Source organism: Squalius cephalus (genome assembly GCF_949319135.1).
Source record: "Squalius cephalus genome assembly, chromosome: 16".
Classification (NCBI taxonomy): domain Eukaryota; kingdom Metazoa; phylum Chordata; class Actinopteri; order Cypriniformes; family Leuciscidae; genus Squalius; species Squalius cephalus.
Window position 1 is genome coordinate 6,872,658 of NC_137137.1, and position 576,716 is coordinate 7,449,373.

Consider the following 576,716-nt stretch of genomic DNA (forward strand, 5'->3'; position numbering starts at 1 on the left):
GTTTCAATCCATGAAACTTTAGCTCTATGATAGAGCACACAATAGGGCCTGACCTTTTCTGTTGTATTTTCTATTCATTTTCAACAGGGTTAGCAATTTTTCAATCCTAAAATATGGGAACTCCGTTCAAAACCCAGATGTGTGATGTTATAATATTCTAGTGTTAAATGCAAAAACAAAAAATATATTTTAATTTAATTTCTATTTCTATTTTAAACATAAAAAACCAAATATTTTTATTATAAATTTAAAACAAAATGTGTAACAAGGTTTCAGATTTTGCTCAGTAAGTTTAGTAGAAGCCAGCTAGTTTAGGGCAGAATGTTGGTTGGATGTCATAAACCAATGATTGAATACAATTATCATTGACAGTATCACAGACAGAACACCAATACTATCTGCAAGTTCAACTTTTTTATTTTTTAAGAATTTATATGACAATTCTTCAAAATCAAAAAAAGTTTAACTTGCAGACAGTATTGGTGTTCTGTCTGTGATACTGATTAATTGTTCATTTTACCAACAAGCCAAGACCCGTATTGTGTTTTGACCCATATATATATATATATATATAATGACAAATATATATATATATATCAGTGGTAATAATGATATTAATAATAATAACATATTCAATGCTTTTAACAGCACAACTGAAAACACAAGAATTGTATCTTTATTTCTTATAAAATTAACCATATTTGTGGATAGTGCCAGACACAAAGCTGAACGCATTTCTCAGGCCACAAAGATTAAGGTTTGACTAAACAAAGCTTTCATACCAATGTTCAGGCACTTTGAGTCCAGGTAGAGGGGGTTTAGGAGGGGCCATCTCCTCATCAGGGACATCATTTGGGGTCTCTGTGGCCTCGGCTGGGGTAGGGGTCTCATTCAAGACGGTTTCCTTCGACTCAGTGATGGGAGGCTCTGGAACACTGCCATAATAATGTGGTAAAAAACGAATGACATAATTCAACATCAGCCACCTCACTTTCAAAGAATTTCACAAGGCATGTTCTTTCACAAAAAGCTCTTCATTTACCGCTTTGGACTAGTGACAGGAGGCAGGGTTTTGACGGGTGTCGTAGGGGAGGGGTGTTCCTGCTTCTCAATGGCGACTTTAACCAGCTCCTACAGGAAACCACAGGCAAAGTCATCTTTACACACAATACTATCAACTAAGAACAAAACCCATGGCTAAATACAGCTGGAATATGGGTGGAGAATAGATGGAGATGTCAACAGACTGCAAAACAAGCCCTGACAGAGTTCTATTGAGCATTAATACCTTCACACCATCCAACACTGCTTTGATCACAGTGGTGACAGTTGCAACTATTTCTTTATCTTCCAAATTCACCCCTTCCAGCATCACTTGGTCCGACCAGCGAATGAGGTTTGCAAGACTTTGATAGAGTCGACTGAGACAGGAGGACACTCTTGAACTGCAGACGGACAGAGGGGGAAGTCAAATAAATATTAATATGTATGACTGTAGAAAAAGCATGTCTTTTTAAAGATGAACAATAAACTATTCCTCTCAAGATGCTTAAACCATTTTTACCTGCTCAGTGTCTTGCCATCAAATTGTACCAAGCTCATGATGGCCTCCAAAACTTTGCTAGCAGAACCAGGAAGCATTTCCAAGACCTTCTTGTCCACCACCATCTTGTCGATAATAGTCTTGAAATATCGCAAGGCGCTAACCACTTCTTTCTCATGCTCCTCTAATCGACTCAGACTCTAAATATGGAAATGAATGTCGACAAAACCATCAATGTGCTTATTTGCTGTCCGAAAAAAAGCTTTGTTTATATAGTGAACATCCAGAAATACACTATGACGATAGTAACTTTACTTCGTACCTTGGTCACAGTCTTTTCTGGGGACTTCACCGGTTGCTCTGGTGGTGGTTTGGACTTTTTGTTTGATGGCGTCCTCTTGATTTTGGGAGAATGGAATTTGTCCTTTAGTTTCATTGTAAAGGATGTCAAGTGGGAACGCTGGGATTCTGAAGGAAAACAAAACCATTATTATGAGGAAAATTAGTGCATTTCCTCATGGTTATTAAAATATAAACCATTTTTTTTGTAAAAATGTAATAAATATATAGCTATTGTTTCACACCTTTATCATAATATAAAGTGACATTTCACGCTCACGATGTCTCCCAGACAAAAGCAGTGTTATTATAGTATTATGTTATAATATTATAGAATATAATTATATAATATTACATTATATTATATTAATATTTTGAATTAAGTTTTAGTCATTCTGTTATGTGCTTTTTTCATTTTTATTAGTTAAAAAAAAAATCTAATTAGCTTTAATTTATTTTTATTTCAGGTTTAGTTTTAGTAATTTAGGTACTTCAACTAGTCTTATTTTATTTAGTTGCCAATTTATATTTTATTTTAGCTTTATTTCAGTTAACAAAAACTATTTTTAATAGTTTTAGTAGCTTTCAGGTTCAATACACTATGAGACATTAACCATGTTCTGTACCTTGCGAATTCATGCGAGAGGAGACTTTTGGGTTTTGTGTACAGTGAAATCCTCTTTGACTACAAACTGAATTTGTCACAGTGGGTCTTACCGCTCTCTTGGAGCGCGTCGCTCTGGAACGAATTCTGGTGATGACACTATTGTGCAGGGCACAAAGCCATTTAGGGGCAATTTATCCTCACACACATTAGAGGAATAAAGCACTCGGGGTTTGCGAGGGCGCTCTGTGAAGTTTCAAACCATATGACACAGATTATTTTTTATCAAAGCCAGAAAGAGTCCGACAAGTGAGTTTAATGGAGTTTAGTCAGGATGTTCGACTCATGTGGAGACTAGCTTTGAAAGTAGAGTAGATTAGCTCCCAAGTATTTAGGAGGCATAAAGAAGACAACCACATTTCAAAAATAGAAGCTTTTCTTTCAATTGAAAAGTCAGGATCAAACAGTTTGCCACTTTTAAAGGGATAGTTCACCCAAAAATGAAAACTCTGTCATCAATTACTCACCTTCATGTCATTCCAAACCCATCAGACTTTTGTTCATCTACGGAAGATCTTTTTTGATGAAATCTAAGAGAAATCTTTATGTCCCTCCATTGACAGCTACAGAACTGACACTTCAAAAAGTTTATAAAGAGATCGTAAAACTAATCCATATGTACTGAGCAGTTTAGTCCAAAATTTCTGAAGAGATTAGATCGCCATATGATGAACAGATTTAAATTAGTCTTTTATTCACATTTAAACATTGATCAGCGAACATAAACAGAAGCTCAACCAAACCTGCTTGACACGCGAGAACAAACCTCATTCTTGAATGAACCTCACTGGTTCTCGCACATCAAGCGAACATGCTTGAGCTTCTGTTTACCACAACTGATGTGTGAGTTGATCAATGTTTAAATGTGAATAAAAGCCCAAATTAAATCTGTTCAATTTTCATCATAAAAAGCAATCGAGTCTCTCAATTCTTATCGTTTTACAATGTCTTTATGAACTTTTTTAAGCGTCAAATTGGTAGTTGCGTTGCTGTCAATGGAGGAAAAGATCTTAATTTGTGTTCCAAAGACTAACAAAAGTCTTACGGGTTTGTAACGACATGATGGTGAGTAATTAAAGACAGAATTAAATTTTTTGGGTGAACTAACCCTTTAACAATTAGCCAATAGGCTTTAGTTTAGTAGCCTACATCTCAACAATGTACTAGTTACTAGTCAATGCAGCTGGCTTGAGCGAAAAGGACATTCTCATTCCTTAAACAATCAAAAATGTGGAACTGGGTTAGTCATCAAAAATATTTTAGGACTGTTTTCCTTAAATAAAAAGATTGTAAATTAAAAATTAAATTTGTTACTGCCAATCTGACCTCTATCAGCCAAAAACAAAAAGAGATAACAGCAGGAAAAGAATCTGATACGGTAACTGAAAGATAATTAATGTGTTTAAAATTGTGCAGGACTGGAATTACCCAGAAGGATGTTAGTCTTATCTGTCTCATCTCACAGTAACATGAGAACCAACTTACGGAATGACTGTCTAAGAAAATGCGGTGCTCTGCTAATAACAACACAGCAAACCAATAAGGTTAAGCCTTTAGAGGATGTGATCTTTCCATCTGCTTCTTCATCCTCACGTAGTGAAAAGGGCCATCTACTAATTCATATCCTCTTTTTCTGCATATCCTCTTCTGAAACAGACAAAGTAGTCGACCACAACCTTTTTTTCTTTTACGCAGAAAGAATCGTCCTCAAACTCTGGCCACATCTTAACCTGAAGTTTCCACTATAAACACAGAGGCTGCGTTTGAAATATCCGTAACACTTTACAACATAGTTCATTAGTTAACTACCTTAGTTAACATGAACTAAGAATGAACAATACAATTCAGCATTTATTAATGACAAGCTGAGCCATATCGCATTAAAGGTCCCGTTCTTCGTGATCCCATGTTTCAAACTTTAGTTAGTGTGTAATGTTGCTGTTAGAGCATAAATAATATCTGTAAAATTATAAAGCTCAAAGTTCAATGCCAAGCGAGATATTTTATTTAACAGAAGTCGACTACATCGAACGGCTCGTTTGGACTACATCCCTCTACTTCCTTCTTTAATGATGTTACTAGAACCGTTTTTTGACTAACCTCCGCCCACAGGAATGCTCCCTCAACTCTACCGAAATTCGTTTATGTACTTGCGCACTTCTAATAACTTACTGTATTTACTCAGCTCTTACGGTGATTTTCTGAAGTAAAACTGACGCTTCATCTTTTGTGTGATGTACAATGAACTTTATTAAACTCATCAGTATATGTTTGATCATCATTCAGACAGCAGACTTGTAGGCTATTAATATATAATGGATACATACAAGCAGATGACAAATACGTTATAATAACCGTAATTAAACTACTAAACTATACCTGTTTCATCTCTATACAGCACTCTGACTCTGTAGGCATTATTGTCCGACTCGAAATGAACACTGTTACTGAGAGTTTCTGATATTATCATCATTCCGTGAGATGAAATTGTCCTGAGAGACTGAACGCGAGCTCATGAAGCTCCGCCCCCTGTGTCGTCCAGCAGCAGCTCATTTGCATTTAAAGGGCACACAATAAAACAGCGCGTTTTTCTGAGACCCAAAAAATGACAATTTAAACATGTTGTAAAAAATTATCTGTTGGGTATTTTGAGCTGAAACTTCACATACACACTCTGGGGACATTAGAGACTTATTTTACATCTTGTAAAAAGGGGCATAATACGGGACCTTTAATATCGCAGACATATTGCCTGTGATAATTAATGCGATATGGCTCAGCTTGTCAGTGAACTACGGCTCTGAGTTGTAAATGCCGCTCCATCTGAAAGCAGGTGATGGCGATTTACTACTAATCAAGGAACCGGCTTTACTGACGAGATGCGCATAACAATGTCATGCGATATATCGCCCAGCCCTAATTTCAACATTTACTAATACGTTATTAAAATCAAAGGTTGTAGGCTATTTGTTAACATTAGTTAATGTACTGTGAACTAACATGAACAAACAATGAACAGCTGTATTTTTATTAACTAACATTAACAAAGATTTATACTGTAACAAATGTATTGCTCATTGTTAGTTCATGTTACTAAATATGATTATTGTAAAGTGTTACCGAAATATCAATGCACAAAGCTTCATTACAGTAAACTTTTCTAGTAAAACCTGTTTTTAGACAGGTTAAATTTGTACTGCAATTTTTGCATTGATTTTGGATGTTCTTTTTGGTTTTATATTATCTTACTCATCACTCTAAATCAAACAGATTTGTGCAAAGTTGCAATTCACAACAAATCTATATTGAAATGATAAAAAAACAAAGAAAGATGAAGATGAAAATATTGTCAGCGTGACCTGATAAACTTGAAAGGAGCAAAGAAACTTCCCCTTTCAGTTTCTGATTCTTACTGAAACAAAATAGCCTAATGCAGCTAAAACAAGTACAGTTCAAGAGATAGGCCTATGTCTGAAACCAGAAGACATTGGCTAACATCCTCCTACGCAAACCAGAGTGTACATTAGTGGGCCATTTAGAGATGAACAACTGAACTTCTGACAAGAAGAGCACCACTTACCCACAAGTGATTCAAATTTCTCTGAACCCTCACAGAAAGGAAGTGACAATGCTGGCAACCTCACAGGCTAGATAACATATATTGCCTTATTCATAAAAACATTCAGTCACTGAATACAACAGGGTAAAATATTAAACTTGCGTTTAATAGAACAGTTTATGCGTCACTATCTAATCTAACAAGCCTAACATGAATAAAGTGATTAAAATCTTTCCAAACCAAGTTATTAAGGAAGTGACAATTGATACAGCCCATAAGAGTAAATTACAATTATTCCACATGCACAAAAAAACAAACACATAAATATCATGCAAAAACCACATATAAATGCATAAAATATGAGAGCGTTGATGCAATGGAATTATGTATTTATTTCAATATATCTCAGTGCATATTGTGAATCACATGTATATAACAAGATATTCAAAAATATCTATTGAATATTATTGAACTGCCATAGTAAATGACTTCTCTAAAACTTCTGCGAAAGGAAGTGACAGTGGTTGTTACCTGTCTGCGTAACTTAGACATATTCATCAAAACAGTCACACACACACACACACACACACACACACACACACACACACACACACACACACACACACACAAAGAGTAAAAATACTCAAGTTAACAGGACAGAATATAATAGCCAGAGGGAATATCGCTTTCTTTCTAGCTGTGTGAATATATAGCCTAAACTGTCTGTCTGTCTGTCTATCTATCAGACTGTCATTTGCCACAAGCTCATATAAACTATAGGAGATTTTATACAACATAAATGAGAAATGTCGTCTGTTAAAAGTTCAGATTTTTCTTTTTAATAATAATCAGTATACTTAAATATACAGACTAGTCAATTTTGAGCACAACAGACCATTACAACACACCAAAAAAAAAAAACTGACAGAAAATGCCAGACAGCAACCCAAAAACAACTGTAACACAAACTCTACATAGATAACCGATGCTACATAACACAAACTACACCTTATAAATAGACAGCAAATAGGAGAAATATGAAATATGAAAACGAGAAGTCTGATTGCTAGCTAAAATAAACAACAGCGCTGAGCAGCTCCGTCCACACCCAAATACAGCTGTCTGAGACGAACTCGTAGAGACATTTATACCATATCCTTTTATAAATGTATTTAATGACCTAAATATATAACACAGGTCATTTATATGACGTATTTGGCTATTAAAAATAAGATAAAGATAAGATGCCCTGATCCTGTCAGTGGCCTTGAACCCTCGTCTGACGCTAATGCTAACGCGGCTAACTGAAGTTCATCTACACATTATTAATAAATGTAAACAAATGTAAACACTCACCTTGCTTACTGTCTATTTTTCCAGACATTTTGGTGACAGTAAGTGAGCTGGTCACGGTTAACAATCTAAAGATGTTCGTTTCTCGCCGTTATTCCAGCATCTTAAGGAGACAGACCGGTCGGTGTGGTCCTGGTCTGTGTGTGTGTTTGGCTCTGCCTCCTCCATCCACACACACACACACACACACACTCGAACACTCACACAGACAGGCCAGCAGTAGATGATGATGATGGTGAGTGGAAGTGTGTGATTTCTGCAGTAATGTCGCCGCCATATGGAGAGAATAAATCATTGAGGGCTTGCAGCATTGTAGTCAAAAGTGAAAAGTTTATATTATATTATATTATATTATATTATATTATATTATATTATATTAATTTTGAGGAAATGTAGGCCTATTACTATAATATTATTACAATTCTGAGGAATATAATAGCCTATAATATAATTAATATAATATAACTTTCCACTTTGCTTACATTGTATTACAATGCTGTGTTATATTTGTATATTATATTATATTATATTAAAACACAGCATTGTAATACAATGTAAGCAAAGTGGAAAGTTATATTATATTAATTATATTATAGGCTATTATATTCCTCAGAATTGTATAGTATATTATATTAATAGGCCTACATTTCCTCAAAATTAATATAATATAATATAATATAATATAATATAATATAATATAATATAATATAATATAATATAATATAATATGTAGTATAATATAATGCCTCAAATGATAACCAAGCTAAGATCAAATTCCAGAAGAAAATTGTATTGTTCAGAGCTTGCTCTTTCATAGCTCAAGATACTTAATGAGCTATTCAGGATGTTATTTTGTTTCTCATAAATTTCTTTACAGTAAAAATAGACACTAATGAGTCAATTGTTGACATACTATAGAGTTATGATGATGATGATGATGATAATGATAATAATAATAATTAGTTACATTTATAGCGCTTTTCATGGGAACTCAGAGCTCCTTACATAGAAGGTGGGAATCTCTTCAACCATAGGGATGATTAGGAGGACAGAGGATAATGGCCAAATTTGGCCAGGATGTTGGTGTTGCACCCCTACTTTTTTTTCGAAGGACATCCAGGGAATTTTAATGACCACAGAGAGTCAGGACCTCGGTTTAACATCTCATCTGTATAGTGTATAGTGTAGACAAAATAGTGTCCCCATCACTGTACTGGGTGTTAGGACCCACACAAACCAAAGGGAGAGCACCCCTGCAACCCCTGCTGGCCTCACTACCTCTTTAGCAACCTAGTTTTCCCAGGAGTCTCCCATCCAGGTACCGACCAGGCTCAACCCTGCTAAGCTGCAGTGGGCAACCAGTCTTGGGCTACAGGGTGATAGTTGAATGAGAACATAACTCAGAATCAGATCATTTAAATCTTCAGTTAATTGGTAATAATTTACTGAATCTCTCACTTTTGATTGCAGATTCTGAGCTCTCTTTTGAAACTCAAGAGGAGACCTGAAATTAATTGCTTGGGGACTTTTTGTTAGGGAAAAGTTTTGAGATGCACGGAGACTTCAGCCTTAATTTATTTGCTGTATAAGAAATCAGCTGATATATTAAGATATCTAATTTGTGATTTGTATTTCCTATTGATGGAGAATAGTTTTATATGTTGTAACTTCAGTCTGTAGCCAGCAGAGGACGCACCTTAACCACATCTGAACTCTCTGTCACTCAGCTCAAATAATAACATCATCAGGATCATATTCATCTATCATGTGTACACAGAACATGAAGTAATATTGAATGCAAAATTATCAAAGGGTTTGAGATGTCAGTTCTACATTTTGCAACAAGGAGACTGATGTCTCCTGATGTCCTGTAACCTTACATATGTTAAAAAAAAAAAAAAAAAAAAAAACTAATTCAAGTAATGATTCATACCTGTCTGTAACCAAACGAGGCACTAAACCTGTCTTTTACATCTTTTTGTAGTTTGCCTTCTTTTATGTAGCCTATCTGAAAAATGAACAGGGAGAAAAAGTTTACATATGTGAAAACCCTGTGAAAACCAAATTGAAGTTTTGTGGGTTTTTACCCCAAATATATTAGCTTTGAGGTCATCAGTTTGCAAATATCATTAGGTACATGCAGGTATAAAGAAATCAAAGGTATAAAGATATCAAATTAATGCTTTGTAAAGCTCACAAGCTTTTAAAGTCTTGACTAGTCTCTATTTTCATACTAGTACTTATTTTTTAGACACTAGTATCTATTCCATTAAGTACTGCTTATTCATTAGCTACTAGTGCTTATTCTTTAGATACTAGTACCTTTTTAAAAGATACTAGTAGTTATTCATTAGTAGGGCTGTCACTTTTTATTCGATATTCGAATATGCATTCGAACATGACGTGAAATATTCGAAATCGAACTATAAATAAACTATCCGGTTTTTAAAGTGGCATGTTTTGCTATTTTTTTACAGTCTATGATTAGACCGTTTGCTTTTTATTTTATTGTTTGCCATCTCATCCAGTAGCGGCCGCTCTAAACGTATTGTAGCGTATAGGCCCATGACCAAATCAAGCGAATAATAGCCAATAGCCAGCTTGTTTTGTAAATGGAAAATAACGACAAGACTAAAGAGACCGCGCTGTAATTCCTGCCTATTACGCACACACACACACGACCCACAGAAAAGACGCGTGTCAGTATCAAGTTCTCTTTCGGGCTTGAACAAACCACAACACACAAATTATGCCAAATGTCCGTTTTGTCGAGTGTCCTCATAAGAGCAGTCTTAAATTATTTAAATAAAGTCTTAAATGAACGTAGAGATTTGTGAGAAAATGCGACGCGTGTCAGATCGCGTCTCTCTGTCCGCACCGGCTGGTCTTAAAGTGTCATTAATGTTAATCAAAGAACAAAGGTAAGAGGGTAAATTACTCACTCAGACCCGGCGCCAGGAGGATTATTATACCGATAGCCTAATAATCATGAATGCACTCCGCTATCTTTTAACACATCTCCGGCGAACGGCTTCTTCACGCAAAAGAAAAACTCTTCATGAAGCGCAGTGAAATTCAGCGACCATGTGGCGTTTCCTGATGGATCGAGGTTGTTCGTTAACTTCATTTTTCATTTTACATTTTACTCGTAGATATTCGAATATATTCGAATACAATGCTTGATATTCGATATCCGTTCGAATTTGATTTTTCTCAAAAGTGACAGCCCTATTCATTAGATTCTAGTGCCTATTAAATTGGTACTATAGTACTCATTTATTCGATACTAGTGCTTATTCATTAGTTACTACTATTAAATAGATACTAGTACTTATTCATTAGATACTAGTACTTATTTCAATAGTGACTAGTAACTATTCTTTTGTTACTAGTAACAAATCAATTGTTTTGCCATTGATATGGGGATCTGTCATTCAGATATCAACTATTCAGTTCTTACTAGTGTGTATTCCAATTGTGACTAGTACATATATATTAGATACTAGTAGTTATTCATTAGGTACTAGTACTTATTTTTTAGATACTAGTAGCTATTACTAGATACTAGTATTTATTCAATAAATACTAGTAATAAGTCATTAGATACTAGTAGTACTTATTCATTAGCTACTAGTACTTATTCAATAGATACTAGTACTTATTCATTAGATAGTACCTATTAATTAGATACACAGCTGCTTTTTTACTCGTCTTATGTTATGACTAGTCAGAACAGCCACTGTAGAGTTCAATTAAACATCGTACTAGTAACATTTGGAATAAATACTAGTATCTAATAAATAGGTATCTATTTAATAGATACTGGTATCTAATGGCTTAGTACTAGTATTTATTGAATAAATACTAGTACTCTATCTAGGTACTAGTATCTAAAAAATAAGTACTAGTACCTAATAAATAACTTTTAGTATCTAATATATATGTACTATAGTCACAGTTGGAATACATAATAGTCAGAACTGAATAGTTGATATCTGAATGACAGATCCCCATAGTCGCCCCAAGACTCCCCAAGTCAATGGCAAAAAAAAATTATTTGTTATTAGTAACAAAATAGTTACTAGTCACTATTGAAATAAGCACTAGTATCTAATGAATAAGTACTAGTACCAATTTAATAGGCACTAGATCTAATGAATAAGTACTAGTGTCTTTTTAATAGGTACTAGTATCTTATAAAAAGGAACTAGTATCTAATGAATAAGTAGTATCTTTAAAAAGGTACTAACTAGTACCAAAATAATAAGCACTATATCTAACAAATAGGTAGTACCTAAAGAATAAGCACTAGTATCTAAAGAATAAGCACTAGTATCTAAAGAATAAGCACTAGTATCTAAAGAATAAGCACTAGTATCTAAAGAATAAGCACTAGTATCTAAAGAATAAGCACTAGTAGCTAATGAATAAGCACTAGTAGCTAATGAATAAGCACTAGATACTAGTGTCTAAAAAATAAGTACTAGTAGCATGAAAATAGAGACTAGTAGGTTTTAAAGATTAAATGTTAAAACGGCTTGCCATAGACAGTCTTCTTATTTAGAGAGTCTCTAATACTGTTAACATACAGCCTTACCTCAGTCAACAAAATCATAAAATTGGGTTTATGATGATTAGTAAACTGACATTTCTGAAAATATATTGCTAAGAGCTGACCAAATTAACCTTAAAGCTGCAGTCCGTTAATTTTTTGTGTTCAAAATTGATATAATAAGCGAGTACATCAAGAATCCGTTTTCAAAACCGTGTTTTTGTCTTGAATCACTACAGTACACCTATAATAAGTCTTAAATGTTCTGACTATTTAAGACTGGTTTGGGTTGTAGCACTGTGGAGTAGCACATACCTGCGTGACTCGTCATAGACATAATGTAGTTCCGGCTACAATTTTCTTCTGCAAGCCACATGCAGTTCTGTTTATTAACCGCTAAAGCACCAAAAGTTACGGACTGCAGCTTTAAGCAAATACGACTGACCCAAATGTCCTTTGATGTGACATAACAACAACAGCAAAATTATTGGTGTTCTTAAAGTAGCCTACAATTTAAGCCAAAAGAAGCACTTTAACCCCTTCAAAAAGTTGCACTGATCACAGATCATCATAATTTATTTATTAAAAATACCTTTCAAAAGTTTGTGGTCAGTAGCCTACATTTTTTTTTAAAGAAATTGATACTTTGATTCAGCAAGGATGCATTAAATTGATCAAAAAAGACAGTAAAGACTTTTTTATTGTTACAAAAAAATCTATTTTAAATAAATGCTGTTCATTTGAACTTTGTATTTAAAGAATCCTGGAAGAAAATGACTTCACCCGAAATCGCATACTTCCCTACTAACAAAGAAGAATGTACGAATTCACAGTACTCATAAAAGAGTAGCTAAAAAGTACCGGATGACCTACTACTTCAGGTGAGATTCTGAAGTGTGCATATGATAGACACTACATCCCATGAGGCCACGGGAGAGGATTTGTGAATGGTGGTGACGCTGGTAGGTCACATGATAAGAGCAACATGGCGAATGTAGTACGTTCAAATTACACACATTCATACTTTATAGAACGTACTTTTTTAGCAGTCGTGATGTACTTATTCAAAATATGTACCTACTCATGGTATTTTGGACACAGCCCTTGTATCATGGTTTCCACAAAAACGTTAAGCAGCACAACTGTTTTCAATCAGCATATTAGAATAGTTGTGTTCGACCTGAAGTGACTCTGCGCAGACCGATCTGTGTATGACATCAAAGTACCGTGAGAGCGTTTCAAAAGCAAATGGAATCGATACTTTGATGTCATTTGCCGATATGACATTTAAATATATTTATAAATTATATATATATTTATATATATTTTATAAATTATTCTTATATAGGCCTATATATATATATATATATATATATATATATATATATATATATATATATATATATATATATATATATATATATATATATATATATATATAAAGCTGTTCAAATGTTCATTTATATCTTACCAAGATGCGATTATATATTGTTTATACTCTTTATTATATACAGAAATGGACCATGGTGAACATATTTGTGACCCTGGACCACAAAACCAGTCACATGGGTCAATTTTTTTAAATTGAGATTTATACATCATTTGTAAAGGAAAGTCTGGAAAGTCCAGTTCCAACATTACTGTCACTTATCAACGGCAGCTGTCTCAGTTGCTAAGCAACAAGAACAATCCGTCCCATTTAACAACGCTCAGTTGGATCTTCGCGGCATTCGAAGGCGTGGCCTTTGAAGTCCGAGTCCTTCGAAGGATGCAGCCTTTAAATTGGGACACAGCCCTTAAGTCAGTAGAACCCAATACTTACATTTAAAAGTGTAATCTAGCAATTTCTCTAAAAAAAAAATCCTAGTCACTGGTGCGCAATGAATTCTGGGTTAGGCAAGGCCGTGAAGGATCCATCTGTTGTATCCTTTATTGCCCACGAAACGAAGGGTGCATTTGGAGGCCGCATTTGGAGGAGACTTCGAATTGGGACCGCCTTTGTCACGCCGCAGTGATGCAATCGGCCTTCAAAGGTACCCTTCTAAAGATGCAGCCTCTGAGTTGGGACACAGCACATGTGACACTGAAGACTGGAGTAATGGCTGCTGAAATTTCAGCCTTGCCATCACACAAAAATGACATTAAAAATAGAAAACAGCTATTTTAAATTGTAATAATATTTCACAGCATTAGGCTACTTTTATCTGTATTTTTGATTAAATAAATGCAGCCTTGGTCACCATAAAAAAAAAAACATCTTTCAAATAAAAACTTACCAACCCCAAACTTTTGAACGGCATAGTGGAATGTATATTATAATTTTATTTGTGAATCTGACACTCCTCAGTTCTAGTCTCATGGGACAGAAAAGTGTTCACTACACACTTCAGAATCTCAGTCATCTGAGTATTTTTTGCACACTACATAGGAAGAATGCGTCCTATTTCAATAGAAAATATGTCAAGGATTTGATATGTGATATATATGATATTCATGATACCATCTCATGGTCATTTGTGGGCAGATTACAGGTGTGTTACAGACAAGTGAAGATGTACTACCTTTTTGTGCCTAAAGAAATGTCTTGCATCTCTTTTTGAGCTGTATCTCAGAATTAAATAGCTTTGCATCTGCCAGGAAAGAGCGGTTGAACTGCTATAATAACTTATAAGTTGTTTTTGAAAAGCACTGCCTGTGGTTTAATGAGACTCTGTCCTCTGCTCTACTTTGAAAGACAGATGAGACGTTGATACTCAAAGGTTGCCTGAGCTTCCACTGCAGTGGGAATATGTCTGTCAAAGCAAATAGACAGCTGGCCTGTACCTCTCATCCATCAAGCGCTGCCACGTTCACTTTGCACATCTTGATAACGGGGGAATTAACAGCAAGCCCAGAGATCAATGCATTATTTAAGAGGCGCATGCTGATTGGTGATGAAAATGAATGAAGAGCCCGTTCCCTCTGCCCCCGTTTTCTACGGTGTCCCTCGGGTACCTCCTCGCAAATCCTGCAGAGAATGTAAAAACACGCTTTTGGCTGGAGAGATTCCAGAGTGATTTTAATTAAAGCCGTTTTTGACACATCATCAGTACAGTAGCTATCCATGAAGGGGGTCCTAAACATCTTAAAATCAGTTTTCAAGTCATTTTGTGTTTGCCAACAGCATCTCAATGTATGCCTATCTATCCATCATATTTATTGCAATATCAAAAAAGGTATTTTTTTTAAGTAAAAGATATGAATACTTTTATTCCGCAAGGATTCATTAAATCTGTCAAAAGTAACAGTAAAGACTTTTATATTGTTACAAAAATTCAATTTCAACTAAATGCTGTTCACTTCAAAGAATTCTGAAAATACAAAAATATTAGGCAGCACAACTGTGATCAACACTGATAATAATAAGAAATGTTTCTTGAGCATATATATTAGAATGATTTCTGAAGGATCATGTGACACTGAAGACTGGAGTAATAATCATTATAATAATAATTAAATACAGTTTAATAATTTAAACTGTAATATTTCATAATATTACTGTTTTTACTGTATTTTAAATTACACAGGTCTTAAACATCTTAAAATCTGTTACATGTCAGTATGTGTTTGTCAAACGCATCTAAATGCATATACCAGTTTTCCGATTTCACGGCGATGCACTGCAATGACCTAACCTCCCATCAGAACAGACCAATGACACTTCAGATGTCTCTTTGTCCTCGGTTAATATCAGGACACACACCATCCTATACTGTCATTTTAGCGAGACTTGTATGCATCGAGCAGCACGTCTTCTATGACCTTAAGGAATGACCCTTACGGTGATGGTCCTAAATGAGCATTTCCCATGAGGGGCTGGAGAGATGAAAGGCTGTGTTCTTAAAGAGAGATTAAACAGGATTTGATAGGCAGAGCAGAACAGCTCCTTTAGTAACTCTGGGAAAAGACAGAGAGCATTTGACGGGCGGCAGGGAAACAGATCCACAGGGCAGCTCATTTAAAGAGAAGCACGCAGGGCAAGAATGCAGGCTGGTCCTACTTCAGCTGTTTGGATACTGATGATAATGATGAGCCCCCTAAAAAGTAGGCTACATATAGTTATTATAGTCACCAAATCATTTCTTCCCGCCATTGCAAACATGTTTACTTGGCTGACATACTGTATATATAACACTTACCTGTGCTTAGTAACCACTAGTGCTTCTAGTTACCTAACTAATACATATACACAGGAAAAATCAGGGAACTAATCAACATGAAACTCTACAAAAGACTACAAACAGGGCACTCGGGACAGGAAGTATAACAAAAGTCCTTAGACAAACAAGGAGAACCGCTGTAAAAAAAAAAAAAGTTGCTGCCTTCAGTTTTTAAGTACAATCAACTTGGATGCTTAAGTCATTACAACTTAAATTACATTAAACTGACATAAAAAAAAAATGAGTTGAATCTTATTAACTTATAAAACAAGTTGAAAATGGCTATTCTAAATGGCTAACTTATTCTGATGACTTATTGATCATGTAATTTTTTAGATAGATCAGTAACTAGTTTGACCTTTACTTTTTTACTCAAGTTATCAGTTCTGTAAACAATTGATTATTGGTTCTTTAATATATCTCTACCAATAAATGGCATCATTCTGTGTCTCTAAATAAGATCACCCAACAATGGTATTCAGGGGTAAAATATAATATTTCATGTATTTTGCATACATTGGCATAAATATAATGGCATAAATAACAATAATACATAATATTAGTATTCATTTTAAAATATTCCTAATGAATTTCATATTTTTGTGCGTGTCATAATTAAAAATTGGTTCTGCTAATCAGTTCATCTATAAAAACAATAAATCATCTATATTTGTCATAAAAAGGCAATAAAACTAACTCCCACGTCTACTAAATGTCTTGTTACTGATAAAACATTTTCTTAATTCGTTCATCAATTGTTAATTTAAACTTTAAACAAGACAAAATCTGAAAAAAAAAACGGCTATGTGTTGATTTGATTTGATTCAAGTTGAGGTTAATGCAAAACTTCAGCTTGGCTGACTAGATGTAAATATAGCTAATACAAACGTATGTGTGCTAGCTTTGCTAATACTGTACCTTAATTTACTTAAGGTATTTACTCGTAGTGTTAAATGCTAACTAATGTTAATTGATGGCATGATTTAGCTGATTGTATTTTACAAAAAAACAAAGTTAAAAATGACAAGAATAGACACATGGACAGGGATTCAATCCAAACACCCACAATCCCACATTTCATCTCCTGAAGTTTAAAATCACAGTCGGAGACGGTGTGGGCGGCTGCTTTCAGATCATAATTACATTCCGATGTATATAAGGCCAAGAGGTAATTTTTCTTTTTCTTTTTGGAAAATGCTTGTTTAACGTGAATTCTTTGTACACTGCAAAATCAACCCCGCAACAACAAACTTAAGATTAAATCATGGAAGAAAAAATAAAAGGTGTGGGGTGTGTGTGGGACAGCTTGAAAGATATTCAAATACATTTCCTATCAAAAAGAATTTATAATGACTCCCCCTCATCGGAATGCCATCTCTGCAGGGCTGGTTTCACTCCCCCCTCACTATTCAATATGGATATGATGGTGTACATGTTGTAATCATAGTGCGGACGAATACTGCAAAGACTTTCACCTTTAAAAGGTATGATTATGGTGCAGTGCTTTTGGTCATATGGCACCATCATATGTAAAATCTTTAAAAAAATTTATGTTGTAATATATTAATTTTACAATATATTGTGAATAAGTATTTCTTATGACATGTTTTAATATCAATAAGCAGTCAGTAAACAGATTAAATCATAAAAACTTAAAGTATAGTCAGATTTAATCTGATTTCTAGTTCTAGTTCTGAGATAAAGTCGGATTTCTAGTTCATAACCAAAAAAGATACACATTTCAGTCGTGAACTCAGCAACGGCTCTGAATGATTCACTGATGATTCAGAATCCTTTTGTCTGACTCATTAAAAAGAACCGGTTTATAAGTGTCATTTTTTGGAAAATCGGGCATTACGGCTTGTTGTCCTGAAACCAAGCCATGCACAAATTTCTGTGGTGTACTTCTATTTTTTGTTGCATTCGCAGCCATTTTATAGTCGTACGGACAGGCATAATGTAAAGTCCATCATTATAGCAAACTATTTCACAACCCTCTGAAAATCTTCTGAAATCATTTGATGGCTTTGTGTGAAGAACATATCCAAGAAGATATGTGCCAGCAAACAGTAAGAGAATCATTGTTATTTTTTGTGTTCAATCAGGGAAAGTACCCAGAACTTTAGTTAACGTTGTAACAAGGTTCTATCAGCATTATGAACAAATGTTCTTCTGGTAATGAAAATAAAGCATTCATTCAAAGTTATCTGGTCTTTAATAATGTTTTCAAAAAGTTAGCCCAAAAACAAAGTTCTGTCATGAAACTCTAAATGGCACAGGCTAATAGGACCTTAAATCAATCTGCTTGCAATCACATCATTCTCTATAGGGCACAGCTGATTGGTTCCTGCTGTATCAGTAGCCAATGAGCTTGCATGCACAACCTTCAAATACAGTGGGGGAAATAATGATATGATCCCCTGCTGATTTTGTAAGTTCGCCTACTTACAAAGAAATGAAGGGTCTATAATTTTTATGGTTGGTTTACTTTAATAGATAGAGACAGAATATCAACCAAAAAAATCCAGAAAAACACATTATTTAAAGGTTATTAATTGATTAGCATTTGATCAAGTGAAATAAGTATTTGATCCCCTACCAACCAGCAAGAATTCTGCCTCCCACAGATTGGTAATGTGCCCATGTGAAACAAAGATTAGTCTTGTCGCTCCTAACGTCAGCTCGTTGTGTGTAGAAAAAGACACCTGTCCACAGGATCTGTCTCTTCCATTCTAACCTCTCCACCACCATGAGTAAGACCAAAGAGCTGTCATAGGATGTCAGGGACAAGATTGTAAACCTGCACAAGGCTGGAATGGGCTACAAGACCATCAGCAAGAAGCTTGGTGAGAAGGAGACAACTGTTGGTGTGATTATTCGGAAATGGAAGAAATACAAAATTAAAAATCAATCGCCCTTGGTCTGGAGCTCCATGCAAGATCTCGCCTCAAAATAGGATGATCATGAAAAAGGTGAGGGATCAGCCCAGAACTACACGGGAGGAGCTTGTTAATGATCTCAAGGCAGTTGTGACCACAGTCACCAAGCAAACCATTGGTAACACACTACGCCGCAATGGACTGAAATCCTGCAGAACCCGCAAGGTCCCCCTACTCATAATGGCACATGTAGAAGCCCGTCTGAAGTTTGCCAATAAACATCTAATGATTCAGAGAAGGCTTGGGAGAATGTGCTGTGGTCAGAAGAGACCGAAATTGAGCTCTTTGGCATTAACTCAACCCGCCATGTTTGGAGGGAGAGAAATGCTGACTATGACCCCAAGAACACCATCCCTACAGTCAAGCACAGAGCTGGAAACATTATGCTCTGGGGTTGTTTCTCTGCTAAGGGTACACGACGACTTCACCGTATTGAGGGGCGGATGGACGGGGCCATGTACCATAAAATCTTGGACGAGAACCTCCTTCCTTCAGCCAGAACACTGAAGGTGGGTCGTGGATGGGTCTTCCAGCATGACAATGACCCAAAACATGCCACCAAGGCAACAAAGGAGTGGCTCAAAAATAAGCACATTAAGGTCTTTGAGTGGCCTAGCCAGTCTCCAGACCTTAATCCTATAGAAAATCTGTGGAGGTAGCTGGAACTTTGAGTTACCAACCACAGCTAAGAAAGCTTAAGGAATTTGAGAGGATCTGTAAAGAGGAGTGGACCAAAATCCCTCCTGAGTTATGTGCAAACCTGGTGACCAACTACTAGAAACGTCTTACCTCTGTGCTTGCCAACAAAGGTTTCTCCACCAAGTACTAAGGCATGTTTTGCTTGGGGATCAAATACTTATTTCACTTACTGAAATGCAAATCAATTTATAACCTTTATATAATGTGTTTTTACTGGATTTTTGGTTGATATTCTGTCTCTCTCCGTTAAAATAAACCTACCATAAAAATATAGACCCTTCATTTCTTTGTAAGTGGGCGAACTTACAAAATCAGCAGGGGATCAAATAATTATTTCCCCCACTGTACTTGGTTAGTATTTGCTTTAGCAGTGCAGCTCGCTTTCAGAAACCCTCCACCTTCCCCAGCTCCACCTGTATAGATCTGCTATGGGTATTCATACATGCTATATTGTACAGCAGCAGCATGTCTTACTTGCTCACAGCAGTGTGTCGTATGTGTCCCGTACTTACTCTGCAGCAGCAGTGTAGCAGATATATTCTACCAAGACCAAACATCATTATTGTCATATCCATTACCATGCCAAACACTCAGAGAGTTGTCATGAAAGCACATTATTTATACATTGATCATGGAACATTTTCACCTGAAACGGTTAGTTGGATGTTTGTTACCATTATGTTTGCAAAATGCTAGAATGGAATGTTCCCTTAACCGTAACGTTTGCATAACCAAGATTTTTTTTTTTTTTTTTTTAACATTTGTAAAACTAGACATTTTAAATGTTTTTTTAGCTGGGTAATTTCCAAGATGCAAAATAAGAAACGCTGGCTGCTTTCGAAATCACATACTCTCTTGAGTACTGTAGGTAGTTTTTTTAATAACTAATTCAAAAATTCGTGACTGCTAAACAAGCACGTTCTGTATAGTATGTGTGTAGTATGAATGTAGCCTAATCTGGACATACTACATTCGACATGTTGTCATTATCATGTGACCTACCAGTGTCAATTACATCGCGTCACTGCCATTCATCCTCTCCCTTGGCCTCATGAGATTAGAGAGTAAAGTGTCCACTGTATGCACATTTCAGAATCTCGCCGAAAGAGTAGGTCATCCGGGTAATTACTCTTTTATTACTGTGAATTCAGACATTATTCTTTTCACATACTGTTTTTCGCCTACTATATAGTAGGGAAGTATGCGATTTCGGATGCAGCCAAACTGTTTCTGTTTGTCATAACAGGTGACAGGTGGAAGGTCATTGCTGTCAGCTCTTCAGTGTGGCTCTTTTATATAGGAAAAAACTTGACTCAGCACAAATTCCTAAACGATCCCGTTGACTCATTTTCTTGACACCCAGGCGGCGTTTAAGGGATATAGATTAGTCTGTTATGGGATGTGACTGCCTCTCTTACACACTTAAACAAATGTATGATTACATTCAATAGCGCTCTGCAATTTCATTCCGTTTCTTCAAAGGAAGAGAGACATATGGGAAGCAGTTGCCTGCCAGTGAACGGTCACAACTAGGCTGATTTTATTTGTGATCTTTCTTTTAGATTAATTCATAGCTTTTCCTCTCCCGCCTGTCAGGTCAGGGATTAGTTCTTGTTTTGTGTGCGTGTGGGTTCTTGCATTTGTCTTCTTTTCCTTTTCAAGGAAATGTGCTTTCAAGAGCGCTGTGGAAAATGGAGTGGCTTACATCATTTTTCTGAGAGTTTTTAAACAAGGATGAATGTTCCACCTAGAATCGATCAACATGTCTTATGAGGTTGAATAGAGGTACAGACTGATGTTTAAAAAAAGGAAAAGAAAAGAAAAATGAATGATGAGGAACTCTAAGAATGTAAAATTAGGTAGATCAATTGTAAACTACAGCCTGAAGGTCAAAATGCAGTTACAAGTTTGTACATACAAAGGTTAAATGCTGCCTTCAAGTCACGCCATGAATGACTGTATTTATGAAATGCAAAGAGATATTGATCATAATAGACTTTAAATGTGAATATGCAATTTATGAATGCATTTTGTGCACTGTTGATGGAGAATAGCAATAAAGCTTGTCAGAAAATAGCATTCTCATTTAGCCAGTTAATAAGGTAACACCTGTGCAACATATCCCACAATTCTGCAGCCATAAGAGAATGAAAACTATTTAGATAAAGCTTCAGTAACACACCAACTGTGCACCCTTTGCCCTTTATTTTATCGCACTAGTACTATTAAAACTTCCAGTCTTCCTCATGAAGTGAAAAAAAAAAAAGAGAACAATTGCACACCACTATTTTATTCTGACCAAAATCACTTAAACCATTGGGTCAGTGCTTGACTGGTTAGCATGATGGTTGATGATGTAACATGTAGTTCAAAAGAGCATCATAGCAAGTAGCTGTGAATTATATGCTATCAAGCAACAATATATTATATTAACAATATTTAGCAACTTAAATGATGGTAATATGTGTGCTTTAAAGGGTTAGTCCACTCAAAGACAAACATTCTCTCATTATTTACCTGTCATCATTCACCCTCATGTCGTTCCAAACTTTTATGCATTTCTTTCTTCTGCTGAACACTTAAAAATGTTAGAAACCAAACATTTCAGTTCCCATTGACTCTATTGTATTTTTTTGTCCATACTAAGGAAGTCAAAGGGAACCGCTAGCAACATTCTTCAAAATGTCTCCTCTTGTGGTCCACAGAAGAACGAAAGTCAAACAGGTTTAGAATGACATGAGGGTGAATAAATGGACGGATCATCTTTTTAAATGCAATATAGCAAATTAATTAGGACTGCATGAGGGAGACCCACCTGCAGACATAAGGATACTATTATGTTTGTTCCATTTATGTCTCTTTGTCTTTGTAAAAATTAGACGAGCACCACTTGAAATCCCTCCTTTAAGCAACGGAATCAGTGTGAAGGAAAGTAACAAACCGAGTTTAAACCTAGGGCAAGAAGTCTTGCAGTTTCTCACGGCCGTTCGGCACTCTGTGTGCTTGCCAGCTACAGCAAACATTGATTGTCTGATTAAGCACAAATTGATTAGCAGGCTCTCATTAGCATCCCATTAGCAATGACCTATACCTAGCAAGACACACCGCATTCTGACTCAAATGGATTAACAAGCACAACAATCCCGCCACAGACAGAAAATCTGTGAACACTTCTCTAAAAGCCAGAAATCAATGGATTTCACATTATTAACCCCCGACGGACATAAAACAGCGCTCTAATGCTGTATCATGGGCACAAAGCCCCATTTTAATATTTGCATTTATTTACATTAACAATAAGCTGGCCAACCCTCTATGCCCTTGAATCAGTCCAAACACACTGCATGGATACTATTTCAATAATACAATCCTTTCATATCAACAAACAACGTGGCATTTATTTTCAGCAGAAGGACAAGAGAGTATGCTGCATTGCTTTTGAATAGATAGGCCTGGGGACTTTAATTTGAATATATCTAATAAAACAAATATTCAAAAGAACAACAAGACAAGGCTGATATTTTCATTCGCTCGGAAATGAAAGCTCTAATTTGCAGAGGGATGACAGGTCACACAATCGCGAGTTGATAATGTTATTGTCTGCACATCTTAGCTCCGTCCTCCCAATAGAAACATACACTTTTAAAAACCTATGAAATGGCTCGATATAGCAACAAACAACAATATATTATATTAACAATATTTAGCAACTTAAATGACATCAAATCATAAAATGTATGATGGTAATACATTTAATTTGAATATATCTAATAAAACAAATATTCAAAAGAATGTTTTGATAATGTTTTTTTCTGTGAACATCTTCGTCCTCCCAACAGAAACATACACTTTTAAAAACCTATGAAATGGCTCGAAATGCACAGTTTTCTGTCCCATGTTGTATTTCCTATTTAAAAAGGTATTTAAGTGGCTGGAAAGTTCTGTTTTTTAATTAGTTTGCTCTTAAGGGTGCAGTACGCAATTTCAGAGAAACACTGTTGATATTTGAAATAAACCAAACACACCCCTCCCTTCATTGCTCCGCCCCCAAAATAATGCTTTACAAAAAGTGAAGATGATGAACCAACGACAAGGAAGGACAAAAATTGAACATACAAAACTGTCCTGTTACTATGTAACATTACAACAACAGCACGTCTTGGTTCTGTGAAACAACCAATGTTACTCACATATGGAGCAGAAACAGCACAACCTCAGCGTCCGTTTTCAAGCCTTCCTGCTTAGGTCTCTCCAGCACGGGAAAGCTTTTCTAATATTAATGTGGGTCCTAAAGCTCTTTCCTGATATTCCTCTGATCTTTTCTCTTTTGTAATGTCTCTCAGCCATCTCTCTTTCTACAGTCGTTCTTCAAATCTCTCTCTTGCTCACTCTCTCTCCTCCCCCATCATGGATGGACACGCCCCCTACTGCTGATTGGCTACAAGTGTGTTTACATTTCTCAGAAATCGCTTACTGCACCTTTAAGGCAGAACTTACTGTAGCTAGTAGCTCCTAAGCTCTCCATAAAGTAAAGGGTTGTCACATACTATGACATTTACCTTTATTGATCCAATAAGAAGCCTCCAAATTTGTAAGCAGAAGATGCAGAACAGTTTATCTTGTTGTGGTTGATTTTTTTTAAACTTCTTTTTGTCTCACGTAACTACAAATACGATTTAACATTTAAATATGAAAAATTATATTAAGCAATACATAAAAACTAAAACTATAATAATTTATAGTATTTATAATATTTTTGATTGAAATAAGATTGGACAAATATTTGCCCTGCCTCTGAGTGCAGGGTGCGTCATCAATAATTTTTTCTCGGTTTCCTGGAAAATTGCAAATTTTATATCAGTTAAAAATTTATTTAGGAGAAAGTTTCAATTAATTACTGAGCCAGAACATGACAATAGGGAATCTGGTGTAGCTATTCAGATTCACCTCAAACCAACAGATTCACCCACAAGTAACACAAAATTGTATGTTTCAACCACAGATGTTGAGACGGAGCCAACAATTCTGTATATTCTGTAGTGCAGGAATAAAGTGGTTCATTATCAAATTTCAGTGTTATAGCCTTGGCCCAAATTGAGCTTTTTGCTAATGCTGATATTTATATTATGACATATAATATAAAATATAATTTATATGGCATCGTTTGCAGATCATTTGCTGTCTCATCTCTATCGTACTATTGAATGAAAGTGAAGTGAAAGTTTAAAGGGCTAGTTATCAAACTATACATGTTTGTGTACGATCTGAAATGACAAATTTATGAGGTTTATGAGTTTTATTTTACATTGCGCAATATCATGCTGCAAAACCTAAAATATTCCTAAGTCTTTAATGGTTTCGTATAGGGGTCAGCTCTATCCTCATTAGTCTACAGGTCCTGTAATTATGCAAAGCAAACATCCATTAGTTTTTTTCATGTATAACATTTAACTAAAACCATGAGTAATGCTGGCACTACTTTGTGCCTGGTCTCTGCGTCTTGCGTGTTCAACTTTAGTGCATGAGAAAGTTCTCGCCATCTGCGATAAGCTGTTAAAAATTCTGTCTGTAAAAGTGCTAGAGTTTTCGAGCATCTGATGCATAGTAGGTCTTGTTAACAGTTCTAGTGGGTGGTGATTCAACATGCCAAGAGGGTGAGCTCCATAATTTCAGAGCGAAGCGTGAATCTTAGTTCCCGGCACAGATCAGTGACACATCAGCGCAAAGCGACAAGTTGGTGCCAGAGAATCGTGCGAATAGATGCTTGTGTGTGTCTGTTCTTGTTAATAATTTTTAAGCTGTCTCACACAGTGCTCTTATATACATATTTATATATATGCATTAAGAACAGTGGATTCATTGTGAGATTTTCCCATTGCTACTTTGAACATAAATGGTAACGCTGTGATTTTATACATCACTGAAGCTAAGGCTAAAGCTCCATTTAGTGCAGAGAATCAAGTGTTCACACAATGCTTAACATTACAGCTACAATTTTCAGGTATGAACCGCAAACCCATAGGCATTCGGCACAATGCAGATAAGATGAGCAGGGAACAGATGGAACGTGGATGTGGCTTGTGCCTGAACATGGTGCCGATGTACGCACCTCCTACATAAGCCTGAGACTGTTAGCATGGAGATCTTCCAGAACATTCTTGGCATCTAGAGGATCTAGTCACCATCTGTCTCCCAGGACAACCTCCCAACATAGACCTTCCCTGCCTCCCGACACCCCTGTGCTCATCAGCTCAGAGATACGGTCGCCTGTCAATGAAATTCACCGGCCGTTTGTCTTGGGTGGGCAAATGTGAACCATAAGACAATTCTGTTTGGATCATCTGCACCACCTGTTAAGTCTGCGAAAACAGACGACAGCGCGGTATTGTTAACAGGAGACGTGCACTTTGCCAGACTTGTGTGAATCAACAGGAAGAATTACTAAATGCACACACAAAGCATAGCCAGAAATGAGGCCATTGATGAACAACACAAAACAGGAGTGAATTCGGTGTCAGTGTGAACGCTTCAAACCGTTCAGTACCAGATTTATTAATACAGTGCCCTCCACAATTAATGCCACCCCTGGTAAATATGATCAAAACTGGCTGTAAAAAATAAATCTGCATCGTTTATCCTTTTGATCTTTCATTCAAAAAAATTGCAAAATTCTAACCTTTCATTTAAGTAAAAGAATTGAATGTGGGGGGGAAATCACATTATGAAATAAATGTTTTTCTCCAAAACACGTTGGCCACAATTATTGGCACCCTTTTATTAAATACTTTTTGCAATCTCCTTTTGACAAGATACCAGCTCTGAGTCTCCTCCTATAATGCCTGATGAGTTTGGAGAACACCTGACAAGAGATCAGAGACCATTCCTCCATACAGAATCTCTCCAGAACCTTCAGATTGCCAGATCCATGTTGGTGCTTCTTCTCTTCAGTTCAGCCCACTCATCAGGTCAGGGGACTGGGACGGTCATGGCAGAAGCTTCATTTTGTGCTCCGGCACAAATTTTTGTGTTGATTTTGATGTTTGTTTTGGATCGTTGTCCTGATGGAAGATCCAACCACAGCCCATTATAAGATTTCTAGCAGAAGGCGTCAGGTTTAGATTTTTTATCTGTTGATATTTGATAGAATCCACGATGCCATGTATCTGAACAAGAAGTCCAGGACCTCCAGCAGAAAAATATGCCCACAACATTAAAGATCCAACGGTATATTAAATTGTACACATGGGGTACTTTTTATCCTTGTGTTCACCAAACCCATCTAGTGTGTTTGCTGCCAAAAAGCTATTTTTTTAGTCTCATCTGATCACAGAACCCTGTGCCGTTTGAAGTTCCAGTCGTGTCTGACAATTAAATTTGCTGGAGTTTGTTTTTGGAGGAGCGAGGAGGATTTTTCTTGAAACCCTCCCAAACATGTGGGGAAGTAGGTTTTTTTTTAGTTTTTTTTTTTTTTGGCTTTCTGACCCCAAGACTCAACTAATCTCTGCAATTCTACATCTGTGATCCTTGAAGAGTCTTTGGCCACTCAAACTTTCATACTCGCCGTGCATTAAGACAATATAGACACACGTCCTCTTCCTGGCAGATTCGTAACATCTTTAGTTGATTATGACTTCTTAATTATTGCCCTGATGGTCAAAATGGGGATTTTCAATTCTTTAACTATATTGTCTTACAGCCACTTTCTATTTTGTGATGGTCAACAATCTTTTGCTGCGCATCAGAACTATATTCTGTGGTTTTACTCATTGTGATGGATGATTAAGCGGATTTGGCCTTTGTGTTTCCTCATATTTAAACTCCTGTGAAACACGAAGTCATAGCTGGACAGTTTCATGTTCCTAGTCACCCTGGTGTACTAAAAAAGGTAAATATTAATGGGAATATACTTCAGAGATATTTTACTCGTAAAAAATTCTAGGGGTGCCAATAATTGTGGCCAACGTGTTTTGGAGAAAAACATTTATTTCATAATGTGATTTCCCCCCACACTCAATTCTTTTACTTCAATGAAAGGTTAGAATTTTGCACATTTTTTGAATGAAAGATCAAAAGGATAAACGATGCAGATTTATTTTTTACAGCCAGTTTTGATCATATTTACCAGGTGTGCCATTAATTGTGGAGTGCACTGTAAATGGGGATGCCCACTTTTTTAATTAGTATGTTCTCTTAATAGTAAGAATAAACTACCAAATTTGTAAACCGAAACAATGTTTTAAAAGCCATGCCATTTCAGTTTGTCATATTGTGGTTGAAGTTTCAAACTTATTTTGCCTCATGTAACTAAACATTAATAAATGTAATTACTAAAAAAAAACAATTAGTATAATTTCTAGTTTTATAATTTGATCTATCAGTATTTATTAATTTTTGATAAAGTTCCATAATATTTTTTCATAGCCTATATATTAATTATTTATATTACAGATGTTTGAATGCATAAAGTGTTACACATTGTGACACTCACTATTTTAATGTCCTTTATCTCTTAAATGTAGGCTATATATCTAAAGGCCTGTTTAAAAGTAACTGTTTATTTATACAAAATTAATTTTTGCAAGCAAAATTGTAATTATATTACAGAAAGTGTTTCAGTTGTGACTATATTTTGTTGTTGTTGGAAGCATCCATATTGCACTTCTGTGGCTGAATGTGCTAGCCGAACAACTGGCATTGAGATGAATAGGAATGCTAATGCTAACAGATCGCTTTCTCCAGCTGTATAAACCACTTTGGGACAGTTTTCGCTGTTAAACCAGAGAAAATCCAGTGACGCTGAAATAAATATAACAATCATGCCTTAAATCTGCACAACCCCTTTTGCAGCCTTGGCAAATTTACACTGGGGCAAGGACAGGGAGTACGCAAGGCACCTGGTCTGGAAATCAATCATTAGCATGGGTCGAGGGCGGTAATTAGGCGTTCAGGAGGGAGTGTGTGGGACGAGGTGACGAGGAGCAGTTAATGAGGCCACGGGCTGTGGAGGGGTGAACGGCCAGCACCGCGGGAAACTTCACACACGCGCCGCAATTATAAGGCACAGTACACAAACATACGATTCAACACCCAAGGAGGTCAGGCTGAAAAATGTGCTGTAACATAGATGACAGTCTAACAAAGCCTTGAGAACTGAGGTGCTATTTTCGTTTTAGAAAGGCAAAGGAATGGCCCGTCCTTCTGTAAGACTTGCTAAAGGCTTGTCTATTACTTCATGAGATCAGATTTCTGAGAAAATAACAAGTTATTTTATTGTAATGATTCATATTGTTGTTAGGGAAAAGCCCTAGGGACCTGAGATTAACACAAATTAGCATTGTGCTAACATTTGCATGTAATTATTATTTTTCTTTTCTGTATGTACTGTTAAGTTTCCTATACTGGTATTTAAAAAACAAAACAAATAAATAATTTAGTCTAATCGAGCAGACGATTTTATCTAAAAATTTTACTTCAGGATACAATTTTTTCATTAAACATGAAATGGTGACCCAGTACTGCAAAAACTGTTATCCAAAAGTAAACAAATATATTCATAAAATGAAACTTTTAAATGTTAAATTATTATTACCTTGAAATAAATTTGGATAATTTCTTGTGTTGTGTTTATGCCCAATAGGGGTTTTACTTTACTGTTAGAGTGTTTGATTTGTAAATGCATATTGGATTTTCTGTTTTATTTTTTGAAATACTAAAATACTCTAAACTGGCACTATATGAGTTATTAGATCTTGGTATCTGTCATTAAAAAGCCATATTGGTCAGTAATGGTTAGTCAGTATACCATTTAGCACCATAAAATATTAAAAGTACAACAGTATTACTAAAACCAACACTGTTTACTAGAGGATTGAAGCAATAATATTTCCTTCACCCTGGTAGCCTCTCTCACCTTTGAATTTACGAAAGAAGAGAAAAACACTCCAAAGAATGAAGCTTGAAGGCTATTTAATCTACTAATGCAACAAAGACTGAAGCTCACCAACTGTTTTCGGGAACAGATGCTATGTTAACTGTGGAGTGACGAGTAGGTGTATGAATTAACCCTAGAGTCTCACTTCCAGTCGGAGAGAGAAAGAGAGAAATGGTGCGACTCCAGCACGACTGCGGAGGCATTCGAGACTTCTCTGAGTAACTCGACTCTAAGCCTCACACACGCCAGCCCGAGTGGGATCTGAAGGCAACGATGATTTTCACTTGATCAAAGCCGATCATGAAAAAGCGGCACAGCTTCTTGAGTTTTTTTCTTCTTCTTTTTTTCAGAAAAGCTCAGAATATAAAGTGAAAGTGAGCCTACTCATTAGGATTTCCAGCAGGTTTGAAAATTCAGGATTCAGATTATCCTGCTCTCAAAGCAGCACTACTGATATTCATCACATATTAAAGTTCTGAAATGAATTCAGCCCAAACCAAATATGTTTCTATCTGGGTTTTTTTTTTCATTTTTAATATTATTTATATCTAAACTCCATAGTTTTTATATTAAAATGAATTAAGTTTATACATCATTACATTTTTCATATATTTTTATGAAATGCCAGACAGTTTCGTTTAGATTCTTCTAGGCAGGTTTTATAGGCTGAAAGGCATATCAAGATCTCAGAGTACAATAGTACATTAGATCACTCAGCCCTGTAGCTCCAGCTGATGTAATTAAATCATGGTTGATGTTCAAATAAGAATCTATGTGGCTACATACAGATCAAATTCAAGCAGCACAAACAGCTTAAATTAACGTGTATAAAACAACATATTACGAACATGAAATGAGAAAAAAACACCCTTGTTGAGACTACATTGGCTTGTGGTTTCTAGATAAACATAACAGGCTAACAACCTCAGAACTCATGGCAGGTCTTGGAAAAAGTCACTTTCGTTCTGGCACTGGTGGTCAAAGTGAATTTCTCATGCCTAAAACAAAATATGTTCAATAATTTAAACTTGCATGTACAATATGTCATTGCAAAAGTGAAGTCACGTCAGACGAGGTTAGAAAACAAAAGCCAGCATCTCATCTAGAGCCGCTGTCACCATTTAAATCTTGCATGATAAGAAATGAAAAAGCAACTGCGATTTTGGCGTCATACACATCTAAGAATGTACTTTAGATTGCAGTTCATTTTTTATGAACTGCATGAACATTTGCACACTGGTTTCTGAATTTAAAAAGCAGAAATTTGAAGAATTTTCCATAAAAAAAATCATGATCATATGCAGGCATATTTTAATTAAAGAAACATAGTATATAATACTAAATACTCACATGTTTTAAAAAGAATTATGAGGCAAGATGTGGAAAAACAATAGCAAATGCTTTTAAAGGTCAAGTTTATTTAAAGGTCAAAAAATGGACAGCCTATAACATTAAAGATTATGACCAGCTTGTGGTAGATAGCCTTCTAGCCATTAACATTCTGAAACACATCAGCATTTAACATGTCCTATTTACAAATGTGAGTAAAAAACATTGTGATATCTATCTGAAGAATGATGTTCTTCTAAAAGAGGGAGGAGCCAAGCTGTGGAAATCAAAAGGCTGGAAAATTTCTCTTCATGATGAATATAAAACTATCCACAACGGGGCTATCTGCAAAACACTGCTAGAAACAGAATCTTTGAGTTTTTCGAGCCAAAATCCTGTGTGTCCCAGGACAGCGTCACTGCCGGCAGGTGTCATGGAAGGCCTCCAGAGTTCGGAAGTCCCTCCATGTTGGAGGAAGGCCCTCCTGCAGGAACTTGCCACAGCGTTGACACGGGTTCTGGAAAAGCTTGATGTAGCTCCTCAACCAGGTCTGGTCAAAAGAACAACACACAAATATTTGTGCCTTTTTTTTTCTTCTTCAAGAGCTGATTGGTTAAAAATTCCAAAAACTAAATAGCATTCCTCATGGGAAGCAGACAAGACTTGATTAACACTCTTGAATGACACATTTTAGCCAAAATGAAGCAAAGTATAAGGATGTTTTCCTCCTGAAATGCTGTAAAACTGTTGGCTGACCTCACTGCACTGGCATCGGTTGTGTGAGAGCAGCATGAGGGTCTGTGGGGTCTCACAGCAGTCACAACTAGACATTGATTAACAGCAGGAGGAGTGTGTCTGCTCTCCTCTCTAACCCGTCTTCACTGGGACGCTCAGCACAGTTGGGGTTTACCTGCACCTGTCAGGACACATTGTCTTTCCTAATTCATCTGTCGGCCCAAACCGCCCTCCACTGATTCCCTGTTATTCACACTCCAATTAGCACACACAAAAGGCCTATCCTTTCTTTCTATCTTATCTTATCTTATCTTATCTTATCTTATCTATCTATCTATCTATCTATCTATCTATCTATCTATCTATCTATCTATCTATCTATCTATCTATCTATCTATCTATCTATCTGTCTGTCTGTGTGCCTATCTCTCTCTATCTATCTATCTATCTATCTCTCTGTCTGTCTGTATCTATCTATCTATCTATCTATCTATCTATCTATCTATCTATCTATCTATCTATCTATCTATCTCTCTATCTATCTCTCTATCTCTCTATCTCTCTCTCTCTCTGTCTGTCTATCTATCTACCTGTCTGTCCCTCCATAGCTATCTATCTATCTATCTATCTATCTATCTATCTATCTATCTATCTATCTATCTATCTATCTGTCTGTCTATCTATCTATCTATCTATCTATCTATCTATCTATCTATCTATCTATCTATCTATCTATCTATCTATCTATCTATCTATCTATCTGTGTATCTGTCTGTCTTTATCTATCTATCTATCTATCTATCTATCTATCTATCTATCTATCTATCTATCTATCTGTGTATCTGTCTGTCTGTGTGCCTATCTCTCTCTCTCTATCTATCTATCTATCTATCTATCTATCTATCTATCTATCTATCTATCTATCTATCTATCTATCTATCTATCTATCTATCTGTCTGTGTGCCTATCTCTATCTATATATCTATCTATCTATCTATCTATCTATCTATCTATCTCTCTATCTGTCTATCTATCTACCTGTCTGTCCCTCCATATCTATCTATCTATCTATCTATCTATCTATCTATCTATCTATCTATCTATCTATCTATCTATCTATCTATCTATCTATCTATCTATCTATCTATCTGTGTATCTGTCTGTCTTTATCTATCTATCTATCTATCTATCTATCTATCTATCTATCTATCTATCTATCTATCTATCTATCTATCTATCTATCTATCTGTCTCTCTGTCTGTCTATCTATCTATCTATCTATCTGTCTGTCCCTCCATGTCTATCTATCTATCTATCTGTCTGTCTGTCTGTCTCTCTCCATGTCTATCTATCTATCTATCTATCTATCTATCTATCTATCTATCTGTCTGTCTGTCTGTCTGTCTGTCTGTCTGTCTGTCTGTCTATCTATCTATCTATCTATCTATCTATCTATCTATCTATCTCTGTCTGTCTGTCTGTCTGTCTGTCTGTCTGTCTATCTATCTCTCTCTGTCTGTCTGTCTGTCTGTCTGTCTGTCTGTCTATATACCTACATATCTACCTGTCCGTCCATCCATCCATCAGGATCTTAAAGCTAAGCCTATCTGACCGCCTCTGTTTATGTATCTGTCTGTCTGTCAGTCCATCCAATTAATCAATCAATATGTCTGTCCGTCTAGAAAGCAAAAAGGAACTTGAAGGTATTTTTTAGAGAGACTAATGATGTTTTTTTAGGTTCTAAATAAGTGTCCTCAGGATGGCCTCAGAGCGAAGTGCATCAATGGTGCGGGTTTTTAAATCCGCATACGGGAGAAAGTCCACGATTCCAGCCATGATCAGAATAGCTCCGCATTGATCTTACGGAGAAGTAATCAATCTCTCCACTCTTTTCAAAGCTTAGAGCAGAGGTCGGCTTACTATTTAAAGACGGACCAGACACAATGCTTAACATCACACACAAATAAACAAGTCACGATATTGTGAAATTATTAAAGATTTCAAACATAAAATCAACAATTTTATCATTCCAGGGCACAGTTTGACAGGTTTATATACATTTAATCTAGCAGATGCTTTTATTCAAAGCTAGTATTTACAGTGCACTCAAGCTATCGGTTTTCAGCATGTGTTCCCTGGGAATCGAACCCATGACCTTGGTGTTTCTATTGCCTTCCTCTACCAGTGAGCTACAGGAATTATTTTCCTCAAGCACTATTCTATTTCACAGAATAGTGTGCACCAAACTAAATTTCAGCTTTTGGTCTAACATGATCTTGCATGCATTCTTACGATGTGGAATACAATCTCTCGTTAAACTGCACCACACAGCTAAAGGCAAAATGTAATAATTTAATCATAATTCTTGCACAGTGTCAGTATAATTTTAAAAGCAATGTACTATACCCACCATGAAGGAGCGAACTACAACATCGGGCATCTGGGGGAGCTGGTAATGCAGGAGGGCTGTGGTTGCATGATCAGTGACCTGAGAAAACAAAAAGATCACTGAGAAACATAACAGAAGGTGTACAATGAGCGCATTAACATATGACCTCCCACATTTACAAAACCAAAATGAAATGAGGAAACAGATAACATATATTTTAAATAGTTATATAGCCAGTAAGATATATTTATGCTCTGTAATTGGTGGTTGAAAATGATTATGTGAAACTAAACTATACGGAGCCCCTAGAGATATGGTGATGGGAAAAATATGAGATGGGAGGAAAAATTATATTTCAGTGTTATTGCATTTTTCGCTGTTTTGCGTTCCCCGAGGAACTTTGCTTTAGCTCGTAAAATGTTTGTGTTCCTGCAGGGAACTTTGCGTTCGCTCGTAAAATGTTTGTGTTCCTACAGGGAACTTCGCGTTCGCTCACAAAACGTTTGAGTTTTTGCAAGTGAACGCAAAGTCTCTCAGGGGAACGCAAACGTTTTGCGAGTGAACGCAAACTTTCTTGGGGAATACAAAAGGTTTGAAAATAAATTTTTTCCCCCCCATCTCTCATTTTTTACAACATCATGTCCCTTTAGGGGCTCTGTGTTTTGTGGTGCAAAACACCTTAACTTACTTACTTCAAGGATATGTCCCAAATTTAATCATATCCATTCATGTGTACTGAAGCAGTAAATACCTTTTTACCCTTTATGAATTTGAATAAATTTCACACACTTTTAATATCAACAGAAATTCGTATTTTCCATTTTGATTTTTCAGAGATAATTTATCGGTATTTTGCATTGTTTTGGGGTAAAACTTAATGGAAAATGTCCTGCCAGTACTTTTTCTATTTTTCCATTTTTTATTCTACAATTATTTACAATAATAAAATTAACCTTGGTCCAAAAATATACTTTACTTTCTTAGAGCAAAATTAATATTTTTTTCCTTGCGTGCATGGGCACATAAAGAAATCCTAATTAAAATACATTTTCAGATCAATCTACCTACACTCAGATTAACTCTTAAGTCCAATTTTGCAGAAGAACACCATAACCTTATTACTTTCCATAAAATCCCATCTTCCATTACTAATGTAATTATAGAAAGGGACTAAAAAGCGAACCACTTCAATCTCCCGTCATCGTTTCATCAGACATGCCAATGCTGACCAGAGTCCTTATGGGAAACCGGCCAGTTAATACCTGTTGCATCATGGGAAAATAACCCTCAAATGGTTACTGTTGAAGTGTAAAAAATAAAATAAAATAAAATAAGTAATGCTTTTTACAAACACAGAAACATCTGTGCGAAAACTATTGGACAGCGGGGACATGTGAGGAGTAAAGAACGATTAATTAAGCAAGGACTGAAAACGGGAACACAGCAGTGACAGCTGGGAGGGGAAGATGAGAGGCAGCCCGTCCCTCCAGTTTGAGGCAGCCTGGGTTCGAGTTAGCGTTCACATCCGGGGAAATAAAGAAATAAACAGGTCTGCGCTTTGATCAGCCCGTGCAGATGCGAGGCGCTCAGTTACAATGCGAGCGGGTTCTCGCAACCTCTCGCTTTAAGTTCCAGGCAGCTCATCATACACATTCTCTTTCCTTTGAAAGGAAAGCTAGTTTTTTCCCTCTCTCTCCCTCTCTTTGAAAGGTGCATCAGCATTACCCACACTACGTAGTTTCATCTGCCCCAGAGGCTGACTGCTCTCTAATTCCAGCCTAATGAGATTCGGGGAGGGTGGAGAGAAGACGACTGGATGTTTAGGGTGCTGTCAAATGAGGGCGAAGTGGCTTGGAGTGAAATGAAATCAAAAAACACGGGGACAAATGATGTCTGAGGGATGAAAGGCAGGGATTGGCAGTGGAGAGGTGACAAGAAATTCGACCATCATTGAGAAGAGAGATCTCATTAGGATTTCACAGACATGCGATTTAAATTAATTTATTAATTTATTGTGCGGCTCAAATTCAAGATCATTTCATTACGTGCCAATATTTCCCAACACATGCTACGGGTAATGAGAAAGACATGCTCTGTTGATTAAACTGAGTTTCGTGTGTTTGTTGTGATGCCTTAAGATGTCAGCTGCGTTACTCACCTTTTGAAATGCTTGATAGTTGGACTTTGACCAGATGTCCAGCTAAAAAAAAAAAAAAAAAAAAGACACACAGAAAACTAAACCATGAAATCAATGAAAATACTTATTCCCTGGGATTCAAAGTAATTGCATGATACCCAAATTTTGCCCTCAAGTGTGCCCTTACTCTTAAGGCCCTGATAGACTCGCGGCAGAATTCTTTTTTGCTCTTTGCTTAGGGGTAAAAAGAAGTTTGAAATAAGTTTGAAGCGGTATACTTTAATATGCGCTGTGTGAATTCCTCTCAGTAACAAAATAAACACTACAAAAATGACAGTAGTGAGAAAACAACAGTTAAGAAAGCATCTGATGTGGATATGTTCATTTTTGGGTGAACTAACCCTTTAAGTGCACATAAATATATGCAGGACTTAAACTTAAACACTTTCTTTGACAGTTTAAAGGTCAGTAACGAATAGCCTTGCGTCTGATATCAGGCCTGTTTTTTGGGGGCGAAAAAACCCTTCACTAATCAACCCGTTGAGCGAAGGTCATCAGAAGAGTTTTCAAAGACGACAACAAATCAAAATGTTCTCTGATTCTAATATCAAACAGGCCTGGTGTCAGCATTTATCAGAGAAATCAGACTCTATCTCCCCTCTGTCCTCAAACCCACCTCCAGACACTGCTGGCCTTTGAAGTAAAAAGAATGCCGGATCGCAAAATTACCCAAGAGATGTCTGAGATCGTCTTTGAAGCCCTACTTTGATAGCATAGTTTCCCTTCTCCTACCCCTTCCTCTCCCCTTTTTTGTGTTTGGGGGTTCAGATGGGCTCTGTTGGCCTCTTGCATATGGTTATGGTAAGCTATGTGGCATTGTTTGAATTGTAAGGACCATAGAGGGGGTTTAAAGAAAATGCCTGTTGATATTCTGCCCTGAATCTTCGCCTCGTACAGTCCCAAAATGACCGTTGAGGTTGATTCAAAAGCTGGAGTTGTCTGCAGCGTTTCATACAGATAACTGTAAATAAAATAAAATGAAATAAAAAGAGTATTTGGGCAGAATTCTTTAGGATTTGTTTCTCGCAGTTTGTCTAAGAGTCTGATTGATTTCTGCTCAACCCAAGGTTTAAATAAGCAAAATGCATTTTAACAAGCAGAATGAGCTCATTTCATTTTAAAGCTCAACAATCTTAAATCTATAATGAACTGGACTTAATTACTGTTTGTTAACTTGTTCTTGAGAGGTTGAGTTTCCTTCCCAATGATAAGTAGATATTTAAACTCTAGAGTCTTGTTTCTTTACTCTTTAGTGTTTCTAGAAGACAAAAGACAAATGGTTGAATATAAATCTCCAGCCATCATGTAATATTATTGCAAATATTATCCTAATATTGCTTAGATATCTTTCCTTGAATTGACATTAAACATCTTAACCATACTCTCAATGCTGCATTCACGACTATATATATATATATATATATATATCAGAATAGCATATAAAACAGAACACAAAGCATATAATACTGTATCCCACAATGCAATGCACTCAATTTACAGCTTGACAAAGCAACAGGAATTAATATCAGCTATAATCTCGACTTGTTACTTAATCAGCCAGAGTTTTTTAAATGTATAATTATAATTTGTATTTACAATTGTTATAATAATTTAGAGTAATTTTTATTACCAAAATACGCAGAATAAAACATTTATTTGGCATACTACTCTTCTATTTGAAATATAATTGCATAAGCACTAAGCAGTATGGAAGTACATCTCTCTCATCTACATTCAGCAATTAAATAATGAGTTTTTACTGGCATAATGAGAGCGGTTTAGGCCTCACGAGTGATATCCTGGTGCGAGCGTTGCTGCGACTGTCAGTCCGAGTTTTCTGGCGAAGCAGCAGAGGTTAATATGCAATTGCTCACCACACACGTTTGGTCGCAGAGGCCCAGAGGCGCGCAGCACAAAGAACCGGCCTGGCAAGCAGTTCAGAAGATTCACATTCGCTGCCATAATTAACTGTGATCAAGCATCTCTGCAGCTTTGATGGCCACCTCATATTAGTGTCACCAAAGAGTGTTCAAACGTTGCGGCTTTCACAGAGACGTACAGAACGCTTCAGAATGAATGAGGGGACGCTGCTCAACCTGACACGAGGGACGTGAGAATAGAGGGTAACGCATACGTACATGCTTTTCATGTTCAAGAGAGAGCCGAACACATCATGTGAATTATTAAACGGCTGTGCAGAGACTTTTATCAATAGCTAAAAATCCAGGGATTTCACATCCTTACCTAAGCCAGAAGTACTCAAGCTAAATTTGAAGGTTCAACTGGAATAAAATGGACAAAGATGAGTTTTAAACTAGATTTAAACATGGAATGAAATGAAATGTTTTACCTTTCCATCCTCAGAGTATATGTTCTCATGAAAACCTCTGACAATAGTGCGGTCAATAAAAAGGCTCCTCATAACCACGATGGCTTTCAAAACCTTCCCCAGTGTGACCTGGAAAGAAAAAAAAGAAGAGATCATTCTAGTTTCTTTAGCACAGAAGATAGGTTGGGTGGATGAAATTTGGGGGCGTTTCTTCAACCACGGGCACTTTTTGCCCTCTTGCTTTCACAAAAATTATTTTCTTCTAACCCATTTTATTTTTCCTGGTCATTTCCATCACATCTCAAATTGTGCATTTCTTTGTTTTATGTCTGATAACATTATGTGGTGGAAACGACATTTGAAATAAAATGTCCAACTCCTTTCTTTGGCTAAGGACAATATCATAGCTAGCTTTTTATGTAAAGTAAATTGTTTTTGCATAAATTGAGAAAATTATAGCTTGTCTGGAAATGACAAACAATAAAAATATTCTGTTCACGAGAGATATTTAGTTAACACTTTACAAAAAGGTTTAATTAGTTAACAAATTTACAATTCATTATTAAAATCAAAAGTCGTTTTTGATAACATTAGTTAATGCACTGTGAACTCACATGAACCATAAATTAACAGCTGGATTTTTATTAACTAACACTAACAAAGATTAATAAATATTGTTGCAAATGTATTGATCATTGTTAGTTCATGTTAGTTAATACATTGACTAATCTTAACAAATGAGACCTTATTGTGTTGTACCCTTAGTGTTATCGATGTTTAAATTGATATTTTTGTCACATATTTCTTTACATAACACGTATAAACATTTCTAATTCAATATCAATATACCAATATCAAGAATGCTCTTTACTGACACCGCATGGAAACCATTTACTTTTGATAAAACTGTATTAGTGGCAAAATCATTCGTTGTGATGGAAATGACGCCACAAGTGAGGGCCAGTCATAATTTGGGTAAAACACAAACAGGATCACAATAAATATTGAAATGGTTTATGATTATTTCATACTTAATTTAAATGATAAAAAGCAATTTTTTTATGATGGATTTACATATTTTACAAAAGAAAAAATATCTATGCATACATACGTTGATAAAAAGTTAACATGAACTTCATTAAACAAAAATAATGTATCGTAATAAAAATTAACCCTTGGGACATAAAGGTGTCTGTAGTTAATCATTTATTCAACCAAAATATCTTTAATTTAGAATTGCAAATGGCCAATTTTTCTCAATTTCTAAAACATACAGCACAAAACTCTTCTCGTCAGAGGATTAGTTTTTCCTTAATGCCAAAAAAAGTTCACACACCAGCCTAAAACCATCTGCTGTCAGGAGGGGTTTCTCTTGAGTCTTCAGGCTTAAAATGGGTTTAATCTAAGGCAAAGGAGGAAATCCCAGTATAGCATTCTTAAATCCTCACATTCACTTAGCTTTCATGCTAGGCACACCACAGAGAGAAAGACAGATACAGTACAGCACGGACAGGAAGAGGGGTGAGGATCTCCAAATCAAGCCCTCTGTGTATTTGCCAAAGCTGTTCAAACATCAACACTGTCCCGAGAACAAAACAGCAATATGTTTCGGCTGAGCCCCACTTGCTGAATAATTTATGTGTCAGGCACAGTAAGGGATGCTGGGTAAGGCTGGGCCAGGTCTGAATGCTGGCAGGGTGGTGACGGTTCTTTTTATGGCCCCTCTGAGGTTTTTACAGGCCGGTAGATTTGACCCAACCACTGGCTGTGAAGGGGAACATGCTCAGGTGGTCTAAAAAACAGAGGGACAATGGCGACCAGCGTGATAAAGTTCAGCTAAAATAACACCCGAGTGACAAAGTTTGACATAAAAAGGAACTTGGAATCAGAAGAAATGAAATATCAGCTTATTTTGGATTCATAGAAGAGTTTTCAGGTTCCTCAGTGCTCCACTTTTATAAATGCCAAACCAATAATGCAATATGGAAGGGACTGCAATTATAAAGAGGGATATTAGTTTGGCAGAGCTGAATTTACCATCTTTAAGGCCCTCTGTGGTGAAAATAAAGTTTTTAATGTTGTTTATATGTCTATGTGGTGTTTTTAATATGCTTTGCATGTGCAAATTCATCAGTCAACACCATTGCTGAGTATTTTCTCCTTAAAACTGCAGTGAACCTGCAGTAGTTTGTGATGTTCTTACATCACAAACTACCTTGCAACCAATCACATCAATGTGTGGGAGTGCTTTAGCATATTTATCATTAACTATGCTGCGAAGCAAGGGTACATTTAGCAATATAGCGGGTGAATAATCTATATAATGTATATTACAATGTGATTATGAACTATATGCCTATATGACTTTAAAGCCCAGTAACAAAGACAGAAAAAAAATAATTAAAATGAGACTTCACAAGCATTACAATGGATGGATTGCCTTGCAGTCAATGAAGAAAAGCAAAAATGTCACTGAAGTCCAGCGACAGAGTCTAGTACGGTTCTATGCATACATGAATACAAATATGAATAGGAAATTACTTGTTGTTTGGGTGAAAGAGCCGATTGCAAAAACAAACCATATCCGCTGAAGGAGATGTCACTGCCACAGAATCCCACACCTGGTAATTGGAAAACTCTTACACAAAAGATTCTCATTGGGAGAAATGGAGATATACTTTCTCAGACTTCACTACTGTATGTAAATGTGGCCTGCAAACTGATAGATAAAAAGCATTCTAAGTAAGTTTCAACCAAATTTCCCTTACAACCAGTGTTTTTTTGTATTATTCACATACTATTATAGTATTTATTATTCTGAATTGGCTTTCATTTTGATATTTTGTAATTTTTTAATGAAAAAATACAAATTTTGTTATGTGCTTTTGTCATTTTTATTAGTTAGTTTTAGTTAGATATTTCAGTTTTAGTATTTTTTTAGTACTACTAATTCTAATATTATTATTTTATATAATTTTATATCAGCTTTATTTCAATTAACCAAACAATTTTTTTATATTTTTAGCTAACAACAACAACACTGCTTACAACACACAGTACTTCGCGACATCATTGCATCATACAATCAGAATGTAATGCCATGGTACTATGAAATATACTATGGTATTTAGTGATTTTCATGTTCTTATACCACATAATGGTTATTGTTTTTAAGCAAGGTACTTTAAAGTAGTTGTATACTCCAGAGCATATTGGGGGGAAAAGTGTCTTGAGATGAGGGATGATATTAACGATTATTTTGATAATCGCGTAGGCCTAATAGGTTGATTATTTTGACGAATAATCCAGTAAAAGGATATGGTGATTGATGTTGCTACACTTTACAGCAGATCAAATCCGTGTTTAATCTTCACCAAACAACATTTAATTCAAATGTCCACTTAATCTTTAATATTTGGCCACTTCTTTACAATAGAAATGCTACAGCCACTGTAATTTCTTGAACAAGAACATGTGGACATCAAAACATGCAAACTCAGAGCGAGGGTTGACACTTTTATTTTGAAATTACGATAAACAACAGTTTAGAAACATATTGATGTATTGTCCTGTGTCACACTGACAGACACTAATTATGTTCAGCTTTATCATCATTATCACCTGTATATATGTTCGGTTTCAGTTCAGTGTCATCAGTTTTGGATATGTTGTATGTTGCTCTGTTCATTTTGGATAACCTGTTGGATTTATTAAATATTACCTGTTTACCTTCATCTTCATCATCTTCTACCTTTACACACACATACCGCGTAGCTTTACCCCAGCCCCGTGTGACAGGCGTAGATTTATAAGTGATTTATGTTACAAATCTGGTGAAATGGAGCAGGTTGCGTTCCCCGATGAACGTTATAAGCAACCCAAACTCACAGCATATGAGATGGAGTTTATTAACTGAGATGCTGAGACGTGCTCCACCCATGTAAATGTTAACACCGCAACACTTCACTATGAAACACGAATCGCAGACTTTGTGATTTTACAATAGCATTATGCTATATCATGATTTTAAATTGATTTAAATATATCATGCAGCCTTATAAAATGGTCTAATAATGCGGTTTCTCATCCTTGGAATGCGCCACTTCCGGTATTTTGCATGTTAAAGGTACAATATGTAAGAATTTTGTATCAAAAGATCCAAAAACCACTTGCACAGTGTTATATATTTCTTTCAATTGTGTACTTCCATTATCCTAAACGTTTCCAAGAATTTGTAAATTCAGAGAAATTCACAATTTTAAAAAGTGCCCGTGCCTGTTCACTTGTCGCCTGTCAATGACGTAATATCCGCGTTATCCCTGGTTTCCGCTTGTACTGCCATAGTAACCATGGCGACAGACGTTGACAACTGCGTAGTGCATAACATCTAAATGCACGCTGTTGTTGTTTCGTTCAAACATTATGGACCATGGCAAGCAGACTTTGTGACAAAAGGAGAACTAAACGGAGATCAATATCAGCGTGGCGCTTTCGAGATGCCGAGAGCTCCACGTCCGCGACTAACTTGGACTTGACAGAGCTTCACGACTCACAACTTGACAGGCACGCCGCTTTTGCATGTACTTTATCAGACAGGTGAGCAAATGTACATAAAACAAATTAATGTTATATAGCTAAACATGATGAAATGTTAGAATATGATCAGTATGTTATTATAATGTTGATCTAGCTTACTGCTAGTCTCATATAGCAAATAAACTAACACATAGAATGGCATTATAACTTTCAACACACTCAAATCAGTCCCTCCAGTTTTTCGCGATTCCGCGATCGCTGAATACAACGCAAAATCAACAAATTGTCGCATTTTTTTGCGATCCTGCATAATTCCTAATTTAACCGCAAAATAATCACAAAAATGAAAAAGACCTCACAAAACATTAAATTATAATCACCCAATTGAAATATCTCTAGTTTAATTAAAGTTTCAATGCATTTTACGTGGATACAGATGTTGCGCACGCGTGATGTCTGTGAGCGGTCTGTCAGAAACATGGCGAAAGAAAATTTGTCTCACCCCTATGGTCTCACCTGCCCTCTCACATAAGCGCCAAGGAGCGGGCTAAGCAATATTCTGATATATTGCACGAGAGTGGGGGTAAATTGTTTTGTTTTGACAGAGTGACTGCCTGACTGCAGTGTGTGTGTGTGTGTGTGTGTGTGTGCGTGCGTGTGCGTGTGCGTGTGTGTGACTGACTGCGTGTCACTGCCTGTCAGCGTAAATTCTCTTTATAGCGCTTGAACAAATACACATAGCAACAATTACTTCAAAATATTAATCTTGGCGAGTATTTACGTAAAACTATCAGTAATAACTGATTGGGACGTTTGTCATTACTGTAGTAGGTCTTAAAGTGACAGTAACCTAATTTACCTGCTGTTGTCAGTGTTGTTAATGTTAATCAAGCAACAACAATAGCTACAGCACAATTAAAAAAAAAACGTAAATTATCCACTGTTTGTAACTGTATCCTTGTATTTATTTGTCCTGTTTTGTTTCTTTTTGTTATTTGTTCCTTTGTTCTTATTTCATTACTGAGTGTTTACTTGATTATTTAAATCATTTCTTGGATGTTCCTGGTTGTGCCCATAGGTTGTTTTAAAAGTTAATTTGATGAGAATTTGATTAGACCAAAATAAACAAGCTTTATGCATTTTGTTTGTGATTTGTGTCATGTATGACTAGCCTGGTAATACCAGACTCTGCTACTTCACTTTGCTTCGTAGAGAGAGTCTGGAATAGCATAATAGAGAAGTGTTTTCTCTCGCGGGGGGGCGCTTGTCTGAAGTTTAAAATCATTGGTTACCCGTAAGCCAATCACATAACGTTTGGTTATGGCGTGTGTTATGCGCATGCTCAGCCGCATCTAACTTCCACTGTAAACACATGTATGATGCAAAAACTAAACCATCGAGTGAAATACCGGAGTGAACATGGCTGTGAACGACTTTTGCAGATTATGTGAAGTAAATCTACGCAAGTACGCATCCACCACGGTACAATCAGCGTCTACGTCACGGCTCTCAGCCCGCCCTCTGTTCGTTGATTGGCCCGGCTGTTTTCAGGCCGGTGGAAAACTGAAAGATACGCTGCTATCTCAGACTGACTACAGGAGCGAAATGAAATTAGCGGAAGTAGGAAGTCTGACGTAGTCAGGCTAATGTATGACTATTGTGCATCTGACATAATACTTTTATGGTAAATGTGATGTCCTAATTATAAAATCTAAAAATCGCAAATTTTTTCACAAATTTCTGGAAATTACACCACAAAATCAGTCATTTTGATCGCAAAAATCACAAAAAAAAAATCGTGAAATCCTGGAGGGACTGTCAAATGCTGTTTAGAATGATAGTGTAACGTTAGACCAAATGAAACAGCGCAGCGTTACCTCACAAGTTTAATTCGTCAGATAAACTGACCTGTGTGAGCAGTAATTCAGCACTTGCTGGCAGTTCGGTAGAATTAAATGTCCTTATTCCTTTATATCCGCAGGACTCGCGATATCTGTCTCTCATTAGCAATCGCGACCTGCTTCATACCACAGTCATGTTAAAAAACATGAATGTTTTCACTCATCCAAAAACAATATTAGATCCATCAGCATGAAAGTACCATCATTTCACTTATCACTGCGTCATCAACCTACGCCTTTGTTATTGTAAGAGGTTAGCGACCCCTAGTGGCGAATTTTTTGTACATATTGTAGCTTTAATCAACACGGGTAAATCGCAGTTGAGGATTTTTTAAAAACGAGAACTCGAATTTAATCAAGGAATAATGAAAGCTCTACTTGATAAACAAATATATGTATAAATGTATGCAAATAATTACAGTAGCCTAATACTACTTTGGTCTATTCTGTTAGTGTTAAAACCAGACTATAGAAAGAAAGAAAAAATACACAAAATCACAAACAAATGCTTACATTCTTAGACAAAGAAAGCGTGATATACAGGGAATACATGTAGAATGAACAGACAGACAGACAGACAGATAGCCAGATAGATAGATAGATAGATAGACATAGATAGATAGATAGATAGATAGATAGATAGATAGATAGATAGATAGATAGATAGAGATTCAAAGGTCTGGAACAACAGGGTGAGTCGATGAACATTTTTAGGAAAATATCCCTTAAATACCCTACCACACGAGGCTCCTTCAATCACCCGACATCAAGCAGACAAGTATACAGATATCTAGAGAATGGTACACTGGCAAGTTCACACACATACACAAGACAGTGGGGAAAAAGTCTGATCAATCATGTCAAGAGATCCAGCAGAAATACTCATTCAGACACGTTCGCACTCCGCGAGCCCTCGCAACACATGTTTTTCCCGCTTTAAGGTTTGCTTATTAAATTCATGTCTGTCAGAGTAGCTGAACGCCTGGCCTGTGCCCGGAGCCGCTTGGCGCTGGCAGCCGACACCAGCACTCACAGCCTGAATCCATTACCCCTGACAGCCTTTAAAGTCATAGTTCTCCCAAATGTAAATTGAAATATTATTTTTCTAGCCAGAGAGGCAACTTAGAGGGTGGATGCCCAAAGACGAAAGCATTTAAGTTATTTTTGATCACTGAAAATGAATTCCTTATAAACATGCACTTAGTAAAGAATGCTAGTATATGGAAAAACAAAACAAAACAAAAAAAACAAGCACATATATATACTATAATGAGTATTACGCAACTCTTTGGAAACAAAACACCAAAAAAGCAAAAAGTAAAAAAAATAATAAGAAAATAAATTGAGAAACATTTTATGATTGTTTTAGAGATTTCTTTTTTTTTTTAAATAATATAAGTTCTACAATAAGTTTTAGCTAATTATAAATAAATATAAAAATATAAAATAAAATAATAAAATGCAAGAACATGATTTCAATCCAACAACATGAGTGAAATACAACTGAATAAATATAAATTAGCCTTCTCTAAAAGAAAAAAATTAATTAAATTAAAAACCATTTAATAATATAAAATAAAATAAGATACGATAAACTATGAGAATATAATGGTCCAACAGGAGTTACAGTATATATCAATTAATACATATAAATAATTCTAAAATAAATAAAACAAAATAAAATAAAGTGTTGGGAAAAGTTTTAGATATTTAGATTATCATAGAGTGAATTTGCCTTCTGGTCTTTCTTCTCTTTTCATGAGAGTCCTGCTGAGTGTTGAAGCAATAAAACGACCACTGATCACTAGCCGGGGGAGGCACAGAACTTCACACAAACTTCACACACATATTTTTCCCCCCACATGCTGAGTAACTTTTCCTCTTTGTCTTTTTATTTCTTACCACAAAATGTTTCCAAAAGAAGCTGTGGATACAATACGCCAAACATTCAATGCTTATTACTTGATAAATAATTCTGTAAGCGTCCTGTGAATCAGTTCGTGTCAGATAAATTATTATTTTTTAAACCTAATGGAAAAGTAATGATTTATCCAAGCAAGATCTTTTCAAAATGTACATCTCTAGATCTCTCAATTATAAATGACTTTTATGTATCCATGCTGGATTTTTGTACCTGGTAAATCACTTGAGTTTTTTTCATGCGTCAAACTAAGCATTGTTGTTCATGATAAAACAAAATAGTTTTGCACAGAGAAGCACAGTTGATCCTTCTACACGGACGTTAATATCTCCCATCTTCACACAACTGATGTCAAAATGGCTGATGCAAAACATGCTTAAAGAAAAACAACCTCAAAAAGCATAACTTGCTCTCATCAAACCTGAACTTTTCAGCACAAGAGAATTTGTAAATAGTAGCTGGCAAATGCGACTCAAGCAATTTCTCAAGAAATAAAGAAACAAAAAACACCAAATCCCTCGCAGTAACCCTAGTGTGTGAAGCCGGTTAGTAGCGTCAATAGCTATTCTGGGCATTCTTTTCAGCTACAAGCTAGTTGGAAAGTAAGTTGCTGGCCTGGGGCCAAAGGAACATGAATACTAGGAAGAAAAGAAGTTGACTTCGAGTGTGGTAAGCGTCAGGGCGTCCTGAAAAGGTTCATTAGCTGATCTTAAGTGCATCCCCAAACGACTGGATCGCAATGGCGGCAGATGGTACTTTTTTATTTGGAGTGAGAGTGGGCCGCGGATAGGGAGGGGAAAAGTGGCAAAAACTAAGAGATTGGACAAAAAAGAAACAGTTTCTAAGCAACATGTGAGATCTCAAATCAGCTGCGAACAAGGAAGGAAAGAAGCCAGGCGAGAACGTGGCCAAGCGTCCTGCTCTCCATGACCTCTCCTTTGAGAAAAATGGATCCTCATTCAAGTTGCTCGAGACTAAAATAAGTTTCATGTTCAGCCGAAGCGTTCTGCTGTATGCTTTTCATCTCATTTCTAAAACATGTCTGCATGCACTTCATCAGCATTGGGGAAAATACGACTCCTTTTACATCTGCCATTAGCATGTGTTTTTTTATCCGAACAGTATCAGAATATTCTTTAGATCAATTGCATCCGACCACACATTCTTGTACATAATGGGAAATGCTACTAAGTGCTAACAGGAATGTTTCTGCCATTTACAGAATAATAAAACAAGAGACACAAAGCAAAAATGTTTTCTGTTTTTCATTTTGACAGAAAGCTTGATGGAAATGAATGGAAATTAAGATGTAAATATTAGTATTGTCATTTTATTACTCAATTTTTATTTTATTTCACAGTACATATATATTTCATATCTTGCATATTGCATGTCCCTACTTTAGAAACACATTAGAAGGGATTGGAAGTGAAAAAACAAGGAGAAAAAGGCTTAAAGTGTGCAAAAATAGACCAGAGAGATGTGGGGAGGATTCGGGGAGAGAAATGAGAGATTCCAAGTGTAGTTCAGTGGAAAAACTCATGGGATAGTGTTCATTAAAAGCGATGACCAGATCCCGGGGGCAAACCGCCTGTTGTCTTTTTTCACATTGCAAGGGCTGAATATAAAAAAGAAAAGAAAAGAGAGAAGAACCTGCAACACAAATAGAGCATGATGTCACCTTTGGCTTTTGGCTTGCTTAGTTGGGGACATTTAATATTCAACAATATTATTGATCTGTCTGCACTGAGACCATATATGAGAACTGAACTGAGCTGGACAATGACCTCACGGTTTTCTCCAGAGCGGCTATATATAAAAATTAACTAAATTAATAACTTTTTTTACAACAAAAATGAACCATCACTGAACTTACTTAAAGGGATGGTTGATTATGATTTCACTTTTCTAACTTTAGTTAGTGTGTAATGTTGCTGTTTGAGCATAAACAACATCTGAAAAGTTACAACGCTCAAAGTTCAAAGCAAAGGGAGATATTTGCTTTTAAAGAAATTGCTTTTTAAGGACTACAACAAACGACTGGTAGGGACTACACAACATTCCTCCCGGGGTAGTGACATCACCAACCCTAGAATTTACATAAACCCCGCCCCCTGAACACAATTTATAGATTATCAAGACAGAATATGCTAATCAATGACTAGAAGATAACTACACATCAGCTCCATAAATTCATCAACTATCATTGGACTCCGGTTTGAACATCAAAGGCTAAAGGTTTTTGAAATTTTCAGTGCATATCTGTGTGAGGTAAAATGACAAGCTGTTGAAGCTCCACCCTCTGTGCCGGGAGCAGCAGCTCATTTGCATTTAAAGGAACAGACACAAAACGGTGCGTTTTTGCTCACCCTCAAAAAGTGACAACTTTAACATGCTATATAAAAATATCTGTGGGGTATTTTGAGCTAAAACTTCACATACACACTCTGGGGACATCAAAGAATTTTTTTACATCTTGTGAAAAGGGCATTATACCACCTCTTTAAGCTGGACTATGAGGCTATTTTCTTCTAGAAACAAACTTTGTTGCATCATTTTCCTGTTATCACTGTAAAGCTGCTTTAAAAACAATCTGTATTGTAAAAAGCGCTATATAAACAAAGGTGACTTGACTTGATGGAAAATGTACAACCTCGTCAAAGTGATGGATAATGATTATTTGACTTAGACAAATGTGGTCAGAATCAGTCCATGAACAGTCCAAATGCGATACAATTGTGATCCGATCCCTGAAAAAGCATGTTAATGGCAGGGGTAAAGGTGGCATCTCATCTGATAGCTAACAGGGTTGGCACTGCACTCCAAATAGCACTGGGGGAGCTGTTTTTATAGGGAAAAAATGTCAGATCAACAGATTTTGAGGTGCACAAATTGCACTATTTTGACAATCTGGGAATCTGAATGCCACTGTTGAGGTCTCTGAGAGTGTTCACCTCATTAGCTTTCAAAAGCTTACTGTACCATCAAGCAACACGAGAAACAAGCTGACACACCACAACGCCCCTGAGTGCAAAGAGGGGTGTCTTCCAATACCCTCTTCCACCTCTCTGAGTGTGACCAGCTCTGACCTCTCCACCTCACGCCGGGTCTGTCCTCATCAGCACAATCCCCCACTCAGAGGTCGTTCCGGAATACCGTCAATACTCGCACGCCCATCCGCCCCCAAGGTTTTGACTGTCGTGGCAGCAAAAAACATTTTTAATGTAGATCAATAGCAGAACAAGGTCACTTTAAAATTCAATTAACAAAAAATTGTTTGACTCCGCTCCATTGTGAACCTTTGAGGTGACCAAAGCCAGACACAACAAAGCAGAATGATTTAGTCAAGGTGGAAAGAGAAAGCAAGGGAACAAGAAGGGAAGTCGCCAGAGAAAGTCACATGGTGTAGCAGCTAGCGCATGCATTTCTGACACATTGAGCTGCGGTGCGCATACGGACGACTTAAACTTAAATGAGGTTTAAATACGACTCCCATGAACATTGTTCAAAACTTCGTGGTCGGTAAGACTTATAAAAAAATATATTCGTTTATGCTTACCAAGACTGCATTACCAAGTAATATTGTGAAATGTTATGCTGATTTGGTGCTCATTAAACATTTTAGATTATCAATGTTGAAAACAGATGTGCTGCTTAATATTTTTGTGGAAACCGTGATCATTTTTTCTATTCTTTTTAATGAATAGAAAGTTCCAAAGAACAGCATTTATTTGAAACAGAAATCTTTTGTAACATTATAAATGTCTTTACTGTCATTTTTGATCAATTTATACATTCTGCTGAATAAAAGTATTAATTGATATATATAGGGTGAAATCAGTTAAAATGGGCTATCAAGTAAAATGGGCTAAGCGTCATATATCTTTAAATTTTTACAGCCAATCACAATAACTGATCTTGAATTGTTGCTTCAACACTTGTTGACATGTAACAATAGTTTTGATTGGTCTGAGTTTTTTAAGGCGGGCAGGGCAGAGTGTTACATGAAGCTTGTCGGGGAAATTGTAAGGAAAGTGAGCCTGACATAGTAAATTTCATTCATCAGTAATAAGGGTACTAAAGCAATTATAAGTAAGCATACCAACAAAGCATAGGTTTATGAACAATGTTTTGACATGCTCTTTCAAATGAAAAAGTTTAATTTAAAAAAGAAACCTTTGTGAAAAAGGTCATTTTAGGTAGAAATGGCATGTTAAGTTAAAATGGGCTGCATATACACACATTTTAACACATAAGTTACACAGAAATTGATATGTTCTAATCTTTAACAATGTTTGACAAATATTTGACAAGCATACACACATACATGCACACAAAAGACACTAATGCACAGAAACACACACCTATACAACATGATCGGTTAATTTTTAATTGCATTTTATAATGGAATATTTGTTTAACTTTCTATTTAATGAAATACATTTATAGTGTTGCTATGGCACACTAAAGACAATAGTGTCAATTTACTGTTAAAAATAAAATCATTTCATCAGAAATTACCTTTGTTATACTTTTTTCACATTTAATATATATATATATATATATATATATATATATATATTTAAGAGACCCATGCTAATTTATAAAAATATCATAATAATCTCATGCATAGCTTATTTAATGGTATTATAAGTAATTTACCAAAACGTGGCCCATTTTAGCTGACTTCACTTCATATATAAAATAAATAAAATAACAGTAGAAGTAGAAGAGAGGTAAACAAAGACGCAGCGATGCAGAAGTAGGAATAAGTATGACAGGAGACCTTTCTGGAACCTACAGTTCACTACCATCGGTTCACAGGCTTCACAAAAACAAAACAACAACTGTATATTCTACTGAAGCCAGTTAAAAGCATTTCTGTGCAAGTGCCTATACGCATGTTCATTTCCATACACACTCTACATCTGTAACTCAAGCAGAAACCCTGAGGGACAATTCACGTTCATAACTCACTTTGATCCGGACCGCTGCAGGAGTGACAAGCACCAGTTTGTGGCAGCACATTTCAAAGTTGCTTATTAGATCTAAAATGCATCTCTCCACTACTCTGGATGAAAAAATAAAAATTATATTGTACGTCACGCTCCTGCATATAGTTAATATCTGTCATGGAAGAGGGTACGAGGTTAAGCTAACGGTATTACAGGGCCAAGAAAAGCAGGTAGAGGGCCTGAGAAAGATGCATTTTCCATGCTAATTAACATCCCCTAATTATTGTGGGGCAAGGCTGTTAGGCAGAATATGCCCGTAGAGAGGCGTCCCGTGCTCCAATTAATGCCATCGCACTCTGCAAAGCCGTGCCTGTTTACAAACTGATGTTAAGGAGATGCAGCTCTGCTGTGGATTGATTGCCCTTTGTTATAAATTGCAGATGTGTACCACACTAAGATGTTTTTTTTTACCATGCCTTCCATTCACAGCCATTTGCAGGAAAGGGACAGGAACTCAAGCTAATAATAATACCTCTAATAAACTAGTGGGTTGAAATTAAATAAATAAAATAAAAGGACTGTTTCGATTCTTGATGTGCAATTTAAAATAAAATAAAAATATATAAAATAAAATATAAAATAAAATTCTCTGATGCCATGTTTTGACTGTGTTCAGTGTCTGTTTCGTGCATACAACAGTTAAACGTCAGCTGTGTGTGGACACTAGCTCTGGAATGACAATATTAATTTCTCGATTTTAATCGGTAATGATATGGTTTCTTAAATCTTTTAGTCTGTGCTGTTTTCTATTGATGCAACAAAAAACTTTACTAAACATTTGTAGCGCGTCTACCATCCAATAATCGCTAAAAAATGCGTTCTGTTACTTTTAATATGAAGCAAAGTCTCAACTTTAAAATTCTTTCGATTTTATTACGAAATTCAAACAAGAAATGTAGTTTTGGCGCTCTTTAATACGGCGGGACAGATCACTGTAACCGCCTCAGTTCAAGTGTTGAAAGGTACATTCACAGAAATGAATCCTGTCTCATGTAATCACTCAATCAGTGTTTCAACCGGGGAAAGACGTCAATAAAACAGCTTGTCGGCTGTACAATGTCACTTAACGTTACATTTACCTCAAGAAAGCTTTTCAATGTCTTTAAACTCATTAGTTAGCCAGAAAAAATAACTCTAGAGAAGAACATTTTGCAGAATATATGCATTGTATTACATATTCATTCGATTTTTACTTAACCTTTTAGTGATGTCTTCATTATTTAACGTAGCCTATGCTTGAATAAATGAAAACAAGTATTACAGTTTATTTTCATTTAAATGTTAATATTTCACCAACAAACTGGATTCGAAACAATTCTGTAACTTAAGTTGATGAAAAAAAATGCCTTATGCGCAATTTAAATGTTTGTACAACTCAGTTTTAGCTATTTGAGTGTTGATTATTAAACAAGTTTGATTCATTAATTGATTATTTATTATTTCGGTTTTCGGGCAAGAGTATCCTGAACTTTCGGTTTCAGACCAAAATGTTCATTTTGGTGCATCCCTAAAAAAAGAATTAGACAAAACCTCTCAAACTTTTGTATTATAATCCTCATTTTCATGTCATGCACAAACCGTCCATCACAATGAGGACATTTCCTGCTGATCGCTTTGTTGAACACCGCAGAATAGCGTGTCCGAAGAAGGGCCTGGCAGCGATTTAGCCCCCTCGGTGACAGATCACTCCGGCCTGCCAACTGGGCCATCTGGAAGTGCATGCCCCGTGGGTGTGAACCACTGAACTCCCACTGCTGTGGAAGGGGCATTTGTAGTCTTCCTGGCAACACTGCCAAGATCTCAGCCTCTCTTTCCTCTCAGTCAGCGGTGCCAAAAGACATGACGGCAGCAGAGAAGTGTCAGAGGAAGTCTCAAAGGTAAGGGGGATGGTGTGTGGTGTGAATGACCCAACTGACAACTGACATCATCTCAAAATGTGATAATTCAGACCAAAAAGGCTACAGAGCATCTAGGTAGAGGTGAAAAACATTACTAGGAGACTGATATAGTGTACCATTGACAAAAAGATCTAAATTACCCATTGTGGTGACAACTTAATGTTGGAATCAGGGGTGTCATGCACCCAATATACACTGCTCACAAAAATTAAAGGAGCACTTTAAACAACCACATTAGATACATCAGATCTCAATATGAAGTTGGATATCTATACAAATAACGACAGGGCAATGTCTTAGGAACAAAAGGATGCCAAGTCTTTTAATGGAAATAAAAGTTTTCAGCCTACAGAGGGCTCAATTGTGTAGACACCCTAAAATCAGAGTGAAATGAAGATGTGGCAGGCTAGTCCATTTTTTCAAAAACTTAATTTCTGCAACTCAAAATGCTTTTCAGTATCTTGTGTGGCCCCCACGAGCTTGTATGCATGCTTGACAACGTCGGGGCATGCTCCCAATGAGACGACGGATGGTGTCTTGTGGCATTTCCTCCCAGATCTGTGTGAGGGCATCCCTGAGCTGTTGTACAGTCTGAGGAGCAACCTGGCGGCGCCTAATGGACCGAAACATAATGTCCCATAGATGTTCTATTGGGTTTAAGTCAGGGGATCGTGAAGGCCATTCAATTGTTTCAATTCCTTCATCCTCCAGGTACTGCCTGCATACTCTTGCCACATGAGGCCGGGCATTGTCGTGCATTAGGAGGAAACCAGGACCTACTGCACCAGCGTAGGGTCTGACAATGGGTTCAAGGATTTCATCTCGATACCTTATGGCAGTCAGAGCACCATTTCCTAGGCAGTAGAGGTCTGTGCGTCCCTCCATGGATATGCCTCCCCAGACCATCACTGACCCACCACCAAACCTGTCATGTTGAACGACGTTGCAGGCAGCATAACATTCTCCTTGTCTTCTCCAGACTCTTTCACGTCTATCACAGGTGCTCAGGGTGAACCTGCTCTCGTCTGTAAAAAGTACAGGGCGCCAGTGGCGGACTTGCCAATTCTGGTGTTCTTGAGCAAATGCCAGTCGAGCTCCACGGTGCTGGGCAGTGAGCACAGGGCCCACAACAGGACGTCGGGCCCTCAGGCCATCTTCATGAAGTCTGTTCCTGATTGTTTGGGTAGAGACATTCACACCAGTGGCCCTCTGGAGGTCATTCTGTAGGGCACGAGCAGTGCTCATCATGTTCCTCCTCGCACAAAGGAGCAGGTATCGGTCCTGCTGATGGGTTGAGGACCTTCTACGGCCCTGTCCAGCTCTCCGAGAATAACCACCAGTCTCCTGAAATCTCCTCCATGTTCTGGAGATTGTGCTGGGAGACACATTAAACCTTCTTGCTGCAGCACGTGTGGATGTGCCATCCTGGAGAAGTTGGACAACCTGTGCAACTTCTGTAGGGTTAAGGAATCGCCTCATACTGCCAGTAGAGATATAGCCTGACTTCGTCATACTCATATTCTAGTCAGAATGTGAGTCTGAGACTGCTCCATAGAGATTTGATTATGGGGCGTGTCTCAACCGAACCAGAAAAAAAAAAAAACTCTGCATTCAATTGGATAGACCTACAACCAATCAGAGCAACGGAGTAAATGACGCATGTTCTTCATTCATATTTTCAACCAACAAAATGTCGCGGCTCTCTGTTCCTCTTTTAAAATGAATGCGCTGTGGATATCTTCTATAACAGACGCGATGGCGGAATCTACACATGATGTTTCATAAACAAAGTTCGGGAGAAGCACGTACAAATAATCAATCCAATATCAACTTGTCATCAAACAATACCATGTCTAACGTTACCCTATATCAGCATGAGGAAGCATATTCACTCTGTCAACTTACCTAACACTCCTTGACAGTTTTTCAGCATCCCTCCACCACCCCGAATCCTCACTCTTGTCTTGTTCTCTCACAACCAGGAACACGGGGGAGTATGGCTACCGAGCCCACAGCCCTCGGACAGCACGTCATATATGCATTTATTCTATCTGACTTATTTGTAAATGTGAACTCGTGAAATCTCAATTCTCCAGCTGCACTCGTCTTTGTTGTAAACTAATTCAAATCAAGCACTCTTTGGTGACGTAGGTGATTACGTTACCGTTGCTCATCTGTCCATCATCGTATAAAGCCCGCCCTGACAATTTGATTGGTCCGAACAATTTTTGTTCGGGCATAATAGCTCCTCAACGGAGCGAGTCCAGACCGAACTTCCCGACCAAAAAATATTGTGGGCGGGGTTCGGGCTGGCACCCAGGCTAGTAGAGATAATTACTCAAGCCAAAACCAGCACGAGTGGAACACCAGCCAAAAAAGATCAAGAGGGAGAAACTTGAAATGACCTCCACATGTAAAACCAGTCCTGTTTTGAGGGTTTTCACATTGTTGCCACTGTAGTGCACCTGTTGTTAAGTCCATGAACACCAATACAGCTGAAAGTGATTAACGATGCCCTCAGCTGCTTAGCCAACGAGAAAATTATCAGACAGGTTTAATTGATTTCATGCCAGGCCCAAATAAAAAAGTGTTCCTTAAATTTTTGTGAGCAGTGTATATATGTATATGTGCCCTGGTTGAGATGAGACATGACAAAGGGGCAAGGAAAAATGCTTGTAAACAACACATAGATGATGACAGAAGTAGGGCTGTGCTCAGAATATCGATACAACGATACATCGTCATGAACTCCTGACGATGCGCGTATCGATACAGCAGCTTCCGTATCGATACTGTTGTGCTTAAGTAGCCAAATCAGGGCTCGAATTTCGGCGCGGGTATTGCGCATAATTTTAATCATTCCTGCACTTTAGCATGTAGATTGTATGAGTAAATTAATCCACACAGACTATACAATCAGATCAGTCAATTTAAAACTTCACAAAGAGCGTGAAGCCTTGTTTGTACTTTCGCCTGGCTCCGCAGCGCAAGTCTCCGCTGCCTGCACGCGCACCTCCCCAAACGGACGAGGCGTTTATACTCGACGCGCTCACAAACAGATTGCGAGTAACAAAAGTTATTTTTCGCGGATTATATCACTTTAACAAACAAAAACACGCGAAATTATGTCAAACATTTCGGTCTTGTTGAGTATCCTCTAAACACAGTCGGTTATGTCTTCAGCATAAACGCATGATGGGACAGTATAATGAAATCAGGATCCGTGCACTAGCTCTTAAAGGGACAGAAGCCATATGTGTCTGTCATTTAATATTGTTGTCAAAACAACAAAAGATAGTTTTAATTTGAAGAATTTGGATTAATAGCATATGTATTTAATTTAATCAGGACTAAAATACTACTGTTTTATTTTGCATTTGATTACTTTATTCAGTTTCTAGTATTTCTGAATACTAGTGCTAGACCTTTTCAAAAAGTTTTCTCTTTATTGGTAGGCTATCTTTATTCTATTGTATTTATTTGCGCTACTGAAGGAAAAGCCATTTTAAGCTTTTTTGTGACAAGTTTTTTATTTCATTTAACTCTTCGTTTTTTATGACAAAAACTAAATGGTTTTTCAGTGATCACAACTGTTATAACACTGGTTATAAAATAAACATATATTACTGTTACTAAACTCTGAAATTCCAAATTGATCCATATCGTGATACGTATCGTATCGTGGCTTTAGTATCGTGATGCGTATCGTATCGTGACATTGTTGGTGATACACAGCCCTAGACAGAAGCAAATGGAAATGATCTATGACTCGGTTACACTGGCCAAATTTACAATAATAACTTTCATTTTATAATTTTATACTTTATTATTTATTAATAATTTAAAAACTTTTTTATAATATTGATAATACTTTAATATATTTCTAAATTATAATATATATATATATATATATATATATATATATATATATCCTCCTGAGACCCAGGAATAGACATTTAGGATATTAAATTTTAGCGGATTTCTCTGACATCATACACGTCACAGTTTTAAGTCGGGGTGTCCTGTAAAGAGCACATTCAGGGCTTTGCAGAAAAAACAAATATTTGGAGGTTGCACCTTGACAACTCCCTCTCCTTGGTCTTTAAAAATGACTAAATGATCCAATTTAGCACTCTAATGGAAATATGATAATCTTTTGTAATTATCATTTAAGCCTGACTAATTTTCTAATTGTTTGTAAATCAACATCCCAGGAATATGTTATGGGTTTCAAATCAGAATATGACTTTCTGTTATGAAACAGGGCATTCATTTTATTCATGACCTCTGAAGAGGACACCAGGACTTACATCATGGCATATTAGGCATTTTGGAGACACAAGAAGTGAATAGGGAAAGAAATTATATATCAATATTCTTATGAAATATGAGATATTTTTTCATTACACGTTGCCCCAAGAACACATTAATATGCAATTTAGATGCACTGTTTCGATGCATGGCACGGGAATAGCACTTATGGCCATGTTTACACGCATAGTGCATAAAGTAAAATGGTATATAATATAATTCGGTTATATCTTTCATTAAATAGTTGAGAATCATCTTGATGCAATGTTTGGATTAAAAAAGCTTGAAACCTAAACATTGATTGGTGAATGGAAAAAATAAATAAATTGTTTTTGCCTATTCATGTCTTAAACTTTTTAATTTAATTTGTTGCAAACCAGGCATTAACCCCCATGTCCTATTTGGGGTCCGAGAGAACAAAAGGCCATTTTATAAGCTTGAAAAACATATTTAATATTTAAGTATCAGGTTAATACTTAATGACTGTTCCTTATATGAGGACTGATTATAAACAAAAAATGTTCATGCTTCAAACACCCTCCATGAGAAATCTTACTTCTGTTTAGCTAAAACACTTTCATATGTTAACACTCGTTGATCGACAGAGTTACATTTATATTTTAAAAAAACATTTTTTCATTATTTTAACACATGCAGGCTTAGGGTCTTTGGTACCCCAAGACAGTCAATCTCAACAGAACAGTGGTTGTTTTCAGCACAGCAAACTTCCAGATTAAGTCCTTAAACACACTGACTCATTTAAATGAACATGGAAGACAGGAAAAGTACTAAGGGAACAATAAAAAAGTAATACTGTCTGAAAAACAGGAATATTTCAGGGTTTCAACAGTAATAATAACTAGTGTTAATTCCCAATATACAATTTTAGCACCATTATACAGCCTCACAAGGGTCATCATCACCTTAAAAGGATAGTTCACTTTGAAATTAAATTTTGGTATGTTTTAGCTTACCTCAAGGGCATCCAAGATGTAGGTGTCTTTGTTTCTGCAATAGTTTCAATTTTGATATTTTTAGGTCAAACCATTCTTGTCTATCACCATAGACAAGAACAGTTTGACCATTTCTGAGATAAGTGGCGGTAATGCACATATTTGTTTGCGATCCGCCGTAAAAAAACAAGAAGAAAGCGTGCGCGCCCTCAGATCACTTGGATGTGGTTGTGTACAAGAGCTAAAAACGATATAAATACTGTTCGTTTTCTCACACAAACCGCTCGTTTCGTGTCTTAGGCCATCAATGTGTACTTACGATGGGGAATTGTTTAATTTGGACTTCTCTGTGCATGCTCTTTCAGATAGTGACCATAGACCTGCATTATATGACTGACAGACAAGAACGGTTTAACCTAAAAATATCAAAATTGAAACTACTGCGGAAACAAAGACACCTACATCTTGGATGCCCTTGAGGTAAGCTAAAACATACCAACATTTAATTTCAAAGTGAACTATCCCTTTAACGCCACATGCAACTAATAATTAGCATAGACAAACACTAAATTAAAATGATCCATTTGTGGGAAAAAGCACCAATCGCAACAATTTCTCCTAATGCAGCTCAAAGGATTGCTGTAAATCACTCAAGTAGAGTTCAGCTCTAATAGACGACTCTCTTCTGACTGTCCTTACTTCCATTATCATGCATGCATCCCGCAAAACTTTGAAAGTGTGGAGCGAACTCCTCAAAGAGTCAACAATCCCAGGCCCCTCTGGGATGTTCTCAGGGACGACTCACAAGGAGACTGACAGAGCAGTCAACAGAGAGATTGCTCCCCGAGTACAAGGGCATCCAGCTCTCCATTACCTTTTATACACCATTAGTCAGAAAAGGCTTCTACATGGGTGCACTTTTGTGCTGTCCTGCTTCATCAATGCCAGTGGAAATGGAAACCAACAAATAACTGTATGAAGTACTTGAGAGTCATTACTATTTACAAAATTGTATTTTCTCCTCTACTATAGAAAATGAATGCTTTCAAGAGAAATGATCTTGTCTTAAATCTAGCTTCTACAAATTTTTTTTTTATTCTGACTTACTGACCATAAGAAGCCATTCAAGTTGTGCTCCTACGAATGTGTTTAAAACAACCAATGAAATCAATTTCACATATAAAACTTGTCATTTTGCAGAGACAAATCATCCCAAACAACTCTGAACTGATGTGTATAGCACAGAGCATCTCACCAAAAGAACTGCTGATGTCCCGTTTGGCCGGAAAAGCTCGATTGACATATCTGGAAACATTCGTCCAATTCTGGATATGACATCATCCACATATCTGGAAAGAGAGAGAATATTTCGAGTAAAAAAGTTGCTGATCTTTCACTTTAAGTGCAAACCAAGAGGTCCTTGGTGTCACAGTCACTGCCAATACCAAATCAATGGCTTTTCATTAAGGTCTTGGTATTGAATAAACTAATTGTTTCTTTGGATACAACACATATTGATGGAGTCTAAACAGTTGAGGAGGTCCAGGTCAGCATTGTGATGGTCACTCTTGAATCGTCACATCGAATTTGATCTGATCTTTATTTTCGAATTCTCCTTTAACATTTTAAAGGTTTGTCAGTGTTATTTTAGTGCTTTTTATAGACTATTGTATTCACTGATATTTTAAACTAGTTTTTATTTTATTTTTATTTTATTTTAAGCTTTTGTCATTTCTATTAGTGTTTGTAATATCTATTAATTTAATATTTTTATAATTCATTTTTAATAATTTATTTAGCTTACATTTTTTCAGTTTTAGCAAATTTAGTATTTTAAATTTAAACTTATATTAGAACTACATTTTTCATTCAATATTTGTATTTAATATTCAAAAGTTTTTTTAGTTTTAAGAATAACACTGATGTACCCACACAAATCATGCCTCGTTGTTCTCAGTACAGCTGTAAATAATCAAAACAATGTCAAAAACAGGACATTAAACATCACAAGCAACATAAAAAAAACTGTACGAGCTCTAAATTGAAAGCATTAAGGCATCGATTTGCATCCACCATCAACAAGCGTCTTCGCTGTTCCACATCTGACATAACCTTCAATGCTTCAGAAGAAAACGAATACTTAAAACCCTGCCAGGGTTGCTCAACAGCCTCGTTAGACATCAATAAATTAGACAGAGAGTGCCAAAAGCCTACAGCCATCCCTGGAGTCAGCAGAACAGTCCCCAAGAAGAGTCGCCCAACATGTATTGTAGGGTCAATGCTAATAAGGGTTTAATGAAAATCTCCGTTGCCATCAGCTATCAATAGACTTGAGGGACTGGACCTGCACACAGACGAGGAAAATAATTCATTAAAGAACCGATGGTGGGCGGCTGGTGGAGGGATTTGTTTAAAAGTCATTTGAAAGTTAATGGACCAACTATGGAGATATAACTTCTTTACAGTGGTTGTGGAGAACCAAGGTAACCCACGGACAGGTGCAAACAGGGACACGTATGTGATTGCGTACACACACGTCTGCAAGTGCAATGCAGCTGGAGAATCGACAAAGATTAAGTTGCCTCATCATGTTGAAAGTTCTCAGTGATTTTCCTGCAACAGCAGTTTCTTTCCCAGAAGGGAAGATCAAAAGCAAAGAGAAATTGTTCAACATACCTTCTCTGTTTGTTCACAATTTCCCTCGTGCCTGCACTAAGGTTCCTCATTTACTCGCTTAAATTAAATAACAGCATATTAAATAGGCGAGAACATCACTAGAGTTTATCACCAGCTCGACATATGCTTATATAAAGATTTTGGGAATCATTAGACCAAGGATAAACTTGATTTTTTTTTTTTTTAGCTTGTGCATGCAAAACTTGCCAGTACAGAGCTATGGTATTTCTAAGCAGTTGCTACAGTGTTCAGGATGGTTGCTAAGTGGTTTCCTACTAGCCCAATTCAAAATAACCCACCCCGTCTGTAATATATTCTGGTCTCTAAATGGCTTGAGTCCTTCAATATAACCTTAAAAGGACCTCTTGGCCTGTTTTATCATTCACCAAGTGAAAATAACACATCTGATCTCACACCTCACCCCTAAAATTGCCATGACTTGAAGTATCATTCATGCCTGAAGCACAAATCTTGAGGAAAAAGTTATGCATTGAGCTTTAATACTTAGGGCAAGGGTTTCAAAACCCTAAAGCTGCATTTTTTCGCTATCTCTGACATTCGCATGCAATTGTCACATTTCGCCCCCACAGTGCCAGTTGCACAGATCCTTTCAAATTGTTTGTGAAGCAACCATTACCCTCCATTTATTAACCATGGTAAAATGAATGATTTGAACATAATGAATGTATGATTATATACACACAAAACAAATGACCCCCAATACATCTGAAAGAAAAACAATGTAGGTTTTCAAGAGCTAATCAACGTAAATAATGATAAAAAAAAATCCATAATTATTCATAATCACCATTTTACAGAAATAGTGTTAAAAGGGGCTATATGTAAGAATCTTCATATATTAATCACTTTTTTATTGCCAATGTGTGTACAGCTTGTAACCCGGCTTTTTTTTACCGGGAAAATCAAAATGATGTGACGTTTATGTGCATTCCCAAGAGCCTCTTTTTTTGGTTCTATGTGACACATGAAATTAATGCTTATACAATGTTCAGGATAATGCTGAAAGAACCACCCTGTACTGCAATGTCAATGCAAAGAAAAACTATAGCCTAACATAGCCAGATCAATATAGTCTATAGTCTCAAATATATTTTATAATCAAACTATCATAACGGTGTAGTTTTAATTACCTCATCTGTCGACATGATGCTGGTGAATTGCAGAGCTGGCGCAAACATACCCACATCGCTACGATCAGATGCTTTCTTAACTGCTGCTTTCTCACTACTGTCATTTTTGTTGTTGAGAGGAAAGCATGCAGCACATATTTACATATTCATGAAAACATTGCTCTCAGCAGCATGAACAGTGTCAGGATTTTTTTTAACAGTGTATCACTGCAAAGGTATTCTTTTTACCCCTACGTAAAATACGAAAAATAACCTCGTTAAATCACGTTCAGTCTCTTATACATTACGAAAGCACAAGTGTGAGCACAAGCAGAAAGTTGCAGGCTGCAGTTCACTTATTGGCCACCGGTGTCGCTAATATCAAGGGTTTCCGAATTTTACATACAGCCGCATTAAAGAATAATGTTTTAGGGGAAAAATACTGGTAATTCTCACCTCGTGAATGACTTCCAGTCTGTTGCTTGTCATTTGTCGGAGCTTAACCGTAACAATGGTAAAAAGTGACTAAAAAGTACTTGTGCAGTTATTATTACTTTTGCAGCAAGCCAAAAAAAAAAAAAAAAAAAGACCTGCAAACATCCTAAACACACTCAAAAAGCTTTAAATAAAATAACTTAATTTCAATTGTCAAATAGGATGGCATAAGGACAGCAGCCAATATTGTATACTAACCTCACATGAACCAAAACCTGCTCTTCCAGCCAATCACAGACACTGCAGCCAAGCAATTATTTTATCTTCTGGCATAGGTGGTTTATTGGCAATAGAATGGCTGGGATGTAACCAAATAGGGTTAGCAATTATATCTCCATTGGCACCACAGAGGGGTGCCAGCATGTTACAAGACAAGACATGTTTTAATATCTCCATGCTTCATAACTCATAATCTCTGGAGTGAAACCTACCTAATCTCCATGCAAACTAACTCATCATCGCTGGACTCACAGAAAAGGTTTTTTCTTCTGTGGCTCTGATTGTTTTCTCAAGCCAAGCAGAGTATGAGTCTCATAATGGATTTTAGGCACAGCGAGGCTTGAATTAACATATCGAACATTACTTGCACATCAACAACTGTACACTCATTAAATCACTGTGTCTTCGCTCTTTAAAGTCAATACCTGCCTGTATAGATTTTGTGGTCCAAGATATGGTCAAGAATGTGTAAAATCAGTCTGCAGGATCCACATCTAGGTATTTTACATGAATATTTGAAGAGTTCAGATGCAAAAGCCTCTAAGTGCCATCTGAATTTTTCTTCTAGAATGATCATTTTTATCAAGCTTGTATATTTAAGTTCAGTAATTTCACTTAAATGACAATTCATAGGTAATTTGCATTGCCATTTAAGTGAAATTACTGAACTTAAATATACAAGCTTGATAAAAATTATCATTCTAGAAGAAAATTCTGAACTCTCTTATTCTGAACTCTTCTAGCCAGATTACAGGTTTAGTATGACAACAGAATTATTAACATTTCCTTTGCAAAATTGCCATATTTGTGACAAACTGTGTCTCTGTGTCACAATTAAACTGTACCTGTCAAAAAACATAAAATAAAAAAAAAATCCCCAAAATTCAACCTAAACTATGTAATGTTTCAGTTCCTCATAGTTCTTGACAATCTGGCATTTTATTTACTCGCAAAGCCAATAATCACTCACATTTGGTGCTTGGCTGCCTTGAAACCACAGTGTTTAAAGGTCCTTGTTAAAGTCCCTCCCTCTGGCCCTGCCTCAGGCCGTCTCTCTGAACAGGTTTTTAATTGTCTACTACCCATCTGCCCTGTTTTACCACTGCACCAGTACAGGACGGGACCAATAAAGGTCAAGAAAACCAATGGAAGAGGATACGGCTGTATCCTCTGACCTTGAGTGTGCTGTATCACTGTCAATCAGCAAGGCACTATGGGCCATCTTGCCAGAGTAGGCTTCATTTCAGGTTCAAATTTTAAGTTGAAATTCACCATTTAGAGTGCAATATACTCCTAGATCGGGTGTAATGTATCTTGCGCTGTTGAGGAAGCTACTAGCAACTCAATTAAAAGTAGTCAGCTACAGTCAAGCTAGCCTTTAGGAAAAGTAGTAATTCGCTATCTTTGCTCATGGGACCACAGAACATTTTTATAACCAATAACTTGAGCTGTAAATGTCATGCGCCTAAAATCTCTGTAAAGCCTCAGAAAAAATGACATATAACAACGCTGATTGCATGCGCACACACACAAGCAAAAAACACCCAAACACTTCACCAGTGTCTACCTGAGCAGTAGCATCAAACACAGCAGAAAAAAATGTCAATTTCACCTTAAAAAAATAAAATAAATAAATAAATGAAATGCTTTCATTTAATTACCACACTGTAAAAAATTTCTAACCTCCCTAAATCAAAATTTTCTAGTGACTGGTCACATCTAAATTTTTCAATTGGCCCAAGTGAAATTCTATAAATTTCAATTGGCCCAAGTGAAAATCTGTAAATTTAATTTTTATAATTTACAGAATTTCACTTGGGACAATTGAAAAATTTAGATGTGACCAGTCACTAGAAAATTTTGAGTTAGGGAGGTTAGAAAATTTTTACAGTGCAATATGCCATTTATGTCATGCTATTTTAGCATTGTTATATCATACTTTTTGTTAATATTTTGAATTAGATTTTAGTTTTCATTTTAACTTTAGGTAAAGTAGTAATTTTGTTGTGTGTTTTTATTTTTTTTTTATTTTTTTTTTATGTTTATAAAGTTTTTATTAAGTTTTAGTTTATTCAGTTTTAGTTTGCACTTCAACTTTAAATGAAACGAAAATGCGAAATGTTGCCTTGGCAAATAAATGAAGTAAAATAATTTTAAGTTTTTTAATATTTAATTTTATTTCAGTTCCTGTTTATTTCAATTATTAAAAATGTTTTAATGGATATGGTTTTAGTTTTATTTAAAGATAATAACCCTGCTCCAAACCTGTGTGAATTTCTGTGTTCTGTGGGGAAAAAATGCTTTGCTATCCCTTTAATGCTCCCATAAAAAAAAAGAAATTTTGCCCCAATTTACAACGAAACAACATTTACTGTATAAAAATCCACCAGTGTTGGGCTTTTGCTGATCTGCCGGTTCTAGAGAGAGCTGTTTGAAGGCCCTGACGTTCTCACAGCAAAGTTCTGTTTCATTCTATGGGAGTAAAAAGAAGTTTGACATGCATGAGCAGTGATATACTGTTAATGAACATCCTGACACCACCCACACTGCTGAGAGCAGCGTTTAGATGAATGTGTAAATATGTGCTGCGCGCTTTTCCTCTCAATAACAAAATAAACACACAACAATAATAACAGCGGCGATAAAACAGCAGTTAAGAAAGCATCTGCTCATAGCGGTGGATATGGTTGCACCAGCTCTGCAGTTCAGCACAGTCAAGTCAAGTCATGTTTAAATATCACTTTATATAATAGATCGCTTTGAAGCAAGCTGCTTAACACAGGGCTGCTGCACACTTTTTAAAGTCGAATTTAAGGCTTTTAAGGCTTTTTAAGACCTGAAGAAATCAAAATAAGTTAACAATAAGTTAACTTACACTGTTAACTTATTGCAATATTTGCCACCTTAAATTGATTTCCAGGGGCATTTTCACCTATATATGGACATTTTTTCTTATTTAGAGGTATGCATCACCTTTTATGTCAAATTCTAACATTCCAATTAAATTCTATTAGAATAATAACACAATACGACTGTTTCCAGTCAAATTAAATCATTACATCAAAATCCATCTTTGCAGTGCAGAGGTGACACAGTAGCGGCATCAGAACTGGCATTAATATATTTCAACTCCATTTACAATTGCATAAATCAAGCTATAAGATTAGTTTAATTCAATATTTAAATATGAAATTATTTGTAATTTTAACGTTTTAATTAAAGGGTAGCTACTTTAAATATGAAACTAAAACCGCCAGTAGGTGGCGACAAGTCACTGACAAGTTAATAAGTGAGTTGAGGGAGTCATTCATTCAATCGATTTGTTCAAACGGCTGATTCATTCAGGAAAAGCAAGTGATTGTTCATTGAACTGTTAAAATGATTAAAAAAATCATCGCTGTCTGTTGCATTGAGACTCTGCTACGGTTTCATTTTAAAATTCTCGTCGGCGAAATAAAGGGAAAACAAACAATATTGTGTCTAAAAAGTAACTCACACTGTTAACTTATTGTTTAATTTAACTGTTGCATAAAATAAATATCACATTTGCAATTAACAGTATTAAAAATTAAAAGAAAAAGAAACTGTGTCATTATCTCTTTCAAGTAGAAGTAGAACTTCAATATCTACTTTAAAGCAGATCTCCAATGTGTTTATGTTCTACACGAGGACCTCTGACCTCGATGGACTGACCAGAAAAAATTAAGCCTCAGAGCCACACCTACCTAGTACATAATCGCCACGGACTAATGGTAGTTCAAACACGTTTATCAGCCGGAGCAAACTTTTCCGAAAGTTTTTGTTAAAGGGTAACTAAACCCCTGGTCAGAGCCTGACTCCACCCACTGGCAATATTGGAAAAATGCTGGAAAAGTGGGCAGAGCCCAGTGGAGGGGGGGCGTGCACCTGAGACGCGTCTCTCTGTAGGCGTACCCTCTTACGTCACAGGGCACCACAACTTCCAATAAGAAAATTCAACTGCAGTAGCCACCGTTCAACCTGAAGAGGGCAGCACTTAGACGTTTTTACACGATATATTGTAGAATTAAAACACTTTATACCCAAATGTAAAAAAAATTATGAACAGCATTAATAAAGCCCCAGTCTTACAGATCATTAACTAAAAAAAGTTGTTTTAGGGTTTAGTTACCCTTTAAGCTGTTTCGAACTCCTGAAACGAACTTCGTTTTGGCCTGAATTTGTCCGAGATGATGTCAAACCAGATTGTCCTTCAGTATTTCTTAAGACTATCAGGGCTTTGAGGGTATGAGTACTTACAACATGAGATTCTGTGAGAGGAAAACGCAAATGTTAGTTTTCTTTTTTATACCAACCTTGTAATCTAAAGTTAATGAATGCTCCATCGACATGTAGGTTCTGCTGCACAGTTTAAGGATCCACTCTGGAGTGTGATTTGAATGTTAATGCATCAGATTATCACCCAGATGATGAAACACTTTCAGTGGATTACATTCCAACTGCCTAAAAACTGATGCGGCCACAAGAAAGGGCATCTCCAGACACCCCTGAGAATGGCAGGAAGTCAGTGTCACAGGACCACAAAAAAGGAGGTGCTTGTACTTTGTTCATCTTGATGTAACGTGGTAACATTGCTCTCTCAGTGTGATGGACGATACAAAGTGATCAAATAGCCCTTTCTTGTGACTGCATGTGAGGGTGAGATGAATACTGATAAACGAGTGCTGTTTTCCTCTCTTTCCTTTAATCAGGGATCAGCTATGAGTAAAATTTTCATAACACTCTGCTCTCTAAGCTTTGCTGCAATGCAGCACAAGAAAGAGACACATCTTGACCTGCGATCTGGGTATTGAACATGAAAAAACCTGGATGCACTTGAAATTATTTGAAGATCAAAATACAGTATATGATGAAATAAAGATAAAATAATGAAGTATTAAATCTATCTATTCATCCATCCATTCATCATCTTTTAAAAATGTTTTCAAAGCTTTCAAACGCAGCGAACATTCAAAGTCTTGACAAACTTTGCTTTTCTTGTTTAAAAATTACAGTCAGATGAATTTCATTGTAATTCTGCTTCCTTACATTCAAATTCAATTAAAACAGAACTGAATAGGAATTTGAAAAGTAATTCTAAACAGCACACAACCCGGAATGTTACAGTATGATTACATAAGTACTATGTACTAATAAAGTGCAAACACTTTTAAAATCTAATTAAAAACTATAGTAAAAAAAACCAATAATGCTAAAGAGTTCAATTGCAACTTTACAAAGAACAGTACCTTTACGAACACCCCAGTGAACAAGCCAAAGGCAACAGTGGAAAGGAAAACTCCCTGAGATGGAGATGAGGAAAAACCCTTGGGAAAAGCCCTAGACTGACCCGGGGAAGCCCACCACCTTAGGCTTTTAAAACACTTTTAAAACAAAGCATACACAAATTGTAATCTGAACAGATGTAATTCAGCCATATAGTATTAATGGCAATACTGAGTAATTAGTGATCATAACTATTTAAATATGCAATGTGCAAAGAGGAAAGATGCAGTAATGCAGTGAATGACAGAGACGGGTTGAGGCTGCTGTTAATAATAGTAACATGTAAAGTAAATCTGCAGGTCTCATGAGGGTGGTATGGTGAATTAGTCTTGGTTCAGTAACTGTGGCTTTGCCTGTCTGGCCGATGCAAGAGGCACTAAAATGACAACAGCACTCTGCATTGATCCTAGGGGGGCGGCAGTCTCATATCCTGAGAATTCAAAAGGAACAGAAAGCCCTGACCAATGACACTTCCGTAATCACATCACAAAGGTCACCTTGAGCTGACCAGGGCACCTTTCAATGCATATACTATATGACCAGGGTGACTATATAACTATATGACTAGTGGTTTTACAAAGTAAGCCACTCAGCATTTTCACTGGCCACAATTTTGCCATCGATACCATGGGGGGAAACGCCCAAATAGATATTTTAATATTATCTCATAATTTGGCAGTAGGTATATTAGGCTGCTGTCACTTTAAGACCTAACGCACAGATCCATATACTGTTACACGTGCGTTTTCTTTCTCAACTGTTTACGCTCATTTAAAACATAACTGACTGTGTTTACGTCGGCCAAGACCGACATTTTGACGCTATTTTGTGTGTATTGGACTGTTTAAGTACAATAAGCAGCAAAAAAGAACTAAATGTGGTACTGTGAGGCGGCTTTATGTGTTCACACTTTAGGTATGATCACAAAATCTGTGAGAATGAGTAAAATTACGCGCAATGCATGAAATCCCAAGCCGAAATTCAAGCCCTGTAACACCAACATTATTCATCCGGAGCAAATGAAACGAGTGAGTAAGGGGAGGTGGGTTTGTGTGTCATCTGAGAGATGAGAGAGCGAGAAAGCACAGCTGGTATCATATATCTATTCTAGGGAAAATTTGTATAGGAAGCATTTCAGATATTTCAGTATTGATATTAATTAAAAAAAAAATTGATATTTTTGTTTATTATTTCAAATGCCTTTTTAAAAGAATACAATAAAAAAAATCTATATATATATTTATTTTTTTTATATAAATATATAGCACTTATGACATTGGAAAACTGTCACTGATTAGACATTTCATTATCTAATTCATACAGACACAACTGAGCCTCTTTATAATTAGCTCAAATTGGTACAAATCCTGTGTACACAGTTCACAAAATCGACAGATAAAAACAAAAAGCACTACAACATATTTATCAAATCCCACTCTGTAACTGCTTGTCTACTTAGCTGTTGGGGAAATGTTCAAGCGCAGACACTATCCCTTTGAGCCAGATTATATGAGAAAATGCTGTGTAATTCTGTTTACAGGATTAATATTGCGATGAATGCACAGGATGGGACCAGCTATCATTCAGACTATCCTCTGGGCCTCAATTATCCGAAAGTTTCATTGCCGTGATTTTAAAACTAATCATTTTATGGCAACTTCTGCTGGTTCCTTAATGGCAGTATGAATGATTATAACAGACTGACTGAATAAATAGATCAATAGAGCATCTTGTTTGTTGATTTGATTATTTTGAAGGTTCTTTAGGCCTCTATTCATTTTCTTTTTATCATTAATATGTTTATCACTACGCATGGGTATCCCTTTGCTTGCATATTAGTTTGCACACCCAATCTAGGCTGCCAGTTACAACTGTAATTATTTATCATATTATCATTTATTTACACAGTAAAAATCTATTAAAATGCATTTAGAAACATCTGGCTTTGGGACAGCATTACTTTCTCCAGTAGGTCCACTCATTTAAGCAAGCGGCGATGTCAGAGGGGAACGCCATCAGAACGCTAGCAAGTAAAAAAGCAACATAAAAGCAAAAGCGCATGAAGGTTGTGCTGCATAATTCATGTGCCGCTCCTTTTAGAAACGGCAAATTCATCAGGACAATGACGTTTGACAGAGGAGCTGCTGTCTCTGTTCACCTTGCTCTGTTCAACATCATCTTCCATCCGAAAACAGCACAGCGCTATTAAAGATACACAGTGCACTGCAGACTGATGAGCCAGCAGGGTTTAGGCCACTTTGAGTCGCCTAAAAGCAGATTTGTCATGAGCACCTCACTTTACTGTACTGGTAAAGTCTGGTAAAGTGTGTCAGGATGAAAACGGATCCACTAAATTCAGCCTGCCGAGTACCTGCTTCTTGCCTGTCTCTGGTGCAACAAAAAAATGGAAAAGCACCATCAACACCAGCAGTTCTGACATTTGGGGAAGCTTTTTCTTGTACTGACATTATAAGGAAACTGCATGTTATGGGCAATATAGGTGGTATTTGAAAAACTAATTGTTTCAGCTTGCTTCTGGGGCCTTTCCAAATAATTCATTCTGCACACATGTATGCTATGTCTGAAATCCTTCTCTCGTTCACTCAGTTACTATTCCCTATATACAGATCTCCACATATGGACTTGAATGTAGAGTGAACAAAAACAAAAGTTCCTTTTAAAGGCAATTCAGTTAACTTGGAAATCATCTGTTTAAAAGTTTGGTGTCAGAAAGAATTATTCTTTTTAAAGAAAAATAATACTTTTATTGAGTTAGGATGTGTTAAATTGATTAAATATATTGTAGTTCTTTCTATTCATCAAATAATCCTGAAAAAAATGCATCACAGTTTCTACAAAATTATCATGAAGCACACCTGATTTCAATGTTGATGATAAGAATAAATGTTTCCTGAGCACCAAATAAGTTTGGAATGTTTTTCTGAAGGATCATGTGACACTGAAGACTGGAGACATGATGCTGAAAATTCAGCTTTGCCATCACAGGAATAAATTATTTTAAAACATTTATTTGTATAAAAAAATTACTGTACTGTATTTACTGTATTTCTGATCAAACAAATGCGTAAGAGACTTTTTAAAAAATAATATTTGTAAAAAATCGTACAGAATCCAAACTTTTGAACGGCAGTGAATAGTCAATGTTATGTTTAAAATCTGACAGCAGTGGTATCATAAACAGTTTCTTTAACATTAAAGGGTTAGTTCACCCCCCCAAAAAAGAATGTCATTAATTACTCACCCTCATGTCGTTCCAAACCGTAAGACTTTCGTTCATCTTCAGAACACAAATGAAGATATTTCTGATGAAATCTGAGAGCTTTCTGTCCCTCCATTGATTTGACAGCCTATGCAACTACCACTTTCAAGCCTGAGAAAGGTAGTAAAGACATCATTAAAGTAATCCATGCGACTCCAGTGGTTTAACCTCAATTTTATGAAGAGTCGAGAGTGCTTTGCGCAAAAAACAAAACAATTTACCAAATTGTTCATCTCTAACGTGCATTCACGTAACAACGTCTGCTCTACACGAGCGTGTCATGCTGCTCTTATGAAAAACATTTTCTGCGCAAACAAAGCACTTGCGTTGCATGGGTTACTTTTATGTCTTTACTACCTGTCTGTGGCTTGAAAGTGGTAGTTGCATAGGCTGTCAATGGAGGGACAAAAAGCTCTCAGATTTCATTCATTTCAGATTTCATTAAAAAAAAATCATTTGTGTTCCGAAGATGAACGAAAGTCTTACGGGTTTGGAATAACATGAGGGTGAGTAATTAAAGACAGAACTTTCATTTTTGGGCGAACTAACCCTTTAATTGATTATATGTCATCTTCAGGTGATAAATGCACATTTAAAGTGCCCATATTGTGTTTTTTCATGTATTGTATAATACAGCAGCTTGTGAATGTAAACGTTCTGCAAAGTTGTAAAGTCAAAAGTGCACGATAAATAAAGTTACCCAAAAGAAAGAATCAACTCTGAACCGCCTATTCGAGTCGTTTGTATTTCGAATCCCACCGCGTGATGGTACTACGTCACTAGAAAAGGCATTTGCATAATGCCCGCCTATGTTGTACGTTGTATGTTGAGAGATATGTTGCAAGTTGTAACATCTCATAATGTACCTCAAAACGAGTAGCGTATCACTGAGAAACGTCCTGCTGAAGTCATCCTTGCGATGGAGGATCGGGTTGAATAACTAGTTGCTTTAATATTTCATCATCTGCCTCATGCCTGGATTAGTACGGTAAAAATCGACGGCATCATTACTCTCTTTAGTTTACAGTGTGTGCAATCGCTGAGCTTCAGGAAGCCTCCGGATGGAGCTGAAGTTCACTTATGGTAATAGGTGTTTAGCTTCCGAAACACGCTGTACGCGGTAGACCAATCACAACAGATCATTGAGAAATGTGGTGATGTGCAATGTATATTATGAAAAAAAGAAACTGTTTTTTTTAGGTTTTTTTTTACCTTTGATCAGGTGCATGTAAACCTGTTGTAGGAAACCTCCAAAACAAAATTAGGAGCCTTTAAAATGGCATAATAGGGGCACTTCAAACCATTCATAATCTTTTTTATTTCCTTTGTACAATCTTACAAGTTTAAGATAAAGTAACTACAATCAATTCATCGAGAAAGATAAAACACTTCACACTGAGTTAACTGATAAAATGCACGTAGACTGGTTGCACGCAAATCAAAGAGCACTATGGGTTCGTCTGAACCAACGTGTGTTCACTTTATATAGTCTTTAGGCAACACTTTATAGCTGAACAAAGAACGATTTCGGACAGAGGACATTATACATAGCAAATTTTTATTTCTTCTCCTTGTCCTTCAGCCTTAGAAAGCACATTGCGCTACGAGTACCCAGGTAGGCATCGGAGCAAAGGAGAGCACTACAACTTGAAATAAATGAACAATCACTTTGAAGGACCTTGGAAAGAAAATAACCCATTGCAACAGAATCAGATTAAAAAGAGCACATTTGCAAGGAGAAACAGAAGTGGTATCCCATCAGTGGGCTTTTCAGAGGGACACAGACCACCTGGGCTCCGCTCTTGTGTTTTCTATGTGTCCTCCATGGTTATTTTCTGTTCATTCTCCATCCGTCTTTCATCTTCCCTCCAGAGTACGTGCTCTTTTCCCCTCTATGTTCACCAAATCCCACTCTCGCTGCTTTATTATTAAAGCCTATGGTCTATGACCCTAGTGACACCAGGAAAGACAATGAGCTATTCTACTCTGTCACCATAATCGGATGAACCAATAGAGAGGAAGAGAATCAATGGTCACCTCTGACCTGCTGCCTGTGGGTCTATGGACAAACAAATGCTGGTGACTTCAGTTCCATGAATGCAGGCCTTATGTTGTGCTTTTTTAATCCTATACCTATGTTGTGCATGATAAGTCCATATGTAGTAAATTTACTGGACAAGTTTAACACTGCAGAAATGTAACAGGTTTCACATGTGAAAGAGCGTACTAGGAGCATCAAAAAACCTTCTGGTTATGAGATACTGTGAAAAATATGAACTCAAACTCACTGTGTTGGAAGGACAAGGGTGCTGGGCTGGACTTTCGGTCTTCTTTTGGCAGATGTTCCCATCTGATTGGCTGAGCGTTTGAGTGACTGTTGGTTTAGAAGACTGGAGGCCAGACCTGCATGGTACTGCAACTACAGAAGGAAAACAATGTCTATGTATTAGGGCTGTCACTATTAACACATATTTACTTAATCATGATACAATTCCATTTATGTGACACACACATAAACACATTACTATGATATAATTTTTAGGTTGGTTGGGTTCTAAAAAAACAAACTTCCAGTTTCAGTAGGGACTTTTGTTTGTTATCAAGAACAACTGTCTGGTCAAGTCATTTCGTAATTCCACATTAATTCATAGTTTTATGGCCAATGGATCAAATTCGATTCTCATGATAATGCTAACAAGCATCGAACAGATTCGAAATGAACATTGTCCAAAGAACTTACTCTTCTGCGGCTTTACAAAGAACAGTTTAAGCATGTAAAATGAAATCACAGACTAATTGGGCTTTTAAGAATTGTTTACTCAAAGCACAGTCCTAATGTTGTCAACAATCTGTTCTTCTGGGAGAAAGCACAGTTGCTTACATATAGTACTCCATCACGTTTTTACTTGTGTTCCTCCTCATCTCCTGCCCACCTCCTCCCCCTCGCCTCCTGTCTTACTATGTTGAACGTAACATGGTGACAGTAATATCTTTGGCTTTGATGTTGTAGTAAAGCAGAAGCCTGTATATAGCTTTTCCTGCTCATGTGATGAAACCACATGAAAGTTGTCCTCTACCCAGAATGCACTGTTGCACTCTGTCAGGAGAGATGTTAATGGGTGTGACAGAACTCTGGACACCACCTACCTGATGGACATCGTCCAGCATGCTTAACCAACAACCCTCAACATTGCAAGTAAATAACTCACACGAGAGACTAAATTTCAATCTAGGCCAGTAAATAATGCCTATTGTAAGCCACTGGCTAGAATTGATGTGATACATGTAAAATATATGGTTTCTTGTTTTTTTCCTTTTAAAATGACTGTATTCGTTCAGAATTATTGAGCCTTTAAGACCAAGCAAAAGCCACTGCCGACTGGTTCCTTCAGTGGTGGGCGGGAATAATGCACAAGCAGCAATTTCGTTGGCTCGTTCTCACCAATTACCGTCCACGTTTTGATTTTAGCAAATGAGTTTGAGCGAACAGACAATGTAATCAATATTCATGAGCTCAATAACTTATCAGACTCTGTAGTGTTTTATATTATTATTAGATGAAAAACAATTATATTACTATTTTATTAGAATTATTGTTTTTTACAGAAACATTGAATGACCAATAACGTAATAAAGCATCACTTCCAGACCATCATGAAAAATTTTGAATGCTTGATTGACTGCTGTTGATCTATATATATATATATATATATATATATATATATATATATATATATATATATATATATATATATATATATATATATATATATATATATATATATATATACTGTCAAGTAAGCTCAAAAATGTAGTCAATGGCGATTCTATTGCCAAGGTGTGCGTAGAAGGTTGACCAACATCTGGGCAGATCCATATTAGGAAAAGAAACAGAACTGGATAACTTCAATGCAAGTTAACTACTAAAAGGATAACCTGATTGTAGATCAAATACTTTTAATAATGAGTAGCTTATAGCTTGACAAACCACACCTTTCAAGTGCAGTCTCAAACACAACTGCTCTAGGCAGTCAGCTTGCTGGGAAAAATCTTAAGAAAATCAATAATCCGGGAGCAACACGCTGGTAGCGAGCTAGGCTGATCGTAACACAAGCAGTGACAAAAGCGATCTCATCAGGCTTCAGAATTCATCGGCATGCACACCCACACAAACCAGGCTCTTAAATTAGAGCTCGCATAGGCCCGTGCCTCATTAATTGCTATTAAAATATTCCTCCTATTGAGCTAATTAGCCATGTTCCGAGGCAGTATAGTGGCGTTCGCTGAGTGCGAAGCAGACGGCGCAGCACTCCCCCTGTTTAATTTGGCTGACCAAAGCAGCTGTGTTAACGGGGAATTATTTTAATTAACTGAATCTCCTTTTCGTAGCTAATGAGCCTACTTGGTAAGGGCCAGATCTTGTACGAGAGCGTGTATGGAGGGAAGCTGGGCTCCAGCTGTATAAAAAGCCCTTGCTAATAAATAAAAAGCCTACATAACAAGGTAAGAAAAAAAAAACACACGCATAAAATGCTGTCAAGATGGCTCAGGCGCCTTTGAATGTCAAGTGGCTTGAGAGATTTGTTGCATTAAAAACATCCACAGCAATCACCACTGGTTTAAATACTGGCCCCCGGAATATTGTGTAGGTCTGTTAGTGTTTCACAAAAAAAAATAAAAAAAATTATAATAATAATATTATATATATATATATATTTTTTTTTGTATATTGTATATATAGATATAGATATAGATATATAGATATAGATAAGTTAAAATAATAATAAAACCACCCATGTAAAGCCAACATGAAATCAAAAGGGCTTCATTCAAAGAGTTTGGGGTAGGTAAAAAAAAAAAAACTTCATCAAGGATGCATTAAATTGTAGAAATTTAGTAATTTACAGATTTACAAACATTACATTTTCTATTTAATGTTCTATTTAATTTCTATTTAAAATAAATGATTGAATGTTATCAAAGTATGCTGAATTTTTTTATTACGGTTTCCACAAATATACTAAGCAGCCAAAAGTGTTTTCAACAGAGATAATAATAAATACTATTAATAATATTTGAGCACCAAAAATAATTGGAAGTAATATCGGATTGTGGAAGTAATATTGTTTACAAATGTTGTTTCATATTAACTGTGAGTAAATACGTAAATATCAAAATATATATTAAACAGTGTCAAAAAGCTGAAAAACGCTCAAAAAGATACTGAAAAAAGTTTACGATTTTTTAACTATGCCAGCCAGTACTAAAGGCCTATGTATTTATGTCAATTACAGGAGAGCATGAAAGCAATCTTGCCCTCTAACATGTTTCATAACACAGAAACGCAAAGCAACATCTACAAGACAACCCCTAGAATTCACAAAGAGAGGACAGTAAAAAAAAAAAAAAAAAAAAAAACAGAGACAAAGGACAAAAGATGTGGAGGACTGTGGAGAATGAGTACGAGAGAGAGAGAGAGAGAGAGAGAGAGAGAGAGAGAGAGAGAGAGAGAGAGACAGGACAAGAGATGCTGTCGGGCAGCTGAGAGTGTCATCTCATTGGGGCAGTTGAAGATTAAAGTGCAGGGTCAGAATCTGACTTGTGAGAGGATGCACGGGACAAGCACACACAATCAATGTCACCATCAAATGGAACAAAACAAGACAGCCTCTTTCACTGGAAGCAGACACAATCACAGAAGCACAGAAAAAAACGTTGCATTGTTGTCTACCACATTAGAATGCCATAATCCAATCGAAGATGTTGCACACCCCATTTTAAACAAGACACTTTCGCAAACAGGGTCTGTAAAACCCACCACACTCAAATGCAATTCAAGAAAAACTTTGGAAACACTTTATAAAGCTGTGTTCACCCTTTAATACAGATTGTAATGCATTTTATCTTTACAAAATTAACTATAATCAGACTTAAACATAAATATAAAAATTTGCAAAGGTTTAGCATCGATTCAGCAGCTCAATGCAAGCAACCGATTTTGATCATGTGCTTCAATATTTACTATTTAAACTTCCAGCAATGAATAAATAAATATTAATGTATGTAATAACTCACAACAATAATTCATAGGTAAAGCATTGCAAATGAATTATGATGCATAATATGTATCAAGTGCTGTGAAATGAATATAATCTTAGCTTTTTCTCAAATAGGATGTACATTCTAAAACACCTTTAATTTTTAAAAACTTCTTAAAGATTATTCTTTTAATGAGGGCAGTGCATCCCCCTTCACCATCTTCCAGATCTGTGCAACGCTTCAACTGGTGCATCTCATTCCTGATGCTTTTGCATTTAATACTATAAGCAGACTTAGAGGACTAGCGCTTATGCAGGGGAACTGCATTATTCCACACAACTAATTGCACACGCCCATCAAACCCAATATCTATTCAAAGAAGCTTCGGCAAGGAGGGAACAGCAAAATCATGTCACGAATATTAAGTACAAGTTGAAACAACTCTCTTTGATCATTCGCCGCTTGTTAGTCTGCACCAGAAATGATGAAATGACTGTTTGTATGAGTGCGTCTTTATCTAAAATCTCCCAAAATCTTTGCACAGCCTTGAGGGGAAAATCGCCTCAATTTGTTCAACTCAGTTCTTCTGTTAGCTTTTGATAGGTAGACTACTGGGAGAAAGTGTTGAAATAGTTAAATAATAAATCACATTTTACTTATAGCAACAATATTTAATTTATGATCAGATTTTTAACAGCTATGGCGAGTTGTGAAGCCAAAAATTGTGCTGTTTCGAATCAGCTAGAGGGACGCAACCTAATGTTGCTGCTGGGAACTGTCCCTTAAAAAAGTGTTGTCTCATAGGACAAAAACACCTGTTGAATGCCATATTAGATCTTTAGGAAGTGCATTAAATATCCAGTATACATTTGCATTTAGTTCACATTTGCGGTTCAGTTCTCTTAGTTCTTTTGGTCTGGATCAAAAAATACATTTAGTCATTTTTAACACCGAACTGAAAGACACAAACCAGAAAACATTTTATGACATATTTTGCAACAGAACCTGTGTGCTGGGCTAAATGTCCTCGTTATTTGTACATATGTTTTTTTGGGGTTTTTTTTCACCTGCGCCTGGACCCGATGACAACGCAGTGCTGAAGTGCCAACTAGTCTCTCCCTATGGAGGATCCCTTTACCACTCTACAGATAAAGCGTCGTCGGGAAACTCAATTCGCGTATCTACCCCGAATTGATAAAATAAAATAAAATTCTGTATTAAAAATTATAAGGAAACTCCAGTACTTTGTTTAGGCTTGGTTTGTAGGGAATTCCAAACCTGCGCACATTCAAACGCACTTAACTATAGAACCAATTCTTAATGCGCATGTGACCGCCATCAGCGTTTCTCACAGGTTCGCGTTTAAAGTCTGTGTAGAGAGATTGGTGTCGTCTTAGCGGACCCTAATTTAATAACAAATGATCGTTGCGACGGAAGCGAATCAATCAAAACTAACTTTAGCTGGAAAATAACTTTATTAAAGAACCGCTATAAAGCCAAAACAATCTCTGTTACCTTAAATTATACGTTTATCTCTGTAAAGCTGCTTTGAAACAATCTACATTGTTAAAAGCGCTATATAAATGAAGATGACTTGACTTGATTTGACCAGCTGAAAGTTCACAAAGAGCCTATAAAATGTGTAAAGGAGCCACACAAATGGGACCGGCTGCAAAGAAACGCGGTACCAAACTGTAATGGGCAACGTAGCTCCTAAGAGGAGAAGAACCAAGGATCCTTGAACATTCTGTCCTTTTTAGGGTCACATCTTGTGATATCACATTTTTGACTCATTTAGATGCCTTTGGTCCATGATGCGTTCATATTTCAGTCAACCCGCAGCAGAGTTTGTTTGGAAGCAGACCGAGACCCCCTGATAAGGTGAGTATTGATCTACTTGTTTGGTGCGCACCAGGGTTTGGTTGCCAGTATTCACACTTATTCAAATGAAGTGCAATAACAGAGCAACTGCAGAGCAGTTATTTTTAATTTAACTAAACCTGCAAAGTGAGAAAACATCTTAAACTCCAGCAACATGCAGTGCTGCATCTATTAAGAAACAGATTTTGTTAACTAGTAATTGGAATAAACTGATAAACTAACAGAATTAATAACTTAAGACAGAGCAGCAGCTAAAAAAAAAGATTCATAAATGCTGTTCTAACTTCTATCCATATGCATAGTCAGTGATCTCATTGAGAATATTTATTCACAAGAGATAATTAAGATATTAATCCCCATGCAACGAGAGAGAAAAAAGACACCTTAAAATAGGGGAAGGTGGAATGGGGAAAAAGAGATTGACGGGCAGAGAGAGGAAGAGACAGCAATGCTGCAGTCAGGGGGTTAATTAATTTTTAAATATCAGCCAGGGATCACAAGGTCTAGGGTATTTTCTATATCCGGATCTCATAAATCAGGGTTATGGGTAACACAAATGAGATCAGACATATTCCATGCAGGAACCCCATTTGGATTTAAACAAGTTTCTACAGGCAGTGATTGAATAAGGAGAGAGAGGCATTTGAAATCAAAACAGTTTTAAAAGTAACAGTTCATCAAAACATAAAATTATGTTTGCTGTTGTTTTTCTAGAGCTACCATAAAAGTAGTTCAAATGACTTCTGAAGTCATACGACAGCGCTGTGTGAGAAAAAGGCCAAACTTTAAGCTGTTATTCAGTGATAATATTCCTACACTGTTAACTACGCAAACAAGTTATATGGACTACATTCATGATTCTAATATGGTGTTTTTGGAGATGTAATTACAGGTGTAGACACTATGAACAGTCAACGAAAAAAGCAAGAAAAAAAAGCAGCATGACTACTCTAAAAACATCAGATTACAAATTTTTGGGTGAACTATGTCTTTAAAAAGACACCGAGCCAAAGACATATATATGTATATATAGTGTAATAAATATTCTTAATTTTCTTGTAATTGTTTGGTGTGTGTGTATGTATATATATACACACTCACCTAAAGGATTATTAGGAACACCATACTAATACTGTGTTTGACCCCCTTTCGCCTTCAGAACTGCCTTAATTCTACGTGGCATTGATTCAACAAGGTGCTGAAAGCATTCTTTAGAAATGTTGGCCCATATTGATAGGATAGCATCTTGCAGTTGATGGAGATTTGTGGGATGCACATCCAGGGCACGAAGCTCCCGTTCCACAACATCCCAAAGATGCTCTATTGGGTTGAGATCTGGTGACTGTGGGGGCCATTTTAGTACAGTGAACTCATTGTCATGTTCAAGAAACCAATTTGAAATGATTTGAGCTTTGTGACATGGTGCATTATCCTGCTGGAAGTAGCCATCAGATTCAGAGGATGGGTACATGGTGGTCATAAAGGGATGGACATGGTCAGAAACAATGCTCAGGTAGGCCGTGGCATCTAAACAATGCCCAATTGGCACTAAGGGGCCTAAAGTGTGCCAAGAAAACATCCCCCACACCATTACACCATCACCACCAGCCTGCACAGTGGTAACAAGGCATGATGGATCCATGTTCTCATTCTGTTTACGCCAAATTCTGACTCTACCATCTGAATGTCTCAACAGAAATCGAGACTCATCAGACCAGGCAACAATTTTCCAGTCTTCAACTGTCCAATTTTGGTGAGCTCGTGCAAATTGTAGCCTCTTTTTCCTATTTGTAGTGGAGATGAGTGGTACCCGGTGGGGTCTTCTGCTGTTGTAGCCCATCCGCCTCAAGGTTGTGCTTGTTGTGGCTTCACAAATGCTTTGCCGCATACCTCGGTTGTAACGAGTGGTTATTTCAGTCAAAGTTGCTCTTCTATCAGCTTGAATCAGTCGGCCCATTCTCCTCTGACCTCTAGCATCAACAAGGCATTTTCGCCCACAGGACTGCCGCATACTGGATGTTTTTCCCTTTTCACACCATTCTTTGTAAACCCTAGAAATGGTTGTGCATGAAAATCCCAGTAACTGAGCAGATTGTGAAATACTCAGACCGGCCCGTCTGGCACCAACAACCATGCCACACTCAAAATTGCTTAAATCACCTTTCTTTCCCATTCTGATATTCAGTTTGGAGTTCAGGAGATTGTCTTGACCACACCCCTAAATGCATTGAAGCAACTGCCATGTGATTGGTTGATTAGATAATTGCATTAATGAGAAATTGAACAGGTGTTCCTAATAATCCTTTAGGTGAGTGTATATATATATATATATATATATATATATATATATATATATATATATAGCCTATATATATATATATATATGTGTGTGTGTGTGTATGTGATGGAAAGACTTTATTTTCTTAAAAGACCCAGACAAAAGTTTTAGTTTTTTTTTATTTATTTGGAGTAAATGGACAAAAGGTTTAGTTTTTTTTTTTCTGGAGTAAATGGACAAAAGTTTTAGTTTTTTTTTTTTTTTTTGGAATAAATGGACTGAATACATTAAACCCAAACAATCAGACTTTTATTGAATGGTAACTGGTCTGCAAGAAAGTTATACGAAATGATCTTGTATATAGTTGCTTATTAAAAAAATGTAAGAATTTTGTTTCCAGGATTGGTGGCATACATGGCAACAATTATTTTAATTATCATGGTATTTAGTATTTAGTATAGGAAAAAAAAAAAAAAGAGCAAACCTGTAAATCCACTTTTCTCCAATTTATGTATTTATTCGTATTAAATTTGAAATGCTCGGAATGTTCAGAAAATGGAGTAAATGTTTCTAAATTCCCATCTTAAAAGGTTACAAACCAAGAACCAAGCAGCGACAGCAATTAGGTTAAACCCTACAAGGAAGTACCATTATCATCTAGGTTCATACAATTTAACCATCCATCAGAAAATTTACAGGACACAACAAATAGACATTGTCCCCACGGAATCCTAAACAAACGTTTTGAATGAATATTCACTCACATGAATAGCAAACTCTAAAAAAAAATAAAAAAAACGTATCTATCAAAGGTTCCCTTGCTATTTTAATGAGGAATTAGCAGGCGGAGGCGAGCCGAGACCACTGTTCTTTCAACTTTACACTCCCTTGTCTTGAAACTAATAAGGAATCCAAGCTTGCTAAAGTTACCACATCAAACATTTTTCTCAGAGCAGTGCATTTTCAAAAGGTCGCTGCTTTTTTTTGGCCCCTGTTAGTTGTTTCTCGTTCTTTTCCACCCCTTTTCGTCCCTTTGCGCCACGCTGATCTTTAAGACTGACCAGGCTATTAGTCCTCCCTGGCACAGCAATTGGCAGACACATGCTCCATCATTAACTGCAGGGCTGAAACATGTTGTGATGGCAAGTCCGCTGCTCTCTGATCTTACTGAGGGCTCCGGGTTTGAGGTCTGCCATTTGTTTCCTCTGACAGCTTCGTTCAAGACATGATTAAAGCGCATAACCAGCCGCACGGTTTCAGGACATTGTACGATGCGGAAAAGCCACGAGCCTCTGGAACATTCATGGCATTCTTTTGATTAGTTTGAGGGCAAAAAAAATAAAAATAAATAAATAAAACAGGAAAAAAATGTACGCACTGTGATTATATAAATATCCATAATTTAAACTCAGACACAAGGGACTGACTTGTGACTAGCAGTTGGACGCCCAGCCTAATGGCAACTACATTACTGAAATCAAGATGTATTGAATGCATAAAGGTGGATATTGTAACGTAAAAATTTTATTAATACATATAGAACCTACGTTAATTAATATTTAATCATCGAAAATCTTTTCCTTTATCGTAGCTCTCAAAAAAAAGTTTGTCTTGACGCCGCTGATGCCAAACACTAATGGTTCTGTCAAATGTCACATTATCAATTGCTATACAAAGGATTTAATATTGCATTAGGCCTTAAAGGGATAGTTCATGCAAAACTGAAAATTCTGTCAATTTACTCACCCTGACATTTTTACAAACCTGCATGACTGACTTTCTTCTGTATTTCAGTCCACACAACATTGTTCGAAATGACAAGTAGAGTCAAACCAAAATTTATTCAGACACCTTCAACATTTCTCTCATTATCACAGTTTATTCGCTATAGTTTAGAAAATGGTAATAAAGTAGGACAAGAAATCAAGAGTTATCAAATCAGTTGATATTTCACTGGTTTGGCCATGCTTATGTTAGACTGTCTCATAAATGAATTAGGTTGAATTAGCTGTCAGCTGTTAAATTTAAGTACACAATTAGATAATACCAATTGAGGTCAACCAATTACCAAGCAATGTTTAATTTTGTTCAGTCTGTGGTGTAAAAAGGTCACATTAGCAATTAAAGAAAAAACACTTAAGCAAAACATGGTCAGGTCAAAGTGTCTGATTAATTTTTGGTCCCAAATTTTTATACATTTTTCAGGTAAGTCCACTGTATGAAGAATTTTTGGGTATAATATGTCACAGTTTACTTTATTTTGCTATCCTCACTTACATAAATGAACTGTAGTGTCCTGCACCCTCTAGTCAAAAAATATAACAAATTATATCTGGTGTCTGATTAATTTTTGGTTTGACTGTAGGTAAGTACATCACTACAGAATTTTAATTTTTGACTGAAATACCCCTTTAAATTTTTAAATAATGGTGCGTTCGACTTCAATTACTTTTTACCTTCTTTTTTTTTTTGCTATGCGAAATCTGCATTGAGAATCATTTCACTCCTGTTGGCATTAACCGAAATGATCGTATAGTTCCAGACCTAGTGGACATGATATAGCAGGAATGAAATAAAAAATAAAAATACATCTAGACTGTTCCCTTAGCCCATCAGGAGTCTTAGCGCTCCCTGAGCTGGCTTGACTATGAATATGATTTGGATTCCATTCCCTCCATGTTTTAGAATGAAGTCAAATGTGGAATTTCTTCGAGATCTGCTTGAATGAAGGGATTGCTTATGTAAAGGGTCATTATAAAGTCTATGTCCAAAGAAGAGATATTTTCTATAATACATAAGCAAATTACAATCTTAGCAATTTCACACTAGTGGGGCTAATTTCTGCTCCTTAATCTTTTGATCTCATTAGTTCGTCCATTTGTGCAAGACCGTTGGTTAAGTAGAAGAATATCAGAGCGCTGCTGGCTAAGTGACCTTGTGAAAGTCAACGAATTCTGTGTCTCATTTTACTCACAGAGTTTCCATCAATGATAGACATATGCACTCGTGATGCATGGTCACAAGTTATACAGACATTTAAGTGAAACATGTTTAGCCCTTGGTTACTAGCTGTCACTCATCATAACTTATAGCCTGATGTGTTTGGCTCCAGAAATCTCAAGGTCTCCTCCTTCCTGAGGCTTTGGCTTCATTAAATGGTAAATACATTTGCATATTGTTACTTGTAATCTAATAAAAAAGGGGGAAATTATGGTTGCTATTTCTCTTAAGCATTTTACTTTATTTATTTAATATAGGCCTATATATATATATATATATATATATATATATATATATATATACACACACACACACTCACCTAAAGGATTATTAGGAACACCTGTTCAATTTCTCATTAATGCAATTATCTAATCAACAAATCACATGGCAGTTGCTTCAATGCATTTAGGGGTGTGGTCCTGGTCAAGACAATCTCCTGAACTCCAAACTGAATGTCAGAATGGGAAAGAAAGGTGATTTAAGCAATTTTGAGCGTGGCATGGTTGTTGGTGCCAGACGGGCTGGTCTGAGTATTTCACAATCTGCTCAGTTACTGGGATTTTCACGCACAACCATTTCTAGGGTTTACAAAGAATGGTGTGAAAAGGGAAAAACATCCAGTATGCGGCAGTCCTGTGGGCGAAAATGTCTTGTTGATGCTAGAGGTCAGAGGAGAATGGGCCGACTGATTCAAGCTGATAGAAGAGCAACTTTGACTGAAATAACCACTCGTTACAACCGAGGTATGCAGCAAAGCATTTGTGAAGCCACAACACGCACAACCTTGAGGCGGATGGGCTACAACAGCAGAAGACCCCACCGGGTACCACTCATCTCCACTACAAATAGGAAAAAGAGGCTACAATTTGCACAAGCTCACCAAAATTGGACAGTTGAAGACTGGAAAAATGTTGCCTGGTCTGATGAGTCTCGATTTCTGTTGAGACATTCAGATGGTAGAGTCAGAATTTGGCGTAAACAGAATGAGAACATGGATCCATCATGCCTTGTTACCACTGTGCAGGCTGGTGGTGGTGGTGGTGGTGTAATGGTGTGGGGGATGTTTTCTTGGCACACTTTAGGCCCCTTAGTGCCAATTGGGCATCGTTTAAATGCCACGGCCTACCTGAGCATTGTTTCTGACCATGTCCATCCCTTTATGACCACCATGTACCCATCCTCTGATGGCTACTTCCAGCAGGATAATGCACCATGTCACAAAGCTTGAATCATTTCAAATTGGTTTCTTGAACATGACAATGAGTTCACTGTACTAAAATGGCCCCCACAGTAACCAGATCTCAACCCAATAGAGCATCTTTGGGATGTGGTGGAACGGGAGCTTCGTGCCCTGGATGTGCATCCCACAAATCTCCATCAACTGCAAGATGCTATCCAATCAATATGGGCCAACATTTCTAAAGAATGCTTTCAGCACCTTGTTGAATCAATGCCACGTAGAATTAAGGCAGTTCTGAAGGCGAAAGGGGGTCAAACACAGTATTAGTATGGTGTTCCTAATAATCCTTTAGGTGAGTGTATATATATATATATATATATATATATATATATATATATATATATAGAAAACAATTGAAAATATACTAACAATACATTGATGAGCAATAGGACAGTCAAGTGACATTGTTATCAAAAATTAAAGGTATAGTTCCCTCAAAAACGAAAATTGTCCCTGGTGTTATTAAAAAACTTGTGCTGCCTATGTGCTCTTTTCCATAAAACAAAAAGTTACTGGAAATTTATATTTAAAAAAATTAATGAACGAATAAAAATATAAAATGAAATAAAAAGCCCCATAAAAAAAGTCAACACGATTCCAGACGCCATTCAATAGCATGGTATGAGGAACAGATCAAAATTAAATAAATAATAAATTCGAACTTTTTTCTCACACAAAGCTATTGTATGGTTTCAGAATGCTTGCTCAAAATGCTGAAGTCATGTGGACTATGTTCATGCTCCTTTTTTGTCCTTAAGCAAAATATAATAGGGGTGGAACAACATTAAGGTGTGTAAATAACACAAATTTCACTATTCTGTCTTTTATTAATATTTATTCTATGAATAAAGGGTTTTTACAGAACTAAACCAATGGCTGCACTTTCACTCTACCCAAGTTTTAACCCCAGAGACACAAAAACAAACTCTTAGCTCAAACACAGATTAGAATCATGAAAAATTTCTGCAAAAACTCTGAATTGTCCCATAATTCATGTGCTCCTGGCAGCCCCGGGTCTGCTGGTACTAGGGGAGCACTAGTATTTAAAGCTGACAGAATAACAGCTTGATGTCTTAACTGTGCACTGGTACAGGGATAAGCAGGTGCTTAAACGTCTCTGTGCACCCTGACATCTCTGTTGTACTGACAGAACACAAGCGCATGTGTTAAATACAATGTTGTCTGACATTAAACAGACGTTCGGGCTTCCAACTGACAATGAAACAGACACTTGTCAGGAAAAGCCATGGTAAACACAAACATAAGACTTTTGCAAAGAGATAAGCAGCAATACTGATGCCATCCAATATTGCTTGACAAAAGCTGATCAAGTGATCTCAGAAAAAGTAGTTATTGGACCGTTTCATTATTTATTGGACCATTACAATAAGGTGTGTTATGTCATGTGTTAAACATTAGTTAACTACATTAGTTAAAGTGTCCCTATTATGCCGTTTTAAAGGTTCCTAATTTTGTTTTGGAAGTCAAAAACACTTTCATTTTCTCATAATATCCATTGCACATCACCTAATTTCTCTGAAATTCTGGAAAAAAAAAGTCTGAAACCAGTTTGTTCAAATATTCAGTCTCTCTAAACCTCTCCTTTCCGGTTTATGTAGATTTTTTTTCATTTGCATTGTTCTTGCATTCCATGTAAAAGTCCAATGGCGAGTATCTGTTATTATAATATATATTTACTGGACCTAGTTAATGAGGAGTTGCATTTTTATTCATTTTTATGTAACAAATGTATTGCTCATTGTAAGTTAATGTTGGTTAACGTAAACTAATGGGACCTTATTGTAAAGAGTTACCATTTTTTGTTAAAAAATTCCCCTGCTTTATTTTGTACTTAATGTTTTCTAATGTAAATTGCTTCTCAATTAAAAAAGCATAAAAAACCCCAAAGCCTCGGGAAGGAGTGGACCTTGAGATTTCTGAGACAAAACACACCAGGACATAATGAAGGTGAGTGACAGCTAGTAGCCAAAGGCGAAACATGTTTTCCTTTAATTAACTGTTCATCTATTCACTCTCAAATCCAACCGGATCACCTTAACAGTTCTTGAACAGATTGCATTCCCACTAAAAAATACAATTAGCAATATTACAAGATGGTCTTCTTTGGCAAAAGTACAACATACATTATTGTAAAAATGCAGGTCAAAACCACACACAGACACACACAAATCTGCACCATAATTTACTACAACACAAATGCTTTGGGATCACTTGTTTTTTAAAGGAGTAATACTTTTTTTTAACCTTTTGAGGTCCAATTATAATAAACAAAAAGAGCATTTTTTTCCACCACAAACAGTCATGATTTAGTTTTATTTCACCATTTTCAATTACAAATTAATGAAAAATATGTTGATTCTTCACGATATGACCCCTTTAATGTTCCATAATGATCACACAAAATAAAAAAAAACCCATCAAATATACCCACACAAAGGAGACAATGGCCAAAAACAGCCTTACTAAAAGCACCAAGTGCATTAATCCTGGGGTCATTTGCATGGCAGAAACGTTCGCATCGATCATATTTACAGTGGGGCGGGGGTGGTTCTGTCTGGACAGACAGCGTGGAAGCATCAATACTTCTGCAGAAAGGCTTGGTTTGGCCCCACGCCCATGTTCACCCGCACACCGTCCTGCCCAGACGCACCTAATCCTGCTGTAACGCTCCCAGCCTCAGAGTGTGGGAAAACAGCTGGCCTACCACCCAGAGAGGGCAGAGCAACCTCATGAACCACCCTCATGTAGCACTGGCTTATACTAATGAGACCAGTACAACACAGACATTTAGAAAAGGTTTTCAAACTGGAAAAACTGCAGAAAAAAAAAAAAAAAAAAAAGTCAACATGAAACCAAATCTGATCCTGTCTACTTTCTTAAAAGAAGCTGGCTTGGTTGTTGATTGCTTTCAAAACCATTAGGTAAAATAGGTCATTTCTGCACCACTACTGGCACCAAATGAAATTACAAAAAAGAGGGAAGAATTAGAAAAAAAATTACATAAGTCACAGGCAGTTTTGTTTTAGTATAATTCAGATACTATATTACAGTTTTTTTTTGTTTTGTTTTTTCCATTTTCTTAATAATTTTAGTTAAAATTGTAGTAATTGTGTTGTGTTTTTGACATTTATAGTTAATCATATTTATTTCAGTTTTAGTGCATCAAGTTAAACTAAATGAAAATGAGAAAAGTATAGCCTTGGCAATTAGTGCTGAAATAAAACAAATTTTTAGTATTTTATTTTATTTAAGTTAATGTTTAAAGTTAACTAACTAACTAACTAACTAACTGCTGATAATCAATAGGGGGCCATTACATTGTGCATCCCTAGAAATAAAAGTGTTTGTATCACAAAGTCCTAATGTTGAGGTTTACAAGGAAATCAACACGGTGACAAAGTAGGAATGCACAACCACTATATTAGAAAAAAGGAATAAAAAAGCACTTCTGGGCAAGAAGAGACATTCAATTCCCGTTTGACCAAAAAAAAAATTATATATATATAATATATATATATATATATATATATATATATATATATATATATATATATATATATATTTGAATGATTTTCAAAAAAATAAAGACACCAACCAGTGATGTTTCAAGAGCTTTTCTAGGGGATTCAAGGAACTTTGAAAAGATTTGCTTTTGTTTGTGGAAGACGACCTCCGCCCGTACACCTACTATTCTGCACACGGTGTGGAGAGAGCAACTGATGAGTAGCTGCTATTGATTGAGTACTTTAACCCCAGTCACATTTATATTTATATATAAATAAACCTGCGACACATTCACCAATTCATGACAAAAGCCTCAACAGGTTCTCAAGGTACTGCAGAACAGTCTTCACCCTTTAATGACCTATTATTTAACCCCCCCAAAATTAAGAATCCAACCAGAGCTTTGTGACATGTTCCCAAAAAAACAAATAAACAGTGTGTTTCCTATTCAATTCCTTATCTATCATATTGCTACCTGCATCACCTAAAGGCAAAGCATCAAAGAACTCAAGAACAGAGCGCAGACATCCTGTGAAATTGCATTTACAGTAAGAATAGCAAATCTTGTTCAATAACACTTAGGACAGAAGACCTACTCAAGATCAAAAGAAGTCAAAGCACTCAGCTGTAATGGATATTGAGCAAATGTTGGTTCTGCTGTGAGAACACCCACATCTATTGAATCTCAAGTGTGTGCTCTTCTGGCAAGACGTGGTGTGCGTTTTATTGAGACGATTCGCTTGAGGACCTTGATCCAAAGAGAACATAATTTTACAGCCTTTTCAGGACAGGAACAAAAGACGATTACTAGGCAAGAAGTAACAACTCTATTTTCTGTCAAATTAAGCAGACGGACTTCAGACTCTTTTTTACATTTGGAACTACTCACGTTGCATTAAGCAAATCACAGCTACACGCTATAATGCGTCTCATTGATGCGCTGTGAATTAGATCATCAAACTGTAGACCTGCTTCCTATTGATTATAGTATTATTAGACGCAAGATGATATTCGATTCCACGTCTCAGCCGAGTTTGACACCCATGATGATGTAAAAGCCTTGCATTCATGTTCGTTGGGAATTCATTACCAGATGTGAAGCAACTTTTTAAAACTACATGAAGACAAAACCAATGTATCTTCCACAAGTACAAAATGAGAGAGGGCTCTGACCAGAGCCTCCAGTTTACAGTAAATACAAGGGTTCATATCATTTTTCCTATATGATATTACATACAGCTACAACACCACTGAGCAGAACCTAAAGAAACTATGCACCTTTGTTTGCATACAGTACAGAAGCCCTGAACCACAACGTAAAAAAAAATTCTGCAAAAAAAAAAAAAAAAATTCTAGCATTTCGAGATTAAAGTCGAAATATTTTTATTCTATTTAGACTTTATTCTCGAAATGTTTCGACTTTATTCTCGAAATGTTTCGACTTTATTCTCGAAATGTTTCGACTTTATTCTCGAAATGTTTCGACTTTATTCTCGAAATGTTTCGACTTTATTCTCGAAATGTTTCGACTTTATTCTCGAAATGTTTCGACTTTATTCTCGAAATGTTTCGACTTTATTCTCGAAATGTTTCGACTTTATTCTCGAAATGTTTCGACTTTATTCTCGAAATGTTTCGACTTTATTCTCGAAATGTTTCGACTTTATTCTCGAAATGTTTCGACTTTATTCTCGAAATGTTTCGACTTTATTCTCGAAATGTTTCGACTTTATTCTCGAAATGTTTCGACTTTATTCTCGAAATGTTTCGACTTTATTCTCGAAATGTTTCGACTTTATTCTCGAAATGTTTCGACTTTATTCTCGAAATGTTTCGACTTTATTCTCGAAATGTTTCGACTTTATTCTCGAAATGTTTCGACTTTATTCTCGAAATGTTTCGACTTTATTCTCGAAATGTTTCGACTTTATTCTCGAAATGTTTCGACTTTATTCTCGAAATGTTTCGACTTTATTCTCGAAATGTTTCGACTTTATTCTCGAAATGTTTCGACTTTATTCTCGAAATGTTTCGACTTTATTCTCGAAATGTTTCGACTTTATTCTCGAAATGTTTCGACTTTATTCTCGAAATGTTTCGACTTTATTCTCGAAATGTTTCGACTTTATTCTCGAAATGTTTCGACTTTATTCTCGAAATGTTTCGACTTTATTCTCGAAATGTTTCGACTTTATTCTCGAAATGTTTCGACTTTATTCTCGAAATGTTTCGACATTAATCTCTAAATATTTCGACTTTATTCTCGAAATATTTCGACTTTATTCTCGAAATATTTCGACTTTATTCTCGAAATGTTTAGACATTAATCTCTAAATATTTCGACTTTATTCTCTAAATATTTCGACTTTATTCTCTAAATATTCCGACTTTATTCTCTAAATATTTCAAAACATTTCGAGAATAAAGTCGAAATATTTAGAGAATAAAGTCTAAATATTTCAAGGTTAATGTCGAAACATTACGAGATTAAAGTCAAAATTACAAACGCAGCCTCAATGACGTAACGTGAAATCCTTCTGGGTCGAGAACACTTAACAGTAACCGCACTGTTTCCCTCTTCACCGTAAATCCTTTCTGGATACATTTCAAGTGCATCATTCTGTATCCAATCATTTGGCCGGATCCCGTTATTTCCTCAGAAATAAAGATGGCTACCTCCATCCAGTCTGAAAAGTGTTTTCGTCTGTAAAGTCTATTCCGACGCAGTATATTTTGTAACGTCCGAAGACAAATGGTAATGTCATGTTGGTAGATTAGCACCTGTAGAATTTCCTTTTGTTGAAAGCCCAGATAAAAGTAAAAAGCTACTATTATGTTTAGATCCATGTCAGAAGCAGTTCGACTTCACGACTTTAATCTCGAAACGTTTCGACTTTAATCTCGAAACGTTTCGACTTTAATCTCGAAACGTTTCGACTTTAATCTCGAAACGTTTCGACTTTATTTTCGAAATAACATTTCGACTTTAATTTCGAAATAACATTTTTTCTTTTCTTTTTTTACAGATTTTTTATTTTATTTTTTTACGTTGTGGTTCAGGGCTTCCGTAATACAGTACTAAGGTATAGGCTATATCTTTTGGTAGAAGGACCTTTATTTTTTGTAGGTATACACCGATATGAAAAATTTGGCCGATACAATAACCGATAATCATTTATATAAGAAAGCGATAACTGATAAATTGGATGATCAATCTAAATCCAATTTTTTTATATAATTTTTGAGAGCCTGATTACAAAAACAAAAGTCTCACCACTAAAAGCCATGTCCTCATTATGTTCTCATTATAATTTTATGCGTGCTGCACATGTTGCACTTAACTGTATTTTCCTTTTTGAAGGGATTCCAATCATATTTAAAGCAATTCAAAACCCTTCATGGCGAAGAGCACATCTGAAGTGTCTCAGCTGAAGGAAATAATCCATTATTTATTGGCTTTAATATGAATGAATGAGGCATTTATATAGCGCTTTCATATGTACTACTGTACACCCAAAGCGCTTTACAATCATCTTGGGGTCAAATATATTGGCCAAATTTTCTTATTGGGCCGATAATGATAACATTAAAAATGAACATATATCGGCCGGTACCGATATTGTTTCCGATATATTGTGCATCCCTAATTAAAAAAACCTTTAAAGTACGGGGATCCTAAAGGGACATGGTAAAGGAAAAAAATATGAGATGGAAGAAAAACTATTTGTCAATGCTTTTGCGTTCTCTCGCAAATGTTTAGCTTTACGCGGAGGAACTTTGCATTCGCTCACAAAGAGCTCAAAAGGTTTTTGCGAGTGAATGCAAAGTTTCTCTGTGGATTTGAGAGAATGCAAAAGCATTGACTTGTTATTTTTCCACCACCATGATGACCCTTTAGGGGCTCCGTATTAAAGCCATCCCTTTAGCCATGATTACAGTCACATTATAAAACAGCTTCTTGTATAGGTTGCATATAAAGAAAATAATGCTAGGTGAATGAGCAAAATGCTGACAACTTACTTTATTGGACCATTTGTAAGCCTGGAGCAGCTGGCTGTACAGAGGGGTTTTGTCCTGTACGGGGTCTAAACTGAGCAGTCCACTGTTGTGTAAGGGGTGACTCTCTGACGGCCTGCCAACCAATGTGCTGAGACGCTCCAATTCACTGCAGAAGCAGCAGTCATACTGTTATGGTTGATATTTTTACACTTGCACAAACACAAACAAACCAATGTCACACTCCACTCATGTATACTTTGTATGTGTGCATTTATGTATTGTATATATCTATATGTGTGTGTTTCTGTGTGTGCATATACAATATGTGTGTGTGTGTGTGTATACATGCATACACAGAGAGAGAGAGAGAGAGAGAGGTATGTTTTTCTAAATTATGACACCTTTTTAATTATAGTTCCTAAAGCCTAGCTGTTTTGACTTCAGGAACCATAATTAAAAAGATATCACGGTAACCATAATTACCGCCCAAACAGTTACTACAATAATTGTTACAACAGCAAAATAATAATGGGAACATTTTGGAATGGAAGACTAGAATATTCTGGTCACTTGCTTTTCATGCTGACAGCAATGGACTGGTTAGTACCACCAAGTTACCATGGTTTATTACAATAACAATAGCATTTAGTGTGTTAATACCATTACAAGGGCTAGTGAACAGGGTTAGTGAATTCTGTCAGACAACTCACTTTAAATCGCGATTCACTGACTGTAAATTATCTTGGAATTCCGTTATAAAGACTTTCTCCCGCCCTTCAAGGGTCTCCTTATTCTTCATCCCATCTTTAAGAGAATCGAACACCCTGGTTACACTCGATCGAAGAGCCTGGATGGCATTAATCGCTTGAGAAAAAGCTTCTAAATTCACTCCAACATTCATAACGTCCGCCATCACTTCTCCGTCTGAGAACACTGGCGCTCGAGTGACGTCACTGCTGCTGAAAGGGATGATGGGATTTGTAGTTTCTTTGATTTACAGGCTCTTAATTTCGCAAAGTAGTGTTGAAAGTGTTTCGCAAAAACATCATTATTTCTGTTCATTTCTTCAGTTTACTCTTTTTATCATGCCGTGCATGGACAGCTCCATCAGATGACACAAACAGCCTTAAACCATTTTTAAAGCACTAAAGACCTCTTAAGTAAGGTTAATTGTGCAACTACCTGCAATCATGTTGCCCATTCTGGTGTGTTCGTAAACTATTTATGAATTTATTGTTTGTTTGTTTGTACTTGTAATGTTTATTGTCAGGGTTTAAAATAGTACTTACTATAATTGCAAAAATGCAAACCTCATATAAATAGAACAGCTCATATAACATCCTGAGATTGATGTTCAACATTTTCTGAGGATTAAACACCTCTTTTCACAGACTATTTATTAAAGTAATAAAATAAAATATTATTTCATTTTGTTTTCGCATAAATGCCATAGTTAAGAAAGTTATTGTAGCATATGAAACTTTCAGAATCTTTATTTAGGCCTATTTATTTACTTATCACGGCTGCCCTCGACTAAAGATTTTTCTAGTCGACTAGTACCCTATTATAAGCGATTAGTCGACTAATCGCACGTTTATTAGCATAATAAGCCATTAAATAATGTGTGGAGGAATCAATGTGGAGGTTTTTTTTTTTTTTTTTTTTTGCAACTAACCAACTAATGACATGTTGGTCGACCAAACCTCTTCTAGTCGACTAAAAGTTAGTCGACTGTTAGGGGGGAGCCCTATTATTTATTTATTTATTTATTCATTCATTCATTCAGACAGATACATGCATACATACATACATTCATACAAGTTACCACAGTTTTACTGCATTATACCTATTACAATTTAACCGAAGCTATGGTATATTCTGTAAGGCTTCTGTCTGTATGACTTGTGAGGAGGAGATGTGGAATCCTCAGCCTCTGATCTGTCTCTTTAAGCGGGGCGGACTGCCTCATCTGCTGCTGGGACGGTTCAGCTCTTCAAGCCCGTAGATAAACTTCTGTTCCACACTAGTTAGGCTAGACAAGGCAGGCAGTTTGCAGTGGCCAAAAGTATATGCATCGAGGTTAGCAAAAGACTAATGAAAGTCAGATATTGCGATGCGCAAATAGATAGGCTTGCTAGAGTAGATTAGGCAGGGTGAATGGAGCAGGAGCGGGGATGGGGATGGGAATGGGAATGGGAGGTGTATAGCTACTCTGAAGTCTGTCCTTGAGCGCACAGGACATACATCAATGAAGGCAGGGACAGGAAGACAAACTTTAAATGCACGTTTTCAGGCAATACATGATTCGCTTTGGAGCAGTCTGGATGTAGGGCATCTATCTAGAATGCTTTCCAACAAACTACGCGTCAGCCGAAGAAAGCACGAAGGGGAAAGCGTTTGCTGTGATCTACGGAGAGGAGTAACGTGTGAATGTGTTTCTCATCCGTCTCAAGTGATATGGCAGGGAACTGACTGAGAGAGAGAGTTTATACAGAAGAAATTCATCTGGGTACAGTAATGGTGCTGATATCTGGAGCCAGGGTAAGTTTACTCAAGTGTGTCACTTATTTAGTCTTAAATATTTTGGCAATTGAACATGCTGAATCTTTTAAAAGCGCTCAGATTATGGTCAGCTTTTCAGATGCTCTTTGATGAATTCAAGTAACTTTAGCTCAAGAAAAATAGGTTATTGTCTATTGTGAATCCCTGATATTTTTTAAGTGCTTTTAACTAAACTTGTTTGCTCAGTTTTCTGGAAAAAAATGACAATATATTTCTTCAGTTAGTTATATACATTTATAATTTCCTTGATTATACGTCTTATTTCCAGATAAATACAATACATTTGTTTAATATTCGCGCGCATTTCATGTCACGTCAAAATAGAATTGATTAATTCGCATCATTTTGCACCATGTCCTGTTCAGATGACCTACTTAAGCGTTTAAATTATTTAAAAAGATTCCAATTGCAATGTCGAAGTGTAAAAGTTAAGAAAAGATGGGCACATGGAGTGGGAGATTCTCGAAGCACAGCTTTGAAAGTTCTGCTACGGTATAAAAAATTAATAAATCATTTTGGGGTGGAAAAACTGGTATAGCTGTGGTTGCCTGAATTTTATCGTAAAAATAGTGACGATGTTTTAGTCGTAATGGTGTCAGTTTACTTTACAGTTCCTGACTGAATATGCCATTAAATCATTTAATGTCAATATACCAACCTAGATGGGTTATTAAAATCGGGTTGTTTCTGAAAAATGTTCTGATAAACATAAAATAAGGCCATGATGACTTTAAATTAATCATAACCAACATCTCAATCAACTGTGACCAGTATAATAAGACAAAACACCATCAGAGAAACACATGATACCAAAATAAACCTTTAGTAACGTAACATTTAATTTAAAAAACAAAACAAGGCATTTAATACATTTTTGTTATAAAAATATGATCATAAAATATACATATTACCTTGTAAAATATTCATTTTCTCCATAAACTCTAATGCAAATGCATGCATTGTATTTTAAAATATTTAACTGCATAAATAACAGTTTTTATATAATAACTGTAGCATATGTTTTTTTTTTGTTTTTTTTTCCTAGGCAAACCATCAGAAATGAAACAGCTAATATCATCACACTTGAATCTCAGATTGGACTCAGACACCAGACATCTTCTGACTGCACACAAACCACTAAATGCTTTTTATGTCTCTGAATTGAAGTGACATCCACCCCTGAACAGGAAGTCAGTTGCCACATATAGAAACTGAAGTTTGAATTTTGAGAATGTCACAACAGATCTGATTATTACACATTTTACAAATTCGCACACAGTTTTCTACGGAGGACCAGACATTGCCCTTTTGAAGAAACCGCCACCATGATGGATTTTGGAAATTTCTCAATCTAAATAATTTCCATGCTGATACTCCTTGCCTTTCTTTCATGCCCATGGACCCATCCAGTGCCATGCTCTCACAGGCGCTCCTGCTCTTACAGTGCATTATCCTGACTCTCGGCCAGTACGATATCTGTAAGTCGCTGGTCAGCACAGACGATGGACCAACATGGGAATATTACGCTTGCCAGCCCAAACCCACGCCCATGAAGGAGTACATGCAGATTCGAGTGGAGCCTCCCGATATCACATGTGGGAACCCACCGGAAAGGTTCTGCACTCTGGTGAGTTTGGACTGGATCACTTTTGGCTCTGCCGCTTTGTCAGTTACATCTGTTCTACTGGAACAGCTTGTGTTTGCATGCAAATATAGTTCCAATCATGTTTATTTATGATAGTCTAAGTTTGATGCAATTTCGGTGTAACTTTAGAAGTTTAATAGCAAAGAAAGTCACTTTTTAAATCGAAAGAAAATCCTAGCATATACATAATACAGTACATGCCTGTGTAATAATGTTATTATTGTGATTTACTGCCAATGCATATTGAGGATATGGGTTTGCTTATCAAAACCTGTTAAAGGGATATTTACTCACCCTTATGTCGTTCCAAACCTGTGAAGACAATAGAAGGGTTTCTAAAGAATACTGAAAACAAAAACAGCTTTGGTTCCCATTGACTTCCATTATATTTTTTTACTATACAATGGAAATGAATGGGAACCGAAATAGTGGTCACCAACTTTCTTCAAAATATCTTCTTTTGTGTTCAGCATGAAAGTAAGTCATACAGGTTTGGAAGGACATTAGGATGAGTAAATGACATTTTACGGGTGGACTGTTTCTTTAAGAAGGCAAGTAGTCAGACATAAAAATAGTTTGGCTCTGTTTATTTTTGGAAAGAAAGGATAAAAGAAAGTAAAAAAAACATAAAAAAAAAACCTTACAGTAAGATCTGACACAAGAATACTAAAACGTCTCCAAGTAACCCTGATATGTCTTCACTCAGATTATACAGTAATCTGCAACATGTGGCCATTAACAATGTTTTTGTTCAGAGACTCAACAAAGCCCGAGTGGATGTGTAAATGTGCCTACACAGCTGTTCTTCAGTGTAGTTTCAGTGTAGCACGAGACAGCAGCCACTGCAGGATTATCTGTGTAAATCAACTCAGGTTTAGCAACGAGCGTGTGGGCGCAAACAATCTGCGTCTTACCAGGGCACATCTGGTGACCGATCGACATTCTGGGTTACTCTGCGACATACTTGAGAAGCGAGATTAGGGCAGTCACAACCATGAAAATATTATTCATTTACAATCAGTGTTTTGAGGGGTGAATTGAAGGCCCTCTGTCAGGTTGGTAAAGTATGAGTGTAGCCAAAGTTAATCTCCATCAGAGATGCTTTGGGAATTTAGCCAGACGCTTGATTGCACAATAATCGGATAGAGGATTTGTCCAGCTGGACTGACACTATACGCATGGGGCCCGGAGACGGAGAGCTGCTTCTGACGGGGTGCTAATTCACACATTTAGAGTGTGTGGATAAAAGACAGGATGCCATTGAGTGAGGGGGGGGGGGGGGGGTGACATCATTCTCTCACCATATACCGTTCGGCTCACACAGTGACAACTGGTGGGTAGCTAGACTGTGAAGAGAGTAGGAATTCAGAAGCCAAATCGATTTTTCAAGAATCAAATTTATTACAAAGGCATAGTGATTCACAAGTCTTTTATTTGTGGTGATGGATTTAGTTGTCAAAAGTAAAATGTAGGAGAAACCGATCAAACTCAGGTGTTCAAACTCAGTTTAAAAAGAAACATAATTGTTTTTAGTTTGCGGTTCTTTGGCAGTAACCTGCAATAAGGCTGTAAAACATGCCAGGGTTTCTCACCGGCTCGTCCTGGTGCCGGGGTCTTTCCAGCTGGAGAGATACCTGTGAGCAACCCTCGACCTTCAGACTGGGTGGGGTTTTCTCTGTAGTTTAATCATAGGCATAGCAAAGTCTAAATGACTAAAATTAAAAGAATTCCTCAAAAATTGACATTTTTGAAATTTCAAAAAATTGAAATTTGTGGTTAAATATTCACTTAGATATTTAAATTGCCAGAAAATAAATAACTATCTACCATGGGATAATCTCAAAACATTGAAACAGACGATGATGCCAGTGATTCCCATAAAAATAAAAATGTGAAAATATGAAAGCACATTATATTATTATAATAGCATTATACTTGAGCACCAAATCATTAGAATGACATTATGTGACATTGAAGACTGGAGTAATGATGCTGAATATTCAGCTTTGCATCGCAGGAATGTAATTGCATTCTTAAATATTTCAAAATAGAAAAAAGTAATAAATGGTAAGTGTTTACTGTATTTTTGAACAAATAAATGCAGCCTTGGTGAGCACATAATTATGACATTTCTTTTTATTACAAATCCTACTGACCCCAAATTTTTGAATGTTAGTGTTAAGTGAATGAATTAATGAATACACACACACACACACACACACACTTTAACATAAATAAACCTTCAGAACAGATGTAATCTACACCAGATATTCACTGTTAATATTTCCCAAAAAAGACATTTGGCCACAAAAAACACATTTGGCCACAATTCCTGCAAGTTTCCCATTTTTAATACATTGCACCACATAAAACTTTCTGTCCTCATCTACTATTCATACAATAACCCGACACAAGGGCGTATATTTCGTGCATACTGATTACGGAATATTTTTCCATGTCGACCTGAGACGGCTTACTGAGCAGAAGAAACTAGAGATGAGTTTTAGGAGAAGAGTGTAGTCATGTCCTTCCCTGTCAGCACTTTCTTCTCAGATCGATAAAAGCTGACTGTTCATCCACTGATCAGCCTGCTCTGCATTCAGATGTTGAGCGAGAGAGAGGGAGGGAGGGAGGGCTGAGGGGCCAGGCACTTTTAAACTGAGGAGACCTTCTGGCATTCACAAGATCAAACTTGCTCCATGTGAGAATAACTCCAGTGCCTGCAGTCACAGTGTGTTTTAAAGCAGCAGTGTTAAAGAGAAATGATCCACACTTGTTTACCGTTACAACTCCAGGGATTCAATAGTGTGAAGCGTCCTTGACAGGAAGTGTCTCGCCTGTGACTCTCAGCAGTTGTAGGTGAACCATTTGCTACTGTAATGCCCGATCTATCTATCTATCTATCTATCTATCTATCTATCTATCTATCTATCTATCTATCTATCTATCTATCTATCTATCTATCTATCTATCTATCTATCTATCTATCTATCTATCTGTCTGTCTGTCTGTCTGTCTGTCTGTCTGTCTGTCTGTCTATCTATCTGTCTGTCTGTCTAATCTAGATAATTTATTTTCCTTTTTTTATATAGGCCTACCTGACTTGTATATTTTAGTTAATGTTATTATATAATCTTATATGCTATAATTTTTCCATGTTCCATTTCCATTTTTCCATTTTCAATTTTATATTTTCTATATATAAAAATACACAAACAAATAAAACATTTTATAATTAGTTTCATTAGATTTGTTTAATTTCTGTATGTATAGGCTACAATGATCAAACATATAGCATACAAGTAAAGTAGTTTTATATAACAAGAAAAAAATATATATATATAAAAAAAATCAGACTTGATTAAATGAAAATAAAATGAATAGAATATTAACCATATCACATAATATTATATAATAGCATGTAATACAATATACAAGATGTCCGGTAGATTTATGTAAAAAAGAAAAAAGTTATATTAAGAAAAAATTCTATAAAAAAAAAAAAGTCATACCATATTAAACCAAAAGAGAATATTTTACACAATAGCATGAAATAAAATATACAGGATGTCATATATAGAGTAAAATAAAATATGTGGGGAGGCCTATATAATTATTGAATTTTTTGCCAAAATATATAATGAATTCTGGAGGATTCATTTCTTTTGTGGCAGAATTCTACAGACTCAGATTCCTAGTTTGTTTATTTGAATTTGACAAGGCTTACAAATCATATATTTGATATAGTGAGTCTGGCACTCTGTTAAGCCAGTTGAAACTGTGTTTACAATCAGCGTTCTTTTTTTTCCTTCACATTGAAAGCGAGTTAATTGATCCACGTAAGCCCTCTAGATTTGGCAACTTCACTTTCTTTGGAGATGCTTTCCGGCTCATTAAAGATTTAGAGGAAATTTCAGTCACTCAGTGCCCACAGGAGATGCCGTTGCATTTTTACTCAGCGCCTTGCTTTTTTTCTTTCCTTCTCTTGCATGATGTTAGCTACTGCTGGAAGCTCTCATTGTACATAGCGCTAGAGAGTATAAAGGATGGGGAGGGAGGAAAGATCTCAGCTTAGCTAAGCAGAAAGATGACCCATTGCTGCATACAGTAGACATCTGAACATACACTGTGATGGTGTGATTTATGTTATCTTTCATGCTCGTTTAAAGCCTCTATTGTGCATCATCCGATTCCTCACACATATTCTTTGAATGAAACTACTCTCTTCAGTCGTACAGCCATATGAGGAATAATCCTATTGGCCTGTTTTAGAAACACATTAACAGCCAAGACTAAATATAGCAGGTAGAGTAACTGCACAGTCTCGCAATGCACCATGGGAAAACAGAAACATTCGGTCCAGATTTTTTCTCTAACCACGTCTAGAAAACATCACAGTTAGACAATGAGTTGACTGTTTGTCACAGAAAAATCCTGTAGCTGGTTAGTTTTTGTCATTTCTCATGAATTTTCCATGAATCCAAAGCGCATCCTCCCCCATCCTGTACTCCCAAAGTGGACTGAGTTTGTCCCCATGTGTCCACAAGCAATAATCCCCCATCTGCCTGTTTTCATGCCACCTCAGGTCTTGGGGATTCTTCAAATCACCATGTAGTAATTTGCATTCCTCGTATTTCATTGTTCAGTTGTTTCAAAAACAGCATCCAAATTTTTGTATTGGATAAAAAAAAAAACCTCTTGACTGCATAAATAAAAACTTTTTAATTTCGCCAAATTAAAATACATTTCTCTCAGGGTGTGTTCACACTTGGCAGGTTTGGTTAGATTAAAACGAACTCTGGTGCGATTGCTCTGTTAGTGCAGTTCATTAGAATAAGTGTGAACGCTGCCATCCCAACTCTGGTTCGCACCAAACAAGCGTACCGAGACACGTTTTCTGGGGGTTTCGGGCCGCTTCCAAATGAGCTGTGGTGCCGTTCCACACAGTATGTGATGTGCAAACCAAGCATAAGATCTAAAATGCATTTGAGAGGCACTCCAAATCCATTAAACTTCAGAAACATTACTAAGTTGACAAAATAAGCTAAAAATGGTTTGATAATATATTTGCATATTAAAGCCCTGTTCTGGCACTCTCTGGGACAGTTGAAACTCTTGCGCAAGTCACTTTCTGGCTGGTATAATTAGGCGACTGTATCCCTCTGAAGCTGTTCAGCGCCAGCTGTTATATGACTGGACGTCCGGAGGGAGCTGCCTTCATTGTAATTAACTCACGGCGCAGAAAAAAAGAGGGCCACCTCTCCAGGAACAAGACTAACGGTCCAGTCACCACCACGAGCGTAGTATCTGCTCTTCACAGCTTGTTAACTGTGGTCAGAACATTTCATACTATCACAAAGTGAGTGCTCTTATGAACTTTGTAACATTTTCCCCATTTTTGTTAACAAAATCTCCTGATTCATACTGTTTATTTTAAGAACACACATCCATCTTTCTTTCTCGGTTCACCCCTATAAACAGATCCTCAGTGCAAAGTAGGTTCTCCTAGGCGATGTTGAACCATTTATTAAACGTGTAATACAACTGGACTCATACAGACCGGTCGGGATTTCCCATTTAATAGTGTGCGATGCAAAATGAGAAGGTCGAACTCGGCTTAAGTTAAGGCTAATGTTATCAGATTCTGTGACAATTCTTCTTGCTGCTGCCAAGCAGTGGGCAAACATTCCTCTAAGAGCCTCGCTGCTCTTTAGCTGTGACGTGATTCCTGCGAGGATAGCTGGAGGTTTAGTCTACGAACCACCTGGCGCAACAGTTGGACTGGATTTGTATGATACAGAGAAAGACGGCAGGATTGAGTCAGCAGGGTGAGCTAGGCTAAGGTGCTCCCTGGTTATGGATCAAAGTGCTAAGGTACTCCAGATGGTTGGGACAGGTAGTCTGAATTATTTCTTAATGGAAGCTAATGGTCCATGAAGACGCTTGGCCCGAGAAACGTTCAAGTGTGCCGGCTGTAAAACAATAACTATCCCTGGACATCGATCTGTCGGTTTTAGAGGCTGCAGTGTGTGCTGAGACTTTTAACTCCTCAAATGTTTGTTGTGTGGGATGGTTGTTGCTTACTTACAAGGGAATTAAGGGTTCAAGCGTGACCAGATGGCAATCTGTGGTTTAATCCGTACACCTGGTGTGTCACTAGGGCAAAGGTTCAAACCCTGAAATTACAGTAGCGATGGGAAGTCAGGTCACATTTATTTATAGAACACTTTATACAATACAGATTGTTTCAAAGCAGCTTTACAGTGATAAACGGGGAAATGATTTAATGATGCAAACCGAGTTCATTTCGGCTGTACAGCAGCTCTAAATGAAAATAGTGTCATTGTTCAGCTGAAGTCAGTTCAGTCATCAATTCATCAATTATTAAATTCGTTCATTTCATCTGGGAACTTGGAAAGAGGTTGTTTAAATACAGAGAAGTTGATCTCATATACGTAATTTTCATATGATGAGCTATAAAACATGCAAAACCCCTTTTTAAAAATCGATGATTATATATTTTAGCGCATAAATAATATATATTTATAAACACATGGTGTAGTGACCACTTTGGTCAATAAGATTTTTTTTTTTTTTTTAAAGAAGTCTCAAAGCTGCAATTATTTGATCAAAAAATACAGTATAAACAGTAATTGTGTGAAATATTATAACAATTTAGAATAACTATTTTCTATTTTAATATCGTTTAAAATGCAATTTATTCCTGTGATGCAAATCTGAATTTATGAATCATCTGAATCATTACTCCAGTCTTCAGTGCCACATGATCCTTCAGAAATTATTCTAATAGACTGATTTGCTACTCTTTTATTATTATCAATGTTAAAAACTGTTTTTTTATGTGCATTTATGTGGAAACCGTGATTTTTCTTTAGGGAACTTTTTGGTGGTAGTTTATAGCTATAAAACATGCAACAAATCATATATGTATATTTTAATCTGTAATAGTAGTTTATTTTTTATTATTATTTAGTTATCCTTCCTTAATTTTGTACCACTCTTTATTTGATATTTTATTTATCTTTGTCTGTAGGAAAACCCATACCTGTGTAGTGATGAATGCGATGCCTCCACTAAAGAACTCGCCCATCCTCCAGAGCTGATGAAAGATCGTGAGCGAACTGGACTCATCACGTACTGGCAGACTGTAACATGGGGTCGATATCCCGAGCCTCTTCTGGCCAACATATCCTTATCCTGGAACAAAAGCCTTGAGTTAACAGATGACATCCAGATAACCTTTGAGTACGGGCGGCCCACAATAATGGTGCTGGACAAGTCCCTGAACTATGGGCGAACCTGGCATCCCTACCAGTACTACGCTGATGACTGCTTCGAGACCTTCGGGATGTCTCCAAAGAGAGTGCAGGATCTGTCGGCAACTAACGTGACCAGAGTCATTTGTACTGAGCAATACTCTCGTTGGGTCGGTTCCAAGAATGAAAAGAACGTGCAGTTTGAGGTCCGGGAACGCTTTGCCATATTTGCTGGGACAAAATTGCAAAACATGGACAACTTATACACACGGATGGAGAGTATGAAAGGCCTCCGAGACTTTTTCACCTTCACCAACCTGAGGCTTCGGCTGCTGAGACCGGCACTCGGAGGAACATACGTACAGAGAGACAACCTGCTCAAGTACTTTTACGCCATCTCCAATATCGACATACCAGCAAGGTAATGATGCACAACATTATGTTTGTCTTACTCATGGATAGTTGTTGCTTTTTTAAATGGCTTCATCACTCATTTTTTTAGGCTTTTTTTGTCTTTTTTTTTGAGAAAAAGTAGAGATATGACAGGAAATTATGGGAGAAGAGAGAGAGAATGGTATAAGAGCACAACACGGGTGAAAATAATATTTTAAAAAGTTGAATTTTGTTTTATCATAGTTCAAAGAAATACATTGGACATAATATAATTAAACAGGACCTATTATGCTTTTTTACATTTTCAACTTTCTTTAGTGTGTAATGTTGCTGTTTGAACATGAAAATGTCTAAAAAGTTACAAATCATAAAGTCACTCGAAAGGGAGCTATTTTCTATATCAGTAAGCACTGTTTATGAACTCCCTGAAACACCCCAATTGTAGTCTTTTTTTCCGGGAACGTACGTCACAATATTCCTCATTTAAATAATCCAAAGCATACACAAAATAAAGGGGGCGAGGCCTGTTTGAGTTGCGTTTCTAGTGTGTTGAAACTCATGGTTATGGTAAGGGGCATGACATTTCTGAAACATGTTTGAAGCGGTTGACCAATCACAACACACTGGTCCAGCTGACCAATCAGAGCACATTCACATGGCGCTTTTCCACTGCATGGCACGACTCGCTTTGTCTCGGTTTGCTTTTCCAAACCGAGTTCCACTAGTACCGCTTCAAAGAGGGTGGCATTATAGACTGATATATAGTTGCGCCACCTACTGCCGTGACATCATCCACTCCTCGGCTACAAACGAGAGGAACGTCTGCACCTCATCTACTGACCACGATTCAGCCATTTCTTTTTTCAAGTAGCGTGTGACGGTTGTTTAAAACAAGTCCTTTAAAAAAGTTGTGTAAACAAATGATTCTACGGTGGCTGTTGCTGCAAGCGGGTTTGGTGTCTTGTTTCGCGAATCCAATGACGCTGGTAGTGACGATTCTCTCTGACCAATCAGTGAGCTGCAGTGTTGTTTACACATCACATTTTCACACCTCAACCGAGGTGGTACTATTTAAGCGAGCCGTACCATGCAGTGGAAAAGCGGCCAATAGAAACAGGAACTAAACAGAGCATCATTGACAGACTGGGAAGAGTGGTGCTGCAACAATGTAAAATATGTGAAAAATAATGTGTTTTAGTATATTTTAAATTAGTGCATTACTTAGTATATAATCTTAGCATATTTTAAACTATTTGTTCTATGCGTTGAAGTGATCAGCTATGATAAAAATGTTCAGCAGCAAAGGGGGATCAATGCACGGCCCAAACCTCCGGTAATGCAAACCCTCAATCAATACTTATTCTGGTATTTCAGAGAGGAAATTGTTTTAACGGTGACAGGGAATGGGATGGCTTAAGTAGACAAATGGACATGCAGAACGCAGCCTATCAGAGGGCTGACTGATGTTTCAGTGTTTCATAATGAGAGGACCGCCGGAGTGGAAATGTTAAGCTAATACCCAGCGGAAAATCGTCCTGGGTTATTTTATTCATTCCACAACATTGGGATGCGTTTCAGCAGCATTTGAATAATAAAAATGGCAAGGCCTCCCTGATGGCCTGCCCTGTGAGTACTCGTCTAAACGGAGTCCATGGGGTTGGTGGGTGTTGGGCACAATAATCAGATCAGACTCTACGACCAGTGACACTTCCTGCATCACGGCCCATTTCCCCAGCCATCAAGCATTCGCTAATAATCAGTGCTGATTACACTAAATAGCCTATAATAACATGGGCCAAGAATCCTTAATTGAGGAAGATGAAGTGTTACTTGTTTAAAGCAATTAAAGTACGCTGTTAATTTCCCTATTTACCTCTTTATTTTGAGGCTTGTTTGCCAGGAGACGTTACGTGCACTCTGATAATGATGTTTGCCTTTTCATCCGAAGTGCCAGTGATACTACTAACTCAAATTTCTGCAGAAGGCATCTAAAAATAGCCTGACTGAACAATGAAAACATATTCCTCAGTTGTTTTTTTTTCCCTGCTGCTTTGATGACATTCGTGAAAAATCATCTTGATCAGCCCCTTTCCCGCTAAAAAGAAATGTTTAGGAGGCATCGTGCTGTACAGCACGCCACGTGTCTGTGAACATAATGAGACACAACCATTCTCCCTGTGAAGCTCATCTTGTAGGATTCATTTTTTTGCCCAACACTAATACGTGAAAAGAAAAGACTTGCGTTTTATCCTCACCTTCTCCTCCCTTCTCCAGCTTGCTGCAATCTGACGTGAGATACAAGACAGTAAAAAGAGTTCACAAATAGGCGTCCCAGTAGATGGACCGGATTTGGAAACGGTTAGAAAGCGGGAGGGTGGGCTTGTGTTCCATCAGACAAATATCCCAAAGATATTGCTTGAACCTTAATTAAACATGGTATGGGAGGAAATAAATAAATAAACACCATTCCCAGGGTTCATGTTAATTTATGCAAAGACTTGAGTTGATCAGATGCATCTCCTGTTCCTGTTCCCCCTTCCCTTTCATCCCTGAATCCTCCCGTGAAACCCTTCTGAAAATCCAGTGTACCAAGATACTGCAACCTGCATATCAAAGACGCCATAGATGGCTGGTGAATTTGGCGTGAGGGATTTTTGAGAAATAATGCTGTTTTGTTAATATACAGAGAACCTGATAGGGCATTTCGAATGATCAAGGTCGAACGGAAATAAAACGGGTCGGTGTAAACCTATCAGAACTCACATCTCAGAGATGTCCTTGGGCCTACATTGGCAAAGAGGCTATGGAGGGAAGGTGAGATGGAGGAAGCTCCGGAGGTGCCATGAGGACAACATCAGGATCATTCCGCCTTTATCACCCGTGTGTGGGCAGAAATTCTATCATGAAAGCACCACCATGAAGAGGTGTTTTGTAGAGAATCTAGAATCCCTCAGAGATTGATTCACACCCACACTTGGATTGTGCCGTTGTGCTCTTGTATTAAATGTAAGTGATTGTGTTTTCAACCATTTAATCACCAGGCCAGACAACACCGAGACATAGTGATATATGTAAAGAAAGAAGTTGAAAAGTACATACCCGTCAAAAGTTTGTACACACCTCCCTGTTCCTATATTATTACTAGTGTTGGGAAAGCTACTGACACTTCAGCTTCTCAACCTACTGACAAAAAGTAGCATTTAAACGTTAGTTCACCCAAAAATGAAAATGATGTCATTAATTACTTAACCTCATGTCGTTCCAAACCTGTCAGACTTTCTTTCATCTTCGGAAAAACAAATTTAAATATTTTTACAGAAAAGAGATTTCTGTCCCTCCATTGACAACATACACAGCTACCAATTTGACGCAAAAAAATGTTGATTATGGAAGCTCAAGCTTGTTCGCTTGACATGCGAGAATCAATGAGGTTCATTCTCGTGTTACGCAGCACAATTGAGCGTCCTCAAGAACTAATGAAGTGTGTTTTCCCGTATCAAAGTATGGTTGAGCTCCTGTTTATGTTCGCTGATCAGTGTTTATACAGTATGTGAATAAAAGCCTAAATTCAATCTGTTCATCATATAGTGATCGAGTCTCTTCAGAAAAGTTGGATTAAACTGCTCAATTCATTGTCATCAACTCAACCGATTTTTGTGCAGCAACTCAAATTAATCAGTGAATCGGTTTTGGACCAGTTCATTTTCATGAACAATCTGAATCAATTCACTCAAATGAATCATTAAAAAAGCAAAAAGATAAGATAGACAGTTGAGGTGGGTGTGTTTGATTATTGCTCCAGTTTGTTCAAATATACACTACTTTTGAAAAGTTGGGGTCAGTAATAAATTTATAATTTTATTCAGTAGGTTTGCATTAAAAGACTTTTACGTTGTTACAAACTATTTAAAATAAATGGTATTTAAAATAAAAGCTGTTCTTTTGAACTTTCTATTCATCAAAAAAATCCTGGAAAAATGTATTAGGACTTAAAAAAAAATTGTTTTCAACATTGATAATAATAAGAAATGTATCTTGAGCAGCAAATCAGCATATTAAAATGATATCTGAAGGATCATGTGACACTGAAGACGGGAGTAATGATGCTGACAATTCAGCTTTGCCGTCACAGGAATACATTACACTTAAAAATATATTAAAGTAGAAAACCATTATTTTAAATTGAAATAATATTTCACAATATTATTGTTTTTACAGTATTTTTGATCTTGGTGAGCTTAAGAGACTTCTTTCAAAAACCAAACATATGACCCTCAACTTTTGAATGGTAATGTATATGAGTAAAAACAGTATATGAATAGTATATGAAACTGTAAAAAATAAATAAATTGCATACTAGAATGTGTAGTATGGTAGCATGCTAATCCAAACACAGCCATACAAATGGAGCCTTTGCACTGACGCTTCAGGTTGTGATATGCAACGTTCATCTGTGTTGGTTGATATTTAGAAGTCAAGGTCCTGTGGCAGGGGTCTGATGGGTAAAGTCAGCTTTGGCCTCATGATCATGGACAGAGAGATTGGCAAGATGTGTCTGAGATCTGGGCAGGATCATTTATTCAGTCTGACCCTCATTCACCTCCTTCATCTGTCCCATTAGGAAAATGTCAGTCTGCCAGAAAGGTGTCCTCCAAAGGAAGTGAAAACTCTGGACATCAGATGGCATCTCTTGATTCTTTATGCAATTTTGTGCTGTTTGAGAGGCACATGAGCCCTGCATCTAAGGTTTAAGACTGGCAGAGAGGGTGTGAGAGACATTGGCAGGTCTTGTCAAAAGAGAACATTGGCAATTTGGAGCGGGACAGTTTGGGAAGATCAGACGACACCAGTCAGGTGCTGTCAGGCCCTTCTTTCTTTTCACTGAAACATTTGTTTCTAAGGTCAAAATGCACCGTGAGATCATATAAAAACAGTGAACAACACTGAAATACTGTCTGACCCTGATGAATTTCCTTATTACTCCAGACTGATTTATGCTAGTTAGTGCTGGTTTGGCATTGGTACCAGCAAACACTTACAAAAAAGTACCATGGTGGTCCTGGAGTACCATGTTAAGACAGAGTACATGAATTTCAGTATTATGGCATTTATAAAAGTACCGTTTTAGTCAATTTCTTTGTACGGTGTTACACATAATATTGAAATTAATGTTATTTACATCTTACACCAAAGTTATTACAAAAATCCCTTACAAAAATGTACCATGGTTTTATTATAGTAAAAGTGTACTAACCATGCTTTATTGGCAGATTGATTACCATTTTGTATAACCACAGTTTTACCACAAATTAAACTATGGTTAGTGTAGCAAAACCATGGTTCATTTGTGGTTACCATGGTTTAACTTAGGGATGCACAATATATCGGCCACCATATCGGTATCGGCCGATATATATTCATATTTAATGTTAACGTTATCGGCCCGACAAGAACATTTGGCCGATATATTAAAGCTGATAAATAATGGATTATTTGCGTACTGCGTACTGTTCGAATTGCTTGACATATTATTGGAATCACTTAAAAAAAAAATATGTAGTAAAGTGCAACATGAGCATATAGGCTACAAAAATATATATAATAAGAACATTATAATTGTGTGCTTGGGACGTGGGAAGTGGCTTTTAATAATAAGACTTGTTTTTGTAATCAGGCTCTCAAAAATTATATAAAAATTCGGCCAACATATCGGTTATCGGCTTTCAAATATAAAGAATTATCGGTTATCGGTATCGGCCAAAATTTTCATATCGGTGCATCCCTAGTTTAACTATAATAACAATGTTTTTTTGGTTTTATTTGTAGTAAAACCATAGTTAATTTTCACAAGGAATACTATGGTACTACTATGGTATATGCTAAAAAATAAACATGCTAATACCATGGTTCATGTTTGAAAAACATGGTAGTACTAAAGGTATCTTTTTGTACAGTATCTTCTACAGTACAGTAATGTCATCGGGTGGTAATACCCTGTTAGTTTGAAATATACCATGGCACTATTATGATAAATGTCCAAAAAACACTATTACTATGTGGATGTCCGACAAACATGTTAGTACTATGGTATGTTTTTGTAAGTGTTATTTAAAAATGTTACTGTGTTGGTAGTATAGTACAGTAATGTCATCAGGTGGTAATTCTACTGTATTTTATATACAATAGTACTGAAATTCATGTGTCATTGTATTTGCCAAGTGCATCCAAAAATACCATGGTACTACAGCGGTAAATCTCCAAAACAACCTTGGTTGTACCATGTATATTTGAAAGTATCGTAATATTACCATGTATCATCATCACTTTATTATGGGACTACCACAGTACACTTTTAGCCATGCTGTTAACAGCAAAAACTAGTTGGAGAGGTTTATCAGCCAGTGTGGTCCTACTGGTTAGCTAGTTAAAAAGGTCTCATGTGGACACCAACATCCCAATTTTTCAATTTTTCGGATTTTAATTTTACCCTGTTTTTGCTTTAGGGTGTCTTTTTTTTCATCATAAACCCTTAGATAATAACTTGTGGGGGAATTTCCCTCTGCTCCTTCACACAAAGCAATCCCTTTATGTAAGAATTGAGGAACATCTCTGAGCGCGTACTGCGTACGTGACGTGAGTTTATGAATGATTCTTTGCAGGCTGCTCAACTGAGGCTCAAATGCATTGTGGTTGCTTTGGTTCTTTGGAAAAACAAAGCAGTGTGAAAAATCCAAAGGCTGATGCTAAGCTCACAACACTAGCAAAAGTGGATTAGCTGAGCACTTTGCAATGTTAGGATAATCCGAATGAGAGCTCTTCTCTACTGTACACCCTACAGAAACTTCCCCACATCCCTTTACGGTGGTCAGAATCTAAATCACATAGACAGTCACGCGCCTATCTTATCGGCATAGCTTTTGTAATATGTTACTTTGTTCAGCTGGGACCTGTCAATATACAGACGTGCTGACAGTTGCTTAGTGTCTACAGTGCACTGTGCCGTGAATGACCTGACAGGCCATCGTTTGCCCATCGTCGACATCCCTGCTGAAAACACCAGCGCATGTTGTGTTCTGGATGCTGGTGTAGATATTCCCATCTAGCTATTTAAAATCAACTTGAATAGTCATTCTCAAACCATTTTATATAATGTAACATATTTCTAAGTGAAAATGCAAAACAGGCCTTGATTTCATCCACAGGGAACTGATTGGATTGTGTTACATACCACAATGGAGCCAGACCAAGTTAAATATCTGTTTGGTTATTGGTTAGCATTGTCCAACAGCCTGTACTGCCTACTGTGAGTGACATCAGCAGAAATGGAGAGTCCTGCCGGGAGACAAGAAAATTACATAGAAAAATATTTATTACAAATTTTGCACATGTATATCTTATAAATATTTAATGTGATTAATAACACAACACAGTAACCTGTAGTATGCCAAGTAAGTATACTCATTATATGCTACTCATGTTATTTCAGAAGCTTAAAGGTCCCATTGCATGAAAATGTCACTTTATGAGGTTTTTTAACATTAATATGAGTTCCCCTAGCCTGCCTATATGGTCCCCCAGTGGCTAGACGTTTTGATGGGTGTAAACCAAGCCCTGGGTATTTTTGAGAAAATGAAAGCCCAGACGGGCGAATCTAGAAATCTTCCCCTTACAGTATGTCGTCATAAGGGGAAAGGTTACCTCCTCTTTCTCTTCTTTGCCCGCAAAGAGAATTTGGCCCGCACATGAGAAAATGAGCTGCGCGAGCGCGATGTTGGTTTTTCCTCGAGAGACATCATGGCTTGCAAACGAGCGAAGCATGGCAGATGCTCAGTGTTTGGATGTACAAATGAACACAAAAGTATTTTTTTTAGTTCCTTCATCCGAGCCTCTGAAGAACCAGTGGGTTATGTGAATGTCTGATGTGTAATTGTTCAAGTTCAGACAGATAATATTTATCTCAAAGTCGTTCAATGCTGTTTATGCATCAGTGAATCAAGCCAGTGACTAAATGATCATCTTCACGTCGTTTCTCTTAGTAGGATGAAAATAATCTTACTTAAACTGTGATTAATATATATACAGAAAGCGATCAAAGAACAATCCCTTTCCAATCGCCCAAGCTGTCAATCACACAGCGCGAGTTTATCTGGACACTTGCCAAAACTCGTTATGAAATCAATGCCGCTGTTACACTGCACAACGAAGCTCTTACTGTACTTACCTCATGTTTGCATTAGTGAGAGTGCAGAAACTGCGTTGCAATGATAAGATCTTCATTCATGCGATCAACAGGCTGTCATCTGCTCAATGCTCATCACTGCAACCTTTTATGTGATGGGAATAGATCTAAATACTTAAAAAACTTCTCACGATTTGTTAATCCCGATAGCTGTAATAGTAAAAACGTATAATAGCTGTAATAGTAAAAGTTTTAGAGAGAGTTCCACATGTAATGCGAGATATTTCATATGCAAGCATGTCAGCCAATCACAGCAGTGGGCGTTTACACTGAAGTCTCCCAGCAGACACGCCCCTTCAAACAGAGCGTTCAAATCAGAGGCTAAAATCAGGCTAGGAAATATGCCTTTTATTTCTAAATTTCAAAAAACTTTAGATCTAAAAAACATACTAACATTATAAGGGCACCCCAGGAACCATTCTAAAATAATAAAATAATCCATGCAATGGGACCTTTAAGTTTTGCAAACATGGTCACTTTTAAACTACTTTTCAAAAGTTTAGGGTCGGTAAGATTTTTGAATGTTTTTGAAAGAAGTCTCTCTTGCTCACCAAGGTGGCATTTATTTGATAAAAAAAAAATGCAATAAAAACATAGTGAAATATTATTAAAATTTAAAATAACTGTTTTTTATTTAAATACATTTTAAAATGGTTTTTATTCCTGTAATGGCAAAGCTGAATGTTCAGCATCATTACTCCAGTCTTCAGTGTCACATGATCCTTCAGAAATCATTCTAATATGCTGATTTGCTGCTCAAGAATCATTTCTTATTATCAATGTTGAAAACAGTTGTCCTGCGTAATATATTTGTGTAACCGTGATATCCCCCCCCCCTCAAAAGAACAGCATTTATATAAAATACAAAAAAAATTAACATTATAAATGTCTTTACTGTCACGTTTGATTAAATGAATGTGTCCTTGCTGAATTAAACTATTAAATTATAAAACAAAAATCTTACTGACCCCTAAACTTTCAAACTGTACTGTATGTTTGACACATTCAAATTAAATATTTGATGATAGTTTAGACTGTTAGATTCACATGTTTTTTCTATTTACATTGACTTAAAATATACCAATTCATTCAGAGGTAACTGGACTAAAATGAATGAGACATGACAAAATATTTACTACCTTTCAAGTACATTTTTTGTCAAAAGAAAAAAATATGACAAAATAACAACAAAAAATCTGTAAAAATGAACGCTTGAAAGTCTCTGAGGGCAGTCATGCAAGTAGTTTGTGTCAACAGATCAATGAAGCCCCCCTCTCAAAGGCAGTCGGACACATCTGAAGAGGCAAGCACGAGCTAAGTTTCCTTTGGACAGAGCCTTGAGCGAGCTCCATGCTTCAGCGTGTGCTGCGTTTGAACTGAATCTATAGTGCTGCATTTTCATGCACGTTTGGTTTAATCTCACATTCTCTTTTTTCATCTTGTTTAGTGTGCATCTCTTACCATACTGAGCCAATAGTCCCACAGCAGAAAAAAAAAAATTCTGCAAGGTTTGAAGTATAGAGAGAATATGCAATCTTTGGGTTCCTTCTATAGAATTACATTTAGTAAACACAATTTTTTTTTCTGCTAGTGTTCTGGGTGGTTGCTAAGGTACACTATGTGGTAGAGCTGCACAATTCTGGATTTTTTTGTTTCAAACAGAGATCATTATTCTCCCACGATTCTGAACATACACAAAATATCATGTAATTTACTAGAAGTTCTGACGAAATGTTAATTGCTGCAGTCTATTTAAAATGTTAACTGACTGATTCAATGATCACTCATAAATACATCACTTGTTTCATTACTGGATGAATCAGCGTTTTTGAACGAATTTCTTGAATCAGTGATTCAATTTCAAATATAATTTTATGCATAATTGATGAATTCAACTAGAATTGCCTGTGACAGACTGATACAGTGTCTTTTGTGAGTGGAGCTGTTACTCTGTGTTAAATCCTGTAGTAGGACAGTCATTAACAAAAAGCTACATTTGTGTGGCGTTGTCCAGGTTTTACACTGGATAAATTAATAAAGCAGTAGTGACATGTAACCTGGCAAGTATCTTCATTCACCAACTTGCAACACAGATCGCCTTGCTAAAACACATATGTGGGAGATGCGGAATGGATAAAAATAACAAAAAATAAATAAAAGAGGACTTGAGTAAGCCCATTAATAGCATGAGTCATGCTCTTAACGAACTATGTTTTTTTCCTCTTTCCATATTGTGAATAATAAATGTGTATCATTTTAATTTGCTTGTTACACAATGGAGCCTTACTTATTGTAATAATTATTTGACGTAGCCTACTTTTACACTCAGAATTATTCCTTGGCATCTTCACGCACTAAACTGCATTTTTTTGTATTGTTTGTGTGCTGGAGGTATGCATTTACGTCGTGTGCAGATTGATGTTAACATTTAAGCTAGCTGGTGAGAGAAAATGGCACTATCAAAGAGTCTAAAGAGGAAAGTTGACAGCGAAAATAGGGCATACAAAGAAGAATGGAAAGACAACTATGCATTCATCTTACCTAGTTTTGTGAGTGCAAAGCCGGTGTGTCTTATCTGCAACGAAGCGATCCACAGACTCTTTTGAATGTCTTTCAGAACTTTTCAAATTAAAAGCTCTCAATAAAATAAAACATTGCTGCAAAAACGTTCTCATACTTTTATTTTGAAGGCAAAATCACTAAAGATGAAGTAACTGTGAGTAATTGTTGCTGTCATGACAGATCTATTTCAGAACCAGCCGCTATTAAAATAATCTGGCTGCGGGCGCAGGCCAGATATTATTGCTGACCACTGCAATAGCGGTTACTAACACCGTTTCTACACTGGACACAACAGCTTGAAGCTGTCTACACTGGACAGTACAAAGTGAATGTTACAAATCCATTTATTCTTCATGTGAGAAGTAACGAGAGCATTTGAAGTACATCAGAATTTCTATACCCCTGGGCGCCTCAGCGTGGGAAGAGTTTTTATTTTCTCTTTTTTATTTTCAACTACTATAGCAACACAAGCAACCCTGCGTCCTTTTCAGGATGTCATTCCCCTTGTGCGTTTCTGGGTGCGGTCGTTCCCTGGCGCTAGCAGACGGCCACAATAGTTGCCTCTCGTGTTTGGGCATTCAGCTCGCTGAGACAGCTTTTGTGAATAGTTCATGTTCCCATTGCGGGAATATGACTATGGCTGCGTTAAGATCAAGACTCGCTTACCTCAAGGGAGGTGCAGTCCCCTCGCCTATGCCCCGATCTAGTGTCTATTCTGGACCCCTCACGCCTTTCAAACGCGGCCGCCACTGGAGCTTCCAAAAGAGCGTGCTTGTCCTTCACATGAACGAGCAGTCGTGTCACATGGGGCTCCTCCTGATGATCAGATGTCGGTCGCAGCATCAGAGGGGGAGATTCAGTCCTCTGGAGATGAGGATTCGGCTGCGTTACCTCCTTCAGGGAGTGTAGCGTTGCCCGAGTCCGATCCAGAATGAGCGGCTATGCTTTCCCGGGCCGAACCTTCTCGGTTGGATGATTAGTTTCTCGGGGCGGGCCGTGCTGGTTCTCAGCACACCGCCCCGGTGCCTTTCTTCCCGGAGGTGCATGAGGAGCTCACTAGGTCGTGGACGGCACTGTATAGTGCCAGAAGCCGTCCTAGTGGCTCCTCCCTCCTCATCACCATCGATGGCGGAGCAGCTAAGGGGTATGTGGATCTCCCGCCAGTGGAGTGTGCCGTTGCGATGCAGTTGTGTCCAGTGTCCGCTTCCTGTCCAAGTCGTGTAAGTTTTCGTCCGGTCTCACGGTGAAGGCTTACAGAGCCTGTGGACAGGCTGCTTCCGCCCTGCATGCCATGGCGCTCTTGCAGGTCCACCAGGCCCAGGCGCTCATGGGCATGCACGTGGGTGGTTCTGACCCAGAGCTCCTCCGGGAGCTCCCCCAGATGGTACCGCAGTCCCTCTGTCTGCTCGTCGCCGAATTCGACCTTCTGTGGCGTCCTCCGCTCACGCAAAGCCTCAGCAGCAGCAACCACCTAGGCCTCAGCGTGGTGCAAGCCGCAGGAAGTCGACCCCGCCCATCCAGGCCGCTGCCAAATCAGGAGGCAAGCGAAGGTACAAACGACTCTGAGATGGGCAACCCAGAGGTGGATCAGACTGCTCTTCAGGACATGGTGAATGCGCCGATCCTTCCCCCGGTGGAGGGCTGGGTGGAGAATCTTTTGTTTCCTTTTGTTTTTGTTCCCACAATTTAAAAAAAAGAGCAGTTTCTGAAACCTGAAGGCCACAGCGGGCCCCAGGGCCTACGCAAATATGTGTTTCCCCCAGTGAGCCTTCTTGCACAGACCCTGTGCAAAGTCAGGGAGGACGAGGAGCAGGTCTTGCTCGTTGCGGCATATTGGCCCAACCGGACCTGGTTCCCGGAACTAGTGCTCCTCGCGACAGCCCCTCCCTGGCCCATTCCTCTGAGAGAGAGGACCTGCTCTTTCAGAGACGGGCTCCAAATGGCACCCGCATCCCTCCACATGGAGCGGATACGTGACGCGATTCACGCACGCCAACGTTCATTGGCTTGTTCTGTAGACACTCGAAGTTGATAGAGCACCCTGAAGTGATCCCAATTACGTTGTCACTTCAACGTTACGTCTCCTGTTCCCTCCTTCAGGGAACGACGGTCACATTAGTAACTGAGGCGTTACTTAGAAAAGCTATAGCACAACTCAACTAGTCACATGGAGTATGTACACTGTAAACAAATTCAGTATATTAATGGTAAAAAGTGTAAAAATGGTACGGTACAACCTGTTAATTGATTAACGGAAAGTATACTTTTATACACTATATACGGTGAAAAACTAATCAATCTAAAAGGGCATTTCATATCATTTTACAGTGAAATATTTTTACAATTGCAGTTGTTGGAAGTAAAAAAGAACAAGTCATCTTATAATTTACAGAGAAAAAATGTAAATTGACCCCCATTTCATTTAGTTTTTCATTGAAATGACTGTATTTTGTACATTAGGGTTTTATGTTATATCTTATGTTGTTAAAGCTACACTGTGTGATTTTTCCCCCATCTAGCGGTGAAATTGTATATGACTACCCAGTGAATATTAGTTTCTGTTCCTCTCAATTTCGAGGGCGTTTTAACTCCTACGGTGGCCGTATTATTCCAAGATTAACATGGCTTCCAGTTATCACTTCGTCCATGACAATAATAAACAATACGTCTAAAATGAATAAAACTACAGGACAGATGTCAGGAGGTAAACGTCACCCTTGGAATCGGCTATCCCAGCATAATCAGATTAAGGCTAACGTTACAATGTGTACAAAGTAAAAGCAATTAAAAATAACTAAAATTTACAGTGTCCTTTTTTTTATATATATAGCTTAAAAAATTGCACCTTTAAAACTATTCATCACCTGTGATCCGTCGCAGCACAGATTTATGTTACAAGGTAAACAATACTTTTTCACCATTGACGCGAGGATGAAGTTATACTAGAGGTCGTTCTGGCGTTATGCACAACTATGCTATGGTTAGACAAGCAACTATAAAACTTCGAATTTACACAAATGTATTACAACAGGCTGAATTACCTGTCGAGAAGAAAGCAGGCAACCTCGCCGTCCGTTTTAAAATATTTTCTCCTCATGAGCTCTTTCCATCTGGGAAAAGTTACTCCAATATTGACTATGGTCTTGCTGATTTGTCTGTCGCGTTGACGTTTTAATTCTCTCTTTCAAATGTGAGTACACACACACACACACACACACACACACACACACACACACACACACACCACACTATCTTTCAAATCTGCCGGCACTCGCGAGCTCGCGAGTAATCTCCCCCTCGCATTCGTCTCTGCGTCACTGAGTGTAAAGCGCGAAAGGCGAAGCTTTAATTTACTGGTATGTCCCTCTTTGGCTAAAGTAGTTTCAAGATGGAGGGGCAACATGGCGACCAGCATTCGAACCCCTCACCCGTATGTACTTTCAATGGCAGATTATAAACTTACGAGAATACTTTATTACTTGAAAGAAGTAAATACACATTAATGAGCACATATATTTTTGAAAGAACTAAGTGTTTTTTGCTAAGAATCAACTAAAAAAGTTACACAGTGTAGCTTTAAATTAATGTTTATTGCATTATTTTAGTGTCGTGTGTTACCATGATGGTGCTTTGTATTTGTGTGTATGACACTGTACACCTTCTATACACTAGTACTTACCTCAGCTTGTGGAAAAGCTACTTGTGATGAGCTTTGATTCCAAATGTGGCTTTCTCATTACCACCTGTGTTTTTAGGTGCTTGTCACTGTATTATAAAGGTACAAACCAAATTTGCACTTTAAAATTGTTATATTAACTTTATATCAGTATGTTTTTCTTTTTTCCCGTTGTACACAAGTTTAATATTTAGCTTTAGGGATTTGTTAAAATTCTTAAACCCTAACAGCAATCAAGAATAGTGAATTCAGCCAGCACAAGAGAGAGGAATCATTTCACAGGCAAATTTCAAATGCCCACTATTTATGTCTTCAGTTCCATTTAAACATCATTGGTGTATTTGGTCATGATTTTCACCACACTGCGTTGCGTGGGCGCATGTGTGATCTGCAATTTTTGCTTTTGTCTGCAGTTGCTTTCGTGTGATGTAATACTTGCCCTACTTTTAGGTGAAGATTATGCTTGCAATACGTCGGTACAGTTAGAAGCAGAGCGGAGAATGTATTATAAATGCTCAGGTCTTGGCAGAGCTGCTCTTACAGTATTCCCACAGGAGCTCTGCGAGTTTGCTTCTAAAAAGCCGAACACCATCAGCGCTGACCATCAAAGATGAGTCCTTGGCCTGAGTTACTCTTCTGCTAAGGTTACATTAGCAAAGCGGCCAGGGGCGCAAACTCAGGCTTGCTTCCTCTCTTCCTGCATGCTCACTGCTGTAACATATGCAAAGATATATTATTAAACACACCGAGTAAGAGTGAAAAAAAAAATACTGTGGGTTATTGGCAGTGCGAAATTCAGATGGCATGGTCTCCTAAGCCCCTGCAGTCTTTTTGGCTACGTTCACACTGTGAGCCTTAGTGCAATTAAGATTTATTGCTCAGATCAGATTTTTTTGTATACCTGTTCACACTGTTGTTTTAAATTTGGCCAATATCAGATTCCAGTGTGAACAGATCATGGTTCAGAACTGATCCGCAAAAGAACAATAAAAAGATGTCACGCAGCACGGAGGAAATTAAAGTAAGTGATTAAGTCTTTATTTATAGTGTGATCTGCCGTGGAAGCCAGTACATTTATACACAGGCAATTTTAAAAAACAAAGAGGAAGACACAAAAAAAGAGAGCAGAATTTTTAAACATTTATGATATGAGCCCTCGTGCTTTGCTTGTATATAGAGCTGTCACTGTAATACTTATGAGCTCTGACACATCACTGTCCTTCACTAACTATCTTTCACAACTGTCTTGATAACGTTGGGCATGTAAAAGTGACTCCCATGAGCACAGACTTATGACAAATGTTGATCTAGAGTGACATTAAAGTCGCATGAATTCCGATTTCACTGTTCAAACTGAGTTCTCATTGCAAAACATCTCCTGAATTGGATTTAGAACCACATATGAAAGTGGCCCAAATCGGAATTGAAATGATCAGATTCAATGTGGTTTACTGTTCACACCAGCCTGATCTCACGGCAATTCACACCAGCCAAATCTCACGGAGTGAGGTCGTATGAATTCGTACGATTTTTGCTAAATCGTACATATTTTACGAATTGCCAATTCGTATGAATTCATACGAATGACCTACTCCTGACCCCGCCCCTAAACCTACCCATCACGTGGGTTTAGACAAATCGTACAAATTCGTACGAGTGAGGTCATACGAATTAGCCACTTTTTTATCACTCGTACGAATTCATACGAATTGGTCGTGAGATAGCGTTGTTCACACTCATGAAAACAGATCTGAATCACAAAAAGAAAAAATTGGGCCACATTTACCTGCAGTCTGAACGTAGCTTTGTTAGCTGCACTCACACTCGTTTAGGCATCTTAAACACAGTTACTATTTAAAAAAACAAAAAAAAAACAAATGTAAAGACATAGCAGTTTATAAATGTTGAGTATTACACTGAATTACCTCTTAACCTGAAGTGTGTAATTCTTTCTCCTGAACCAGCTGCACTACAGAACTTTGGCCACTCTATTGCCATCTGTGGTTGGAACATAAAATTGCAAGTTACTTACAGAGTTGTCCATTTTACTTCGGCACTGACATCGCTCTGTATGTTTGAGCATCCAAACAGATTGACACAGGAAGGCTCAACCATTTGAGTGAGTTTGGGGCGGGAGTATCGGTTGTCCAGCTAATGGGATGTTCAATAAACCTGTTTTTTAAAACATCATTGAAGTAATATCTGCAGCCATAAACTATAAAAATTTACATAAATGTCTTTTAAATTAAATGAGCACAATGTTAAATGTGCGACGCAACAGAAGTAGCAACAGATACCTTCTTCTTTAATGTGACGTACATCTGAGTGAAATGGATTATCAAAAAAGACAAAAAAGTTGGATGGGGACTTGGTTCTATCTATTGGTTTTTGATTGGATGGAAGCGGACCCAAATTTTTGATTTGATTTATTTGACAATAAAAGTTAAAACAAGTACAATCAAGCCCAAAAGACCATACACATTTAAAAAAAAATTGTCGAGGATATACACAATAAAGCCTCAGGCTTATTTCCATTGTGGTCCTCTATATTCAAAAATGGACGAGCAGTTCATAATGGGAATGAAATCAAACACACATCAACATCTCACATGAAAACTTCTAGAAACATAGTTAAAAAAGCCATTTCTTAACTTCTTAAGAAATGGCTTGCAGCTTGCGGACGACTTTAAACGGTTTAAACGGTCTAAATGATTGGAGAAGTCCTGCACACGTCACCAGAGAGAAGTCTGTCGTTTCACGGGAAGATCGAGTTATGATGTTTAATTCAAACTTACTTACCAAACTTACCAAAAAAAGAGGAAAAAAAAAGTAACATGCATGGATGAATCGTTCAGAAAAAGATCAATAACATGCATTTAGAAAATAGATAGATGCTACCTTCATGTCCTATCAGAATATTTGTATTTGGACATTATTGCCCTCTCAAGTCATATTTGGGAAACTGATACAGTACCTGAGTTAGGCGTGCCATAAATATCAATCATAGGGGAGAGGAGAACAATTGCTGCTGTGACTTCATTCGTTTTTTCCACAACAGCTACATCGCCTCGTCTTGTATGAATAACAAATTTATACACAGCGAAAATAGCATGTATTCGACCAAAATTCCAGTATCGTCAGCACAGACTATCTTTTGGCTTTAATAAGATTTCCCAAAGAAATAGGCAAGAATAAACCTGGTTTCCACCATGATTTCTATTCTCTACGACAAAAAAAGCACTTGAACACGACGAGCTTGTAATCACAACTTTAGAAGAGGGAAGTAGGACATTTCTGATAGCACGTGGAGAAAGCATGAATGCCAATATTAATTGCAGAAAGCCACAGTCTCTAATGAGCCTAATTTACATAGAACGGTGGTGTGTTTGAACTGAAAAGAATGACAATGACTTTTTTTATTGAGAAAATCAAAGGTGAGATTACATAACAAAAAGCAAAAAAACAAAACAAAGATACACACACACACGCATATATATATATATATATATATATATACATATATATATATATATATATATATATATTCATACACATACATCCATATAAAGAGTAAAAGTTGTTCCACAGCCTTTCAATACATGTAGGAGAATATATAAAAAAAACATCAAAATAATCATATTAATAATAATAACAACAGTGATGTTAATATATATATATATATATATATATATATATATATATATATACTGTATATATATATATATACTGTATATATATATGTATATATATATATACACAAATTCCTTATAATTATATACAAATTCCTTAAAGAATGACAATGACTTAACTGAAATCTCTAATTTATCGCATTTAAAACTTCGGTGAATTAAGCTTAAGCGCTGCAAATATTAAGTGAATTTTTTCTAGTTTTGCTATTCTGTTATTTGGCGCGAGTACCAAAGCAATTACTCACTCCACCTTTAAACAATTTTGGATCCTACAATGAATGTTACTGAGTTTTCTACAAACCCAGGTGGTGAGAAGTTTGAAATTTGATAAAAGTACAAAGTGCAATTTCATGGCTAAGGCAAGACTTGTGAAATGAAAATACAATATGTTGATGCATTTAGCATCAAAGCTATATAAGAAAGCTTTGAAATAAGTTTGATATTTGAAGATTTTTTTTCACCCAAACTATTGACATCTATATCTGACAATAAAAAGGCACCTTCAAAGCCAGCGTTCAAACGTACTGATTGTGAGAGCTGGATCAAGCCAGAGCCATCCAATAACCCAACCCCAAAGAATCAACCAACATTCATTTTCATTCTAGTTTGCGGCCGAATACTTGTCTGTTTACATATGCATTGATCTAGCTAACCCATCCACCAGAGTCTGTTTTCATCCATCTTTCCGCACAGAAGTGGGTATTATATGACTAATGATGCACTCTCGTGGCTGTGTATGATTAAATTAACCCATGCCTTTTACCCTGAGCCCAGCCATCACTTTTTATGATGGATGAAAATCGAAAACCCCCTCAGAAGCCCCCCCACCCCACCTCACGACATTCAGAATACGTCTAATGCAATTAGCCATTAACAGAGCCAGAACAAAACTGCACTTTTTGAGCTTTTGTTTCTGAAATTTCCAGCATAAATGTCCCTCAGATTTTACTTCCACAAGAAAAAATCTGCAATTGGGAAAGTCAGTCAATTAAAATCAATGTGATCACAATCTAACACTATTTTCATTTAATAACATGAAATAAAAGGCTTAAAATAATAGGCTTAAACTTATTGGGTTTGGCAATTAAAAGTACAAGTGATCTCAACTCATCTCAATAGCACAGATATATTTCTCTAACTATATCCAAGCGAATGGGAAACGCAAACATGAAACTCAATGCAAATGTGCAAAGACTGAATAATACACAACCTTCCTCACATTTGGACTTGCTCTAACATGCGTAAAGTTGTTTTTACTGCTGGTCTGCAGTCCTCCACTGGTGTTTCACATGTAGTTGATGCTTCAAACATGCTCTGACCAGTTCCAAAGGTTTTGATTAGTTAATTTCAAAGAAAAGAAAGAAACGGTTATAATGTTCAAACATGCAGTAATGGCAGGAATTAATTTAACATGTTATCTTTTGACAGCCCTAACTAAAATGCATTCATGTTTACTCTGAAATACATAATAATACACATTCACAAACAATGTCACAATCAGCTTGTCTAATTATGTTGTATATCTTGTTAGACTCCAAGCACGAACATGACATGAAAGTGTGCTTCCAGTGTCTCTTTGACAAAAGGTTCATAGTGTAATGCTCAGGTATTTACCTCATTAAGACAAAGATGAAACAACGTCTTCAAACGACTGATTGTTATGTCTGTAAAGGGGAAAGAATACAAAATGACTCTGTGACCTTACATTAAAAGCGTTTTTCCCTTTCCCCCCCTAATATGTTCAGTTAAATAGACAGAAATTAAAATTCCCATAATGGTTTAAATGTTTTCAAATATTATGTACACTGAATTTCTTGCACATTTTACTGTCAATTTGACAGGATTTCCCTACAGTGTAAGATACTACGTTTGCGCAAACATTTTTAAAAGGTTATCAGGGAGGCAGAAAGCACAAGCAAAGGGAAAGAAAACTGTCCTCCCTCAGGTTGTCATTCGCAAGGGGATCTTTGAAATTCTATTAGGGTCGTTCGGCCTCCCTGAAAGCAAGCACCGCGGGCGTAAATATCTCCGCTGCCCAGATCCCCACCCTAGGGGCGCAGAATAAAAGGGGGTGTCCCAGGAAGGCAAACAGAATATTTCATCAGAACTCCATCGCTCATCAAAATTTCATCCGGCCATTCTGTATGGGTCTGTATCTAGTGCAACGCCATCACAGCGGGACGTTCCTGTTCAGTCGAATGGCCCTATCCCTCCTGCACCAAAACATGTGCTTCGTTAAATGCTTTTCTTTGCCCACACATTACATCATAAACACCATGATCTGCGGAAGAGCGATTTCTGATGACTCTAATTTTAAGATTCACACATCCATAGTGAAAAGATGTTTCTAAAAGTTCTAAAATCCAGAGCTGACACGCACACTTTACACTGCATCCACCTTCTGTAAACTAAACATTGTGTTTTTAACTTATACGTGTGTTTTTAACTTTTCCGCCATTGATGGAAATTTTTGGCTTTCCGTGTTTTCACTGTTATGCGGTAGGGGTCGCTATTACGCATCTTCTGAAAGAGTACAGAATCTTCTGATCAAAAAAAAAAAAAAATGTCAAGAAGCAGAAACAAGCGATAGTATATGTAAGCAGATGCATATGTAAAATAACATGATCATCAACATTAAACAGCATATAAATCAAAACTGCCAAATGTTACTGAATGAGATGTCGACCCAGGACCGTGAGGCTTTGGGGGTGTAGATGGAAGCGATCTAATCATTGATCCAAGTCTTTGACAAGAAACGCGATTTTGCTCAAAATGTTTCTTTTTTTTTTTTTATGAAACTTGCCCACATTAGACCTAATTGAGTATTGATAAAAAAAAAATGATCAAAAGTGCTGGCGCTGGCTAGCAACTTTCTTTCAAAAACACTGACAGGGAAAGAGTTAAGTACAACATCATATCAGGTTGCAAAATGCAAATGGCCATATTATAAATACTTAAAAAAGTATTTTTTTTTCATAGAAATGTATTCTTTACTACTTTAAAGTGCTGTCACTAACATAGGTTGATCTCCACAGAAATGCAGTTTTATGAAAGGACAGATCGCACAGAATTAGTTTTGAAATACCGAGCAGCTTGAAGACAACTGTGTGCCCATCTCACTGTATTCAGCATCATGAGGATGCCTAAAGGATAGAGCTCTGTGGACAGTGACGCAGCAGGCGATGGAGTCACATTCTGGCAATAATTGGCCCCATCGCGATGTTTCCGTGGGGGGGAGAAATTAATTATGAAGGGACCTCCCTTATTCTTTCTCTCCTTCAACTTTTTTTGATGTGCACAGGACCACTCTCTGTCTCTCTCTCTCCGTCTTCTTTCCTCACCGTCTCCGTGCCGTTAATCTGTGTCTTCCACGTGAGAGGCGGTGGTGCTTGCTTTGGGCTTCCGCCCTTTCGAGCGGGAGTGCAAAAGAAGCCCTTTTCTGCATCCTGTGTGAATAATTTACAGGAGCTGCCGGTGCCAAAGCTTTCAAGGTCGTCTGCGAATCAGTAGCTGTGGTACAGGAAGGGCCTTTCGCCTCATGGGGAGCGCTCTCTCTCCCATGTCTCTCCAACCTTTTAACTGCAAATCCTCTACGTGGAGGATGGGGAACGGGGCTGTAGAGGAGAGGTCTCTGGCCTGCCGCCTCCCTTCAGTGATACTATTGTATGGGCAGCTCTCTCAGGCATTGGGAGGAAACAGCGGGGCATTTTTCATTAGCCGCTCCCTCGGCACAGGCTAGGAAAAAAATAAAAAGGCAGAGAAAAATAAAAGACGACATTCAGAAACGAACTCCCCGTGACTGCCTTTTAACCCACAGATCCGCTATTGTGGGGTTGACCTTTTTTTTTTTAGCTGCTATACTTCAAAAATGTGGGAAGGGGCTGGAGAGGCGATAATAAGGAATATGAAAACAGGCGTCTTTGCGAGGCGAGGAAGTTCTGTGAGAGGCGCACCACCGGAGGAGTCTGAATCGGGCATCGTTAGAGGAGGGCACAGCTTTCAGGGTCCTGTGGAAGGATTAGGCTGAGGAAGAGAAAAGAACATTTGAAGCCAATTACCCACCGGTCTATAGTGAGCGATTCTTATAAATCAATATCCGCTGTAAACACCGTGTAAACTGAGTTGAATCTTATTTTTGGAGAGCTGTCATGTTCAATTTGTACCTCTCATCCATAGAGGATGGGGAAAAAAAACTGCTAATATAAGGTGTATGAGGCTCAAGACGTTGAGCTTGTTAACAAATCGGGTCATTTTCTCAAACACCCCAAGTTCATGGGCCGGACAGCCTATTTGGAGACGCACATTACCGTTCACTAATGGCCACTCTTTCTCCACATTCTCTTCCAGCGCTGCTCCTCAGTCCTCTTCAAAATGGAGGTAATAAGTCAGTCGGGTACTAGTGATAATGACCAATCTAGGCCAGCCCGAGGTGATTCTCCGGGCACCGATTGTCCTCGTCTTTCCTCCATCCGTTTTTGTTTGCGTAAGTGCCTCATGATGAGCCTGGCAGTGCTTCTGTGCAAATGAGAATAAATAGTCAGGGTGTCTCGTGAGAAAGGACTGTGGGAAAAATCAATCAAGCTCCCATTAACAGCAGCTTCCAGCTGCTTCAGAGCAACGGACTCCAGCGGCAGCCTTTTATCTGTCTATCTGTGTTTGTTTAGTGCCACTGCTATGTATTCATCAGTGCGCCGTGCTCCCGTTATTTGCACCAGACTTTGCCGCTTTTTAACAAATCTTGAAAGAAATCTAGCCGCCGCATCCCATAAAGGCATAAATGCTCATAATGATATTCTATAAATGTTCCTCAACTAAACGACACCCTGGGGAGAATTGCGTCACACTTGTCTTTAGTTGTGCAGATTTATCCAAAACCTCATTACCTAAGCAATGGCAGGTTTAAACTCACGTCAAAGGGGGGCTCCAGGCAGAGAATTACATTCAGTAGAATTCTAAACATGTTCATGTGATATATAGCCTATATATTTTTATAGATTTTACCACTTTTTATTTAAAGGTGCATTAAGCAACTTTTCATGTTAAAAAATACCCGTTTTCTAACCCATACATGCTTAAACAATTGCCTGATGGGCTGAATGAGCCCTTCTCTGATCACTGAGATTGTCTCTATAATCCTGTAAAGTAAAATAAATAAGAGGGATTCGGGCCGGAATTTTAGACTGGGCGTGACGTCATGCGCGTTCACGGCACGCTCACCTGGCTATGTCTGGCAGGTTTGTGTATTCGCCGCCATTCTCCGTAGAAGATGGATTCTAAGAGACCGGCTTGTAGTTCATTTCAAACACCAACGCAAACTCCACGTAAGATAAAAAAAAGAAAACTTTTGTCCGTGAGCGTGCACACTTCTGGTTGCAGTTTCGCTTGCCGCCAGAGGGGGCATAGTTCTGCAAAAACTCAGAGACTTGCGCAATGCACCTTTAAACTAGAGCTCTCAATTGTTTTAATTTAATGTGATCAATTAAACAAATTTGCAAACTACTTTCTCTCTTCAGAGATTCCCTTGGGGTCAATTTGACTCCCATAGGAATGAATAGGGAATTGGGTATAATGGGGAATTTTTTTTTTTTAAACTAACAAAAAACACTGGCATAAACCAGAACACACACAGTCATGAAGGGATGAGACCATAGAACATACCCAATGCATGTACTGGGGCAATGGGGAGCATAATGGGGCAATGTTTTCCCCTCAATTTTCAATCAAAATCAATCAGTGACAATGCAGACAACACTCAGATCTGAAGTGGTAAGATTTCAACGTATTTACAATGCAGGACAAAAAATATTATCAAAATGAAATTATATAAGCTTTTTGGACAAAAAATTAAGAAGTGTAATTTTAATGCATTCGGGTCATTTTGACCCGTGAGGGAAGGATTTGTGAGAGTCTGAAGGTTACGATCTATTAATCTGTTGACCGTAAACCTTTGGGAAACCTCTTTGGAAACAATCGCTATGGTTGTAATTCCATTTGTCACCATATGTTGTGCAGAAATTGCACTTACAGCAGTTTCATAGGGGGATGGATGGTGAACCAACTGAAGTCTACTGTAGGTGAATGTGTCCCCTTCTATCTCATTTTCCGTAAAATCATTTTAAAAAGATTTCCTGCCATATTCTGTAAAACCTTCAAGTTGCATATGCTATCTATACACTGTTTATACCAGTTATACATTTTTGTCATTATTGTTATTTACAAAAATGATCACATACAAGTATTCAAGTCAGAATGATAATTAAGCAACACAAGGAGACGTATGTAACGTGTAAGCAGGGATGAGGCAGAGAGGGAATCCAGATGCAAGCACAAGTTTTAATAGACAAACATAAACGCAAAATAATCCAGGAACAAAGGTAAAATCCACAAAGAGAAGGCAGGATCACAACGACAGGAATACACAAACAGCAACAACACCCAAACAACAACTGAAGCACAGAGGTTTAAATAGACTGGTTAACAAGGGGCTGATGAGGGACAGGTGTTGGTGATTGATGTCATGGGAACTAATGAGGGTAACTATGGTGACAAACAAGGTACAAGGCAAAACAGGAACCAATCACAGGAAGTGAACACAGAAACAATGGGGAACTAAGAATATACTTCAACATAAAAGTCCTACAAAACACAAGACAGTACAGGGATCGTGACAACGTACTGTATATGCATGATTTTTCTTTTATCAGCAAGACATCCAACCTGAATAATAAATAAAAATCCAATGAATCCAGTGACAAAAACCTTTAAGTTAGGATAAAGATACAGTTCAAGGGATGTGTTCTGTGAATTTATTTTCACCAGATTCATCATCATCATCATCTATGTTTATATTTGTGTGTGGGTGATTCTGTGCATGCAGACTACACGTCAGCAATTACATTAGGGTGGGAAACTGAACCTAGATCAGCAATTATCCCAGAACTGCAACTGAAATTCCCTAATTATTTGATGTTTACACATCTACATTGAAGGCGAAGGCTACATTTTCCCAGGCCTTTCCAACGCAACTTGCAGCTCACAAGTCTGAAGCTTTGAGAAGAATCCACAACAGCTGACTAGTTAGTACTGGTGCTCTCCTTTAGCTCCTCTGTTTTGCCGGAGCATTAAGGGCCATATGTTTATCACACACTCCTGATTCTCCAGTCACAGATGGCCAGATAGGGGTTTGATCCTATCCCAACAGCAGAGCCTGGCAGCAAGCGTGCCCATGAGATCTGTTCCTGTCCCGAGCAGTGGGGTCCCAGCCCTGCGGTGTCTGGATATAGCTGCCCTGGATCGACACAGATTCACCCCAGAAAAAGATGCTGTTACTTCGTCTGCCTACCGAGACCCAGGAAGCCTCCTGCTGTTCTCCTGAAACCTGCAGAGAGGTTGCCTGGTTTGCTGCATTCTGCGCTAAAAATGCACACGGGCCGGTTCATCCACCCTATAATGCCAGCGTTTTAATAAGAGCAAAATGGCCTTGCCCTCTCTGTCCTTAACAGCATCACAAATGATTTCTTCTGTCCTTGGTTTTTAATCACAAGACTTTCCTGTCTACGTGGCTTTTTTTTTTTTGGTGATGTGTCAATAATTTAGAATATTCATGATGATGAGGAATGCATACCAATCTGCAAGCTAGTGTCCGTATCGCTTGCAGTTTTCACACTCACTATCCATGCACATTTACAAAACGCCAGCAGGCATTTATTCAGCTGTCAAACCAGACAGATTTCTTTTTAGGGTTGTTTTTGCCAAGGCCTTGAATCACTTCAAGCGCTGTTTTTTTTTTTCCGCGGCATGTTAGATTCCCGCAGCTGCCCTGTATTAGTCGCTGGTGCGACTAATCTGGCTTTGTTTGAGATGCAAGTCCTGATTTAACACATGTTTAAGTGTGCTGAATGCACCTTCATTGGGTGTTGCTTTGACTAAGAACACTTTCATTCATATGTTTAGTCTTTTAAAACACTTTTCATTCACCTTATATTAGTCTGAAAATGTCTGACAATGTATAAATATTGATCATCATTTCTGCAGTTTTTTTTTACATCATGAACATTTCCACCACAGTGTCATTTCCATCACATTTCATATTGGTGGAAATTACATTTTATAAATGTCTGACTCCTTTGTCTTGCTAGTGCTAATTTTGTAACTAACATTTTATGTAAACAAAAATACATATATACACACATTATATGTTCACACTTTTGCATAATTTGACAAAATTAAACCTCGATTTAAAATGATAAAACATAATACCACAAAAGTAATAGTTATATTATTTACTTCGATTTTTCTTGACACATCACACTTTCTCTGAAGCTGCAAACGTTATATATATAATAAACAATTAATTGCAAATTGGTTGTGGTTAAAATGATGTAACAGCTGAGGGATGTAACTGCACTAAAAAAATTATTTAAATAATTTTCAGTAGTGAAATTTTTATGATTGAATCAATCTCTTAATTTTTAAAATGCAATATTTTTATGATGGAATTTCTGGGTCTGGCAAGAGTAAAACTAAATCTACAGTATAAAGGAATTAGAAAAATAGCGGTTAAAAGTTTGGTGTATGCGGTACGATTTTTAAATATTTTTCAAAGAATCCTCTTACACAGCAAGGCTGCATTTATTTGATCAATGATACAGTAAAACATTTGAATAGTAGTGCACATGATGAGACAGTAAAAAGTTTCCAAGACACGAAGAAAAACGTGCCCATAGATGGATCAACACCCAAATATGCAACCCAAGCAAAATAAACACATGGAGCAAGACGCTCTTGAGAACACATCTATATCTGCTCGCGGTGCTCTACATTATTCAAAGACTCATTCTCATCCGTTTCTCAGCGCTCCTCACAGGATGAGTCCTAATTTCAATCTGTACATAAGAGGATTGTAAAGCCCACACACTGGATTTGGTCAGAAATTGATATGAGACCCTGCCGTGCTTTAATTGATTAACGTTCGTCTGAGATCCTGCGCTGTCTCACAAAAGTAGAGAGGTCTCCCTTAAGGCGAGGATCTCCGAAACGAAGTGGTCCGCCGCTGATTAATTTGTCATGATAGGAGCTTGATAGGCACTTGGTCTTGGAGAAACAGCCAAATGAATGAGTGTGTGATTGACACTGGGTTTTAATTATGGCTTAAAGTCCTCAAGAGGGAAGTCTAACTGTTTCCTCAGGCTTTCGAAGAAAGACCTAATTAAAGTAAATGAAATGAAGTAAAATCACACATGTTTGAGATGTAGTAAACGAGAGGGTGTGGAAACAGACAGGTTGGAAACAGATATATATATATTTTAAAGTTACAATTACATACTAAGATATGCACTAGGATGCAGTGCACTGTGTTTAATTAAGATTACGTATAGTTTCATTTTCATGCTTAAATGGGGGAAAAAAAAAAACATTTAAACATGCAAACAAGAAATAGCTTTACAGCAATCTAGCAAGGCACAAGACAGCATTTTATTCCGGAGTTTCGTGTTGGGATAGCATCACTTTTTTCATGGGAAACTTCAGAGGGCGAGGTATGACCTCATTATACAGCAATACAAGGTTTGGTTATGGGGTGTCCGCATGGAAATATATAGGTCAGCTTCATAAATATTTCATGCAAATGGATTGCTGTTCGCTCTAGTGAGCATGAAAAAAAAATCCGAAGCATTGGGATTTACACACTCATTTGATTAGAGAGATTGTAATTGCAAAAGTCGTCATTTCCATACTAACCTGCTTTCCTCCCCAGACCTTTAATCTCAACTATCCTTAAACTCGGCTGTCAGATAGCCAGAGCATTCCTCATAAACTCAAAGGAGGGAAGCGACATTTTGTGGAGCACTGCAGATTTTTCTTATAAAGCAACCGATAAGGAGAGACAAGGCAAGGCCATCTCAATATCCCCCATTTATTCTCATTACTAGCGATAATCATTACTCACTCTCTCTCTCTTTTGTTCGTTCCATCTTTCTCGAGGTATTCCCTTCCCCCCAGTAGATGGCTGCTATATTTGGAGTAGAGCAGACGGAAGCTGTTTACCGTCTCCACAGATCCCAGAGTTTTATCTCCAACATCAGAGACAAAAAGAATCAAACTCACCCGCATCTACAACAAACACAAACAGCCTCTATAGTGCTTACAAACAGAAGAGTTGATAATGATGAAACATCAAGCAAAGTAGACTTTAATATTACACTAATATCTAGAAGAGTGGACAGAAGTTTTCAGGACCACACACACCATAAAAAATGACTTGTTTCACTTGTTTTCCAGTGAAGGCATCTAAAAATCCTTAAAAAGCAACACTACATAACTCTAGTTTTCCTAGATTGTATCTTGTCTTACTACACCAGTGTTATTTTAGTATTATGTATATACTATTAAATCGTTTTCATTTAAATTATGGTAATTAGTATTTTTAATATCTATTTAGCATTAGTTTTAGTTTGAGTAATTTTATTAATTATACTTAAATTATAAATGAACTAAGTGAAATATATATATTTTTTTTTTACAGTTTATAGTTACAATAACACTGCACTGCCAGATTTTAACTTTAGACTAAAAACAAAACATGCCAGTGCATTATGACAAATCCAGACATATTTACTTGAGAAGCATATTACTTAAGATATTTAAGTCTTATTTTCTGAAAAATTGCTATATATATGTGTATATATCTGCCAGTGGGGTAAGAAAAATAAACAATTCAAATTGAGAACAAGTTTATATTTCTTACCTCCTTGGCAGACATTTCCCTTGTTTAGAGTAAAGTCAGTTAATTTTGATACATTTTTCAGAAAACAAGACTTGCTATCTTATGTAATTTTGCTTCTCAAGTAATGTATATTGATTTGTTGAGAATGTTACATGTATTTGTACTGGAAAACAAAACAAAAAAATATAGAGGAAGAAAATAATTTTTTGTTGTGTACAGCAACCTGCAATAAGATCACTGCCTTAAAGGGATAGTTCACTTTGAAATTAAATTTTGGTATGTTTTAGCTTACCTCAAGGGCATCCAAGATGTAGGTGTCTTTTTTTCCGCAGTAGTTTCAATTTTGAAATTTTTAGGTCAGACCGTTCTTGTCTCTCAGTCAGATAATGCAGGTCTGTGGTCACTGTCTCAAAGAGCATGCACAGAGTCCAAATTAAAACAATTCCCCATCGTCCAAATTAAACAATTCCCCATCGTAAGTACACATTGATTGCCTAAGACACGAAACGAGCGGTTTGTGTGAGAAAACAAACAGTATTTATATCGTTTTTACCTTTTGTACACAGCCACGTCCAAGTGATCTGAAGGCGTGGGCGCTTCCTATTGTGTGACGTGTGCGCAGACTGGTGCATAGATATATACAATAGATGCCGCCTTGACTACGGCAGTTCATTGGGACGAGGTGACATCTAGTGTATATATATCTATGCACCAGTCTGTGCACACGTCACACAATAGGAAGTGCCCGCGCCTTCAGATATAAACGATATAAATACTGTTCGTTTTCTCACACAAACCGCTCGTTTCGTGTCTTAGGCCATCAATGTGTACTTACGATGGGGAATTGTTTAATTTGGACGATGGGGAATTGTTTTAATTTGGACTCTGTGCATGCTCTTTGAGACAGTGACCACAGACCTGCATTATATGACTGACAGACAAGAACGGTTTGACCTAAAAATATCAAAATTGAAACTACTGCGGAAAAAAAGACACCTACATCTTGGATGCCCTTGAGGTAAGCTAAAACATACCAAAATTTAATTTCAAAGTGAACTATCCCTTTAAATCTGAGATTTTGTCCAAACCGGCCGTGATAAGCAAAAAAAACAGCAGGCCTGAACCAGCGGTGTACTGGATAGCCCCGCCCACAGTGATATCTCATTGGCCCAAAACCCCTCTCTTTAACTACACATCAGCCATGATCTAAAGATCTGTAGAATCCACAATATTCCCTACAGGTACTGTTTTAGCCGTGCGCTATGGTGTCTGGCTCCACTAATTAGCCTAGCTGATTTCTTGAGCCAAGTAGGTGAGCTAATGAGCTATACCTCGGGTGACCCTAACTAATAAAAGGTGGGAATCGTCCTCGGCGGTGCAGCTTTCGCCCTTGCCTGTGGCTGCGATGTAACAAGCGTGCTAATTGTCCGCTGTTCCCTGTTTTCACAGGTGTAAGTGTAACCTCCACGCTGGTCAGTGCTCCCTCCGTGACGGGACCCTTCAGTGCGACTGCGAGCACAACACCACTGGACAAGACTGTTCGGCCTGTGAGAGAGGTTTCAAAGCCAAGTCCTGGAAGCCCGGCTCATACTTGCCCACACCCAACGGCTCCCCGAACATTTGTAAGAATTATGCACCTGCTATATTCAGACACGCGCACACACCTGAGAAGAACATATGATTTACGTACAGTGTAGAAAACTGGGGCATCTTCACTTGCTAAGGAAAGCAGAATAGCACAAAGCTTTCAAAGTAACTTCGCAATAAAAAGAAGATAGGCATATTGAATAGTTGAAATGTACAGTTCATGGCTACTGTACGCTCACTGCCTGCAAAAGCGAGGCGGGCTTCTGTATTTTTTAATATTAGATGTGCTCCAGAGTGGTAGAGAAATAATAAACCCACAAGAGTGTTTTCAAAAATAAAGGAGTAAAACTCTCTCATTTGTTTTATCTTCCTCTCTTTGTGTTTGCAGGTGAGGCGTCGGGAACATCTGGCAGTAAGTGGCATGCTAACGGAATACGCTGACTGTCGTTTTCATGTTTTCGCTCCTGCTGCCATCACTCTTTTTAGCCTCTTTATTTCATGTCGTTAACAAGACGTCGGTTATAATCCGTCCCTTAACTGTCACTGTGAACTCTGATGGCGTGATGCATTTTTCCACAGTTTTCTACTTCATAAATGTTTCATGTGATGTAAGACGCAAAGCATTCTAATGCTGGCTTGTGATGTATGAGGGTTTGCTCAAGGTTATGGGAGATTTCAGTGCAGTTCTGCCCATTTGTGGTGGTTTAATATTGTTTTGTTGGAAATCTGAGGTGATGACTGATCTCATGAGGAATACAGAGTCAGATTCTTCTTAAAGGTGCACTCTGTTTTTTTTTGTTTTTTTTTAAAGGTGAAGTGTTTCCCATTTTTAGTGATACTAGTGACGCAGATATCACTAACTTTTGCATCTAAAGAATGGTAAAATGTTTCAAATTATTTAGACGCGCACATTTTACTCATATCAGCTGCATAAAAGCTGTTTTACTATACCATAATGAGATCACATGACCAGCTGAATACTACTCACTTCATCTCTGTAAACCTTTTTTCTGACCCTTTCGGTTGTGTAATTATTTAGTAAGAATGTTGGGTAAATAGGGTATATGACAATGTCAGACACCAAAAACTACGCTTTTACTCAAATCTTCAACATCGCAAGTTGGTGTACGAGCCAAGTCCAAGACCCGAAAAAAATTACTTGGTGCAAGAAAATGTTGGTCTCAACAGGCTGTAATGTTGTTTTTTTATCCTCAGTGCCAACACTAGCAGTTACGCTTGACCCAGCCACTGTACCAATGTCTATAACTCCATCCATAACACCACCCACAGACTCAACACCAACCAGCACAGAGTCAGTCCAACCAATCACAGAACCCCAGACTCCGGCTCCATCCACGTCTGTAGACACGTTTACAGGTTCAAGCTTTTTTAAAGTCAATAGAGTAGTGTAGTTTGTCTTGTGATGCTCTGTAGATTAAAATAGGTTGGTCTTGTAGTAGTAGAACAGAGTTCAGTAGAAGAGACCTTTAGGTAAACTAGAAGATGATTATTTACAAGATAACAGAACTGCATAAAAGTACCAAAAACTACCATGGCATTTTAGGACATGCACCATGATGCTGTACCATGTAAATACCATAGTACATGGATACGGTAATCATTCAGTACCATGGTACATGTGTATGGGTAGTTGACAAATGAACATGAAGTAGTTTTATTCAGTAAGGATGCACTAAACTGATCAAACGTGAGAGTAAATGTTACAAAATAGTTTTATTTCCAATATATAAAAGAATCCTAAAAAGTTTACAAAAATATTAAGCTGCACAGCTGTTTTCAACACTGTTGAAAAACGTATTTGCTAATAAGCAAATAAGCATATTAGAATGATTTCTGAAGGATCGTCTGAAGACTGGAGTAATGATGCTGACAATTCAGCTTTGAATTGCCAGCATAAAAAAAAAATTTTAAGTTTTTGAATAAATTTATTTTTTTGTTTAGTTTCCAACCAAATAATGAAAATATAAGAGAAATTACATGCCATGTCAACTGCCCATATACCACAAGTACTGGCATGTGGTATTATTACCATTTGAAACCATAACTGTACTGTGGTACCGTCACAGTGCTTCTTCCCAACCTCTGACCAATGAATAACAGTCACTGGAGTGAGAACAATTTATCTCAGTGTGTGTCGGGCCGTGGACTCTCACACTCCCTCAGGGTCCCGCTGCCTGTCATCAAACACACATGCAGAAGACACATTAATACATTATTTCACTCAAAGTAATATGTTGAAATATCTCCATAATTCAATATTATTAGGGCCTGTCAGAATGGCCTGATTTTAGAGTTTGTGATGTCTTTTTTTTAAATCATTGCCAAGCTGAAAATATTTAATAACCTTCACTGGAAATAACTAGGATTGTTTGGAATGGTGCGAAATAATCTTCCACATGCAGCATGCAATGCATATTTTGCGAGGTCTGGCAACATTTGTCCGCAAAAAGTAATGTTTTGTGTATGTTTAATGATGTGTGAGAGAGGATTTTCTCCCGAGATTTAGGTGTGATGTCCCTTTATAAAATAGACATAGTGATGTGTTTGCTGTTACAGGACGAATTTGTGCTGTACTAAAAGTTTCATGGTCACTCCTAATATTTTTAGACCCTGGAAAGAATTTGTGGTTTCATTTTATCATCCATAACCAATTCATTCATTCTGCTGAATGATGGAACAATCTGACACTGACCAAGGACTCTTGCAGGACATTACCGAAATCTCAATATTCAGATTATGAAACTTGAGTAAGATATTTCTTTTGCATGAAAGACATCTGGATTAAAGTTAGCCTCAGCTTCAAACACACCCATGGACAATCTATATACCTACATAACATGACTACAGAGCCCCTTAAGGGACATGATAAGGGGGATAAAATGTGAAATGGGAGGAACATTTATTTGTCAATGCTTTTGCGTTCTCTCACAAATGTTTTGCGTTCCCCCGAGAAACTGCATTTATTCACAAAGAACACAAAAGTGGACGGAAAGTTTCTCTGGGGAATTCAAAACATTTGCAAGAGAACGCAAAAGCATTAACATATAATTTTAATTCCCATCTCATATTTTTTTATCACCCCTTTAGGGTCTCTTTAAATATTTGCAATATTATATTGTTTGAGGCAGACAGTTATTACTGGGCTCCCATGCACATGCTAAACCATTTTAAATAGTGATTTATGGGCATGTAAAAATCTCAAAAGTTTATAGTAACATTATAAAAACATATCTATGACTATGTCTTTTGGAAATTTCTATTGACAGTATTTTTAGTTACACTACAGTTCATAAGTTTGTGGGCAGATAGATTTTTAACGTTTTAAGTCCTTTATGCTCAAAGGCAGCATTTATTTGATTAAAAAAATACAGTAATAACAGTAATATTGTGAAATATTATTACAATGTAAAATAGCACTTTTCTATTTTAATATATTTTAATAATTTATCCCTGTGTTGGCAAAACTGATCCTTCAGAAATCATTCTAATATACTGATTTGCTGCTCAAAAAACATTTCTTATTATTATCAATGTTGAAAACAGTTGTGCTGCTTAATATTTCTGTGGAAACTGTGACTTCCCCCCCCAGGATTCTTTGATTAATAGAACGTTCAAAAGAACAGCATTTATTTGAAATAGAAACTTTTGTAATAATATAGATGTCTTTACTGACACTTTTGATCAATTTAACTCATCCTTGCTGAATAAAAGTGTTAATTTAAAAAAAAAAAAAAAATACAAAAAAACCATTAGCTCTAATGTGGATCCTAACATCTAGAATTTTTTTAGTGCAAACTATTAAATAAATGTTAAAGATTTGTATGCAGTAAATAATACATAATTAATTGGAAAATTCATGCAAAAGAACTTTGTTAGTCACATATCAACAAGATACCAAATATGTATTTGTATAATACACTTTGCATGTCTGTGAAATAATCAGAATGTATGACTTTACACTTCATTGAACGCCAGCCTATTATTGTGGCATGTACTGTATCATTGATTTCAGATTTACCCACCCATAAACATCAATATTAAAAAAACGAAATGGGTTTGGTCACTTTACAAGATGATCAGACGGCAGTTATTGGCCAGAATGAGTTACGATGTGGAAGCAAATCTTGGTTCAAATCTAGTTGTTCAAGTAGGACTGCAGCAGCCGTGACCTCTGTGACCTAGTCGTGTTGAAACGGGAAGGTTATCAGCATATGCGCTTCAGGGCCAAATCAAGACATCATTACCAAAATGATCTCCAAACAGTCCTGGGATTGAACCCTACTGCTATCCAGTATCATTTTTTATTTTATTTTTATTGAATTTTACTGTGTGAAAGGATGAGGAATAAAATATGATTGGCACGGTTTATTCCATTCCTCTTTCCTGGATAGAGTGTTTGGAAACTGTGATAGAAAGCTCTCACTGTCCTAAAGGAGAAGACAGAGCAGAAAACAGAGTGCAAGAGAGAGAGAGAGAGAATGCAATAGAGAAAGACAGAGAGCAGGAATTTGGAGGAAATGGATGATGAATGTTTATTAATCTTGTGGGCCTCCCATCACACTAAAAATAACCCTCATGCATTTATCCAGCAAGGGCAATGTTATTGCACATCTTCTTGCCCAAGTGTCTGAGGCAGTGCATGGGGAGAAGCATCTAGAAGATTTAGTGAGCAACTGTATGTAATAAAGCTGAAATTATTCATAATTACTGCAAGGAACTGGCTCTGTTCCAAAACCAAGTGAACTTCCTTGCTGTCTACAGCCTACATAGGCGCCTGTCTTCTAAGACAGCATGTTAACTGAAATGGAAGCTCATAAGTGATCTAAATAGGCTGCGACTTAATGGGTCATATATACAAACAGCGTTCAAGTAGATAGGAGCTGGACTTGTATGCTTATTAACTAGAAAAGAGTTGCCAGAGGAAGGTTCTAAATAGTGAACTGACTTTTGTTAAAGAAACTCTAACAAGTATAAATATATATAGCATATTTTACTATTGAGTAATAGGTACATAAACATTTTTAAATGTAACTTTTTAGCCATACTTTTTTTTTGCATTAAATAAATGATATTTATAATCAACTTTTCTCACACATTTTTTACACCATCTTGGATAAATTGTCACAATGCATTTTGGCATTGCTTCCTTTGACACACTGCCTTAGAATCTGGCCAAAAGAGTTTTCTTAGAAGGCAGCACAATCATGCTGCTTACGTTTTGGAACAGCAGGAGCGCACGCTTGCTGCCTTAACTACTCAGCTTACTAGATTTTGGAAGAGAGCCATTAATTCACAAGATTGCAAGTCTGTTTTTTTTTTTTTTCTTTCATCTCTCTCAAACAAACACAATTTCTTTGTCTCTCTCTGTCATCCTAATGTGGTCAGAGAAGGAGAGCGGTCTGAAGTAGATCTGGCCACTCTCTGCCTGCCCTGCTCTTTTGGTTCTGGTCCGGTTCGGTGGCAGATGGCAGGTGGGGGTGAACGCGAGAAATCTGCCCGTGCTCCAGCTCTCACGTTAACCCCCCGTGGCCATATGCCTGCCCTCCTGTTACCCGTTCCCTGTTCATTGGCCCTGAACGGAGCTCCTCGCTCTCTCACACACATGCAGTCTTTGTCCAGAAAGCATGACTGTACTGCGAGAGGCTAATTCCATTGGAAGCCTGTTAAAAGGCACTGGATGATAATACCTCTCTGGATGCCTCTACTGATCATCCTGTGTGAATGGACATGCTTGACACGGCATCATAAAATCGTCATCGTAAATGATGTTGAATATACAGTCAATCTAGCTCATTTACAACAGTGTAGACCAATAATAAAAAATAGCACAGATGGAACACAAGAACATGCATAGACTCCTAAAACACTCTATGTCTATTCAATGATTTTACACATTTGCCACAATACTGAAATGTCTAAAATGTCTTTTTTCAGCAAATACTGGTATATGAGATTCATTGTGAAACATTTGATATCATACAGGTAATTTGATTGACAGCTCTTTTACTTTTACATTTTTTTTTAACCAGAAACGGTTTTAGACCCCTATTCACTACTGTTAAAAATCATTCAGCAAGGATGCATTAAATTGATCAAAAGTAATACTAAAGACATTTAAGGGTTCACACCAAGAATGATAACTTAAAAGACAGCTATAATATATATCAGCGTCCATGGCAACAGACAATAAAGCCGGGGATTGTGATTTGCTGTCAATATTTTTCATGTCATTCATCAGTTGGAAATTATTATTAATATATTTTAAACTGATTATAACAATATTGTTCCTCTGTGCTGTTATCGTTATAATTATGGTGTGGACTTTATCTCTATCATTAAACGTATGCCCTTTGGTGTGAAGTGGTCTTTATAATGTAAAAACCTTTTAAAAAATCCTGTACTTTTGAACTTTCTTTATTAATCAAAGAATCCTGAAAAAATGTTTGACAGTTTCCAGAAAAATATTAAGCAGCACAAATGTTTTCAACATGAAGAAATGTTTCTTGAGCGGCAAATCAGCATATTAGAATGAGTTCTGAAGGTACTGGTAATGATGCTGAAAATTCAGCTTTGACATCACAGCAATACATTACACTTTAAAATGTATTAAAATAGAACATTATTTAACTAAAATATTTTAAAATATTTAACAATATTAGAGTTTTTACTGTATTTTTGATCAAATAAATGTAGCCTGCGTGAGCTTAAGAGTCTTCAATCAATTTTAAAAAACATTTTTTTCAATCTTACTGACCCCTAAATTTTGAACAGTATAGTGTATATACTGTAAATTGTCTCTGTTATGATTTTCCAATCTCTTTGTTTGTGAAATGAACTGAACGTAACTGAAAACTGAAAATAACTGAAAACTGGTGCGACATAATGAAAAAGCACCAACATGTAAAAGTGGTCGGTCATACAGGTATGTTAAAGGGATAGTTAACCCCAAAATAAAAATCATTCACTCACCCTCATGATGTTCCAAAACCTGTATGACTGTGTGACTTGCTCGCTGGTTCTGACATCAACACCATGACTTTCCATAATTATCCTGATAGAAGGAAGTTTTGCATTACATAGTGAGAGTATTATAGAGAACATATTACATCAAAGTCTTTTATTCCAAAAGAGAAAGGAAAATCCTATTTTCCATAATATGTTCACTTTATATAAAACAGTTTGTATAATTTCGAAAATGCAACACCGATCTCATAGAACATGAAACCCTGAGTGAATCTCTCACTGAATTATTACCCAGAGACTGAGACATAAATTATTTTCATCCACGCCACTCAGACGCAACACTAAATAAAACATCTATCAGTAATATGGCCCATTTTTCATTTGCAAACCATATAAATACAATAAACCCACGGAATTAGGGAACAGTGTCTTCAGCCATGCTTTAATTATGAAAACACTGGGGAGGGATGCAACCTTAATAAAACATCAGCATGCCTGAGAGCAGGAAGTATCGGCCTGCTGCGGTGCTCGCTGTGGGCTGCCCACGCTGAATCCCAAAGCTCCCATCAGCACCAGCACAGTGTGAGCTGACATGGTCATTCCTCTTCCAGAGGGAAGACACCTGCTCCTATTGAGACAGACAAACAGACGACAGCAAATAGACTAACATGCATGAAACGCCGAATGCCACGTTCCATGTTTGATGTACAGTACTGTGAATACTGGTATAGACAGAGATGATTAGCATTATGCTGGCATTGAGGAGCGCGTGTTACTTTACTTAAAGGGGTCATATAATGGTACATGCGCTTTTACAAGTTGATTGTACTGAAATGTGTGTTGGCAGTGCCTGTACACAACCATCATATAATGATAAAAATCCATCCAGTGTTTTTTTTTTTTTAAATCTCCTTATATGTTTTCCCCTGTCTCAAATCGAGCCGTTCGATCTTGTGACGTCACAAGATCGGACGCCCCTCCCACGATTGTTGATTGACAGCAGCGTTTCAACACAGACCCGCCCTGAGCGAGCTGTCATCATAGTCCGCATTGTTGATACGCTGGAGTAGAATGGCGTCTAAGCGATTGTGGTGTTCTGTTCTTGGTGTAATAACGAACACAGCAGTCATTTTGATGTTCCTAAATCCGAACCGCTGTTTCGAAGGGAATATTCCCCACGATCAACGTCAATGCTTTCATGTTTGCGCGAATCATTTCTCACCAGACTGCTTTAGAAACGAGGGTCAGTATAAAACTGGACATAAACATACATTACAACAAATTCTTAGGTGTCCTTCAACTACTGCTAGAAACATTCCTGCCGTGACCTCATGTCAGTGCTTCAGCCCTGACAGTTGTACCTAACACTGCATAGATAACGTTACGCATCACTGACAAGCCTACATTTACCGTAAAAAGTTTTTCATGACCATTAGCTGTAACATCAATCTGTCAATGAACTAACGTATACATCAGTAAACACATAGCGTTCGTATCTCAATCTACTCTACCCTGTCAATACATACAAAGATAAATCAAAGTGACATTACGTTAAACAACCATTCAGAAACGTCCTGTTCGAGCCTTAATTCTCGAACTTCTTCAGGGCCGTCATCTTGTTCTGGGTCCGACTCCGGTTCAAATTGATTCGGTTGCACAGATGTGTCCTCAGAGACTCCCGCTGCCATTCTCTCTCCAAAATATACCCTCAACTGTTGTCAAGGCAACACTCAAAACACCCCACAGAACAGAGGGGGGGTGAGCAAAGCTCATTATCATTTAAAGACACATGCACTTAAATGGCGTGCTGAAAACAGAGCTGTTTTTGACCAGGTAAAATGAGTGTTTTCTTACAATACTAATGAGAATTTTTAATTAAAGTATATTACAAACTTTTCATTTAGACCCTAAAGAATCATATTAAGTTGTACAAAAATGGCATTATATGACCCCTTTAAGATTCAATCAAAAAGTTTTTTTTTTTTTACATTTACAGAATGAAACGATGCAAATAAGCATGCACAATCAAATATCCAATAATGACACATACAAATAAATCAGTGAATAAAAATGTATATGTACACTGACTATGATGGAGATACCAAAGTATTGTTGAAAGTACCTTGAAGTACCATGTAATACTATGGTATATAAAATGGCATTCAAACAGTATCATGGTATATACACCTGAAACCATCACTGCATAAAGATATAGTATCATTGCAGTATATGGACATGACAGAGTGTATATGATCGACTGATGTCATGGGTAAATCCATACATCATCAAAAGCGTGCGAGTCCTTCTCTAGTGCTTGTCCCCTTTAGTGCTGTGGGCTGCAGTAAAGTGCCTTTAGCGGTGCCCTTTATTTGTGGTCAGCGAATAGCTGAGATCAGGCTGATTTAGGCTCTGATGGGCAATATTGTCGTGGTATTTGATCCCTGTACTGGCAATCTCATCCTTCTGTCTGCTGACTAGACACGGCCACCTCCAGTGACACATCGACTTCTCCTCCTGCTCCAACAGGCGGCTCAGTGATCCCTGAATCCCTCACCAATACACCAGGTGACACAAGCAGAGACTACATTAGCATATTTGAGCAGTTTCTGCTGGTGTATCGATACTGTCTCGATTTATGAAGCCTTGTTTAATAGACGTGCTCTTAGCTCCCTGTTTTGCATGAAAGTCCACATGAAATGCCATTCGTAATCCATTTTAGTTCACAATATGATGCGATTCTCAAGGTAACAGTATGTTCAAATGCAAGAGAAAATGTGGGGTGAAAGTCGAGAATTAATTGGATTGTGAAAACTGGACCAGACAAACGTTTGAATTACTTACAATAAGATCTGTATCTTGTATTGGGAAAGTAAATATGGTTGATTATCATTTCATGTTGACTTTAAAGTTCCTTTTCGTTGCTGTTTAGTAGTAGATTAACCATAGTGTGTCTTTAAGATCAAGCATTGCTTAGCTGTGGTGTTTTATGGTGTGTTCACACTTGTATTGTCTTGGTTCTCTTGGTTCTTTTGGTCCTGACCAAAAACAAAAATTATACATTGCCTGGTTCGCTTAGTGTTCACACTGTCATTTTTAAGACTTAACCTAAAGATACAAAACAAAAAAATAGCTTTTATGGCGTATATTTTGCAACAGAACTTACCGAACATCTAAAAAAACACTGTGTGTTGGGCTAAATGCACTCATTGTATGTGCATACATATGATGGTATTTTTACCAGCTGAAAACTTGTGAATTCAATTAAATTCAATTCACATTTATTTGTATAGCACTTTTCACAATACAAATCATTTCAAAGCAGCTTTACAGAAAATGCATGAGTCCACATTACAATTTAGAGTGATCTGTTATCAGAGGTGACTGTCTTAGTTTTGTATTTCAGAAATGTACACATACAAATCACAGTTAGCTAAAAATACATTAATTTAAACAATGTAATAATTTAAGCCAGAAACAATGAGCTCATTGAAGTAATGAATACTTGTTTGTGAACAAATTATTATGACAGAAAATTGTAGCATTGGTGCATGTTGATTCAGAAGAGTGTGAAGAGTTTATAAAAAGTGCAAAGGAGGCAAAACAGCAAAAACATGCAAACGAAGATCTGCTGCGAGTGCGAGGAGATGGCGGTTCTGTATTGGGAAACGTAGCTCCTATAGACCTTATTCAGAGCAGCGCCATGACAGATATGAAAGTGAGGCTGTGAGGGATAGACTTGCCGTGTTTCCAATGGCATCCGCTGTAAAAAGCTGTATAAAGCTCCTTGATTACTTAACATTTTCCACAGCTTATATTGTCGGGAGTTTTTTGTCAACTGAAATTTCGTGGAAAGATATTTTCCAGTGTTTCATGAGCAGAACAATCCAAAAACACATTAAATAACAGTACAGCCCATTGAAGAGATGCATGTCTGTCCCTCACAGCCTCGCTTTCATTCCCATTAAAAATCAAATATGGCACTGCTGTGAATAAGGTCTATGACAAGAAAAAACAGGTATGCTTGGGCATTCTGTCCTTTTTAGGGTGGCATCTTGTGACATCACGTCCTCATTTTGGTTCGTTTAGATGTGTTTGGTCTGTGTTATGTACATATTTCAGTCGAACCGCACCAGAGTTCGCTTGGAAGCAGACTGAGACCAACTCTTCAGGGTTCTCGGTCCTTTTGTTTGGTGTGCACCAGAGTTGGGATGGCAGCGTTCACACATATTTAAAGAAGCGCACTAACAGAGCAACTGCACCAGAGTTCATTTTAATTGAACCAAACCTGCCAAGTGTGAACACACCCAGATTTAGCTTTGTGGTTGAATTTATACCAGTCATTAAAAAATATATAATAATGTATGATAATAAAATCAGTAATCACATCTAAAAACAATTATCATTGTCATCATCAAACTAATTTATTAAAACTGAAAAATAGCTCGGAACTAAAAACTGTGCCATTAAACTTTAGGATATTTAGAAAATTATACAACCAAAGCTAGATGTACACTACATCACCCACTTGTATTTTTTATAGGCTTTGTATTCTTTTGCATAAGTACAAGTATGTTTTCCAAAGCTAAAATTAAAAATAGAGGTGTTAACAGTAGGAGGTATCTGGCCCTCTTTACTTACTCTCTCGGCTCTCAACTCAACACTGTAATTCTACTGTCCCAAGTGCTGCTTGTGACAAGCTTTCTGCCCACAATGCCAGCTGCTACCATCTCGAGCCAGACAGACACCTCGTCTTTAACTACGATGCCATCTCTGTCTAGTCCAACACTCACAGTCGTACCCACGGCACCTGACCAGCCAGGTAAGTGAAAGTCCAGTAAATGTCACAATCACAATTTGTTGACAAGTTTGCACAAGACAATAATACACAAAGAACCTTTTTTCTTTAAATGTCTTCCAGTATTAAAGTTTTGATTTTTAAAGAGTAAATCCATCAGAACTCTGTTCGCAAAGATATTTTAACCTTGATATGAGCCATAATATATGCAAGCGTGTGTCTATCTATTTACATGTAGGTGAGACATTCTTCATTTATTCTGTCTCGCTTGTGTTACTAATTAAGATGTGAAATATTCAGCAGGGAGCATGTTTAAAGCCATACTTTGAGTCTTGTTCTTTTGCCCTCCTGGTTGTGAGAATGCATACATTACAGTTATTCTATTAGAAGGCGCTTTGAATCTTTACACGCTTTCAAAGAGCCTAGAATACTCAATACCTAAAAAGGATGATTTAGTCATTTATATGAGCCTCATATTTCTTTTTTAAAAAGTTTCATATTTTTTTTGTGAAAAGTAAAAAAAAAAAAAAAAACATTCCAATGTTTATATGCTCATTTATTGCATTTAAAGCAGTGAGTTCTGCTTACCAAGGAGGTCGACTTTCCATTTGGACGTGCTAAACAGCAGGTGTTCAGTTTTGGTGACTGTGAAACATTTGTGAAATTTTTTCGCTTTCTTTGTGTAATCAAAACAAAATGCCACCACCTCACCTATCCCACCATTTCTGCCTCACGCACCAGGTGTGTGTAGCGTCCGCCTTTCGAACCTAATGGCGCTGAAGCTGTAACTAAAAATGAAAATGGCAAGCCCAGCCTCGGGAGATAAATCATTCAATACTCTGTTATTGTGAAACACAATCACTTTCGAGAGCACATGGTGTGGCGTTCGGGGCTCAGCTGAAGGCCGGAGCTCAATTCTTTCAGATCTATTTCTGAATAGCGATTGAATGAGCAGCTGCTAAATATTTCATAAGAGAAAAGAGACCAGGTCATGGTAAGGAAGACCAAAAAGGGGCCAATTTATTGAACTTACGGAGAAAGAGATAGATACATGAAACCATAACAGGAAAGTGCAACGAGTCCTGTCCTTGAAGAGTTGGACAGAGGCACGAGTAGGGGGAAGTGATTCTATCAGGGCTTGTGTATCTCGTTTCTGCTGAACTGGAAATGACGAAAGGTTGAATCGCTACAATAACATCCATTATGTACAGTATGTAAGCCCAAAGCGCAGTAATGGCATCCGTAGGCATCTTTACTGCTTTTGACAGAACAGTTTAGATATCTGACTCTTTATGCTCTGTACACAATTACAGTTTCCGCAGCACCAGATGTGATACCCGATGCGGCCACCACTGCAACCGACACCCTCACTGCAACAACTGGCTTTGTTACAAGAAATCCACTATCTGTTCTTCCCGAGGTCACTGATGTATTTGCCTCATCCTCTGATGGCATTGCAACAACACTTTATATGGTCACCCAAGCAATATCTTCTGCAACCGTGGCAACAACACCTTCTGCAACCATGGCAACTTTTGAAACAACATCTTCAGCATCAGCTAGCACCGTTCAACTGCCAACCTCTCTGGCACCTGTTTCTGATGTTTCTTCAGTGGACACGCGTGAAGTGGTTACAGCAAATACTGTGGTAAACTTAGTTAAAAGTACTGTTGTGTCCTCAACTGATGCAGCAATAAAGCCAGTTGATGCACTCTCTCCAGGCATTGATTTGATTGTCCCAACATCTGATATTCCTGTAACTTCTGCATCTGATGTTGATGCTCCTGCCACTGATGGTATTGCTCCATCTCTTGATATGGTTGTAACAGTTAAAACAGTTGCAGAAACAGTCACCACCAACATACTCCCACCTACAATTGCCACACCTCTTCTGACAAGTGACCCTCTGCAAGCTCCAGTTCTTGATGCTACTCCTCAACCTGATGCTGAGACTGACAGTAAACCTCCATCCAAAGATGCAAAGAACAGTGAAGTTCCTCTCATTGAGACCAATGAGGAAAAAACAGCAACAAACATGGGAAAGAAAGATAAAGATGCTTCTGACAGTAAACCTCCATCTGAAGTAGGAGAAAACAGTGAGCTTGCCCTCATTGAGACCAAGGAGGAAAAAACAGCAACAAATTTGGAGAAGAAAGATAAAGATGCTCCTGCCAGTAAACCTTCATCTGAAGTAGGAGAAAACAGTGAAGTTCCTCTTGCTGAGACCAAGGAGGAGAAAACAGCAACAAACCTAGAAAAGAAAGATAAAGATGCTCCTGCCAGTAAACCTTCATCTGAAGTAGGAGAAAACAGTGAGGTTCCCCTCATTGAGACCAAGGAGGAGAAAACAGCATCAGACCTAGAGAAGAAAGATAAAGATGCAGAAGCCCCAGGTACCCACAGCAATTCTGACATCTCAAGTATATTTCCTGCTAAAGTGCAAATTACACGATGCACTTTTAAATGCACAATCTGCACAATCTGAAGTCTGTGTTACACAACCCTAATTGCCTTCAGAACAGTTAGCCAAAGGCCTAACCCTCTTAAGGGAATAATAAATGAAAATTCTGTCATCATTTACTCACCCTCGTCTTGTTCAAAACTTGTATGACTTACTTTCTTCTGTGAAACGCAATAGGTGATGCTAGGCAAAATGACAGCCTCACTCACGATTCTCTTTCATTATATGAAAAAAATAAGATTTTTTTTGGCGAATATTCAATAAAAAAAAAGAAGAAAGAAATCCTTTTCCACAGAAGAAAGGAAGTCATATGAGTTCTAGAGGATGAGTAAATGATGATAGAATTCTCATTTCGGGTGAACTACTGTATCCCTTAAAAGACTTTTTAAACAAAATAGTTTTATATATCCAGAGTAATAAATAATGACAGTATTTGTTTTGTCGATACTGATCCTGACATAAAGCGTTCAGGCAGGCTGTATTCAACTTTTCTATTTGGCATCAAATATGCGTTCTGTCAAACTTGTTTTGAACTTTTGTGGTTTCTGAAACATTCAAAAAGTTTAGTATACACTACCATTCAAAAGTTTGGGGTTGGTAAGAAATTTTTATGTTTTTAAAAAGAAATCTTTAAAGCTCACCAAGGCTGTGTTTATTTTTATTTTTTTAAATACAGTAATATTTTGAAATTACATGTATTATTACAATTTAAAATGACTGTTTTCTATTTTACTATATTTTAAAATGTATTTAATTCCTGTGAAGGCAAACAATTGTGCTGCTTAATATTTTTGTGAAAATCTGTGATGCTTTATTTCTATTTCTGAAGTATAAATGTCTTCAGTGTCACCAATTTAATGCATACCTGCTGAGTAAATAACTTTAAAAAAAAGAAAAGAAAAAGATCTTACTGACCCCAAACTTTTTTTTTTTTAAATGTTCTTTTAAAGACACCCCACATCCACACACACCAACCACATGTCTGAAACAAAATCTTTAAATATTAAAATACTATGTTTTCATAAAACAAATCATGTATGGTTATCAGATTTAAACAATGAATAAAATGAACTGGAAAATAATTCTATGTGACGACTGACGAGTTCTTCTTCAAATACTCATGATTTCTCTGGTGTAAACCATATCTGCAGACATTAAGAGGAACAACGAGGCTGGGGAAATCGAAAAAAGCAGGGAAGACAAAGAGAAAAAGAAAAAAGAGAAAAAGGAAAAAAAGAAAGAAAAAGATTTTGAAAAAAAAGAGTATGAGAAAAAAGGTATGCAGCGAGTGTGTGTATTTTGTGTAGCTTGACTATAGAAATGAAACAAACAGATACTGCACTCATCGGACACAGCATTTTACTATTTAAATGACTGCGGTCTGAAAATGCATTTCTGCTTGACTGCATGGTACCTACACTGGTGCTGTGGATGAGATGGAGTATCTGTTAGTGAAGAACATTTACAGCTTGTAGTGTATCGATTGGTTTAGCAGCCATTAGATCCACAGAAAGAAACTCTAAACCCTAGTTTTCTCTAGTTTTAGGCTTTGTTTTGTGTACATCATCAGTTTTCTTAAATAACAGTAGCATCATTTCAGTGTCTCTGGTTTCACATTTCTTGAGTGATTTGTGCCAATAGTGCAGCAGCGTTAGCCAACAAATATCCAACAAAGAGCTTAATGTTGCTTTTATTCCAAAGTTGTTGCAAGGATTTTGATCCCCGGAGGGCCAAAAACGCAGTTGTCAAGGATAGCGTACATCAGATTTCAAGGTAAGGCGATGCTTTAAATCAAGACAGAAAAAAGACATTATTTTCAGGGTTTCAATGACATTTTATGTGAATCATCTATTTATATGCATTAGCACTCCTGTAGGCAATGCTTATCAAAGGATGATTCAGTTTTGATTTCTGTTTTCTAGAATGTGGACAGACACTAATATGGAAACTGTGGAAAAATTGCTGCCTAAATGTTATTCATTTCCTCTCTTCCATGTCGCTCTTTCTTGTCTCTCTCCTTTCTTTGTGCTCACATGTTTTGTTTTTTGCTTTGTCTCATAAGGTAAGCCGCTCATGATGTATTGTGTTTGCTGGAAAACAGAAAGATCTCCCCCAGGCTGTATAATCAAAAGCGTCCTCTTCTAGAAACTAGCTACTTTGCATTTTCACTCTTCGAGTGTTAGACAGCTGTCTGCTGAAGATGCAAGATCGTTTGTGAAACATCGCTCCATCCCTTCACCAATCTGGGGAGTAATTGAGCATTTATATTTAATTAGCTGCTCTTGCCCCCCATCCCACTGCTTGGCTGACTGTGACACAGCAGGACCCCACGTCGCCAGCATCTTTAAAACATCATATCAATTATTCAAAGCCCCAAGTGTTTAAACAGCAAAGAATCGAAAAAAGAACAGCTTCTCAAACAGCTCATTATCAGTGTTTATCAGTGTCATACTAATGTCTGCTTAAACTATGTTAATTAAGCCCTACAGGTGGATTTATTTACTCTAATGACTATAACTTCCTTAGTCATTCTGTTTGGATATGTCTAAACTACTGTTATGTAAAAACACCCCAAAAATCTTTAAAATGTAATAATACAGTTAAACTAGACACTACTGTAGTTACAGTTAATAGACTCACAGAGGAACTATTTACAACTTAACTTTAAATTACATGATGAAACTGGAAAGGTGCCACAATAAAATAAACAAATAATTACAGTTGTACATAAAATACCAATGCATAAACAGAAATTAAATAGTAAAAATGAGGCTACAAGGAAAGCAGTCTAATGAGTACTGCTGATCCACAGTTGACCCTTCGCTAAGCTCCGCCAACCTTAGTGGTTTACTGTTGCTGACTCGGACAAGCTTTACAGTATGTCTCATAGGAATGATCTGGAGATTGCCATGAACAGTTTAATTTTCAGTATAATCAGTTCACAAAATGGAAAAAAAATATGTTATTCCTAGGTGGGCTGGAGTGAATTATGGCACAGCAAAACATTTTTATTAGCAGATTTAAGAAGTTGTTGAATCACACAGTAACAGGATGAAAAGCTGAAAAGAGTGAATCAGAATCAAAAGCTTGTAACAGTCAAATAAAAAGAGAAAAGCCTCATTTAGGAGTGATTACAAGTGATAAGATTAGCATAAGTGAACCCAACTGTTCCTAACATTTCTCCAATGTAGCCAATACTGTGAAACTGTCAACTTTTTATAGTATATCATGTCAATTAATAGCCTTCAAGCAAATGCAACATACATGTTTGTTTGGGAATTAGAGTGGCACAGTTTAGTCAGCCCGTACTTTTGTAAATATCTGTTAAACTGTGTTCCGTTCACAACTATCCAAGAACATCTTCCATAGACTTACATTATAAGAGAGCAATAGCTTCTCTGAGGAACAGTTGTTAGGTTAGGATTAGTCTGTAATGTTTTAAGTAGGGCTTTGTGAAGGGTCAACTGGTTAATAGGGCTTTAATCTAATTCACATTATTTTTGAGGTTGCGTTAAATAAGTGGCAGTCTCACCAGCTAGCTGAATAGACCTAGTTTATAGTCTCCTCAGCATCTACACGTCACTCATTCCCATGCCCTCTCATCCATGAGTTTCTGGTGTCCTTTTCCTTTCCTCTCCCTCGTTCCCTGATCCACGGACTAACACCTATCTACTCTTTCTCCATTAGACTGCGAGTGCAATGGTCACTCAAATCGCTGCAGTTACATTGATTTCATCAACATTGTGACTTGTGTGAGCTGCAAACACAACACTAGAGGGCAGAACTGTCAGCACTGCCGCCTCGGATACTTCCGGAATGCTTCCGCCGAGCTGGACGATGAGAATGTTTGCATAGGTCAGTCAGATATCACTCCACGCCAACCCGTCTCACTGTTCCCCTGATGCACTAACACCATGCTGCGCAGAAATTGTCCTTTCCGGCCAAATGATATTATGGAAAGGTTGAGAAATCTTTCCTTATGCCCATATGGTCCCAACATTTGGTATGCCACCACCTTGCCATACATGTGACAATTTCTGATCAACCTAAGTCTAATGGAAGTATAGATTTAAATATAGAAATATCATGCAGACCACCCCTCTCATTCATCTTACAGCCTTTACTATGGACACACAAGAAATCTTTTCCCAGACTCCTGTCTTCATTTTACTGAAGATCTAGGACACTAAACAACTTGCATTTTTCAGCTTAGAACTAGATCCATATCTGTAGACTTAAGCCTGTTTTATACTTCTGGGTCGAACTGCCGCCGTAGCTACGTCGTAGGCTGTGTGTAGCGCGCGTACCCTACGGCGTACCCTGACGTGCACCTCTCCAAAAATGTAACAACGCGTCAATTCTACGCGGACACAAGCGCGGTGATTGGTCTGCCAGAACCCCTCCCTCGGGGTTTCACATGCTCCCTAGGTGCGCGTCAACGCGGACAACGACACAGAAGTATAAATTAAAACCAACACGTTGCCTACAGCGTATAGGCTCCGGCGTAGGTCCGACGCAGAAGTATAATGAGGCCTTAATGCTTAAGATTTTTTTTGTTTTTATGCTTACATGCATAATCTGTCTTAAAAGTCAACATGAGATCCATTTGCAACCCATTTTACTTCAGCAATGCAACATTTCCCAGTAAAACTGGATATTTAACAAGAAAAGAAAAAAAAATCTAGGATGGGAATTGATTGGATTTTGAAAAGTGGGCGTTACATGGTAAAACTGAAAAGAGTGATTTGTGATGTCAGATGAGAAGTAAATGCATTTCACAGGCGTCAAAAAGTGCGTTTTGACAAAAGATTCTGAACAGTTTTTCATTCAATGTAAGACAAGGAATGTATATTAAAAAGTAAATAGGATGAACTTTATGTTGACTTTAAATAGGAGGCAGGAGGAATACAATCAGAAATTTTTCTTTTTGTTTTTTTGATTAAAACTGTTCCAAGAGTGGCTCAAGCAATCTGTCAGAACACTCTGATAATGATACAGTGACCTCTACTGGAAAAATACAGACACATAAATCACAGTGCTATGACTGACAGGTGCCCAGAGGGACAAATTATACCCGTGTAAATACATAGAGAAAACCCTTCTTACATGACTGATGAACAACCTCTGATCACATAAAACTGACATCACAACTAGCAAACATAGAAGTACATTTCTCCTGCAAAACACATGAATATATGCCTTCAGGCTGTGCTATATTTCCTTTAGGCAAAATGTTGTAACTTCTGAAACACTGTACATTGAGAAATATTTTATATTAAAAGGTACCATTTTCTCAATGTGAATGAATTAGCTATTTATGACCATTTTCCACATATTTTTGTGACCCTTAGGAGTTATTAGGCCATTTTTGCTGCTGTGCTTTTAATACTTTAATATAAACACTCTCATGTGAAATGAGATGTGGCACTCTCCAGCACTTTTACTTAAAAAGCAGTAGGTTTGCTGTCGTGTCCAATATAGTTTTACTACCCCATCAGGAACATTGTCAAACATAGTTTCTAACTATCCTTCTGAAGAATATGCAGTAATGTTAGTAAGTATAAAACAAGCCATTTGTGAGTTCTGAAAGTTGCAGTATGTTTTCATAATTCAATGAAATCTGAAAAAGAAAGAATATCTTTCAACTAAACCATAGCCTTCCTTTTCAGGGTTTCAGCGCAAATAATCTACAATTGGTGAATAATGAAAATATTTTCTATACACAGAGTGTAACTGTAATCAGCTGGGCTCCTTACACGCCCGTTGCAATGACACCGGCTTCTGCCAGTGTCGCGAGGGCACCATGGGCCAGAAGTGTGAGGACTGCCTCCCTGGATATACCTGGAAGAATGGCTGCGTGCGTAAGTCACACTTCTTCTACTGTCACTACACAAAGGCATTAAGCAGGCTTAGTCATGAAAGACACGTTCTGTGATGGATGATACCACTCATACAACAAATAAAGTGTTGTGAACGAACAACATATGGGTGTCATTTCAGTTAAACATATGAGCAACATTGTTGTTCCTCACAGAGGTCTTTGCTGTTGTACTACCAATAACAGCTTGCTGGTTGCAGCTGTTGTGGATTATAGATACTTGTGGGTGGGGTGACAGTGGCTAAAGCAGTGAGACTGGGCAGGAAAGTCGCTGGTTCGAGCCATGCAAGGAATTGGCTGTGACCCCTATAATACACAGCATAATGAAACACTGTCAGCACAGGACTAGAAAACAAACCAAAATCAACACCACTAACAATGAAATTACTGTTTACAAATACACTATACTTTTCTGTGAGACCTCCTGGTTCTTCAGGCACCCTGGAAAACAGCCGTTTTAGATTTACACTTTATACAAATTGATCTGAAATTGACCAAAAAGTGTACAGCATATGGTTGAAACACCCAGTCTCCAAGACTTCTGGAGATTTCTATCAGTATTGCTGGATCAGGGCTGAACACAGGATTTGACACAAATTATGATCATTCAGATTCCAGTCATCATTACTATCTCTGCTCTATAAGACTTGCTTTGCATTAAGGTGTTACGCAAACGCTGAAATCACACATGACGAATTTACAGAACAAACACGGTGACAAATAATCCCGTGGACCATTCAGAACTGAGAAGGCCTTTTAAATTGAAATACATGTACTGTACCCATTTACGATAGACGTTAAGAGTTCGGTTCGTTTCAATGATGTGAAAACGCTGTTTTCTGAACTTGAGTGTGCAACCGTGAACCGTACCCGAGTCCGCATAAAAAGGGTGGTTCATGTATATACTCAGGTATATATGGTTCACTGTTGATATGAACGCAATTGTACTAACTCGCAGAAGTGAACCGCTATTGATGACGTATGATTCGATAAAACTGTGTGTTTGTGTGCATCTCACTCACTTTCCTAATAAGCATGACTTACTCACTGCAAGCAGAAACAATGTATATCTCATTTCTGCTTGCCTTCAGCAGAAATGGACTTCTGCATTCTTTAGGATGTTTGCAGTACATTCACTGCGGACCATGCAATTGAACCAAGTGTGAAAGCAGCCATAGATATAGATAGATATATAGATATATAGATAGATAGATAGATAGATAGATAGATAGATAGATAGATAGATAGATACTTTAATTTAATCCTTTGACGTGGTTTGTCTTACAGTTGTAAAACATCAGTAAACTGGTTTACAGTTTGCTTTGTACAGTAGCCTATACATGCATTCGTTTATAGACATTTGGCCCACAGAAGCAAATATCATGCTCACTGAAAATTAATCCACACAGCAAATTACTGTCAGTGTGAATGCATTAAGTCACTTTGGATAAAGTGTCTGATTTAGACTGAAATATGATCTCTCTCTAAAGATCTGTGAATAGTAAAGGCACATAAAAAACTATTGTTTAGATTATATTTAAGAATGAACTTGATTGATGAGAATCTCCTCTGTCCTTCTGCTCTCAGCAAAAGTGTGCGACGACGAGCTCCTCCTGTGTCAGAACGGCGGCTCCTGCATCCAGAACCATAAGTGCGTGTGTCCGCCCAGCTTTAAGGGTGTTTTGTGTGAGCAGCCGCGCTGCCAGGGTGAGAGAGGGTGCAACGGCGCATCGGCCTGCTACCTCAGCACTCTGACCCTGCTGCTCTGCCTTCTAGCCAACAGCCTGCTTAAAGCCAGCGCCTAGAAACACATCTTAGTCCTGATATCCATCCTAGTGTACGCAGGCCAAAGGGCTGAACCCTGTGGACGGAGAGACGGTGGCCTGAACCCCGTACGGACCCAGCCTCACGGTGCTGGAATGGTTTTTTGGAAAGGGCGGAGGCTACGCTGAGGTCAAAACGCCTTCATGAGACGAGCAGCGTATCGCTTGTCTCCTAGCATCACTGATCGACTGAACTTTATACCAAAAACAGAAAAAAAAAAGAGGTTAAGTTCTGTTTCAGTTCACTCAACACACAACTCAAGTGGAGAAATATATAGATGAAGTTTCATTTCCTTTGCATTTCTACTTTCTCTGTAGTTTTGACGCTCACTGAAATACAAGCACTGCACTTAGCCAGCTTGTGCTAACGAACAACAATCGGTTGATATCACGGAAGCCTACTTATGCCAAGTTATTCTTCTCTTGAAGACTTGTTTTTACATTTCCTTTCATTGCTGCATTTTCCTTGCATTTTATTGCCATTGAGGTTGTAACAAGTAGATGAAACCGATGGAAAAGATGTTTAATCGCCGTCCTGCTAGTACGAAGATCGAATGTCTCTAGCTTGTGTTTGAGATTACGTTTCTGGAATGTAGAAAGAAGTTTTAAAATGTCACACTGAACAAATAAATAAATATATATATATATATATAAATATATATCGATCTATCTGAAAGGAAATATGAAGTATTGTATATTATGATTATTATTTCAATATTTTTTGTAGAAATTGTTATTTTTGTTCTGAGTAAATGTGACATTGTAAAGACATTGCAGCCTTTATTGCAGTGCATATGGTATTCACACCATAGTAAAAACTATATTTGATGATACAGCAGAGTGCATCTCTAATATATTTGGAATATTTCTTCATTCATATCATCACATTTAAATAAAGCATAAAACGATGAATTACATACACAGCTTTAGCTCAACGTAACCCGCACATCATCTTGATACTGGCATGTATTCATCTGTGCAGATATGACCATTCCAGACTGCTTATTAACACACTCTTATAATGATACCAGTGATGTAAACACATTCCTAAAGCACACAAACCCCAAACAGACACTAAATAATTACAAAGCACAGAAAAACTGCATCGCCAATCAACGTAATTAGAATGGCCATTCAGATGCACAATTAAAAATACATAATGAATGAAAGTCAGCACATCATATATCATGCAAACAGGTTATTTTTCAAATAATTATTTTTCCTTCTGTGAATCTCAAAGAAATGCCAAAATCCTCAGCGGCTCATGGGCTTTTTGATGTATTTCATATTTACAAATGCTTTACATTCATGGTGAGCCAGGGTAAATAAAATACTATGAATACATATTATAAATGAATAAAACCTGACAATCAGAAAGCACAAAGTGATATGGGTGAATTGTCTTTCTTTAGACTCTGTCCTTCTGTATGCATATCAAAGCTTTAACAGCATATATTTAGTGCCTGATGCAGCATTACACCAACACAACAGTCACTACTACAGTACAGCTAATAACAGTAATTAATATCAGGCCATTTTTATTTGCTTAGAAAGTTTCACAAGGTGAATCAGCTGCATTTACTGTATGTCTACAGACCCAGATTCAAATGTGCTGAGCCATTTGCATTACTCTACCCACCTGCACTGAAATACATTTATAAACCCTTAATAACACACATCTTGAGTCAGCAGAGCTTATGCCAGGTGGAGACTTTTGCTTACTTGAAACAAATAAATAAGGTACTATCCACGCACGAGTTAAATACAAGCTACTCACAGAAATAGACTACATGCTATATATATATATAACATACAATGTGTTATGCAATTAGCACTGGAAATTCCACTAAGACCCTTTGCACAGGTAGTATATTCATGTTATGCAATACCATTTCTTACAATTGAAGAAATGGTCATTGCTTCAATATTAAGAAGTTACATTTTTAAACATTTTAAACATTTTGTAATGCTAATATTTCCATATTATGATCACCAATCACAATAGAAGGTTTTAGAGTGATAAAATATAAACCTGATGTGTTCATACAGTGATGTCACTTCCTGCAGGATGAAAAGAGTGACTAGCTTTTGTTAAAGGGATTGATTACCAATTAAAACCCAGAAAAGAATTAGCATTTGGGTCGCGGGTTCCTCTCTGTGAGTCTGTGTGTTAAATTAAAGTTTCTATCAGGTTGCTGTAAGGACCACTTCAACCACCAGGGTGTGAGTTGTGGTCCACCATATATTTATTAACTAACCAAAATTTAAATAATTTAAATTGAAATAAAATAAACGTTAACTTAAACAAAATATTAGTTTAACTTGATGTACTAAAATAACAAAAACTGAAATAAAAAATTTGTAAAACCTATATAGACAAAAGAAGCAAATAAAAACTAAATTAACTTTAACTAATATTAAAATGAATCCTTAACATTTCATTTTGGTTTTAAATTCTAATAAACTATAATAGTATCTCAAAGATACTAAAATAACACTAACAGGATTTAAACCTATCTGAATATTTACCAGATAGAAACCTATCAGAAGAATGAAAAAAAAAAAAGTTTAAAGTTTAGAAGTTAGGGGGAACATGGTTAAACACCAGCTCAAACCAAATTACATTTATTGGGGGGAAAAGTTCACTTAATTGTGACAAACGAATAATGTAAATAAATATTATCCACTATATTTAGAAGCGTTTGGAATATGAAAATGTACTGCATGGTAAGAATGACTCTGTAACTCTAATTTTGAAACTGTGAAGGTGAAGGCTACTACTACCTTTTAAAGAACTGACAGACGTCATAAACATGCGACTAAACGGCCAATGCACTTGTTTAGCACATAGCCGGTGGGACTGACTCACATGGGTTGTGTAAATACTGAGGGCAAAATAACAGCACGCCCATCTTATTTAGATAAACTCATTAATTAACTCTATCTATTAAACGTAAAAGATGCATCGTGTTTTCTGCTCGCGGTGGGTTTTATCCGGGCTGTCACTCACAGCTGGCATAGGCATCGGCGCCACCTTGACAGCAGCCAGCGATGATCTCCTAAATAAAAGCCGGGACACGAGCCACAGCCGGGGACTGCTGGACCGCGTGCCGGTCATCCCGATACCGAGCGTCGACGCAGCGTCAGAGATCAGCGCGTACCAGCCGGGACAGGTCGCTGTAAACAAATCTACAGCTGCGATGAAGTACGGCTTCCCTTCCCTGTCCAACGTCAAGAGCAGAGAGTCTTACGTAACCTCATACGACCCCAGAAACAGGACAGCAGCGTGGGTCATAGAGCAGCTCAACGCCGAGACGCTGACCGGGACATCCGACAGAAAGTTCTGCGATTTTAAAGAGGACGACTCGGTTCATGTTTACCACAGATCGAGCAATGCGGATTACAGGGGCAGTGGGTTTGACAGGGGTCACCTGGCTGCGGCAGCCAATCACAAGTGGAGCCAGAAAGCCATGGATGAAACCTTCTACCTGAGCAACGTGTCACCACAGGTGAGCTGGAACTCAACGGGTTCTCGTACTTTAGCACTGATCTTACTGCAAACACCAGCTACAAGTACAATTCAAATATTTAAATATCAAAGGTCAAAAATGCTGACTATAAAAATGCATTTAACTTATTTTATTTAAATGTAATAAAAGTTTAATATTTTACTTATCAATAATTTGTTTATTATTAATAATAAAACATTTACTGAGTTTAAATGTCTAATCAATGAAGATTTTTTTTAGAAGTATATCAGAAACTGAATACTAGATGGTATTAATAACCAATGTTTAAAATTCAACCTAAAAATTATTGAATCAATTTTGATTATTTATTAATAATTTGTTTATTATTAATAATTAAACTTCTAATCAATCAAGTTTTTTTTTTAAATATATCAGAAAATATGTTAGATCAATGTTTAAAATGCCACCTATAAAATGTATTTAATATATTTTTTTATTAATTTATCAATAAATAGTTTATTATTAATAAATGTCTTTTCTTCCCTGTTGTGACATGTATATCAGAGTGAAACGGCTTCTCGAACAAGTGATTTTGTCCATCAGGAATTGATTGGAAAAGCACATCATCAGAGAAGAGAAGAGATGTTGTTGCAAGAGGAAGGGAAAGTTATTTTGATTAAAACAAGGGCACATGAATTCACATTCTTACCCATAATTGAAACCGAAGTGATTCGTAAATTCTGAATTTTGCACCAGCCTGTTGTTTTTATTGGTAGGAACTGAATTCTGCAGTAACGTAGCTTTACAGCAGCACCTTACTTTATACAATCCATAAAGCCACCAGTCATTTAAAGATTTTGCTCAGTTGTTTTCTATTTGCATGGGTAATTATGGCTAGTAATATTACGGATATCTTTCCCCACAGAATCCTCATTTAAACCAAAACGCATGGAATAACTTGGAGAAATATTGTCGCTCTCTCACCAAGCATTACCAGAATGTCTTTGTGTGCACTGGACCACTCTACTTGCCCCGGTAAAAGTCTGTCACTGCCTGTATGATATGCCATTAAAGGGAAACTACTTAACCAATAATTATATTGGAAACAAAACAGATTATGCCATAGCAAGGCTCACTGCTTAAAGGAATAGTTCACCCAAAAAGAACAAATAATGTACTCACCCTCAAGTTGTTCTAAACCTGTATGAGTTTCTTTCTTCTGTTGAACACATGTTGGTAACCAGACAGTTTCTGGTCCCCATTGACTTCCATTTGAATTCTATTGAAGTCAATGGGGACCAGCACCTGTTTGGTTACCCACTTTCTTCAAAGTATCTTCTTTTGTGTTCAACAGAATAAAGACAGAAACAAAGAAAAGGTTTCGAACAATTTGGGGGTGAGTAAATGATGAGATAAAATTCATTTTTGGGTGAACTATTCCTTTAAATCAGATGTAAAATCTGGCTCCTGAGACAAAACCACTGCTCTAGATTTTTCAAATTAGCTACACGTCTAAAATGCAAGATGCTTTAAGATACTTGAACTGTCTAATCAATGAAAACTGAACCTAATATTTTCCTCCCTGCACCTACAGACAGGAACCTGATGGGAAAATGTATGTGAAGTATCAGGTTTTGGGAAAGAATCATGTAGCCGTGCCGACTCACTTCTTTAAGGTGGTGATTCTGGAAAAGCCGAGAGGAGACGTGGAGCTGCGGTCCTATGTGATGCCCAATATGCCAGTTGATGAGAAGATTCCACTGGATCGCTTCCTGGTCCCCATTGAGAGCATTGAGAGAGCGTCCGGACTGCTGTTCGTACCAAACATCATGAAGAGGACCAGTGGTCTGAAAGCCATTACTGCAGGCCCGTGATGAGTTTAAAGAGATTACTGAGGGCAAGGGGAATGGAAAATAAATACCTCAAAATGCTTCATTATGCCACTGTCAAACATTCAGTTTCACAGACAAGGCTTAAAGGGACAGTTCACCCAAAAATTTAAATTAGCCCATGATTTACTCACCCTGAAGCCATCCTAGGTGTATATGACATTCTTCTTTCAGACGAATACAATCAGAGTTATATTAAAAAAAAAATCCTGGCTCTTCCATATGGAGTGAATGGGTGTCTGTCTTTGGAAGGACATTTTTTTAAATATAACTCTGATCTTTTTGGGTGAACTATCCCTTTAAGCCTAGTTCCAGACTAAAATGCATGTTTGTGCTGTCTTCACTGAAAACAACTTGCACTGACATATCTTAAATATGTCAGTGGCATTGTTTTGTCTCAAGATGCACATCAGTAATGTTTTTTTCTAAGGCACGTTTAAAAAATGTATGTCCGGAAAATTAACTAATCCTGGCTTAATCTAAACCCTGTCTGTGAAACCGGGCCAAAAAGTCACTGAGGAAATTATTTAATTGTCAAGATATGTTGAAAAACTACTGAGACAGATCATATCAGTCACTGGCAGTCATATCATTGTCTAACGCTGTATTGTTTAATAGGGGAGATCTTGTACCTTTACTGTTTTTTAGATGTCAGATTTTAATTTAAACTGTGAAATTGAATTTGTACTACTGGAAATAAAGAAATGTGCTATTGAAATGAATGGTATTCAGAAACAATATCAATTCAGTAAGTCTATTTTCCATTTCTTTACTGCTAAACAAATTCATGCTGGATGATTATACGTTTTTTGTTTGCCTCATTTTCTTTCGTGTCTCAAGCATCAGTGTCCACAAACATTTGCTGTGCATCGCTGTAATGAAAGTCATAACTTTAGGTTGTTCGTTGTTGTACAGTAACAAAACCATTAACTTATGTATTATTACGTGACATTTTCTGCTCTAAATTCAGTCCAAAAACCCATTCAAACTTTAAGTATTACCTGTCACATTAGCCGTGTTATCTAGTTTCGGTTGTTGTGAACTTTATACTTAAAGAAATTTAAAATTAAACTTTGAAAATCTATCGACTTCATTGATTAAAAACCTTCAGCGAGAGTTCAAAATGTAACCGACGGCGTCATCTCAATGATTTCGATTGGTCGGTCTTCTTTCTTACATGTAATGAATATGAATAATGAATTGTGACTGGCCAGTAATTGTTTGGTTTGCATATTATTTAATATTTAAAAAGACTGTCATCCCCAAATCCAAACTACTCTAACAAGTACAACGTTACACACAACTCTGTCAAAACACTCTTGATGCATTCATATATCGTTTCTTTTCTCTCAATTTTGTATTAATAGGCTATTTCTTTTTTCTTCTTCTTCTTTTTCTATGTGTGTTTTAAATATGCCAGTGTTTTAATTCACATAATTTCACAATACAATTTATAAATAAAGCAGTCACATTTACACTGTAGCCTAGTAGACTAATTCTCCTGTGCAGTCAACAAGATCGCAGTGTCTCTGATGGACCATTTCATTTATACAGAACCAAAGCCTAAACCCTAAACTTGTATAACTTTATTGTTTGCTACCTTCAGGCACTGCTTTTTCCATCAGAAAATGTTGTTTTGACCAACGTCATAAAAAGCACTTGCACTTGAAGACCACTAAATGGCACTATTGTCTACTCTAAACATCACATAAGAGAGACTGTTGCTGAATTCGGAAGAGCACACTAGCATCTCTTACTTTTTTTTACCTTTTACCATGTCGTAGAGTAGTATGCTAGTGTGCGGTTCCGAATTCAGCATGTGATATTACCGTTTATGTACTGTCTATCTATGAATATTACGAATTTGAAGAGATCAAGCTTTTGTCAAGTATATGGGGATGCCGTAATTACACCTTATGGGAGCAAAAACATCTTTCTCCATTGACGTTCATTCAAAAGTATCCATGTATTCTGACGAAAAAAAAGAAAGAAAAAAAGTATATACATATATGTGTGTGTGTGTATATATATATATATATATATATATATATATATATATATATATATATATATACATACATACATACATACATATATACACTCACCTAAAGGATTATTAGGAACACCATACTAATACTGTGTTTGACCCCCTTTCGCCTTCAGAACTGCCTTAATTCTACGTGGCATTGATTCAACAAGGTGCTGAAAGCATTCTTTAGAAATGTTGGCCCATATTGATAGGATAGCATCTTGCAGTTGATGGAGATTTGTGGGATGCACATCCAGGGCACGAAGCTCCCGTTCCACCACATCCCAAAGATGCTCTATTGGGTTGAGATCTGGTGACTGTGGGGGCCATTTTAGTACAGTGAACTCATTGTCATGTTCAAGAAACCAATTTGAAATGATTCGAGCTTTGTGACATGGTGCATTATCCTGCTGGAAGTAGCCATCAGTGGATGGGTACATGGTGGTCATAAAGGGATGGACATGGTCAGAAACAATGCTCAGGTAGGCCGTGGCATTTAAACGATGCCCAATTGGCACTAAGGGGCCTAAAGTGTGCCAAGAAAACATCCCCCACACCATTACACCACCACCACCACCAGCCTGCACAGTGGTAACAAGGCATGATGGATCCATGTTCTCATTCTGTTTACGCCAAATTCTGACTCTACCATCTGAATGTCTCAACAGAAATCGAGACTCATCAGACCAGGCAACATTTTTCCAGTCTTCAACTGTCCAATTTTGGTGAGCTCGTGTAAATTGTAGCCTCTTTTTCCTATTTGTAGTGGAGATGAGTGGTACCCGGTGGGGTCTTCTGCTGTTGTAGCCCATCCGCCTCAAGGTTGTGCGTGTTGTGGCTTCACAAATGCTTTGCTGCATACCTCGGTTGTAACGAGTGGTTATTTCAGTCAAAGTTGCTCTTCTATCAGCTTGAATCAGTCGGCCCATTCTCCTCTGACCTCTAGCATCAACAAGGCATTTTCGCCCACAGGACTGCCGCATACTGGATGTTTTTCCCTTTTCACACCATTCTATGTAAACCCTAGAAATGGTTGTGCGTGAAAATCCCAGTAACTGAGCAGATTGTGAAATACTCAGACCGGCCCGTCTGGCACCAACAACCATGCCACGCTCAAAATTGCTTAAATCACCTTTCTTTCCAATTCTGACATTCAGTTTGGAGTTCAGGAGATTGTCTTGACCAGGACCACACCCCTAAATGCATTGAAGCAACTGCCATGTGATTGGTTGATTAGATAATTGCATTAATGAGAAATTGAACAGGTTCTCTAGGAATACCAAACAAATTAGTGGAGCAATGAAACAAATCAAATGCTTATTTCTTTAAGAAAGACCTTAATGATAACACTCATGGACAAATATTTAGCTTTTATTTTGAATGGCACTCATTGAAGTGCACCCATCTTGACAATGGCATTCTACATGGATATATACATTCTGTCCATAGCATTTACTTAACTTTACACAGGTGAAACAATATATCTTTTTCTCAACAACATTATTTTTCTTGGACTGTACAGTAAACTAACAAATAAAGTCAGAACCTTGAAATAGCTAAATAAAACTTTAATAATTCTAGAGGCAATTGTACATGAATTGCACAGAACTTTTCTTTAACACAAATGACTTCTCATATATTGGTGTGTCTTCTGTTCATGTATGTACAGTACATGTGGCAAAACGGTCATCGTAGCTCTGAAACATACATACAAAAGATGTAGAGGTAAAGCAGAAAATAATGTGGAGATTTTTTCTTCTCTTTGTTTTTAAATATAATCATGCCAAACAGGAAAAAGTTAAAGGTTGTCTTCCTTTAAATCAAGTGACTAAACAGCAGCCCTTTGACTTTCATTTTTAACATATTAAGGGATGAAAAAACATTTTCTTTAGAGTTTTTTAAATGTGCTGTACTAGCCTTCAAAAGTTCATGTGACATGTTTAATGACCTTGTTTTAACTTTTTTTGTAATTAACTAAGTTACTATAAAGGTGTGGTCACATAAGTGAAATTCGCATGATCAACCTGAACCGTTTCGAATCCTGTGCGAGGAAAAATTCCTGACCGCATGGATTCCTATTGTAATGAACGGATTTCACCCTCAAAAATTTGCCAAACAACGGTAAATGTCACCTCATCTTCACCTCAACTCATTCAGGACAGCAATTGCAAAAATAATTAATGTTTTAAAACAGGTTTCTCAAACCCTACTGGTCGAATAAACAGACAGTCCCGCCCCCAACCTCACGCCATTGGTTGATTATTTTAACATTCAAAAGATTACACACTTCAACTTGAAAGAAATTTAAAGTCGACATGAAATCAAAATAGTCAGTTATTATTTGTTTCTGGAATATTGCAGTATTTATTAAAGAATAGATAATGATTTATCCATGCACATTTTTTTTTTTAAATCATGTCCCCTCGTATTCTTTAATCAAAATAACTTCCTGTCTGAAATCGCATACGTCCCTACTATATAGTGGGCGACAAACAATTTGCAACAAAAGCAGTATGTCCGAATTCACAGTAGTCATAAAAGAGTAAGCAAAAAGTACCTGGATGACCTACTACTTCGACCGAGATTCTGAATTGTGCATACAGTGGACACTTTACTATCCCATAAGGCCATGGGAGAGGATTTGTGAATGGCGGTGACGCGACGTAACTGACACTGGTCGGTCACATGATAAGGGCAACATGGCGTATATATAAAAAAGTACGTTCTACATAGTATGAATGTGTGTAGTATTGTCCAGATTATATTCATACTGCACATATTCATATTAGAACATACTTTTTTAGCAGCCCTGCAAAAAATAATGATCTACTCAAGAGAGTAGCTATGTGATTTCGGCCCTCTTCTCTTCTCTGATGATGTGTTTACCGGTGTGAGGGCGGGAAAACCTGTCACTCACATGACATCACAGCAATTAGCAATCGATCCAATCAATTCCTTTGAACAAAAATCAAGTCCCGCCCAACATTTTTTCTCACTCGAGAAGCTGTTTCACTCGGATATATACGTCACAATAGGGAAGAAAATATTATCGTGACTTCCATTTCATGTCGACTTTAACATAGCTTTTTAACGTTGGACACTTTAAAAAAGTACTCTTCATTTTGGGGTTGTAACAACAAATACAGTTGAATAAATAAATTAGCTAAACATAATTTAAAATATAAATTAAAAATCAATTCCAAACAACAATTAAACAGAGCATACTTTCTCTCAAGCCTGTGTGAGAAATAAAAAAAATGTAGTGATAATAGAGAATTCTAAAAAATGGAGATGTTCGATATGAGATTTATACACAAAGTGGTTTGCCCTTGCAGTTTTTCCAAAATTATTGTCCCAAACAAACTGATGTGAATATTTATACATAAAGAAACACAGACAGTCTTAAAACTCCACTCCGTGAAGCTGATTTGAATAAAGTTCAGTGAAGCTAAAACAGGCTCGTCTGATACCGGAGCAAACTTTCAGGGTCTGCGGGGTTGACGCAGCTATTGCCGTGCTGCACCGACTCCCAGCTTGTTTGATGCAAACTGCATTTGAAGAGCAGGAAACATTACAAAAGTAAAGTACAAAAACCAGCCACGTACCCGTCACACATCATCTCAAACCTCTGTCATCCAGTAGAAGTGCTGAATGCTATATGCCTTGAACTTGCTGCTCTGAATAGCCTTTATAACAAGTCCACAGAAGCAGGTTTTGGTTAAAGGGTCCATTCTAATGCTATAGAAAGTGCATAGAGTGGAAGGAAAGACATCGTAGGGGGGCAGACACTGATTGTACTGTAGGTATGATGTTGGATACGGAGTCTAATACTGGCCACGCGAACGGCAAGCAGTATGAGGACATTTCTATCCACAGCGTTGGTTGTGATTGTAGAGGGGTTAAAGTGTGTCGTCGTCATTGCTCTATCTAGAAGCAGCACCTCAGTGTACAATCGGAGTATACATAGTTTGTACTTTTTTCTAAATAAAGTACAGCAAACCTCAGCACGGGAAAAACACACTGTACGGAAGAAAAACCTCTTTTCTCTGAAAAGCCCATAAAAAACTATATACATCAATGAGGCGCGTCACCTCTATATGTTATGCGCATAGAAAAAAAGTATGCAACAAAATGAGATGTTTCTCTTTAACCGTACAAAAAAACAAAAAACAAAAAAGCGAGTATTTTGTGCTACTGCTGCCCTGGAGTGATGCAAGCAACAAAAATGTTAAGAAAATGATCTTTACATGAAATGTACAGATGTAGCAATAAAACCAAAGCAGAAAATAGTGTTTCGACAAATAATTACATACTTATGATCATTATTATCATGCTAAGTCCAATCAAAATGCGTATATGCACAGTTCAAATCTAGAGATGATACAGAATTAGGTCACAGCTAACTTCTGTGAACGAGTGGCTCTCGTGACAAAGGCTATAAATGAAGCATCATGGGAATATTCCATTAGACATCTTTGCGTGGCTAATAATCTATTAGTCTTTATGTACTGAGTGAAACAACTGTGTGACATTGTGCAACATCCTATCCGATTTGTTCCCAAATGAGTTATTCCGACCCAGTACTCAGGACTTTGTGAAGTAAATTTAAACCTGCTGGAGTGCCGTTTTTCCGTATTGTTTCTGCGAGTTACCCATAGCCCTTGTCCATCACTAGGCGCGTAGGCCTGTGTGTGTTTGTATCCACGCTAACAGTTGCTGCTGTTCCGGAATTCTCCGTTTTCCGTGATCTGCAGCTTCGTAGGGTTGGTGGGAGAGATGCCGTTCCTCGTTTGCATGCTGTACCGATCCTTCAGCTGAGACAGAGCGCTCATTAGCCGGGCGTTCGCGGCGTCCAGGGATGCGATTCTCTTCTCCTGTGGGGAGTGACCATTCATGGAGGTCAGATAGAAGAAGGTGATTAACAGTGCATGATATTTAATGTTTAATTAAAGTCTTTCTATTCAGCAAACGGACACAAGGTGACTGGCACTCTTTGGTCTGAAACATTACAGACTAATTACACCGTCTAAAACCCATTAAATTAATTCATAGAGTTGAAATTAAAATTCATGCGGCGACAGCAGTAATCTCTCCTCGCCTTTATATAATAAATCTATGATGTAAACAAAGTCTTTAATGATTTTGATGAGTGCTAAAGTGAATCCACAGTGGGTGGTTTTTATGCTCATCAAAATGTTTACGAGAGATGCTGACTGTCCCCGGAGGACATGGGCGTTTATCATTAAACTTTCAACTACATTAACACTATTAAACCTCAGAGACCAACTCATCACATCATGCTAAAATCTAAACAGAACACTAGAGGGCGCTATGACCCTGCAAATGGGTAGCTGACAATTGATACAAAATGCATTTTTTTCTTATTTAATAGAAAATGATTCATTACATTATATTATCAGCATAAGAACTTGAGTGAAAATTTAACATTGATTTCTTAGTATTTAGTATGCACCCCTATTGCTTTAATGACGGCAGCACTCAAGCTGACACATACTGATGATCATGTTCTACAGCCTGATTTGAGAATGATCCAAAAAGCATCTTGTGCTTTAATGGAAGAAAATCTGTTTATTTGATTAGTGACATAGAAATAGTGCAGAATCTTAAATATGTCTGTAATCATTTTGTCATTTTTTATTTTAAATGGAAGACTTTTGGACTCACCAAGGCTACATTTATTTAAGTAAAATGCAGTCAAATATTATTACAATTTAAAATAACTCTTCTCTATTTTAATGAATTTAAAAATGTAATTTATTGTTGAGATGGTAAAGCTGAATTTTCAGCATCATTACTCTAGTCTTCAGTGTCACATGATCCTTCAGAGATCATTCTAATATGCTGATTTGCTCCTCAAGAAACATTTCTTGAGTCATCTATCAATGTTGAAAACAGTTGTGCGCGCTTAATATTGTGGAAACCATGATTCATTGTTTACAGGATTCTTTGATGAACAGAAAGTTCAAAAGAATTCTTTACTGCCACTTTTGATCAATTAAATGCATCCTTGCTAAAATAAAGAAAATATATATTTTTTTATATTACTGACAAAAACTTTTGAACGACAGTATAGGGAAAGTGTATAGTCATTTTAGTAGTTCACTTAAATAGCCCAGTCGCCCTATCAATGAATTTTAGTATTCCTTAATATATTCCATAAAACTCATTAAACCAAAATGAGAAAAATGCTGTTTTAGATGGAGTATAGTTTGTCAACCCAAATATTTTTCACTTAAAAAAGCACCAGTCGAAAGACATCATGGAAAATTTTTGATTACAATAAACCTTGATTTCATGAATTTTGATTTTAGATTCTTAGATTCACCTGGGCTTCGATGATTTTCTGTTTGGAGTCTACAATGGCCTGCATGTCGGCGTGATCTTTCTTCAGCTCGTCTTCAACTGACATCAACCTAAAACATAAAATTGCCACATACATCTTTAAGCTACAGATGCTACTTGAGTGCTTAACTGAACTGTAGCATAATACTTAAAATACCTCAAAGTAAGTAAGTAAATAGGAAAATGTAATTGTAGGCATTTGGTGCAAGTGATAGATAGAGTTGCATACCATCTGCATACTGGTGAAAGGAAATATTGTACTGATTAATTACACCAGCTAAAGGAAGCATGTAAAGGTTAAATAATAGAGGACCCAAAATTGAGCCTTGAGGAACACCACAAGATATGACGTAATGAGGTGTAGGTACCAAGTGTAACATAGTTATCCCTGCAGCTTAAGTAGGATCTTAACCAGTCTAAGACAGGACCTGATAGACCGTCCCAGTTATGTAGTCTGTCGGGTAGAATCTCATAATCAACAGTGTAAGAAAAGCAGCACTCATATCTAAAAGTTCCAAATAACTTGCAGATCGTTTAAAACCAAGGCTGTTTCTGTACGGTTGTTTGCCCAGAAGCCACACTAAAATGTCTCATTAAGTTTAATGGTGTTGAGATACTGTAGTTATTGAGCTGTATGGACACTACCAAGAAATGGAAGATGAGAAATTTGGTCTGTAGTTATTGAGCACAAAATACCTAATTTACCATCAGAAGTTTATCTAGGATACCTTAAGTTTCAAACAGTTAATTCTGGACCCTAATAACATTTAATGTATCATCTTTTATGAGGTTTGAAACTACAAAGTTTTAGTTTCTAGACTGGATCTTTAATCACAAGACCACACCACCCCACATCCAAACTCTCCTGCTTCTAAAGCAGATCTTCACCTGGTGATGATGCTTTTCATCTGGAGCTCTTTGTCATCTTGCTGCTTGCGTAATCGCTCCTCCGTGTCCTCCAGCCGGGCCTGGTACTCCAGGAGCATCTTCTGGGTTTGGTCGTCCTGGCTTTTCATGCGAGATTCATACTCTTCCAGCTTCTTAGCAGAAATACGCAGCTTCTCCTGCAGGACAGCTATCTCCTGCTGATACTGAGGAAGGAAAGAGCGAATGAAGAACTCTAATAGCAGGATTATAGAACAACAAAAGCTGTGTAAAGAGGGAGTTCTCAGATGTGCACAGCTGTGGTTTGAAATGCATATTACACGAATATAGCCCTGCTAATCATCTTATATCTGTCTGCTAAGCCTGAGAAATCCAGCAAAGCTGTATGAAATATACCTAGTTGGTGCTAATGAATGATTCAAAGATGAATTTTTCATGTGTTTTGGGGCAAACCTGTAGTTCAAAATGTAAAGCATGGTGCTAACAAAACTAAGGTCATGGGTTTAATTTGCAGGGAATGCATGACATGATAACAGCTATACTTTGAAATTATCAAAGTTGCTTTGTATAAAAACAACTTACAAAAATAGTTTTTTTTCCTGAGAATTTACTGTAGGTTGAAATACGGTCATTTTTCTTACTCCATTGAGAAATATATTTTTTCTTGTATATAGTATAAACCTTACAAAAAATGTTTCATTTACTCTTGAAAAAATATTTTCCAATGGGGTAACTGATGTTTGATGAATCTGATGGGGAAAAAGTAACAAAAAAAAAAAAATAATGAAAAAAAAACAACCTAATAAATAAAACTGGTAATTGTGATATCAAGTTTAAAAGAATAAATAAAGTCATAATGTGAGATACAGTATAAAGTCACATTTACTGTAAAAGTCAGAATTTTCACTCAAAGGCAGAAAGAAACTTGCATAAATAAATCTAGTCTTAATATCTTACACAATTTTGCTTTTCAAGTAAATTTATCTTGTTTACATATTTTTAAAAAGAATTCAGAAAAACTGGTTAGGAAAATAATTTTGCTGTGTTTTTGCTTCAGGCTATTCAGAAACTAAGAAAGTGTTGTATGAAATGTTTTATGCAGTTGTTCTGAGGAGAAAGTTTTTTAAAATTCACTGTCGATAGTCTGCATCTTGAGATTCTGCTTGGTCAAGGACTTATAGATACAGAAACTGACTGCTTTATAAATATGCAAAGACATGAAATAATAAGCCTGGTTTTTGGTGTTTTTTCATCTTCTTGTTTTGCATCTCGACTAAAACGTTATTGTGGAATAAGCGCAGTTCCCTTTAGAGGATTCAACCAATCTTCACGGCATCACTTACATTAACAGCTTCAAACAGCACAGATGCAGTGGGGTTTTGCTGAGGGAGAGGGTTGAGTATGTGGGTGTGCACACTCTATGCACTCCTCCGGGTTCATTATTCATTAAAGAGCAGGGGAAAGAGACGGGCTTGTGCTTCTCCGCTTATGCAGTGTAGTGATTTGAGCCTGTTTGCCTAATTTACAACACTAGAGAGATCAAGAAGCAACTTTATCTGAAGTGCTTTAGAATTGCACTTCTTCTCATCGAACAACATCAACCTGTCTGCAGTTTGACATCCACCGTCTTGACATCAGTTTAAGACAAGATGTCGTGACTAAGCAACTAGATCTGAGCTTAAAATATCCTCACGTCTTGGTTCTTGGGGGAATAAAAACTTTGGATGGTTCTGTTTTTCTTTAGTTTAGAGAGTGAAACTGGTTCAAAATATTTAAATTAGCAATTTACACTACAGTTCAAATGTTTGGGGAAGATAAGACTTCATGTTTTTGAAAGACGTCTCTTATGCTCACCAAGGCTGCATTTATTTGATCAAAAATACAGTAAAACAGTGGAATATTACTACAATTTAAAATAAATATTTTATATTTTAATATATTTTAAAATATAATTTATTCCTGTAATGGCAAATCAGATTTTTTAGCACCATAACTCTACTCTTCAGTGTCACATGATCCTTCAGAAATCTTTCTAATATGCGGATTTGCTGCTCAAGAAAGATTTCTTATTATTATCAATGTTGAAAACAGTTGTGCTGCTTAGTGTGCTGCTTTTGACCGACTTAATGTTTCCTTGCTGAATAAAAGTATTCATTTCATTCAACAACAACAAAAAACAAACAAATGCTTAGCTAATGAATATTAATTAGGTTTAGATGATTGGTCATTCCAGGAAGGTTATAGCATATATGTCAGCATGGCCTAAATAATATTCATAAACATGTTGTGACGTTACAGAAAGTCCATCATGTTCCAGTGAGGATAAATAGTGAAAGCAGCTAACATATTTTATGAGAGATGATCACCTCTTATAGCACTTCCTGTCTGTGTGCCCATGGGAGGCCAGTCTTGAACTCACAAACAGTGAGCCTGCTGTTTTTCTGCTGCTGCACCGCAGAATAAGGTCTCATTATTACCTTTTCAGTTGGTGTGAGATCCTCCTTGTTTGGAAAGTCCTCCCGGTGTTTCGAATCTGGGTCAATTCCCTCCTGCTCCAAATATTGCACATTCATATTCAGCAGCCATGCAGCAGTGCGGTCCAACGCATTGGGATTCACAGGGGATGGAGCCTAATAAAAGTTAATTTGAACAAACACACACACGCACACACGCACACACACACACACACGCACACGATTGTATCACAATATGGCCATGCTAACATCCAAATGAGAAAGTTGCTATCAAATTTGTTAGTTTTCACTCATCCACAGAAACATGCACACAAACAAGTGTCTCAAAACTTTTCAAGGTGACAACAGCACTTGTGCTCGCTAGAAAAAACATTTGATCATTTTTTAATGAAGAGTCATTCAGCAGACATCAAAGGAACAGTTTGGACAATGCGAGCAGTCATTTAATCACTAGCACAGCGCCTGCGCTCTAGCAATTAATTCTGCTTGTCTGCTCCGTTCCTTTCGCCTCTGACAGCGTGTTCATCTCAACCTAAGAGCCTCGTTTGATTCTAGCGTTGAACCAAAAGGCTCATTATCCCCCCGAGAGATCTGAGTGCCAAGTTGTTTTAAGGATATCAGCCGAGTCGTAGCTAATTTAGTGGTATCTAAATTAGCTATGGGAATGTTGCAACATAAAGAGACAGCTAGGGATGTGATCGGTTTTAAAATACTATGTCTTGAAAACTTGGAACTTTGAGAAGTATAATATCTTTTCTTGATTGAAGCAACAATCACTACGATTAGGTTTATAACACTTATGAAAAAAAACATGAGTGGCACTAGCCCTGCAAAACTTATTGCCACAATGCTAGTTGTTAGCATGCTGCTATGTGGTTGATGGGGTTTTCTGTTGGGTTGCTTACTGGCCAATCAATTCTCTGTGATATTTTGATCTCCAGATATGACTCGGATCTTCAATGTAAGTCCATTGTATTTTTTTTGAAATTGTATTTCAAAATATTTCATTGTATTTTTTATGAAAAGTTTATTGTCCAGAGAAAAATCAAGTTTATTTGCCTTAAATAAAAGCAACATTTGTGATGGCAAATGGAGCCTCACACATGATATGTGGAAAAAAATAGACATTGTGGCAAAGACCAAATTTGTTTCCTAAGATCTATTTATTCATGGTCACATTTTATTAATGAGTTCGCTTGTTTTAGTTAAATCGAGGCTACTAAATTGAGGGAACACATTATTAATTCATGGCAATGGTATCTTCTTGTTTTTTTTATTTATTATACTTTAAGAAAAAGGCTTTTCGAAATAGATTTTGTTGAGGAAATCTAGTGGTCAAAAAGATGAATAGCACCTGTACATGACCTGTACATATTCAATTCATATAATTCAATTATATGACATAATGATATGACAAACTTTTTACCCCCAAAAAAGAACATTTTCATCAAAAGACAAAAACTAAAAAAAAATGTTGTCACAGTTAACTCACTTGTTTGTGCAGGGTCCGCTGCTTGGATTCTGGACTGTCCCCTTTGGAGGACGACGACTGCTGCCTCAGTCTGGTGCCGCTGCTCGGCCAATCAGGAGATGATGACATCATGCTTCCACTGGAGGGGCGGGGGTAGGGTGCGGTGTTGAGCATGTTGGGTGGAGTGCGGCCTCTCGTGACGGCCGGAGGCGGCTGGTCTATCCGGCGCTGTGGCCCTGCGCTGTTCTGCCGCGGTACGTTGGTCTGGTGTTGGGCCTCCGTGAGGGACAGCTGTCTGCGGGTGAACTCTCCAGAACGCCGAATGAACTCATCCCCGCTGCTGCCCCCTCCCCCACTGGCCCCCGTGCTGGCCTGGCCCAGGAACGGGTGCTTTGACCCCGCAGTAGCTGCTTCCTCTGCGTTACTCTGGGAGCTTATGGAACTCTGGCATTCAGATCCCGAATCGGCCACCGCACGGGGAGACATGGGCAATCCGGCAGCCATCTGGTACACAGGGTTCTGGAACGAGAGCGGGGCAAGCAGCTGGGACCTTCCCGGGGCGGTCTCTGTGCTCGGTGTCGTGGGGGTCTGACCTGCTCTCCTTAGGGTCGGACCGCTGGGCGTGTTGCCCTTAGCGGTGCGGGTGGTCCACACTCCCGTGCCCTGGCCGACGGAGGTCTGGCTGTCATTGATGGGGTCGCTGAAGGAGGTGTTGGGAGCGCTTTCAAGAGAACGACTGTCCTGCAAGTCCACCATTGACAAGCTCTTGCTGCCGTTAGGGATCTGAACATCTGGCTCGTTGGCCTCCGAGTAACTGGAGCTGCGGGCGGGCGACGGCTGAATCACAGAATTCCTTGTTACAAAAAACAGATCCTTGTTTTCGGGGGTGGGCGAGGGCAGCCGAGTGAAATCCACCAACCTGTCCAAGTGGCGACAGGACAAAATTGAAGATCACAGCTGTTCTTTACTTCAAATCAAACTCATTATTTGTCAGTCTAGCTCATTTGCATGGGTAATTAATGTGTGCGCTAATATGACAGATTATAGTCCAAAAACTGTACTTTGACAAAACATAACAGTACACTAAGTCTCATGACAGAGACTACGTTAAAAAAATATGCCTTTGATTACCGAGCAAGAGGATAAACCACCCTGAAGTATTTTGTTTTATTTTTGCACATGAAGAAATGGAAAGTATAAACTATGTCTTGTTTGGTTCTGTCCAGTCAAAGCAAATCAGGATAAGTCTGGCCAAGTTAACTGCATGCATTATATTGCCACTTTCGAAATTAACACGTTCAAAAGTTTAGAAGAATGTTTTAACTGTTTTGAACTGATAATAATAATAAATGTTTCTTGAGCACCAAATCAGCATATTAGACACTGAAGACTGGAGTAATGATGCTGAAAATTCAGCTTTGCATCACAGAAATAAATTACATTACGAAACTTTTGAAAGATAGTGTACATTTATGCATTCGGCAGATGCTTTTATTCAAAACATCTGACTGTGCATTCATACTGTACATTTCATTAGTAGGCCTATTCGTGTTCCCAGAGAACTGAACCCATGACCTTGGGATTGCTAGTGCTGTGCTCTTTCTGTTGAGAAAATTAATACATGTGTAGATCTGTAATAGACCTGAAAACAAATTATTAAAACATGTGAAGAGATAATCAGATCCAATTTATCGTCTTTGAAAGTGATCAGTCAAGCACCAAGAAAAGATGTACAGCTTTATAAGAGCCTTGGCTGTGGAAAAGTTTCACCTTCATTTTCCGTATTCCACAATAGAATGATAAAGATTTTACTAGCTTTACTATCTAAACCAGGCTGAAATTGAAGTTTAGGCTCAACTTACCCTGTGATCTCACTGTCCATGACCATTTTCTGCAGACCGGTAGACAGGCTGCTGCTGGGTAGACTGGGGGAGCCCACACGCTCGGTGGGAGACGACACAGGGACTCCGGTGGGGTTCGTCAGGGCTGAATTCACGTCCCGCAGGATCCGCGCTAGAGGACCCAGCTTGGTGATAGTACTCTACAATACAATGGAGAATGAATTGTGACTGACTGGATTCAAACTTGATAAAGCACTAAACTCACTCTGGTGGGTTAAAGGTGGGTTAAACACTTAAAATAAAGTTTAGTACAGGTATGTTATTCCAGCAGTTTGAAGCAGCAACTGTAACCATTTTATGGTTTCTAGCAACATAGTGCCTATATATTTGAGAGGCCATATTATGCACTTTTACAAAGTCGTGATTTTGTTTTTGGGGCCTGCTAGAATAGGTGTTAATAAAACACATTATTTTTCATATATTTTACATGGCTGCAGAACCTCTTTTCCCAGTCTGTCTGTAACGCTCTAGTTCCTGTCTCAATGAAGCCCCTCTTTGCTGATTGATGCAGCCGACGAATCAAGCGTGTTTCGGAAATGTCACGCCCTTTACCATTATTAACACACTACTAACGCAACCAAGCGGCAACCTTCCAACACGGAAGTGACTTAAACTGCAATTCATCGACTGGCCGCTAGAAACAGGCCCCAAAAGAGAGTCAATCCCATAGATGTCAATCCCATGTTAAAATGCACAACTTTACAGCAGAAACAAATATTTTTACAGCCTGGTTTCAAAAGTGTTTTTGGTCTATATAGCTAATTTTGCCCTCATCCGTTTAAATTATATTAAACCTTCAAATTCTGCATAGGGCGTGGCCACTTGAGTGACAGGTGGATTGCCGCTGCTGTCAGATAACCAACTCCCTTTGGACTGGACTTTGTGCTTTGTAACTTTGCAGACCTTCATGCTCAAACAGCAACATTACACTAAAGAAAGATAAAAATGTAAAAAAGCATAATAGGTCCTCTTTAAACGAATCTGATGTGTATTCTCAGGTGTGTATATATGCTATTTCACATTTTAGATCTTTGATTGTGGCTCATCTAATCAGATTTTAGAGCCAGTACTGTCTTTATTTTATCTTAAATGAAAATCTGTTCACTTTAGATAAACTAAACTGAGCTCTTTGTAATTCATCAGATTCTTTTTCTGTGAGAAAACTGAGTTATATATATTTTCCCATGAAAAATGATATTTGTTCAAACACAGGTGTTCACCTGATCGAGCTGTGAGACCGCTTCTGACAGAAGAGAATGGAGAGTGGAGAGTTCACGGCCCAGGTCAACATAACCCTCGAAGCCTGCTGTGTTTGAGATAGTCTCTGGGTTGGAGATCTCCAGCAGGAAGCGCTGCATGTTGGTCCATTCATGCTCCAAGAACTGATTCATGAAGGACATGTACTCCTCCTTACTGCCAAACCTATGACAAAAAAAGTAGGCAACAGTTTGAGTTTCCTGATTCAAATGTACCATTTGAAACACTTTATCAGTATGTTCACATAACTAATTGCAACCACAGGAATAATATTGCTCATTATGATGCTGATGTAACCATAGTTCAGAGTATGATGCATTAAAACTCATGATCAACATCAATTTCATTGTCATTTCAGTATCATGTCATATGATAAAGCTTTTGTTATGACACTCTTTAAAGAAAAGGTTCCATATACTATAGAACCTTTGTTTTTATCTAAACAATTACTTATGTTCATTTTATATGTGTATGATTTATTTCATTTTTAATTTTTCATTAGCTCACAGTTCCCTCACGAACCCCAGTATGGTAAAAGAAAAAAGTTCTATCTTTGAGTTGCATGCACAAATTCACTCACTTGGTGAAGTTGGCGAGGTTTTGCGTCACTTTGGCAATGAGCGTGAGTGTGCGGGCGGTGCGGTCGTCAGGATATTCCTGCATGAGGCTGAAGAGTGAGGGCGACATGATAGCAGGACACAGGAAACGCAGGAAGAGAGATGCGCTAATCAGGCGTTCGCTGATGTCTGGCCTTCCTCGGCTACTGCATTCATGCCTCCAGGACGCAAACACTTCTTTGAGCTCCCGAGGAAACACGCTGGAGCGAAAAGACAATTAAGTGATTTGAGTATAAAACAAAAAGTCTGTTTAAAAAACATTAAATGGATAGTTCACCCAAAAATGTAAATTATGTCATTAATTATTCACCCTCATGTGATTCCAACATATAGCCAAGTCTTCAACCGTTCACAGTGACTAAAAATACCAGTATACTGGTTTGGAAAAACATGAGGGTGAATAAATGATGACTTATAGGAGTCTAGCACTGCTAAGTAACTGTTTAGTAACAAACAAGCCCAAAAACAACAAAACTCCCACACAGTTCTGCATTCCCACATTGCATCACAGTCACTGTGTGCATTTAATTAAGTGTTAACAACACGGGACGACATCTTCTCCCACAACACTTTCACTGCTACCCCCTTTAACCGTTACACCCTCCTTCAATTTTCACATAATCGCCGTTAGGACGTCCCCTGCTGTGGCCTCTAGCTCACCACAATCTGCTGTTTAAGTTGCTCTTTTTAAGACAGCACGACATAAAAGATGGCGGTATGACAAAACTGTAGCACAGTTAGACATAACCTGTCAAGATTCAGTCTAAGATAATCCTCAAAGGCAGGAAAATTACATTCCCCTGATGGAATATCATGCACCGGGCCGTTGCAAGAGGAACTAATTTAATTTCTCAGCATGGTTTTGCAGAAACGTAGGTGATGATTGAGGAATAGCACAGTCTCTACGAGGACAGATGGAGACCTCTCACTTCTTATTAGTCTTACCATGCCAGGCATCATGGGCCTTTTGGAGAAATTACAACATTCCTTATTCAGGATCTGCCTTGACGATAGCAGACGATAACCCTTCATAAGTCTTAAAATCCTTGCATGTTTTTATTCAGCATTTATATTAATCTATTTGGTATGCTTATTATTCAAAGTGACTTACATTGCATTCAATTTATATTAGTGCTGTCAAATATGTTAAAATAAAAGTTTGTTTATATAATATATTTGTATATATGTGTGTGTGTGTGTGTGTGTGTGTGTGTGTGTGTGTGTTTATATTTGTATACTACACACACACATATATATAATCACGGTTAATCGATTTGACAGCACTAATAGTAATATATATAATTTAAATACTTTTAATAAAAAATATTATATACATTTAATTTTCTTATTACATATCTTGAAATGTAGTAATATTTTTTATGAACACCTTTATATTTGTGAATAAATTATATGTATATATATATATATATATATATATATATATATATATATATATATATATATATATATATATATATATATATATACATACATACACACATATAAAATACTATGTTAATGTAATAGACATTTGAATATGACATTTAAATTACTATATGAATACATTTATAATTGTATATAAATTAATACTACATAACTTAAATATACAGTATTTAATATATATATATATATATATATATATATATATATATATATATATATATATATATATATATATATATATATATATAAAAAAAAAATATTTTAATGTAATAGTTTCTGACATTTAAATTATTTAGTACAATCACTATGATTACTATAATAATTTTACTATATGAGTATATTTACAAATAAGATGATGTCTACTATCACTTATCCATAAGAAAGGAAGTAAAGTAAATCGATGATATAAGTGTAATATGACCACTGCTTAATGGTGAACTATGTTGTTTATTTTAGCATAATTAGAACTCCATATTGACCAATCAGTATCCAATATTGGAACTACCCATTTAAACCCTTAAATGAAGCATGTTTCCAATAGAAAAAAATCCCATAATGAGCTGTGAGCAGACGCTGATATGAGAGGCGAATTTGATCTCATTACCAGTAAGAGTTGATGATCTTGCAGAAAGCCAGCTCACAGCACATCTTGAGGTTGCTCTGGTGCTCATGCAGGTCGCTGGAGGAGCACTTAGACGAATCCACCTCACAATTCTCATCTGACTCATACAGAGCTTTGATGAACTCACCTGGGACAAAGAAAGTAAACAATGCGGAAAACCTCATTTAGCACAGACAGCGTGCAGCCAGCTGCAGTACTGTGCTGCTGGTTAAATGTTACAGGTCATTTATAGGAAATAGTACTATTAAAATGGTTTAAAATAATGTACTTGAATAAATTGGAAATTAACCATTGACTCGTTTTGTAATAGGATAAACGAATCAAACAAAGACTTGGTTTAAAGGTGCAATAAGTGATAGCAATCACTATGTTAAGCGGTCTAAATGTATTTTTTATAAATATATAGCGTCTGTGGTAGGCGTAGGACAATAAAATGTTTGTTCAATCATTGCATTCGGTCCGAATTAAATGATAGCATGTGTTCCCTGTCAATCAACGTGTGTTTGCATACCACTGCGACATCATACGTCATCAGCGTTCACATACGCTGTGCAGACAGAGTGAGAATGGCAGGCAAACAGTTGTTTACGTTAGTTATTGTAGTACTGTTTCCTCACTGTACTGTAAAGTTTTCTCACCGGTGAATGACACATGATCTAATACAATAACATTGTCTCTGATCGTCTGGCTTCTGGTCTGTGCGTGTTCATGTGTTTCAGGGGGAGGCGTGGCTTTGGATTTGCAGGGAGGGTGGGATCGTATTCTTTCAATGCTAGCAGGTTAAAGTTAGCATTTCCCAGATCACATACTGCACCTTTAATGTCTTAATGCTCAAAAATAAACCAAATAATGATTGAAACTATGCTGTTGATGTAAGCTTCGACACTTTCTCACAGACTAAACTTTTAAAAGTAGTTTCTCAGCATCAAACAAGCGCTTTTGAGGGAAACCGAGTCTAAAGCTTTCCCTCCGCACTCGATTGTGTGCTCATATTCTACTTGATATCTTAAATAATTTAACAGAACTTCAAAAACACAGACTACACAAAAAAAAAGCAGTAAATTATTGATTCTTGATTCTCCCAAGCATATTTGATGGTCTAAAATGCCTGCAGGAATTGTGAGGAAAGCATCAGACTGCTTTGATTTCAATGACAATTAAATATACATTTCACATGGACATGTACACAAAGTCAGTGTTTTTACCTAAAGCGTCCTGAAGGTACTTCTGTCCCACTAGTTTCAGATACTCTTCTATAGCTTTAGTGGCCAGTGTGTTCTCACGGAATATGAGATGCTCATTGTCTCCGCAACGATCCACCTCAGACATCATCAGATCTGTCAGAAAGTCCTGAGGGGACAAAACATTAAGATGTCTTTATTAATGTTGACAAACTGTTTGAAAAGGATCCCCGACTGAAACCTTAGGTTTTCCTGGACACTCCCCCTGACTCTCATTGGTCAGACAAACAGATAGTCCCGCCCAATCTCATTTGGTTGAGCAAATGTTGCTGTATAAAGCCGGTCATGATGCTTGATAGAGTTTTCATACTTTATCAACATTACTTCTAGTTGTCTTTGTATATAAAGCTGATAAAAAGAGACAAATCATGCAGGCTTTTTATACAAGCAATGAAACTCAAAAGAAAAAAGTTGTATTTGTGTCTGCTGTGCTACTGGTCTGTTGCTTGCATTTCTCCCTTAGTCCCCCCATCTTTGATCACTCTGTTTTTGAAATCCCAAGTTTGACTTTGAACCATTCAGAACCGGGTGTCTGACTGGATGACCTGGAAAACAGCAAAATCATCTAATAGGCCAGACTCAGGGGCTTTTTATTTGGAGTCTAGGAGTGCCACTATTGACTGAAGACACACAGCAGCTCCACTCAGAATGTGTAACAGATTGAGAGGGTTATGGATATCCAGCTGGGGAGATGACTCATACTCAGTGATAGTGTATTGATTGTGGGATAATGGACATTGTATAGTTCAATGAAATTTACCCTGGGCCTCATTGCAATATTCTTTCCCTAACTTCCTGTTTTTCTTCTCTCATGATGCGTATCCAATGTCTCAGCTCCGCCTTCACTGCCTCTGTAATCAGTTTCAGCCTCCGAAGCCTACGAGTAAACATGTTAATGATTTGCACTCATGTGGCCCCTGTGTGAGAGCTCCTTTATACTCTGTAGGCTTTATTTAGAGGATACTCAGAGCCCCAAAAATGACAAAAAAGCACAATTAAAGCAGTTAAGAAGACTCTTGCACTACACTTCAAGTCTTATAAAGCCATACAATATTAATCAGTCCTCTGCTGTAGCTGTCATTGATGTCAAACATGTAAAGTGTTATGTACTCGCCAAGTTTAAATAAGATTTCAGAGCTATGCCAGAAGGGATGATCTTAAGTGAATAACAATGGCATCTGTGCACTTTTTCTTTTGTACACACACACACGCATGCAGGCACGCATGCACGCGCACACACACACACACACACACACACACACACACACAATCAGTTTGGAATTTAGAGTAATGACAGGAAGTGTAATTTACTGAATTGCAATTCTAAGAAATCGTTAGGTAATGGCATTCAATCATCTTAATCACCATTATCCATAAAGCTGTCTGTCTGTAAAAACTATAATCCTTCAATCCTTGTCAAATGTTCCTTTTTCTTGTTAAAATGACAGTTATTGGCCCTAGTGAAATAAACCTATACCAAAATGTATTTAAAATAGATTGATTTCATACTAAGTATACTACAAACCCATTAACATATATTACTGACATATCGCTTGAGACTTACTGATATAATTATAATTAAGCTTTATTTGGAGTACTTCTTTATTGCACAATGCACATTTCTTAATATTAAGCCTTAAAATGCTTTTAATATCACTATTAGTAAGGATTGTATCTCTGTTTATATTTATTTTTCACTTTAACTTATTTAAATTTCAGCACTAGTTCCAGTTCAAATTCAACTCCAAATCAGATTCAATTCAAACTTACCAAGTTAAAAAGCATTTGATTAACTTCAGAATGATGCTGAATATGTAAAAAAAAAAATATATATAAATGTCATTATATATTCATAATGTTCTATTTTTCACAATAATTACAATGAATAATATTATGGGTAAAAAAGGAATTTTTGATCTCTTTTTGTGTCCAATGAATGATTATTAAATATTATTAGGTAGTATTAAAATAATGATGGTTAGTGCTGGTTTAGGTCTTGTAGACCAGCACAGTCTTGCTATTTACCAGCTGAACATACGATCCCACCAGCATCAAAAACACAATCTGGTGACATCCTATGAAAAAAGACGAAGGATCAATGTGAGTGGAGCTGTGCTACTGCTGTCAACAGAATCTCCGTAAAGGACATGGGCGTGTGTGTTTACAGCTGGCAGTGATTTCTGCTGATTTCAGCTCTGGCGTGTGATCAATGATCTGCAGCAGATGTATGTCTGTGTTTTGAGAGATAGTGTCTGAGTCACTATTGCACGTCTACAAGCACCCTTCTGAGGATTTTGTCTCCTAAGCAGGTGTCCATAACAATCTAAACAGTTGCTGACACATTCCACCTTATATAAACAAGAAAAAGACTGTACTGCACAAAGCTCTCTAAACCATTACCGGTGGGATCAGGTGATAAGGGTATATCTGAGCTGTTCTCTTCCCAGTCAGACTGAGGTACATGGTGGTTATGATACTGAGAGGATCAAATGAGACCCAGTTTCTGGAAAAGCTCTGCGTCTTTGGCAGCAGTCACAGCACTCGGTATTCAATTAGGACGCAAGATCTTAACACAGTGAGCTGCACTCAGCGCCCGCTCACTGATGAGACTTATCCGAAGTAGTCTCACTACTAATCAGACACTATCGAGTGCAGTGCATCTTCCTCGGCTCGCCTGTCACATCCCATCATGCCTGTCTATAGTTTGCACAGATCTGCAAAAAACTATAGGGTTTTATGAAATATGGAGTACTAGTGCAGGTTTTATGGCATACTAGGCAGAACACACTGTGTAAAGCGTATTATTTTTTAAGCAAACAATGCATATGAAACAGTATCCAGCTATCAATGCTCAAGGTAGTATTGTTGTCACATGGTCTGGTTAGGTTGCATGAGTGGTGCCCAGTTAAAGGTGGGGTAAGCGATAACCAATCAGCATTAGGGGGCATATGACGATGGAGGAGAAAGAACGAGCAAGAGGAAGATTTGAAGAAAGACTTTAACCCTAAGCCCTAAAAGTATGTACTCTTTTTGTGAAGAAAAAGTGCACACTTTTGAGTGTCTAGCAGAAGAGTAGACAAGCTTTGGGACATCTATCACGTCATTCAATTGCGTCTTTAATGGTTGCTCTGTCGCATCCTGTCACAGTAAACTGGCCTGTCAATCATTTTGTCACAGTCAAAATCCTCCACATTTCATTTCCTACCGTATCGGAGAGAAATGCAGAAGCACGTTGATCTGCAGTCGCGGGACTTTCATGTCACTCTCCTCATATTCATGCATAATGATGCATTTAAAAGTTAATGGTCAAACGGATCGTTATAAAAGTCCACATTGTTAACCTGTTAAGCTTCACCAGTGCGTCGGCGCACTGAAGCGTTTTTTATTTATTTAATTCAAAATTACTATCAGATTTAATGTTATACCTTGACAAACTATACATCATTAAAAAGATATAAGACTCAAGTTTCAGTATTTGACCACTATTGTATTCTGAGAAACTCATAGTGACAGTTATGTCTTAATTTGTGTCAGGAGTTATGAAATGAAAAAATGAGTCGATACCTTTAATATGAATTATGCGCGTCAGCCTGTTCCATTCATAAAAAACTCCCGTGCTGTCGTCATGACAGCGATACACAAAACAACGTCCCTCAGGGCTTTAGCTCAAAAATGTGCAGATTTGGAGAAATATTGATAGATTCTTTTAGATTTACATCATATTTCTATAGACAGGAATAATATTTATTGAATTTATACCCAAATGCGTCAATGTAATCTTTATGAGCGTTTGGTATTCTAATTCACAGTGTTTTCAATTCATACCAATAGCCTGAGGGCGCTATATGCACAGTAATATAGTCCATATATGAAACATGAAGAAGAGCCATGATCATGTGACATTCCAGGAAGCCTCGAACACACACAAAGCTACAGAGTTCGCGCTGTAAAATGCAGATACAGATGTTTTGAAGACAATAAACATGATTGCAATGATATCTGATTTGCCTGTGTTCTTCAAGCCATGCCAGGTATTTTCATAATAATATATTATATTTATAATGTAATGCTAATCTATATAGACTTCATCATTGTGCATAATACTATCAAATAATATATTTTCTGTCTGATTTTTTTATCTGAAGCTAAATTAGATCACAGAAGATTATTTAAAACATTCGGCTTGAGTTATAAAGTACGTTTTGAGCATAAACATGGTTTTAATCTCATATATTGTCGTGTATTGATGGTGTGCTAAGCTAACATGCTAGCTAGCCCTAACTGTTAGTCACATGACATGGTCTTGAAAAACATTTAACTAAATACAGAGTTTTGGGCTTATTATCTTCAGATTTTAAACATAAAATGTTTAGACATGTGGCTTTAGCTGTAGTGCATTTCTAGATTGCTCCAGTGCCAACTTCAATTTTATTTTCATGAGGATGTTTCATAAAAAATAATTTCTAATAACTTTACAAAACTTTGAAGCTATTTATAACAATTTTTGTCATTACGACAATAATTAATTCTACATTTACAATAAACTGCCAGGTGTCAGCTTTCAAACGAGATCATACTTGTGCTTTTAGTACAAAGGGTTCATGAACTGTATCTGTTTCAGTTTGGGTATGTCATTTCTGGGGATTTTTCAAAAGTGGCGTTGCAGCTTAACAGGTTAATACAGATTAAATATAACACGGATGACATAAATATTTTTCTATCAGGTTAAACTTTGATTAGTCACTCAAACCTTTATCTAAACCTCTCACTGTCGGTCGCGCATATCTGCCATGTTTTGTAGTTTTTTTTACACTTTTTACTCGTGTTTGTAGTTCCTCCTCCAAAGCGCAATGTGTTTTGGGGGAAATATTAGCTGATAGTGTGCACGGATCCACACTTCGAAAATCCACCGGAAATAGTAGACCATCTGGGGACTTCTGGCATACTCTTTTCAACATACTATGCTTTGGGACACACTTATTTTAATCTCACATACTGTTTAGAAAGGATAGTATGAACAGTGAGACGCAGGGCTACAGACTTTCATTTAAGGGACCAGAATATCACAGACATTTGAGGGTGGGGTCTTTTAATTTGGTACACTAAGTAAACACTTAGTAACCACCCTAAACACCCTAGCAACAACATAGCTACACAATAAAATTCACTCAGAATGAAAAAACTACATCGCAACACCCTGGCAACTGCCCAAAACACCTCAGCATCATTGTGTTAACTTGTCCAAAAATACAAAAAAATATTAATTATGCTATAATTTGGCTATTTCACAAATTTCTATTTTTGTCATTTTTTAAAAGCAGACAGGTACAATACTCACAGTGTGTGTTAAACTCTCACGTGAGAGCAAAACAATGAATAAAAATCAGCTCATCTAAAATGAAATGATGTAAACCTCAGTCTGTTGCAAAACCTGACACAACCGATTTGTTTTTGTTGCATGTTTATTTTTTCATTATACACAACCAATAAAACTGAAATCTGTGGCCATCTTAAAATGCTGTGTATTCACATAGGCCATACACTCATTATGATACTTAAGGTATGTATATGATCCATGTCTCACACATTTTTGGCTGTCCAATAGCCTGAGGAAGGGTTGTTAATGTTCTGTTTAAGCTTCACGCTTACAGCGGTTTGAGGCAGGCATGAATAAGTAAGCAGTGGCTTGTTAAAATGGCAGTGTGTGCTCTTGAGAGTCCGTTCACCCTCAGGTGCGATCCAGTAATGACCCCTGTCCCACAGGCCCTGCCTCCCTAGTACACAGCCCTGCTGATAAATAATCTTTCAGACTTGCACATTACAGCTCAATTCTTCACTGTGCGTGATCACATGAACCTGTTTGGCCCTTAAACAAATGGCTGAATTAATAAAAGCTGATTAGCATGAGGCCTGACACTTGGAATTTCCCTCGGGACAAACCCTGAGCGGACACATTGGCTCTTTATGTGGGGTAAGAATCGTGAATCTACCCCCCCCTCCGGCTAACACCCTTACACAGTATATATATATATATATATATATATATATATATATATATATATATATATACACATATATATATATATATATATATATATATATATATATATATATATATATATATATATATATACACATATACATAAATATAAATAAACATTGGATATTTTATATTTATTCAATGCCCGTTACATTTTTAATAAAGCTCCTGAATAGATGTAAATACATCTGTAATTTATATCAGTAATGCTTCAAATGTCTATACAGTATATATTCAGTATATAACACAGACACACTATTGTATGCATTTTATACTAAATACATACTGTATATGGACATTTAAATATTTACCATTCAGAGTTAGAGTTAAGAGCATCAAAATAGGTTTGATACATTAACAAAGTAAAACTGAAATGCATTGGCTTTTCAAAACTACTTTACAAATTTGATGACTGCTTATTAGATCGATAAAGGTAAATGTCTTAATACGAGAGAGCTCATCATTCTACAATTCAATTTTAAAACAAGATGCCCCATACAGGGTAGATATTATTTCAATCATCTGCTATCAGTACATAATCAAGCTAATTAGTATTCATTATTAAATTCATGAAGACCTGCAGACAAAGACAGGAAGCTGTGGAATCTAGGGAGTAAGTCAATGCACTATTTACAGTAACCAGGCTTCAGCTAATGAAAGACAATGCACTGGCTGACCAGCTCTGGCCTTGTATAATGAGAGACAATGCAGTCCCTGACCAATCAACTGCTTCATAATGAAAGACTGTGGCCTTATTGACTTAAAGTTCTGCTGTAATGACAGACCAGCCACTTTGTTGATTGATTGTCTGAAAAATTACATAATACGTATTCTGCAAAAACTGGCACTAAAGAGCTTGAATTGTGCGATTTGATGAAAATATGTTGAAAAAGCAACAGATTAGGGCTGCTGAAAAGGACAGAATCAATTTTTCATTCAACACAACCTGGAACATTAACACCAAAAAGCAGGGTGATTCTCGTTCGAGCACATCTAAACACAATGTGCATTGTGGTTCGGGTTTGTATTATTACATGCACAGACTCAAAATCCCAAATAAGCCCAGAGTGACGCTCAACAATAATGCGATCGCATATTCTAATCTAGAGAACTGGACGGCACATTGTTGTGCGGGTCCATTATGATGCAACAATGCCTCGGATTGGCGTTAGAGTGCTGCAGCAAAAAAGCAATCGCAAAACAACTCTTTTCTCGCAGCATTTGATCAATAATGACAGATGAGTGACAAAGCGTCAGACGGTGGGCTTTTGTGTGTGATGTCAGCTGATTTATGGCGAGTATCAGAGCTGTTCGTACTCAAGTTAATGAGGGCAATCATAGCGCTCAGCACTCCCGTGATTAAATGAGGGAAAGCGGGCCACGTCTCTATTATTCTTCTCTGTCAATGACGTTTTTCGCAGTTGGACATTTGGTGGCGTTTAGAGTAAAGCCTAGAACGTCCTGTGCTGTTTTTTTTTTAGTAACACTCACAGCTGTTCAAATGCTTCAGTTTTAGAAAAAAAATGAAATAATTCTTTCAAGACACATCTAAGACAACATCCAAAATAACATACAACTATTGAACTCAATATAGCACAATGATTGTTGAGTCTTTTATCTCGACGTCATGTCACCCTCTTGTTCGCTTGCCAGCAAACAGCATCCGTCAGAGATTATAATTAAATAATCTTCCTAGAATACAGTCAATCAACACGTCAACATGAAAATCAAGAGTAGCGTCAGTTCTGGCAGGTCACGTCAGTCAAGCTCGCATCAGATGACTCTCAGCAGATTCACGTCTACCTACTGTATAGGAATACGACACCTATCACAACATCCCTATATATAAAGCCCATTCAGTATTATCAGCAGCTTTATCACGTTGCTCAGGAGCTAATTACCCTCCTCCATCCCCAGCTCCTCTCGTCCAGTCAGGACTTGGCCTTTTGATATTCTTCGAATCAGACTAATTTTTCTTGAATTATGTTGTATGTTAAATTATTGAATATTTACAAAACATTTATGTTGGTTCAGTTCTTTTTACCCAAAGGGGGTTTATCGCTGTTCTCCATGCTCTTATCCATGCTAGGCTGCATGAATGGGCAGGGAGTTCTTGCCCAGGTCAGAACAGAACCATACTAGAGCTGCATGATACTGAAGAAAAATGCGATAACTACTTAATGCGATATTCGATACGATAAAGTGTGTAAAATAATCTTGTGTAAACCTTAAAATATATTTAAATTTATATAACCTACATACGTGTTTCACAGTCTGTTTTTGACAAGAAAACATCACTACAACATCACTACAACTTCTGAAAGTGAACAGCAGTGTTTTACTGTTATTTTAACATCAGTGTAAACCACAGGGTTTAGGGTTTCAGGTAGGCCTACATTAGGTTTATTTAACAACAGAAACTGAATAATCAAATGTACAAATAAAACACTGCTTAGTTTTCACTGTATGCATTAAATACTGATTCTTATTAAAGCTACAAAAGTTATTTAGCCAAGATCAGTGAGTGATTTTCTCTTTGTCTTTTTTTCATGACCCCAGTTATTGTAAGCTGTTGCGATATGCATATCGATATATATATATATATATCGATATGCATATCGCAACAGCTTTTTTTTTTGTGCTATTTCGATATATTGTGCCGTCTTAAACCACACCAATTCAAACTGTATGAATTGTCAATCATCTTTGACAATAGTGGTCTTGACAGAATCAGTTTTCTTTGAAATAATGGGCACCATTAAGAGCAGGAATGTGCATTCATAAAGTAAATGGGGGTTAATTTTGATTTCAAGTTAGAAGCATACAACGCAATTGTCTTACCTTGGCCTTGCCTGTGCTTTGTAAGATATGGACAAGTGCACAAGCCATCTCTTCTTTGTTCTTCACACTTAAAGCTGGCTCCAGCACTGAGCACATCAACATATAATTGTTAGTAATATACTCTGCAAACTCCTTGTACAGCTCCATGGGAAGGATGCTCATGCTCTGATATCGGGATTTCATTCGGACCATAGGTCCCGGACTCTTTCCTTTGTTGGGATTCGGCGTGCTCACGGAATACCATTTCTCCACAAACTGTCGCCCGGTGACCGCCGCCATGGGGATATTGACCAGGCCCACGTAATTATTTTTGTCCTTCTTTTTCTTTTTGTCTGTTTCCTTGTAGAGATGCACGGTGATACTCTTGACTGAGGGCAGGTTGTTGAACTCAAAGTGTTCGCCCCAGAAAACGTTGTCCGTTTTGAGTTTGCAGGTAGTCCGTGCATATAATGTGTCATCCAGACAAAGTTCACAGAAGTATTTTTTCTTTGCCGGCAAGTCCTTGGCTTCGATAATCCAACATTTCAGCATGTTTTCCACCCGACGGGTGTTATCCTGTGGAATATGAAAAAAGAAAACACTGCATGTTACAGTACATCGGCCTCTGCAAGCTGAAGAAAAATAACCCCCGTGTGTACTTTAAAAAGTTAAGCCGGGTTAATGCAGAGAAGTCGATCAGAAACAGTCAATATGTGAGACAGGATATATGAAAAAGTAACATGCTGACTGGCTTAAACCTCATCTCGTCTAGAATTACACAGGATTCAGATGAATCATCCAGTTTACCTTGTTGGGATGCACAGCACGTCTCAAATTCTCCATCCATTTGTCTCTCTCGGCAGCCGATCGACATGAGAAGCATTTGCTTCCTGTTGAAGTAGTTACCTGCAATTACAGATTACAATTGTTACAATTTGCAGATAAGTGCATGAAGTGAGCTAGAAAGGAATGTAATGCAGATCAGGCAGATGGTGGACATGAGCAGAGAGATCTACAGCACTCAAACAATGAAGCATTTCCCAGGGGTGGAGAACAATTACATTTGAAGAAAGAATAAAACTATCAAATAGCCTAATCAGACAGAATGCACTTAAATCAAATGCATTTGCAGGATCACATGTGATATTAGAGAAAAGTGATACAATACAAATATTCTTTTTATATCAAAAATTATATCTGAAAAGTCCAGGTGACTACAAAAGTACGTTTGAATACAGAGGGGTGAATTCACTAAACAGTTGTAATACTTTTACATGCTGTATTTCAGCCAAAAATGTATATTAATTAAATAATTGAAAACCCATCCAATTTAACCAGGTGCTATCTGTGCCTGACTCCTTTTGTATTTAAATATGCATTTAAATTTTATTTGAAATAAATGTTTAAAATAAGTAATCACAAAAAATGAAGTAATAAATATTAAATAAAAAGTAAATAAAATTCATTAATATTCAAAAAGGTAAAAATTAAGTAATATTTTAGTAATATTTAAATTATAAAATTATACTAGAAATAAGTAGTAATTGTTGAATATAATTAAAAAACAAAAACAAATGAAGCAATTGCGAAATGAAGTAATATTTAGTTTTGAACTATTTTTGAAATATATATTTAAAAACGTAATTGCAAAATGTAATACAATTTAGAAAAAATAAAATGGGCAAAATTAAGTATTATCTATATTATATTTTTAAATAAGTAATTGTAAACCTACAAAAATAAATGTAAATAAAAAATAAGTAACTGCAATATTTAAATTAAGTAACCGCTCAAAAACAGCTTTTATGTAAACAGGGTTGCTGCACATTTAACTTTAAATCAAACGTAAGACTTTAAGACTTTTTTTTACCTCTTTGAGACAATGCACACAGCAACAAATTTAAGGAAAGTATTCTAAATCCTAAAAATTTGCCTTCATTCCCATAGTACCTAATTAACGTCTTGCAGCATAAATTGCTTGGCTTCATTGCTGTCATTAGTTGTTGCCAACCATCTCCGAAACCGGTAAATTCGCACTGTCATTTTGCTCGAATTTGCCCACTCTCTTCTCCCAAGCGACTCCCCCTCCCCGACTCATGGTGAAGTGCACACTGTGCCGTACTACGTAAAAAAAAACAACGTACGTAACAAAGTCAAGTTGCCAACTGGGTAGGCTACTACTATAGACTTGGTGCTACACAGCCTAAAAGCACATACCTGTATTTTTCGATCAGATTTAAGACCTCACCTTAAAATGTAATGTCTAGTAGAAATATACTAACATTTAAGCCTTTTTGTGATATATTGAATTGTAGTCCAATTCAATTTATAATTTTGACTGTTTTAATTGTAGTTTAAATGACTGAATAAATAGAGCAAACAGCATAGTCCATAATGGACCTCTGGCTAACCCCTGCAGAACTCCTACTAACTGTCAGTGTCTCAGTCTTTCCAGCTGGCGTCTGGTGCAGTGTAACAGTCATCAACTCCATGTGAACTGGCCTCTTGAAACTCACCACTAGTGAGCAGAGAGAGAATGAGAGGAGATGTCCAGACAGATGGGACAGCCTCTTTCGCACCCTATCGGGCAGGGGATGCAAAGAGACAGGAAAGCCCTTCTGGTCTTAATATCTGCCTGATTCAAGTTTACGGTCACCAGGGGCGTAGCCATCATTTCAGAAGTGAGGGGGACAGAAATGTCAAGTGTAATACCAGTTTGTTTTTTTGTTTTTTTGACTTTTGTCTAACTGACTGTTTTTATTTTTTCCTATCTCTTACTTTTAATTGGCTAAGGAATCAAATACAGTGCTGAACAATAACCAATTATTTGTAGTATACAGTTGCTATACTGTAATAAAGTTATGTCGATTAGCACTGCATTAAACATACTTTATTGTTATGAAAAACACACATAAACCATATATTGTCGCAAGTGTGCGTTTATTGTTTTTAGGTTTTATAAGTCAAAATGTTCCTGCTTTTTATTCAGCTACAGTGATAGCTGGATGCCTTGTCCATATTAGAGAACATCACAAGTTATTACTTCTATGACTCCATTTTGGACTTTCTGCGAGAGAGTGCGCCAGAACTCCCACCACACACCATCTTATTGGTGGAGAGGAGACTGAGTGATGAAGCCAATCAGTATATAATATAAGGATTATTAGGAGGCCATGATGGATAGAGGCCAATGGGCAGATTTGGCCAGGATGCCAGGGTTACACCCCTTCTCTTTCGAAGGACATCCTGGGATTTTTAATGACCACAGAGAGTCAGGACCTCGGTTTAATGTCTCATCCGAAGGACAGTGCTTGTTACAGTATAGTGTCCCCGTCACTATACTGGGGCATTAGGACCCACACAGACCACAGGATGAGCACCCCCTGCTGGCCTCAATAACACCTCCTCCAGCAGAAACCTAGTTTTTCCAGGAGTCTCCCATCCAGGTACTAACCAGGCTCAACCCTGCCTAGCTTCAGTGGGAAACCAGTCTTGGGCTACAGGGTGATGTGGCTGCTGGCTATGAAACAGACATTTCATGAGAGTATTCCATAATGTTCACATCAACTCGTTTTGGATAAGAATAAAACATCAGGTCATGCATAGACTACTGTCTCTTTGAATTCGAATCTAGATTTATTTACGTTGGCTCCGAGAAAAGTGCAAAGTGCAAAACACATTGCTCCTTAAGCAATTTTAAAGTATAGTATTTAGCTATTTTTAATCTAAAACAGTAGCATGACTATGGTTTACTGCTTCAGATTATGATTAGCTTGTTGTTTCAATGTAGCTGTTACAAAATAGCTTTGAAGGTATTTTTGTGTGCTTTTTAGAGCTTGACAGCCCGTGGAGCAGCATGAACATTCTTGTGTTCCAGAAAGAAACTATACAGGGTTGGAAGTGCATGAGGGTGAGTAACTATTGCTAATATAAAAAACATGATAAAATATTATAAAAAATGTACATTTTATTTAATTTAATTTTAAACATTTGAAATATTACATACAATTTTTTTTATATATATATATATATATATATATATATTCATTTATTTTGAGGTGAGTTACTATTCCTTTAAGGAAACCTGCATGCAGATACCAGATCATAGTTTTCTGTGTCTGCACCCTGTGACCTTGTAATTGTATAAGCATCTGGTTTAAGTGAGGCTTCCCTGTAGCGCACGTGAAAATCATCCAGTAACTTGACCTATGGCCACCCAATGATTTAACTGTGGAGCAGCTAGATAGCGCTGCTATTTTCAGCTAACTATTTGATCTCAGCTAATGACCTTGATGAAGTTTTAATGGGCCTTTGCTGCGTGCTATTTTGAGACTTGTCGGACATTAAAAGTCCTTTTCGGAATTAATACAGAGCTATGGCTTCAACGGGGCAGTGAGATCAGCCGACTCACCTCAAAGCAGAAATCCTGTCCCAGGATGCTGCTGTGCACAGGTTTGATGAGCACTTCCTCCTCCATGCTAAGATCTAGAGCTTCTACTGCACTGCTGGGGCTGAGCAACGATTCGTGAGACCGCGATTCCTTCAGCCTCGGCATCAGATGGGATCTACTGGAGCGAAACAGGAAGAGAGGAACACATGCATCAAGGTTTCTTACAAGCATCCAATAGAGTCAAACAGGCATTTGTAGTTTATTAGAAGTGAGATGCAATGTGAACTGAAACTAGTGAGCACAGCAGGAGCTGCTGACTTCTCACTGCTCAGCGGTTCTGCTGCATCGCACACAAAAGCCAAAGCTTTCAGGCCTCGTCATGGCATACAGTATCTGAAGAAGATCCGAGAGGCGGCAGCCTGGGAAATGATGAGGCCATGAGCCATTTTCAGCAAGCTGTAATGAGCCATCAAAAAGTAGCGTTGCTTAATTGGAAGTGAGGTGTCTCTCACATAGGAAATGGAAAACAAAGTTTGCCCTCCAGGTGGTTGACCTTCACTCGGATGGAAATGTTTGAACGAAACCACCGAGGGCATGATGAGTTGACTAATACTGCCACAAAAATTAAAAAGGAAGTAGCACACATACACAAATTAAAAGGTGAAAAGGAAGTGTTAACTGGAAGTGTGACTTGTCTTATCCATGTTTCCTTAGGAAAGAAAATGTCTTAATTGTTTCTTTTAGACAATAATGAGATTAGGAGAGAGAGCAAATGGAGCAAATTGCTGTGAGAGACTCACACCTAATCCTTCACCTTAATTTCTAATTTTCTTTTCTTCTTGGCCTGTTTTAGTATGACTCTGCTGAACCAATGAGCGTTTTTCTGTCCATTGGTCACGCCTTAATTTAGCCATTTCTAGTATTGCATTAGTATTCCATCCTTATCATGAGCATTTCATAATTTTTGACTTTTCAGTGCGAGTAAAATCTCTTTTTTGGCTCATTTTACCTGTAAAAGAAAATCTGCTTAATAATTCTGCACACCTGAATATAAGGCGTTTTTCACTTCCAGCCTTCCTTAACAATTATATATCACTTATAAATGATTAAATACAAAATTAATAGTAGTTACTAAGATTGATGTGGTTTGAAATTGGTCAAATATGCTTGAAAAAAAAACAAGATCCTGCCAGTCCTGCTCATCCTGCCAGTCCTGCCAATTACGGTTCAGTAGAGCCCAGAAAGGAGGAAAATGTGCAACCGAATAGATTTTTTTTTTTTTTTTTTTTTTTATCAAATGAGTACTTAGATAATGAGTTAAGATAACAGATGATGGAATTACAAAGCCTCAGAGACACTGCTGCTAACAGAAATCAAAGATGGCAGATCAAATTATGAGTTATGAAATTTTAAACCAAGTAAAAAGTCCCTTGGAAAAATCTCAAAAAAGGCCCAATTTGCAATCATGGTCCCTGACAGTCACAATAGGGTGTAAAATAACAAGAAATATGGATTTTTTTTCTGAAGAATGTACAGAGCATCAGTCAAGGACTATATAAAAAAAAAACTCATCTCAGTCAAATATCACAGGAAGATGACCAGATTATCTTCCTGTTCCTCTGTTCATTTTTCCTGACATGTAATAGATAAGTCAAGCAAGTGCTTCTCTGGTCCTGTGTGCTTTTAAAAGTTTGACGAATGACACACTGCGGACTGTAGGCTGATATTAAAACTCATGTAATGTCCCTCTAGCGACTCTTGCCAGTGGTGTCAGCAAATCCACAAATGACCCGAGGCGAACATATGTTTGCTCCAAACACTGACTAAAATGACAAGGAAACCTACTTTTATGCATTGACAGAATGGCCGATAAGTGCAACAAGGCTGGAAAAATATGTGCTTCATAACAAGAGAAATTTCTATAGACCCTATCATTATTATATATACAAATGGAAAAATTATTTTAGATATATTTTAAGCGACTATAGCGCAGGAAATAATGGACGGACGGATTGCTAAATGTTGCAAGCCTCAAACTTGCATCATCTACATGACCAGCACACTCCAATGAATGCTCTTGTGTAAACTGTGCTAAGCCACAGGCAGCTCCGAACAAGAAAGTAGAATTGTTATCAAAATGTTCTTTCTGGAACATTAATCACTGAAAATCACCTATTAGTAGGCATTCACACCATTAAATAATGCAAAGGTCAAGTAGACAGCTGCATTGGCACAAACTTGTTCTATTTTACCATGCTCTTCTAATCGGAGAGAGCTAGTGATGACTCATGGGAAATGGGCTCCGGAGCAGTGATTTACACAGGTCGAGTTTGAAAAAAGAAATTGCTTCATTATATTAAAAATCTTTGTTTTCTTATCATCTTAACATTCAAAGAGAGAACAAGTGTACAATGACAGGAAATCTCTTCTTGGGTTGTTTGTGCAACAAAATGATGTCTGTATACACTGTTTGCACAATGGATTAAAATCCAAAATCTTGGATTTAAAAAAGGAAATTACTAAACCGGACCCTACACACCACCCTCACAGAAAACATTCTGCATTTTTACATTTTCAAAAAAAATTTTTTCCTCATGGAGACCAAAAAATGCCCAACAACGTAGGAAATACCTGAACCACACACACAAACATATATAGAACCTCATAGTTGGACCGCACAGAATATAGAATTTATTTTGGGAACTGATACTGTATTGCTTTATTCAGCTTTATATCTACATCGTGATCAAAAATCAAAATAACCGCAAGGTATTCAGACAAAAAAAAAAAAAAGCTCCGTTCCGAGAGCCCATTACAAAATAAAGAAAACTATTTGGCACGGCATGAAAATGAAACAACAAACTCTATTGCAGGTTACAGTCCAACATTCCAGCTAATCTGTTAATCCCAGCAAACCCCGTGTTAGTAACAATAACCGCAGCCATCAAGATTATAGAAACAGGAAGAAGAAACATTTCCCAAACTTACTTTTTACTATTCTGATTCAGCATGGCCCCAGAGCAAAACAAAACAAGTCCAGAGGCTGCAAGAGAAGCGAGCCAGTGCAGTGATTATTCTTGATTTTTCTGCAAGATATCAGACGCCAAGGCTGGGAAACCGTGTTCACTGTACAGCGCTCTGCCTAAAACATTCAGAGCGAGGGAGTGCCTTGGTCTCCGAGAACCCTAGGGAACAATCTGTTGCATCTTGAACACACCCAAATCCATTTTCAAGGATTTCTATTTAAAAAAAATACTGCTCTCGCTTTCAGAGCAGGGATTTTCCGATCGTTGCTGCAGTTCTTGTTGAGTTTACATGAAATATTAAGCTTTAACAAGATATAAAGAATCATAATTATCTTATGAATTACATAATTAAAGGTTATAAGCAAAACCAATCAGCAATTGAAAGTCTCCACTGTCTCACTGCACTAAAAATCCTTATAAAAATGATGCCACTAAACAGCCAATTATTAAAAAAGCACTTCCAAATAGGTTTCTTTTTAAGTATGTCTTCATGAGCTAATAATAAGGAAGGAAAGAAGGATAGACAGCAGCAGATTGTGGACTCCGCAGACCTCGCATGCTGTAATTAAATTCATGTTGTGGAGTGCAGCCTGCCGTCTGTGTCCTACAGTATATCTGTGGTTGACTGTGTACCGTGTACTCCGCCTCCGAAGGTTCCCACACTCCCCAACAGGAAGCAGTCCTCCCTCGAGATCTCTGCTCCAAATAGGAAACGACTGCCAAGGAAACCAGCAATACAAGCAAGATTTTTAAGAGAATGACAATGGCTCAGTCAACCTGGCATACAGTGCTGTTTAATGGAAACTTTCCATACTTCCAATATCATTTATACCTCCAAAGGTCACACGCACATAACATGCACAACTTTTTCAAAGGTTTAGGGTCTATAAGGTTTTTTCTTTGAAAGAAATGAATACGTTTATTCAGCAAAGATGCATTAAATTGGGAAAGATATTTATAATATAAAAAATATTTCTATTTCAAATAAATGTGTGTATCATTTGGTGTTTACAATACCCTTATTTTTGAGGCTTAAATAATGAACAAGTTAAATTAATGAGGATTGTAACAGCTAAGATTTCAAAAGCTAAAAATTATATTTATTTATTTATTTATTTGTTTGTTTGTTTTACATACTGAAGCCCAATTAAATGTGGAAATTTTACTAACACATGTTTTTTGGCTACATACTTGGAGTATACAATGACAAAGTATTCATATTATTCATTATCCCATAAGGGCAATAAATACACAAGCTACACATCAAAACATAGTAATAAAATAGCCTTAGTGTGAACTAGATCAGCCAGCTCATGTAAAAAAATAAATAAATAAATAAAATCCCACTAAACCACTCATTTTATAATCAGAAAAACATTTGGGAGCTCAATGAACAAAGTAATTATTCAGCATCCTATAATACCCTGGTACATATCTTATTACTGCATTTCAACAGCTGTGTTTGTGTTCACAGATGAATAGTTACATAATCTCAGCACTATCGATGGGGTCACTCCTAAAACCCACAAAGCCTCTTTTCAAAGAAGCGTATTTGGGTGATTCTTGGGGCATGGAATGTTTTTTTTTTTTTTTTTTTTTGGGAGAAAGTTGGAGATAAACAAAACAAGTGTCCTGGATGTTTGTTTTAAAACATAAAACATACAGTTTCTCTGTAGTATTATCGTTATAGTTGTGGTGTAGACTCTGCTATTCTTTTATATTTAGAATGATTTTTAGAACTATATATTTTTGTCCTTCATCATCCTTGATGCCAAATAACAAGACTTTTTTTAAGTCAACACCAAGAATTTAGCCCATAAAAATGCATGTATACAAATATAAAATAATTACACCAATTTAAATAGTTTGGGATAAAATATATCATATCACACCGCTGTCACATGTCACAAGTGTTGGGTGTAATGCATTACTATTTAATTACAGTAATTGAATTACTTTTTTAAAGTAGAGTATGGGATTAGTTTGAATTTTTCTGTAATTTAATTACAGTTACTTTTGATGTAATTGCACTAAATACTTATAGACTATAGAACAATTCTAATGTTTTTGACGAGCCTATATGTTTTTGTAATTGTAACCTTCTCCCTTTAAAATGACTTTGGTCAGGTCAAGAATAATTTATGCAATTGTATATAATTTATTTGAAAATTAAAAGAGCAGTTTCAAGTATATCCTTTAATAGTTCAGCTGATCAAGGTTGATATGGGATTTATAAAGTGATAAGTAATAAGTAATGCAATACTTTTTTGGAGAGAGTAATTAGTACAGTGATCTAATTATTACATTGTTGAAGACATAGTTATTAACTAGTAATTTATGGCTTTTTTAGAGTACCACTGCATGTCACTGCTTGACATTTCAGCTACTACATTTCTACCCAATTTTACAGCAATACAGCAAGGTTTTTGATCAAGCAGAAATTACTGAAGCTCTAAAATGGTTGTGTAGAGGGAGGCAATTAAAATGGAATGGTATTTCTGCACTAACCATGGTGAGAATTAATCTGCTATGTGACAAGGTTTTTGAAATAGTCATGAATTTTGAGGGTCCTTAAAAATCCTTTACACAACTTCTGATAATGGCTTTGAATTCATGCAAAGTGCCATACCTCGCTCCTAACGAAGCCATTAACATCTACCAAAAAAAAAAAAAAAAAAAGGAGTAGAACATGATTATTTATTTTGTCCTCAGCATTGCACATTCACACTTCCTGATGGAAAAAAATGTGAATAACACATTTTTCTAGTGCATAATCTGGTTATACACCTAAAGTGTTACTTAAAAAAAGTTGTACATTTGATCATTAACTTACATTTTCTATGTACGGGATATATCATACAGGAAATCGTAAAATGTATTTATAGTTTTGACTCGTAATTGGATGAGCCATAATTAAATGCAGACAAATTCAAATCTGTGAGCTCACATTCTACGAGTGCCTCGCTGGTGTAGAGCAGCAAATGTATCATTTACTGCAACAACTGTGGTGGTAAAAGGGCGATTCTGAATGGGTCAAATAATCTATATCAAATTACATTATTTGCAACAGTTTATCTGATACTAATAAATAAACTACTTAATGAACAAAACTACTGTTTTTAATCATGTTTATCATTTATCATTCTTTTACTAAAAAAAATAGAGACTGCGGAGAGATACAAGACATGTGAAACTGTAACATAGCTATAAAGCAAATTTGAACAACAGTCAGTTATACAGTTTAGTGGTCATTATGGAGTCAAATGCTGCAATTGACCAATCAGAATCAAGTATTCCAGGTTGTGATACACATACTATGCTTATACCATAAATACTGTTGCAATGCTTTTCAACTTTTCAAACAACTTTAAGTTAATTTGTGATCACAAACGCATCTAATACAGTTTCATGAAATAAATGAGACAGAATGTTTTATGCCAAATTCCTATGTATACATATTTACAGTACATATCTAATGAGAAAAATGACGTATGATGTGTCCAGCAGTATGTGTGTAGACAACATGTTTACAGACTGAATTAATTCATTTGTTTGCCAATAAACGTTTGGATTAATCACTGTAGTAATATAAAACAATACTCTCATTAAGTATAATAAATACTACACAGATTCATGACATATTCTCAGTCTGCACCAAGAAGTTTCACAATAACACTCTCGTAAATACACACCTACACTAAATCACTAAATAAACTGCAAATATCTATATTCTGCCATAGCATCTCGACGAACATACATCATCAGATTTGCCCATCCAACATAGAGAATGCTGGGATGTCAAACAGCACGTGTCGCCACCCAGTAACAGGGTGGAATAACGGATCTCATTATATCAATACACAACTTGACAGTGCCATTAAATGAAAAAAACATTACCAAAAGCACCTCTACAGCCACCTGACCGCAGGGTATGGCATGTATTCCTCACCCAGCATGTGTTTTTCAACATCTGCTCCCACACAAAGGACAGAACGGGGAAGCTGCGCGGAGTCAAAAGCCCATGATCCGTTCATAAGGACTGAACACCTCAGTTACCGGCCACAATCCCAGCTGACCGCAGCAGCGCGCTGTTTACCATCGATTACTGCCATGATAATGCCGACAAAGGCTGAGGGAGCTCTGTGACTCGTCCCTCGTCTCTCTCTCTCTCGCCCTCTTTCATTCTTTCAGCATGGAAGCTCTGTAATGAGATGCCATTCAAGCACAATGCAGCGCTCCCGTAACACACTCCATCCGCCAAGATCTGGATCTACAGCGTGCCTGTCAGAACCACAGGGATTCTAGTATGGACTACTCACCGGGCATGCCGTCAAGATCCCCGGTCCCCTGGCGACGAAGACAAGGATGAGGAAGGCTGCTCACAGCTCCATTTTGCTACCTCTGCTGCGGCTCAGAGCCACTGGGAACAGCGGACACACACAGCCGGCTCACACACACAATCTCACTACCCCGCCTCTCTCCTCTCGCTCTGGCCTCCTTGATTTAACTGTCACACTCTCACAGAGGAGCTGCTGTAAACCCCCCACTCATATTTAAAGTGGGCCACAGATCCTTTGACAGACTGTGGGCTGTGCCGATCCCTCTCTCCCTCTCTCTCTCGTTGTGTCGGCTGGACTGCTGCTGTGTGCAACGGAAGCAGGCTGAACAGTGAGAGCTGGCCCTGCCCCCTTCCCTCTGTGAGTGTGTGTGTGTGTGTGTGTGTGTATATGTGTGTGTGTGTGGCCTTTGTCCTCTGGCTTTTGTGATATACTGGCTTCTTCTCTGAACTGGGAAAATCCACATCCAAAAGTAAAGACAATATTGCCATGCAGAATGCATGTTTGCTGGAAGTTAATGGCTGTTTGGGTACGTGGGTGGGCGTATGTATGGTCAGTAAACCTTGACCTGAGTAGCGTTTGTTTAAAACAATTATAGCCTGCTTTTAGGCAGGCAGTATTGCTCATTCTTAGGGTAAGGGCAGGGGTTCTCAAGATCGCCGTTTTGTTTTTTTGGTCCACACTCTGCAAGTCATTTCTTAGGTTTCAAAATTGTGGTGACCCCACTCCCACATAACAGAATCAAACTACTCTCTTCATTTTATAGGCAAATTACGCACCTACGAATACCAATATATTTCACTATTTAGTCAGTTTCATTATTATTAACTGTCTTGCTCATGTACCATGAGCTCTCTGTTTTAAGACGCTAGAAATGCACTTAGCAGCAAGACACCCCTGGTGAATAGCAAAAAATTTAACTAATAGATATCACCAAACTTCTACAGCTGATTGATTATATTAAGAATAGCAAAAAAATAAATTGTATTACAAGCATTCTGAAATGTGTCTAAATATTCAAATGATGCATTATCTAAACCCTTCTGTAAAAACCTTCAGAATATAGACCGGAATAAAACTGTAAAGTTTGGTGTATAAGTGCTGCTAAAGTGGAGATTTCTTGTTCAGTGCATGAGAAAAAAACACATTTTAAGAAAGCAGCCTTTAAAGAGATGTATTGTAATTAAAATCTACAGACAGAAATAGATAACGTGCAATAAAATAAACATTAAAAAGTGTATTTTGGTGTTTTCTTCCCACTTCCCACTTCCCACACACATGTAAAGTCACATAGCCATAAATCTCACAGTTGACCAGTGCAAGTTTTTTGCCTGTAGTGTCTTGCATTGAATTTAAAATGTTTTGTTTAAAACCTGCTACAATTTGAAATTAATCTATGAATTAGTTGTGAACATGATTTGATAAATTATGAGTTAATTTTATCGGGCTTAGTGTTCAACCCACACAAATTTTGTGATTAATACTCTCTATTAAGAAAATGCAGTTTAAGCCATAATTTGATGAACAACAAGAAGAGGAAGAGGGCTGACACACCACAGCCTACAGCACGTCACTTAAAACTATTAGTGTTATGAGCTTACAATGGTGATTGAATTTAGGCATTGCTGATCCAAACAAAACAAAACCAAAAAAATATATAAGTCGCTATAATACAATGCATTGATTAACATGCATTTATAAACATGTTTTTCTGTCAATCACTTGTCCAAGCAAAAAAGTTGCTTGCAGATTTTTTTTTTTTTTTTTGTGTGTGTGTGTGTGTGTGTGTTGTAAATATCATTTATACTGAAGCAATATTCTCATCAGTGTTCAGGCAGCTTTGATATATTTAAATCTGCATATTGTAATATTTGCACCTTTAAAGGGCATCCCCCACCCCCCCATTGACTCCAGTTTAGAACAGAGTGTATCATCTGAATGTCCATTCAGATGTAAAGATTTGCATCCATTAAACATGTTTATAAATGCATGTTAATCAATGCATTGTATTATAGCGACTTAAGGTCCACTCTTTAGCTGAACATCTCGAGGTTAAGCACACTAAGGCTTTTAAAAAGCTTTTCTAGGTAGAGAAACCAAAGTGGGTTCCATGTCCTTCAGATCTGAAACAATGAGGTCATGTCTTTGTTCCACAGAAGTGTGACAGAAGTGTGATGTGACAGTATCCGTGCCTAGTGGGTGCAGGTCGCAGACTATAGACACATTCAGGAATACAATTCATCGGGCGACACAATATTCATGCACTAAAACAGAGGACCTGCAGCACAGGAGAGAGGAATTTCCTATCACCAGCTCAGCTCTCCTCCAAACTCAACCTTTAAAATAATGTATCGAATGTGCGTGAGTCACTCGACAGACAAATTAATGACATATGTTCTCGCCATTCTCCACCACGCACAGCTTTCCCCTACAGCAAGCCTGTGATTCATTTTCCAGTGTCATGTGTGTGTAGGTGTTTGCGAGACAGCTAAGAGCAATTACTTGTCATCTTGCAGCCTCACCTAATGGTCCCGTACCTGTCTTATGGAGTTGTGGAAGTCTTTTAATATTAATTCGTATTCCTCAGAAAGGATTCCTCAAATGTAAGCTCCCTGGAGCATTTAAGCAGAATGAAGATTGCAATAACAGGGCCTGACTTCCCAACTGGCCTCTTGGATTGTCAACAGACTGAAAATAATCATGAATGCAATGATGCAGATGTGGCTGCCTCTCATTTGTGTCATGTAGCTGCTCTGCTAGCTATCATTATATACGGTAAAGGAGATCTGGTGAATGCATGTTATGTGAATAGAAATGGGTCATGACGGTTAACAACTCACACAGTTTAAGTAAAATCTAAGATTCTATTATGATTTACTCATCCTCATGTCATTCCAAACCAATGATTTTCTTTCTTCCATGGAGCACAAATGGAGAAATGTTCTCCAAAAGAGCTCCAACATGACAAAAAACTCTATAAAAGTATTCCAAGACATAAGCTATATTCCAAACATGATGCATTACATCTAAAGGCACCATATTTGAAAGGATGCCGTTTTTAGTAAAAAGCGACTTGATAGCCTTGATATATTGAATATCTTCAGAAGACTTGAAAACAGAGTACGGACTACTTTTATACATTGTTATTTTGGAGCCCATTCGCTTTCAATAGGGCTGCACTATATGGGGGAAAAATCTAATTCTGATTTACTTATGTTTTTAAAAAGCTCCAGGTTTGCGGTTCTTGTTTTGTAAGGCTGTGCAATTATGCCCAATATGACCATAACAAGTAACATTTCATATTTTATTATTTTATTTTGTAATTATGATAATAATTATAATAATAAAATATTATAAAGTCTATTATTAGTAGTAATTTTTTTTTTTAAATTACTATTGTAATATTTCACTGTATAATAAATACAGTATTTGAGAAAAAATACATATATTTATACGGTTTATAAGCACTTCTCATCACAAGTTTTGGAAGATGGTGAGTGCATGTTGCTTTCTCAAATGCACACTATACATGACCCAAACTCCGAGCAAATGCAGAGATGAATTCATGTGAAGCAGCATTGGAAAACAGGAACATGAGCTGCTTTTGTGTAAAAACAAAAAACAAAAAAACACAGTGCCAGGCCTCACTATGAAACATGCAGCGCACATATTTATGCAATTAAATTGCAGCCTTTGCGGTCTGATAATCGTTCTAAGCCATATCGCAATTTCAGTTTTATTTTGATTAATCATGCATCTCTAATGTAATATATGGAAAAGCAGCCAATACTTTATTTTGCGTTCCACAGAAGAATCAAAAGTCGAACAAATTTGTTACAACACGAATTTTCTATTTTTCTAAACTATTCTTCTAACAAACCACAGACTGTAGCAGAACGCAGGAAGTCCTTTTACTCTGTTAGCTCAGTCTGTGACCTCTAACATTCCCCTCAGTGTTGTTAACATTCTCCTCCTGTCTCTTCCGGCTCCATTAGCTACAACTACAGACCACTGAACACATGCAGAACCATAAATCCGCCCCCATATTTCCCTTTTTTATTATTTGTTGCCTTACAGGCTGAAAATATGACGCATCATATTGACCTAGTTTTCCAGTAACTATGCTAACATCCCGCTAGGAAAACATAACTGCAAAACGTGTTAATTACGGAGGTGCAGGTTGACATTGTTAAGGGTGTAATGCAGTTGCAACAAAGCCTACTCTCGCAAAAGGGTCATATGGTATCCGTCAATTCGAAACGCTGCACTTAAGGTAACAGCCCACAAAAGGTACACACACTCAGAGTTAGAGATGATGTGCATTCATTAATGTGCATGTAAAGCGAGAAAAGCAGAATGGCTTATTGAATCGTACTTAATATTTATCTTTGTTACTATGGCAACTCTAGAGGGTAAGATTAGCTTTTATACCCAGCGACTGACTGCTTTCATAACTGGAGCAATTTCGCCTGCAAGTTGTTGACACAAATTACCTTGTCATTAAATGATGATGATTGCTTAGATGTTTTGGGGGGACAACAATACAAAATTGCGTATATAGTCTACACCATGGTGCACATCTCAGTAAGACCAGATAATAACAAAGTGTCACAAATAAAAGCTTAACTCGCAAGGGTATAAGATGCAAAAAATGCAAAAGAAGGCTGTAACAAAGGAGACAAAAAACCTGTCTGAGAGTCTCAACAAGAGTGAAACGCACTAAAAGAAATGCCAATTGTGTGTGTCTCTGCGTGTGTGGTAATTTAAAAAAAAAAACTGTAGTGGCGTAGATAGAACATAAAACCCACTGCAGTGGCCAAGCAGAACTGGTTGAAAGATTACTGCGTATATAGCAAAGGCTTATCTGATAAATTGATTTGTCATTGATCCCTGAACTCGAGTGAATCTGCCAGACACAGTTACACACTTAGGCCTGCTTCACACAGATCTAGTAAGCAGCACAACTGCAACTGCAAGTTCGCGTTGTGCTTTGTGCTTCTTTTAACAGGGATCTAAACAGAAAATAACAGTAATATTAAATATGTAAGGAGTAATTGACTCCAGGCTGTTGAATTATTAGAAAAATAATGCACACAAGAGGTGGTAATGCGGCCACGACACGAAGCAGAGATTATTTTTGCAGTATTTTTCAATAATTAAATCACCCGGAGTTAATTATTCTGCTTATACTATAGTTACCACACCTCAAAACATTCTTCAGATCATGTATTTTAAGATATTTGTCAGGTTTTTGCCCTTAAAACGCTCTTGTGTGAAGGACTCATTTCTTACGCATCTCATCCCGAATTTTGCTCTCTGTTGCCAATTCCAAAATGGCATTTTAGAAATGACGGAGGCTTGAGCCACTGATAGCAGTCTAATTCAGTTATTAATGCAATTGCAGTTGAGAGAGAGAGAGAGAGCGAGAGAGAGAAATGTTTATATATTTTTAATGTATGTATATGTCTCTCAACAGTGTTTGGCAGCAGCGTCTCTACTAATAGCGAAACTGTGCTCCAAGAACAACTCCGTTATTACATTGCTAGTGACATGTCTTGTAGCTTTTAAGTTGCTAAACTATTTTTACTGATAAAATTGGCATAGCAGCGCTGACAACATGTTTCTGTGCGAGTGTGTGTGAGAGAGTGTGCGAGTACTGTTGTGTGGTCGTTTGAGTGGGAGAAAGAGAGTGTGTGCTTTCCATACATAATAAAACATAATTTTGTGGCAAAAACATGGAAATAATTTGTCGATATTAATTTGCTTTGCTTGTGTCATTGTGGGTTTTGGTTCTTTTGTTGTAGTCTGTAAGGACCTTTGAAATAACTGAAATCATTTGGCGAAGTGATATGAAACTGTAATGTGGTCAAGACCTGCCTGGAACTACTTTAGCCGTGCGTTTCCCTGAAAATAATTGCACACCTTCGTTTGTCAACTAATCAGATTCAACAGCAACGTAGTATAACTCCCTCTAATAATGGTCATAAATTATAATATAATAAATTATTATAAATTATAACATTGAGTAGAGCTATTAATAATTATTATAATCTTATAAAGAGATATCCTTTACATGAAAAGAAATGCATAGAAACGTAAAAGGAAAATTTTGATAGCTTAATGAAAACATTTCTAAAGATTTTAAAAGATACATTAAATTAAGTAACAAATTAGTGAGATAGGTCTGAACTGCACATGTAGCTATGCATATGCCATATTATGCCATTTATTAAAAGCTGTAACTCTTTCCCTCCAACTCTTTTTTTTTTTTTTGCCATCCAGCGCCAGGATTTAAAAAAATAATAATTTTCACATAATTTCATGGCACCCAGGATATTTTGTTGTATGAATATCTGAATATACAATATATAAAAAGAAAAAAACATTTTATTCTAGCTTCGTGCATTATTATTTTTTATCAACACTTGAATGTGGGTACGTTTTTTTTAAAGCATTGAACATTTTGAACAAAAAGCTGAGAAAATTGTATTTTTGGCAAAGACTACATCCAGATTGAATTCATAACGATGATCAAAACACAGATAGAGTAGATCGAGTCCATCAGCACCCCAAAGCTTCACATTTCTTTCTTCTCTTTGGGTTCGACACTTCATTCGGTAACGTGATTTATATGCTGTTTAATGATCGCGTTAGTTTACATATGGGGAAGCAATGCTTCTATCTTCGCCTGTGTTTTGATCCAGAAATCCTGTACTCTTTCAGAAAATGCAAAATAGCGCCCCCTACCGTATAAAAGTGAAAACATGGATTGCCTGAAAAGTCCTTCAATGGTAGGATAGCGTTGGGTCATAAATGATGGAAAATTCTGTCAACGTCAGGGAAAGAGTTAATATGGGTGCTAAAACCTGCCTTAGTTTGAATTAGCTACAGCTCATTCAAATGCTGCCAAATGAGAAGACATTTACATTCAACTGACTATTCGCGCTGAATTTCTATTTAAAACAACAACAACAACAACTTGACTGACAATTTCTGCCTCCTATTTGCTTGTTTTTGTTGTTTTTATATCTGACATACCTCATGTAAAATATTCTTGGCAATTATGAAGCAAGAGTGATCTGCATGATGCAGGCGGTTGGAAAATTCCAGAAGATGGTGGGCTGTCGGGGCGGGATCTGTGGGATGCCGAGTCTGAAGCCTCATCTCAACCACTGCACAATGCACAGAAAGAATCAGGTGACAGAAATGACAGCTCCTCTCGGATCTGAGTGTGAATTAGAAAGACATTTCTTCTTAAGAGCAAATCAATTTGCTCAGGTCATGGTCATTGCAAAAAGAGCCATTACTAGAGCTAAACAGCCTTCTCTGCTGTCAAAATGACTGTGCAGAGCTCTTTTAAGATGTAAACTGCAAATCTATCTATTCAGTTTTATCCTCAATTGAACCATCACACTTATGCAAACTGTTTTGTATGAAGTAGTACAAGAAATATCACAAAATCTGAAGATTATCACATTATCCTGTAATTCCTAATTTAATTTACTTTGTTGGCTCAACCCAAAAATGTTTCTCAATTACACAATTTACACAGCGAACAATCACAACTATGTAGGCATTGAGTACAAGACTCATTACTTTAGGTTGCTTTAATTTGATGTACTGTCTTTACAATAATTAAAGGAACAATCCAGGTTCAAATAAAAAATTCAAATGTCAATTACCACTTAGATTATTTTGACCAGTCCCCCTCAGCTTGTAAAAATGACAGGTTTATGCTGATAATTAAAGTCTAGGAAGCAAGACAGAGTTTAAAAGCAGAAATATGAAGCTCATATTTTTCTTGAACCCTTATTAAATCTTAGATGCAAAAATAAGTGTTGAGTTGTAAAGTTTATAAATTATCTTCTGGGTACCAAAAAAAAGAACTCAAAGATTGCATTTAACTTTACACAGACACAGCTATATTGATCTAAAAGTCTCACATGTGGTTAGATTCTGAAAAACAAAAAACAAAAAAAACATTCACAGACAACGACCATTCATTAGAGTCATTCGTGATTCGTACTTCACTTGATTTGTACAGTATGTGTTTTATTCACTAAACAGATTTGGTTCATAACAGTCATTATTTTGGGGATAGGCCTGTGATTCACAGTCCTATCTGTGTCTATGATTCACTAAAAAGGGGTCACAAGAGTTATTTATTCGGGAATATCACTGGTCACGATGTATATAGTGTTGATGCAGCAATGATACATATTGCGCACTGCAGGATTGTATTTTAGTATAGTATTTCGTCTGCATTGGTGGAAGAATGCACATGCGAGAATCATTAACAGAACCGAGCCCCATTTGATTCAAGTATTTAAAAATATTCCGGAACAATATATACCCACTTTCCAACCCTAGTTAACATGTATTCGGTGAAGTCTTGTTTTGAAACAGAGTAAACTCACATATTTTAATGTTTATCCTAGTGCAATATCAGTGGCGCATCAAAATTATTTCCTGAGACAATCACCAGCATGTCACATAGCTGTCAATGCAGCTTAACTTGTATTGACTCCAGAAAATTCTTTTAATAATACTTCCTGCTATACTGTGTTGAATTTAAATTCAGAAGTGATTCAGCTGGAAACTGTTTTTTCAAGAAGGTTATTCTGTCCTTTGAGCTCAAGCATTACTTTACATCATAACAGTGAGATTTGGTGATTCCTCAGAATAAAGATTTGTGGGATAGAGAGGTCATCGTCCTTGCCCGTGAAGATGTCAAACACAGCCCTGCTTACAAGAATTGCATTACTATACATCATCCGCAGGCCCGATCTATATAATATACCATGTCAAGCATTCAAAATGAGAGGGAAATGAAGACAAGGAGGGAAATGTTGCCAGTGTCATTGAACTGCTGGGTCAAAGAGAAAGCTGAATTGATGGGTCATGTTTTGTTTCAAGAAATAATGTCAAAAATATTCAATGATATAAATCAGGCTGATACAAGTAAATGGACAATATTTAAATTATATATTTCAAATACATTTTTAAATGAAACACAAAAAACTAATATTTTAAATTGAATGTAGGGATTATAAATGTTTTTTGGAAAAGGATATTCATTTTGAGATTCGCTAAAAAAAAAAAAAACTGTTAAATTATTAGCATTTTTAAATATTAACTTCTTATTAATTAGTGAGTGAGTGAAAAATGTCATCTAAATGTAAAAACAGGTCACAAATACTGACCAAAACAATCGTCACACTTTACAATAAGGCACCATTAACTGATGTTGGTAAATGCATTAACTAACATCAATTAACAATGAGGAAAACATTTGTTACAATTTTAATTAGTTTTTGTTAATATTTTTTAATGAAAATACAACCGTTCATTGTTAGATCATGTTAGCTCAGGTCCATAAAATAATATTAACAGATAGCCTACAACTTTTGATTTTAATAATGTATTAGTAAATGATGAAATTAACGTTAATTAACTAAGATTATGCAATGTTTAAGATTCATGTTATGTCGTTAACTGTTAACAAATAAAACCTTATTGTAAAGTATTACAATAAGAAAAACTAAAATAACCGATATGGAACTAATATATTGTGCATCATGAAAAAAGAAGAAAGAAACATACAGGTTTGGAACATCATGAAGGAGTGTGTACAGTGACAGAATATCTTATTTTTGAGTGAACTGTTCCTTTACCCATGCAATCTACTGATCTCTGATTAAACATTGCAACAAACTATGTGTGTATATACAGTGTGTGCAGAATTATTAGGCACGTTGATTTTCTGATCATATTTTTTTTCCAGGCACATTTGACCAATTCCAAACCACATTAATCGTAATAACTACAATTAATTTTGTATTTAATCATTTATAAGTGATATATAATTGTTCATGGAGGCTGGAAATGAAAAATGCCTTATTTTCAGGTGTGCAGAATTATTAGGCAAGTTTTCTTGTACAGATAAAATAAGCTAAAAAAGAGATTTAACTCAGACTGAAAAGTCAAAAATTATTAAATGCCCATGAGAAGGATGCAATACTAATGCATTATTAGAGATTGCAGTTAAGGCATGACCATTGGACAGTGAAATGCTCATTAGGTCAGCAGTGTCAGACAAATACAGGTGGAGAAGAAAAGACACACGTTAACTTTAAAAGAATGAAGAATTAAGGTGAAGAATTAAGTGTGAAACCATCAGGAACCCTTTAGTCTCCAGCGCCACCATTTTCCAGAGCTGCAACCTACCTGGAGTCTCCAGAAGAGCAAGGTGTCAGGGTCTCAAGAGTCTTGAAGGACCAGCACCATATCCTCTTCTACCACTATTTGAAGAATTTATCTTCCAGAATACGTTTTAATAAGTTTTGGGAGTTTATTTTTAGTCCATCTCCTACCCTGAAGTCCGTTTTGCAGAGATGGACTAAAAATGAACTCCCAAAACTTACTGTCAGATTCTGGAAGATGAATTCTTCAAATAGTGGTAGAAGAGGATATGGTGCTGGTCCTTCAAGACTCACTCTCAATCTGTCTGTCTATAAAGCTTATAAAAAACAGTCTTCATGTATTTCACAACACTTCAGCTTGTGATTCTTATTAAGAGCGGGTCATTTTTTAGGATTCTTAACCTAACCCAATCTCTGAGACCCTGACACCTTGCTCTTCTGGAGACTCCAGGTAGGTTGCAGTTCTGGAAAATGGTGGCGCTGGAGACTAAAGGGTTCCTGATGGTTTCACACTTAATTCTTCACCTTAATTCTTCATTCTTTTAAAGTTAACGTGTGTCTTTTCTTCTCCACCTGTATTTGTCTGACCCTGCTGACCTAATGAGCATTTCACTGTCCAATGGTCATGCCTTAACTGCAATCTCTAATAATGCATTAGTATTGCATCCTTCTCATGGGCATTTAATAATTTTTGACTTTTCAGTCTGAGTTAAATCTCTTTTTTAGCTTATTTTATCTGTACAAGAAAATAAGACATTTTTCATTTCCAGCCTTCATGAACAATTATATATCACTTATAAATGATTAAATACAAAATTAATTGTAGTTATTACGATTAATGTGGTTTGGAATTGGTCAAATGTGCCTGGAAAAAAAATATGATCAGAAAATCAACGTGCCTAATAATTCTGCACACACTGTATATATATACATATATATATAGATATAGATATATATTTAGAGAGAGAGAGAGAGAGAGAGAGAGAGAGAGAGAGAGAGAGAGAGAGAGAGAGAGAGAGAGAGAGAGAGAGAGAGAGAGAGAGAGAGAGAGAGAGAGAGAGAAAATAGAAGCTCAATTGTGTAGGTGAGCATAAAAATCTTGAGAAAGCGATGCGGCTGATAAGATTTTATCATCAACAAAACATGCACAGTCCTTAGAGCTTCAGAATTTGTAAAAGGTTTTATGACCACACTAAAGCTAAATGAAGTACTGAGCCATGGTAAATAAGCTGCAAAGCTTGCTCAGTTTGCTATTAAATGCAGACTTTGAGAGATAAAACCTTCATCTCATGTGAAAAAAATACATAATCAGTTCAATAACCAGTAAAAGTCCTTGGCCAACCACAGAAATGCTCTGAATGTGCACGACAATCCTATTCATAGCTGATATTTGAGGTTGTTGGAGGGTCAAAAGCAGAAATATGGAGCAGGTTTTAGTGGGGTAGAGACAGTAGAAACCAATAAAAACAGAGGTGGGGGGATAGAAAGCCTGTCAGATAGATGGAGTACCGTGGGGGAAGACAGGCTGAGACAGAGACAAAATGAGAGGGACAGACGGACTGAAGGAAGAGAGGATGTGCAGCTCTGCCGTGGGTGTTTTTCTGTGTGGAATGCAGGTTTGAATTTAATGAGGCTAATCCATTATGGGCAGACTGCCACAGCCCTCACATCACACATGTCTTTAAACCAAACCCAACCACCATCCTGCACCCGCGCACTGCACCCTTCCCCCTTCCCCCATCTCCTGGGACGCCACATACTGAGGGACAGTGCCTTCCAGTGTGCCTTTAATCAATACGAGTCAATAGTGACAACTTGCTCATGTATTATTAAAGAGGTTGGCTTTTCATAAAGAGGTCGACATGTTCCGTTAGAATGAACTAAAAGTTTCATATCATTATATTTTTGCAATAGCTGTTGGTAAAGGCTATTTATTTGAATTAACAGTCAGGTAGGGGCAAAGCTGTCAGATCATTTTTTATAAATGTTGTAATTTTATACAATTATGAATTCATTACCCCAAACAATAGTTTCAAATTGTTGTACATTACAACTGACAGTTTTGCAGTTCCTACATAATTGTTTTTCTGTAAATTCAGCTGATATAATTAATAGAATAGAATATGTCCCTCTATTGGGCCAACATGTCTTAAAGAAACAGTATCTTTTTTCTGCAGTCGACAACAGTAGAAATACTAGACTTTATGTTTATATTAGACTACTATACGGTAGAGGACTTTAGGTTTGTCACTACTAGATATTGACTTTCAAAAAATTCAATTCTCAGAAATATTCACTGGTGTGAAAAGTGTGACAACCAGCCCCGATCTCCCCCTATTGGAATACATGACTGCTATTTTAGTTTTCTGCAGATTAAAAAAAAGCACATAAATCTATTCAAAGTTTTCATTTGAAATGAGCTATTATTTAGAGAGTTTGCATCTTCAGTCCATTGCAAAAATGTCTCCTGACGGATGTCAGAATGGCTTTCTACAGATGTTTTTCTGACACTTTTGATCTCAAATCCTTTTTTAAATGTTTATCAGATGTTTGTGCACAAATATGGTGCTTAAAATAGATTTTACACACCGTTTTGTGACCGTGATACGATCTGCGGTTGAATTCACAGGTCACTAAATAAACAAAATAACATAACAGCTTCTGATTACTGCATTCGTCTACAGCAGAAAGACAAAGACCCCCCACGCCCCGGCCCGCCCTACACACACAGACACAAAGCCAGAGAGAAATGAAGACAGTAATCTGTGGAGTAGGGTGCACACTTAAACACTGGCACGCCCTGGGCGATCACGTCTCTTGGTGTTAGTGGAGTGCAGTAAGGCCATGCATTCTCTCTATTACAAGACTCCCAGGCCTGTAATTAAGTGGGACATGGCAAAACAGCCGTCAGCGAGAAGGGAGGCTGACCTGGAAACCACGCTCTGTCCAAACAGATGATGCAAGAGACCCGTATAAAAATTAAAAAAGAACATGATGCTTCAGTAATTGGTTTCAAGCAGCATGTTTTTAGATTCAAAATAAAGGAAATTGCAGTAATAACTCTTTATAAATGTACAGAAGTGCGAGCCAGAGCTGAAGAAGATGGCCTTTGCCAAACAAAAACATGCTTTGAATAGCGCTATCCATCACTGCCGTGACGACAACACCTCTTTTATTTCTCGTTCAATTACATGAGGATGAAGAGATCTCACTGCCGTTATTGTTCAGATAATGGTTGTTGGGAAACAACAACAAAATCAATGGGTAAAGCCCAAAGTCCTTTTCAAAGGCTGTAATGTAAAGAGATCCCCTAAGGCTGAATGGTATGCGTTTTGTCTAAGTGTCAGTTTGATGTCTCCACTTGGACATGTAGGTGAAAATTAAAGAATCGTTTTGGCATTATCAAATAATATTACATTATATAAAATATCATTACATAATGCATTGAAATGGTTAAAAATGTCAAATTTGATTAATATATTTTCATAATTTAATATTTATCAAGTACTACCTGATACCGTTTAAAAGTTTGGGGTCAGTACGATTTTTTTCATGTTTTTGAAAAAAAGTCTCTTTTGCTCACCAAGGCTGTATTTATTTGATCAACAATACAGTAGAAACAATAATTTTGTGAAATATTATTCTATTGGAATACTTTTAAAAATGTCATTTATTCCTCTAATGGCAAAGCTGAAATTTTCAGCATCATTACTCCAGTCTTCAGTGTCACATGATCCTTTAGAAATCATTCTAAAATGCTGATTTGATGCTCAAAAAACTATTATCTGTTTAAAACAATTTATTCAGGATACTTTGATTAATAGAAAGTTGAAAAAACATAATTTATTTAGAATATAATTTATTTTTGTAACATTTAATGCATCATTTGTTGAATAAAAGTAATAAAAGTTATTTTAAAAAAAACAACAACAAAAAAAAATACATACAGACCCCAAACTTTTAAACGGTAGTCTGTTATTTGTCCATGTCATCTTACTACTTTCCAAGCTTAATAAGCACAGAGACCTACAGCATAAGTCAAATACGTGACATACTGGCACATAACATAAATTATTGGAAGTTATTATAAAGTGCTCCCCCAAAATATTTAAGTACACAAAATTTAAATGTTTGCCCTTGCGCTATTAAATAAAAATCAACTTCCCTTTCATATCACTTTCAGTTTATGTCAAAAAATATTTTGGAGTGGCCAGTTGAGAGCTTAAAAGCTGATTCTTATCTTCAGCCAAAAGGACATCAGATATCTAAATGGAAGCTTTTATAGAGTTAAAAGGTAAAAAGGTAAAATATGCACTATAATAGAGTCCATAAAGGATGAAACCGCAGATTCCACATATACTGATGCTGGCCATCAGTGTGGAACAGAACAACACAGTTCAAAACAATGTGCTCTACAAGCAGAATGAGGCTAAAAATCAAAGGCAATAAATCAGTTCAAAGTCATGCATTTTTAACAACTTAAATTTATGATTGTAAAAAGCTAAATCTGTGAAAAGAGATCATTAAGCTGATAAAGTCTGTAATTTCTGCACCAAAAACAGAAAACACTTAAGTGTTTTCCAAACACTCTAAGAAACACTTCAGCTCCGCCCTTCTCTGTCATTGGCCAGACCAAAAGATTGTTCCTCCCCAAACTCACCCCATTGGTTTACATGTTAAATAAAGAGAGCAATGACAGCTTTGATGTTTATAATCAACCAATACAATGCGTACTTTCAGCATATTAAACAGGAAAAAGCATTATATCAATGAAAAATTATGCGAATTTAATGAGGAAATAAATAAACAAATCAGTCATATACATATATCCAAAAAGACAAAAAGAAAGAAAAGAGAACTGACTGGGTCTTGAAGAATGGGGAGGGATTTCAAAAATGAATTAAGACACACACACACACACACAAAAATTTGAAATAATGCAGATGATTTGTGCACATAAAGACCATGAAAGCAAACTAAACTTGAAAGCAAAGAAAAACAAATAGACTCAATTGATGCTGCATAATACTGCGGAGGTGATAGACCCTGTCTGAACTACACAACATCGACTTGAGCTTTGCAACCGTCAGGTCCAGGCAGGCTGAACAGACACATCTGGGTGAAATGACCCTTAACTTACTGTGACTGGCAGAACCCAGTCAGGTATGGAGTCTGGCACAGCATCCGAAAAGCAGTATGTGTATGTCATATCCAGCTCACATACCTTGGTGCCATGAAGCTGATGGTCCCCCTCCCAGGATAATATGCTGCTTTAATGAGGCATAAAATCTCTGGACAAGCAAGGCCATTTTTCCCTGCTAACACCACAGCAACACAGAAGCACAAGGTTGACGGTGAGCTGTGGAGAAATCTTTGGCGCGGTTGCTATGATATCCACAGGACTGTATGGACTAGAGTGACTCAACAAATTCCCATGTAAAAGATTGTGCTCTTGAGATTCTCTTTCGGGTAAATGAGAATACTTTCCCACAACACACATCTAGTATGAAGAATAAAGGAAGTCAAGGTGCATTTTTGTAGTAAACCAATGAATATCAGACTCAATATTGTTTCAAACCGGCCAGGAGATTTTTTCTTTTACTCTTTTACTCACTCTTTTCAATATAATTAAAGTTAATGGAACCATAAAATGCACCATAAAAGTACCACAAAAGTGTCTTATAACTAATGGCACCAGATTTGATTGTGGAAAATTATTAAGCAAGAGTGGCTTAAATTTCACAGAGCTATTGTGTTGCTTCAGAAGACTTGGACTATAGCCGTGTGAGTCATATGGACTTTTTAATGACACTTTTATGGTGTTTTTTTGTCATTTTGGAGCTTGATATGCCCATTCCCCATTTACTTTTAATTACATGGAAAAGAGTAGCCAGCACATTACGGTTTGGAATGAGATGAGGATGTGTAAAAAATAAAATACATTTTCGACACATTTGTTGAAAGGTACAACAGGGTGATGACAGGAAATAATGGGTCAACAAGCATAAGCCAGATTCAAACTCATATTGCTAATCTATGAAAATTTGGATGTCTGATATGCTTCATTTGAGTATCAAATGTTCTACTACAGTTTCCTATAGGAGAAATAAAAATAGAATGAGAACGAAACAATTGATGACATACAATAAGAGCAATACATGTGGATGGATTAGATAATTTGGTTTTAAAAGAATATGGGAAATGTTTAAGTCTGCAAAAAGATCTCAGACTTTTGATTGTAGCTTTTGGAATCTGTAAATCTGAACACAGAATTTCAGATGATATCTCCAACTGGGGGAAACATGAAAGAAAAAGCGGGAAAATAAGCTGAAAAACATTGAGACCTCAGCAAGCCTCTATCTGTTTTTCATTTAATCTCATTGCATAAGGAAAAAAAAAATGGGTTAGTAAAGAAGTGAGGTTGCGAGATATCGCTTTCCACAGTGGCAAAGTTAGTGTCCAGTCCTCCTTCTGAATAACAAACAGTATAGACTAAAACGCAATTGCAATATCATCTAAAGTCTTTGACTTTACCATTTGCCATGAACTCTGTTCCCTTCTGTGCACATTGCTACAAGCTTGTATAAAAGAAGCACACACTGAGGCTGGGAAACTGCTGTGTGTAGGTCACTGTGTTGAAGTCACATCAAAACAACATATGGACCCAGCATCCCGGAGCCTGATATTTCTTCTCCTGACAACCTGAACAACACGCAAGGAGCCGAATATTTCACAAGCATCTCTCGCAAATTAGACTGTGGCTGGACCATTTATCCTGTGAGTAATCCAATTCATTTCTCACTCTGATCCCTATTCATGGGGGAGAAAGATGACTCAGACATTTTAGCACTGCAATAAGTGACTCTAAACAATCCTAATAGAGATGAATAGAGAGGCTAAACGTTTGGAGAATAACGTGATGAATGTTGTAGGAGATACGGCAAGCTGCAATTCGAGACGTTACGCTTAGACCAGACAAGAGGAGATCTGTTCATCAACTTGTTGGCACAAAATGGAAATATTAATGCTAATTCTAATCACAGAGTGATTAAAAACAACATGAATTGTAAATGGCACATAAGAAAGGAAGTATTGACAGCTGTCAATGTAATGGTGGATTCATGGTGTTGGATGAATAAAAAATAATAAAGCAACAACAGGAAGGCGAAAAAGATTCAAAACTGCAACAAGCTACAAAACCGACGGCTCCACCTTACCTGTCATTCTCCGCGCTCTTGAAGCCCGGTAAGATGTTCCTGAAGCTGCTGTGCCGGTCGAGCTTCGGTTGGCTTTTGGTGCGTTTAATGGAACCCTTCAGTCTGCGGCTGAGAAAGCCCTGGACAGGAAGTCAGAGGAAAGGACTGTATTACACTCACAGATTCATTAACCACTGGAGCAGCTGCATGTGAAAACTGACGCTTGGCTTTTCCCTTCTATTTGTTCTTTCCTCCCTCTCGCTCTCCTCTCATCCGTAGCGTTTGGTTGAGCCGTGCATAGCTGCGCGATTGGTGTGGCGCACACATCTGCTCGCAGCGCTGGGCTGAAGGAGCTTCACTGATGTGATACTCCCCTTAAAGCCGCTGTTACCATGGAAACTGTTGGCTGGCATGGAGAGGGGGAAAAATACTGGTGTACTGCAAGTTCATAGGAGGAGAGCTGAGCTGGTGCTTTTCTGAGGCTGTATAGATTAGGACACGATTAAAAGGACTTGAGTTATTCTTGAAAGACCAAAGTCTATCTGACTGAGATGCTTTGAGAAGGAAAGAAAAAAAAGTGCATTTCTCAGGCATATAGATGCAATTAATGGGTGGGAAATCTGAATCAAGGCCTCATGCATGAAGTGAATGAATGGCTAATTGACCTTAATAAAGCACTTAGTGCCTGCTGTTGCTCAACAACCGATTAAGGGGCTAACAGAAACAAAGTCAGTCACATTTTAAATGCAATTTAAAAGAAAATAAAAAAAGAAAGAAAGAGATAGAATATATTTACATAAATTATGTAATAGTTTATTTTATAAAAATATAATTTACTAAATGATGCATAGTTGGTTAAAGTGCTTGTCTGAAATGCTGTGGCAGAAATCAGATTATTTGCTTGAAACTGAAAAATCTGTCATCACACTACCTGTATGACCCTTTACCATAACTTAACCACATTTGCTAATAAATGTTGTGGTCCTCATCATATTCCTAGGCTATTGAGTTACAATTGAGCCAACAAAATCAGATCTGGGGCAATGGCTTGTCCCATGTGGCTTCTTATCCTCAAGTGAAACTATCCCAAACCACATTGTGTTACTATTCAGCTTGGTGTCTAGTTGCGGACAACCGATTTATTCAATGGCCAATGTTGATGCTGAAATCTACAGATCCTATATAATGCCACATTTATAATACATTTTATAATAATAAATTATATCTTATAACTATGATATTTAAATGCAAACATGTCCATCCAGTGAGAAGGCTATCTGTAGATCATTGAAAAATTGCATAAATCTCTTAGTCGGTCAAACTCACTTATTGCTCAAAGCTGACAATTTCATATCAGTCGATATAGACGTACGGTAAGTAAAGATTTTTGTTTTTAAGAGATGTCATGACTGTTCTCAATGGGTCAGCATTCAGACATCTCATATCAGAACATCTTCAAAGAATATCTCAAAATTTTTCAGTTCTTTGTTTTTTCGGGACATTCTTCACATGAAATTTGCCAATATTAGCTGAACTTCTAAATAGAATTATTCATGGAGCCAGTCAGAGTGAAGGAAGAGCTCTGTTTGATGATGCTGTTGTTTGGAGCAGACGTGTAACTGAGGGCTGCAGCCGCAGTCTGGATCAATGACAACACAGTCTGCAGAGCTCCACTCCTGACACAAACTCAAGCCGGGTTAGTTATTCTGCATCTTTCAAAATTAAACAATACGCCCGAGACGTGTCTACAGCCAAGTCTATCTTCATCACATGCATTTCCTTACAATGGAATGTTTTTTAGAAAATGATGAATGCTTTACCACAAAATACATTTTCTGTGAGAAACTCCACATTTGTCGCAAACAGTGAGACAATGAGACTCTTTTTGTTTATCTATCAGAAACTGGTTGTATTGTGAAAACTGAGAGTTACATACCAGAAAGGAACTAAAGTAACTGCAAATGTGCTAAAACAATGCCTAACTAGCAATGTGGCTGTTGGTTAACATTATCCAATAGAGTGAAAGGCCATGATATCTGCAGAAAAGCATCATGAAGATGTTACAATTACAAGTACAGATAAATTATTCACAATAAGACCAGAAACATGCATTTGGAAAGTAACATAATATATTTAAAAGGGGAAAGTTTTTGTCAAATCATGAACTCTTCGATATATTCCCTGGACCTTTTGCCAATCAGGATTACACACTATTCTAGGCCTAACATGTGCGGATATGTTGGCATCATGCCTCGGTAATAAGCTCTGTCAGCTGTCAAAAGGCTGAAGGTTTGCAGATTCCTTTACGTCTATTGTGTGCATGTACTGCATTCCTGTAATGCTTAGCTGCTGAGCCTGCACTCCTAACCTCCTCTCATCTCCCCCACTCCTGTAATCTTAATGCTTGGCCTCTCTCTGCCCTCTTGTGTCCATGCTTGTGAGTTTGTGTCTGACAGCTTTAATTGTGTGGCTGTCAGTTTGCAGACACGGCGTGAAACATTTTGAGGCCGCTAAACATTGATTTGAAGGCCCTGTTTAGATTTGTATAACCTGGTTCTTACTTTGTAAGACAGCAGAAGGCTAAGCTCTGTCCTGACCCCCAAACGGCACTGTTAGGCTGTTAGTCACACCAGCGCTAGTGAAGAAAACATCTGGGGCTCTTTCCGAAACCTCCAGAGACATAGACAGCATTGTTTTTTTAGTCAACATGAAGATTGTTCCTAAAGGAATTTTTTTTTTTTCAACTGAAGTGAGATTGCAATGTTAATGAAGGTTTTGTCATAGTCATAAAAAAATAGTCATAGTCAAAAGAAAAAAGTTAAGCTTTTTTTAAAAAAATAGCTCATTAAAATTCATTTTGCAGTGTAGGAATTAGCCTATGTTACTACTGTAGCCTTTAATGGGTTAAGTCCAACGCTATCTCACGACTGTGTGATTAAAAGTTGGCTAATTCGTACAAATTCGTACGACTTCACTAATATGATTTGTTCAAACCCACGTGATGGGTAGGTTTAGGGGTGGGGTCAGGGGTAGGTCATTCGTACAAATTCATACGAATTTGCCAACTCGTAAAATATGTACGATTTAGCAAAAATCGTAAGAATTTGTAAGAGTGAGGTCGTATGAATTGTTATGAATTAGCCACCTAGTAAAATTCGTATTACGAATTGCTGTGGGATCTGGTTGGTTAAATCCCTATTTCTCACCTGAAATTGTGTTTCGACAAGTAACAAGCCAGTCCTGTTATAACCAGTAGAACTGAGATCTGTTTCTCACCCTTATTGTGCCAATGCACCAAGGTTACAAGATAAACATTCCTGGAAGACATCTAATTTAAGATGAAATATTTCAAGAAGCCCCTTATGCCAAGCCTTCCAGATGTCTCCTTATGCCAGGCGCACACTACAAGACAGTTCAATTGAAAACTCACAGTTTGGCAAATGGTTTTCTTGTTTTCTTGTTCAAAGTGAGTTTTTTTGCTCGGAACCAACATTTCGCCAATGGGTTAAGACAAATAAACTTAACTCAAGATACACTCTCTGAAAACAAGACTTAATATCTTATTTATTTTATCGGTAACACTTTACAATAAGGTTTCATTAGTTAACATGAATTAAGAATGATCAAGTCTTTTACAGCATTTATTAATCTAAATTAATGTTAATTTCAACATTTACTAATACATTTGGATTAAAAAGAGTTGTGTTTGTTAACATTAGTTAATGCACTGTGACATGAACAAACAATGAACGACTGTATTTTTATTAACTAACATCAACAAAGATGAATAAATACTGTAACAAATGTTTTGCTCATTGTTAGTTCATGTTAGTTAATACATTAATGTTAACTAATGAAACCTTATTGTAAAGTGTAACCATTTTATCTGGTTTAAAGGATGTTGAAATATTTTTGAAATATAACTGGAAAACAAGACAAAAATACTGAACACTGAACAGAAAATGTGTCCGTTTACCGCAAAATAATTCTTAATGGTTCCTTTTGACTGGTTTTTCAGGTAAAACATCTACAAATCTTTAAAGCAGGATAAATTACTTCATAGCATAATGTATTAAGACTTCTTCTTATAGATAGTTTTTTATTTAAGTGTTTTTTGTATTTGTATTATTGCACTGGCAGATTTTTAACTTGTTCTAACTTGTTTTACACTTGAAACAACATTCTCATGAAACAATCTCAACTTTGCCTGAAGGCAAGCTGAAATATATAATGCAATGTTGCTTCTCAAGTAAAATGTTCTTGGGATATAATGAGCAAAATCACCATTCGTTTTTTTCACAGTGTAAAAACAAGTTATTTGTGTTTCAGTCTTCCATGAAGGCACTTAGCATGACGGCCGTTATCAAACACACTCTCAGATAACAACTAAACAAGACTCCCGACTGCAGCGAGCCTCTGCTAAGATCCTGAATGTGTCTGAGCATCTGCTGAAACAATACACCTATAATGTCATTATCTGTTGTTCGCAGCCAGACAGTCTAGCCTGAGCCTTAACGCAGAGGAGTCCACAGCCTGAAGCCGCACGCTCTGCATGAGAACCAGGGGCTGTGGGGAAATCCGTAACCCTGGGTTCCTAACGATCGTGTCTGCATGCATCACCAGAGTCAGGTATTGGATTTCTCCCAGGGTTCTCAAAGTGGTCCACACAGTATGGGGGCGCACTTTTGCCCTTTCTCCTCCTGTTCCGACAAGCCTGGGATCCTGATCAATTAGCGTGGATGTGGTTCGGCGTACTCGCACGAAAGGCTCTGTGTCGCACGAGACAGCGGGACTCTCTTGTGGCCCCGCAGGAGCCAAACACACAACTCATCGGCATGCACGAGGGGCGTTCACGTTCAAGCATGCTTACAAACACAGTGCTCATTCTGTCTTGCGTCAGTTAATAGATCCTGTCATTAGTTTAGCTCTATAATTAAGCAAAATGGGTGAACTGAAAGCAGTGGAATAACTGTTTATCTTAGTTTTCTGGTAGGGGGTAAACAGTTGCGGCAGACTGATGCCAATATTTGAATGCAACAAGCAACAAGGCCTTAAAGAGAATTATTGAAGTACGTATATGAGTGTTTCTTCAACGTTAGGCATCAATTATGTCCAATGACTTGATTTTTTTTATTTATTCAAACTAACAGATTTCTCAATAATTGATCACAATCAAACTATAATGGAAACTTTTTACAATACAGTCTTCATTTACTTTTACTACTTTTCAATTGCCTTTAATATACACTACCATTTAAAAGTTTAGGCGCAGTAAGATTTTTCAATGTTTTTACAACATTGTTATTTTGTGGAAACCATGATTTAAAAAAAAAAAAAAGAAAGTTAAAGGAACACTCCACCGTTTTTTGAAATAGGGCTTATTCACCTTCATTCCTACATTTAGATAGGTGGGCAAATGCATTTTTGTCTCAGTGCATGCATTGTTTTAGTTTGACAGGGTCGGCGCTAGCTTAGCTTAGCTTAATGAATGGAATCCTTTGTTGCCAGCTAGCATGTCCTGAGTAAAAGTGATAAAAAAATATATGGGAGTGGGACAAGTTACTGCATCGATGACCAGGCTAAACGCGTCAGATCAAGATGAGCGTGCCCGCAGTTGTGTCACAGCTACCGAGGATTTCACGGCGTTGATCCATCCTGCAGTACTCGATTTTTTTTTCCAATGTGATAAAGTGAACTGGAAAAAACGCCCCACGCTGAATGGACCAAATGGACAGCTGTCCACAGAGTAAGTGATTATTTTAAACATGACGTATGTATAGATCGACCCATATTATACCTGTATTCACATTCACATATTATACCACATATTCACATTTCATGTGTTGCATGATATCTCTGCCCCAAGTAGCAGTGCTTCGCCTGTGCTTCCCCCTAATATAGTCCCAAGTCAATATCTGCCTAGGAAATTGCATAGTGTTAATCTGCATCGCTATTTGTAGTCGTTGTGAATACGCAGGCCACAAGAAGTAATTAGGTGGGTGTTTTTAAAAAAATTTTTATCACTTTTACTCAGGACATGCTAGCTGGTAACAAAGGATTCCATTCATTAAGCTAAGCTAATCTAGCGCCGACCCTGTCAAACTAAAACAATGCATGCACTGAGACAAAAATGCATTTGCCCACCTATCTAAATGTAGGAAAGAAGGTGAATAAGCCCTATTTCAAAAAACGGTGGAGTGTTCCTTTAAAGAAAGATAAAAATAAAGAACTACATAGAAACTACAATAGAAATGTTTTGCAACAATGTTAAAGTTTTTACACTTTTGATTAATTTCAAATAAACAAAAAATATGAATTGTTATTATGGGCATTCATATTATTACTAATATTTGTATATATTAAAAATAAATGTGATTATTATTATTTTTTTAAATGTACGACTTTCCCACAGTGTCATTTCCACTACATCAAAAAAAAAAAAAGGGTTAATTTTGCTAAATTTTGTTTTTATTGTGAATCATTTCCAATCTAGCTGTAATTTTGTAAAATTATGAAAACCCTGAATATTTTCAAAACATATGGAAATATTATTTAATTGTGTGTATTTAGGACACACAAAATGCTATTTGTGAAAACAAAATAATTGTCAATTTTATTAAAAAAATTTAATTGGAATGGAAACTGTGGTGGAAGGATGACTGCGGTGGAAATGTGTATTACTTTCAGGAAAAAAGACTTATTCAATGTTGTACATTTATATACTGCTGGATGTTGTTAATGCACGGCCAAAAAAAAAAAAAAAACTAGTGAGAGTGCAAAAAGTGTTTTAAGACAGGGCCAAACGTGGCCATTACTAAAGAAATCCATTTGCTTAATCAAGTAAACTACTATATTGCTATTGCTAAAATTGCCTTGACTAAATTACGACAGACTGCAAGTTATATTGAAGTGAAAGTCGATTACCTGTCCCAACTGAGTCGTACACTAGCAGTACAGTAGTACAGGAAGGATACGTTTTTACACAACACCTCATCAACTCATTCACTGTGAGCAACACAAGGGGGTAATATTGGCCTTCTCAAGAGGGCATGCAACAAGCACAGGAAAGCGTGGGTATTGGTGCTGCCAGCTGTGGCTTTTCCACCTTGCAGCTAAATGCAGCAAGATTCACTTCCCATCTGTCTCATTTAAAGCATGCATCAACCAGGACTGATTGCATCTCCTCCAAAGACTGTTCCCCATTAGATGCCCATTGAGGTCTATAAACCAATGGCTTAACTCTATCAGTGTGCCTAATCCTTCTCTCCTCTCAGGCTGACCCGAGGATTCAGAGCCAGCTGTGGCCGCGTCGGTCACTTATCTGCGAAGAGAGTCATTAGGACCGGTGCTTCTCGCCCTAGGCAGGAAGAGCAAAACATGCTGTCTCTCCTCAGGGTGCATGATGACACCTGATTAATCCGACTAGCAACAACTGCTGGGATTAACCTTGTAACAGAGTTCAATGAACCGCAGTCAGGAGTTAGTCAACACGTGCAATCCAGTGCCCTTTGCTCCACTAATCTCAACAAACAGAACCTACCATAAAAGCCAGTAAAGCTGTGTGTACCACACTACGACTAATCCACTGTAAACACTTTCTATGCTGTAAAAAGCAGTGTGGCCTAGTGGCTAAAAACTATGGCTGCATCCAAAATCGCATATATCCCTACTATATAGTAGGCGAAAAACAGTATGTGACAAAATGTCCAAATTCACAGTACGCATAAAAGAGTAAGCAAAAAGTACCTGGATGACCTACTTCTGGTGAGATTCTGAAGTGTGCATAAGATGGATACTTTAATATCCCATAAGGCCATGAGAAAAGGTTTATGAATGGCAGTGAAGTAAACGTAAATGAGGCTGGTAGGTCACATGATAATGACAACATGGCGAATGTAGTACATGTAGAGTGCAATAACGCTCCTGAATCCAAACAATAGATCCAAATGGATCACAGCGCGACAAAGCGAGATTTCTACTTCCGACCAATGTCGATTTAGTCCAATTAGATTTGAGCTTACCCGAGTACCAATAGTGTGAGAGTGTTGGCCCTGATTTGAAAACCTGCGTGAACACCTTTTATACACTCCATGGTGAACACCGAAGAAAAGTATTCCGGAAGAGAGAAGAGAATTGAAGTTGCGTTCTTGTTATAATTGGTGTCTGAGAACAGATGTTCTTAATATAGATTATAGTTTCAATTCATTTTTCACTTAACTATGCGATCTGAAGAGCTTGAAACGGCGTACAGAGTGCTGTTTTCCTCTGTGCGTGTCTAGTCAGAGAGCTCATTCACTCTAGAGCTGTCAATCATATTATGTGATCATAACTCCTGCCCTTCCGAATGATGACGTTGTGTTCATTTCCTCGTTTTGAGTTCAGCACGGTTCCGCACATAAACATCTGATAGAAATGTTTCTACAGATAAAGCATCAAGCCAAATAAATATATGATTGAGACTTCTGTATGTGTATATAATATATCATACGATGTTCTGTATGTGTTCATGATGCAGCTCGTTTTTTTCTTTTATATAACTATAAAGAATGAGAAAAGCTTACATGAGAAATGTTAAGCAGGTGTATTGTTCAATTTATAAAAAAAACACTACAACTAAGGCACATCTGATGGTTGGAGGGGAGTGTTTAACCGTTTCCAACCCAAGCCGTCAATCAGACGCCATCGGAAAAGGAACGTCACTCCAGAGCGGAAGTAACTTTTCAGATTTTGCTTAAAGATTAACCATGACAAACAATTTTTAACACACTGATTAATTGTTCTCCTTAAGACCAGTAATGTGTGCAAACAAAGTAAATAGGGACAATTTTGATTTCATGAGGACGTTAAGAGTTAATACATGAAATGTCATCTTTAATAAGGCACTTAATCATAGTGTTAGAGCCATAACTAAATTTTGTAATATTTTTCCTTATATTATTAAGAGCGATTATGTTTTTTGATAAATGCATATTTTGTATTATATTGCGAGATTTTGACTAGTTTTACGTAAAACGTAACCTGACAACGGAAAAGTAAAGTTTACAAGACAAATTATGGATTCACACATCAAATCCTTTGTGCTACACCCTTGTGGAAATGGCAAAGAAGGTAAAACGGCTCAGATCGCCATTACACATTGGTTACTCCGAGGGGACTAAACCTGTTTTCAGAGTGCTGTAAGTCATCTAAATGTAGTAAAATGTCTGGGTTATTCCTTTTATGCAATGCCTTTCAACATTTGTAACTTTTAAAATCTGATTTTTGTGCTGTTGCTTTCCCCACCAAAAATGATGCCACTTCCTAGAAAATGCTGCCACAAGCAGTGCTGTTATTGTTAAAGATGCAGTAAGTGCTTTCAGAGAAGCAGCTATTGATATTTGAAATCAACCCAAACAAACACACCCCTCCCTTTATTGCTCCGCCCCAAAATACACGAACACTTAATGCAAAAATGGATCACCGCAGCCTCACTGTAGCATTTTTTCTAAATATAACCTGCAGGTTACCAGCGTGTAGCAGGCCCGCTGCATGAAATGTTAGTATTGTTTATGTAACAATTTCAAAGTTATATAATGGGTAAACGTTTGAACACATTTGTCTGAATAAATTGTCTAATTGCCTAAATATGTGCAGTTTTATGTATTTTATTATAATTACTTATATGGACACATATGTTTGATCATACTTGTCACTCAAGACCATTTTATTGTATAATTCTTTCTGCAAACGGTCTTCTTTGCTGAGTAATTAGCAAAATTCAAGAAATTATGAGTTTAAAATGGGCATGAGGTGGACTAAGAAATGGACCAATGAAATACTAGTTCAAGCATCCTCTGATTGCAAAAGTATCTCCAAAAACTGGAAAAGAAGAGTTTAGCATCATGTCACAAAACATGAAAGTTTGTTCACAAATTTATTTAGCAGATTATTGCAGGAAAAATACAGTGGTGTAAAACTGAGTTTACATGACAAACATGCAAAAAAACTTCACATACTTTCCACCTTCATTTGCAGCAACAAACAGTGTGATATACAAAACCACAATGATCACACCATCAGCTCTAGTGCAGAATTTCATAAACTTTTCCAGCTAAAAGGAACACTCGAAAAAAAAATTCATTTTGCATTTCTTCGATACATAGGAAAAAGGCCATTGACTCTGTGCTCTTTATTAGCCAACACCAATGTTAATACAGATGGTTATTGCATTATCAGTAGATGAAAGTTCTTCAACCAGCACCGAATACATTGCATGCAATACTAAATTCCGGAGCCTAATGACATTTGGTTCTTTAACAGATCTCGCACATGCATTCCTCCACCAATGAGGACGGAATTCCTTACTAAAGTACTCTCACAGCAATAATTCATCGCAGCCGCAAAACCAGTGAAACCAGTGTAGTTCAATTACAGAAGGGATGACTCTAATGCAGGAGTTTTCAATGTGTGGGGCACGAGAGCACATCAGGGGAGACGCGGGATAAGGCTATATATCCTGGCGACAAGTGTGAATTCATAGAGATTTTGCTAGGTCTATATTGTTTATAACACAATATCCACACAACACAGGACTGCTTAAAGTTATTGACATGTTCGAGCAATAAAGAAACATGGGCAGTGGTGGACGAAATACACAAATCAAGTACTTGAGTAAAAGTACAAAAGTACGATCCTAAATTGAGTTCTCGTTTTTGTGGCTTATTGCGCTTGAAGGGTCAGATACACACACTTATGTGTCAAAATGCCTGTCTTGGTGTGTAAACACAGTGGGTTATGTCTTAAGTGAACTTAAACGTAAAAAGAAATTTGATGTGTATCGATATATTGGATTTGTGCATTAGGTCTTAGTGACAGCAGCCTACTTTTCCTGCTGCTGTCTGTCATTAATGTTAATCAAACAACAAAAGAAAAAGAGATGAGATGCTCTTATTTAAATAACGTTTGTAGCATATAAATCCATTGTGTAATGAGTGGGTTGTTTTAAGTGAAGAAACACAACTAACTAACCAGCTGCTGACTATGTGACAGCGTGTAGTTTTAGATGCACGTTTTGTCAGTAGTATTTTATAAATATTTATGAAATGTAATATGTTACCACATTTTTTATTGTTGTTTAATAAATATAGATAAGGCCAGTTATTGGATTGCATTAGTAGTTTGGTTCAGAGAGTTGCACACAGCTTTGGGCAGGGGTGAGAACTGGCACTGTTTTTGAGAGATGAGGAGATATGTGGTGTAGGAGCTCTCTGAGAACCAGAGCACATGGTTTGCTCTTTATAAGGTGCACGTATTAACCCTGTTTCACCATGGATTCAATAGGATCACTTCTGAATCTGTGCTGCACAATGTCATACCTATCAATTTATGAAGGCCTTTAAAGGGATAGTTCGGCCAAAAATGCTATTTAACCCATGATTTACTCACCCTCAAGCAGTTCGAGATGCATATGTCAATCTTTTTTCAGACTTTTTTACGTCCTACGTCATACACCGGCATCCATTTCCGGTGAACGCGCGTCGACCGTTGCCGGAAGCAAGATATTTTCATTTATAAAGTTTTAAATATGTATATTTTTACGACAAAACCGCACGGATTACCCTCAGAAGGCCTTCGTTTATCCCCCTGGAGCCGGATGGATTACTTTTGTGAAGGATGCATGCACATTTTGGGACTTGAAGGAGGTGGACCCCATAGCTTCACATTATAACCACTGAAAGATCTAAGACATTTTCTAAAATAACTGAAAATGTGTTCGTCTGAAAAATGATTGACATATGCATCTCGAACGGCTTGAGGGTGAGTAAATCATGGGTTAAATATCATTTTTGGCCGAACTATCCCTTTAAGGCCAACTAAGAAACTGGTGGTTTGCTCAAGGCTGTTGATCTGCTGAATTTCAAAAAAATGCTATCACTTCTTGCTTTCCTGTATTGTGCTTCAGCTCTCTTTCCGTTGCTAAACTATGTATGTATGTGTGTGTATGTATGTTAGATTAGTCTAAGTGTTTAGTCTAGTTAATAATATCGTTTTACACGTAAAGTTGTTTGTGGTTCATATACTGGAGTCCCTAATCTTGCAGTTTTTGGCTACATGCTCAGAGTAGTATGGTACAGTAAGAAAGTTATTTCCCATAGCCCGGAAATTTACGTTTCTTAGAATTGATAAACGATTAACACTGAGTGTTCGCTGGACGACCAGGTTAGTTGATTGTGGTATTAATTCTGCTTCATCAAGTTAATTCTTACAGCTGATCTAAATATTTATAATTAATTATAACTAGCTACTGCTACTGTACCATAAGGGTGTACTACCTGCTGAAGTGTTCACACTGAATTTAGATAAATATGATATAGTCTGTGTAAACAATACATTAACATGTATAGGCTAATGAATATCACACATATAGTACAGGAAGCTGACAAATATTGAGTCTGAGTGATAGAACTCAAAGTGATAGTACGCCTTAGCATGTTGAGGGTGTCAATGATCTACACATCTGTGGTTTCTGGCTGAAGACAAATGTGTATTTAACAGAGTGGACCTAAATCATCTGCAGCAAACCAAAAAAATCAACAGTGGGTCCATCTCGTTGTGTTCAGATAGTTCAAATAAGATGTTCCGACGTATCCTTCTGGCCACCCTGCTGATATCCTCAGGTAAAATTAGCACTGGTCAATTGGTCATTATCTTTAGCATTATTTATCTTTGTGTGTTCAGCTGGAAGAAAGAAAAAGTAGAAAAAAAATAGACCTGTTTGGACCATTCCAAGATCTGGTCTTAATCGGATTAAGATGGACAATGCTGCATGTAAATTCCAAACCAGCATATGTATCTAGTCATTTAAAAAGCCACCAGCTGAACCAGCTAAAATAATTTGTTATTTGTATTGTTTAAATCAGGTTACATTCACATACTGTTCAATGTTCATAGTAGGGAAGTTTTCTCTTGTCAACTGGGTGTATGTGCTATATTTTTCCTAACAGTTTGTGCTCTTGACTGGGAAATGCACAGACGAAACTTTACTGGAGATGAACTTGAAGAAAGCTCGGTGAGTTGTCCTCAACATGGTTAATCATGGACAGCTGCATCACACTAAGACATATAAGTAGTGGTCAAACAAGTTTTTTTTTTTAATGGCTGATGCCGATACCAATGGTCAAAACTATAAGAGGTGCAAACTTTGCCATATACTGAAACTACAAGAGAATGCCAGATGAAGAGAAACTTGACAATGCTTTTCAAACAACTAGTCATGTCCAGTTTGAACTGCTCATTAGGTTCTAACTGTCATATCTAAACTACTTATTCTAATATGCCGTGTCTGTTGTCTTGTAAGGGCGATATGGCACAAACCGAACAACTCCCTGGATTGTGCTGGGCTTGCAAGTGGGCCATGGGCAAGGTGAAAAACCTAGTCTCTGGTAAATCAACTCAGGTGTGCTATAGGCTACTCTTGTATATGACTTTTAAAAAATGTGTTATTCAAATAACAAAACAAACATATTACAGAATACATAGAGACTAGTGGAGTAAGGTTAATTCTGATTGTTTCTTTTCCTACAGAGCGAAATTAGACAGATGCTGACGCACGTCTGTGATGAGATCGGGTTCTTAAAATACCTGTGTAGGACATTTGTGGGAAAGTATATAAACATTCTGGTTGAAGAACTTTCAACTACTGATAATGCAAGAACCATCTGTGTTAACATTGGTGTTTGCTAATACACTATGTATCGAAGAAATGCAAAATGTCATTTTTTTTCTTTGTTTTCAAGTGTTCGCTTTAGCTGGAAAAAAATGAATGACATTCTGCACTATAGAGCTAATGGTGTGATTATTGTGGTTTTGTATATCACACTATCTGTCGCTGCAAATGAAGGTGGAAATGACGAAGTTTTTTTTGCATGTCACGTACACTCAGCTTAACGCCACTGTATTTTTCCTGCAATAAACTGCAAAATAAATGTGTGAGCAACAAACTTTCATGTTTTGTGACATGATTCTAAACTCTTTTTTTCCCTCTCTACTCTACTTTTACAATCAGAGGATGCTTGAACTAGTATTTTCTTGGTCCATTTCTTGGTCCACCTCATGATCATTTCAGACTCTGAATTTTGCTAATTACTCGGCAAAGAAGACCGTTTGCAGAACGAATTATATTGAGTGACAAGTATGATCAAACATATGTGACCATATAAATAATTATCATAAAATACATAACTGCAAACTTTTAGACAATTAGACAATTTATACAGACAAGTTGGTTCAAATGACTGCCTATTATATAACTTTGTAATCACGATTCACAACATAAACAATACCAGCATTGCATGCAGCGGACCTGCTACACTGGTATCCTGCAGGTTATATTAATAAAAATATATGCAAATTTACTGGAGTTCACGTCAACGAAAGCAACAGATATGAGCTGCATTTTATTTATCATCAGCTAATTTCAAAATCAAAGACCACAATAGAACAAAGAGTGGCATCAGCACTGGTAAGAACATTAAGTCTCACTACTTTTAAAAAAGATGATTATGTGCATCTGCGACTTCATTTGAGGCAGTTTGCACGTGGGTTTGCTGAAGAGCTACTCATCTGTGGTGAAGCGCAGGGCTGCCAACTCTCACGCATTGAGCGTGAAACACACGCAATTGACACTTTTCACACGCTCTCACGCCACACATCCATTTTCTCACGCACAGAAAAATTGCGGAGCAAAGAGGTAACCTGCTTTTAATATTAAACTAATTCTCAGCTCTTAGATTTCGTCAATTTTATTATGAAATTCAGACAAAAATACGTTTGCCGCTTGTAAATGTGACGTGACAGATCGCTGAGCGCCTCAGTTCAAGTGCACGTGAACCGATCATCTGTTACTTTTTTATTTAAAGATGCAGTACAATTTACCGAAAGTATACATAATATCGACCAATTAGTGTTTTTCAACCACGGAAAGAGGTCAATAAAACAGCAGGAGAACAATTATGTCACATAACGTTATATTTACCTCAGGAAAGCCATTTAATGACCATAGCATGTTAATTGAATAGAAAAAATAGCTAGAGAAGAGATTTTGCTGAGCACTATATTACATATTTATTATATTTTTACTTATGTCATTAAATAATTGTTATTATAACAAAAACTACATTATATTTAATTTAATTTGTTATTTTTAACCTTTAATAATACCAGCAGATTGGGCCCTCTATGTTTACAGCATTAGGTGAGATTATTTTTTTAAATAAAATTTAAAATAAACATGTATCCAAATTAGTCAATATTGAATCAAAATCGGAATCAAATCACAAGAATGGAATTGAAATCTTGAAATTTTTGTCAAGCAATAATAAAAACTGTATCCTACCAGTCATTGTACAATGTAAACATTGTAACATGTTGTCACTAAACTTCATAAAAGTCCCCCCCCCCCCCCCCCAAAAAAAAAATCACTCCAAGCTAAACTCAAAAGTTGGCAGCCCTGGAAGCGTGTTGCAGTGGTGCTGTCATATCTGGCTATAACATGTCATATGGCCTATAACACGCTCTCACATGTTTATTTTTTTAACATTTTGGGAGGAGTAAAATTTACATGTGATTTTAACAACCAGATGCATTTCCACTTGTCCAGTTTCTGGAATGCGTCTCAGACCCCCTCCTGAAGTGGTATGAGTGATCGGATTTGAATCAGTCTCGAATCCATCACTTATATACTTGCATTATAATGTTGATAGATGCATTGAATGTTAATATAACTTATATTGTCGGAATTCATCTTTGTTTTTGTTATTACTTTCCCCTGTGTAAATGCATCTTTACTTGGTTGTCATTGTCCCTGTTTGTCTCCATGCTTTCTGATTAGTTAATTGATTAGTTTCACCTGTGTCTAGTTTAATGCCTCAATTTGTCTTGTGTATTTATACTGTTTTGTTAACTTTTTTTTGGTGTTGTCCGAATGGTTGGTGTATAGTGCTCCTGGGGTTTTTCCTGGGCCTTCCTGTGCAAGAGATTTTGGTTTTGTTTTATTTTGAGTTGAATAATAAATCAAGCGTAGCGTCAGTTCTGGCAGTTCATGTTAAGTCAAGCTCGCATTAGCTGACTCTCAGCTGATCCACGTCTACCTATATGAATACAACGCCTATCACTGTATACATATTAGGTCCTTCAGTATTATCAGCAGCTATCGTGTTTCTCTGGAGCTAATTTACCCTCCTCCATCCCCAGCTCCTCCTCTCGTCAGTCAGGATTTGGCATTCTGATTCCCCTCGAATCAGAATAAATTCTCGAATTATGTTGTACTTTTGATAAATCTTGAATTAATGATGTCTGCAATACATTCATGTTGGTTCTGTTCTGTTTACCCTAAGGGGGGTTATTGCTGCTCTTATTCATGCTTGGCTGCATGGATGTGCAGGGAGTTCTTGCCCAGAACAGAACCATACCACCAATCCAAACTGTATCCTAATTGTCAATCATATTTGACGATAGTGGTCCTGACAGAAAGAAGGACTGCTGCATTTTGATCCACGCATAATGTTCTACTCTCTCCTGCGACTGACCTGTAACATTTATATATCTTAATAATATTAAAAACATATTTGTCAAGTTACCAGACAGACTTGATTCATTCTATTGCTGTGCATTTAAAATTAAGACTATTATATTTGGCTCTTTTAAGATAATATATAGTAAAGCATTTTTTATAGGATTAATTTCCTTTTTCTAACATGTTGTATTTAGTAATGTGACAATTTGCTCTGTGTAGTATTTTTGCAATATTATTACATTATAATTTGTACAAATATATTATATCCATCAATCCATTCATCAAACCGATTTATCCTCTATAGTGTTGTGATGTTGCTGGAGTCCATCCCAGCATACGCAGGAATATATTATACAATTAAAATAATTTTTGATGGCTGTATAAGTGATTTCCTTTTAAAGTCAGTTGTCCCCTTTGACGCCAGCATCTTTTGTTAACCTGTTGCATCAAACCAAACTATCATTCCCATGGGCCACGATTTATGCTTGGATCTTAATGAGTGCTGCTTTTTTAATAAATTGCCATTTATGCATTGTAGAAATTGCCACAAATGGCATCATCTAGTCAAATCAAAGTAGTTAAATTATTTAAAATTTAATTGAATATGATTTACTTAAAAAAAAAAATATTTTATGTAATACATTAAGACATTTATGAAGTGTACCGCATAGTAGGAATGACCTATAGTCAAACTGAAACACATTTTGAGATACAACACCAAACTCAGAGAGATGTTATGGTTGTTAATGCACAATTTTTTTATTTATCTGTGGTGCTGTCATAAATGCGTACCGTGACTTTAAAAGGTGTTGACGTGTCTGCATCCATAGCGACCACCGTTTTGTCCACCGTACTGCCAGGCATGCTGCGCCGCCGGCCCACCCGGTCAGTGAGTGACTCTGAGAAGAGACAGAGAGAAAGGAATAAGAGAGTGTTGATTCTAGGATCAGATTTACCCAGAATAAGCGAACCCACCAAATGAACACAGCTTAGAAACAATCAAAAATCAATAACAGTACTGGGAAATTCATCACCAGCTCTTCTTTTTGATCTACAGAGATGGAAAAGTGTTAATGGGCACAGCAGGAAAGAATCTTGCTTAAGGCTTCCTATTGGTCAAAAAATATGCAATTGCTAGAATGTTCTGGGTGGTTGTTAAGGCATTGCATGTAAACACCTTATTCAGAAAATCCAATGAGAGGAGATATATGCAAATGCTCCATCTGCAAGGAACTGTGGGAATTGTAGGACTGCTATTTGGCATTGTTTGCCAGACGTTTACCATTGGATTATGCTGGAACACTATTTTTGATCAGGATGGTGCTGCTCATTTCTTGTGGGTAGCTGCCAGTGCATTGCTGCGCAGTTGCTAAGGTGTTCTTTGTGTATTTAGCATGTTACTATGCAGTTGCTAAGGAGTTCTTGGTGCTTGCTAGGATCTAAATAAGTTGCCAGTATGTTTTGGATGGTTGCCAGGGTGTTGCTGTGCAGTTGTCAAGATGTTTTGAGTGCATTTAATGCATTGCTATGTGGTCTTCTGCGTGGTATTGGTGCAATCTGACTGCTTTAGCAGTTTGCTTATTGGCTCAAGTCAAAAGGCCCACCCAGTCTCTATGATATGCTGCTTCTGTAGTAGCGTCACTATGTCAGTCACATGTTTCGGTCATGCACGGCCAGATGGCTGAATCTCAGCCTGAATCAGCCTGTCAGACGCTTGCCATTCATCACACGCCTGCATCTCTGTCTGCACGATTGATGGAGGGAAGGAGGGAACAAGTGTTTGTGCGGAAAACAAATGAGAGAGCGAATGCAGCCAACCTGAAAGACAAGATCTATGAAATTCATCCTACTGTCTCCCTCTTTGCACAGTCTGAATCATGTCAAACTCCAAACAAAGTGAAGGAAAGGCTTCTTTGCCTCGCTGGTTTTGTACTTGGAAAGATGCGTCACTAACAAGATCTGGAAGCCTTCTTTTTTTCTATTTCTGACAGCACTTTTCCTGTGCCTGAATTGGTTATTACAATAAGAAAGCCTCATATACTACACTGTAAAAAATATCCTGTTACATTTACAGCAGTTGCCTGAAATTAATGGAAATAAATACTGCTGGTATTACAGGATATATTTTACAGCTTATACTTTCATGAAGTGGTATATCGTTAATATATCTACTTGAACTACCAAAAGCTGCTTTTTTTACCATAAAATGCACCAGTAACTACCATAATAATACAATAGAAAGTCACACAATGATTTTATATCTACATGACATTTAAATGCAATAAACATGAAGTAAATAACATAAAATGTAACACAAAACACTCTAATGATAACAAAATTTACAAGAAACGAAATTATTTATATAAAATACAATCATGTGAAGTGTCATGCATGTTAAACCAAATATGGTAACCAATTAACAGGTTTTTTATGAAATTTTCTTACAGTGTAAAAAGAGTATTAAATTCACTGACTGGGCGTTACCTGGACTGTGTTTACTAAAGATAAACAATGATAGCACATAAAGATATGTGCTATTAAATATTTCCACAATATAAAATAAACAAGGATCTGTATTGCCACCTCAGTCATCATGTAGTATTGGCTGAGCAAAACTAGACATGATCTGACAACATGGATGAAGAGTGATTAACAGCTCTGCGTAGGTATCGACATATGAAGATTCCATCTGTGTGTGTGTTAGTAATTTCATTGGAGAGATGAACAGATTGGAATGCATGAGAGAGAAATCTCAATGCTATCTTCCTCTTGCTTATGTTGATATCACAACATCCTGATCCATATTAATATGTTAATCATAAAAGCAAGACCATATGATCTTTGACTTCAATGTTTGAAACACTTAAGATTCACTGGGTTTATGGGAAACCTTTTATTATAAAGTCTATTAGTGAGCCGGAATATTTGTGTAAAAATATATGACAATTTGGCTATTCTAACTATTTAAATATACATTAATTGAGCACACAGACAGTCATACAGACAATTTTTAGAATATTAATTGTCTTTTCTGGTGCTTGACAAACTTCTTCAATTTACTTCTGTTGTGCTGCACGGAAGGCAAAGACATAAAGGTTTGGAACAACATAAGGGTGAGTACATTTTAACCTTTTTTCTTTTCTTTCCATTAAGCTATAACAGCCTATTATTATTTTCAACAGTTCATGCAGCATAAAAGCTCCTTTGTGGCAGAGTTACACCTGCAAAAATTATGAAAACATGACCAGGAATATTTATTAAGAAAATAAACAGGTTCAATTTGGACTTTATGTTGTCAAGTCACCGTGAATAACAACTACAACAAAAACATTCAGCAGCTCTCCATCAGCTGTGGTGGAAAAACTCTGAAAGCACTCTTTGCCCTGAATGATGAATACAATGCCATTACGAACCTGCAAACTGGTAATTGGTTCAGCTATTCTTTCATCATTAAGCTGCTTGATCACGATGGATAAAAAGCAGCGCAAATGGAAAAACATTAAACAGCAATTAAGAGACGGCTCCAACATTCCTCCACTCAGAGCCAAGTGTTTATGAAGAGTGGAGACAGTAAAATGCTTTCATATTGAGGACAACACAAGGGGCTCAAAGAAAAGCCTCCTCTGGCACGGACCTGCGAGCAGGGGGTCTGAACTCTTGACCGTTCTGTGCATATTTGTCCAGAGCAAACATGCTGACAAGACAACAGAAGTTGTCTGTATGAGTTGCTGTGGAAATACTTTCCATTTCAGAGTGGACAAAAAGTAATAAAAGTAAACCAGAAAGTAAAGTTCGTTGGGACCAACTTTTATGTTGGCTTGACAAAGCCTTGTCTGAAAGATTTATACTGTAAGCTTCCTAGCATGTTTCATCTTGTTAGCATGTCTTAACATTCTGCTAGCTTATTAACAGTTATAGCACATTGCAAGCATGAATTAACATGTTGTTGACATGAATTAGCATGTTTTAACACATTGTTAGCATGAAATAGAATGTTGCTAGCATGTTTTAACACATTGCTAGTATGTTTTAACACATTGTTAGCATGAAATAGAATGTTGCTAGCATGTTTTAACACACTGCTAGTATGTTTTAACACATTGCTAACATGTTTTAGCAGGTTGCTAACATGAATTAGCATGTAGTTAAAATGATTAAAATGCTTTTAGCATGATTAACATATTGCTAGCATGAATTAGCATGTTGATAACGTGCTTTAGCATGTTGCCCTATGATAGTCATTAAGCTCTCTACTAGTGATAGACAGCTTCAATACTCAATAAGTCTTGTTGTAGTAAGTCTTGACACCCTCAGTGAAAGTCGATGGGATTTTTCGAGATTTTGATAATCTGTTTAACGAAAATCGTGGCCCCAGTAACTTTCTTGAAATAATAAATTAATCTCTACTGAAATTAACCAACAATATAACAACAATTCCATTTAAGTTAATCAGTTTGGCCCCAGATGTTGGGCCATTTGCCAGAGAATTACAGCAGAAATATGTGGTGCTAACGGCCCTATTAATCTGCACTGAACAAGATGCATGGCCCAGCTGTATAAGAGACGTCTTCACCGGGGTGCCACCGTCCTCCATCTGATCTCACAGAGGACTTTGTCATTCCAGGAAATTACATAGAAGTGCTACGGTCTCATTTAGCATTCAAGCAGGCTATAACTCACAGACTTGTCTCATTTACTCTTAATCTAAATGCACGTTCCTTTCTTCAGGTCTGGCTCGACTTGTCGCAGCAAGAGATGAGTCTTTGCAGGTACTTCAGTTTGGTAAGACGAAGGCCAGGGACACAATATTTTTTGACTTATTTGGCAGCGACGCTCTTCTCAAGGTTTAAAAGCAGAGACGATAACATAAAAAGCTAAATAACTTACGCTGATATTTTCAGCAGGGTCAGTATCAGGGTAACGTAAGGTGACTGACAGGTATAGCTACTGCTCGCTGATTATGAAAGACATTAAAGACGTGTCAAAGGAATAGACACAGATAATTGATTTTAATACCCGAGACTATTTAGCAGAATGTGATTACATTGAAATTATAGCCTACTTAGCCAATTAAAGTTTTTACAAGCAATGTTTCAAATGCACTTAAAGGTACAATATGCAAGAATTTTGTATCAAAATATCCAAAAACCACTTGCACAGTGTTATATATTTATTTCAATTGTGTACTTCCATTATACTAAATGTTTCCAAGAATTTGTAAATTCAGAAAAATTCACAATTTTAAAAAGTGCCCGTCCCTGTTCACTTGTCGCCTGTCAATGACGTAATATCCGCGTTATCCCTGGTTTCCGCTTGTACTGCCATAGTAACCATGGCGACAGACGTGGACAACTGCGTAGTGCGTAACATCTAAATGCACGCTGTTGTTGTTTCGTTCAAACATTATGAACCATGGCAAGCAGACTTTGTGACAAAAGGAGAACTAAAACGAGGATCAATATCAGCGTGGCGCTTTCGAGATGCCGAGAGCTCCACGTCCGCGACTAACTTGGACTTGACAGAGCTTCACGAGTCATAACTTGACAGGCACGCCGCTTTTGCATGTACTTTATCAGACAGGTGAGCAAATGTACATAAAACAAATTAATGTTATATAGCTAAACATGATGAAATGTTAGAATATGATCAGTATGTTATTATAATGTTGATCTAGCTTACTGCTAGTCTCATATAGCAAATAAACTAACACATAGAATGGCATTATAACTTTCAACACACTCAAATGCTGTTTAGAATGATAGTGTAACGTTAGACCAAATGAAACAGCGCAGCGTTACCTCACAAGTTTAATTCGTCAGATAAACTGACCTGTGTGAGCAGTAATTCAGCACTTGCTGGCAGTTCGGTAGAATTAAATGTCCTTATTCCTTTATATCTGCAGGACTCGCGATATCTGTCTCTCATTAGCAATCGCGACCTGCTTCATACCACAGTCATGTTAAAAAACATGAATGTTTTCACTCATCCATAAACAATATTAGATCCATCAGCATGACAGCAAGTACCATAATTCCACTTATCACTGCATCATCAACCTACGCCTTTGTTATAGTAAGAGGTTAGCGACCCCTAGCGGCGAAAAAAAAAGAAAAAAAAAGACATATTGTAGCTTTAATGCATACAAGACTTCTTTCAAAAACATGAAAAAACTGTGATGTGAATTATTCTGGCCCACCCACGCTTTTAGAGGCCCACCAATCATCCACTTTCTGCATCTGCAACTGGCTCACAGTGATGTAATGTGCTGTAGTCGAAGGAGAGTGTGGAAAGGGCGATACAAAACAGCACACTGTTCCAAGAACAGTAAACAAAGCAGCATATCATTATCCATCAATTTGTTTTGTATTTTGTTCTAAACTTTGCATGCAATGGTGGATCCGCTACTTTTCTTCTTCTTCTATCCTTCCGAGCGCATGTCCTATAAATTACATGACTCGTTGCTGCCCTCTGACATCTTGTAGAGTATAGAAAAGAAATTGTACTGTGCATGTGTCGAACATGTCAATCCATGCTCATCTGCGGTTGAGAGTATACTTTGAAAGTTATGTGGACATGACTGTGTGCAAGACGGAGTGGAACGTGGAAAATGAAGTATACCCAGGCCTTGAATGCCTTGACATACAGAAACACATAGAGTGGATGGTAAATGCTGGTTTGACGTTTGTGTTGAAGTGTCAATCACTGAGCAGTCTGCTCTATTTGTTCTGGAAAACCAACACAGAGCCAAACTCTCGACTTCACCTGTCTCTCGAGCCTCTGGATGTCAAATCAAAGAATTTTTTTTCGTCTTAAATCGAGAACTGCAGCTAAAGGCCTGACAGATTGCAGATCGTTCACGTCAGCCATCAGCTCACATTCGCCAGCTCCACAAAACCTTTCATCTCAGCGGGCCTTTATCAATCTCATCAACTGTCTGAACTTACACCACCACAAGAGTTTGAGCAAAGTTTGAACAGTGCAGCGTTTCTACATAAAATATGTGCCATCACTTTGTAAAACAAGAATACACAAGATATTGAAGTTTTTACTTTATTTTATTACTGCATATTTTAAGATTAGAAAAATACTGACTGCACTAATAACTCTTTGAAAAGAAAGAAGAGAAATTAAATGATAGGGTGCTCTCTTAAAAACAAAAGTAGCAAGTGTATGGGTGGTTGCCAGGATTGTGATAAATTCGGAATTGTAGAATTGTTTCCCATTTAATTCAATGTGCATTTAAATTGAGTTGTCCACACCCCGCAGGAAGCTGAATTAGAATTTGAAACGGAATGAAAGGAATTTACAGAACAGTAGTTCAAAAGAAATTCAGCACAGATTTAACCACTGATTTAATAATTTGCTTAATCAGTATTTTGTCTTGTATTTCAGAAAAAATACCTGAAAGTCTCTATGACATCTTGATTGGGGTTACTTCTTTGGTATGAGTCAATGGGATTTGGTTAGAAATGTATTATTACACTTCTCCTCAACAAGCTGCATGACCTACGGTATCACACGTGGTTCAAGTTAAGCACCAAAGTTTAATACTTAGCATACACTAAGGAATGGATTGTCTTGGAGAGAGGAGAAATTGGGGATACAAATCTTTTATGGAAATAGTGTTATGCTGAAGCCTGGAGGTGGCAGTTTCCTCAGTATTCTCTGAACCTCTTGCTGACTTCTTCCACACACACACACACACACACACACACACACACACACACACTCTTATCTGTGCTCAATCAGTGCAGGAAGAAAAAAAAGGCCCCTGGAGGCTGTATATTTGGGAAGTTTCGATTCACCATAAGAAAAAAAGGAAAAACACTTGTTTATGAACTCAGCCGAAGCAGCGAAATACTGCTGAAGGGTTACAGCAAAAATGGATATATATTCTTACAGCAGCAGAACTTTAAAAACATTTTTCCTGCTTCAGGTTAACTCATAGTGAAGGTGAAGTGATTTAAAAGTTATACTTTTGCTCCAAGTATCAACATTTTTAAAACATGGATACGCAAGGAAACAGGTCATGTTTTTTCTTAGTCTTGATTTGTAAACTGACACACTAATAGAGTCTCATGAACGCGCACGCCACGCAGCCATGCACAGAAGACCAACGGCCAAGGTCAGGATTTTTGTTAAATAATACATTCAGTTTCAGTTTGTTTTTCACCAAAACCTATTGTATACCCCCAGAACACTTGCAATATATACCATGTGTAGCATCAAACCATTCTGTGATACTTTTTTGTTTCCTTTTTTTAAAAAGCTTGATGCTGGTTGCTGTTTTCACTGCCATTATGTGGACGAGCACGAGCGGGACATTTTTTAAAAATTCTCTTTTCGTCGTTCAAGAGGGGGATACGGTATTAGAACAACAGCAGGGTGAGTAAATGATTACTTAATTTTCATTTTAGGGTGAATTACCCAAAGCAAGAGACTCTCCAAATAAAGAGCTGAATGGGAAAAAAATTATCATTGGGTCTGTCCAGAAACTAAAGATGAATATATATAGCGAACAGCACAGTTTTCCGAAAAGCATTTTCATTTGCTCACGGTGAACTGTCTGACTAGCATGCGGGCGGTGATAGCCAAGTCTGTGCTTCTAAAGGGCAAAAGATTCAGAGTAACACTGATCAATTCAGATGAGTAGGGAGAGATGGGTGTCCCTTATTTTGCCACACTTAAGGTGACAAACCTAATTTTAAAAGGATTTATTATTATTTTTTAAATATACAAATATGCAAACCTGTGTGTACTTTGTTTTCATATTTGGTGACTTTTTGTGAAAAATTTTGATTTTGTGGGTGGTCCTAAAGGGAGGAGTTTGGAAACACTGATAAAGCACTGACTCAACTATTTTTAAAGGAGAACTCCGGTCAATTTTAACATTGAGCTCATTTTTTTGTACATTTGGAGTGCTGTCAGTACAGAGAACAACGACAAAAATCGGTGTTGCCTACACCGTGTTATCCTCTTTTTAAAATTTGCACCCTGTTGACTTCAATGGGGCAAGTTTTAAACCTGCTTTTAGCCTCTTAACATCCTTGATGTGTCATTACAAGTGCCCAGCCATGTTGAGTGATTCCTTCAGAGTCAACACGCGGTGAATCTGACTGCAGTAGATGTGAAAGATATGAATAAAAATGATGTTTATTCAGCCAGCGCACATACCTGTATTTTCTTCCTGTTTTCGGTCAGATTCACCCGTGTTCACTCTAAAGGAATCACTCACATGGCTGGGCACTTGTAATGACAGCTCAAGGATGTTAAGAGGCTAAAAGCAGGTTTAAAACTTGCCCCATTGAAGTCAACAGGGTGCAAATTTTAAAAGGAGGATAACACGGTGTAGGCAACACAACGATTTTTGTCGTTGTTCTCTGTACTGACAGCACTCCAAATATACAAAAAAATGAGCTCAATGTTAAAATTGACCGGAGTTCTCCTTTAACGGTTGCTAAATTAAAAAATATAATCCAACAATCACACAATGTACCATCAATGTAGACCAGATGAAATTTATAATCCCCTCTGTTCTTTCTGGAGACCAATTCTTGTAGTCTTATCTATAATATCTTTAACATATGATTACTTTCAATAAGACAATATTCTCACTATAGCCTCAAAGCAAAGACCAGGAAAGGTTTGCTCTTGTGAAACCAATATATCAACTGATTAATCAGCCATTATTTGGCTGTTAAACTACAAAATAATTAACTTAATAATTCTAAGCATTATCAGTATTTTGTACTGCTTGCGAGAAGAAATAAATGCTTTTCAAATATTTTTTTTTGCATTCAGTCTTGTCAATTGCATAACTTCCTGTTTAATAAAACATTTGAGCAACATCTGATTAGTGTGTGCCTCATTAGCTATTATTATAAGTGTATTAATGGTATTATCAAATACAGTTTACATGCCAATTTGAGGACCGACTGAAGAGGACATTTTTATGGATTATACAAAAAAAAAAAAAACCCTAGTCCCCTCAAATGTTGCCTGCAGTGTCACTTGATTTAAAATCAAAAAGTATCACGACATGTTCCAAAACTTTAAGCACAGATCAAAGAGAGGAGGAATATCTGAAACCTGGGCACCATTTTACTCAGACACCAAATGCACACTCTATTCTGATTGAAAACTATAATCAGTCAAACATTTCTGTCAGTTCCTCAGAGCACTTAGATTTCCATCGCTCTCTAGGGCAAATTCTATTATACGATGGATATTAAGTCAATATGATCAGAAAATGAAAAATGTCACGAATGCATAAGAGTACAATGGCACCCTCTGTAACCCCAGCAAAGTACTCTTTTTATCCAAGATAGACAGAGAAAGATGAAATCACCCTTGATAGCAGTGCGGCAGCGTCTCCGTGACAGAACATTCTGTCTATGCCTGGACCGGCCCAGAAGTCTGTAGTAGTACCACCTCCTCCCCAGAATTCTCCTCACTGCCCCTGACATGCTCTCTGCGTCTCACGGCCTTCAGAACGATTGACTTCAGAAACTGCTGGAAGTCTTCACTTCAAAAGCTCCTGTTGAACTGAATCACAGCCAGTAGAGTTTGCATGCTCTACAGATTACTGCATCTGATTCTGCAAGTCAGGACTGCTCTTGAAATGACATGGTGGAGAGTTTTGAGAGAAAAGGGGAAAAAGAAGGGGGGTGCCAACTCCTCCCCACAAATAACCTCTGTGATTTAGGAATGAAAACTACAGTGAGGTGTAAATTACAGTGCAAACATGCCTTGAGCAGCTCAAAAAAAATTATATTGAATGCATATATTAAATTACAGGGATAGTTCACCAAAAGGTGAAAATTCTGTTTACTCACACTCACATTCTTCCAAACCTGTATGTTGTAGTTTTCTGTGAAACTGATTTTGATCTGATCTGATTTATATCTTGGAGCTCTGTTCAACTAAAAGTGCATGTTGACACATCTGTCAAGCTCCAAAAAAATGACCTAAAACAGCATAAAAAACAAGTTAACCGTTTACAATAAGGATTCATTTATTTACATTAGTTAACTACATTAGTTAACATGAACTAATCATGTAAAATATTTCTAAAGCATTTATTAATATTAGTAACAGGTGTGCTCGCTATACACCGATGAATACAGAAACTAGTGACTTAAAATGTGTCAAAATTTGTGCATGCTTTAAAACTATGCATTAAAGTTGTTATCTGTGCATTAAAAGAAACAGATAACTTACATTTTGGTCTTACACAAAACTGATTTGGGGGCACTTTCATGCTAAATTTATGGTGGTTTTATGTCCTTTTTATAGCTTGACAGATATGCACACTAAGTAGTTCACATGTTTTCCCATTATTGTTGTAAATGAATGCATTATAGCTTATACTTCGCTATAAGGAATTCTGCATACAGGCTGACACAACTGAAGACCGAACAGGAGGTTTGTCCCTTCACACACCCTCAGTTAAAAATCCAATCTGTTAACATGTTTGCAGTGCTCTGACAAGGCATTTGACCCTCTGACCTCTACGACAACACTAGCCGGTGATATAATGAGATTTACGAGCCACACAAGAACATCTCACCTTCCTGATGAAATCCTTGTTTCTGAGAACCAAATGTCAATAACCTCTCAAACAGAGACGGAAACTATTTTTTAAAAATGATTTATATGCACCCATCACAAATAAAGGTAACTGATTGATGCAATACTGTACGTATAACAAACCACCATGCTGTTTATTTTTATATCTAGGCAGAACATTCAGCTCCAAAAAAACTTCTTTCTCAGAAACCTCATAAAATGTCCCATTCCCTATTTCTATTTTAAGTTTGTTTTCACTACTGTAAAAACCTAATGAATTGTCATTTACACTAGCATTCAAAAGTTTGGAGTCAGCAAACATATGTTTTTGAAAGAAGTATCTTATGCTCACCAAGACTGCATTTATATGATACAGTAAAAACAGTAATATTGTGAAATATTATTACAATTTCAAATAAATGATTTCTATTTGAATATATTCTAAAAAGTAATTTATACCTGTGATGTGGCAAAGTTGAATTTTCAGCATCATTAATCCAGTCTTCAGAAATCATTCTAATATGCTTATCTGCTGCTCAAGAAAGAATTCTTATCAATGTTGAAAACAGTATTGCTTCTTAATATTTTTGTTGAAACAAAATAACAAATTTTTGTTTCAATTTTTTTTTCCAAATTCCTGGATAAAAAGAAAGTTGTCATAATACTTACCCTTATGTTGTTCCAAACCTGTACTTGTCACACTGCTTTCTTCTATGCAACAAAAGCATATACAATCGTGATCATGAGCTGTCAAGCTCTACAAAAGAGACTATAAACGACTCGCTCACTATGTTCTAAGTCTTTTGATAGCTTGTGTAAAGAAAAGACAGAAATGTAAGTCCTTATGCAATAACAATTGCATAATGTACCTCTCAAATGTCACAGATGCAGAGATTAATATCAATGGCATCAAACAGCATTGGTTTGTAAGGCCAAATAAGTGGAGGGCGAATGGGTGCAAAGTTATCATATGGCCTCACAAGAGTCGTGGACCACTTTTATTATAGTTTTACAATGGATTTTGTCCTTTGTCGCTTGACAGCCAAGAAAAAGAGTATTGTAAACACAGCACAAATGTCATACAGGTTAGAAATAACATGAGGGTGAGTAAATAATGACATTTTGGGTGAACTATCCCTTTAAAACAAACTTTCATAACTCCAACAGCAAAATGACAAGCCAAAAAGTTGCAGATCAGCATTACCTGCCGTCGTCAGTGCTTCTCCGAACTTCGAGAGCAGACATAATTAGAACTACAAAGTTAAAAGATTAGAGGGAATAATTGAATAGCAGAAGTGCTAAAGAGAGTAAGAGTCTTGATCCGAAGCGTCTCTCGTTGAGTGGGAGCTAATGGATGGGGGGGTTGATGTCTTGGCAGCTTAGTGACAGAATATTTCTCCAGTGAGAGGGAAGAGATCAGGTCTGTTGCATTCTGGGTCTTTGTAGGAGGGTTGGTGAGTAATGGAAGGAGCCGGGGGAGGCGGCAGGAGCCACTTTCATTCTCTCCTGACGCTCAGACACTCGACCTCAGTGTGAACTTTCTCATCAAGAGAGGACGAGAGGATGAGATGGAGAGGCTGGTGTAAATCTGTCTGCTCGGCTTCTCAGAAGAGCTCTGCACTGGAATAAATGTGGGTAATAAGAGGTTTGATATTATTACCCATAGTGCAGTTGCTACATGCCACCTGAGACTCGGAGTCAAGCTAAAGGAGAATATAGAGGAGGGCCATTAAGTTGAGCCGTGTCTGAGTGATGGACGCCTCTGTGTACAAACCTGCTTTGCATGAAACCATCAAATGAAATGTTTATCTCTCCAGAGAAATTGTCACTTCTAATTTGTCACTTAAGACAAAAATGAAAAAAGACAAAAATGATCCCCCATAAATAATAAGTCCTCTTACAACATGAGACAATTAAGAGATCTCACACATAATGACGTAATCCAGCCAAGATTCATCAGGAGGAATTAACGTAGGACAGGGTGTGATTTTAACCATAGGATTGGATTGGATCGAAGTTAGCTGTTATATTTTTATTAATATTTTGCCCTGCTCATTCAATCTTGTACTCCAAAAAATTACGTCTTGATGAGTATTTAATTTGGTTTTAACTTGCAATATACGACACAAGTTCCATGGGACCATTCTGTAATACTTTTAATGCTTTGATACTGGTCCCTATTCATTGCCATTATATGGACAAGCACGAGCGGGACATTTTCTAAACATTCTCCTTTTGTGGTCCGAAAAAGAAAGAAGGGCATACACTATTAAAATAACACAAAGTTGAGTAAATGGTTACTTAAATTTATATTTTAGGGTGAACTAACCCTTTAAGGATTTTTAGTTATTTTAACTGGAAAATTAGACAAAATACATACAATTTTTTTATTTTTTTTACAGTGTGGTTATGTCAACATAAAGAAGTCAAGAAAGCTACAGTCAGGGTTTGCACACCTTTTCCAGTTATCTGTGATTACTTGATACAAATTATTAAAAACACGAATTAATAGAGATCATTGTTTTGGGCTGAGCATAACTAGAAAACCTCATACTACATGACGTTTTAAGACAGTATTCAACAAATATTTGTAGACCTAGAGGAAATCACAATTCTAAATTTTCCTTCTATTTCCAGGTGGGAACCCGTTAAATTTAAAATATTAATTATGAAAACAAATATTATTATTTTATTTTTTTTTAGAATCACATGCTCTAATGAATTATGCATACTAAGACAAGTAACACTATTTAAGAAAGCAAACAGAGTACATTTTGATTTCAAGATGGAAGGCCATAAAACAGAAGGAACTGGGTGTAGTGTCTAGTTTTATGTAAATCACCTTGACCAAATTAAATCAAACAATTACTTCTTTCCATGATTCCTGCTTTCACCACACTCCTAAATCTTTACCTCTACTCTGCTAGCCCTTTAATAGGCACTAACCTATTACTAACCTGAGGTATAGGCCTACACATCAGCTTGCACACTAAACAGCTATTCAGCCTCAGAGCGCTGGAAGTACACTGCTGTAAATATCAGACTGACTTCAGGGAGCCGACTGACCAGTGTGCAGCCGGTAAATGCAATCAAGACATGACTTCAGTTCTCTGCCCTCGGGCCTGCTTCAGAGACTGCACGTTTGAAGGGAAAATGTTTACATCCAGTGCCCCCCTCTGGACCAAAGTGGTAATAAAAAAAAAAGAGCTGGATCCAATACCATTAGAGCATTCCCTCAATCATCAATTAAAGACAGTAAAAATAATACAGATAGATGGATATTAAATGTTAAGATTGACAGATAGACAGAACAACAGACAGACAGACAGATTTAGCAATATTCAGACAGACAGAACAAACGAACGACAGACAAGACCGACAAACAGATAAGACGAGTAATACAGATAGATGGATATTAAACTTTAAGATTGCCAAATAGAATGATATACAGACACACAGATAGACAGTAAAAAAATAATACAGATAGATGGATATTAGACTTTTGACAGACAGACATAACAACAGACAGACAGACATAAGGAATAAACAGACAAGGATAGACAGAGTAGGGCTGAACAATTAATCGCACTTTCCATGTAATCACACTTACAGTAAATCGTGATGGCTTATCGCGATTTTAAAATCGCAAAGGCTGCGATTATTTTTTATGGGCAGCTTGTCATTGATGTACGGCTATGTAAACGCTGCTCCATCTGAAAGCACTGTGAGTTTGAGTCACTTAAAACGTGCATTTGAAAAAAACAACACGCGTCAAACATCTTTGCAAAACATGAGAAGCATTTATGAACCTCTTGTCCAACAACAGACAACATTTAATAACATGCATTTACTCCAAACTCACTTCATAACGACAGTTGAGCATCCTTCTGTGAGATGATGTGCCTTCTTACACAGAATAAGGCAGTCGTGTATTTATAAGTCATGTTTAATCAAAGCGTTTCAATCTTCTGTTTATTCAGCTACAGCGATAGGGATTTCCTGGAATGATGCGCATTAATGTACTTCTGCGGCGGGGCATATTTATTGTGTTTGCATTAGGGCTGCACGATTTGGGGAAAATGTCATATTGCGATAATTGAGGTCAATATTGCGATTGCGATATGCGATATAATAAACAAATGGTTTCATGAGTCAACTTGCTTGGTTCTCAAGGAAAATAAATGCACTCACAGATTAGTGATAATCTGCCTAAAGAAAAAAGTTCTTCAGTCAAGAGCAGTGAGTGTTTTTCTCTGTTCCCTTTGTTCTTTGATTAACTTTAGCGACAGATATAATTAGTGGCTACTGTGTACTGTCCCTTTAAGACCAGCCGCTGCTGTCAGAGACGCGGATCTCATACGCGCCTCATTCTCTCACGAGTCACAACTCTTCACGTTCATCATAAGACTACTCTTGTTATGAAGATACTCGACAAAAATACATTTTTGCATAATTGTGTTTGCATAATTGTGTTTCGTTCAAGCTCGAAAAAGAACTGTATTCTGGCATGCTGTTTTGTGCGCACGCACGATATTAGCGCGAGTCTTTCAGTGTGTCACAGTCAGGACATTCACAGGCAGCGTGTTTTTATTTTTTGTCTTATTGCGCATGAATGGTTTAAAAGCATTTGCATGAATAAGAGCAGGATCATGTAACACTAGCCAAAGGATGGCAAAAATTAACAGATGCTGCGTTAATTGCGTTAACAGCGCTAATTTGTTTATTTAATATAAAATCGCAGCATTTTGCGTCATATAATCGCGTAGGCTTGACATCGCGATTGCGATATGATTAATCGTGCAGCACTAGTTTGCATGAGAGCGCCCTCTGGCGTTCAAATGGGGCAGTATTTACTACCAATCAGCCACACTCCAATGACAAGCTGCAAATCGCAGCCTTTGCCAAATCACGTGCGGTTTTATTGCGATTAATCGTTCAGCACTAATTATGATAGACAAACAGGCAGACATAACGATAGACAGACAGACATAACGACAGACAGACAGACATAACGACAGACAGACAGACATAACGATAGACAGACAGATATAGCATTATTTAGACAGACATACAGACATAACGATAGACAGACACAGACAGACAGACATAACGACAGACAGACAGACAAGACAGACTGACATAACGACAGCCAGACATAATGACAGACAGCCAGACATAACGACACACAGACAGACAGACAGACAGATAGATCTGACAGCAGAAAGTAATTGTATGAATCAATGTGTGTGCGATCCACAAGTGCAAACAGAAAAGTACAAGTGGAAAAATAAAATATTCAAACAAACAATGCCTGCTGGAGTGATGGAACAAACCGAGACAAACCACAGCTCCCACACTGAGACCACAGAATGAGGACAATCGGAAGGACCTCAAGCTGTGGACAGGAACTCACGACGGCCACAGCTCAACACCACAAAATGGCAACATCTGAGACAAAATATGCAATTACTTGCTCTTCCTCTGAAAACCACGTTTCTTTTCGGTTGATGTGCAATAGACGAACAGCTCTTTGGGCATTGTTTTATGAAATACACATAATGCTCAGTCACTTTAGATGTAATATCAGAGTTAGAGTTAAGAGTGTACAGAGTTCACTGAAAGGTACATTAGGTGCTTGGGTAGTAGTACAGAAAGATCCTTGATTTTTTTGCCGCTGTTTGGAGTTTTGTATTTCAAGTTTTTGCCAGAATGGACGCCAACTGCCAAAACCATCAACCAATGAACACCCATAATGACATTCTTTCTGTGATGATGTGACAATGTGAATTAATGAAGCAATGAAAACTACTGTAGGAGAACAAACACATTAAGTGAGATGAAGTCTGCCAAAGAAACAGTGTTCTGGACACACTGGCCTAGACTGTTTATTGCTTTGAATGAGACTTAGAATGAGTCTAAATGATTGAGCATTTATTGCAATAATGCCAAGTTTGGTAAGAAACATTTTCAGTTACATTTAGTCCTTTCAACTTGAGAGTCTGAAGATACTCCATTCGTATTGTTGTTTGGCTGTGTGAGAACTATTTATGTTATTTTGGCAATCATTAAAAAACTCTCACATGAGCTGTACATGGCAGTTATTATGTACTGTAGCTCTGGAGAGAAGCTAGACTACACCACAGCCTGACAAAAAAATAGAAAAGCAAGCAGCCAATGGAAAAGCAAGGAACATACAAACAGATTTTGGAACACCACATGAAAAAGACCAGATGCTGAAAATGACTTTGTCTCCACTACAGTGCAGTAAAAGTAATTAATATTATACAAACATTTAATACAGGGGCTTTTTTTTCAATGGATGGATGGATGGAATCATGACACTTAATGAAGTTAGTAAAGAGAGTGAGCAGAGCTCAAATATAAGATTCGATCTGTTTAACATTTTTAGTCATAACATAATTCACATTTCTAAAAGATAGAGAATCTTATAATGATAAAGAATAGGTAGCTGTGTTCAAACTTTTGAATGCAGGTTCATCAGCTCTCTAGTGTATAAATCACTCAATTTAATGAAGTAAACACAGACCAATTTTCAGAAGGAGGCAGTGGCTATTTTTCCCCTTCCTTTGAGCTCACTGTGTTCTCATAGAGATTCTCCAGCATGAATATGAGGGGAGAAATTGCAAAATACAGATGAAAAGAGGCAATGCTTCAAGTCGTGCTGTGGTTGGTTTATTACCCTGTCAATGCACTACTGCCTGCCTATCATGTTCAGTCTGCAAATTGGCCTGAATGGGTGAAACTGGTGGAAACAGACTGACTAATTACAGAGTAAACAAATCGCCCACTCAAATGGGTGTTCATATGGAACTGGAATGCAAATTTTACATTGGAGAAGAAACAAAACAACAGCAGAGAGGAAACTTTGCCTCCTTATTTCAGAGGTCTGTTACACACCACTAATTTTACACTTAACAATAAAAAATACTAAACAAAACCAAACACTGAAGTACATTACCAGCAAATGGCGAAGCATCCTACATTAGGAGCTTATTATTATTACACTCCAAGTCTCCAACTTACAAGAAAGTGTTGACAGAGCACCAAATACTGTGCATTCAACTTGCATCATAATCTCTGAGACAGGACTTCAATCACTGAGTTACATGGGGCCTAGTAGTTTACTGATGCTCTTGGGTATTTGCCACTTGTAAGCGCTCCACCGCTCTTACATCATCTGGCCGTCCCCTGGAAAGCAAGAGGCCCTCGGCCACCAGACACCATTAACATCAAGCTCCCTGAATCCCAGGCAGTCACGCTGCATTTCCTGCAGCAACAGTCAAACAAGCTCATGAATCTCTTCCCAGAATAAAAACCAGCAGTTTGAACCAGCACCAGCACCAGCAGTAACAGCCTCAGGGATTTCACACGTTCCATCTCTGTTTATATGGGCAAGAGTCACATATCTGTTGTTCATTTATCTCAAGAAATTACACAATCCCTGGGAAGACAATGCAGTTTATAGAAGCCCTTGTGTGAGATTCAGAAATGGATAAACACATTCCATCAGTTGTTCAATTGAAAGAAGATTCTTTCATCATTTTTGTTTTTTCTCTTTTACATGCAATGAAAGTAAAATAGCTGTTACACTAAAAAATGCACTATAAAAGTATCAAATGGTCCATGCAACTTCATTTTCAGTGCATGATGAAGAGCAGCTCAGACACTGCGAAATATTTTAGTAACACTTTAGTTTAGGGTCCAATTCCCACTATTAACTAGTTGCTTATTAGCATGCATATTACTAGCATATTGGCTGTTTATTAGTACTTATAAAGCACATATTCATATTTTATTCTGCAAGACCATATTCAATATCCCTTAATCCTGCCTAATACCTAAACTTAACAACTACCTTACTAACTATTAATAAGAAGTAATTAGGAATTTATTGAGGCAAAGTCATAGTTAATGTTTAGTTAATATTGAGAATTGGACTCTAATCTAAAGTGTGACTTTTTTGTGTGTTTTTTTGTTTGTTTGTTTTTTGTGTGTTCCACTGAGGTAAGAACGTCACATGGTTCGAGTAAATGATGACAGAATTTTCATTTATAGGTGAAGTAACTCTTTAAGGAACCGGCAAACAGCTGGTTAATTCCCACCCCTTCAAGCACATAAAGCAGATAAAATGATTTTTGGCACAGGATTCAAAAATGCATTAAGACCCAAACTAATCTCATGTTCAATACAATCACAGCCACAATTGTTTTCCCCATGCTGGAGGAATTGTTTCCTCCATTTTTGCAATTATTTCAATTACAGAGAAGAACAACACAGCTACACTAATGACTGCTGAAGAAAAGACCAGCAACATGTTGTTCTGATTTGTTTGCACTTGAAGTAATTTTCTTTCGGGTTCAGTTCCAGCAATGATCTCTTGAACTTGTGGGATCTCACATGTAGCACATTTCTGATCTGACCCAATTTCAATCTAGTTTATTCTACATGTTCAGAAAACCTTAATCATACACAAGACAGATGTTCTCAAAGGGTTTTATCCCCTGTGATAATCAAGATTTCTGTTGCAACTACTCAATTTTGTATTGATGGTCTAAAACACGTTTTGCCTCAAATATAAAAAGGTGTAAGTACGTCAACAGACCACCCACTTGTTTCTGGCATATTACTTATCTGAACTAGTAGAAAGCCTTAAAGGCATATTCACCAAAAAAATCTGTCATCATTTACTCACCCCGTATCCCAATCCAAACCTGTATGAATTTCTTCACCAGAACACAAAAGAAGATATTTCAAAGAATGTTTGGTTCCAAATATTAGACAAATTTCATTAAAATTATTGAATGTCAGTTTTCCAGTGAACTAGAGTACATCGCAATGCAACCAAAATTGCCATTATAATGTTATATTGTAGACTCAAGATCTTCCAACATCACTACACTTTAAAAAAGTGAAGTGTGTAGTTTCTACACTATAGCGTCACCAAATGAATGTGTAAAAATAATGAGGTTACCCAAAAACTCCCTGAATGCTGCTAATCGACAGGATTATACAAAGATAGCATCAAATATAGTTTGACTGAAGACTAGTTTCTGTTTACCAAAGTATAGACACAACTGCTAGTGTCGCACATGGACTCTCATATAACCCCGAGAACTAAATTTATTACTGTCAAGGCCAGAGCAGAATAGACTCCTCAAGAATCTCAGCACTTTCTGGCATGCTGTCTAGTGTCCTTCAGTCTAATCTAAAACCGGAGAGCCTATCATCATCATCATGCTAGTGGGCACATGCACAATCTCACATAAAAGCAGCGTTATTACATTAAGCTCAGGTGTGATGTTACTTCAAACAGGAAATACATCAAAGAGGTACATAAGTGGTCCACTTGTGTCTACAGGGGTCTTTTCCCTGGGGCAACCAGGGCAAGTTATGCTGAACGTGAGCACTCTAAATTATGATCTATAAAATGGGCCATGAGAGGTATTTATAACCCCTGGATAGTGGATGAGGCTGCATTTTCAGACGAGTGAAAGCAATTCCACTGTAGCAGTCAAAATATCGTCAAATATCTGTGCTCAGCTGCCGATATGCATCCTGCAGAACATCTCGGCTGCATTGCTCAGTTGATTAATTGGACTTTGGCATTTCTCTTTTGCTTTGGTATGTTAATGAACGTCTAGCACAATGGACTCCATGCCATCAAAGAGCCATGGATAAAATATGCCAAACACCTGCTTGTTCCAACATATCCGCAGTCTCTGCCAGGGTCTCCATTAAACCCCCGCAATAAACAGACCCAATGCTTCTCTGCCATTGGCAGTAAGTCACGATTTAAGAACTGAGATTCAAATTGTTGAATACAAATTGCATTCAGATTAATCACAGTAAGTCTGCAATCCTTGTGATTAACATGAGAACTGACAAACATGAGATGTCATATAAAATGTATGGGAATACAATTTATACATCTTATAAATTTATATAAAAATCATTATAGATTTTATATAAATAAATTACACAAATATTTTATTTATATAAAATGTGAAAAATTTTTTTTATATATATATAAATGTAGGTTAATTGCTGATTGAACTAAATTATAAATCATAAATTATGAGAGAGAGAGAGAGAGAGAGAGAGAGAGAGAGAGAGAGAGGGGGGGGAGGGAGAGAGAGAGAGAGAGAGAGAGAGAGAGAGAAAGGGGGGGGGGGGCAAAGGAAATAACAGTGGAAAAATATAAAATAGCCATTTGTTTATCAGCAGATTATAAAACAGCAAGGTCTGCATCATAGTTAATTCCTGACAGAACTAATAATAATATATAAATTACATAGATTTATATAAATGAGATGATTTACATAAAATATTACATAAATAGTCTTATTTATGAATACACACACACACACACACACATACACATACACACATATATATATATATATATATATATATATATATATATATATATATATATATATATATGTATATACACACATATAGAATCTGGACTAGCTAATATTTACTTGACTGGGGAAAGACCAACATTTGTTTAATTATTTGTCAAAGTTACATTTAAATAACATTTTTAAATAAGGAATAAATTCTGATCTCAATCTTCTCCTAAATTATGCTGCTTTAGTTAGGAAAATTAGTCAGAAAACTGCATTTTGGTCCAGCTAATGCAAATTCAAGAGTAAATGTTGGTCATATGGCGTTTTGACCAGTCTTGGCCGGATTTGACCAGTCTTGGACTTGTTCCACAATATGGAAATTTAATGTCATAGCCAAATTGTTGGCTTGTGTGACTAACAGCCTTTGTCTAGTGAGAGTGTCATAAAGCAGAGATGGAAGAGATTACAAAAGAGGCTGATATGCAAAAAATAATTCCTGGTAGTGATAGCGCATAATTGATGGTACTCTGTACCAGTGAGTGTCAGCAAACTATGAAAACGAATCTCAAACAAAATAGCTATGACTGCGATTTTTTTATTACACAAAAACAAGTCGCCTTATAACAACACTTATGTTATAATACCGGTTTCCTGGTACCATCTACACAAGTTTTGCAAGATACACAGAGTAAATCTCCCAGAATGCTCAAGGCCAGGGCAAGCCTATATTTAACTTTGCACAAGAAAAGTCTTGTTTGTGATTTCAGAACGCTGTCCTTTGCTCAGCTGTTGTCAGAGGTTGCCAGGAGACGGGATCAATAGAGGCACTATATCAGCCATCTCTGAAGCACCACAGCTTTTATAGTTCAAAGCCGGGCTTGGAATACCCTTACTTTAGAGTAAAACAACATCCGGACAAAAAAGGGGAGGGTAACATGGGAGAGTATGGAGAGAGAGAGAGAATGAGAGAAGCAAAGGGAATAACAGCAGAAAAATGGAAAACAGAATAGGAACAAGATCCATTTGTTCATCAGCCGATCCTAAAACAGCAAGGCCTGCATCATAAAAAGTTAATTGCTGACAGAGCCAATATACACCCTCGGATTCAGAGTTCTGCCAGCCAGAGAATAATTCCCATGTTTCCACACAAGTTTACTGGCTGTTTAAAGTTTTTCTGCTGTGCATTTCAAAGATCAGGAATGTGACTCTGTAAAATGGATTAACACTATATGTTACACATTCAAACTGATTCCTGGAAGGCATATTTCACATCACCTTATAAGGTATTAATGATTTTTTTATTCTAATCTTATTTTAAAGGAAAAAGTAAATAAATGGCACAAAAATGATTGCCTATCTTTTCTAAAAATGCTAGTTTGATCAGTCCACAAGATCATAGCGTGACCCATTTTAGGATTACGACTACTCCCCAACAACCTATGCGAGATTACTTAACCAAAGTGTGGGCTTAGTGCACCATTTGGGATGGGCCTCGGATGTCCAAAACTTCCTGTTTGAGCCTGAAGCGTACGGCATGCTGTTTTAAAAGAACTACTTCACATCTTTTTGGAGCCCAAAAACAGCTCCTTCTCACCTTGGTTGCCCATGGGGACATCTTAGAAATAGGCCAGTTTCTGAAGCAGGTCACCCCATCCTGTGAAGAGAATAATCAGAAACAGAAAGGACGACGCTCAAGCTGAAGGACTCAAGGATGTGTCCGGCACTATCTCAGCTCCTTATCGAGATATACAAACAAAACCTGCCTGTTACATCCATCTGTGTGCCGTTTTGGCCTGCACACGGTGGTGGAGATTACCACAAGAATTCTAACACGCCGCTCAGGCCTGCCACATTGTGCGGCAAGCTGACCCTCCCACTTTTGGAAAAGAAAGGAGAATGAAAGAGGCGGGTGGGGGGTTAACAAGAGGGACAGTGGTTACTTTTTTCCATTTTCATGAGCAGTCAGGGGCCTAGTAACAGCATTCTCTCTCTCTCTCATTCTGCACCACCATCTTTTGGGGAAACGAGCCCCCTTTGGAAATCTGAATTCCTCTGGAATGTCAGCCAATCAGAACGCAGGCACAAGGGAATGTGTTATGGGAAGGTCTGGGCTCTGACACTTTAATCTCCCAGCGAAAAAGTTCCAATACACACTTTTTACAGTGGCTTTGGAGGGGTTTATAATCAATCAGTCATAAAGAATATGTTTTTTTGTGTTTGTTTTTTACTCTAGTGATTTATGGTTCTACTGAATATTATTACTTGAAATTAGTTATGTAGAAATGTATATATAATACATTTGTATCAAGAAATGCTCACCTTAAAAATCTATATCTATAGTGCTTCAAATTACACCAAATATCATTTACAATGGAAAAATTCTTTTAATTTAACTGCAAAAATCTGCCTGATTTACCAAAAAAAAAAAAAAAATCTACCAGGCTCAAGTAAACATCTTATTTGTTTTTAAAATAGGTAGGTCTAGTAAAAATAATATGGGGTCCGATCATTTGGCTATAATTTACCATCTTAAATATATCAGCCTGTTTTATTTATCAGACAGGTTCCGATAACATTAAAAAGACACAATGTGGCCACTGATATACTGTATGCATCAGTGCTAGACTTCATTATAAGTGTGTAACTGTAAATGTGTTTTCTGTTTTTACAAACTGAGAGATTAGTAAACATTTACTATAGTAATGTGGATGCCAGGCATATTGTCCATTGACTCCATACACATAGTAAATAATCTGGAATGTGGAATTAATGTTTGGCATACTGAGCCATGTATCCAAAGAACAACATAAAACCAGGCACCCAACATAGTGTTTGCTGATCGTGTGAAAAACGCTGGCTTTGGTGACATCTGTTTCAAATGACGAGTTAAAAAGAGAAACAAGTAAAAACACACATCAATCCAGAAAGGGGGATGGGTAAAACAATGTTTCCACGGTGATAAAAGCTCTAGCCACCGGACATCCTAGCAACAGTTACAACGCTTCAGCAATCTGTGGTTCAGTGGAGATAAAAAGCTCAGCTCACAATGTGCATTTGCTTTACTTCATGGCACCTAAAACCAGCTCTCAAGGGTTCATATTGCACTACAGCAATAAAGGACATCAAATTATCAGTGTCTGAAAGCTGTCTGGACACCGAGACATATAATACGCATTGGGCAGACTGGACTGTTAATGTATAAGGCACATTTACTGCAACATTTGCTGTTCTAGCTGTTAGCATCATTATGAGAAAGCAAACTAAAAAGAAGTGATTCTAATATAAAGTAAACATGAAGCATACCATACCAATTTAGTCATTGTCACTAGTAGGGCCAATTGCATAAACATAGCCGCTAAGTTGAGACTGTGTCTTAAGAACTAGTCTGACCAACTAGCAATTAATTAGGGCTAATCAGTCTTACTTTTCAGATTCAAATTAGACCAATCTACGTTTTTTTGTAACTGAAAAATTAGATGACCAACTTGTAAGACTAGTCTAAGCACATTATGCAAATGACCACATTGCATGAGGGCCGGTTGCATAAACTGTAAAAACTAGTCTTACAAGTTGGTCATCAAATTTTTTTCTTTAAGACTGTTCATAACTGCTTTAAGTCAGTTACATTAAAACATTGATTGGTCTAAGTTGATATTAAAAAGTAAGAATGATTGCTCCTTGACTAACTGCTAACTGGTTATACTTAAGACAGTCTTAACATATTGGCTGTTTATACAACTGTCTGATATTAGCTGAATTTAACCACTTATTCTGAAGATTCTGCCTCACCAAATAAAAAGCCAAAATAAGTGACGCTAAGTTGCTAATGGTTGTGATAAAATATACAGTGAAAACCTAACAAGCCTAAATATTCTGGAAATAAGGCCCCGCAACTATACATATTTTTAATAAACTTTGTGAATCCTTGTGGGCGTAACATATCTATTTGAAACGCCGCTGGGACCAATTAGTTAAAATACTATAACTCTGTTTTGTCACAATGAAAATGAAAGCTACTTTTTCAAAAGGCTAAATTGATGCCTTGAAATTGTAGCTTATTCAGCTAATTGTAGCTACTACTCCCCATATTCAAGTAACATCAGTCCACAACAATGGTTGTGATCATAAAATAAGCTCAACAAAGAGACAAGTGACTTGACGTACAGTTCTAGTCTAAACATCCTACTAACTTGATAGAGAGCTGGGATTTGGACAGCTGCTGTTAGCAACACAAAGGCACTTCTGTGAAGCATGTGAGGTCAGAAAATTCTGTAAGATATATGACAACCAGCTGGGCCAAGTTCACATTCAAAGGAAATCTGACTTCAAGTTCAAATGCAATATGCCCACATGGATTTATGATGTCTCACATGTCAAAGATCCTTCACATCTGGAATAAACAAAGAAAACACTCATTATTATTATTTATGAAATGGGGCTAAGTATGGATAGTGGAAGAGCTGTATTCAGTACATCTCTGAAACAATTAAAAATGTGTCTCTGCAAATCTCTAACAATGACCTTATCATCGAGGTCCAGGATTTAGAGCCTGTTTCGCCCACCTACTCCTGATTCTGACGCATTTTACAGCTGCCCTTTTTCAAAATGTCCTTTGCTTTAATGGCAGCCATTCAGGATTTGGTAAAGGTCAACTTTGTGTTACTTAAACTTTCATTGGGACCAAGATGTAAACCACAGCTGTAACTTCCATAGACCTAGAGGGACACATGGCTTGGTATAAAACACTAAGAAACAATCATTAAAGGGCATTACATTTTAACAGTTTGTCCTGTTGAACATGGTGAACGTGGGAGTTAAAATTAAAAACATGAATTTGTCATGTAAAATTAGATCTAAGTTCTGAAAAACACTTTTTGATGGCATACGATATTTACAGAACCACAAAACATCTCTGTTCAGTTTATTTCTGGATGTCTTATCCTTTCAAAAGCAGATATTACGCCATTACAGTGTATCTTGAAGTGATTTGCCCTACTATAAAACAGGCATCCACTGTACTCCTAAAATATAGCCTCAATGCTATGAGAGAGCTCTATTGTTTAATCTTTCCTCCCGATAAATCTCAATAATAATTAATTGTTTTAATACTATGCAATTAGGGGAGTGCTGTTCCCTAGTCTATGGGCTGAATAAAGACCAGTTGACTACCCTCAATTACCAATTATGACTAAACTGGGATTTCCCACTACTGATAAAAAGCCTGAACATCCAGCTTACCAAAAGCATAACTGTGAAATTTTAGGGAAGATTTTTCAAGCTAGCCTGGAATAATGCTTCTAACTTATATTCAATGAAAACAGATTCAGAGTGTACTGTCTCTGTGATTTACTGTCACTGTTTATTTGTACATTAAAGAGGTCATATTCAACACTTTGTAGCCTTTCATACTTCTATATTTGTATTCAACCATTATCATTCTGACACTTACAATTAGACTATGTTTAAACTACTGCACATTTAAGATATCTATACAGTTTAAAAGTTTGGGATCAGTAAGTGTCATCTTAAAAAAATAAAATAATAATTGACCGTAAAGTTTTTTTTACATTGTTACAAAAAATATTTAAAGCTGTTGTTTTGAACATTCTATTCAAATTCTGAAAAAATGTATTTGAGTTTCTGGAAGAAAAAAACAACTTAAAAGTGGACCAAAAATAGACTAACTGCATTTTAAAGCTGTAGTGTGTAATTTCTGCACACCAGGTTTATGAAACAAAATTGCAAAAAAAAAAAAGGTTTCTAATCATTCCGCTATTCGACAGTGTCAATGTTGCTGTGTCAGGCCTGGGCTGCATTTCCCAAAAGCATCGTAAGCCTAAGTAGCTTGTATATAAACTATTGCCAGTAATAGTCTCAACGATCTACTTAGGCTTATGACGCTTTTAAGAACAATGTTTTAGTAATGCCACAGAGAGACAGAGTTAACGCTTTTTAGGGGAATCAACCCCTAAAAAAAGGGGTTGATTTTCTTATTACCTCTGCAAATTAAGCTGAGAAAAGAGAAAAACTACACGCTTCAGCCTTAACCAAAGGATAACAGGGGGTTACCATAAGACAAGCTATCCGGCTTACATGCCATAAATAATACAGTCCTGGATTGAAAGAGTAGAAATGTTTATTACTGAGTACATCAGTCACATTGTGTGTTTGGAACATAGCCAGTCCTCATGCCAGCAAATTAAATGGATAGAAGTCCAAAACAAAATGTTGCTAAACGTATTTCATGAACAAAAGCAGGACAATGTGATGCTTTGCAGTAACAATGGTCAAACAGTCATCAGCGGCACCGGCCAAATTAAACAGCAACAGGCCTAAACGCTGCATAAAACACGGGGTGGGGCATCAGGAACAAGATGGAGGAAATTATGACTGTATCTGACTAAAGGAGATTATGTCCATCTTGATATATCACAAGGATTATGTTCTTCACAAATATTGTCACCATTCAGAGCCATGTCTGGGATGTTTAATCCTCAGCAAAGTTACAAGAAGGATTGCTTTGAGCCCAACATATATTTGCTGGATTATTATTATTTTTTTTACCAAACATTCCTAATCAAAGTGAAGCACAAACAAAAAAAATCATGCATCCCACCAAAACCAAATGATTCAGATGGTTTCTTTGCTTTGTACTGGAGGTGTTTCAATCATAGTTCTTACACTAGTTACACATCTATTTGTATTCTCTATTTGATCTCGGAGCAAAAGAGCTCATTTAATTAATTATTCAGTGGCTCAAAACATTTTAAACTTGTGCTGAAATGCAAAATTCACATGGGTTATGCTGATGAATATCTGAACAATTCTGTTTGATTCCAGATTCCTGGGGAAAATTAAAAAGTGATGAACATGGCAGAGCATTTCCATGTCATTACCAACAAAATACTTTTAAATTAACCTATATGAACCATAAATTACACTACAAAGATGTTGTTGTACAGTAACCCAACCCCTATGCAACTCAAATGTAGCCCTAAAATGGATGCACAAGAAAGACAAAACTTAAAGAAAAAAATGGACTTTTACTTCACTCTTTATCTACATGGACTGTATGTATTCATCTGATGGGATAACTAACTATTTTATTCCCTTACCCCTTTGTATGCCTTTTAAAAGCCTTTTCATTATTTGAAATAATGAAAAATTGTGGTCTGACAAGCTCTGAAAAGTTCATGACAGTTTGCTTAAAAATGAAAATTCTGTCATCATTTATTCACCCTCAAGTTGTTCCAAACCTGTATGAATTTCTTTCTTCTGCTGAACACAAAAGAAGAAATTCTGAAGAATGTTTGTAACCAAAGAATTGATGGATCCCATTGACTTCCATAGTATGGATTCTTCCATTTTTCCATACTATGGAAGTCAATGCTGCCCCACAACAGTTACAAACATTCTTCAGAATATCATCTTTTGTGTTCAGCAGAAGAAAGAAATACATACAGGTTTGGAACAACTTGAGGGTGAATAAATGTAGACAATCGTTTTTGGTGAACTATCCCTTTAAGGGTCCATGACACATGCTGCGTTCTCGCCATGTCATAATTACTGTAAATGCATCTCCGTTTGCTTTCGAATCGCTCTCGCTGTACTTTGATGTCATACACCGATTGTCTGCACAGCACCACTTCAATCTGAACACACCTTAAACCTGTAGTGGCCACGTGGTACAAGTCGTAGCTCTCAGAAAATTACGAGTTTACACATTGTAATTACACGTTCAAGCACGTGAAGGCTTTTTACAGTTCAGAATCGTTAAGGTAATTACGACATGGGGTGAACGCACCTACATATCCCTCTAAAGTTCATCTCAGCCTACATGAGTGTCACATCAGCATGAACATAGACAGCAATAAATCCTTCAAAACAGTCCTGAGGGTGTATTCAGCCTCATTGAAAATACATTAATCAACAAAACTTCAACCAGAACTAGTTCATTCCTGAATACAATGGCGTAAATGTTTTTCGAACATAACAGGGTGGCACACGTTTCATGGCAACAATTCAATGCATCTACTAATTCAACTTATTTTTATATCAATTAAATATAAAGTAATTCAAATGCTTCTGGTGCACACAGAAAGTTTAAGTAAATTTGTAGGGTGTAAGTTATGGTTTTCAGTGCTGTTGGACAGAAAAGTGAACTCTTGGCCTGTTGTGGATCAAATTTCAGGTTTAACGCATGTCAAGGCTTCAGCCTGTCTTGATGTAACAGTAGCCACCTGAGCGAACACATCTGTTGATGTTACAGTGTTTTCATCCGTTCAGTTAACAACAAACATGTTCTAAACCCTTCCCTAACTGAAAAAGACACATTTCAGGACATAATTACACGCATTCTGTAGATCACAGTTGTAAAAATACAAAAACTGCAAACAGCGGACAAGCTCTAGCAACCTGCACTAATCTGTTTCACAGCCCCACATACACAAGCTCACATCACTGGCTCTCAACACTTCATGTGCTTTGTTAAAAGTGTATCCAAGTTCTCCTCTTACCATGGTGGCCGTCCAGCGCAAGTTTGTTGTCCAACTCCATAACTTCAAAGACAGGCAAAATCAGACATGCTCTCAGTGCCAGGGGAGGGGAAGACAGCAACGGTTCACGGGGAGGGTTCTCTCTCTGCCTCGTCACCCGTTTGCCAGAAGAGCGCTGCCTCCCGTGCAGCCTGCCTGCGCTCTGTTCTGGCTGGAGCGTTGCATCTGGCAGTCGGAGCAGATCTGTGCTGGGCTGAGCCACTTCTCTGGGCCCCACTTACTCCCACATGAGCGCCAGAGCTCTTAAAGACACAGCAGGGATTTTTTTCCCTTTAAATCTTGATTACTTGCTTTCTCTCTCTCTCTCTATGAGAGCATGCCTTTCTACCATCCTCTAGGTCTTACAGCTCATTCCTGTTATGCAGTGTCTTGTCATGTTATAATTTTTAAAGATGGAAATGACGTTTATTTTATCGCAATATAACAATGATGTGAACATACGGGAGTTCAATTATTTTCATTACTATGGTTAGAGCTGTCATGTCATGTCATGTCATGTCGGCAGATGTTATTGTTAACTAAAACCATAAAAATAATTACATTGATTAATTACATTAACTATTAATTTAAGCTATTTCTAATTTCAATTTAGTTTAAGTTGATTAAAAATGAAAAACTAAAATATATAAAACTTCATAAAAGCTATACAGGCATATTATAGACATTATGACACAAACACAGAACAAAATTACTAAAACTAACTAAAATTAAAATGAAAAAAAAAATCTAATTAAAAATATTATCAAAAACTAAATTTCACTGCTGTGGACATTACTGTATGCAGTTTCTAAAATGAAAAACTGGCAATTTGTAAAGAAATATTCCAGGTTTTTCTTCATTCTTGCCTTTCTATAATCTAAATATCAAACAAAAATGTTTTCTTAGTAATACTGCTTTTATTGCTAATCAATGTAAAGGTTTTTCTTTATTTTTTATAGATTTTATAGTTTCACTAAACATCCTGTTAGTTTTTTGTAAAATCCCCAAATGAGGTTAGCAAAATTAGCAATGATTTGAATGAATTATCTGATGTCTTGTTCATTTTCTTGTAATTGTGTAAATAATCAAGTTATAATTAATAATAATAATAATATAACAAAAATGTAAGTCCCTGGGCTTGACTGGAGCATTAAGGCTGGTAAATCTTTTAATAAAAATACTTTATTAAACTGCACAAAAAAAAACAAAAAAAAAGTTACAAAGTTCGAAAATGACTGCAGAACAATAATGACTAATAGAGAGAATCCAATTGTTCACATTTTGCACGTAATGAAACCAATATGGATCGGTATAATAGTCCATTCCGCACCAAATGATTCTATATCTATGCCTATTTCATAAGAGAGCTATGACTGCGTAAAGAGGGGACAAAAAACTGGAAATATTGTTTATGCTCATGTCCATCATACAACCTAATCTCACTCAAGTGCTCACAACTCATGAGGAGTATCAGAGGCATTATTACTGTTTACAAATATAGTTTCTTCAAAACTACTCACTCGTTCACTCAACCATGATCCAAAACAAAGTTAATGCTACAAACAAGAGCAGACACTACAGCACTTTACAGACTTCACATCCTGAATGAGGACAGAACCTGAAACTTGAAATCCGATCAGACTGCAACATATTTCCAAAAATCCAATTTTAATCGGATTTCAAACCACATATGGATATCAAGTGCCTTACTCTTACGAGCTACGAAACAGATTAGGATGCCGCTGATGTACAGGGGCGTGTGTGTGGGGTGTTAAATGCCTGTGTCTCTGCGGGGGTGTGCAGTGTAAACGCACAGAGACATTTGCTGAGTCAGCAACAAGCTGTCAGTGTCTGACACCAGCATTAGCACAACGCTGAGCTGCGATGACACTACGGCTCACACAACAGAGCAGAATCTCACTGAGATCTGAAGAACAGTCTGGAATGAGATCTTTTGCCAAGTCAGTGTTTTAGGATCTACCCATGAGCATACACTATACCATTCAAAAGTTTGAAAATAACTACTTACTTTTTCAGCAAGGATGCATTTAATTGATCAAAAGTAACAGTAAAGATTTTTACATTGTTATAAAATATTGTTCAAAACTGTTCTTTTGAACAGTATATTCATGAAAGAATTTGTTTTTTTAATTAAATAAAATTTCACAATATTACTGTTATTATACTGTATATTAAGATCCTTGCACACTGAAGTCCGAAAATACGAAAGTCGTATTCGTGAATATTCGTGATTCGGTGGCTCTAAATTGTCAAAACACCATTCAAAATGCTTGCTACGGACGCGAAAAACGCAGAAAATCGAACCTGATTCGATTTTTTTTTTTGACGGACGAAAGTTTCGGAGGCAGTGTGCAAGCGTGATTGACATAACGTGAGGTCGTATTTATTTTTTAACGTGCGAAAATTTCGGATGCGAATTTCGGACTCAGTGTGCAAGGGCCTTTATGCTGTATTTTTTAGCAAATAAATGCAGCCTTGGTGAGCATGAGACCTCTTTCATAAACAAAAAAGTCTTGCGAACCTCAAATTTGAAAAGTTAGTGTGCATAACATTTATATGATGCTCTTGGTGGAAATGGGTTTCAAATCATATTTTTAAATAAAGACAAAAAAATTAACTGTGACAGACAGAGAGACAGACATAATGATAGATAGATAGATAGATAGATAGATAGATAGATAGATAGATAGATAGATAGATAGATAGATAGATAACAATTAAACTTTATCTAGCTGTTATATAAACATGCTGGCCTATTTAATGCAATAGTTCTCTTTAACCTTTTCACAAAGCAACCGTTGGCATAATGTGTCTCGTCCCCAAATTCAATGGCATTGTGAACCAGAGCCCCTATTAGGCAATTTTGAACAATAGCCATCCTGTAACACCATCATAATTATGCCTCCCACTGCAAATTACTGGTCTGCAGCCTGTCTGAGACAGATCTGGACAAACGGAAAACAGTGAAGTCTACAGTGTGTTCCATCATGCTCCATTTCACGGGTCTGTCAATTGCCGTCACATCTGAACTTTAACACAATGAAGGTGAGGGTATAATTTTGAAGTTCATATTACTAAACATCTGCTAATATGAGTAAAAGAAATATATTCTGAAACATTACATGAATAGTGGCCAAATCTTATTAACTTGCACACGTTATCCCTGCCTTTAGCACAGCAATGAGCAGGTCATTTGTCAAAATCACTCACTTAGAACAGTGTACAAGACTAGCATAAAGATACTATGGTAAAAGCAGCGCAGATTGGCAGCAGCAGTCAAGTGATCACATGTTTACTTTTGTCTTCCACTTTGCCACTCTATTACCTTTAAAGACTATTATAAAGACAGTTTTTTTCACTGCAACAGGTGTGCAAGCAGATCCTACTCACTGCTATTTCTGGTTTGAGTGCTCTGGTCCTTACGGATCTGAACTCCTTCGGGAATGCTGGTGCTACGTCGCAGGAGCCATACAGTGCAAGATTCAGCGCGGCGCTCTCGGAACAGCAATGGACTGATCTAAGGAAAGGTCACAGAAGCCGTTCATAGAGTTATAGTGTTGGTGGGCAAAGGCCTACAGGATAGACTCTGTATGCTGAAGAAAGCTCATCTTCTATGCTCTGACCTGTTACTTTGACCCGTTGACATGTGCTGCCCTCTTGAGTTTAAAGAGTGCCATTAAAAGTGAGGTCATAATCAAAAGGATTCAAAACGCATTCTTTTTTAAAGTCTCAATAACTTAGATTAAGTATGTCTTTATGTGTGTTTGTATGTGTGTGTGTATACCTCTCTTTTGTCCAGAAGAACTAGTTGACATTCTGCAACCAAGCAAAACTTGACCTGCCACCCGACTGGTTTTGATAGTGGCTGTCCACAAGATATCCAGTGGATTGATGAACCTTTCATGTCTGTAAAACAGAAAAAAAAAATTGGATCATAAGTATGAGAAATGAGAAAAGAAGATGAGGCCTTCACGGATCAATTACAACCACAGCAGGACCAAAGAGTGTGAGTCTAAGCAGCTAAAACAGAAGGAGACATGGCCATAAAGCCAACTGCAAAACAGCTCTATGAATGGACAATACTTCCTGATTGGCCTAGATTCAGTTATGAGTATTGTTTTGTATGAAAGCACAAGGCTAGTTTAACTGAATTAGATAGCCTTCAATTTCTTTAAGACATTTTTTAACTGAGTTTAAAAAGAACATTTAAAAGACTTCACTTTAGGCTGTTGAAGAGGACCTCTGGGACTGTGCCACGATCCTGTGACATTCAGAACAGTTTTTATATAATTAGGAAAATGATTAAATTTAGCTGGCTAAAGGGCAATACACAGACATATTCTATTGCTGAATTTAACACAGAAAAAAATACGAAATACTCTAGAAGACATCTGTTTGCAGTAAGACTATAATATTAATAATCTATAAAAAAAAAATTTTCAGTGTTGGTTTCTTTTTGGTGAATTCTGTCCTCCAAACTAAAATTGTAATATTTATTGTTTTTCTATACATTTCAGGTAAACAAGTTAACACTTGAAGACGACATTTACATACATTCAGATAACAGTCAACAATATAATGATGGCAGATTTTGTCTGAAAATTTTAGACTGTGACTAAGTATCATAAATGCCACGCTGTTGGGGCAAGTTGCCACATATGATATAGTAGATGTCATTTAAAATCGCAGAAATTCATAACACTATTTTTTGACTGATCAATGGATTGATGTTTGTCCATTGCATACTTTAACATTTTTGCTGTTTATTGTTTTTTTGTTTTTGTTTTTTTTGTAAAAAAAATATTTTTTTGTATTCAATGACAGTGGCAGAGAGTGACAACATGCTTAGACATGACAAAAAAGTCTGTTAAACTGTATATTTAATTTAATAATGTTTTATACTTTTTTGTAGAGACTGTAAGAAGTGTAAATATAGGAATTGACTTTAAAACAAAATCAATGTACGCTATTAGAAATACTGACTGACTTCCTCAGTCGACCTGTACTCAAAAAACAAAACAAACAAAAAACATGGCAGACAAACTTCTTCATACAAGCAAACATACTGATAATATATCAAATATTACTTTAGAAAGCACGTTTCAGCCTCGAAACAAATGATGTAGGCTACTCACCGATGACCCTCATCCAGCCCTGGTGCTGACAGCGGGTGATGTTCGGTGACATAGTATTAGTAGGACCACTAAACATGTCGCCAGCGTGCACTTTTCAACATGCAACGTTCCTGGACATTTGCACACCCGATGGACGCCTCATAATGACTGAATGCGGCATCAAAATTAACTTTTGGATTATGTAAAACGAATGACGCTGGTTTGTGTTTGCAGATTGTTGACCCGTTTGAGACGCGCGTGCGACGGTCACCGAGACTGAGAGTGAAGGGGACGAGACACGTCATGTAATACCTTGATTCAATTAACGGATTAAACTCTCTGGCGAAGAAAGTAAGTAATCTGTCCACAAACACAAATCTCTCTCTCTTTTGTTTTGAATTTTTCAGGTTAGTGGGCTACTGAATTTTGGAGAACAATTATACACTGATTATATTAAATCAAATGTCACAGAAATGAGATTTTGCCTTTCTCTTATTCACTTGTTTCCTTTCTCTACATAAATAAAAACATAAATTCGTTACGTTCGCCCGGTAGGCCTACCTGATTGGGTGGTAGGCAGACGTTGAAAGTTTGCGGCTCATGAATATTAATTGAGCTGCTTTACTGGACGCTCTAACAAGGAACGTCAGCATCACGTAATTAATATTCATGAGTTAACCTTTTGTCACAGGATGTGTAAATTATGACCCCATGACGACCATGTCATTGACACACAGGGGTTATGCATTTATTATTAATATTTTTAAGAACTTAAAGCAGATGTTCTTGGCAAGAAAACATACATTTTCCTCAAACAATTCTATACTTGTGAAATGTGCCATCCTCTTCTCATTCACATGAGATGAAAAATCCAATTAATTATGGCTATTGTACCTCCCAGTTTACATTTACAGTTTAAATGTGTGTATTATGCAGAATAAAGAATCTCACACCTGTGAAAATGATGGTACAAACACACAAGATCACACCTTTAAAATGATTGCTGACAAACAGTTTTAATGGTCTGAAACAGGAATGAATGAATAATGACACATGCAAGTTTAGACATTTAACATGTTTCAACACTGTTCCAAAAAAACACGTACATGTTAACCATGTACAACGTTGAGTGCGATGTATAGAAATAGTCGTAAAAGCATTCAAAACGTATTAATTTTAATCTTATACAAATACTTTTTGTCTCTCTTCTGAACCTTGTTAAACTCGTAACCAAAATATAAAACTCCTCTTAAAATGTGATCAAGTTGACACAAAAACTTAATAAAAAAAAAAAACATTGTTTTGTTCAATCTGTGTTCAATTTCACAAATGCTTTTCCATTGGGGTAATATTATAAAAGTAAAAAGTAAATACTTGAAATATATTTTTATACATTTCTTCCTTTAAAATCAATTAGAAAATATAGGTAAATTTATCCAATAATAGCTTGCATAGCTGATAAAACATGTTAATAGTGCAATAATAAAATGGGGCTAATCTTATATCCAATTATATACATGTAAATAATAAAGTATTTTTAATAATGTTGTGTACTATAAAACTAATGAAGTCAAATTATAGAACCTGACAGCTTTAAAACTTCACATTACTTTCAATTTTCCAGTCAATCCAATAATCTGATAAGTGGACGAATCCCCTTACAGATCCAGCTCAAATATAACAACAATCTTTGGAGAGCTTGCAGAAAACATTGATTTGACGTTCACGTGTGGGTAAAGAGCCTAGATTCTATTGAAATGAAATGCAGATGATCAGTTTCCTTCTGCTTTTTCAAAGCAGGTCTTGTATATCCAATCAGAGCATACAAAAGTATACAAAATAGAAAAATACTTCTCAAAGCAATATTTGCTTCACTTTGGTTAAAATGATAATCACCAAGAACAAATTCAAATATTATGGTTGAAAAGGAAAAAAAAAAAAACGAAAGTGCTGACTAATATTTTAACAGCTAAAAAGTACCACTGTTAATCTTAGGTGAACAAATAAATGTCGCTATATATTCCTTCTGCAGAAATACTGAGAGATATGAATGAAACAATGAATTACTTTAAGTAAACTAGTCTTGGAGACGAGCATAAACATGTTTTATTAAACTCACAAGGGCGAATGCTCTTAAACTGTCTGAATCTGAAAAACTAAACTGGAATGACTTCATGTTACATAATACTGTCCTTTATCTGCTACCTAATACCGGCTGTTATAATGTGTAAGGCTAGGATGCGTTCATGTTTGTGATGTTTAAAGTGCCCTAAAAGAACACTGTAAATGACGTCAAGAAAAACAAAGACTTGATATAAGACCAGAATATCAGAAAAAAAACACTATATGTGGTTTGTGGGAAACAACAAAAACAAAACTAGAGCTCTGAAACTATGGCTTTCAGAAAAGCGATGTAGGGAAAAACTATGGGGAGTTATCCATCTGCTGTTGTGTGATGTTCAGTAAGGTGTAGTTCCTTCCCACTCCACTAAATACTGCACCTTTCCTTCAGGTGTGATCCTACGAGCCAGAACCTGATACTTCTCCCCGCAGGTGAGCCTGCCGGCTGCCCCGAAATAGCTGGTGATGGAAGACTTGAGGTGAGACAGCGAGGAATCGTCCTCGCTGATGCTCTCAAAGGTGTGGCTGTCGATGCTGTTCTCCATCATGACGTTGCTCTCTTCTCCAGGCATGCTGATGGGGCTGAGCTCACGTTCCACCATCTCTCTTTTTGTGGCCAGCACAGTGTAATTAGAGGAGGGCAGCTTCCTCTTCCGACTGCCCACGTTTTTCCTGTAATGGACATAAGAAGCATGAGAACTTGCCAGTCACTGAAAAAAATGTTTCTTTTGAAAATGAATCTTTTCTGCTCATGTAACCAGAGGAGATTGAAATCTTCACCATCTAAACCCTGATGGATACAAATCAAGTACTCGCTCACTACCGACTGCATACTTCCTGCTGTCATTTTATTTTTAAAAAGAGAGTGAGGAAAAATAAATAAATAAATACACTACTGTTCTAAAGTTTGGGGTGAGTAAATCATTTCTTTTTTTATTAAAGAAATTATTATTTTTATTCGGCGAGGACGCATGAAATTGATCAAAAAATAGTGGGGGAAAATGCATCAGTCTCCACAAAAATATAATGTTTTCAACAGAACAATAACAAGAAGTGTTTCTTAAGCACCAAATCATATTAAAATGATTTCTGAAGGATCATGTGACACTGCAGACTGGAGTAATGATGCTTTGCCATCACAGGAATAAATTGCATTTGAAAATATATTAAAATTGGCAGTATTATTTAAACTGTAATAATATTTCACAATATTATTTAAGATCAAATAAATGCAGTTTTGGTACGAGACTTCTTTCTAAAACATTTAAAAAATCTTACTGACCCCAAACCTTTGAATGGTATTGAAAATACATACATAAATAAAATCACTATAAATACTTCTGTTCTGGATCATTTATGACATTAAAAATGGAAGGTTAATATAACAGAGCATTGCATTGTGGGATAAAGTACTGCATACATCACATATTGACAAAAGTCCAGATATTCTAAGCACGTAAACAAATTAGCAAACTGCTCAGTATACATTCTATAAACTGCAAATATAAAAATATTAGTATTTTGTACAATTTTCTTTTATTTCAGGTAAAAAGTGCACTATTATTTAAATATGTATTAATCAGCAAAAAAATATTACAGAAACTTTAATGTAAAAAATGCACTGAAACTGTCCACCACAAGATGTCCCTGTTCAACACTGAATTTTACTTCGCCGTCCCCTTTCACTTGCCTCTGTGGGCGTTCTGGCATTTTAAAGGTCATACAGCAGAACTGGACTTTTAGGTTTTTTTTTTTTTTTCTTTCTGCGAATCTTCTGGGGAGTTTCCAAGCTGCCTAAGCTTCGTAATGACCACACATTTCTGCCCAAGGGCAAGTGTAACATGGGAAATCACAGCAAGATATCAAAATCCAATGCTGAGAACCTCCATTTCAGAATCATTACAGCGCTAAAATGGGATGTAGAGCTAAACAGTTTTAGTACATGAAAGCCAAGCATGGAAAGCAGATATGTGTTTGTGAAGTGTTTGATCTAGCCCACAACTAGGATGCACAGTAGGGGACAGGGATCTGTCGACCCTCACAACTTTTCCAGTCGAGAAAATCCAAGTCGTGTTTATTTTCCTCCACCCTCTCTCTCCGCCTCTTTCTAAACACCCAAAGGAACACTGCAAGAATACTAATGAGCATTCATATCCTAAAATAAATAAGACAAACTATGGGAAAGATTTCAAAGAGTGAGTGGGGACGTTTGGCTGTCTCTAACCAGCCATCCATCCATCCAACTCATGTTCTGCGCACAGGCCTTTGCTTTCTTTGGTTGCGATTTCTCCAGGCCTAGCGCAGTGGGTGACAAAAATAAAATAAAAAATACAGGACAAGTATAAGGGATTACTAACTGTACAAGTATCTGGCCTGCAGGACATGAGACATCTCTACCAGGAATTTGAAGAGCTTCAGAAGAAGTGGTGACTCAACGGAGAAAAAAAAAGAAAAGAAAATAGCTCTGCTCGACAGCGTCAAAAACGCTCCACAATGAAAATAAAGCTTTGCGAGGAAGACGAAAGGGAACGGGCAAGAGGAAAAAGATAAGAGGAGGAACCGAAGATTTCATAAGGAATGGTTCATCCGCATATAAAACTCATCGTCATCAGCCATTAGTCATCAATAGTCATTATTTTTCTAATAATTATTTAGAATCTTAAGTAGATAAAAATGTCAGTGCTATTTTGATGACATGAGGAAAAAAAATGATTAAGTGTTCAAGTAAATAATTAGGTAAACTATTTATTTATAGGAATGTGTCAATCACTGCACAATAAACAAATATACAGTAAACACTTTTAGGTCACACTTTAGTTTAGGGTCCAATTCTCACTATTAACTATGATTTTTCCCTCAATAAACTCCTAACTACTGCTTATTAATAGTCAATAAACTCCTAATTATGGCTTGTTAATAGTTAGTAAGGTTGTTACAGTAAGTTTAGGTATTGGGTAGGATTGAGGGATGTAGAATATGGTCATGCAGAATAAGGCATTAATATGTGCTTTATAAGTACTAATAAACAGCCAATATCTTAGTAATATGCATGCAAATAAGCAACTCGTTATTAGTGAGAACTGGACCCTAAACTAAAGTGTTACCCACTTTTATAAATGAAGGCTAAACAAGTTAAAAAGCATTTAAAATCGGTTGGATTTGGTTTTTAAACTCAGGCTGTGGCCAGTCAAAGGTAAACCCTGAACCCTGTCACTCAACTTTCATTTTAAGTTTACTTTTAAACTTAACTTAAACTTAAAGCTACACTGTGTGATTTTTACCCCCATCTAGCGGTGAAATTGTATATGACTACCCAGTGAATATTAGTTTCTGTTCCTCTCAATTCCGAGGGCGTTTTAACTCCTACGGTGGCCGTATTATTCCAAGATTAACATGGCTTCCAGTTATCGACTTCGTCCATGACAATAATAAACAATATGTCTAAAATGAATAAAACTACAGGACAGATGTCAGGAGGTAAACGTCACCCTTGGAATCGGCTATCCCAGCATAATCAGATTAGGCTAACGTTACAATGTGTACAAAGTAAAAGCAATTAAAAATAACTAAAACGTACAGTGTCCTTTTTTATATATAGCTTAAAAAATTGCGCCTTTAAAACTATTCATCACCTGTGATCCGTCGCAGCACAGATTTATGTTACAAGGTAAACAATACTTTTTCACCATTGACGCGAGGATGAAGTTATACTAGAGGTCGTTCTGGCGTTATGCACAACCATGCTATGGTTAGACAAGCAACTATAAAACTTCGAATTTACACAAATGTATTACAACAGGCTGAATTACCTGTCGAGAAGAAAGCAGGCAACCTCGGCGTCCGTTTTAAAATATTTTCTCCTCATGAGCTCTTTCCATCTGGGAAAAGTTACTCCAATATTGACTATGGTCTTGCTGATTTGTCTGTTGCGTTGATGTTTTAATTCACTCTTTCAAATGTGAGTACGCACACACGCACACGCACACACACACGCACACACACACACACACACCACACTATCTTTCAAATCTGCCGGCACTCGCAAGCTCGCGAGTAATCTCCCCCTCGCATTCGTCACGGTGTCACTGAGTGAAAAACGCAAAAGGCGAAGCTTGAATTTACAGGCATGTCCCTCTTTGGCGAATGTAGTTTCAAGATGGAGGGGCAACATGGCGACCGGCATTCGAACCCCTCACCCGCATGTACTTTCAATGGCAGATTATAAACTTACGAGGATACTTTATTACTTGAAAGAAGTAAATATACATTAATGAGCACATATATTTTTGAAAGAACTAAGTGTTTTTTGCTAAGAATCAACTAAAAAAGTTACACAGTGTAGCTTTAATTTTACAGACTGAGGGATGAGTCTGGGTAAAACTGCATAACACCAATGAATCTGTGGTAAATCCCTAACATGCCACAGCATGACCTTCAGCACTAAAGGAAAGCCAGATACGAGACCTAAAAAGCTGACAGACCGACATCCAAATTCCTTACTGACTAATGGCAATCTCGGTTCAGACATGGTTTCACTCCAATTTTCAGCCTCCACTGACTCTACTTTAAAATAAACAGGAGCAACCAAGTGACCATAACCATAAATAACCCATAATCTGAGCATATTTCTCTGCGAGCTGTCAGAAGCGGTTTACACACAACATCAGGTGTTGATGGACGCCTGTTATTCCACTTTAACTTGTGGGCAGCGGAGGAGGTGAGAATCTACAGTGACAGCCGCGCTGCCAAATTGTCCCACTACAGCAATATTGATTACGCTGCAGTAGCCGTGAAGAGGACAATTGTGAAAGAGCAAGATGAAAGGTGTAGAGGATACAGGCCTGGAATTCCAGCAAACCCACCACGGTCATTCCAGCGCCCGAGTCAAATTGACAATTGCTCGAGCTCATGTATATTAAAAAGATAAGCGCACCCAATAGGGGCACCCTGCTGGCCCAGTGGTTTAGATGATATCATTGATGTCACCAATTCAAAAGTCATGACAAATGAGCTCCCAGAACACCTCAAGCTCGCATTGAATGGAACCGCAATACCACTTAAGTTGAAGTACAGGATTAGCATCCGTGGTCTCCATGGCAACAGGGTCCCAGCGGGTTCGGAAAATGGTCCACTGAAAAGATGCATTAGGTTGACCTCACGTCACATGCATGGCTTTAACTTCACTTATTTGAATCGCACTGTTGCAAGGATGTACGAGAGTACGGGTGATTCGCAACAGCCTGTGAAGGATTACATCACACCAGCTGCTAAATCTACAGCCCCATGGCTAAACAAGTTCATATATCAGCTGCGTTGTGAGCAAGAATTACATTTTTTTTGTAAATAAAAAAAAAAAAAATGTTTTTAGCTAATATGTTAATGCATTCAGTTCCTTTTTAAAGAGGACCTATTATGCTTTTTTACATTTTCAACTTTCTCTATTGTGTAATGTTGCTGTTTGAGCATGAAATAGGTCTGCAAAGTTAAAGTCACTCCAAAGGGAGCTATTCACTATATAAGTGCACACTGTTTCTGAACTCCCTGAAACGCCTCTGTTGTAGTCTTGAGTTTTCTTTCTGGAACATGGCAAAATATTCCTCATTTAAAAATGAAAAAATTCCCGCCCAAGACACACAAAAAAAGGGGAGGCCTCATTTAGTTGCATTAGTAGTGAGTTGAAACTCACGGTTGTGATAAGGGGCGTGACATTTACGAAACACGCTCAAAGCAGTTGACCAATCACAATACACTGGTACAGCCGACCAATCAGAGCACATTGCGCTTTTCGGAACGAGGGGCTTCATAGCGACAGGAACTAAACAGAGCGTTCCTGACAGACTGGGAAGAGAGGTGCTACAACAGTGTAAAATATGTGAAAATTAATGTTTTTTTGAACATTCAAACTTAAACCTAACATACTGTAAGAGTGTGTATTTAAATAAACATTCACAAGAGTGATATATTATGTTACATACATTTAAAAAAAATAATACTACATGGGGTGGGCATTTTTTTGCACTTAGGGATTTGATTCTATTTCAATTCAAAAAGTCGCAATCTGATTCCCAAACAACTCACGATGCATCTTCATTTTTCTGCAACACTGTGAGGATGCAAATCTTGGGTGAGTTAAGGTGCCTCACTGTGTAAAGATTCTGTATAAATTATGTACAAAATACTGTATTATGTCTGCTCTGACCCTCCAACAGAACATGGTTATTATAATCTAGTCAGTGCCACAGAGAGTTGGCAAATGTAGAAACTTATCTTTATTTAGAAAACACATAACATTGTTATTTGCAGATCTGAAGAAACTGAGAAACTAAGAAGTACCTGAAGTCATAGGAGACGCTGGTGGTGGCAGAACCAGAAGTACTGGCTGCGTCAGTGGAGTCCTGGTCCAAGCTGAATGTTTGTCCTGAACTGGTGCTAAGAATGAAGACACACAGTTAACAACCCATTTTACTTCCATAATGTGACATTTCAGAGCAAATAGGTAGGGCTTGATTTTACTTATGAGGAATTGATTGAAACCAGTGTTGTTATTGTTAACTAAAACTATTTTTTTGCTAATTAAAATAAAGCTGAAATAAAATAAAATATATAAATGTTAGATGAAAAACTTAAAAGAAAATTAGAAATGTTGTCTGGGCAACTAATTAAAATAAATTAAGTTTAAGTTGAATAAATTAAAGCTAAATAAAACTATTTAAAAAATGTATAAAAATGAAAAAAAAAAAGCTAATTCACAATAATGATAAATACTATTATTATATTATATCAAAATAAATCAAATAAATCACAAATAGTCACATGAAACTAAAAATTGGAGAAAATGTTGTTTCAATTTGACGTCATGTTACTAATCCTATCTTTCTCAATAACTTTAATCTCAGTCATACTCAAGAGGCCAAAGCAAAAGGGCTACTGAAGAACACAAAAGAATACAGTTGATCCGACCTGCTGCTTGCTATTCAACACATTATACGGCGCTGGGATTGTGACTATACCAGAGTTTATCAGGACTTCCATTCAAAGGATGGCAGTCATTAACTACAGTTCACGGCTTTGTGATGAAACCCAACGTGCCCTTTTTATTATGGCCGAAACCAACTCCAGATTTCTCTTTTATTCTCTTCAACAATCCCTCCCAGACAGCCGCTTTCGCCTCTCAAAGCTTTGTCTGCCCCAATAGTGTTTCCAATTCTCTCATTATTCAGGCCTGTTTGAGAGATGATAACCTTTACTGAAAAGTATAATTAAATCGCTTCACCAACCGTGTTGATAAAAAAAATATATATTTTCTGTGGGGTGGGGTTGTGATTGGGGAAACAGTGAAAGACCTTTCTGATATTTCAAAGGAAAATGGATGCAAATGAGCGTGATTGTTCGAAAACCAATAAATAGATGCTTAAGCATTCAAATCAAAGGTAATGAGAAAAGGTTAAGCGTGCCGTCTGTTGCCGTGAGACTGAATTTGATTGAGATCTCATAATGTACATTGACGGAAAGGTGACAATTAATTTCTGCCAGTTTTAGCACAGGTGAGGCGACTTTATCAAAAAATGAATCAAATTAGCCATCAAACCCGAAGCATGAAGATGTCTGTATTATGTGCTTAATTGTTACGACGTGCCTCAGAGTCCAAGTGAATTATTAAGTCACTAAGAGGGCAAGGGTAAATAATGAACTAGAACGACCACATAAATCAATTATGCTATATTACGGCTTTTCCACACCGAATTTAAAATGCAAAACACTTGAAAAACATGGATTAATAAACTATCTTACTGTGATGATTTTATTCACATTAAGGAAGGGTGGTATGACCAATATTTTATATAAAGATCTTTATATATATGGTGTAAACGATTTTTACGTATACATGATGGTGTAGTTATTTTTGCTGAAAATTAAAAAAAAAAGTTTTACACTATATGTTCATGAGGTAAAGCTTATTTGAGGACAATTAAAAAAACGTGTGAATTAAATACTTCATCTTTTTTGATCATATCATATCTTCTCTTTATTTTATTTTTTATCTGAAGGAAAAAAAAATTTAAAAGTATGAAACAGCTTGACATTATATAACATGAGCTCACAGACACAGTGTAATCACCATGGGAAAATCTCAGAGTAAAACTGGGAGTTGTGAAAAATATGATACACCGGTGTTTTGCCAGATGAGTCTATCTATGTATCATCTTTTTACTCTTTTAATTCATTTTATAACTGTTTTAATTTTCCTTGCTTTTATTTTGTGATTATTTTAATTATTTTCTGTAAAGCACTTTGAATTGCCATAGTGTATGAAATGTGCTACATAAATTGCCTTGCCTTGCCTTTCCTTAAAAATCTTTAATATTATAAAATATTTTATACTTCTTATCGATATAGAAGTTTTGACTATATTCTAATTGGATGGTAAACATTCAAAGTCATTATATACTCACATCTGTGACCACACATCAGTTACATTATATTATACCATTTAATTATATATTTATTTCATACCAGTGGCCAATCCCAATTCACCTTGCTTCAATAAAAAAAAACGTAAAAAAAAAAAAAAAAAAAAAAATAGAATTAAATAAAATAAAAGCTTTGGACTTGTGTGAATGATTTTAGCTACAAAAAAAGGGCAACAAACAAAAAGTTAAATTCACCTCTTTAAACTCTGCAGCTCGTCCAGCGTGAAGTCGAAGATGTTGGCCATGTGATGATTGGTGCTCCAGGCAGAGGTGAGGTCATTCTGCAATGAGGTCACAAACAAAGTATGAAATGCAACGTTAATTTCATTTCACCGCATCGACTCATTGTCATTTGGACAATGACGATAATCACAGCTTTGATTATGACGATCAGAGCCGTCATGGTTATTACAGTCACTCTAATGCCATCTTTGAAGTTGCTCTTGGCATTATTAGCCGTGCTGCCTGGAGTGTCAAGACGTGTAGTTCAAGTAAAGCATGTCTGGGGACCGGAGACCTCTCAGAAGGATTTGTCAGTTAAATGCTTCAGAGGATGAATGTAATCCTTTTTAGAAAATTTAGAAAGACAGAATGTGAGGGTAGGAGAGGGTTGGGGAGAAACAAACTTAAAGTAGCGACGTAACCCAAATAGTTTATGTCAGTAGCGTGAATACTTTTTGTCAGTAGATTGTAGTGCAGCTGAATTCTTGCAGTAAAGGCTAGCTTGACTGGAGTTCAGCTACATGAAATCATGAGTGGCTTGTAACTTGGCATTCAAAGTAGCTTCACCAACAGTGAGAGAAAAAATAGGAGGGAGGGAAAGCAAAGGCGAGAAAGAGACAAAACAACAGGAGAAGAAGGGGAGAAATGCAAGGTCTGCATGGCAGCAGGCGTCAAGGAATAAAAAGAAGATCACCACGGGGCGCAGGGAAGATACTAGAGAGAGATGAAGAGAGGCAGGAGAAGACAACCAAGAGTAAACTTCGCTTGGGTCATATTTAAATTGAATAGTCAGTACATAAGAAACCTTGTAGAAAATGGCAGAAAAAAAAGAAAGAAAAAAAGAAACAAGCAGCAGAAATTAACGCTTGGCTGCATGAAATTAAACTATCGAGGAATTCCAGAAACTTCGAGAAGTGCTAGAGCACAAAATCTCAGTAAGGGAAGCTCAGATTTGGACTGACAGGTCAAACAAAGTCTCAGAAGTCCAACACTTCACCTCTTCATGAATCAGATTTCAAGAGGACTGCACAAACTGAATTATTTAGTGTGTGTGTGTGTGTGGGGTTTAGTGATAGATCAATATGAATCAGCTAGGCCAGTGTTTGTGAGTTGATGAAAAGTTGATGATTAAATCATAAAATTGTAAAATCACAATTAATAAAAAATTGAAAATAAAACCATCAAAATAAAATACCGATTAACAGAACCGCGAACATGTTGTTAAATCATTCATATATGTATATATATATATATATATATACAGTGCAATGCATAAGTTAATACACCCATGCTAAAGTTGACTAAAAAGAGGAATAAAAAATCATATTTTGGAAATTGAACTTAATGCCTTAATTTAAAAAATTAGGAATAATCCAACCTTTTAGGACACCAATTTTCTTTGTGAATGAATAATGTATCGTAAATAAATAAATGTTCTTCCTTAAAATACATGGTGCATAAGTGTGTACACCCCTATGTTAAATTCCCATAGAGGCAGGCAGATTTTTATTTTTAAGTATTTTTTTTATTTATTAATTTTTAGGATACTATGCATCCTGATAAAGTTCCCTAGGCCTTTGGAATTAAAATAGCCCCACATCATCACATAGCATTCACCATAACTAGAGATTGGCATGGAGTACTTTCCATAAGATCATCTCTCAATGCAAATCAAACTAGCTTTTAGGCTAACTGAAATAAAACCATGCCAATCTCTAGGTGAATTGTATTGGCCATCTCTAGATATCAATGTTAGCCACTGAACAATTCATATCATTCGACCACTAATAAATACACTGTTGCATAAACTGCTTAGACTAGTCTTACAAGTAAGTCATAATTTTTGTTCTTTAAGGTCATAACCTTTTTAAATAATTTACATAAAAACATAGACTGGCTTATTTGGAAATATATGAACCCTTGGCTAACTGCTAGTTGTTTGCAATGTTTATGCAACTGGCCCAGAGGCTTTTTTTATTATTCAGACCTAGTAACTGTAACAACAGAACACAGATTTAAACCAGACAAGAAAGGTCATGTTATACGGCTGGTGACGCAGTGAAATGTTACCCGGGTGAAAAGCTTACATTAGGAATTGCATCCTCCAGCAGCCACTTGGACCTCTTCTTTCTCCGCTTCTCTGCAGGAACAGAGTTACTGCAACAGAGGAAGAAGAGAAACATTCAGTCGACATAATTGAGCATAATAGCTGAACTAAATAAACTGTCAATCAATGCATCATCTCCACCCACTAAACTTGTCATTACAGATTTGAGAGCCAAAACTATTGAATCCTAAAAAGGAGATGTGGCTGTCAAATGTAAAATTATAGGGGAGAAGCCAAGTGTCTTTCAGTGCATTCATTACATTATCAAAGCACTGCGAAAATCTAAATTCCCTTTGAAACGTTAAAAGAAATAAAGACCTCAGTTATGATCGATCAACTGGATAAATAATAAACAAATAGCACTGTGAACCAATTAAAATATTTAATTGGGATCAGTCTCATGATGATTTTTAATGTTTCCATGTGACATTAACAAGAGGTCTCATTCATTAAAATGGGAGGCACTAATAAGGAAAATGAAATAACTAACCTGCTTCTGCTGGCCCCTTTTTTGTGGCCCCTGTGGCCCTCACTGTTCTGGGCCTTCTCTGGGAACAACTTAGATGGGGGGTTAGGAGGAACCCTTGTCCTTAGTCGGAAAATGCATTTCCTTTTCTTGATCTCCTTCCCACAGAGAAACCTAAAAAAAGGGGTCAGAATAAGTATACACTGAAAAGTGTTCTTACATTTTTTTTTTATATAGTATATTAAATATATTACAAATATATTTATAAAAACACACACACACATATAAAAACAAAAAGGAAAACATTTTTCTTACTTGCTTTTATAGTTGTTGAGGGCATCAAGAATGAACTGGCCTCGTTCAGAGAGAGGGGTATTGGAGAGCTGAAATAGGTAAGAAAGTCTTTGAGAGAAACTGGCGGTGTGATATGGGCTTTTATTATGAGACATTTACTTTGCTGTTGCCTTGAGCTGTCATGTTTCAATAAAGACAAATAAAGCCCATTGGCTTCGCTATAGTTAAGTCTTCCACTCAGAAGTGTGAGCAATTTAGCAATGCTGTTTTCTCAGATTACACATGACAAGCGGTAAGAACAGGGATCTCCAACACATCGCCCGTGAGCTACCAGTCGGCCTGATTGGAGGTAGCTTGCCGAGACATACTTTTCATCCAATCAGAGTAAGCTAATATAGACAGGTATATTTTATGCAAATTAAGCTAATTAAGTAAGTGAGGTTATTTATTTATTTATTTTATGAACATGCAGATGTAGTTACAATATAGCAAAATAACAACCAACAACAGAAAGAAAAAACCTATAGGGACTTCCGAGTTTTGATCAAGCACTTCATCATGCTTAGTTTGCATCAGAATGAGTAAAGACATAATTCAAGCAAAGAATAGGAAAAAAAAACTAATTCTATTTTCAAAAGGAATGGGAGAGTGGATTCTTATTTACAAATACAGGCGAAAGATTTTTGTGCCTAATTTGGGGCGTTAGCAACAGTAAAGGCACTTAATTCAGCATTAAAACATTAGTTCACTTCAGAATTAAAATTTCCTTATAATTTACTCACCCGCACGTCATCCAAGATGTTCATGTCTTTCTTTCTTCAGTCGGAAAGAAATTAAGGTTTTTGAGGAAAGCATTCCAGGATTTTCCTACATATAGTGGATTTCAATGGGGTCCAACAGTTTGAAGGTCCAAATTGCAGTTTCAATGCAGCTTCAAAGGCTCTACATGATCCCAGCCGAGGAATAAGGGTCTGATCTAGCGAAACGATTGTCATTTTCAAAAAAATAAAAAAACATTTATATACTTTTTAACCACAAATGCTCATCTTGCACTAGCTCTGCGATGCACAATGCATTACGTAATCACATTGAAAGGTCACGCGTGACATAGGCGGAAGTACCGACCTAGTGTATACAAAGCGAACGTGCAAAGACTAATTCAAACGACATTTACAAAAAAAATTGTTTTTCGCCCTACCCTACCTTTTTGAACCAGAACAGCATGACCTTTCAACGTGATTACGTAATGCGTGGCGCATCGCAGAGCTAGTGCAAGATGAGCATTTCTGGTTAAAAGTGTGTGTATATATATATATATATATATATATTTTTTTTTTAAGTAAATGACAAGTTTCGCTAGATCAGACCCTCAGATTCCTCGGCTAGGATCGTGTAGAGCCTTTGAAGCTGCATTGAAACTGCAATTTGGACCTTCAAACCGTTGGACCCCATTGAAGTCCACTACATGGAGAAAAATCCTGGAATGTTTTCCTCAAAAACCTTAATTTCTTTTCAACTGAAGAAAGACAGACATGAATATCTTGGATGACGTGGAGGTGAGTAAAATATCAGGAAATTTTGATTCTGAAGTGAACTAATCCTTTAAGTCTCACGCAGGCGCAGCGTAGGTTTTGTTTGTGTGAAAACATGACGGAAGGCAGAGTGCTGAGAGATTATATGAAACAATTTAAGAATGAATGAATTCTATGAATGGGTAATGACTGTCTTCAGAAAAAGTTTCGAAGGCATTCGCTTTTTATCTTCCCTCCGTATAAGCCTAATAAAGTAATGTTTATAAGCACAGCGCTGATCTGTTTACAGAGGTTACAGTGCAAACAGCTCCATTTCTGCTGTTTCATAAGCGCCACCTACTGCCAGAGAGTGGATTTACATTCATCTGAAAATGTACACTTTCATAACTTTTTCTTTGTCTGCCATTTTTGTTCAGACCGATACGAAAATGGGACCAAATACTTCTTGTTAATTTTAACAGGTAGATGGAACATGTTTATGTTCCCCAATAATGACGGTTTCCAGGCATGCTGAAAATCAGCTGTTATTACAAAGTGTGGACATTTTTTAAACAGAGACCAAATAATCAAATCGTTAGATTACTTGATTAATCGGGCAAATTAAAAAAAAATCTATAATAATCATACTTCCAGCCCTTGACATGTGTACATAAACTCTTTCAGGTGTATAAATAACAGTTTGGATTGTTGTTAATTTGAGAGTTATAGTACATTATTTACGAGATTTGAGTATTGTATAACATGAGTAGCTCTCAAAAGGTTGGAGACCCCTGGCAAAAAAAAAAAAAAAAAAACACCTAGCAAATTTTCACTACCTATTTCAAAGAAACTGCTTTTCAATTCCTAGAAATGACAGCAATCATCTACCAGAAAAATCACTACCTAAAAGTTAAAGACTTTATCTTTATTTATTTATTTTTTTCCTAAACTGATCTTGGATAGAAAAAGCTTGAATATATAACCTTGCCCATCTGGAAATGATCCCAGTTGTTGCTGATGAAGGTGAGGATCTCTTCCAGTTCAAAGTATTTCTTCTTACTTTGGACTCCTAGGTTGTACAGGGCAAGATGGACCACATCCACCCTGCAAATTAAAAAAAAATGTTTTCAAAAAAAAAAAAAAAAAAACGCCTGCATAATTCCACTTAGAGCTCTTAAGTGTGAGAATAAGCTGTTTTAGACCTAAAGCAGAAATGCTCTTAGATCAAATGACACTGCCAAAATCTGCATGAAATGTCACATGGTAAATGTTAAATAGAGTGCCGTTCTGTTCACAAGGCAAGGTCCATTTTAACACACCAGACTTTTTAAGAAGGATAAGGCTTAAATCCGAACTGAGACTGACTTCATACCTAAATATCCAGCACATCCAGCTCACAGTATTTCAAGAGTAATCCCCTGCTATCATAAGAAATCCTCTCAGCACCAAATCTTTGGTTCAAATGGCTATTTCTCATTTGGGACAAAAAGCAAGAATCAATGTCTAGACAAACTCTATGCTGAAAAAAATCCCATTGAACCCACTTTACTTTCTGAAATAGCCGGGGCGCACCAGAGAAAAAGCTACGGATCGAGAGCACCGGCCTGTATCAATCAAATCCGACACTTTGACTGTATAATTCTGACACAGATCTGGGCACAATCACTCGTGAGGGGGGAAAGAAGATCTGCCCATTTACCATCTGAGAGCCAGCCGCTTGATGTATTCCACTCCTTTATTGCACACCGCACAAATGAACAAGTAAAACCTGGGAGAGAAAAGACAAAAAGGAGTCATTTAAATTGCATACCTTGGAGAGGTACAAATGCTGCAGCGGCCACAGAAAAATTGTGCTTGACAGTGTCATTATGATCTTTTAAAAAATCCCCTAATGCATGTAATCTTGCCTGTGTGCGGCGATGCATTAAAGTTTGTCGCAATATTCACTAATCATCACTGTTGAGATGTTGCAAATATAATTTCACTTTGGTTATTGCATTCATTGGTCTTTCTGAAAAGCAACGGCATACATTTCATTATAAAACGGAAAACGCCGACCCTGAAATCTGATTGGACCGATTCGCCGTTTGAAGCCACCAAAGAGCAATTTCCAGCAACGAGCAATTTGTCTGTACACACTGAACGTGAATCGGCTGCATGACACAATCACAGCTAATCAGAGGTTTGCAGCTATGTGGAGCTGGATTTTCGACCAATGAGATTGAATTATTTAATTTAATTAAACCATGCAATCAGAAAAAATGTGTTGCTCGCCATGAGTGCAGCTGGTTCAACAAAAACTCAGATTTACATGAGAGATTTTTGCTTAAGAATTATTTACCTTGATTATTTAACTACTTCAGTAATTTAAATATTTATTGATTGTTTATTTATTCATCATATTAATGTTGTTGCTGATTTATAAAACCAAATTCCACATGAGGTTGTGCATTTTAGGCACTTCCAAAAAATACCCTTCGGCCATGAGGCAATCACTGAAAGCATTACTTTAATGATCTAAAGCCAATTGTTTTTCAGGAAAATTCATTGATTTGAGTGAAAATATGAGAAATCAATACTGAAGGATGGCAGAGTATTGATGCAAAGATGCAAGTTCTTTTGTTGTGATAAGGTTTGTGATAAATGTAGCTCTGTACATACCTATCTCCAAACATCATGGACTCCTGAAGGCACTGCGTACACGCCTCATGAAACCACTGCTCGCAGCGAAAACATTGCAGCATTTTCAGGTACCACCTGATGGGAAAATCGAGAATAAGAAAGGAACTGTTGATTGTTTCTTATCAGACACAAAGCACAAAGACCTAAACAGACCAATTACATTTCAAGATAAACAAAAAAGAACAAGCAAAACTAAGGGGGTGGTGTGATGGAGTGATGCTCAGATCTCTTTTTTTCCATTCAAGCGGTGTGTCTATAGAACAGCAGCAATAGAAAAACCAGTAGCACAGCATCAACTGGATGTTTCTTGAAGCTGGAGTGTGAACTACAATACATGTGTAGGGACGCACCAATACCACTTATATAGACCAAGCACGAGTAATAGAGCTGCACAATTAATCAGTAAACGATTGCGATCTCGATTAAAACACCCAGGTGACCTCATTCCTAAATGACAACAATTCGCCTGTGTCTATTAAACATTTGACAGAATCACACAAGAACATTCAAATCTGTGTTTGAGCTGCAGTTGACCCAGAGAAAGCAGTTCTCATAAATGTATGAAACAGCTACACAAACTGTCTTTTCAACCACACAATATCATTATTTCTGTGTTGCAAATATTCAATTTATCACAGAATTACTGGGATAAAAGTTTATACTTCGGATATACACACTGATTTCTACGGTGGGCGATCATAATAGACCAAATCACCTTTTGAAAGTAACTTGGTGCTGCAAATAGCGATTGTATCAATTACATCGTTTCACCAGTAGGTGGCGACAAGTGACTGTTAAAAATGTATTTGTCATTGAATCATTCATTCAAGAGATTTGTTCAAAAAGGCTGATTCTTCCAGTATTGAAACAATTTAAGTATTATGTCACTGAATCATATTAGTATTATGTAGTGTAATGTAGACTGAGACACTATATCAAAATGCACAGACTTTGTTAAAGTTGCACACTGAATGTAGGTTGGAGCTCTTAATTTTGAACTCTCAAAGTGCATGAATTTAACTTTAAAATGTTTTTTGTTTTTTTTAAATTGCCCCTTGAGGAACCAAGGTATTCATTCATTTTATTATTCGCTTAATTATTTTCAGTTTTCAATTTAATTTTAGTTTAAGTTTTAGTAATTTTGCTATGTGCTTTTCATTAGTTTATATCTATGCATTAGTTTATTTGTTATTTTTATTAGTACATTTCTATTTATCCTTAATTATTTTTTTGTAATTTAAGTACTTCAGCTCAAACGTATTTTATTTTAGTTAGTTGCCAAGGCAACATTTCAAATTTTAGTTTATTTTTTTAGTTTAAGTTTTTCATCTAATATTTATATTTTATTTTGTTTATTTTATTTAAGCATTATTTCAATTAAAGAAAATGATTTTTCATCGTTTCAGTTTAAGTAGTTAACAGTAACAACACTGTGCTTGTCATTACTAAATAAAGCACAAGATGTATAACTAAATGAACTGAAACTTCACAAGTTAAACATGAGTCAGTGTCACAGTGCACATATAGAGCTGATCCTGAACAGTGTGGCAGAGTGTGATATAATAATCAGATGACCACTGCTACAAAGCAAGTAGGGTCTGTATTTTTCAGAAACCCGTGACAGTCCCTGTTCTACTGTTTGTTGCATAACACATGCATTTTTGTTTTGATCAAAATGATTTGCGCTGAGTGAGCAGACAGCAACCGAGCACACGAGGCAAAGGTGTGTGAGTGCATTTGTCACGCTTTCCTCACAGTTTTTTCCTGCATTTCACTGAAATGTGCAAACAAACCATATCACTCCAATTAATTAAACATTTGCAGCATTGACTGCATTTTCATTTTTAGCTTAACTTATTTCAGTGGTGTTTCAATAGTCTGGTAATCATGGGAGCCAGGTCTTTTAGCATTGGCTCCCAGGTTGTGGAATGCTCTTCCTCAAGACATCCGTCAAGCATCCACCCTTCTCTCCTTCAAAAACCTCTTAAAAACACATTTTTCTCTGAATATTACTCTTCAGCTCACCGTCTGTAAATTCTACCTTGCTATGGAGATGTTATTTGTTTGACTCCCTCTTTAGTTTGTATTTTGTTCTATTCCTTAACCTATCTTTGTAAAGCGACCTTGGGTGTTGGAAAGGCACTACAAAAATAAAAATATTAGTATTATTACTATTATTAATAACCACCCAAACATAATTTAACACAAACGGCAGGATACCAGTGCTCTGTGAAAAAGTCAGTAATTATGTAATGCCAATATTAAAAAGTTGAGGCATTCTTACACAAAAACAAACTTATTGCATAAACTTTCCATTTGGATTTGAAATTGAACTCAAAATAAATAAATCGCCCATATCGGACTAGATTTGAGCTCGCTGATTGACTACAGTTTATGTCAAACATTCATATCTTAAATGAGCAATTGGCTAAGCTGCTCCACAGACCCGCATTTCTCCAGAGCTGATGAGACGTGCACACAGGTGGAGGGGATTTAATATTTCAAACACACAAATATTGACAATTTGTATACATGATTTATGTATTTACTTATTTATTACGTGTGGCTCATTAAGGGGGGTGCGGGGGGGCTGAGGTACCTGACTAGAGAAAACAGAAAAAAGGCTGTTGTCTTCCGTTTTACAAAATAGGTAGGACAACTTCAAAACCCAACCTTCTGATGTTCATTCATGTTTATTTTGTGTTGTAACTAGTAAAGCGGAAGAGATGATTGTTCACATGTGCTCCGTGTTGCTCCTCGCGTGAACTGAGGTGCTACAGCGATCTGTCATGCCACAAAAGATTGCAGCAACAAGAGAGACGTCTATGGTCTCACTCCAGTCTATGGGAAAGTAGCCCATTTTTGATTCTTTAGAGGTTTACCATGTTTGCAAAAAAAAATAAAAAACCTCTTCGGATCTATACAATTTGCGGACAACATTTTTGATTCAAAACGTAGAATTTAGCCGAAAAAATACTAATTTGTAGGTATGAACACTGCTCTGGAGGTTATTATCAAACATAATGGCCTGGTTTCACAGACAGGGCTTAGATTAAGCCTTAGTTCAGTTAGGGCAATTAAGTAGCTTTTATAAATATATTTGCCTTAGAAAAAAACATTACTGGTGTGCATCTTGACAACAAGTCAAAGTTCAAAACAATGGCACTGTTGCTTTCTGGAACTGGGCTTAAGCCTTGTCTGTGAAACCAGGTGTTTGACTATCTGTCATCCATTCAGTGTTTTCATAATGCCAAGACCTCTAGAAGGGAAAGAAGGAAGACAGCAAAACGACCGGAACGAGAAGAGACGAGGCAGACTCACTCTCCGGGTCCTCCGCAGTAACAGTAGCACTGCTGATGGTTCGTACGATGCAAAGAGTCCCACTCCAGCTCCTCTGGATTATAGGTCAGCACCTGCTTCATGGCCTGTAGCGCTTTGGCGATTGGCCCTTTTTTCAGAGCTCCCCCTTTCTGTCACACACATGAAACACACTTGTCAGCAACATACTTTCCCTGATCCCCATTCATTTATAAGGAAACGGAAAGGGAATATAGTGTATACACATGGATATGAAGGACTTACTCTCACAGCTAAGGCAAAAATGCACTTCCTGCAGAACCATGGGGGCAGGTCAGCTGAGCTCTCCACTGGGGGTAAGTGGCAGAGCTGGTGATAGCCTGTAGATGCAAGGCAAGCATGCGGAAGGATGGAGGACAAATATTAGCGCAAAAAAAAAAAAGAAATCTACTCATGCCCAATCAGATGTGTAAATATGAACAGCAGAGCTGAAGTCGACACTAATCCTTGAGACTTCAGAGAGCCACTTCTGCGTCCCCAGCGAGTCATTACTGTAGTGCAGTCTTACCAAACCCCCCTAGTCATCAAAGACACCCAGAATAGTTCTCTATTTACTTTGTAGATCCTATGGCATTTAGAATGCAAATTGCACCACGTTTTTTACTCCATTCTTTTAAAATACATTATCACACGTACATGCTAATCAGTTTTATCCACAGGCAGAAGAATTCCCCAGCAATTACATCATGCAAGAAGTCATAGCAACAATTATATAACTAGATTTCTACATTTTCTGAAGACAATGTGAGTGCTGCATGATCATGCATAAGTAACTAGAGTCGTAACTAGCATAGACATTGAAAATTAAGATCGCCAAACTGCAATATTTGATTTGCCAATCAAATCAAAGTAGCCGGGCTTTACTGTTCACAGAAGCTAAACGTAAATTGTAAACCGTTTCATGATAGAAATGTTGAATAACCAAAAGTAATATTGAGTGATGCAAACTACTCAACTTCTTTTTTTTTTATATAGCATAATTATAATTAATTTTTGTGACGTTAAAAATGTAAAAAAAAAAAAAATAGTTTGGTCCCCTCAGAGTTAAATGGTTAAAGCAGCACTCAGTAGCTTCGGGATTTCTTCGCTGTATTCTCGCTTTTTGCTCTCAGGTTTCTCTCTAGAGCTCCCCCCACAGCTTCGGAATAGATATTTGACAACACTGTTGTAAAAACTCGTTGGCGATTCTCAGACACCAGAGGCTAGTAGATCAATGACATCAAAGCAGATGGGACATTCTTTAAAACGTCTTCTTCAGTCGGGTTCGAACAGCGTGAGGGAGCGCAATAATGACAGCATTTTAGCAGATTTCTTTTGGCCGTAAAGCAATTGTTTACATCGCGAGACCTGATATCACGCGATACTTCCTGATGCGGCGGCCGGCGGCCCGCCGGCTCAAAGTTGCAAGTGCGGATTTTCCGCTCACGGGCACCAGGGGGGTGCGAAACGACCACCATTCAACCCGAAATGAGTAATATAACCATTCCAATGACTCCGAAGCTGTTCAGTTAAGGTAAAAAAAGTTACTTAGTTCACCTTTAAAGCCTTGGTCACCACTACCATTTTAAGTTGCTATGGGTGGTTTCCAGGATGTGGCTGTGTAGTTGGTAGGATGTTTTGGGTGTGTGCTAGGTGGTTGACCAACAGAATAACCACCAGCCACCCTGCCATCCCACACAAATCTACATAAAATATTAAATTATTATTATTATTATTTTAGATGTACTGCAGTATATTCATTTTCCATAATAAAGTATTATTATTATTAAAGATAATAATAACAAAAAACTGTCAAATAAAATGCTAGGTGGCTGACACCAACAAAATCCATCAGCCACCCAGCAATCCCACAAAATAATAATAATCATAATAATCATAATCATCATCATCATCATCATAACCAAACGTACCACACGAGTCCTGAAAAGTGAAGCCAAAGCGCCTCAATCGCCCCCAGGTGGCTTGTTGCAGTATTGGTCATAAACCCCGCTCTCTCCAAGTAACGACGCGAGACAAACTAAACAATCAATGCCCTTAATATCACGGCTCCACTTCGCGCTAACTACTGCGCAGATTTGGGCTCCAAGTTCACTACTGCGCAGACTCGAGACTGAAGATGCCAGCGCCATATTGGGACACTGGCGGCTTCCCTTACTACAATGGAAGAGAGAGAAGGTGCGTCGTCCATCTTTTTTTTTCAGTCTATGATCATAACTAGTTATAATAAGGTTGTGATATTTTCCAGGAAGAGAAAGAATGTAGATTTAAATTTGTATATCTGCTAAAGGTCAACGTTTAGGTGTAAATAGTATATGAATGACCTCAAAAACGCAAATCCCAAATCCCAGGTACGATGAGTAATAACAATGCTGATGCTTCTCTTTGCAAATGCCAGTAGTAACTAGGGCTGACCCCTATTAGTCGACTAAACGTTAGTCAAAAAGAAGAGGCTTATTATTCGGTTAGGTTATTGCACAGGCTTTCAGAATTGATGAATATGCGGTCGAGTGTTCACATCTGGCGTCACAACTTAAACCGGTCACCAGTTAAACCGTAACATTGTATGTAACTTGCATTTTTTCCTGATAACAGCGGAAACAACTTAAAATACTTCATTTTGGTCAAATAAGCAATACATCATTCGAAACTGTAAAGGGTCTACAAAAATGAACCGAAACTCAGCGTATACGCTACTTTCCTCACAGACATGAGAAATATATCTATAGAAAGCTTGAAATGTCTACTTTTAAACAAACCAATTTGAAAACATTTTGCGGTTGAAAATAATCTCTGTTTATGTAATCCGTATGAAAGGTGCATTTCTCTCTAAAAGCGAGTCCACTAGACTGTGGAAATTTCACAGTCTGCACAACTTCATCAACAATTTCACAACTTCATCTTTGCAGCCGACGCTGACACAGAAAACACTAGTTAATTAATAGACACTTAAAATGTCTCCTTGCTATTTTTTCAGACAAATTCATAATCAATACTTTTGCCGGTGCTTTGCAAGCTTTATGTGTGCGCTTGAGTGCAGAATAGGCTTTATTCCACCCACAGTATATTAAGTAATTCAGTTAATATAAACGTGTGATTAGTCAACAAATGGCTTAAATTAATGTCTATTAGTCAAAAAGAAAAATCTTTAGTGAAGGCCAGCCCTACTAATAACTGAGTTTTAGAGTCAACAGTTCTTCAAAATGAATCTTTACTTTTTTTATCTAAACTTTTTTCCTGTGATACATCAAGGTTTTTTGTGCTACGTGAAGAGCTGAGTCTGCCTCACTCACCTATTCCACACTTCCCGCAGATAAGGATTTCATTACCAGGAACTAGAGACATGTCAGAACACACTGAGCATTTTGGTTCTTCCCCAGGGACACCAGCTGTGTGAGAGAGCGAGAGAATAAAGCTTGTTACTTCGTCACAAAGCACTAATACCATGGCGTCACACAGACATCTCACAGGACACAATGACATATCAAACAATATATCTGCTTTCTAGCTTGCTGATGAATATTGTTGTTTCTTTAGAAAGCCAACGATTTAAAAAACCCTGGTTTGTACAATGCATTTCCACCCAGACCTCTTACCATGCTGTATGTCTTTCCAAAGCACCCAGAACTTGGAGTTGTCTTCAAACGTCACAAAGCAACTCTGTTTTGAGGTGCTCACCTATAGGGAAATGGAACAAGGAACGTTTGTGGTGTGAAACGCAAACATAAGACTTTAAAAAAACATTAAATACGTCTTCCCCAAATGAATTATTCATGATTAAGAGCATATGCTATCAGGTCATGAACATCTCTTGCATGTTTCCTCCAGGGACCCAGCAATTCATTTTTGTCCACAGTAGGGAACATTGATTTTTGGGAATTTCACATGGCAGTTTTATATATCTGGTGTATCTTAAAGTTGACATCCTGGGCTTTCAAAGCACAGTATGATTTTCTTTTTCATTTCTTTTACACGTGTCCTTTGTAAGGTACATCAGGACTTTGAGAATTTCTTTTCACCTTTAACAGGATAAAAAATATACAATATCCCAATTAAATATGACTTTTTTTTTTGGGCACAAAAATGCTCTTATCCTGTTTTTCCATAGGAAGTTGTCAATCAAAACATGGAAATAATGACATTTTTCTATACATTTACACAAATTATGAAATAAATCAGAAAGCAAATATAATATATATAAATGTTGGTAAAAAACAGTTTAGAGACTATGTGCAAAGATGTTTTTAATGCTCCAAGAACTATAACAACTCAATTCCAACACTTTTTATTGCTGTGTCCCAGGAGGATATACAATGTGTTCAATAAAACAGAGATGTTCAGTGCATTCAGTTCAGGTTTATATAAACTCCCAGAGCATCAGCGACTCACTCTCTGGATTTTGCCCAGGTAGTAAAGGCCATCAGACCAGCGGCACAGAACATACTGGCCCACGGTCAAGTTGGTCTCCTGGTCACTGCAGGGTTTCTCTTTCTTGGGAAGCAGGAGCTTGGGTTCTAGAGGTTCCGACCCGACAGTCAGATATCCGTCCCGACAGGCCGATTCCAACATGCTGACTGTAGAAACACCTACACTTCCTGTGGGTCAGTGGTAAAATGCAAAGAAAAAACACACAAAGATTACATCAGGTTTATCACATGCAATGTTTCCCAGGGATGCCAAAAGTGGAATTACTTGCATCATATTGCATATAAACATAATCTATTGGAATTTTTAAGAGTATTTTTTAAAAAATGATTTAAATATGGAAACCTTAGTGACCAGTGGTCACCTATCTCTATAAAAACTCCCGAAGAAACCAAGATAAACTGACATAATAAGGGGGTTTGCCCACTTCAGTTCAGTTGCATTTATGAAAAAACACCCAGAAAACACTCCGGTCAAAGATGTCTATTTCTGTGCCAGTTGTTTTACAATCTATATTCACCCCAAAAGTATTTATTTTCAGATGGATTTATATGTACAATTAATCAATAAGCATAAATGCAGAGCACTATTGGTCTAAATGCACGGCACATCTCGCATAATTAAAGCTTTTAAAAAGGACAGTCATCTAGGGTTAGATTTCTCCACTTACTGCTGTGATTTTAATGCACTAGATTATTTGTTTTGCACAGCCCCTATTTAATAATTACCAACCAGAAATGTGTCCTTTTAACTGATATTATAATTTATATTAATATGAGTTTCATAATTCACATTATTCATTTTTTTTTTCATTTACTGAAGTCTTGTGAAGACTTCTGCATCCAATGACTACAGCACCTGCACATTTTTAAAAACGTCATTTGCCAACAATTTACAGACTACAACAACCACAAGGACGAGTTGACATGCTTCTATAGTCCTTATATAGTAACTTATATTTACAAAAAAAAGTCTTTCAAAATGTCAAAAATGTTTTCATAGGAAATTCCTGAGGAAACCAATAGCTTGGAAATACAAATTCTCTTCTGGTTTTGGTGCTACAAACTGAACAACTCACTTGACACAATTAAGGGAGTTAAAAAAAAAAAAACTTGATAAAACATATTCAGAAGTTGACAAAATGGTTGAATCAATAAATACATGCTTTTGTTGCAATCAATACTGTGGGTGAAATACACTGAATAGTAGCAAATATATTTGAGTGTTATCCTAACAAATTTATAAAAGCCGAACACATTAAAACCATTTTTGTTAGTTAAAATCAATTATATTATGTATTTTATTTATCTATTAATTTGAAGACGTTTATAGCTTTAAATGTTTTGCAGGTTCAACAAAGTTAAGCATTTTCAAAAAACCCTGATTAGGAACCACTCAAAAATGTGTGCAAGTATGTAGCGTACAGTGCAGCAGGTAAGTCAAGTACGTACTGAATGTACACGATGGTTTTGACAACCCTGCAGGAATTTTGTAGAACTGCAAATAGATTCGTCCAACCACAACTGTGCACATGGGGAATATTGCCTGACTCAGTCTCAACCCTGATGAGTTAAAAAGGCAGCAGAGAAACTGAGCTGGTTGACTCATCGTCAGGATGTGATCTTCAGACTTACTGATCTCGGCCAGTTTTCTTCTACTTCTAATATTCAAATCAATCGAAACCAGCCGGCCAAGAATCACACACTCTCTCCAACCGTGCTCTAACTGTAAGAATAAAACATGCCTGCCTTTTTCTCTGCGTGACAGAAAACTATTGCATCAACTTTAAAAGCATGCACGCATGCTTCAAAAAGTCACTTAACAGCCGTGCCGACTTCTAAACAGTCTATTAGTTCAGTTGCGTATATAAATCATAGCCGAATCTTTGCACACTGACTCCCTCCCTCTCCCCATTTGAAGACATGCAACATCATCAGTGCATGCTGGAAAACTTGCGCACTCATTAAACTTCTCTCAGGGACTCGGACAAGTTGTCACGCTGGCTGTAATCACACACAACACGCGCAAAAACACAGTATTACTCTTTCATATGCATGAATAAGTTCGTCAGATCACCACAGCTGTGACTGTTACGCACTAATGCTGCAGGTTTTGAATCGGGTCACATTCAAACACATCTCGCGCTGAGATTACCGCTTTGATTTCTCTCCAGTCCCGCGGGTAAAACGCGCCAAAAAGTGCAGATATTCCTCCTCTGGCAGCCCGATGTCCCATTCGCGATGTTTGAGGGAGTGTCTGGTGTTTTTACAGCACAAGCGGCGCAGAAATGCAGTCAGTGCACGTCGCCATTTTTTCACCTTTTCCCGCGAAGCTTTTTGCTTATGTAATTAACATAACCCGATCATCATCATCATCATCATCCGCGTACAGGAAGTACAGCAGCGGTCTCGAGGAGGGGCTTCAGAAGCTCTGATCCAATGACTAAATAAAGACTTTACAAAAATGCTCTAATATTACAACATAACAGCGGAAAAGATAGATAGACAGATAGACAGATAGACAGACAGACAGACAGATAGACAGATAGATAGATAGATAGATAGATAGATAGATAGATAGATAGATAGATAGATAGATAGATAGATAGACAGACAGACAGACAGATAGACAGACAGACAGACAGACAGACAGACAGACAGATAGATAGATAGATAGATAGATAGATAGATAGATAGATAGATAGATAGATAGACAGACAGACAGACAGACAGACAGACAGATAGATAGATAGATAGATAGATAGATAGATAGATAGATAGATAGATAGATAGACAGACAGACAGTCAGGTAGATAGACAGACAGACAGATAGATATGTAGACAGATAGATAGACAGATAGATAGACAGACAGATAGATAGATAGACAGACAGATAGATAGACAGATAGATAGATAGATAGATAGATAGATAGATAGATAGATAGATAGATAGACAGACAGACAGTCAGGTAGATAGACAGACAGACAGATAGATATGTAGACAGATAGATAGACAGATAGATAGACAGACAGATAGATAGACAGACAGACAGATAGATAGATAGACAGACAGATAGATAGATAGATAGATAGATAGATAGATAGATAGATAGATAGATAGATAGATAGATAGATAGATAGATAGATAGATAGATAGATTAATAGATATTAAATTATGGGTATATAAAGTTAGGCTATATAGATATATATCATGTATGTTTATTTTTACATTAGATTTTAAAATATATTAAAAAAAATATAGTTCTATAAAGTTATATAGATGGATGGAGCGACAGACATATGTTAAATAATATATATAGTTAAATGAAGTTATAGATAGATATCATGTATTTTTATATCATATTTTAAAATATATAAAAATTATAGATGTTATATAGGTTCATATAAAGTTATACAGACAGACGAATCTGCATAATTGACATTTTGAGCATGATATGTTAATGTCATTTATGAAAGTTATTATAAAGTGTAATAGTTTTATTTTTGATGAGTGGATGTGAGAGATGTGTCAGAGAGAGTGAGTTGTCTGTCAGCATAAATGTCCTTGGCATCAGTAAAGGTTTGCTGGCAGTGCAAGTGCAGCTGTCACAATGCAGTTGCATTTTTAACACATAATGGCTTGTATTCGCTGGCATAACAGTAGTAGCCTATTCTTAGATTTCTGTGAAAGTTCGGACAGTGTGATTCAGGCAGACATCACAGGGTCATGGTGAGCTGACTAAATGAAAATTTTTGTCGCAACAACAAAACTAACCATGCTAACCATGCAGCCCGCATGTTGGGGGAGTGTTGATTTGTACATATGGTACAAAGTGTCGAAGCCTTCTCAAGTGCAGTTATCACTTTGAGAAACCACCTGTTCTTTTCTCTGATTTTGTGAACAATTGATTGTGTTTAGTTCTCTCCAAAGTTGGGTTCTAATAGTTTACTTTCAGGACTTTTAAAAACTGCTTACCAGCAGGATGAGGTTGATTTTTGTAAGTGTTAACATGAAGCTAACGTGTTGAAGAAAAAAAAAAAAAAAAAAAACCCACAGCAACAAATATTACAATTTTATAGAGTCATTTCAAGTAAAAACTAGTTGATTTTGCACAGTAGCCATGCATTTGGTGAGAAAAAATGGTTCTTCATAGATGGATCATGGATCAAATACATAAAAAAAAAATGCTAAATAAATGTACAATTCCTGAGTCCGTTTCATCTTTTCATGTGCTAATCTGATACTAACCTATATTTGATAAGGATGAATGCTACACAAGTTTGAATGACTCTCCTACTTCTAAAGATATCAAAGTTTTGATGCTAATCAATGTATGAAATAAACACAAGTACAGTAAGCAGAATGATATAACGATTTGCACCAACCAAAGCAAGGACTTTTATTGAGGGTTATTAGTACACTAACTTTGTAACGAGTCAATAAATCAATCCTTTTTCCAAAACACGTTTTTGTCTTACCCTGATTCACTATGGTAATCCTATTATACGCGTTTAAATTTTAGACCTGTCGGGATGGTTTTCACTATGTTAAATAGAGAAAAGTTGCTCCAACTACTTTAATGCATGTATGGAGTGAAGGTGAGTTGAGCAACGAGCGAAAAAGGTTGACATGGAGCAACTAAATCTCAAACCTCTGGGGAATCACCCATTTTAAACAAACGCCGAACAAAGCTCGTAATAAAACAAGAATCAACATTAGCTTGGCTATTCGGAGATGGCGAGAACTGAGGGATTTGTAAAAGCGATGCGGAGATGGCGTTTTTATTGGCGTTTTTATTACTCAACAGGAGAGTAAGAGATTTTATTGAACAGATAAATTGCCTTGTGTATCTCTGTAAGTTCATTGTAAATCATTGTGTATTGTGAAGGGTCATTTCATCCGCAGTCATGCAGAGCCACAATATGTGCATGCAATGTTATTTTTTAACCTCTAGAGGGCCAAAATTTACATAGCGTACCTTTAACTGAAACTACATTTCAACTAACTTCATATCATTTTAACTTGATGTAGTAAAATAGCTAAAACTGGAATACAAATAAATAAAAACTATGTAGACATTTAAAAATATATATATTAAAAACATAAAAAACAACAAAATAATTTTTGCATACATCCGACTATATTGTCAAAACGATCCCCTTCACACAGACCCGAGAAAAATCTACTATAGACTGAACATGTACTGTAATATGCCCACGCAGAACGTAACAGTTTTCACAAATACGCAAGTTTGGTAGTTTACACAGAGACAATAAATAGCCTAACTATAAAGATATAGTTCTAAAATTTGATCTAAATATAGAATAGCAGAGTCCAGACCACAACTATAACGATAACGGCACAGAGAAATCATATCGTTGGTATCACTTACATATATTTTTTTTCTCCAACTGATGAATGATAAAAGCATTGGCAGCCAATCAGAATCCATCCTGCTTTAAAGAGCTGGAGCATTTACAGCAGTGCGTGCTTAGAATAAACAGAACGATATCATGAGTTGGAGTGGACACTAATCATTATAGTTAGTTATATCACTACAGTTCTTGCACATTGAAACCCGTTTCAAAAGTCTGCATTGTCAGGCCCCCAAAACGCTGTTGTTGTGTAAATCAACGGCCAAAACACATTAATTTTTTTTTTTAATTTTTTTAGTTGAAAACTAAAATTAGAATAAAAACAGAAAATATAAAAATGAAAACTAATAATAGTATCTGAATGATACTAAAATAACACTGATTTTATTATAGCAAGAAATTAAATGTTAAATGCCAATAATATTGATTGTTTGAAATTCTGCATGCATGCAGATAAAACACCATAAGTAATTCAAATCATAGGGGGCGTTTACACTACACCGTTTTCAACTAAAAACGGAAAACATTTTATGCGTTTCGGCCGTTCATTTACACGACAATGGCGTTTTGTGTCCTGAAAACGGGTTTCAAAGTGCATGTTTTCAAAAACAATACTGTTATCATCTCCATATAACCTACAAAAACGTGAATTTGTGAAAACAGCGACGTCACGCGCATGCGAATTACATGTTCAGTCTATATGCGCGTAGAGTTTCTCGACAAAGTGACATCGCTAACTACTGGCCTGGCATGAATAATACAGCGTTTTTAAATATCCGTGTGAACGGGGATCATTTTGACAACCTTGTCGCCAGTATTCGAAAAACTTTTCCTTTTTAGTACATCACTGTGAAACGTACCCATATTTTATCTACAATGGAAACAATACAGGAAACACAAAAACAAGACAGCAAACTCATTTTATTATTCCATAATAAATAAAAAAGAAAAATATCTCAAATAACACAAAAAAGACAGAGTTCATGTATATTTCTGGGTTTGTCGTTTCTCTGCACTCCATATTCATTTGATCCAAATCCTCTCTGAGATCCACAATTGTTGTGCTCTCTAAGGTCTTCCATAACAGCCAGGCCTTCATGGTTCAGGAGGAGATGTCCACCACACACTTGATATAGATCGTGTCATCCTTGCAGTATGCGTGCTTAGGCGACCTCAATTTCACCAGAGGGAAGAAGAGGGGGCACCCGCTGGCCACATTCATCTCTGAGACGGGCCGGTGGAAAGAGGCAGAGGAGAGGTCGGGACGGAAAGCGTCGATGACGTGCTCCCTCTGGTTCTGATCTATGAAAAAGAACGTTACCTGCCAGGTACATGGAGGAGAAGTCAGTGGAAGGTCATGGAAAATGCTGATGCCACATGATTGAGGAACCAAAGCAGAAGCCACTATTAAAGGGGTCATATCATTCATTTATTATTTCATTCGTTGTCCTGAGGTGCACTTAGTAAGGTTTTTTGCACCATAAACAGTTTCATTTAGTCTTTCATGACCCTTTTCCACTCTCTCTTACCCTTTAAGAAATTTCAGGCCATTAAAAATGTAATCTTCAATGTGAAATTTTGAACTGCCCCATCATTCAATAGCAGAAAAGCAATCTATTCTACAAAGTGCTGTCAAACTGGTCAAATCAGACTAAAATAAAAAATAAAAAAAATAATAATTTGACCCAAAAAGTATTACCTATAAACCAGAATATAAGTGTAATATATATAACATAAGTAAAGTGTCAGTGATGTATGTCTTCATATTAGGTGTACTAAACATGCACACATGAGATGTTAATGCACTTCAGTGCTCACAGTGTTCTGTCCTCTTGAGACAAAACAGAAGAAGGACAGTTCAATATGTGAACTGCATTTTAATCGATTTGTTTGGCCTGGGACTTATGGACAGTTATTTTAGTATTCTTTATATACTGTATACAGTACTGTGCAAAAGTCTAAGACACGTTAGTATTTTCACCAGAAAAACTTGGTTTTAAGCCAGTTATTAATAACGTCTGCTGTTGTGTGTCAGTTTACAGAAATATCAGTTTACATATCCAAACATTCCTTTTGCCATTTATTGTAATAATCCAGTGAGATTTTTGTATGCACAAGGAGTCTGACAACAGCCGGTATGATCCACACTGAGATCTGATCTCACCATCATCGAGTCCATCTGGGATTACACGAAGAAACGGATTTTAGAGACGTTGCCACAGTTCTTCTGGATTTAGTTCGTCTCAATTTCTTCTGTTTCTTCATGTAATCCCAGACAGCTGATGATGGTGAGATCAGATATCCGTGTGGCTTTGTCTGCTGTCAGACTCCTTGTGCATACAGAAATCACACTGGATTATTACAATTAATGACAAAAGGAATGTTTGGAAATGCAAACTGATATTTCCTACTGACACACTACAGCAAAAGATATTACTAACTGGCTTAAAAGCATTTTTTGGGGGGTGAAGATACTAACGTTCCTGAGACTTTTGCACAGTACTGTATGTTGCGACCAGGACGGGGCCGAGAGCCGTGGGAGCGGAGCGAGGTCAGAGGCGCGGGCGCTAATGAGCATCACCTGTGCGCCACACCAGTCTCTGGTCTCACGGAGGAGCTCCGGAAGGATAAAAGCAGGAGTGACGACAGTGCAAGATGAGAGAGGACCTGGCCTGGACTTTATGTTGTGTTTTATTTTATTTAACTTTACTTGATCACTCGCCGGTTCCCGCCTCCTCCTTCCCTTAACTTTAAATTTTGTAACAATATACTATTATAGTATTTATTATTATTTTAAATAAGCTTTTATTTTTATATTTTCCTTTTATTTTTTTGTGATTTTGTCATATTTTTATTTCAGTTTTGGTAATTTTAGTATTTCAACTTACAATTATTTTATTTCTAAGTCTACTGTTTTATATTTATATATTTATTTCAGCTTTATTTCAATGAACAAAAACAACTTTTAATAGTTTAATTTTAGTTAACAATAACAACGCTGCTTTTGGATCTAGATAAAAAAGCTAATATAAATCTAAAAGATAATCTAGGTAATGTTTTTTGTTAGTTTTGTACAAAAAAATTGAAATTGAAATTGAAATGAATGCAGGGACTGGTTCAATTATTTATTTTTTTTTTTTTTAAATGTGGTAACACATTACAATAAGCTCATTAACCAGCAATGAGCAAAATATTTATACTGCATTTATTAACATTTGTTAAAACAAATGATCATGTTAGTTCACAGTGCATTAACTAATGTAAATAGATATAACTTTTGATCTTAAAAATGTATTAGTAAATGTGTAAATTAACATCAACTAAGATTAATAAATGCTGTAGAAATATCGTTCTTTTAAGTTTACGTTAACTTATATAGTTAACTAATGTTAACAAATGAAACCTGACCTTATTGTAAAGTGTTATCCAAACCGTCTTGTACGACTAGTCAGGATGTTTTGAGTTCATTTGTGGTATAATTTAATAGTACATCAATGCTTTTTATTTCAAAAGATCAAGGATAATTTGATTCCTCATGATATGACTCCTTTAATGTATGAATTCAGCATAAACAACACACTGTGCATTAAGCGATTGATTAATTCATTGATTGACAGCTTGATTATAGCGGTTTACCTTGTGTCTGAACGGCCATGAGAGAATGGGGTCATATTCTCCTTTCATTATAACAAAGAAAAGAGAGATGTGCGTTCCCTTTCCAACCCCATCTCCGTTCAAATAGAGCCGCATGCACACTTTAAATCCATACCTGGCGGTATAGAAAGCTGAAAAACAAAGCATTGTCATTGTTATGTGAAGCGTGATGGGCTTTAGTTAAAACTCTTAAAAATAGCAGCAGATAACCAGAGAGCTTCTTTCATCTCAAAAATCAAACGTGTGGCTTCCTTTTGCTGACTGTTGTATTGGCGGAACAGTTATTCTGATAGCCTATTTTTTTAATGACGGGAAAGAAAACAAGTCAATTAAATTACCTTCAGTTGTTCTCTTTCAGTCTTTCTCTTTCTCAGTCTTCCTGTCTATTACAGTTGTGTTCACACAGACACATGCCCACTGGGCAAACAACCCCATTTCAGTCTTTATAACTGCTTCACATTTGCTTTTTTTTTGCTTTCTCTTTCGCTGGCACCAACTCAATTTTTAGCACTGGTCTTAAGAATGAGCATCGATTCTACCTCAATACAGAATAACAACTAACATTCATTCAACGCAGCTCTCCTGATGAGTCCAGTCTGATGCATTAAAGTATTCAGCGCTGGCAAAACTGTTTTGCTTCAACACAGAAGTGAGGGAGCCTGTGATTGTCAATAATATAAATCAATTATGTCAACTGAAACTGCAAATGGAACATGCTTGGGAAAATAAGGCCCAGGGGAAGATTTTTCTGAATCACAACGCAGATGCAGGCCTGTTCCTTACACAATCTATCATATGATTTGGAATATGATGCAGAGCTCATATGGACAACCCAATCCCATAGTCACCATCTACCTTCATTATATAGTAGTGTCGCCCTAATCCCTGAACAAATCATTCCTTTAATTAAACCAAAAACATACAGCGCTACCAGTGTAGTCCGATTCATAAATAAATGATTTTTGATGAATGACTTAAAAAAACTCACTAACTCAGGAATTAGCATTACCATTTGAATCAGTCTTATATACCTATCGCTTAATGAACTCACTGAATTGGTGAGTGGTTACTGAAAGAAAAAAATAATACATATATAAAATATTATTGATATAATATATAAAACTGTATAAAAAATCATTTAAAAGATGTGATTTTAAATGACATTTTATATATTATATAAATAATATACAATTAGTAATATATATACATAATATTAAATATATATTATTTATATAAAAGAACACACAAAAGAAGAAATTAATACAGATTTCCCAATTCAAGTTGATTCACATAGATGGAATGGATATATATTTATCTTTATTATATAAATTATATACACATACACATTATATATATATATATATATATATATATATATATATATATATATATAGTATTATATATACATAATATTGAATGTATATTAATATAAATTACTACAGATTTCCCAATTCAAGTTGATTTTCATTCAAAGCTGTGTATATATACATATATATATATATATATATATATATATATATATATATATATATATATATATATATATATATATATATATACATAGCTTTGAATCAAAATCTGTATACATTTTTTCTTCTTTTGTGCGTTCGACAAAGGAAAGTAAGTCATACGTATCTGTCAATAAAGACGATGTTTATTTTTGGATGAACTCTCCCATTAAGAGCAGTGCAGTGCAGGAGACGTGCTTTGGTACCTGGCGAGTACTGACTGATCTTCTGGCCGCTGGCAGCCTCTCTCAGACTCTGGCTCACATCACACAACCGCCAGAGGAAGGTGCCATCATACGAGACGTCCTGCTGGGCGCTGATACACTGCTGCAATGAAGTGATGTGAATGTCTTTCCTGACCAGCCTCTGCTGCAGCTCGGCTACCTAAAATGTGATGGAAAACCATTATCGTAGATGAATCACACAAAGGTACAGATTGGCTCACTGCAAAAGCATAAAATTAATGTATCATAATGGACCTTCAGAGCTGGTTAAGGTCAGGCGCCTTGTGCGAGACACTTCGAAATCAGAACGAGATAGCTGCATCCTATTAGACACATTCTTTTTTTTCTCGACAGCACATGGAGAACTGTCACACAAATCTATTTTCTACCACTCATTCCCCTCTCATCCATACTTCAACTTATCTCTTCATTTTCAGCACTTCAGGAGTGTCATCTCAGCTCATGCGTGTTAAATAACCCCTCCAGGTCGAGAGACAGAACACAGCCATAATCATTTGTTATGAGCACAGGGACAAATACATTATCATTCAGACCCCTAAAAAACGAATACCTTTGTTAGTTTTATGTGAGTTCTTATTTAAACTATGAATAATGCGACCCAGAGGCTACAAATAAAAAACACATCACAGGAAACAAATGTTTTCCAAAGACTCGTATGTAGCATTTGAGCTCTTTTGTAACACAGACACATTCATTAGCTCCAACCACATTGCAGATTCACAGCATGAGATCAATGCCTAGTTAACTGCAGGACACATCAAAGTAATGAAATCTGTTGTTGCTATTTACACACAGTGGAAAGCAAGTGCTTTGATTTTGATAATCCAGAATGGAAATAATGTGATATCAGGGTTGTGCACCTTTCAGAAGTGAATTGAATTCCTGACATTTGAAATGAGGTAGCAGGATGCAGAATAGTAATTTGATTGAATGATGATAGGGCAATTTGTTTATAGCCTACTATATTTCGTTATCAGTGGATTCAAATTTAGAATTGTTTTGATTTTTTTTATCTGAAAACAATGTGATGGACATTTTGTGGTGATGTATGACATTTTATGAATTATTTTGATAATGCTGAACTTAGTTTTAAGAAATATACTACAGTTAAAAAGTTTTATTTTGAATGAAATTAATACTTTTATTCAGCAAGGACTGATTAAATTGTTCACATAATCGCATAAAAATGTTCACTTAATCTTTAATATTTAGCTACTTCTTTACGATAGAAATGCTACTACAGCCACAGTAATTTCTTGAACAAGAATACAGTATGTGGACGTCAGAGCCACTTATTTTTATTTTTGAAATCGTAATGAACAGTTTGCATATTTAGAGAATGTTGGGCTAGGTTTATAAATGATTTACCTTACAAATCTGATGAAATGGCGCACATTGCATTCCCAGATGAACGTTATAGGCAACCCAAACGCACAGCATATGCAGAGATGGAGTTTGAGACGCACTCCGCCCATATAAATGATAACAGTTCGTGTGGAGCAGCATTTACTGTGAACCGAGCCGCTCTGGGACGCACATAATCTACACGCATTTGAATAATTAAAGCGCATATATATTAAACCTGCAGGGCATGTATTTATTTAACTGAATCGCAGCCTTTGTGAATGAGCAAAAGTTCTATGCTATTGTATGGTTTTTAAATGGTTTTAATAAATTGTGCAGCCTTAGAAAACGGTCTAGTAATGGATTCTTGTCTCATGGATTCCGTGTCATTTTGTCATATAATCTCTAAAGTTCTTCATAAGTTGAAAATCTGCTTTCTTCTTAAAAAAAAAAACCCCTCATGATAAAAACCTAATGGTATTTTAAAACTGACCACTGTTTACAAAACCATTTAGAACCATTAAATTCCATTTAAAGATCAAAATTTCTATACAATCAGTGTCATGAAAAATAACTTTTTAAATACTTACTTTGGTTTCTAAGTGCTCAATGATCTGCTGACTGCTGTCATTGTCCCTCTCCAGTGCAATAACACTGAGCTGCGTCTTCTCCACCTCCCTGTTCAAAGCTGAGATGATGTTCTCCATAACCTGCACTCTCTGCTGTATGGCGTCCAGTTGCTGGCCAACAGCAAGTTCAACCTGATCATCGTGGAGGCTGAAGGCCTTATCGCTCACTCCTGGATCTCCTCCGTCGGTCTCAATCTCAATCTCACCCTCAATCGGAGAAGCGAGGGATGCACAACACTGTCCAGGCTGAAGAAAATCAGGGCTTTCGTGTTGGCCTCGCTCAGCTGGGGAACTCAAGGTACGCTGAAGAGCCCTGGTCACATCCAACAGAAGCTGTAGATGGCCCACATGGCTGCAGGACTCATGTTCTTTTACTTTGTCTGCATAACCCTGCAATAAAGCGTTGCAGCAAAACATTGTATCATTCCACCATTATATATACTTCCTCCACACACAAACATAAAACAAGATTTTCATCGAGGAGTAAAATTGTAATGGAAATTGTTTTCAGAGAAAAGACCTATGTTTTCAAAGCATATATTAATTTATATTTATTTATTGTACGTTTTTGTTGCACTATTGTCAAATTTTGTTTATTTTTTTTAAACATAAATTTAACAAAACTCGTACTTATAAAAAACTTTTCAAACTTTTTACTTCTATGATTGAATCCCCAATAATCCACTTAAATTTACAGCATATCCTTTTTCTGCAAAATATTAGTTTTCTCTATTTTTGCTCATATTAGAGGGTCAATTTAAGCTCAATTTAAAATGTATTTGTAAGTACTTTTCACAATAATTATTGTTTCAAATAGCCATACAATTCATCTGAACAAGAAACATTTTTTAAATAAAACTTTTTTGTTGTTGTTGTAAAATCCTATTTTTTACAAAACAAAAAAACATTAATTCCACTCAAGCTCTTTGTGGACCTCATAGAACCCCCATGGCCCCTGGGGGTCCCTAGACCAAATTTTGGAAATTTTCACATTTTGACATTCATATTTTAAATGTGACTTAAATGTCCAAAAGTTTCTGCTCAACATAAAACTTTTGTTCAACAAAATTATAAAGAGCATCTTAATTAACATATAAACAGGAACTATTATTAAAAGACGAACCTTAAAAGAACAACCAACGTCTGAGAAAATGCATGGCTCTTTCTTTTTTGAGCTGCCCGATTGATTATTCTACAAAGGAAACAGAAACATATTTTAGGATTGTACATGCAATCTCACAATATTCAGTGATCCACCAAAACCAGCTATACCTTTTGCCGTTTATCTGCCTTAGCCGTCTTCTTATCGCTTGAACTGGGACACACATGCTTCTGTGAAGAAATTAGGAAAGTCACTTGCACTAGCTACAATGATGAAAGTTCACAAACAATTTTGTCCCACAAACTTTCCAAAACATCTTATTAAGACTTTATCTTAATTTGAGGCGAGAGACACATTGCATTTGAAGATATCTTGACTAATGTGTTGCGTTTGAAGCTTGATGTCGAAATTCACTGGCTTTCTGCTTTTTTCCCCCTCCTTTTTATTCCTTTAATCTGTCCCAGAGTGCAGATCCCGATGGGCGAAATAGAAAAAAAACAGTAATATGGGACTGCAGTAAACACTGGAGACTACGTCTGTGGCTTAAAACCGAGCCATGGGGCTTCAAGCAAGGGCACGCTGACCCAAAACCACTCCAGCAACAACAAACGAGGCAGAACATTTTGCACTTTGGGCCTATAATATTTCCACAAATATATACTGTATATATCTGTAGAGAAACTTTGCGTTCCCTCGAAAAACTTTTGCGTTCCCCAAAGAAACTTTGTATTACTGTAGCTCGCAAAAATGTTGCATTCCCTGAGAAACTTTGTGTTAGCTCGCAAAACTGTTTATCTTTTTTACAGATCCCCTAGGGACAAATATGAGATGGGAGAAAAAAAAAATCTTTCAAAACGTTTGCGTTCGTTCGCAAAACTTTTGCACTCTCGGGTTTCTCGGGGGAACGGAAACATTTTGCGAGCGAACACAAAGTTTCTCAGGGGAACGCAACACTTCTGCGAGCGGACGCAAAAGCACTGAAAATATACATTTTTTCATATATATCTCACATTTTTTCAATCACTATGTTCTTTTAGGAACTTTTTTTTCTAATTTTAGGCATAAATCTAACCAAATGTAGTAAGGTTTATGCTTAAAACAATAAAGCAGTAAAAGAAAAACTATTGTCTTAATTCTTAATATCGTACAATTATCTTATTCTAAGAATCATAGATCGATTCTTTAGAGTGTTTACAGCCCCAATGATCATTTTCCAAGCTTACCTGGAGTTCTCTCGGTGTCAGGACGCCAGCACAAGAGGAACATGTGGTCTTGTTGTTGGGACAGCCTCTCTCCAGATGCGTGGCCAGTGTCTTCCTCTGCACCATTATGCCACACCCAATATTGCAAGGGATCAGGGCATACTCACATTGACTCTGATGGTCCTGTTAAATGAGTAATTGAGCATATTAAAGGGATAATTCAACTAAAATGTGAACGTTTATTGAATTTATTGTGAACATGTATGCTTTTTTCTTTGGAAATTTTTTATCCAAAAATCTTTTGAATACAAGGACAGTTCATAATGAATACTCCTATAGAAAACACACACCATAAAACCATAAAAGCACCACTCCAAGAAACATGCCAGTTCAATTTTAGTGAATAATTTTTAGTATGTTCCTCAGACAGAGTTATTGTTTGTCTTTAGCCTTGCACATGTTATCTTTTATGTTTCAATGATGGTGTTTTTGCCAGTTTTACAATAACTTGTCGCTATATGGAAAAAAAGCTTGAAGATTCTTCAAAACATCAGAGTTTATTTTCTACTGCAGAAAATATAATAATAAGAGGGTGAGAGTGAGTAAAAAATGACAGAATTTTCATATTTTGGACAACTATTCCAATAAGCAACTATGATTACTACAAATTAGATAATGCTACTTTATTTCCATACACTTAATGAACCTCTACAACCATAACCTCTAAAAAGCACAACCTACATGTTTCTATTTTAATAGGGTGCCTGTGAACAATGATATTCTCAAAAGGTTTTCAGACTCTCTTGAGTAAAGAACGAAGGTAGAAACACAAAAGGCTTCCATTAGGCAGCCGTGAGGGTCAAAGTCATCGATATTTCTACAGTCTCTCTACGCGACAAAACACTGACCTCTAAAAGTTGCGCACAAGGCTTTTCAAAACCTAAAGTATGAGTTTATTATTGTTCTATCAGACTGAGGATTGATTCACTATGCTGGACAACATCTGCACAACAGCTATATGATTAATGACTTAATGGCTGGTTCATGTTATGAAATGACCACAAAGCCACCATGCTAGGATTCCCATAAAATAGCATCTTGTGGTTGTAACAAAGTATGACTGCTAATGTGATCAATAAAAGCCCCATAATCCACATTGATTTTGACTCAGCCAAGTGTAAAAGACATTTGAGAGCATTACAGTGTTCCCGATAGCTTTGTAGGTTTTACATGAATGTGTACCAGCCCGTGAACAGCCCTGATCTCTGGTCTTACATAAATTAACTCGATGTTCTAATCTTAAGTGCAGTGGAAAGCGCTAGACTTTATCTGACGGCTCAGGAAGTGGCTCAGAGCATGATCTTCACATCAGGACCTGAGAAGCTCAAAAAACACATGTCATGTGCTATAAATGAATACACCATTTAGAAGAAAATCTCATAAATTGACTAAAGCCTTGATCACTGACCTGAATACACACTGTAAAGTGCATTAAAGATTCATATACGACTAACTCAGTGCATGCAGATATACAATAAGAGTATCTATAATCTCATCATGAATTAGTATTAGTAATTTCTATAACAAAAACAGAAAAGTACCTCAAAGTTCTTCAGGGTGCTTCTCCAGGGGCAGCCTTGGTTAGCGCAGTGAACTTTCAGATCCAAAATTTCTTTATTGATAGCCGCATCATTGTAGAACTGCAGAGGGGAAATTATGATAACTTTCCGAAAAATGAGTCATTGAGATTCTTCCACTGTCTAATGCTATACTTTGACATTTAGCCTTCATAAGAAATGTGAATGTAAACACATTCGCTATTACATTTGTGTGAAGATATAAATCACCTAAGATGGTAGATAAGGCAGATAGATAGACTTAAAGATTAAAAGTTTTGCTTACTTGGTCAAGAGTCAGTAGTACACTAGTGTCACTCTCAACACTGGGATCTTCTTCTTTACACTTTGTGCACACAAGGTCCTTGTTGTTTCTGTATGGAATTGAAGCATTTATTAATGACATTTAGGCTACATTTAAGTCATTTAGCACATACCCTCATCCATAGCCATTTACAGTTAATTTTCTCACTTTATAAACGAGCTAAGTTCTTTATGTCTCACACACACATTGTATGGGTCATTTATACTTTCCATAGAAATAATGATTTTTATACTGTACAAACTGTATTCTATCCCCTTACACTAACCCTACCCCTAAACCCACCCATCACAGAAAACGTTATGAATTTTTACAGTTTCACACACATATATGGCAAGGCACATATTTTCTAAAGTATACTATTTATACCACTTTGGTAAGTTAGTCATCGCCCTGTGATTGATTATAAGCCATAAATATTACCATAACATACAGTTACTATCAAAACCGAAAATGAAATCAGTGGCCATGCAAGCCATGTCTTGTGTGTGAGTGTGTCGTCATGAAAACTCTGCTCTTAACTATTCTCTTACCTGACCAGCCAGTTGACGCACGCGAGGCAGTAGCGGTGACCACACACCGTTTGACGCGCTTTATTCAAGACATTATTACAGTTGCTGCACAAATACTTCTCTTTGGGAACCTCATCGCAGATGCTCTGAGGAAAACCCGACGGGTACTCGTTCTCACCCGGTGTGGACGAAACCCCGTTTAACGACGGGTCTGAAGTAACGTTAGCTGATCCAGAAGCCATTGAGCTTTTAAATTAAATGTCTGTACCAACAGCACGTTATGATAATATATTGATATGCTTTTGACTTTTTGGTTTTGTACCCACGGTAGAAAAACACCACGGGGTTCCCCCCTTTCAAACACCCGGAAATATTATTGCGCTGTTTTTCCGCCCACTTATCAGATACATTGCTTTGGATCTTGCTGATAATAAACTTAAAAGGCTACAAAATAAGAAGACTTGAAAAAAAGTGTGGACTAAATCATGAGTAAAAGTGATAACACCGCATGTAAACACTGGCTGTTCTCCTGAAAAGCCTAGTGCGCATACTAAAAACACTAGTGCTGTCTAGGTAGCTCACTTGCTTTCTCGACCCCGCCTACAGAGCGTTCATTTACAACGCGCGTTCTGTTCAAAAAGTGAAAACGGTGATCTCTGTGGTTTTGTTTTTTTACTTTACACAATACCTAAAACCTGCCATGGCATAGATAAGCTAAAAAGGCTTAAGTCATTTAATTATTCATGAACAAATAGCCTAGCCTACATGAAAGTGAAACATATGAAAGTGAAATTTGCAATGAATCCATAGAACCGATTTACAAAGCGTTCACGAATCGGACTGAATCTAAAACCGAATGGACGGAACTCTGTGAACTGTCCGGTTCGTGATGAGTCGCAGTGCATGCCACAATGAGTAACGTGCCAACGATGGCCGTAGGCAGGTGAGCAGGCAGCTCTAGGTGTTGAGACCTTTTTTTACAGTCTATGGTTGAGACACAGCCTCTCTCTTTCTCAGAACTTGGCCTCAGTTCACCGTCACATCCGTCAAGACGGAAAGTCCCCACATCTGAGAAACTACCTGCGGTTCCACAGTGGTGGACACGTTTTTATTTTTCATCTTCACCCGTGTGTTAATCATAAATGGCATGTCGGACGTAGCTATTGTATTCACGTCATAAATTGTAGAGCCATAAAAAGAGAGAGAGAAAAAAAAGAGCGAGAGAAAATCTGTATTAGCCTATGCAATAATTCAAGAGTGACGGTCTCATGCCATGTAGGCTAGGCTAGGCTAATGAACATGTTTTGTTCATTACGCTTTACAAAGCGTCATTTGCCTCATTTAATGTATTATTATTATTAAATAATGATGCTAATAGTAATAATAATTATTAATATTATAGCAATAATATTATCGTGGAGTAGCCTACAGTATTTTCATCATTTCGACTATAGCCTATACGCTACTATTCCATTAAATAAAATCAAGACTTTATGCACACCAGTGAACTTTTTATCATCTGTTGTTCATTTCAGTTTGTGAAATGAAGATGAAGTAATCCTTAATGAGATTTTGACCAAAAAGTGAAGCTGCTGGTGATAAATGACTCATGCAGTGATACATTCTCGGTGTCATTTATGCTCTGTAGAACTTGTCATGTTTCGTCTCTGACCTTCACGCTTGGAATGTTTGACTATACAAATGGCCTAAAGATTATTGATCATGTTAATCATACGAGCAGCATTTCATTTTAAGATAGAGTGGAAAAACCCTCAGAAGACCTTATTTACTTTCTACTCAGACAGGAATCTCCCACTTTTATAGCATGCTGTTACAATATTTGACATGCAAAAAAAGTCATAACAAATCTGCACATCATGTCGACTGACTCTAGTCATGCTTACAGCGGGTTACAAAATATTTTTTTTTTCACTTCAACCTGTGATGCACTTTAACGCCAAATAAACTTTATGAAAGCTGCAGATAATTACTGATAAATAGTGAATAATTGTCTGTGAAACGCTTTTAGATGGTACATACATTCTTAACTGACAGCAGATTAGACGATAAGAGCGTGAGGGAAGGAGAGCAAGAGAGATAATTTTTGCTAAAGAGGGCGGTCAGGGGTTTTCAATATCTGGTTGAGGGGATTAATGACTTAGGTAAAACTATTCACCTCTACAAGGGACATTCCTCACCTCAAATCAATTACTCTGTAATAGGAGAGCAGGGCTATGCTGGCCTGTTTTTCATTAAACAGCAATCACATGAGGGACCAGTGCATCAAAATGACTGCAGCAGGTGGCTGGTGAGGGGCCCGAGAGGTTTCCTTGAAAAAGAAGATGTTTGTACCCTCATGAATCACCGTGAGAAGATGCAATCCAATAATACAGAAACCTCATGATGCAAAAGCTTAAAATGCGATGGGCCTTATCGATCTGGCTGTTTGGGAGGCCCCAAATGACAACGTCTAGTGTGCTGGAAACAGAGAGGCGAAGTTTAGGGCAGCATCTTCTGTAAATCTGTCTGGGTGGAAGACGAGTATGGGTGTTAAGGATATTGGAGGAAGGAGATAAGGAGCCAGATGTGTTTATGGCTTGCTGAGTGTTGAATATCTGAAGTGTTACATCAGCACGCCTCTCGCTTCTGATGCATCCTTCACTTGGTTTTGATTTTGAGTTCTGCTGAGTAGATGCACTTCATTCGAACAGTTCCTGCAACACGGATACTGCAACTGTTCTTGGAATCTAGACCTGCAGAGTCATTCTCTTACAAACTTTCACCACATACACTGTACATATGAGAATTACATGAGAGAATCTCACAAAACAAGAATCAAGAATATATAGAACATCAGTAAGATTTTTTTATAGCAGCTAATACTTTTATTTAGCAAGGATGCATAAAATTGATCAAAAGTGACGTAAGGATGTTTATGTTACAAAAGATTTCAAATAAATGCTGCTCTCTTTCTATTAATCAGAGAAAAATTAAAATGTAGCTTTTCACAAAAATATTACACAGCATCACTATTTTCAACATTGAGCACCAAATCAGCATATTAGAATGATTTCACAAATAAATTACATTTTTAAATATATGAAAATAGGAAACACCTGTTTTAATTAGTAATATTTCACAATATTGCTGTTTTTTGTAATTATTGTTCAAATAAATGCAGCCTTAGTGCGCATTAGAGACTATTTTAAAAAATCTTACCAACCCCAAACTTTTGAATGGTATATAGATCTTAAAGAAAATTAACAATTTAGAACAAATTAAAAGAATAAATGAGATGGGGGAAAAAACGATCTGAGAAAGAGTAAAACCTTTGCATATTGGATTTTTTTAGTGTTGTTTTTTTTAACAAGGGGCATTGGCAGACTCTCTACCATTTAAATATAAATTGGTGTAAAGTTTCCCTTTGCAGAGCTAGTAACCTTTAAAAACTTTCCATGAGTACTTTCCATGAACTGGCTTATAAGGATGAGCTAAATAAATATAATAGGGTCCTAGTGATGTCACTTTCTAGGTGTCAATTTTAAGAAATATATATTTTTAAATCATTTAATAACATACCACAGTGACTTTAATATCAATTCAACAAATGACAAAATGTTGCATTTTAATTTGAATCAAGAAGGTTAATATTTCTGAGGTGGAAATCCAAAATGGAATGTCACCATCCTTGGTGGATACAGACATTTTAGAACTAGTTACTTTTCATACTATATTATGTTAGCTAATAGTTCACCAAGCATAGGTACCATTTGTGCCGCTAATGCTTTAAAAAAAAGTAATGGGTCTTAAAACTATTTTTCAGATTTATATCCAGTCATATACGTCAGGTAACACAGTTATATTAGGAAATAAAATAAAATGTTAAAAAAATAGGCTGCTGTCGCCTTATGAAAATGAATGTTGCATGATTGCTGGATATTAACCATTTTCCTCTCCATGCTCCATGAGAGTCACATAAAAAGGTGAAATCTCTCCTTTCTTCCATTTAAACATTCATCAGCTGAGAGCCTCATTATGCTATCTGGGCCTGAGATTGGCACTCTTGCCAAATATTTAAAAGCAAGGCAAATGTGATGTGTCACAATATTCACATTAACAGAAGATTTCCCTAAGGATTTATTATTGGCCTACCTAGTCAAATGAGCTGACCTCAGCTGACGTTCACTCCCAAACTGCTAAGGAGGAATTTGTTTTCTTTGAAATGCTTGTCACACCGAAAGCAAGTATGTTAGAAACTGTGGATGTTTATTAAATGTCACTGTGAACATGAAACACATTTTAATGATCAACAACAAGAAAAAAAACTGCTAATACAAGACCATAAAAAATGGCTAGAAATTGAAATCGAGTCCATTGTAATTCACAGCAGAGCGTACCAAGTGTTAAATTGTATACAGTAGATCTGCGTTCGCTTTCATAGCTGGTCACAAATGATGGGTTTGAAGGTTTGGGGGATGTTAGGAAGAGCAATGTGTGTAAAAGAGGGAAAACATCCTCTTGTCATCCTGGGGTGTTGTTATACTGCAAGACATGCTCAATTTCACGGTTAAATTATTTACATGGATGACTGGCAAGCGCTATCAGCAGGCAGGTGTAGTTTGAGAGGCCATCGGCAGGGGTTCCTGAGTTCCAAGAAGTTCACAGAGAGCAACTAGGGGCCACGAACTGAGAATCTGTATTTCCCCAAAAGCTGTAGCTGTCACACGTTCTGTCCTTTAGCGCGACAAAACCAGTCTCTCTCATTGCGGACCACATTTCACATTTCTACATCAAATTTATTTGAATATACCTGTGGAGAGCAAGAAAAACATGGCATGATGAGGTGCGGGGATGTATTTTATTGGCGTTTTCACTTTATTTTGAATGTGCATGCTAGGACAGCTGGAGCATAGAAATCCCTCCTACAGTTTCCAGAGGGAATTGACCGTGAAAGTCAATCTGCATAGCGGCGTTCATCTTAAACAATTTCACCTCACAGAAATGCCTGCAGTTCTCTTTATTGAGCGAGAATGTGTCACAAACTTGATCAAAACGCATCAGTTTGGGTTGGGCTGTGACAGCTGTTTGCTCTGTTGTAGTTTTGAGTTCCTTTGACGTTGGTGAATTGGTTTTTCAGTAGGGGTTGGCATTGCAGTATATACGATAAGTTAGCCATTTGAGCATAGATAAACATTTGATCAATAAAGCAGGTTGATATTGAAATGCTTCGCATTCTTAAAATACTCTGAGGGATAAGTTATCCTTTGATTCATAAAACTATTTCTTTGATTTCCATCCAATATAGATATAAAAGTGATTGTAAAACATTTCGAAACAGAAATGACTATTTTGATGTTGTTGTTTAAAGTGCAGACTATGTTCATCTTTGACAGGATAATCAATGTACAATCACATCAAATATGAAGATACAAATAAAGTTATGAAACCGATTTTCACATTCTAAACACTGGGTCATCTTAGTTAACATGGACATCGCACAATAAATGGCATTAGTATACAAATAAAACATGTTCAGTATTGTGTTATCAAGACTAATACAAACACACATAACAACAAAAGTAAATTAATAAAAGGAAACATATGCTCATTGTCAGTGCCATAAATTAAATAGAAAAGAGAAAGTTAGTGAGTCAAGTCTGTATAGATAAAAAAGCAAACAAATACAAAGAGAAGCAACATTAGTTAACGCCAAAATCAGTTCAATCAGTTACTCACCCTCATGATTTGATACAACAGTTCAATAAACAAGAAGATTATACTGAGTAAATTGCATTTTTGACAGTATTGTCATATGCTTTGTGTACTTTTGCTTCACAAATGAAAATAGATCCATCTGAAATATGAAACCCGCAACAGCGGCGGGTAGTGTTTCTTCCTGAATTATTCATTATTTTGAACAGATCAGGTGAGTGAATGATTCAGTGATTCACTCATAAAGAGACACTTGATCCGTTCTTGTATGAATCAGCATTTATGAACAAAGTGTTTGAGTAAACGATTCAACAATTCAGTCAGCCATTTCTTTCATTCTCGAATGAATCAGTGTATTTGAACATTCTATGATCCATTACTCACTTGAGTCAATAATTCACCCATAAATACAGTCATTTGCCCCCAACCTACTGGCATAATGATATGACGTGCAGAAAGAGTCGCTGAAAATCTATTGAACTGTTGTATTTGCTAATTCCATTTTACACTTTTAGGAGCCTCCGAAGCAAATCAAGCTATGTCAAAGCATTTGCTACTTGCTACAATATAATAAAATAGGTGTGCTTTAAAATGCCTAAATGTAATTTAGATCTTGACCCATTTTAGGGTAAACTATTCCTTTTTATCTCAGAAATTTCCCAATTTATCTCAAACAAATGACATTAAATGAATGCATGAGAATATATTGGTGGCAAACCGATGAGCTACCGAATAAGCTACTGAAACGATCTCCAGGTGGATCTGACAATAAAAACAGAAGAGTCAGTCTGTTCATAACAATAAAAGCAGTTCAACCCAAGTTCACTTCTCAGATCTCCTCCGAGATTAAGCCTTAAGCTCCGTCAATCCATCTCACTGGGATTTCAGGTGAACCCGACCTACTGTGCATAAGATAAAATCTAACACTCTGCTAATCGGCAGTAACACCAAAGGGTTACTGTGTTTTCTGAGAGACGTTTAGCTTCTCCATTGATAAACCTTCCACCGACTGACCTGTCAAGAGTGAAAAATGTGCCTGTATTGGCCCATCACTCTGAAAGCCACCACTGTGACACATATTCTCTTTGAGCATCCCTGGTGGTCAATAACATATTTACTCGACATGTGGGGAAAAGTAGTTACCTCCCAGATATTACAGCGGTGGCTGGACACACCAATAGCAACCTTGTCATGTTTAACTACGAGTTATTGATTAAGCACTGGATGAAAATAACATAGAACAAGCTGCCTCTCTGTCGGATGTTTGAGAAGAGTTAAAAGTCTTTATTTTTTATGAAAAGCTACACATTCTTGCTAAATTTCACAGCTACAGAAGTTTTTTTCTTTTTCTTTTTGTCTTTTCTTTTTTTTTTACACAACAACTACTGTTTTTTTTTTCATTAGTACATTTTTGACAATACCTGCAATGCTTCGTCATAATAATATTCAGAGATGTGAACAGCAGATCAAGAGAAAAACAACAGCCCACTGGGCATTAGCACGAACACTACAAGATGGTGGGAAAACGGGGATTGAAAGATGGATAGAAACAGAAACATGAGAAAGAGGTTGTCGCTAGAAAGTTCTTGCGTTTCTGCACCGAGTGTCTCTAACACCTACAGCCATCATATGAGTTGTTCTAGTCAAGTTTTCTAGTTCTCGCTCATTTATTCTCCTCCTTGGTCGGCCTGATCTTCATCTCGGTGAACTTCAGCGAGTACTGCCAACCCGTCCAGGACGACCACTCGATGCCGTCGGCGTACGAGGTGTGCTGGCCGCGCAGGTACTGTCCGTTGAGGTTGGAAGTGTGGCAGTTGCGGTACCACCAGGCGCCGTGGTAGAAGGACGCACAGTTATTCTCAGAGTGGTCGTTGTCCTTGTCCTTAGTGGTGAATTTCATCCCGTTGTGTTTGAGCAGCGAGTCGCCTGCAGCGTCAGATCAATGCGTGATGGAAAGAGAGATTGAGAGAGACAGAGGAAGGGTGGAAGCGTGTGATAGACAGGGACGGTGAGGAAAAAAGACAGAAACAAAAGAACAAGTGAGTCACTCAACCGCAAAGTCTTTGTTTATGCGTATCATGGAAAGTTTAGAAACTGCAGTACACAGGGTTTCAACAAAGAAGTTATGTTCCAAAACCTAGTGAGCTGCCTTGCTGTCTAAAGTCTACATAAGCAGCTGCCTTCTAATGCATCAATGGAACCTCAAAACAAGCATAAAAATACACAAATATTAGGTAAAATGTCAATTTTTTAATTTTGTATTATTTTGAAAAATTAAATTATTATAAATTATTAGGGATGCACCGAATCCAGGATTTGGCCGAATATTGGGCTTTTTGACGGGGTTCGGTTTCTGCCGAACTTTAGAATTTTTTTCCACCGAACCGAATCCTAGGCTTGCACTATGCTGGTCGACGTCACGCCGCCATTGATTACGGGAAGGTGTTTACGTAGGTGGACCGTTTGAATGCAGTAAGCTGTGAGAAAGTGAAAATGGAAAGGTGTTGTTTGGCAGTACTTTCAGTCAAAAGAAGGCGATTCAAGTCGAGCTACATGTTCAATTTGCAATGCCGATTTGTCTCGTTGTGGCAAGGAGCCTAAACAATACACAACATCGCCACTGTTAAAACATTTGCGTATGAAACATCCGAAAGAATACGAGTTGTATTGATTGGATCTTGAGATGGGGTAGTTTTTCCCACTTGACATCCTGGCATAATGTTGCCTATTCTTTTTTTTTTTTTTTACAGTTAAAATAAAATAAAATGAAAAATACACTGCTGTGGATGTTGTTTACTTCATTAATGTGTTTACTGTGTTAATGGACTGAGGATGGGAGTAGGATTCGGTATTCTGCAGAATCTTAACCAGTGCATTCGGTATTCGGCCGAACCCCAAAAATCTGGATTCTGTGCATCCCTATAAATTATAAATTATTTTGTCAAATATTTTTGCAATTGACATTAAGGATCTTTTTTTTATTATTATTAAAATTTTAAGCCTGGGACACACCAAGCCGACGTCAGAACTAGCGGCGATGAAACCCGACTGTGTTGTCGCCTCTCGTCAGCTGTGTCGGCTGTGCTTGAACACACCAAAAGGACTAAAGGCGACCGTCAACTAGCATCTGCGTTCTGCGTGTATAAGTAAATTTCTATGTCAGAAGGTATCAATAGTCTATTTTCGCCATTCAAAAATGGAAACCGAAACTTCCAATCTGAGTTCTCTCTCTCTAACAGGGGGCCCGATACCAATTCAACATGCTGAATCAGCCCAAAAACCCTGACGATGTCAAACAACAAGAGCCAAAAAACTACGCCGACTGACGAACAAAAACTACCCGACATTGCCCGACGGCCGACCGTCAGCTTGGTGAGTCCCTGCCTTTATAAAGCCAGCATGCAAATAGAGTGCAACAGAACTGCAATGCAATAATGATGACTAAAGTATTTCAATTAAATATTGTAACTGTAATGGGATACATGTATAATGTCTCTTACATTTGAAAGAAAACAATGCTTTGTGCTTGTGTTTTTTGTATTGTATCATTTAAAATTTAGTGATTTAAACCATCCTGTGCTTGAAAATGTGTTTTATAATGTAATGTTAATACACTACTGTTCAAAAGTTTGAAGTCATTTAAAAAAAAAAAAAAAAATCTTTCAGTCAGCAAGGATGCAATAAATTGATTAAAAGTGACAGTGAAGGCTTTTACATGGAAACATACAAATTATATTTGAAACGAATGCTGTTCTTTTGAACTTTCTATTCATCAAAGAATCCTGAAAAAAATAAAAAATAATTACAGTTTCCAAAAAAGTAATTAGATATATTTGTTGCGCTCTAAATTGACAAAAAAACAAACAAAAAAAAAAAACCCTTTTTCTTCAGGTGCGTAGAGCCAAGGTTCTAGTTCTAGTTCCTTAGAGTTCCCAAAAAAAAAAAACATTGATAATATTAAGAAATATTAGACTGATTTCTGAAGGATCATGTGACTCTAAAGACTGGAATAATGATGCTTAAAATTCAGTGTTTCATCACAGGAATAAATTACATTTTTTAAATATATTAAACTAGAAATCAGTTATTTTAAATTGTAATAATATTTCACAATATTTCTGTTTTACTCAATTTTCTACCAAAGTAACGCAGCCTTAGTGAGCACAAGAGACTTTCAAAAACATTAAAAATCAAAGTGACCCCAAACTTTTGAATGGTAGTGTATTTAAAACTTTTATGTACATAATATATACTGTAGCATAGCCTACATTTATGCATTTATGCTTGCTTTTTATAGCTTTCAATTCAATCAAATAGCTTAGAATAGGGATGCTAAAACTGCTTATATGCTAATATTTTGAGCAGTAAAACATAAATTGGACACACATTTCACAATAAGCTTAGCATGTTTACATCTGCATATTGAGATTGCTTGCTCTGCTTGTGATTTGGAGAGAGACAGAAACCAAAGAGGGGAGCGTTTTAACGCGTTGCCGCTAATGTGCCCTTATTAAGCTCTGTGATGTATGTCTCAGGGACGTAATGTTGCAGTGTGCTGCTAGGCTAATCTAATGCCAGTTTCCTGCCTCCATACCGCCCGGCTCCACTGGGCCCGGCCACGCTGACAAGATCAGCTTTTTATTGCCAGCCTTGCAGTAAAACCCTTCTCCTGTCCTCTTCCTCTGACTCTAATTCTGCTGCAACATGTATCGTGATAGCCTTTTTATTGGGACAAAGGAGATCCAATTGATGGCGTTTTGTCATATTGTAAAGTGTGTTACACATCATAAACTTGTTTCTGGTGCCTCATAGATTCATCATTGTGGTCTAGCAGATAACGAATCAGCAGAATGATAGGGGTATAAAATGACAGCATCTGGACTGTGAAAGGAGACCCAGTGAACAGCTGTGGAGATTACCAGCAGAAAAACGCTACAGGAGATTGCTTTACATGGTTTTAGCAGGTTTAAAAGGTTAAAAGATGGTCATTTATGGTCTTTGGCTGTTTCAAGCTGGTCTAAGATGAGAATCCAGCTTGCTTAAACCGGCTAAGACTTTACCATTTTAGACTGTAAGCACCATCATGCCGTTTTTTCTTTTTCTGTCAAACTAATTTTGAAAAACAAACATTGACAACCAAACCGTTTCGGTTCCAATTGACATCCATGTAATGGAAGGGGATGGGAACCGAAACTGTTTGGTTACCAACATTTTCTTTCACAGATAAAAAAAAAAGTCATGCTGGTTTGGAATGACATGAGGGTGAGTAAATTATGCCAGAATTTTTATTTTAGTGTGGGCTGTCCTTTTAAGATGGGTCTCAAGCTAGCTATTTACAGTCATTTGCTGGTCAGAACAAAAAGCTGGTCTAGATGGCCTACACGGTTCAGCCATGTTGGTCAACAGTAACAACTATCATGTTCTAAAAAACAATTTGAACACTGGTTCGCTGTGGTCAGTTTTAACCAGTTTAAGCTGGTGTACCTGGTACCAGTCTAACCTGCTGAAAAATGACCAAAACCACTTGAAAACCATTCAAATAGGCCAGCCTAACAAGCTTTGGAAACTAGCTAACAAACTTAGTTAGGGAAAGCTGCTGGCAGGAAATCCTTCACTCTTTATATAAGCAAATCTTCACCAACTGCCTCTGTAATACTAGTATGTTGCAAGATTCATAGTGTTCAATTTCAAGAATCCCCAATCATACAAACAATGCTGGAAAAAATTTTCATTTGCTTGAACCAAATGATTAATCATTGCAGTAAATTGCAGATTCTGTGCAAAATAGACCTCGCAATTTGTGCACTTGAGGGGGTGTGTAGAGTGTATCTGCATGAAGGTGCATCTCAGACTTTTCTGAAATGTCTTGAGACAGACCCACTCAGGAGGGCGATACGAGTCATTAGGTATGCGCATGAATACATAATCGCATAAATGCCGAAAAACACTGTAACATCAGAGAGAAATTATACACTCCTCTACTTGGACAAGCATTGTTACAAAATAATCAAACGCTCACATGCAATTTCGCTTCATACTCTGGCCTCCCTAATGGTAGTGAAAACATTTCTGTGCACTTGCAAAACTGTCATTAGCATGCTTTGAAGTTGGCACTGTATTAGTACTCAAAGTGTTTACCGAGATCAGGGCATCATGGGTGTAAAAACTCATCTCAGGTAATTATTTCTTCCCCGAGATCCCTGCTGTGGCTGAGCGTTCTTTCTCTACGCTATCGTAAAGGCCTTTCATTAAACAAAGTAGCATTAAAGACACCACGCTTGTGTTATGATATGCAAGCAGTTATGATATGAACATTCTCGCATGCAAGGACAGGGTGCGTGAGGAACACTTTTACACCAAAAGATTTTTGTTTTGTTTTATCTCAGTTGCAAAAAACATCACAGTAATTTATGAAAAACACAGGATTCTGGGGTATGGCTCATCAAAATCTCCGCAGGGATGCACTGTCATATTGAAATAATGTCATATCAAATCGGTAAATCAGCATCAGTGCACAATCGCTAAAACACTTTCAGACAGCTGCTCTGCACAGTTTTAGATGTCTGCTGAAGAAGTAACTTGGACGGTTTAGCCTTTTAGTAATGGCCCGGATGAATGAGATTCTCTGTGGTTTTGCATGCCACATATTTTGGCACATTTTCAAGGCGTTACAAGTAATTATATTTACTATTTAAATTTTTTCAAGTCTTATAGTGCATAAATTCATGAGTGCATGTTATTCCATCCATCCGTAAGGCCTATAAACCTTCAAACTTGAAAAAGATTTTCATGAAAAAACGTTTTTCATGACTTTTCTTTATACCAGTTCCATAAAAAAGAAGGTAATATTGAATAACTTATATTTTAAACACAATATAACCAGTTCCCTTTCAGTCGGTGACGGTCAACGTCACGTCCGAACGTACCGAAAATTCGGGGAACGAGGGTTACATACGTAACCGAGATGTTGCTTTGTCTATTTTTGCTTCGACAACAGAAATCGAATCAATGATTCAGTGACTCATAATGACAGTCACTTTTTAAAAATATTTATATATAATTAAAGGTGACTTTTTATTTATTCATTTTTAAATAGTATTATTACTCAAATGCTATATCACATCGCTGTTGAACTGAAACCTTGTACCCTTCAAATATGCTACTTTTGAAAATGGAAAAAAACACTGTATTTTTTAAATAATGAAACACTGTGTTGTCAAAGTTGATATTATGGCTTTATACATGATCAGACACTTGCATGTGTCATTAGAATATTAACATTTTGCCAAAATCAAACTCAAATGGAGTTACGAGATTTTTGACCATCGGAGGCAGATGCTGAGTAATGAAATCTTGAGTAATGAAAACGCTGTACTTATTCAAAGAACCAGTTCTTTATTAACCTTTACATTGCAAACATGCAGAGACGGTCCAAGCAGCGTTCGGCACTTCATTGAAAAACCCACAGATGAACACAAAGGGTAATATGGAAGCTTATTTCTGCCATGGAATAAAAACATTGAAACTTTTTCTCACAATTTCAAGTTTACATCTCATAATTTTTTCTCAGAATTGCGTGATATAAAGTCGCAATTGTGTGTTATAGAGAAAATGAGAAAAAAAGTCAGTTTTATATCTCGCAATTCTGACATTATAGTTCGCAACTGCGACTTTATAACACACGATTCTAAGAAAAAAAAGTCAGAATTGCGAGATGTAAACTCGCAAGTATGAGGAAAATAAGTCAGAATTGTGAGATAAAAAGTCTATTCCCTTATCTTTTACATTTTTTTATTCCATGGCGGAAACAAGCTTCCACAGGGTGACCAATAGTAATGATTAATAAAAATAAATAAAAGGAAAATTAAATATGGAGATACGAGGTATCCGCCCCACAGATATGATCAACAAGTTTTTCTAGTTCATTAATATCAGAGAAAAGGATACTTTGTGATAAAAAGAGAATAAATTTAAATCCTGCTTTTGAATTTTGAGCTGCCTGCCGCATTCAATTGTTTTCACGTTTGATTTTATGGCCGCAATGTGCCTTTTACCATTGACCTTGTGTCAGAATTTTCCCTTTTCTAATTTCTGTGAAGGTTGGACTCTGAGGAGGGACTTGCTATATGTTTGACAAACCATTATTAAAGGTGTCAAGGACATCTCACAATGTTGCCCTCCAGAAACCTCATTTTGGGTCTGTGAAGTTGTGTGTTTAGGTGTTTAGTCCTTTGGTTTTTTAGCTTTTGTTTTGTTCCACACTGCTGCTTACTCTTAAAAAATGGCTGTTTAATTTCATAGTGCTAAAACATTCGATCTGTGTTGATCTCTCCCAGCATTTTATTCAAAACTAAGTTTCCTACTTGAGCAAGCACAGCTCAGACGAAAAAATCTAAATGTGATTTAATGCTTACGGTCAGTCCAACCTACCATTCATGTACACATTAATGCTTTAAACAACCATGCATGCATTTTAATCGAGACAGCGGCATAAGAGTCCAAACAAGATGTAATTGATAAGATTGGGAATCAATGTGGCATGACTCCTCCAGCGGGGGATGTTTAAGACAGCCTTGCTAATTAGACACGTGGATGCAGTATTCTCCTCTTGATTTATGTTAATAGGAGTGTTTGTTTACATCTCCCATAATAAGCCGAGTGACTGCTTTATTGGAATGCCATAGATGTATTCTACGGCTTCATTATCCCTGCCCTTTCCGGCACACTGCGAAGGTCACGCCCGTGTCCGGCCCCTGCGTGGAGGGCAGTGCTCGGGGAAAAACACCTGAGAATAATATAATGCGGGACCCAATTAACGTTAAAAAGAGGCCCCGGCGACAGCGCAGGTGAAGCATTGAGAATTGCTCATCATTTTGCCTCGCCACAGACAATAACCCGTGGCCTCTGTTGCTTTGCGTGCCACAGGAATATATCTGAACGCCACTGACAACAGGGCAGGAAACTTTAAATTAGTCTTGTGATTCTCATGATAGTTTCTATTCTAGGCTGAGCTTTTTTGTTTTGCTGGGTGCAATTCAGCCCACTAAGTTTGGATTTCCTGTCTATGCTTATGTGGGCTTGTTTTAAACACAGAAAAGTTGAAAAGAAATACACATATATATATATATATATATATATACAGTGCCCTCCACAATTGATGGCACCCCTGGTAAATATGATCAAAACTGGCTGTAAAAAATAAATCTGCATCGTTTATCCTTTTGATCTTTCATTCAAAAAATTTGCAAAATTCTAACCTTTCATTGAAGTAAAAGAATTGAAAGTGGGGGGAAATCACATTGTTTAAATAAATAAATGTTTTTCTCCAAAACACGTTGGCCATAATTGATGGCACCCCTAGAATTTTTTACGAGTAAAATATCTCTGAAGTATATTCCCATTAATATTTACCTTTTTTAGTACACCAGGGTGACTAGGAACATGAAACTGTTCAGCTATGACTTCGTGTTTCACAGGAGTTTAAATATGAGGAAACACAAAGGCCAAATCCGCTTAATCATCCATCACAATGAGTAAAACCACAGAATATAGTTCTGATGCGCAGCAAAAGATTGTTGACCATCACAAAATAGAAAGTGGCTGTAAGACAATATAGTTAAAGAATTGAAAATCCCCATTTTGACCATCAGGGCAATAATTAAGAAGTCAACTAAAGATGTTACGAATCTGCCAGGAAGAGGACGTGTGTCTATATTGTCTTAATGCACGGCGAGAATGAAAGTTTGAGTGGCCAAAGACTCTTCAAGAATCACAGATGGAGAACTGCAGAGATTAGTTGAGTCTTGGGGTCAGAAAGCCAAAAAAATTAAATAAAAAAACCCTACATCCCCACATGTTATTTGGGAGGGTTTCAAGAAAAATCCTCCTCGCTCCTCCAAGAACAAACTCCAGCAAATTTAATTGTCAGACACGACTGGAACTTCAAACGGCACAGGGTTCTGTGATCAGATGAGACTAAAAAAATAGCTTTTTGGCAGCAAACACACTAGATGGGTTTGGTGAACACAAGGATAAAAAGTACCCCATGTGTACAATTTAATATACCGTTGGATCTTTAATGTTGTGGGCATATTTTTCTGCTGGAGGTCCTGGACTTCTTGTTCAGATACATGGCATCGCGGATTCTATCAAATATCAACAGATAAAAAATCTAAACCTGATGCCTTCTGCTAGAAATCTTATAATGGGCCGTGGTTGGATCTTCCATCAGGACAACGATCCAAAACAAACATCAAAATCAACACAAAAATTTGTTGCGGAGCACAAAATGAAGCTTCTGCCATGACCGTCCCAGTCCCCTGACCTGATGAGTGGGCTGAACTGAAGAGAAGAAGCACAAACATGGATCTGGCAATCTGAAGGATCCGGAGAGATTCTGTATGGAGGAATGGTCTCTGATCTCTTGTCAGGTGTTCTCCAAACTCATCAGGCATTATAGGAGAAGACTCAGAGCTGGTATCTTGGCAAAAGGAGTTTGCAAAAAGTATTTAATAAAAGGGTGCCAATAATTGTGGCCAACGTGTTTTGGAGAAAAACATTTATTTCATAATGTGATTTCCCCCCCACACTCAATTCTTTTACTTAAATGAAAGGTTAGAATTTTGCAATTTTTTTGAATGAAAGATCAAAAGGATAAACGATGCAGATTTATTTTTCACAGCCAGTTTTGATCATATTTACCAGGGGTGCCATTAATTGTGGAGGGCACTGTATATATACGTATATATATATATATATATATATATATATATATATATATATATATATATTACACGGCTCTGTGGAATACCTCATTTGGTCAATTGCGCCATCCAGCAGTATGTTATTCCCCAATAACATCTGCTAAAAAAAAGATAACACAGGCTCATCCGGGTTACTAAAGTCAGCTGTAATATACGCTTGCTAGGAACGTTTTTCTTCGTGGAAGTTTTTAGAGAGGTATTTTTCAGCTGATGACGACTGCATGGAAAAGGAACGGCTGCATGGACTAAAGCAAAGGAACCATGTGGACCTCATCAGAAGTCATTAAATATAGCTACACCAGCCAGCACAACAAAAACATACAAGTTAGACTAAATACACTAAATCTGGTAAAAACGCATTTATTGTTTGCATAGTCTAATAAAGGAAAATAAACTAGTCTCTACTAAAGAAATTTTATTTTAGTATAAAATGTGATTTTTACCTATACTGGCCTAAAAACTAATGTATTTATGTATGTTTAAAAAGTAAATGTACAGTAATTCGGATCATAAATTCATAATTTTATGCAAATTTCTATGTTCATTTTTTGCTATGTTTTTCCTGTGCAAACATTTGCAAAGACCGCTGACATTTCTGATTTATGTCCCTAAATGGAAAAACATAAACATAAAACAAATAGAATTTCTGACACCTTCCATGTCAGTTAAATTGTCTGTCATGGTCTAAAGTGGATGTTGATGGCCAGACAATCTGTCAAAAGTCTGTCTAGGCAGGACTACATATCAGCTAAAGAACTTTTACCAGCATTTACCTGAGGCTCCCTATAAAACCTGACGTTAACTTTGGCTCAGGGCATCGATGCAGGTCCACAATTGAACGGCTGTTGTGCAGGATGTCTTAAGAATACAGAGCTTTAAAAGCAGGACACTATGACCTATGGTTTTCTGCGAGACCTCTGCCTTCTCAATAAATGTAATAATTTTTGGCTACACGCTGCAGGTAAGCACAGGAACTCTCGGTCAAAGGCAGAATAGTGTGAATCATACCTGCAGTGCCGGAGTAGTCTGCGATGCTCAGTGGGTAGCCATCCTCGTCTGGGTCAACAGAGAACAAACCCACTCCAAAAGAGCCATACTGCGCAAAGGATGTACTGTTCTCAAAGTCCTCCAGGTCAATCCTCAGCTCATAGTTGGCTTGAATGGTAAGTGCATGGATTCGTTTCATGCCTGAAAAAGAAATTTAGATTAAGTTCATGAAAAAATGTGCAGATGAGATTTATTTGAACATAAAGAGTGTGGAAAGAGTGTTTGGGTGACCAGCTTGTGCTGCAGACATAATTGATACCTCAAATCATGTTGCTTGTTATTAATAAAATACATTTTGGGCAATTCTATTTGGGACTGCTAGAGGGATAGAAATGTGTGCATTATATATATACACAGTTGTAATTGAAATTATTCAACCCCCATTGCAAATCAGGTTTATTGGCAAATTTGACAGACTTCCAGCTGTTTGCAATGAGGAAATCAAACAAAAGTAATTGAAATAGCTCAACACAACAAATTTTTCAAGTGTTTTCCCCTTCTGCAGTCTCAAAATTATTCAACCGCCTGCATACAATCCCTCACAACAACACAAATCTTCAAAACAGGTGTTGTGTCAAGCCCACCTGATGCAACTAATCAAGGGCTTCATTAGTTGCAGCAGGTGTGCTTGAGCTAGAGCACATGAAATATCTGAACTGGCTAGTTTTGTTGCGTGTCACGTTTGACTGCATGTTAGAAATATGGCTAAGTCAAAAGAATGGTCCAAAAAGGGACAAGATATCATCACCCTTCACAAACAAGGAACAGGATACAAAAAGATAGCAAAGGCACTAAATGTTCCTAGAGACACCGTTGGAACCAAAGTTCGCAAGTTCAAAGTTAAAGGAACAGTGGTTACAGTATATATATATGCCTATATTTCCCTAGTCTGCTGCCTTTATAGTCTTGATACTAGTGAAACCATTAGCCAATTAGCATTGAGATTGTCATTCCTTGTACTTTAACTCTATTGGCTAACCCCTGTGACTGGGTTATTTGTTTTCAAACTTCTTACTCTAACATGAAAAGAACTAGCAGTGAACTTTAAGATTCCACTGCAACATTCATAGCAAAGTTCTATAGTAAGAGATGCAACATTGAGAATCTGAAAGCGCAAAATGCACGTCTTCTTCCTCAGAGAGGTGGGTCTGCTAGAGACATAACTTCTCATTCTTAGCTAAGACCGACTTGAAGGACTCTGGTCTACTTCCTGGGATCAATATCTCAACGGGAGACCCAGATTCTAGTAAGTTCTGCTCTTAATATTCCACCCAGTTTTCACACAGAGGAGGAGAGGTGCTTGACAGGAGACTAATGTGCTTGCCTACAAATGAATTCCCTTTGTAGCCCGTTCACTGGCATGTGCGTTGCACCCACAGGACAGAAAATCAATACAGCAGAGTTTTGCTAGGTCTAATCGTAGCTTGCTGCTGGTCTTCAGCTGTTGTGGACCGCAGCGCATGTTTGGGTAGGGTGTTAGGTGAATAAACATTCACCTAACACCCTGCTACTTATTTGCTGTATTTGCTAAACAGAATGTGCTGCTTAAAAAGCATCACACTGTGCCTAACAGATGTTCAACAGCCATTAGATATCTACAAAAAAAAAAGAGCTATGGTTTATAACAATTATTAACATTAGCAATGGCACTGAGATATTGTTTTTGAGTCAACGTGGAGCCATTCACAACCCATTTCTTTGCATAAACTTGCAAATTTCAGAGTGAAACAAGATATTCAGTGAGAAAAAAATAGGGTGGGACTTTATCTTATTAATCAGGATTGGATAATGAAAAGTGGCCGTTATGTATCAAAACAGAGTCGTTTGAAGGGAGGGATTGAAAAGTAAGAGGGATTCATGATGCCATCTAAAAAGAAAAGTTGTCAAAATACTAAAACTTATTGGGATTAATTAGTGCATGCTGTACCAAGTTAATATATATATACAGTGTATAGTTATATTTGAATTAGTCTTTTTTTTAATTTTTTTTTTTATTTTAGCATTTTTATTAGCTTTTGATTTTTTAAAGAAAATACATTGTATTTGGCTTTATTTTTAGTATTTTTAGTTTTAGTAATTTTAGTACTTCAACTTCAACATATTTTTAGTTAGTTGCCAAGGGAAAATTTCACATTTTTGTTTAAGTTTATAAAGTCTATTTTTGGCTGCTACATCTTTTAAGATTCACCCATTGGCATCTGAAATGCTCCCCACACTTTGAACCTAAAGCTACATGATAGCCTGGGTGAGAAGCAGCAGTCTATCTGCCTCCCTGCAGTCCTGCAGAATAGACTAACATTTGTTCAAATGATATTGGCATAATAACAGAGACGGTTATGATGGCTTTGAATGGTGGGGGACTGGTGTGGTACCGTTCCAGCAGCAGCCGAGCGCAACATCAGGCTCTATTAAGCACCAGCACCCTTCTAATGGTCTCTGCGCTGACTAAATGGATAGGCCATTTGCACTCGAAGGTCATTTCTGTTTCAACCCAGGGACCCAGAAATGTTACACAGAGGTGCGATCTATCAGAACAGGCGTGCTAAAGACAGAGGGCTGGCTGTGCTGTTCTTCATCTAAAAACTAATGTGCGTATGATTATCTTCACCTGGTCGGGGGTTTCAAATGGCTCCAGATAACCTGATACGAGACCCATCTTCCTATGGTTTTGCACGATATGATCTAAACCTGACAGTACTTTGATAAGTATCAAAGTATTTGATAAGTATCAACCTTTCTTCACTTTGATAAGTATAGTCAACAAGCTTGCAATGTACCCTGTTTTAGTTTTTATAAGTAAGTAAGTCAATTTTATTTATATAGCACATTTAAACATAGCAGGGCTATCCAAAGTGCTGAACAAAGTAAAAACAAATAACCAAACCGAACAGACAGAAACAGCATCAGGAGATAATTAAAATGCCAGGGAATAAAAATAAGTTTTCAATTTAGATTTAAAAATAGCAATTGAAGGTGCAAGGTGGATGTCCAGAGGCAAATGGTTCCAAAGGCATGGGGCGGCAACAGCAAAGGCTCTATCTCCCTTAGATTTTAGACGGGAGCGAGGGATAGATAAAAGAGCCCTGTCTGAAGATCTTAAAGATCTAGTGTGTGCAAGAGGAGTAAGAAGATCTCTAATATATAAGGGAGCTTGATCATTAAGAGCTTTAAAAACAAACAACAACATTTTAAACAGAGTTTTTATGGCAGTGATCTATTAAAATGAAATGATACTGTTTTCTGTATCATACAAAGGTCCTTTACATGCAATCTGCAAGCAATCACATTATTATCGCATGGCACAAGCCGATTTGCCTCTGCTGATCCAGCAACCAATGAGATTGCTGATCAACATTTAAATAGTCTGATTCAGCGTTTGCTGTAGGCTCGCAATCCACTGAAACCCTCCACCTCCCCCAGCTCCACCTGCCTAGATCTGCTACGAGATTTGTGTATTTGATTATGCAGCAGCATCTTACTGTCTGTGTACCTATTAGCAGTAGCAAGTCCATACTTGCTCTGCAGCACCAGTAGCAGCAATAATCAACAGCAGCAGTGTGTGTTTTGGCACTGTGTTGAGTTGCCACTATATATAAAATCTGCTTCCTGAAGCAAAACCTATTGAGAATGACTGCTGTAAATCACATGTTGGATGAGTTGGATATGGAGGCAATAACATACCAGGGTGACTTCATATAGCTTCTAGTGTTGTTGACACAAAGACAGTTTGATCTGTTTTTGGGAAGCATTGATTACCGCCGAAACTGCCGCCTGAAAGCCCTGCGGGGAGGACCTCGCTCCACAGTGGATCTGACATTCGTCTATGTCCACACAACAAAATCAAACACAAACCCCTCAACCTTTCATCATATCACTTCCACAGCCTTGATGGGCCATGTTGTCTAAGCACCAAATATCTATTATCTTGTGATGACATAGCTTTTTTTAATAGTTGTAACGTGTTAGACGTTTTTCTTGCGCTTACAAAAAATACCTTCTTTCTAATTTCTCCTCCTCTCCTCACAGACCCCCCACAAAAGAGGATAGAATGATTACAAAATGAGAAATGTTTGAATAATTAAGCATCATCTGAAAAGATGCACTTGTCAAGAGTTTATCAGTTTAATGTAATTCTGTTCGTTCTGTATATTGTCTATAAAACACAGCTTCATATTTTTCACTCTAAGGAGTCAAATTTGGGAGAATGTCTTTTGGCTATTGGAATGAACATTTACATATCTCCAGGCATGAAATTTAACATGCTCTGACATCAAACAGAAATCTTTGAAATGTAAGTACCGTAGTTATGTTTAAACTGTGGATTTCCTCTGAATTTACATAATTACATCCAGGACTTTAATTAAATCTCAAGAGACTCACTCAACCCAAGTAACAATAATTTCTTAGAGATATATAAAACAGCGAACATGTTGCCCTGAATTACTATGAAGTGCTAAGGTGTAGAAGGTAGTAATTAATCAATTGTTCTGTGAAAGCTACTTTGAAGTGCCGTTTAACTTTGAAAGGCTTCATGTCGGGCCTGAATGACTACATTAAATAGTTGGCATTAAAGGGTTAGTTCAACCAAAAATTCTGTCATTCATTCATCCTTGTGTTTGCTTTAAACTTTTATGACTTTCTTTTTTCTGTAAAACACAAAAGATGTTAGGTGAGAATCAATCAATCAATCAATCAATCAATCAATCAATCAATCAGGCCTATAAATCTTCAAGCTTCAAGGCTTTTTAGACTTTTGTGAAAACCTTCAAAACTAACATTCCAAGTTTATCTTGACAAACTTTGTTTTTTTAGTTAAAACAAATTACAGTTTCATGAATTTCTCAGAATTTCAAGTCATTTTTGTTCTACTTCCTTCAAATTCCAATCCAAAACAATTAATGTTTTATTTTTTATAGGGACAGATACAATACACATAGATAAAACTGGGACAACATCCATTCAATGTATGTATCATAGTGCTTGTAGCTAAAGCTAATTTGCAACAGAATATAAAAAACTATCTAAAATTATATAAAATTCATTGTCAATTCAGTTCTGTATGGTGCATGATCCTGCCCTGGTATTTTAGAATGACACGTATTGCATCTAAACAGTAAAATGACTTGTTGCGTCACCACTGGACTCTGAGATTCTTAATTTCACGTTTCAATTCTTCTGCTGCCTCTTTGAAGGAGGCCCAATTCGTGTTTCAATTAGAACTAAACTGAGGAACTTGAGGAGGTGAGGCAGTGGTGAAATCGGAGGCTCGTGTTGAGCCGTGCCAGCGGAGGACAGATTTCTTTCTGACAGGCCAAGAGCTGCGCTCATTTTCTCCCCGTGCAACAGTCCTCTGCTATTAATTTTTAATCAAGCTGCTCCATCTGCGTTTCTGTGAGGGCTCTGCTGCTCCCCGCAACCATTCTATGAGATGCGTCTCGCATGGCTGTTCCCCGCGCCCTGTCAGACAAAAGCGAGGCATTCAAGAAACGAAGGAGAGAGATTTGAGTTCAGTACAGGGCTTTCCACTCTCACGATAGCATATATAAAAACAGAAATTCACACATTCGATTGCGCCCCGAGGTCACGGTGTACGGGGCTTTGAACACCTGCCAGTGCAGTGACACAGCATCCAGCACTTCTTCAGTTCTCTGCAGGATGAATCATCGCACCTAACATGCCCGTCCCTTCCCAATGTGCCGCATCAAAGCTGCTGTTTACAGGTGGGCGCTGTCGACCGCACCAATATCGATTTTGCTAATTTTCTAAAGCCCGTCTGCACAAGAAACGCTCGCTGCAAGCTGTCTCGGTGAAATCCGTTTTTGGGCCTTGAGCTCAATTATATGCAAATCAAGAAAAGGGATTTAATTACACCTGATGCAGCGCTTGTTTACATATTCAGAACGAAAAAAGTGTCTCTTGTCGCCTGCAGGATCCTCCAGAGGGATTCTGGCGGAATACGCAACGAACCTTCCGCTGTCAGACGCCAGATCGGGGCATTAAATACGAGCCTCAATAAGGTACAGGAGCACAGCGCTTTGGAAACAGCTGAGGTAAAATGGACGAGGTGTAAAACCTAGAGCAGAACAGCTGTTTGTGTGCTATTGAAAACACATCTGTAGGTACACCTCACATCAATGCAGTTGTTACAGCGCAATTAAAAATAACATATGGAGACCTCCCATCAGAGACTGGAACAAACACAGTGTTTCTGGAAACTTGCTCAACACTAGAAGCTACAGAACAGGCAGACCTGCCTTTATATCATTGGCCATTCACACATTCCTGACCAATCCAATTAAAGACAGTGATGAGCTCTGAGATACTATAAAGAAGGGTAATTATCTATGACTGCTGCTAATGCAATACACCATCGTGCATTTCATTTAGTTGATTTCTCATTACAGCATTCACAAAAGCACAAAGCTTTTGTTATTCTGGTTAAGTGTTGCTTAAAACCTCAATTCTATCCCTTAAATAAAATTGGAACATTGTGTTTTTTTATTTATTTTGCTTGAATTCATTTTATGCAACAGTAAATTAAACAAGAAGTTAATATTAAGTAACTTCTTAAGTACCTAACTTCTTTAAGATACTCCGTAACTTAACTTAAAGAGACAATATTGCCAGTTACAGTGCTATGCATAAGTTTAGACAACCATGCTAAAGTTGAATAAAAAGAGGAATAAAAAATCATCTTTTGGAAATTAAACTTAATGCCTTAATTAAAAAAATTAGGAAAAATCCAACCTTTAAGGACACCAATTTTCTTTGTGAATGAATAATGTATCGTAAATAAATAAATGTTCTTCCTTAAAATACAGGGTGCATAAGTTTGGACACCCCTATGTTAAATTCCCATAGAGGCAGGCAGATTTTTATTTTTAAAGGCCAGTTACTTCATGGATCCAGGATACTATGCATCCTGATAAAGTTCCCTTGGCCTTTGGAATTAAAATAGCCCCACATCATCACATAGCCTTCACCATACCTAGAGATTGGCATGGAGTACTTTCCATAAGATCATCTCTCAATGCAAATCAAACCAGCTATTAGGCTAACTGAAATAAAACCATGCCAGTCTCTAGGTATGGTGAATGCTATGTGATGATGTGGGGCTATTTTAATTCCAAAGGCCAAGGGAACTTTATCAGGATGCATAGTATCCTAAAAAATAAAATAAAAAAAATACTTAAAAATAAAAATCTGCCTGCCTCTATGGGAATTTAACATAGGGGTGCCCAGACTTATGCACCATGTATTTTAAGGAAGAACATTTATTTATTTACGATACATTATTCATTCACAAAGAAAATTGGTGTCCTAAAAGGTTGGATTTTTCCTAATTTTTTTAATTAAGGCATTAAGTTCAATTTCCAAATAGCATAGCACTGTATTTTGACTATTTTTGCTCTATAAACAAAAATAGTTCCAGAAATAGTTCAGCTGTGTGAATGATTCATTGACTCAAACATAAAGACATTCACTTTTGTTAAAGAAAGAATAAGGCTGTGTCTGAAATCGCACCCTTATACCCTTAAATACGGCACTATTTGAGGGGACAGCCATTTGTAGTGGTGTCCGAAACCATAGTGCACATTATTGAGTGCACTCATTCAATCCCATAATGCAACGCAATAACGAGGGTACATCTGATGTATGCTCAGTGCCTAGAGAATACCCATAATGCACTGTGAGAGTCACGCCAAATAAATTTGCACGTCGGACCTGAAGATTGCACTCGCAGCTGAATCATCCATCCATCCGTTTTCCAAACCGCTGGTCCAATGTGGCTACAGCGTAATATCATACAGGTATAAATTCGTTTTTAACTGATTATTAAATTGTTTAATTAAGGTTTATACATGCTAGTTTTCATGACAGATTTCAAGATAAATCTTTTCATTACTACTGCTAGTTTCAAATGATTAACAGCAAGCACAAACTATGCAAAAGCGGCAGCTCTTCCGGCGCACTCAGTGTCCGAAATCGCTCGCTGCACAGACCAATAGTTGTGTGATATCAAAGTACCGCTAAAGCGATTAGAGAGCAGATGTTACGTCGAATCACTCTCGCAGTACTTTGATGTCATGCATCGATCTGTGCAGCGCCACTTCAAGTCCAACACACCTAATCACTTCTTTTGTTCCAGAATGAATCAGTGTTTTGAATGAATCATTTGAGTGAATAATTCAATGACTCACTCGTAAGCAAAGTCACTTAGCTTTTCTCACATGAATCAGTGTTTTTGAATGAATCGTTTGAGTAAATGATTCTACTGGCATAACTATTTAACATGCAAAAAGATTGTGAATCCATGTTTCACACCACCTCTTTGAACCTGTGTAAACAATACATCTTTAGTTTAAGAGATGCAACTTCTATAAAAATAGCTATAGAAAGGCAAATATAATAATAGTACAATTGGCTCACAATGATGTAAATAATACCAAAAACATCCCTCTTTACGCATATACACATAAAACATCTTCATAAAGATTTTGGTTTGGACCTGAACCTGTGTATCCAGCATGAGCACAAGAGATCAACGGCAGGAGAAAATTTACAACACTGCAGCATCATGACTTTAAAATTTATGTATTCTAATTTAATATGTGCCAACAGAACATGTTTGAACTGGCACTAACAAAAATGAGGTTGAACATGAGTGTCATCGGATCCAGCTGAATTCACATCCTTTATTCATGTGGGGACTGTCACAACAAATAACATTTCATCTGTGGCTAAGGTAAAAACTTAATTACCATGTTGGGATACTGTGGCGCACACATCTTACTCATCGAGAAAATAGAGATTTATACAATAGAAATCGTTTCAAAGCAGCTTTACAGTAATAAACAAGAAAATTAACAGAATTAATGATGTGAACTTCATCAAATATGAGAGATTCTGCTACAAATCAGCTGTAGAAAGATAAGTGTCATTATTTAGCTCAATTCAGTTCAGTGTTGATATTATTCACTGATAACTCAAGAACCAGTTAATTGAGTCAGTGAGTTGAACGATCTGATTCATGAACAAATCTTTCAGACAAGTTTTATGATTGAGATCAACTGATTAATTCATTGATTAAACTCAAATAACTTGTTCACAAATCAAAGTATGTAAGTATGTCAAAGTATACCTTTTTGGTCTGTTTACCATGCTTTATACAAATGATATTGAATGGTTTCAGACTACTTGGAATTTAGTGCACTAGTCATATGGACTACTTTTATGATACTTCAATGATGCTTTTGCTTCCTTATCCATTTATTAATAGCATGGAAATGAGTCACCAGCATGATATTCAAAATTTCTTCTTTAACGTTACACAGAAAAAAGAAAGTCATATAGGTTTGGAATGACATGAGAGTGAGTAAATGGTAACAGAATTTTTTTTATCTTCTAGTTCCTCACTGTGGCATATGCTGTAATAGTATTAATAAGATAAAAGTCCAGGTCTGTTCCCCTTCATTCATCTATAAAGTTATGGGATGTTAATGGCCGTTCAGTTAGCACTGTGAAATTATCTGGAGTGCTTTCCCTGATAGCATCATAGCGGCTTTGCGATACCATCAGCTGAAATCTTATCAGCGACATCAGCCTCCTATCTGTGTGCTGACCCGGTTTCATGTCTGCAGCTCGCCGCCTGTCTATTCCTCTGAAACGCTTCACAAAACACATATTACAGTTCATTACTGTGTCAGGTTTGGCCAAATGAATGGATGCCGTGAGACAGAAAAATATGCAGAGCATCCCGAAGGTTACAGAGACTAGAAAAATAATGCTCTTTGAAAAATAGCTCCCATTAGGAATCTGAAGCATTCAATGGAGCATTGCTATTTAACTTTTTTTTTATTATTATTATGCACCATCTCTGAGATTTGTAAAGCTCTGCATCTGTCTTAATAAACACAATCCTTGGCCAGACACAACCTTCAGTGGTATTGTACGAGTTAGATCACACAGGCCCTGTTTACACCTGGGCTGCGTTCAGCCCCGACAAAACGTTGCACAACGTTTTTTAAACAGAAACGGTGATGCGTTGAACACACTGTTCTGATGACGCAAGAGTTGCAACTATGGCAGCTGAGAAGGCCATTCTTTGTGTTCTTTGTGAAGAATTTTCTGAGCCTGATGAAGTCGGTATAAATATGTTTTTAATACTACAAAATATGCCCGATGTTACAGTTACTGCACTTGCCGCCCAGAACAAAAGAGAACATCCCAATCGAGTGAAGGGATTGCTGAAACTGAAATGGAAGCACACATCTTACCTAATTCAGACTAAAACACATCTATTTAGCCTCACATACTGACTTTATTTGTAGTTCATACTGTTTTAAAACCCTGTATTTTCTTTCTTATTTTTAGGAAAAGCACTTAATTATTATTGTTTATTTCTATACCAAATGTCATACACTTGCAATGAAGCTAAAAATATAAACAACTACATCATTATGTTGATATCCTATATTTTTACAATAAAACTTACGACAAACATGTCTTCTAATATCCTCAGTTGCTGCATCGAACACATTTGTAAATTACTTTCCTTGAACCCATTGTGCGAGTTCACTTTAATACCGCGTGCTTTATATACATGTTGCTGCTGATTGGACTGCAGTTCTGACACACCCACCAAACAAGAGAAAACGTATCTCAAACCCCGTTGCACACCGGTGCACGCCGTTTCCAGGAAACATGACGTTCAACCCAGAAACCGTAGCAAAACGTTGCGCAGCGTTTTGAACTTGAACGTGCCCCTGGTATTAAGATGCGTTTTGGTCGATCGGATCACAAGTGGACGACGCTAAATACAGGTGTAAACGGGGTCTAAAACTTTTTGAGCTTATCCACTTTCGACCACTTCCAGGTAGTTGAAAACGCATTTTCGCAATGTAAACACTCATGTGGTCGAATGTGTAATGCACAAACATTATGGGAAGCGCGCTATCCAGATGGGATTTAAACTTTGTCGGCTGGATACCCAAGTTTGGTTTGAAGACGAAAAACGTACCAAGCACAATGTTCTCTCATCATTCCTGATTTCTAACACACACTCACAGCGCTCGCCGCGGTCTTGCGCCTATCAGAGCAGAAACGAAAGCTGATGCTCTCCGTATTTTTCCGTCATCTCCGTGTGCGTTCATATGTAAATTGCGCAATCTTATTTTGTCCATTAAATCAAAAGATCTGTAAAAAAAAAACTTTACATTTACCACTTAAGCAAGTTCCATGGGGAAATAATTTGATTTTTTCTTAGTAAAACCAAAGAACAGAAATTCTTTGGGTTAGGTAAGATTTTTTTTTATGTTTCTGAAATGTTTTGAAAATCTCACCAAGGCTGCATTCATCTGATAAAATACAGTATAAACTACTGTGAAATATTATAACATTTAAAATAGCACTTTTCTATTTTAATATATTTCAAATGTCATTTATTCTTATAATGGAATGTTTTTGAAAACAAAATTATTATATAAATATTAATAATATAATATATAAAAAATATAATTAATTTAAAATTAATATATTATAATATAATAATTGTATAAACTTTATAAATATATTTTTGTAAGAAGTTTAGCTTGTAAACTGTGCTATATTTCTGTTAAAATAAAAATCAGTCATGACATTGCCTTGATCTTTTGGCATATAAGAGGTCTTTGTATCATTAAAACATCCTGCAAGTTTCACAACTTAAAACATCCTCCTCATTATAAACAAAGCATTTATTTAATCAAGCTCCAAAAATACAGAAACGCGTTTAGTTTCTGACATACTCCATGGACTTGAGTCTGTCGACAATAGGACAAATGGAAGAGTAAATAGAAGTGTAAAGGAACGTTCGTAGAGATTTCAGAAGGATACCAGTGTCAGGAATAAACGGATGGTTTAATTTTAATGCCGTTATGGATCATGTCAGAGGATTATATGTTTGTTCGGAGCATTTGACTGCAGATTGTTTTGTAAAGAGGCAAAGTGTAATGGAGAGTTTGCAAAGACACTTATGTTGACAGATAAAGCGGTCAGCTGTATTGGATCTAACAGAAGCTGCATCATGCTTTGTCTGTAAATTACTTGGGTGAAATAGCGAGTGGCAGTTGATACTGTTTCTTCATAACAGTGGCCACTTACTGACAAGCCTTAAAGGAGCCGCCCCTTAAAAACAGAACGGTCAGAATGAAGGTTGAAAAAAATTGTTTCCCCCCATATATATATATATATATACTGTATATATATATATATATATATATATATAATTTTTTTTTTTTTTTTTTTTTGTGTGCAAAAAACTTTAACATTATATTTGAACCTAAAGGAGCATATTACAATTATAATAAAAAGATCCAGAAGTGTGAATGTCAAACATTTATAAGTGTGGCTAAAATGTCCAAATACGTGTTGGGGCCACTGTATAACAAAACCTGTCACAAATCTTCTCAGATTTTCTTTGCATTAACATAAATGCTTTATACTAGGTGCATGAGTAAAAAAAGCAACACTTTTATGGTCTGGTGTTGATTAAGATAAACAAGGTTGGGAAGCACTGTGAAAATATGCAATGATCATAACACACGTGTGCTGTGCACGCTTGGAGAAGCATTACCCGTGTCTGTCATGACAGTGCTGGCGCTGATCCTTTTCCTTTCCGAGAGGAAAACACTTGGATTGATAACATTTATAATGGATTACGGTGTTTAAAAGTGAAGCCGAAAGCTGTGATAGCATCTCATTTCCACACAAGGAAGAGGAAAGATAGAGAGAGAGAGAAATAGAACATAATGCAGAAGGGCAAGGACAGGCGAGAAGAAGATCAGAGGAATTTTCAATTTTAGCTCGCATCTCCCCCATAAAATTCAAGGCCATCCGTGCATGGCCAGCGAGCGCCACGTGGTCCATCCACGGTGCAAGATAAGTAGTCAGTCTAAAACAATCCGAATGGCGATTAATGGAACGCTTTGTGGATGCTGAGCAAGGCCATGTTTTATTCAAAGCCTCTGGAGGGCTATACTCACAGATAAATCACAGATAAAGACCCAGTGAAAATTGCCAATATTTTCATAGTGCCAAACAAGTCAGCGGGGACCACGTTGGTTTGATATCCATCTCTTTCCCTGCTTAGATTCATTCCACCAGCCCGTAGACACATTGCATCATTCCATCGAATGGACGATGGCTGTCTCGTGAAAGATCTATCCTATTTATTCAGTCCATCCTTTATTTTTCGCTCTCTGAATCATCTGGGAATTCACCTACAGACCAAGACAACTATTACCGGACGTGGACGCAAGGCTATTCTCTATTACCTTACATGAGATGTATGAAAATGCACAGAGATCTCACATAATCCTGGAGGAAACCTGCCATGGTGACCTGTGAACAAGACTAAACTGTAAGGTAAAGGGAGGACCAGATCCATTGTGAGAGAATGCATTACAGTAACTAACTAAAACTAGCAGCACTACATTTTTCAGTAGTGTGACAAATAACATGGTCTTAGTATTTTTATCTTGTTTTTCCAGTTTCCAGTAAAAAAAACAAAACCAATCAACTTGAAATAGCATGCTGTATTCATAAAACATTTATCCAATTAACTCTTACGATCCAATTAGCTTCTTGTATTATCAACACTTGAATGTGGGTAAGTTTAATTAAAAAGCAACATTTTAAGCAAAAAGTGAGAAAATCACATATTTGTCAAAGACTTTGTCTGGATGGGATTCAGAACGATGATCAAAGTAGATCGCGTCTATCAACACCCCTAATGCTTGCACAGTCATGCACCTCATCTTGGGTCGACATTTCATTGGTGATCCCGTTACTTTACATATGCATGTGCTTACCTAATGATATCGCTTGTTTCTGTATCTTCATCGCATGTGTTTTGATCAGAAGATTAAGTATTCTTTAAGAAGATGCGTAATAGCGCCCCCTACCATATAACAGTGAAAACACGGAAAGCAGGAAAATTACGTTAATGAAAACGTTTTCTCATAAATGGAGGTAATTTCCATCAATGGCGGGGAAAGAGTTAAGTTTATTTTTGGTAAATTATTCATGTTTTAGCATAAATCTCACTAATTTGTTAGGTTTATGTTTAAAGCAATAAAATAATAAATGCCATAATACACATTTAAGATTTTTTTTCATTTACACAAAAACTGCTGTAATAAAACTTTTTTTAGTGAATCAGTTTGTTTTATGGTTTATTTCAATGAATTATTTCAAATTATGACCAATTCATATTCAAGTCATCCTTCTGGAACTAATTTAATTCATATCCAAGTCATCCTTCTGGAACTAATTTTTTTTAATCATCTTTGTTGTAGCAAAATAAATACTTAGCATCAACAAATATATTTATAAATATTCATACATTTTAGTTTATTTTATAAATATTTATACTTTATTATTATTTACACTATATTTATAAATAATTAGATTTTTTTTTCGCTTTTCAAGCCATAAATTCATGTTATCCACTCATTTGTATAAAAGGGATGTTTCTATATATTATTTGTTTATTTTTATATGATATGATATATCTTATACAACTGAGCATCTGGACGGGATGCCAGTATTTGAACTACCAACTTTTCAACATTCAACCGACATTCAACTTTTTACCAAGAAAATTGTTAAAAAGATCTATATACATAATGAAAGTGCACTTAAGGTGAAATTGAAGTCTTTTTTAAGTGATCACTTTCATGTCCACCCATGTTACAGACTGTATTGACTAATCCAGTGCTTGGCTAAACACTTTAAAAAGCCTCAGTGTAGTTAGCTACATGTGTTAATTAATTATTGTCTAGCTATCTACTTTTAAAAAGGGAGTAGCTTCACTATAGGGAGTTATTGCTCTCATCAATACACCACTTGCACAGTTAAACGCAAACGCAGTTTATTATACCACTAACTGCACCTTGCTGAGTCTTGTGTTCAGTAGAAGATCAACAAAAATGTCACACTTCTCTTGCCTTGTGAGATGTAAAGGTTTCTTTCCCCCAGCTGTGTTCGAACACACTACAGCATCAGCTGCACTTTACACTGTTTAAAAATTTATTCTGAATTAACACTTACTGACAGAAACATCTCGCTTGAGCACATGGAGAGTCACAATATAGACTCGTGTTCTTTGAAATCCTTCGGTTTTTAAATATTGAGGGGGTCACTGGATTCTTCCATCTTGTGGCAGTAAACAATAACAGTGTGATTCAGAAGGGAGAGCTTACACCAACCCGCACACACACACACACACACAGGCACACGCACGCACACGCACACACACACACACACACACACACACACACACACACACACACACACACACACACACACACACACACACACACACACACACACACACACACACACACAAACAAACAAACAAACAGGATCCAGTGGAGACAAGCGGCGAAAGGAAAATATGTTTGTCAGCAGAATCTCGGCCATATTTCTCTGTGTAACATCCAGTGGGTTTTGAGAGTGTAATAGCAGGATACGGATTGGAAATGAGCGAGTGAGAGAACAAACCATGAATTTCAAAAAGAAACGGGGAGGTGAGGATGCGAAAAAAAAAGAGAAAACCAGCAGATCCTTGATGTAGCTTGCACAGATTTGAAAATAAAACTAATTAGCAAGGCTATTTTGTTGTTGTTGTCTTGTTTTAGGGGGTTCTTAAAAGGATAATTCTGTCATTGTTTCATCTGTCATTTTATTAAAAAGAGTGCTCAGGATCAGCGTTGATATTGTCAATGAAAATGATTGTAAGCTAATTTTTTAAAACAATAACAAAGATTTGCACTGCATTACGACAAGATTGCATTATAAATTTTGTTAATTAAAACATACTTTAGATGAAAATATGACAAAAATAATACTGTAAAGTATTGCACAACAAATTCTGATAGAATAACATAATGTAATATGTTGTTTTTAAATGTTGATAAATTAAATCATAAAATATGTGCACAAAAACAATATGTACACAATATTTCAAAAGTTTGGGGTCAGACAATTTTTTTGTTTTCGAAAGAAATCTCTTATGCTCACCAAACCTGCATTTAATTGATCAAAAATACAGTAAAAACAATGTTATTATAAAATATTATTACAATCTAAAACAACTGCTTCATATTTTAATGTATTTTAAAATATAATTAATTCCTGTGATGGAAAAGCTAAAAAATAAATTCAGTAAGCACTACTCCAGTCTTTAGTTTCACTGAATAAAAAAATATTAATTTATTTCTTTCATTAAAAATTAACACTACCCAAACTTTTAAACGGTAGTGTAAATATACACATACATGTTATATATGTATAATATAAAATGTTTAATTTTCAATTAAAATGACTATGACACATGATGAAAAATATTAACTAAATTGAATGGATATTTTAATAAAAATTGAAAAACTATTACAAAAAAACTGTGTAAAAATGAACACCAGCCAGAATATTCACCTAAAAATGTATGTTTTGTGTTCCACAGAATAAATTAAGCCACTCAAGCTTTAAGTGAATGATAACAGAATTTTCTTTTTAACTATATTGAATTAACTGTTCCTTTAAGAGAATGCCAATGATGGAGTGACAATAAAGCAGACCAGCTATCCAAAAGCATTCTTCACAGGCTCCTATGACAGCATGGCTCATTTCTGAAGCCGATCGGGTTGTTAAAATGCATTGCAGTCTATTAATGGAGGTTCTGTGTTGAGTAATGAGTGCAGAGACAGGGGAGAAACACCCAGGAGAGGCGGCCATCTTTTTAACCCACTTTTTAAAATTCACTCGGCCAGACGTGGGGAGCTTGCATGGAGCCGACATCAGTGGTGAGAAAATGCCAGTCTAAGCTTAATGAAATCAGTAGGACTTCAACATCTGAATAGGAAAACAAAAGCAAAACGGCAGCAGAAAGCGAGAAAGCAGAGATTTGAGGGGGATTAGAGTATTCCGACAGTCAGCAATATGTTGTGAGAGACGAGGAAAAACCTGGGAGAAGCACTTAATGACTTTTTTTTTCTCATGACAAGCACGAGCGCTTGAGGCACAGCTAGTTTATGCATGTGTGGAAAATGGAAGTTACACTCGTATGTCAAGCCGTAAGAAATAAGAGCCACCGGCACGCTTTTCTGAGACGTTCTACTGGTAACTAAGTCACTTCACATCAACAGCATCCATCCAGCCTCGCTTGCTTCATGCTGTTTACACACTCCGACAGAAAAAAAAGAGAATGTAATGGGTCAAAAAGCCCTTGAGATAACATCTTCATTTATCGCTAGCTGAAGCAAGAGCACATAGCTGTGAATAAATTACCAAAGTACAAGACAGTGAAGTTGACTGAGTAATGTTTTCTTTACTAACACAGCTAGTGATTCAACAAGTACAAAAGTCTTTTCCACTGACTGCTTGTTAAAGAAGCTGGATGGATGGATGGATGGATGGATGGATGGATTGATGGGTGGGTCATTAATTGGATGGATGGATGGATGGATGGATGGATGGATGGATGGATAGATAGGTGGGTGGGTAATTGTATGGATAGATAGATGGATGGATGGATGGATGGATAGATAGATAGATAGATAGATAGATAGATAGATAGATAGATAGATAGATAGATAGATAGATAGATAGATAGATAGATAGATAGATAGATAGATAGATAGATGGGTGGGTAATTGGATGGATGGATGGATGGATAGGTAGGTGGGTGGGTGGGTAATTGGATGGATGGATGGATGGATGATGGATGGATGGATGGATGGATAGGTGGGTGGGTGGGAAATTGGATAGACAGACAGACAGACAGATAGATAGATAGATAGATAGATAGATAGATAGATAGATAGATAGATAGATAGATAGATAGATAGATAGATAGATAGATAGATAGATAGATAGATAGATAGATAGATAGATAGATAGATAGATAGATATGGATATATAGATTCTCAGTCTAAACAAAAAACGTATCTATGCTAGCCAGCTAGACAACTTTAACTTGGTCAAAAAAGTCAGTTAAAAATCAGTTATATTCACAATATTGTTCAGAAAATCTAATTATTAAGTTCGCAAGGCATAAAAACATGTAGAGGATTAACAAATGCAGATTTCAAAATGCACTGGCACTAAAAGCACATATGCATCACCTAGAAATCTATTTGATGTGTGTTTTTAATCACACACAAAAATCTTCCATATAAAAATGATCCATTCACGTATTTATGATGTGTCTTAAGAATAAATGTATGAATTTATCAGAATGCATGCATGAATGAAGTTTGAGCACACTAATTAATTAGCTATGCCTTCCAGATGAAGCACTTTTTAACAGATGTCTAGGAGACGTATGTGTGCATAAATGACTCTCACACCGGCCCTCAGGCAATCATCCTTATTGTTAAGCCTTGAAATATGATATCTTGAGAAAAAAAAAATCATTGAAGGAAATAATGGTTCTTGTTTTTTACTTCTGCAAAGTCTTTTAAATATCGACCACGGCTTTTGACCAGACCGACTTCTGCAAAGTTTGCTTGCCAGCAGGAAGTTCACAGGGTCAGTCTAAACTATCTGTCATTGTGTACTTTATAAAGCACATTCACAGTCTGACTCTATCTCTGCCAAGATATTGTGACAGTTTCTGCTACTACAGATAAGGACTGAAGGGCACACGATTGCAAAATTCAGAGCATTTGATAAGAGTGAGGTATTAGACATTTTTCATTGTCAAAATACTTCCTTAATATAAAGACACAAAATAAGTAAGAGATTTATAGGCTGACTTCCTTAAAAAGGAGGGAGAGGGAGTATGTTATTTTTCCAATTGTGCATAAATTACACACTTCAGCTTTAATGAGTGACGAGTGATAGTGTTAACACCACACATGCGGTGCAGCACTGGCAAACTAGACACGCTTCAAATCAATTTCACAGAAAAAGTCTCACATAGTGAGTCACCAAAAACCGAATCAGAAACAAATATTCATCTTCCCAAAAAACACGACAAAAGGGCAAAATCTTTTGTATGGTAAACAGTTGTGGCAATTTCTAACTTCTGTCAGGGAACATTTGTGATGAGGCGCGATTTATGAGGATCGATGTGATTATAGGCTACGATCCTTTTTTCTGCTGACGTGGAACCGGACAGACTTTCGAGAACACTATGTGATGACTGTGGGGATATGGCAGGGATAAAGTAAACACGATTTAATACACCCTTTTCTTCTATAAGAGGATGTAGGAAAAGGGTTAAGTTCATTATTTTGGGCAGGTCATCAAAAGAAGAAAGTTCTCTTGACAAAAGAACTGGTCAATAGGATTCTGACAAAAAGCTCACCACACAATTTCAGGTCATGAACATGATAAAAAAAAAGCTTGTGAGGATGTTATATACTGTATATCAAATTAAACCTGCTGATTCAGATGATACCAGTTCATTATCATTCAACATCCATGATACATCAACACGGTCCCTAATGAAATTGCCAAACTGAACACATAATACTGCACTTTACCTTAAATGGGATGTCTAGCTCATGCTAAACACGGCCAAAGTATTTCTGTGCCCTCAGGGTTTGTATAAGTTTCGGAAAGTTTTTTTCGAGTATGTGAAAGATGTCAAGTCAACTTTATTTATAGCGCTTTTTACAATGCAGATTGTTTCAAAGCAGCTTAGTTATTAATTTAGTTAATTTATATATATAGCCGCTCTGGAGAAAATCGTGATGTCATCGTCCAGCTCAGTTCAGTTCTCATATAATGGTGTCCATGCAGGCAGATCAATAATATTGTTGAATATTAAATGTCCCGAACTAAGCAAGCCAAAAGCCAAAGGTGAAAAGGGCGACCGTGGCAAGGAACCAAAACTCCATCAGGTGACAGAATGGAGAAAAAATACCTTGAGAGAAACCAGGCTGAGTTGTGAAAGTGTGTTCGTTTGTTCCCGGCATTACGTTGACGAATGCCCAGTTCGACGCTGGATTTGCAGGTCGTTTGAAACTGAAAGCTGGAGCAGTCCCAGCAATAAAAGATCCCGGTCATGAGTCGGAACCGCAGGCGGTAAGTCAAACTGCATCAAATGTCTGTGTTTTGTTGGGAATCGGCATAAGTGCATATAATGTAAACAACACAGACGTGCAATGAATCAAAAGTTTGTGTGTTTAAATACATTTGTTTAGCTGAGCACCATAAGTGTCCATTTGTTTATTCTTAAACAACTCCGTGCTCGTGACTCTTTAGCTCCGCCCACGGCACGCCTCCAGGAACTCGACTTTTTCAGAAAGAATCGGTACATCTGTATCTGTCTTTTATAAATCTGATAAAACTAAAGACTCTTCGGAGATATGAAGGATGCAATACTACTCTATAGGTACTCAAGATTAACATGAGATTGGCAGAAACTGTGTGTTATGTACCCTTTAAAATCTTGTATATTCTGTTCATTCTTACACAGAGACCTCTATCACTTCTACTATCACCTCAGATGGGTGGTGTTTAAGTATGCTATGATTTCCCCCCTCTAACTCATTTCATTAGTTAAATAGTTGGCACAACCCGGGTTCCAACACTCCTCGCTCTCAAGAATGTAGTCATTATAATTAGCTTAATTTAAGAACAATAGCAGTTCCTCACAAGTGTAAGCACATGAGTTTGTGTGCATGCGTGAGCTTGTGATGAGGGAGTGGGAATGACTTATTATAAGCAATTCAACAGAATTATGTGAAAATGACTGATAAAAGACTTATTTATAGTGCTCTGGGAGGCTGATCATGAATGGATATGCTAATACACTACAAAAGGAAATTATGGAATGATAATTCCAACCTCTCCTTTGATGACACAAAAATACACTCTTGTGCATTAATATTCATATTGCTCCCTTAATATTCGACTTACATTTATGCACAAGCATTTCATGCTAATTGGTAATGTGGCACTAAAACGATCTCTGCTTGCATGAACGCCAAAAGTAGCTCATAAGTTTCTGTGAGCTCTAAGAAACTTTGCCTGTCATTGGCTCTGTTCAGAAACCTTAAATATTGGTTTATACTTATATTTCATTCAGTATTGAAAAGTATTGGTAAAAAGGTCCAGAACAAATAAAAATGTAATTACTGTAATCAAACTGTTCACTTTTAGCAACATTCTAACATCAATCTCTATTGAAATTAATTGCAATTTATTATTATTTAAATAGGAATTTGAATTGGCCACATCCCACATCCCATTTGAATTGGAATGACAGGAAAAGGACTGTAATGAATCTCTGAGTGCAGCAGAGATTACGTATTTTTGTAGGCCAAAATCTGGAATTGAGTTAGCATTTTAGCATTTCCTTTGTCCCAAAGTTAATGGATTTTTTGAATGGGTTTCTGGTTAAATGTCTGAAATAAGGTCTGTGGTGAACACAAGCTCAAGATATTTTCATGGTTTATTCTACAACATAAAATACATTAGCAATTCTCCCTTGTGAGTTCTTAAAGCTTTTACTTGTCTTCAAAAAGGCAGATGCTAAAAAGTGGCTAAATAAGACTGCAGTGGATGTCAGGGACATTGAACGTCAACACGTCAAACGGGAAAACTGTCTGCTTTCATAGCCTTGTTGTATTTATATGAGCACTCTTGCAAACTATTTTAACTCAAACTTTTAGGAAAATGTTTTTTTCATGTGACCGTGGTGTAGTTCGTTTACAGCCTATGTTTAGCTTTTACTTCTTGCGATCGTATTTAGTCTTCAAAATTCATAAAAGGTGTGTTCACTTGTGAAGATTACATGATGAACAAAATGTGTAAAAGCCTGTTCAAAACAAGAACGGTAAAGATAACTATAGCATCCACACCAACGAATTATATTGTTCTGTTTATTATGAGCAGTCCTGTTAATCTGCTGCTTTAAAATCAGTTTCTGATTGGCTGTCAATCTTTTATTGTTCATCAGCTGTGTTGTTGTGGTTATAGTTGTGGTGTGGACTCTGCTATTCTTTTACATTTTGAGTGTTTTTTTAAACTATATCTTTACCCGTTATCGTTATTATTGTCTTTGGTGTGAACGGGCCTTAACCCACTGGGGTCGACAAACGCGCCCGCGCGTTTTGCTGGATTTTCTTCACATTGTAGCACAATAAACTTAAATTACTCTGTCATTTATGGTCATACAGAAAAAAGAAATATAAAAAATAATCTGTGATATTTCTACTTTTGTATGTGTCCACTTACAATCAAATCAAAACATTGTGCTTTTGTAAAATAAAGAAAATAAACAGGGTGTGCTTTCTGCCTCCCCGTCGCGGTGAACTTTTTTTTCTTGAGCACGTCTATAAACTGAAACCAAACTCAGCGAATACTTGTCACACATTTATGAGCCATATACCTTTATAAACATTTAAGTGTGTACTTTTGAATGATCGGATTCAAACTGAAAACAAATATTCTCTGTTTAAGTAATTTGTATAAAACCAACAAGATGTCAACGAAGCCAACACTTCCTAATTATTTTTAATTTGACCACGCCCACGAGCACAAAAGAGATTGACATGCAAATCTCCACATGGAACGCGATTGCGCTCATTACCTCAAAAACAAAGCACGAAAAAACTTCACAAGTCTCTGCTTTTCGTCGAGTTTGAAAGACGTGCCGTGAGCTTACATTGGATTTACCTCAGAAGAAGAAGAACGCGATTTGAAGACAAGAAAGATGTAAGGTAAGAAATTCTTACATATTAGTTTGTTATTGTTGCATAAATTTCACATTGCAGTTGAACTGTTGCTAGATATATGGTGAATATTATAATATTTAGACCCGTGTTTACTGTTACTGTGTTTGTGGATATCTGCTCAAACGTAGATATGTATATGGTAACCATAATGTTTTATATTTGAGCGCGATCGCATTTGAATGTTTGATATTTTGGATCGCGATCGCGTTTGAAAAGCAAAACGCACCAAACGGCTTCATATTTTTACTATTATCTCATTTCATATCATTATAATGAATGGAAACATTTGAAGTAACATGATAATCAATATATTTTTCTCTAGTTTAGTTGTTACTGAAATCTTTTGGAAGATTTATAGGCTGCTATAGGTTATTGTTATTATTATTTTATGCAGCACTGCGCATAGCCTATGCCTACAAGGCACAACAAACCTGGTGTTCATTATATTATATATTGTTGGAAACATTTGTGTGTGTGTGTGTGTGTATTCTGTAAATTTAAAAAAGCAATTTTAACCAGAAAAATCTAAAATTTATTCCCAAAATCGTGCATGCCTTTCTCTTGATATCAGTATGTTCACTTTTTTTTTCTTTCAGGGCCCAGATGCCACTGAGTCCTGCTGACTTCAACATTCACATGCGTCTCTGTACATGAACATGGTAAAGTGAAAATCAAATACCTTGGAAATGAAAGGTATGTACAATGTTTTTATGAATGGCAGAAAGGTCTCTGTCTTTGGATCATTGTTTTCAATAAGTGCTTTTTTGTCATTTGTTGTGTATCTTTGGATTATGTTGTGTTGTAAATAAATCCAAACAATCAAAAAGCCATTCTTTTTTAAATCTCCTCATTCTTTGTGAAAGGTTGCTCAGAATGACAGGGCCTGATAGCTCCTAATAGGGCCGTTAGGGGAGGGTCTTTGTCTTTCTCAGGTGTGAAAAGCTTACATATTAATGACCTCCCGCATAAAGCTTTCTCACACAAAACACGTCGTACAAATTTTAAATCAATATATTGTCTTCTCTGAATGAGCAGTCAGGGTGATTTTCACATAGTTTTGGAGCAAATATTCTAGGCTACGTCATACAATTTTCAAAAGTCTTGTGAAGAAATAATCAGTATGGGTTTCATGGCCTTATTTCAGTGAGAATTTTTTTTTGTATTTTCACAAACCATGCATAAATGTCATTATCTCAAAACTACAAACTTTTACATACATGCTGCTGATATATTATTGTAGCAGAGTTTGTGCTGAATACAGTGTAATTAGACTTTAGCCATGAAAATGTCACAAGTAACAGAAATAACCACAAATGTCAGAGCATGTCAGAACACCTCCAGGGCCCAGAAAACAGCTCAGACCCCAGAGGGTTAAGAATCATAAACTTTTGTTGGATAGCTTATTTTCTGCAATAATCCAAAAGCCTATGGAAAAATCCTATTGGGATTTGTCAAAGGTATCAGAGTGATGCAAACTTCGAGGTTGGCCTAGAAAAATATCTCTTCACTGTTAATGCATTCTGGGAAATGTGTTTTTAGGCAGGGCCAAAAACTAACTTTTTGCCACACCTGCAATGACCGGTGAATTTACCAGCAATAAATATTTTTTACCAGCCATGAAACATAGATTAATCCTTATTTAAGTTACAGAAGTTATACAGTCTAGAGCAGTGAGTGATTTTCTTTGCCTTTTGTTTTTTGATGAACATTAAAAACACAGACAGCAGAAGGAATATTAGGCTGCTGTCAGATCCAATATACTGATACACAGGTGTTTTCTTTCTCAACTGTTTGCGTTCACTTAAGACATAACTGACTATGTTTATGACGATACTTGCCAAGACTGGCATTTTGACATTATTTAGTTTGAATATATCTGTTCAAGCGCAAGATGACGTGAAAGAGGGCTCAATTCAGTATTGCCGCTTTGTCTGAGAAGCAGATTTCTGTGCAAGCGCTTCGGTAACGAATAATGAATTGAGTTCCCTTTCGCATCTTCATGTGCTTGAATATTTCAATTGCCAAGGCTTAAACTTTCGTGAATGCAGCACTGGCGTGTCAACTGTCCCGAGCGTCGTTCACGTTCATGTTCTCACAACATTGCATTTTTAGAGTTCATAAAAATGTTACGGTGATTGACACTGTTTCATATACTCACCAACACTGATTTTTTACTCGCATTTGGCGCTTGGCAAGTGTTAATTTTAGACTGCCTATAGTCCACCCAAGTCCACAAAGGTTGATTAATTAAGTATACTTGTGGGAAAAAATTTAAATTCCTCAACTGAACTGGAATTTACACAACATTCCCAATTCAGAATGGCGCACAAGTAAGTTTTGGAGCTATTGCGAACTGTGCACTGTAATCCTATTTGTTGGAGGTGAGAGGCTAGATTGTCTCTCACTACGGGTCCTCTGCCCTCCCCGGTTTCCCTGTCACCTCATTCCTGATGAGTCTGTGTTGTTGATGTTTTCTGGAACTCATTTCGCCAGCCCTGGAGGTTAATTGTCTCTAGCTCCCTCATGTCTCTTATTGATTAAGAGCGTGGGCTGGAGCAGCTCAACTCATTGGCACCGATTCACATCACCAGGAGGCAGGGCCTTGAACCTTGTCACTCCAGGGAGGACTGTTCCATCCTGGGCTTGCCCACAGGGACCCGAACCCCTGACCACCACTGGCACAGGCAATATCCTTTGTTGAACAGCCTGTGGAACTGCTCTAGGCTGGTCTTACTCACTGTGAAGAAAATGGAGCAGGCCATGGGAAAAGTCATTCTCAGCCACAGCAGGCGTGAGAGACGCTGCTAGCAAGTGCTGTCCTGCTCTCACTGTGAAGCTGTCAATCTCTCCAAGATGACACTCCGTGACGGGCCTGTCATAGTTCATCATCACTGATTGAGACACAGGACCCTGAGCGCAAGTTACAGACAACAAGTCCAAGAGCAAGTCTAGACATAAAATGTTTGTCGGGCAAATGCGATAAAAGAAACAAGACGTAGCCCATAAGGACTGTCATCAAAAAATACTTTTTCCTCGAAAGAGGAGCGACCTTGCAGTAAATAAAATAAAATGCAATTTATCTTCTTCATGTTCAACATACTGGAGAGCAACCAACTGTCATGGAAAATACACAAACAAACCACAACATTTTCCTTATTCCATCTCTCAGGTTTAAAAAAAACTGATCATCCAAAAAATGAAAATTCGGTCATTATTTACTCAGCTTCATGTCGTTTCAAACCTGTATGCTGCATTTCCGTTTAGAATCTTTAAGCTTTTTTTCCATACAATGACCAGGTGTAGTCATTACGTCAAATACAGACGTAATGACTACACCTTGTCAAAATAATCAGACAGTCCAAGACATGGACTTCTTCTATGGTGCTTTTACTATTATTTTATTTTTTCCATACAATGACAAGGTGTGTCTATACAAGTATGTCAAGGACTGTACACGTAGTCCATATAACTATATTCCAAGCTCAAAGCTATACAATAGCTTTGTGTAAGGAATAGACATAAAAATAATCAGAAGAAATAGACTTTATCTATGGTGTTTTGCCTATTTTATTTTATTTTAGTCCATGGGAAAAAAAGAACAACATGAGTTTGAGTAAATAATTAGTGAATAATACATTTTGGGTGAACCATCACAAAACCAGTGAGCTGAATCAGTCAGCACTAATCTATAATTCCAGTATGGGATGAAACCAACAGTAGACGCTATGACAAGTTTCCTCACTACATTCAGTCTCTCTGTAAAGCCTTGCTTGCTCCCTGTCCACCCACTGCCATCTGCAACGCTCGGCTTTGGACACACAGCTTGGCAATTGTCCGGGCTGGCAGTTCACCGTGGCAATAACCAAATGTGCCCCTGTTCCTTACAGTTGTCAGAAAAACAGACATAAAAAGAGTGACAATCACGAGAAGCGTGTTTGTGTGTAACGACAGTAGTAGAAGAACTCATCACCTTGCTTTTAAAGACGTTACTGTCATTCAAAACCAAAAACCTGTGAAACTGTGATTCACGGCTGCGGGTGCACTTTTACTCAACAGAACTATAAACTACAAGTTATATAGAGTAATTTACATTTAGACACAACATGCCCAGCTCTTCTGGTTAGTTTTGTTCATGAAACGAAAATAGTTTTTGCTTTTTACAGGAATGTTTATGTTGCAAACACAGGCAAGATGAAATATCACCATTTATGGAAAGTCACTTGTCCAATTAAATTAGTGGAGCGAAACAAACTATTTGTATAGTGAATATTATATCGTATATAGTACTTATTATATGTTATAGAAATGTTTTATTTTAATATGCAGTAATAGACATTGCATATTACAATTGCATGCAACTGAACATTGTTTGGAAAATTTGTAATGACTCAGGAATGAGGAGAAAAACTGTTTGGAAACATTCTATAAATCTTTTTGTGACACTGATATTACTAAAGCCTTTTTTCCAGACAGATTGTATTACAGATAGTGACATGGATGGCTTACCAAGCCAATGCTCTCCTGTTATCTTGCCAAATCCTTCACGATAGGCTTCCCAGTCACGGAAAAAGTTAACAGAGCCATCTTCTCTGCGTTGAATCACCTATAAAAAGACAAGTTAGAATGTCATTGTTGTACAGTTCACCATGCAGAGGTGATTCGTGCATTAGCCCCCTATACAACAGGAAAATGAATGATTGTCATTTCCACAGCGTTAATGCAAACTGGAACCTCCCCCGATTACTTCTGCCTTGTGGTGTAGTTACAATATACTATATTGCGAATACTAACCCCTGACCCTTTGGGCTAAACTGCCTTTATGAGGGATGCATGATATATCATTACCATATCAGGCTGATATTAGATTTTCTTTTTTATTCATCAAAATCAGTTTGTTTATATATAAATATAAATAAAATATCACAGTTTAATTTGTGTTATATATATGAGATTGATAAAATATTGTTACAATATATATCAGTTGATATCAAACATTAATTGTGCATGCATTCTCTATTTATCTAATGTTTTATCTTTCAAAACATGAATCATTTAATAATACTGATAAATGTTATCTTTAGCAAATCCCAAAATGAATATGCATGCACATATATTATGTATACCATAAAATATGTTTTGCATACTATGCATTATAATGTTGTAATTTTACTATCAGCCATAACATGAAAATAATTATCAGCTTATCTGTACTGGCCAGAATCTGTGCATCCGTCATTTTTGAAGTTACCTTTCAGTATTGAATGAAATACATATATTCACATTTCTCTGAGCTTGACAAAACACGCTCTAGGATTGTATGTGGTGTATGTGATGCTGTCTTAGAAATTGGCCAACCTACTCTTTGGAACAGTCTTTTTTGACAAGAACACACTGATGCCTCAGAAAGCTGTTTAGGTAGGCATGTCACTAGATTTTGGAACATATAAGTTTTGTGACCATTACCAGACAGGCGAGTACAGCATCTTATCATTATTTTATGTCAACCCTCTGTTCACTTCTACTTAAAACCAGAAAGATAATGAATCCTAGTGTTTCAGTCTCTAGGTAGTTAACACACTGTCTCTTTCCTGCAGGTAGATCCTTTGTCTTTGGTATGCAGATGTATTCTTTACTCTTAGAGGAATGAAAAGGAAACATGTAAATTGACTGGAGATGGATATTTCAGGAGCGCGGTACAGAGGACGAGTGTAGAGGGGTCGGAGTCCTCATGGGAAAGGTGACGCATATGTGGAATTCAAAGTGAAATTCAGACACTAATTGACTCCTGATCCCTTTATAGAAGATTAATCAGGCAGGCAGTGGATCAATGGCTGTTGAAAATGCCAGCAAAGGAGAAGTCTTGCCATCAATGTAAATGAGCCAAGCACAGTGCCCTCCTCACATGCTCACCAGTGCTTGCCAAGACGAAAACACACATTCCTCCAGGGACAGTTCCCACAGGGACATCCTCACCTAAACAAGACAGGAACGAGGAAATGCACCTTCCAACCTCAATTAGAAATTTTACAATTATGAACCTGTTTATGAGATGACAGAGATGTCAATGTGTTTGTTTCAAATAAGGCGCACACATGCGTTCTTATGTTACTCACAACGAATAGTTTACTAAACAGTCCTCCCCCCCTTCTTTTAAACAGTGGGCCAGAGATGTGTTACAATTCCTGAGTTTGGAAAAAAAAAGACTTAATTTAAGGGGCTCCGGGCCTAAGTTCACTGTCATGTGGCGTCCTTTCATAAATTATCTCCAAAAACCAATTATAACTGTAACTGGACGAATTGATGCTGTCGTCAGGTATTGCCTTTGATCTACTGATGTTATTCTTTCTCTTTATTGTTTTCTTTATATACACGATGTAAAAGCACAATTTATGTATGTATGCATGTTGTGTTGTTGGTTGTGTTGTTATGTGAATATGTATGTTGATTGTTGTTTAAATAAAAAAATAAAAAAAATAAAAAAGAATAGTTTACTCAAAAATGTACCTTTTGTCTTTGAATACAACAGGTGATTTTTTTTTTCAATCAATTTCTTTCTGTGAACAAATTTGTAATTTTTTTTGGCTCTATCTGATATATTTTTATATACTGTATATTTAATTATTTTTTAAATATTAAATATTATATATATGTGTGTGTGTGTGTATGTGTATTATATCATATTTTGAAGTATTAAATATTTAATATTTTCTGCGGAGCAAAAAGAGTGAATTTCTACTAAGCAATTACATTTTGTGAACAAATACATCAACAATTTTATAATTATAATTAATATGTGTTACAATTATTTTAAATAATACATTTTTCACAAATGTATCAGATTTTTTGTCATTTTTAAATATTATAACTGTTATGAATTATTGCAAGACAGTAATAAATAAACAGAATTAACGATTTCATAAATGTATCTGATTTTTAAACATCATAACTGTTATTAATTATTGCAAGATAGCAATAAACACAGAATTAACGATTTCAAAAATGTATCCGATTCTTTGTATTTTTAAATATTACATCTTTTATTAATTATTGCAAGATAGCAATAAATAAACACAGAATAAAGAATTCCCCCTAACCTCTGAACTATGAAATGCAACATGTACTTTGTGCACCGCACTATGAATTGCTATGACGCGTGAAAATACAGTTTGTGCCGCTTGAAGCGCACGCATTCGCATTGACGTACTTGCGTTGGAGTTTGTTTCAGGCCTGAATGTACTGAAGGTGTTTTTTTTCCTCATTAGATGAGTTTATGTTTAGCTAAGGTGTTTTATGTGCGATGACACACAACATATAGATTCTGAAGAGAAGACCTTTGACTGAGACCTCCCGGGCATGTGATCTTAGAAAACACAGCTGCTCTCTCAATAAAACATGCCAACACTCTGTGCAGGTGCTTTGGGCTGCATTCAAAATTAATGGATGTGGCTTGACTCTGAATAAATCCTTTCATTGGTGGTTCTTCCAACCCACAGAGCAACCAAACATTTTTTAATTATTCACCATAATCTCTGTAAATGAACACTGAGTCACCTCGCAGTGGGCTCACTTAATCTTTATTGTACCTCGAGTATAAAACAGGTAATTAAAATACAGGGAAATTTTCATGTTCCGATAAATATTTCATAAGACCTGCTTTGAATATTCCCACCGGCGCAGCACGAGCAGAATTCAAGCAAGGCGGCATTTAAGTGTTGGAAAATCAGTTGCATATTTCAGGTGGGCACATCCCGGGTCATTCCGAGAGGGAATACTCGGGGGGTATTGGGGGCTTTACTGTGAATATCTCAAGCGTGAATAATAAGTGAATATCCTAAACATTAATTTATTGTGAATTTTATATATTATAACATTCAATAATAATAATATGCAATATTAATATAATATATACATTAGTGTCTTCGGGCTACTAATTTGTGCGCAAATATAATTTTTCAGCAAATATTGGTTACTTGTGATTAATATGATTAACTGACAGATCATTAATTGAATTGATTGATTAAATAAATCTACATTATTTTCATCGTGAGAACTGTCTTCACCTCTTGCTGTCGTGTTCCTCTGTGCGTCTGTTTCCTAATACTGGAGCCACACTCCAGCTGATCCAGCTGTCCCAAAAGCAATTTCTCCTGTTACAATGAATCTCCAATGCCAGCAGAGCACACAACAGCAGTGGTGAGTCCTTCGACACAGATGAGGTTCAGCTCCAGGCCGCTGCATCTGGCCGCACTTTGTCTGACGGACTAACACAGGCGGATGACCTTGTTCCACAAGAGACGAGAATGAGATGTTCTTCTGTTTCACAATTGCCAAAGAAGACTCCATATGTACAATTCAGAGAGACGGAAAATCGTACCTCCTTAAGAGTCATGTGCTCAGAAGGAGAAGCAGCCTTAAGAATCGTCTTGTTATCTCTTAATTATCAACGCTTTAATTTGCGGCACTACGGCAGACGGCACACAGCCAGGCCCGGGGGAGTTCTGAAACACCTCTAGCGAGCTGGTAAAAATTAATAATTGTTCTCAAAGGCTGAACCTCCCTCATATTAGTTGAAGTATTTCATTTTCAGTCCATGTAAAAGAGGAAGTGTGTGAAAGATTAAAAGGAAAATGAGATTTGTGTTGAATATTCAGAAATGATGGAGTGTTTTGGTTCCCTTGAGCGAATTAGATTACGAATTTATTTCACCGTTTTGAAGCCGGTGGCTCGGTTTAATTCTAAAGAAAAGGAAAAGAAGTGAGAGTTTATTGGTCTAACAACAGTTCTATAATATCTGATTTATCTTTGGGAGTGCAGGTAATGACCTCGGTAATTTCTCAGGAGATATCCCTTGTAATCTTCTTCATTTTTCATTGTTTTCCTATGTTGGTTCGAGGTGAGAAGTAATTCAATTGTTCACAGGATAACCACAGGCCAGATAAGACATTGGGGAGACCAGGGCTTGCTGTCACAATTTTCTCACCAATGAATATTTTTCAGGGAAGGATCATTTTTGAAAGCCAGTTTCTGGTTAGGAACATACATTAAAGTCTTGGCTACAAAAAAAAAAAAAACATTTGAACATTTACCCCGTTATTATTGCCAAGGGAAAAATGCTGTTTATTTAACAGTGGAGCATTTTGCCACAATATACGGGCTAAGTTGTCACAATAGAACCTAAATAGACTATTAAAGGCTTTCAACCTAAATTATAACAGTAAAATAACTATGATACACGTCTGATATTTTAACATAAAAATATCGTTATAAATTAAATGACTGTCAGCAAGGGTGTAGGACTACACAAAGAAGATTCAAAACACAGAGTTGAGCAAAAATCCATAAGGTAATTCACAGAAGGTTCAGACTGACACAACTACACACATACTGACTTAAACATAGACCAGACAAACACTGAGTGAAGGTGAGGAACTAATATACACATGGTGATGAACTAAATGAAGAGCAGCTGTGATGATGATGATTAGTTACCATGGAAACAGATGAGTGGTAGGAAAAGTTTTAGCAAACTAAAAGTCCATGAAAACAAAACTAACAAACACATGTGATAATTGACATTAAATAGTTGACTCTTATCTTATCAGTTGTGGTTGATAATAAAACAATTAAAAGTTATATATAACTTCTATAGCTGTCATAACTATTGCAAAATAAAAATAATAAATATATATATATTTTTTTTTTTTACAATTTATTATTTTTATCACACTTAAGACTTAAAAATAGTTATTAATAAAAATAGTTATTAAGAGAACACTTCCATTTATGACAACTAACCCCGATCACCCTCAATCTAGATTGCTAAAAAAATATATAGAATTCTGAACGCAAAAAACGTGTAGTGGTTTCAGCAAAAAACGTTTTGACCAAACGCCTTGACACTATATTTGATCAAGATCACAAGCAGAAAAACACAGCTACACCATGATGGGTCATGTATAATTTAGTCGCCAAAATGAAATGCATAAAAATATGCAAAACGGGATCTTTAATATCCACCGAGTGACAGCAAAAACAGAAAGATTTAAAGAGCAGAAAACACCTGCAGTTAAAAATATCCTAAACTTCAATCGCATGCTCTGTTCACATCTATTTACTGTACGTGCAGCAAAATCTAAGAATAATGTCACATCTTTAGGTAAACAGCCTCTCCGAGCTTATAGTGGAGCATTTGTGGGCTATAAATGCTGCAGCAGTGTGGGCTGTTTTTCACCGGAGAGTCGCTAGGTACTGGCAGGTTTGGTTTCATATTGCTGAGAGCAGAGAAAACAATCCTGCAGCAAAAATAACTGAAATCAAATCATGTTGTTCGCTCATATTCCCCATTGAGACTCCTCCCGCAGCCAGCAGTTGCACAACAGACCGTTGGTAACAATCTGCTGGGCTGGAACAAGAGAAGACATTCAGTGCCAAAAACACGACCCCCTCCTGTCACTCTGACAGAAAACAGAGTCTGACCACACTAAGGGCAAAAGGGTGGAGGATTCGTCAATGGTCTCCCCGAGGGCTGTCAATCAACCGAGCTATAAACTTGTGGCGTCTACACCTCTGGTTGTACTGGCGGAGTGTCAGAGATGGTGATCCACAGACGTGTCCTCTTCATAGAACAGCGAGATTGTCTCCTATATTCATGTAAAATTAGAACAAAATTGGTAGTGGTACATTCCATGACACAAGTGAGCAGTGCAGCTGAATAATTAAAGTCCCCATGAAATCAAAATTAAGGTTTTCTGGATTTTAGTATGGATATGATAGCCTTAAGGTTATGTATAAGCTAGTGTGCTCCAAAACAATGGCAAAATGCGCATTTAGTAGATATAAGTGTTTAAAACGTATAGTCTCTCACATACGCCGATATGGATCGATGATTTTGATGACATCACTGTTTTCTGTCCAATCAAATGCTCTCTAGAATCGGAAACGTCCCGCCTCCTACACTATAAATTAACACTGAAGCATTTACAATTTTCTATATGGTGAATAATGCAAAGTGCACTACATAGTGGATAGGGAACGATTCAGACTGAATGAAGTCTGTTAGTGTCTGCTCCAGTCCATAGACACGATAGCACAGAGTCAGAGCGGATCATATGCGCGAGTCGGCGCATACCAGAAAACCTATCGGACCCATTTGAATTCTACACAGAATGCTGTATTTTAAAGTGACACGGAGGAGATTAGGAGGAGAAACAGTTCGAAAGACTCAACATTACAAACAGCATGGACGAGTAAAAGAGATAACACCAGTGCCAAGCACTAACGTAAATTACACACTTTTCAAACTACACATCCTCAGCATGATTGGTTTCACGGTTTTACTTTAACAGTTTCATATTAAATCTAAAAGGGGAATGTATTAGACTGTGGCTGTTGTAAGCTGTCAAATGCGGCTTTGCAGATCTCAACAGCTCTGGCCAAGCTGTAATATAAAAAAACACTATTGGCTATTTTAAAAAAAGGGGAGGAGCTGCTCGATATGTCCCGCCCTGTCTTCCTGTTTCAGTGGAAATTACATCAACACATTGAATAATGCCAGAGAATGTCTAATAGGAAGAGAATTGGCACTCTCTGCTTACTTCCGGTTTCTGGACTGGCTGCAGTAACACGTCTCTGTCCATGCGGGGGCGCTCGCAGGCGAGTGCAGATTGAATGGAGGTCTATGGTGAAAAACCCTCAAAATCCACTTTTCTCAGGATATAATTTTTTGTCTAGTAATTTGAATGTTGTATTCGAAAGGAGATGCAAAGAAATTACACATTGCTGGGTGTTAGATTTTTTAGAGTCACTTATTTGCTTTAAAAAGTCTTTTAAAATGTCAATGACGTCAGAATGCTGACGTCATTAGCAGAATGCTAGCGTGTTATGGGCAACAACAACTCAACCTGTAAGAAATCGAAAAGAAATAAGTACTCGTTCATTCAACTTTCGACCTATAACCCATGTTGAACTTGCAAAACCTACAATAAAATCTGAGATTTCTCAACGGCAATCGGGTGAAAGAGGCACATTTAGCCGTCTAGCCCCATAGACTCCCATTCAGTCTGCACTCGCCCGCGATCACCTCCAGTGGAATTCTAATGGAACTGCAACCAAGATCTATACAATGGGGCTAATAGGAAGTGCCAAGGCTCTCCGTAGACGGGCTCTGATAATTCTGCGTGTTTCAAGGCACTTCAGTGGGCCTTTAAATAAATGAATATGGTCATATTAGTGATGATAATATTAGTCATGTCACCTAAATTTTGATTCACAATAGGGATGTTGCGGTGACGGATTTTTTCCACCGGTTAATCGACGTGTAAAAAAACCGGTAATCCCGGTGTCACCGGGGTTGCGTGTCGGGGATTTCGCATGGCCGAAAATGCGGACGTGCACACGTCTCAATTTACTTTCACTTTAATTAGCGGCAATTCAGTAGCATTAATCTTGTTTGAATTAATCATGGGTTAATTTATTTTATTCTTAATAAAAATACACAAAACAATAAGACACTCGCTTGTAGTACACATCTTTATTGCAAAATGAATAATAACTTAACACACCATGTAAAAACTAAACAAAAGCACTTATGAAACACCTTTAAAGTGCATTTATTAACAAAACGAACCACTGCACACATCGTGCAAGTATCAAACAAGAAATTATATATATAAAAAAATCACTATTCGTTAAATAAAGTGCCTGCCTTTTTCAGCAAAAAAAAAAAACACCGCACAACCATCGAATATGAAACGAACGAACATCAAAAACTTCGTTAAATAAGGTAGCCTACCCGAATAATCACTGGACACTTAAGTGCAAAAAAAAAACTAATATAAAAATTAAACTCACGTTTGCATTTCTCTTTGAAACCAGATCTTCAGCCATCCTTTGCCCGTTAGCTCGCCTCACTCTCCTCAAATGATAAATGAAATCGGACACCTGCTGCTTTACTGCGGCGCTCGTTCCGCTTACGCTAAATTACGAAGGCACGTAATCACTAACTGAATTAAGTGCTTTATTACTATAGGCTAAAACTTCAACACGATGGGGACGGTGCCGGTGGTCAAGTGCTATGACCGGTAGGTGGGTTAAACACCGTGTATCACCGGTAACACCGACTATCGCAACAAGCCTAATTCACAATTTATTGCTTTTCTTTACATTTATTTAATTCTTAGACCCTGGGTTAACATCCTTATTTGCATATTTGCAGTGTCAGTGTCATTCATTGGACGATTCACCATGTGACCCGCTCAAGCATTGCGCATCTTCATATTACACATTGCCATCTATAATATCAAGTTTTTTTCCTGAATGGACATTTCGGACTATAATGGTAAGAATGAAATGTTTTCTTCTTCACTCCAAATGGCGCGTTTTCCATTGGCGTTTGACATTTTTCTCATCCACCGCTGAAACAACTGTTTAATGTTTAATGTAATGTAAACTGTTTAACATGTTTGGCACCGTAATGCCTGATTCAGACCAGGGTTTCATAACCCGGGGTAAAAAGCGGTGCTAGAACTGTTTCTACATTCTAAAGAGTGAAACGTTCCTTTAATCAGGTTAAAAGCGAGGTTTAGAAAGACAATAACTCAAGGTTAAGGTGGACACTTAAAGTCACACTTTTGTTAACGATAGACAGCTCAAGCACAAAGCCAGACATTTGTCAGGTGTTAAATGATAAAACATAAGTTTTAAATATACTGTTCAAAATAATTAACTCTGAGTGTTTGATCAAGACTGTTTATCTTGTAATCTTCTTTTGTATACTGGCATACATGAGACTGAGACTGATCCTTTTTTTAAATATTTGCTTCAGTTTGTGAAGTTGCTGTGAAATGGTTCTGAAGACATAGTTCTCAAGTCTTCTAAAGAAATATGATACTATACAGCAAAAAATAATTATAATTTCTAGCCAAAACATAACTAAAATACTGCATATGCTAAATATATCTGTTGTAAACAGTGCAGTTTAAGGATTTTAAAATTGAAAATATATTCAGTTAAACCAATTTTGGGTAAAAACAAATATTTTGGATAACAGAAATATATTTAGAAAAATGTTTTTTTAAATAAAACTAACTAAAACTCAATGACAAATCTTTCATATAGGACCAGATGATTTAAAGCAATTAGAAAAAATGGCTCAGAAAAGAAATCTAGTTCTGAGAAAAATCTAGCTTCATTTGTTTGCATATGACATTGTGACTTTAGTGTCCAGATGCTTTTTGGAGCCACCGTATACTTAGTTCAACAGTCACTGCACTATTTGCAACTATAAAGAGATTGAATTCATAAAAGAGGCATAACAGGATGAATGCTAAAAATCCCAGTCTTTTGTTTAGTTTATGGAGCAGATTCTGCCTCTTTCTGGAGTCGTGCGAAGTTAAAGGGACACTATGCAAGTCTGAGTGTTTTTTCTCTACGAGCTCCCCCTAGTGTCTGGTAGTATAATGCTTTCAAACACTCTGTCGTAAAAACGAACTGTTGTCCCTCCCCCCTCGCCACGAGCAACCCAGCTGATCAGCTGTCAACCTAGCTGAGCAGAGGAACCGGCTATTTCAAAACCAGTTATGTCTACCGAGGCAAGTAAAGCAATACTTTCTTTCCAACTGATGGCGATTTTTTTTATTTATTGTGTTGTCATGCATACTAGTATTTTTTACCGGGAACGAACGATATGAACGAGGCGAACTACTGCTTTCGTGTTTGTTTGTTTGTTTGTTTTTGGGAGAATGGGCATGAGCATAAAAAAAAAATATATATATCGGAGGCTAATATTTGTCTAAAGTTATATTAGCAAGGTCTATAAGTTCATCTGGTAGAATGATGGTTTACCTTTGCTTGTCTAAGAAAACATCAGAACGTTTTTTCTAGCTCGATCATGATATGTGCAACATTTTGCGCGTCTGATATTGCCTACTAATCAGACGCGTTGACTTAGTGACATAAAATAAAAGTGTAAGTTACACAAATAAAACCGACAGAGGAACGGCCAAACAACTACAGAAATCAAACATGTTTGCTATGACAATGCTAACATCAAAGTTATAGTATCTAGCGTACTAGTAAGCCCCTAACAGACAGCGATCATAATAAAAACCTTTACAGACAATAGCAAACATCCTGAGGTCACAATTACTTGAAATTTAAATATTAAACACAGTTTATTCCAAAGATACTTAACTTACAAGTGCAACAGCAGGATCAGCATCCGTTTTGCAGGCTTCTGTTTCTCTCAGTTCTCACCATTCTGAAAAAGCCGGTCCGATATATTTACTCGAGTCTGACTTCTTGCTCGGTCAGTCTCCCGTTTCCTCTTTCGTTGGTCCTCCGACAAAGATTTCCTAGCTTTCTGCTTCTTTTTTACAGGCTCAGCCTCAGCCATAACTCAATCTATCGTTGCCCTTTGCTTATAGCTAGCCCGCCGGTGCTTGAATAGGGGCGTGTACGTGTGCAGTGCCGTCAAGCAATTCGTTACATCGCGAGACCTGATATCACGCGATACTTCCTGACACCGACCCGCGTCCCAAAGTTGCAAGTGAGTTTTTTCCGCTCTCGGGCACCAGGGGGGTGCGAAACCACCACCATTCAACCCGAAATAAGTAATATAACCATTCCACTGACTCCGAAGCTGTTCAGTTAAGGTTAAAAAGTTACCTAGAGCACCTTTAAAATGGAGCATGATGTCTGCTGCATAACTATAATTTACCATGAATCAAAACTTTTCCCGAACCGAAAGCCAACTGAATGCACAGCGTCTTTGAGACACTTCTCTATAAAAGGCTTTTGGCAACAGTGTGACACCAAGTCATTTGAAATGACGTCAAGAGTGAGTGCAGGTCACACTCTGAGTGCTGACCCTTTCCTTCTCTGCTTCTCACTAACACTAGCGCTCTAAATTACAGTGAAAACACCAGGAATGAAAACCAACCGCAGTCATTTTCAGACAGATCACACAGTATCTATACTGAACAACCGTTTTATTCTTTATCAAGGCAGATACACAGCCTGGCTCCCATAATGCTGGAAAAAAAAGAATAAAAGACAAACAAAATGTAGCATTTCTTCATGCATGACAAATTAAACTAATTGAAGGGGTGGATTTCAGACCACTACACGTTCTTACTGATACTCAAGATATTTAATCAAGACCGTTAATCTTGTAATCTTATTGTGTATTCTGGCATTCGTTATTGTAGACTTTTATTATAGACCGATTTTTTTTTTTTTTTCGCTACAGTTTGTGAAGTTGCTTTGAAATGGTTCGTAAAAAACAAAAAAAATGTTGTCATTGTCATTCCATGCACTGCATGTTATTTAAAAAAAAAAATTGTGGAACACAAAAGCCACAAAAAAACCCCATCAAAATATCATAGAAATAGTTCATGATATTCCAAGTCTTCTGAAGGCATATGATACTATATAGCAAAAATATATAGTTTTTCTTGACAAAACATAACTAAAATATATGCTGAATATATGTTGTACATATTGCAATTTAAAGAAATATTATTATTAAATTCAAAATATATTGTGTTTAACATTCAAATGCAAAATAATATTACAAAAAAAAAAAAACATTTTGGGTGAAAGCAAAGTGTTATATATATATATTGGATAATATTATATAAAATGTCAAAAAACTATATGAGGAAATATAAAATGGAATTGAAAATTCTAACAAATGAATTGAAATTTTTAAATCTTGAAAATTAAAAATTTATTTTACCAATATATTTTTGACCATTTTTGTTTACATTGAAATAATAATATGTTGTTGTTATTGTTTTTTGCAGTGTGGAATAACTTAAAAAAAAAAAAAAAATTGAAACAAAACAAAACATTGGTTTGGAACAACATGAGGGTGAGAAAAACATTTCAAGACAAAACAAGCTCAGGAAGTAGTGTTTGGGAACACACATAATAACCATAAAAATATGTGGGTTATCAGTATTAAACAACATACAACATAGACTTACATCTATGTGTCGAATCTGTGCCACAGGTTGACCCTGATACTCGCTCAGCGGCTTAAGGTCAAGCAGTTAAGATGTTTGGATTACCCTTCATGTCATGAAGTTTAAGTACATGGAATGAACAGGTTCTTAAATGATCTACGCCACCTGTGAAGGACCACGCTTCTTACTTCCACAATTCACAGCCATGTAATCCTGTCAATGCTGATAAACTCACTAACAAACACATCTAACCCGATTAGAGCCAAGCTGGACTTAAAGACCCAATGCTCACTTCTGATTGGCTGCTAAGGTTATTATCAGTCTGCTATCTCACGCCGTGTGCCAACTGTGCCACTGTTGCTTATGAGATCAGGGTTGTTGCCCCATGACTGAGAATGTTCACTTTGAGGCACTGTGTTCTGGTAAAGGACCTCCAGTATATCATGAAGAAAAGACTCAGGAAAAGCTTTCAGCTACCTTTTTCTACAAGTCAGAATTTGACCTATGCTGCTGTCTCTTTTAGACATAAACTCAAACAGTGAAAAAATGTACTCTACTGCAATGCAAGACACGGCTTTCGGAGTCAGATTTGTGAATTCTCTTTTGCGACGTAATGGAAAATGTCCTTTAAGTGAGAGAGAAAAGGAGAGAGAGAACATATTCATTTTTTTTTTGGTTTGGTTTTAATGTCAACACGTATTAGGGTCACTCCAATAATACAGTATCTTTTCATGTCCCCATCATAAAGTTAATATACCAGATGAAATATTGAATTCCCATTTTTAAAAGAAGTACATCATACTACTTGGTTTTCTTTCATTGCAATTTCACCATTAAATGAACATACAGGGTGAATTTTAAATCATTTCACTAGTTTGGTTTGAGCAGACGTTGGAAATGACATGGTTTTGGTGGGAAAACAACAGCACGGACATCAGTAATAATTCTAAAATATATGCCGAATATATGTTGTAAATATTGCAGTTTGAGGAAATATATTTTTCTAATTGAATGTATTCCGTTAAACCTTCATTTGCAAAATAATATTACAAAATGTACTTCAAGGAGCAAGAAAATACTATTTCCAATCTTAAAATACATTTTGGGTAAAAGCAAAATGTATATTTTTTAAAATATATTTTGGATGATATAAATATATATTTATATATATTTTTTGAATTACCAAAAAATATATGAGGAAATATAACTAACTAAAAAGGAATTGAAAATATGTATTTATTATATTTACGTATTTTAAAATCTATATTATCAATATATTTTTGGCTGTTTTTGTTTATTTTGAAATAAAAATACAATAAATACATCATTTTTTTTGCAGTGTGGGATGACTGTTTAAAGAACAAACTGAAATATGTTTGCTGCATAAATATTCTTCAGAATTTCTCCTGAAGTAATAAAAATAAATAATAAAACCACACACTAATTTGGATCAACGATAATTCTGAGGTGGTGTTAGTTGCCAAATTTTAAGCTGCTGAAACTTTTTGGCAAAAAAAAAAAAAAAAAAAAAAAATTGCTATAGACCTGATGCGCCAGAGAAACGAGGGCGCCGCCATCTTTAGAATATTGTCTTTTAACTTCCGTTTTTGCGGTCGCTCTGTATATTTCTATGGCATTGCTGTCCAGGAGTAATTAGCTTTTGAAGTGGATTTACTTAATGTCAAGTTAACGAAAGTTATCATGAGGACTGTAATGTTTAAAGCAGATGACTTAACAAATGTCGAGGAGCAGAATATTATTGGAGTGGAAGTCAACAAGCCCACCTAAAGCCTCACCGTGGTTATGTGATCTAGTATCATGAGAAGACTAGTATTTTGAGAAGATGAAGACTCTCCTACTTATTGATCAATGTTAAATATTAATTACCAATTGGAGTTTTGTTTTATAATTGTGTACGGATCACGAATATGTCAGGTAATTGTATTATTGGCTATGTATTTGTGTATATATATTCCTTACTGTTATTATATAGCCTATATATAATTTTTTATTAATTTTTTTTTATTAATTATTATTATTATTTTTATTTATTTTATTTTATTTTTTTAATTGTTGTTATTTGTATTATTATTGTCTTAAACTTTATGTAATGTATTGTTAAATATTTTGGCGGAAATGGTTATAAAGGGGGGAAAAGCTATAACTTAAATTGTATGTAACTTTGTTAATGCTTTGAAAAAGATTATAAATAAATGATAAAAAAAGAATCAAATCTATAACCTCAGTGTTGCTAGCGGCATGATCTACTGTTGAGCTGACAAGATCTGTTCAAACCAACAACATTTTACAACAATATCCATCAATCAATCAATCCCACAACCTCAGAGTTTCACTGTCAAATCTGACACCCCCAAATGAAAATGCCACAAAGGGACAAAATCAAGATGGCTACAAATAACTTTTACAACCTTTAAAGGGTCATGAAACTCCATCTATTGTAAACCGCAGAATAAAAAAAAGGTTCCTGGCATCTAAGATGTAATACCAGACAGAGTAAATTCAGCCATTCTCATCCCATTGTCTTTCAGTGTGAGAGTGTAAATTGATCCAAACACACAATGCTGTCCAGAAAATACACTGACACTTCAAAGGGCCGGGCTCTCGGAGGCCAAAGAGCCATTTCACACCTAATCAAGTCAGCCCCTAATCCGGGCTGGGCCTGTGCAGATAACACACTTTGAAGTAAGGAGGTCCACTGACGGGAAAACTCACAAGTCTGAAAAAAGGATTCCTTCGTTCAGGCTCATACGTGCTTATTCCGGTTTGCTTCATGGTTCAAGTTTGTCAGGCTCTGCAGTGTCATCATTGAAAATGTCCCTTTTTCTTCAAACTCAAACTGTGCTAAACAAAACTGCAGTTTAATTTCAGCCCTGTTTACACCAGGTATTAACATCAGTCACGGGTGATCTAATTACACTGGTCAGCCAATCAGACGGGCTTCTCAAACGTGTTTCTACTTATGACATCCCCCTTGACATATAGCATATATAAACAGATCTTTAGGATGTTAAACCTGACCACCACTGAAAAAGGTTTTAATTATGATCAAATTGTGACACACTATAGCCGTTTAACCATGTATTTGGTGCTTTTGTTTGTGATCACCGAAGCTGGAATATTAATACAAGATATAAATGAGGGCTAAAAAATGAGGGTTCAATCTTCAAGAGCCAGACTTGCCATCATTTCAAGTAATTTCATTTTCAGTTTAAAACTTTGGCAGTAAACATGTTTTAAATAGCTGAAAGGTTGATAAACTCCAAGCATAATTTTGCAAATACACATTAATAATGTTTAATATGCAGATTGTGTGGTTAAATCAGAAGAGAGTTGAGTCTCCATTAAAATCAATGGGACCATCTGCAACCCATCAGTGATTTTACACCCTCTAATGTGGTTCAAATTGAACTGTGGCACTGGACGTTCAGACTTCCGACACCAGAGAATCAATAAACGGCAGTCGTGCCGTGAAGGATTGCACAAATAGCATCTGTGACAAACTCTTGTTCAGATTCCAGCTGTGCCATACACCGTTCTCCAGCCCTTACTTAATACAGATCCACAACTATGGCAATAAATGTGTGCTATATACTGAAGCAGCACCGTATATGGCACGGACATAGTGAGTAGTGCAGCCGAGGAGTTTGATAAGCGTAAAATGACTTCTAAGACTGAATATCTAAGGTGAAGTTTGTGTAGCCAAACAGGGTATCTGTAAAGCACAGCGAATGGGGCCAGATTTCAAGGGCTTACCCTCTAATTCTCAAGGTTAACATAGGCGTTGTCCTGTTATCTGGACCACATTAATCATTATATGAGATGTGAGCTATATTAGGAGAATCATTGTGTGCTTGAACATTATCACAGGAGTGTCAAAGAGGATTTTTTTATTCTTTTTATGAATAAGAGAGGCAAATACAACTGGGATTGGGTTAAGTTTTGTGAGAATCTCATGAAAAGGCCAGAATATATATAGGAATAATGGTTGAAATACATATTTGAAACTTATTTATATAATTTATAACTGATTAAGAATAAATGTGTGTTTACACACACTTCACGCTAAATGTATGTGGACGACAAGCACATACTGCATGTTGTTTGGTTGTACGTTTGGCCATATTAGAACCACATTAGAGGGTGTAAAACTGCTGGTGGATTACAGATGGTACCATTAATTTTAATGAACACTCGCTCTCTTCTTATTTAGCATCACGATCTCCATATTAAACATCATTTATATATAGTATTTACATACATACACGTACATGATAGATTTAGAAAAAAAAAAAAATTCAAAAAACGGTTGATTGAATGTTTCAATAGCCAACTGTTGAACGAAACTGTTGAATTAATGATTCTAATCACTCACTCATAAAGATTTTGTCATTTGTTCCCACCTACTGGCATTAAATTTTTACGGTGACCGGGAGGGTACATGTTCGGTTCATTTAGTTTTGACGTGGGAGCGAGATAATATGTTCTGGCCACGAGATCTGGGAACATCATATTAACTTGTGGGAACGTCTATGACGTGACCACAAGATTATTTTGTCGAGGTAACGAGTACCCTGGTCAATCAAATTTTTATTTGAACAATTTACAATTCTAGTATACACACACACACATATGAATAGAGTTTAAAAATATATATATATATATATTATAAAAAAAAATGATAGCTCTATTCATGTGATGTTAGCAGGTGTGTCAGAATCAAACACATTAACCATAGAGACAAGTGAGAAATAACTTAACAGAATTGTAGAAACCATTATAAGTCCATTTCATAAAACATCGGTCCCGCTGGGAAGGCATTCAGAGCTTGAAGAAAGCAAATTAATCGCATGAAAATTAACGTTCTCTTTGAGAGTGGCCCATGTAATAACCTTAACCCAAAAAAACCCACACACAAACAGCATGCCGTCTGATTCGCTTTACAGAAGAGGTAAATATTTCAAAGGAGCCACTTTATGTGCCATCCTCTGGCCATGTATAATAGATAAAGCATTTCATTTCACCTGGCCACCTTTAAAAAATCGGAAATTATACAGCACATAATGCTTTTTCAAGAGTGTTGTGATTACACTTACATTTTTCAGAAAAGGCCAGCGCAATCTGCACGAGGAATAATGCATTTTCCTTTCTCCGTTGAGACCAGCCTTACAATTCCAGCCTGTCTGTAATCATGAGAAATCATTACTCTCTGCTAAGATCAATGCCAGCGAGAAACCGTCTGCCGCTGTGGCGTGCGGCACTCGGCCATTTTGAAACAACCTAGGGATAGCGCTAGCTGCCTGAATATAAATAGAGCAACCTTAAGAATCGTTAGACCTCCAGACCTTTAGTGGTCATGCAAAATTCAAACCATCAAGATGGAAGAAAAAAACGAAAGATACGCTGAGACTTTTCCCCCTCTGGCAATAATGTTACTTTCAACTTTCATCACCTTTTAAGATCTGCCATCAAAAACCAACCCCTTTTCCCCCCGCCTTCCCTCCACATCTCCAGAGTTGCTCCTCAAGAGTTACAAGGGGAGAAAAATGCAGCAATTAGTGGAGATCCGGGCCAGAGACGGCGGAGAAGGAACGATTAAGCTGCGGGAGTTTGGGAGTGGGCCGCGAAACTTTTCTGGGTTTAAATTGAAATTAGATTGATATATTTCATTCCGTCTGCCATGCCAACAAAGTAAGACGCCATCGCTGGTGCAATTTCCTCTCAGATGCTTTGATTGCCGCTCGTGTCAGGCCATCTTTCAAAGAGCTTTCTCTTGATGGACTCCCTCGACTGAAGTCTGTCTTTAGAAGAAAAAAATGAAAAAACGATTCATGAACCGCCCCGAGACTGCGTCTAGGTCTGCTCTATTTTTGGTGCGTTCTAACTCTTACACGGTTAAATAAAAACAACTAATTTCCAATATGCTGCCTCGGGTTTAAACAAACTCACAATTCAATCATTGTGTTCACACCCTCAAGTCATTCCAAACCCAGAGAGGGAGCGATGCTGGATTGGTGAATGAATCATTCTTTTGACCTTTCAAAGAATTCATTGAACCAGATCACAAAAATTATCTCAATGATTCTTTTACAAATCTGACTCATTGAGTTGACAGTTAACAGATCACTTGAGAAGATTATCAGTAAATAATGATTTGATTTTTATGTCTTCTGAATCATATAGCTTCAGGGGACTATGAATATAGCGCATGAATATAAGTTATAAGGACCACTTTTATGGTGCTTTTGTGAGTTTGAAAGCTCCAGACCTCATTTATTGTGATTGCATGGACTACATATTATTTATATACATTGGTCAAAATATTAAATTTCTGTTTTTGTGTTCCATACCACAACAACAACAACAAAAAAAAAGGTTTGGAAGAACATCAGGGTGAGCAAATGATGACAGAATATTCAGTTTGGGGTGAACTATCCTCTTAAAAGCAATTTAAAGTCTTGATTAAAAAGGCACATAAAATAATAATCGAAAACAACAGAAATGCATCCAAAGCATTTTTATGGGTCTCCTAAAAATAAAAGCAATTCATTTTGTGTCCCAAAAAGCAAAACAACGAGGAGGACAGCACTACTTATTAAAGCGCCTCAGGGGACTTTTTTTTTCCTTCTGGAAGTGCATTGTTATTTTTGACAAATAGTACTACGAGAAAGCTTTTGACAGATGGAAAAAAATAAAAATACACAAAGAAACAAATCAATGCATTCAAGCGCAAAAAAAAATCAGAATTTCTTGAAAAAGTGTTGGGGGAGGGAGGGTTGGAGGGGGGGTAATTGTGGAGGAAACAGTTTGCACCCTTCAGTGTTAAATGAGCTTTGAAGATCCAAATGAGAGGTGAGAGGCTGACCGTCAAAAATCAAAAATCAGGTCAATTTTTTATAACAATACTGGTGTGATGATTTTTATGACTTTCATTTCTGTTTTTGGTACTTGCTTATCTGTAGGTGGACAAACACTGTACTACACTACTCTTGAGCGCGTTTCCTGCACTGCATCTACAGTGTCGTGGCAAAAGAAATGACATTTTAGCTGAGCTGGACGTTTTAGATAGATTGAATTGATTGTGATAACTAAGGGAGAAAGACTGGGTGCTGCAAAATAAAATGACGACTCTACAACAAAGATTAATCTGTTAAAAAGACTCAAAACTCAGTCCTGAACATTCGAGTTATAGTGTGAATCAGTATAATAGCTCCCTATGAAGTAACAGATGATTCTAATGAGCCAGTTAGTTTGAATGAATTGGTTAAAAATCAGTCCTGAACATACAATGCTCTGCAGTACTTTTGTATGTTTTTGAAATAAGTCTTTCCAAGTCTGCATTTGATCAAAAACACAGTAAAACAGTAATATTGTGAAATATAATTACAATTTAAAATATCTCTATTTTAATATATTTTAAGACTGTAATATATTCCTGTGATGACAAAGTTGTATTTTCAGCATCATTACTCCAGTCTTCTGTGTCACATGACTCTTCAGATGACTTTTTTTTACATCAGTGAATCAACTCAATGGAAAGAGATGTTTCTTTTAAACCAGTTATTTTATATTAATCAGACTTGATTGGTTTAATCAGTCTAATCTCACTGACTGAATGAATCACTAAAACTAATCATTTTAAAGGCAAGTGAGGTGAATCTGAACAGACGGTGCTTGAAAATTACCTATAGAAATTCCTTTAAACACAGTCATTGTATCATTCACACACTCAGTGCGGATTCTTTCAAGTGTCAAAACAGTTAATCGCAGTTCATTCAAATGAAAACAACATATAAAATACCAGCATGCAGACAGGTGCTAGTTTTGCAAGCTGATGGAATGTGTGAGGATGTGAAGTTCGTGCCACTTCGCTTTTCTGTTTCACTTTTGAGTAGACACTGACATTCTGTTCACAAGCTGCCAACAGTGGTTCACATCACCCTGACTCATGTCACAGTTCTTTTTTTGCAGCCAGTATGCTATGAGAAAGACTTTTGGGGTGAAGATATATGCAGTAAGTTGTGTTAATCTGATGAAAACAAACGGCCAATACTGTAAGTCTCTGCCTCTTTGCTGTTGGTCAGAGTATTTAGGAGAGTGGTGTTCAGGAACGTGCTGTTTGGGGGCGGAATGCACCTGTGTGCTGACGGAGGTAGAACCGGGACATTATTCCAGACATGGCTGACAGCCACAGCTGCCCTCCAGATGTTTATACATCCGATTACTGCATAAATGAAGTATCTGCTCCAATTAACCACAGTTTGCCATCTTTATTTGTAGTTTTAGAGGATTCTAGCTTTTTTCATTACCCCCATGTTTCACTTTCTCCCCCTGACCCTCTCTGCCAGTCATTCTTTCAAATTCTATATGTATATGAGAGCAGAAATTGAACTGATCACATTTAAAGTGATATTTTCAGCTTTCGAGCTCAAAAGCAACATAAAAGCACCATAAAATTGGTCCATATATCTCACAAGGTATGGTTCTAATGAGCCGGTTCTTTTAAATGAACTCAAATATGTATGTATTTTAAACATATGTATTTTATGTATTAATAAATACGCACTACAAATGTATGTTTCTTATGAGGAAGATATTTTTAAATAAATCGGTTTAAAATTATTGGTCTGAATCAGTGTAAATCCTCATTGCAGGCGGATGCTTTTGGGCCAGGTCTTTTATATTGAATTGGCTAAAAAGACTCAAATTCAGTCTTGAAATTTTAATTTATTGATCTGAATCAGTGCAATGACTCACTGCCAACATATGATTCCTATGAGAAAGATTATTATTATTTTTTAAATGAACTGGTTAAAAAGAGTCAAAACATTAATGAACATTAGTTATTGGTCTGAATCAGTGTAAAGACTCATTGCGAACTGATTATTTATCAAAAAGAAGAAAAATTACCGCATTACTTTCAATCAGTGTGAACAGATGATAATTATAAGCAGTTATTTTAAATCAAATCAATCAGTATTAAACTTAAGGATTTGAATCCATGTAAAAAATCAATGCATGAATGAATGGGTTAAAAAGACCAAAAAATCTTAAATCTGAAACATATGAGTTATTGGTTTGAATCAGTGTAAATACTCATTGCAAATGGATGATGCCTCTGGGCCAGGCCTTTTACATTGAATTGGCAAAAAAAAGATTCAAAATCAGTATAGAACATTTAAATTATTGATCTGAATCAATGCAAACGTAAAAACCTCTTAGGGTGCTTTTACACCTGAGCGTTTGTTTCGGAACCTGATGCGTTTTCTCCCATGGTGCAGTTCGTTTAGGCACAAACACAGAAATCACGCTCGGATCCGCACCAAAATAATCGCTCCGAGATCGCCTGAACGAGATGGTCTCTGGGGCGGTTCGCTTGAGGTGTGAAAACAATCCGACCCAACGGTCCAAATGGTATTATAATTCATAATGGGAAATGTGCTGTATAAATAGCAGTAGTGTCTGATTCTGTGAGTGAGCACATTAGTTATCACAATTGAAAGCCAAAAGAGCACCTCCTCATCTTAAAATGTTGTGTAATTGTGACTCTCCATGCAAGAATGCTGTCCCGATGAAGCCTTGATTCCTGCCTATCTGTTTGCGTATGTCTTGGCACAGTTAACCTCTAGACAGCACTGGGAGATCCAGAGAGAGCGTGTTTGAATTTGCTGCAGTATTAATATGAATGCAGTATATAATTTAACAGCGGGAATGACAGCTACATTCGTATAGTGTTTGCGTGTGTCTCAACAGTTACAAATAAAGCCACAATAAGCTCATGGAGCGAACTTGTCAATCATCTTCTTGATGGATGACGCAGAGAAAACTCTGACCAATAAGAGTACAGTTGTACTCGCATGTAACTTGCATAAACACATTTTGGGACGCTTTGAATGGTTGCCTTGTGAAAGCGAACTTAACCAAGAAGATCAGTCTAACAATCTGTAAACGAATGATTCTTCAGGGCCAGAAGAGTTATTCTTCTTCTAACCATACTAATTGGTTAGAAAGATTTTTTTTAAAAAATCAGTCTTGTAGCATGCAAATTACTGGTTGGAATTAGACTAATGGCTATATAGGAACTCTATATTCTAAATCTTATTTAGAGAAAAACTTCAGAAAAATACTGAAATTTAAGTCTACAACACACATTTTTTTGGTGCTTTTGTTTTTTTGTTCCTTTCAGAGCTTGACACACACTTACTATGAACTGTTGTCGTATAAAAAGTGCTACATAAAAATCCTTCAAAATGTTTTTTTTTTTTTTTTGTTCAACAGAATAAAAAAACACACCATGTGGGATTGGAACGACATGAGGGTGAGTAAACAATGACAGAATTTCATTTCTGGCTGAACTATTCCTTTAATAAAACACCAGAGAGCAAGCGTTTGTAGAGGAGGAGAGAGGACAGCTCATTCCACAGCTAACCGGGAATGTCCGTGGCAGGAATTGTGTGCATGTCCGAGCATGTGAAATTAAAACCCCTCTCCCCCAGCACCCCTCTCCGTGACCCGGCTGATCTACTCCGGTACCAGCAGAAAAGCCCCACATCCTCATCAAAAACCGCTGGAGGCCGCAGATGATGAATAGGGGCGCTGGATCTATTAATTCCATGTAACAGTTCCTTTCTGCCTCTTCAGATTCCCAGCGCTCCCGGCACGCTAATGCTCTCGCAGCCGCAAAGCAGCTTTGACTGTAATCAGGGAATACAATATGTCACCCTTTTCAACACCATGTATGTTATCCAGAGAGAGCAAATATGAAAATACATGTTCTGGCACTTGTATCGCAACGGAGGAAAATGCGTGCCTGTGTTCGTTACACAAGGACAACTCCTTGTCTCCTTGTCCACATTCAGAGACTGATGACCTTAAAGACGCTGCGTCATCACATATCTTCTTTCCTTTTACTGCTTAGTTTTGTCAAAGTCTTAGTAACACCATATGTTATTTGAAATCGTATCTTCTTTCATTGCAGTAGCCTTGCATATACAAATACAGACTTACATAAAGCCTGTGATGTTCCCCAAGTATTGTTCAAAGAATCTTCTCAGAGGACATCGAACAAATGAGGATACGGCGGTAACAGCGCTCTTTTAATTATTCATCATCAGATACGTTTCACGTAGTCCAATCAGTTAGTCTTACAAATAATGGCACTAAATTTAATTAAAACAAAGTGCTGTTTTCTGTTTCATACGCTTAAAGGATTGAAAATGTTAAATAGATCTAAAGCCACTTGTTTTTAAAAAAGGAAGTTATCCGACAACAACCATACAAAGTCATCCCTGTGAACTGATTAGAGCATTCTTAAGATGACTGAACATGCTGTCTTAAAAGCAAGACATGGAAATGTGCAGCTTTGAAGCAATCACAGCGTTCCACTATAATTGCAATTTCACAAAGTGGTCTGTCTTTAATTATGATGATAGAAAAATACACTGTACAGGTTATTAAATACCTGTCATATTTGCAGTGTGCAGCATTATCAAAACCTCATATCACTGTTTGAGTAATATTGCACAGTGTGCTACAGACAAAGAAAATAATGTTCACATCCCAAAAGGGATATTATAGTAAACTAAAAACTAAAAACTAAAACTAAAACTAAAATATATAAATATTAGATGAAAAACTTAAAAACTTAAAAAACTGAAATGAAAAAGATAGATGCTGCCTTGGCAACAAACTGAAAAAAGTTTAAGATTATTTGAAAAAATCATATAACCAAATTACAAGTAAAATTCAGTGGATTTACTGAAATTAAACAAGTCATTTAAAACAACCAGAAAGGGACTATAGCCGCTTTCCGACCGGAGGAACCTTTTCACAGTTCCTAGAACTATTGGCTAAAGTACCCGGATGTCGGCGTGTTCGCACCGCAGGAACTAGGAACGATTTTAGTTCTAGGAACTCCATTTGGAGGAACTAATTTAGGTCCTACTTCAGAGTAGGGTCAGAGAATGTCTAATAGGAAGAGAATTGGCACTCTGCTTACTTCCGGTTTCTGGACTGGCTGCAGTAACACGTCTCTGTCCATGCGGGGGCGCTCGCAGGCGAGTGCAGAATGAATGGAGGTCTATGGCGAAAAACCCTCAAAATCCACTTTTCTCAGGATATAATTTTTTGTCTAGTAATTTGAATGTTGTATTCGAAAGGAGATGCAAAGAAATTACACATTGCTGGGTGTTAGATTTTTTAGAGTCACTTATTTGCTTTAAAAAGTCTTTTAAAATGTCAATGACGTCAGAATGCTGACGTCATTAGCAGAATGCTAGCGTGATATGGGCAACAACAACTCAACCTGTAAGAAATCGAAAAGAAATAAGTACTCGTTCATTCAACTTTCGACCTATAACCCATGTTGAACTTGCAAAACCTACAATAAAATCTGAGATTTCTCAACGGCAATTGGGTGAAAGAGACACATTTAGCCGTCTAGCCCCATAGACTCCCATTCAGTCTGCACTCGCCCGCGATCACCTCCAGTGGAATTCTAATGGAACTGCAACCAAGATCGATACAATGGGGCTAATAGGAAGTGCCAAGGCTCTCCGTAGACGGGCTCTGGTAGGGTCTAAACCAGCACTATAGGAACTACCCGTGACGTTAGTGTACGCTGATTGACAGAACGCACCCGGAACACCAGCACCCACCATTTTTAAAACAGCTATAATGTAAACACACAGATTATAGCCTATATATTTACTCCAGAAACTAACTATACAAACATGGAAAACAGTGATAGATGGGTCTCTAAACCTTTATGCTGAAGAGAAAATCCAACGCAACTTTGAGGGGACCAAGTGATTTTGTTTATCTGCCCAGCTAGCAACACTGGACATCAACCACACGGCATAGGCTAATAACCTTTTTTTCATATACTGTCTACTTTCTATAACAGTTCTATCTAATAACATATTAAACAGTACTGTTGTTAGACAGATCGCTAATTAATAAACACAGAGAATGCGAGCATGGTTTGCTCTGGCGTTCTCAGCGCCGCCAAAATAAAGGTCCGTCGCGCTGTCAAAATAAAAGTCACCGTGCTTGCGTCACTCCCTTACCCCTCTTACCAGTTCCTATGGCCACTTGGCCAGTGCGAACGCAAACAGCAAAACCGAGTTTGGGGGAGAGTAGTTCTTAGAACTGTTTAGAAGTGGACAGTTCCTAGAACTAAGTTCCTGTAACTACTTGGTCGGAAAGCGGCTTATGAGATCAAAGAAAGCCTGTCAAAAGGGACAAAACAAGAAGCGCATACTAAAAGTTATTTTTTCCATGATATCTCAACATCCGCACTGTTAATGAACCTAAATGAACTTTAAATAAAAAATAACTCCATTTGTAATTCAGTAACATGGCATAAACTTAGTAAAAGTTCTACATCTGCATCTCTTACACTTTGGAAAGCGCACAGAAGACGACGACTTCTTGATAAATAAAATATCATTATAAATGATCCTGTCAACTTCGCAATGAATACAAGATTCTGATAAGTCCTACTGCTATAACGTAAAATATCATTTATATATTTTCAATTATTAAAAAATTATTATTACAGTCCACAATTAAACAGGCTTCTCTGTTAAGAGCATAGCAGCAGCTTTGGCAGACTTCCAATATCAGACTTCCACTTATAAGCCACAATTTAATCCTGTTTACGTTCAATAAACCTGAGTTTGCAGACCCGTTGCTGACAAACTCCGAGATGAGCTTCGAAGAACGGAACAATCCAAGACCACATCACATCGTAAATAATAAAATCGAGATGACTCAAATAATACGATTATTCGTAACAGCTGTAGAAGTCAGAGCAAAACCACCAAAACTAAATCAATCACATTATAATTAAAAAAAATCTGTCTACAGCGGAAGCGCCCTTCTGGGACACATTTTCTAGAGTACACTATACTTTTCTGCTTGTCAGATTCTTTTAAATGCACACAGCAGAATCTTTACCGGTTGACACATTTCTACCGTTGCATGATATATACACTGCCAGTCCTACGTCTTATCTTTATTTTTATTCAAAAGACCATGAAATTAAAACTCTTCCGCGTGCGTCGAATGAGGAGGTAATGCCCTCGGAAAAGATAGTTTGCTCTGTCTATTTCGTATGCAGCAGCTGTAATGAACTGTAAACTTGTGAAACATCGGTTTGAAGCGTGTTTGTGCATGCGAATGCATTCATGCGCATATCTGTGACCTGCTTACTAATGCGTGGGAGCGTACGCTTAACAAGTCAATGCCTAATGGAGTGACTCATTACTAGTGATTTTCATTCCAACGGCTGTTCAGTTAATTCAGATATATATAGCAAAAAACAAAACAAAACAAAAAAACAGCTCAGAGGTGACCGGAAACAATGTCAGAATATTGCCGTATTTGGGAACCGACTCACCGTCCATCCGCCTCCATCAGTATTCATGTCACAGGAGACCTGGAAGCCTGCTGGGTAATGTGTGGGGAACACGGAGTAGATACCATCCTCTCTTTGCCCACTGGCATAGATGTCACTGCAGTCCCTGGGTCTGGAACCTGACAGAAGATAGGACATACCAGCATCATCAATCCACATTAAGCGGCAAGCCATCCGTTTTTCTTTGTTTTTCTATTAGTTTTTTGAGAAACTTGTTCAAGGTACGGTGTGAGAAAAGAAAGCTTCAAGACTTCTGTCATCTCGCACCTGGTGTCTAAGCAGTGGCATGTCTCTTTCACACTGCTAGAAAGCTTATGAGGGAATAGGTGTGAAACCATTCTAGGGCTCATTAGCGAGGCTGGAAAGTTGAGAATATGTGGCTAATGAGGAGGTTTTTTTTACCCTCTCCACCGGCGCAGCCCTTGGGCCGGACGCCGCGAACCGGAGCCCTCTGCAGATCTGCCTTGAGACGGCTCTTGATGTTTCCGGTTTCCTTCTGCATGAAGCTGAGCGCGTCGTTCACAGAGTTCACCACTTTCCCCAGGTTGGTCTGACTCTCTGACAGCAGCTGGAGAGAGAAAGCAAGGGAAAGTTTGAGGGACAAAGGGATAAAACAAATGATCCATTTCTCTTACTAAATCTCTCAGAGACTCGCGTACTCACATGTTTGAATCAGCCTGACAAATACTTTAGAGCACTAGAATGTTCGAGGCACAGCTGCCACATTTGTATTGATTCACTTTACCAAAAGAGCTTTGTGAAACTTTTCATATGGCAAATAAGATTTAAACATTTCCACAATTTAAACAATTACATTTTTTATTTAGAAAATAGAAATCTAGAAAATTATCAATATTTAATTCAATATTTAAAATACTGTTTATATAATTGTACAAAATACTATATTTAAACATATTTAATATTTAAACTAGATAAGACCCTTATTCCTCGGCTGGGATCATCTAGAGTCCTTTGAAGCTGCATTGAAACCTTCAAACTGTTGGACCTCATTGACGTCCACTACATGGAGAAAAATCCTGGAATGTTTTCCTCAAAAACCTTAATTTCTTTTCGTCTGAGGAAAGAAAGACATGAACATCTTGGATGACGGGGGGCTGAGTAAATTACGTGAACTAATCCTTTAATATTTTTGTGCAGATATTGCTTGCCGCTGAAATCATTTGATTTCATGATTTCTTGGCATTTCCATGCCTTTCCTAAAAGCCTGGCTTAAACAATAATAACAATGAAGTCTCTGTATCAGCATGTGGTCCTCGGCTCTGCAGTGAAGTAACAGGTGCTCTATGCTGCACAACACTGATAGTGCTTCGGTTTAGCGGGCTCACGGCCAGTGGGTCTGGAAGCCACTCGGTTTAAGTTTCTCAGACAGCTCTCTTTATTGCCTGCATCAGCAAAGCCGCTCAGGTCACCTCGATAAAAAAAAGAAAGAAAAAAACTTCATTCTTTCTGAGTGAGGCAAACTACGCCTTTCTCTAAGGACAAGTCTTTGTGTTGCAGACATCTAATATCATGACTCAATGTGGCACTTGGGCATGTAGGAAGCTCAGCTGGTGATTAGCAAAAATTAGTCCTAAAGTGAAGCCTTTTTCCTATGACACATGAAAGCTCTCCTTTGGGGTGTGAACAAACATCAAGTTCTTTGTGAGTGTGTTGCTAACAAGTCTGCGTGTGCGCATATGTCGCTGTGACAGCACTGCAAGCTGAATGTGTTGGTGTGTCCGTGCAGACGCTTGAAGTTGATGACGGCTGACGCACTATGTACTTTCTGTGTGGATGGTTGGGACATTATCATTCGCAGCTCTCGACACAATGATCACTGGTTCGCTCCGGCACGCTGCCATAGCAACAACACTTTAACGTTTATCATTACAAGGCCTGTCCAGCATCAAAAGAAAAACGTCACACGCATGAAAACATAATGTCGCCAAAAGTACAATGCATGCCTTGCTCTAGCGTTTATTCAATGGCTCGAACCTCATGGCATGCACTCGACAGGACGCAAGACCTTAGTCACCACTTGTACTCTAAACATTGCCTCCCTTTTATTAAAGAACACAGCAGGAAACTACAAATTAAAAGATCCAGCTATTCAAAACTCACCTTGAACTATCAATTTCAATGGCTGTGTTTGGAACAGAACATTACAACTTACTGAATACTGTAAATTGTAACGCCTTCTATTTTTTTAAACTGTATGTGAAACAGTAGGCATGATTACATGATGAATGTTTCAAAAACAGTTTACATGCACAAGATATTAATCAGAATTTGCTCAGATTTGTATTGTAAACACATCAATATTCCAGTTTCTCAAAAATGTAAAACATTTGGCATTAACCTGTATTTATTAGAATTTGGGGGCATGCAAACACCTTATTTTTTATTAATATTTATTTATATTATTTACCTATTTTATGAATTATTATTATTATTACTACTGATATGAATTTGTTTATCCAAAACAACAACATTATTTTTATTATTATACATTTTGTTACAAGAAAATAAAAATAATACAATTATTATTATTAATGATAATTATATGGTTATGTATTGAATAACCATTGTATTGTATTGAATAACATTATTATCATTAATAATAATAATAATAATGTTTATAATAATAATAAAAAAGTATTACATTAATAATAATAATTATTATTATTATTATTGTAAATGTAATAATAATTAGTTTAATTTTAATATAATTTATTATTATTATATAATGTTTTGTTATTATTATCATTCTTATTTTAATGACAATAATATGGTTGTAATAATAAACCTATAATTATTATTATTATTATTATTTTATTTTTTTTAAATAGTATTTTTGTATTATTATTATTATAATTATTATTTTAAATATCCACAGTTACAAAACATTCATTTTTATCTGTGCATGTCCAAACAGAATCAGACAGTTGAAAAGTCAAGCTATTTAAGAAAAGCAAGGAGGACACTCATTTTTTAAAATATTAAAAGAAAGGTCATAGCCATCCTGCTCTTAAAGACATGAATGAGAATTAATGAGTTCGCTAACATACTGTTCAATATTACAGGAAAAACATATCGCAAAACAGAAGAAACATGCAAGGACAAGAACAGAAGGAAAAGACCAAGCATGTCTTTAATATATTTAGATTTTGCTAGAAGATTCTTATACTAGCAGATTCAATTGAATTCAATCAGTAAATGATATACATGTACACAAGTCGTTATTATCGCTACATGACCTCATCACTTTGCATCTGTTATCATCTTAGAAAACTTGGTAAAAATGTCATAACATTTGGCCATTCAAATAAATGAATGAGACAAGAAAAAGATTATTTTACTACAGGATTGTGCATCACACTGTAAATGTCAAGAGCATTGCATTGTGGGGTATCATATTTCCCACAGTAAACACTGGTTTATGAGGCAAATGTAGCAGGTCATGCAGTTATTCTATGCGTACAGAAAAATACTGTGCCCATAATACATACCTGTACTACATACTGCAGAAATAGCAAGAGCAGATTGGTAGTAAGCTATTACGAACACAGCCAATGTCACGGCATGGAACCAGGCACATTAGCGCCCACTGACTGCACATCTACCCAACGTCTGTCTACTTCCATCGCTCTAAAACGTGTTAAGAGATGATAGAGGGAAATGAACTGAGGTTAAGAGTCTCATGCCAAAACATTTTAGCAGATAAAGAGACACAGATAGCCCCTCTTTTAAAGAAGTGCCGCCTGGGCCATTTGTCATCTCCAGGCTGGACCTGAACATCGATGGCATAAACATTATTTGAAAGAAATTTGCTTCCTGTTTGAGGGGCTTTCATTAATCATAGACATATTCGAACACGCTTCCTCCGCAAGACTCTGTATCATCAATAATCTCGCCAACAGAGTATGCGTCCAAGTTTGGAACACAGCTCTCAGTTTTGGAAATGACTGATGATAGATCAAAGTCGAAAGATTAATAAGCACAATCGAACAGGAGGAGACCGAAGGGAAAAATTGCACTGCTTGCTGACACATCAAAACTTTCTTAGTATGCAAATGACGGAAAAACACAAGATCCTGCACTCAAGTGAACTGAACTTTTCCCATAGATTGAGCATTCATTTCCAAATCTCTGGTTCTACAGCAACTGTATACGCATACAGGGCTTGACATTTAACTCTTTTGCTCGCCAGCCACTGTGGCTAGTGGTTTTTCAAAGTTACTAGCTACTCAGCATTTTCACTGGCCACAGTTTTGACATCGATACCATATGGAAAAACTGCCATTTAGATATTTTTAATATTCTCTCATAATTTGGCAACCGGTATATTAGGCTGCTGTCACTTTAAGACCTGACGCACGGACCCATTATACAATTAGCCAATATACTTGTCTTTATGTGCACACTTTGGGTGTGAGCACAAAATCTGCGGGAATGAGTAAAATTATGCTCAATACATGCAATCCCTCGCCAAAATTCAAGCCTTGTAACACCAACAATATTCATCCGGAGCAAATGAAACGAGTGAGTAAAGGGACGCGTCTTTTGTGTCACTCACTGTCGGAGAGATGAGAGAGCGTGAACTGGTATTGTGTATCCTGCGGAAGAGTTTCAGATATTACAGTATTGATATGTATCGAAAAATCTATATTTTTGACAACACTAGATAGCAATTAGTTTATTATTTCAGATGCCTTTTTAAAGGTACAATATGTAATTTTTTTTTGCTTTAAAAATAGCAAAAATCACTATATCTACAGTATGTTATATATTTTTTTTTAGTTGTGTACTTACATTATCCCGACTGTTTCCAACAACTTTCAAACCAGGAGAAATTTGTAATTTAAAACGAAGACACGTCACGTTTCTTTATTTCCGTTTTTCGCCGTCAATGGCGTCATATTCGCGTTCTCCCGGGTTTCCGCTCGTACTGCCATAGTAACCAGAGCCCTCTGATAGTAACCAAGGCGACAGACGTGGACAGCTGTGTAGTTCCTAATGTCTATCTGCACGCTGTTGTTGTTTCGTTCAAACATTATGGACCATGGCAAGCAGACTTTGGATAAAAAACGAGAACTAAAACGAGAATCAATATCAGCGCGGTGTTTTCGAGATGCCGATAGCTCCACGTCCGAGACTTCGACTGCTCCTACATGTACTTTATTAAACAGGTGAGCACATTTACATAAAACTAATGAATGTTATATAGTTTAACAATGATAAAATGTTAGAATATGATCTGTATGTTATTCTAATGTTGATCCAGCTTACTGCTAGTCTCATACAGACAAACCAACACATAGAATAACATAAATTTCAACACACTCAAATGCAGTTTAGTGTGATAGTGTAGTATTAGACCAAGTGAAATAGCGCTGCGTTACCTCACAAGTTTAATTTGTCGAATAAACTGACCTGTGAGTAGTAATTCTGCGTGTGTAGTTCGGTAGAATGAAATGTCCATATTCCTTTTATATCCGCGGGACTCGCGTCGCATGTGTCTCTCTTAGCAATCCCGACCTGCTTCATATCACAGTCATGATTAAAAACATCGATGTATTTACTCATCCATAAACATTATTAGATCAGTTTGACGTTGACGACAAGATCCATAATTCTTAGCAAATGTTGCGTCATCAAACTACGCCTTTGTTATTGTAAGAGGTTAGCGACCCCTAGCGGCGAAAAAAAATGACATATTGTACGTTTAAAAGACAACAATTGAAAAATGTTGTCATGTTAATGTCAAGCCCTGCATACTGTAAATATACATAATGTGTGATTTGACATGTGAGTGAGTAAATTACGACAAAATTTACATTTCTTCTCAGAGAGTTTAAGATACTTTTAAAAAGAGTTAAAGCATAATTAAACAATTAAATAAATGACAACAAAGTCATTGTCCAGGCATAACAACAATCACAAAAAAGTCGAACCAGCTCTTTCCATCCTTCCATTTTGCGGCAGACGACAGATGCGATTTTGCCAGGAGAAAAGGGTAAGTGTCAGCATGTATTAATTTCAAAGTCTGGCTGACAGATGAGTCAACATTTCCTTCCTGCTCCCACCTTCTAAAGCAAAAGGACAAAAGAAAGTGGTCTCTTTGCCAAAGGTTTATCGTAAAGGTAGAAAGGCCATGAGCTCCTCTCTTCGCAGAGCAATCTCCCACAGCAACTGCTCTAATGAGTCTATGCTCATAATTAACAAGAGAGTTCTAATAAGGTCCTGTAGCTGGATTAATAAGTTCTCCTGAAGGAACAAATGAGTTTTACCTGCCCTTTACTAAACCCATGACACACTGAACAACTGTATTAAGATGCTGTTAAAGTGGAATAGTGAGGCGCAAACTACTTCCCCAAATGCATGCTACTGATCTCCTGCCACCTTAGATGTGCTGCCAGCTCTGCAGCCGTGGCAGTGACCTAGTTGTGAGCACTCCAGTCTAAATGGGGTGAGGGAGATGGCAGGTACTATGCCGGAGACAAATTATATATCCTGAAAGTTAAAGTGCAGCTATTTAAAAAACGTTGAGCTGACTTTGCAATAGAAATATAGTGATTAACCACTGAATTTAATGCATCATATACAATAAGGTTCAACAATGAAAAAGCAAATGCTTTGGACTTCATTGTATATATTCAGATTAAAAGCATGCAAACTTGTGCAATGTTACACAGTGGGCACATTCTGTAGAAGTTATGGTATAAAAGTGGCATGTTCCCTCTAATGCATCACTATGTTCTCCATGTTCTAGTTTTTGGGAGCACTGAGGTGGGATAATGACTAAGGAGGCCTGGATTCAGCCAACCTCATTAAAGATCCAGGGCTTTTGCCGAGTCAGATCGCTGGCACCTTGGGATCCACAAAAGAAACCTTTATCCATCCTTCAAAGAGACCCTCAGGATAGATTTACTTAGCATCTCAGCAATTCCATTGTCACTGGAAGAAATAAACCTTCTTTTGATCAAAAGTAAATAGTCTGATTTCTGCACCACTAGTGGCAATAATAGAAATGAAAGAGATTGCCTAACACTCATACTACCAACTTTTTCAGCAGCCTTCGCTCCAGATGTATTTTTCCCATTAATTTTCTCCATTTACGACACTTGGTTAATATGCATTGATTATAAGCAAGAACATTATAATTTAGGTTTATTTCAAAATATTCATATAGTGGTGGAACGGATCATAAAATAAAGTTGTAATTTGTTGTTTTCTTAATATTAATAACACAGACAACAGTAGGAATATTAGGTGTGTGCTGTCAATTTAAGACCGACTGCACGGACCGAAAAAAACTGACAAACATCCGGATTCTTTCTCAACTGTTCACTTATGACATAAACGAGAGTACTTGCCGAGGCGGGCATTTAGATGGATATTTTGACATAATTTTGTGTTTATGTGTCCGTTCAAGGGCAAGGAAACGCGAAAGAGGATTCAATTTGGTGTTTGAGCACTGTCTAAAACACGCCTCTCTCTCTCTCTTCAGGTGCGTGCGGCTGTGCGCACAGATAACGTGCGAGTCCTGATTTTCGCCTCATCTTCAGCGTTTCAAATTCTTTGAATGTGTAAATTGTCAAGACAAAACATGTCCAAATTATAAACTTTCACTCTATGATGGTTAAATTTAGCAGTTAATCCGCGAATCGCATGCGTGCAGAACAGTGGGGCCTGGTCCGTACGGATCACGGATCAACTGCGATCCGTTCCACCCCTAATATGGTTAGGGTTAGGCTAACCCTAACCTAACCCGGCTAACCCTAACCGAACATATTCATATATATGTACTAACATATATTCACTGGGAATTAAACACAATATTTAAAAAAATTAAAGAGATGTTTACTTCAAAAACCCTGATTGTTCAGAAAACCGGGTAATGTCACCACCAATTAACTGAGCCTGAATATCAGGCCAATCATACAAAAGGAGCAATTTTCTCTATAATGTTTGACTAATCACTTATAAAGCTTATGTAACGCTGTTGTGGTCATTGAAGGCAAAAGACGAAGATGAGGATAACTACAGTTTTTATTGAAACTAACAACCACTTTTGAGAAGTGACAAGGGACTGAACATAACAGGGAGTATAAATGCACAGGATGAAATGAGGAAACTAACTAGACACAGGTGGAGAAAGGTAAACTAATCAGGGACTAAAGTAACGAGAACAGGTGCAGACTAGACAGAACATAATTGTGACAGCTTACATGTCTGCACATAGAAAAAATTACCTTTGACAAAGATAAATTTAATGAGGCCTATTAAGATTTAATAGAGCTTACTTAATATAACATGATCAAATCCACTATTTTTTAGTAAGCACTGGGCAGATATTGCATTTCATTTAAGCTAAACACAGGTTATAGACAGATCTAATAATATGAGCTCAGGATATCATGGTATACCTGTAATTAAGTTTTGAAATTACCCTTCAGAACGCTCGTTCTGTATTCTTGTAATTCCACTCAATGGCCTCATATTTGCTTTCAGATTTATCCAGTGGTTTTCAAGGAGAGTGTGTGCAAACCAGGTTATAGCTCCCATCAACCTAACCACGACAAGCATGTGCGTCCCTTGGGCTGAGAAATCCATCCATATCATGAAGTTATCACTGACTCTGTGATAAATAATAAAAAGTTCCCATGATATTACCAGGCTGTAGAGTCTAAACTCCACAAGGCTGTGGAACACAACCCCCTTCTCTCAACCCAATCATCCCTATTGATGGCGCAGTGTTTTTATTGTCTGGCCGAGGGAATGTAATGAAAGCATGGCCCTGGTTTACTGGCTGAATTCATAAAACGCTGATCTAAATGTAGGGGCCGCAGATCCCATCTGTCTCTCATTCTGTCTCCTGCTCTCCAGAGCCAGGTCTGAAATGATGCTATCACATAGCAGACACACAGGACACCTACGGCACTTTGATAAATATAAAAGAAAATGACAATTACGCCATAATTTACACAATTTAACAAGGGATTTGACTGTTTAGATGATTAGTAGATCATTAAGATATTCCTATAACAAAAATGTACTTAAATATGATTGAATTATTATGCTATACTGGGCAAAATAGTAACAGCTGTTTTGATCAAATATAACAGTATATAATAACATATATTATACATACACATACAGGTAATCTATGCTTGTTTTCTGTTATGGGTCGGTTTTTCATTTGTTTAGTTCTATTCTGCTCAAAGTGAATCCATTGAATTTCCCCATATATATGTATATCATATATGTGTGTGTGTGTGTGTGTGTGTGTGTGTGTGTATGCGTGAGAGAGAGACAACTGTATATAATATATATTTTATAATATTTTGGAAATAAAATATGATCATATAATATTAATATAATATAATATATATATATATAGCAAAAGTAAAAAGGTTAACATTGAAAAGCTACACAGCTGAATCTCAAAAAAGCACATTCAAATATATACAATATGTAAACAACTGTAATATTTATGTTATATTATTTTTGGATATAAAACATGCAAATTTCAGTCGAGCACATTCAAATGGGTCTATATTTCTTATACAGACATCATGTGGTTGATTGAATTCTCTACTATAATGTCCTTGTGTGGTCTGCCACATCAAATACAGTCCTCCACTGTTTGACCACTGAGCTCCAGCGCGTTTTGTCATCTCATCTTCAAATGCACAGTGAAAATGAGGTGTGTGTGCCTGGTGGGGATGTTGGCATACGGCTGCGTAGTGTGAGCTCAATCCCCCGCTAGTTCACAGGCGAGTCATTTCCCTCAAGTTTCAATTAAAGAAAAAAAAAGAAAAGAGAAAGAAATAAAGAAAGAGCCGTTCATCACGCGGGAAAAGCTCATAAAGTGCTTTAGTATGCCGACACCATATTGGCAGAAGAGAGAAATGGTATCTTGTAAACACTGGAAGATTTGTTGAATGTTTGAGAAACCTTAGTATTTCAGGCTCAAATTACTGTCAAGGATAAATAATCTCTCGTCTTCTGTAATCAGCGAGTGTTACACTCATAAAAGGTCATAAAGTGGGAGCTTGTGGGACATTGTGAGTAATGGTGCTTGTGATTTTCCTACACTCTTCCATCTTGACAATCCAGACGGTGCTGATGAAGCCTTTAACATAATGACAGGTGAAGGAGAGGCAAGCAGTATGGTGCTTATGAAGTTGAACCGAACTATTTTAAATATGCTATCAGTAAAAAGTTCAGCAAAATCTGGTTTTCATGTGGAAGGTGTCAAGGTCTGTTCACATGAAATCAGATGCTAGTTATCGAAACAGACGCACAATATATTTCAAAGTTGGGTAATATTGAGAATTTGAGGAATTTGAATGCCACACAACCCTGCTGTATATTTTGTGCTGTATAAAAATGTATCACGGTTTGTATCCCAAAAAAATATTAAGCAGCAAAAACTGTTTGATCATACTAAGAACCATTATAAATACTGATCACATAATTAATAATTGAGCACCAAAACAGAATTTTATAATGATTTCTGAAGTATCATGGATAGTAAAGACTGGAGAAATAGCTGGTGAAAATTCAGTTTTGCCATCACATATATTAAAATAGAAAAAAAGTTCATTTAAAAAGTAATAATATTTCACAATATTACTATTTTCACTGTTCTTTTGATTAAATGCAGCCTTGGCATGCATTAGATACTTTAAATATTAAAAACAGGGCTCGACATTAAGCCTTTTCATATGCTTGTACTTCGGAAAAGTAATTCTGTCATTCACTTGTCCGAGTAAAACAGTTGCTTAGATTTGTTTGTGTGTGTGTGTGTGTGTGTTGTAAATATAATTTATTCTGAAGCAATATTCTCATCAGTGTTCAAACAGCTTTGATATAATTAAATCTACTAAAATTAAATATATGCACCTTTAAAGGGCAACTAGTGATTTCCTAGTTATTTTTTTCTTATTAATGTTCTAATCAGGCTACTTGTCCGGTCGGGCAAGTAAAATTCTCTTTTACTTGTCCCTTAAAAATTACACTTGTCCCGGACAAGCGGAAAAGTGTTAATGTTGAGCCCTGTTAATTAAAAAAAAAAAGTGTATATATATATATATATATATATATATATATATATTTATATTCACACACAAATATATATTAACAAATTATTTATTTATAATAAATAATAATATTGTAAATAAGTATATAAATAATATATACAAATTACAAGTAAATATGAATACTATATATATGGCAAAATTCAATTAAAAAATCAAATGGTTAGTGAATTTCTTCAGAATTTGAACAGTTAAAAAAATCACCTAGCTTCTGAATAAACCAAGCTTTTGCTGGATCACCATTCTGTCGTCATTTACTCACCTTCAAGTTGTTCCAAACCTGCATGAATTTCTTTCTTCTGCTGAACACAAAAGAAGATATTCTGAAGAATGACGGTAACCAAACAGCTGATGGGCCTCATTGACATAGTATGGAAAATAACACTATGGAAGTCAATGGGGCTCATCATCAGTTTGGTTCTTCAGAATATCTTCTTTTGTGTGCAGCAGAAGAAAGAAATTCATGCAGATTTGGAACAACTTGAGGGTGAGTAAATTATGACAGGAATTTCATTTTATTGGGTGCATGAACCATCCCTTTAACACATTACTGCCAATGGAAAGCAGATGGTAAACCACATTTAAAGGGTTGCTCCATTATAACCAAGCATATTGTCGTGTCTTTTCTTCCTTAACAAGCAGTAATGACCACTGACGACTTGAATTAAAATAAAACAAACTGTTTACTGAAGTTTATGAACAGGATTACACATATATACAGCGCACACACATGGAGTCAATCTCATTTCTCTTCTCTCTCTTTTTCAATCTGCGTGCTCTCGCCCCCTATGCATTATGGGTAGACTTTTCTGAACAACCTTGTAAATGACAAAACTATTTCTGTTATTATTAAAGATAATTAATTAAACATTTCTATTCTAATTATCTCACAACATCCTCCCCCCATGAACAAATGTTCATCATCTTAAATCTCTAATGCATAAAGCAACTGAATGGGTCTCTTTAACACAGCAGCACAGGATCTAACTTTGCCATCTCGGCCTGGAAACAGCTCTTCAATTTTTCCTAATTTCCAGGTTTGTCTCGGCATGTTAGCATCTCCTATGAGAACAATGTCACCGATCTTCAACTCAGTAGGTTTCTGTGTGTTACAGGAACGTGCATATTTCAGGTCCAGTAGATAGTCCTTCCTCCAGCGATTCCACAGCTTGGTCATGAGTCGGTTCCTGTATCTCCACCTTTTTGTCATATCCTCTTTACTCACAGTGGGATGATCATAGTCTGCCGGAAATGGTTTTGGAGGCAGTGAAGTGAGTCGTTCACCAACCAAGAAGTGTGCTGGCGTTAGTGGCTGCGGCTCGTCAAGCTCATTGTGGACAAAGGTGAGGGGTCTGGAATTCAGTGTGGCCTCTACTTCTGCAAGGAGTGTAGACATTTCTTCAAAGGTGAGTGATGCCTTTCCTCAGGCTCGTTTTCACGGACCTTACAAGCCTCTCCCAAAATCCACCCCACCAGGCTGCTCGTTCTACAATGAAACGCCAAGTGATGCCCTTCCCTGAGAAGTATTCCAGAATTTGTGGATCTTTGATGGCTTTCCACAGCTCACTAAGGTCTTGGTTTGCTCTCTTAAAGGTTTTGACATTGTCCGAATAGATGACCTTGCACAGCCCTCTTCTGGAAACAAATAGCTTGAGTGCTAACAAGAAACTTTCTGTTGACTGATTTGAAACCAGCTCCAAATACACTGCTCTAGTGACAGCACATGTGAACAGAGCAACATAAGCCTTGCATAGTGCATGATCATTCTTCACATACAGTGGACCTGCAAAGTCTATGCCAGTTACTTCAGATTGGGAGGGGGGGGGGGTCTCTTATATTCTGTCTCGTGGTAACGGAGCAGTGCCCTGCTGTGCGGGCTTTGCTTTAAATCTTTTGCACACAGTACATTTTGACAGAATACTTTTCACAATTTGTCTGGCTCGCAAAATCCAGTATCTACTTCTAATTTGCACTAGTGTGTCTCTCAGACCAGAATGCATGATAAATTCATGATTGTGCTGAACCAGCAGCTCACAATATCTGTCTTTGTTTGGCAGAATCCATGGGTGCTTTTCTCAGTAACTAAAGTCTGACTCTTGCAGTCTGCCTCCAACACAGAGCAATTCATCTTCGTCAAGGAAAGGTTTTATGTCTCTGATTTTTGAATCTGCGTTCAGGGTCTTACCAGCTTTCAGCAAATTGATTTCAAGACTACAGCTGCTACCTTGTGTAACCTTTATCCAGTACTTCTCGTCTTCAAACATTTCATCAGCAGTCAACTCACCTCGCATCTTGGAGCTTGAACTTGCATTGTGCACAAACCGCTTGATCCAAGCACTGACTCGCAGAACTCGTTTCAGCTTACTGTACTTCAGTAAATCCAGCACAGGTTCCATTCCCTTTTCGTCACTGCCGCTACTGAGTTGCACGATGATCTGCTGACCTTGCTTTAGCTCACTAGTCACATCTACATCGCTTTGATCTTCATCTGTCTCTTCCAATAGATTCAGTGCAGTCAGAAATGAAGGTCCTTTCCACCTCAGTTCACTTTCCTTCAGGTTAGCTGCAGTCTGACCTCTGGTGGGAAGGTCTGCATGATTGAACTTGCCTTTACAGTGAGACCACATTGCAGGATTGGTTAAAGACTGGATTTCTGACACTCGGTTTGACACAAACTGTTTCCATTTGTGAGCTGGACTGCGAATTGGACAGCACAATCATCAAATTTCTTCCACATATGAACTTGATGGAGCTCCATATTCAGAGGCTTTAACAGACTGTTTCCTAGTCTTGCTCCAATCACTGCTCCCATCAGCTCAAGACGAGGCAGTGAGATCTTCTTCGGGGGGGCTACCCTGGACTTTGAAGCAACAAGGCATGTGGTCTTTGCTCCATCATCAGCTACTCGTAGCAGATAAGCTACAGTACTATAAGCTTTCTCGCTTGCATCACAAAACATGTAGAGTTGATATGCATCGTGTCTGTGCACTGATTTTATTCCATACCAACGAGGAATGTGTATGTGGTGGATCTGTGTAAGGTCTGAACACCATTCTTGCCATTCTTGTGCAAGATCTGTGGGCAGCTCCTCATCCAAGCCGAGGCCTCATATCCACATCTCTTGGAAAAGGCATTTCAATCGCACAGTGAATGGGGTAAGAACGCCTATTGGGTTGAATATGCGAGCAGAGAGCTTTAGAACACTTCTTTTAGTATTCTCTCTTTTAGCTACAGCATCCAGCAGTGCAGTCAGGTCAAAGACGAATTAATCTGTTTTAGTTCTCCATACCAAGCCTAGTACGTTCAGCACTGATCCATGCGTAGATTATGTCTCCTCTGCAGGTTCACTCATCACAGTTGGTTGTCCACTTGCAAAGGTCCATGCCAGCTGCAGACATAATCTCCCTTGCACCAGTAGTTATGGAGAAGGCATTTTCGACATCACTTGCACTTGAGATTAAGTCATCAACATAAAGTGATTCATTTATTATCTTTACTACCTCAGGAAGTTGGTCTTCATATTCCTTCAGATGCTTTCTCACTGTAGCTGCCAGAAGGAAAGGGCTAAGGGACACCCCAAACACCACTCTCGTCATCCGTAGCACACGCACCTTCTCACCTGCGTCTTCATTGGATGGTGCAGTGAGCCAGAGGAACCGCACTGCATCTCTGTCCTTCTCAGCAAGAGAAATCTGCAAGAAAGCCTTCTTGATGTCTGCAAGAAATGCAGTCTCATTCAGTCTGAATTTTATTAGTATGCTGAGCAGATCTGGATTCAGGTTATGACCAGTAAGTAGACAGTCATTTAGTGATGGAAAGCCAATGTCATGTGATGAAGTATCAAACAATACTCTGAGCTTTGTTGTTACCTTGTCTTCCCGAAGAACAGCATGATGAGGCATGTAATACTTTACAGCGTTTGGAGATGATCCATCCTCCATCACGTCTTCGATGATGCTTTGCTCAAGATAATCATTCACAACTTCATTATATCTGTGATACAACACTACCTCTGACTGCAACTTTGACTGACTGCAAAAGTCCTTCAAATCTTTTCCTTGCGATTCTGTAGTTATCCGGGAGTTCTAGTTTGTCAGGTCGCCATGGCAGCTCAACTTCATATCGCCCTTTTTTGTACTGAGTTATTTTTTCAAACATGTCTGTCTGTCTGCTGCATGGTAATGCCAAGGGACTCTATTTCCCAGAAGGCTTTCAGGCGTTCTGAGACCAGCGTGTCTTCATTAATTTGTATGTGCATGCATGCTGTGTCAGAAACACTGGACATTGTGACTGGGCCCTGCACTGACCATCCAAAATTGCTTTCAATGGCCACAAGTGCATGTGTGATTCTTTCCACTTGGCCTGACACTATATGCCAATAACAGTTTGCACCAATCAGCATAGACAACTCTGTATCACAAGTGCTGGGATCTGGGTAGTTTGTTTCAACTCTGCTTGAATGTGCTCACCTGGAATCTTCATCACAGCAGTGCACACTTGGGGCACTCGAGTGCTTCTACTTCCACCTTCTGCTCTTTGTTCCAGATGCTTTGCAGAATGACTTTCACTGTGTTGCGCCTTGATGTTACTGGTGCTGCAGAGCCAAAAGTATGAAGAGTAAACGTTTCTTGCTTTGTCACAGGCAATTTTAAAGCTCTTACTGTGTTCTCACTGATGAAGCTTCTCTGACTGCCCCCATCCATTAAGCAGCGAATGCTTTTACGTCCACCAGGTCATTCTGCCCATGCTCTTACAGTCTGAAGAAGCACAGCGTTCTGTTTATTGGGCTGTATCTTAACAGAATGTGAAGCAAATGAAGAAACTACACCATCTTTGTAGTCAGTGTCTGAAGTATTTGTTTCTCCTTTCTCACACACAGCACTATGATGTCTGCCTCCACACACATTACAGCACACCTTGGCCTTACAGAATCTTGCAATGTGCTTCGGCCCAAGACAAACAAAGCATCGTCCCAGTTTCATCAATTTTACTTTTCGTGCAGCAATATCAGTTCCTGGACACAGTTCTGTTTTGTGTGCTGCACTGTCACAGAAAAGACAGTTCTGTATCCTTTGACTGGTGGTTTGCAGTACTGCAGCTGACGGCATGTGATGCTTTTTCTGCTTCATTCTGGTCTTTTACATGGTTTGTGATAGCTCTGACTGTCTTTGGAATTACCTGACTTAATCAGTTGCATGAAACCACGGAATCGTGGAACCGCATACAGCTCTCCGTTTTCTGAGTAGTCTTTCAAGTCACTCCACCATTTCGGATGTTGCCTGCAAGGTATCCCGGGTTTCGGCACCAAAGTTTGTCGTGTCTCTTCTTCCTTAACAAGCAGTAATGACCACTGACGACTTGAATTAAAATGAAACAAACTGTTTACTGAAGTTTATGAACAGGATTACACATATATACAGCGCACACACATGGAGTAAATCTCATTTCTCTTCTCTCTCTTTTTCTATCTGCGTGTTCTCGCCCCCTATGCATTATGGGTAGACTTTTCTCTAGCTGAACAACCTTGTAAATGACAAAACTGTTTCTGTTATTATTAAAGATAATTAATTAAACATTTCTATTCTAATTAATTCACAACACATATATCCAGATGAGTGATGTAAAGTTCCGAATCAGGTACCTGGATAGAAGTAGTTGGGCAATGCCGCAAAGTCCCCGCAAAGTATGCCAGATCACACAGTGTGCAGCATTCCCAACAACCTCATACCCAGAACCAGCCTGAAAGAGAGTGAATGTGGTCGCATTTACACTTTTACCTAACTTGTTACCTAATAATTTCTTTAGCGAATATGGCACTAAAACAATGCAAAAAGCACTATCAACGGCGCCATTCATTCTTTGTGAACTCTCCCAGCATTGTATTTTAAAATCTCGTTCTGCAAGTTCTTCATGCCAGAAATTCAGACTTGGTATGGACAGGAATTTGGCTTTGTGGATAATGCTATGACTACAGGGACAAAATTCATTTCAGGCCTATTCGTCAGGCCTGCTCTTGGAGCACAAGTGACATTTCTCAAACTAACCTGGATAAGCCTGCCCTGTTCGGTCTGCAGAGTGCTGAGCTCTTGTCCAATGTTGCCCTGGCCTTGTCTCAGAGCGTTGTACTCCATCTTCAGCTGACTGGCATGGGCGGACAGTTTGGCCACCTCCTCAGCCAGTTTAACAAGCAGAGCCCGGTCCTGCCCTTTCACTGACTTCAGATCAGTGTCGTGGTCGGTGAGAGAGTGCAGCAGTGAGGTTTGCACGCCCTCCAGACGTAGGAAGTTATTGTTGTAGTCGGGGCAGTTGGGGTCAATGAAGATGTTAATGCGGGAGCCGTCGCCTCTCTCGATGGTTACCAGGGCATTAGCCTCATCCTGGTTAGTGCTGATGAGAGGGGGGCCATCGGGGCCGCTGGGCGCTTGGTAATGGTTCATCAGAAGGATGATCCCGGTTACCGTGACAGCCAGTAACACGGCAACAAAGAGAAGGATGGTGCATAGGAGATAGCTACAGCTCATCCTCTGTAGAGAGCATGAAAAAAAGACACAGAACAAGATGCATTAGTATACAAAAAAAAATAAAAACATGTCTCAAAAGAAGCATTAAAATGACCAGCACATCATAGATGGATGGATTTTTTTAATATATATAATACTCTGCACTGATTAAACTTGCAGGAGGGCATATCAAATCTGACATACACTGATAACACAGATTCAAAAGTAGGTTTCCCACAACTGCAGCTTACAAATTTCTAAAAATCCCTGTCGAGCATTAAACATGCATGGAGATGCCTCTTGAAAGTTTAATCTGCCATTATGTAACACCTGAAGACTCCTGAATGCATAAATTCAGGCTTTTCACAAAGGTGTTTATAAAAGTCGGGAAAATGAAATGTATTTGCCCGGTTGCCTAAGACCTAATCGCCATCCCTCGCTCCAGATAATTTAAGTCAGTATGATAGTATTCACAGCGCATACATGCAACCTCAACCAGCAGGAAACTCAGGATTTTCTCTAAGCCCAGACTTTCAGAACTGGAGATGGCGAAAGCAAACTGATATTGATTGTAATTACATTTCCATTTTTGGTGCACCATTTGCTTTTTGAATCACTATAAAGCTAAAATGCTACTCATTTAACTGGTTTAAGAAGCAAATAAACTATATTCACTGTGGGAGAACGAGAAATATAAAAACAGATAAAGCATCAATTACACATAATGTGTATCCTTTGCTCTTTGTTATATTGTACTAGGGCTAATATATAATGTAAATATATGAAGTTGCTCACATCATCATTATGACTTCTGGGACTTTAAATCAGAATAAATTATATGCATACATTTACATAAACCTTGCAGAATGTGCTAGATAAATGGATCATAAAACCTGCATGTTATTTTTTCTAATTACTGTTATTGTTAACCAGTTTAAAAGTTTACATACACCTGATTCTTAATAACGTGTGTTGTTACCTGGATGACAACTGTTTTTACTGCATGTTATGTGATAGTTGTTCATGAGTCTCTTGTTTGTCCTGAGCGGTTAAACTGCCTACTCTTCTTCAGAAAAGTCATCCAGGTTCTGCACATTCTTCAGTTTTCTAGCATTTTCTGCATATTTGAACCCTTTCCAGCAGTGACAGTATGATTTTGAGGTGAAAATGTTCACCCATTCTCAAGAAAGTAACAAAATCCATTAAGAGCCGGGGTTGTACATTTTTTAACAGGATTGTGATTTGTAGTTTTTACTTATTCTGTTTAAAGATCATATTTTTTCATTTAGTATTGCACTTCAGAACAACATAAGACATGTATATGTTTTCATGTATAATTTACCCCGATCATCCAATTCAAAATGTTTCCTATCTTTTTGAGTTATGTCTATAGCCTACATATTTTCAGAACACTGAAAACACTTTATATATTAGAGCTATCATTTGAGAAACAAATAAATTAATTACATGATATGCTGATTAATAAATCAAAAACAACAAAACAAAACAAATAATAAAGACACTGAAAAGACATTATAAAATAAGTAATTTAACTGACCTATAGTCAACAGCAGTACATTTTGCTGTAGAGTTGGGAAGGGGACACGATTAATTGCCTTCATTTTTGTATCACAAAATTGGCAGCATTAATTTAAATACAGTCTTCAGACATATCAAAAACACTTATGCATGCAAGCATGTTTTCCTCTTATTGTGCATTAAAAATGTAGCATGAAGCCAAAGCCGATGTACATTAGGAGGAGGGGTGGCAGAAGCTCATTTGTGAACACTTTACACTGATTTCTGTGATTGCCCAGGGCCCGAGCGATGGGCTTGAATATAAACGACAAGATGAGCAGTGTTTCCTTTGAGGATCTAGGAAGGCAAATCCCCACAGGGCAAAAGACTAAAAACCACAAATATAAGCCTTACAGCTCAATATTACGGTTTGGTTAAGTGCCCAGAGTTGACAACTCTCTCATCCACGCGAGTGTGTGCCAGCGTGCAGACGTGTGTGTGTGCATACAGCAACAAATGCAGATATAACAACAAATGAAGTGAAGAACATTTGATGGGAAACTAGGGAATGCCACGCAGGCACTGGAGAGGGCTTGCTTATCATTTTGCTATGTCTTTTTATTCAGGGGGAGCCTGCATCGCTCGCCCCGCTGTTATAAGTGCCACTTCAATATTCCACTTGACAGCGGGTGCCGCTCCCTCGCGAGAGCTTCGAGTACATTTTCTACATTTATTTGTTGTATTTTTACATATATGCCAGAGTGACTCAATGCCCATGTGCCGTAGTGCCATTTATGATTGAAATTAAATCACTGACACTCAGGCTGAAGCAGAGCACAGCTACAATAAGACTATTTCTGCTTTCCTGGTCGGGCCAATTGTTTAGATTTCTATTTGCAGTTCAGAGACATATTCACTGGCCTAAAAAAAATAAAAAGATTATAAATGTAAACATTTTATGAATATACAGAATTTACATTCATAATTTAGACTAAAATTATTAGGATTTTAATATTTATGGTCACACTTTAGTTTAGGGTCCAATTCTCACTATTAACTAACTATTAACTACGACTTTTGCATCAGTAAACTCCTAATTACTGCTTATTAATAGTTAGTAAGGTTGTTACAGTAAGTTTAGGTATGGGGTAGGATTGAAGGATGTAGAATAAGGTCATGCAGAATAAGGCATTAATATGTGCTTTATAAGTTCTAATAAACAGCCAATATCCTAGTAATACGCATGCTAATAACCAACTAGTTGAACAGCATTCATGACGAAACAACACTGACACTGGTTAGTGATTTTCAACCTATTCTAATACATGCAGAACATTTTTAATAGATAAATAAAACTATAACTAAGATAAATATATTCAAGCCAACTTAATTTAAGTTTAAAAAGTGGATTTTTTGTCACAGAAAACCAAAGTTTTAGGAAAAAAAAAAATGCATGTTCATTAAGATAATTTCAAATAATTAAGATATAGTGAAGTCACAGTTATGTCAACTGGTCCCAAACATTCTCACATAGACCAACTTTACCAATTGGCCAACTTTACCGATAGTCATAAATCAGGGTGCAAACAACACCAAGGTCATGGATTTGATACACAGGAAACACATGCACTGATAAAACATTTAGCTTGAATGCACTTTAAACTACTTTGAATAAAAGCATTTGCCAAGTAAGTCCAACATTTCCATTTGAAATTAAATCACCAAGTGTTGTATTAATAATAATAATAATAATAATAATTTGTTACATTTAGCGCTTTTCTGGGTACTCAAAGCGCTTTACATGGAAAGGGGAATCTCCTCAACCACCACCAATGTGCAGCATCCACCTGGATGATGTGACGGCAGCCATACTGCGCCAGAACGCCCACCACACACCAGCTTACTGGTGGAGAGGAGACTGAGTGATGAAGCCAATCAGTATATACTATGAGGATGATTAGGAGGCCATGATGGATAGAGGCCAATGGGCAAATTTGGCCAGGATGCCAGGGTTAAACCCCTCTTTTTCGAAGGACATCCTGGGATTTTTAATGACCACAGAGAGTCAGGACCTCGGTTTAACGTCTCATCCGAAGGACGGTGCTTTTTGACAGTATAGTGTCCCCGTCACTATACTGGGGCATTAGGACCCACACAGACCACAGGGTGAGCACCCCTTGCTGGCCTCAATAACACCTCCTCCAGCAGAAACCTGGTTTTCCCAGGAGTCTCCCATCCAGGTACTAACCAGCCTCAACCCTGCTTAGCTTCAGTGGGCAACCAGTCTTGGGCTACAGGCTAATATGGCTGCTGTACATCTGCATATATGCAAACACACTCACAGATGCAATAAAAAGACATATACCCTCTGAGATGTTGATTTAACACTCACTACTGTGAATAATGGCCCTTGCTCTGATGCAAAAACTCCCTGTAAAAGACATCTACATTTGCAAAGCTGTGTTTTGTCCCTGAGTCATGGATATATTATTCTGCAGAGGTTTTATATTGTATTTCCATACGTGTGATAAAGAATCTCTTAACAAGACACCTTTGAACAAAAGCAAAAGTGGAGCCTGGTGAAGAGGGCCCTATTCCTGCAGTCCCATGGCGTCGAGCACAGGCATTGTCATATTTATTTTAAAGATAATTAATGTGCACAAAAGACTCCAGCCTACTTCATCATGCAGCACCAGACGAGAGCGGTCTCAGATCAATTTGTTACAATAAAGCAACAATACCTGCTGTCTGCTGGAATTAACCGGGCTTATATCTGACCCCTCCACTGTGAGCATATCGCATACAGCCGCGTGGCAACAAAGACGCGGGCGAGACCCGACTTTTCCCTCCAGAGCAGCCCTGCGAGAAATCCTCATCGAAACAATGAGGCAGCAAGCTCGTCTATTCTGTGTACAAGTGCCCATCAATCTTGCTCTTCTTCATTGTGATAGAGCCTCTCTACGGGTGTTAAGGAGAAAAAACTGGGACTCGTAAACATTCGGCCGCCATTCCACGACTTGCATCTTAACTAGGCCACGGGCCCTGACAGTGGCTGCCTTCAGAGGCATCTACGCACCTTTACTTCCCTCTCACAGTCTAGTGGGCAGACGTATTCAGATGCCCCCTGAACAGACACAGGTTAAGATTAGAAGGCCGCGCTCAGCTGAGCGCAGACAATATTTGATAAGGGCTTTTATCTGGTGCGCTGAGATGAGGCTCTTGAATGAGGAGAGGTGAAACAGAGGAGCTGCGGAACAAAAACACCACCGCATTCTTTCCACCGCCCACCTTAGACCTATAAGACCCACAGCGAATCGACACTGATACCAGCCACAGGAACTGAGAGGTAGGTCAAATGCGTTGACACGAAGGGAACGTCACATGACCGAGCTGGTGATTGCTTATTCGGGGAGATGTAGGTGAGGTGTCAGGTTCTGCTCTTGACATTGGCTCTCCGACAAAAAAAAGCATAACAGAGAAACAGCCTTGCTATTAGAAATAACAATAAAATCTACATAATAGCCCAATAGTTTCTCCCTGACAGCAATGACATTAAACGGACAGCAAATTAAAATCAAATCATAAGTAATGTAAAGTTAATAATCTCGGTCTCTTCCATGGTTGTGGAAAATTAAGATTTGGCTCCTTTTCAACTCATTTGTAATTAATTTGTGAATTTGAACTGAACTGGCCACATCCCATCGGCAGTTGATTTGAATTTTAATTCAAATTGAGGAATTGAATTGGAATTTAAAAGGCATTCTCAATTCAATTCTGAATGGTACGAAACCTTGGTCTTCTCTAAACTTTTATCACATATTGAGAATGATCCTTCAAGGATCCATACTGGAGGACAGGGCTGTTTATTGGAAGTCATATCAGATAACTACTTGGGCGCCGCAGGGTTCTTCTGTTTATTTCATCAAGAAATTTAAGAGAAACATCTGAGAAAAAGTTAACATATAATTGAAGAACTCCAGAGCTCCAGTCTCCAGAGCTATGGAAAAGTAACCTCCAAGCAATAAAAATGTCCTCAGGGTGGTTTCGCTCATCATTAGTTTAATTGTAGGTTATATAAGTTGAGATACCAGGGAAAATTGTCTTTTGACTGGTCTTCTCTCTTTTCTTGAAACAAAGGATTATCTTTTTAGAAGGGTCAGCATCCCTTGAGACACATATGGTTTAATCATAACTCAATCAATAAATAAAACCTGAACTGCATTCATTGGGTTTGTGTGTCCTTCTAATCTTATGAATGCAGCTCTGCTGATTACAAATCATGAGAATGTAAACTGCCTCAGGTTCATATTGGTTTTTCAATGAATGCATGTGTTCTGAAGGGTTTTCAATACAATGAACAGCCAGTGAGGTTGCAGGCAATTTCAACAGTGATTCAAAAGCTGTTAGGGCATAGCTTCATTTCAAAGTCAGAGCTTTTAAAGTCACTTTTTAAGTGTCACATGTTCTAATATGTGCAATAATCTTATTGCAAAGATGACCTTGACACAAGCATGGTTCAAGTGAATATTAAACTACACTAAGCTTTTGAAAGTAAACGTTCATAGAAATAGAAATCTAGGATATGTATGTGGCATGTGAGAAGACTACGATGTGAATAGCAGAGATATTTCAAAGGCTTAGCAGTCATTGTTAATTCCTTATTCCCTTGAAAATATGTAATTTCTAATGTCATGGTAACCATTATATCATTTACTTTTACATTTATTTATTGAACTGGTTATTTTATCTATAGTGACAAACGTAGCACAAATCAAGTGTAATTGCATTGAGCTTCTGAGCGTACAAAAGTAGGCAAAATTGATTCCGAACTGTATTTTACTTTAGTATTTGTACCAGTGGTCAGTTCACTTTTACTTGGCATAACTACAAATAACACAAGTATGTCAACATTTACATACTAAGAGCACTTTGTTAATACATATGGAGCAATACAAGATGGAGCACCATCTTTGTGAGACAGACTGTAAGCTACTGTTAATATCCACACTTAATGGATAAACAGATGGAAAAAGATTTAAACATAAAGACATAATAATGTCTTCGTACATGAAAGGATAATAGTCAGATGGACAGCACTCCCAATCAGCACCCAATAATAGACTTGATGTATACCACAACATTTGCTTTAGCTCAGGGGTCCCTTTATCTTGCAATAAATCTACCGCTCCTGCTGAAATATTGGGGTGCCTCAAGGCTCTAATCTAGGCCCGACCTAATCTTCTTATAAGAGCTTAAGTTAGAAAGATGCTCTCCCAGCTGTGCACATACATTCAGAGGGTGAAATAAACAGACTGGCAGTCAGATATATGTAGTTGTTTCGTTTTTCCCCTGAGGTACAGATCTCCCTGTTTTAAGAGTGCTGGGTATTCATTAACTACTGTACGGGTCTTGATGAGTGACCTTTTAATGTTTTCAATGCTTCAGCAGAAAACCAATCCCGGACAGACGAAAACGCATCTGCTAATATGCGTGTTGACCTACTAATAGCATACATCGCAAATATAGGGTATTTATATTCATTAGGGTTGAGAACGGGGTCTTATTCAAAACTTGTTCTATTTTTTTTCTATGAATTCTCGTTCTGCTAATGGCTTTTAGGCATGCATTCTTTTACCGATGCAGATAGTCGTGTACCAAAATACTCATGAAATGATGTCGCAACACTGCTACTGAATTTATAAAGCTAAACATACAACACAACTAGCATCTAGATTTCCAAACAATTGACTCTTTGACTCTCAATTGTTGCTGCCATGGTTTAGATCAGGGGTCTCCAACACGTCGCTCGCGAGCTAACAGTAGCTCGTGGCCTGATTGGAGGTAGCTCGCCAAGGGGCCGTTCACATGTCGCGTTTTTTGCGCGCTCGAGTTAATTCAAATGTAGGCACGCAGCAAGCGCATTTTTTCCAGGCGCAGCGAGATGAAAAAATCACAACTTTTCAGAATGAAATTGTCATGTGACAAGAACCTACCAATCAGCTTAACCCTTTCCGTAACAACATTGAAAGCTCAGTCAACATGAAGGATGGGGGAGCACCCAAACATTACGGGTGTTTTTCTCTTCTCCGTAAATAAATCTTGTAGCAGAGCTACAGCAAGCGTTTTTCGGTGGTGGAAATCCATTAGCTACTAAAACTTCTTTGTCGTTGTGGAGAGCGCAGTGCATGGTTGCATAGCAATGACAGACGCCACGGGAAAATCGGACCGAATTTTACTATTAATAATAAAAGATAAGCTAATGTGCATTGTAAATTGTCAGTAATTTATCTTTTTTGACTCATTCTTTTTATAAAAATGATTTAAAGGCTGAAATATGTGAGGTTTATCTTTTTATAAAACCTTTTTTGTCAAAACTTTATTTGAACTTGTACATGTTAAAGGAGAACTCCGGTCAATTTTAACATTGAGCTCATTTTTTTGTAAATTTGGAGTGCTGTCAGTACAGAGAACAACGACAAAAATCGGTATTGCCTACACCGTGTTATCCTCTTTTTAAAATTTGCACCCTGTTGACTTCAATGGGGCAAGTTTTAAACCTGCTTTTAGCCTCTTAACATCCTTGATGTGTCATTACAAGTGCACAGCCATGTGAGTGATTCTTTCAGATTCAACACGCGGTGAATCTGACTGCAGTAGATGTGAAAGATATGAATAAAAATGATGTTGTTTCAGCCAGCGCAAATACCTTTGTTTACATCCTGTTTTCGGTTGAAGTCCACAGTAGTTGATTGTCGAGTTCGGGCGCATGATCGTACATACTAAACCTATGCGCGTGAACTCGACAATCGAGCACTCCAAATTTACAAAAAAATTAGCTCAATGTTAAAATTGCCCGGAGTTCTCCTTTAATAGATTACATGTTTCAAGACACTCCTTTAAAATCTGGCCATCATTTTTAATGTTATTATTTGAATGTTTATGTAAACAAAAAGTGCATATTGATGCTAATTTTATTTGTTATTTGCTGGTTTTTATAGCAAAGTTTTTTTGCTGGTTATAATATGCAAAGTACAATTTTCTTTTAAAAAAAAATCTCTGATTCTGTTCTTTTCTCTGACATTATATAGGTGAATTAAGGGTGACATTATATAGGCCTACAAAAACTCTTTTAGGTCTAAAACAGTTTGGATAGTTGTTAATATGAGAGTTATGCGACATTATTTAAGAGATTTAAGTATTGTAACACATGAGTAGCTCTCGGCCACTTTCATTTTTAAAAAGTAGCTCTCAAATGAAAAAAGGTTGGAGACCCCTGGTTTAGATCAAGGCTTCATCTGAAGACCCCTAGAGCACTTTGAGACCCCATCAAAAACACGAGTCTTAAATGTGGTCAAGCTCCAGTTGTTTTACAAATTAGACACTTGTAAGGCCAAACGCCTGAAAGCCTCGCCCGTCAACACAAATTAAGGGATCACTACGCTGTTCACTCTGAATTACACAGCAACCCGAGGCCTAAAAAAATATCTTGTGATACAATTTTAAAGCAGAAATCCCAAAGAGTAAGTCTTAGCGCTTTGGGCAGACCAGATGTAGGGGATTATTCTTAATCTGCAAAATGGCCACACAACTTTAGCACTTCTTCTCCAGTTCATTTATCACTAACGTCGTATGGCAGTAAGACGCGGGAACCCAAGCACAGATTCACTACGAGATCCGCACTGCCGCATCCACACAAATAAAAACACACACATGCGTTCACACAAACCAGCACAATCTGCTGGCTCAGAATATGTGGCTTCATTAGCCGGTTTGAAATGATAAATAGTTTACTGTGCGTGGGGTGGGGGGGGGGAGGTCTGTCCCCGAGGCTGTCAAAAGCAGACTGTTCCACCAGTTCCACCGAGGCTATTAAAACAGCATCGCACTATAGTGTGAACTGCTTTTCTGAGCGAATAGGTGATGACATCCTGAGAAGGGGCCCTCTGTGTGTCTTTGAAACATTTCACGAGCATCTCCAAAGCAGATAACAGCGCCTCGCCAACAATCTGAGGAGTTACTGGCAGGTCAAAGCACTGCAACATGCTCATTATAGCCTGAGGTGAGTGATAAAAATAATTCTACTTCCTGCATAGGGTGAGAGAGGTAAACAAGGCAGGGGTAATGAATTAGCATTTGTAGCATTAATTAAAGTATTAAGTCAAATGAAAAAGAAACAATGATTTTCAAGCAGAGAAACTTCAAACTGAGAACTACACAAGTGCAGGTCAAGAAACAGCGCTCTTTGTATAAATATTGCAGGTTTTTTTTTTGTCTATCGGCACAGTGTGACGTTTACTGAAGGCATTTTCAGAGAAGCTGCTATACTCCGAGCTCTGCATCTTCTCGAAGGAAATAAGCGGGTGCCACAGAGAACAGAGGAAATAAACACTTCAATGGTATATATTGCTTCATGAAATTGCTGCCATGTGCTGTTAAAGTGGATCTGAAAACTTGGCCATCAATTTTTAATCATAATCCTCCTGCACTGACCCTAAACCTCCGTTCTTCAAACCGTAGATGACTTTGACTTGTGTGCGTGACTGTGGAAAGGTATGTCTGCTCTCTCTTGTAACGACTGAGACAAATCAGACACAATTATTTGTTATATTTAACAAATAATCTTTAAAACTCACTCTGGGATCTACGGACCCATCCCCCAACTAGGGCAAGAACCATGACTCCTCACTGATAAGAAGGTAAATTGCTCTAAAAAATGTGGTCACGTGGACAAAGCAGAGGTCATAGAAAAGACCCATAGCCCTTAAAACAGACTTTCCTGCATTCATTTATAGACAAACTGATCTATAAATGAACATGCACCCCAGGACACTGTGTGAATGATTTACTTATGTATTTTATGATAGAACCAACGGTCAATGAAACCTCAATTTTACCATGTTTGGTCTCTATAACCAAACATGGTTGGTACTTTGAAGTACTTTGAGGTACTTTGAAGATCGAAATGATTGTGTATATGATATGTCGATAGCTGCGCAACATATTAGTATTACAAGAATCTTTAATAGTTTCTTCATCAGTGACCAATCCAGCTGCACATGCAAGTGAGTACACTTGAGACACAGTCATAAATCCACCAACAGAGGAATTTCCCGCTTGAAAATTCCACCTTTTTCATAAGTCAAGCCAACCCAGAGGGGTGGAACCTTTCTCAGGCTTTATATGGCCTCTACACAAGCCCTTCCCTCTCTTGGCCTTCTCGGTACGTTCAGGTTGCTGTCCTGCATGGCCGCACCAAGCCCCAGGGCAGCAGGCCTTGACTCACAACCAGCCATGTGCTCATTCAGGAGAGAGAGGACTCTCTCAACCACAACAGAATCAAGGGCAACATCAGGAGTTTAGCACAATTTCTTCATTCAATGCAGAAGAAGTCAATCGCAACTCCAACCATCAACTCTTCCGACTTCCTCCCTTCTCCTGGTTGCTCTGCGTGGCCTCTCCGGCCCAGGGCCGGCAGGCCACAATCTGCACTCCAGCCATGTGCTCATGGAGAGAGAGAGAACTTTCAACCAGAACAGAGTCAAACAAACCATGCCAGTTCATCACCATTTCTTCATTCAACGCAGAAGTCGTCGATGGAGACTCATGGAACCATTAAAATCCTTCTTCAGGGATTTCACGAAATGCTTTCACTGCAAAGGCCATGCAAGTATACCTTTAACGAGGTGCTCTGAAAATAATAAGATGATGAATCTTTAGTTAAATGGATCTTTTCCATACTTCCATTTCCAGAGTCCGGTTTCATTCTGTCACTTATCATCTTACCCATGTATGTGTGGTTGTGTGTATGTGTGTTTATATTAGTTATGTTTGTGACTTAGTTAATAAAACTTGTGCACAATACGTATTTGGTTCTGATTCTCTGCTTGCAGCAAAGTTTATTTTACGATTTAGATTTTGACTACAGGCTCTTAGTAGTACTGTACAGTAAGAAAGACATTTCCCTTCCCTGGAAATGATCATTTCTTAGAATTAATAAACAATTAACATTTAGTGTTCACGGGACGAACAGGTTGATTGATTGTAATATTAATTTGACCAAATATTCATAATTATTACAAGTTATGATTGATTATTCATATTTATTTTGAGCTAATTTGCTACACTCTGTGGAAAATGTCTTGCCTTTTAAGCTATAGAAAAAAAAGCTCAAAATTGAGCTCTCTTTAATATCTTAATTGTTACAATATAAATAATTCACTAAAGACATTTATTCAAAAACACTATTTCCTTTAAGAATTAAACAAGTGTCTTTCCTTATGAGAGAGTCAATGAATCATTCACAGAATCAATTCATTCAAAACAGTTAATTCTGCCTTGGATTGTTTGGAAATATGTTGACGTAGCAATATTGTGTCTACAAAGTAGAGAACCAATGAGGTTCATTCTCATGTTACGCAGCACGTTTGAGCTTCAGCAAGAACCAATGAGGTTTGTTCTCACCCGTCAAGCAGGTTTGGCTGAGCTTCTGGTTATTTTCGCTGATCAATGTTTATAAGCATATATATATTATATATATATTATAAGCATATCATATAAAGCGATCGAGTCTCTTCAGAAAATTTGGACTAAACCGCTCAATTCATATGGATTAGTTTTACAATCTCTTTATAAACGTTTTGAAGCGTCAAAGGGGTAGTTGCTTAGCGGTCAATGGAGGGACAGAAATCTCTCAGATTCCATCAAAGAGATCCGAAGATGTTCCGAAGATGAACGGAAGTCTTACGGGTTTAGAAAGACATGAGGGTGAGTAATTAATGACAGAATTTTCATTCTTGGGTGAACTATCCCTTTAATACCAACTTTTTCTTTAATTAACCATTGTATAAAAACATTACCATACTCGCAATTGTGTGGCAAAATATTCACTGAGCTTAAGATATTACAGAAGAAACATCTGCATGAGCTACGCCAGAGCGACCTCTACGAAATAAACTTTGGGAGTGTACACATTATCTTCAAGTCAAAGTATACATTTACTGCTATATACAACAGAAAGTGTTTACAACTGTACTGTGTGTCCACTCAACTGACTGTTGACATGATTTAGCCTCAGCGTGTGGTGTGTGTGTGTGGCTTGTGTATGCGTAACTCTGCAGAGTGGCAAGCAGCAGTGACAGTGCCTTCTCTCTGCAGGCTTGCCTGTCAGTGCACTCCAAGGACAGGCAGCGATGTGTGCAGGCAGCGATTTGTCTTTCAGGCCTCTTCTGGGCTCCAGAGAGCTGCTTCTGCAGGGATGCCATAAGTCACCATTCACACTCTTCCTCTCCGCTCCCTAATGGCTGACACACAGAAGTCAGCTCGGGCTTTGCTCTGACACACTGGATCAAAACTGCAGGGGACAAAAGATCAGCCTGTACACACATAAACACACACACACATGGACCAACGGATGCCATTTGAGAGAAAGCAAATGCATGAGATGTAAAAGCAGGTCTCATTTGTTTGATGCCAACAGTGAGCAAACATATCTCAAAATGTTATTCACTTTATGTTTGAGAAGCAAGTGAAATGTTGTTTCGGATGTCTTGTGCACAAGAAGAATATGAGTTCTACATCTTTCAAGCAAAAAAAAAAAAAAAAATCCGGAGAATTGCATTTGTGACATTTAGTTTAGGAGTCTGAAATAAACAACATTCCCGAGGTGCTTTATATAATTTTACTGGAACATCACAACGGTTCTCGAGTGCTTTGTTTAGTGGAAACTAGAGAAAAATACAGTTTTCATACCATCTCAGCAATTTTTTAACAAAGATAAATTGGTAACACTTTACAATAAGGTCTCATTTGTTAACATTTGTTAATGTATAAACTAAAATAAACTAACAATGATACATATGTTACACTGTATTCATTCATCTTTGTTCATGTTAGTTCAAAGTGCTTTAACTAATATTAACAAATACAACTTTTGTAATTTTGTAACATTTTAACCTACAGGTTAATGTATTAGTAAATGTTGAAATTAACATTAACTAAGATTAACAAATGCTGTAGAAGTATTGTTCATTCTTAGTTTATGTTACCTAATGTAACTTCTTGTAAAGTGTTACCGATAAATTGAGTCATCTAATGTTGTTATTGTTTACTAAAACTAAAATGATTATAAATTGTTTTTGTTGATTGAAATAAAGATGAAATAAAATTAAATATGAATACTAGATGAAAAACTTAAACAAAAAAAATTGAATTTAGAAATGTTGCCTTGGCAACTAAAATAAAAGTTAAAGCTAAATAAACAAGTAATAAAAACTCAGTGAGTGTTTTAGCGCAATTTTCTCACCTCATGGGATCACAACACTAAGAGATAGTAAATCTTTTCCTGGATTTTTTTTTGTGCGTTCCCGAGATTAGACCTTCCTTAACATAATGCCGAAAACCCGAAGTCTCTAGGTGCTCTGGTTGAGGAGTAGATAGAAGTGCAAGATTGGTGCGCACAGACGCACAGAACAGAAATCATGAGTTAACAATCGCAATTTGTCCGGTGGAAAATTGCGTTAAAAACTAATGAATAATAAAGTCAAAAGCACTCAACAAAATTACTATTAAAATGAAAAGTGAAATAAATAAAGCAAATTCGAAATTACTTAAAAAATTCCATAATAGAATAAGCAATACTAAAATAACGCTGGTCATCTGGGGAAAACACAGCCGAATGGTTCTGATACCAATTCTTCTTCCTTTATACTTCACTGCCAGAAAAATTTGCTAAAAAATTCCCTTTAACTGGGCCAGTGCCATCAAAGGTACATCTAAGTGCCTTCCCTAGAGAAAAAACCCATACCAAAATGTATTTAAAATACATTTGTTTCAAGTATACAACAAATTCATTAACATACTTACTGACATATTCCTTGAGACTTACTGATATAAATATTATAATTAAACTTTATTTGGAGTACTTCTTTACTGCACATTTCCAAATTTGTAAGCCTAAAATGTGTTTCATATCACTATTAGTAAGGATAGTATGATCCCTGTGTAATACCAGTCTTTAAATGCAAGATATTTAAAGTGTACCTAAAGTATACTTGCAATAGTTATATAGAGTTACATATAGTCAATAAAGTATATCTTTAGTTCTGGATAACTCAAGTGCAATAAGTACAAAATTAGTTGTTCCAGTCTAACAGACTTTAAGCCAATTGTACCAATTTAATAATTGCAGGGTATTTATATTAAGTACATAAATATGTAAATGTATTTGTAGCATACTTAGCATAAAATAAATCTATTTCATTTCAATGATAAAATTCAGCCAATGAGAAAGAAAAAAGGAAATACTGTATCACTCAACGGAAGTCACAGCTTGAGGTAGTTAATAATGGTTACAGAGAGGCATTTTTCCCCAGAAAGCCATATTTAGAGCCTGCCAGGAAAAACTACTGGGAGAAAATGTCCCGCTGAAACAATTTGTGATACATTTCCATAAAACCTTACAGAATTGTAAGGGTCAGACAAAATGTTTTCAAGTTGCATTTTTAAAAATACAAACCAGAAGTAACAGAAGGATAACGTCAATCAAAAATGTTTTAAAATTCAGCGTATTATGCGCAGACATTCAATATCGAAGCTTTCACACACTTACGATCACCATCACGAGATGCACTTCGCTTTAAAATGGGGACCTTCAAGAATTAGCCGGTAATTTGAGCACAAAACCCTCTGAATGGCATGCGTTTTGAACCCTGGCATGTGCTGAGCATTTAAAATGACACAGCCTGTTAGGGCTTCACAGTGCAGAAACTAATTAGATTGTCCATAATGGATTCCATCTCACTTTATATGATGTGACTTGACAGCTGCCAAAGCTGTTGTGAAGTATGAAACTGTTTTTTTGTGTGTGTGTGTCTGAGTGTAATAATTCGGCCCTTCATTTCTGGCTTTCCACGTATGATGTATGATTCTAAAATCCCTGTTAGTCGATGGCCAGCTCTCCGCAGAGGTCAAATCCATTTGCGCCTCCTGCAGGTGGCATCACACCAGGACGACCCCGGGTCAGAGCGGCACCGAAAACAGCCTTTTAAAAGCCATCAGAAATCCCAAACCACATGCACAAACTCAAGGATGTTATGTCAACACAAATGCACAGTAAAAGTAAAAGGTGGGCTGGGGTGAAATAATGCCACTTGTTCCCCTAGTGGCTGAAGCACATGGTCCAGATTTTGGGCCATGGTGCTCATGATCAGATTGAACAGATTCTGGTGACATGAAGATACTATTTCTATTCAATTGCTTTGGTGATCTTTTGTCAGTTATAATTTAGAGTGTGATAGCACTTCTCTCTGTTTGGATTTTACTATGCCTCATATACACAACCAGACCAATCATTTCACAAGTGGGCCATTTAAAAGGTCTGTTTTGTTGGATGGTAAAAATCCTATTAATGGTCACAAAATGGTTTACTGAAAAGGCTTTATGGTTGCTAGGAAAGCAAAACAATGTTTCCACAACAAATTGTCAATGATGACCAGAGAAAACGAGAAAAGGCAATGCAGTACTAAGAAGGCACAAGTACTTCTCCTAGCAACTTGAATGAAGACCTGCAATCTCTCTCAAACTGTGAGCAAAGATTAGGTTTCAAATAGCGTCACCAATGGCAAAAAAATAAATAATCCTTTCCATATAACTATTTCACAGACAAGGCTTAAGCCTAGTCCAAGACTGAAATGCGTATTTGAGCTGTTTTAACGGAAAGCAACTTGCACTGACATATCATACCATTGTTTTGTCTGAAGATGTACACCAGCACGTTTATAAAAGCTACTTAAATGCCCTATTTGAACTTAGGCCTAATCCTGGCTTAATCTAAGCCCTGTCTGTGAAACCGGGCCAAAAGTTTTCAGATTGCTCCAGTTATTTTGCATGCAGAAAGTAGACCTGATGATACTGTATGTTTTCTGTCAAAGAAATCCTTTCCTGCCCTAAAGCCACCATACTGAGTGTTGCAAAATATACTGTATGTCTGCCCACAGGAACTTCTACAGCAATGTCTGCTAGCAGAAATAATTACTTCAAACAATAAAGCTTGAGTCATGTTTTGGTGAGATGTGATATGAGGGAGACATTAGTCTGATTCTTTTTCCTTCAGTCCAGTCAAATGAAGTTATTTTACTAGGTGTCACATTCCAAGTCACTTGATGTATGGTCAGTGTAAAGTTGGTCTGCACTGGGTTTTGGCCAGGTTTTAGTCTTAAGTTTACAAGAGGCTAAAATAGATGTAGTAGATCTGTAAATGCCTTGTTTCCTAGCCTCTATTGACAGCACAGGTTTGGGGAAGTTATGGAAAAACTTGACTGCGACACTACAGGGAATCTATAATAGCAGTCAGTGGGTGGTTGACAGAAAGCATGCAGCAGAGCAGGACCGTCGTAATGAGCAATGCATTAAATATAAAGGTCTGTGAGACATAATGCAGGGGAGAATGGCCATTAACATCCTTTCTATATGGCTTGAAGCAAAAAGGAGATGTCAGCGAAGCCCCAGATTTCCAAACGTAGAGCCCATCGTTACTGTTAAATCTACAGAAAACCATCTCCTCTTCAGTTTTTTTGAGAAAGAATTATTATATGATTGTTCTGCTCTCAAAAAAGAAAGGAAAATGGTGAGTTGTATTTGACGTTGAAAAACCACTTAGATCACTGATGTGAAACTACTAACTGCAGTGCAGTCAAAAAACGTATGTTGGCCTTTGTGCACACAATACATCAATAGTTTTTGTTCACACAATAAAATTACATCATATGCAAGTCAACAACCAGAGAAACAGAATGAAAGATCACATTCTGCACAATACTTTAAAACGAACCAAAGAGAGTACAAACGAGGACAAGGAAAGGACTGGGTGATTAAGCTAAACCAATTATATTTTAATATTTTTCTACCAATACTTGACAGTATTCTATATATCATAACTGTTGGCAGTTTCTGAGGCAGTAAGTGTATTGCATTATGTTTTTTATCAACTTACTAGTATTAAAGTTTACTGTAGTTATGTGGGCGCTCAGTTTTTTTCTCTAATTTTGGCCAAAATCTCATGTTTTTAAAGACAAGGCTCTTCACAGGCTATTTCAGACAGTATGACTCAATGACAAATGCAAGACTAAGAGTCTCTTCTTCACTCCTCGAATACATAAAACATTAGCCTTTTTATTTATATATTGTTTCTTGAGTAAAGAAAACACTACTAACACATATTCAAACCAGGTCTTTATTTACCCATACATTGCAAACAAGCAGAGACGGTCCAAAATGCTGTGTCTTTTGAATAATGACTCTGGATTCGAACTGTATAGATGTGATTCTTTACTTTCTTTTAAGCAACATTATACATACAACCCACAACAGGCACTACATTCACGACGGAGGAAGGTTTTACATTTTTTGCGGATCCAATGGAGTTGGATTTCTGGTTTCTGCCCTACAAAACATATGAAGAGTTCAGATGCAAAAGCCTCTAAGTTCCATCTGAAATTTTCTTCTGGAATGATCATTTTTATCAAGCTTGTATAGTTTAACTTCAGTAATTTCACTTAAATGGCAATGAAGATTACCTATTAATTGTCATTTAAGTGAAATTACTAAACTTAAATATACAAGCTTGATAAAAAAATGATCATTCTAGAAGAAAATTTCAGATAGCACTTAGAGGCTTTTGCATCTGAACTCTTCAATTCGAGCTCGAATCTGATCCGGAAAATGCAGATGACCAAGCTGATCGATCAAATTTGCCAGAACATATCAGATTGGTAAGGTTTTATTTTATTTATGTATTTTTTTATTTTTTTATTATAATGACTTAAACTGTCTTTTTACGTGTCGCGCCGCGATACGGGGGTGAGAACACTATGTAAACATAAAACCATGTCTGCATTTGTGATCGTAGAAACGACATACAGTACAAGCTCTACTCTATACTGCTCAAAATTCGCGTTTGAATAGTCAGTATTTCTTAAAATATGAAAACATACTTACAGGTTGTGTCTGAGAGTCAGAAGTGCCAGAATGTACTTGCAAGGATGGAATTGCCCCAGTTTTTAGAATCAGCCTTTGTGCACAGTCGGCCTTGTACTCTCGCAGGTTCAGGAAACAGTCCTACGAAAAATGTGCAGCACACAGTCGAATATTTTGGTTGTAGCCTACTGTTCCGGAACAGTGTTGTAAATAAAGCTTAACCACTGTTTTCTAATTGTGTCCTATTTTGGAAGGCCAAACAAAGTAGTTTGGCTTTCCCAACGAAAAACACAGCGTCTCCATGACATGGCGGCAGTAACAATAATACAGCGAGAATAAAAGTTACGCAACTCTGTTATGAAACTCTGCCCCCACAAACTGACGTAGATTTATGGGGGAGTGTTTAAACGGAAGGCGTGGCTGAGCCTTAACTTATACAAAGAATATATCTTTGGGTTTGAGACTTTGAGCTTTGTAACAGATCTTATACATGCACAAACAGCTACATTACACACTAAAGAAAAAGGAAAACAAGAAATCGCATCATATGACCCTTTTAAGGGCCAAAAAACGCACATTAACAACATTGCAATATTTACAATCTTCCTTAAATATACAATATATATTTCGTCCAGACCTAGACTAGGACACATTAGTGTTGTTGCCATGTCCCAGGTAGTGTAGCCCTAGATCCAGTTATGAGATCAGCCAATCTGGTGAGGGAACTATGGGAACCAGAGGTTGAAAAATGCACAAGGCTTCCGGGATTCACTGAGCTCAGAACAGCTGAGTCCTGTTTAATCTCCATCTCTCCTTTTTAAAACCACTCAGCTTCAAAATGGCCACCAAAGCGACGGGAATCAGAAAAGCTGAGGCATCCTGTCTTAAATCATTACTGCTCTGTTGCACTTAGTCTTAAAAAACTAGTGATCTCTCACATTAACTGCACTTCCCCTCGAGTGACTAAAACACCATCCAGTTTGTAAATCACACCAATTGACAAGCAGAAAACAAAATCTTCCTGTCCCGCACACTGCTGAATCCCTATAGGTGACAATTATATTAGTGTTTGTACATAAATCAACTGAAAAGACAAATGCACACTGATTTCCTGGCAGAAGTGATAGTGATAGAAGAAGAACAGTCATGATAATGGCCAATATAACTTCATTAACACACAGACCTACATATCAACCACAAGATGTTCTCAACATTTCACTTACGACTGCAAGCCATAATGTCATTATCATTTCATTTGCTGATAATATCAAGAAAACTAGTTTAACCACTGCATGAATACATCAACAGAACTGTCAGCGACAACTTTGCCCCAAGTGTCACTGGGACTAAAGCATGAACAGGAAGGCATAAACAGAAATGTAAATAGCAAAAGTAGGATTTGCAGTGATGGTCTCTACGAGGAGACAAGTGAGGCTGCGGTAAGAAATTGAGTCAAAATTAACTTAACACTTCAAGTGATCAAATTAAAATTCGATTTAAATATACTTAAATTAAAATATTAGTAAATACACACACACACACATACTGTACTGCCGACCAAAAAAAAGTTGATATTTGAATTTAAATAGGCAAATGCTTAAGAGTCTATGATTGGATCATAATTACAGTGATCATTATGTTTCTAGCATGTTATATGTTTGGGAACAGTTCTTCCAACCCTAAATGATGGAGTGTGTAGCTTTTTATTTCTTAAACAACCATGTAGGAAGACACATCATGGCCATATTTCAGGATGACAAACCAAGATTAATCAGGGTCAAATTGTGAAAGTCCAGAGTCCTTAAATTCATTAAAAGTCTTTGGGATGTGCTGGAGGAGACTACAATCCAAGATCTTGACCATACATATATATATATATACATAGTAAATGTATATAGTCACTTGACCTGCAGTCTTTTATTGACATTGATTAACATGTCAGCACTGGGAAACTGGTAAATGTTTCAGAAAGGTCAACACTACTAAAGGTCTCGGATGAATTTACCTGAAACATCCTGATAAAGGCGACAGATGCACATCCGCTCTGTGAAATCCTTGCAGACCATGTGCAGTATGATGAGTAAATGAATGTGCAGCTTTATCGCTTTATCTTTTGTCTGTGTTATCACAGTCTGTTATTGCTGCACAAAAGTGCAAGAGTGGAAGGCAGGCCACTCAAGGGTCAGTTTGAAGAGCAACAAAAAATTGCATGCTCTGACCTTCCCATACATTGAATAAATCTCTGCCAGCCATTGTCACATCCAAATCCCTCACACTGCCAGATTCAATCCACCTAGATCATAATCTGTCCACCCCAATTGGCTCCAACAGGAGATTCTGTCTCCGAATAACACAATCCACCACATTCAAAATCAGCTTTTATTCCCCCGGCAAAAAACAAAGAACTGACCGCCTTAAGCACTAATGCTTATTATGATTATCTTTCCTCTAATACATTGGACTAATAGGCTTTGTGGCTATAATTTTCACACTCCCCTGCTCATAATAATACAGCAAATGCCACTCAGTTTGTATTTATAACACCATATGCGGCTGTTTATTGGATTGGATAATGTGTAAAGTTATTCTATGCAATGTAGTATTTTGTATTTGTCTTATAGTGCATCATATTAACTTATTCAACATTGCTGTTTTATGGCTTTTGACTTCATAACAGCCACACTTTTTGAACAGAATTTAAACAGCTAAGCAACACACTGAATTATTATTGCAAAATATTAAATCAAGGGCCATTCATTATAAAAAAAAAAAAAATCTCACAAAACATAACTTGTTAGCTTTAAAACGCTAAAATAACTGAAATAGGGTTGTTAAATTATTAATATATTAAAAAATAAAATCCAAATTATAAAAAAAAAATATGTCCCATAGTAATGGTATGGTACTTTGGCATTGGCTATACTATAGAACTGAATAATTACTATACTCATTTTAAGGGTGAGCGATATGACCAAGTTCTTATTTCACGATATGAGAGATTTTATTTCAAGATAACGATACAGTATATATCACAATATAGTTATTTTGTTTTATTTGATCTCATTCCTGTTATAAAAAATAAGAAAAAATAAGAAAATTACAAAAAATAGGACAAATACAGTATAACAAAAATATGAATTAAATCATATTTAAAAGTTTTTCAGGTGCATTAGGTTTATTTAACGTGTAGTTAGAATTAGTACAGAAATGTAATAATCAAATGTAAAAACTTAAATACTGCATAGACTTCACTGTATGAATTAAATAGAAGTTTGTTCTTATTAAAGCTAAAAAAAGTCATTCAGTCAAGAGCTTATTTTCTCTTTTGTTTGATTCACATTAATGACACAGAGCAAGCAGATATATATTAGTATAGGCTGCTGTCACTTTAAGACCAAATGCTCGGATCCATTATACTGATACGCATCCGGTTTACACCCAACTGTTTACTTTCACTTGAGACATAACTGACTGCATTTACATGAATATTTCACACGATTGCCGTTTTGACATAATTGCTTGTGTATTCGACCATTCAAGCGCAATAAGACTTGAAAGAGAACTGTATTCATTCATTCATTCATTCAAACATTGTATACTGAGAGACGTGGCTTTCTGTGCACGCGCTTCAGCTGTGTGTCAGTCAGCGTGTGCACCGCATTGAGATCTTTTTCACTGCTTATTGTGCTTAACACTTGTTTACATCGATCACATCCCAAATTCGCAATTCGATATATATCGTCATACCACCCAGCCCAAACTCATTTACTATAGTATTCTATGGTACCTTGGTTTACCATAGTATTTTCTTGTTAGTTACAATTATATATATAAAATAATGCTTCCAAACTTTTGACATGTATAAATGCGATGGCACACATGCTCCAGACAAGTTGAGCTATGGTCCTTGTGGGAGATCCAGGTCTGCCTTCTGTTCCTGTTTCCCTTTTCTTCCCACAAATTCCCTGTCGCCTCTCTACCGCCTCTGTCAATAAAAATAGCACAATCCCCGAAAAATAAAAGCTGTAAAAACTGCTGACTCTTGAACACAACTGGTCAAGCAGCATCAGTTATATTGTGCTGCAGAATTATATTTGTTATAAAATCTTTTTCTGCTCTCCCTTGCACGTGCCTGCTTACACTAATCCATCCAAAAGATTCTCTCAAAGTCATTAAAGAATGCCCGCAAAATTTGTGCCCAACACAATTTGCATGCAGCAATTTCCAATTGGGAAAGTGAACAAGATGTTCAGCATGTTTTTACCCTGAAATACAAAGTCTGAAAAAGCGGTGCAACTGTTTAATGAATTCAATACAGTGGCTTTTGTGTTATTCAGGGTGACTAAAGATGGATGTAAGTCTTTTTAGGCAATCTCAAAAGCGGAGAAGAAATGTCAAACGCAAGATAAATACCAAAAGGTGTGTCTACAGTCCTGAATTAAATAAAGATGGCTTTTGCAAAATGTCAACAGATCTGACCCAGAGCAAATGAGATTGTTTACTTTTATACCTGGTCTTAAAAATCATTCCTTATTGTTGATGGTGAGAGGGAAGAGACACATCGGGGATCATCCGAAATATGTCAGAGGTTAAACCAGATAACATTCGCTCCATCACACTGAAAAAACGATCTATGACAGTTTGATATACAGACGCCATCTAGGAGAGCCATTGATGGCCTATAATTATACAACTACTCTTAGAGCGAGCCCCTCGCCTGTGGGACTCCATATATCAGAATTCATACGCGCCCAAATAGCCCCACGATCCTGTGATGGATATCCAGCACAGATAACAGCAGAGAAGGGAAAGCCATATATCTGTTGGGACTTTATAGCTTTCACATCCATCCACTGTCAATGTGCTACAACCAAGGCCAGAAGACTTTATTATGCATACAGGAAGGCTTGACGAGGAATGAGGTACGGCTGAAAGGATAGGGTTGAAATTCTGATAGCATTTCAGGCCATGATAAACACTGAAACACCAAAAAGATGGAAAGTGGATGGATATTAAAAGGGCATTTTTTGAATTCAAGCCACAGTTGATTGATTTAAACCCTTTTTTTTTTTCCTGGATCAAACATAAAAAGCCATATGTTATTGTGAGGGAAGATAAACAGCTTTAAGCAGGGTTTTGTCCTTAATACGAGCTGAAAACGCACATGGGAAATGGGAAGCGTTTTAAGCTATATGTCTACATTAATACGGATACATTTGAAAAAGCATTTTTTTCTCTACGTTTTGGCCTTTCAACCACACTAAGACTGCATTTAAGTCCTGCGAACACTGAGCTTTTTGAAGACGCTATCCAAAGTGGATAATTAAAAAAATGCTGTTTTAGTGGTGTAGTGTGGACAGAGGCATTCGAAAATGTTGCCAAAGATTATGTTATGAATGTTGCTTTGTACAATCCTCACATTACATTCCTACAAAGAAGACAGAAAATGTACTTCCTTTTGCTATCCTGCGTGAAAACATGAGAGCAACTGAATTTTAGGAATACATGGAATGGTGATTGAGTGCGACCTGGACATACCAGTTAGAGGCGGGATATTTTGCTAATAAAATGATTGCGCCAAAAGAATATTGTGAGAGCTTCATTACGTCTGTTCTCTCAGTATCATCTCAGTGAGCTTTTACTACGTTTTACACATGTAGAGTAACATGATTTAAGCAAGGCCGTTTCCATGTCTTGAACATTGGGGGGACCCTTTTTTGTGTGTGTGTGTGTGGGGGGGGGGTGCAAAAAATATGTGCAAAAATATGCACATATTCACTCTTGTTAGTATGTCTAATATGTCAAAAATATGTCACATTCAGTTATGAATGACATCATTTAAATGGCGACATTAGCCTACATTAAAAAAGTTGAGCAGTTTGCATCACTTTATGTTACTCTGGGTCAAATAAAACGGTTGTCAAATATGAAATGTTTAGCTTATATCTTACCACACACGCACTCTTTCACTGTAAAAACTAAAAGCGTTGAAACTCACACTCATCTTCAGTGAACATTAAGCCCCGCCTTCTTTGATCTGATTGGCCATCATTGTGCAATTGACAAACACGTCTACAATAACCCGGACAGATATGAAAATCTGAGTTTAGATAGATTTGAATTTTCATTTCACAAACGCTCTCCATCCACAATAGTGTTTTCAAGCATTTTCCAAAAGTTTCTCATCTACACTGAAACGTCGGAAAATGCTAAATTCAATTTATAGTGCATGCGTAAACCCTCATAAAAGCTCACTGAGATGATACAGATAGAACAAGACATATTCAAGTCATCATGCAATTCTTCTGGCAGGATAATTTTATTTAGCAAAATATCTCACCTTTCACTAATGCCTCCAGGTCCCACTGGTCGCACTTGGGGCAAATATATTGGCCAATTTAGCGATATCCAATTATTGGGGAGGACTTGTCCCCTAACTGCCTATGGGGGTTACGGTCCTGGATTTAAGTATTTTCTGACATTTCATTGCGGATGAGAAACTTTTGGAAAGTGAAACTTTTTTAAATTAATGTGGACATAGTTTTAAAGGTCTGTTCACACCAAGGACAACCATAACGATAAAGATATAGTTTTAAAAATCTTTCTACATTTAAAAGAATAGCAGAGTCCAGACCACAACTATAACGGTAATGGCACAGAGAAACAATATCAATGGAATCACTTTCACAACTTTTTTTTTTTCCAGCTGATGAATGATAAAAACCTTGACAGCCAATCAGAATCCATCCTGCTTTAAAGCGGCAGATGACAATATCAGCAGCGCATGCTAATAAACAGAATGTTGTCATGTGTTGGTGTAGAGTAGACACTAATATAGTTATCATCATAGTTATCTATCTTAGTGTGGCAAGCCTTTAGAGTTGTCGCAGCTGTACTGGGGCATACTTATTAAGCTAGGGGACACACTAGGTATCCAGTGTTTTATCCTGTAGACACATAATGGCTATGTTCAGTCAAGCGGTTACAGCTTTCATTACAGAACAGAAGGCTTCCAGGTTTTTGGAAGAATGTTTAATTGGCAGCGCCGTGTTTGACAAGCATCCCGAAGAAATGAATTTCAGCCCACATGTTTGGACTTCCCATCCCCATTGTGTCCAGCACACAATTGGTAAACATCTCTCACATTGTCTTTGTTTGGCCGTGTAGAATTGCTGTGTGCACGATGGGAGATTGCAGGACAGAAAGCAGACAACTGCTGGGCATGACTTCTCAGATTCTCTAAAGATTAACTCAAGAGATAAAGTATTTGGGTTTCCTCCACATCTACACTTCATCCTGATGAAAAGCTACCCAGGCTGTCAGCAAGTCTGTTCAATTTGCAAATCCTAATAGCTACTACAACTTAAGCTGCTTGACACATTTGAGAGGGAAATGAATTGATAAAACTCTATTTAACTTTAGGTGGCTGCTATCATCCTGTGCTGAGATGAAGTCTTCAAGTTACTGTATGATGGCCACGGCTCATTTTTTCAGCTGTACAGGATGGCAAATTTTTCTTACAGTCTTTGAAATCGTCAATCCCTCCAGCCTCTTACAGTTAAATGGCCTTTAAGTCAAAAGGCTGACAAGCAAATCAATTACCTGGTCTGAAGAACAATTCACAGATGTTTTAGCCTGCAGTTTCCAGGGTTAAAAATACAGTAGCAGCTTAAAGAAACAGACAGTTCACTCAAGAACGGAAATTCTGTCATTCTTTACTCGTCTCCATGACGTTCCAAACCAGAACGAGAAGGAAAGGACAAGTTTGGCAGGATGTTCACAGTATTCTTTCTCATTCAAAGACAGTGAATGGTGAACAGGGGCTGTCAAGCTCCAAAAATGACAAGATGGAAACATAAAAATTCATAAAATCTTTATGAAAAACAGTGGTCCATCAAACTGTGCACTATAAGTCATCTGAAGACATAGGATAAATTATCTCTAATCCATTTCAAACCTCATTTGTGTAATGTGAATATGTGAGGATTCTGATTGGCTGTCAATGTTTTAATCTTCATCAGCTGAAAAAATCATTCTGAAAGTGATTCCCATGATATCGTTCCTCTGTGTTGTTATCGTTATATTTTTTTAGCGATACCATAGAAGAACCATTTTTGCTTCCCTAAAGAACCTTTCAGTGAACAGTTCTTAATATAACCATAACAAAGAGCCTTTTAATAATCTGAAGAACCCTTTTCCCCTATAAAAAACACTTTGTACAATGGTAAGGCTCCATGGATGTTAAAGGTTCCTTAAGGAACCATAGATGACAATAAAGAACCTTTACTTTTAAGAGTGCACCTTCTTATTAAAATTATGGTTATCATTATAGTTATCGGCCTTAGTGTGAATGGCCCTTTTTATTATAGTGCACAATTTGTGTGGGATATTTTTATGGCCCTTTTGACCATTTACTTTCATTACATGAAAAATAGCAATTTCAACTCCTAAATAAGAAAGAAAATCATTTTGGTTTGGAAAGACATGAAGGCCAGTAAATAACAACAGGAAAGGAGTTCACTGCAGCTGTTTTTTTCCAGCATGTGTGATCGTGTGTGTCAGCAGGGGTGGACTTTAAAGCACGAGAGGGCCGACAGTGAAGAAATCCCCAGCATTTGAGGAACAAGGAGCTAATGAGTCCATCTGAACATACAATAATGTTACTGTGACTTGTGTAGCCTTTACCTAACACACACAGCATACATCACATTGCTAAAGGAAAAGCAAAACGTGCAAATCCTTCTTTTACCTGTACGCCTGTCTAACAAGACCCTTAAGCCTATTTTTAACTCGCTTTTACAGCTGCACAACGGGCCAGGGGTTTCACCTACTATACTCAACTGGGGGAAAAAAATCAAGGCACAAAGAGCAGCATGAGAAATTACAAATCGTGTCCATCAAATTCTGAACGCTCCAGCACAGCAGGTGAACCGTTTTATCCGTCCCATGAGATCCCACCCCTCCCCTCTCACTCCCGCTCCCAAACAAATATTTTATTAATAAACATCAGTCAGAAATGGATGGCAGATGAATTCACGTTGATTAATTAACAACCCCTAAAATAACTTACACAGCACTACAGCAAACAAGCCCAGGCAGTTTGATAAACTGGCACGACACTTTTGGTTGTGCAGCGTGATAAAAATGACTCAGTTTCACAAGACAGGCAAATGAAGAACTGCCATTAAAACAAGCGGCTCGTGTTGATGTTGATGCTTCAAAAGCAGGGCTTGACATATTCCTGAAAGGGCATTGTATTATGCACACTTCACCCCCCCGCTGAGAGAAGGTTAGAGGATGCCACGTGAGGATGATAGCAGTAATAAACAGCTGTTACAACCGTGATCCCACCCTTAAACCTCTATAATCAGGATTGCTATAAACAGCGTGTTATGCACATTTCCCCCTAAATGCTCACAGCAGATTACAGTTGCTGTGAAATGCAGGCAACAGCGAGAGCTTTGAAAAGGACAGAGAGAGATAAAGAAATCAAAGATGCAACACCCTTCTGCATGCCGATCTGTGATGTGCTCTCTCTCTGCAGTGAATGCATGAACTTCCACCAGTCATGAGTGAAATGTTCTGGCAGACATGCAGTCGCTCATTCATGGAGGGGCTGAGCTTAATCCCGGAGTTCTGTGTGAGCTGCATAATAGAAACAAATGTATTCCCTCGTGTACAGAGGGCATGGAGAGAGGTATCATCTGACACACTGACTATATCACTCTAAATGCTTGAGAGATAAAGGGGCTTATTCTTTACTGCCAATAAACTTATATTAAGCCCATTAATCTGTCAATATTTTGGTATTATCAGCATCCACTGGCGATTAACAGAAGCGGTTGCATATTGGTTACAAAATTTACCAACAGCCTTGTCAATTGATTTTCTGCTTTTAGTGATTCTTAGTAAATACTGTGTGAAGCAAGTACTCCTTTGAATTCATCTACTTTTGTAAATTGTATTTGTTGTCACAAAATTGTACTGCATACTGTTTGTCAGCACTAGTACAGACCACTTGGTTCTCTAGATATAAATATCTAATATATATATATATATATATATATATATATATATATATATATATATATATTAGTACTTTACATTTTGGGCAAAATTATATATATATATATATATATATATATATATATATATATATACACACACACACACACACACACAGTAAGGCAATTATAAATAAGGTGCACACACAAAAAAATCCTTCAATAATATATATTCATGTATTATTTAAAGTTATTATTTTTAAATCTCTTTCAAGGCAACACTGTCTGATCCAAAACAATTACTTAGAAGACAAAATAGTCAAGATGACAAATAGCCTATTGAAATTTCTCAAATGATATTTATTTAAACAAATAGTTTATTCTACAATGTCCATGTATTTGGGATTTGTTAACAGCGGCATGCGTTTCAAAATATTCAGCTCCGAATAATATCCCTCTGTTTTTTTAGTTTTTTTTTTTATTGGTTATAAAAAACGAAATGTGACGTGCATTTGATTATATTCATAATTTTTAACCTGCCTGAGCATCATAAATGCATCGACACAGGTCTAATAGCTTTCATGATGCGCGTGCAACATACCTGCGATTTATGCTGCTGACCATCCTCGAGTTCTGAAACACTGTTCATGATTTTCCATCGATCATTTACCATTCTCTGGAATCCTTACCATCCGAGAGTTGTTTTCATAGGCATGAGGAGAGAACGGGACTGTCAGTCTTAAATTCCAGCATCCAAGAAAGAGAAAAATGAAACAGCACAATAGTCTATGGGAACTAAAACTACTTCACAAAACGATCCGCACAAACCTACTGAGAACCGGGGCACATAACTAGAGATCCACACTCATTTTGTAAAAGAAAAATATACGTACTTCAAGGGACTTGACCCTCACCCCAAAAAGAAACAAAACCAGAAAATGCAGTCCGAAAGCAGATCCGATCTCCTCAACGCTCTCAAATACTGAGGCGAAGGTGTGACGGTTTGCGGATGATGCGTTCCGTTAGTTGGCAGGTATTCCTCCTCAGATATGAAACTTTCCCTACCCAGTCAGTGAGAAACAAAAAAACGCGGGTTTAGATAATAAAACAAAGTTATGCAAAATAACTGTATGTTAAGCATCCGTTTGGTCTGCTTCATTCCTGTGGTGTGATAACACGCTCCTGAGATCAGCCCCCCCTTTCTTGTGCTTACAACGCGTCTGCTAGTGATGTCCGATCCGTGAACGAATCGTTCTTCTGAGTCGGATCTTTTCGATGAATCATTTGAACCGGTTCATTAAACCGGTCTCACGCACGAGACAAGTCAATTAAAAAAAAAAATCCAGTTAAGAGCTGTACTGTAAATGAGTAATGTTCATTGTACGTATAGCCTACGTTTTATGAATTTATAGCTAATGGTTGCTACAAACTCAATTTACATATTAAATTACAATAAACACAATTATTAATTATATAACGCAAAGCATTATTCAGTGTGTTGACAATTTCCACTGAAACAAGAGGACAGGCGGGACATATGGAACAGCTCCTCCCTTTATAAAAAAATAGCCAATAGTGTTTAGTTTATATATCACAGCGTGGCCAGAGCCGTTGAGCTCGGTAATGCCGCAGTTTCCTCCTAATCTCAAGCCATTTCTCCACCTAATCTCCTCCATATCACTTTAAAATGCATTCTGTGCAGAATTAAAATGGGTCCGATATGTTTTCTAATATGTGCCGTCGAGCGTCCGGAGCAGACGGTGTGCGAGCAGACAGTTTGAGTGACACTAATGTGAAACCAGACTTCATTCGCTCTAATGGAAAGCTTATTTACACTGTCTGAATCATTTCTTACCCACTATATAGTGCATTATATGCCATTCACCATTAAAGAATAGAAAATAGTAATTGTGTGAACAAGAGATTTTAGCCGCAGTCTATTTGGGAGCGGGATGTCACGCTTCAGATTCTACAAAGCATGTGATTGGACAGGAAATCTGATGAGAAGCTGAAGTGTAGAATGATGTCATCAAAATCATCGATCCATGTTGGCGGAAGTGTGAGACTAAGTTTTGACATCTTATATCTTCTGAATGTGAATTTTATCATTGTTTTGGAGCACACTAGCTTATAGATAACAGAAAGTCTAACATATTCATACTAAAAGCCAAAAAACTAAAAAGAAAAAAAATTCATGGGGACTTTGACAGAAAATTTAACAGTCAGTCAGCACCTTTAACTCAATTTGTTAGCGATCGCATAGTTACCTACATAGCGCAGCTGATTGGTTGCTGTGGCATCAGCAGCCAATGAGCTTGCAGGTCATCATTCAAATACTTAGCATTGTTTGTTGTTAGCAGTCTGCAGCACACTTCAGAAACCCTCCACCTTCCCCAGCTCCACCTGTTTAGATCTGCTACGGGGGTTATTTCATGTGTGTTATATGTGCAGCAGCAGCATGTCTTACTTGTCATTGAATTTTGTCATTGTTTTGGAGCACACTAGCTTATAGATAACAGAAAGTCTAACGTATTCATACTAAAAGCCAAAAAACTAAAACATTTATTTCATGCACACAAAATGTAACATTATCAGATATTGCCATAACATTAACTTGACATGAAGAAAAGCAAAGTGCACCTGAAATTATACAGGTTTGATCAAAATAGACCCTGGATGATCATCTTACCAGAAAGAGATAAGACCAGAGAGAAGTACACACAAACTAGCGCGACTGCGAAATCTATCCCACTAAAGACGACTATGGAAAGCGTATCGTGGTCAAACTTAAAATGCAAATGCAATTGCAATTTTTTTCGACTTTATCAATTGTGTACACACAACGTGTGACATCATTCAGCTGCTTAAAAATATAACAGCATATTTGCAGTTGCCTTTTTTCTTATACTGTAGCTATGGATAAAACCTCTAGGATACAGTCTCTGATTAATAAAGTGTTCACTGTTCTGGAACAGAATGCTCACATGTACTTGTCTGACCCATGTATTTTACAGCTACACACCATTTCATGTCATTGAGATTTACAGATGTAGAGTACAGATGTGACTGTATCATCCAAAAAAACAAAAACAATCTGAGGGTTATTTTGAGGTCATTGTGTTCTGCTGTTGTTTATCAAAAAAGCAGCATCTCTGTTTAAAAAAAGAGTTTGTTTAAAGTCAGTGCAACTGCACATCCACACTGTTTTTATACAGTTATCACAATCTTTAGTCACCATGAAACAAAAATTGACAATTCTTATTTTAAGGGAATATTGCAGTATTTATTATAAAAGATTTATCCATGCACATTTTTTTTTTTTTTTTCATGTGCCCTTGTAATCTTTAATCAAAATAACTTCCCCTCCCTCTTGCAGCGACTTGTTTACTGGCGTGAGGGCGGGACAACCTGTCACTCACATGCGATCACAGCAATAGAGTGCTGATGCATTTAAGCATTTAAGCACTTCCGGTTCAATTGTCCCAAAGTCAATGGGTTTTTGGTTAAATAGCTGAAATAAGATCATTGGTGAGCACAAGCTCAAGATAATTTTACGTTTTATTTTACGACATAAAAGACACCAGTATTACCCCACTCATGATTTATGTTACGTGTCTTGAAAAATGCGGTTGCTAACAAGTGGCTAAATGGGACTACAGAGGGTGTCAGGGACATTAAACATCATCAGTCGAACAGGTAAGAGCAATGCTTTTAGCAATGCTCATTGTGCTTTTAATTGCCCTCTTACAAATTACTCCAAAATTGCAGTGAAAATGTTTTTTAGATAAAAACTGAAAGAGTTGTTGGAAGCTTAGTGGTGGTGACGTTGAAATCGTGATACTGTGGTGTAGTTCATTTATAGCTTTTTACTTCTGCCGATTGTATTTAGGCTTCAAAATTCGTAAAGTTGTGTTAATTTATGAAAATTATCTTGGTGGACAAAATGTGTAAGCATCATAAACTTTAGTTGATCACAGTGCTTTTTTTTTTTTTTTTTTTTTTTTGCGATAATCCAAAAGCCTATGGAAAAATCCTATTGGGTTTTTGTCGAGGGAACCATGAGTGAACTTCCGGGTTGGCCTACAAATTTAAGTCATTCCTCCACCACTCTAGCAAATCACAATCCAATAATCCAATTAATTACCCATGGACAAAATCTAGTCCCGCCCTAAAAAAAATTCTAGCTCGAGAAGCCGTTTCACTCTGGTTTAATACAAAGTTCTGTCATGAAACTCTAGATGGCGCAGGCAGGTCCTTAAAGGTGCAGTATGTAATATTGACAGCTGGTGGTTGAAATAGGTACTGCAATCCAAATTCAAAATATTGGAAAGAGTTGTTTCCCCCGCCCATTCCTCCTCAGACTTGACGCTCATGCGGGTTTCCAGATTGAGGACACGCAACACGAGGACCGAGCGCAGTTGACGAGTTGCTTTATCCGCGTTTTAATATGCTCCTGTTCATAGAGATTTTTAGATGGATACTGAGGCTTTTTAGGTCGAGTAGAATCTGCAATCTTTGACCCAGTTTGTTTGCTGGCTTCCATGGATGCAATACGCTGTGTTTTCCGCCAACTGGCAACCCGGGGTGTCAGAATACTATTACGGTGCCTTGGCAGTGAGCGGAATCACACAGAACCAAAACAAAAACAGACATTCCAGCACAGAACGCACATTTCAATGTAAAATATTTTTAGTTTTTCAGAGAAACGACTATGTAATCTTAGAATGTTTCCTAAATATCTGCAAACATATTATGGTATTTTTATTATTTAGACAGTCAAGTACAGTCAGAACCTTTAACTCAATTTGTTAGCAATCACATCATTACCTAAATAGCGCAGCTGATTGGTTGCTGTGGCATCAGCAGCCAATGAGCTTGCACGTCATCATTTAAATACTTGCCATTGTTTGCTGTTAGCAGTCTGCAGCGCACTTCAGAAACCCTCCACCTTCTCCAGCTCCACCTGTATAGATCTATATGTCACAATAGGGGGAAAAAATACTATCGTAACATCTGTTTGATGCCGACTTTAAACAATATTTTTGCAATTCTCTCCTACCACAGTACCACAGTGCTTTGTAAGGGTATTAAGAATGGTGTGAGTCAGTATGACAATGTTACCAGTACGGAGTTAACAGACAAGCCTCCAAAATGCAACTTGTTTGGATGTCCTTAACAGGCAGGTTTGCTTGAGAAATTCACTTCAGGTAGTTTAAAAACTGAGAGCAACTATTCTGTCAGCTGGTAAACAAGCTGCCATTTGTGCTGTGAAAACTATGCCAGGAGGTGTGCAGAAAACTCAGTTTGTCCTTCCTTTGCACTGCAGCTACAGTAAGTATGCACCCATGAGCTTTCCAAAAACAGTTTTCAGCTATTTGAACTATTGAATTTTCAGTCAAACAGAATTGTAAACAGCTAAAACATCCTATAAACTATCCTCTAACTATAATAATAGTGACATGGTCCAGAAATGTTTATGTTGCCTGTATTATAATCATTCACCCTCAACGGGAGGAGTTAAGGCCCGTTCGCACCAAGGATTATAATTATAACGATAAAGACATGGTTAGAAAAAATCATTCTGAATATAAAAGAATAGCAAAGTCCACACCACAACTTCAACGATAATGGTACAGAGAAACGATAATCATTGGAATCACTTCAGAATCACTTTTTTCCAGTTGATGAGCATAAAAATATTGACAGCCAATCAGAATCTATCCAGCATTTAAAGTGGCAGATTGACAACTGTCAACGTTCCTGTAGAAAATATAGCATAATGAACATCGTTTCATGCTTTGTTCCCCATAGTATGCAGAGGAGAAAAAAGAAACCGTAACCAGCTCAATCTGACTCCTTCATGTGTGAGGTTGTCAAACCAGCGAGTTTGCAGAGCTGAAAACACAAGCCACAGAGAATTGCCCTCTGTCAAAAAGCAGCCTTCTGCCAAATAAAGAGACTCTGAATAAGATACTCAAAATAGTGAGGACACCAACAGCGGCTTGGTAAAATAGGCGATAACAAGATGCATCTCACTGACAACTCAAAAAAAGCTGATTTTTTTGTTTTGTTCTTGCACTCTTAAATTCAATTCAATTCACATTTATTTGTATAGTACTTTTCACAATACACATCGTTTCAAAGCAGCTTAACAGAAAATGCATGAGTCCACATTACAATTTAGAGTGATTATCAGAGGTAACTGTCTAAGTTATGTATTTCAGAAATGTACAGTGTTTAAATTAGTACATTTTTAGCTAACTGTGATTTGTATAATGTAATCATTTATGTCATGCTCATTGAAGTAATGAATACTAGTTTGTTAACAAATGATTATGACACCGAGAAAATTGCGGCATTGGTGCATGATAAATATAAAGGTTCTTTATTAGCTTCTACGGTTCCATAAAGAAACTTTAAACCTTGAATGGATTTGCCTTAAAGGGATAGAACCATAAACACAGATAACTATTTACAGCCCTCATAAGCATCCATTACTTTCCTGAGCATATGAAATATTCAGACCCAAGAGGTAGGACCTCAGCTGGAGCAACTCCATTTTTTCCTGATTGGCTTTAATTAATTGACATAGTTTTGTTCAAAACACAAAGAATACATATCAAAACCGCTCATTATTTTTTAGTAAAATGAAAAACATGATTAAAATTAATCAAAAGAGCAAACTTACTTAAGGCCAAATTCATTTTTTCAGAGCTGAAGGCAGACGAAAAATGAGCTTCTACTCCAGAAATAACCAAATTATAGTCTTAATTTATCAAAAGTCCTCAAGGGGTGTGGGTAAAACTCAGAGCTGGCAAAGCAATAATGGGAAACTCAGGAAAACTAGCTCAAAAAACCACAATCTATCTATCAATCAAGCAGTCAATAAATAGACCAACCACTTTGTCAATAAGTTGTTTGTCTACCTGTACATTTACCTCACATTCATCAGTCAACTACTTGCTGCTGTCATCAGAGTCTTTTTCTCCTCCTCTTTCACCTCCATCTATCTATCTATCTACATCACAGGTTTCACTCCTTTTAAGCCTTATATTACAGATTCAGTGAGTCGCTCCACCGCGGCCTAGACGTCAGATGTTGACAGCGTGATTGCCAATTATTTGCCATTTTGCTTAGATCCACATCTTTAACCTTGCAATACACAACATTTACTGCAAGGTTATTTTACTCTGAATAGCAGTAAACATGATTTCGGTTGTAAATTATAACCTTAGAGTGGACGATAATAATGGCCTATCATGTCATCAGCCTTAACGCGGATTTATCTTCACATGTTATATTGTGAAATGGATAAGCCATTGAGGTCAAGGTGAAACAAGGGATCTCTAATATCCTTCTTGAAACTTGATTCAAAGTAAATGTGCTTTAGGACACACAACAAATTACTGCTGTTGCAATTTGCTATTGAATGAACGTATCTGTTGCCTTTGGCTCTGTAATATAGCACAGTACCTCAGGGGTGGCCAGGATGATGTGTAGATGTAGTATATACAGTATATATACTGTATATTAAATGCATGAATGTTTCGCCAATCATTATTACATATTCGGGACTTTAGCGCAACCCAGATCTATATCGAACACAGATGGATCTCTACCTGTCATGATCATTTAAAACTCTCCTGATATTAAAGTAACAATTACATAAGAATAACCTTTTGGATCTTGGAAGGGTTCAGTTTGAGCAGATGTTTTATACTATCCTCACTGACCTCGTCAGAGCTCATTTCCCAGTACATTCAGCATCTGGCTCACATTCGCAATCTCAAACATTTTCAACATCTTCAAAATCATTCAAAAATATTTTGATCGCTGACAGCTTCTTCACCAGACCCACCATCAATTGACACTAATATTTGATTGCATTCAGTACTTGCTCTGCAGTAAATCACTGAGCCATTTCAGGTTTTGCTGTTGATGCTTCCTATTCTTTTGTTTTCTGCCTGCAGTAACTATGAGTGAAATGTCACTTAACCATTGTGTATCAGACATTGCCACCTTGTGGAATAAAGGTGAATTGCACTTATTCAGCCACCAAAGATTAAATTATAATTGTGCAGAAGAAAATATACTTACACTATTACACCTCATCGTTAGCAACCCTATAAAATGTTTACCAAAAATGAATGTGAAAACAGGCATTATTTTATATATAAAAAATTCTTGTTATATTGTTTCTGAATTGATTGAGGAATTCTAAGAAGGTTGATGTCTAACATTAAAAAATTAATGAGGAGGAGGGTGTGAATGAAGTCACGTGTCACTAAAGACCTGAGGTATGCGTTTAATGGATAATAATTTCATATCTCCCAATTCTGAGAATAAAAAAGATAGTCGCAATTGCGAGAAAAAAGTCAGAATTGTTTTAAATTGCTGTCACTGCATATTGTCACTGCATATTGATATTAATTGTTTTGTTGTAATATATATATATATTTATATATATGAGTGGTTTTGTATTACAGCAGAACCTGGCACAATTATTAAATGTTGCATGACTTGGGGGTCCTTCAATGCTGTCTGAGGCACATTAACATTAGATATGCGATATGTCCATGACAACCTCCAAATGCTGTTTCAGTGATCAGATGCGTTTCCAAGACATCTGTATTTGGCGCTGTCCACTAATTGACCGATGTTAATGCCAGGTGTAAATACATGAGTGGCTGTTTAGGAAATGGAAGGAATGGAAGAAAGATTGTTAAGCTGTAGCTTGCCAAATCATATGTTTTGTCATTAGTGTCAAAAGTGTGTTTTATTCTGAGTAAAGAGGACCTAAAACGTTCACTTATTTACAGCATTAGGCGACGGTAGAGTGACCAAAGCAACAGACAGTCCTGCACCGCCAGCTTTTTGTGCCGCCACCTGGGAATATCATAATGGTTCTGCGTTTCTGCTTCAGGTAGGAGGTTCAGAAAACAGCCAAATTGTGAAAATGCCCATCTGTCATGTCCCTACCTTTATCTGCCAGGGAACGAGAAAGGCTCAAGGAGCGCTGGAGAGAGGTATACAGGTAGAGAGGACATAATAAAGCAAAAATTACAGGATCGACATGGGTGGGTTTTAGAGCAGAGCCACCAGATTATTCAGAGGACGCTCAAGCAATGAGTACAATAGATCTTTTAGAGTGCTTCCTGCAGCAGTTATCAGAGCTAAATCATGACCTATTAATGAACCATTCAACATTTAATTTTGAAAAATGATGTGCTTCTGACACAGAGAAATGTACCAGTCTCCAGACTTCCTCTTCAAAAAAAAAATGTAGGCCTACTGTGTAAATAAAAGTGCAAATTGCAAATGAGCGAAGACAAATATGCAAATGAAAGCGGTAATATTGCGTCAGAAGGGAGGCTGTTGCAGATATTTCCAGAGTGCAAAAAAGAGGAGATTTGGATTAATCGCTCGTGACGAGGGGAGAACTCAGTAAGCAGGGAGCAGTGATAGTAGGTGGAACTGCATTTTGGCTGTTTCCCCATCATTTATGCTGAGAGGAAACTTTCCAGAACAGCATCCAGGAACAGACATGTAGGCCTACCCCTGAATTATAATTATTTATTTTTATATTTTTAAGATGCATAATTAATGTAGGTAAAAAAAATATTTGTGTAAATTACTATGATAATAATCATAATGACTCAACCATATTATTGTTGGTTTATGTCCGGTACACATTGTATGATTTTGGGCAGTCCCAGAAGAAAGATTAAAAGACGAAAGACCAATCGTGGTGGTTTCTGGGGTCCTAAACGGTGGTCTTACGTCGTACAGAGAGAGGGGTTCAAAGATGTCCGTTGACGGTCTTGCGATAAAAGACAGCCTGCGATAATTTTCTGACAGGGTAAAAAATTTTGCATGCTCATCTCACAGTCTGTTTGCTGACTAGCCAAGAAAAATGCAACATGAAATGGCATATGGATCATCACGGCATGGCGCTAAAACTTAAAACTACTTACCAAGCTCCATTTGCAAAATTGTAATGCCCAGTGGGCCTCTTTTCCCTAGCAATGACCATGTCCATATTCTCCTTTTTTGCTTCCTCCCTTTTTTTTCAGTGCACATTAAAAACCACAATTGACCTTTTCCAGAACTATACTTTCAATCTTAAAAGACATTTATCATAAAATATTATTACACACACAGTCAAGTCATTTCAAAATCAAGCTGAATTTTGTCAAATAATGGGAAAAGTCTGAAAATATTTTCTTTAATTGTTTGTGTTGGCTATTTTATTGCAAAAATGTTTCAAATGTAATTTCCACCACAGAATGCTATTAAACACATATGTGATTGAAATGATATTGTAGTGGAAATGATGCATGTTTCAGAAAAAGTACAACAATTCTAAATTCTCCTGTGATGCATTTATAAACAATGTTGGACAAATTCAACTAGTTAGCGTGTGAAAATTGCTTAAATGAATCGTGGAATCTAAATGGACAATTCTTATTTTTTGAATGGCATATTGCAGTGTTATAAATATTTATCAGTGCATCGTTACTGTTTTTTAATTCACTCGTATTATAGGGAAGATAATACGATAATAAGGAAGATAAAAGCTCACTTATTTTGTCCGTACACTGAACACCCTCGTTTGCAATGACGGTTTCTACGAAAAGTTTCATCTGAATTTGGGGTTGATTGAATCTGGGCCTCAAACTATTTTTCACAGTTTAAATTCATTGGCACAAATTACGCCCTCTAATATCCCAAAGGTGACAAGCAGGAAGACAAGAGAGAGACAGCATAATGCGACAGTTGTGTGACAAGCGTGTGGGGTGACAGAAATCTCAAATAGGGTGGCGAAGGAGGACGCTGCCGGGCTCGCTGCAATACTGACAGGGTTGACACCGCCTCATCAGGCTTGCATTTTATACTCTATTTGTGCCGAAACACTTCAGTGGGTTTGTAAATAGGCAATTATTTCCGAAAGCAGACAGAGCCAAAGATTTTCACATTGACAGCTGCATTGAGTTTATCGAGTGTATTAATAGAGGAATGTCATGCAGTTGGTGTGATGTTCTGAGACATCATAATGACCTGAGTCTCACATTGGCTTCTCCTCAGTCAGAGACTTGAAAAGATAACTAAAGGAGTGCTTGTGCTAATCTCACAGAGCAATGATGCGTTTATGAGGGGTTACATGGCACGCAACCATAGAATGTGTGTCACCAATGCTTTCTAAGCTACAAAAACCTTTTCGAAACGTAGTTAGCTACATTACAAGCTAACAAAATGTAAGTAACAACAGTGAATCTATTAACAGCAATATAGCTTGTTACTGGAAAAGCTGACACTTTTAGGAAAAGAGCTGAGCAAACATCGTGCTTGAGATGAATGAGACACATGATGTGTGAAGAAAAAACTGAAAAATCAAGGTAAATATTACTTAGACTCTTCAAAGGTTTGGGGTCGGTTTGATACAGTAAAATCTAATACTGTGAAATATTATTACCATTTAAAATAACTGTTTTCTATTTGAATATATTTTAAATGTAATTTATTCCTGTGATGCAAAGCTGAATTTTCAGCATCATTACTCCAGTCTTCAGCGTCACATGATCCCTCAGAAATCATTCTAATATGCTGATTTGCTGCTCAAGAAACATTTCTTATTATCTTTTTTTTATTTTTATAAATAGAACATTCAAAAGAACAGCATTTATATATTTTTATTTAGAAATCTTTTTAATCAATCAATCAATCAATCAATCACATTTATTTTTATAGCACATTTAACACACGTTGGCCAAAGTGCTTTACATACAGCCCAACACGTACAATCTAAGATTATAAAACATAGTATAAAACAATTACAAAAATGAATTACGATCAAATGCAAGAGAAAAGAGATGAGTCTTTAAATGAGATTTAAATACATCAAGGGTGGCACAAGATCTAACCTGGAGGGGTAAACTGTTCCATAAACAAGGAACTGCAACAGAGAAGGCCCTCCTTTTGATTTTAGTCGAGACTTAGGAATGTTAAAGGCCTAGAGGATGTATGTTGCTGAAGAAGTTCACTAATGTAACTTGGTGCCATCCCATTTAAGCCCTTAAAAACAAATAATAACATCCTATACTAACATCTTATGCCAATGAAGGGATGCTAGTACAGGTGTTATACGATTATATTTCCTAGTCCCGGTTAAAAGCCTAGCAGACGTGAAAGTGATGCATGAGAAATACCATAATACAATGAATCACAATAGTCCAATCTGAAAGTATGAAACAATATAAAATAAGTATTAATTTAAAAAAAGGAAAAAACACTGAACCCAAATTTTTGAATGGTAGTGTATATTTTATTTAGTATTTTGTCCCAGTAATGTTTTTTATCCCCTAAAAGGAGACAACAGTGTCAGTGCAAATTTCACTTATATACAGGATTTTTATTTTGGCATTTTCAATCAAACTGCATTTTTATCAACTGATGCAAAAAAAAAAAAAAAAAAAAAAAAAAGTTAAAACATTTATATTATTTAAAATATTATTTAATTATGTGTATTTAGGACTATGAAATTATAAAGTTGTAAAAATAATACATTATAATTTTATTGTTTGTGTGTGATTCCCACTGAAGCTTAGCCTGGCTAACGTCAGACCTCGTCTCATTGAGATGTGGTCTGGGAACCACATTTTCATTTTCTCGTATTTGAGGCGTGGTTTACACGCCCAGAGCCATTTATTGGGCGCTACGAATGTCTATCAAATGCGCCTGCACGTAGCTCATAGCCAATCGTTTCAATTATACCAGATGACGTACGTAGAGCGACAGAAATTCGACGAGGAAGAAGACGAAATAAACTTGCGTTCTAAACTACTTAGAACACTATCTAAGGCTGCATCGAAAGGTAACTTTGCATCTGATGCCATGTTGGATCCATAGATATAAACAAACTGCTTCGGTGTGTCGCATAGACGTCGTCATCGTCTTGCTGCTCCCTCCCCGTTCTGTGATTGGTTCCCTTTTTGAGGGGAAAATCTGGTCCATGGTATCCAGGCTGCCTAACAGCGTGAATAAAATCGCGCTGCTCGCAAGGCAGCATGGGGAAACCCAGGCTAACTGAAGCTGTTATTTTGTCAAATTATGCAAAAAGTGTGAAAATGTAGTTACATGTTTTTATGATACATAAAATTAGATATACTGTAAAATCAGCCTTGGAAAAACAAGAGAACAAGCTGTTTGATTCCATCACTGTCATTTCCATCACAGAATGCCTTTAAATACATGGCATTGACCACAACACTCAACATGTCTCGTTCTTATGCCTCAGGGTTTTGCAGGCCATGCATTACAAACACGCAAACCTAGTTTCCATTAATCTGCTATCGACAGATCCCATCTGTGAGAATTAAGACCTGCTCAAACTCTCATTATCGCATGAGGCAGGGATTCCGGATGTTTGCGTGCATTCGCTCCCGCTCTGCTTTGGTTTTAACATCACATTTCAGTGTCTGTCTTCAGATCACTTCAACCAGAATACCTCACAAAGGAAATTTATCAAATCACTCGTAGCTTCCCTTTGACAAGCATTCACTAAAAGCCCCAGACTGCATTGGGTCATGCTGCAATGGAGATTAAGCATTGGATTGCGCCACTAGATGTGGTGAAAATGATCATCTTCAGCATCTTTGTCAAACAAATCGAGGAAAAGCTTACCAGTGCAAAATCACAGCTGTCTGTAAACAAATAGGAGGAACTTCAGGAGATTAATGGCCTGCAATTCACAGCAGTAAAGTCTGCACTTAAAAGTTAAACGCAGAGATGTTAAAGGTCATAACAGATATCGGACAGGAAATGATTTTGCCAAATCATTGGAAAACACAGCTCTGTTTGGCACAAAGCACTTGTTGTCTGTAGATTACATTGTGTTCCTGTGAGGGGGAGATTATTGCAGGGAATATCAAAGATATTTTTGGCTACAAAAACAAAATCAAAAACAAAATGTCTGAACTGCAAACTCATGCAAGGAACCCTTGAGTTTCATAAAGGGATAGTTCACCCAAAAAATGAAAATTCTGTCATTATTTACTCGTGCTGCTTCACATCATGTCGTAATTACCATATTTATGAAACGACAACATGATTTAAACTCAGAGCTGTTCACATCCTCAGACTCAGAATATGCTTTTCTACAACAACAATGCCTAAATGAATCTCGGCGGTCAGGTGATATCGTGCTCATGTGGTGTACAAGTTGGAGATCTCAGAAAATAGTTTTCAAGTTGTAATTATGAGTTCTACAAGGATGTGAATGCTTTGTTGGAATCTCGTAATTACAGTAATTCTGACATGGCGTGATCGAACCTTCACACTCATGTCGTTCCAAATCCACACATTATTTTTCCATTATTTTTAAGAAATCTTCACAAAGATTGTTGTTTTTTGTTCGTTTTTTTATATCTATTTAAAAAGTCCTCTTTAGACTTCAGTATCCGTTGCATGTCAACTGCAGGTCAACTAAATCTTATTAGAGTATTAGTAGATTGTTATAGTAGGTTAGGGTTAGTAGGAATAAATTGACATGTACTTGCAAAGTTACTTATAGTTAGTAGAATGTCTAAAGTGCATTACTGAAATAAAGTGTTATCTTATTATTTTATTGTTTTTTTATAATTTTTATTTGGTTGCCATGCAAAATACTATTTCACTTTATTGTCTTCATAATGTTTGACAAAATATTCTACTAATAATCTTCATTTCCTCTTTGGCTTGCAGATAAAATATGACTTGGCAACAGGAAATAGACGTTTCTGTAGCACAAACAGTACAGTGCTAGCACTAGCAACGCAAAGGTCATGGGTTCGATTCCCAGGAAATGCATAAACTGAAAAAAAAAATTGTTTAAATAGCATAAATGTAAATGTTGATATGACCGATATCCAACTTGCAGAATTTGATTTGAGAGTAAACAGTGAAGTTAAAGATTAGTGAAAAATGACTAACAATAGGTTTGTGTGATTGCACAGATGGAATATATATAACGAGATTTGATTGCTCATAACTCATATAGCATTTTTATGGTGTTTTTTGTCAGTTATTTAATTTTACACCCAACATTCTTGTTGCAGAGAAAAAATCTGTTCTTTTTGTGTGTTACACGGAGAATATCAGCACAAGTTTAAAACCATGTAATGATAATAATAATAACAAATGTTTTACACCCATATTTGTTGTAGTAGAGAAAAAAAGAATATACAGTAAACTATGCTAGCATCTTCATTTTTTGGGTAATTAATTTTTAATGCATTATCAATTCAAATGGTACATAATAACAACTGGTGACGCCATAAGAATGTGATAGAAACGTTTACTTAATGTTTTGACAACTTCTAAATGCATTTCCCTGTTTAAGTGGTAAAAATTCAAGACTCATTGGATTTGCATTTAACTACACATCAGTTTGTTTGTCCATTTGTCCAGTGCCATCATGTAATTATTGATTATTATTATTAAATTATTGATGTAAGGCTATAAAGCAAGTCATTTCTCTCGGTGGCCATCTTGGTGACGTCCATAGACAAGCTATTATCTATTATCTATTAACCAAGTGTCGGCTAAGCTATAAATAGCAATAAAATCAGAAAAAAATTTGTCATGTTTAGATCAAACATTCAAAACAGAACTGTGGTTTTGCGCATACATGTTCTTAAGAAAACAATTTCTCTCATTCGTTTTCTGTGAGTGGTCCATCTCTTCCTCCTTTGCTGAAAGCCAGTGATTTACAGTTTTGTTCAAAAATCTGGGGTTAGTATGTTTTTTTAATGAAAGAAATGAATACTTTAATTCAGCAAGGATGCATTAAGGTGATCAAAAGTGACAGTAAAGACATCTATATTACAAAATATTTCTTATTTTATTTGATTTTTTTAAGTTAAAACCTTTCTATACATCAAAGAATCCTAAAAAAAAAATGCTTCCCAGTTTCCACAAAAATATTAAGCAGCACAACTGTTGGTAATAATAAGAAATGTTTCTTTAGCAGCAAATCAGTACATGTGTGCAATCTCCAAAAGTGTTGGCTAAGCTATGTCATGTTTAGCTCAAATCGTGCAAAAACAACAACAACAAAAAAAAAAACGGCGGTGTATCTATGTGTCACACCAAGAATATCAGCACATGAGTTTAAAACCACATGACGGTGAGCAAATATGATTCAAAGGTCCATATGTCACTGAGAAAAGCTGGTGCCGCTGTCTGTAAATGTATTCCACTGGTGCCCTATCAAAAACAGGGTGGAAAAATAAGGAAATTGTCTCGCAAATATATGTATTTTAAGTCAAGACTTCTGACACCAGTAAATGACAGAGGACAATTGCTCGCTCTCACAGAACTCTAATATCCATAAATATCTGTTTGAGACATAATCGCATGAGATAAAAAGGACTGGCTAAGAATGACAGCGGTACACAAAACCCACACACAGCTCTCAGGACCAACAAACGTGTAATTTAAGGCCAATGGATGTGGGTGGAGAAACACAGCATCTGATGCTTATTTCACATGTATGGCTTGGATTCAACCGTGAATCTCAGGATGCCTAGCAGAGAGCAGGATGGCCATAATTATATTTTCATTTCACAGAAAAAGAGCATTTTTAAATGGTAGCAATTGAATTAGAGATTCTGTATTTACTTATTTTTGAAGTAAAGAAATGCATTCAAATACAGAAATGTAATGCACGCCAAAAATGTTTTAATAAAGGAAGCAGGGTTGTTTCCAGTCCATAAAGGATGAGATTTTAAAGCATTTGAGGATGCTTACCTGTTGATAGAACACGGGGAGCGTTGGACTTTCAGCTCCCTACATGTAATGAAAGCAAACTAGCAGATGGTGCCCCAGATGGAGCTTCTCTGCACTGGACTGGACATTTCAGCAGGAGGGAGAGCATTTTGTGTCACCCGATGGCGTGTGTGAGATAATATGACTCTGGAAGACATGATGTGAGGAGGTGACACCGCAACATTAGGCAGAGTATCTCAAAATAATGACAGGCCTTTCCATAATGGGTAGAGGCTGTCCTCGCATGTTCGAAATCATGAAAGTGTGGACATGAGAGGGTCATGTTTTAACAGAGCACAGGGCACGCGCGCACACACACACACAGCATGATCATTCTGATGAACTACTGGTGATATCACCCTATAATATTACAAAACATTCTTTCTGGTTGCCTTTCATTCAAAATGTTGTCATTAGAGAGGATGCATTAGTCTCTTAAGCTTATACTTCTGCGTCGAACTTACGCTGTAGCTACGTCGTAGGCTGTGTGTAGCGCGCGTACCCTGACGTGCACCTCTCCAAAAATGTAACAACGCATCAACTCTACGCGGACGCAATCGCTGTGATTGGTCTGCTAGGACCGCTCCCTCGGGTTTCACATGCTCCCTCTGCACGCGTGAACTCGGACAACGACGCAGAAGTATAAATGAAAAGCAACGCGTTGCCTACAGCGTAGAGGCTCCGGCGTAGGTCTGACGCAGAAGTATAATGAGGCCTTTAGGGTGACCAGATTTCTCATAGTGGAATACGGGACGGGATTGAAATGCACATTTAAGCCATAACCAATACTCCACATGATATGTATTTTGACATCTGTATGTATTTGAGCATTCAGGAGCAAAGAGAAGTTGAACCACACTTAGTTATTTATTTTTTTACAACTTTTAGCATAATACCTTGATAAACTCTTTTTGAAGATCCTCGTTAAATGAACACACGCTTCTTTTAAATCTTTGCGTCTGACTTGATCTCCTCCGCTCTGTGCTTTCTAATATCCCGCCTCCACTAACTGCAAGGTAATCGATAATGAATAGTGATTGGATGATAATTTTGTTCTCCAAAATATACTATGACGAGATTGGCTACCTTTGATTAGGCTATTCTCATTCCAATTTAAAATAACTGTTTTCTATTTTAATGTATTTTAAAATGTAATTTATTCCTGTGATGGCAAAGCTGAATGTTCAGCATCATTACTCCAGTATTCAGTGTCACACGATCCTTCAGAAATCATTCTAATATGCTGATTTGCTGCTCAAGAAACATTTCTTATTATTACCAACAGTTGTGCTGCTTAATATTTTTGTGGAAACCATGATGCACTTTTTTTTTTTTAGGATTCTTTGATGTATAGAAAGTAAAAAAAAAAAAATATATATATATATATATATATTTTGATCAACTTAATGCATCTAAGCTGAATTAAAGTATTCATTTATTTCATTATAAAAAAAACATACTGACCACAGATTTTTGAACAAAACTGTAAATCACTGGCTTTCAGCAAAGGAGGAAAAGATGGACCACTCACAGAAAACGAATGAGAGATGAAAATGTTTACTTAAGAACATGTATGCGCAAAACCACAGTTCTTTTTTGCATGATTTGAGCTAAACATAAAAAAAAAATTTCTGATTGTATAGCTATTTATAGCTTAGCCGACACTTTGGGAGATTTCACTCGTTCACAATTTGGTTAATAGATAATAGATAATAGCTGTCTATGGATGTCACCAAGATGGCCACCGAGAGAAATGACTTGTTTATAGCCTTACATCAATAATTTAATAATAATAATCAATAATTACATGATGGCACTGGACAAATGGACAAACAGAGAAATGCATTTAGAAGTTGTCAAAACATTGAATAAACGTGCCCATCACATTCTTATCACGTCACCTGTTGTTATTATGAACCATTTGAAATGATAATGCATTAAAAATGAATTAACAAAAAAGATTAAGATGCTGACATCATTATTCTGTTTTTGCATTAGTGAGAAATGGCTGAGCGTTGCATTAAAATGATCTGGTATCTCCTGTATCAAATTTTCACTTCTTGGTACACATCACACTGATCTTGATAAAATCAAACTGAAAAATTTAAATTAGCCACAACCTAACAGCTTTCAGGCAACTACTGGAAAGTGACACAGATTACATGCATACTAAACAGGAAAGTTGCTAAAACATGCTAAAATATCATTTTGTAATTGCTTTTCCATTTAAGTTTGCTTGGCATAGCAACAAAAACAACAATAGTGGTCCTCATGAAATGCTAATAAAGACACTGATACAAATCTTGGAAAATACCTTGCACGTAAGCTCATTAAATTCTGCCTGCTGAATAATTTATTGCAAAACAATTAGAATAATTGCTTTTTCTGAACCCAGGAAACACGGAAACTTTGCCCTCTCGCTGCTAACGTCATACTGTCAGGTTAAAGGGGCTGTAAGCAGGCAGTTTCTAATATTTTTAACTAAATAGAGACCAAAAAATGATACATTTGAAAATATTTAATCTATAATTGTTTCTGGTGATAGTGCGGCAGTATTATTATAATGATTCTTCTTAGAAATGGTAAAAATAAGGAAATCAAATAAATAAGGTGCTTTCCTATTAAGATGTCAGCTTTTGAAATGATATTCGTGTCTCTCTGACAGATTGTTACGCATGGTTTAAACTTGTTAGTGGTTGCAGTGAGATGCTCTCTCCCACACATTTCGGCAGATATAACCCAAGTCCTTGTAGACCCGGCTTGTATATTTAGCGTGATTTGGAGTCATTCTGTTTCAACTAAATGCCCAGGGGCCAGAAATGAGGGCCGTAGGAGTCAGAGGTCATTGACGAGGGAGTATTATTCATTTTTTCCCTCATAATCACAGGCACAGACAGCAGCCAGGGCTCCGATCTACATATTCAAACTCTACAGTATGATGACAAGATGCTGTATTCATCTGAAGAATAGAGGCTTACGTGAATCCATGGTAAACACCGAACAACATATGAGCTTTTGATTTTCGCTGCTGTGACAAATATAAATAGGATGGTGAAAGAGGATATGTAAGATTGAGTCAATAATGTTATTTACTTTAATGATGGAAAAAAGGACGATGCAAGCAAACCGGTTCATCAAAACTAAAATGTATAATAAATAATTTGATAAATAAAATGTATTATAAATAATCAAATTATGTAATACATTTTTCATTTAAATTCATTTTGTCACATGTATCAACTGAAATGAATATCTATCTATCTATCATCCATCCATCCATCCATCCAATTTAAATTCATATTACGTTTTATTTATTACATTTTTATTAAAAATGTATACATTGTATTTATCAAAAATTATTTACAATAATTGTTTTCATTTATTAAAAACTATTTGTAATATATTTTGAATTAGAATTTTATAGTACGTTTTATCTAACTAAATGTATTTAAAAAAATGTTTTATTCCATTCGTTGTAATAATGTTTAATAAATGATAAGACTGTATTTATTAAATGTATCTAAATGTATTTTGTCATATCTCTCTGTCTATCTATAAAAGCAAGATTGTGTTTCAAAAAATATGTATTCAAAAGAAGTATTACTTTGCTCACGGTTGTTATTATATAATTTGAATACTGCAAAAAAAAAAAAAAAAAAAAAAAAAAAAATTGGTATCGGGCATAATGCACAAATCACAGGTCTTATTCATGCACACTGTCAAGCATTCCTGCAGCATAAAACAGCTTCAGCCCTTCAACTGACCTTCAACATCTTTCTCTGCCTTGAGGTGTGAGCGCTTTGCTGTATTTACATACTTCACAGAAGTCAGATGGGAGCAACTCTTTCTCAGGTTGCCTTACCTCGGACAGGAGCTGAATATTCTCATGATTTGTTTTGAAAACAGTCGGTTCAGGATAAGCTGCGTAATTCGATTTAGATGTCGACGTGGTGGTCTGGGAGCAGAGAGGGAGCTCCTAAAATGAAAAAGAGAGGAAAAGAAAACATTATACACTTTTACGACTCCGCATACAGACAGTAGAAAAGAGTTTCAGTGCTACATCACCACCGCTAATGGTTTTAATGGCCGTGTCTGACACCAAACCGCACATTAACAGGTTGATGCAGTCTAATAACAATGACATCGCAAATACGAAACGACACACTCTGGTGTTATTGTTATCATCTACCTAATGAGTGTATAGACTTGGCAGCCAGAGATGATATTTGAACACAGGAGCTGATTAAGTGCAATTCATACACAATCACTCAGTGGAACCAGACCCTTGTTTATGAGACGGAAATCTGTTCGTCTATTTGTGCCAGTGGGAGACAGAGCGCAGGAAACGCATCACTAGAAGAGTCACGCAGATGCCACGGAGTGCTGGAATAATACAGCTGCAAATGGAATACCGAGTGTCCCTCGGAGAGCTCTTGTCGCCGAGTCTTTATCTCGGAATAATCTGCTTGGATTGGAAGCGTTTCAGGGCGTCCCGCAGCTACGTGATGGAGAGAGAGTGGAGGGTTGACAATCGGCCACATGGCGCTCCCAGCAGTGGGCCGGACTCCAGGGGAAGGCCTGGAGGGAGAGAACATGCACGAGCACACACACACTCCAGTTGCGTGCATTCTCGCCCACCGCGGATGAAGAAGTCTCTCTCAGCGGTGGTCTCCAAGTGGTCCATTTGTAAGAGCTTTTCCCAGGAGGGAGATATTTGACCATAAGACCAGGGCTTTCAAGATCAACCAATCATCAGCAGGGTTCACAGGGCCTCTTTTAGACAGAGCACGGTCACACTTTTAAGATGATGGAGAAAATGCATTACTGTGATGTCAACAAAGTTAAATCGAGTGAAGTTCAGGGGCCAAAAGGCACGACATTTCTTTGAGGCTGAATTAGGAAAAGGATTGAAGAAATAAAAGGAATAGTTAGGAAAACCTTCAACTGTAACAATTTACAATAAGGTTTCATTAGTTAACATGAATTAACTATGAACGATACTTCTGCCGCATTTATTTATCTTAGTTAATTTCCAAAATCTACGAATACATTTTCAAGATCAAAAAGTACCTGTAAACATTAGTTCTCCTTTTTTGCCATTATTACATCGAGCCAAAACGGGATGATGTGTGAATTTAGGGTGCAGAATGAGTCGTTTTTGCAGCCAAGTTTCAATAAATAGCTTTTGGACTTGAAATGAGGATTTGAGTTCTGAAAGTTACAGAATGTTTTCATGTTACTGTATATGTTATCTTAAAAGAGAAGAGAATTTGATTTTTCATGATATGACTCCTCTTTAAACAGCTGTTGAATGATGGAACCCCATGGAAAATCAATGAAGATGTATGAAATTACATAACGAGTGAATCTAAAAGACACTAAAACTCAATTCAGAGACACCAATGGCACTGACAGAAAGAAATATCTTGATCCTCGTGGTGCACTTAAGATGTTTGCCTGGTAGGACTCGTATGTCTGGACGAAAACCCTCAATGTTGCACGGTGCTTTTACTGTGCTTATGGGCATGAATCTTTAATGAGTGAAAATGCAATATCTCTTTGTTCAATAAGATTTTTTTCTGCCTTTTTTGTTAAAATATATATATACATTATATGTCCTTTTCCTCTTGTGTATTCAGACATCAGATGCATTCAAATATGCAGTCTTTTGCAGCATTAGAATGAAGTGCACATCATCTGGAAAAGCAAAGAATTTAGTTCATAAATTATTAATAATTTATAAACAGGATATTTACCAAAAACTGGAGTAATGACTGCTGAAAATTTGACTTTGCCATCAGGGATAAATTACATTTGAAAATATATTCAAATAGAAATGGTTTGTTTAAATTGTAATTATATTTCACAGTATTACTGTTTTTTAAAATGAATTAATTAATTAAGCCTTGGTGAGCATAAGAGAAAAGCATTATAAATATTACCGACCCCAAACCTTTGAACGGTAGTGTACATGAAATCAATAATGTAGTCATATACAGTATATCACAGCACACCAAAAGGAATATTAGTGATTATTATATCAGTGTATGAACAAATATAAACTAAAATGTGACTGAGTGCCTCTGAATGTTCAAATCAAACTTATGCCACTAATTAAGAGTAGATCATAAATCATGCTAAATCAAAAAATGTTGAGAAGATGAGATTTCAATGAAAAAGACCAATTGGAACGCAGTATGCAAAATATCACATTGATGTCACCGATGTCAGTTAAATTTTGAAAGGTGAATATAAAATCTTCAAAATATAATTCCGAGGTTTACAAAAGTATAAAGTTTGTAAAAGGCAAAATTAGATCTGGATGATTCACAAAACAGTTTGAATTGAGTCCATACATTAAGCGGATTGGCTTAAGTATTTGAAAAAATGTAATATTTAGAGCTAGGGATTTAGAACCCCCCCTAATCGGAACGTTAAGGAATAACGATACAGTGCATCCTCATAATAACATCTTCAAGATAAACACATTCATGCTGAACAGATGTCTCAACAATATACATATGCTATCAGTGGGATTCTGGCTAAAGCACAAAAGTTTCTGACCCTATCGCTAAACCCGTCTATCAATTTGTATTTTATGTCGAACTGACCTCATAGAATCTTCCCCACCACATTTATCCAGTCATATGAGTGTAAAGGCTAATATGTGACTTAGCTTGTTCTCCCCTAACATTTCCTGACATCCTCATAATTGCAAATGCATCCAAGCAGATAACTCTCACAATTGGATGCTAGCCATTTGTTGACCACTGCAGTCACACACTGAGACAAAAAAACAGTACTTTTCCTCATTATACAACACTAAAAAAGTACGAACAAGAGCATCTGCTAAATTTGAACTTAAATGTTAATGCAAATGCAAATAGGACAGTATAATGTTACACGAGAACACAGAGATAATTACAAAAAGCTGCACACGCATATCTTAATATAAGGTTGTAGTTAATAAAAATACATCTACGGGGTCTATCCGGGGCGAACGCGAGAGCAGCTAAATTTAGCATTAATGGAGTGTATCACTGAGGTTAAATGAAACCAAGATGATGTGCGAAGCTTAAACCACTTTGCATTCTGGTATCTCGTCCTCTGCGCTGCATAAGAATAATTTTGATGTCTAAAAAGCCTTGGCAATACAAACCTGGAACAAAGCAATGGCATTTTGTTTGGGTCATTCAGGGTGAGACTCCATCAAATGGAACGGGCCTTTGTTTACCTCTTCAGAGTATCGGATTTGAATAATTCATGCACATGCATGCAAGAATCATTTGACTCATCAACCACATTGATTTGCCAAATAGAGCCAACCAAGAAGTATAAACACAAGAACCAATCAAAATGTTAGATAAGCATTTAGAGTAACCGATTGAGATTTCTCTTACGTTTGACCTGACAATCAGTATATCTGAATGCATATCGTGAGTGAAGCGAGTCTATATGTTTTGACCTGTCCATAACATGCTGCACATTTACTCTTGCATGGTTCTCTGCTGCTGGTTATTTGGTTGGCAAGTAACGTGCAAACGGCCTATAATTGTGCACTTTTATACACCAGCATAATGATGCAGGTGCATCGCCATCTCAATGCCAATCTCACTGTCAAATTAATAATGCTTTTTTTTTTTGTCTACAGTTTCAATGCCACATCTACACTTCCAATCAAAAGAATGTTGCTATCCTGCTGAATGTTGAAATGAAAATTTTTCATGTTTTTGAAAGTCTCTTATGCTCTCCAAGTCTGCATTTATTTGATCAAAAACAGAAATATTATTACAATATAAAAGAAATACAAAGTTCTGTTATGAAACTCTAGATGGCGCAGGCTAATAGTTCCTTAACTCATTCAGCTTACAATCACATCGTTCACATGGTTCCTGCTCTATCAGTAGCCAATGAGCTCGCTACTCAACCTTCAAATACTTGATTAAGTGACATTAAGGAACCATAATCAGAATTTGTCCACTGCATTTAACCCATCCAAGTAAATGCACACACATTAGGAGCAGTGAGTAGTGAACACATACACACAAACCGTGGCCACACACACCCATTTTGCCGCCATTTTGGCAGCCATTTTGCTGTGGGGAGTGATTGAGAATCGAACCTGCAACCTTTGGGTTACCAGTCTAACCATTAGACCACGACTGCCCCCTAAAGGCCCCTTGAGGCCCCTAAATGTTTTTTTCACAATGGAAATATTTGTTAAATACAAATTTTTTTTTTTTATACTGTTTTGTTGACTAACTTCTTTCTATACTATTCAAGGATGCCAGTTTTGTCTGTGTATCACACTGAGCATTTTAAAAACATGATTCATTTAGATTCAGACAGTCAAAAGTCAATACTGTAGTACACAAAAAGAAATGAATTTGTATTTATAGTCCTGTTTTTTTTTTTTTTTTGCAGAAATGAGTTACATGTAAACCGAAAATTCTCAGTTGCTGGTTCATTTTTACACTAATATGTCTTTCTCTAACACATACATATCTTCTTACATATCTTCCTATTGCTCTTCCATGACAAGAATTTTCAGTTTACATGTAACACTTAACATTTACATAAAAAATTTTAATAAAATGTTGTGATGTTCTTCCTTGTTCAAAAAATGGTGGTGATTGTGCTGTCAGCAATATATATATATATATATATATATATATATATATATATATATATATATATATAAATTGGAAAATAAAATAAATAAATAAATAAATAAATATTTATTTCATTTTCCTATTTAGCAAACACAAACATTACATGTCATAAATATTTATGGAATATAACATGTCTGACAGATTTTGATCACTGAATGGATCATTTTTCATGTGATGGCTCACTTCACTGAGAATCAACTCATCAGTTTCATCAGAAGTGAACATGTTTTGACTCACAGACGTCTAACACCTACAGACTCAACAGGAGCCTCCGCGCACACCTACCCATTACCTAATGGCCACGGACCAATCGTTTCGAACTCCCAAAACTAACTCCAAATGAAGTCAGTTTTGGCCTGATTTTGTTCGAAATGACGTAACATCAGTTCGTTCTTCGATTTCGCTTGAAGTATATCGGGGACTTAAGTATTTGCAATAGCATTTGCAGCGTGCATTCAGAAACCCTCCACCTTCCCCAGCTCCACCTGTATAGATCTGCTACGGGTAATATTGTACAGCAGCAGCATGTCTCACTTGCTCACAGCAGTGTGTCGTATGTGTCCCGTACTTACTCTGCAGCAGCAGTGTAGCAGATCTATTCTGCCAAGACCAAACATATCAATATTGTCATATCCATTATCATGCCAAACACTCCAAGAGTTGTCATGACAGAACTGTTTTCTACTGTAATATATTTTAATTTAATTTATTCATGTGATGGCAAAGCTGAATGTTCAGCAGTCATTACTCCAGTCTTCAGTGTCACATGATCCTTCAGAAATCATTGTTTATGTAGATGTTGCCCAAAGGCTGTGACCGAAGATATCCCACACCACAGGCTTCATAACATATTTCACTGTTTTAGATATGTGACAAAGCAAGCATCATCAAAACACTGTTCAAATGGAACAAATAAACACGACAAACTAGATTTGGAATGTGAGGGACACGGTAATTAGACCCAGGCAGAGCAGCAGACACCTGCTGCGTTCCCCGAGGTCCCCTTTCTCTTTGATCAAGTGATAGTTCCATGTGCGCTGACCGTACACTGACACGTAAAACATACGACGCTACCGCGCCAGAGGGGATAAGGTCATACACTCCAGGCACGGAATACACAAAACAAACCGTTTCACAGTATTGCATGAGGTTTTTATTGAATAATTGAATGCATGGAATGAAAATGTGCAAGTGCAGAATTAATTACCTTCCTGCATTTCTGCTGTATCATGAATTCAGGAGTAATCTTGACTAATTAGTTTGTCTTAGGCTTCTGCGTGTTAGAGGAATAAATACTCCTCTGTATCGACGCATAGAGTGCTGAATAATTCAGCAGCTGTATTTGGCAATAGGTTAAGTAAAATAAAAACAGCATTCATTGGCTAGTCAAAGACATGAGCTATTATTCTTTCTATATATTTCTGGTAAAAGATAATTGTTGGAAAATGTACAGCATATATATTTACACTTGAGCATTACTCAGACTGCTAAAACAGGCTATAGCCACTGGCAACGTTCGGAAAGCATAAGATGATAATCATGTCATGGAAGTGTCAAATGCACCACACATGGGAGAGCTCGGAATAGACACAATAATGTACCTCAAAATATTATAATGCAGAGAAATGTGCGTGTTCATTTTTTAACATGCTTGCCAGCTATAGCATACTATACTTTTTAAAATAACATACAAATGCATCTTATACTCTGCTGAAAAAGCCAACATGTTCCTTTGGATTATATACTTATATATACACATACATATTTACTGTATAATGTATGTGTACACACATAGGTGAAGTATGTCGTTTCTGTTCTGCAAATAAAACAAATGTAATAAATAAATTTGGTTACACTTTATTTCGATGCTCCACTTTAGACAGTTTACTAACTTAGCAGATATTAAGCAGATAGGTGAAGTGTCATTTCTATTCTACAAATTAAACAAAAGTAATAAAATGTTAAATAAAATAAATATTAAATTAATATAAAATATTGTAAAAAAAACTTGACATCTTCAAAAAAGTGATGAAACCTATTGCCTTAAAATAACTATAACTTAAATTCCACATAACTTAATTTTTTCAATTACGCATGAAGTTTATTTACTTAATTTTAAGGTAACGGGTTTCCTCACTTTAAGTTAAGTCAACTGATCACTTTTTACAGACAGACAGACAGATAGATATAGATAGACAGACAGATAGATAGTAGGAAGGATAACTTCCTTTCAGTTTCCAAAAAGCGTAAATAAATTGAGCGTGACCGAAATCCCAGCTTATGCATACGACAACATTAAGTTGATCCCCAGTTGCCGCAGGGGTCTCGAGGTCATCAGTAAAGCAAGACATCCTTGGAGCGCTCCGGGCTTTGCTGCAATACGGACAGCATGTTTGATTCACTGACCTATGGTCCCCATCAGTCTTGGTAGACGCTAAAGATTAGAAGCTGTGCGCAGCATTAATTAATAAGGCTTTATAGACAAATCCCTGTGTAAAACCCACATCTTTGATTAAATCCCTTGTTTAAAACTGAACCTGACAACCTAGATCCTCTCTGGACCAATTTAGACACTCGTCCTTCTGTCGTGCCAACCTGCCGACGGCCTGAGCCCAGACTGCGGCCACAGCCAGGTGTGAAAGCCATTAGCCCGGCCTCGCACAGCTCGCGTCCAGCAGAGTGTCTTAAGACTCGGAGTGGCTGGCAAGGACGTGGGACGTCTTTACTCACATTTGGCTTCACAGCTGTCAGAGTAATTATCTGTGTTTGAGCACAGGACATAGAAGCTTTAGTGGCACTTCTAAGAAGGATTCTGATTAAGACTCGTAATCTGCAATGGAGAAATCACCAGTGACTGGAGTGGAATTTCTAGGACAAAGCCCTCAGGGGCCGCACGGATTCTGGGCAAGAGTTCAGGAAAGAATCCCAACTGACACCATTCACTTTCTCCTCATTATCACACCATGTTTCTTTTCAGAAAATGTTTAATTTTTCAATCAGCCAACCACAGAGACGCACAAATTGTGCTGAAACACAACTGACAGGGTTTGAACAAATCGGTCCGAAGAGAGAAAGCGAGTCTCCGAGATGAAAATGAGCAATAAACAAAATGAGACTATGAATTTTAATCAGGGTGGTTAAAACTTGGGCTTAGAATCCATTTGTAGTGGTAAATCAGTACACGTTTCAGGTGCAAAGTGGGTTTTATTCTTTACGACTCCAATTTGAGACCAAAATGGTCCATAAGAGAAACTTTAGAGTTGCTTTAGAGCATGAATTACTGACACTTTCCAAGTTGAAGCTCATTTTATTAAAGCACTAGCAGAAAAATGGCCTTGCCTGTAGCATGCCAGTAAATTGCTCAAATGGAAAAAATGTGAGGAGATAGATCCAGGAATATATGATGTTTACTGCTGAAGCTTTTAATGCTTATCCAGAAAATATATTAAAATGATTAGTGGAAAAGGCCACGCTATAGCAAGATTAAATGTGTAATACAATTTGACAGGATGATTAAACACTCGCATTTATACGACAGCGTTTGAGGACCTGAAAACCTGCACCTCTAATTTAAGAAACATGTAAGCTATTATTAGCTATAGCAAATACACGTTGTATCACAACAATGACATATTTGTATAGTGCTCAAATATGCTAATTTGGGCGATTAAACTAAAACAAACACAATGAACAGAATTTTGGGGCATCACATGTTATTCCAATATCAAATGACACCCAAAAATGCTGTCTAGATAAGCAGCACACTACATTTTGAGGTACACCCACTCACGCCAAACTGGTTAGCAATACGGTCACTGCAGTTTGTGTCAGTGTTGTGTGTATGTGTGTTTGAGCTTTAGCACACCTCAAGCGTCAAATAGGTTAAAGGCTAATCATGTGAGAGGATTACATGGGAGATGTCCGGCTCTAAAATCAGAGCAAGACAGTGTCCACCAAAGGTGTTTAAGTCACAGATTTATGTCAGGATTAACTCTACTGATACTGTAAGAGAAATCAACACGTCAAGAAGAGCACAAAATGTCCTATTTTATTAGCGCTTTTTAGTTTTTTACAGAATTAGTAACATTTTATGCTGATTATTTAATGTATAGCAATTAAACACACATATTGAAGTTGAATCAGTAGTGGTTAAAGTTGTTGTTTTTATGATGCCGGCTACAACTAAATTCTTACATAGTATTTTTGTCTTGATGTGAGAATTATAAGATATTTGCACTGGATAACAAGATACATTTACTTGAGAAGCAAAATGACACAAGTCTTATAGTAGGCATGAAATCAAAATTGACCCTATTTACATTGTTAGTGCACATTAATTCATCTTTGCTAGTTGATTCACATAAAATGTGATCTTTGATCAAAATCTGAAAACGTCAGTTTGATGGCTTGGGTAGAACATGCACTGTCAGGGACCAAATTTGGGACCTAAAATTAATCAGACACTTTGACCTGACCATGTTTTGCTTAAAGGAGAACTCCGGTCAATTTTAACATTGAGCTCATTTTTTTGTACATTTGGAGTGCTGTCAGTACAGAGAACAACGACAAAAATCGGTGTTGCCTACACCGTGTTATCCTCTTTTTAAAATTTGCACCCTGTTGACTTCAATGGGGCAAGTTTTAAACCTGCTTTTAGCCTCTTAACATCCTTGAGCTGTCATTACAAGTGCACAGGTCATGTGAGTGATTCCTTCGGAGTGAACGCGGGTCAATCTGACTGCAGTAGATGTGAAAGATATGAATAAAAATGATGTTTATTCAGCCAGCGCACATACCTGTATTTACTTCCTGTTTTCGGTCAAAGTCCATAGTAATCGATTGTCGAGTTCACGCGCATTGGTTTAGTACCTATGATCATGCGCGTGAACTCGACAATCGATTACTATGGACTTCGACCGAAAACAGGAAGTAAATACAGGTATGTGCGCTGGCTGAATAAACATCATTTTTATTCATATCTTTAAACATTGTTTGGTAATTGGTTGACCTCAATTGGTATTATCTAATTGTGTACTTAAATTTAACAGCTGACAGCTAATTCAACCTAATTCATTTATGAGACAGTCTAACATAAGCATGGCCAAAACCAGTGAAATATCAACTGATTTGATATCAACTCTTGATTTCTTGTCATATTTTATTACCATTTTCTAAACTATAGCGAATAATCTGTGATAATGTAAGAAATGTTAAAGGTGTCTGAATAAATTTTGGTTTGACTGTATATCCTTCTTATGTAATTGTTTCTTGATTTAAGAATGTTTTGATATTTGTACTGGGTAAAAAGACAAAAATACGGAGTAAGGAAAATTTGTTCACACCAGTGTCAAACTATTAAAGTCAAAATATATTAACACAAATTTTTTTATATAATTAAATTGTTACTGTAAATCGTATAGAAATGTTATATCACCTCTGTATTTTATAATTTAGATCTGACTACAGATACTGCTGGGTTTTGTTTACGGCACTTAAATGGTCTCTGTTTCCACACCCTTGAGTCATCGCACACGCTCTAGCAGATGTTAGGTAATTAAACAGCACTCTTCTGTGTTGATGTTGCTCTGCAGTTCCAACACGTGTTCAACAATGTACTCTATCAGCGAAGAATTCAATCATTTAAAATATTCATCATAGTAATTTTTTAATTCACATCTAATTTTAAAAAAATTTACACATCCAGGGCACGAAGCTCCCGTTCCACCACATCCCAAAGATGCTCTATTGGGTTGAGATCTGGTGACTGTGGGGGCCATTTTAGTACAGTGAACTCATTGTCATGTTCAAGAAAACAATTTGAAATGATTCAAGCTTTGTGACATGGTGCATTATCCTGCTGGAAGTAGCCATCAGATTCAGAGGATGGGTACATGGTGGTCATAAAGGGATGGACATGGTCAGAAACAATGCTCAGGTAGGCCGTGGCATTTAAACGATGCCCAATTGGGACTAAGGGGCCTAAAGTGTGCCAAGAAAACATCTCCCACACCATTACACCACCACCACCAGCCTGCACAGTGGTAACAAGGCATGAGGGATCCATGTTCTCATTCTGTTTACGCCAAATTCTGACTCTACCATCTGAATGTCTCAACAGAAATCAAGACTCATCAGACCAGGAAACATTTTTCCAGTCTTCAACTGTCCAATTTTGGTGAGCTCGTGCAAATTGTAGCCTCTTTTTCCTATTTGTAGTGGAGATGAGTGGTACCCGGTGGGGTCTTCTGCTGTTGTAGCCCATCCGCCTCAAGGCTGTGCGTGTTGTGGCTTCACAAATGCTTTGCTGCATACCTCGGTTGTAACGAGTGGTTATTTCAGTCAAAGTTGCTCTTCTATCAGCTTGAATCAGTCGGCCCATTCTCCTCTGACCTCTAGCATCAACAAGGCATTTTCGCCCACAGGACTGCCGCATACTGGATGTTTTTCCCTTTTCACACCATTCTTTGTAAACCCTAGAAATGGTTGTGCGTGAAAATCCCAGTAACTGAGCAGATTGTGAAATACTCAGACCGGCCCGTCTGGCACCAACAACCATGCCACGCTCAAAATTGCTTAAATCACCTTTCTTTCCCATTCTGACATTCAGTTTGGAGTTCAGGAGATTGTCTTGACCAGGACCACACCCTTAAATGCATTGAAGCAACTGCCATGTGATTGGTTGATTAGATAATTGCATTAATGAGAAATTGAACAGGTGTTCCTAATAATCCTTTAGGTGAGTGTATATTACACATGCATTTTATATAGGCTATATATGGTAGATAATGTGGATAGTATCATACATGTATGCATGTATATATTAGTGCTGTCAATCGATAAAAAAAACTCTTTCAGGATACTGTTTTTATTTTTTTGTTTTTGTTGTAAAATTTAAATAAGCTTTACAGATCTTTATTGGAAAGAGTTTAAACAATGTTTTTCATAATTGTTAATGAACCATGAACAATATTTGCACATGCACCTGTGGGACAGTCCTTAAGACACTAAATGCTTAATTATATGAACAGCAGCTACGCTAATTATTTTCTATTTCTTTCTCTGTTTTATCTTGGGATGCCCATCCTGAGGTAACTAGAGAGTATTTCAGCTCCAGTTTGCATCCAGCCTATTATGAAGACTTCAGATGCATAACAACTATGAAGAGACGACGCCAACTCCTGCGAAGACTTCAGATGACGCAAACTCTGAATCAACATGCACCAATGCTACAATTTTCTATATGTCATAATCATTTGTTAACAAAAATGTATTCAATACTTCAATGAGCTTATTGTTTCTGCCTTAACTTATTACATTGTTTAAATCAGTACATTTTTAGCTAACTGTGTGATTTGTATATGTACATTTCTGAAATACCTCTGATAACAGATCACTCTCAATTGTAATGTGCTTTGAAATGATGTGTATTGGGAAAAGCGCTATACAAATAAATGTGAATTGAATTGAACTAACAGTCTTCAGGCGGTAAACAATTAAAGTCACAGTTCCAATAACTTAGGACACTAAAAAGACATTTCTACTAACTCTGAAAAAAAAGCCAGGAGAAAGAATCATTAGCGTTTTCAAAAAGGTTCGTTTTCATTAATAAAAACGCCGTCTCATTGTGGACAGAAGGCCAAAACGGAGAGAAAAAAATGCGAAAATGTATTAGTGTGGACAAGGCCAAAGACGGTGCTACAGAGAGGCAGGAAGGACAGACTATCCTTGCAGTGCCAAACCACATGTAACCAGAACATGTCCTCCCAGACATGTGCCTTGGTGAATGAGTGGAGTGGATCTCACAGCAAAAACGGGAAAATATCTCTCAATCTGTGAAGATAAGAAGCACTGTACTTAACTGTATCTGGTGGCCACACCACATACTGACTGCTACTTTTGGTATTGCTACAATTTTCCATTTCTTTTATATGTATCTATAAATATACACACACACACACACACACACTAATGTTGTGTTTTCATGTTTTATGAGGACTTTCCATAGACAATGATTTTTATACTGTAAAAACTATATATTCTATCGCCTAGAACCTACTCCTAAACCTACCCATCACAGAAAACTTTTAAAACATCAAAACAAACTCAAAAACATCACCTAGTATGATTGACCAGCTGTTTTCCTCACGGAGACCAAAAAATTTCGAACATTGCCATCTTTGTGGGGACATTTTATCCTCATAATGTAGGGTTTACCAGAACATACACACACACAAACCAAAATATTATGATTATTTATAACAAATGATACTATCCACATCAGTACGGAAACATACACATGCTTAAACTAAGTTATAAATGCTGTCTGTCTGATACTTTGCATTTTTTTAATGCTATTTGTATTCCGTGTTTATCCTCTGTACCAGTTAAGCCCTGGAACTACACAGGGACATGTGTTCTTACAGATAAATTTAATTACATGGGTTCTGACTTCTTTTCAATAAACTCTATCTTTAATACAGTACTTTTGCAAGATTCTTTATTTCTATAAATAAACAAGCTGTTAGTCTGTTGGGCAAGTGTTCATCCCTGATGCTCAGCCTTGGCACTTATATAACAGGACGTGGTGTACTTGGGCGAAAATTGAGAAGAAAAAATATATTGGCTACTGATGATAAAGAAACCGTTTCAAGCATATCAGAGTCATGCAGAAAACAAGCTTTAAGCTCCCTCAAAGTTGGATCATTCAAATTTCATGCCATATTAGAACAATTTGGGTTCTGGAAGACTCGCTGGTATAACATTTAATCACATCAGCTCTACGATGCTGTTTTTTGGTCGAACTGACAGACCGTTGGTGCAGTTGGTAAAACTTTATCTGAGGGTCATGACAGCTGCTGGTGCCATATGCTGATTTTTGAATATACAACTCATTTGAGAACAAGATATGATCTGGGCTTTGTCGATGCTTACCATATGCTTGTTGAGCATGTGGTTTAATGCATAATTGTGTATTATATGAAGGGCTCGGCGGTGTACAGTGTGTCATGTCAAACAGTTTATATATTTGATGTATTTGTATGACAGCAGACAGGACCTCTTTATGTGCATTTACACTTGAGAACAACAAAGAAACCCAGAGTGACGCACAAATACAGAGCGAGACAGGTCAAGAGTTATCATAATTAGTAGCGTTAATAGAACATTTTACTGGTATGCTGTCACAGATGTGCATACATGAGCTATTTTACAAGGGCTTTGAATGAATCAGAATTTTGCTGAAATGATCTGCTTTATAATATTATTTTCACTGTTTCAAGTCTTTAACTTATGTTTCTTGAAGCATGAATATGCATGAATAAGCACGGGCAATATGTTTTGGTGTGCGTCCATCAGGCAGCAAATAAAAAGAGAAAATAAAATGAGATGAAGAACCTTTCGTTGGTAAAGTATGATCCAAAAATAGCTAAATTAAAAAAAAAAAAAATTATAATAATTTTAATATGTAATTTCCTGCTAACGACAGCAAAAAAGTGATATACCATTATTGTCAAAAAGAAAGAAAAAGTTGGCACACCCCCGCTCAAGAATAAAAAACTAATTTATTGCATGTTATCATCAAAAGAGACGTTTTGAGCCATATGGCTCTGCATCAGACTCAAAATGTCACATTTGGTGATAACATGCAATAAATTAGTTTTTGTATTTTGGAGCTGTGGTGTGCCAACTTTTTTTGTGGTTGAACACCCACATTGAGTTTTTGGCTTGCTGGATGTGTGCACTTTTTGTCTCATTTATAACATTAATAATGTGCAACTTATTTGAAGACAAGTGGCTATGAGAAATGCATAATAAAAGCGTTCTAGTCTGAAAGCACCCTAAAATTATCTACATGCTTACGTACATGATCTCATGCTGATGTTTGCTATATTTACAGACGGTTCACAGCCTTGAACTGAAACAACGCAGAGATATTTTTCAGCCAAGCCAACATTGTTTTTTTTTTTTTTGTCTTAGCGAGCAACCTGCCACGAGTAATTACAATAATAAAACCTCCACGCCGCTTTACCTGTGGGATGCTGTTCCCATAAAACGCCAACTTTAATGCAATGTCATGGGGGCCTGAGTTCATTTATGAGCTGCCTGCTAGTTCTTTATTGGATCGATAGCCCACAACCCCTCCTGTGCCCCAGACGGGCTGCTGCTCGATGCCCTCGGTCCAGGTTAGGGAGCTCTGGGACCTGGCACCCCCGCATCTTGGAGCGCTCTCCGCATGTGGGAGGGAGATGGGTCTGTAAACAAACCGTCTCCTGCTTCCTTTCTCTCTGTATCTCTCTCTCTCTCTCTCTCTCTCCTCAGAGGCAAATAGCAAAGTCATTTAAGGCTTCCTAGAAGGATTTCTCTCTGATCTTTTACATTACCCACAAAATGAGCCTTAAATCAGTGGTTCTCAACTGGTTTTGCTTAAGGACCTACATTCACATTCGACCCAACACAAAACAAGAATTATTCAACATACGAAAATAAACAAAAAATATAGCTGCAAGCAGCAATTATCGGGTCCAAGCGCAAAGAAGACAATAAGACATGCCAACATGGCTGGGAGTGTCAGACCAACTGCAACATTGAGAAATGAAAGACATTTAAAGATAATTTTAGGCAAAATGGCTGAAAAATCATATATACAGTAGCTAAAAAATGACTTAATGGATTATCAAGACACATACCGAGTTTTGTAACTGTACACCAATGCATTCGTAAAGTGTTGCATTTAATATCATGATATGATATTGTAATTAATGGCAATGTCCTTGTTTTGTTCTATTATAGTGCCAACAAGTGGTGCAGTTAAACTGCTTTTTTTATGTGTTCTCATAGTGAGCCCATACATGTGTGTGTCAAATATGGTGAAAATATATTGTTTTGTTTTGGAGTTATAGACATTGATATGTATGAGAGCATAAAAAATGACCCATGAATGACTTTGATTGGATTTTTTTGCTACTTACTATAAAAATTGACACATGATCGCTAGCATTTAGCTAACGACCTATGTTTCCAAACTTCCTACGGTGGTTTCGTCTCGATCAGTCTAGCGGTTTCGAAGATATTGGCAAATGTTTTTTAAGGGCTAATTTACAACATTGCGCTAACCAAAAGGCAAAATCTCCCACTCCCGTGAAAATAAGTCGACGAAATCTAAAGTTATAAGCATGTAAATACTCGTCCGAAACTTCTCAGACTCTTTCAGAGTATCGTGCCAATGACCCATACCAAGTTTTGTAAAGATACGTTCATGCGTTCATAAAATACAGCCGATGCACAAAATGGCCAATATGGAAATATTAACGATAACACTTTTATGATTTTTGGACAAATCGTTCAGAAGTTATAAGAAAAAATTGCCATTTTTTGCATCTCCGTACCAGTAGGTGGCGCTGCGCCAAAACGCAGCATGTAGCCTCAGGTCATGCTTGTGATGACATGCAAGTTTGGTCTGAATGTGATAAAGCGTTGTGGAGATATAGCCTTACGTCTGTTTTTGCAAGCACTACGTAAAATTAGTTTGCGCAGTATTCGAGAACGGTTTAACGAATCAACTTGAATTCCATTTTTGTCAGCATGGTCTGAAGATGATCTGGTTCAATTTTCATGAAAATCTGAGCAACCGTCTAGGACGAGTTCGAAAAAGTAGGTTTTTCAAAAAATTAAAAATGGCGGAAGAAGAACGACAACGATTTCAAGAGCTGCCTACGCACTTTCAGTGCTTGGGGCCTAATAACCTTAAAAATGGAACACTGAAACGTTTATATATTCCTCTGAACTGCATAAACCAAAACATGTGTTTCATTCCGAAGAGTAAAATAATGTAATATTAATGTAATATTGGTTGCATTTTCTTTTACCATGGCTAAGCTTCTACCAAACAACAGACGCCTTTGATTGGCATCAAAAACAAATCATATGGCAAGCATTTAAATATTTTATACGCCTGTTTATTTTGCTATCCTAACTTTAAACAATTATTCAGGGTTTTTTTTACGTAAATTTAGGGAAGCACCGATATTACATTTCTGTCTGATACCGATAAGTTGATCATTATTTTAATGTTATGGACAATAATCAATAAATGGCTGATACTCAGTCTATATTATTATCTAAACAATAAAGACTAAAATCAATCATTGCAAATGCAACAAGTGAATTTAGGTATCACAATGCACAGTATAAAAAAATGGATATTCATTTTGAGATTTGCTTAAGAATGAATTTAACAATGTTGTTATAAAGATTAACTTTAAATGTTAGATGACAGCAAAAGTAATATACATGCAAATAGGGAAAATGAGCATGCACAATTAAATATTTGATATTGGCATATAAGGATAAATACAATAATTTGAATATCGGCCGATACCTGATATGGTACCGATATATCATGCATCTCAGTAGCATTTTGTTTGTTGCATTCCGCATTGTTCCTTCCCTTATGTCCTGCTGCAAAAGTATAGACCTGCAATGCATTTTTAGGTCTTGACCCACCATTTCCGATACGCTGCCTCAAATAAGATTTGAAATTTCTAAAAGAACCATCCAGCTGTTTCACTGTGGCAAGCAGGCCAATAGTTTCTGAGGTCGGGACAGCAAAGTCAAGTCACTGTTGACAAATTTGGTTATAAAATCCAAATCATGCTGGACCGTTCTCTCTACAGACAGCTGAGTAAGCTACTCTGGCATCAAAATTCATTTTACCCTCCAGCCTAGGAGACTATTCTTTAAACTGACAGACTACTACTTCACAGCATAATAGCCAAAGCTGTCCTTCATAATATATTCATCTGATTTAATGGGAAAATGCACATCCGACTGTTTGAAGACAGAGAGAGAAAAAAGGAAAGAGGAAACTAGAAGGAAAGAGATTTAAATCTCTTTCTGAATGCAGAAATTATGGTCAGAAGTGTCACACGTCCACTTTTATTATATTTGAGAGTTCATTTTTCTTCCTCTTTTGGGATATTGTTAGAAAAAAAATAAGAATAAATGAACAAATATATAAATAAGTAAAAGTAAATAAATACGACAGGTACCCAAATAAGTGCAAAAAACCTTTTACCTTATTTTGAGTTACTCTCTCCCAAAACTGTGAGCTGCCTCTGTAGGTGTCAAGTGCGCTCCTGCTGACATGAAGGTTGCTTCAAAAGGTAAGTAACCTAATTATGGTGAGAGAAATGTTGATTATTAATATATACTTACATTTGACTCAACACTAAAAAAATATTTAAATTAATAAATGTGTCTGATATATAGTAAAAATGATATATCAAATAAAAGAATTTAAAAGAATTGTTGATGGCTGCTACACACTCCAAAAAAGTTGGGACAGAAGCATGTTTACAACTGTGTCACATCACCTTTCCTTTTAATTACACTTTTTAAATGTTTGGGAATTGAGGAGACTGACTGTTGAAGTTTTGCAAGTGGAAATCTCGCATGATTCAAGACATCTGCTCAACAGTCTGTGGTCGTCGTTGTCTGATTCTCCTTTTCATGATGGGCCATTCATTTTCAATGTTCAAATTTTTCATTTTCAATGAGACACTGCAGGCAGGCACATCGACTCATCGGTGTAGAGTGTCTAGAAACCACTCTGTTTTAGCACATGCGGAATGAGGCCTGGCATTGTCTTGCTTCCCAGGAAAGATGTCATCTTGATGGCAGTATATGTCTCTGTACAATCCCAATATACGCCTCCACGTCAATGGTACCTTCACACATATGCAAGTCGCCCATGCCGTTGGCACTGATGCACACCCCTATACCATGACAGATGTTTGCTTTTGCACCTGTTGCTGAGAAAAATCTGGATGGTCCTTTTGGTCTTATAGGGACTAAGAACTCGAAGTCAGTTTTTCCAAAAAACAAGCTGAATTGTGGACTCATCTGAGCACAGTCCACATTTCCACTGTCTTATGGATCATCTGAGATGAGCTCGCGCCCAGAGAACTCTTTTACTTCCAGAACCCGAATGTTGCACTCTATATGAGTCATCATGATGCCCAAGTAGAAATGCTTAAAAACAGTCACTTACGAGGTTTCATTTCATTTAAAAGGTAGCATACAAGGCAACGAGGCAGCTAATTAGGTTTGTACTAGACCTTTTGTGATTCCAGGCCATGTGTGCTATTGTCTCTAGGTTAAATGTTTCAGGCTAATATACAGTATAATTGAACTGTAATGATCTGTAGCATCCGAAAGATCACAGAGGCCATTTGCCAATTGATTAAGAAGTGCCATGCGGAGTCGGAATCAGCCATGTCTGACAAATCAGAAGTCATTTGCATGAAGGGCATTCTCAGAAAGAGAGAGAGAGAGAGAGAGAGAGAGAGAGAGAGAGAGAGAGAGAGAGAGAGAGAGAGAGAGAGAGAGAGAGAGAGAGAGAGACTCTCACCTGCTCGCTCTCAGAGGCTGCTCCAGAACTGCTCTTTTTCATAAAGATTTCATTTTCGGGCTAATTTAATTCTGCGGATAATTGAATCCCAACCCTCCTTAAGCCAGAAGCATCCAAGCAGGTTCTTTCGAGACATTTCGAGTACTCCTTTATTGGAGGAGATAATTTAGGAGATAAATAACTTTATTCTTTCTGAAATTCACTAAGAATGATCTGCGGCTTCTGATAGCGTTGTTTATTTGCACATTTTGTCTGCATTTTTTACTTTTTTTTTACCCAATATGTTTAAGGAATTATCTACAAAGCATTCCTAGTCCAGGCACTGCAGTCCCACATTTCATTAAAATGCTAATGTAATATTATAATTCTATACACTACTGTTCAAAAGTTTGGGGTCAGTATTTTTATTATTATTATTATTATTATTTATTTTATTCTGTGAGGATGCATTAAATCGATCAGAGGTGACAATAAAGACTTCCACATTGTTACAAAAAAAAAATCTATTTTGAATAAATGCTTCTTGAGCACTAAATCAGCATAATTATTAGAATGATTTCTGAAGGATCATGTGACCCTGAAGACTGATGCTCAAAATTCAGTTTTGCCATCACACATTTCATTTGAAAACATATTCAAAAAAAAATTTTTTTCAAATTGTTTTTATAATTTTTTTACTGTATTTTGATCAAATAAATGCAGCCTTGTTTAGCATTGCAGACTACAAAATCATTAAAAATATCTTACCAATCCCAAACTTTTCAATGGTAGTACAGTACATATTTATGCTAAATCATTTCACATCAGCCAACAAATACAGTAACCATAAAAAGTAGGATATCGTGTTTTTGACCGCTGAAATTCAAATATCGTGCAATTGTTAGTGAATTCACCCTTGAGTATTTTGTAGCATTATGTGGAAATAATTGTGCTGTCTAGACAGGACAGATAGCTAAAGCATCCAATTTTGAGTGATTTTCTCTTTTATTTCTAATCATTCAAACCTAATATTCTGGGAAATGCATAAATGTAATATGTTATAAAATAGCATGCATCCATGGACGGCTAAATAAGATCTTGAGTTGAGACATCTGAGCATGTGGAATTATGGAAAGGAAAATATCTACTATATAAACTCTTATCTTCCATGTTTGAAAAACATAAATTCACAGACGTCTCTACAACTGTCCAGTTATGCCCCCGCTGGCTCTCATATTTATAGCTCTGAGAAGGAAAATCCTTGCTAAATCCCCACCATCTCCATCCCTTATTTGTTTTTCTTCTGCTTTGATTGTGCAAGTAATTTAATTGGTTTTTGCCCACTGATGGTATGAACAGTACAGCTATATATTCTCCAGCCTCACATCTATTGACTAATTGTCCCCAGTGTGCGTTTTGCTTTAATTTACTGAATCGCTTCAACCCCATTACAAATCAGTCAAAATCAAATCAATAGATATACGTGTGGCAGTTTAGATTTAATAGCTATGTTGAATCAGACAATGTGCTAAAGAAGGCTATAATGAAACCACATTTCTTGAAACTATCCTTAGACAAGATGAGATCGGTGTTAATTCATTATTATTCTTCTCTAATTAGTTCACAACAAGCACAATGCTTTCTCATTCTCTAATCAGCAGCTCATAATTGATCGCTTAGAGGTTTTACAAGGTGCTTTCAATAACAAAGAATCTGTGCCAATCCAAAAACATTTGGTTGAGAAAAACATGCTTTGTTTCAAAATAAGTAATATAATGATGTAATCGAATTAAAACTATGGAGAATAGAGAGAGGTATCTATTATTCCAAAGTTTATAACTCTGTTTGGAACTGTTTCAATAGTTTGCAGCATCACTGGGTTTTCATCCACATATTTTTTGGATATCACATAACATTTTTTTTATGTAGTATCACAATATATCTAAATGCTAATGCTTGGTAACACTTTACAATAAGGTTTCATTTGTTAACATTACTTAACTATATTAGTTAACATGAACTAACAATGAACATTATACAGCATTTATTAGTCGTAGTAAATGGTTACTTTAACATTACTAATACAGTATTAAAAATCCAAAGTTGTATTTGATAAAAATTGTTAATGCACTGTGAACTTGCATGAACAAACATTGAACAATTACATTTTTTACTAAGGTTAATGAATATTAAAGGGGTCATGACATGGATTTTTCAAATTTTTATATGTTTCTAGAGGTTCACTTATAATGTTCATAAAGCTTTTTTGCACACACACACACACACAAAAAAAAAAAACAACATTTATTAAAATTATTATTTCCAATCTTCATTCTGACCTTCTTTCTGAAACAATCCATTTTTAAGGAGTGTCACCTTTAAGGCGTCAGTAAACGGCCATGATTGGCTAACGTCATTGCATAAGAATCTATATTAACGGCCACTTATTATTGCAAGTGTTGAAAACATTATCCATATAAAACCATCATTTACAAACAAAGCATTATGAAATCATTTACTTACGGTTTGTGATGCAGCTGCAATCAGATCAGTTGCTGCTTCATCTTTCAACGAAAGTTACTTTGCGAACTCTCCATTACACTCTGTCTAGTTTACCAAACAAAATGAACAAACATAACCCTCTGAAACGATAAGGGACGACACTTTTTTGACACTGAGATCCTTCTGAAGTTGAGAGATGCTGTACAGGTTCTTAACATTCTTTTACTCTTTCATTTGTCATGTTGTCATTAGACTCAAGCGTGTGGAGTATGTCAGAAACTGAATGTGCATCTGTTTACTGTATCCAGTGTAGACAGACTCAGTGATTATAATGGGTTCTATTTGCTTTTGATGTGACGCAACGCTCACATCCAGTGTCGGCAAATGTCAGCCGTTAAGCGATTGAACGCCAGTGGGCGGGGCCTATGGTGCAAAGATGTATAACTATTCGTCGATGTCTTGCTCTGGAGTCATATGCAAATGCATTTGCCCGTGTGACGTCACAGATCCCGCAATATCAAAACAAGCCATTTTTGGAGCTTGATCACATAAATGCTTTGTTTAGAGGACCTTTTAAGCTATGAAACTTGCAGGATGTTTTAATGATACAAAGACCTCTAATATGTCAAAAAAAAACTTTAACAAATGCTTTAAAAAAACATTGCTCACTGTTAGTTTATATTAGCTAATGCATTAACTAATGTTAAAGGGGTGGTTGATTATGATTTCACTTTTCTAACTTTAGTTAGTGTGTAATGTTGCTGTTTGAGCATAAACAACATCTGCAAAGTTACAATGCTCAAAGGAAGATATTTGCTTTTAAAGAAATCGTTTTTTAAGGACTACAACAAACGGCTGGTAGGGACTACACAAGCTTCCTCCCGGGTTAGTGACATCACTAACCCTATAATTTACATAAACCCTGCCCCCGGGAATAAGATTTATAGATTATCATGACAGAATATGCTAATCAATGACTAGAAGATAACTACACATAAGCTACATAAATTCATCAACTAACCATTCAGAAACGTCCTGTTGCATTTCTACATGTTGTCACTTCTTCTTGAGTCTCTCCATCATTGTCTGGCTCCAGTTTGAACATAAACATTGACATTTCCAGTGCATGTCTGTGTGAGGTAAAAGGACAGGAGCTCTTGAAGCTCCGCCCCCTGTGCTGAGAGCAGCAGCTAATTTGCATTTAAAGGGACACACACAAAAACGGTGCGTTTTTGCTCACCCTCAAAAAGTGACAATTTTAACATGCTATATAAGAATATCTGTAGGGAATTTTGAGCTAAAACTTAACATACACACTCTGGGGACATCAGAGACTTATTTTACATCTTGTGAAAAGGGCATTATACCACCCCTTTAACAAATGAAACCTTATTGTAAAGTGTTAGTTTTTCTAATGTATTATTTTATTTAAAGAGAGAGAGAGAGAGAGAGAGAGAGAGAGAGAGAGAGTGCAGAGATACAGTGGCTTCCCAAGTAACTGCAATTTCTATGACTATTTAATGGCAAATTTTCTTTGGAAGAAGTGATTTTGTTCTCTTAGTGATTTCTAAGCATATGAGATGCAAACACTGGTTTATTCACAAATTATTTTTGTTATATTCCGATTTGTCGCATTAAACAAATCAGCAACTTTGTTGAGTAAATAGCTACCGACGACCTGCAATTTGTGATCTTTCCAGATAAAATGGGTAATTACACTGAATTTATTTAAACTGAGTATAGTCATTTAATTGTGCCATTATATGATGGAATGACACTTAGCACATGCAAATAATTCATAAACACTACATTATATCAAGCTGCAAATAAACTCTCAAGCGAGATTTTACAAAGACTAGCATTAGCTAGTCATTTCAGTTCCTGTGGCTGTGCATTCAAATTACCAAGATAATAATAGTGAGTAATTGTGTCCTGAAGATTCAAAGACACGGTCCTAAAGCTTATCATTCCTCCCTTTGCTTTGCTATGGTTCAAAAGGCAAATCTTTATTCTTTCTTTCTGTACCATGAAATGGCTGCATTGTCAATGCAAATCTGACAGATGGAAAAAGGGCCATGCTGTGATGTCTCTGATTCACGGCTGACTCGGATTCAGCAACAAAGACAGGCGTGAATGTGTAGACAGAAGCAGCAGCCACATTCACAGTTTTCTTTGAACCCTGTCCTTGGAGCAACTGACGCAGGAGCTTGGTCACCCATGTTTGTTAATGGGTGTTGTTGACCCTATTTACTCTATGGACAAATGTCTTTTCAAAAAAATCAGTGATTATACACTCTCTTTTCAGTAACTGCAGTAAGATCTCTTAGCTTATTTCCCTCTGAATCCTCTTTCTACCAGTTGTGGAAAACTGTAAAGTTTGTTATATAACTTACATTAAGTTATCCTCTGCTCAGTGCCAGACGTGATCACAGGCGACACATGGCAGCAATGTTCGGCACGGAGCGCTGACCCTGCACACAGCTGTCACACACATTTCTCTCATCTGAACACTGTGAAACCACAAAATAAGATGCAAAATACTACTCTTCAAAAATGTTTTTTTTCAGCAATGATACATTAAATGAAGCAAAAGTGACAGTAGCTGGGTTTTCATCCAAATGTGAAGCAAATCTTTTCAAAGTTCACAAAAAAACAAAAACAAATGCGAATTAGGTGTGTGTCACACTGTCACTCACACACCGTTTTGGACTTTGTTTTCAGTTTGCAACGTGTTCGAGTTCGCCACATACCGTGTCAGTGTGTTTCCATCAAGTTATTCCAAGTGGTACTCCCTGCAGAGTCAAATGACGACCAGCTCCTCCTCTCTGGAGCTCTAAGGGGGTGGAGGGATAGAGTTGTGATTAGGGTTAGGGTAGGTAAGGGTGTGGCTGGATATTCTAGCTCCACCCATTAAGCCCAGATCACATTTGCTCCCCCATTAGCTATACGTAATCCCCACCCATTTCCTCTGCAGTGAGCAGCTTCACAATTATTCAAGCGGATGATGGTGGTATTGGTAACCTAGTAACCAACAGTAAATAAAACACCATCAGCGGAAACAGACGATAACGTTTAATGTTTGCTACGTCAGAATTTATTCACCAAATGACTTTCCATCTCCCATTCTTTTATCGCACAAGTCAAACACCACCTCAAGCGAGCATAAAAACTTTAGGGATTTTTTCCCTTAATTCCCATCACTCGTTTCTGATGCGATACTTCAAAATGCGCATAAAAACAGGGTGATGGAAACATAGCTAGTAAAGACTTTTATAATGTTACAGCATCCACATAATTTAATCTTTAAAATCTATATATTTTTGATATGTCCTATATTTTGAACAGCAGGCTTTTCATTTTTTTCTGGTTTGTGGCAACAAAACTAGCCAGAGATTTCTAGCACATAAGTAACTGTACACTTTTCTTTGTTTTCAAAAGTCATTGAAATAATCAGTACTTGTTACAAGATTTTCCACTAATTCTGTCTATGTTGTTATACAGCCTTACACAAAGACCTCAGTAATATCGTTTAAATGAGCTCCCACTGTGTTGCAAGCCAGTCTGTTATTATGTTATCATCGATTTCAGATATACCCACCCCTAAATGTCACATAAAAAATAGTGTAACATTAAACCCCTTCATATCTAAATGGGTGGTTCTTGGCCACAATAAGCATCAAGTTGCCAATCAAAAGTCTTACTCTGATTGCAGGTTCAGGGTAAAGAGGCATCTTCCACTCCGGTCATTCAAACTATTTAGGAGGAGGATTCCAGCTGCCATCAGCAGCTGGCTCAGTGGGAAAGCATCCTTTTCCACAACACAGCTCTGTAATGAGCTTTTCAACTGTATTCCACATCGTAGTCAAGTAAAATAAGACTGCGCTGTTATTCATAAGGTTGCAGAGCATGGCAGAGAAACAATCTGTGTGGAAAATGACAAAAACATTTCAAAATGACAGAGAAATTGGATGTGGGTTGAAATAAAAAATGAACTGTGTGAACACTTTTTGCCCCAAAATGACTGAATGTTTGGGTGTAAAAAAATACATGAGAGGGTCTCTTTTCAAGCTTTGATCTACAAAGGAAATTGCTGTGAACTATAGGCTACTAGATCTCTGTATTTAGCCAAAATAAAACACTTTTTTGACCTTTGTTCAATGAGAATTATTTTCCTGTAATGCCAAAATTCAGAGAGTCCCTGCATTGAGTCGATGAGTTGATTTTGAGAACCAGATTGGTGAATAAATCCTATTTAAGTTGATTCTTTTCAAAGAACCATTTGATCCAGTTTATGAATCTGACTGATTTGTTCATGAGTTAGAGATTAACTCACTGTCTCAAAGATCGGATCGCAGAGGTTCTTCAATTAACAGCTCATTGGTGGGAAAGATCATCTGTGAATAACAACTTAAATTTCAGTCTGTTTAACAAACATTATCGTATTATCAAAATTATTAAATGAATTTATTGCATGTGGAATATAAAGTGGAAGTTGTCCAAGTTATATGGGTTCATAAGGATGAGATAATGATGACAGAATTTTATTTATGGGTTTTATTAACAGGTTTGTTTCAATATTAATACCACCAGTGATAATTGGATGTACTTTTTTATCCTTCATCTAGTTGTGGTTTTTCACACTATTAAATATGGCATTCTATAAATACTTCATTATCATACTTTAGAAACTGGTTTAGCCCAAAATTGTGAATTGTGAATAATGACCTATTTACACTGAAGTGACGCCAGTGGAGGTGGTGGAAAAACACATTATATTTACAGACGCTTCTAGTGATTGCTTAAGCAGGACAACTCGAAAATATATATTTAAATATCACACTGCATTATTATAAATTGTTTGTGTGAAGGCAGCAAATCCAGCTTTTAATAAATAAAAAAATAATACAAGCATCTTATCATGGCACTCAGCATAGCATTTACATCCCGCAGGTCAAAGGTCGCCTCCATTGAAAATACCAATGAGCACTCAGCAGTCCCTCATCTGGCAGTTCGCTACCAAAAGACTCTTGTAGCCTTGGCCAGTTTCTGTTCTCTGCTTTTGAATTCAGTGCATTTATAATGTACTGAGGTCACAGGGGCACGGATGGGCCAGCTTGCTAAGGACATCAAACATCCTTCAGTGTCTTTCTCACTCTGTGTCTCTGAGAGGTCCATGCATTTATTAAACAGCCATCAGATATGCTGTGCAATCAGGCATCAGTTTATATTGAAGTGACAGGGAATTTAAATAAAGAGGCGGGTCATCTGGGATAGTTCACCAAAAAAATTGTTTCTGTCATTATTTACCAACCCTAATATCATTCAAAACCTGTTACTTTTCTGTGTAACACAAAAAAAGTTATTAATAGTAAAATATCCAAACTGCTCTTTTCCATACAATGAAAATGAATGGTGACCTCAGCTGTGAAGCACTTAAAAATTATGCTTTTTTTTTTTTTACATTTTCAACTCTCTTTGATGTGTAATGTTGCTGTTTGAACATGAAAAAGGTCTGCAAAGTTACAAAGCACAAAGTCACTCCAAAAGGAGTTCTCTATATCAGTGCGCACTGTTTCTGAACTCCCTGAAACGCCTTGATTGTAGTCTTGAGTTTTCTTCTGGGAACGAACATGTCAGAATATTCCTCATTTAAAACATTCTCAAGTTCAGAAACTTTTTTACTATATTATACACTATATTTACAATATTCAGTATTTAACTACTAAATACTAAATCAGTATTTTTGTTCTCACAACAACAAACTTGCACAAAAAAAAAAATACAAATATAAAATGTATCCATAATTATAAATTATAATTATTGATATAAGAAAAAAAAAATAAACGTAACAGATTTAACATTAACAGACACGTTTTAGGAGTGACCTTCGGTATATTTAAATGTTGCATTAACAGCAACTTTTTAAAAAGTCTTTTTAATATGACTTTATAACCATACTGGAAGTATTGCACTCCTCAGCAAATTATAATGTCAGCTGTGACTTTGTTACAGATAAAGAGTGTCATTAAGATTTTTTTTTCTCTTCTCAAAAACATACTATGACCCTTTGATAGTCCTCGTAAGTTGGAATCAACTCAGGATAAAGCCATTTTGAGTCAACTCAAAAACGCCTGTCAGAGCTGACTGAATGTGTTGCCTCAACAGACAGTGAGAACTAGCGTGGAATAAAAAGCGAGTTCATCCTCGAAAGCCAGAGGCTACAATTACGCGCTGGGAGAACCCCTCTCAAAAAGCCCCAAAGGACAGCAAGCGGATGTCATGTAGAACTCAGAGTCTTGTGGAGATGAAACGGGCCAAATGCCTAGTCAGTAATTAAGAGGTCAGAGATATCAAAGGAGTGTAGTATCTAGCTCGGAGCAGTTTGTGAGGACCCAGTGAAGGACTTGTTGGCATCAGAGCTTATTTACCTTTATCAACGTGAGAAACCCCTTGCGTTTGTTCATACAGCATGTCCCCTTAAGGCCAAAAGGAAAGAAACATATAAAGCTTCAAAGCAGAAGATTCACTTGTTGAAACAGCAATACCTACATGTATATCGAACACAGTAACTTGACAGCTATATTTTACATTTTACAATGGAGCTTACCTGTGCAAAAGTAGAAGTTATGAAGCTAGGGTGCTGAGGGTGGTTGCCAGTGCGTTGTTATGCAGTTACTAAAGTGTTTTCAATGTTTCAGTGTACTAAACTGTTCAGAGTGATTGTTGCCTATTGCTATGCAGTTGCCAGGGTGTTGCTATGCAGATGCTAAAGTGTTCACAGTGTTTAACGTGTTGCTATGCAGTTCTCAGGGTGTTGCTATGCGGTGATTAAACTGTTTAAAATGATTTTTATCCTGTTGCCATGCAGTTGCTAGGGTAATATGGATGGCTGCTTACTGGCCCAGGTCAAAAGAGTTCTCCCCTCAAGTCTAATCTTAAGAATGTTATATCATCAAAAATCATAAGTCTGATCGCCTCTCCTCAAAAAGTTGCAGAATTTGTGCTCAGGTGAAACTCATTACGCAAAAAACTACTAATTATTAACAAGAACAATGAAAGTTTAAAAATAACCAATTAAAAAAAAAACTTTCTATCCTTAGCATCACTGAGCAGGAGTGCAACATTTCTATCCTGAGGCAGGCATTCCCATTCAAACACAGCCCTGAAATGGAATAAAATCTAAACCCATAATTCATTCACTCCCATAAATAGGGTATAATAGATGGTTCATTTCATGCTATCAAACAACATTACACAGCTTTGTACCTAATATTCTTCTGTCTGTGTTCTTACTTCCTGCTGATCCTCTGAGTCAGGCAATGTAAACACTGGCAGTGAGGAAAGAGGAAAAAAACAAGAAGCTGTCAGATGAACAATACATGAAATGATACCCAGATTCAACTTGTGTTTGGGGAGTGTGTATGTACTGTATACGCCAAAGTGACAAGGTACAGTTTTGATTGAAACAGGGATCTGAAAAAATAAAAAGTATGCATCAGAGAGAGCTTTTGACTGGTTTATTCTAAGTCAAACCTTGACTCATCTTGAAAAGATTTGAGGTTTGTTGGAAGTCCTGCTAGGGTGTAGTCAGACTTTTTAAACTTCTTCTAGACAAACTCCACAGACTTACACCGGAAGGGTCAGTCTGGGACTCATCAGGCTCAAATTGTGGAAGAACGGTTGGGATGGAGTATGAAGACTCATTTTCACGCATGAATTGGCTCCTCTGAGTCCAGACATTAAACTCATTGAAAGTCTTTGGGATGTGGTGGAGGAGACTTTACAGAGCACTCGACTCTTGCATTGTCAGTAAAAGATCTTGACCAAAAATTGATGCACCTGTTGATGGAAATAAATGTTGTGATGTTATTTCCATCAAGAGGTTCATAAACTGTTGGTCAAGATCTTGAAATGTATTCTTCATGCTCCCTCCAAACCATTCTTTCACAATTTGAGTCTGATGAATCTTGGCTTTGTCATCCTGAAATATGCCCATGATATGTTTTCCTACATGGTTGTTTGAGAAATGAAAAGCTACACACTCCATCAATTACTTTTTGGATGGATGGATGGCTTTGTAAGAGTTTTGTAAACACACAATATTGTTAAAATATCAAGATTGTAGCAGTGCTAGATTTCAGTTCCAGCACATATTTTCTCTATGCAGAAGAAACTAGAGGCTGTTTATTCCTCACTGAGATTTGGGAGCTGTGATTATCTGTTCTGCTCTTTAATGAGCGAAGGAAAGCTCAGATCGATGCATTACCTCCAGCTACCCTGACACTCTGTGCTGCTTGTCTTCCAAAAGACCAGTTCTAAGCTAGTGTTGACTGACAGCTCGTGATTCCTGGATCTCTGAAGAAGGAACCAACAACACAGATACAGAGAATTATGGGGGACATATCTTGTTTTCTGTTTTCACTGGGTCCTCTTGACTGAGACCTCAGCGGGGATAAAGTGTCCCTCCCCAGGTTCACGACAGAAACCAAACCACTTTTATTGAGAATATAGCCTAATGATTCATTGCTGTGGATTTCCAAAAACGTCAAATAAGACCCATAAAAACACCTTTCAATCACAGCAGCTCTCTCGTAACCCATTGGAATACAGCAAACAAGCATGTATTGCATGATGCTTGACAGCATCATGCAATATGTCCAAGAAGCAAAACCATAAATGTTATTTAATAGATATAACAATCCATTTAATTAGTAACATGGGGATTGTTTGAATGTAAACGATATTACACGGCCAGTTTTCAAAATGCATGAGGGGGCAAGCAATCTGTTGGAGAGAGACAAATCCATTCTCTGTTTAATTAATTAGCATGTTAAATGTGGCCATTTAAATTCCACTGAAGTTCATTTCTGCTGCTCTATGGTCTAGAAAGAAAAACTATTAAGTGGACCTTTAAATATTATTTTAATTGCGGTAGTAATAGTGGCAAGTCGTAGTGGTAGTTACTGTATTGAAGTAGTGGTGGTAGAGAGAATGTATTAAATTATGGCATACATAATTATAAAAATAAAAGCTACACTTGTTTGTTGACCTCAAAACCTTCAAATTATCATATTAATGAGCCAGGCCTGGAATTTATGCATCTATTATAATTATAATGTTATATATTACTTGGTAGGAGGACTAAAGCGTGCCCACTGAAATCGTTGATTATTTGATTATAGTTCATAGTTCACCATGATTGACCAAAAAAAGAAACAAATGTAAATTAGGTAACAACAACCCAATCTCAAGATATGCCCGTTATAACGCTCTTCTCCATGAATAACAGCTGCTACAATCAATAGAAAATAGTTTTGAGGGTACAGCACAAAAAAATGATGTGGCACAATTGTTTGGTGAATTCGCCCTGTTATTTCTCTCTGTAGTTGGTCCTCTATGGAGAAAGTGTTTTATATTGTCAGTTGAAGTTCACTTCCAGAACAAAGAGTTACTGTGGTTGGCACACTCAGCCTGATGGTAATGAAATTCAGGAAAAATCATCCCTGAAAACACTGTATCATACTCGCTATACTTGAAGCTTAACAGTAGACACATGAAAATGTTTTTTATAAATATATATATATATATAGAATACAGCTATTTGACTGTGAGATGTCAGCTTATCTGCCTCGTGGCATTGGCAGGCATGTTGTGATGTATCAGTGCCAAGGTCTGGATAGACAATAAACATTAAAAAAAGATCATAAGTACCTTTTACTGATGCCACGCTGACTGAAAAAGCCCAAACAGATCTTTGTTGGCAGAGGCAGCTTCCATATGTTTAAATAAACCATCAGAAAAGTGTTTTGTACAGATAGGGTCAGGCGGAAAGACGACGGGGGAAATCACAGTACAAACTGTTCTAGAGATGGCAACATGTATTGTTGTTTTAAAATACTCCAAAATACATGATGATACATCAAACACGAACAGAAAAATCTCTCCCTCAAAATTTGTACCAAGGCCGATTTCTCCTGAAGAGCCAAAAACCAGATGAGAAACCTAAATCAACAAAGCAAAAATACAATATGCACTTTATACATAGGCCTACTTATTCAAAAAAATAAAGTCATTATGTTAATTAAGATTTGACAGATTGGACGTATTGTAATGAGACTTCCCATAATTCACAATTTTGTAAAATGTAGGGTTTACATTCACCCTAACAATCAGAATTTTCTTTTTAGGGGTGGGCATTTTTGTCAATCTCTCATTTCGATCCCTGACAGGTCTCAAAAACGAATACTCAAGTACTCGGGGGGCGGGGCGTGTCCGTCATGAAAATAAAAATATTTTAAGACTGTTACAGAAATTTATGTTGACAAATAAAAATATGACATGAAAAAATGTCTATGAAAACATGAATGTATGACTAGAAAAAAAATAACACTGCTAGATTATGATGCATCAATGTCATCGACATTAAAGCTGAAGAGTAAATGATCTCCAGTAAACTGAAGCCCGTTCAATGACACACTCTATTAGATTAATAATCAGATATCCTAGATACATAAAATAAACGTAACATTAAAGCTTGCATCTGCACAAAAGGATGTGAATGTGATGTGGGAACCTGACTTTTTTTTTACAGTCTATGGTTTGAAAGGGAAACTCCCTTAAAGCTACACTGTGTAATATTTTAAGTTGATTTTTAGCAAAAAACACTTTGTTCTTTCAAAATTATACATTCTCATTAATGTGTAATCACTTCAACCAACTAATTAAGTATTCTTGTAAGTGTATAATCTGCCATTTAGAATACATACGAGCGAGTCGCTCGAATGGCGGCAGCCATGTTGCGCATCCATCTTGAAAATACATTAGACAAAGAGGGACATACCTGGAAATTCAAGCTTCGCCTTTCGCGTTTTTACACTCAGTGGCACCGTGACGAATGCAAGAGGGAGATTACTCGCGACTGCCGGCAGATTTGAAATAATACGGCCACCGTAGGAGTTAAAACGCCCTTGGAATGGGAGGGGCTAGAAAGTAATATTCAGTTGGTAGTCATAAACAATTTCACCGCTAGATGGGAGTAAATCCTACACAGTGTAGCTTTAACAGTGCGCTGATACATGTGTAAAGCACAGAGAATACAATAAATATTCTGTTACAATCCTGTTCTCATTATAATGGTATGGCAAGTATTATGTAACAATTGTCCACTGAAGGCAAGTTAGAGAACCCAAGTGCAGTTTATTTACAAGACGTGATCAAACATAAAACAAAGGCATGACAAGGACATGGACATGGACATGGTGCGTACCACAGTGATTACAAGGAAATAATACTTGACAAAGACACATGGCAAACATGAGGGCTTAAATACACAAGACTAATGACTACAAGAGACACCTGTGAACAATGAACCAAAGTTTACTAAAAAGAAAGATTTTGTACGACTCACTTTATCAGTTAGTGTTTCCGGTGGCTGGAATTGTGTCAGTCAAAAGTAGTCGATCTCCGAATGCAACGTAATGAACTGACTCCATTTGAGGAAATGTCATGAACTTGTAATTTCAATGAAAAGCATGATAACTTAGATAAAAAATGATCTGTGAATTTATATGGAAACAAGCTTTAGGAGCTTTCCATCTTTACTCTCCTCATGTTACGTTGCATTCGGAGATCGACTACTTTTGACTGACAAAATTACAGCCACCGGAAAAACTAACTGATAAAGTGAGTCATACAAAACCTTTGTTTTTAGTCAATTTTGTGTACACAAACAATGTAGTCAAGCTCATGTGTAGTAGAGCCCCTGGTGATACTTCGAGCGCAGTTTCATGTTGTGTCGAGCCTTCTTAGTGTTTTAAAAATAGCGATTTTGATGCTATCATAGAAGTGCCCCATGCAGTCCCATTCAAAAAGCATTTTGACCTAAAACGAAAATACAGTCAAACTTAAAAGTGGCGTTTCCATTCTAATTATGCTTTTGCACGAATGTTTGACTCGGGTAGATTAACAAAAAGAGCCTAGGTTCAATTTTGGCGAGAGTTACCCTTTAAAGCTCTTGCCTGGTCATTCATAACCCTTCTTCATTTGAGACAAGACAGTACCTCCACGTCGCGGTGTTTGGCTGATTACTCCGCCATTGTGATAATGCCCAAAAAAAGATGTCATGTTCTCAACCAACGTGCAAATCCACAAGCATAAGTAAACTGATGAAAATGCACATACTAATTACAAAGTAAACAAGTCACCCAGTCAAATACATATCACAACTTTTTTTAAACAGAACTTGTAAGGAGTGAGCTGTTTTTAACAACCTCTCAACTTAAATTACAGCTTCACCTCCAAACCTGCGACATCATGACACCATCAGTGTTTTCCCAGGATATACTGTATGATGACTTGAGTAATGGTCTGAAAAGGTGACTAATCTGAAATATGCCGTTTTTGCTGTTTTATTACTGTATATTGGTTATTTTTTAAGTAATTCAAAATGTTTAATAATGCACCTCGATGACTTTGATATGACTTTACTTGAATAAAAAGTATGTAAATACACACATAAAACCGTTCCATCTCATTTTCACAAGGAAACATCAAATGTGAATATCATTGTGTATTTATATTCACATTAATCTGTACAGGGGACTCGCACCAAACAAGTCGACCGCATGCAAATCTTTTCACACGTTACTGTATGCTGATTTGCATACTGTTTTATCATATCATGATGCCAGTCTTTCTGCACTATTCATTTGTCTGAAGACTTCTTGGTAATGTAATTCTTTTTTCAGAACTCAAATAGTATGACTAACTTGTTTTTGTAGTTCTTGCAGTGCAAGTGAAGCATGTCTTTTAATTACATTTGCAGGCTGGGAAATTACAAGTGCCAGTTCTAATCAATGCCAAATACTGCCCATTTAAAAAGTGTCCTGTACTCTCATCGCCTACCACTTTGTCACCTTCAAAATTAATATGATTTTATTTCAAGTGCAAAAGATGAGTGCCTGTAGTGTAAGGAACACACAAGCTATATAAACACATTCTCTTTAGGTTATTTTGTAATTATTGCACATATAGGGGTCCAAAAGACTCAGACCCCAAGTGACAATGCAACATTAATACAACATTCATTATAAATTATATAATATTGAAATATATAAATATAAGTTAAATGATATCCATATAAAACGTCTTTATTTTCTATAACCAAGTAAATAAAAAAAAAAATTAATTTAAGGTATTCCTTTTCTCCACAGTTCCTCTCTTATAGTGTACTTTTTTACTGACTTTCTAGACATTTTTCTTGAAGTAATCAAAAGTAGATTTAGACAAGCATTTTTTTTTTTTAAACAGAAATTTCCAATAAACAAAGCCTTGTGACTCACTTACGAAACTGAATAGGTATGGCAACACATGCTTATGTTCTGCTCCCCTGTTATGCTCATGCATGCATAATATACTTAATAAAAGGCTGATTTAAAATGTAGATGAAACCTGAAAAATCACAGTTTATTTCACAGTTTCTTGGTTGTCATTTTCACCACACAGCACTGCAGGCAAAATTTAAACATGGCTCTCAGTTAGACAGATACACTGAGTAATTGCCCTGCTCCTTTCCTAATTTATGTGACTTTTTAAATCAGTTATCAGGTAATTACAATACCTCCTTATCAGCAAAATGGATTTCTACCCCATTAGCGCTCCAATAACTGCATGTATCTTAAGTTTGCCTTGGCAGAGACCATTTATAACATCACAACACCTGGTTAAATGAGTCAGGCTGCCTCATAAAGCCATTTTCCATTAAAAAACATCTTTTCATTCATATTCCAGAGGAGGAAGTCAAGGTAAACGAGCACACGCATGTTTATCTGAGACATTATCTAAATGAGGGCATACCATAGACTTCTTTTATATATATATCTATAAAGCCAATTAATTACTGCAGACTACCCAAACTAAACCCCTAAGAGAAAACTTTTTTAAAAGCGCAAAACTTTTTCAAAATGTTTTTTAACTGGTTTGTTTCAACACAGATGGTGATCCAACATTCTTAATTGTTATACAATATATATATATATGAAGACTTAAGATGCAAAAGCCCCTAAGTCCGTCTAAAGCTTTTGTTTAATATTAACATTTTTATCAGGCTCCTATAGGTTTCTACCCAAGTACCGGCATTTCTGAATGGGCTAAGGCTGGGATTTAGTGAGTTTGAAGTTAAAGTATTTGATGAGCTTATACTATGTGCGGACAGCATTCACTCAATATTAATATCTAATTTTTGACAGAAGTGGCTTTATAGAGGTTTTTGCATCGGAGGTCTTCATATATATATAATTGAACATGGCATGCACAATTAAATATTCAATATAAGCTGATCAAATGGGGGGGGGCACTAATAATCCATATACAGTACAGTAATGTACTGTGTTGCATTTTATTTGTATTTAGCAAAGTGTTCCCCTTTAGAACATTATGTCAGACATTATTTAGCTGCTTTATGCAGTTGTATTTCAGGTGGGGGCCGGGGGGAGAGAGGATTTAACAGGTTTTACTACATTTGGGGGACATTTGGTCCCTTCAGAGATATCAATAATTGACACAAAGCCATTCAGATATTTTGTTCAGCCTTTAAAACTCAGTGAAAAGACCCAGAGAATGCTGTAAAAATATGAATCCATTTTCCTGCTACTGACCGCATAATAGCACACGCAGCTGAATTTACCACATGCCACATTTGTCATCACTCTTTCCTCGAAGCTTTCCAAACAAATATTAGCATTTAGCCAAAGTTGGAAGTATTCATTTTGCTTGATCTCACTTGGAAGATCATTGCTCTGTTTCAAAACCTAGCGGGCTGCCTACAGAGTGAGCATTTCAATGCGTCACAGGCACAAAAGCTGCTCCAGAAAGTAAAAAATCGTAATTATGCCTACTAAGATACCTTGCCAATTTTTACAGCAGTATTGCAAATATCCTTGGCAGAGAAAGCAATCCCAAAATGCAACAAGAAATGTGACAAGCTCTGTGATAAAAGATATATGACATTTTTTTAATATATTTCAACTGATATTATTTTTGGCGTAGTTAAAGATGATTTTGAGTATATTTGCATTCATCTAACACTCACTTAATCTTTAACAACATTTTTTTGTTTAAAAAAATTAATTAAACTTTAAATTTAAATTTACTTAAACTTTAACAACAAAAAATTGTTTTTGCAAACTTCTAAATGAATATCTGCCTTTATGTATAAATTCACATTTAGAACAATTGGTTTGATTTTGAGGTTATCTATTAATGTCACATTGGTAGAGGAGGAAGCAGGATCCATGTGCAGCAGTTTTTTATTAAATAAACTCAAAACTTCACAAATACAGACTCAAGAACAAGACTCGGGAACAGAACAACCAACATAGTACAACATTAACATACACAAACAAACCAGAGAGCTAACAAGATAAGACAAGACACACCTGAACAGAACTAACTAATCAATATGTAACCATAGAAACAAACAGACAGGGGCAGAGGAAGACTAAACTGAACTAATAAACAGATAACCAGACACACGACAAGAACAGAAATCAAAACAGACTGCCAATGTGACAATTATGTTGTTAATTAAAAATATATATATTTTACTAATAATAGTATGCATTATTATATTATATTAGGCTATATTATATTATATCAAATTGTTGGCCTAGCAACATGCAAACATTAAGCTATTGAAATCAATCGATAGTGAATATTAGTATTTTTAGAATTTTTCGGAAAAGTTCTGAATCGATCGCTTATGAGTTTCCATGACTTTTAGGATGCTGCCTTGGTAGGGAGCTGCCTACAGTATGTGAGCAATGGCACAGCTCACTTTCAGAACAGAGCTTGTCTATGTTTATTTAATCACTTTTTTAATGATTTACTCATTCAGCAAATTGCTTCTCATCTGTTAATATCCAGCGGTGGTTTTGTTTTAACACAGCCGAGCGCAACATCAACACTCAACTGGCAGGGGACGCCGGGGCCTGGGAGTTGAGTAAATTACCACCATATGAGATACAAAAAAAACTGCATTACAGAAGATCTAGGCATACCAAAGGGACCAATAAATGGTCTTGATCTCAACTGCCGTCTGCAATGAACTCTGAGAATTGCCTCAGAGATGCCGCCTCCGGCCCTCTGGAGGAGGAAGTTTGGCAGTGCGTTCGTAACAAGCTTCTGCGCAAGCGGAGCCACAAACCATCCCTAAAAAAAGTATGCTTTTCTTGCTTCTTCGAAAGCCATCTAGAACGCTGTCAGATGAAGTTTACATAATGACTTGTCTGCACTATAGGGTAGGGGCCAAAGCCAAATTACATTCAGGCCACTGAATTTCTCCCACTTAACATAGTTATCCCTAACAGCATCTGTTCTAATTCATTTTACATAGAAATAAGGTGCTAAGACTGCTTCAATTGAGGCTAAACGCACAGTACGAACACAAGAGCCCCATCTTGTTAGCATGTACACAACGCACGAAACCATAGCCTTCCAATATGCGTGCACTGGCAAAAATGCTTTGAATTTAATCATTAGTGATGGGCACATTAAAAACACTGCTTCAAAAACCGTGTAGCATTGACCAAGTTCATACGGTTTCAAAAGAAATGGGATTTTGTGCACCTACAAAATAAGTGCTACAAAAAAGATTGTTTGAGATTTTATATGGAAAAATGTATTTACTGATATCAGTGTTGATATCTTAAGCAAAACTTTGTCTGAGGGCCCAGTCAGTGCGTTCATAAAAACCCCAAAATGACCCCAACACCTTAATCTGTTCTTTCAGAGCAGTTTCACTGTCAACCAACACTATTACTAATAATATCCTACTATACAGAAATTAAATAAACATTAAAAAAACATTGCATAGTCTTCACTGTATGAATTAAATATACATTGATTTTTATTAAAGTTACTAATGTTATTCAGAGAAGAGCAGTGAATGATTCCCTCATTTTCTTTTGTTGTTTGATTGACATTAAATGACAGAGAGAGTGACTTTAAGACCAAATGCACAGATCATATACGAAAACATTGACCTCCAATCCAGTAGGGGCAGCACCACGACCCATGCGTGTTGTGTTGACTCAAGAAGACTGAAAGTTGTTCCATGAATGCACTTTGGCTAAAATTATTTTGCAAATATAGAGGAAAATTATGTTTTTTGCGCAAACAAAGCACTTGCGTCGCTTCATAAAATGAAAGTTAAACCTCTAGAGTCACATGGATTACTTTAATGATGTCTTTCCTATCGTTCTGTACCTTGAATGTGTAAATAGCATTGCTATTTATCCCCAATGGAGGGACTGAAAGCTCTCATATTTCCTCAAAAATATCTTCATTTGTGTTCCGAAGATGAACGAAGGTCTTACGGGTGTGGAACAACATGGGGGTGAGTAAATAATGACAGAAAAAAATGAAAATTCAGTCATTTTCAAACCCTTTCATTCACCTTCGGAATGAACTTTCATTTGACAAATTTAACTATATTGAACACAATGAAATGAAGTTGTGAAATAAAGGTGAAGAATTGCGCTGCCCTTGGACATTTTTTACTTTTTCAGTTTTTTGTTTTTTTTGATAACTTTGCCTGTGTTAATGCTAACTGCATAAAATGTTCCACAGGTGTGTATTTTTATTGGAATTTTAATATTTCACCCCCATTCCTTTAAAAAAAATCTATTTTGCACTAGGTACACAAAATACTTCCTCTCAGCGCCTTTAGGACAAAAATTTCCCCATCGAAACCCATTAAAACTGCGAAGATGAACGAAGGTCTTTTAACTATAAACTATAAAATTTAACTATAAAATTATGCAATCTTTGTTAACATGCTTTCATTCTGTTGGCAAGGCTTCAAAATCTACATTTTTAATATTTTTTACCAGATGGTGCCATTTTTTCAGGTTTCGCATAAAAAGCAAATCATCGCTTTATTGTTGTTTTCTGCTGTTTTTGGCTTATGCATATTATAGAGCCAATTAGATAAATTATGAAGCTATAATTGTGTGGGTGTGTTGGCACGGATGTCAGAGTGTGGTTTGTATGTGTGTACTGAAAATTGTATGTGTGTGTGTGCATGTGTGTTTGAACAGTTTGAAAGAAAGAAATTATATTGTACTGGAAATCACAAATCCCACCCCATGTAAATGAGTCATACCCTTGGCAGAGTCACAGCCCCTGCCATGTGAAAATTGAATAAGGTCAAAAAGTTACTGAGCTTTGAAGAATTTTTTTCATTCAAACACATTTCTTGTTACTTGTTTGCACTTTTTCATTTGTTATTGTTTTTGTACAAAGATAAAAGGTGAGCTTGATTTTGATGTAGAAGTTCAGAAGCCCCTCAACAATGGTGATTGTTTTGTCTGGTAGATTTTAGTTGACACAGGTGCTCTCACAGCCAAACCTATAAATATGTGATGCTTGATGGCCTTGTCATTTCATAGTTTGCAAGATGACGAGACGTTTCACAGTAAGGGAAGCTCTGGAGCTAGTTGTGCCCACCAACAGTGAGCACCCGGGTAATTGTGAAACTGAAGAGTTGACTTCAGAGGATGAAGTCGAGTTTGCGTTGGAGTCTGACCCCTCTGATAGCTCTTGTTCCTCTGATGACAGCACTGAGAGTGAGGACACAGAAGAGACTACGCCACTGCCCGCATCACAACTGTGCAGTCCTGCTTCGACCTCTTCATCACCGAAGAAATCATTCAGCTTCTTCTGGAGAACACCAATTTACAGGGGAGGCGTTCTGTGACAGATTGGTTTGATTTCAATTCCACTGACATTCAGGCATACATTGGGCTGCTGATTCTGGCCGGCATGTACAGGTCCCGAAATGAATTGAGGATGTCAGGATGACACGACCTGCACGTTACATGCACGACAAGCAAGTGGATACATCGCCTTCCCCTGCTGTTCAACCCAGGCCAGGACGTCTGTGTGGATGAGCAGCTCGTCCCTTTCAAAGGCTGATGTGGATTTCGCCAGTACATGCCCAGCAAGCCTGCCAAGTAAGGCATAAAGATCATGGAAGTTGTAAATCTACACGGGGAAGTCTCCTGGAAGTCCTGCGGAGGTGAACAAAGGAAAAGGGGTCGTTCTGGAAATGACGAAGGGGCTCCAGGGGAACACCGTGACCTACGGCAATTTTTTCACCTGCTATGGACTGGCGGAGGAGCCTCTAAAGTGGAAGATGGCCCTAGTCAGTACAATTCACAGGAACAAACCAGAGCTTCCCCCACAGCTGCTGCAGATAAGGCATAGAGCACTCCTGTCCTCCCTCTTTGCTTTTACCTAGACGAACACAGCGGTGTACCCAAACGTGGGAAAAGTGGTGCTCCTTAGCACTGAGCACAGCAAGCCGGCTGTGAGCGACACTGAGAAAAAGAAGCCAGTGATCATCACAGACTACAACCGCTGCAAAGGAGGTGTCGACAGCCTGGACAAGGTATGTGTCGTTATGCATCAGTTACACACACATTTATTCTTACTGCATAGTTCCTTTATCATTTAGTATTTCTTGCATACACAATGTTATATTTTTGTGAATAATGAGAAAAATATTTCGTTTATTTTTTCTTTTGCAGGTTGTCGGCACCTACAGCTGTAGGAGAAGAACATGTCTCGTCCTTTCAACTCCAGGAACCAGGGCAAAACATTCAGACGGAGGCTGTTTTTGGAGGAACTGCAGGGGAAAACGCTTGTGATGGGAGACAGCGCATCCTCCGCACACCATCTGCGTCCACCATGATGGAGGATCAACAGCAGGGAGACCCAAACAAGTTATGCGTGTTCTGCACTGACAAAAAGAAAAAAGTGCTTCCACCTGCAACAAGTGTGGCAAGCATATCTGCAAAGTCCACACAATCACATACTGCAGCTCCTGCTGTGAGTGAATTCCCTCATAGCAAATGCCTACTATTTCTGTTCTCTACTAATTCCCTCTGTGCAAATGCCAACTATTTCTGTTCTGAGTGTTCTTGAGTTTTGAACAATAAATCTTGTTCTTGTTCAAAGTGATCTTGTATTTTTGCTTTATTTCTAGAACAAAAGAAGGTATCAAAAAGTAAAAACTTTGGAGGATAATAGGAGAAATAAAACAATGATTTGACTTGGACATTTTTGTCCTTTATGAACCTGAGTAGTAGTCAGGGTTCCCACACCTTGGTTAACTTCAAATTTAAGGACCTTTTTAAGGACTTTCCAGGTCCAATACCCTTAAAGGTCCCGTATTATGCCCCTTTTCACAAGATGTAAAATAAGTCTCTGATGTCCCCAGAGTGTGTATGTGAAGTTTCAGCTCAAAATACCCAACAGATCATTTTTTACAGCATGTTTAAATTGTCATTTTTTGGGTCTCAGAAAAACGCGCTGTTTTAGTGTGTGCCCTTTAAATGCAAATAAGCTTCTGCTGCACGACACAGGGGGCGGAGCCTCACGAGCTTGCGCTCAGTCTGTCAGGACAATTTCATCTCACGGAATGATGATAATATCAGAAACTCTCAGTAACGGTGTTCAGTTCGAGTCGGACAATAATGCCTACAGAGTCAGAGTGCTGTATAGAGATGAAACAGGTATAGTTTAGTAGTTTAATTACGGTTATTATAACGTATTTGTCATCTGCTTGTATGTATCCATTATTTATTAATAGCCTACAAGTCTGCTGTCTGAATGATGATCAAACATATACTGATGAGTTTAATAAAGTTTATTGTACATCACACAAAAGATGAAGCGTCAGTTTTACTTCAGAAAATCACCGTAAGAGCTGAGTAAACACAGTAAGTTATTAGAAGTGCGCAAGTACATAAACGAATTTCGGTAGAGTTGAGGGAGCATTCCTGTGGGCAGAGGTTAGTCAAAAAACGGTTTTAATGACGTCATTAAAGAAGGAAGTAGAGGGATGTAGTCCAAACGGGCCGTTCGATGTAGGCGACTTCTGTTAAATAAAATATCTTGCTTGGCATTGAACTTTGAGCTTTATAATTTTACAGATATTATTTATACTCTAACAACAACATTACACACTAACTAAAGTTTGAAACATGGGATCACGAAGAACGGGACCTTTAAATTCAAGGACTTAATGTGGGGACACATTTCAAGTGAGAGCAAGGTTACATAGTGTTAACTTGAAAGATACATTGTTACAGTTTTGTGCGCATGAACATCATGGCAACATAGAACATAAAGTACCTCATGCGTGAAACACTTAACGCAACGCGTAAATGCGCGTAACTAACGTAAATAAAGCAAGCTAGTATGCATAGGCCACGAAGTGTTGGCAAAATAACACATTAGCGGACCGGAGGGAATATGGATTTTTTTTCCAGAAAACTTCTTGCACAAAATAAATTCAAGCACTTTCAAGGACCTATATCTATGCATGTTTATTTTCAAAAACTTTCCAGGGCCTTGACATTTTTTTTTTTTTTAATCTGATAATGCATAAAAAATATGAATGCATCAAAATTAATGTTGTTGTTAACCATTGACATATCCAAGGCTGTAATATTTAAAGGAAAAAAAATCTGCTTAGCATTTAGTATATGGCAATGTTTTATTATTATAATAATTTTTATAAAAAACAACAGTGGCATTATGTAAACAAGCCAGCATTTAAAGGGTTGCAATTCTGAAAATGAATGAATGTTTGGTCATTATGATTAGAGCTGATGCTGGTTCAAAAAATGAAGTCAGTGAAAGTGGAAAAAAATATAAATCTATAATATTTTTATGACAGTTTTTGGATATGGATATTTTTGTCCACTATGGACCTATGTGTAACTTTTTAATTGATGCACAAGGGTTAAACCAAGTAAATTGAATAAGCAACAAAAATATTTAATTTTTCATGCTCTCTACTTTTCGCCCTAAGAGAAAAATTAATTTTGGATTATTGTAAAGGCCACACAGGGGAAAAGGGATAAATGTGGAAAAAGCTTGAGGTCAGGTTTATCCTTATTGTCTTTCTTCAGCCTGACTCCTCAGACGGCACTGTGCCCTTGTGCACTGTTCTGTAAATGGCGACTATAACAGCAGACAGCTTTGGTGTCCATCAGATGAGGTGCACACAGGCAGCGCTGTGCCTCGGGCTTAAGTTGGGCGAATGAGGCACGACTGGTCTGAAAGGTGGGACGGCAGCATTCAAGATCTGGAGGACACTAATGGGGCGAGCCAGCTGAGGCTGTGACAAGTGCACTGGCACCTGCGGCGATGGAGCGTCACATCACATCACCACGGGTGACTGACACGTCACCTTCACCAAATCTAGAGGACCTAGATAGGAAAGAGACGGAGAGCAAAATCTCTGAACGGCTCTGCAGGGCACAGACACGCAAACGTCCCTCTCGCCATTTCCCTCTTTTTGTATTTTTATCTCTATATCTCACTCCCTTTGACTCACTGTCTCTCTTGCATTCGAAAATGTCTGCTGGGGGGGGTAAAAAATAATCTTTTGGAATTGACGGCAGCCCAACGTTGCTTGTCACAGAGAGGGTGGTATCAGGGATCAAACCCCGCTGTGGTGTTAAAAGAGACATTGAATTAATGTCTGATGTCTATCACACATCACTGGCACTCAATTGTATTGTATTCCTAAAACCAGAACAGGGAAACTATTTTTCTGTGTCTCAAAGCAGTTTCAAGTGTAATTTTTCAATTAAAATTCTGACTATAGCTATAACAAGTAACAGATCATGGGTTGTGAATGTAGCGTAAATTAAAATTTATAATAAATAAATAAATATTAATATATTAAATTATTAAATTTAATGTGTGACTAATTAATAATGAGATGTATAAATAAACAGAAAAAAAGTGGGGTTTTTATAATGTACCAATCCCTTGGTAAATATGATCAAAGATGGCTGTAAAAAATAAATCTGCATTGTTAATCCTTTTGATATTTTATTAAAAAAATTAGCAAATATCTAACCTTATATTGAAGTAAAAAAATTGAAAGTGGGGGGAAAATCACATTATGAAAAAGAATTTCTCTCCAAAACACATTGGGAACAATTATTTGCCCCCTTTTTATTAAATACTTTTTGCCTCCTCCTTTTTCCAAGATAACAGCTCTGAGTCTTCTTCTATAATGCCTGATGAGTTTGGAGAACACCTGACAAGAGATTAAAGACCATTCCTCCACAGAATCTCTCCAGATCCTTCAGATTCCCAGATCCATGTTGGTGCTTCTTCTCTTCAGTTCAGCTCACTCATTTTCTATAGGGTTCAGGTCAGGGACTGGGATGGCCATTGCAGATGCTTGGTTTTGTGCTCAGTGACCCATTTTTGTGTTGATTTTGATGTTTGTTTTTTGGATCACTGTCCTATTGGAAGATCCAAACATTGCCCATTATAAAATTTCTAGCAGAGGTTGTCAGGTTTTGATTTTTTAATCTGTTGGTATTTGATCAAATCCATGATGCCGGTATTTCTGAACAAGATGCCTAGGACCTCTGGCAGAAAATTAGGCCCACAGCAGAGTATTTCATTTTACACATGGGGTACTTTTTTTATCCCTGTGTGTACCAAACCCATCTTCAGTGTTTGCAGCCAAAAAAGCTTCTTTTTTTTTTTCATCTGTCCATAGAACAGCCTGTGCTATTATAATGGGCCATGTTTGGATCTTCCAACAGGACAGTGATCCAAAAACAAACATCAAAATCAAAACAAAAAAATTAATCACTGAGCACAAAATGAAGCTTCTGTCATGCCATCCCAGTCCCTGACCTGAACCCTATAGAAAATGAGTGAGCTGAACTGAAGAAGCGCCAACATGGATCTAGGGATCTGAAGGATCTGGAGAGATTCTGTATGGAGGAATGGTCTCTGATCTCTTGCCAGGTGTTCTCCAAACTCATTAGGCATTATAGAAGAAGACTCAGAGCTATTATCTTGGAAAAAGGAGGTTGCAAAAAGTATTTAATAAAAGGGGGCAAATAATTGTTCCCAATGTGTTTTGGAGAAGAAAAAAAAATTCATAATGTGATTTTTCCCCCACTTTCAATTCTTTTACCTCAATAAAATGTTCGATTTTTGCATATATATATATATATATATATATATATATATATATATAGTATATCAAAGCTATATGTGACAAATGGAGAGTTAATATCACAAAAGTGATTTTCATTAAATCTGACAAAAAATTAGGACAGCATCTAACACACTAAAACAAGGGATTAAACAGGCAACATTACAAAAAAAAAAAACACACACATCAGACCTCTTCAAAATAATCCAATACTGGACCAAGTAATTTCTTCTTAAATTTTTGGCAATTTTCATTCTATGTGAATATTGCCACCTATTGGGATATTTTGTAATCATGGTTTGTTTCTGTTTGTACAATTTCTATACAAGATAATGAGTGTACTACTTGCAATTAACACAGGAAGCAAAACGCAGGAGAACAGGAAATGGAAAGAACAACTAAAAAACTCTTCACAATAAAAAGACGCAAAACAAAACCAAAAGACACATAGGACCCATAACGGTCACTAAAAACCCCACAACGACATTACATGATGGGAGGCTATAAACTATTTTTCATTTACTGGGTTTCAGTGGGGGGAAAAACAGAAACAAGAAACATTCTGAGATGCAATAGGAACTCTTTTTGGAGGTGAAAAGAAGTTTTACCAAAGTTCTGACATTCATCTGTTGTACTTCTTCACTGTACAGAAATCACAGTTTGATATCTTATATTAACAGCGAGCTGTCAGACCTCTGGCTCCCCTCTGTTAAACCCCAACTTTGCATGGTTACGCATTTCACAGTACATGTCATTTTCCATTTTTCTTCAGCCATTACTGATGTCCATATGCCAAACGCTAACAGAGGCTTGACTGCAGACAGCTGTGCCGGCTAAGCGACGGCTGCCAAACACACTGACAGGGCTCTGGAGGAGGAGGAGGAGGAGGGGGGGAACTCAAAGTTCAAATTCAACTTTAAGCGGTGGAATGAAACACGTTAACAGACACCATAATGACCTCCAGTCCTGCTCTGTGATACATTCAGAAGTCTTTCTCTTTATAATTCATATCAGTTATGCATTTTTCATGAGGTTTGTAATGGGAATTGCATCCATACTTAATATTCTTTGACTAATCCCTGAGTGCAGAGGACCAGTATGCATGCATTTTACCATGACACAGATGAGGTCTGCATTCACACTCATTGAGTTTGGATGACATATTTGAGGTTAGACTATCTATGACTGTGCTGTCTGCCATTCAAGATAAAAAAATTGAATCGGGATGACTGTCTTAGTTTACACCATGATTTTCTTGGCACTCCCTTAGACAACTGCAATTTACTAAGACTGTTGTAAGTATCTCTTGTGGCAAGAAGCCTCCGAACAGCAGCAGACCTTCAGACAACTAGAAGTGGCTGCTGTCCAGAAGAGCGGCAGAGACACATTAGTAACCTACACACCAGGTGTGACGGGGCTCAAGTGAGCAAGTGATTAATACAGACCTCTACTGTGACAGATTCCCCAGGAAATCTGTTCGACCCTGGTTTCTGTCATGTTTCCAAACCAAAGGTTATTTGTCTCTGTGAGTGGTCAAGGAGAGGAGTAACTGTGGGTAAAAACATGTTACTCACTGTCTTGTTACTAAAACATAAGTTACTCACTGTCTTGTTACTAAAACATATGTTACTCACTCACTCACTCACATGCTACAGGTACCCTTACAGGTACAGGTACCCTTATGCTACAGGTACTCACCAAAAAGAAGAAAATTTCAATATCTACAATAACATGACTTTTTTTTTTTTTACTCTTAACTCTTTCCCTAACAGCGTTTACTAAAAAAGTCCAGCATTTTTGATCATATTCGCAAAACTTTCATAGCCCCCAGAATATTTTGTTGTTTGACTATTTAAACAGTCAACATATTAAAATAAAGAACATAGCCTCTGTTTTTAAACAAAAAATACATTATCTATTTTGTTTAATCAACACTTGAATGTGGGTAAGTTTAATTAAAAAGCTGAGAAACTCGCATTTTTGTCAAGGTCATTTTTTCTCTTCGTGGGTTCAATATTTTTCTTGGTAATGCTTTGTTTGATCACCTTAGTTCACTTGTGCAACCTTCTATCTTCTTTTTCGCTTGTTTTTGGATCTGGAGATTTCGGAAGATCTGTAACAGCGCTCCCCCTATAGCATATAACAGTGAAAACACGAATTGTCGGAAAACCTTGTCAATGGCGGGGAAAGGGTTAAAAAAAATTATTCCTATTTATAGATTAAAATCATTCATATTTTTACCAAAAAATGCCAAAATGATAAATCGAATTTTTTACTGTAATGCGAGTACAAGCAGAATTATGTATTATTTCAAATAAAAAAATTAGTAGTGTTTGTTAAACTACCTTTACTTTCTGTTAATTAAAAAAACATTGCATTACAGTATTTTTTAAATAAAAAAACAGTACTGTATTACAGTAATGAGAAGCTAATGTGAACAATTGGAAATACAAAAAATATATTTAAAACTACAATATCTGTACACATCTGTTATTTTATATTATGGTAATATTATATTATAGTAATGATAATGTGAGGGGGAAATGGGTTTGCCTTTTAAATGTCACAATGTAAACAAATAAAAAAAGCTAATGAACAGCAACAGTCTGTGCTTTATTAGCTGTGGTGATATAAACATGCTACCTTTTTATTATGCAAAGTATTAACATCACCTGGACATGTTTTTGTGAGATTCAATTTGTTGTGATGCTCTTTAGCAAAGATTAGCCACCACATAGTATAAAGGTATCGATTGCAACAGGCAACACCATCTGTAAAGGATGATATAAATTAGTGCGTGTGGGCCGAAGGAGTCCAACAAATGTGTTTTTCCACATGCAGGTTTTCCAGATGAAATGCAGTTTCAATCATTTTGAAATAGTTACTGATTCAGACACAGGCTAATGAGCCTTAATGATCCATTCAGCGACATCAATAACATTAAACACTTATTGCAGGAAAAAAGTCAATATTCTTTCTTTTGTGGTGCCTGAAATAAATGGCCCAAAGTGCACCAATGTTGATTTAAATAAACCGAGGTCTTGGTCATGCAGTGAGCTCTCCCGGTAACCAAGCAACCGCTGAAATACGTCTTTGAATTATAATAAGCTAAATTAGCAGTCCTACTTCCAGAGCTCTGTAGGGCAGCCATGCTGCTCACAGCGAGGGTTAATGCGATCCCACTGAGGGAATGTCTACAGCCTGCCTACAGGAGGAGCCCGACTCCATTTAAAACCCACACAGGAACGTTTCAACCTGCGGCTAATAAGCAGTACGGTTTAAGGGACCTCTGTAATACCACTTCAATCAAGTTCTTATTCCCCTGCTGCTAATCTTAGCTGGCCTTGTTATTCCTCTGTAATGAGGTGATCAGTTAGGAACACTTTCCATTGTTTGTCTGCCATATAATCTGTTTACTGTTGTTCTGCTTTCAAAAAACTGCCCCCCCTTCTGCTGACACTGGGAAAACTCTCGCCAGTCGCATGCAATCCCATAACACACTAGGGATTTCAAGTGCCAACAAAGCCTAATGACTATTAAAGGCTAATCTGTAGGCATTGTTTTGGACACAGGCAGTGATTGTGGCCATTGGTTGAGTTGCATTGCAATTGGCATTTAAAAATAAGCAGCTTGTTTTGTTTCTCATAAAAAAACATTATTGAAAGACCCTGTCTTTTTCTACATGACGTGAATACATTTTATTTTTATATAAAGTTTGAGGGCCTCATTCAACTCGAGCAGTGCGGATTTTGTGTAAATTTGTAAAATCTTCATAATGTCATATTAAATTAAATGCAACAATTTATGAAAGAATGGTAAACAGATGTTTGCACAGAACTTAAAAGTATAAACGCAACTGTTTGCCTGTAGGTTTAACTAATTAAACGAATTAAACTATTAATAGTAAATGTTTTGACTGATCTTAAAATGCGAAGATGCCGTCACTAAAATCTCCAAAGTTTTATCACCTTATAAGAGCTCTATGCTAAATATTCCCTTTATTTACATTTAAATTGTGTAATATGTAGAATATGTAAGGGTTAATGCCCGACGAGGTGTCCATTGTCATGTATTAATGGACGGCGAGGCGTGAACCGTCAGACGCGCAGCGAAGTCCATTAATACCTGACAATGGACACCTCGAAGGGCATTAACCCGCTTATACCATGGTCACTTGCCAAATAACACATTTTTAAAACATTAGTTTATATTTTAATTAGTTTTACAATCGAAATCTAAAGTTTTTACAAACAATAACTTGGTTTCCCTGGTTACGCCTGACGGTTTATTTAGCAACCGGAAATATTTATAGTCCGCTCGATTTGTAGTCCGTATAGATACTTTGACTGCCTGTTGCTAATGGTTACTCAAAGCTGATGTAGCCAGCGCATTTATTTATTAATTTCGAACGGTAAACAGTCAGTTTCACCAGAACTCCTTTACTAGGTGTCCTCTATCACTTTTTAATGGACACCCTGCAGCCAATCAGAATCGAGTATTCACCCAGACCATGGTATAAACAAAAAATAATAAATTATTCACAAACAAACTGTATTATGATCTCTTATTAGACAAAAGCACTAGTTGTAATATTCACTCTTTGTCACACAAGGACCTCAAAGCATGAAACACATCATGAGTAAAAAATTGACTGGTGATTATATAAATTATTATTTTAAGTAGAGGAACAAACTCATCCAGTGACACCACAAGACCTTTAGTTAGACCAAGTTACCAAGTTACCTTGTTAAAAAAATCATAAGTCTTGGCAATATTTTTTTCATTACTTTAACTCAACAACAAAAAATTTAAGTTATACGAGATTCAACTAGACAAGATTAAAAAATTATTTGTACAGTCAATTTGATTAATGAAGTTCAAAATGTAGGTTCGGGAGGAGCCTAAACATTCAGTCCTGTCATTCATCATTACGAGCATACTATATAAGCAGCAGACACCACGTCATCCCATTGACAAATTCTTCCAGCAGCCCTCCTCCTCCCCTTCTCCTCCAGGATATTATGTCTATCCTCTTATGCGCAATTCCATCATAGGGGGGTTTTAACTCGAAGCTCAAGCCGAACCTCGGGTTCAAGCCTCCGCCAAGGACAGCAAGCCAAGTTAGTTTACTATTAACCTTTAAGGTTGAATGGGCAGGCGAACTAGTGAATTCTTAATTTAAGGCAGCAACTGAACTTACGTTAAGTTGAATTTGGTGGAATTCATTAGGGATGCACCGATATGACATTTTTGGCCGATACCGATAACCGATAATTCTTTATATTTGAAAAATCTAAATCCAAATTTTTTTTGAGAGCCTGATTACAAAAACAAGTTTCATCATTAAAAGCCATGTCCCAAGCACACAATGTTGCACTTAACTGTATTTTTCGTTTTTGAAGTGATTCCTCCAATCATATTTCAATCAATTAAAACAGTGCGCATCTGAAGTGTCTCAGCTGAAGGAAATAATCCATTATTTATCAGCTTTAATATATCGGCCAAATTTTCTCGGGCCGATAACGATAACGTTAAAAATTAATATCGGCCGATACTGATGTGGTGGCCGATATATTGTGCATCCCTAGAATTCATTTAGTGTAAACATGACAACAAATTGTAAACAAAACTGGCAAAGAGTCAAACATAGCAACCATTATCATCCATGCCCCAGTGCATGCTGGGAAAGAAGGCAAATGGGACTGAATCACAAAACCATTTTTATAGGTCTATTTAATGTAAAAAAGCATTAACCCAGTTTGCATGCAATATAAGTTTGTGAGCTTTAAAAAAATATGTTGTGAAAGAAAAGCTACAGCATTATTTACTTAAAGCTGCACTGTGTAATTTTTAGCGGCATCTAGTGGTGAGGTTGCGAATTGCAACCAACAGAAGTTACGGTGGCCGACAGGAAAAGATGTCGTTGTCTGAGACAGCAGAGAGTAGCCAGTTAAGCAATGAGGTTTCTATACAAAGATAAATTAAGAAATTAGATTTACTTAATTATTCAGTATAACGATATGTTATTGCGAATATTATTGTTACTTGTTCATCATTGTGTCAGTGTTTTATTCGCTGACTATAGCTTTTTTGCACAAAGAACAACATAGTGACGAAGCGCGTTTGTCCGTTTAGGGCATTTCAATGTAAGGTGACCCGCGGTGTATGTAGATAGAAATGGCTCATTCTAAGGTAATAAAAACATAATGGTTCATCATGAGGTCTTTATAAACCACTGTAAACATAAACATAGTTATGTATAAGATATTGCATTTCTGTCAACAGATCCTCCTAAACATTACACAATGCACCTTTAATCTAATAATTATTTTTTTACAGTGTAGAAATTTGTTCTGCTCATGTTTCATGAAGTTTTGTATCGTGATTTGATCACAATTTAATCTGTATTGTTAGATGACATCTGGAGATATGTGAGGCGAACACTATAACGGATGTTATCAAGAAAAGCACATCTTGACTCAGGGGAGCCTTCTTTCACAGACCCAAAAAAAAAAAAAAAAAGAGACAAATCGTTTCTTATCTCTAGTAAAAAGCATCACCCATTCACTGTTTTTTTTTCTGTTGTTGTTGTTTTTTGTGGGCTACTGCTTGCAAAGGAGGACCTGGATGTACCTCTGTGAGAAGCAGCTTTACAGGAAATGTGTTCCTTGATGAGAATGATCAGTCAATAAGCCTCAAAGGAAGTTTATTTGATGTGGAGCCAAAGACAGAAGGGGTCTGGCACAGAGACGAACAAGATGACACAACGTACAAACAGAAAGACTCGTGACATTTAATACAAGTAACTTTTTTTCTTTTTTTTTTATGAAACTTGTATTGTAGAATGTGCTGTGATCTGAAAGTGCATTGCATGATGTCTTATTTATGGATAGACAGGCTTCTCACGATCATGAATTTCGTGCTGACAATTGTCATAAAAATGTATAAATTAATATAATTTAATATAATAATTCAGTCTTAATAAACTTAAAATTAAATATATGTCTACTTTCTAACAGTTTTCTTTACTCCCTACCAGCTTATGATTCCCCTGCTTCTCCCTAGCACACCAGACGGGAGACATATTGCACATTTGATGCTATCAAGCACTTCAATTTCTCTTAAAATTTAATTGAAAAATTTAATTGAAAATTAAACTGCTCAATTATTGCGGTTATCTCAAATAATTGCTATTAGATAGAATAACCACGATCATACAATGAATTAATAATCGTGACAGGCCTAGGATGCACTATATGCATATTAAATTAATAATCTACCATTTTGGAAATACAAAGTCGATCATTGAGAGTGAATAGTCTACTGAAAAACATTTCCCAATCTAGAATGTTGTACTGCCACAAGGTCGAATAATAGGCCAACTGTGCTATTCTATTTGAAGGCCTTTACCACCACTACCTGCAATCTTAAAAGAAAACTGCTGAATCGGATTCATGCGTCACTGTTGTGATAGAATGGTGCACTCAAACCATCAGATTGAAAGGATATAAATAGATGGGCAAAGTGCAAATCACCAGAGATCAATTAGAAATCACACAGTCACAAAAATCGACCTTGTTGTGGGTTACCACTTTGTTGGCACATTGATGCTTGATTTTCATTTTACAGAGGGCGTAAAAACACACGCAAAGGTTGCCACTCTAAAGAGCAATTCACTGAAAAATGATGGGCCAATTTTGAATGGTTTTCCTACCTCCTGAGTCAGAAAATGACCAACGGTGAAACAGAAATAACATCTTGAAAAACTATTTGGGCAAAGCTGAATTAGGTGAAGATAAATAAAATTGTATTTGCTGAATTCAGATGTGTGGCAAAACACTCAGTCTTGATACTTAATTAGAACAAACACCAAAAAAAAATCTAGTAAACACTGTTAAAAAACAAAACATGACTGTTAACCTTTAACTGTCAAACTGCCAAAAATGTACATATTCATAATTTATGTACTTTAACAGTTATAAATGTTGTATAAATGTTGTGGTAACAAAATAGTACAAAAAGGACTGCAACATTATGACATAATGTGCATTATTTTATTGTTGACACAATAAAATAATGCACAACCAGGCAAAATTGTGTATTAAATTAACAAAACATTCATTACGTTCACAAATATCTGGATGTATTTTAATGTAATTTTATCTGATAGGCATTTTTACATTTGGTTAATGTTAATAATTTATAATAAAATTGTTATCAGTATAAGTTCTATGCAAAGCACATTAACGTTACCTTACATTTATAACTGAAGGCTCACATTCAGGACGCGTTTTTAGTTCAAAAACAACGAAAAGCGTAGAATAGCATTGCAAATCATTTCAGTATAAGGTTAGGTACGTTAGGGAAGCTGATAACAATGTCTTACCTTATAAAATGATGTTCTTATTGTATAATTTAGCCAAGTTCCCGTCCAACTGTCAAAGCCAAAATTGCGCGAATTAGTAACGGAAGACGAATGATATCACGATTATCGGTTTATTGAGCAGCGCCCTCTGGTGATCAAAATAAACAACACACTCAAGTACTGTTTTTTTCTTTGGAAATGCTTTACAATAAGGTCTGATTTGTTATTATTTTTTAAACCTTATTGTAAAATGTTACCTCTTTTATGGCAACAAAACAATTACAAGCAAAAGAACAATACACTGTAGGATTACAATAGGAAATGCGCTAAAGAGTGTTATATTATCTTTAGGGCTGTCAAACGATTAATCGCGATTAATCGCATCCAAAATAAAAGTTTGTGTTTACATAATATATGTGTGTGTATGGAGTATAATTATTTTCTATATATAAATACACACACATGCATATATATTTAAGAAAAATGTGTTATTTATATATAAAATATTTATATATAATATTAATTATATATAATATAAATATATATACACTGTACAGTATATACATGCAAAAATTTCTTAAATATATACATGCATGTGTGTGTATTTATATATAGAAAATAATTATACACCGTACACACACATATATTATGTAAAAACAAACTTTTATTTTGGATGCGATTAATCGCGATTAATCATTTGACAGCCCTAATTATCTTATAAGAAGCCTATTACACTAAAGAAGTTTTACACACAACTAAATTCTTTCTAGAATTTAAAATATATATCAACATATTTCTTGTAAATGAAAACGTTTTTTTTATTTTCATTTAAAAAATGTAAAAATTTTAAGGAACAGTAATAAACTTGATATGAAAAGGGTCTGTTTTCAAAGAGTCACCTAAAAACAAATTTTTGGCTCGTGCAGAAGTTTGTGGATGAATTCATTTGAACAAAATTCTAAAAGTCTCTCCAACACTTTGAAATAAACACACTGAAGAATGCCTACTGTTCCAATTCTCAACTACTTCTTGACGTCACCTTTGGCTGGACTTTATGAATCCCTTTCTGAGCTCAGCAGTTACAGTGAAGCCTTTAATCTGATAGAGATTTGACTTTCCAGCCAAAGTCATTTTGTTGTTCTCATGGTGACGTTTAGCTATGGATGTGCTGACTGGTTCTACAGCCACACTGCTCAAACAGACAGCTTGTGGTTGAGTCCCTGTTCCTATCACCAAAACAGTATTTTGAATTGTGGACGAATATCAAAGAAACCATGTGTCAATCCAAATGCTTCAGGCACAGTGCACTTAAAGGTACAATTTTTTTTTTTTTTTTTTTTTTTTTTTTTTTTTTTAATTAACACAATTTAAACAAGTCAATACATCATCAATATGTCTTCCAAAACGTTTTCATCTTAACCTGATTCATGGTTACACTGCTGCTCATGAAACATTCCCTACTAGGCTTAAGAGATATAACCATGTTAAGATGAAAAGCGAGCTAACTAGCTGAAGACGTAACTCTAGCTATACCCATTAATAGACATGGTACTTCCTTGAAAATAAATTCCAGCTCAGCGCTGTAATGCTGGAACTATAATGAAATTACCCTTCACAATAGATAATGCTTTACAATGAACTCTGTTAAGGCAATTTATCTGTTCAATAAAATAACTTACTCATATGTTGAGTAATACAAATTACATTCAAAAATCCTCAGTTCTCACATCTCCGAAAAGCCATTCAATGTTGATTCTTGTTTTATTACGAGCTCTGTTGCGTTCCCTATCAGACTCCGATGTTGAAAGACAAAATAAACTTATAAAGTTCATAAACTACATGGTTGAGTACATAGTGTAAGTGCATAGTGTAGTGTGTCATTTGGGACGCAGCTATAATCTTATTTGATCACTTGCAGTTATTCAGATTTGCCTGCAGTCTGAACATAGTTTCCCTTTAAAACTTTTTAAAACCTAAACTGAGGGGGCACAAATAAGATCTGAGGGGGCAATGTCTCCTTTTGCATGTTATTTCAGTGGCGTTCATGTGTTTTGAAGCGCTCTGAAGGGAAGGTGGGATCTCATGCTTTCAAAGGTAGCTTGCTATTGCTAGCCTCTCCAGAATTGCCTACTCTACCTATAAATGGTTGAATACAAATCAGGCAGGAATTTGGAGCTGTGGCACAAAGATAGATTTGTGGGAACCCGCTGTGCTTTGGTGAAGATGTGATGCATGGGCTCAGTTCATGCAATTAATCTTTAAGGGGCTTGTTTTTGAAAAAAAAAAAAAAAAACATTATTAAAATTTATTTAATTATGTAGAGATATATTTAATATATATATTAATATATGTAAATATGGGAATCATTATTGTGTGAATTTGAAATAATTTCATTGGTCCATTGCTTTGAGTGGATGTTACTTTGTTTTACCATGTTATGCAGTAAATTTGAATATTTCAAAAACTGTCAGTTTGTATATGTGTGCATATCGTTTTGACCAATTTTGGCCTGTTTTCACACAAAGCTATTATAAGGCTTCATAAAACTTGGAATATAGTGCACAAGTCATGAACTACTTTTATGATTCTTTTAAGGTGCTTTTGTGCACTGGAAACCTTCAGTTGTCATTCATTGTAATTGCTTGGAAAAGAGCAAGTACAATTCTTTAGAATTTGTTCTTATTGTGTTCCTCAGAAAAAAAAAGAAAAAAAAAAGGGATCAAAATGATGACAGAATTTTCATTTTAACCCCTTATGTGTATGAGGAAAAAGAGGGACTGAATGAACCAAGCCTGTCATCTTACTGCTGAATTTTCCAAGATAAAGAGCTTATTATGATAATTGTGCCACATCCAAAAGTAGTTTCAGCTCTGATTATCTAAATGTAATTTAGAAATGGCATTTTAATAACAACAGTTCATGGTAAATTTACCAGCACTGTCTATTACTTGATGTAGGAGCGCCAGAGACTGTAATCTCTGTGTATGGAGCGCCATCAAGTGGCCATATTTAAAACACACACTATGCAGTAAGTGAGCTGTTGAATCAGATTTCTTGTGCAAAAAAAGCTCTGGGCACAGGTTGATGGAGGTGTTAATAGGTCTCTGCTGCACTGTAAAGCTGTTTATTTGGGCTTTGCAGGCTCTTGTTAAGTTAGACTTCATCATGGCCTTTGCTGGAAGAACAAAGTTCAATTAAGGCCAGTGTTGCTGCTCGCACAGTTCTTGCCAAAGAGACCAACATATGCATTAAGCTGCCAGTGAAAATCAACACAAGACAGGAGATGTAGCCAGAGATGAAAGAAAGAAAGTATTTTAGCACAGTTCATACAGTATATTTGCAGTTTTGTGCTTGTGGAAACCTCGGTTGTTGGATCCTAAGTTACAAAACAAATGGTTCAGTGAATATTGCAGGAGAATGACTCGACGCCTGAGAGTGTGAAAGGCAGGTCACAGACAGCTGACAAAATGTTTTTACTTTTTATGAAGTGCTCTACTCATCACCTACACTCACAATATGACAAGTTTGTCTTTATTTGTATATGTACATATGATGAAAGTGATATTTTCAATTTCATAACAATATTCATAAGTATAAATTAAAAAGAACAGTTATTTACAAAGAAATACATCTATTTATTATTTATAAACACAAAAACACTATATTTACAGTATAAACAGTTTGTCATAAAAATCATAAAACATCATCAAAATGCACCGAATGATGTCTGCAGATATTTGCATGACAAAACCTATCGCACATTAAGTCTTCTGTCGTTTTTCTGTACAGCGCGCCAATATATATCATTCACTGACTCTGTCCTCATGTCTTTGGAGCTCAGGTAGCCAAGAATGGAGTTAACGGCCCAGAGACTGACCCCTACTAGGCAGAAACAGAGATGTGGGGTTTTCCATGCCGATGTGGTGAGCTGGGTGTGGATCAAGAAGACGACAACTGCCAAAGTCCCCTAAATGGATACAGATTCATACATGCTTAAAGTCACCATGAATGTTGCAGTGTTTATTATTAAAGCCCCCCTGTTGTCAATAATTGTATCCCTTAAAACAAATCTTTGATCACCAAAATTATATATTTAATTGTTTTTTCCTGTGAAAAAAATTCTTCATTCCTTAAAGTAGCTTGAATGTAATGCTGCGTTCCAGGCAGGTTTTTGAGCACGTAAATCACGACTTCAAAGCACGACTCACGACTTTGTAGCGTTCCAGGCAACCTGTAACCCGTGTTTTTCCAACCTTATACCCGTGAAAGTGCACTGGAACGGCAGTCAAACCCGTGACTTCCCACCCGTGAACTCAGAAAAACACGGGTTACAGGTTGCCTGGAACGCGGCATAACTCTACGTCCTTGCCTCATTTAGTATATGCGGAACCATGAATATTCAAATTAGCCCCGCCTCCATTCACTCGCACCAGCTCAGAGATCCACTCGACCAAGTTACTGTAGTAAACGCTGCACAAATGTATCGCTCTTTACAACGTCAGACACATAACGTTAATTAAGATGATTAGCCTTTTGCTTACTACGTTATCAAACAGCTAATAATGTGTTGCTAATGTTACACAAACCATGTTCATATTCGCCATCTCAGTCTGCCTTCTAAAAATCAGCATCCTTAGAAACGCTTTGAACATCATAGATCGTCAGTGGAGAAAGGCATATAGTTCATCATAACATCATATACATTATTCACCCACTATATTGCTAAATGTACACGATTTTTCATATCAACAGAAAAATATACCTTGATAACCTAAGTTTCAAACCGTGTTTTTGAGACTGTCTTTGGTTCACTGCAGTTTTAAGGAGAAAATACTCAGCAATGGTGTTGACTTTTGAATTTGCACATGGTTTGTCTTAAATCATATTAAAAACACCACATAGACATAAACAACATTAAAAACTTGATTTTCACCACAGGGGGTCTTTAACATTAGTTAATGCACTGCGAACTAACAGTGGAAGATATTTAGTCCGACAAGACATACGTTATGAAGAGAACCGAGTCAGACATCGTTTCGAGGGGGAGGGGAGGTTAACGTTTGTGATTAAAGATTTCGAGTGCATATGAATAAAAAAAATTACCCTGTGGTGTAAATTAAGCTTTTAATGTTTTTTATATGTCTATGTGGTGTTTTTAATATGCTTTAAGACAAACCATGTGCAAATTCATCAGTTAACACCATTGCTCAGTATTTTCTCCTTAAAACTGAAGTGAAAAAGGACCTTGTAACCAATGTCAACGTGTGGGCGGGCTTTAGCATAATAATTATGCTGCGAAGCAGGGGAGTCTCAAGAGAACCGCTGGTGTTTCTGACGTCACAAACTACCTTGTAACCAATCACGTCAACATGTGATCGTCAACTAGTGGATCTCTGAGCTGGTGTGAGTTAGTGGAGGCGGGGCTAATTTGCATATTCATAGAACTGCGTATACTTAATGAAGCAAGGGTGTAGAGTTACATTCAAAGTATTTTAAGGCATGAAGAATTTTTTTTCAAGAAAAAAAAACGTTTAAATATATAATTTTGGTGATCAAAGCTGAGTTTTAAGGGATAGAAATGATTGACTACAGGGGGACTTATACATTATTAAAACCAAAACTTGTATTTGTTATAGTAAATGATGAAATTAACATTAACAAAGATTATTAAATAGCTGTAGAAGTGCAGTTCATTATTAGTTCATGTTAACTAATGAAAAGTGCTACCGACTAAATCAAATCCCACCCTACATTTTTTCTCATTCTAGAATGAGACTTGGAAATATGTATGTCACATTAGGGAAGAAAAGACTATTGCAATTTAAAACCAAACCTTAAGAAGTCCGCAATATGTTTAGAAATCATTCTAATATGCTGATTTGGTGCTCAAGAAAATCTGTTATTATTATTATCAATGTTGGAAATCAGTATTTTTGTAGAAAACATGATACATTTTTAGTATTGATGAATGGAAAGTTCAAAAGAAGGGCATTTATTTGAAATAGGTTTGTTTTTGTAACATTATTACTGTCCTTACCATCACTTTTAATCAATTTAATGCATCCTTGATTAATAAAAGTATTAATTTCTTTCAAACTTTTGAATGTTATAGTGTATTTTTGAAGAATAAATTATTTGTCTGATTTCAACAAAACACACCTAGCAATATATACTACACTGTACAAAATGTACTTAATGTTAAATAAATATATATACAGTACCAGTCAAAAGTTTGGAAACATTACTATTTTTTATGTTTTTGAAAGAAGTCTCTTATGCTCATCAAGCCTGCAGTTAAAAAAAAAAAAAAAAAAAAAAAAAAAAACAGTAATATTATGAAATATTATTACAATTTAAAATAATGGTTCTCTTTTTTAATATACTTTAAAATGTAATTTATTTTTGTGATGCAAAGCTGAATTTTCATCAGCAAGTACTCCAGTCTTTGGTGTCTTATGATCCTTCAGAAATCATTCTAATATGCTGATTTATGATCAATGTTGGAAACAGTTGTGCTGCTTAATATTTTTTTTATAACCTGAGATACTTTTTTCAGGATTATTTGATGAATAAAAAGTTAAAAAGAACTGTATTTATTTAGAATAGAAATCTTTTGTAACAATATACACTACCGTTCAAAAGTTTGGGAACAATAACTTTTTTTTTTTTAAGAAATTAGTACTTTAATTCAACAAGGATGCGTTAAATTGATAAAAGGTGATGGTAACGATTTATATTGTTAGAAATGTTTTTATTTTGAATAAATGCTGTTTTTATGAATAAATGCTGTTAACGTTTTACTCAATGAATCCTGAAAAAAGTATTCCAAAAAAATATATTAAACAGCACAACTGTTTCCATCATTGATAATAACTGAGTATCAAATCATCATATTAGAATGATTTCTGAAGGATCATAAGACACCAAAGACTGGAGTACTTGCTGATGAAAATTCAGCTTTGCATCACAAAAATAAATTACATTTTAAAATATATTAAAAAACAGAACCATTATTTTAAATTGTAATAATATTTCATAATATTACTGTTTTTTTTTGTTTTTTGTTTTTTTAACTGCAGGCTTGATGAGCATAAGAGACTTCTTTCAAAAACATAAAAAATAGCAATGTTTCCAAACTTTTGACTGGTACTGTATATATGACAGAATTAACCTGACTGCATTAAATTACACCAACACAGGTCATTTTAAGTTTTACATGAAGTACAAATATTTCACTTTTTGCAGTTGTTACAATTTGCTTAATCGTGTGAAATCATCTGGGAGCAAATTTAAGTCCTAATGTTAACAAGTCTGCAATATGTTCTGACAATATGACTTACCACAGCTCGGCAGCTGAAGACTGATACTTCATTGGTTGCCATTTGTTTCTGAGTGGTAAAAGAAACAAAGCTGTCTCCAACCATCATGGCTCCAAATGCACGTGTGAGATGAAGATTATCCTCAGATCCACTAATCTACAATGGATTGATACACAAATGATTAATATCTATGGATAATAGCACCTAGATGAACTTTAGCTTCCTAACAACATGAACTTTGTGCTATACTTGATGGCATCACTGTTTTCTCCAGAGCTGCTTTACAGATTTACTGAACTCATTTCATATTTGATGAACTTTACACAGTTATTGAACGCAACTGAATCAATAATGAACTAACCTCAGCTAAATAATGTCACTATTTGCTTTAGCAGAATTGAACTCTGTTTGCATCATTATGTCCATCATTATGTTCCTGTTCATCACTGTAAAGCTGCTCTGAAACAATCTGTATTAAAGCGCTATATGAATAAAGGTGACTTGACTTGACTTGACTTGAATCAAACATCAAACTTCCATCAAACATAGTCCAAGGTTTTTACCTGTGACCCAAGTAGCCATCCTGGAAAAACCAACCACATGAGGCCAAAAATGAAGTTGGCAAAAAAATCCATTTGAAGGAAAAACCTCTGGGGCTTACTGAGACGTTCAGATCGTTTCAAAGAGCCTTGCAACTGATTGTGATCCAAGATCAAAAGAATCAAACTGCTTAGAAGAAAGAACAAGAACACCGCCACATCCACCATGGGAAGCTGGAGAGTATGAGAGAACAGAAAAAAGTCAAGAGCACTGCATTTTACATTCGTCTTTAGATGCTTACCATACCAAAGTGACTTATTATAATTAAATGCTCACATTAAGTTTTCATTTACATGAAATGAAACATACATGTCTACGATCTCTTCCTTGAATGCATCCCTCTCTGCAGACTCCCAACAAAGAGAGGAAAGCCTGTATAAAAAGACATTTAAATGTTTTATTTAATTCATTTTTTGAAAATGTAGTTAAATGTAACAATAAATACTAAATTGATGCGCCATTAAACACTACAGTTCAAAAGTTTGGGTTGCATTTGCTTAATCAGAAAAACAGTAAAAATAGTAATATTTGAAATATTATTACAATGTAAGAAAATGTTTTCTATTTTAATATATTTTGAAAACATGAATTTTCAGCATCATTACTTCAGTCTTCAGTGTCACATGATTCTTCAGAAATCATTCTTATATGCTGATTTGGTGCTCAAAAACAAATGTTTTAACATTTAAAAATAAAAACCTAGGCTACTGACCCCAAACTTTTGAAGGCTAATGAATTATTTGTCTGACTTTGTTATAAACATAACACACCTGGCAATATATACTACAGAAATACACTGTAAAAAAAATATTATGCAATATGACGGAATTAACCTGACTGCATTAAGTTACACCAACAAATGTAATTTTAAGTGTTAGGCTATATCAAGTACAAATATCTCATTAAGACAACAACAACTTCTTGCATTTTGCAGTTGTTACAATTTTAAAGGGACATCCTACCTTAACCCTTAAAAATATATGTTTGTGTAATCTAATAATAGTCATCATACCACATACATTTTTAGATTAGGCTATACCTGACAAACAATATTTCTTAAACAATGTATATTGAGCTTGTGCATTGCACTTACCACAAGCCTTGATATGGAATGAGCAGAAAGAGAAAGTGGATGGTTGTTGCTTTTAAAGAAAATGAACTTAACATTACTGGCAACCCACACACACACGAGTGAGCGCGTTACTTCAAACTGCGCGCTTCCGTCACTGACGCTTTCCTGCAACACACGAGCGTAACGCTTTACAAACATATTACCATAGTAAAAATGATTTCAGCAAAGATGCACAATAAGTTTCTTAATTGTAATACAATAGAACAAAAAAAAAAATCTGGAACTTCCAAGCGGCGTAAACAGAAACTGTTCTTGTGTTTAGACGAGGAGCGTTGCGTTTTTACAACGCGTGTCAAGTAAAGTCTGGTGCGTAAAGTTTCATTCAAATTGTTTTGAGTGAACTTGCCCTTATGACTTTCACTATTAATTTGTTCCAGTTTCAAAACTGCAGTAGCCTATGGTATTTTATTGGATATTATCTACTATGGCATTTTAAAGAAAACAGAACGTTTGCCATTTTCATACAAAACGATTAGTTTGCTTTCGCTTATTAACATTTACAAACACATTGCTGTATATAATTAGGCTACATGATTTCACTCACACAGCAAGTATAGACCCACCTCTGAGGAAAAAGCCAAACTGGAACACATCCGATACGCAATGCTGAGTAGCAGTCCTACCACAAGTTCGGCTGAAATAACTTGACTTCCAATTACTTTCACCCTGGTCGTTTTCATGTTTGGTTCACAGTCCGAGTTGGGGTGTGAACAATGTTTTCAGTGCGACGAGGAACTGCATTTGTAGCCCACTGGCTTCCAAAGCCCTCACATGCCCTTACGTCAGCATGCCCTTACAAAACCTAATTATGAAACTCACTGGAGGGGTTCCTCAGTTAAGTAACACGGTGCTGATGGCGACTGCATGTTCTTCTGGCTGCAGACACTTTCTAGGGTGTTACGTAAAAATCACCGGGAATAAAAACGTGCCCGCGGGGTGCATTCAAGCCAGGACATTAACAAATAAGAGTGAATTTAATTTAGATTCTATAGCCTTGTATTAGACTGTTAAACCATAAAAGATATATGTTTCTCAGACTACTATGGAGAAATAAGTAGTCTAAATATATAAAATCCACACATTCACAAATAAATAAATAAATAAATAAATAAATAAATTATACAGTGATCGATCACAGGTTTGGCCCTCCCTGATTGTGTAATGTAAGGTTAAACACCCTTATGTATCACATTTTTTGGCAACCCTTCACTCATTGGAAACCCATAAAGCAGCTTAAAGCCAAACATTCATCACATGATTTTTCCTTTAAAAAGTTTTTTTTTTTGAACATTTAAGCAACCTACCTCTTGGATAAGATCCAGTGAGAATTAGGCTAGCATGCTGGGATACTGCAGATCAAATGATCTTAATTCACTTTTTTTTTTTTTTTTTTTTCAATAATTAGCAGTTAACATTCTTTTTATTATTATTATTTTTAAATAAAATTTTACTTTAAAATGTAACAATATGATATTATATTGGTTGTGGCTAAATCTGCCATTCATTGGGAGCTTTTTGTTTGAAAAATACGCTTCCTAAAAAAACTGATCTATTTGATTAATTGGGAAAGAAGAATGGACAAACAAAAAATAACAAACAAATAAAATCATTTAGAAGGAATCAATAAGAAACAAAGAATAATTGTTGTGCATAACTAAAGTAAACTTCAGTGATAATCAAATAATATTAACAACAAAAATCTTTATTCGTGTATCAGCACATGACCAAGGCCAGTAGAATTTACAGAATGTATATATAGAATGATGCATAAATATGTATATATGTATATATGTGTATGTATGTATGTATGTATGTATGTATGTGTATATATATATATACAATACACACATACAGAGAGAGAGAGAGAGAGAGAGAGAGAGAGAGAGAGAGAGAGAGAGAGAGAGAGAGAGAGAGAGAGAGAGAGAGAGAGAGAGAGAGAGAGAGAGAGAATTTATGTCTTGCTCAAGTATAGCTGTGGGACACCCATCTGGATGAAATCATGCTTTCTTTCTGAACTTCTCTGTATCACTGTACCTTTGTTCCTGGACAAACACATTTTGTGCAATATAGGTTTAGTTTGGTCACACTGATGGAAACAAATGCGGAAGAGTGAAAGGGAAGTGCAGTGTCCAGTCACATGATCTTATCATATACTGAGAGGATGGTAGAGATTTAATCTTTATAGTAATATACATGATACATAATATACACACTTTTTAAGATAAATTAATGTATTTACATCATGGATCACTCAGACAGATAAACACAACAGTTATATTGAATTGTCTTACAACAATTTGAATTGTCTTACAACAATGTGTGTGTGTGTGTGTGTGTGTGTGTGTGTGTGTGTGTGTGTGTGTGTGTGTGTGTGTGTGTGTGTGTGTGTGTGTGTGTGTGTTGTAAGACAATGCAATATATACATTTACATTATTATTTATAAAAATAGCATTTGGGCATTTTAAGGATCAATAATGGTGAAGGTTCGGCCAGTCCTAAAATAGTTCTCAATTTCCTCCAGACTTCGGCCTTTAGTTTCTGGCACACATTTAGCAGTGAAAATTATATTCACTACAGAGACGACACAGAAGAACAGGAAAGGTGCAAAAAGTCCATAGGCTTCCTATATGAAAAGATGTGAAAAGTTAGCCTTTTACAGTTATACTGTATAATATGAGTAAATTATCAAAACCAGCTTGTATTATCTTTTAATGACCTTGAACAACGATGTTAAGAGATATGTATCAGAGAAAAGAATGAAGATTAAAAATATATATTCATTTCCTGTGTAAAAATATATTTATCTCACCACCACGTGCATGAAGAGTTGCGTCAGAACAAAGGCCGTGATCCAGCTAACACCAACACACAAACCAGATGCTACACCACGCGCACCCAAGGGTAAGATCTCTGACATTAGCAGCCATGTGATTGGTCCCCAACCCATAGCATAACCTGCATGACAAAGTAATCAGTAATGTTATGCTGCATGGTATTCAACATGAGGAAATAGAACTAGAACTAATTCTACGGGCCAGTTCACACTGAAGCAACATATGCCAAACAATGCAGACAAACCACCAGATTACAGTGCGTCACTCACTTCTCAGACATTTCATGACCCGACAGATGAACGTTCCAACAAATGAACGTTCAATCGGCAAAACCAAGCGGTGACCAAATCGACACTGATCCGACAAAACCCGACAAAGTGTCTGTTGCTGTTGGTTGGCATCTGTCGGTTCACTGTGAATTGGCTTTAAAAGTAAGAACTTCTAATTCTGAAAATGATGTAACCAAGTCCCATTGCCAAAACGATGGCTTCCCTGTAAGTCCCTTTTAAGCCATTTCAAAATAATAATGTTAAGCTATAACAACTAAAGTGTCATAATAATCAACAAGTTCAAACAAAAAGATTCTACAGTAAGTAAAAGCAAACTGTACATGAACAAACAACCTGAAACTAAGCAAACTCACCAAATATGATGACCATAGTGCTAATGAGAGGAATTAGAGTCACTGGATCGAAGGCAGGGTCCGTTGAGCCTCCGTGGGCGCTCTTCAAACCCTCTGTTAAGGTAAGATTGCCATGGCTGCATGGTGTTTTGTGGGTGTACATGGTCATTGAAAGCATGGCTATATACATCAAAAATCCTAAAGGAAGAAAATAAGATATTTTATTCATTAGTCTGTTTCTAATGAATTAAATTTACCAAGTATAATACTTTATTTTATTCTACACAAACCTGAAGTGAAGAGCAAAGCTTTTCGACCTGCTTTGTCCATCAAACTTGCTGCAATAGCGACAGAGATCAATCTTACAGCTCCCACTAATGCGGCATCATATTTCGGTTCCTGAATGACAATTTTGTTTTAAACTTCTTTGTGAGCGTAAATGTGCTTTTATGTTTGTTTTTTTGGTTTCATGGGTTTTTTTTTTTTTTCATGGTAATAAATAGGTAAATATACTCTATGTGACATACCAGTGATATAGCTGTCATGTGGAAGATGGGCTCCAAATATACCAGAATTGGGGTTATACCAGTCATCTGTTGCAGAAATCTCATGAAGACTGAGATTAGGATTGGTTTATAGTATAAAGGGGTTTTAAGATCACTCCATTGTGCGTTCTGTTGGTGAAAAGATGGAACTCATTTAAAATTGTATTTTTCTATAATGCATTTTTTTTACAAGAATAAGTTTTAAATCAAACAATAATTGTCAGACCCCCTTTTGAGGAACATTAAATCTTTCAATTCAATCATACAATTTGCAATTTTTGAGATAACATGTTTTGGCTTAAATTCAAATGCATCAAACAGCTTTATACCTTAAAGGATTAGTTCACTTCAGAATAAAAATTCCCTGATAATTTACTCACCCCCACGTCATCCAAGATGTTCATGTCTTTTTTTCTTCAGTCAAAAAGAAACTAAGGTTTTTGAGGAAAATCCATGTAGTGGACTTCAATGGAGTACAACGGTTAAGGTCCAAATTGCAGTTTCAATGCAGCTTCAAAGGCTCTACACGATCCTAGCCGAGGAATAAGGGTCTTATCTAGCAAATCGATCGGTCATTTTCTTTAAAAAAAAAAAAGTAATATATAATTTTTAACCACAAATGCTCATCTTGCACTAGCTCTGCGATGCGCCATGCTTTACGTAATCACGTTGAAAGGTCACGCGTAACATAAGCGGAAGTACCGACATAGTGTTTACAAAGCGAACGTGCAAAGACTAATTCAAACGCCATTTACAAAAAAAAAAAAAAAAAGATAAAACAACGATGTCCGACGATTTTGAAGTTGGAGGAGAAAATGAGATGGAGTTTTTTGCCGGCCTATACCCTTCCTTTTTGCACCAGAAACCGGAACACGCGTGACCTTTCAATGCGATTACGTAATGCGTGGCGCATTGCAGAGCTAGTGCCAGATGAGCATTTGTGGTTAAAAAAGTATATAAATGTTTTTTTTTTGTTTTTTTTTTAAATGACCGATCATTTCGCTAGATAAGACCCTTATTCCTCGGCTAGGATCGCGTAGAGCCCTTTGAAACTGGGGTGGGGTGAGTAAATTATCAGGAAATTTTAATTCTGAAGTAAACTAATCCTTTAAACTGTCTGATTATTGAAGTTTGTGATTAAACAAATGGAACAATATGAATGACCCCCTAATCCCTAATTAACTCTATTTGCATGGCCTTTTCTTTTATGGCAAAACTGCCCTGATAACATGATGTAATCCACTGCAATGTGTGCTTTACCTTAGAGTTGATACTGCGCTCAATCTTACTGAACTCAGTCAAGTAATCAGAATTGGTGCCCCTGAGCCATCCTAGCGATTTAACTGCTTTTGCTCTGTTCCCTTTCATCGTGAGGTAACGTGGGGAGGTTGGCATGAAGCAAAGCAAAATCATCATGATAATCACAGGAACCTCCCCAGCCACAGCCAGCCATCTCCACGGCAAAATCAAGCCTGGAGAGAGACCATAAAACAGCATCATTCACAAAGGATGTACAGGAAAGTGTTGGAGAAAGTGTGTTTCATCATACAGCTAAAAACAACCTGAGAAATATGAGCTCTCTTACCAAGAGCGTAGAGTGCTAGACTTCCAAAGACTGCTGTGATCTGAGGACATGAACCCAGTGCACCCCTCACAGATGGATGTGAAATCTCTGACACATACACCTGTTTGAAAAAAAAAAAACATCAGCTGATGTCAGTGAGACCCATTAGACATTTAATTTATTAAAATTCCATTTGTTACAGTTAAACTCTAATGTCTTATATTTAAAAGGGTCATGACATGGATTTTTAAAAATATTTTTTTTTATGTTCCTTGAGGTTCACTTATAATGTTATTGTTAATAAAGATTTTTACACAAAAAATAACAAATTTATATGCGGAAAATAGATTATTTCCAGCCCTCATTCTGACCCTCTGTTTGAAATGATCCGTTTTTAAGGGGCGGCTCCTTTAAGGCTTGTCAGTTAACGGCTACTGTTATGATTGGCTAAAGTCATTGCATATAGGAAACAGGACAGGAAACTATTTCACGCAAGTAAGTGTTTCGAAACATTATCCATATAAAACTGTCATTTACAGACAGAGCATTATGAAATTGTTTACTTACGCTTCTATCAGATCCAGTACAGTTGGCTGCTTAATCTTTCAACAAAAGTGCCTTTTGCAAACTCTCCATTACGGTGTGCCTCGTTTACAAAACAATCTGCAGTCAAACGCTCTGAACGCTTTGCTAGTTTAACAACGGGAAAAATGGTCGGCGCACCTGGCGCATGGTCTAAAAGGGTTGTCCTGCTTGTGCGCGAGGACGCTTCTCTAGCGAGGAAACAGATCTGCTTTTGCGCGAGGTTAAAGCGAGCAGACTATACGGGACAAAGTGTACGCGCGTTGTGGAGCCACCTATAGGCGCACATTACTAACACGCTCTTTAAATAACAAAAAACATGTTGCGCCATTGACTTTAGACCAGGTTTGTCAATGGCGTAGTCTATTTCGGTTGCCTCAAAATAGCACTGAGCCAACAATGCGTCAGAACACACCTCATTTTCAGACCAGCATGGGCGAACAAATGGGCGCAAATGCATTTGCTATTTAAACAACGTGGTGCAGGATGTGAAAATGATAACTGCGTCGGGCTGAAACTAGCAAAAAACACTTGCGTTGCGCCTGGCGCTGCATTGGCACCAGGTGTATGATAGGGCCCATAATCCTCCGACGCAATCTGGGAAACCATTAAAAATAAACCATACACTTGTTTATGACTGAGGTTCTTTTGAAGTCTGCACAGTGACGCAAACAAACTTTTTACACAGGATACGTCAAAGCGAATGTTCTTTCACTCTTCCATTTGTCCTGTTGTCAGCACACTCAAGTGCCTGGACAATATCAGAAACTGAATGTGCATCTGTGTACTGTATCCAGTGTAGACAGAGTCAGTGATTATAATGGGTTCTATTTGCTTTTGACGTGACGTGACGTTCACATTCAGTGTCGGCAAATGACTGGACGCCAGTGGGTGGGGCCTATGGTGCGATGATGTATAACTATTCATTGATGTTCTGCTCTGGAGGCAGTCATGTGCAAATGTATTTGCCCGTTTTACATCACAAATCCCACAATATCCAAACGAGCCATTTTTGGATCTGTTTTAAATAAATGCTTTGTTTATAATGCGGAGGTCATTTTAAGCTAAGATGTTACACAGACGTCTTATGTGTCAATGTGTGGTCATACAAACATCCAATCAGTAAGCTGTCTCTACAACCGATTCATTAAAAAGCCATTTATTTGTGAATCAATTGTTACACTGTGTTTTTGAGTGAAACCAGCAGACATGTTAAATATTTCATGTCTGGGTATTATTTCTTGCCACCCAGTGTTTTTATCTCATCAGATTCAAATCAGACTGCAAACTTACTAAAAAACACAAAAATACAATAAAATGTTACCGTGGCACTGTAGATTTACTAGAGGTGTGTTCATCAATCGATAAACAAGATAAAACAGATAACTTACAGGAATGGAGCCAGAGGTGATACCACCAGCGATGCCAGTCAGAAATCTGCCCCATAATAACATCCAGAAATTTTGTGCGGCCCCCATCATAAGGAGACCTGCAACAGATGGTACTCCAGACAACATGATGCTCATCTTTCTCCCAACTCGGTCATTGAGCACCATGACACTAAGACCCCCTAGGGCTGCTCCAAGGGTGAAAATTGACTAAATGAAAGAAAAGAAACTAGCTAGACAGGATTCTGTATTCTCTGTATGTACCTGAAAACATATACATAAATGATCTTACACCAAACCATGATATCTGATGGATGTCCATTTGGAGCCGAGAGTCATCACCCTTTTGAAGCTGGGGGATGACAGGGGATGGGAACACTAAGGCAAATCCAAAATTGAAATTGCCCAAAACAGCTGAAAACACAGCAAGGTAGAGCCTTCCATGTCTGAAAAGTACAAACAATCAAATGAATACAATACATGACATTTTTTTTAAACAATATATACAATAAAGGAAAACGAAACAAAACAAAACAAAAAGAGTCACCTAATTTTGGTTGGGTTGTTTCTTATTAATGTGGTGGTTTCATCCGGACAGTCTGCCATCTCTCCTCCGTCTCACTCTACAGACTGAATCGTTTTAATTTTCGAATGGGTATTTCTGAGTAAGCGAAAGCAAAAGCATATTTTGCAATCCTGGGATTTCTTTAGGTAGATAGTGGACAAAGAATTAAGGAAGCAAACGTCAGAACTTCCCCTCAACACAGAAGAGAGTGCAGTGTTACGCAACCAGAACTTTTCCATCAGCAGTCACAAGGTCATTCAGAAAGAGAAGCTTCCAATGTAGACCAATTAGGCGCCAGAACCTGCTACAGTCAGATTTCATATGATTGGTGTAGCGATGTGGATTTTGATTCATCTCTCTCGAATGATTCATTAAAACTTTTTTAAAAATTCATTAATATAGGCCTATGTATATTTTTAAATTCATTAAAAATAAAAATCATTCTGACGACCGAAATAAGTCTTATTAATCCTATTAAAAATGTGTGTGTCTGCCACTACAAAAGAAACTCTGAGAACATACTGTATGTGCAAGCATCATAAACACTTTCCTCACATATGACAACAAATCAGACGTAACGCAACCTTTCTCTAAATTGCTGTGAACAAGATTGACTATGATAAACTGATTGATGTAGACCTCATTCCTCGTTCCCAGTACTTTAATTCTTAAGTTTGTATAGTTTATTTACTTATTTTAGGCCTACTTATTTAATAATTTATTATTCATAAACATGCTTATCTTATCGACCTAATAGAATCAGCAAAGTTAAACAAATTCAAACAATTGTGCATTGACATTAACCCCATTTTCTTTGCCTTTTTCTCCTTTTTTGTTTTAAGTGACTTTATATGAAATACAAAAAAATGTGAAGAAACAGAACATGAATTCAAAAGGGAATTAATCCCATCCTCTCCTCGGGTCATTTTGACCCGTAATTCATTTTCGTTTGATTTTTAGAAATTGAGTGTTCACTGGAGTGGTCCAAGACATTGGGAGATTTGTCACACTTGAACCTGGAATACACAAAAATAATTTGAGTGGATTCCAGGAGTTTATGTGGTTGTAATAAAAATAGTAACAAATTCTTCGCAGGTCATTTTGAATGACCCCCAGAATGGGAAATGAGGAAAATGGGGAATTTTCTTTTAATTTGTTAAAAACATATAAAAAATCTGCTACAATCCAGAACAAACACTCACACAAATGAAGGCATGAAAACACACACACACACGCACACACAATTCCCATTAAAATTACATGGGCAAATGAAAATGAATCAGTCACAACTGCAGTGTGTGAAATGGTTACATTTGAACACATAATGCAGAACAACCCCAAATAACAAAATATCTCCAAAATTGCTTTAAAACAGCATGTAGCCTAAGCTTTCTGGACAAAATAAAATGTATATGGAGGGAATGATTTGTTGCAAGTATTATTATTTTTTTTTTTTTATTATTATTATTATTTTTGATATGTGGAATATATTTTTTCTCAACTGATTAGGTAGACAGGCTATATATCTTCAAACTAAGTTCAATGTTCCTACTTTCACTAACACATTTTATTTTGACCACACAGCAACCTTCCCGCTTCCACTGGTTGCTAAGGTTACCTAAACTGTCGATCGCAAACCTCCAGTTGCTTCTAGCCAATCCTAGTGCAGAAGGCGGGACTTGTGGGTAGAAAAAAAAAAACAACGCAAATCGGACGTCCCCCGCGCACGCGCCCTGTACTCTCTCTTTTATGTCTCGCGCTGTGGCCGCCTCCCGGTTTTGAGCAACACGGAACAACAAATGTGAAAAATTCAAACACAAACACTGTTTTTTAGTTCCCACGCGCCCGTCTATCTGCCTATTCCCATCGTCCCATAAATGAGACATGGCGGCGACCTTCGGCAAGATCGTCGTGGGGATTTTTGTGGAGATAAAGCGCAGCGATGGTGAGTTCATATTTGGGTCGCTTGTAACCGTCCGTTAAAGTCGTTTCCCCGGTTCGGCTAACGGATGCTAACGTTACCTCACAAATACACACGGCAGAAACGACAGTTTAGGTGGTTGAACCTGGTATAAATCAATATATGGCGCTGAGTTTGGTCTGTTGCTGCTGGTTGCCGGGTAGTTAACGAGCTTGTGTCAATCAACAGTGCAACTGTCGGTTGACGTTAGCCACCTGCTAAACCGGGTGGAGTTTGTTTAGTTATTCATAATGTGTGCGATTGTATTGGATTTGAGCTCAACAACATCCATGTCTTATATTGGTAGGGAATATAATCATGGAAGTCCTGGTGATTCTGGATTTAAGTGGGTTAGCCATCTTAGGTCATTTGCAAATGAATGAATGTTTTGTTTTACAGATTGGGTGTAAATAAGTGTGGAGAAAGGGAGGTTGCTGGGTTTACTCAAGCCAGCTGGTTTAGCTTGGTAATTTTGAGCCTTAAACTCACTGTAAGTTTTGATTCAGCTCACTTAAGTTGTATATGGACAGATGACTCAGTAAATGTCATGATTTGAGGATGACAAGCAAGTTCCCTAAAAGTTATGTAATGTGGGCTCAGAGATTGATCTCATCCTAATGGCCAAAAAAATGCTGACAACAGAAGCTTGGGACTGGTTGCATTATATAGACAGACAGATGATTAGTGACTGATTTATATATATATATATATATATATATATATATATAAATCAGTCACTAATCATACATACATACATATGTATATACATACACATACATACATATACATATACATATATTACCAATATTCACAGTTCAATCACTCATAAATAGAACCAAATAAAGAATTTTGCATGTGAAGAAGCATATTTAATGTATTGTTTGGATAACTATTTAAAGAACAGCAATTTATTTTAAGGTTAAAAATGAGGCCGAAGACAGATGAAAACTATTTTTCCCCTTTACAACTTTGCATAGATTACAACGATAGTAATAACGATAGAATACAATTCCATTGTAGTTTAAAGGTAATTAATTTAATGTTGTGTCAAAACCAAACACACATTGTTCTGAATATTTGTTATGGACACGTACAAATAATCTGTATCTTATTGGTCATAAAAAGACAATACATTTAAGATGTTTAATTAAGATTAAACATCTTTTAAAAAAAATGCACATTGTCAATCTGCAATGACAATCAAATTAGTTTCTGCTGATGTCTCAGTACAGAAATGTAGATTTAGTAAAAACTAGTGTACGGTAGTTTGTCTCGTGAGCATTCAGTGGCATTTCATTGGTATTAGCAAGCATCAATACAATGTTGAAGACTGTCAGAACAGATTATGATTTGATCTCTTTGAGAAGGCTGTGTTATATTTAACTTCAGTTTGCAGCAAAGAAACGAATTAGCCTGGATCTGTTGACGTGTTAAACAAACCACTCCTGTCTCTTTGGGAAGTTTTTGTGTATTGCGTAATAGAGATGACTGTTGACTCTGAAGACGAGCAGTGCTTGTGACATTTTAAACAGAGGAGGTCTCTAGTGCCTTTTACTTAAAGCAGGGTCTTGACTTTTCTTTTGGCCTGATGTTGCATGCTGGGGTTTTAAATAGCTTGTTTTATGGCAGGATAATATGTGCTTTTTCCTGCTGATGCCGCTGTTGAATAATTGCAGGGATGGAGACGTGCGAGTAGGAATAGCTCTGCTGAATAATAGATACGGAAACATGGCTGTTTGTTTTCGGTGATGCTAGACTTTTCAGTAGTTGATGAGCACAGCTTCTGATGCAGGTTTTTGCGTTCATGCCATCTTGTACATGACCTCTTCAAGATCCACTCAAACTTGTTTAAAATTTCAAAACATATGAATGAATGTTTTTCATTTGTCTTTCTCACTTAGAGCTGTTGGATTTCTTACAGGGCGAATACACCAGGCCATGGTGACCTCTTTGAATGAAGATAATGACAGTGTTACTGTGGAATGGATAGAAAATGGAGACACCAAAGGGAAAGAGGTAAGTCTAGTAGCCTCTCAGCTGCCTTTGTTATTAATTATGGATGGAACAACATTCTGGTGTTGTTAGGGTGCAGTGTGCCCTCAGTCAGTGGACACGTGCCGTGTTCCTTTTAAATATGAATTCTGCAATCATACCCTGGCTGGCCTGTACCTTTTTTAATATTAGGACATTCTGTATGCTTTGGTATGAGCAGTGTTATTTTAGTTTAGAGATGCTATTATAGTTTTATTACTATTTTGAATCAGTTTTTATTTTTATATTTTCCATTTTAGTTAAATATTTAGTTATTTTTGAAGTTGAAATTTTTTACATTTTATTTTAGTTAACATGTATTTTATTTCAAAAATGTGTTTTTAGGGTTTTAGTTTCAGTTTTAGTTAACTATAATAACCCTGTTTTGGATAGAAGTGGTCCGAAAAAAAATGTTTTATTCTTGTAATTTTCACTTTTTTTTTGTAACAGATTGATTTGGAGTGCCTATTCTCACTAAATCCAGATGTTGCTGCAGAGGAAGAGATTTCCTTGAGCCCTGTTACACCACCGCCTCCTACACCCAGCTCTGTGAAAGTCAACAAAATCCCTAAGGTTTGTACAAGATCACAGTTAAATGTTGAGTTTGCACTCTAATTGTTCGCATCTTTTGAACCTTTTTGTACGCTTTTGTTTGTGTGCAGAATCGTAGAACTATTGCACCGGGAAGAAGTGAAATCCCATCCAGAGACAACAGAGGTATATTTGCTCTTTTATGACTCATGATTAGGGCTGCACAATAAATCAGAATAATTTCTGAATTGCAGTATGCCCATGTGCGATTATTAATCTGCTAAAGACTATGATTTAATTAAATAAATATGTAGTGTGCACGTGCTGGGTGCTTCAAAATGAAGGGGTGACACATGCATGTGTCAGGCTCAGTGTGTTCAGTCTGAGGCTGTGTAGTTTTCATAGATTGCACACTCCACAAGCAGTTAATCTTGACAGGGGGTACTCTTGTATAACAGAATTCTAATATTCAGTGCTATAATTATTCTTTGAACCTTTAGACAAAATATTTTAAAAAAATCTAAATATATAAAGTTTGCATTTGTTTTTTGTTAAGTAATATTTGATACATCAGACTTTTATAGAAAAGAATATGGAGCCCACACTTCAGTTTTATTTAGAGGCCCAGAAGTATGCAATTTGGTGCAATTGTTGACATGGGCAAATAGGAAGATGAAATTCTGATAACTTGTAATGTAAATTAATGTGATCTTTATAACAGTATAGCAGACTACTACATAAAATGCATATACATCATTTGTCACTCTGTCACTGTTTATTGTGGGGGGTAAAACATACAATACGATGCACCTGCTGTGTACAATAGGTTTTTCAGCAAAGTTTTAATCATGTTGAGAATTAGGTTGACCACAGTCTCGAAATTGGGAGCTTACAATACCACAATAGGTAATATAATACTAAAAATGCGATTGCCATTTAAAAATCAATTTTCGCAGCCGTCATGTTCTAGCTAGAGTGGGAAAAATCCCAGCCAACGCATACGTAGAGAAGTATTTTTCTGCTGATGTCAACTGGACGGAGCAAAAGAATCAGTGTGGAGTGGACCTCATCAAAGTCGTTAAATACAGCTACACCAGCCGGGACTTCATCTAGACACATTCTGGATAAGAAAATCAAACCTGCCAGATCCAACAAAAAAATAAGTTCAAAATGCATTGAATCCATTAAAAACGCATTTAATGTTTGCATAGGCTAATAAAGGAAAATAAACTAGATGCTATGAGGAAATGTATTTTTTATAAAATGTGATTTTTTTTACCTACTAATGTAAATCAATATTTACATAGTATAAAGGCCCATTTACATCAAGAACAATAATTGTAAAGATAACGATAACAATATTAGTGTCCACACCAGCAAACGATAATGTTCTGTTTATAAGTGCACGCTCAGTTTTGTCGTCTGCCGCTTTAAATGCTCAAGCTCTTTAAAGTAGGATGGATTCTGATTGGCTGTCATTGTTTTTGTGTTCTCTGTGCCGTTATAGTTGTGGTCTGGACTCTGCTATTCTTATATATTTCTATGATTTTTCGAAATGTATCTTTTTTTTTATAGTTATCACTCTTGTTTTGAACGGTTCTTAATAGTAGAAAATGTATGTCTCACTCCTGTGTTCCACATTGTCCTATAAAATCACATCTACTGTCCTGCTACAGAGCAATAACCAGGTGGTCACCCCATTAGCTTTAGAAATATGATATGGCAGGCTTTATAGGGTTAAAGTCGGCATGAAATTAACATTCACCCTTTCTGTTTTATCTTATTGTTAATGATAAAAAAAAGTAAAATCAACAATTTTGACCTCATATCATAATTTGTAATCAAAATGTCAACTTTTATTCAAATTAAATTACTTGTCTCAGCATACTACCATACTATGCCGGCTGGGCTGTGTTTCAAAATTGGGAAAGCTGTCTACCTGAGTGCCATTTTTGCACATTATAGGCATGTTTGAGTGCTCATGTTAAGTTTTCAGACATAGTCTGACTGTGATTTGCTGACTCTTATGTGTTCTGTTGTTAAGTTGTCTCAACTCGGGCACGGCCGGCCCAACAGCAGCAGCAGCAGCCAGAATCAGCACCCCCTCCACCTGCACAACAACCCTCTCAACCCACACAGAGCCAGACCCAAAGAGAGCTAATTCAGCAACAGAACGGTAATATGACACTCCTCAGTGCTTTTCAGTCTGTTCATGTCAACCCCCTTTTCCCCATAGGAAAACTCTGAAAGCCAAACTGAGGCCTCCTGCAGAGGATGCATGTCATGCATAAAGACAAAGCATCCTTTTGGAGTCTTTATTTTGCAGTAAACCTAACCTTGATAATCTGTTTGTATCTTGGCTCAAATCTTGTGGGGTGTGGTTTGGATACCCCAGCCGTCCCTCTGAATGTCAGTGACCGTCTGTGACCGGGCAGCCTTGACATGACTCTGAACTGTCCTGATTAATCCTCTTGCTTTGAATTTATGAAGCTTACAAGAGTCTGTCTGCCGAATTAATCTGGAATCAAAATGCTCAACCTGTTTTCTGTGCACCGCACGATACTGCACATCCTTTGGGCAGAACTACAAGCTTTCTTGACTGATTTGCTTGAATTGATTTGCTTGTTTATTGATTCACAGGTGTGTTGTGATTCTTTCTCAAACAATTCTGAATTGATCTGATCCATGCAGTGTCTATTGTCAGGTTATTTCAGTCATATTTTAGTATATTTATGCCCCTATGCTGTTGAAAATTGAGATGCTTAGAGAATAGTTTTGGAATTAGATCATAACTCTCCAAAAGTCAAATCAAAGGTGTCTAAAAATTCCTACCCATAGTTTAGTGTTGCAATATGAGTCATTGTTCAAATTGCACACTTTTTTTATGTAGATGAAATTAGAGTCTGAATGAATATTAATGACTGTTATGTGGCCTAATATTTTTATTCCATGTTCTACTGATACTATTGTTTGCAACTAATAGCAGTCATTTCAGATATGTTGAGGACAATCAAGAGCGCATAGATAAATGACTTTGGAAAAGGCTTGCACATAGAATAGAGCTCTTCTAAGATGGAGAGGGCTGTTGGCGCTACCATGTGCCAGCTGCCAGAGGCTCTGGCTTGCCTCTATAGCCACTCTGTCTACACAAATACACACTTTTTTTTAGAGGGAGATACAGTGGGAGGGGGCGGGTTGTAAGAGAGGAAGCGATTGTTGGCTTTGTTAAAATGGAATTGTGGTCTCTAACAGCAAGGAGGAAGTCGAACTGTGTGAAGGAAGTGGAAAAATTGCAGGAGAAGAGGGAGCGGCGCAGGATACAGCAACAGGAACTGAGAGAGAAGCGAGCACAGGTGAGACTTCTCATCTTTCTGTCATTATATCTCTCTGCCTTGTCTCTAAGCTTCTAATTGTAATGTGTTTCTCAGGTTTGACTTATAGATTATTTCACCTGATGGTGTTCCTATTGTGAATGTGCTTTTGTTTTGAAGGAGATTGATACAACGGTTCCAAACTATGAAATACTTCAGATGATCAGAGACTTCAGAGCAAGTTTGGACTATCGACCACTAACCACGACAGATTTGGTAGGTATTAATAAAGAAATATCTGGGTAATATTTAATTTAAAAAAAAATTTTTTTTTTAGCTTAAATGATAAAGAAACAAAACAAATATTACCATCTTATATTTTTCCATATTTTCTTTATGATGGTAATTGTTATTTCATTTATTATTCATGGTTTTATTTTTATTATTTATTATTTATTCCGCAAATTTTCTCTATTTGAGTTTGGGGTGGAATACTACCCGGACAAGCTGTATTTGAGATTCACATTTTAATGATGATGATGATAATAACAGTAATACTGAAAACAAAATTACAATGTTTCATATTATTATAGAAATCTATTAATAAGAAAAAAACGATAACCTGCAATATTTTATAATTCAGTCTTGGGTTTGTTTGTTTGTTTGTCTTTTCTACTTTGAGAAGTAAAACGTAATTCATGTTTCGACAGATTGAAGAGCACAGAATATGTGTTTGTGTTAGGAAACGACCTCTCAATAAAAAAGGTAATGCCTCAGAAAGGACAATTGGTGTAATAAGATATACCTTTGTTAAAAAATTTTATTTGATTTATTTCTCATTTGTGTTGTAGAGTTGACAGTAAAGGACCTAGATGTGATCACTATTCCAAGTAAAGATGTTGTCATGGTTCATGAACCAAAACAGAAGGTGGACCTGACTCGATACCTAGAGAACCAAACATTCCGCTTCGATTATGCCTTTGATGACAGCACAACAAATGAAATGGTTTACAGGTAGAGGATCATTCATTGCTCATTAAACAAGAATATTTCTCAATATAATTGATCATTGTCAGAGGAAAATAACTTCTATCTCCTCTCTCCAAAGGTTTACTGCAAGACCTCTTGTGGAAACCATATTTGATAGAGGAATGGCCACATGCTTTGCTTATGGCCAAACAGGAAGTGGAAAAACTCATGTAAGAAGTGTTTATTTAATATAATTGAGATTTATTAAAAATCCTATTTGGATAGTTGGCACAAAAAAATACCACAATACCTGTACTGCTCATTATATATATATATATATTAGAATAACTGGACGCAAAGCTCATCAATTGCTTTTTGTTTTAGACCATGGGTGGAGATTTTTCAGGAAAGAACCAGGATTGCTCTAAAGGAATCTATGCATTAGCTGGTAATTGATGTTTATTTGGTCCTGTAATTTATTTAATCTTGTAATTTCACTCAAACAACTCATTTATATTTGTGTCGTGCACACAGCTCGAGATGTTTTTCTCATGCTGAAGAAACCAAACTATAAGAAGCTGGATCTTCAGGTTTACGCAACGTTCTTTGAAATTTACAGTGGAAAGGCAAGTGGCTCTGAGTTACATTCACTTTCCGTTAATTGAAAATGTGTACCATTTGAAGAATTGTATGCATTTGCTAGATGACTGGATTATTTTCATTTCACAAAATATGTCCATTCATTGATTTGTTTTTGATTATCAGGAGTGTTATTTTAGAAAACTGATGACTCATGGCTGTGATGTGAACTAAAGCCTATTTTTTTAAAAAGGACAATTCGTTTAAAGTCTTTTTCTTCTATAGGTATTTGATCTGTTGAATCGGAAGGCTAAGCTGCGTGTGCTAGAAGATGGAAAGCAGCAGGTGCAAGTGGTTGGGCTTCAGGAACGTGAGGTCAAATGCACTGAGGACGTCCTCAAACTCATTGAAATGGGAAACAGCTGCAGGTAATACTCGCTGGCTAAAGCAATAAACATGTACACTGAATTATTTGCTGCTGATTAAAATATGCATATCTCTAAATCGTTTCCAAAATACGATTCATGATCTTTGGTGTGTAATTGGTCCTGAATTTTCTTCCTATTTACCATTTCAGGACATCAGGTCAGACCTCAGCCAATGCCCACTCGTCCCGTAGTCATGCCGTCTTTCAAATCATACTACGAAGGAAGGGCAAGATGCATGGCAAATTCTCACTCATTGATCTGGCGGGTAATGAGCGTGGAGCGGACACGTCCAGCGCTGATCGGCAGACTCGTTTAGAGGGAGCCGAAATCAACAAGAGTCTGTTGGCTCTAAAGGTCAGCGCCTTAAAAATACCACCCCAGAGCAAACTCTAGAGCATGGGTTGGCAACCTTTTGGTCAAGAGGTGCCATTTTGAATTTTCAAGTTAATCATTGTAATCTTGCATGTCCCAAATATTAGGAATGTATCAGAGCTCTGGGCCGTAATAAGCCTCACACCCCATTCAGAGCGAGCAAGCTAACACAGGTCCTCAGAGACTCATTTATCGGTGAGAACTCCAGGACATGCATGGTAAGTTTGATTAAGTCCTCTTTCTCAAACATTGGGATTGGGAGTTGCACAGCTCTAATTGTGACTGTTGCCTGTTCAGATCGCCACCATCTCTCCTGGTATGGCCTCCTGTGAGAACACGCTGAACACTCTGAGATATGCCAACAGGTGAGGACATGGCACTGTGTTGTGCATTTATGAAAAAGAACTCTCTCGCCAATATAGCTTCTAGCTGTTTTTTTCTTTCTTTTTCAACCATTTTGAAGATATTTTAAATATCACTAAAAATGTTGCCTTTAGTGTCTTTTAAAAAAAAGTATTTTTGTATTTACCAATGATTTGACATGCTGATGGGAAAAAGTCTTGCCGTAACTTGTCTCTCCTGATTGGCTGTGCTCTTCTCTTTCTCTCTTGCTGTTTTTCTCTGTTCTTTCTTGACTGTCTTCAGAGTAAAGGAGTTTGGGATTAGCCCCTCTGACATCCCCTTCTCTCAGGGGGGAGGAAGTCGCTCTGAACCGTCTCCTACCTATGAGTATGAGCACATGTCTATGCAGCTTCCCACCTTGTTCTCAGTCAGATACACTCCAGCAGTGTTGGGGAGTAACTAAAATAATAGTGATAAGTTATTAACTTCATTTATCAGTAGCATAATAGTTGCCAAACTGTTTTCAAGAATTTGGCTTTTTCATGAACAAGCATTTTTTCCATCTCAAGTTGCGAAAAATGACAAACAAACCTCTAAATCATTCTTTTTTTTTTTAGTTATATTGTATTGCAGTCTTACAACTAAAACTCAAAACCATAATTAGTTGATCACTCAAATGATGTTTAATTTTATCAAATCACTGTTCTGTTTAGGGATGTCAAAAGTATCACTACCTCAAAACTGGTATCAAGTATTGTCACAGTTCACTGGTATTGCTATCGATGACAACTATAATTTTTGTTTCGTGAGAACCTTAGATCAGATTGTTCATTTCAGTGACTACTTCAAAAAAAGATTTATTGATTAATTTGACCCGCTCAGTAGTATCTTCATAGAATTTTACAGCTTGTTTGTATCGATATATTTAGTTAAATGCTGTTTATCCATGTGTTGTGTGAATGAGGGTGATTTATTAGTTGTTAGTGTAATTTTTTTTACAGTAAATACTTCTCAGAAATAATACTGTTCTGATTCAAAATAATATAATCCAATAGATTTATTATAATTAAACTCATTTAATTATAAATACAATCTTAAATTGATTACATTATGAGTGTAGCTTGTCTGGCAACTTCAAAGTTTCCCCAGCACTGCTCAGTAGATAACCAACATCCCATGTTGGCTTTTAACTGATGCATGGAAAATAAATATTCATACACAGCAATGTGTATAACCATAGTCTGTTTCATTATTAGACACATTGGCTGCACTCACGTCTCACACTAATGGTTGTGCTTGGTGTAAACATTTTTCATTTCCCCTCTGATGATCTGCTGTCATTTAATTTCTCTAACCCTGGGAATGTCTGGCATTTCTGTGGTGCTTTTGTCCTTCCTTCTCCTTTAGTAATAACACCTATATTAATATTAATGCACATAAACACTGTACATAATTCGAAAAAATGAGATGACACCATAAACAGTTGGCGTTAACTGCACAAATGGCTACAAGTTGTATGACACAATACAATTTAAAAAACGAACTGTTGTTCCTGTTTGTAGATTTTGTCATACCATGCTTGTTAAAAGTATAAAGCTTTAGACTTTTTGTACTAAATAATGTAAGGTTCTGTTTTAAATAAGGTAAGAGTATACAGTGTGACTTCAGGTTACACTTTTTTAAAATAATTGTTCTATGTCGTAAGTACCCAGTTTATATTGAAGCTTTTCAGTCCTGTGACCTGTGCATGGTGTCATTTAGGTCAGCATGATTGCTCTAAAAACATCATCATAAATGCTGTCAATCTGTGCATTTAGAGTGAAGGAGCTGACCGTGGATCCTAATGCTGTGACAGAGGGAATCCGCCCCAATGTCAACGCCATCAACCAGCTGGACATCATGGATGAGGATTGGGAGTTGGGTAACTCCCCTCAGAGGGATGACCTCAAACTGCTCTGTGAACAGAATGTAAAAACACATCTTTTCCTATTACTTACTCCACTTTAAAAATGCATGCTTGATGACATTGTTACTACAACTACTTCAATGTTATACTTTTTAGAAGTATATTTTGTGACCATCTCTCTACTTACAAGTGTGCCGCACACGTCCTAAAAAAAGCCAAAACATTTTGATCCCCCTGTCTGTGGCTGGCTGCAGTATAGAGCTTATGTGCAGAGAAACAAGTGCGCAGCCATGTTTAGAATTTTTTTTTCTTTGAACGTCCATTTTTGTGGTTGCTGTATATTTCTATGGAATTGCTGTCCAAGAGTAATTAGCTGGTGAAGTGGATTTACTTATTGTAGAGTTACCGAAAGTTATCATGAGCACTATAATGTTTGAAGCGGTTATCGTAACAAATGTCAGTTGACCGGGAAGATTTTAAAACGAGCTGTTCATTCATAAATCCGTAAGATCTTATCTCCATGCGGTGGAAATTCAAACCGGAAGACAGAACACAACGAGCACAGAAAGGGGGATGGGCTAAAAGGACTATAGGTGATAAACCCTGCCATCTCAACTAAAAAAAATAAATTACACCTCAAATAATTTTATATTTTAATTTTAGTATATTTTTTTAATGTGTTTATAAAGGCTCTATTTGTCATCAATGTATTGATGCTTTATAAAGATAAGTATTGCTTATCATTTGTAAGCATAAGACTGAAACAGGAATGCACACGGAATGTTTATAAGAATAAACAGGAAAATTAGACAGGCAATCGGTTGGTTGCCTCACTCTCCTTTTAGATACCGTGGAACATACATTGATAAATGCTTGTGTTTGAATATTGACAGGAAGAGGAAGTCTCCCCTCAGCTCTTCACGTTCCACGAGGCAGTGTCTCAGCTGGTGGAGATGGAGGAGCAGGTTTTGGAGGACCACAGGGCTGTGTTTCAGGTGTTTGTTTTGGTTTTAACTGCTTTCACTCTAGAGCTTTTTAGGCTATTTTATGTCAGCGTTTGGTTTGCTGTGCTTGCTTTTTTTCTGTTTATTTATACTCTGATAAGCGTCTGCCCCAAAACTGAAAAAGGGAATTGCTGATGATGACGTTCACACTGTTTGTGCTGACAGGAGTCTATCAGGTGGCTTGAGGACGAGAAGGTTCTCCTGGAGATGACTGAGGAGGTGGACTATGATGTGGACACCTACTCCTCTCAGCTCGAGCAGATTCTTGACCAGAAGATCGAGATCTTTATTGAGCTCCGAGGTAATGCATTTACCTCGAATGAATTTTTAGCTTTTCCTTTAATCAGAAGAGTTTGATGTTTTCCTGATGGAATGGAGTATTAATGGATGTGTGTCTGCTTGTATTATCAGATAAAGTGAGGTCATTCCGTTCTACGCTCCAAGAGGAGGAACAAGCCAGCAAGCAGATTAACCCCAAGCGGCCCCGCGCGCTGTAGTCTGGAACTTGCTCGCGGAGGAACAACAAATACAAGAGTCTTGTAGGCTTCATGATAGTATTCAGAAGTATTCTGAAGAAACTCTTTCCTACTTTCACATGTGAAATAACGCATTAGGTGATTCTCTTACAAATCAGCAGAGGATAAATAAGGGGATTTTGCTCATTAAAACCCTTGATGAATGATTAAGATTCTGAGGAAAGTTTTAGAATTTTTTTTTTTATTATTAGTATCGATTTTATTTATTTACTTTTTCATTGTAGGTTAAGGGTACAGATTTGTATCAGTTGATACATTTTCTACCCTTTGGGTTTTTTTTTTTTTTTTTTTAAGTTGTACCACTGAAATCCTTCCTTCGAAGTTGTTCTTAATTGTATGCATGAACACTCAGCAACTGATTATCACTCCGTTCCCAGCATGACTGACTTGGTTCATCTGCACTTTAAATAACCTTGTTTTTTGGGGGTCCGTTTGCCGTACTCGACACGGTGAAGGTTTCTGTTGATTGGCTGTTATAGCATTTTACTCTGTTTCACCTTGCCATTTCTTGAAGGCATACTAATTGAAGTTTAAGACGTTCTCAAATAAGCATTTAATGCACTGGGGGAAAAAATGTTGAGGTTATGTGAATGAATGTGAGAATATTCAGCAGTCATGTTAGTTTGTTGGTTTCTCAATGAACGCTATTCCTTTTCCACATACTGTTCTCTTTGCCGTCTCTCTCATCGGTTTATCTGTAGAATGCTTTTGTGCCATATCATGTTTCCTTGTGGAAAGGAAGTTAACAGTCCACCAAAACACTCATCCCTTGGTGTTTTACTTTGAAAACTTCCCAACATTCTCACATTGCCTATTAAAATGTGTAAGTGTATTAAATTACAGCAAGATTCTCATAACAAATAGGGAATACCACTTATTCGCTGCTGATGTTTTCAGTGTTGGCACCTCTCAACTCAGTGGTTGCTAAATAAAGAATTATTCAACAAAATTCTGCCTTTTTATCCTGTTTCCTTACTTTCCTTTTGTACTTAAACTGTGATTTCTTGCCTTTGTAAAAAAATAGTTTTATTCAAGAGATTGTGGCGACTGTCCAATAAGGTTGAGAACGAAAGTGACTCAAGGGTAGTAAGTAGTGTTTTAAGTTAATTATTAAAATTAAAAAGCATAGATAGATACCATTTGAGTGGATGCAGTTCCAAAGTTATTGTCCTAGGGGGCGGTGTTTTATAATTTGGTCCTGTTACACTGAGCTAAAAGGAAAGAAAGTTTCTTTTTGTTATTTATTTTTTGTACATAAACAAATAGAACAATAAGGGCAGTATGAAAAGCAATAAAAGCCCTAGACCAAACTGTACACGTACCGTCACATTTCACTATTAGTTTCCATTACCCTTTAATTTCAAGCAATGGGTTTTGTACGCATTGCTGACATCTATAAGAAACCTAACAAACACTTTTTATTTCTGTACGAATTAATGGCTGGTCATTTTTGTAAATAATGAAATTTCATTATGAATAGATCTGATTAATGTAATTTAAATTATGTTTTATATTTTCTTTTATTTTGAAATGCCTACTTCCGGAAGGTGTTGTCGTTCCTTTATTGAAGCGTTTTTCACGCCTCTGCATCTCATCCACGCCGTTAGCGCTGCTGTCGGTTAACGATCCTCCACCAAAGCCTCTCCCCCTTCATGCGAACGGTTGTTCGTCTTGGCATTTCCTCATCTAAGTTATTTATCATTTATTTGAGAATTCAACTTTTAGCATCACACGGGCATCTCCAGGGTAATGCTGCGAGGAGAGAAGACATCTTCACCACTTAAACAAAGGTACTGTTGTTCACAACTTTATTAATCACGCTGCCTGTAAAAATGTTTAATGTAATTACAATTATAAACGCATATCACATTTCTATTGCCTGACACGTTTGACAGATCGCCATCAAGTTGACGACGTCACTCATCCTGCTATCAAGTTGACGTCATCATCCAGTAGAAGGATTTTAATGGGCTGTTACAGATCTCATAAATACAGTCAACTGGTGAGTTCTTCATAAAACATACAAGACAGATCAATGCCACATTGCAAGGGTTTGGTTTTATTAGATCCCAATGAATCATTTCTCTTATCTTTCTGTCCTGCCCTTTTGCTTTAGTATCAGGTGTATTTTGGGGTGGCATGTATTGTTGAGCTCAACCGAATTTTATTAATCACAATGACTCTAAAATGCGTTTACTGTTTAATTATTTATAGCACATTTATAATATTACCTGAAATAAAAATGTATGTAAAATGTGATAGGGACTGTGAAGATATAAGTTTATTTTTTAGCTTAATATTTTAAGAGGCCTCAAATAAAGTATAAAAGCATGGTAGGACATCTGCTATAATGAAATCTGAATTTTGTGTGTGTGTATAATATATATATATATATATATATATATATATATATACATATATATATATATATATATATATATATATATACAGTCATGTGTAAAAGAAAGTACACCCTTTTGAATTCTATGGTTTTCAAATCAGGACGTCATAAAAATCATTGGTCCTTGGCAGGTCTTAAAATGAGGTAAATACAACCTCAGATGAACAACAACACATGACATATTACACTGTGTCATTATTTATTTAACAAAAACTTGGCCAAAATGGAGAAGCCATGTATGAAAAACTAAGTATAGCCATAGGAATTAAGAGGGTAAGTTGCTGTCAGGCACTGCTAATCAAATGCCTTTGATTAACTGATCATCAGCAAGCGTGACCAACTATATAAAAGCAGTAGTTTTCGGTAGTTTGCTGATCTGGTGCGTAACACAATGCCAAGGAGGAAAGACAACAGCAATGATCTTGGAGAAGCAATTGTTCCTGCCCATCAATATGGGAAGGGTTATAAGGCCATTTCTAAACCATTTGAAGTCCATCCTTCTACAGTGAGGATTATTCACAAGTGGAAAACATTCAACACAGTTGATAATCTTCCCAGCAGTGGACTTCCCAGCAAATTCACCCCAAGGTCAGACCGTGCAATGCTCAGAGAAATCACAAAACACCCAAGAGCTATATCTCAAACTCTACAGGCCTCAATTGACATGTTAAATGTTAAAGTTCATGACAGTTCAATTAGAAAAAGACTGGACAAGTTTGGCATGTTTGAAACGGTTGCCAGGAGAAAGCTTCCAATGTCCTTCCCAAAGTGGAGATGTTTGGCCAAAATGCACAGTGCCATATTTGGCGAAAACTAAACACTGCATATCAGCACAAACATACCAACTGTCAAGCACTGTAGTGGGGGGGGGGGGGGGGGTGATTTGAGATTGTTTTGCAGCCACAGGACCTGCTGGGCACCTTGCAGTCATTGAGTCGACCATGAGCTCGTCTGTATACCAAAGTATTCTAGAATCAATTGTGAGGCCACCTGTCCGACAGCTAAAGCTTTGCTGAAATTGGGTCATGCAACGGGACAATGATCCCAAACACACTAGCAAATCTACAACAGAATGGCTGAAAAAGAAAAGAATCAAGATGTTGCAATGGCCCCAAGTCCAGACCTCAACCAGATTTAAAGCTGTGGTGGGAACTGTGTATAAAGAAATGCCAGCAAACCTCAATGAACTGAAGCAACATTGTGAAGAAGAGTGGGCCAAAATTCATCTACAATGATCTGAGAGACTGAAAAAGTCCTACAGAAAACAATTACTTCAAGTTATTGCTACTAAAGGTGGTTCTACAAGCTATTGAATTTTGTTAAATAAATAATGACACCGTGTAATATGTCATGGTTAATCTGAGGTTGTATTTACCAAATTTTAAGACCTGCTAAAGACTAGATGATTTCTTATTTTGTACTCTGATACGAATTTATATTGCGCCTTTCAAGAACCTAAGGACACTTTATTACATAATGTTGATGGATACAAATATACAATCAGAATACAACAATATGAACAGGCAGACAGACAGTGATCATATAACATACGAGACAACAACCAAAGTAAGCACTGAAATTGAAAGTAGACAATCAGAATCAGTTAACAAAACTAAAAAAAATTATAATTTTTGAGATCAGTTTTAAAGGTCTGGAGTGAGGAGACAGCACTGAGGTTTTGTGTGGGAGATTGTTTAGGAGCTGAAGTGCTGAATGCCCTGTCACCAACAGTAGATTTGGACTTCTCAGAACTCGATCTCAGAGTACAGGCAGGAACATGAGGGTGTATTCATTCTGAAAGTTAAGAAGGTGCTAAACCATGACAAGCGTTGAAAACTAGGACAAGTATTTTAAACTGAAAGTGAAAGATAACAGGGAGCCAATGCAATTGCTGTAGAATGGGAGTGATGTGAGCTGATTTTTTTGTTAAATGTAAGGGCATGAGCAGCTGAGTTTTGAATTAGTTGCAAACAATCAAGGGCTTTAGTGGGTAGGCCATAAAACAAAGAATTACAATAGTCCAGACGTGGGGTTATAAAAGCATGGACAACAGTTTCAGAATCTTTGAGGTTTAACGAAGGTCGTATACGGGCAATATTATGAAGATGGAAAAAAAGGTGACTTAACAAGCGGATTCATATGGGGTTTAAAGCATAATTTAGAATCAATTAGTACCCCAATTGCTTCTAGTAGGTGAAGGATAAACCATAACACCGTCAATATGAATTGAGAAGTCATGTTGGGAGGAGACAAGGGATTTAGGGCCTACTAAAAGGATTTCTTTTTTTTTTTTCTTTTTTTTTTTCAGTATTCAGTTTTAAGAAGTTTTGAGCCATTATACTTTGAGATCATATAGCCAAGATGTAATTGAAGGGGGAGGAAAAAACAGAATTAGGCTGAGCAGTAAGATAGATTTGTGTATCATCAGCATAACTGAAGAACTTAAGACCATGACGCCAGATGATCTGACCCAGAGGAAGCATGTAGATTAAAAATAGAAGGGGACCAAGAACAGATCCTTGAGGCACTCCACGGGAAACAGTGACAGAACGAGATTTGTGTTTATTAATGCTAATGAATTGTTGCATGTCTGAGAGATATGAGCTTAGCGACTGAAGGACAGTTCCAGTAATACCGATAGCAGTTAGATGAGATAGGAGTACAGAATGGCAAACCGTAGGACCAGAGGACCAGAAGGCTGAGGACACCAGTATCAGAGGTCATTCACTACTCTTAGAAGAGAAGTCTCTGTACTGTGGAGAGGAAGAAAGCCAGACTGAAATGGTTCATGCAGATTGTTTTTTTGTCCAAATGGATATTCTCTGTTGTCCCTGAGTAATTCATTTAACTATAGATAGAACTATAGATTTTTTCAGATCTTAGTGCAGCTTGTTCTTTGTATGGAAATCATTTACTAAATAGCAGTTAACTATTACTCCACACCCCACAAAAACATTTAGTTAAATATCAATTCCTGTTTTCCAGTGGTGTCTAGAGTTGTTCCATATTAATTTCTGCATGCTAATGGTTGTGTTCCCATAGATCTAATCCCATAAACTCATTGTGGATTAGTCACTCACCACATCCACACAGATCCTCAGAGAAGCATGAGCTCACACAAGAGACCTGTCCGGGCTCAGCCCGATTCTGAACCCAGTTCCTCTGTGGCCCGTGACCTGACCGTGACAGGTGGAGAAGAGTGCTCCGGTCTCCTGACCAAGCTGATGGAGCTTCCCGTATCCCGGCTGTCCCGGCAGCAGCTGAAACGGCTGGAGGATCATCAGTACAGCAGTGCGGGACGGTCCCTCATGGAGTCCTTCATGCAGGGATACTGGTGCTGGCTGGTGAGCAAAGTGCCTCTCTGGATGGCTCCGAACCTCATCACTATAGTGGGACTTGCTACCAATATTATCACCACTCTGATACTGGTATACTACTGCCCTACTGCCACCGAACAGGTATGCTCATGCTTTACTTAAATGATCACTGTTTCAGTATATTGGATTATTGGTTTAAATGGATCAACTACAAATCACCTCCTAATTCATTTTATTTTCACCTACTAACAGTGGTATAATGCAGACTATCATCATATAGTTCAGTTTAAAGGAGTTAAGCAGATTTTTTTGCAGTTATTTTAATTGTTATTAATTATTTTAATGTGAGTTTTAGTCTAATTATCAATATTTAGCAGCATTTGCAGTGGTCACCATTAGGTCTTAGTCATTTTTGTTGATTTTAATATCAGTTATGAATATTTAGTAGGTGTTACAGTAGTCACCAGTAGCATTTGGTCTCTTTTGCTAGTTTTAATATCGTTTTAGTCTAATTCTAAATATTTAGTAGTGATTGCAGTGGTCATTGTCAGGACAGTGTCTTTTTGTTTATTTTAAAATTGATTTGAATCTAATTTTGAATATTTAGTAGCTGTTGCAGTGGTCACCATTTTTTGTTGTTGTTCAGTTCAGTCCAGTTCAGTCTACTTATGAATATTTAGTAGCTTTTATTGTAGTCAGGGAGTTTTTCAATTGGTTTCAACCGTTTTTATTTTAATTATGAATATTTATCAACCCGCTATTGCATTAGGAAATGTTTTTTGTACTATAGTTTTTAGTCTAATAATTATGAATATTAAAAAGTCATTGCAGTGGTCATCATCAGGACATTGTTTTTTTGTTGATTTTAATATCAGTTCAGTCCACTTATGAATATTGAGAAGCTATTATTGTAGTCACCATAAGAATATGGTCTTTTTTTTTAGTTTGTTTAGATCGATTTTAATCTAACTATGATTTAGTGGCTATTACAGTGGTTACCATTAGGACATGACATTTTTGATGATTTATAATCAGTTTTATTTAATTATGAATATTTAACTTCTGTTACAGTGGTCACCATTAGAACACTCAGTTCTAATGTAATTATGAATATGAAGTAGCGATTGCAATAAAGTCTTGGCTTTGCATTTTACCCTGCCTCACATGTAGTCTATGAAGGCCATACTTTATTATATTCTGAGCTCTACCGAGGAGATAATTGCTGTGGTCTGTTTAAACAGCGTGATAAGATACTGTGTATTGTCAGACAGCTTGTTCTGTTGGCTGTAACAGTCTCTGTTTATCAGATATAACGGTCTTATGGGTCCTGCTGCTATGGAAAACATTATGGCAATGTGGAAACCACAGTCTGCAATACGACACTCTCTCTCTCTCTCCATTTACCATTAGTATTTATTAGGGATAAAAGAACAACTTAATGTCCACCTTTGTGGCACCAAGTTGAATGTTGGTCATTGACTCACAAATTCCTGTGAAAAGCATCCAAGTCGACAGAAATTTAAGCCCGTTTTATTTCAATTTTGTCTTTTTCAGGCACCAACGTGGGCATACTTAGCCTGTGCTTTGGGTCTGTTCATCTACCAATCACTGGATGCTATAGATGGGAAGCAGGCACGACGGACCAATAGCAGCACGCCACTCGGCGAGCTGTTTGACCACGGCTGCGACTCCCTTTCTACAGGTCGGCTCACGTTTGTGTATGCAAATACAGTCGGCTGCTATTATGATATATTTCTTGGCATTACTAAAATAGCATCTAGGCTATTATTTAATTTAGATTTAATTTTTTTAAAATATTTGTGGAAAAATAACTTTGCTAATTCTTTTCCATCAGACATTTCTATTAGATCCCATAGCTTTGAATAGCGCTTTTCACATATCACATTACATATCGTTTCAAAGCAGCTTTATAGAAAATGCATGTTTCTACTTTACAAATAAGAGTTATGTGTTATCAGAGGTGACTGTTTCAATGTAATGTCCATATGACAGAAAGGTACAGTTCATGGGGTTAGCTCAAATTATATATTCATTTAAGCAGAAACAATGAGAATGTTAAGGTAATGATTGCATGGATCTGATGTACACTGCTTTGTTTTCCATCTCTCATACAATGTTAAAGTAAGTTTATAATCATATTTTTGGCAAGATTTCTGTGCATCCCTAAATAGATGGCCATATGTACATGCCAAATGTCTTACTGAAGCCTGTATTGTTGTTTTCTGTCTTTCTCTGATGCAGTGTTTGTGATCCTGGGCACATGTATAGCAGTTCAGATGGGTACTCACCCTGACTGGATGTTTTTCTGTTGTTTTGTGGGCATGTTCATGTTTTATTGTGCCCACTGGCAGACGTATGTTTCTGGAACACTGCGCTTTGGCATGTGAGTGAAAACTCGCCTTTTAATCAGAATTCATGGCTCCTGTACTTCACTTTCAGTACACAAAGATTTAGATTAGGGAACACTATTCACTGTTTCCTAGTCGCTTATAAGCATGCATTTTTACTAGCATATTGGCTGTATATTTGTACTTGTAAAGCACATAATAATGCTTTATTCTGCATGACCATATTCTACATCCCTTAATCCTACACCATATCTAAATATAACCACTACAACGACAGGAGTAATTAGAAGTTTATTGAGGGGAAAACTCCTTGTTAATGGTGAATGTGTGTTCCCTAATCTAAAGTGTTACCCAAATATTATATTTGAACGGTCTGGTCCACTCATGGGAAACTGGCAGTTTTCAGACTGCTGTTGTACTGTTGATAAAGCACTACAGATAAAAAGAATGAGATTAATACATAACTAACTTTATTTCTTCTTTTAATCTCTCTTTGCTCTCTGCTTGTGCAGAATTGATGTGACTGAAGTACAAATCTTCATTATAATCATGTACTTACTGGCTGCCATTGGAGGAACAGCTTTTTGGCAATCTGTGGTAATTTAAATCAATCTTAATTCTTTCAAATTTTTGTCAGTTGATTAAAGCATATGCTCATGGTCAAATGTGCTTAATCTATATATCATGATCAGGAAATCTCTAGCTTGCTGCATGTTTTGAGGGAAATGCAGAATCCCTTACATTTGAAACATTTATGGCCCGGTCACACCAAGAACGATAGCTATATTAGTGTCCACACCAGCAGATGATATCATTCTGTTTATTAGCACATGCTGCAGTCTATGCCGCTATATATAATGAAACAGGACATCAGAGATTTGTTTTTAATCTTTCAGATCCCTGTGATGAATATCCAGGCTAAAATAGTACCAGCCCTTTTCACTCTTCTGGGTGCCATTTTCTCCTGCACAAACTACTTCCGGGTTATTTTCACAGGTGGAATGGGCAAAAATGGATCAACTATCGCGGTAAGTTCAAGCTAAAATGTGTGAAAAAAATGCTAAAAGATGAAAATAAAAATTACAATGTCTTTTAATAATTTTCTGTTATTTCATTGAATTTTAATTCTGTTTAAGTAACCTGTTTTTTTTTATTGAATTAATTAAATATATGAGTTGCACTAAATAAAAAATAAAAAAAGAAGCTTGTTACTATATGAAGTCTAAATTAGTGGCACAACTTTTTTTTTTTTTTTTTTCTTAGGGAACGAGCGTTTTGTCTCCATCCTTCCATATAGGAGTGGTCATCACACTTGCTCTAATGATCTATAAGAAGTCATCGGTGCAGCTCTTTGAGAGACATCCCTGTCTATACATATTAGCATTTGGGTTTGTCTCGGCCAAAATCACCAACAGACTTGTGGTAAGTTTATGGCATCAGTATACTGTATTTATTTCAGCTTCACTAAATAAGTACTATAATAAATTGCTCCTAACACATGAATACTAGTGGCAGATTATTGTTATACCTATACCCAGGGCTTGACATTAACACCCTATTTCAGCAGTCACGCCAACTAGCCACTTTGGCGGGTTGATTTTGATATATAATATAGAAATGTTTTAATTGTAGACTTTTAAAAAGGTACTGTTGTCAAAAATATTGATACTGAAATAGCTGAAACGCTTCCAATACAGTTTCATTTGCTCCAGGTGAATATTGTTGGTGTTACAAGGCTTGAATTTCGGCGTGAGATTGCACGTATTGCGCATAGTTTTACTCATTCCTGCAGATTTTGTGCTCATACCCAAAGTGCATGCACGTAAAGCCTCACAGTAGCTACTAAATATATTCATTTTTCCATTGCTTATTGCGCTTAAACAGTCAAATACACACAATGCCATAATGTCAAAATGCTAGTCTTTGCGAGTATTCACATAAACAGTCATTTATGTATTTAAGTGAACGTAAACAGTTGTTATAATGGATCTGTGCGTCAGGTCTTAAAGTGACAGCAGCCTAATATCCCTGCTGCCAAATTATGAGATAATATAAAAAATATCTATATGGCCATTTTTCCCCATGGTATCGATGTTAAAATTGTGGCTAGTAACTTAGTAACCACTAGCCACACTGGCTGGTCAGCAAAAAAGTTAATGTCAGGCCCTGCCTCTACCTGAACTTTTGGTCTAAGCTTGCTTTTTATAACTGGTAGGAAGAATTATGCCTTAAGCTGCACGCAAGCATAAAATTGCTGTTAGTAAGATTTTCTGCACATTTTAGCATAAATAATGGACGTTGTCTGTAGTTCACATCTTTTAAATATCTGTCAGACTCCAGCTGCATTAGTATCAGTTAATCTAAATGTCACTAAAATCATGTCTGGTTTGTTTTCCAGGTTGCTCATATGACAAAAAGTGAAATGCCGCGTAATGACCTGGCCTTCACCGGACCAGCGCTGCTGTTTCTGAATCAGTACTTCAACAGTTTCATTAATGAGTACTGTCTTCTGTGGGTCGCTCTGGTACGTTCAGGATCTGTCTGAAAACATTGATTCTCCTCGCTCTTTTGAAATAAAGAGCTCAGTGTAGTATGCAGACATACTTTAATTTTCACATCGCAAAGCTAATTCCACGGTCTACTGAGACTGGTTATTGAAACTAAGTTGAAAAAAAAGTCATTCAGATACAGTCAACTAAAATCACATTTAAAAAAAAACATGAAATTAAAATTGACACTATTTACTTTCTTAATAAATGTCTCCCGGATGACATAATTAAATAACTATACACAAAATATTGATTTGAGTTTAAATATTTTATTAGCTCACCAAACGCAAAGCTTCCACCTCTCATTGAACATCCTGTTTCACCTAGAAATATGTCTGAATACAGAAGCAAAATTGATTGTGAGTGCCCCTATTTCAGATATTACCTTTCATGTAGTGTTTAATATAGCTGTTTGTGAATGTAAAGGGTCTACAAAGTTTCTAATGGAGTTATTGTCTCCAGAAGTCGTCAGGAATTCTGGTCTCACTTCCTGTTACATATGTATGTAACAATGTAACAAATTTGCATAATGCCAGCCCATGGTCTTCATTGGCTGCCCGCGAACAATGTCTACTTTGACCCGCCCTCAAACACTGTAGTTGTAGCTGAGCCTGGTAGATCATGGCTCTTTAACTTTAGGAAGCTCATGATCTTCACCTATATTTAACCTCAAAAAGCATACCTCTTAAAAAGGTTTGCTGCTTTTAAATTTTTCATCTTGCAGTATCAAAAGTGCGTATGCCATCCTTGAACGTTTTCCTTTTTGCTCATAGGTGCTGTCAGCGTTTGATCTGGTGCGGTACTGCGTGAGTGTCTGTAACCAGATCGCCACACACTTAAACATCCGTGTCTTCAGCATCCAGCCTCCATCTCCATCCAGAGTTCAGGCAGACAGCAAAAATCACCACTAACCCCTGCTCCTCAAACACCTCCAGTAGGTCACGCACTTCAGTGAATGTGAAACACAAATCACAGAGACCGAGCCCAAATGGCTGCAGTTACAAACTTTGTTCTCGTAATGAAGAGAGGATATTTGAAGGCTGAAAGGGAATGTTAAAAAGAATAGGCATCCAACGGTTATAACGCCATTCAGTTGTCAGTATTGCAATGTTAGATGACCAGTTTTGTTTTGCCATAGTTTGTAAGTCAAAGAATAGAAGATCTGCCACAGAGGCCACAACTATGAATGTCCAAAGTTGTTATATTTTTTCCGTTTTAATGTTTGTTTTGTGTTGGGTTTTTTTTTTTTTTGGCCAGCAGTGTATAATTTATTCCGTTTACGACCAACGATACATCTGAATGTAATTATGTAATAATTACAGAATGCCATAGGTATTAATTGTGAACTTTGCGGCCATTCACTTCTAAATGAAATTTGAACCAATTTAAACTTACACACCAGTACACGTACAAAGCTGTGCTGCTGTCTGAGAGCTTTCAGAGAGGGAAGAGATAAAATTGACATGAAAAACAAGCCACAGGTGTTTCCATCAATATTGCAGAAACATCAAGAATTTCACATAATGCTAATTCAGCCTCTCTGATGTCATTCGGTTAACTAATTTATACAGTATAGACACAGTTTTTCTTTCTATGCATATGTTTCTTTGTGTTTTGGAGGGAATTATTATTATTACTTAGGTATGTCCATGTCATTAAATAATAAAAAACTGTATTAGAAACAGTATTTTGATCGTGCCATATTTTCCTAATAATAACTGGGCCCAAGAAAGACGTCTAGAATGGTTATGAGTTACACTGTACATATGTGAACCTTTAATAATAGATTATTAAAACCTAAAAATCGTGTTTGTGGTCTAAATACTTTAGTTAATGTGATAACCTGTGCTAAATTATTTTTGTGCCTTTTATTTGTCACTGTCATTATACTTCTATGCACAGTAAAAGTTGGACTCAGCGATTTTGATATTATTTTTAGCCTCTCGTGTAAATCGTATTTTGTTTGTAAGTAAATTATGTTCACAGCATCAAAGTCGACAAAGATGCAATTTCATATTCCTGCTTGTTTCATTGAGTTCTTATAGCTAAATCAGTCATTATATATATATTTTTTTTTTACCTTCATGCCAATTTGTTTCAGAGTAAACTGGATTTTTGAGACCTTTATTTTGCAAAACAATGGACATTAACCCTGCAGTTCTGTATCGGGTGCTTCCAATGGTAGAATATGAACAGAGTGGCCAAGCTCAATGTAAATTTCTCAAAACGCGTTATTGTTTTGCATCTACCTCTGAGCAGTTGCTTGTACATGTTATTTTAGTCTAGGTGCGAGTCTTTGATTGGAAATGTTTTAATCCTGTTGTGAATCTTATGTCAGTGGGTTTCTGTGTATTTGTGCTTCTCCCTTTTTTAAGCATCATCCGTTCACCGGGGCCGCGCTGAGGTCAACCAAAGTTGCAAGACACACATAGTTGAAGAAAATGACGCCTGTCGCTGCAACTGCATTTGCATATTTGTATTAATTTGTTCTTTGACCAGGATTTTGTTGTTTTTGTTGATTTACAGCAAATACCTTTCTTTTTAATAGATTAATGGTCATGAAATAAAGATTGTTATATTTATGTTAGCAGATTTCTTGATCACTGCCTCAGTTTGTTTTAGTATAATTCTTATACTAGAAAAAACATACCATGGTTTTTATACCATGTGGTATTCTTGAAGTCCCTTGGAGTGCAATGCAAATGTTTTTTTGAGCATCATAGTGTAAAAATAAATGGTAAAACATTAAAATCATGTAAATATAAAAGCAGCTAGTGGGAAGTATGTCTTCTGTGAGGGCTGTAGTGATATGGCAATCACAGTATTTTTAACATGGCAAGATATTTGAATATGCTTAGTGCAGATTTAAGGCCTGTTCACGCCAAGGACGATAACTATAAATACGTAGTTTTAAAAGTAGTTTTAAGAATAGCAGAGTTCGCACCACAGCTACAGCAATAACGGCACAGAGAAACGGTACGGTTGGAATCACTTTCAGAACGATTTTTTTCCCCAACCGAGTAATGAACGCTAAAAACATTAACAGCCAATCAGAATCCATCCTGCTTTAATAGCGCGAGCATTTAAAGAGGCAGAGCGCGCGCTTATAACAGAACGATGCCGTCTGCTAGTGTGTGAACGCTAATAATAGTCATCGTTATATAGCTATCTTTATAGTTGTCGTTCTTTGTGTGAAAGGGCCTTTATTCGAAATAACCAGTTAATATTTTCTTTATTAAGTCATGCATGTATTTGACATTTTCATTGGTATTTTATTAAACTCCAACTGTGTATTGCTCTGCTTTTTGTAAATGAACAGTGTTTGTCTTTCAGCTAACAGTGACAGTCATACAGTATTTCACAAATGAATCATCTGCATTGTGGAGCAGTTACTGCCCTAAACCCTAACTAGAATAGTGTTTTGTGAGGCCTTCCTGACCACAGTGGCTCTTTCCAAGTGGAAGACTTTTTAATCCAAAATAAAATCCATGCACTTATTCTACAATACTATAAAACTGTTGATATAATCGCCTTCAACAAACTGAAACATTTCACAATATTACTTTTTTTTTTTTACTGTATTTTTCATCAAATAGATTGAGCAAAAGAGACTTCTTTCTTTCACAAACATTAATTTTTTTTAATTATTCCAAACTTTAGACCGTCAGTACCTATATGTGCTATATCCAGTGTGGTTAGCTTACTGGCCTTCAGAGGTGACCGTGTGCAGAGGACACAGTGAGTGCATGTGAGTGTTCATTTCTCTGAGTGCAGAAAGTGAAATCACGCTGAATGAGTGTCAGCTGACTTTGGTCACAGGACTTTAGGGAGAGCATCTCACAAAAACACACCCGATCAGTGCAAGACTTCAGATTCCACAGGCACTAACCCACTCTGAACTACTATCATGTTTCTTCTCTCTGTTTCTGTGTTTGTGCACAATAATGTCTGTGTAACTAATTCAGCTTCATCAGGTGATGCTCATCTCCTTATCATTTGGTAACGCTGATCTTCGGTCGACCTGTGTTTGCATGAGGAAATAAGAGCGTTGGTTTTGTTCAGTTTTGATGTGAATCCTGTCCTCAATGTGTGTGTAACTTTCTCTGTTTCTCTGTTGGGTTGATTTGACCTTTAAGCTCCATGTTTCATGTGTTAGTGATTCTTCTTCATGTTGGTGACCTCAGTAAGTGAGTTTCCTCTGACCGGCCCTATGTGAGGGCAGTATGTGGTGGTTTCAGCGGGGGCTTTGTGCTCTACCGGTGGCTCTGGTTACCTGGTCATCTGCTACGTTGCTCATCTCTTATGCCACAGCGGTCGTGTTGGGCCATGCTGACCTGCTCTTTCCATACATAAGGTAAGATCCTGAGAGATTACTGTTTTTTCAGTTTTATTTGTGCCAGATATCTATGAGGAAAAAGAAAATTCTGTCATTTACTTTCTTCTGCTGAGCACAAAAGAATATATTTTGAAGAATGTCAGTAACCAAACAGTCAATGGTATTGACTTCAATAGTATGGGAAAAAAATACTACGGAAGTCAATGGTCTGGTTGCCAACATTCTTCAAAATATCTTCTTTTGTGTTCAGCAGAAAAAAGAAATTCATACAGGTTTGGAACAACTGGAGGGTCAGTAAATGATTGACAAAAATGTAATTATTGGGTGAACTATCCCTTTAAGATTTAAAAATAGTCAGTGAGAAACATTTTATGGTGAGCAATCTTATTGAATGAATTAGGGTTGTCAAGTATCTGTACTTCAATACCAAGTCTATACGAAAATGTTACAATTACAGCCTTTTACTGTATTATTTACTAATTTCATTTAGTTGCATTATTTTCAAGTTGTAAAATATATTTTTAAAAAAATGATTAAAACAAAACCCCAAAAATATGGACAAACCCAATCCTTGGTTACAATGTTTTAACTATATTTTTAAACCCAAGTGTAGGTTTGTCCTTATTTACAACCTAACATTTTTTAAAAGAAAAATTTGTACAAAAAACAAAAAAAACATGAAATTTGGCTGGTATTAGTTCTTACTACTGAAATTTTGGTAACGTGCCAATCCTAGAATGAATACCTGGAATGTATAGGATGAAAAATCGTGCATTTTATAGTATTGTGTGGATTCACTATATTACTATATATACTACATTATAGTATAGTATTCACTTTTAAGAGTTAAATGGTGTAGATCAGAAACATTCTGTGAAACGCCACCTTTTTCTTTCAGATTTAGTTGACTGATTGAAAATCTGTTTTTATTTCCATCTGTCATACTTTGCCTTTCTCATTTTGCTTGTAGTGACACGGGCACTGAGGTTCCTGAACGCTGTGTGTTTGGCTTTATGCTGTCAATCTCAGCTTTCTTAGGTAATGCCTCGCATCTTTTCCACTAGAGTTCGGAATTTTTGCTTCAAATTGCTACCAAAGTGTTTTAGTTCAATAAGTTAACTTGTTTTTTTTTTTTTGTTTTTTTTACATTTTGAAATAACTTTTAATAGTGTTCCTACAGTTGAAGTGTTGATGTTTGCAGCACAATATGTGACCAGATAAGTAAAGATGATGGTCAGTTACTGGTTAGATTAGCATTCTGCCTGCTTTTAATCAGACACAGAGATAAAGTAGTGCGTAAGATTACATTTATTTGAATGAATGAATCAAATTTATTTGAAATCATTATCAAGAGAGATGAGAGATTAGTGTGTGAATTACCTGTTTTTTCAGTCTCTCTCTATTAACATCGCAGCTGTGAGTTTAATTACTTCAAAACCAAAACCCCATCGTCACTGAGAAATATAATGTAGCGATACAGTAGCAAAGCTATTTTGTTACACTTTATTTTGATGGTCCACTTTAGATATTCTACTAGCAAGAAGTAACTTGTCAAATGGTGATTAAACTGTGCATTAAACTGTTTTATTGCATGCCTTCCAGCCAATCAGAATCGAGTATTCAGACAGACCATGGAATAAATAACTTGTGCATTTTATTTTATGTTTTAGTATAGTACAGTCCAATGAGTATAGGCTATAAGAGAGAGCAGGGATAATTGTAATCCTTTTAGGTTATTACTAATTTATTCAGAAAATGATCCACCTAAAACTATGAAATGTTGCCTCAAGCATCTTTGACATATTAACAGCTCAATAATAACTTTATGTAGTCGGATAAAAATGAACTAGAATTTATTAAGGCAGATGTATTCATTGCACCCATGCTTTGTAAATGAAAAATCTCAACAAAATGATTACAAAATTTTGTTTAAAAATAGAGACAAAATTATTACAGGGTTCCCACGGGTCCTTGAAATCCTTGAAAGTTTGTGAATCTGAAAAAAAGTGGAAACTTTAACTTTCCCTGGAAAGTTTTTGAAAATAAACATACATAGATACAGGTTCTTGAAAGTGCTTGAATATATTTTGTGCGAGATGTTTTCTGGAAAAAATTCCATATTATTCCCTCAAGTCCGCTAATGTGTTATTTCGCCAACACTTTGTTGCCTATGCATACTAGCTTGCTTGATTTACGTTCGTTATGCACATTTTCGCGTTACGTTAAGTGTTTCACGTTAAGTGCTTTCGCACCAAACTACTACGATGGTACCTCAACGTTTCATGCAAAAGTTAATATTAGATCATTTTAGAATACAATATAGGATGTACAGTAGGATGACAGTATATTCTTCAGTTTTATGCAAATCAGAAATATAACAAATAGAATATCTGATCTGTCATATGGCCAAAAATCAATGCAAAAAAAAAAAAGTTTTTTTTGCATAGTTGTGTTTGACACATAAAAAACTGTAACAATGTATCTTACAAGGTAACACGATGTAACCTTGCTCTCACTTGAAATGTGTCCCCACATTAAGTCCTTGAATTTGAGGATATTGGACCTGGAAAGTTCTTGAAAGGTCCTTGAATTTGAAGTTAACCAAGGTGTGGGAACCCTGTTATTAGTATTACAACTTTTTTTATATAATACTGCAACCAAATCAGGTCAAAAGCAACACACATAAAGGGGAGATAACTTGAGAATTATGTATGTTTGATTTTTTTTTTTTTTTTTTTTTTTTCAAAAACTAAAACCAAAGATGTTTTTAAAAACCGTCAGCGTGGATATTTTGGGAGGATGTAGAGAACTACACCATTCCCGCTCTCCCATTTGTGTGTTTGCAGGGTTGGGCACCATGTATGTACGATATAAACAAGTTGAGGCTTTAATTTCGGCCTCTGAGTCGGGCTTACAGCTGCTGAACTACACAGGCCTCCTGATGGGCATCTTCAGCACTGTAGGGATGTGTGTTGTGGCCAACTTCCAGGTGAAACCCACACTTTTGATTCTATGATCTGTCTGTTTAATATTTCTTTCTCTGAAACTGTCAGTGTAATGTTTTTTTTTTTATTCTTTCAGAAAACAGATATGATATCCATCCACCTTTTTGGGGCGGCGTTGACCTTCGGCCCTGGGACATTGTATATCCTGGTTCAGACCGGCATGTCATACCGCATGCAGCCGCGTTTCCATGGCAGAGAAATTCTATGGGCGCGTATGGCTGTGGGAATGTGGACGCTCATTAGCATAATCACACGTATCCTTTTCCTAAATATATTGTCTATATTTATTATTAGCCAGTTGTGCCAGTACTTATACCTGTTCTGCTTCTTTGACTAAATCTGTCAGTTTTCATATCCTCTGTGCTAATGTATGATGACCTGCCTGGTGTGGATGTCACTAATAAGTTACACTGGCGGCCAGGGGAGAGAGTAAGACAGATGATGTGCTTTACTTTTAATATTTCAAATATACTACCCCATCACAATAAAACACGAGTTGCACGATGATGCTCCAGAGCGGTGTCTTCGAAAGCCTGGTGAGAAATACACTCACCTAAAGGATTATTAGGAACACCATACTAATACTGTATTTGACCCCCTTTCGCCTTCAGAACTGCCTTAATTCTACGTGGCATTGATTCAACAAGGTGCTGAAAGCATTCTTTAGAAATGTTGGCCCATATTGATAGGATAGCATCTTGCAGTTGATGGAGATTTGTGGGATGCACATCCAGGGCACGAAGCTCCCGTTCCACCACATCCCAAAGATGCTCTATTGGGTTGAGATTTGGTGACTGTGGGGGCCATTTTAGTACAGTGAACTCATTGTCATGTTCAAGAAACCAATTTGAAATGATTCGAGCTTTGTGACATGGTGCATTATCCTGCTGGAAGTAGCCATCAGAGGATGGGTACATGGTGGTCATAAAGGGATGGACATGGTCAGAAACAATGCTCAGGTAGGCCGTGGCATTTAAACGATGCCCAATTGGCACTAAGGGGCCTAAAGTGTGCCAAGAAAACATCCCCCACACCATTACACCACCACCACCAGCCTGCACAGTGGTAACAAGGCATGATGGATCCATGTTCTCATTCTGTTTACGCCAAATTCTGACTCTACCATCTGAATGTCTCAACAGAAATCGAGACTCATCAGACCAGGCAACATTTTTCCAGTCTTCAACTGTCCAATTTTGGTGAGCTCGTGCAAATTGTAGCCTCTTTTTCCTATTTGTAGTGGAGATGAGTGGTACCCGGTGGGGTCTTCTGCTGTTGTAGCCCATCCGCCTCAAGGTTGTGCGTGTTGTGGCTTCACAAATGCTTTGCTGCATACCTCGGTTGTAACGAGTGGTTATTTCAGTCAAAGTTGCTCTTCTATCAGCTTGAATCAGTCGGCCCATTCTCCTCTGACCTCTAGCATCAACAAGGCATTTTCGCCCACAGGACTGCCGCATACTGGATGTTTTTCCCTTTTCACACCATTCTTTGTAAACCCTAGAAATGGTTGTGCGTGAAAATCCCAGTAACTGAGCAGATTGTGAAATACTCAGACCGGCCCGTCTGGCACCAACAACCATGCCACGCTCAAAATTGCTCACCTTTCTTTCCCATTCTGACATTCAGTTTGGAGTTCAGGAGATTGTCTTGACCAGGACCACACCCCTAAATGCATTGAAGCAACTGCCATGTGATTGGTTGATTAGATAATTGCATTAATGAGAAATTGAACATGTGTTCCTAATAATCCTTTAGGTGAGTGTATAATAATAAATGCATCTCTAGCACAGTGAAGGATAGAGGAAGAGGAGTCATTTTTTGCTGCTGGTGTTGGTGAGCTACTTCACTGTGAAAAGTCATTTAATGCTTTGGAGTACAGGAGAATATTGCAGAATGGCTTGCCTTCCAGAAATGAAAAGTTAGGAGAGGAATGATCAGATGTTATTTTTTAACAAGACAATACTCCTGCACAAATTGCAAAGACAACCAAGAAGTGGCTTGAGAACAAGCCCATCAGACTCATGTTTTGGCCTGGTCAGAGTCTAGACTTGAACCCTATAGTGAATATTTGTTCGCTCACATTAAACTCAAACGAACTGGGAGACATATTTCAACTACTCATGAACTATTTGAAGCCGTAAAAATTGGGTGGAACAACACTGTTGAACAACTTCCTGTACAAAGCTGTCTGCAAGTTTACCCACACTGCTCAAAGATTTCAAGAAAATAAAGGGGAATGGCTATTCTGTGCCAAGTTCATTTATCTACAGTATTGGTGCAGTTCTTGTTAATTTCCTGATCAGTGATTTGTGATTAAAATGTTTAAGACCATTAAAAAAAACTAAATATTTTGCCATATTTGGCTTGGTCCCTTTTTTTTTGCCCAGGAGTGTATAAAACTGATTGCTAATGGATATGTGTAGATGTAAATGTAAACTGTACTGTATTTTAGGGTTTTATACCGCACCAGGTCAGTGCTTCAGCAGAGTGGTCTCTGGCATTCTCCTTCATCTGCTTTTTCTTCACATACATGCGTGATTTCCAGGTATGATCACCAGTTTATAAGTCTTTTTTTTAAGTCATCTTCTCATACAGTTTAAAAACATACACACACTGTATGTTAAATTCTGTATATTTTTGTCTATATATAATCGTAGTTTAGCATAAAATTTTAACAAACCATGTTTTTGACCAGAAAATCACTCTGAGGGTTCAGCCTGTACTTCAGAGTAACCATCTCTACGATTATCCTCACTATGAAGAGCGAGAGCACGTGCATCATGAAGAACGCTCTCCTCTACTGGCTGGTGCCATTTGACAGACACTCTGCCACCTTGCGTCTGACATCGAACACTGCAGCCGACATTCACTGGAGGTCTACTTCACAAATCTGAATATTCCCAGAGAAACGTTTCATGTTCACGAGAAGCTTCTGTAATGATACATTTTCTTGCCATGCTTTTATGTAATACTTTGAAAATATCAAGAGAGACTTTTTCCGTTTTAAGTTTTATCAGCATAGTTACATCACAAATGTTAAGAATGCGAAATAATCACTTTAAAGTAAGTGTTTTTTCCTTTTAATTTTAGAATAAACACATTGCAAATTTGGACATCTTTCAGTGCTTTTACAGTAATTTGTGATGATCTATATGGAGATGAAATGTTCAATTTAATTTCATAGACTGAATCTGTGGTTTCCATTTAAAATGCATTTAGAAATGTATGTTTTTCAATTCAGAATGTTTCCACTGGCTCAGTTTCTGTAACATTGGACATTCTAGTCAAAACGTTTCTAGCTAAAACAAGCCTTACATACATAAATACAGCAGCTTATCACAAAATAATTACCCCCCGGGACCCGACAAGACCCCAACGCAAATGACAAACAGCAGTAAAGGTCTGACAAACCGAACACATGAGAACATAAATAAAAAATAATCGGACATTTAATTCTATCTACATTCCTTAAAATTATTTTACTACAAACTGATGTATTTCACACAAGATTTACAAGCCGGTACTTTGGTGAGAGCTTCCACTAGTGTTTCTTGGCTTTCTCTCTCATCTTTCTCTGGTATTCAGCAATCTTTTTGTCAAAAAAACCTGGAAGAAAAGGAAAAATAGTAACTATTAAGTTAATAGTTGTATTATTACTATTAAATATTTTATTATTATTCAAGATCATTTTATATTGGAACCATCTTCTTCTCAAGCAAAATCACCCTTTTCACCTTATTGCCTCCACAGTTCATTCATAGTCTCGCAGTTAGAGCTGCACGATTAATCATTAAAATATCTCGATTCAAACACCCACGCGATCTCATTCTTAAAATGACAACGATTCGGCTAAACATTTGACAAAATGACACCAGAACATTCAAATCTGTGTTAGCGCTGCCGCTGAGCCAGAGAATGTATATGACCCATGTATTGGTGTGAAACAGCTTCACACAGTATCGTTATTTCTGTGTTACAAATATTTATATTATCACAGAAGTAGTGGGATAAACGTTTCTAGTTTGGATATAAATACTGATGTCTACAGAAGCGATCGATTTAGAGCAAATCACCTTTTGAAAGTAACTTGGCACTTCAAATAATGATTGTATCAATTACATCGTTTCACCAGTAGGTGGCGACAAGTGACTGTTTAAAGGGATACTCCACCGTTTTTTCATATTAAACTATGTTATTCCCTTAACTAAGACGAGTTGATACATACCTCTCTCGTCTCAGTGCGTGCACTCAATCGCTCTGGCGCGCAGCGACACTTTGATAGCACTTAGCTTAGCCCAGTTCATTCATTAGGAACCAAACAGATGAAGCTAGAAGCGACCAAACACCTCCACGTTTTCCCTATTTAAATACAGTTACACGACCAAGTATGGTGACACAAAATAAAACTTCCCTCTCACTTCTGTCATTAGAATCAACGTGAGTTTTTACTGCGCAGAGTCGAAGTGCTCCCAACTTCAAGTGCTATTCCAAGTGGTTCCTAATGAATGAACTGGGGTAATCTAAGTGCTATCAAAGTGTCGCCGCGCGCCAGAGCGATTGAGTGCACGCACTGAGACGAGAGAGGTATGTATCAACTCGTCTTAGTTAAGGGAATAACATAGTTTAATATGAAAAAACGGTGGAGTATCCCTTTAAAAATGTATTTATCACTGAATCATTCATTCAAGAGATTCGTTCAAAAAGGCTGATTCTTCCAGTATTGAAGTATTTATGTGAGTCATTGAATCATTCATTCAGCCCTATTTAATTAATAATTCATTCAGATTAATTAAACATTTAAAATAGAATGCAATAGAATTTTGTCAGGACCTCTATTAAATTGCATGATATTTTGTTTAGTTGTCTGATCAGAATCGTGGGAGAATCATCATCTCTGTTTGAAATAGTGATGTTCAATTTATCCAGAATCATGCAGCTCTACTCGCAGTGTGACAAATATTTCATAATTAATAGGTCATAAAAAGTATAATAATTACAAAAGAACTATCAATAACATGTCATGCATGTCAAACTACTGCTAATAACAGTAAGCCAAAGGGGTCTCACCTGTGCCGTCCTGAGAGACGGGTCTTTGTTCCATTTCCTGAACGAAGAGGTCAAACATCTGCGTCTGAACGAACTTCTTTACAAACCGGCGCGTGCTCTTTGATTCTATAGCTTTACAGAAATGAGTTTGATGGAACTCGCCCCGCTTGTCTTTGCCATTCCGCACGATGTGTTTAGCGAAGTGGCCGACAGTCTTGATAAAGAAAGGCAGGAAAGCTTCTGGGACCACTCGATTCAACTCCTCAAGACCTGAAGTGATGAATGACACAAATACATGGACTATTAGTTTTAAAGCAACACAAGGTAACTTTTACTCTCGGGGTCCCCCAACAGTTGGGAAACAGTATTGTCTTCTACTACTGTCGTAAAATACACTGCATTTGTTGACAAGCCGATACCCCCGAACTCTGCAGAAGGGGTTCTCACGTCTTGGGCAGACTGCCTGCGTTGAGTGTGAAATGTCTTCATCCCAGGTACAGTGGCATATATTTCAGCATGTCATATGAATATAATTTCATGGGTTTTATTTTTTTCAAACGACAAAAGATCGCGTAGCTCACGTTTACAAGCCAGCATCATTATAGTAGCCTATTGACTACTGTTTTACAGAATGCTAATTCAATTCAATATTTGTGTGGTAGGTAATAGCCATATATCGTCAATATTATAATATCAAGCTACCATAGATGAATCTGCAAAGTTGAAAAATCGATTTGCATTATAGCCTGAGGCAAGACACTTTCACCAGAAAAATAAATAAACAAACATGACTATCAGCCTGCAGTCATTAGGCTTCTTAGCCTAAAAGATGATTTTGTCCATCTAATCATGTATTATTTACTTGCAAGAATGTAGCCCCTACCAAACTTGTACAGCCGTTTAGATTACTTCTGACTTTTTTTTTTTTTTCGTCCGTTGCTGCTTTAGCCATGACAAAAAAAATACACACGAAAGCCGGAAAACAAACGCTGGTTGGCCTCTCACGTCCGAATTTGAGGAAGTGGTGGGGGAAGTGACGTATGCTGTAAAGCAGTCAAATTTTGTAGTTCTTTTTGTGCTCGGGTTACTACCCGAACCCCGAAGTTACGTAGTGCCAGTAAAAGCGATACAGACCCGTCATAACCCGTCAGGCTATGGCAGATGTGTCATTCAACCTATTGTAAGTCGATGTACCATCACAAGGGTCTTGGAAATATATTATGAAGGTTGAAAAAATACATAGTGTTGCTTTAAATAACCGTAAGAGGAAAAATAAACCAGATTCATACATTGTTATGAGTGGATTATATGCAGTTTCTAGGGTGCAATTGCAACATTCTGGCATCTCTTGTGGCTGTGTGAATATGCAACTACAAGTTTAATCTTTTTGGTGTCCACTATTTTATATATATAAAGTGTGTCCGGATATTTCCAATAAGCAAAGACAACAGAGGCGCTGTGTTTTGTTTTTCGCACGTAACATTTTGTCTAATTTTTGTCATAACAAAATCACTTGTAAATATTGCAAGTTGTGGATTACATTTTTAGGCTTATTTGGGATAACTTAGTCTTGTTTGATGTGGTAAGTAAGTGTTAGACTTGGGTGCTGGGTTTTCTAGCGAGATCTGGCAACACTCTTTAGACCGTTATGTATTTGGTAAGATTTGGTAATTCATGTCTGTAGCACAAACGATGTGGGTCAATTTTACGCGCCACCATCCACGCTGATTTGTTTATTGCGTCTGTCACATGACAAGCGAACGAAGAACTCGTCCAAAATCGAACACTTCCCTTCTATATAGTATGCGAAAAACAGTACGGCAACTGAGCATTATATCCTAATACATAGGCTGCGTCCGAAATCGCATACTCTCGAGTAGGTACTTATTTTGAATAAGTAATTACTTCACAACCGCTAAAAAAGTATGTTCTATATGTGTGTAGTATGAATGTAATCTGGACATACTACATCCACCATGTTGTCATTATCATGTGACCTACCAGCTTCAGTTGCGTCGCGTCACTGCCATTCATAAATCCTCTCCCGTGGTCTCATGGGATAGTAAAGTATCCATCTTATGCACACTTCAGAATCTCGCTGGAAGAAGTAGGTCATCTGAGTACTTTTTGCTTACTCTTTTATGAGTACTGTGAATTCGGACGTGCTGTGTTTTGCCTACTATATAGTAGGGAAGTATGCAATTTCGGATGCAGCCATAGTATTCGAAAAACAGTAGGCGAAAAGTTCCCGGATGACCTACTACTTCAAATTCAAATGTAGTACCTACTCAGACAGTACGCAATTTCAGACACACCGTTGGGGTTGAACTAATCTCACATGTTTTTCATAATTTATCTTTGGCTGCTTTATAATGATTTCCTAACTTGAAATATGATCAAAGATTGCGTATTTGGACAGAAATTTCATATTGAAAATATAACATAAATGAACGAATTTACTTGAATAAAGATCAGTTTATTTGGCTGAATGAGATTCAAAAATCAAGTTAGTAAAATGATCCAGTCTTCCCATCGCATGTACGAGTGATTGAGCACTTGAACGGTCCACTAGAGCTATCAGAGCTATATGGTCAATGCATTATTAGGGGTTCATCCAAATACCTAACTGACAAAGTCGGTATGAAACGAACGTTGCAAGTCTTTTCTTCCCTGTTGTGATGTACATCAGAGTGAAACCGCTTCTCGAACAAGAAAAAATGTAGGGTGGGACTTGATTTTTGTCCATTGGGAATTGATTTGATCATTGAATGATTGTGGTTTGCTATTGCTGTGATGTCATGTGAGTGACAGGTTCACCCATCCTCGCACCAGTAAGAGGGAGGGGAAGTTATTTTGATTAAAGATTAAATAGGCACATCACAGATAAATCATTTTTAATAAATAATGCAATATTCCATAAAAATTGTCAATATTGACTTCATGGTGACGTATGAGCAATGAGAGAGAAAAAAAGCTTGCCCAAGCAAACTCCACTAAATATAAAGTAGGATACAGAAAAGTTACTTACTTGATTTCTCATTTTTGGCACTGAGGGCCTGCTTGATTTCCTCTTTGAGTTTGTGAGGTAATATTGTGTCCTCATCTCCCATCTGTTTGGAGAAACATTTCAAACACAGTCACCCACAATATATTCATCAGTCACTTTTCATGGCAACAAAATAAAAGATGTCCTCTATGATGTACACATGAACTTACACACTTGATAAATGTCTCCTTCCTGCCTTCTGATAAGTCAACAACAAGCAGCTGGGTGAGTAGATGAATTCAGATGTCAGCTTGCAGGGTTTGAAATGTAAATCGCTTGTAATGTTTTACCAGTGTCAGGAGTCTGGTCACTCACCTCAGTCTGGTCAGTGACCTGATCTGCGAAGCGTTTCTGGACACCCAGCAGATATGGTGTGGGTGCCATGATGACATCAATTAGGATCTCTGGAACGATGGAAATGAGTGTGTGCTGCCAGATGAATGGATGCAGGAGAACAGCAACTGCATGGATGACCTGAGACAATGTCCTGCAGACACATCGTATGGGTTTGATCAATGTTATACATATAAATCGAAGCGATACCGAAAACTTGTGTGTGCACGTATGTTTTGTTTTTGTACCCGAGCTCCTCGGCGATGAAGATGATCCTCCGCTCAAGTACAGCAGCGGCAAAGACCTTGAGCACCGCCTCATCTGACAGGCATCTGAACAATGTGCTGAAATCTACATGCTCCAGCCAGGAGTCTGTCGGACGAGTCAAACTGATGATCTATAGAGAGAGAAATGTATGCTTTATTATAGGTAGATGTTTTATTATAAAGAAAGAATATAACTGCACGCACTTAAAAGTATATTTTTCAAAAATAAATAGTATTTTTCCTTAACTTGCACCTCCAAATGGTGTGTTTGCTTCAATACTTTGTTTTTATTACAAAAACAAAAACTTTTACAGTGTTGAGGGATAACTAAAAGTAGTGATGCTTCTAAATTAAGCATTTTTTGTGGCATTGTATTTGTGACTTGACGCAAAAAGAATCAGATTCGTCTTCAGCAAATGTGTTCTGATGGTTTACCCCAATGAACTGGTACAAAATGATCTACTGATTCATTGGAATCATTTCTAAACGATGTTTTTGTCACTGTTTTCAATACAGTAATATAAATTGGGTTAGTTTAGTTGTATATAGTGTTAACTGTTCACGTTTGATGTTTTCAGCCTAACTGTTTTTGTGCTGCGCTAAATACAACGTTGATTATTTTTAAATAAACCATAGACTAATGTATGGCTGATATGTTATTTAATTTAAAGAAAATTGCTTTAATGTAGCTAACTACCTTTTTCAAATTATGAGTACCCTGAATATTTTCAAGTTAGTTTCTTGCCGATAGATGGATGGATGTATGGACAGAATGGCAGACAGATAGATAGATAGATAGATAGATAGATAGATAGATAGATAGATAGATAGATAGATAGATAGATAGATAGATAGATAGATAGATAGACAGAGCGACAGAGATAGAACAACAGAATAATATATCACAAATAAATATGTTATACTAATGTAAGTTATGTGCAAAACACTTGAATGGAAGGTTACATAGAAAATGTGCTGGAGGAGAAATTTCAGCAGAACCAAGTCAAGTTTGTGCAAGCCATGAGGGCATACCTGCATGAAACAGCTCAGCTTTGACCCTTTCCCCTGAGCTATTACGTCACTTACTTTAATTTCCTGCAGCTTTGACAAAGCAGAGGAGGTGTGTGTTTGTGGATAGCATGTCCCTGCCTGCTTCTCTGCTTGTTTGGAATTAGAGATGTATTACTTTACCCCTCTTTTAATGTACTGTAATTAACTGTAATTACCGGGAAAAACATGTAAAACCAACTTTTAATTTCTTGCACAATTTTACACCCTCGTTTAATTTCCACTTCCTTTTGGTTGGAAATGATTGACAAATAAGAGTTTTTCAGTTTATGCTGTTGACGCAACTGCTGTAAATACAGTGGAAATGGAAAGTGTAGCAGCTTCTGGTTTGCTCAACTTCATCTCGATATGTAATTTCTTGGAAATAAACACATTGGTTGTGTGAGTCATTGTTCAGTCAACGATTTCAGGACTAAAAGTGTGGCAAAAAATGGTGTACGTGTACAATAGAGTGCTGCATTGATTACATATTTTTGTTGGCAAACGCTGAAGTGAACATCACCCTGGTTTCCTCGACAAAAAAAACGATAGGATTTTTCCACTGGCTTTTGGGATACTGCAAGAAAATACGGTCTGTCACTAACAAAAGCTTCTGATTCTTGCACATTTTATTCATTGTGATAATCTTCACAATTCATTTTAAACCATAAATACAATCAGAAGAAGCCAAAAGTTAAACTCAGGCTATAAACTAACTACACCACGGTCACGACTTCAACGCCATCACTAAGTTTCCGCCGACTCTTTCAGTCTTAGTTTAAAAACATTTTCCCTGTAAATGTTCTTGTTATAACAGTTTGCAAGAGTACGATTATAAACATGTAACAACAAGGCTGTAAAAGTGAATGAGTTTTCCTGTTCGACTGATGACGTTTAATGTCCCTGACAGCCTCTAGTCTCATTCAGACACTTGTAAGCAACTGCCTTTTTCAAGACACGTAAAAGCTTTAAAAAAACATAAGTGGGTATTACTGATGTATTTTATATCGTAGAATAAACCGTGAAAATATCTTGAGCTTGTGGTCACCACAGACCTTATTTCAAGCATTTAACCAAAACCAAAAAAACTTTTTTTTTGTATTTTATTAGAATAAAAAAATAATGCCTCTCTCTCCAGCTATTTTTCTATGCAAGAACATCCCATAGGAACTATGCAGGATGGGCATGACTATATAGGGTTTCTTAAGACTGAGTAGCCATTCAGACAAATTGTAGTTTTATCTCTAGTTCTTACCTCAGTGCCTCTTTCTGGAATAAAGCTTTTGATGTTAACAGTGTGTCCAGGGGCAGGAAAAGCCGCTTCCCTCAGGCTCTGCATAAATGGGTATATCATCGCCATGGAGATCTTTCTGCGTTGCTCCACCTCATCAAAAATCTAAAAAAAAAATCAGACAGATTAAACAATGCAAGGAATGCAGATAATCTCTTATCACTGAGAGAAATCAGTTTTCATTGGAAAACAAACCAGATGAAAAACTGAAATATACACTACGTTTGGGGTCAGTATGATTTTTTTTTTTTTTTAAATACATTAAACTAATTAAAAGTGACAGTAAAGAAATTTATAATGTTACAAAATATTTCTATTTTACAAAAACAGTACGCAGTTGAACGGTTTTCAACTGATAATAATAAGAAACAATATATTTTTACATTTATTGAGCACAAAAACCATCATATTAGAATGATTTCTGAAGGATCATGTGACACTGAAGACTGAAGCAATGATGCTAAAAAATTCAGCTTTGCCATCATAGGAATAAATTACATTTTAATTTATATTCAAATAGAAAACTATTAAACTGTAATAATATTTCACAATATTACTGTTTTAGTGTATTTATGATCCAATATATATATATAACACCATATATTTCTGAAGTATAAGCAACAACTACTTTACAAACACCCAAATTTTGAATGTCCATTTCTTTAAGATCACATTAGCGTGTCCTGTTTGTCCTGAACAAACAAACTCCAGTCATGAGAGAGCATTCACCCCCGAAAAAAGTACCTGCACAAAGTTCAGCTTAAACAAACAAAACATTCTCCATAAACTGAAGCGTTGAGCTTAACGGACAGCTCAACACGGTAGACAACCCATTTTCAGACACTGAATTAATACGTAGTCAGACTGTGCATTGTTACATTGACTGTGCAGTAAATTATGCTGTTTTACCTTGGAAAAGAGTCCAAAGCAGGCTACATTACTGATGATACAGTAGGCCTCAGGCAGGCGAGCACCCTTCCCATAAGGCTAAACAAGAAAAGACAACAAGAGAAGTGAGCACACACTTAAATTGCGTATTACATTTCTTGACCTTATTTGTACGTCTTCTCATGCATTACAAAAAAAAAAAAATGGTGCTTTCCCTGTTGCTATGTTGCTAGAGTGATGTTGATGGTTGTTAGCGGCTTGTTATGCAGGTTTAACACTTACAGCGTTACGCAGGATGAACAGGGTTAGGGATATGTTCAAATCATTAACTGTAAGTATGAGCAAGAATAAGAGAAAGTATGATAAATAAGACCAGTTAACATTTACCAGCAGCCTCCTACAGTATCCATTCTTCCTCGACCCATCAACATCTGTAAGCACGAAAGAGAATGTTTCACTGTGAAATAGAGAAAAAGAGAGAAAATGAAAGATGCAGTTTCTGCCTCCACAGGGCATGCTGAGAGAAATAATGTGTGTGGTCACAGTACCTGGGATATTCTGTTAGGGGTGCCCAGTTAACACCCTCTGGAAAGCAAAAAAGTGTGAGCGCCTTTAACGTCTTCTCCTCCTCCTCCCTCTGAAATCGCACCATTCCATCCTTCTGTGCTCATTACAAAGTGAAAAACACTAAATTAATATGCATCAGGGACAGAAAATGCACGGATTTCCCAAGTCTACATGATCATCTCTTTCATTAATTCATATTGATCTGATTAATATCAGAATGACAATGAATGAGCTATTTAAACATATTATTTTCACACATTTAATCTTAAAAAAAAAAAAAGATTATTTATTGTAATGTCTAATGGCAGTGTCTACACTATAATTTTTCACTATAATAGGTCTTTCTCTTTTGGTGCTCAAAGCAGCGCGGTGGAATGCAAAATCACATGTGAACGGCCCCTAATAACCCAGCTAACACGTACAGTATATGCTCTAAGAATAGTTTGCTAACATTCCCATTAGGTTATGAAATGTTATTTCTGAAAACATTTAAAATGTCCCATAAATGTTTTTCTGGTTATGCGAACGTTAAGGGAATATTCAATTTTTATAATTTTCCAAACATGTTATATTTGAATGTTCTGAACATTAGACAACAGTCCAACTGAAACGTTGTAAACAAAAATGTTCCATGAGCGATGTATAAATAATTTTCTGTGCGAACATTTTTAGAGCATTATTAATGACCACATAGCTTTGAAGGAACGTTCTATTAATGTTACTGGAAGAATGTTTGATCATAACTTTGCGAAAACCTTGCCAGAACGTTAACCAAAGTTCTGGGAACATTCCCTGTTAGCTGGGAATGTGGATCGTGATCTGTTGTAACATTCCTCATTTGTATGTCACTTTTGATTTAAATCTTTAATAAAATAATAAATGCGATACAAACATAAAAAATGTATCGAATTGTTATTGAACGGAAATAGTTGCTACTACAATGTACTGAAGAGTTAGAAAGCTCTGAAAAGTTCCCAGGATTGCACTGATAACTAATCACGGTTGCTTATTCAAGTTCTTAGCCAGAGGAGTTAGTATTCACAGCTGAAGTGTAAATTGTTCTTTCAGGCATTATATGCATGTGTCTGCATGCAGAGCACTCGGTTTGTCTGTGTCACCTTAGGGAACTGATAGATGATCTGTGGCTCATATATCCCATCTGTGGTCTTCTTAGGCCGAACCACCACCAGATATTCAAAGAAGAATTGCCCGCTAGCGTAGCGCTGCTCCTTTGCCTTTTCTTCCACGGGAGAGAGCTCTGTGCTAGCAGGTAGATCTGGTTCCTTACTAGTTCCTGCAAAAGCAAACGTATGTTAGCTTCGGTGATGTATTTACTGAGGCTGTTTTCATGTCAACGCAGAGAAAATACTACAAAAACCAACTGTTTATAAGTGTCCGATTTCTGAACTGTCTAAAAAATGCGGCTCATCAGAAACAGCACTTGAAACGCTGAACCAAACAAATTAAGAGATGAGAAAGAAGGAGCTCTTCTGTGAATTTCCTCAACATTTCCTTTTGAGCCTGCTTTTTGGCAGCCTCTCCCAACAGAGAGCAAACAAAGCTGACAGGAATACCTTAGGAGTCCACTAAGTCTTGTTCCAGCTTGCCTCACCATACAAACCCCCAATGTGCCTTTCTATACACAACAGAACAATAACTGCTGCTCGTAACTGAAAAGACAAGAAGTGCACTAAGGAACAGATGCAAATTGTGTGCTCTTACTGACTTTGTGAACTTCCTCGTGACTTCATAAATGAATTTCAAATGAACAACATTGCAAGCAAATCAAGTCAAAACCAGTTCGAAAGACTTTAATTCTTTTAGGCATTTTGCCCTACTTAAACTACGAGACCAGAGAATGAGTCATGGTGAAATGTTTTGACAAGGTTAAGTACTTTTATATGCAATATAAAGCCAATGACCACAGCTAAAGATAACAACGTTTGTTGTGCATTCATTAAAACTGCTTTTTGGCACTTAAAACATACATAAGATTCAAGTAAATTTATAAAAAAAAATAAAAGGAGCTAAAGTAGCAAGAAATGTGTTTGTAAAGATTATAAAGCAATACTTAAATAACATTTCCTCACTGTCTTTGTTGACTTTCCCACGGAAAGACGTAAATAAGGTACTGAACCTCTTCATGGCTCCCATGTCTTGTTGATCTTCACCTGGAAGAAAGACACCTGAGAAAGGACAGTACAAAACACAATAATTAACCAATTGCAAACACACAAAATTGTTCAGAAAAGCTCAGATATGTTCCCAGAAATGCACTGATAACTAACCACATTTGCTTATTCACCTTTTTTTAGCCAAATATGTTAGTTTTCACAGTTGCAGTGTAAATTGTAATTTCAACAAATGTCATTTCTTCGTTCCTCTTTTTAGAAGTTCTTCACCAGATATCACAAAAAAACAGTCTTGCTAAACCTGCTTTGTTGTCATTTAACTTAAGCTTTCCATATGCCAGTTAATTAACAGTAAAACAACAATATCCCATATGTGACAGCAATAACGTATTCAACCAGTCATACCAACACCTGATAAACCTAACTGACAAAACTATCACGTTTTGCTTCTAACACAACATTGTACATCCATCCATAGATAGATAGATTAAAGCAAGAGAAAAATAGGGTAAAATAGGCTATAGAAAAAGGTGGCAACCTTCTATCGGTCCATTATGTGTATTAAAAGAACATATTAAATTGAAACAATTCTTACAATTTTCAGTATCACTAAAGCATGTGATTGAACTTACTCCGGTGTTTACGCAAGTTTGCCTTCGTTCCTCTTCTTTTGACATTAATTCCGTTCATTTTCGAATCTCTTTGCGTAAATATTTATGTCGTGGGTAGTCTTTCCCACGGACGCAGCAAGAACACTACTGAGTGCGTGAGCGGCACGCAGCCTGCATGTATGCTTGCTGCTGATTCGTGAATTGCGAATCAATTGTTCTTTTTTAAAAACGGATGTTCATTCGAACCTATTCGCAAAGAAGTACAAACAAGCCTAATTTTACGTAATCGAAACCATAGTGATACGTAGCTTAATTTAAACAAATACCAGAAGAAGAAAAAAATAATACCGCGCGGGGATGTATGTGTAAAAGCTACAGAACACTTAAACTAAAGTGTGAATCATTTTAACTGATGTATTGAACTGAACTGTTCGAACGAACCGATTCAGTGAACTGAAGTCAAGGGCAGATCGGAATCACTGACGATTCTTAGTGGGAGTTGCTTCTTTTCTCTGCTCTTAATAGGTTCAATATACAGTTCTTTAAAGTGTATAAATGTGCAGTGTTTTTTCTCAGACGTTGCCTATGAATTTGTGGCTTATAAACATAGCTACTGACTATACACATTCAACATTATTTGATTCTTTTCTTTGTCTTTAAGAAATATCAATATATTTTATGTGGAGGATTATTTTAACATTTAACTGCAGGTACATTTGGGCAATCATCCAATGTCAATCAATGTGTTTCTTGTAAAACAGATTTTCCTTTCAGTGGGTCTTTTACATAAATGTTGCTAAGTAAGTTAATAATAGGCTACTTGGTTGTCTTATCTGATGGCTTCATTTAGATTGATACTTATAGTAATCCACAAAAACATTCTTAGAGGCATGTTTTTCCATCCCCCTCATTATCTACTTAGAAGTTATAGACTAATTTTATAGCCTACTATATATAGACCACAAGTGCTTATTGAACATCAGTTCTGAAAAGAGGTTTATTGCACATATCAAAAGTAGACAGATCCCTTTTCTACCCCAAACTGACAAGATTAAACAAATGCATTGGCATGAAAGTCAAACAACTTCAAAAGGTGAAAGTTTTACCTTTGTTGGTCTCAAGTCCTCCATCTGAGAAACTTCGCCTCTTATCTATTTCGACACCATCTTCTCCTTCAGAACTTCCTGTAGGCCAAGACAGACCGCTGAACTTTGTGCAAGTGTAAGTGTGTTAATTCATCTGTACGCTTCTCTAGCTTCTCTCAGTCATTCTCTCAATGACAAACACTTCTCTCAGTCTATTTACAAAGCTAAGACCATTTGGCTAGGTAAAGAAAGGTGTGTAAACTGAGCGACTCACGTTCACGTCGATCGCTTCTGAAAGAAGAAAATAATCTCCTCCTGAAAGGATTTTCTCCTTCATCCAGTGACAGTCCAGCTATAGAAATCAAAGGACAAATGAAAAGATCAGGAATCTTTTCTTGACCTTGTAACGCGAGAATATTTGGAGCACTTTATACTGCTCATATGATCCATGTTAATAAAAAAATGAAGAATATTATGATTTATTCAAATTGATTTAAATTCATAAACTCTACTTACTCCTAGAACGCACAGAGGAGAACATCCATCTCCTGGATGATGTCATTGTGTCACCTACAAAACAAAAAAAACATGTACGCACTTAGTCATCAAGTTCCTTCCTTATAACAGGGCAATAGCTATTTCTTATCTCAGTTAATATAAAGCAAGAAAATTTGTTGCAATTTGGCAAAAAATATTTCATAGAGAACCGTGCCTTATGTTAATGTCGTCGTTCCTTAAATGTGAGAAACTTCCATTGTATTTTCCCAAGGACTAAGGTCATAGTCCTTATGGTCCTTCAGTAAATATTAACTTGGCAACTCTTCATCAGTAAGAAGTCAAACCACACCCTTAAAAGCAGGTGTGCAGAGATCACAGACATGGTTAACCTCATACCTGCTCCATCGCAACGACAAAAGATATTCCATATTCCTATTTTATGAAAAGCTCACTACAAATATATCATGAACACGCTCCAGTTGTAGAGGAGAAAGCTTAACAAAAGTTGCATGTGTGTCTATGTTGAATTTGTTTGTCTCCTTAGTGGAAAACTCTGCTATTTTCCATATACAGTAGCTGCAGTAAAACCACGTACAGGAGCATAGAACTGCTATGTGGCTACAATGTGATTCACAAATGCA

At 36.9% G+C, this 576,716-nt stretch overlaps 16 protein-coding genes and 1 long non-coding RNA gene across 45 annotated transcripts in view; 7 read left to right on the forward strand and 10 right to left on the reverse strand.

The window, feature by feature from the left end:
• rapgef1a (Rap guanine nucleotide exchange factor (GEF) 1a) overlaps positions 1–7,644 on the reverse strand; it is a 28,576-nt gene extending 20,932 nt beyond the window's left edge. The window contains exons 1-6 of one of the 4 annotated variants that reach the window (XM_079896853.1): positions 7,462–7,644; positions 1,866–2,011; positions 1,565–1,743; positions 1,289–1,445; positions 1,043–1,131; positions 783–935 (exon numbers count right to left, since the gene is read on the reverse strand). In XM_079896853.1, coding sequence (XP_079752979.1) covers positions 783–935; positions 1,043–1,131; positions 1,289–1,445; positions 1,565–1,743; positions 1,866–2,011; positions 7,462–7,489 — 752 coding nt within the window. In that variant the 5' untranslated portion in view covers positions 7,490–7,644. The remainder of the gene's footprint in view (positions 1–782; positions 936–1,042; positions 1,132–1,288; positions 1,446–1,564; positions 1,744–1,865; positions 2,012–7,461) is intronic. The other 3 variants (XM_079896850.1, XM_079896851.1, XM_079896852.1) reach the window with 3 other exon arrangements.
• Positions 7,645–31,073: 23,429 nt separating this feature from the next.
• On the reverse strand, positions 31,074–95,302 carry med27 (mediator complex subunit 27). 2 transcript variants are annotated; one of them, XM_079896068.1, is made up of 8 exons: positions 95,069–95,302; positions 94,380–94,524; positions 74,685–74,815; positions 60,548–60,641; positions 38,779–38,886; positions 36,390–36,431; positions 34,253–34,330; positions 31,074–31,657 (listed from the first exon to the last, which is right to left on the reverse strand). In XM_079896068.1, the coding sequence occupies exons 1-8, from the start codon at positions 95,269–95,271 to the stop codon at positions 31,523–31,525; spliced, it is 936 nt and encodes a 311-aa protein (XP_079752194.1). In that variant the 5' UTR covers positions 95,272–95,302; the 3' UTR covers positions 31,074–31,522. The 2 variants fall into 2 exon arrangements, with proteins under 2 accessions (XP_079752194.1, XP_079752195.1); XM_079896069.1 differs by lacking the exon at positions 31,074–31,657 and adding an exon at positions 31,842–32,023.
• A 1,004-nt stretch (positions 95,303–96,306) lies between these two features.
• On the forward strand, positions 96,307–159,270 carry ntng2a (netrin g2a). Its single transcript, XM_079897229.1, has 8 exons — positions 96,307–96,899; positions 97,966–98,547; positions 105,620–106,263; positions 136,574–136,746; positions 137,100–137,123; positions 154,639–154,806; positions 156,678–156,812; positions 158,417–159,270. The coding sequence occupies exons 2-8, from the start codon at positions 98,311–98,313 to the stop codon at positions 158,632–158,634; spliced, it is 1,599 nt and encodes a 532-aa protein (XP_079753355.1). The 5' UTR covers positions 96,307–96,899; positions 97,966–98,310; the 3' UTR covers positions 158,635–159,270.
• On the forward strand, positions 137,739–152,606 carry LOC307174333 (uncharacterized protein; the record flags this gene model as incomplete). Its single annotated transcript, XM_079898094.1, has 6 exons — positions 137,739–138,088; positions 146,174–146,260; positions 148,413–148,514; positions 149,804–150,883; positions 152,103–152,228; positions 152,593–152,606. The coding sequence occupies exons 1-6, from the start codon at positions 137,776–137,778 to the stop codon at positions 152,604–152,606; spliced, it is 1,722 nt and encodes a 573-aa protein (XP_079754220.1). The 5' UTR covers positions 137,739–137,775.
• LOC307173806 lies at positions 138,739–145,391 on the reverse strand. Its single transcript, XR_013823909.1, has 3 exons — positions 145,256–145,391; positions 143,702–143,783; positions 138,739–138,906 (listed from the first exon to the last, which is right to left on the reverse strand). It is a non-coding gene; the product is annotated as an uncharacterized lncRNA (long non-coding RNA).
• Positions 159,271–161,456: 2,186 nt separating the features above from the next.
• endog (endonuclease G) lies at positions 161,457–164,923 on the forward strand. The gene is made up of 3 exons (XM_079897234.1): positions 161,457–162,161; positions 163,048–163,157; positions 163,717–164,923. The coding sequence occupies exons 1-3, from the start codon at positions 161,613–161,615 to the stop codon at positions 163,994–163,996; spliced, it is 939 nt and encodes a 312-aa protein (XP_079753360.1). The 5' UTR covers positions 161,457–161,612; the 3' UTR covers positions 163,997–164,923.
• Positions 164,924–167,395: 2,472 nt separating this feature from the next.
• On the reverse strand, positions 167,396–275,067 carry dab2ipa (DAB2 interacting protein a). 11 transcript variants are annotated; one of them, XM_079897213.1, is made up of 18 exons: positions 275,049–275,067; positions 273,158–273,279; positions 272,764–272,890; positions 239,670–239,776; positions 222,347–222,465; positions 197,586–197,742; positions 193,982–194,080; positions 193,196–193,750; positions 184,279–184,423; positions 183,056–183,200; positions 180,972–181,208; positions 180,355–180,556; positions 179,096–179,274; positions 177,255–178,152; positions 175,766–175,918; positions 173,292–173,494; positions 172,387–172,474; positions 167,396–170,914 (listed from the first exon to the last, which is right to left on the reverse strand). In XM_079897213.1, the coding sequence occupies exons 2-18, from the start codon at positions 273,275–273,277 to the stop codon at positions 170,747–170,749; spliced, it is 3,702 nt and encodes a 1,233-aa protein (XP_079753339.1). In that variant the 5' UTR covers positions 273,278–273,279; positions 275,049–275,067; the 3' UTR covers positions 167,396–170,746. The 11 variants fall into 11 exon arrangements, with proteins under 11 accessions (XP_079753339.1, XP_079753338.1, XP_079753335.1 ...); XM_079897212.1 differs by lacking the exon at positions 275,049–275,067 and adding an exon at positions 274,509–274,785 and having other exon boundaries at positions 197,586–197,739; XM_079897209.1 differs by lacking the exon at positions 275,049–275,067 and adding an exon at positions 274,509–274,785.
• Positions 234,843–236,298, forward strand: LOC307174064 (antimicrobial peptide NK-lysin-like). Its single transcript, XM_079897725.1, has 4 exons — positions 234,843–234,981; positions 235,309–235,373; positions 235,662–235,760; positions 235,889–236,298. Exons 1-4 carry the CDS (start codon positions 234,939–234,941, stop codon positions 236,045–236,047), a joined length of 366 nt encoding a protein of 121 aa, XP_079753851.1. The 5' UTR covers positions 234,843–234,938; the 3' UTR covers positions 236,048–236,298.
• A 402-nt stretch (positions 275,068–275,469) lies between the features above and the next one.
• Positions 275,470–302,536, reverse strand: phf19 (PHD finger protein 19). Of its 5 annotated transcripts, XM_079897223.1 has the most exons (17): positions 302,295–302,535; positions 301,775–302,143; positions 301,592–301,663; positions 300,105–300,310; positions 299,312–299,393; positions 299,009–299,104; positions 295,944–296,038; positions 295,683–295,831; positions 292,341–292,436; positions 291,379–291,447; positions 290,663–290,783; positions 288,190–288,257; positions 287,899–288,048; positions 287,389–287,458; positions 285,275–285,360; positions 282,942–283,037; positions 275,471–277,280 (listed from the first exon to the last, which is right to left on the reverse strand). In XM_079897223.1, exons 4-17 carry the CDS (start codon positions 300,282–300,284, stop codon positions 276,947–276,949), a joined length of 1,692 nt encoding a protein of 563 aa, XP_079753349.1. In that variant the 5' UTR covers positions 300,285–300,310; positions 301,592–301,663; positions 301,775–302,143; positions 302,295–302,535; the 3' UTR covers positions 275,471–276,946. The 5 variants fall into 5 exon arrangements, with proteins under 5 accessions (XP_079753351.1, XP_079753349.1, XP_079753347.1 ...); XM_079897225.1 differs by lacking the exon at positions 302,295–302,535 and having other exon boundaries at positions 275,470–277,280; positions 301,775–301,887; XM_079897221.1 differs by having other exon boundaries at positions 301,592–302,143; positions 302,295–302,536.
• A 2,396-nt stretch (positions 302,537–304,932) lies between these two features.
• On the reverse strand, positions 304,933–318,236 carry traf1 (TNF receptor-associated factor 1). The gene is made up of 10 exons (XM_079897226.1): positions 317,671–318,236; positions 317,102–317,189; positions 316,801–316,899; positions 315,221–315,382; positions 314,168–314,227; positions 314,019–314,087; positions 312,857–313,285; positions 310,884–311,061; positions 309,152–309,300; positions 304,933–306,836 (listed from the first exon to the last, which is right to left on the reverse strand). Exons 1-10 carry the CDS (start codon positions 317,889–317,891, stop codon positions 306,618–306,620), a joined length of 1,674 nt encoding a protein of 557 aa, XP_079753352.1. The 5' UTR covers positions 317,892–318,236; the 3' UTR covers positions 304,933–306,617.
• A 3,665-nt stretch (positions 318,237–321,901) lies between these two features.
• fibcd1a (fibrinogen C domain containing 1a) lies at positions 321,902–480,588 on the reverse strand. Of its 4 annotated transcripts, none has more exons than XM_079897233.1 (9): positions 480,514–480,588; positions 480,157–480,273; positions 456,066–456,179; positions 406,452–406,931; positions 389,705–389,870; positions 389,285–389,421; positions 362,408–362,504; positions 335,133–335,312; positions 321,902–325,287 (listed from the first exon to the last, which is right to left on the reverse strand). In XM_079897233.1, exons 4-9 carry the CDS (start codon positions 406,926–406,928, stop codon positions 325,025–325,027), a joined length of 1,320 nt encoding a protein of 439 aa, XP_079753359.1. In that variant the 5' UTR covers positions 406,929–406,931; positions 456,066–456,179; positions 480,157–480,273; positions 480,514–480,588; the 3' UTR covers positions 321,902–325,024. The 4 variants fall into 4 exon arrangements, with proteins under 4 accessions (XP_079753359.1, XP_079753356.1, XP_079753357.1 ...); XM_079897230.1 differs by lacking the exons at positions 456,066–456,179; positions 480,157–480,273; positions 480,514–480,588 and adding exons at positions 425,418–425,537; positions 436,002–436,084; positions 436,294–436,635; XM_079897231.1 differs by lacking the exons at positions 456,066–456,179; positions 480,157–480,273; positions 480,514–480,588 and adding exons at positions 436,002–436,084; positions 436,294–436,623.
• Positions 480,589–513,684: 33,096 nt separating this feature from the next.
• LOC307173601 (uncharacterized protein) lies at positions 513,685–520,115 on the reverse strand. The gene is made up of 6 exons (XM_079896821.1): positions 519,783–520,115; positions 519,181–519,324; positions 518,397–518,459; positions 518,051–518,260; positions 517,509–517,643; positions 513,685–514,135 (listed from the first exon to the last, which is right to left on the reverse strand). The coding sequence occupies exons 1-6, from the start codon at positions 519,897–519,899 to the stop codon at positions 513,920–513,922; spliced, it is 885 nt and encodes a 294-aa protein (XP_079752947.1). The 5' UTR covers positions 519,900–520,115; the 3' UTR covers positions 513,685–513,919.
• Positions 520,116–521,308: 1,193 nt separating this feature from the next.
• slc2a6 (solute carrier family 2 member 6) lies at positions 521,309–527,425 on the reverse strand. The gene is made up of 10 exons (XM_079897987.1): positions 527,302–527,425; positions 527,047–527,200; positions 526,758–526,964; positions 524,806–524,905; positions 524,481–524,692; positions 523,203–523,349; positions 522,966–523,074; positions 522,697–522,873; positions 522,029–522,174; positions 521,309–521,842 (listed from the first exon to the last, which is right to left on the reverse strand). The coding sequence occupies exons 1-10, from the start codon at positions 527,358–527,360 to the stop codon at positions 521,681–521,683; spliced, it is 1,473 nt and encodes a 490-aa protein (XP_079754113.1). The 5' UTR covers positions 527,361–527,425; the 3' UTR covers positions 521,309–521,680.
• A 1,577-nt stretch (positions 527,426–529,002) lies between these two features.
• On the forward strand, positions 529,003–541,517 carry kif2a (kinesin family member 2a). Of its 4 annotated transcripts, none has more exons than XM_079896387.1 (21): positions 529,003–529,264; positions 531,181–531,295; positions 531,761–531,883; positions 531,973–532,027; positions 533,886–534,017; positions 535,094–535,194; positions 535,333–535,428; positions 535,863–535,917; positions 536,004–536,166; positions 536,261–536,351; positions 536,506–536,569; positions 536,656–536,747; positions 536,986–537,128; positions 537,278–537,482; positions 537,608–537,718; positions 537,798–537,865; positions 538,146–538,229; positions 539,660–539,810; positions 540,642–540,743; positions 540,918–541,053; positions 541,164–541,517. In XM_079896387.1, the coding sequence occupies exons 2-21, from the start codon at positions 531,218–531,220 to the stop codon at positions 541,247–541,249; spliced, it is 2,136 nt and encodes a 711-aa protein (XP_079752513.1). In that variant the 5' UTR covers positions 529,003–529,264; positions 531,181–531,217; the 3' UTR covers positions 541,250–541,517. The 4 variants fall into 4 exon arrangements, with proteins under 4 accessions (XP_079752513.1, XP_079752512.1, XP_079752515.1 ...); XM_079896386.1 differs by having other exon boundaries at positions 529,071–529,264; positions 531,201–531,295; XM_079896389.1 differs by lacking the exon at positions 538,146–538,229 and having other exon boundaries at positions 529,083–529,264.
• A 1,307-nt stretch (positions 541,518–542,824) lies between these two features.
• Positions 542,825–554,514, forward strand: cept1a (choline/ethanolamine phosphotransferase 1a). Of its 2 annotated transcripts, XM_079896398.1 has the most exons (11): positions 542,825–543,078; positions 543,184–543,290; positions 546,732–547,147; positions 548,561–548,708; positions 549,269–549,410; positions 549,888–549,972; positions 550,272–550,403; positions 550,639–550,797; positions 551,774–551,899; positions 552,698–552,858; positions 554,300–554,514. In XM_079896398.1, exons 3-10 carry the CDS (start codon positions 546,797–546,799, stop codon positions 552,833–552,835), a joined length of 1,281 nt encoding a protein of 426 aa, XP_079752524.1. In that variant the 5' UTR covers positions 542,825–543,078; positions 543,184–543,290; positions 546,732–546,796; the 3' UTR covers positions 552,836–552,858; positions 554,300–554,514. The 2 variants fall into 2 exon arrangements, with proteins under 2 accessions (XP_079752524.1, XP_079752523.1); XM_079896397.1 differs by having other exon boundaries at positions 552,698–554,514.
• Positions 554,515–555,773: 1,259 nt separating this feature from the next.
• On the forward strand, positions 555,774–562,376 carry dram2a (DNA-damage regulated autophagy modulator 2a). The gene is made up of 8 exons (XM_079896399.1): positions 555,774–555,898; positions 556,081–556,278; positions 557,231–557,298; positions 559,107–559,249; positions 559,342–559,519; positions 559,612–559,694; positions 561,718–561,810; positions 561,961–562,376. Exons 2-8 carry the CDS (start codon positions 556,148–556,150, stop codon positions 562,081–562,083), a joined length of 819 nt encoding a protein of 272 aa, XP_079752525.1. The 5' UTR covers positions 555,774–555,898; positions 556,081–556,147; the 3' UTR covers positions 562,084–562,376.
• The window catches only part of dennd2da (DENN/MADD domain containing 2Da), a 22,223-nt gene continuing 7,708 nt past the window's right edge, over positions 562,202–576,716 (reverse strand). Inside the window, exons 1-16 of one of the 4 annotated variants that reach the window (XM_079896391.1) lie at positions 576,290–576,716; positions 576,094–576,147; positions 575,852–575,929; positions 575,599–575,676; positions 573,840–573,935; positions 572,868–573,043; positions 571,731–571,843; positions 571,570–571,639; positions 571,204–571,281; positions 570,259–570,399; positions 567,939–568,087; positions 567,673–567,844; positions 567,528–567,578; positions 567,340–567,421; positions 564,333–564,581; positions 562,202–562,871 (exon numbers count right to left, since the gene is read on the reverse strand). The exon at positions 576,290–576,716 is cut by the window's right edge and continues 148 nt beyond it. In XM_079896391.1, the coding sequence (XP_079752517.1) occupies positions 562,807–562,871; positions 564,333–564,581; positions 567,340–567,421; positions 567,528–567,578; positions 567,673–567,844; positions 567,939–568,087; positions 570,259–570,399; positions 571,204–571,281; positions 571,570–571,639; positions 571,731–571,843; positions 572,868–573,043; positions 573,840–573,935; positions 575,599–575,676; positions 575,852–575,929; positions 576,094–576,139 (1,644 nt within the window). In that variant the 5' untranslated portion in view covers positions 576,140–576,147; positions 576,290–576,716 and the 3' untranslated portion in view covers positions 562,202–562,806. Of the gene's footprint in view, positions 562,872–564,332; positions 564,582–567,339; positions 567,422–567,527; positions 567,579–567,672; positions 567,845–567,938; positions 568,088–570,258; positions 570,400–571,203; positions 571,282–571,569; positions 571,640–571,730; positions 571,844–572,867; positions 573,044–573,839; positions 573,936–574,513; positions 574,648–575,598; positions 575,677–575,851; positions 575,930–576,093; positions 576,148–576,289 lie in introns of those variants that run through there. The other 3 variants (XM_079896390.1, XM_079896393.1, XM_079896392.1) reach the window with 3 other exon arrangements.

Excerpts from the sequence above, each read along its gene's own strand:
- dab2ipa (XM_079897209.1), bottom strand. The coding sequence starts at position 274,584 with ATGTTTAGTGGTCCTACTAATACTATGTCACCGAACATCACCCGCTGT. Across the intron at positions 180,557-180,971 it reads AACCTCGCCAACTTCACCAA|GTTTGGCAGTAAGGAGGAGT; the intron begins GTGAGTGAATTT and ends TTTTTGTCATAG. Across the intron at positions 178,153-179,095 it reads ATGGACAGTGAGATCACAGG|GTTGGTGGATTTCACTCGGC; the intron begins GTAAGTTGAGCC and ends CCACTTGGACAG.
- med27 (XM_079896068.1), bottom strand. The coding sequence starts at position 95,271 with ATGGCGGACGTTATGAATGTTGGAGTGAATTTAGAAGCTTTTTCTCAA. Across the intron at positions 94,525-95,068 it reads TCAGTGAATCGCGATTTAAA|TGAATTGGAGCGTCTCAGCA; the intron begins GTGAGTTGTCTG and ends CTGCTTCTGCAG. Across the intron at positions 60,642-74,684 it reads ACCCTTGTCCTTCCAACACA|ATATGTGGATGATGTCATAT; the intron begins GTGAGTTTGAGT and ends CTCTCTTTCCAG.
- endog (XM_079897234.1), top strand. The coding sequence starts at position 161,613 with ATGCATCGTGTTTTCTGCTCGCGGTGGGTTTTATCCGGGCTGTCACTC. Across the intron at positions 162,162-163,047 it reads TGAGCAACGTGTCACCACAG|AATCCTCATTTAAACCAAAA; the intron begins GTGAGCTGGAAC and ends CTTTCCCCACAG. Across the intron at positions 163,158-163,716 it reads GGACCACTCTACTTGCCCCG|ACAGGAACCTGATGGGAAAA; the intron begins GTAAAAGTCTGT and ends CTGCACCTACAG.
- fibcd1a (XM_079897230.1), bottom strand. The coding sequence starts at position 436,073 with ATGGTAAATGATCGATGGAAAATCATGAACAGTGTTTCAGAACTCGAG. Across the intron at positions 389,871-406,451 it reads AACAGGGCAGGCTTATCCAG|CTGCTGTCAGAGAGTCAGAC; the intron begins GTTAGTTTGAGA and ends TTCTCTCTCCAG. Across the intron at positions 389,422-389,704 it reads GGGCTGCGCCGGTGGAGAGG|GTTCCAGACCCAGGGACTGC; the intron begins GTAAAAAAAACC and ends ATCTTCTGTCAG.
- LOC307174064 (XM_079897725.1), top strand. The coding sequence starts at position 234,939 with ATGTTCCGACGTATCCTTCTGGCCACCCTGCTGATATCCTCAG. Across the intron at positions 234,982-235,308 it reads CACCCTGCTGATATCCTCAG|TTTGTGCTCTTGACTGGGAA; the intron begins GTAAAATTAGCA and ends TTTTCCTAACAG. Across the intron at positions 235,761-235,888 it reads TCTCTGGTAAATCAACTCAG|AGCGAAATTAGACAGATGCT; the intron begins GTGTGCTATAGG and ends CTTTTCCTACAG.
- LOC307173601 (XM_079896821.1), bottom strand. The coding sequence starts at position 519,899 with ATGAAAACGACCAGGGTGAAAGTAATTGGAAGTCAAGTTATTTCAGCC. Across the intron at positions 517,644-518,050 it reads GATGGCTACTTGGGTCACAG|ATTAGTGGATCTGAGGATAA; the intron begins GTAAAAACCTTG and ends AATCCATTGTAG. Across the intron at positions 514,136-517,508 it reads TCTTCAGCTGCCGAGCTGTG|GGGACTTTGGCAGTTGTCGT; the intron begins GTAAGTCATATT and ends GTATCCATTTAG.
- cept1a (XM_079896397.1), top strand. The coding sequence starts at position 546,797 with ATGAGCTCACACAAGAGACCTGTCCGGGCTCAGCCCGATTCTGAACCC. Across the intron at positions 548,709-549,268 it reads CTGCGACTCCCTTTCTACAG|TGTTTGTGATCCTGGGCACA; the intron begins GTCGGCTCACGT and ends TCTCTGATGCAG. Across the intron at positions 550,798-551,773 it reads AAATCACCAACAGACTTGTG|GTTGCTCATATGACAAAAAG; the intron begins GTAAGTTTATGG and ends TTTGTTTTCCAG.
- ntng2a (XM_079897229.1), top strand. The coding sequence starts at position 98,311 with ATGCCCATGGACCCATCCAGTGCCATGCTCTCACAGGCGCTCCTGCTC. Across the intron at positions 154,807-156,677 it reads CGATGAGAATGTTTGCATAG|AGTGTAACTGTAATCAGCTG; the intron begins GTCAGTCAGATA and ends TTCTATACACAG. Across the intron at positions 156,813-158,416 it reads CTGGAAGAATGGCTGCGTGC|CAAAAGTGTGCGACGACGAG; the intron begins GTAAGTCACACT and ends TTCTGCTCTCAG.
- traf1 (XM_079897226.1), bottom strand. The coding sequence starts at position 317,891 with ATGGCTTCTGGATCAGCTAACGTTACTTCAGACCCGTCGTTAAACGGG. Across the intron at positions 314,088-314,167 it reads AGGCAGATAAACGGCAAAAG|AATAATCAATCGGGCAGCTC; the intron begins GTATAGCTGGTT and ends TTTCCTTTGTAG. Across the intron at positions 313,286-314,018 it reads ACGTTGGTTGTTCTTTTAAG|GGTTATGCAGACAAAGTAAA; the intron begins GTTCGTCTTTTA and ends GCTTTATTGCAG.
- kif2a (XM_079896386.1), top strand. The coding sequence starts at position 529,204 with ATGGCGGCGACCTTCGGCAAGATCGTCGTGGGGATTTTTGTGGAGATA. Across the intron at positions 532,028-533,885 it reads CCCATCCAGAGACAACAGAG|TTGTCTCAACTCGGGCACGG; the intron begins GTATATTTGCTC and ends TCTGTTGTTAAG. Across the intron at positions 537,483-537,607 it reads AGAGTCTGTTGGCTCTAAAG|GAATGTATCAGAGCTCTGGG; the intron begins GTCAGCGCCTTA and ends CCCAAATATTAG.
- dram2a (XM_079896399.1), top strand. The coding sequence starts at position 556,148 with ATGTGGTGGTTTCAGCGGGGGCTTTGTGCTCTACCGGTGGCTCTGGTT. Across the intron at positions 557,299-559,106 it reads GTCAATCTCAGCTTTCTTAG|GGTTGGGCACCATGTATGTA; the intron begins GTAATGCCTCGC and ends GTGTGTTTGCAG. Across the intron at positions 559,250-559,341 it reads GTGTTGTGGCCAACTTCCAG|AAAACAGATATGATATCCAT; the intron begins GTGAAACCCACA and ends TTATTCTTTCAG.
- phf19 (XM_079897221.1), bottom strand. The coding sequence starts at position 301,748 with ATGAGTCAACCAGCTCAGTTTCTCTGCTGCCTTTTTAACTCATCAGGG. Across the intron at positions 283,038-285,274 it reads GAGCTGCAGAGTTTAAAGAG|CACCAGTTCAGGACAAACAT; the intron begins GTGAATTTAACT and ends CTTCATTCTTAG. Across the intron at positions 277,281-282,941 it reads AGCGTCTCCTATGACTTCAG|GAAAAACGTGGGCAGTCGGA; the intron begins GTACTTCTTAGT and ends TGTCCATTACAG.
- slc2a6 (XM_079897987.1), bottom strand. The coding sequence starts at position 527,360 with ATGGCAGACTGTCCGGATGAAACCACCACATTAATAAGAAACAACCCA. Across the intron at positions 524,693-524,805 it reads TCTAGCACTCTACGCTCTTG|GCTTGATTTTGCCGTGGAGA; the intron begins GTAAGAGAGCTC and ends GTCTCTCTCCAG. Across the intron at positions 521,843-522,028 it reads AACTCTTCATGCACGTGGTG|GAAGCCTATGGACTTTTTGC; the intron begins GTGAGATAAATA and ends CTTTTCATATAG.